The 576716-nt window shown below is 41.9% G+C and overlaps 4 protein-coding genes, 1 non-coding gene and 1 pseudogene across 16 annotated transcripts in view; 3 read left to right on the top strand and 3 right to left on the bottom strand.

The window, feature by feature from the left end:
- TTC39B (tetratricopeptide repeat domain 39B) overlaps nt 1–153033 on the bottom strand; it is a 156822-nt gene extending 3789 nt beyond the window's left edge. Inside the window, exons 1-19 of one of the 4 annotated variants that reach the window (XM_039544124.1) lie at nt 152886–153033; nt 143133–143221; nt 116207–116476; nt 72853–72887; nt 32961–33065; nt 29433–29564; nt 27611–27687; nt 25107–25174; nt 22945–23009; nt 22686–22791; nt 21009–21074; nt 19003–19111; nt 17807–17874; nt 17653–17712; nt 17077–17238; nt 16139–16230; nt 15337–15457; nt 14395–14506; nt 2043–2160 (exon numbers count right to left, since the gene is read on the bottom strand). In XM_039544124.1, the coding sequence (XP_039400058.1) occupies nt 2043–2160; nt 14395–14506; nt 15337–15457; nt 16139–16230; nt 17077–17238; nt 17653–17712; nt 17807–17874; nt 19003–19111; nt 21009–21074; nt 22686–22791; nt 22945–23009; nt 25107–25174; nt 27611–27687; nt 29433–29564; nt 32961–33055 (1451 nt within the window). In that variant the 5' untranslated portion in view covers nt 33056–33065; nt 72853–72887; nt 116207–116476; nt 143133–143221; nt 152886–153033. Of the gene's footprint in view, nt 1–2042; nt 2161–13485; nt 13671–14394; nt 14507–15336; nt 15458–16138; nt 16231–17076; nt 17239–17652; nt 17713–17806; nt 17875–19002; nt 19112–21008; nt 21075–22685; nt 22792–22944; nt 23010–25106; nt 25175–27610; nt 27688–29432; nt 29565–32960; nt 33066–72852; nt 72888–105466; nt 105728–116206; nt 116477–143132; nt 143222–152885 lie in introns of those variants that run through there. The other 3 variants (XM_039544126.1, XM_039544123.1, XM_039544127.1) reach the window with 3 other exon arrangements.
- LOC120408802 lies at nt 77253–77408 on the bottom strand. Its single transcript, XR_005600978.1, has one exon. It is a non-coding gene; the product is annotated as a U1 spliceosomal RNA (small nuclear RNA).
- A 44-nt stretch (nt 153034–153077) lies between the features above and the next one.
- On the top strand, nt 153078–192704 carry SNAPC3 (small nuclear RNA activating complex polypeptide 3). Its single transcript, XM_039544131.1, has 9 exons — nt 153078–153351; nt 170525–170602; nt 173633–173717; nt 180520–180624; nt 181706–181855; nt 184797–184879; nt 186449–186613; nt 187376–187483; nt 190043–192704. Exons 1-9 carry the CDS (start codon nt 153116–153118, stop codon nt 190188–190190), a joined length of 1158 nt encoding a protein of 385 aa, XP_039400065.1. The 5' UTR covers nt 153078–153115; the 3' UTR covers nt 190191–192704.
- A 20821-nt stretch (nt 192705–213525) lies between these two features.
- On the bottom strand, nt 213526–275319 carry PSIP1 (PC4 and SFRS1 interacting protein 1). Of its 3 annotated transcripts, none has more exons than XM_039544128.1 (17): nt 275153–275319; nt 274620–274765; nt 272051–272127; nt 268405–268543; nt 255302–255418; nt 253635–253739; nt 251316–251378; nt 242458–242575; nt 238938–239013; nt 237486–237714; nt 236621–236739; nt 233466–233521; nt 230891–230961; nt 223282–223383; nt 222762–222981; nt 220137–220248; nt 213526–213878 (listed from the first exon to the last, which is right to left on the bottom strand). In XM_039544128.1, the coding sequence occupies exons 2-17, from the start codon at nt 274689–274691 to the stop codon at nt 213815–213817; spliced, it is 1740 nt and encodes a 579-aa protein (XP_039400062.1). In that variant the 5' UTR covers nt 274692–274765; nt 275153–275319; the 3' UTR covers nt 213526–213814. The 3 variants fall into 3 exon arrangements, with proteins under 3 accessions (XP_039400062.1, XP_039400063.1, XP_039400064.1); XM_039544129.1 differs by lacking the exon at nt 275153–275319 and adding an exon at nt 275105–275122; XM_039544130.1 differs by lacking the exons at nt 213526–213878; nt 220137–220248; nt 222762–222981; ... (1 more) ...; nt 230891–230961; nt 233466–233521 and adding an exon at nt 235395–236079 and having other exon boundaries at nt 275153–275317.
- An 8986-nt stretch (nt 275320–284305) lies between these two features.
- On the top strand, nt 284306–487051 carry CCDC171 (coiled-coil domain containing 171). Of its 7 annotated transcripts, XM_039544116.1 has the most exons (28): nt 284306–284542; nt 285396–285439; nt 290455–290628; nt 298476–298614; nt 300612–300786; nt 307161–307351; nt 309004–309135; nt 318759–318905; nt 329048–329140; nt 330404–330564; nt 336370–336508; nt 345632–345734; nt 353141–353247; nt 355998–356087; nt 358747–358947; nt 366151–366318; nt 368384–368572; nt 373936–374440; nt 375265–375381; nt 384286–384512; nt 385174–385356; nt 387248–387433; nt 411080–411225; nt 412892–412946; nt 430933–431064; nt 459071–459223; nt 473886–473992; nt 486752–487051. In XM_039544116.1, exons 3-28 carry the CDS (start codon nt 290582–290584, stop codon nt 486972–486974), a joined length of 4116 nt encoding a protein of 1371 aa, XP_039400050.1. In that variant the 5' UTR covers nt 284306–284542; nt 285396–285439; nt 290455–290581; the 3' UTR covers nt 486975–487051. The 7 variants fall into 7 exon arrangements, with proteins under 7 accessions (XP_039400050.1, XP_039400051.1, XP_039400054.1 ...); XM_039544117.1 differs by lacking the exon at nt 285396–285439; XM_039544120.1 differs by lacking the exon at nt 366151–366318.
- Nucleotides 487052–506768: 19717 nt separating this feature from the next.
- On the top strand, nt 506769–509623 carry LOC120407298 (annotated as a pseudogene).
- The last annotated feature ends 67093 nt before the right edge of the window (nt 509624–576716 follow it).

Raw genomic sequence — 576716 nt, 5'->3', positions numbered from 1 at the left:
CCTATCCAACTTACCAGTTTCCTGGAACTGGCCTTCATTGTGTTATCAGTGGCTTAACTCAAAGCAAAAAATTTTGAGGGAGAACTGTATTTACAAACAGTTCAATATCACACTTTGTGCCTAGCTTTCTCTGAGACAACTGCTGTCACAGTATCAAGAGAAGTGCACTTAGAGTGGAACACAGAGAGGGACTACATAAGTGCCCAGTCAGGTATCCAGCCATCACCTGTCTCTGAGCATGTGGTATCTCCAACAAACCAGTTTGCCTGAAGTCCAGTGCCTGTGCTTTGATTTCTCTCCAAGGTGTACTGCCAGCAGTTACCAGTTACCACACTGCTCTTTCTAAGTTAACACATCCACCAGTCTTATAGGGCCCTATTAGGCCAAAAGTCTTTCCAACTCTTCTGCAAGAGTTGTGGGCCCCCTTTGAACAGAAGGCCCTGTTTGTTTGCTGGATTAGAAAGAAGGCCCAGAGTCAGTTCAAGATCACCTTTTTATACCAAAAGCCCTTTCTTTGTCTCCTAGACGTGAGAAAACCCAGCTTGAACCAGTATTTGCAAACCATTCTCCCAATATCGATCTTTTCCTGCAGAAAATTATTTTATTTCAATAAAATCTCATTTTCCAAAGGGAAACTGTTTTAAATTTTTCAACCAGTACTAGTCCTAAATCCTGACAGTGTGCCACAAACACTGTACCCAAGAGGGAATTTTAAAGACTACATTCCTTGAAATTGGTTACAGCCTAGAGACAATTACAGTATGCCTTACATAGTCTCTGTCTCTATTCTGAGATATGGTAGCAGAAGGTCAGATGTGACAGAGAAAGGTGGCAGAGATATTAGAAGCAAACTTACTCTTTCTTCTTTTCTTAAATGTGATTATTTTTCAATTATCATTTGATCTTTGGTCTTTATTAATTAGAACTGAACAACAAAGAAGTTTTCTATTTCTGCAAGTATATGTGGGTTTTCAAAACTACTCTTCTACAGCATGATAAAACTCTGAGTGAAATTTCTCCATCCCACACACCCTCCTTGAGGAATTCTATTTCATGCAGGAAATGACATGAGTTTTCTGAAGAGACAGAACTGACTCATTTCCACAAGTAGTAAGTAGGCCATGGAGTCACAAGTGTAGCCACTCCATAGCTTCAGCCAGTGCTCATCCATGCCCTTTGGGGGAGCATTTGGACACTAGGTCTGCATAAGAAGAACCTTTGTAGGCACTCACTGGCTTGTCTTCAACTGCCCTATCTATGCTGAATTTCATCCTGAGGCCTTTTAGATGAGGTAATAGAGTAATTAATGTAGTTTATAAGATGATCTGATATCCTGCTGGACTTCTCATTCTTCTGGTTATTATTTGCATTACAGTAGAGTCAATCTATAGGCACTTAAGAATTAGTGCCACATGTTCTGGGTACTGTACCAATATGTACCAAGGAGCGTGCAATCTAGCCCAATGATAACACACAAAAGGTGAAAGGAACAGACAAATGGCTAAGGGGTGTGAGGGAGCAGATGAGGTAACAGTACTATGAGCCTGTTTTACATAATCAGCACTAACAGTTCCCCACCTGCCTAGCCTTGTGGAAAAAGATAACACTGTTTTAAAAGCCTATTTCTATTCCACAAATTTATTTTTGAGTTTTATTGTTATTTGAAACTGAATTTGCAGTTAACACTTGTGTATTTGCATTCAGTGGGCTAAATTCAACTACTGGTATAAATGAGTGTAACTCCATTGGATTTGACTGGGGTTTTGTCTTTCTACACCAGGAATTAGAGATATTCTGTAGATTATGATTTCTTAAATTAAAGTTGCTACCACTTTCACCTGCAAAATTAAGAATCCAATGTTTTCTTCATTTTACTAGCTACTAAGAATGTCAGCTCAATGCTTATCCAGACAGATTTTCTTCATTTATAACATTAACAATCAACTGTTTATCATTTGTTACTACTAGTTCATCGGTATTTTTGTTAACGGCATATAAAGCTAAAATATAAGGTTACTATAGCTTTATTTTATTTTTTTTACCTTTGGATAACTTGATTAAAACACAGTTCAGCTTGCAAGAGTCTTCCTAGGTGTTTCAAACAAAGGCCTTTTAGTAACTGCAGCAAGCACAAGTCATCTATAAAATATTCAGTGCGACCTTTAAAACAAAAACACAGACAAATTTCAGAGATATACATGGAAATAGAAAGAAAAAGGCTAAAGGGATTAGTAGTAAGAGATAGGCAAAACTTTTGAAGTATGGCTATATCAAATTTTGCAGCCACACAAGAACATATATAATCCTCTACACAAATTTTGAATAGTGCCTAATAAGGATCTGAAGAGCAAATTCCAAGCATATCAATACACTGATTCTGGAAAATAAGAAATCAAAACAGTGGACCTGGTTCTCCACTGTCCTCCATGTTAGGAAGTCATTTAAACCCATGCAAAGTAAACACAAACTCTTATCTAATCAAAATGGAAGCACTTTACACACACTTTATACTAGGTACAAGAAACTGTAGAATCAGCCCCACTGTTAATAAGTCTGAAGCGCTGCACACACAGCAAGTTACTATGCAGCAATCCAAGGTATCAATCTATTGAACAGCAAGCTGGTGCACTGTAATGTGAACACTGCTACAGTGCAGTGAAAGTCCCTGGGTGTGGCCTAACATAGAATCATAGGACTGGAAGGGATCTCGAGAAGTCATCTAGTCTGGTCCCCTGCACTCATGGCAGGACTAAGTATTATCTAGACAATCTCTGACAGGTGTTCGTCCAATCTGCTCTTAAAAATCTTCAATGATGGAGATTCCACAACGCCCCTAGGCAATTTATTCCAGTGCTTAACCACCCTGACAGTTAGGAAGTTTTGTCTAATGTCTAATCTTAACTGCCCTTACTGCAATTTAAGCCCATTGCTTCTTGTCCTATCCTCAGAGGTTAAGGAGAATAATATTTCTCCTCCCTCCTTGTAACAACCTTTTATGTATTTGAAAACTGTTATCATGTCCCTCCTCGGTCTTCTCTTCTCCAGACTGAAAAAAACCAATTGTTTCCATCTTCTCTCATAGGTCATGTTTTCCTAGACCTTTAATCGTTTTGTTGCTCTTCTCTGGACTCTCTCCAATTTGTCCACATTTTTCCTAAATGTGGTGCCTAGAACTGGATACAATACTCAATTTGATGCCTAATCAGCACAGAGTAGAGAGGAAGAATTACTTTTCGTATCTTGCTTACAATACTCCTGCTAATACATCCCAGAATGTTTCAGGTTTTTTGCAACAGTGTTACACTGTTGACTCATATTTAGCTTGTGATCCACTATGACCCCGGATCCCTTTTTGCAGTACTCTTTCCTAGGCAGCCATATCCCATTTTGTATGTGTGCAATTGATTGTTCCTTCTTAAGTGGAGTACTTTGCATTTGTCCTTATTGAATTTCATCCTATTTACTTCAAACCATTTCTCCAGTTTGTCCAGATCATTTTAAATTTTAAATTTTATCCACCAAAGCTCCTGAAATTCCTCCCAGGTTGATATCGTCTGCTAACTTTATAAGTGTACTCTTTATGCCATTATTAAAATCATTAAGATATTGAACAGAACCAGACCCAGAACTGATCCCTGCAAGACCATATTAGATATACCCTTCCAGCTTGACTGTGAACCACTGATGACTACTCTGTGGGAATGGTTTTCTAACCAGTTATGCAGCCACCTTTTAGTAGTTCCATCTAGGTTGTATTTCCTTAGTTTGTTTATGAGAAGGTCATGTGAGACAGTATCAAAAGCCTTACTAAAGTCAAGATATACCACATCTACCACTTTCATCCTCTCCACAAAGCTAGTTTTCCTATCTAAGAAAGCTATTAAGTTGGTTTGTCATGATTTGTTCTTGACAAATCCATGTTGACTGTTACTTATCACCTTAGCTTCTTCCAGGTGTTTGCAAACTGATTGCTTAATTATTTGCTCCATTATCTTTCTGGGTGCTGAAGTTAAGATGATGGGTCTGTAATTCCCCAAGTTGTTCTCATTTCCTTTTTTTTATAGATTGGCACTATCTTTGCCCTTTTCTAGTCCTCTGGAATCTCTCCCATCTTCCATGAGTTTTCAAAGATAATCACTAATGGCTCAGATATCTTCTTGGTCAACATCTTGAGTATTCTAGGATGTATTTAATCAGGCCCTGGTGACTTGAAGACATCTAACTTGTCTAAGTAATTTTTAACTTGTTCTTTCCCTATTTTAGCCTCTGATCCTACCTCACTTTCACTGGCATTCAATATGTTAGACGACCAATTGCTATTAACCTTTTTGGTGAAAACTGAAACATGCTACTACTTCAAAGCACTGCATGCTATGCTAAGCCACACTCCAGGACATTCACTGTGCTACAGCTGTGTCCACATGAGATGGTACTGTGTGGCAAGCTGGTGTCCTGTAGATTCACACCTTGGCTTGCTGTGCAGTAATTCACCACGTGGATAAGTTTTTTCTTAAAAACTCCCACCATTCCAAACTATTGGTGCAACTCTACCAGAGCCAACAATAGGAGTGTTTGTGTATATTGGCTGCCATTGTTTTTACCACCCTCTTCTTTAGAGCTCTAAGCAGGGTGAAAAGGTATGGTAATTAAAACGCTGGAAGCCATTGTTAGTGCTCCCACCATTACCACCACTGGAGGAGCTGCATTAGCAGAGTTCCAACAACAAGTGAATTTAACAAAGAAGATTTATGCAAACACAGCGTCTGTGCAACAGGACCAAAGACATCACATGAAGGAGTTTTGTGAAGTGTTTCAGAAGTAAAGTAATAACAAGTGCAGTCCCCTTTCTTGTTGTGTTGGCTTATAATATTTGTTGGCTGCAGTGAAGAAAAGCAAAGAAAGCACACATATGGACAAACAGATGGCTGCACATACATTAATGATTCAGGAAGCAAAACACACTCCTTTCAGATCATCTTGTTTACAACTAATTACCAATTCTCTGAGGTTACATCAATTTTTTTTAAATGGTCTGCCAAATAAAACTATACAAACAGTTCTGAAAACATGGAACACAAAAGCAACTTGAAATATTTTTCACTGTTTAAGATTTTTTCTGTCTGCTTTTAAATATTAGTTTTGATCCCTTTATATAATGATGCAAAAGTCCATGATTTTCACTAGCAGGTACATGTAGGTAAGGTGGGGTGAAATGGCTATTTTGCATTTCTTTGTAAAACTGAGCAGTGATCAAATGTCAAAATCAGGTCAATGTCTCCTACAGGGACTGATTTCTTGCAGATATTTGGGGGCAGATATTGACCACTGTCAGTCTTCACTGTTTTCTATTTCAACTGCTGTGTTCCTGAGATTTCCTCCCAGAGATAAAAATTAGTAAGCCAAAAGTGCTACCATTATAATAGAACTTGAAGATTACATGAAGTTAATAGCGACAGTCTGGCAATAAATGGTAGACAGAACCTTCTTGCAGTCCGACTTTATCTACGTGAATTCTATTCTGAGTATATAATAAAGCTGCAAAACCATCACCCAAAATATTTCAGATTTTCTTTTAAATTATGAGTACATTATTTTCATTTGGGAAAGAATACACAGGAATGATGGTGAATTGGTAGAATGTCTCTGCAAGCCATTTCAGAACATCAGAAATTATATTTTCTTTTTCTCAGTCTGCTCCTTGCTATGAATTTTAGTAAAGTTTTGTTGTGCAAACAGAACTGCATACAAATGCCCAAATAAAACTTTTGTGTGTGTTCATGAAACAAAAGTACCATGACAGACTAATTATGCTTTTCTTTTCAAGAGACACATTCTCTAATTCAGTTGATTATGAGGGACCCATCTTGTCTTATAGCTTAGTGTCCAGGTCTGGATAGTGAACAAAAAGACTTTACAAAAGAACTTTTCATATTAACATCATTTTATCTGCAAATGTCTGTCTTAAATGTATTTGCATTTTGGTTGTAAAGTGGCATGCAACAGTAAATAAATCAATTAAGATCTGACTGGTGCAAGACTGATTTGGCAGAAGATGAACATTTTGACAATGGATGAAAGCGTAACACTGGGCCACATTCAGACTGGGTGTAAGCAAGTCAAAATGGCTGACTACATTTACTATTTTATTGTTAAAACTTACTAAGCATGTTTTTAATCTTTAAATTATATAAATTTAATAGTTATATTAATTTCCCAATTGTTACAAATTATGAACTTTAATGTCACACTAGCAGATTCATGGATACAATATGAATGATTCAGCTGACTGTTCAGACAAAACAATCCAGGCTACCTGTGTGATTTGCCTACTTGTCCTTCACCCCATCATTCACCCCATATTTGTCAGAGCACTGCTGAGAGCTGGATGCCAACCCTTGCCTTTCACCTACACAACTCTTACTTCATAGATAACATCCTAGGCTAAGCCAAGACAAGGGGTAAAGAGTGTCATGCTAAATACTCCCAGGAGAAAGAGAAGAGACTGAGGCATAATGTTATAAAGTAAACAATACAGGAGGCAGTTTACCTGGAGAGAAGGCTCACCTCAGCTCAGGGAGAGGAAGACATTTTAAAATAATAAGATGCAATTAAAAAACACAAAAATTGGCAGGAGGACTCAAGGGTGGGTGTAAGACTTGAAATTTCTTTTAAATCTTTGTTTAATTGTATATTTCTAGGTGACAAGGTCCCTTCATACACGAACATGCAATCTACATTTCAAATGTGGGCAAGTCATAACTAGAGATTTTGGAGTCACAACTCTAAAAGACTTCAGGGAAGCAAAAAATAAAATTATAGTTTCATATGTGCCGTGCTAAATCAGAAAGGTTTGTGGTATAATTCCAAATTTTAGGGTTTTATGTCAGTAAAAGAAAAAAAACCTCAGAGCACAGAATAATAGAAAAGTAGAGCTGAAAGGCACCTTGAGCAGCCATCCTGTCTAGCCCCTTGTGTTGAGGCAGGCATAGGCGCTGACTTATATGGGGCTCTGGGGCTTTAGCCCCATGAATAAATCCCAAGCAGGGGCTCTGCCCCACCAATGTTTTTTCTCCCCTGCTTGGAGCGCCCCCCCGCCGCTGCCGCCACCGCCGCCAGGGCTGCCCAGAGCCCTTTAAATCCCAGCCGCGGCCGGAAATCAGAGGGCTCTGGGCTGCCTGCTGCAGCGGGAAGCCCAGAGCCCTCTAAATCCCAGCAATCAGAGGGCTCTGGGCTGCCTGCTGCAGGAAGCCCAGAGCCCTCTGATTCCCGGCCGCGGCTGGGATTTAAAGGCTCTGGGCTCCCGCGTTGCAGGCAGCCCAGAGCCCTTTAAATCCCAGCCGCGCCGGAATCAGAGGGCTCTGGGCTGCCTGCTGCAGCGGGAGCCCAGAGCCCTCTGATTCCCGGCCGCGGCTGGGATTTAAAAGCTCTGTGCTCCCGCGGTTGCAGGCCGCCCAGCGCCCTGTAAAGCCCCGCCGCGGCCGGGAATCAGAGGGCTCTGGGCTGCCTGCGGCAGCGGGGAGCCCAGAGCCCTCTGATTCCCGGCCGCGGCTGGGATTTAAAGGCTCTGGGCTCCCGCGTTGCAGGCAGCCCAGAGCCCTTTAAATCCCAGCCGCCGGGAATCAGAGGGCTCTGGGCTGCCTGCGGCTGCTGGGAGCCCAGAGCCCTCTGATTCCCGGCCGCGGCTGGGATTTTAAAAGCTCTGTGCTCCCGCGTTTGCAGGCAGCCCAGAGCCCTTTAAATCCCAGCCGCGCCGGGAATCAGAGGGCTCTGGGCTGCCTGCTGCAGCGGAAGCCCAGAGCCCTCTGATTCCCGGCCGCGGCTGGGATTTAAAGGCTCTGGGCTCCCGTGGTTGCAGGCAGCCCAGAGCCCTTTAAATCCCAGCCGCGCCGGGAATCAGAGGGCTCTGGGCTGCCTGCTGCAGCGGAAGCCCAGAGCCCTCTGATTCCCGGCTGCGGCTGGGATTTAAAGGCTCTGGGCTCCGCGGTTGCAGGCAGCCCAGAGCCCTTTAAATCCCAGCCGCGGCCGGAATCAGAGGGCTCTGGGCTGCCTGCTGCGCGGGGAGCCCAGAGCCCTCTGATTCCCGCCGCGGCTGGGATTTTAAAGCTCTGTGCTCCCGCGGTTGCAGGCAGCCCAGAGCCCTTTAAATCCCAGCCGCAGCTGGGATTTAAAAGGCTCTGCGCTCCCGCAGTTGCAGGCAGCCCAGAGCCCTTTAAATTCCAGCCGCGGCCGGGAATCAGAGGGCTCTGGGCTGCCTGCTGCAGCAGGAAGACCAGAGCCCTCTGATTCCCGGCGGCTGGGATTTAAAAGGCTCTGGGCTGCCTGCCGCAGCAGACAGCCCAGAGCCCTCTGATTCCCCGCCGCGGCTGGGATTTAAAAGGCTCTGGGCTGCCCGCCGCAGCAGACAGCCCAGAGCCCTCTGATTCCCGGCTGCGGCTGGGATTTAAAAGGCTCTGGGCTGCCCGCCGCAGCAGACAGCCCAGAGCCTTTTAAATCCCAGCCTCGGCTGGGAATCAGAGGGCTCTGGGCTGCCTGCAACCGCGGGGAGCCCAGAGCCCTTTAAATCTCAGCCGCGGCTGGGAATCAGAGGGCTCTGGGCTGCCTGCAACCGCGGGGAGCCCAGAGCCCTTTAAATCCCAGCCGCAGCCGGGAATCAGAGGGCTCTGGGCTGCCGGCAGCAGCGGGGATCCCAGATCCCTTTAAATCTCAGCCTCAGCTGGGAATCAGAGGGCTCTGGGCTGCCCGCTGCGGTGGGGAGCCCAAAGCCTTTTAAATCCCAGACGCAGCTGGGAATCAGAGGGCTCTGGGCTGCCTGCAACCACGGGGAGACCAGAGCCCTTTAAATCCCAGCCGCGGCTGGGAATCAGAGGGCTCTGGGCTGCCTGCAACCGTGGGGAGCCCAGAGATCTTTAAATCCCAGCCGTGGCCGGGAATCAGAGGGCTCTGGGCTGCCCGCTGCTGCGGGGAGCCCAGAGCCTTTTAAATCCCAGCCGCAGCTGGGAATCGGAGGGCTCTGGGCTGCCTGCAGGGGCAGAGAGCCCAGAATCCTTTGAATCCCAGCCGCGGTGGCTGGGATTTAAAGGGCTCAGGGCTCCCGGCGGCTGCCAGCAGCTCAGAGCCCATTGAATCCCAGCCCCTGGCTGCTGATTGCCCCCTCCCCGGACCCCCACCCCCTATCTAAGCACCACTGGTCCTTGTCCCCCATTACCCACTCCCCAGACAACTGCCCCTAACTGTCCCTTGGGACCCCAGCCCCTATCTAAGCCTCCCTTCTCCTTGTCCCCAACTGCCCCCTCCTGAGACCCCACCCAACTTCCCGCCAGGACCCCACCCCCTACCTGTCCCCTGATAAACCCCCTGGACTCAAATGCCTATCCAATTGCTGCCTGTCCCCTGACTGCCCCTCCGAACCTCTGCCCCATCCAACCCCCCCTGCTCCTTGTCCCTTGACTGGCCCCTGGAACCCCCTACCCCTTCTCCAACCTTGTAATCTTGTGGCACTGATGCGTTGTAGCTTCATTTTATATCGGCTTACAGGGCGGGAGTGGGGGGGGGGCACCACCATTTTGGGCCCCACCAAAAATTATACAAACCTGCCGCCTATGGAGGCAGGACCAAGTAAACCTAGACCATTCCTTGCTGTATGCAGTGTTGTTGTAGCTGTGATAGTCCCAGGTATTACACCAACAAGGTGGGTAAGGTAATATATTTTATTGGACAAAGTGGTGAGAGAGAGAAGTGTTTGAGCTTACACAGAGCTCTTCTTCAGGCCTGGTAAATATACTCAGAGTGCCATACCAAAATACAAGGTGGAACAGATCGTTTAGTAGAAGAAGTTAACACATATTTCAAGGGACCATTCAAGGTGAAGTGGCCCGTTAAAACCCCTCTAGTCATAAGCTATAAATCCAAGGTCTCTGTTCAGTCCATGTTTTTTAATGTCTAGCAAAGTTATGAATTTAAGCTCCCAGATTCATCACCTATGGGTGAACACTTTTCACAAAAGTAATCATTTTATATCAGTCCTCATCCCCAAAGGAAACCTGCACAACACTTTCAAAAGACAAGCCTGTGAGCTTAAATTTCATAATTTTATTAGACACTAACAATCATGGACTACAGAAAGACACTGGATTTATTGGTTATTATAACAATCTATAACTCACTAACAACCACCCCAGCTGCCTTTCCCCTCTGACTGGAGGGGTGTTAACAGGCCACTTCAACTTGAATGGTCCCTTGGAATATATGCTACAATCTGGTCCACCTTTTATTTGCTGTGACTCTCTGAGTACTTTTCCCAGATCTGAAGAAGAGCTCTGTAAGCCTAAAAACTTGTCTCTCTCACCAACAGAAGTTGATCCAATAAAAGATATTTCGTCCCACACCTTGTCTCTCTATTGTAGACCATCCCTGACAGATGTTTGTCCAACCTGTTCTTAAAAACCTCCAATGACAGGGATTCCAGAACCTCCCTTGGAAGCCTATTTCAGTGCTTAACTATGCTTATCGTTAGAAAGATTTTCCTAATAAACAACCTAAATTTCCCTTGCTGCAGTTTAAGCCCATTACTTCTTGTCCTACTGTCAGTGGACATGGAAAACAATAGATCACAGTCCTCTTTAAAATCAGCCCCTAACTTATTTGAAGATTGTTATTAGGTCCCCCCTTAATCTTCTTTTCTCAAGACTAAACGTGCTCAGTTTTTTGATCCTTTCCCCACAGATCAGGTTTTCTAAACCTGCTATTTTTATTGCTCTCCTCTGGCCTCTTACCAGCTTAAAACACATCTTTCCTAAAGTATGTTGCCCAGAATAGGATACAGTACTCCAGCTGAGGCCTCACCAGTGCCAAGTAGAGCAGAACAAATACCTCCTGTGTCTTACATACTACACGCCAGTAAATGCACCCTAGAATGATATTAGCCTTTTTTTTTGCGATTGCATCACATTGTTGACTCATTCAGATTGTGATCCACTAAACTGCCACGATCCTTTTCAGCAGTACTACCACTTATCTAGTTATTCCACATTTTGTAGTTGTGCATTTCCTTTTTCCTTCCTAAGTGTAATACTTTGTATTTGTCTTTATTGACTTTCATCTTATTGATTTCAGACCAGCGCTCCAATTTGTCAAGGTCATTTTGAATTCTAATGCTGTCCTCCAAAGTGCTTGCAACCTCTCCCAGCTTGGTGTCATCTGCAAATTTTTAGAAGCATACTCTCCACTCCATTATCCAAGTCATTGATGAAAATATAGAATACAACTGTATACAGGACTGACCCTTGTGAGACCCCACTAGATACATCCTCCCAGTTTGAGAGCAAATCATTGATAACTATTCTTTCAGTATAGTCTTTCACCAAGTTTTGCACACACCTTACAGTAATTCCATCTAGACCACATTTTCCTAATTTGCTTATGAGACTGTCATGTGGGACTGCATGAAAAGGCCTACTATAATGAAGATATATCACGTCTACTGCTTCCCCCATATCTGTAACCCTATCAAAGAAGAAATTAGATTGGGTTGGGCATGATTTGTTCTTGAGACATGCATGCTAGCTATTCTTTATAACCCTATTATCCTCTAAATGTTTACACATTTAAAGTTTAATAATTTGTTCCAGTATCTTTCCAAGTATCAAAGTTAGGCTGACTGTTCTATAATTCTCCAGGTCCTCTTGTTCCCCTTTTTAAAGATAGGTACTAAGTTTGCCCTTTTCTCATCCTCTGAGACCTCACCTGTTCTCCATGAGTTCTCAAAAGATAATTGTTAACAGTGCTGGGATTACTTCAGCTAGTTCCTTAACTACCCTAAGATGAATTTCATCAGGCCCTACTTATTTGAATACATCTAACTTATCTAAATATTCTTTAACCTGTTCTTTACCTATTTTGGCTTCCATTACTTCCCCTTGCTGTTAATATTAATTGTGTTGAATATCTGTGTTAGAAAAGACTGAAGCAAAACAGGCATTAAGCACCTCAGCCTTATTGATCATCAGTTATCATCTCTCCTTCCCCACTAGATAACTTACATTTCCCCATGTCTCTCTCTTGCTCTTAATGTATTTAAAGAACTTCCTCTTATTGCATTTTATGTCCCTTGCTAGGTATAACTCATTCTGTGCCTTAGTCTTTCTGATTTTGTCCTTACATACTTGTGCTATTTATTTGTACTCTTGTTTAGCAATTTGTTCATGTTTCCACTTTTCATGGGATTCCTTTTTGATTTTCAGGTCATTAAAAAGTGCCTGATGGAGCCATATTCTTCCTATTTTTCTTTTGCATTGGGAGAGTCTGCACTTGTACATTTAATATCGTCTCCTCTAGAAACTGCCAGCTATCCTGAACTCCTTTATCCCTTAGATTTTCTTCCCATGGGACTTGTGTAACACTTCTCTGAGTTTGTTAAAGTCTGCTTTTTGAAATCTATTGTCCTTATTCTTTTGCTCTCACTTCTTTCTTTCCTTAGAATCATGAAATGAATAATTTCATGATCATTTTCCCCCAAATTGCCTTCCACCTTCAGATTTACAGCCATGGTGATGAGTACTTCCTCCACTCCATTAGAGTTATTTTGTTGAAAATAGAGTATGATATTTAGGGACGGAAACTAGAAAAAAAAATCAACTTTCAGGCAGAAAGTCAGTGCTTTACTTTGGTTAAACTCAGAGAGAGAGAGAGGCATGTTCGGGTTTGCTTTGTCTGAAAGAGAAGTATTTTAGAGATGGGATAGTGGACTTGCCTTTAATATAGGTTTCTGACCTGTTGTAGATTGATTTTTGTTTGGGTGTCTTTTCTCTATTCATTAGGGATTAAAATCTCATAGGAAGATGTGGTATAATTTCCATTATTATTGATACCATTATTTAGATTACAATTAGAATTAGAATTTGGGTTCACATGCTGTCTACTTACCTCTTTGTTTTTCTTTACTACCCAGGATATTCCATTCCTTCCATTTCCTGCTTTCAGACTGTTTTGCCATCTCTCCCTGGTTCTTACCTGTAGCCCAGAGTTCAAAGGACTGTTTATAGTTCTCCAGGTTAGGTTCTCCAGGTTGGGGCTTCAGTGCTTTTGGTGGCTTTACTGAAGCCTTGGCCTGGCTGGAATTTTATACCTTGAGGTGGAGATATTTTGGCATTATTTTTTTAAATGTAGGAGATTTTATTACTAGCAGCAATTAGAAATGGGCTTATACCATAACTGAGGATCCTGAACACCTCTGAATTCTGAGGGTTGTACGGTCCAGGTCCAAACTTTGTGACCTTATGTCTTTGTCTAATAATATTATTAGTTAGCACTTCTATAGTGTTTTATATTTTCAAAACACTGTGCACACATTAACTAATGATATATTACTTAATCACAGACATTTTTGCCAGGAGGTGGAGTGGGGGATTTCTATTCTAAATTTCCGGGGAAAGTGTGGTTAAAATCTTCGTATTAAACAAGAATTTTTTAAAATAGAACATTAATGACGAAATAAACTTTTTATTTGTTTGAGTAGCTAAGGTTCATGAGAAAACTGATGTGGCGTAATTATATTCTCCATACAATTCATTTTAATACTAGAACTCAGGAAAGAGCTGTACTGCTGAGGCAAAACAGCAACGAGTGAAGCTGTGTTGTTTGGCTGACAGGCAAAAGCATCCATCGGAGGAAACCTGGGTCAGGGAAAGTGAATACAGCCATTAACTTTTGAAGTGCATGTGTTATTTTTATATGCCTTTCTTTTCATCTTATATAAATTATTATTAATTTATGAACCAGCTGTTTGAGTCTGAAAGTATTTATTTTGAATATTCACACTTCCAAGAGCCACAAACTCTCTCTACAGTCAATAGTTAAATTTTATTGTCTTTTAGTACTCACTGCAATACTACTAATTTTATCTTTCTTGTGGGTGTGGTAGGTGAATCCATTGATATTGCTATGTCATTTACTATTAGTCAAGAAGTTCCACTCATCATCGGTCAGTGTCCTCCATAATGCAGTTACACTATGGAAGAATGTCTTGAATGAGAGTTAAATATTTTTAGATTTTTCAAGGAAGATCAATTTGGTTCCTTTCCTAGAGATCACTCCTCAGAAATAGAATTCTCTCTCTGAGACCCAACAATATCTTACCAAAATATAACCAAGTTCCTCAGTTTTCCATGCTCTCCTTTTGGAGCCAACCTGATTTTCAAAGACATTTTAGAAGTACCAGTAAGTAAAGATACTACTGCGAACCATAATTACAGCAAATATTACATTCCATGAGATCCGCCAGGGAGTTTATATCAAGCCAGTTCTTTCCTTGCAAGACACATTAACATGGTACAAAAAAACTTAACTGACAAGGTTTCTGAATAGCTTTTTACATTCTTACCCTAAATGACTACTTACTAGTTTGATTCTGTAAAGCAGTTTCTTCTTTCTCAATTGTTATCAGTAAACTTTCTGTGAGGTCAGCCCTTTTGCCTACGATTGCAAATCCATTCCAGACGTACATCATTTCCTGCCAAAAGAAACAAGAACAACCCCCTGGATCAATATCTACATTTAACCAACAGTATAATTTGGATGGCTGCTAATTATGTCTTTTCCAGCATACACTATATATGATTGTAAAGTTAATAAGTGCCAGAATTAGGGTTTCCTGGCCACCTTGTAAATATGGAAAAATAGTATGTGATCATGCACAAGAGAGGCGAATTAAGGTTGCACAGGCAACGTTAATTCTGGCATTACCGAAGTTATGAGTGCTTTACGTTGCAACCTTAACAATGTTATTTTAACATAGTTTGTGTGTGTAGTTCCCTAGATTTTTTTTAAAAGCAAACAAAAAACCCAGAAATGCCATCATTTGGGATCATTTGAACACCCACATGATTTATCAGCAGTGTCAGAATTCTTAGATTCACCATGCAGATTTCCCCTCAATCTGGCCCTTGTTCCCTCCTTATTTGAATCAGTCAGCTTCCTCCTCCACAGTGACTGGGTGCCAGCAAAGGGTCACTGAGAGCGAGTGTCTGTGCTCTCAGTTCCAGTGACTAATACTAAGTCGTCACTACTGAGCATATTGGAACTGAGATTTTCAAAGGTTTATAATTTGGCTAGTTTTTGCTGGATTTTCACATGGATGGCAATGGCCACCTCCACAGCCAAATTTGAAATCCTTGCGCCATATCATGATGGTGCTAAAGTTTCTCAAGAGAAAAGGTAACCAGAATTTTTTTTAACATTGCAAAACAACATATTTTCCCAGAAAGTTTGTTCTTTTTCCTATTTGATATAAGTACTTATTTTGTTATTTAATCCAAACTGAAAGAAGGCAGCTTTCAATACCAGGGCAGGTAGTATAAGCTTCACTGGCTGAGCACCATTATAACGTCGAGCTTTCCTCACTGCTAACTTTTCTGTTGGGATAGATTTTCCTGCAATTCTTTGTCTTAGACCATCCACTTGTCTGTATGGGGAAAAAATAGATAATAAACAAGGTAATAATTATAACATTTCTCTATTTATAAAATAGAAACACTCCAATTCAAGATATGAAGTAGTTTCTATTCCTAAGATCCCTTGTTTCCTGTGCCTTTTACAAGTGGTTCCCAGCCAATGATCAGGATTATTATGGTAAAAGCCTCTCACCTAGAAAGCAACATTAAAAAAAGTTATAAAACATAAATTAAACAAAATAAAATATATGTAAATGAAAATGCAAAAACAAGAGTGATAATCTCTTCATTTAATCTTTAGTTGACCTTTACTTCTTTTCACTAGATTTGCTAACTTTTGTGTTAAAAGTTATAAGCTTAAACCTTTACACCAAGTTTAACACCACTTAACCAACAGATGCTGGCTAAATGTTTGCTTATATCATCCCAATTATGCAGCTGTCACTGGTATATATTATGTTTGAGAAAAATCAGTTCCTCAGAAGGTGTTCCAGTTAAACTGATTTCCCAAATAAATGAATCCTGATTAAGCCCATAATAATATATTAGCCCAGAGCTTCAGCCTTGTCACTGGTTCTCTAGGTCTTCCACACCTTAACAATGAGAATCCATGTGGAACCGCAGTGTGGCACTCAGTGTTGCTATATATGCCCAGCTGCTCTACCCATTTTAGTAAGAATATAAAAGTTTACCTGAACAAAGACACAATATCTTCTCCAGTTGTTTTCACATCCTCATCTGGAAGCATACACAAAATTGCAGCTTTCTGGAATACATATATTGCCTACCCAAAACAAACAAATCCCACCACAACATTATATTAGTATATGATTTACAATATTAGATCAGAGCATTGGTTTATCGAGCATGGCATCCTTCCTTCAGCAGTGAGGCAGGTGAACAATTGTAAAACCGCCCCCCCAGGTTTCCTTTTTCTTGTGATTTATACCAAATTCCATTGTTATCAAATTAATCAACTATTAACACTGACAAATTAAAATAAAATATTTTGAGAGAGTTTATTCTTCCAAATATGTAGATTAATTTATTATGTATTAAGTTGAAGAGAAAAGACTCATGCCAGAGATGACAGACCAGCCTATTCCATGGTTTGGTGGTGTTTTGATTCAAGGTTTTTGTTAGGCCCATCTCTAAACATACCATCATGAACCCATATCCTAGCAGGTTGTCTGTCTAAGGAACTTCACTGGAAAGAGCTTCCTATTTTAAGCTCCTTGAAGCTGACTAGCTGTTCAGATGGTACTATTTGATTAACTTTTTAGTAACTTTTAAAATAGGAGTTTAATCAACTAACTTTTGTTCTTGTACATTAGATCTTGATTAAATTAATCCAGTGAACTTTGTTTTTCCCTCTCTCCTCCTTTCTTTTTTTTGGACTCTGGTGAACATCTCAATTTATATGGTGTTGAAATTCACGAACTCGTTGTTTACTAGTTTACTTCAAATTTGAGAGCAAAATTCTATTTCCACCACAGACTGAACCTACATTTTTAAGGCTAATATTCTTTTGTTTATGGATTTAAATTGGGCTCATTATGGAAACTGAAATGCACCCTTAACTATGGAGTGGCTACTGCCATATCATCATAATGTCCACCTGCCCATTTACCTTAGACCACCTGCTCTCTTTGCAGAGCAGGTCTGCATATCGATATGCTTGAAGCCAGTTCTGCTGGAATGAGTAGCACCACATCAATTCCCAATAACAGAGGTGATGAATCTGTTTCCACTCTTGCTGAGCAGCAATGCATTCTTGGAATGTTGACTGTGCCTACAGTTCATTTCAGTAAAATAGAATAATGACAGAGGGAAATGATAATTTTACTAAATTACAGTACAACATGAGAACTATGGCTACTTAGCTAACTAATGAGCTAAATCCTCTCCCCAGCACCTTGGGCAAATAATGGGCTAGGTACTGGAGAACTTCACAAAGGCAGAGCAAATTAATTCATCACCCAGACTGTGAAACTGTTCCACCTTAAGGGCTGGAGTAAACTCTATTATACCATCATTTCCCAAACCCAAATGGAGAGAAAACCAGAGAGATCTGTCCAATTAAAATCAATGGGACTACTAAATTGAGCAAGGCAAGCACTGAATTTATCCCGAAGTGTTTACACAGTACACAAATCTAGAACTATGATAATAAAAAATTAATAATAAATGAACAACAATTCATTACCTTTTCAAAATTTCCTTTCAGTATATCTATTCTGGCATCATAAAACAAAATGATGGAACCCTTGAGAGGAAAAGAAAAAGCAAATAAATAATCCCTACTTTAATCACGGGAGTATTTATTACTTGCTTTTGTAAAATTTATCACGAGTACATACATTTGGAAACTTCTGGAGGTAGGGTTCAAGAAGAGTCTCTGCTTCCTGAAGATTGGCTTCCCCTATACCTACAATCATCACAAAAGAACCTCAGTCTCACCAGAACAAAGCAGATTTTTACAGATTAATCTCCAAATTACATTACAGTTTGAGTAGAAGATTAGTGAACAGTCTTCAGCTATATAAAAGGGGAAACTTAATTATTTTATTATACTGAGTTTCATTAAAAAACTAAATCACATCCTGGAACCATTAATAGCCTTTAGGGTAATAAATGTCCCTAGTACAAAAACTTCCTCATTCCCCTCACTTCCTAATTTTCATCTCAATAATCAACAGCAGATGGCACTGGGGCGAAATGTCAAATTTCTAAATTTCCTGACACGTCTAGAAAAATGGGAGGAATATTCACAAATTAAAAAATGCAATTATACATCAGGAACACAGGTTAACCTAATCTTGCCTTTAAGCCTAAAGTGACCTGAGCAATTTTATAGGTGCCTGAACTTCCAAGAGCTTCATACGACAGACATTCTTGACCTTCTAACTAGAGTACCATCCCAAATTCTCTGTCTATGGCTTCATCAGGCTCTCCCTTTTGGTTCAGCATCTATCTGGCTTGTATGCCCCAGCAATCTTTGTGAAATGTGTGTGTTTGACAGGTATGAGCTTGAAGATATACTTCATGAGAGGGTGGGGGGAGCGAATAAAAATAAAAGGTGATCATCTTTGTGTTTCTTTCTCTCCATCCCTCCTGGTCTTCTCCCTTCAGATCTAGGGAGGCCTATAAACAGACAAAAGTGTGTGTGTGTGTGTGTGTATACACATGTATCTGTATACACAAACACACAGGTGTGTGTGTGTGTGTGTGTGTGTGTGTGTGTGTGTGTGTGTGTGTGTGTGTGTGTGTGTGTGTGTACACACACACACACACACACACACACGGGAAGAGGCAAGCAGATAAATAAATGTTTAATATAGTAGAACACATTTGTTCCCCTAGTTATTTTTCAATATTTTCAGCATTAAATTACATAATGTCCTAATATAAATTTAATAATCCCTATATTCCATTTTTTTTTCTGAACAGTGGGTCAATAGAAATTTACAAAAGAATAGGAAATATTTCACATTTCATATTTCACAATATGTTCACAATGTCACATTATCCAGGAATAATATATTCCAGTTCTTACCAAGGATTAAAGAGACGTAAGTATGATATACCAGCAGGGTAAAAGTACACAGTATGGCCCTCAAACTGCTACCAGAAGCACCTTCCCGCAGCTGATGAAGGCCCAATTTCTACAGGAATCACAAATATGTAGAGACTTAGATATCGAATAGATTAAGGTGGTAATTTAAGAAAAATGATATAATTTTAAGCAGTCAAATGTTAACAGAAATTTCAATCATTTCTTCATTTTTCCTTTCAGGTATACTGATCTCCTAATTTATTACCTGGCCCAAATCCTGAATGACCCACTCTTCCAGAATAGAACCTGGGAGGAGCAATGGGATTAATCAATGGGACTAGTCCCCTTCTTAAAGTTAAGAATGTACTTAAATCCACTAGTAGAATGGGAACAGAGCACTCAGCACCTTGAAGGATCAAGCCCCAGGTGTCCTTTTCCCTTCTCAGCCCCATCCACTGGCTGGGGACCTCCCCAACATTCCCCTTCACACCTGTACCCCATATGCACTCAGACAGGAATCCAACACACCAATGAAATACTCCTGCTTCTCACCTCTATCGCTAGACAGAAACCTTCCACTCGTGTTTCACTTTTCTCACTGACACACTCAGGCAGGGACCTTCCTCCTCTCCACCCTTTTGCAGCAACTCCTCCACAGACCCCTGAAATACTCAACCCTCTTCAATCATCAGCTAATATTTTGGGAGGCCCTCACTGAACTGCTACCCCGATAGATCCCATCCCCACTTCTATGCCCCATTTGCAGCAGCTCCCAGGGTCCTGTGAATGCTGAAGAGAAGTATTATAATCCATGGAGACCCTGTCAGGGAGGTAGGGAGCTCATTTATATAAAGTCTCTGCCCCACCCGCAGTTTCCACAGCTTCCGACTGTGAAGAGTCTGAGCAGCTGCTCCCTGCCCATGCCATGCCTGCTCGACTCTCTTTGGGAGCAGTCAGGCTAGCTCAGAGCTTCTCCGTACAATAAAGGCTCTTAGACTATAAAGTTCAGCATCCATGTGCACAAATTTGAGTTGAACAATTTTGCTTTTTGAACAGGTTTTTGTATAAAACAAGTTCCAATGTTTAGATGCTTAGTACAGAGCCTAAATTGGTTCTGTAGCTTAACAAATTGTGATGATAATCTCTCAAAAGGGTTCAGCTTTGATTCCTTCTGGATTATTAATTATTAATATTATTCTGATAGGACCCTAGGGTGTACTTTGTCTTGTTATCTGTTGTTGTAAAAAACAATTACCCGGTCATGAATAGCTTACAGTCTCATTTTACATATGACAAGCAATAGCTGTGGGAAAGGTAACAGTAATACGATCCTACAGTGACTCAGTTGTGTCTCATGCACATCTTGAAATTTAGCTACCTAACATTAATTTTTATATTGTTTATTTAACTCATTTATTGTAGGTAGCAAGGCAGAAGGGAGTTTTAAAAGGAATGTACATGAGGAGAAGATATGTACATAAAGAGCTAGATGAAGACTTGGAGTACTCTCCCACCTCGGGGGGAAAGAAGGAGTATGAACCTTCCTTATGCCTCTGAGTAGGCCCCATACTCTTGGGATTGGGCACACATGAGTAAGGTAGTGCCGTGCACTCACAAATCCTTCCTCCCAGAGCAGGAGGGGTGGGAAATAGATAGGGCCTGGGCTACACTTCTAATGGCTGGTGTGGAGAACGTAGGAATTTGCTGCTGGTTTAGGCCAGCAGAAAATTACTACCCTCTCCTTGAGGGCCATGGGGAAGTAGGAAGGAAACTGTCCCTCAAAGGTACTGTCTCCCAGGGCTAGTCCTGGAGTGGTGGATCTTATGCACCATCATTTGCTCGGGAACAATTTTTACCTATCATTAATATTTTTGATGGGCATTTAAAAGACCAAATGTAAAAAAGCTGACTTAAATGTACTGAACCTTTCACTTTACATATTTAAAATTAATCCCCTCCACGCTCCATCAGAGAAAGCACTGACATTCTAAAAACAAATTTAATACCCTATTGCCAGAAAAACCAATAAATTCTAGAAGTCGGAGAATCCTTCCTGGTAAAAGGGACAGCATCTGCAATATCAAACAAAGAGAAAAAAATGAGAGTTTAATCAGATATACAAAACCTTATGTGCAATATTCAAAAGAAAACAAATTCTAAAAACTGCTATAAATCTACAACCAACTTAAGTAGCACCAAATGCCATTTTAATTAGCATAAAAAAGTGAAAAATATCAAAATACAAATATAATTACACTTTTAAAAAAATCATGAAGTATATACATGCACGATCAGCTATTGTGCAACCACTTTACGTGTGTGACACCATTTCAGCTCCCACTTGGTCTTGCATCATGGAAGGCACAAGACTGCACCGCACCTCCGTGCTTTCTCAAGATGGTGACTTCTTATTTCAGGCTGATTAGCAGTGCCAATAAATTGTGTGTTATTTTGGGTGACGGGGAAATATTTTTATATGGACTATAGTGCCTATATTATTATTTCTATTGTGGTAGCACCAGCATCTAAATATTCCTTTTTTCATTCCTCCTTTAAAAAATATTCCCAATCACATGATTTAACACTGTCACCTTGGAAAGTTCTCTTTGTGCCTATTTTGTAAGGGTGGAACTAGTTGTACAAAAAGAACACTGCAGGTTAGTGTAACTTTTCATTATGTTCATAAATACACACACACACACACACACACACACACACTTCCTTTTTATCTATCTTTGCCCCATATGGAACACAATGGAAAACTTTTAAGGTTAGCAAACAACTTTTTAGTAAACATATCAAAGGAAGGTCTGGTTGAAGGCCAGTGCTGGAAAGGATCAGTTCAGTTTATAATTATTAGACTTTTTTTCCCTTCAAATTTCCTACTGGGGAACTTCCACTGATAGTAGCAACAAGGAATGCTAGTATAATCAGGCTGCCACCAGCTGCTGGTATTTTAGGATTATGTTGTATAGTACTGCTTTAAATAGTATTAAATGACACAGTAGTTAGCATGAGAGCAACTAGTCTACACTAGTTTTCTCACTGTTATTACCATGGGTGGTAATGCAATGATCAAAAATTTGAAATAAATTACTAGTGCAGACACATAGATTTATAGACTGTAAGGCCAGAAGGGACCATTGTGATCATTTAGTTTGACCTCCTGATTAACTCAGGCCATAGAAATTCCCTAATATGTCACTGCTGCAAAAGGAGGGCATGTAAGGACAGGCTACAACAATAAAAGTATTAAAATACAGATGTCCATACTAGCTTATCTAGTGATGGCTGCACTATATTGCTTTTATATATTGTTAGAAATAGTATTTTTTCTTTGACAGTAACTTCAGCACACAATGCAGACACAGGAGTTTCTATGTTCAATATGTTTTTAAAAAAATAGATTAGGAAATTGTAAAAAAAATAGCAGGCATGCAAGAAGTCACCACTTCTACTGCCACTCTAAATAAAGGTTCCACAAGATCACCACATGAGCCTGCAAAATCTACCCACTCTGCACTACAAGACTGTCTCATTTCTAAAGTGATGGCATTTTATAGACTAAACTTTCATTTCTGTAAAGTAAATAACCTAATATAGACCATTATGTCCATATAAACTCCAGTAAATTAGATTCTACCTAATGGTCTCTTTACAGGTTGAAAAACTAAAAACCATACCAAATTGAATGCTCCTATTCCAAGTTTTACTCCTCCTTCAAACTGATGGTAGGTTTCATTTTTATTTTTGTTGCCCTGAGTCATCTGTAGCACCTGATGGCATTCTCTTTTAATTCAGAGAGGAAAAAGAAAATACAAGTTAGAGGTGATGACAACAAAAATTAGAGCAATGTGATTATTTTTTCAGAATATGGCATTAATGAAATTGCACCTGCTTACCCCAGGGCTAAATGTGACCACACATACTGTAACAACTTACTTGTATATTTGGTAACTTGTCCTAATTTTGAGGCCACCTTTGATAAAGTTGATCATATTTTCATCCTGGAAAAAACAATTTTTGTGTGCAAAAATGTGCAATTTGTTTCCCTTTATGAAGTTGTGCATAACATATTTCTAAGAAATTATTTCCTTTCAACTAAATCTTTCTTTTGACAATGACTCTAATAAATACACCTCTACCCCGATATAAATTTGGATATTACGCGGTAAAGCAGCGCTCCGGGGGGGTGGGGGGGGCGGGACTGCACAGTCCGGTGGATCAAAGCAAGTTCGATATAACGCAGTTTCACCTATAACACAGGCTCCCTAGGACAGCGATATATCAGGGTAGAGGTGTATGTAAGATGTAACAAACAGAAAAATATTTTTACAGTAATTAACTTTAGTCTTATAAATTATTATATGGTATATGCTAAATTGTCCAGGAGGCATTCTTCTGTGTATTTTGAATGACATGCTTTAAATAAAAAACAAGTTAAAAAGTAGTGAAAAATATCAACAAAAAATAGGGCTAAAGAGAGAAGAAAGCACTTCAGCAACGTATTGACTGAAATAAGAAATTCTCCACCAGATGGTGCTATAGGAACTTTTTAGAAAGAGTTTCTGAAGTGTGCATTCTCAAATATGTATACATGAGTAGAGAACAGTACACATGACATCCCACAGTGTCCCCTAACCAGATGAATTCCACACACTGATCAGTAGCAACTCCAACTTGCCTTGGGTTGCTGTAGGACAGCAAACAACAGATATTTCCCAATACATTATATGTTACTTTATATAGAAATTTAACTATACCTGCTCTTTATTTTGAATTTTCCCACAGAAAAACTTCATTCTACAAAGGCTTAACATCCAAATTCATTTAGCTTTTTTAAGATTCTCTCTTCAGTTAAATCCACTGATGGGTTGCTGGGTGTTTTGTTTTAGTTTGATTTTTTTCTCCTTAATTAATATTTATTTTAAGACCTTGAGCCTGCAAACATTTAGGCACATGCTTAATTTTACACACATGAGTAATCACATTAAGTTGGGGGAAATGGAGAGAATAGGCTGAAGGAGAAAAAACGAGAGTTTTAAGTCGCTCCCTCTCCTTAAAGGGTGTGGCCCTTTCAGCCAACTTAACTCATTTTTCTAGTGCAAAAACTACAGTGGTACGAACTAATTTATATTAAACAACGCTAATTCATGTTGGCTTGTGCGTGAAAAAATTGCTTCTGAAATAGCTGCTGAGCTTTCGGAGAAGGGCAGGGATCCAAATAGACCAGATGATGTTAAAAAAAGAAAAAGCTCTGCACCTACCCACCCCCCAAATATTTTACAACCTCGCCCCTATTATTTTCTCTTCATTTTACTAGGAACTGCTTTTCATTATGGAAAAATAGATTAGGTTTTCACAAACTCACCTACAAGTGGTTTTTACAAAAGGTTTGTAAAATTTATGTGCCATTCTCTAACAGTAATAAACCACTTCAGGGTGGGCATTAGTAGGCTACTGATGCAAATCACAGTTGGTGAAGACACTTGGCTGCAGGCTATATGCCTCACAATAAACCCAACGTGAACACAAATAGCTTATGATTGCAATGCATTCCTGTAAGGTGGCTAACACTGTTTCAACTCTATGTGGACAGTGACTTGAACCAGAGAACAAAAAAGGAGATGCTGCTATGTGATCAGCATCAGCTGAAATAGTGCTAGTCAGAAAGGAAGTTCCCATCTGCTTCATCTATGTACAGCAATGGACTGTTGGATAGGTGAATCACGGGAATCTTCCACCCTCCTGATGCTCATGAAGTAGTGACTAGTGTCTGGTGTATACTTAACTACGGTGCATCAGTGTCATGAACTGGAATAACAACATGTCTTAGACCACAGGACAAAAGGATTAGGGTGAGCAGATACATTATTTAAAATACATCTATGTATCTAAATGGAAAACAAATTGTAGGGTAGGATCTCATATATTGCATTTTCAGTTATTTCCTATTAAATAAACATTTATTCATTGCATAGCCTTTTTTGTGTGCGCAAAACATTACATCTTTTGTGTGTGGAGTGCTCTTGTTGGATGATTACTAGCACTTTCTACTAACCTGCACATTCACAGAGAGATCTGAAGTGAAGAACAGACATTACCTGTACAAATGTGAGTGCTGCTTTCTGTAGCAAACATTCAGCATAACAGATTTCTGCATGCATTTCCTCTATTAAAAAAGAAAGAAAAAAGAAAAGGAACAAAGGAAGCCTTAAATTATTTATTGGAGACATAGTATTTTTGTTTACATTCAAATGCAGTATTTGTCAGTCAATGGAACTAAAACAATTTTGACAACAAAATAACTAGTTTTGTTGTTGTTAACTTTTAAACCACTCAAAAACCTGTCAAGAAAACTAGATGAAAAGCTAGCTAAAATTAGTCTTCTATGTCACCTCTCTTCAGCCAACAACCTAGACCCTTTCCAATTAGGCTTCAGTCCAGTGCACAGTATTCAGACATCACTCGTTGCTCTGGTATGGTATGATACCTCTGCAAGGTATGTATGTTCATTCTCATTCTATAGCATTCGATACTGTTCAGCAAACAGTTCTGTACCCCCCGCAAGAGACTGCAGGTTGGGGTGGGCTGATGGGGTGCTGAAGGAGAGGGAGGTTGAGGGGCCCCAAGGATGGACTGGGGGCAGGAGGTTGGAGGAGAGAGGAAGATTGAGCGACCCCTACGGGTGGAGGGATAGACTCTGGGGGGATGGGGCTAGCCCCACTATTTCAGCACTGACTTGCCCTGTGTGGCAACTGCCAACTTGTACTGCAGTAGTGAGCTGTAGAAAAATGGCATCCTTAAAAATTAGGAGACCATCGTGTTCATTTTCACATATAATGTCTGCCAGCAATCACCACTTGAGCCCACTTCTCCATTATCACTACATCAACTAGCTCACTAAATGGAAAACAAGTGGGCATGAATAAAGAAAGATTCAATAATTAGAAGTTCCTTATCTTACCTATAATCTGATTACAAGACAGACATTTCATAAAATTAAATTTTAAACAGTACAGAAGTATTGAAATTGAAAGAAGCAAATTTCTTACACATGCATTTAGATCCCATGGTAGTAGATTCCTTAGAAAGGTAACAAATAGAGATACTTCACTGCAGTATGTGTACTCCACTTATTATATAAATGAAAAAAAATAAATCCTTATTTGTCTCTGTTCCCAATATTTTAATTATACTGCTAGTTATACAGTCAAAAATTACAAAAACACTATAAGTGAAAGTGTCAGAAGTTCAGAATATTTCATAAATCAGAACTGTTCTTTAAAATACTATTCCTTGTAAATCCTGTACATTTATGATCAAATATAAATTTCTCCTTTTATGATACAATTTTTAATATGTTCAGGGAAATAAACAAGGCCGCCTGGATTTTAAATGAAGGTAACATCTATCAAATGGTGAGTGCTGTATTATATGCTGAATCTTTGGAACATATAACTCAAAACAGGCTCTACTTCAAGCAACTAGGTATTTATGAATAGAAACCAAAATTACAGTGAGGAAAATTAAATAATGTATTGAATCTACACACTGAGTCAACACACTATTATTTAGATTGAGTGACAATTTGGCTTTTGGTGATATTCAAACACATACACCAGGCATGAAAGGCAACATGGACTTTTGATTGGTTTATGGAGACTTAAGGCCATCTGTTTCCCTTAACAGTCAAAATTCATACTTCAGATGTAAATCTCAAACCTACTGAAAGTTCAGGGGTATTTGATTCAACAAAATTTCTATGATAACATGTATTTAAAAGGCTGAGATGTAAACCATCTACCAGAAAAATGAGCTGTACAAGTTGAGTTGCATGTCATTTATTTCTATGAAAAAAACTGTAGCAACCAGCAAAGGACAGGATACAAATATCCATAAAAAACAGCCAAAAAAACCTGACTCCTTTCTGTGTTGAGGATCACTATGCTATTTCATATATAGCTTTTGTAGCAGAGGGCCACAGCTTTTAGCCAAGGAGAATGCTTAAATTAAGTTTGTGCTGTGTGAGATAAAGCGATTAAGAGAGTTGTTACAGTGCATGCAGTTAAACATTTCCAGGGCCATCACATGATTTGCTGAAGTAACATCTTCCAAAGGCATTATTTCTGGAGATGATGAAAAGCAACAGGAACACAATATTACAATTGCTGGTAATACACACATATATTAAGAACTCAAACTCATAACCCTTGAAGATTATCAGATGTTATTCCAAAATTTTTGGAAACTGACCCCCACTCCAGGAAAATTAAACTCATCACTTCCCCTTCAACCCTACCATATATTGTCTAAGGCAGATCCATCTCAATGTATGCATCTCCAGGGCCTCTCCAGTATAATCATTAGCACCCGCCATTTTGTGAAATGCTGCATTAGAGGAACGTGTACATCAAAATATCCACCTTGAATGAGTAACTTTTTCTTATTAGAGGTGCCACCAGTATTTGGATACGAGGGGGGAAACTTCACCTATACCATTTTTTCTTTATTAAGAAGGTCACTTAAATCACAAAACTGCATCTATCTGTATGTTGTTTTTCCACAAAATGGCTATTCAGATATGTTTTCAGAAAAGGCCTCTTACCTTCACTCAGTTGATCCATTGACTGTTTAGAAACCAGACTAGACAAAGACTCTACCACTGTGCTTCTTTTCCTGAATCTGTGTCGGCCAGCCATGGGAGAGAAAAAAACAACATAGGACAAGTGAATTTCAACAGGCATTCACATTTATCTCAATACACTGTGATTATTAACACCCCCAAACTTTAGAGAGAGAGATTTATAGTCATTATTTAAAAAAAGGTATGTCCTTACTACAGGGACTACAGTTTTAGTATATATCCCTATTCTTGACATACACAGAAGCCTAGGAGCCCATGCTTAATTAATTCCCCACCCCCCTTGGTGTATATGCATTATGATACAGTCTTTAATTACATGATCATACACATTTTTTTCCACAGGACCGCCTCCTTCTTCAATGCACAGAATGGAAAACACTCTGGGGATGAATCAGGGTGTTGTAATAGAGAAGGGTGTAGTTAAGGTCTAGATTTTCAACAAATGGATTTTAATTTTGCATGCCTCAGTTTCTGAGTACCCAATCTGAGATACCAATAGGGACCTGATTTTCAGACATGCTGAGCACATGTAGCCCCCAATGAATTCAGCTGGAGGAGTGGACACTGAACACATTTGAAAAACAGGTATTAGCTATCTAAAGCTAGGAACCCCAAACTGAGAACCTTTGAAAATTAAGGCCTATTTGCACAATATAAAGCGCTGACATACACAACAGAAAGCAGACTCCTTCCTTGGTAATTCTTGATTCCTACTATTTTTCCCCAATGAAGACTGACTTCTTATGGGAACACGTTTCTCATCATGCCTTTCTGTGGGTTTGCCCTTTAAATTTGGCAAAGATGAGAAGCTGCCCTAGACTGGATGTTTTGCAAATAGCTGTTGTAAATGTAAACCTGATACGTTTCTCCCAGTTTTCTTTTTCCTATTGCTGAGAGGATTAAACACTGTCACACACCAAGTTGACAAATCAAGTCCATGGTAAAGGCAGAAATAGAGGCTACATTTCTTGGTTGTTAGTGCTATGCCCTAACTATAGGGCCACAATGTCTCAATAGGGTCAGCAAAGAACATAAATTCAGAAGATTTTAATCTGAAGCTGTATCAACCTCTTGTCTAGATATTTTGCAAGATCCACCTCTCTTGCAAAAATTCCAGTAGAGGACAGCTTTGCTCAGGTTATTTCAGTCCTCTCACCTCCAGTCAAAACCAGGAAGAAAAGAAAGGCACAAAATAGGTTAACTGGACAGGGAGTGTGTACATATGTTTACTGTAAAGCAAACAAAATGTTTGCAATTTCAGGACCAAAAAGGTTGGTTCATTTTTGGGTGAAGGTTGAAATATCCTGTCTTCTTGTATTGGTTCAAATATTTTGAAAAATTAAGGTCACCTCTTAATTTTTCAAAATATCTGAACACAATACAAGAGGACAGGATATCCACGACGCCAGGAAAAGCACTGAATACCGTATTTTCAAACAATCAGAAGACAAGGGCTGCCTGAAATCCTAAGCCCAAATTGCATACAGAATTACTGTAACTGCATGTAGAAGCTGCCTATTTGCTCATCTACATGGCTAGTTAGACACTTAATTAACATTTGAGTTTACAAATACCTCATCTCAATTGAGTCTTCAGGATCTACCACAATACCTAGTTCCATAATATGCTTTGTTCTGTCCTACCCAACTTAATTTCCCATCATGCTTGCTCCATTTTGGAACGATGGTCAAGTACTGATTTGGTGCTGACAAAGTAGAAACTTGACACATATGAATGTCTATTGTATTTAATATCTGTCAAAATGTAAATTACTCAGGCTTACCTTTGGCAGGTGTGTAAAGCTTCCTTCATTGTAGAAATCCCCATTTGGATATCCTGGTGCTCGAAGGTCATAGCAGCCTGCATAACTAAAATAGTGCTATAGCCAAGGGCATGGTACATGCTGTCTTTAGACCTGGGGCAAACATACAAATCTTATGCATTTTTAGCCAAACTAACAAATTTAAAAAAATACATCCATATTCTTCAGCACCAAAAAGCAGAGTTTTGTTTGCCCAATGGTGTTCTCTGCCCTTCCAGAACAGTGTAACCAGCAAAAACAACTTCTGAAAACCAGAAAATACACAGTAAACGCAACTTTAACTCTGGCCTATCTGGAGATGGCAAATGCCATCCACCTGCAGCAACTGGTGGGGGAACTTGATGGGGCAGTGAAAGAGGACAGTCCAGTAGCAAAGGAGGGAGACACTCGCAAGGGGATAATAGGTAGCTCCTTCCCTGCGAGTCTCTGGCACCCACCAGCTGGCTGGGGCAGAAGGGTATTGATTGGCCAGCATTCCCCAGCTCCCAAGATTTTGCTCAGTGTGGAGGCCATGTGGAGCCTCTTTTGGCTCTGTTCTAGCAGCCCACCCTACCCACCCAAACTAGTAGTGGGAACCCAGTCTGACAGATGCTGAGGATCTACAGATCACCTATTTAGGGCATCAGGAAGGAATTTTTTCTCCCATGAGCCAAATGGCAGAGGACCAGGGAATTATTTGCCTTCCTCGCAGCACCTTCAAGCCACAGCAAGTTAAGTAGGAATGCACATGGTACCTAACTAAGGTGCTGGGTGGTGTTTATTTGTCGCAACTGCAGCCAGTTTCCAGTGCAGTTAAGAAAATCAAATGAATGGTTCCCAGAGGTAAACGACCTGGGATGTTGATGATGGGCTTTAGGCTCATGTGATAGGGTGAGCCCTTGTGGCCTTTGTGGGCCAACGTCGGACCCCGTGGCCTTTGCAGTACAAGGTCCCCACCCAGATGCACCCTCTGATCCTCGTGGAGGAGGCGTATGTGCTAGGACTCAGAGAGAGCTGAGTCCTGGAGGAAGGCTAAGGAGAGCATACCCTGCATTATGGAATTATGGGTTATATGGTAAGTAGCCGTATAATTCCTGCACTGGAACCAATTAAATGCTTGGTATAGGAAAGTATGGGTGATGGACAGGTAGCATCCCTCTCCTGTGTTAAAATTTAATAAAAGTTGCAGCCTGTGCAGTCCATGCATGTGTCTGTCCTCATTTTGCTGCTGTATCCACATCAATAGCCACTAGGAACTATTAGCATACATTCTACCTGCAGTAATTGTGTTAAATATAGCTGTACTGAATAGAAGCATTAGTTTGGAGAAGCTTGGCAGAGCTGAGATTGTGATATCTGGGGGACCCTTCCTCTAAGAGTGGGGTCTGAGAGCCTCATTGATCACACACGGGAGGCAAAGGGAAGAGGTGTATGCATACCTGGAGAGATCCAGTACGCCTCAATTCAGCACTGAGTGCTGCTATATCAGTAGCATTGTACAGGAACCTCTTTGCCATGGAGATTATTAGCTGTGAGGTGGTATATGAGAGTACTCTCTGGGTTTAATGTTGGGTAAATTAAAGTATATTGTCACATGTAATTTTGTGGTAAGAATGAAGGGATGAAAAGGTTGTAATATATAGCAAGTTAGTTTCTGTGGGGCTGGCTCATTGTTTGAGAGTAGGACAGGTGTACGTAGCTCCTGTACAGAACAGCTCACCTAAACAAAAATTTTGCCTTAGCAAAGAGAGGACATTAAATTCTGTGCTATAGTGGTCATGTACCCTATTTCCTGAGTGATGTGTACTATCTGAAAGTGCGAGAATGTGTACTACGGGAGTATTAGGGCATTGCTCAAAGAGGGCTCAGTTAAGGCTGTTTTGGTATCTGTAGTGGGGCAGCTGCCCCACTCCAGGACAAAATGGGTTAAAGTAGGCCAGAAAGGCTGGGCAGGTGGGCAGCCAATCAGAAAGGGCCTGTGGGAAGCCAATCAAGGCCAGGCTGAGCCCTATATAAAGGCTGCAGCACAGAGAAGAGGGGAGTCTCCCCCTGACCAGCAAGGGAGGAGGACTGTCTCCTGGTAGAAGGAGCAGCACCCTGGACAGAGCAGTGCTTGGCAGGGTAGCTGGGCAGGGTAGCAAGGCAGTGGGAGCTCTGGCTGACCCTGCCAGACTGCAAGCCTTGAAACAAGGGCTGAGTGGGTGCTAGGGCTATGGGGTAGTGACCCAGGGAAGAGAAGCAGTGATGGAGAGTGAGGCACCACAAGAGTAGGGCACTCTGCTGATAAATAGAGCTAATTCCTGGTGCAACCAGCAGGAGGCGTCACGATGGAGAGCACAACCCATTACAGTATCTAAATTAACTCGGTATTTCCTGATTTTCAGACGTTTGAGTTTTGCTGAACATGAAGTTCTGGAAGGGCACAAGATAAACAGGCGAACTTACCTCTGCTTTAACAAAGGTTTTTTGCTAGTGAGTGAATCTCCTACTGTTTTGAACAGAAAAGGAATTTTTTGTGGGAGTTTTTGTTCATTTGGTGTTACTTTTGTAGGAGTTAGGCTATTGTAGTCTAAAGGTAAAGGATGATGTGTGATTCCTAGGCATTCCTCCCCACTCCTGTAAAATTTGCTATTGTGGAAGGGTGATGATCGTTATGCTTTGAAATGTTTGGAGTTGCCAACGGGACAGGGAGAGAAATCACAGACATGGACTATTACCCAAAATCTTGGCAGTTTTATTCCACATTGGTTACAGTAATGGCGCTCAACCTTTCCAGACTACTGTCTCCCTTTCAGGAATTCTGATTTGTCTTATCATCATTAAAGAAGGACCCATGTGGTAAAACATCATACTAAACCCAGTAATGTGAGTTGGGCCATTTAGGATAGGGCAAAAATCTTTCTGGGGATTGGTCCTGCTTTGAGCAGGGGTTGGACTAATTGTACTTGGTCCAATGCTGATTTTCTTGATGGGAGGAGGTGGCAGGGAGAACCAGAAGGAAAGTAACTTTTTCAAAAGTTAGAGTTAAAGCGAAATCCTGCACATTGCTGTGCTGTAAAGGGAGAAGAGCGGCTAATCTCCAACTGCCAGGTAGCACATATACCACCATCAGGGAAGTAAAGTGCACTCCACAGCATTCCTCTATCCTGGTCTATTTTTTGAAAAACAGCCATATTTTGCAACAAGCCTTTTGTAGCTGATACAAGATGAAAGAATTTCTGCTCCCCTCCCCACTTCCTCCACTGCACCCGCAGGGACTTGATTTATTTAATTACAACTAAAATAAAACAAAGTCCACGGGTTGACTGACAGGGTTTGTGACTTCAGTATGTTTAAACAGAAACAGTACATACTCTCTGGGCAGCAATGCAGAATTGCTTTGGTCAGGAGAGACAAAATGGAAGTAATGAAAGCTACTATATTCAGAGGTCTTAGATTAGTGCTCAGCAACCAGATGGCATGCCTTATAGAATCTGCCTGCATTAATTCCAACAAACAAAATGAACTCACCATGGCCGAAGTAATTCCAGGGCTTCAGAAAATTTATTATTTAGAAATAAATTCAGTGCCATTGAACATTCTTCCAGCGCACACTTGAGATCCATCTTGGATGCCCTAATGAAAACATAAAAATATAAAAAAGGGAAAGGGTAAGTATTCGAAACCATATTCAATAGTAATCTCAGCTTTTAGAGATGAACACAAACTGTATCACAGCTCAACTGTTCCCTAATCTTTTCTGCTTAGATTGTTACTTTACATCCTAAACAGCTGTTTAGGAATCTAAGATGCTGCAGAACTGTTTGCATTTCCAGACCCCTATAATCCTTTTTTTAAATGAGAAATAATTCAAAGGATAGAAATTAGTTAATTTCAGATACTAATGAATATCTTCTTTCCTTTAGATTTACAGTATATATTCCAAAAGTCGTGTAGGTAGGTATTTTATTGTGTGTTTTTTAAAAACTTATTTATAATAATTGACTCTTAGAAAACTGAAACAAAACAGATTTGTAACAGCCATTGCTTTTATTATGTGGGTTTGTTTTCTTACTGTAATTGTGCTGATGATTATCTTCTGTTTACCATGACACATTCCATACCTTCCTAGAATTAGCAGTCAATATGAAATGCAATCTTTTTATCAATTACTATTTATACAATACTGTAAGTACACAAAATACTTAACTAGTCTAAGCTCTGAAGAGTCTGCAGTCTAACTCAGAAGAAATACAATACACTCTATTGACTGCTATGTCCAGGGGCGGCTCTAGCCATTTCACTGCCAAAAGCACGGCGGCACGCCGCGGGGGGCGCTCTGCCAGTCGCTGGTCCCGCGGCTCCGGTGGACCTCCCGCAGACGTGCCTGCGGAGGGTCCGCTGGTTCCGTGGCTCCGGTGGACCCCCCACAGGCATGCCTGCGGGAGGTTCACCGGAGCCACCTGCCGCCCTCCCGGCGACCGGCAGAGCGCCCCCCACGGCTTGCCGCCCCAAGCATGCGCTTGGCTTGCTGGGGCCTGGAGCTGCCCCGGCTACGTCTATGAAGGGATGATATTTTTTGTGTTAGACAGACTGAAATCCCTATCAATTGACAAAGTCTAAAGGAGTTTGATCTGAGTAAGGACACCAGGTTTGGGCATTACAATGGGGGCTTCACCTGAGTAAAAGAGGTTAAACAAAAGAGAAGGCAACAATCATGTCAGCGAGATTAACATTCAAGCAATGAACAGAAAAAGAGGACCGTACAGAGGAGTTCAAAAGAGAGATTTCTTGATGCACATAATCTGTGCAGCTGTTATAAATATAGACATACAAATGTATGGATCAGGAGAGAGACACAGGGAACACAAAGTTGAAATGTTTGGGGTTTTTTTTTTTTTTTTTTTACATATCTCCCGGCCTGAAAATCCAGGTTTTTTAACTAACCATGAGTCTAACTGTGAAGGAAGGAAGCGTACTCACCTCTCATAATGGATGAAAGTAGTTGGTCTATAGATAAAAATCTAATGGTTTTTAATTGTCTTATCCCATACCCTTTTAGGGCTATAACCGAGTATTGGGTCCCATTGGGAAATTGCAAGTTTCCCCTTTCCGTTGATATAAATCTCCCATTTCTTTTACCGGAAGGTCACAAGACAGTTTAAAACGGTGACATTTTTATAAAAATAAAACCTGTATCTGCTTAAAGGCCAATTCCTATCTATTCTGGGACTTGGATCCAGTGCGATATCCAAGTGTTATAGTTTTTGAGCCCCAGCTATTGCAAAAATTTACAAGAACAGTGTGGCCAGTGTTATATTTTTCAGAGTGAAATTCTATGTTTATGAAGAAAAGAAGGAAATGTACAATTTTTTGACAGGTTTTTTAAAATATTTAAAATTTGAAGATGTTCAGATGTTTGGAATGTTAGAATAAATCATGGGGATATGGATTAATGGGCAAAGCACAGATCAAGTTGTTAAAAGGTACAAGATAAATTAATTTACTATACGGCTCTGAAATTTATTATATAAATATCCCTTTCATGTGTGTGCACTTACCTTATTCAATTCAAATTTAATAATTTGATAGAACATTTAATAATTCTCCAATACAATTAAGAGATCTATGAAAGAAACTAAAATACAGAGAACTGACAGGAGTGAATTAAGCTAACAAATAGATGAAAAATAGTATAAATAACTTATAAGTACTTTAGCATAAGTACTCCTCTGATTCGACTGTTTCAAGAATCAAAGCCTGCTGTAGTCCAAGGCGCTCATTGACTTCAATGAACTTTAAATCAGGCACTTTGACATTATGCTGTTGGGAATAACTTGTATTGCTACATAAGGTATCTCCTTGGCAACATGTTGTGTGATTTTACACATTGTATGGTGTTACCCTCACAGATTCAGAAATTCCCATTTCAAATAACTTGTGACATCTATTACATAGTTCACGAATTCTGAAATTATTATTATAAAGAAGACCTGTGATGTTAAACATTCTAACTTAACTGTACATTTGACTTTCAAGGAAAATTGATACAATTTTCTTCATGAATCATGCTTTCCTCTTTCAAAATACTGTCATTTCGAGCTTCTAGATACATACTACTCAGATGCATCCTATAACTACTGTTTCCCCCCCACTATCAGTTGACAAATATCATACAGATTATTTTAATATATTATGATCATTCTCCTAATCCTCACTGGAAGAAGAGAATGGGAGGGAGCTGAGACCAGAATGGTCCCTCCGCATGTCTCTTTCTCCTTCCTATGAAGAAAGAAAAGAGGAGGGAGACAGACTATCACATTTCAGCAGAGGGAGTAGATAGTCATGTTGATAGGTGCTGAGCTGCAGCACTGGGAGCACAGAAGCCGTTATGGTGCCGTGGACAGCATAGGAAGTTCATGCTGATGCTCAGCATGGAAGCATGTCCTCTGGAATGGTGGCCAAAGCATGAAGGGGCATACGAATGTTTAGCATATTTGGAATGTAAATACCTTGCGATGCCGGCTACAAAAGTCCCATGGGAATGCCTGTTCTCACTTTCTGGTGAGATTGTAAATAAGAAGTTGTCAGTATTATTATCCATAAATGTAAACAAACTTGTTGGTCTTAGCGAACTGAATAAGAAGTAGGATTGAGTGGTCTTGTTTACTGTAAAGTTTTGCATTATATTTTTGAGTGCAGTTATGTAACAAAAAAATTGACATTTGTAAGAGATTGTAATACGCTATTTATATGAAGTGAATTGAAAAATTGTTTCTTTTATCATTTTTACAGTGCAAATATTTGTAATAAAAAATAATATAAAGTGAGCAGTGTATTCTGTGTTGAAACTGAAATCAATATATTTGAAAATATAGAAAAAATCCAAAAATATTTAATACATTTCAATTGGTATTATACTGTTTAACAATGTGATTAAACTGTGATTAATCAACAGCCCTAATATTTTTCTTTCTACTTCTGCTCCTAATTTTTTCGTACTATTATAATATTTGAAGAATTTTGAAGGATTTTTGTATTTAAAATCATTACATTCTGTGACATAACAGGGTACAATCCAGATTAGTGGGAGGCTGTGTCACCCTTGCCCTCTGACCTGGGCTGCCTTGCAATGCCTTGCTGCTGTAGCCTCCAACCTGAACTGCTTACAACATTGTGTGTGGCAACACTGTGTGTGAAGTTATAAAATTTCCCTGTATGATGTTGTTAACAAATTTCAAACTCCACAGCCTCGTCCATGCAGAAGTCAGCAAACAGGTCTGTCCTAAACAAAGGAATGTGGGCTTGCCTTCATTTGCATTTAAGCAGTAAACAGAAGCATCAAGCAGGAAAAAAAAAACAAAGGAAGCTCAAACAGGTGAAGAAAAACCAGCAGGGAACATCCTTCCAGATAGACTATTTGTCTCCTTGTTCTCAGCTGGAAATGTTTTTCAAGAAGGGGACTGAAACTATAAAAAGGAGGGGCAACCATGCCAAGGGACTCCCCGTCTCTCTCTGCCCATCATATTCTCTACACCTACGACGACAAAGGGAATAGCCATTGGACTCGGGGGTAGAGGGAACCAAAGTCTTCAAATCAGTTAGTGTCACAGCTAAATTCAAGAAACAAAACAGGTAATTTAGCATAAGTAGTTATGACATATTCTAAGGGACCATTCAAGGTGAAATGATCCCCATGCAGAGTCCAAAATCATTGTCTTAATAAAGACACAGGATTTATGGTTTATTATGACTCTGTAATCCACTAACCTCCCTTTTTATCCTATGACAGGGTTGTGAATGGGCCACTTCACCTTGAATGGCCCCTTAGTTTAGTATAGGTAGTTAGCACATAGTCTATCTGTTTGATCTTGTATTTAGATGTGACAAAGTACCTTTCCCAGACCTGAGGAAGAGCTGTGTGTGGCTCAAAAGCTTCTCTCACCAACAGAAGTTGGCCAAATCAAAGATATGACCTCGTTTCCCTAACTGTTCACTCAGTTTACAACGTAGGTATTGTAACATGCCATCATGACAAATCCATAATCCATTAACTAAGGGGAGGAAAATAATTATACATACCCTGCAATTCTTACTTGGGTAACTTCTCATTTATGCATATATAAAAGAGACTCAGACCCTAAGAAAGGACTAGGCTCTAAAATGTAATTGTGAGTTCCATACAAAACTTGCTAATAATTTCAATACATATTAACTGACCTTTAGTTGACCATATTATTGGAAAATACTTACAACTACCTTTAAAGGGAAAAAAGACATTTAAAATGTATCTAGTTACTTAATTGCTTATACACCAAAACTGTGGATTTTTGAGAGAAGAAACCATTTTAGACAATAATGAAAATTGATATAAAATGATTTTGTTGATAGCTCATGTAATTAGTTTTTTCATCTACCCTTTTCCATACTTGTTAATAAGTCAGTTATTTTACCTAAATCCAGTTTAACATAGCAAACAGTATGTTTCCCTGCTAAAATACCTTTTTAAAAGTGTAAAAGCTTTCATGCTGTGAAGATTTTCTTTAGAAAAACCAATCCTGCTTTAGCGTCTAATGGAGTAGAGGTGCTGTCCAGTTTCCATCCAACTACCCTTTCTCTTAATCTCTGGCCTACAACACGTGATTATCATGTTCTCAGCATCAGATCATGTTCTTTCATTTCATTATCTACTTTCACTACTTTGGTGGAATGGACTTTTTTTAACCTGAAACTACCAAATCTTCTTTTCAGTTTCCTTAAAAATGTCTAGGGAGAGTTGTTTCATGACCACTTCACTTAAGCAGAAGTGGGCTCATTCCTTCATAATTCAAGACCATGAGTTTTGTCACTTGATTTAATCAGAGAAGAAATGGACTTTATGTTCTTAACATGAGTTTGTACTAGTTTTATAGCAGTTTTCCTGTAAAATGTGGTGTGTATGAGTGCATGTGAGCAACAAAACTGATAAATCTGTATCTATATAATAAGATTCCAGGATCATCATTCTGTGTGTCACTCTGAAGCCTAGAATGTCTGTTGAGTGAATGTGAAACAGTGGAAACAGCTACAAGCATGGATGATAGCTTTTTGTTTAGAATATCACCAAGTTCAATCATCACCGTGATTCACGGTTTCTCATTATTCAATTTTTAAGTTCTTAGCAATTTTGACTTTACAAATTATATTCATGCAATAGCATGGGCTTTCAACTGCTAGTATCCTCATAAGAATACGAATAAATAGTTTTAATGTGCTAAAGAATCATCTTAGAACTGTCTGCACTATTGCTTTGTAATAGAACTGAAACTTATCTTTGTGTGTGCATTTCACGGCAATAAAACTAGTACTACAGATAGAAAACTGATTCATAGGCAGAGCCCACTGAGGAAAGTTGCAGTAGAAGTGGTTAAACCTATATACTTCCTTCCCATATTTTACATGCTAACCAATATCCTTTCTATACATTATTTATCATTTTAATATATTTTAGTATTTAGAAAGACTTGCAGCTTCCTTTCTTTTTTTGGCCTGAAAGGCAGATATTGGGCCAAAAATGCTTTAAGACATCTGCCATTGTCAGATTATAAGGGTAAAGTTAAATATATTTATTCGCTATGGATTTTAGTGGTTTTGCATTGTGAGCTATTTTGTATTTTCTTACTGCCTTTTCTTACTGCCTGTGGTTTGTATTTACACAAAAGGTTACACTAAGGAGAAAACTTATGTACTGCCTTATCTCTGTGTTCATACATTCAATATAGAAGAATAGAGGGATTTTCAAAAATTCTCCTGTAGGACGTAAACCTCAATATTGATGCAAAAATAATAAAATTATCATAATATATGCTAGTGTTAGGTTAGTACATGCCTTCCTGCACTTTTGCTAAATTTTAGTAGATATTTACCTTTATTTTCATACACAGGAGCTTGGAGTAAAGTTGCTGACGTGTTTATTTTTGCTTAATTATATGAACTGTTCAATTATATGATCCTTAGGAATTCTGTCTTCTGTAAGCATGACAGACTTCCCAAGGGTCAAGGAAGATAACATGTTTATTATCCCCAAGAGTGTTTACATAAACTCTGCAGCTTTATAACTTTCATTTCACTTTAATATTCTATACTATTTTCTTTTATAATATATTTTGAACAATGTACATAAGTGTTATTCTGATTACTGCTTTGTATAAAATATGATAGGAGTCTAATTAAAAATCGTAAATGTACTGCAATTAGTGAAGAACTTTTGGTCAGCAAGGCAATCAAACAACAAAACTACTGTATCAAAGACCAAGGGCCCTCCCTCTAATATGAAATACCAGTTTGTTATAATAAAACTTTTTAGTGTACATGGCCTAAGTTATAAAAATGGACTTTTCCACCCTTTCTGCTCTTCATAGAGAAAAACCTCAGTTTCAAACTCCTCCCCGTGCCGTAAAGAATTATAGAAACATATTATAGGTACTCTAAAGTCTTCATATATTTAATGTTAAGTATAACATTTATAGCTGGGAAATGTTTTGATCACGTCTAACCCCATGTTTCCACTTGCAGGTGAAAATCTTTGTTTATTCCTTAAATATTTAAGATGGCACAAGTTTTTTTGAAATGTATGTTTGCAAATATTTTATATCTAAATACAAGCTTCTTCTAACTGTCTAGTATCAGATGGGTAGCCGTGTTAATCTGTATCCACAAACACAATTAGGAGACCGGTGGCACCTTAAAGACTAACAGATTTATTTGGGCATAAGCTTTTGTGGGTAAAAAACTCACTTCTTCAGATGCATGGAGTGAAAATTACAGATACAGGCATAAATATACAGGCACATAAAGAGAAGGGAGTTACCTTACAAGTGGAGAACCAGTGCTGACAAGGCCAATTCAATCAGGGTGGATATGGTCCACTTCCAATAATTGATGAGGAGGTGTCAATACCAAGAGAGGGAAAATTGCTTTTATAGTGAGCCAGCTCCTCCCAGTCCCTATTCAAGCCCAAATTAATGGTGTTAAGTTTGCAAATGAATTGTAGCTTTGCACTTTGTCTTTAAAGTCTGTTTTTGAAAAAAAAATTGTTGCAAGATGGCTACTTTTAAATCTGTTATTGAATGTCTAGGGAGACTGAAGTATTCTCATACTGGCTTTTGTATGTTACCATTCCTGATGTCTAATTTGTGTCCATTTATTCTTTTACTGTCTGATACCATTATTATGTGAATAGTAATACCTCTCCAAAAAAGGAGAAGACTGAGCCTTCTATAATGACCATTCAAGTTAAAGACTGTCTTTAAGAATCAGAGACACAAGGAGGTAATATCTTTTACTGGACCAACTTCTGTGGGTGAGAGAAGCTTTCAAGCCACACAGAGCTCTTCTTCAGGTCTGGGAATGGTACTCCCAGCATCACAGCTAAATGCAAGGTGGAATAGATTGTTTAGTATAAGTAATTAGCACATATTCTAAGGAACCATTCAAGGATTTTCCCAGACTGAAGAAGAGCTTGGTGTGGCTGGAAAAAACTGAAGTTGGTTCAATAAAAAAAAAAAAAAACCCTGAGCACAGGGAGCCACACTCCCAGCACTGGTAGCTACACCCCTCGCGGAGGTGGGTTTTTTAGAGCTCTGCCACAACTATGCAAGCCAGCACTTTAAACGTTGCCAGTGAAGATGTGCCCTAAGAATCATGTTGTGAGCAGTGTTGTTGTAGCCATGTTGGTCCCAGGACATAAAAGAGAAAAGATGGGTGAGGTAATATCTTTTATTGGACGAACTTCAGTTGTGAAAGTGATAAGTTTTTAAAGTTTCACAGAGCTCTTCTTCAGATCTGGGAAAGATATCCAGAATGTCTGAGCTAAATACAAGTTGGGACTGATTGTTAAGCATAAGCATATATGCTGTAGAAGACCATTTAAAATGAAGTGGACAATTAAGACAAAAACACCACTGATTGCACATCCCTACTTGTCACTCACCATCCGACACTGGAACTCAGGTGGGATATCATCAAAGAAACAATTACAACCCATGGGACCACATCCTGAAAGAAATCTCTCTCAAACTCCCTCTTGTGGCTTTCAAAAAACTCCCCAAACTTTGCCAAGCTCATCATCAGATGCAAGCTCCCTACAGACCAGGGCACACCAACTTAAAGCAGCACCAGAACCTGCCAGAACAACAGATGCAAAACATGCTGACATATCTCTGTTTTTATGATGATCAATACTCCCCACAAGACACCTTTTAAGATCCATGGGTTCTATGCGTGCCTATCACAACATGTGGAATACCTTATCCAGTGTCCCAAATGCCCCAACATCAACAATGTGGGTGAAACCAGATACCACTACACTCTTGAATGAACTCACAAAGAAAAATGAAAGAAGACATATGACTCATGGGCAAACACTTTTCTCAAAGTGATCACACTATATCTGACATCTCAGTCCTCGTCCTCAAAGGAAACCTGCACAATTATTTCAAAAGATGAGCTTGAGAACTTAAATTTCATAACTCTGCTAGATGCTAAAAATCATGGACTAAACAGACACTGGTTTTATGGCTTATAAAAATTTGTAACACACCCTATCGCTTGCAAAGCCTTAATTGCCCACTTCATTTTAAGTTTTCTCGTACAGCATGTGTGACCCCTTATGCTTAACTGTCTGTTCCTTCCACCAACAGAAATGGTCCAATGAAAGATATTACTTCACCTACTTTGTCCCTTTAAGAATAATTTAAGTTTTAAAATATTATTTTGAGAGCTGGAAGACCATTATTTGGAAATAAGCATGTTTAGGTTCATATAAAGCAGAATTTCAACTTCTATAAACTATTTTAGTTATCTAGGATACACCGAGGCAGGACTCTCTAGTAACTTGGAAGAATAATATACTTTGGTCTTAACTTATCTAGAGAAGAATGGTCCCACCAGAGGCAGGCCCATTCTAATGTGTAATCTTTGCTGAACAGTGTCCACAGAAGAGTGTGGCATACTGAAGTAACCCCTGTTCATTGCTTGCTTGTTTTCTGTTTCATTTTGTTTTGTTTTCCTTTCTTTAATAATAAAATAGTCAATAAATGTGATATTTTACTTGTCTTTAATTGTAGAGCCCCTAAGAAATGGCTAAAATAATGGGAGTCACATCCCTGAACTTCATTAGAAAAGACAATTAAGATTTAGCCTACCATTTATTGTTTCTCAAGCCTACAAAATTTTAGAAATGTGGAGTATAAAGTTCTTGAGACTCGACAACTTAAAGACATTTTCTACTACACGCGCCACTTATTTAAATCATGTGAGTCAACGTGTTAAAAATGAACACACTCATTTGGCTATACCTAGTAACAAAAGCACAACTTAATCATTAATGCTTTGTATTTAAGAGGTACAATTTTTGTGAAGTTAGCTCCTCAATAAGATCTAGAAGATTTCTTTTAAGAGTTTGGTCTAAAGTAACTGTTTTCACTCTGACTCAGACTCCCAGTTGACTGTAGCCCTTTATCCTCAATTTTCTGCAGATGACAAGAACAAAACTGATTTCTACAGAACACAACTGTCCCATTTTTTTTTAATTTTCAACACTACTATACACAAAAATGAAGGGCCCAATTCTTCTCCCATTGAAGTCAACTGCAAAGCTCCCATTGACTTCAATGGGAACACAATTTGGTCATATTTACAAACAAAATCCAAAGGCAAAGAAATTAACAGCGCAGGTAGAGTAAATTTTGAAAAAGCTAAATTTTCCAGAATTCTTTGATAAAACTTCCTGTCCAGATTCACATCTGCACCTTTGAACAAAAACACTTTTCCTTTGTAGATTTTAAATGAAGACTGGTACACCCATCAGTTCTTTGTCTACATCAACGAAGTTCCTTCTTTCCTACCCCCTGCAGTGCCCTCAGCTTCTGATGGTTCTGAATAAAAAGCAAGGAACTGGAAAAATAAGTAGAAATAGACTATAATGGAAGGCAGGTTTTCTTCCTTATATGAAAAACGTTCATTTTTCACAGTACCACACAACTGCAGATCAATACCAAATAAATATACCATATGTAGAACTAAACCAAATACTTTAAAACTTATGTCTTTGTGAGAAAGAGCATACCAAAACAATGAAGACTTACTCAGAATCTTAAAAGGAATCAATGTATGAGTTAGCACTTCAAAAGAAATCCAAGCAACTGTGCAATGACTACAGTCTCTACATATGAAGTGTCATTATCTCTATCTAGGCATTCTTGTTATGCACACACAAAGATTCCCAGAGTTGATTAACCCCCCACCTATTTTATCACCACTAGAGAGTTCCCAATCTTTTCTAATTTTTAGTGGTGTAAATATGAATTAACACTATTCATGTCAGTGGAATTAACCTGGATTTACACCAGTACAAATGAGAGCATAATTCAATCATGAATAGTAAAAGGAAAGAGAGAAAAAGAAAGATATACTATATTCAGATTTTCAGTACTTAGGTGGCATTTTTATTCCTTCTATAAAAAGCTACTATGCAAGTGTCTAGTTACTTTAAGGATGACACACACATTTCTAAAGTTAACGATAAAAATATAGCTTCCTCCTTCAACTATTTCAAAAACTTCTTAATATTGCTGAGAAAGAATAAACGTGTGTTTTGAATTATGCCAATTGACCATATGTTTTGGGCCTGATGCATGTAAATTTCCTTAGAAGTAAGTGATTTTTTTCATTAGTAAGGCACTGAGGTTCAGATCAGTTTAAGTAGCACTTTTAGTAAGATGCTATAGTCATGTACTTTTCAGTCTGTCTTTATATCACAAGTTAAGGTGAGTTTGGTCTGATGTTAATATCTTAACGTAGAAGAATATTCAATTATTGACTTACTGTAAAATGACAATCCTGATATAAAAAGCTTGAGAATTAACAGAGATAAATTAAAATACTTTGCAAGTTACCCCTTTCTACTTTGTACACAAGACTTAAAAGGAATTAAGCTTTACAATAATAACAGAGGACTGTCAGCAAAAGTTTAGCTTCAGAAATGCAATGAAAGAAAACCACTGCCTTGGAACACTGTTAGAATTTTTTTCAGGGGAAATGGTTACTCAAAGTCCTAGTACTTCACGCAAGACACAGTAACCTTTCATCAATGTAGTTCAGATATATGAGAGAACAGTTAAAAGGCAGGTTGTACTTCACTACTGTTAAATATAACCATAGGACACTAGGCCATACCAAAACTAAATGATGTTTGTGGAAAATTTAGGCAACATCTAGTGCAATTATCCTTCCCACAACCAACCAATTCTATTTGGAGAAGAGGGGAACTCAAGTAGGTAGATTTTGCTCAAATCTACTTTTATTTTAATTTCATTACTCAGCTAAAATGCTGAGTAAAGCTAAATCTGAAGTTTAAAGGCCAGATTCTTCAACCTTTATTCATTGAAGTTAATGAGACTCATAAGTACTAACTAATATGAGGACGACAGAATTTAGCCATTATACTTTTATTAGAACACAGACTTTCTAAGAAAGCAACTATCAGCTGCTTTACCTCATAACCATAATTACCACCTATGCTGATCAACTACATTTAGTTGCCTTGTGATGGGTGGTTGATAGTTTTACTTTTCTAGCTAGGAAAAGCCCTACCAGCCAGTCACTGGATGCACGATCAACCTAGGAATGGGAGCTTTACTACACTTGATCCCCGGCTCCCTGTACAAGGAACTCACAGCACATGCAACATAATAGAAATCTAAATAAAGTAAGAAGAACTGATGTAAAAATACACTCCTAAAATTAAAAAAAAGATGGAGAGGTGCTATTTAGAAGGCCATCTACCAAGAAGGCATGTTGTTTCTATGACATTGTGCTACTATCTAGATCCTTACCTATGACCTTATCACTAAGGCTACGAATGTGTCATGGAGGTCACAGAAGTCAGTAAGAAATCCATGACTTCCAGAAACCTCTGTGACATTTTCTGCTTCAGCCTCAGGGCCGCAGGGCTGGAGCTTTCAGCCAGCGGGGGCACCAGAGCTCTCAGCTGTGGGACCCCACAGCTCCCAGCTGCCGCCCCTGGAGATCCGAGCTGTGGAGGGGGCTTCTGCCACAGCTCCCAGTCCCTGCAGGTGGTGGGGGCCCTGCGGCTGCCAGGCACTTGCCCGGAGTTCCAAGCCGCCGGAGCTCTGAACCACAGCAGGGTCTCTGCCAGTCCGAGCTGCCATGGATGGCTCCTGGCATTCTGTTGCAGGTGGTAGGTGGCCCCAGAGCTCCCAGCTGCAGAGGCCCCCGAAGCTCCCAGCTGCCACAGGTGACAGACAGCCCCTGGAGCTCTGCCAGTGGCAGGTGGCCCCCCCAGCTCCCAGCTGCTGTGATGGGGGGGACCCCTGTGCTCCAGCAGGTGGCAGGGGCCCCCAGAGACACAGCAGCTGGGGGGCCCCAGAGCTCTGCTGGGCCACAGGTGGCAGGGGCCCCCTGAGTTCAACGAGCAGTGGGTGGCCCCCACAGCTCTGCACCGCAGTGGCAGTTTCTGGAGCTCCCAGCCTCACAGAAATTAATCACATAGTTTGGATGAACCAAGGTGATGAGGAGATAGTCTGCAGCATTCTCCCCCCTGTGGCAGTGAATATCTGCACCTAAGTTAACAACTGAAGAAGTGTTACATTTATTCTCCATAACTGCATCCTACTTAGAGAGAGAGGTGCTAAGATCTGACTAACAGCAGCACAGCTCTTGCTAGGATCTTAGAGGATTTTTGGGGCGGTAGGGGATGTCAGAAAAATGGAATGGAATGGCCATCCTCCAGAAGGCTGGGAATTCCCTTCTTCACAGATTCATGTGATCTACGGGTTTAGGTAGTCATCTAAATTCCTCCCTATGAAGGGGACAATTTGAAGAAAAGTCCAAAGAAGGCAAGTTCACTGCATTTTCCGGGCCACCTGCCAGACATATCTCCATATAACACAATTTAGCTATAAATTACTTGTTCAAGGTTACTCAACAAATCTACAGCAGAGCTGGAATACAATCCAGATCTGACTCGTAATTCTGTCCCTTACCTCCATGAGTACACTATTCCTTTACTCAGAATTCAAGGGAACAGCTCCGAGCAGCAAGATGCACTGTTCACAGATAATTAGCTTACTTAACTTTAGCGGTCAAGAGTGCATCTGTCATCAGCGAAAGGTTGTCACAGAATACACCTCTACCCCGATATAATGCAACCCGTTATAACACGAATTCGGATATAACGCAGTAAAGCAACACTCCGGCGGATCAAAGCAAGTTCGATATAACGCGGTTTCACTTATAATGCCGTAAGATTTTTTGGCTCCCGAGGACAGCGTTATATCAAGGTAGAGGTGTAAATGTGTAACCTGCACAAATAGTGTAATTGAAAATGTATTTTTCATTAAAAAGGTGGCCTAAACAATCTACCTCATCACAGAAGTATCTGACCACTCCCAAGTATTTTAAAATAAAAATAAAATATCAACACCTCTCTTTCTTTCTTTTTTTCTTCCTTCCTTCCCAGCTTATAGAAAGAGTCCGAATGGTTTTTAAGATTTTTTTTGTTTGTGTCTGTATGGAGAAATTTTTAAAGAATTGCTAGGTTAGAGAAATTAATTTTGATTTAGTTCTGTAAATGTTTAGATTTTGGGTCATTCTTATCCCTTATGGGAGCAGAGAAATCCCAGGAAATTAGAGCAAATACCAAGGAAGGCTTTAAATATTAGGACAGACTATGAACTGGACTCTGTTTTCAGTGGGAAGAGAGTGGAGAATGCAGAACACCAGTATGACGTACTCGGGGTAGCGTATTTTGGAACTTTTACAACGTCTTTGATTTAATTCTTAGATAAAATGAGTTGCAGTTGTCAAGCCTGGAGGTCACAAATGCATGGATCATCAGAGCTAGAGCTATGACTTTTAGGATAAGTGACCATGTTTTGCCACCATAGTTATTTGGATATCCAGCAGCATAGAGGAGCACAAAGAGCCTAAGACTGAGGACTGATTTAACACTCACTCAGACAGCAGATACCCTCATGAATGGACAATATTACAGAGGAGGCAGATTCTTAGAAACAGTGGCAGCTGGTGGGTACCACAAAAGAGATGTATTAAGATAACTTATTCATACAAAAGTAAAATTAAGAGGTTAAGCATTTAAATAGAGCCTCTGTATAAGCCATGATCTATAGCACAATAAATCTTATTTTTAAATACACATAGAAGGGAAAGGGATCAGTATCAAATTATTGTACCAATACTTTTTATAATATCTTATATTTTAAATTAATTAGTGAGACTTATCCCATTTTATCAATCATTATCGCCATTCAGTAAACACTGTTTCATTGATTTTATGCTCAAGTTCCATTGATTTTCTGCACCTTGCTAAAATCTTTGGCCAGACCAGGTATTCCAAACAAGCTGTGTATAAATGCCTAATACAAAAACTCAACTAGAACTAAACTTGAGGAAGACCCAGATGCACCAATTAACTAGCAAAACTATCCGAAATTTATTGGACTGAGAAGGTCAAATTTGGCCTTCACAATCAACTCAGAAATGTGAACCAGAAATAGGATAAAGAAAATCTCTCACAATATTTTTGTGGTTTCTTGCAGATAGATAGCATTATCTTGCACTGTCTGGAATAAAGAGAGATTTTAATGATTTACATTTATCTATATTTCTATATTGCTAGTCCTTGCAAACAAGCATCAAAACCCAACAACCAAAAAAAAAAACATTATAAGCAAAAATTCTTATGTGCTATGTTAAACAAGAAACTTTTGAAGAGATTCACAGGATTTCATCCAGCAAATCTGCAATGCTGCATCCCCGGTTATAGGGCAAAACACCAAGAGGCTGAATCCATAAGGATGGATTATTTTTATCCCATATATGCGCTTTCTACACCAATATTAAGGGGAAGGGAGAATATAACACGCAATTTAAGTACATATAATCTTAGCCCTACTGAAAATACAAATGTGTGTGTGACTGATAGTTTTTAGCTCTAACTAGGAAGCTCTGCTGAAACTTAGCTAAGGTGCTGCTCCATAACTGAGAGGTTATAGTACACTTAAGGGGGTTCTCAACATTTTTCTTTCTGAGGCCCCTAAAATGCTATAAAAATTCCAAGACTCAGCAGTGGGGGTGGAGCTCCAAGCTTCAACCACAGGGGGGCCTTGGGGCTCTAGGCTTCAGCTGCTGATGGGGGTGGGGACTCCAGGCTTCAGCGGCTATACAGGGTGGCTTGGGGCTTCAACCCTGCAGGGCTGGGGAGCTCAGGGCTTTAGCCCTGGAGCTTTGGGCTTTAGCCCCAGGGCACAAATGGGGCTGTGGAGTACTGGGGCTCAGGGCTCCAGGCTCCCAGCTTTAGCCCTGCAGGCAGCAGGCTTGGGGCTCGGGGCTCCTGCCCCACAAGGAGTTGAGGCTCCAGGCTTTAACCACGCAGAGCACTGAGGCTTGGGGCTCTGGGTTCCTGGCTTTAGCCCCGCAGGGCAGGTGGGCTCAGGGACCCCCTGAAATAGCTCGTGGCCCCCCCCTATGGGTCCACAGACCCTCAGCTGAGAACCGCTACACTATAAATTGTTTTTGGATACTTCATATCAATGACTAGTGTACAACAAAATTAAAAGATACCGGAATCTGCCCCGTAACTATATTTTGATTTGTGAATCATTACTATGAATCTTACAGATTTTGTCCACAGGAACAGGATGCTCATTGGATGCTCACCTGAAGACAATCAAGGGTTTCAGAAGTTCTATTCAGAACATGTTTTCCACAACATTTACAGATATTCCCCTATAAACCTCAAATTTTACTTAGTGCTCGCAAGCTAAGCAAGTATGGGCCTGGTTGTATACAGATGAAAGACCTCCACAGAAAATACAAGATACTACAAGAAGTGTATTTGTGATTTAGCAGAAGTTTTTCTTCTAGTCACTCCAGCTGGCATTGTGCTTCTGAAGTGCTGTCTTTAGAAGAACACATCAAATTTAAGCCCTAGCCATTGGACACTTTCCCTACAAATGCTCTATAAGAAAATTACCTCCTCTCTATAAAAATTCACTTCCTGTTCTCAACTGCAGTATTGGTCAGCACTTTTACACTGCTGCCACCGTCAACTCGGGTTATTGTATTCGGGGGGGATGGTAGTGTGAAATGATTGATACAGGAGTGTGTACATATCCTACCCACAGAATGCATCTCTTACATGCACATCTATTCTCCATTGCAAATTCTGTATTGAGTCAGCATATGTAAATTCCCTTTCACGTATATGGGGATTTCAGACACAAAATGAATGTAGAAAATATAAACAGAGGTCTGCAGTGCATATTCAAAAAGAGGAATTTTATCCATCATGTAAGTGCTTTGGTCCTAGAAGGTGCAATCACAATGTATGACCTTATTAACAAATCATAAACCAGATTTTGAAATGTAGTAATTTTTTCTCTTAAATATATGAAAAAGCAGGGCTTTGAGTGAGCCCACACTGTTTCAGCACTTCACTGGTAGCCTCAGCAGTTTTTCCCTATTTTAAGCTTTCACTTATTAAAAATGAGATTCCAGCTCTCATAGTTGTGAAGATAATATTCCAAATGTGAACCAACTCAGTGCTTTCTTTCCAAGTCTGCAGACAGGCAAACAATAGATCTGAAACAGTATAAAACTGAGCCCCATTCGACCCTTCGGGTGCAGTATTATCTACAAAGCCTAACGATGACAATTTAAGTCTCAACACTGTTCTCTATTTCAGTGGTTATTTTAGCAGAAATATCATGCTAATGTTTTCAGCCTCTGTAGTTAGATAACACAAAAGTTAAATCATACTATCCATCCTCTGGAGCTCTTGCAGGAGTTTTCCCATCGGTGTTTTGGCCAGTCCATTTTTTAAAATGTCCCATACAATAGGACTTTCAATGCTCCTCTGGTGAGAACATTTCACAATCTAATAGATCTAACCATTAGGATGTTTTTCCTAATTCTTTGGGACTAATTTTTTTTCTTTTAAAGTTGTGTCCCCTCCTCCTTTATCTTTACCTGTCTACCACTGCCGCAAGACAGACATCAGAGAAAAAGGAGAAAGAGGGTCAATAGCAACCAGAGGAGGGAAGGAGAGAGGAAGCATCCATCAAGGGGAAAAAAAAAAAGAGAGAATAGCAGAGAGGGATCCCTCAAAAGAAGATGGAAGCAGGAAAGGAACAGAAGCCATCAAGGGAAACAAGAAGGGAACAAAATTAGAGCAGGAAGAGGAAGGGCTAGCACCCGCCCAGGAACAGAGGAAGGGGAGACGGGGCAGCATGCTACAGCAATAAGGGAGGGAACCACCTAGAGAACAGGAAGACGAGAGAAGATTACCATTCTCTGTCCCCTGCAAACTTCAATCCTTACGATAAAGTATCAACAATATTAGGGAAGGTTCGGTTGTTACAATATGTAAGAAAGCAAAGGGACCAGTCTGTCTGCATCAGACAGTTCCTTGTGCTCCCTCTCCAACTTCATTTCCTTCACCCACAAATCCCACTGTGCTTTTTCCCACATTATCTCTTATGCTGAGAATACCCTTCCAAAATTCATCCACAGGGCAGTAGAGAATAGAGAATTTCTCTGAAATAATATATTCCATCCTCACATCCAAAAGTTTGACATCCCCTCTCCTTTATTTTTTTAAGATCCTAATTCTCTCTCTCCTGTATTTTAACCTAAAAGTGCCATGATTTTCATCCAGAAGGCCAAGGATGGTGTCTTCATTTCAGAAGTAAGTATTATAAATACCAATAGAAGAACTAATTGTTCTAATGTAAAATTATTATAAAATATATCTTTGCTGAAATGTAACTTTGGACATTTCTTTTGCATATGAAGACAATGCAGGGGAATCTACTTACTTCTATGGCCCTCTCATGACATTATGTGAACATCTCCATAATATTAATGAATTTATCAGCACAACCTCTCTTACTCTGGGGGCATTTTGTGCCCCCCAAAAAATTAAAATTCTGCGCACAATATTTTAAAATTCTGCAAATTTTATTTGTCAAAATAACACTATATAATCAAACCAGTTTCAATTATTTTGGTAATTTATTTCCAAATATCTGTCAACAAGTATGTCTGTACCAATACAGACACACAAAAAATTTGCCTATGAGTAAAGAATTAAAGAAACCCCTATGACAAACCAATTCCTGTTTTTCTATCTCCTTCCCCACAGACCCCAGCTGGGGGGCCAGATACTCATGCCCCCTCCCCCCAGAGGCCAACTGTGAAGCCTCCCGTGGCCTGGAAACACACACACACACACACACACACACAGCCCAGCAATGACCAGCCCAGACACTCCTCCTCCTCACCCCAGCCCACACACTTGCATCCCCTACCCCCCAGGCCAGCTGTGGGGCCTCCGCAGCCCAGACACTCACACACTCTACCCTCTCAGAGCCCACAGTTCCAGATGCTGGGTCCTGGGCTTGCATGGAGTTTCCTGTGTGCCACTGCTGCCTCCTTTTAGGGCATGCTGGAAACTGCAGCTGCTGGAACCCTCCAGTTCCCTTCCCTTCTCCCACCCTTGTCTTCTATTTGTGAGCTGGGCTCTGCTGGGTCCAGGAGCCCATAATGGTGGACAGCAGCATGACAGCCCATTTCTGTGGGGAAGAAAAGATATTCTGCGTGTACAACAGTAATTTCTGCAAAATTCTGCGTGGCTCAGAATCCCCCCAGGAGTAGGAATGTCTGCAAAGTAGGGGTGTATCAGTAGCCTCATTTTACAGATAGCAAACTGAGGCACAGAGAGACAAGTGATAAGGTAACACAGGAAGTTAGTGACAGAGGTGGGAATTAAACCCAGGTCTCCCAAGTACCTTAACAAAAATAACCTCCTTCAGGAGATAAACTAACGTCACAAGATAATCAGAATCTCCCAGCATTCTGGAAACTGGAAGACAGCTCTCTGAGCAAAATGGAAGTGCTGTAGCACTTTGGTTGTTGATTGGCTGGAGAGTTGCTCAGTGAGCCAACAATGAAGTCATTCCATGAGTCAGGAGTGCTAAAACAGTGTTAAGTGAGACTATCATCACTTTCTTCAGAAGTCAAGTGAAAAAAGTCTTATAGACACAATAGCACTAAACATGCACAGTAAGCAGGATCCAAAACTTTCCATTAATGAATCAGCCATATAGTGAGAAAAATCAAAACATGCCAAGTATATGGATAACTATTTACTTATGTAAAACACCACATGCATATTTCATCCCTGGTGTAAGTCAATGGAAGTTATGGAGTAATTTTATTGAAGTCAATTCACTTATACCAGGGATGAATTTGGCTCACAATCTTTAATTCAATGGTACAGCTAGAAGTTACATCAGGCATTTCAGGCTTCATATGTAGTAGCTAAATTCAGATCAGCAGTACTTTAAAATGACCCAATATTCAAGAGAAGAAAATAAAATAAAACCCATGACAGGTGTTTATCTGCAGGTGGGAGAAAATCTGTTTTACACTGCTGGAAACTAATGAAAATACTGGCATCAAAAAACCTGTCAGGATGCATGATATTCCAGTACAAAATAACAGAAGGCTAATGTGTTATCAGGTTTGTCTGGTAATCAGAAAGTTCAGTAATTTGATTTAACACTATTTTTAGACACAGATTTTAATAATCAGTCTTTACAGTTTAAAATAATAATTTCTGTAATCCTAGAGGCTGAGGTCCAGATTTTTATAGCCTTACTTACACAGAGAAATACCTTACTCCATGCGTAGTCAGACTGAAATCAATGTTAGGTGCTACTCAGTATAAGAAAGGGTATCAGAATCTGGCCAAGAGCAATAAGCAATCCCAAATTACTGCCTAATCTTTTCACATATATAAGACAAATTTGTTTATATGTACTTTGCAGAAAGAGTTTGCATAAATAAAAGATGGGTACTGAAAAGCAATAAAGTTGAAAACAGAAATCCTTCTAAAATAAAGTTAAACTACAGTTTAAACCGTACATAGTTAAAAATATGGTAGTTCACTGATAAAGTTCTAACAAAATAAAGCACAATTCATTTTAAAATGTCTCTAGGAAAAAAAAATCCAATCATCCAGCATGTAGGACAGCAAATAAGGCCAGATGTTTATGGTCCTATGACTGCGTCACACAGATGCTGGCTCTAATCCAAACACACAATTAGGACTGAGTGATCCTACTGCTAAAACCATTTTTCCTAACTTCACAACAATTTACTGGGATGTGTTATACTGAGATCTGATACTGTATATTTAATGTTGCAAATCTTAGATTACTGAGCAGCCTCTAAAATCTAACAATATTCTACATAAGGTTTGTTATACATTGTTATAGTTAAGCCAAACATATATTGTAGTATAAATGGTTAAATGATAACAGCTGCCAGGGCAGGGAAAAATATCGGCAAATGCAATAAGCCACCATAACACTGATGATGTTTTTATGTTGCCAATTTCAAAAAGAGCATCCCTAAATGCACACCTTGCAGTATTCTGCAACCTACAGTATACTAGCTGATTAATCATTGACATCAGCAGAGAAACTCATATTCACTAGAAGCATTGTTCACCACTGCTAAGTACGGAGAAAAAACAATTACTTCATAAATCATTCTGAATACATTTTCCCCCTTCGAATGTACTGTAAGCATGTAGAACAACTCCATCTAAGCTATAGATGTTTTCAATAGAGTACATTTCTACAAAGGCAGGTTTCCCCAGATAAACATCTACACATATGATTACTGCAATCATGATTTCAGGGACTACTATACAGAGTCAGGGTACTTACAGGATGAAATCAGCAGATAACTTCAGGTGAATAAATGGAGTCCTCCCAATGCAAGGATAAGTCTCTCTTACTCTCTTTTCTACCATATACAGAAAAGCTAGCACAGAGAATATTCAATTTTCTGTTTTATTTCTCGATACCCATGGGGTTCTCATTAATTAGTTATCAAGCAAAAGAAAAAAAAGACAAAGTTCACAAGACAGCAGCTGGCATCACAGGAGCTCTCCATATCAGAATTTAAAAGAAATGTCAATTAGAGTGGCAGCAGCTACAGTCAATGCTGGTTGCTGATGCCTCTGCAGGAAGAGGATGCTGGGAGATTTTCCCAATCTGTACTGCAGTCTAATTCTAATCTATCACTGCCTAACTGCAAGGAGAACATGGAAACAAGAGAAATACAAAAGGATTTACATTTAAAGGGACCAAAAAAAAGTTACCTCAGTGTTTCTCCCTTGAACAACTAGGTACCTTAAAAAGTGACCTTAAAAAACACATTAAAAGGGCTACCTTAAGAAAAGAACCAGACAAAAAGGAAGTACACCAATGAAAAAGCAGTCTGCATTTGCTTTTAGTAAAATGTACAACACAGCTTGTAACAATTTACAATTTGAGTAACAGTAACAGGAGTCATATTTTATTTTGCCCTATTCTACATGGCCCTAAAACGAACAAAATCACTTTGGTTATAAACTGTTAAATAAAATATATAGTATATATTTCCCTGTGAATATTTCTCAAAAATCTGATTTGATGCTAACAACTCCTCCTCACATGGCCAAAAACTAAAGACAAAAACAAAACAAAAAACCGATAGCACACACAGAGACGGGTAAAATATACTACATCAGACATCATTACTGATAACCTGACAAGGTCAATGAAAGGAAGTAGCAGTCAGCAGCAAGAAAGCTAGAAAAGAAGGGGGGGGGGGACAACCAACTGGAGCTCTTTGGGAGCTCATCTCAAGAGGCTGGTTCCCAGTAAGAGCAGACCAGTACCAGCTGGAAAAAAAAAAAACTCAATGGTCTGTCCATGTCCTCTGAAATCTCTCCAGTTGGGCTGAGTGTGGCCAACCCTGCACACACTGAAGACCACTACTCTTGTGACAGGTGAATAACTTTCAAACTTTCTTCAAAAGAATCATTCTTAGGGCATGGTGGAAGGCACAGGAGCCTCCTCCAATCAAATTCCTGCCAATAAGGGAGGAAAGACTGCTTCTCATGGAAAGGCTAAGTCCCAGAGACCAATCCACTTCTTAACTACTGCTCTTGCCAGACAGGGGCTTTGGTGCTCTCTCTCTTTCTTGCAAAGACTATTTCTTTGAAAAAGGAAAACATGCCACAGAGCTCTCCCTCACGCAGTAATACAATTCTAGCAGTGAAAGCAAAAACAAATCTAACAGATTAACATAATTCTCAGCAACTGTCTTCAAGGACAATGGCAGTAAAAAAAAAAGTGTGCTCCTGACTTTAGGCAATACACTATTGTGGAAGGGTTGGCCTCTGGGGTGTCCCCTTGCAGCCCAACATGGCACTATCCTGGGGTTTCTGATAGTCGACCACTACCTTCAGCTAAATCTGGTGCTGGAGAGCCTTAGCTCTCTGGCTAAGACACTCTACAGTTCATTCCTTCTAGGGTATCAAAGTCCCAGAACACAAGAAAAAAAAATAAGGATTGTCTGGCAAGCCTTCAGCAGGACCTTGCCCTTTCCTTCAGGGCCTCTCTTCAAACAAATGGTCAGCCAGTCAGTCTCCCTACGCCCAGTTTTTCCATCCACCTGGAGGCTCACCAAGCTAACAAGCTGTCTCAGGTTCCTGGCTACAACCACTTTTAGCTCTGTGAAAGAAACCTGGAGGTCGTCTCTCTTTCTGGATCAGCTACCAAGCAATCTAACTACTCTCTCCACTCTCAATTCGGCGCACTGCTTGGGGGCAAAACAACAGAGACTGACACCCCTTGCAGAATGCCGCCCCAAGCACCAGCTTGGAATGCTGGTGCCTGGAGCTGGCCCTACATGGAATCATGGTGGTGGGAAGCCAGAAATGCAAGATGGAATTGCTGGGTAAAACCAAGAGTGGAAGTCTGGCAAAAGCAGCTGGGGGAAACAAAAGACAAGAATGATTTGGGAAGGAGTGATCTAATGTTTTGGGTAAGGGAAGAAACTAAGGGCTTGTCTACACTTACAATGATGCAACTGCACCGCTGTAGTGCTCCAGTGAAGACAATATCTATGCTGATAGGAGGGCTTCTTCCGCGAGAGGCTGTAGCTATGTCAACAGGAGAAGCCCTCCCGTTGACATAGCACTGTCTACACCTGGAGTTAGACGGCTATAACTACATCGCTCAGGGATGTGGAGTGACATATTTATATGGACATAAATTCCTAGCACAGACCAAGCCTGAGTCTATTTTGGGAGATACAGGGGACAGAACTTGGTTCATAAAGATATTCCTGAAGAGCGTTTTATGAACCTTTAGATCCCTCCATATTGCAGCAATTGGCAGGTGTTTAAAAAATACTAGTAAGGGAGGTATGCCTCCAGAACCTTCTTACAAAGGCCATATTCATACACGCTGCAAACATATCTGGACCACCTACCCTTGACTCATTTCCCATCTCTTCCCCAGTTACTAAAAATTACTCCATTCTGAAACCACTCCCATGAAATGCTGAGGATTTCCTGCAAAATAATTAATTATCAGAACTTTGATTTTACTGGAAATTGTACTTTATTAACTATGAGGAAAAATGATTTCCCTCCGAAAAGAAAGGAATGTCATCAGGACAAGGAAGAATTAATCCTAATCTTCCTGTTCTGAGGAATCTTTAATGCTACACAAATAGATAGATTTTCCCCCCTAAGATCAACAGTGAAATAGTTGACAATTTAAATGTTAATACTGGCTATTTTTAGATTTTAGAGATAACACCATAATGAGATAAGGAAAATTCACTTTACTGAGGCGTGACATCCTCTTTCAGCATGTCTCCAGATTCTAGAAGTTTAACTCTGCATTGGCTTGCCCTTTTCATAATTAAAACTCCAGTCTCTGCCCAGGGAGAAGAGACAGGCCTAGCTAAAACATCCATCAGCTCTTTCTCCTCTGTGGTACTCCAGAGCAGAAGGGGAGGAATGAGTTCAAGAGGAGTAACTTAGGGGAAGTGAAAGGGAAGGGAAAGGAGAGCCTACCCCAACACCTTCTGCTTCCTATAGGTCTCCCAGTCTGCTGAATCCTTCCTGAAATAAAAAACCTTTTATAGCCTATTTCCCGTAGGTAAAATGATTGCTCCCCATTCACCACTCTGGACTACTTCTCACAAAATTCACAGGTTTGAAGTGGTAAGTTCCATAACAGACATGCTGGGCTGAACATATGCCCAAAGGATCCAGCACCCTCTTTCAGAGAAATTTAGATGGGAAAAAAAGGAAATAAAACAAGTTAATTAAAGGAAAAATTGAAACACCAATAAAAATGGAAAGGCAGATGGCAGGAGAAATGAAAACAGGGAAGCGAATTAAAGAATTAATAAGAAAACTCAGGATACATAGCAAGTAAATATATTTGTTTAGAAAGTTCATTGTCAAAATATTACAATGAAACACACAAACTAATGTTTGATTTAAAATTCAGAGGATAAAATAGTGAAAGGAGAAGCTAGAGACATCTATTTTTGGAAAGGAGATGAGCACAGGATCTCCATATTCTTAGGCACAAGGGAAGGGGAACCAGCTTTTAAAATGTAACCAGCTAGTAGTGTTATTTGGCATGTTTGATGTACATCTCTGATGGAAATTTACAAGTGTAGTTGGTGCTTTTTGTTTTTGTTGCCCCCCCTTTCTCTTAAAAAAAAATACAGAGCAATCTTGTTACTCTCAAGTAAAAGTTAAATGGCAGATAAGTTAATACTTGTGTGAGTGTCTAAACCTCTCTTTTCAAAGATCTTCATCTTCCAACATTCAGGAAATCGCATGGGGTATTTTGATATTTTCCAGGGAAGATCCCCCAGGCACACATAGTTTTTACTCCTATACAGATTCTTCATATTGATCAAGTTTAAATAAAACCTGTTATATAAATGGTGCTCGCCACTGCCAAGGATGAACAAAGCGCCTCACTTGCACTTGCACATGCACAAGTACTTTGTTATGTCTGATTGTGAGCCTGCCTCAGGGCATGCCATCCTTTCAGAGACATTTCTTCTCTTGAATTCGTTTCTTCTCCTTGTGGCAGTCTGACACCACAAAATGATACTATGCTGAATAAAAACATAGGTTTCATCAAAGTTTAGATTGTGAAGTCTGGGATTATAAAACTTTGCTCTTTGTGTTTCTGCACATTTCACCGTTATTTTTACACAAGACACACACACACACACACACACACACACTCTCTCTCTCTCTATTTTTAAATAGGTACCTATTTTAGGGGCAAGTTTATAGCCAAGATATAGGAAAATTTTAGGGCTGTCAAGCGATTAAAAATATTAAGCGCGATTAATCACACTGTTAATCAATAATAGAATACCATTTAAATATTTTTGAATGTTTTCTACATTTTCAAATCTATTGATTTCAATTACAACACAGAATACAACATGTACAGTGCTCACTTTATATTTATTTTTGATTATAAGTATTTGAATTGTAAAAAACAAAAGAAATAGTATTTTTCAATTCAGCTAATACAAGTACTCTAGTGCAATCTCTTCATCATGAAAGCTGAACTTACAAATGTAGAATTATGTAAAAAAAAACAAAAAAACCTGCATTCAAATATAAGAATGTAAAATTTTAGAGCCTGCAAGTCCATTCAGTCCTACTTCTTGTTCAGCCAATCGCTCAGACAAACAAGTTTGATTACATTTGCAGGAGATAATGCTGCCTGCTTCTTGTTTACAATTTCACCTGAAAGTGAGAACAGGCATTCTCATGGCACTGTTGTAGCTGACGTCGCAAGATATTTACATGCCAGATGCGCTAAAGATTCATACGTTCCTCCATTCTTCAACTACCATTCCAGGGGACAAACATCCATGCTGATGACAGATTCTGCTCAATAACAATCCAAAACAGCTTTCTTTTTTGGTGGTTTGGGTTCTGTAATTTTCGCATCAGAGTTTTGCTCTTTCAAGACTTCTGAGAATATGCTCCACACCTCATGACTCTCCAATCTTCACAATTTGATTCTGGCTAACTGAGCTTTTTCCAAAGACAAGCTAGATATAATATTCCATGGTGTGAATCACCACATTTTGAACTTTGGCTCACCTGGGTAAAACTAAGCAGACTTTCAAAAATAGCAATGTTATATAAATAGCCTAAAGTTTATATATTTATACTTAATGTCATCTACAGCTAGGCAAACCATTCAGACAGAAATCCAAAAGCCATCAAACAATCAGAGCAGCAGAGACCACTGAACTAAACCCTGACAGTTTTACTCAGCTGATCTTTGTGTTGCAATGTCACGAAGCAAACATGGCGGAGGTGGCCAGACAATGGCACTTCAGATTCTTAAACCTTGGGTCAAGTTCTTTAGAAATCTAACATCGGTACCTTCTTTGTGTTTTGTCAAATCTGCAGTGAAAGAGGGGAAGGATAGCTCAGTGGTTGAGGGGAAGGATAGCTCAGTGGTTGAGGGGAGGGATAGCTCAGTGGTTTGAGCATTGGCCTACTAAACCCAGGGTTGTGAGTTCAATCCTTGAGGAGGCCGCTTAGGGATCTGGGCTAAAAATTGGTCCTGCTAGTGAAGGCAGGGGGCTGGACTCGATGACCTTTCAAGGTCCCTTCCAGTTAGAGGAGATTGGTATATCTCCAATTAATAAATAAATTAAAATGAACATGTGCTGAGTCATCATCCAAGATTGCTATAACATGAAATATGGGAGAGAATGCAGGTAAAAACAGAGCAGGGGATATACAATTCTCCCCAAGGAGTTCAGTCACAAATATAATGAAGGCATTTTTTTTAAACAAGCATGAAAGTATGTCCTCTGGAATGATGGCCGAAGCATTAAAGGGCATGCGCATGTTTAGCGTATCTAGCATGTAAATACCTTGCAGTGCCAGCTACAAAAGTGCCATGCAAATGCCTGTTCTCGCTTTCTGGTGACATTGTAAATAAGAAGAGGGCAGCATTATCTCCTATAAACGTAAACAAACTTGTTTGTCTTAGCTATTGGCCGAACAAGAAGTAGGACTGAGTGGCCTTGTAGGCTCTGAAGTTTTACATTGTTTTGTTTTTGAGAGCAGTTATGTAACAACAACAAAAATTACATTTGTAAGTTGCACTTTCATGACAAAGAGATTGCACTACAGTACTGGTATAAGGTGAATTGAAAAATATTATTTCTTTTGCTTATTATTTTTACAGTGCAAATATTTAGAATAAAAAAATAGTATACACTTTGATTTCAATTACAACACAGAATACAATATATATGAAAATGTAGAAAAACATCCAAAATATTTAATACATTTCAATTGATATTCTATTGTTTAACAGTGCAATTAAAACTGCTATTGTCACCATTAATTTTTTTGAGTTAATTGTGTGCGTTAATTGCGATTAATCAACAGCCCCAAGAAAGTTTTCTTAGTAGATGAAGCAACAAGTATATATTTTGTGCAATTTTTCTTTCTCTTTTTTTTTTTAAATGCAGAAAGCTCAAATGGTATAACTTCAGACATAAATAAGGCCAGCTTACATTGCTTATTTTTTGAATTGTATTAACTTGGTTCCTCTTTTATGATTCATAAGCCAAATATGGTTTCTCTGAATTGGACAAAAGGCCAAGCCAGCTGTCATTTTCTAATGTGCCTATTTAGTTAGATATCACTTCCTGAAGTCATGAACTTGTCTTTCATGGACTTGAAATGTTTTAAAATGTCTTTTTAATGACTGATCTTCTACTTGACTCTGAACAGTCCAGGTACCAAACATAAGAAAAAGCTTAAACTGCTTACAGGTATGCTTGAATATCTACTTTTGCAGCACCGCCTGGGAAAGTTTGAGGATTCCTCCTCCCAGCAGGCATGGAATTTCCTAAGTGTCTTAGACAAAACCTGTATTTAGGGTCTTCCCCACCCTCACCCGCAGCTGCTTACCGGTGCTTTATCCACTGACAGATAAACACACGTGCAGGTATAACTGAAACATTAACCACACTTCTGAGATTACAAGGATAACCTTCTAACTTCTTTAAACACTTCTGGCCTTTAATCTATTACCCCAGTAATACCATGTAGAGCAGCTTTGGTAGGATCATGGATTAGTAATATCCAGCTTTGGGTGGGGAAAGGAGAGGCAAAATAGGGACAATAACTGATACCAGTAAATTATGTGCCTCCCTACTGGCACCTCTAAAATTAAGAGCCACTGACAAATTTAAGAATTCTTTTAAAAATCCTTTACTAAAATTCATATCAAGTTAAGTCCTCCTTTCCCACTTTTTCCTTTCTGATCATTGCTTCAGATAAATGTATTTAAGAACTAAACCACCCTACATTTTTGACATTCAACTATGCAACAATCCAGTGTTTCATATCACAAATTGCTGTAGAAAACTAATGAGTAGGGAACTTTCTCTATGGGCATGGTTTATTTCTAAGAGGTTGGATTCTACAGATGCATGCTACCGTACTTCCTTCCAAAGACAATCTAAAGGTAATCTACAGGGTATTTTTATGGCCACACATTTAGGTGAAAGTGAGGGAATGGTATATAGGATAAGAGACAGTTAATATTACTATAAATAAAGACAATTCTGTACAAGCTCTAAAGGCAAAGGACTCAGGGATGAGGTGGGGGGAGCAAGACCAGCTGTATGTACTAGTCTATATCCGGCTTTGGCATAAATTTTGGGTGGGATCATGAGATTTGACTTTTCCACAATTTTTAATTTTACCTAATTTTCATAATAATTAAAAAACAAGAGCTTCCAAGCTTCCAGAGAAAATTCATTTGAATCTGGGAGTAAAAGACATGGATCTCTAACTGCCCTAGAGACAGGGGGAAAAAAAAGTTTGTGAATGATTCAAGAATTGTTCTGCTCAAGGAAAAGCTAAGAAGATGACAAAGCATATGAATGAGGGTCAAAACTGCAGATGTTAAAGGTTAATTTTACTAGATAATTAAAACATAGAAGATAGACTAGGTTTTCATAAAGTTATAAGAAAAGTGAAGCTTTTGGTCAAGAATCAGTAATATAGACATAAGTTAAATGTGTTACATCCTTTTATTTCAGTCCTTTGTCTGAATTATGTCTATTTACACTGAAATTTCTTTGGGATAGAGGACAATATTATGTTTGTAAAGCACCTGTTATGTTTTTGGAATATAAGAAGTTAAGTGCAAAGATCTTAAATTGTCTATGACTAAACGTACTGTGGGAAAAAAAAGACATTTGAAAACTGCACCCTAAGGGGCAGAGACTCTTAACTGAATGGAGTCACAAGCAGGGAGTTGTCTTCTTCAGTGGGGAAAAGAGTTGGGAAGAAGTAGTCTGTAATGTCCTGAGCTCATGCTGAACTTAGTAATGGTCAGAGGCTTACATTTTCAAAGAAAAAGGAAGATTAAACTCCTGTCACAAGTGAGTAACTGGTAATCTTTGCCGTTACACTCTTGGAACATGCTGACTTTTGATAGTTGTGTTTACAACAAGTGAAGTTGTGATGGTTAGGACCACATACATGCCCCTTTTCCCCCTTTCAAATTTGAACATTTAGGTCCTCATGGCTATATAAGGAAATGTGTCAGTCTTTCCACTCAAAGTAACAAGAAATGAGCTTGATGCAGGAGTCACTTAGAGAAATTCTAAGACTTGAGTTACGCAGGAGGTCAGACTACAATTATCATAATGGTCCCTTCTGGTTTTAAAATATATCTAGAGAGTTCTATAATGACAGCCCTTTAAAATGCCTATGAAGGAGACGTTTCAGGCATGCCATAAACACAGCTTTATGTCTGACTGAATAAACCTTTCACCCCTGTGGTACTGAACATCTATAAAAGATCCTTATACAAGAATCTGGATACAGAATCTATCTAATCCATTTAGCCAATCTGAACAGAGATTGGCTTCCCCTTGGACTTGTCCTCAAACACCACAGCGAGCCCTGGAGATTTAGGGAAGGATTTTACCCTCTTAGATAACTCATCACCCATTTAGCATCTAACATATGCAACCTGGTTTCTCCTAGTAAGCTCTGACGTTTAGTGAATAATGCCAGATAAAGAGGAACTAGTTTTGTTGGAAAAAGACGGTTACTCACCGTAGTAACTGGTGTTCTTCGAGATGTGTTGCTCCTATCCATTCCATGTAGGTTTGCGCGCCGCGCGTGCACGGCTCTCCGGAACTTTTTTACCCCAGCAACTCCGGTGGGCCGGCTGGCGCCCCCTGGAGTGGCGCCGCTATGGCGTCTGTCATATACCCCAGCCGGCCCGTCTGCTCCTCAGTTCCTTCTTGCCGGCTACTCCGACAGTGGGGAAGGAGGGCGGGTCTGGAATGGATAGGAGCAACACATATCGAAGAACACCAGTTACTACGGTGAGTAACCGTCTTTTCTTCTTCGAGTGATTGCTCCTATGCATTCCATGTAGGTGATTCCCAAGCCTTACCTAGGCAGTGGGGTAGGAGTGAGACGTGGCAGAGTGTAAGACTGCGGAGCCGAAGGCTGCATCGTCTCTAGATTGCTGCACCAACGCGTAGTGGGAAGCGAAGGTGTGGACAGAGGACCAGGTGGCCACTCTACAGATGTCCTGGATGGGAACATGGGCCAGGAAGGCGGCAGACGAGGCTTGCGCTCTTGTAGAGTTGGCCGTCAGGCGACTAGGTGGTACACGAGCAAGCTCATAGCATGTTCGAATACATGCCGTCACCCAAGAGGAAACCCTTTGCGAGGAGACTGGCTCGCCCCTCATACGATCCGCAATCGCGACGAAGAGCTGGGTCGAACGCCGAAAGGGCTTCGTGCGCTCTATATAAAAGGCGAGGGCCCTGCGGACGTCCAGGGTGTGAAGCTGCTGCTCCCGAAGCGAGGCGTGCGGCCTTGGGTAGAAGACCGGGAGGAAGATGTCCTGGTTAATATGGAAGGCCGATACGACCTTAGGGAGGAAGGCCGGGTGCGGTCGAAGCTGTACCTTGTCTGCGTGGAAGACGGTATACGGGGGGCCAACGGTTAAGGCACTGAGTTCGGATACTCGTCTCGCAGATGTTATAGCGACGAGGAAGGCCGTCTTCCACGAGAGGTAGAGCAGGGAGCAAGTCGCCAGAGGCTCAAACGGTGGTCCCATAAGCCTGGCCAGAACCAGGTTCAAATCCCAGACCGGTGTAGGACGCCGTATTGGCGGGTACAACCGGTCCAGGCCCTTGAGGAAGCGAGAGACCATCTGGGCGGAGAAGATGGAGCGGCCTTCAACCGGTGGACGAAACACAGATACGGCTGCCAGGTGCACCCTCAAGGAGGAGACTGCGAGGCCTTGCTCCTTAAGGGACCAGAGGTAGTCCAGGATAATCGGAATAGGGACGAGAAAGGGATTAAGGCCTTTCTGGTCGCACCAGATAGCGAAACGCTTCCATTTCGCGAGGTAGGTGGAGCGCGTTGAAGGCTTCCTGCTTTCAGTTAGGACTCGCTGCACCGCCTGCGAACAGTCACGCTCCGCGTGGGTCAACCAGTCAGGTACCAGGCTGTAAGATGTAGGGAGCGGAGGTCCGGGTGGCAAAGCCAGCCGAAGTCCTGCGTGATAAGATCCGGCCACAACGGAAGAGGAATGGGTTCTCGGACGGAGAGCTCGAGCAGCAGGGTGTACCAGTGCTGTCTCGGCCAGGCCGGGGCGATCAGGATGAGGCGGGCCCTGTCCCTCCAAAGCTTGAGAAGCACCCGATGAACGAGCGGGAACGGAGGGAAGGCGTAGAGGAGGTGATCCATCCAGGAGCAGAGGAACGCGTCCGACAGGGAGCCGCGGGAGCGCCCCTGGTAGGAGCAGAACCGGTGGCACTTCCTGTTGTCCTCGGAGGCAAATAGGTCTAGTTGGGGAAATCCCCACCTCCGGAAGATCGTATGCACCACGTCTGGGTGAAGGGACCACTCGTGGGTAAGGAAGGACCTGCTGAGGCAGTCGGCTAGCGTGTTCTGTACGCCCGGAAGAAACGACGCTGCCAGGTGAATTGAGTGGGCTACACAAAAGTCCCACAGGCGTAGCGCTTCCGAGCAAAGCAGGGAGGAGCGAGCCCCACCCTGCTTGTTGATGTAGAACATCGCCGTCGTATTGTTCATTAGCACAGTGACACAGCGCCCGCGGAGGTGGGCCTGAAAAGCTTGGCACGCCAACCGTATCGCCCGGAGCTCCCAGACGTTGATGTGCAGGGAGAGCTCTGGAGGCGACCAGAGGCCTTGGGTGTGAAGGTCGCCAAGGTGTGCCCCCCATCCCATGTCCGAGGCATCCGTGGTCAAGGTGACGAAGGGGCACGGCGGGCGAAATGGAACTCCTGCACACACGACCTGAGGGGCTAGCCACCAACTGAGTGCATCGAGGGTAGGCCTCGGGACAGTGACGATCAAGTCCATGGGGTCGCGATGCGGGCGGTACACGGAGGCCAGCCAAGTCTGGAACGGGCGAAGGTGTAACCTGGCATAAGCGGTCACGAAAGTGCAAGACGCCATGTGGCCCAGGAGCCGAAGGCAGGACCGCGCCGTCGTCGTGGGAAAGGATTGGAGATCCCGGATACAGGCCACCAGCGCCTGGTGTCGAGTGTGTGGGAGGCAGGCCCTGGCCAATTGAGAATCCAGGACTGCTCCGATGAACTCCACCCTTTGAGCCGGAGTTAAAATGGACTTCTCGATGTTCACGAGAAGGCCCAGTTCTCGAAATAGGGCCAAGATATCGGTCACTTGGTCTGCTACCAGCTGACGTGATGGGCCGCGAATCAACCAGTCGTCGAGGTACGGATAAAACGTGCACACGACGACGACGGAGGGCTGCAGCAACTACTGCCATGCATTTGGTGAAGACCCTCAGGGCGGTGGAGAGGCCGAAGGGAAGCACCGCAAACTGGTAGTGCATGCTGTTGACCATGAAGCGGAGATACCGTCGATGGGGAGGATAGATCGCGACATGGAAATATGCGTCCTTCATGTCGAGGGCGGCAAACCAGTCTCCTGGATCCAAGGAGGGAATGATGGTCCCCAGGGTTACCATGCAGAACTTGAGTTTTAGCAGGTACCGGTTGAGCTCCCGGAGGTCTAGGATCGGACGAAGACCTCCCTTTGCCTTGGGGATGAAGAAATATCGGGAATAAAAACCCCTGCCCCGCCGGTCGGGCGGTACCTCCTCTATGGCACCCAAACTCAGAGTCTCGACCTCTTGTAGGAGGAATTGCTCGTGAGAGGGGTCCCTGAAGAGGGACAGGGAGGGTGGATGGGAGGGAGGGGGCGAAACAAACTGAAGGCAGTACCCGGATTGGACCGTACGCAGGACCCAGCTGTCCGACGTTATGCGGGACCATGCCGGGAGGAAATGGGAGAGGCGGTCGGAAAACAACGGGGAAGGATCCAGTGGAGAGACTGGAGAGCCGTCCTCGGGCGTCCCATAAAAAGGACTGCTTAGGCCCTTGAGGGGCCTTAGAAGGCGCCTGGGACTGGTTGCGCCTGCTGCCTGATGGTCGGCGGCGAGTCAGGTTGTTCTGGCGAGTATTATAGGGCCGAGACCTGGCCTGGGTAAATGGCCGGAACGGCTGCCTCCGGAACAACTGCCTCTGGGTCACTGGCGTGTGCATCCCAAGGGTGCAGATAGCAACACGACCATCCTTGAGGGTCTGTATCCGCGAGTCAGTCTTCTCAGAAAACAGACCAATCGTGTCGAATGGCAGATCTTGGAGGGTGTACTGCACCTCCGGGGACAAGGTGGACGACTGCAGCCATGAGATACGCCGCATGGTCACCCCGGAGGCCAGAGTCCGGGCTCCAGAGTCAGCCGAGTCCAAAGCGGCCTGGATGGAGGAGCGCGCGGACTTCTTACCATCCTCGAGGAGGGCGTTGAACTCCTGGAGGGAGGCTGATGGGACGAGTTCGGCAAATTTAGATAGAGAGAGCAGCATCTCATAAGTGTACCGGGCTAGCAGAGCCATTTGATTGGCAATGTGGAGTTGCAGGCCCCCCGCCGAATAGACCTTGCGGCCCAAGAGGTCCATGCGCCGTGCGTCCTTGGACTTGGGCGCCGCCGCAGGTTGGTCGTGCCGCTCCCGGTCGTTTACCGACTGCACGACTAGGGAGTCCGGAGCTGGATGAGTATACAAGTACTCGTATCCCGTGGGGGGAACCGAGTACTTGCGCTCTATGCCGCGGGCTGTGGGCGGGATGGACGCCGGCGTTTGCCAGATGGCAGTGGCGTTACGTTGGATCGTGCGTATAAACGGAAGGGCCACTCGCACGGGGGCCTCTGACCCGATCACATTGGTAACCGGGTCATCGTTTTCCACAACCTCCGCTACCGGGAGGTCTATCGCCTGCGCGATCCGACGGAGCAGGTCCTGATGAGCCCTCAAGTCGATCGGCGGGGGGTCTGCCGTAGACGACCCCGCCACAGCCTCGTCTGGTGACGACGACGAAGAGAGACCTGGGACCGCTGGCTCCGGTGGTGGCTCGTCCATCGGGTGAGCAGCCGCGTCAGTATCCGGTTGCTCCACAGGGACCAGTAGAGAGGCCTCAGCTGGTGGCGACGGGGGAGGCCTACTGATGGTTGCCTCCGGCACCCGACGTTCAGAACCCAGCGGCCGTAGGGGCAAGGGCAGGCCCTGACCCTCGTACTGTGCCCACGGAATCCAGAAACCCCACTGTTGTGGACCATAGTTTTGTCCCTGGGGTTCAGCCCTGAGATCCGTGCCGCTGCAGACTTGCGAAGCGACGGAGGGCTGGCACGACCACTGGGGGGCAGAGGCGCTGAATGAGTGCCCTGTGGAAGGCCTTTGCTTGTCCGCTGGTGGTGCCGTGGGACGGTGTCGGTCGTCGTGGTATCGGGAGCACGACCGGGACCATCGGTCGCATCGGTGCCGGGAAGGCGAGCGACTGTGGTTTCGGTGCCGGGAAGGGCTACGGTCACGGTGCCGAGAGGAGCTACGGTCGCCGCGGTGTCATGAACGGTCCCTAGAGGTGGACCTCCTTCGGTACCGCCGACTTGGGCTTCGGGATTGGTACCGCGATGGTGAGCGGTACCGTGAGGGAGACCGGCGCCGAGATGGTGAACGGTCCCGAGGTGTCGATCTACGTCGGTACCTGGCTTGGCGGGACGGTGACCGGCTGCGGGAATGGGAGCGAGACCTGAATTCCCTTTGACGCCGATCGTCGGCACTGGGGTGCCTCATCATGGCTGGCTTCCCCGCGGAGGGCACAGTCCGCACCGGCGGTGCCGGGGGCCGGAGGCTCGGCGCCTCTGTCATGGTGATGAGCTCCCTCGCCTGCGAGTATGTCTCGGGTGTAGTCGGGAGACCGAGCTCAACCTCGGACGGTGCCGGGGAGCAGGGGGGCGCCGGGCTCAACGGCTCTTCAGGTGCTGGAGCTGCCGGGCCCGTGCACTGCGCGTGCACATCCACAGCCGGTGCCGGAGGTGTTGGCAGAGGCTGGGTTACCAGTCCCAGGGTCGGAATCTTTGCAGCCGCCGGCGCAGCTTTCTTTCTTCGCGCTGGAGAAGTGGAGCGGTGCCGGGACGCTGGTGCCGGTTTTGGAGGACGGGACGCGTCCGTGCCGGGCCGACTCGGTGCCGCCGGTGCGCTGCGGACCGAGGACGGTTTCGGCGCCGCTGGGGTCGGTGCCGCTGGGCGAAGCGCCGACTCCATGAGGAGCTGCTTCAATCTGGAGTCCCGCTCCTTCCGAGTCCACGGCTTAAACGCTGCACAAATGGGTCACTTATCCGGGCGATGGGACTCACCGAGGCAGCGAAGGCAGGAGTCGTGAGCGTCCCCAACGGGCATCAGCCACTGACAAGCCGAGCACGGCTTGAATCCCGGTGTGTGGGGCATGAGCCCACACCGGGTGAGGAAAAAAGGAGGGCGAAACCCCCTTAATTCCTTAAACACTAACTAACTGTCTAAACTATGTACAAACTGACTTACTATATACAGAAATTTGGAGAAAACGCTAGGGGTGTGGAGGACTAAGGGAGCACTCCACAGTTCCAACTGGCCGTCACGGGCGGGAAGAAGGAACTGAGGAGCGGACGGGCCGGCTGGGGTATATGACAGATGCCATAGCGGCGCCACTCCAGGGGGCGCCAGCTGGCCCGCCGGAGTTACTGGGGTAAAAAAGTTCCGGAGAGCCGTGCACGCGCGGCACGCACACCTACATGGAATGCATAGGAGCAATCACTCGAAGAAGAACCCTCCTGATAGAAACTAGTGGTGTGGACACCAAGGCAGTTTACCCTAACAGAACACTGTATATGCAGGATAAACCACCAGATCTGGATCTCACTCACTCACTCTCTTGAGGCTTGTACACATGAGAAAGTTGCACCAGTATAACTTTAATCAGCTTTTAAACTGATCTAGTTAAACTGACTAAAACTGGGTGCAAAAGACTGTGTAGACACTTATTTTGGTATGAGTCTTATAGAAGTTTAGTTAAACCAGTTCCTTGTAACTTACTTAAACTAAACCAAAATAAGACATTCTTATTCTGAAATAAGAGTGTCCACACAGCTTTTTCCACCAGTTTAACTAGATCAGTTTACAAATTTATATTTTAAGTTATACCAGTGCAAATTCCTCATGTAGATAAGCCCTTTCTGCATGTTATGCCCACCAGTGACAGTTGAGGAACTAGAAGCCCAAGGATCTTGACCCTCTCTACCATGCCTTAGACATCTTCTTGCTGCATGGATCCAGGCTCACCTCCTCTCTCAAATTCTCCAGAAGATGGCTGAACAAATGAAAGAGACTGTCCCAGGCATATAACATATCTACCCACAATTGCCTTGTAGTTGTCTAAGCAGAGAGCAAGTTGCCAATGAGTATGCCTTCAGCTCAGATGATCCCCATTTATTTTTATTGCTCTATTGCACATAAACTGAACAAAATAGCTTCCATCTTTTAATCTTTATCAGCCATGGTCAATGCCGATAAAGGACCCAGAAAAGGGTAGCTATTCAAATACTCAGACCCCCGCCACAGCTCTCAATATAATCAATTGGCTCTAAATCCTAGCAGGAAAAGGACAGAGTACATCACTAATAATTTTTAGGGCCTAGCAGACACTCATCAATGGACCACATTCCCTTTCTGCCTCACCTCCAACACATTGTAGAGCTTATGGGCTCTCTCATGTATGGTTGACATGAAGATAATTAAGGCCTATACAAAATTCACCTACCAGTTGGAACTGTCTGAAATAGTATAGTGATGATAGCAAGATAACAGTAATGGTGTCACTGGTGAAAAACAGATAGCTTACACAGCCCTGTGATAATGAAACATCCCGATACTCATTTGTGCCAACAGCTGGTTCTGTAATACAGGCCTTCAAGATTAGCATGTTAGTCCCAGTGGTATTTAGGCAACTAACTCAAGTCAATGAGAGTTAGTTGCCTAAATACCTTTGAGGATCTGGACCTTAGTCCGTAATTCAATTAATGCTTAGGATGTGTCTGTGTCATATGCCATTCATCTGGCTGGTAAAATTAACCTGAAGGAAAAAAATCCAAGATTACATGCTATAAATCATGTGACCGGAGTGCCACCTGAAACTCCTACTTTTGCAGCATTCTCTTATGGGGTATCTAACTCTAGTTCCACATCTACACCAGCAGTTTTTAAACACTGTCTCCTGTGGGATCAGTAACTTCTCTGGTGTAGAAGTTCTCTAAACTGAAGAGCTGACATCTCACATATGAGGCCTGTCAATGGATTTATGAACTTGAATCATGAGCCTGGATCCTCTCACTGAGTCTTTGGTGTTGAGGAAGCTGCAGTCTGAGCATCCTTCAGTCCTGCTTGAATACCAGGAAACACAAGAGGCCCTGGATCTAGATGTGAACTGTAGTTAAATGGGAAACCAAGTCTGAGGAATGACAGCATAGATGATTGCTTAATTCTATGCATGTCTGTTCACATAGGCCTGGTCTACACTACAGGGGGGGGGGGGAAGGTGTCGAACTAAGGTACGCGACTTCAGCTACGCTAAATTTCCTACCTGTTCAGACGCCGCGGGATCGAACTCCGCAGCTCCCCCGTCGACTCTGCCACCGCCGTTTGCGGTGGTGGAGTTCCGGAGTCGACGGGAGCGCGTTCGGAGTTCGAACTATCGCGTCTAGATTAGACGCGATAGTTCGAACTCCGAGAAGTCGAACTCTCCACGTCGTCCCGGCGGGTAAGTATGGACCTACCCTTAGAAGACAATGCTGGGACCAGTCAGTGAGCTCAGTACAACAGTTACTCAAACTGCATTCTCCTAAGCTTAGTAATAGTAGCTCTTCCTCCTTGGTTCAGAGTAGTGCAGCCTTATCTATCACTCCTCCCCATCTTTTCCTTAGAAGGCAGTATGCTGTTCTTAGAGAGCTCAGACCCATGAAGGATGGGATCAGAGGCTCATCTGGTGAGCTCTCAGATTTGTGCATTGCCTAACAAAATTGGCTTTAGGATTAAGACACCTGCCCAGTTCAGGTCTGATCCTCCTGAGACCATGGATACAGACTTCCATGATTGGTATCAGAATGTAAGAGCTTTGCCCTCTTTAGCCTCTTCTCCAGTGTAAAGGTGGCCTCTGCACTGCCCCAGTCCTCATCCCTTTCTGTGATGGGCTGTTCTCCCAGTATAATACAGAGCAGCCTTAAGACTGGCCTAGGCCATGCTTCTTCCACCCTCCAGCTTCACCCTCTACACTACTAGCAGGTCTGGAGGATGGTATAGAAGCCATAACTCCAGCTCTTTACCACTGGAAGTTCCACCTATACTCCTCTCAGGAATGGCTATGCCAGATTCTGTTGAGAGTGCAGCTGCATAGTAACAGAGATTATCAAACATGTTATTGCAACACTATACAGCAAGAAGAAATATTAATTTTTATGTAGTTCTCATGCAGTTGGAGGGGAATTGATCACTTCTCTTTATGTGGAATCTTGTGCCACTATTGCATGTAACCCCACTTCCATCAATGCATGGGGAGGGAAAGTCTGCACACAGCCAGGCATGGGTGGAACAATCCCTGCTCAAGGTCTTTTGCTTGGCCAAATATGATAAAGAACGATAGGGCCTGAAGAAGGTAATTTCCATCAAAAGGCTATTTAATAGTAACTTTGCTACTGTTCATACTGCACCTCTTCATGAGATTCCCCAGAGCTGTCAGTATGGCACTGAACTACTTTGCCAACAAATATGAAACACCAAATGTTTTATATTCACACATAGGCAGCATCAGCCGTGGTGTTTCTCATCCTTTAAGAGCTTCATTGGTTTTGGAAATATAAATGATCACTGTGCATGTGTACAAGTGAAATAGCTGATTTTACCAACACACAGAAATGTGTGGTGCATATTAGGCAACAATAATTTAGCACTCTGTATGACTCTATATTTATTTTCCATTTTTAAATATAAATGGTAAAATTGTACTTACACTGGGATACTTTCAAAGGCATCTTCAAAGTTTTCCTGCAAAATAATAAGCCAAGAATGACTTTTCAATAAATACAAAGGGTGCGTGTGTGTTGTTTTTTTAACAAAGTGGTGACAAAAAGCCACACAGCTACAAAATCAGATTGATTTTATTCTACCACTATAGAAATAACCACCCTACCATGGTTTATTGCCATTAGAATATGGAGTTGAACTAGTGGACCTCCCATTTTTAATCACACCCCACAAGCAGAGCTGCCCTTTTAGCTGAAGTTTATGGTCCAGCGGTCACCTTAGGCTCACACTTCCTATTATAAAACCTATACTTGGGATAAATAATATATTTAAGATAAATATAAAAGCTTCACTGGAAATACTTAATAGAAAATTGGAGCTAAAACTGGCCTACACGGCAACTGGATTCGTTAACTAGTGAAGAGGCCATTTAAAACTTGTACTCTCCCCATCAATCTTTTCTCTGTTGTTTCCCACGGTTGCTTCCTCCTCCTCTCCCCCAGTCCTTTAAATAAAGCAATCATAGACATGTAGGACTGCAAAGGACCTCAGTAGGTCATCTAGTCTAGTTTCCTGCATTCAAGACAGGTGTTTGTCTAACCTGTTCTCCAGTTTGTCAACATTGTTTCTGAAGTGTAGCGCCCAGAACTGGACACAATGCTCCAGCAGGGGCCTTATCAACGCAGAGTAGAGCAGAAGAATTACTTCTTGTGTCTTGCTTACAACACTCCTAATATATCCCAGAATGATGTTTGCTTTTTTTGCAACAGTGTTACATTGTTGACTCATATTTTGCTTGTGATCCACTATAACTCCCAGATCCCTTTCCATAGTACTCCTTCCTAGCCAGTCATTTCCCATTTTGTACGTGTGCAACTGATTGTTCATTCCTAAATGGAGTATTTTATATTTGTTCTTATTGAATTTCATCCTATTTACTTCAGACCATTTGTCCAGTGTGTCCAGATCATTTTCAATTTTAATCCTATCCTCCAAAGCATTTACAACTCCTCCCAGCTTGGTATCATCCACAAACTTTATTAATGTATTCTCTATGTCATTATCTAAATCATTGATAAAGATATTGAACAGAACCGGACCCAGAACTGATCCCTACGGGACCCCACTTGATATGCCCTTCCAACTTGACTGTGAACCACTGATAACTACTCTCTGGGAATAGTTTTCCAATCAGTTATGCACCCACCTTATAGTAGCTCCATCTAGGCTGTATTTCCCTAACTTGTTTATGAGAAGGTCACATGAGACAATATCAAAAGCCTTACTAAAGTCAACATATACCACATCTACTTCCTTATTACCCACAATGTTTGTGATCCTGTCAAAGAAAACTATTAGGTTGGTTTTGTCAAGACCAAATCGTGTCAAACCATGTTGACTGTTACTTATCACTTTATTATCTTCCTGGTGCTTGCAAATTGATTCCTCAGTTATTTGCTCTATCATCATCTTTCCAGGTACTGAAGTTAAGCTGACTGGTCTATAATTCCCTGGGTTGTCCTTATTTCCCCTTTTTATAGATTGGCACTATATTTGCCCGTCTAGTCCTCCAGTTTTGGTTTTTTTCTGGCCAAATTTCTATTCTGTATAGGTATATTTGTATTAGTTCTTTGTTCCTTCTAGTGTTTGAAATTATTTAGTGAAACACTATCAAATGCTTTACAATCAACTGTTCCTTCATCCACTTATTTTGCAAATCTATCAAAAAATTGATATATGCAGAGAAAATCTACTCTTTATGGACTCTTTATTGTTCTTCTGCTGTTAGTGTTCAGTGACTACACTTGTAACATTTTACTGCAGAGTTTAGATTTACAGGTTAGTGAAGGGTAGGATAAGCCTTTATTTGTACTACAGAAAACATTAGAAAATTATGAGTTTCCATTGCACGGTGTGTGGGTGGGGAAGCACTACAAGCAATCAGTTGGATGTTACCTTTGAAGGAGAAAGCACTAACTGTACCCAGTTGCTGTGTTTGCTGCCTCCTTCCCACCTAATACTCCACTTTCAATATTGCTTTCCTAGCTAAGAAATACTTCATGCTTTCACATTTTTATCAACAGCTTTTGATTCTACCTTTTTTAGATCCTGACTGAAGAGGAAGGGAGAGAGTATACATGAGCCAAGAAAGCACTATTGCAGGGAAGGAATAAGTAGGTATGAGTACAGGTCTGTCGCATCTTATGCGCATTTAATATGCGCGATTTCAGCTTTACGCGGTCGACAAAAACCAAAAAAAAAAAAAAACCACAACAACAACAATTTAAATACTGTTTCTGTAGTGCGGGCGATTCCGCCCGCCATTCAACTCAATGTAATTTTGACTATACGCGGTTTTCATTTTACGCGCTAACCGCGGAACGGAACCCCCACATAAGATGAAACTTGCCTGTACACGGAAGAAAGTTGCCTTTAAATCCCTAATCTACAGGCTCTCTAGAAGTTGCTCACATGGACCAACAACAGAAATCCAAGGAGCCTGTAAAAAACTGCTGGACATGAGAGGGGACAAGAGTGAAGAAAAAGGAGGAAAAATAAAAGCAGGATAAGTAATAGCTTAAAAGACAGATCAAGTAGTTTCTTGTGACTTTTTAAACAGTTATCTATTGATTTTTAGTACTACTGTCTTCTCTCCTTCCATCACTACTGTATTTTCCACTATCAACATATATTTAAGAGAATCCTTTTTGATATTTTTAATATCTGATTTTCATAGAACTATATGAAGAAATGGCAGAACATGTTTCACTGGTCTATTACTACTAGTCTTTACTAGCTGGAGGCCTATGGCATAGAGCCTTATGCCTCATAAAACACCAGAGTTGCATGGTAATGGGCCAATAAGACATTCCCTTAGTGCTATAAGATTAACTGAATTTTAAATTTTGCTCTGGATGCATAAGATAACCACAGTTTTAACAGTAATAAAAATGGCTAACTAAAAAAATTATTAGCAGCACAAAAACAGGAATCATTTTTAAAGTCGCATTCAAGTGAATCTAAGTTTGTCTGATAGTCTGGTTTTGTGACTGGTGAGAAAGTATTTTTACAACAGTTCTGAAGAGTAAAGAAATAAAATAAGTAAGAGAAAATTCTTCTGACATACATTTTCACTACCATTTCTCCCACGTAAGAAAGTGGACACCAATGAGGGAATAAATGAATGCAACAATACGTTTCAGTAGAATACTGTTAGCCAATATTTGGGGTCTGGCACATTGTTTCAGTTACAGTGAGAAACTGATAATGGAATCAGATTTGTTTTTTTTTAATGCAATCCTGTTAATTTACAAAGAATGTACACCAAGTCTTGTATCCCTGATCACAGTAGAAATTAGACAACTAGAGACAGTTTTTCCTCGCAGTTCCAAGTCCCCTTCCAGCCAACACTGCCCAAAAGTGCTCTCTGAGTTTTTCACAGGGTCATGCTACAAGTGCTTTTCTGTCACTGCTGCCTTCTTGCTGCCTTCTCAGTCAGCTTCTCTGGGTTTTCTGCTGTTTCTCCCTCTCACACATGCACTTCTCCAACAAACAATACCCATCTGCCTACATTTGCATCCTGTGAAACCTCCTCCCACAAAGCTCAGATTCCTGAGCAGTGTACGTGGACCTGTGTTTTGCGTAGTGGCTCTTATTGTTTTAGCTATCTTATTCCAAGCGTCTTATATTTATTCTGAATGAAGCACAGCTGTTATGCCCACCAGCCTCAACAAGGTTTCACCCAAACCCCAAACACGACACATCATTTGAAGATAAGAATGTACACTAAGAATCAATATGTTAGACCACAAGAAAGCTTTAATGTAGACTGCAAACAGTCATATCTACTTTATAGTGTTTAAGGGCTGTCAATTAATCGCAGTTAACTCACACAATTAACTCAAGAAAATTGTGATTAATCACACTGTTAAACAATAGAATGCCAATTGAAATGTATTAAATATTTTTGGATGTTTTTCTACATTTTCAAATTTATTGATTTCTATTACAAACACAGAATACAAAGTGTTTATATTATTTTTATTATAAATATTTGCATTGTAAAAATGATAAATAAAAGAAATAGTATTTTTCAATTCACCTCATACAGGTACTGTAGTGCAATCTCTTTATCGTGAAAGTATAACTTACAAATGTAGATTTTTTTTTTGTTACATAACTGCACTCAAAACCAAAACAATGTAAAACTTTATTGCCTACAAATCCACTCAGTCCTACTTCTTGTTTAGCCAATCGCTAAGACAAACAAGTTTGTTTACATTTACAGGAGATATTGCTGCCTGCTTCTTATTTACAATGTGACCTGAAAGTGAGAACAGGTGTTCGCATGGCACTTTTGTAGTTGGTGTTGTTTCCCCCCCACCCCAGGGGAGAGCGCGAACGCAGTCCCCCACTACCACAAATTATGCAGTCGAGTTTCCCGCATTTGGGGAAATCACAGGGGTCAGCACACCCGCAGTGCAATGGATGAGCCTCACCCTGGGAAAACCACCGTCGGGTATTTACCTGCCAGATAAGCTAAACATTCGTATACCCCTTCATGCTTCAGCCACCATTCCAGAGGACATGCTCCCATGCTGATGATGCTCATTAAAAAAAAAAAAATCATGCATTAATTAAATTTGTGACTGAACTCCTTGAGGTAGAAGTGTATGTCACCTGTTCTGTATTACATTCTGCCATATATTTCATGTTATAGCAGTCTCAGATAATGAGTCAGCACATGTTCTTTTTAAGAACACTTTCACAGCAGATTTGACAAAACGCAAAGAAGGTACCAATGTGAGATTTCTAAAAATCACTTGACCCAAAGTTTAAGAATCTGAAGTGCCATCCAAAATCTGGGATGAGGTGTGGAGCATGATTTTGGAAGTCTTAAAAGAGAAACACTCCAATGCCAAAACTACAGAAGCCAAACCACCAAAAAAAGAAAATCAATCTTCTGCTGGTTGCATCTGACTCAGATGATGAAAATGAACATGCGTCAGTCCGTTCTGCTTTGGATCATTATCAAGCAGAACCCGTTATCAGCATGGACATGTGTCCTCTGGAATGGAGGCTGAAGCATTTAGGGACATATGAATCTTTAGCACACCTGGCACATAAATATCTTGCGACGCTGGCTACATCAGTGCTATGCGAATGCCTGTTTTCACTTTCAGATGATATTGTAAACAAGAAGTGGGCACCATTATCTCCTGCAAATTGTAACCAAACTTGTTTGTCTGAACAATTGACTGAACAAGAAGTAAGACTGAGTGGACTTGTAGGCTTTAAAGTTTTACATTGTTCTATTTTTTAAATGCAATTATTTTTTGTACATAATTCTACATTTGTAAATTTAACGTTCATGATAAAGAGATTGCACTACAGTACTTTTATTTCTTATTTTTTACAATGCAAATATCTTTAATCAAAAAATAAATATAAAATGAGCACTGTACACTTTGGATTCTGTGTTGTAATTGAAATCAATATATTTGAAAATGTAGAAAACATCCAAAAATATATAAATAAATGGTATTCTATTATTGTTTAGCAGCATGATTAATCACGATTAATTTTTTAATCGCTTGACAGCCCTAATTTAAAGTATTTATCCCAAGGAAGGTACTTCAAATAAGAGCCTAAGCAGGCTCTAAATCTGTCCTAGAAGCTTCAAGAGCTTGACTCTGTCTAGGGATGATGAAAAAAGTCATGGGTAATAGTAGTAAATTTTAGTAAACTGCAGATTAAACAACATTTACTGGGCAAATGCTTTCCATCTAAGCAGCAAATAAATCAGCTATAGAGGTCTGTTAGACATGTTACCCACAACACAAAGGGCAGGTTTGAAATCCAGCTTTCTTCCAGCCCCAGGGCTCTGCTAGCACAGTAGAAAACAAATCACTGTTACTGGGATGAGGAATGATTCCCTATAGAACCAATAAACATTTTATCTCTAAAATTTAATTTAGGGGAGAAGTTAAGTTTTAAATTACAATAAAAAGCCTCCTGACAAAGAAAGGAAAACAAACAAGAAAATGGCTGACAAGCAGGGAAGTCAAGAAAATGCATGGGGTTTTAACTTGCTGCACCAAACCACCCCAAAAGCCCAAAATCTTTCGAGAGGGCTCTGGGATGTGGTATCCTTTCATACATCATGAGAGTGGGAATCTGTACTGAAGTAAAAGTGTAAATTATATAAATTATGGAAGTACCGTACTAGTGACTTAAATTAGGGCTGAATTCTAAATATGAACTTAAAAGGGGGCATATAACCTTAGTTGTCTTTAAAAATACATTGCCTTTTGGTGTGATTTTTTACACATGGCCTTTTAGGCCCTTTAAATTTTCTATAGAGTTTCAGTTTCGTTTCTGTTCTTATATTTTTAATAGAAATATATTGAATTTTGGCTCTGAATGAACATTTTTCCTTTGGAGGCCATCCTTCTGTTGAATCATAGAAGATTAGTGTTGGAAGAGACCTCAGGAGGTCATCTAGTCCAACCCCCTGCTCAAAGCTGATTGTTTATCTAGAAAAAGTAGATTTGGTGCAAACAAGGAGTTTTTAATTTTTTTAAATTGGATTTCAGATCATTTTTGCCAGTTGTTTGAGATCTGTAGTTGCTGATGCATAAGGTTTTTTTATGTGCACCTGCTCTATATGAGAGAATGTTTTTATTACAGCTCCTGATGCTGACACATAAGTTGTGCAACAGCTGCTAGTACATAAAGTCATCTTCATCAGCAGTTGCACTTACATCCACCCTACAGGTCTACCCCTCCCCCCACCTTTGTGCAGTGTCAAACCCCAACTTAAGCGTTAAAAAACTAGGAAATTAATATATGATTATCTTAACTGTGAAGCACTTTTGGTTACTACACACCTAACATACCCAACACAAACCCACAAAAAACAAAACTCTATTGTGACTCAAACTGATAACCTTAACTGTGCCCTCCTAGGCATGCCAGTCTTCCATCAAACCCCTTTACCAAACTATCCCTTCACAGAACACTATCACATCCAAAGCAATAGGAAAGTGTAGTTTGGGAAATAAGTATACAGAGAAAGGTATGCTGAAAAGGAGGGAGTTATGGTTGTGGTGACTATGGTATACAGTAGTTAATGTTAAGGTGTGTGCCTGTGTTTGAAGATGTTATGTCCTGTCCTGTTAGATGACTTTCTTTTCATTCCCTTGCTTTTGTGGGTTTGGGTAAGGTGTTGTGCATATAGTTACCCTAACTGCTCCACACAGTTTTGTATATTATTTTATTAGCACCATATATTTCAGCATCAATTTTTATTGTTTAAGCCAAAACTGAAGATATTAGAGAAATCTATAAAATTAGTCATTTTTAAAACTAGCTTACTGTGATATTAAAAAAAGCAACAAGAGAGCCTTCAGGTAGTTTGTATCACAATTCCTTAACAGATAATGACTAAGTAGACAGCATATCTTTTGTATAAGGAGGATGAAAAATGTGAGGAAAAAGTCTGTATTACGTTCTACATAGTTATATTTTTATATATCTGATGCTTAAAGAAAGTGTCAAAGATGCTTTCATGTTGCACTAAAAGTGACTTCCTTTCTGTGAAAGGGAGGCATTGAAAATCTGTGGTCACGTATGGAAGGACAAATCTCGAGAAAGTCCAAGAGAATCATAAACGTCCATGGATAGCAAAAGGACACAAGTGGTCAAATTAACACCTTGCACTTACATACCACACCTTACTTCCAATTGCTATAGTAATATGAACCAATTATTCTTTACTTTTAGCCAATTCTTTAGGGAAATCAAAGGAAATGGTTTAGAAGAGATGTGCTTGTAGTTTATTGGATGTTTGAAGTTGGAGAAGGAAGGTTTAATACTGCTTGGCAAAGAAATACGAAGATAAGCACACAGGCCTAAACTGGGATGTGTTTTCAATTTTAATGAGAGAAATAGGATAATGTGTCTACAGATTACTGGGACTCTAATTTACTTCTTATGAGCATAGGATGGAAGCTGTTACCAACTAAAAAAAGAAAAGCAATTTTAAGAACTTGACCTATGAAACATAATCTGTTATAGACACCTTTCCTCTATGTGCTAACAATCCAATGATTGTGTCACACAAGGACAGAATTCAACTGTTACTTAAATGAGCAGTGACAGGAAAACACAGCTACCCTTGCTGGCTGGTTTTACTTGTTTACATATTAAAAACAAGTGTTAAGAAAGGGTGTGATTCATATGACCATGATTCTCAAATGTCCCATTTTACTCTGGAATGGAACAGTTTGCATCCTAATTTTCATTTGTTCCAAAAAAAAATAAAAAAAATAAAAAAAATAAAATGTTTTTGTGCTATGCCACTTTTCTGAATATCACTCAGAATATCAGGCTCCAATACTTCTATTGCAAAGTATCCAAGAAAAGAACTGAAATGTATTTTGAAGGGCTGTTTTACTTCATTTGGATGAATATATAGCCAGCAAAAGTTTATCAGGCAAAAGTGAGTAGGTTTATCTGGATGCTAAACAGGAAGGGAACTAGTCCCTCCTCCTAAAAATAGCAGCAGTCCTAAAGCTCTTAGGACTATTCTGAGCACTCTCTGCCCAAATACTGTTTCACCCAGTGCAATTATATCTAGATGCAATAGCTCAGCAAGAACACAGCTGCTCTACAGAGTTGGTCAGACACTTCACCACAGGGCCCATGAAATAGAAAATGCTTTAACTGAACAGCCCTAACAATATAACTGGTATGGGAAAACCAGCAGAGAGACATAAGCAGACTAGCACATTAGCACTACTCCAACTCACTGAGTTGTAACCAGGGCTGGCTCCAGCTTTTTTTGCCGAGAGGGACTGAGGGACCCGCTGCCAAATCGCCGCCGAAGACCCAAAAGTGCTGCCCCTTTCCATTGGCCACCTCAAGCACCTGCTTCCTGTGCTGGTGCCTGGAGCCGGCCCTGGTTTTAACTGAGAAATCTTACCATCTCCCATTCCCCAAAGCTACTTAACTAGTACATTTTGCATTCATTTTTTCAGGAGTTTAGAATTACCATTACCAGAGCAATGATATCTTTTAGAATTCAAGTTTCCCCCTGGAGCCTTTGCAAGATGCATCTGAGGCAGTGAAAGATAAATGATTAGGGGGCTGGAGCACATGACTTATGAGGAGAGGCTGAGGGAACTGGGATTGTTTAGCCTGCAGAAGAGAAGAATGAGGGGGGATTTGATAGCTGCTTTCAACTACCTGAAAGGGGGTTCCAAAGAGGATGGATCTAGACTGTTCTCAGTGGTAGAAGATGACAGAACAAGGAGTAATGGTCTCAAGTTGCAGAGGGGGAGGTTTAGGTTGGACATTAGGAAAAACTTTTTCACTAGTAGGGTGGTGAAGAACTAGAATGGGTTACCTAGGGAGGTGGTGGAATCTCCTTCCTTAGAGGTTTTTAAGGTCAGGCTTGACAAAGCCCTGGCTGGGATGATTTAGTTGGGTTTGGTCCTACTTTGAGCAGGGGGTTGGACTAGATGACCTCCTGAGGTCCCTTCCAACCCTGAGATTCTATGATATTCCAACAGTTCATGTGGAGAGCCAAAGATGGAGATGAGCAGCTCACAGAGTTGATCGTATAGCAGTCATACACAACCACTAAAGTTGACTTGTGCGTTGAACTGGGATCTTTAACAAGTGGAACACCACTTTTGAGTCTGGACTAACACAAGACTAGTAGGACCAAGCTGTACTAGAGATTTAGGATAGGTAATGGTAAAAAAAAATGTTACTTACCTTCTCATGCACCAGTGCTAGAAAGTTTTTTGTAGCAGTACCTGTTGGGGTAGCACTGCCCACCATCAAGAGCTCCTCAAGCTCTGAAGCAAGGGCATAAATGGCAGAGTCACCCTGCCCATCCTTTGTTTTCTTCGCACCAGAAACCATGATAGACTCCAATGAATCAGGGAAGGAGAGTGGATCATAAAATGGACACATGCAACACTTCTCAAATAGTTACAAGGCAGCAAGTAATCGTTTTTCCCTTTGAGAGGTTGCATATGTCCATTACACTGTAGGTGAGTACCAAGCTGTTATGTCTGGGGGCAAGGCTCAGAGTTTCATTGGAAGAGGGACTGGCTGTCCTACAGGAACCTTACCTACATATGCATCCTCCCTTGATTCCACAGATAGTGCATAATGTCTGGCAAAAGTATGATTCAAAGACCATGTTTCTGCTCTACAGATGTCCCTTATTGGGCCATGTCCCGCAAAAGCTGCCAAGGTCAAATGCGCTTTGGTCAAGTGCCCTACAACTCAGTCAGGAAGTGTTACTCCTTTCGTAGCAATGGCTTTTCTATCTGACAATTTTTAAAAGATATGCTGTAGGAATTATTTTTGGGAAGTTCTGTGTTATGCAGGAGGTCAAACTAGATGATCACAATGGTCCCTTCTGGCCTTGGAATCTATGAAATGTGACTCTGGGCATTTTTGCCCTGGGTGATAAAGCCTTTTCCTTACTACTCAAATCTTGAGATAAACAGATTGAGTAATATAATCCACAGGGGCAGGAGGTGGAATGACTATTTGGAGGACTGAAAGCAACATGAAGAGGTTAGTTGGACAGCAGCAACTCTTCAGTGAATAAAAATCGTATCTGCAGACAGCATTTTGAATATGTGAAACCAAAGGCAAAATTTTCAGTTAATAGTAGAGTGGCAAGGGAGTCAGATTGATATTAACCAAACATGCAGCAGAGCAAATATTTGTCCCTATGTTTGCTAACAAAGCTTGCAGTCAAAATTAGCAATGCTCTATGCAGACGTTTTCAAGCTGATTTTACTGGGATTTTAATTGTTGGGTCTTAAAGTGCCCTGGGTGTTCTGATAGTAGTCATGGCATAGTTGCAGGACTGCAAGTTTGGCAGGACCTGGGGGAACAGACGCAATCCCTTACATATATGATTCCTTCCCAGGAGTCATGTGGTTGTTTATTGACAATGGCTTGCTCGTCAGGCGGAATTGGTGAAGAGCTGTGCTGAGAAGGTTACAGGATTTGAGAATGAGGGTTGGTTCCTGGCTGAGGACTCATGAATTGGTACCATATCTTCAGGACAAGGCTTTGGCCTTGCTGTTTTTGGTTCCAAGGAGATATGCGATGATGAAATCAAATAATGAGAAAAACAGTACCCACCAGAATTGCCATTCATTTAAGGCTTTTGCCCTATACAGGTACTCCAGATTTTTACGATCAATGAATACGTGGACTAGATGGTGAGCTCCTTCCAGGTAGAGCCACCATTATGCAAAGGCAGTCTTTATTGCCAGAAGTTCCTTATTCAGTATTTCTTAGTTTAGTTCCGAGGGGGTAAGCTTCCTCAAATAATAAGCACACAAGTGTAATACTTGTTCAGGACCAAGTCGTTGGGAGAGGAGAGCCCTGATCTCCATAGTGGAGGCATCAGCTTCTATAATGAAGGCTTGCATGACATTTGGTGGGCCAATATGGGCGTGGTGGTAAAGGCACGTTTTAGCCAGTTGAATGCATGCTGGGCCTCAGGAGACTAGTGGAACTGGACATTTTCCCCAGAGGAAGGTGGTGAGGGGCTTGTTTGTTTAAAAATATTTGGGATGAATCGTTGACAAAAAATAGTGAACCTGAACAAGCATCACAAGTCATACACCAAGTGCAGATTCAACCACTCTTGGATGGCTTGGACTTTGCATGAGTCCATCTGGATCCTTTCCGGGGTAAGAATTCCACGGAGGCTTGATCAGAGGAACACTTCTTGAGCTTAACGGTCATGCTGCCACAATAATTCCAGGAGCTTCTGAACATGAACATGCTGTCCAGAGTAGTTGGAGAAGACTAATGTGCCATCCAGATAAATAACTACATACTGGTCTAAAGTGTCTTTGAACACATCATTTATAAAATGTTGGCAGGTGGCCAAGGCATTGGTCACCCTGAAGCACATTACCAGATATTCATAGTGACCATATCAGGTTTGGAAGGCAGTTTTCCACTCATCCCCAAACAAGGTTGTACACCCCCCAGAGGTCCAACTTAGTGAGTACACAGGCAGCCCCCAGGGGTAGTGGTTCCTGATAATTATCTGATTCAATCCATGAGAGTCAACGCAGAGCCAGAGACTACCATCTTTCTTCTTGATGCAAAGAACTGGTGCACTGGCCAGTGAGGTCGACTTGTGGATGAACCCTTGGATCAGGTTCTCCTGGAGGTATTCTCAGAGCACTTGTCAACTTGGGTTCTGACATAGCATAAATTCATCTAAAATGTATTTTTGCTCCTGGCTGCAGTTCCACTGGTCAGTCATAGACCTGGTGTGGAGACAGTTTCTGCCTTCCTTATCTCAAAAACATCAAAGTAGTCCTGGTATTTCAAGAAAAGTTCTGATGTAACTTCGATGGAAGGATCTGCCTGGATGGCTGCCCGCACCTGTGCCTCTTGGGATTTGGACATTCAGGCAGGATCTACCAGTCCCCAACAGTGCTGTTGACAAAACTCCGACGGAAAACAGACTTTCTGCACTTGCCATCAAATGAGTGTGTTGTGGAAGGTCAGCCAGGAAATACAAAGGATCAGGGGGAAAATGTGGGGAAATGAATCGGGGGAAATGTGAATCAAGCTGAATCAGTGAATCACACTGAATTGTAACGTTTCTCAATGTCCCTGAATCACAGCCTCCAGAAGAGTTGTTTCTTCTGTTACTGGAGCAGAGGAAAAAGGGGAGCCATCAATAGTCTCTATGAGGTTAGGAGTGGCCTTGTGTTGCAAGGGAACCTGAAGGATCCAGGCCACCACTGCGTTTATAAAGCAGTCAGCTGTGCCTGAGTCAATGAGGGCCAGTAGGACAGGAATTTGCAAGGTCATCCCAGGTATGTACAACTGGACTTGCACCCATAAGCAGGGAGCCCCAAGCAGAGCTCAGGGTGTGTTCCGGTCAAGACTAACGTGTGGGACAGCTCTCTTCTTCCAGAACCCAGATTGATCCCCGTTAATATAGCTTGGCCAGCTTGTTTCATACAGAGAAGCAGTGACCCAACTCACCACACTAAAAGCAGAGATGGTGCTGGCAATGTAATTCCTACTTTATGGAGGTGAGCCATCAACAGCCACCTGCATTGGCTCGGTGGAAGGTATTGGTGAACAGTAACAGTATGTGGATTGGAGAGTTGCAGGATCCCCCTCTTCTCCTCCCTTCATTCCTATAACCAATTGTCTATACAGATGGTGAGATCCAGAAGGGTATTCAGACTCACATGTGTTTCGATCCAGGCCAATTCATCTTCAATTTTTTCTCAAAGACCCCACTGGAACTGATACAGCTGTCCCACCCAGTTTCAATCTGTATCAATGGTGAGGCAGCAGAAACGAGCTGCATAGGCTGTGGTCAGAGCTTTCTTAAAGCAGCCTCCACTGTTCAAGTTTGGTTCAGATCAAACAGAACTGACATGGCTTGGAGGAAGGCCTCTCAGTTTGACAGCACCAGGCTCTTGCACTCCAGGAAGTGTGAGGGACATTCTAGTTCTTCTCCTGACAGAAGGATGATAACCAGGCTCACCTTTGCACAATCAGCAGTATAGGACTGAGGAGAGGAACAGAAGGCAACAATGGGTTAATAAAAGACCAGAATCACTGGCAATCATTGTAAACCATTTACGCAGATGTACTGGGGAACAGAGCTCCATGGGCAGTGAATGGAGTGCAGCATTTTCTGCACACAGCTGTCTTACTTGCTCCTGCAATAGTTGGATGACATGGGCCTGCAGGGTTGGTCGTCGACCTGAAAGCTGCAGTTGGGGAGCTGGATCCTTCTGCCACCGCTGGGACCACTCCTTTGGCCTATGTGGTCCATGCAAACTGTCCTGAATGGGACGTGAGTGGTCATGCAAACTGTCCTGAATGGGACGTGAGTGGTCATGCCCAGTGGTTAGAACAAGAGTTGGACGCCAGGATCCTGGTAGGGTCAGATTACTATGAGGTCAGAGTCAGGCAGCAGGAGCAGGTAGCGCAGGGGAAGTGGTCCTAAGCAGGGGAAACCCAGTTGCATGAATGACTCCCTGTTCCTCTGCTTGGTTTAAATAGACCCAGGGAACAAATCAAGACCCCTGGAATTCCACCAGTCAGATCCCAGGACTGCACTTCTCTGTCAGTGTTGTGCTTTCAGTTCTGGTGACTGTTAACAGGTCACTGGGCAGCAGTTTTGAACATACTGCATCCTTAGAGCCTGTGGACCAGGATTGGAGATCCATGACTCCTGACACAAAGTAAGAGTCAATCCACTTAACTATTTTCCTGATAGATACTATACAATGTAAGTGCAGTCAGTTCTTATTCTTTAAAATAAAAAAAAATAATAAACAGTTCCCACAGGAACAGTCTGTCCTTCCCATGCATATCACTTTCATTCCCTTATCCTTTTTCTATTTGCACATACTTCGCTTTACATTGCTTAGAGGGATTTCACAGAAACAGAATGGATCTGGTCAGGATATTTACATACATTAACCAAACAGACTGAAGTAGAATTATTACTTCGGTGCTGCAATCCAGTCAGCAGAGACAATATAACAAATACTTTGGTTAGAATCCTTTAAGTTTAAGTTATTTACATTGTGTTATGAAGTTTACCCTCTGCTCCGGCTTGTCCCTTATTTTGAGTTTGACTGGGGGGGAGGGATAGCTCAGTGGTGTGAGCATTGGCCTGCTAAACCCAGGGTTGTGAGTTCTATCCTTGAGGGTGCTATTTAGGGATCTGGGGATTGGTTCTGCTTTTAAGCAGGGGGTTGGACTAGATGACCTTCTGAGGTCCCTTCCAATCCTGATATTCTAGGATTCTATGATACGTAGCATGGATCAGAACAGCTACTCTGTCTGCCTAGTCAGGCACTTCCATCTGGATCAAGAACAGCAGCAAGCCAAAAGGCTCCTCCTACCTACCCAAAGGGAAATGCCATGACTTGAGAACAGCAAGAAAACCAAACCAAGAGTGACAGGAATGCACTCTTGCTGCAATGGTGGAAAGAGGAAGGAAAATGCCAGACACAGAAGGGACTGAGGGCAGACCAACGGGCAAGAGATGTATCTGCCTTTTAAAAATGCTAAGAACATAGAATTTATTCCCCAAGCCTTAACCCTACAGGGGTTAGCCCCTATCATTACACTTTACAATAAAAACCTGCTATTTCCTGAAAAAAGTGTCCCTCACCAGCAGATTCCTCCTCCTAAATCAGCTCAGCTGCTGACTGCACAGCAGTGTTGCAATACTGAATCAGTTCTCCCAGAGAGAACTTCCAATCCCAGCAATTTATTTCCTGGTGAAGCTCCTCACCCCCTGTTCTGCCCAGCTCACAGATGGAGTGATGATGATTAGGAAACCTCTAAGTTACACACCACAAGGCACTACCATGTTATCTAACAGCACATTAGAGTGCATGAAAGGGCAAGTCTTCAGGATTCAGCCCAGCTCCTCATAAAATTGGCATGTTTTACCAATCAGAACCAGGACTGATTGCCCTGTAGCTGCATACCCAAAACAGTCCAAATCAAAATATGTATGCTGATGAATGGACTAGACCAATACCAGAAGATATATAGGTCATAACTACTAAGCCAAGAGATTTCCTCTCTGCAGTCTTCCCCTAGAGACTTGCTAAGGAACTTCAAGACTGATATGCAGTACTCCTCTGTACAGCCTTGCTAGCAGAGGAACCACCAATTTTATTGTGGTAATAAACTGATTATTTGAAGACCAGACCAGTGTTTGATAAGAACTAGAGTGTCTTGTAACCTTAGTACAGTAGAACCTCAGAGTTACGAACTGACAAGTCAACCACACACCTCATTTGGAACCAGAAGCATGCAATCAGGAGGCAGCAGAGACAAAAATAAAAAAAGGAAATATAGTACAGTACTGGGTTAAACAAATACTAAAAAATAAAGGGAAAGCAGCATTTTTCTTCTGCATAGTAAAGTTTTAAAGCTGTATTAAGTCAATGTTCAATTGTAAACTTTTGATACAACAGCCATAATGTTTTGTTGAAAGTTATTATTTCTGAGTTATGAATCACCTCCATCCCCAAGGTGTTTGTAACAGAGGTTCTGCTGTACATGAATCCACTGTACCACCCTCTCCACACTACAGCCTTGATTCTGAGCTGTATCTAATCTGCAAGGAGGCAGAGGGCAAAGATGGCTATATACGGAATCACTTCATCCATCCCTAGTATAAAACCTGGCTGTTTAAATAGGCTACTTGTATTTGCATTTACTGGGGGAGAAAGTAGCTAATCAGGCACAAGAATTTTTCCAAATTACTGCCCCATTCAATTTCTATTAGGACAGGAGTTCTACCTAACAGTAGGTAATTGTGTAAAGGAGTTTCATGAGAGATCATTCATATGGCATGGATAGAGAATGAAACAATTGAAGAACCAGCTTATTAGAACTTGCTCTTCAGCCTTTAGTTTAATACGTAATAAGGCACCAGGTTCAACTAGTCTGACATAGTTACAGTTAGTAATCAGGGCAAGGTTTGTCACTTTCAATCCTCCCATCTGTGCCAAGGAAGCACTTGTTGGTAGAGTTTTTTTTTTTAAATATATCATATAGTACATTAAACATCTGATTTTTTTTAAGCATTGCTTGTTAATAACTGCTTCGTAGCCCACCAAAACACTGCTGTGCTTCTGTTACTAACTACTAATGTTAACTTGGTCACAGGTAAAATCACCAAGTACAAAAAAAGGAGTTTTAATATTTAATTGTTAATTCCTGGTGGTTGTATCAGGCGGTGCACTGTATCAATTAACATATACAGAAGCAAGTCACATATAAAAGAAAGCTACTACATCACATTATGTGAGAATGATTTCAAGAAACATGTCACCCAGACACACAAGGAGGGATAAGGAGATGGTAGTTTGAGTTATGTCTTTTGCAACTATGAATTGAAAACCTGATTTGTAGCATGACTACAAAAGAGGGAGTGGGTCAAGCTGACAGACTACTTCTTGGCAAAATTAAAGGAGGGTAGAATATAAATAGCTGAGGTGAGGAGCTCATTGCCTGTCCTGAACTTTATATCATTTAACCAATTACAAGTAAAAGATGCTCACAGTTTCTATAGATTTCTAAAGCTACCAAGAAAAACACTACAAAATACTTAACAGATGTACATGTGCATCTTGGTCTAAATCTATAGCAATACAAATAACAATCACCCACGATTTTAGTTCTCCTTCATGTGATGTGTTTGAACCCACAAATCTCCTACAGTGCAACCAGCTGGCATTAGAAAGTCAGGTTTCCTTTTTAAGTGAAAAGACATTTGAGTAAAAAATATCAGTTTATAATTTTTATTAATACTTTTCAGAGGAAACTGCCAGACAAGAGGATAAACTGACTTAATATGCTACAAGAGTGATTCAGAAAGGCTGCCTTTGCTCATGACTCGCAGAAACAAATTAAAAAATCAAGTATGAAAAGAACATTAATATTACCAGCTTAGGTATTGGCTGCCTTCTGTCAAACACGGGAGGCAGAAATAGAAAACTAAGCCTTTTTTTTTTTAATACATGTATCCACAAAAATGCACTAGTTATATTATTCACCACATATTTAGTACCACTTAGCAGTGGGAAATTCCAGTTCATGGTGGTCAATGGTTTAAATGTTTTTCATCCCCATAATTTTAATTTCCTTTAAAAGAAAGGCTTGTCATGATGTAATTCTTGCTGCAATCCTATTATGCGATAACGATGTCGCCATTATGGAGCTTTAAAGAGTCTCTGTAGACTACTTTTTTCTGACCAGTCAACAGTATTGCCTGCAATACTGAAACAGCAACATGCTTGGAAGCTAAAGTTATGTACAATTAGAGAAGCTCCTTCTGATAAGGGATTAATTAACATGACATTTGTCCTGAGCCAACCTGTTTACAACAAGATGAAGACAGAAAATAAAACCCTACAATAACTCTCCTAGGAATGCATAAGTAACTTCCACAATGCCACTGGACACTAGAGATTTTATTGGTGGGGTGCAAAACCCATTTAAAAATCAAATTGACACAGCCAATTTTCATAGCAGTAAAGAAAATAATGATTTTATAATCTATATGTACACTTTTTAGAGTGGTGTCTTTTCAATAAGCTATTAGAGAAGAATACCTAATATCAAAAGGTACTGGTACCCCATTTAGAATACGTAGTTGGTTAATGGAACTTAAGAGAAAAAACCAACCCTTGAGCAACAGAAGCAATCAGCCCAGGCAATAACTTTTGAGCAGAAGCACGGAGAGAATAAAAACCTTTGTAGGTCCTGCACGCATCCATCACAGAAGTGTTTTTCCATCAAGTGGCATGTAGTTTCAATCAGAACCATTCCAAAGGCATATGTAATCAGATATTGTGTTTAATAACTTATGTTATCAACCTATTTAATAGATGTTTGTAATGTAATTTTTATGAGTTCCTGATTTGTTATTCCTGTCCCCTTCACTTCAATTCTTCACCAACCGTGCCCCCCGAACAGCATAATACATGATGATGCCCCCACTCCCGGAAAAATACCTTTAATTAAACTGTCACTGATAGCAATTCCTACTATAGTAAAGATCAAAACATCAGAAATAAATTCTGTAGATGTTCAGATTATGTATCTGCTTTGATTTCATCAGCTCTGTGCATTTAGTTCTGGTAAAAGATAAGGGTCTGTGAAACAATCTGATGCATTTTCTTTTGGCAGGTTTTTAATGCATTTGCTCCCATGCCCTCTTGCTTCTCCATCCATGTAATGGGCAATTCATGTGAGCTTTAGAATCCTTGTTTGAAGTACAATGAACAAAATCAAAAGATATACAAAATTAGTTGCCATTAGATTCTTCATTATATCCTTGCCATACTCAAAACTAGTCTGGTGCTCTGATAACATGATTAGGGCTATGTGATTACTAAAATAGAAAATATAACTGTTTGGAAGATTGCTTTCTTTGTGCTTTTACTGCAACAATAGGTTAAGACTTCTGTGACTGCCATATTTTAAAGATGCCAGAATATCCTCACAGAACTGCTGCCTAAATCCTCTGTTTTTCTCTAGTTGAAGAAAGGAGTGGACAGAGTAGATTTGGCCCAGTGGAAGTAGGAAACAACCAGCAGACCTTCTAAAAAATAAAAGGGTTTTAAGTCTGAAGCTGAAATTTAGAGACTTCATGTCATTGGTAGCAACAGGAGATTCTAACCACCAATAGCCTGCATCATATCAATCCTTTTAGGAGTGCCATATCATCACTCCTATCTGGGTCATAATGATAGCCAATGCAAAACCTCATGAAGCCCCTGCACCTTTGGGCAAAAGGGAACTAGGCGGTTTAGGGGGAAGACTGATATGTCCATCAGACAAGCCAGCTGGGCCTCATGTTGACAATGGGAAAGGGAGGGAGCACTTTTGAAGTCATCTTTGGCTCTTCCTGAGTAACCAGGACCTGTTACAGACCAGAGAAACAATACAATGTAACACAGAAGAAATTGGTATATGCAAACAAGCACAGTCCTTAAAACAGGAAGGAGGAGAAGTAACCTTAAGTTTAAAGGTTGACTGGAGGTAAAAGGGAAACCAAGAGTCAGACACCACTTCTTAACGTCTATCACAAGCATTTCTAGTGTGCCTAACACTAGAATATTTAAGCACCAAATAGTTGAACAATTAAAGATTCAGTATTTGTGCAGTAATTTTTATTTCATCTGCAGCAATATGTCTACAAGAAGCAATATCATTGTCAAATTCCTGCCTGGCAAATATAAGTTTATTCCTTCCCCTCTCTCACCTTGATTAATTGTTTTCAGGTGTGATTATCATACAGACATTTAACTGTACTAATAATGTAACTGTAGCTTAGAAATGAACTGCTCAACATATTGGTAATGATGATCAAGTTTATTAGCCTTGAAGACTAGTTATTGAACTGTTTCCCAGCACACAACACTATGGTAAGCTGAGGCAGAGGTAGAAAATGGATTAGGCAGAAACGTCAAAGTGATTTTATAACAACTGGATTTATTTACCACTTTTGTCCTGCCCTTACACTCAAAGACAGTAAGGCAATTCAGAACTATAATAAAATTCTTAGGCTTAAAAGAACATTGTACAGAGCAAAAAAAGACTTACAAAAAGTATTTTACAGTGGAACAAAGATCCAACATAAGCTCTGGGGCAAGAGCTAACAGTCCTACTGTGGAGTTCAGTTAGAATTTTGAAAAGTTTTCTATATGAAATTTTTTAAATTAAATGAGTTCTGTAGATATGTCATGGTGTACAGTATCCATATATTCAGCATGTCTTTCATTCATTACAGCCTATTATTTTAGATTTGCCATCCTGCTGCTATTTCTGCCAGACTGTCAAATTAACAGCCCTATGGCTCTTCTAAAATAGACTGGCCAACAGCCATCCTGTATTTTCTACTGATAAAAGCAAGCTGTGGCCATAAATAGCTCTTTAATCCAAATTACATTTAAAAAAAAAACACAGACACTGAGCTGCTACTGAATCTCTCTCTTTCTCAAGGTTTTAAGACAGACTTTGGTTAAGCTCAGTAGAACACAGCTTAATAGTGCCAGCTACTTCAGTGTTAAGTGTCAATTAGCAGCACACAGGCAGATATGTTTAACTGGATTTTTCAGGGTTGCATGTGTTTTTCACGCTGGAGACCTTCCATCTGGACAATGGATATTTAAACATAGTATACAACAATTTGTTTTGACAGGTGTGTGTGTGGGGGGGTGTCTTTTATTAGTACTCAACGTAAGGTTTATGTTTTCTTAACAATAATTTTGTAGCTCATAACATTGAATTACTATAACACTGCAGTTATGTAAACTTCTGCTTGACTTCTCAAATGTGTGGTTTTTAAATGTAGTTTCTAAACGTCCCTGAAAAAACTGATGCAACCTTAAGGCAGAGCACGATTCTGAAGTTTAAAAGTGTGAACTTTACTAAAAACAACACAATTACTGTGAAGCCTTCAAATTCTCTTTTTTCTGGGGGGGAGCAGTGCTATTGGTCATATTCCTTAAGGTTTCTGCAGTGTGTTGTAATCCTCAGGCTGGGGCATGATACAAATGTTTATTTGTAACACTGTTACAATACAAAAAGGAATATCCATACTGTATGTGCCATCCCCCCGTCTAGTTTAAAAAAAAAAAAAAGAGGGAGGTGGGGAGCCTTGCTCAGACTATGCCGAGTCTCTCAGATGATTGTTTCTTTGGATAGCCTTATGCTGAGCTGAAAGAGCATGCACACTTGCAAATGTTACTCCTTTCAAATATTGAGGATACCTTGTGTCTGGTCATTTTTTGGTATAAAAATATATATATGTAGATAAAGTATCCTGCCTGCGGATGGCTAATCTTCTGTAATGTTCATTCATTAGAATTTATGGTTTGTCTTCTCAGCTTGGGTACTTGGCTGGAGTTAGGGAGGGAGTCAGACCTCAGAACAGCTCCACCTTCTGACCATATATTGTGAAGCTAAAGAGGTTTAAAAAAAAAGGGGGGGGGAGATAGAGGAGCCTCTGTACTTTGAAAATGAGGAGGAATAATCGAGCTATACTGTATCACGAAGCACCACATGCCCATTTCCAAGATGGAAAAGTTACATAGATGTAAGTAAATTTTACTTTTGTCACTCTGCTCCAACCCTACAGAATTTATCTTCTTCTCCATTCCTCCCCGACTTCCTCTCCATGGATAGCCGGAGATATAGGGCACACTCTCCTTATCTACTGTTCTCCACTTTAGTGCTGCAGTGAGACAGGGAGACTTGAGAAGGGGCCAAACAAAATAAGCAGCAGGATAGATAGGCTAAAGCAGTGGCTCTCAAATCTTTCCAGACTACTGTACCCCTTTCCAGAGTCTGATTTGCCTAGTGTACATAACCCCAAGTTTCTCCTCACTTAAAAACCTACTTGCTTACAAAATCAGACATAAAAATACAAAAGTGTGACAGCACACCATTACTGAAAAGTTGCTTACTTTCTCATTTTACCATATAATTATAAAATAAATCTATTGGAATATAAATATTGTACTTACTTACATTTCAATGTATAGTATATAGAGCAGTATAAACAAGTCATTGTCTCTATGAAATGTTAGTTTGTACTGACTTTGGTAATGCTTTTATGTAGCCTCTTATAAAACTAAGCAAGTCTCCAGATGATTTGATGTACCCTCTGGAAGACCTGCGTATCCGCAAAGATACACGTACCTGTGGTTAAGAACCACTGGGCTAAAAAAGCACAACCTTGATAGCAGCCTCGGCTGATATGAGTTCAGAACTACAAGTGAAAAAGTCCAAGTTTCTCCAGTTAAGCGGGGCCTGAAACTCAGTACAAAAATTCTGGACCAGTCCAAGCCAAGTCAGGAGCATTAGCAAGCATACTTCCCCTCATGGGAAAAAGCTCAAGTGGCACTTGTTTCTCTCTCAGCATCCAGGCTCTTTCCCTAGGTAAGGGAGATCCACAGTGGCTTGTTTCTCACTTCTCCAACCGACTGGGGAGGGAATCCCAGCAATGGTTAGTTTCCTTCCCATCACTTTTCTGGATTAGGGCTAAGCAAGCAAGTTCCTTGTGCCTGTCGTCCTATGAGTGTAAAGAAGAGAAAGCCTAGCAGGTAGGATTCCACCACTACACTTTAAATTATTACAGAGAATGACTGTAACCAGACCCTAAAGTATCTGTTACTCATCCAGCTAATGGATAAATTGGCAAGGTTTTTGCTGAATTGTTTAGCTAAATGCAATAGTTGTCCACATTTAAGTTATCATTGTGCTTTGGTGGTCACGTCAACACCACAAATGGAGCTGTTCACCCTTTAGCTATGTCTGCACTACGAGTTAGGGTTGCAGTTCCCTTGCTTGTGTACGCACATTCACACTAAGACCTAGCATAAGTGTAAGTAGCAGTGTAGCCATGGTAACACGGGTAGTGGCAGGATAGGCATGGGTGAGCCATGCCGAGTACATACCCACCTGATTCAGGAGCAAATAAGTGTACATGAGCAATGGAATCACACCGCTAGCTCACAGTGTAGATGTCACCTCTCAGAGCCAGTCCATATAGCATCTTTTATCACAAACCAACATGCTCTTACCCTCCTCCACTTGGACATGTTACACCAACATCCCCTGAAAAGGCAAAATTTGCTATGTAGATGAACTCTTAGAACTAGAGGCATAGATTCATTGAACAGGCTGTGTTTAGCACAAGTTGGGGCCTAAGAGACGTGTCCGTAAGCCACTTTTTACAGCTCACCACTCAGTCCTTAAAACGGAATGTCTATGGCCATAAAAGGTCATTATAGCAGCCAGACACTTCTTGACCACACTCTTTTTTGGATGGGCACATCTCCTACATAAAGGCCAGTGGGAAATGGCATAGGTGCCCACAGATCCCTCTATAGAAAGGGAATCCCCAAGTAACTAGTTAAGCTGGCTTTAAGTCTTCTTTGCAATGCCAGGGCAGCACAGAGTAAACTTAATGGTAGGCAAATCTGGCCCAATGTTCTAAGCTCTGCCCAGGCAATAGAAAATCACGTCAAAGTTTAAGTGCATCTTTCCAAGTGAGATAACTAGAGATTTTTTTTAAAATGAAAGTCTGTCTAATTTCTAAAGATTATCCAACTATTCTTCTCAGAGAAATGCTTAAAGTATCCCTTCAATATTACATTTTCCATTTTTCATATAGGAGTGTCCAATGTTAAGGTCCCTTGCAGTCCTATGATTCTATGTTTTAGTGGAAGACAGTATACAGTATGTTTACAAGTTCATATACAGTATATAGAGATGTCTTATAGAGATGTATACTTTCATCTACAGAGCTCTTTTCCAAGTTGTTGCACCGGTGAAATCACTACCTAAAAGAAGACCAAATCTCAAATGTTTGGACTTCCAAGCACCAGCTGCTGTGTCCAGAAGTCTTACACTTGAGTTTTGGAGTGCTAGCCATACTTTCCAATATTAATGTATCTACAAATTTTTAATCCAACCATCTAGCTTCTTGAAAGCCTCTAAATGACAGGCTTCAAAACCATAAACATCAGCTTCAAGAACATATAATTACTATGTTTTTGAGATAACTAAAATACTAAGCGTTTACTCACTATTTAGCAGCACCAGAAGCAGTAACACCATATATATATATATATATATATATATATATGCCTGCTTCTAAAGCTCTGCCCAGGCAATAGAAAATCACGTCAAAGTTTAAGTGCATCTTTCCAAGTGAGATAACTAGAGATTTTGACTAGAGATGTCAAGGAAGAGACTAGGGCAGGTAGGAGCCAGTTGTGATGAACTAGTGCCTGATATCTTCCTACATTCTGCTTATATGGCACTTGAAGAAACCCTTGAATTAGATTTACCCTGGACTAGAGTAGGCAGAAGACATCTGGTCCTAGTCCTTAGAGAAGTAGAACATTCTTTTGTCAAAGTCTATTTAAGTTAGAACCTGAGGATGCTTCCTGTTGGTTATAAAGACACCACATCCTGGGCTAATAATTTAGAGATACAACAGAGCATCCTCAAGTTACTAGGAAATTAAACGCAACAAGCTATGTTCACACAGTATTAATGATACACAGTTTATTATAAAACTTAACTTCTGATTCCTCTAGCAATACAACTCTGTCACATTCCACAAATAGTTATAGTTCACACCCCAAATACTTTCCAAAATACTTCTCTGGAAATTATCTACAGTCAAACCTCGCAATAACGCGCCCCGCCATAACGCGAAATCGCATACAATGCAATCACAGGTTGGCTCCCCTTTAAGGTTAATACAGTACGGTACTGTACCAATGGTCCCCAACACCATGGCAGGGGAGAGAAGCTGCAGCCCCGCACCTGCCGGAGACAGAGAATTCCAAGGCTGCTGGCGCCAGTGCTCTCTGTCCCCAGCAGGCGCGGGGCCGCGGCTTCTCTCCGGCTTCAAGAGGAGCCGCGGCTCCCCGCCTGCCAGGGACAGAGAACTCCGGGGCTGTGGGCACCTGCCGGGGACAGAGAATGCCGGCGCCCGCAGCCCTAGAGTTCTCTGTCCCGGGCAGGTGGGGAGCCGCGGCTCCTCTTGAAGCGGAAGAGAAGCCGCAGCCCTGCGCCTGCCGGGGACAGAGAGCACCAGCGCCTGCAGCCCCGGAGTTCTCTGTCCCGGGCAGGCGGGGGGCTGCAGCTCCTCTCCCCTGCTGGGCACTAGGCACCAGGGGCACACATCAATGCACCGCTTTGGGGATCATTGAAAAACTGACCGGTTTTAAACCCCGCTATACCGCAACCCCGCATTTAGCATGATGGAATTTTTTGGACCCCAAAGGTCACGTTATAGCAGGGTTTCACTGTATTTACATTTGGGAAATAGCTGCAAACATATCTAAGGTGGCCATAGTGTATTTAATTTAGGCAGGCTGCACTTCATTCTCTTCTAGCTGGCAAGTACTCAACTCCTGCATGTCTTTCTTCTTATTTCTGAGAAGGGGACATCTTCACCCACCCTGTTGAACAGAGAGGTAAAGCAGACTGGGCAGGAGAAAAATCCACAAACTTTTGCTGTCATTATCTATATGATAGACTTTCTTCAGTATTGGGTTTATAGGACAGCAACACAACTGTTTATGTTGCTATCAACCTATCTTGACAACTGTAAAATAAATTCCAGGTACTTATTTACAGAAAGCAGCAGAAGTTGTGGAGAGGGATTCAGAATAAAGAATATGCAAGTGGGGAAAGTAATTCTAATATCAACATAACTCCATTTTTAAAGTTTGCAGTTGATTCTCTGTAACCTTGAGTGAATTTTTGCAAGCTTTTTCTTCTTTTAGGTTTAAAGCCTCTCAGTGATTGATAGGTGCCTTTGCATCCTTTAAAAAAAAAAATATTTCACGACGTTTGTTGGCGTGTATACTTTAGATACTTTTCATATGCAAGGATGAGAAAATGTGACCCTGACCTGACTCTTGCACCGCCCCACATCCCCAGCCCCCCACACCCTATGCACCCCCCACATCTCCACCCCACCCTGAGCACCAAACGGGAGCTCCTGTGCACACACACACACATTCCCACCCACACCCCTCGCATCAAATGGGAACTGCCCAGGTAAGTGCCCCACACTCAAACCTCCTGCCCCAACCCTGAGCCCCCTCTCTCATTCTAGCTCCTGGCCAGACCCTTCACCCCCAGCCCTGTGCTCAGTGCACTCCCACCCACAGCTCAGCACAGAGAGAGGAAGAGAATGGGCCAGAACCAGGGAGAAGGTAGGTACCCACTGTTTGTGGGCAGGGCCGGGACCCCAGACCGGCAGTGGGCTGAGGAGGAGCCGGTGGATGGAACCCCTGAGCAGCAGTGGGCTGAACCGCTCAGCCCACTGCCGGTCTGGGGTCCTGGCCGCCAGCCCTGCACAGCCTGCTGCCAGTCTCGGGTTCTGGCTGCTGGACCCTTGCCAGCTGAGGTCCCGGCCGCAGGCCCTGCTCAGCCCGCTGCAGACCTAGGTGAACAGAACCCCAGACCAGCAGCGGGCTGGCAGCGTAAAATCGACATTTTAATTTAATTTTAAATGAAGCTTCTTAAACATTTTGAAGACCTTGTTTATTTTACAATACAACACTAGTTTAGTTATATAAATATATAGACTTATAGAGAGAGACCTTCTAAAAAACAGTAAAATGTATTCCCGCCACATGAAACCTTAAATTAGAGTGAATAAATGAAGACTCGGCACACCACTTCTGAAAGGTTGCCGACCCATAGGTTAGGTTGATGAAAACTGCAGAGCAAATGGGGAGGTATCCCAGCGTGCTGCGCAACCCCATCTGGCACAAAGTCTTATAGGATATTTTCACATTATTTTCTGGAAAGCCAGCAATTTGCCCATGGATTCCTGGAAACTAGGGGGCTAAGTTCCCACAACACTACTTTCAACATAGCATACTGTTTGTTGTATTCCATAATTTTTGCATCTTTTTTAAAAACTCCCACAGTACTGTATACTGCTTTTTGGTCTCTGCCATCTCTCTATCAGAAGAATGGACCTTGCAGAGCTCAGCACAATTCTAATAACCACTGGTAATACAGTATGTGTAATTCTATTGTACTTGCGTACCTTCAATGAGTACTACTACAACAGAGAACGCGAGGAAGATGAAGCGGTGATGTTCAATCACAATAACTGGATACTAATGGACATAGTTGCTGCCGGTTATTCATGTCACTTCTGAGCCCAAGATGCAAGCACCGATAGATGGGATTGTACCATAGGGATGATAGCAATAGTGAAGAACTTTCAGATGAGAAAGGCCACATTCCTGGATCTGTGTTCTGTGCCCACTTCAGCCATTCAGAGCAAGGAAACCAGACTGAAAACTGCCTTGACAGTGGAGAAGTAACTGGCAGTCATGCAATGCTGGATTGCCATTGGTCAGAGGCTACTCACTTTGAGCTCAAAAATCCACAGTCATCCAAGTGTGCATCGTCATTAAGCATATCCTACTGCCCATGACTGAGACTTTAGGCAATGTGCAGAAAAGAGTAGATGATTTGCTGCAATGGGGTGCCCAAACTGGGGCTAAACAGCACACACACAACCCTATTTTGGCACCATCTCACCTTGCTAGCAAGAACATAGACAGAAGGGGGTATTCTTCCATGGTTATGCAAGTCCTAGTGAATCAATGAGGGTACTTCAATGACAATGTGGGCTAGTCCGGGAAGGTACATGATGCTCACATCTTTAAGAATACAGAACTTTTCCAAAAGCTGCAAGCAGAGATACTATTCTTTTCCAACTGGTGCATTCCCATTGACAAAGTTGAAAGGCTGAAATAGTGATTCAGGGAACCCAGCCTACCCTTTGCTTTCCTGGCTCCTGAAGCTGTATGCTCCCCATCCTGACAGCACTAAAGAAAGATTCAACTAGCAGCTCAGCAGGTGCAGGATGACTGTTGAATGTGCTTTTGGTAGATTAAAGGGTCACTGGCAGTGGTAACAGACTAGATTGGATCTCAGTGAGGCAAACATCCTCATCATCATAGCTGCATGTTGTGTACTACACAATGTGTGTGAGACAAAAGACTACAGGAAGGCAGAGGGTGAGGCAGGTGGCTGCCTGCTAAATCTGAACAGCCAGACACAAGGGCTTTTAGAAGAGCCAACCATGGGACTATATGGCTGAGAGAGGTTGTGCTTTAAAAAAAAGCATTTCAATAGTCGGCAACAGTAGCATTATATGATGAAATAGTGTGCTTTTGTATGTGCAGAATTTAAATGTGGATGAGTTTATTGACTCCCATTATGAATTATGTAATGCAGCAATTATGCTTGGTGTAAACTAATAAATATACTCTGAATTTCCAAAAATAAAACTTTACGTGCTTTAGTGAGGTGGAGTGGCCTCCTCCAAGCCTGAGACAGAGGGACCATGACACTCTCCCTTGTGGGTGGAGCTAAGCCAGCCCCACCCCCTGTGCTGGAAGCAGAGGGGAGGGACAAGAAGTATAAGAGCCCTTCCGCTCAGTTGGCCTGGAGCCAATGAATGAGGCAGATGTCTTTAGCCTGCTGTAGGACTGTGGACTAGACCCTGAGCTGTGAGACACTCTGCCCTTGGAGGAGGTTGAGAGTGGAGACGAGCTTTTGGAACTGCTGTACTCCACTTACCCCGAGGAGACTGAGGACCTGCAAGCTACGGAGTCACCTGCCAATGGACTAGGGTAGGAAGTAGCCATGGGGAACCAGACCTTGGTCAGATTGTGCTGGTGCGGTATGAGACAGTGTGTTTTGGCAGGATCCTTGCTGACCCAATGGTGGAATCCCCTACCACTGATAGGGGCCCTGGGCTGGGACCTGGTGGAGTAGGGTGGGCTTGGATCCCCCTATTCCTCCTGCCAACCCCAATCCTTGGGTGGTGGTCTACTTACTCTAGGCCAGGAGGCTATGCCTTGTCTGTGGCTTGCCCTAGCCAGAAGGCTGCAAATCTTAGGGGGAGAGATAGCTCAGTGGTTTGCGCATTGGTCTGCTAAACCCAGGGTTGTGAGCTCAATCCTTGAGGGGGACACTTAAGGATCTAGGGCAAAAATCAGTACTTGGTCCTGCTAGTGAAGGCAGGGGGCTGGACTCAATGACCTTTCAGGGTCCCTTCCAGTTCTATGAGATAGGTATATCTCCATATTTAAAAAAAAAAAAAAAAGCCCTTAGACTATGTGCGCTGTCCACCTTAGCCAGAAAGCTGGGCTAAAGACAACCTGATTGTTATTGCTCTGGAGGGCCAGAGCCACTGACTGAGAGTACTGTCCACCCAAGCCTGGGCTAGAGTGCAAATTAAATGTTTATTGCCTGACTCAGCAGGTCAGAGTGGCCCCTACATATGCAAAGAAACAGACAAAAGCACAAGGTAAAAACATTTTAGCAGCACTTTAAATGGGTGACATACTTTAAAAACACCAAAACAAACAAACATTCACATTTACATATTCATGTAACATTTCATTCATGTTACAAAGTATGTTGTGCATTGTGGCTAATCCGCGGTGGGGATTTAAAAGGCTCTGGGATCCCCTTTAAATTCCACCGGCGGCTGGGCTGGGGATGGGATTTTAAGGGCTCAGAGCTCCCACGGCTGCGGGGAGCCCAGAGCCCTTTGAATACTGCCCGCAGCTCCGGTGGCCGGAGCCCTGGGCCCTTTAATTTGCCCCTGAGCCCCAGGGGCTCCCAGCCATCTCTGCAGCTGGGAGCCCCGGGTTGATTTAAAGGCCCTGGGGCTCCCAGCCACAGCCAGTGCCCCAGGGCCTTTAAATATTGAGAAGCACTGCCTCTTCCGGTTGAGGCCATGCCTCTTCCAGATGAGGCCACGCCCCCGCAGGACTCCAGCAGTACGGGTAAATCCTGTAAGTTACTTTCACCCCTGCTTACACACCTTTTGAAAGCTTGTCTCTCTCACCAACAGAAGTTGGTCCAATAAAAGATATTACCTCACCCACCTGGTCATACTGATTTTCTAATATTTTAGAACTTTAACTTCTTACTTTAACACCAATGTCTTTGTTTTCTAAACTTCAGATGGGACAGATGCCATTTTCAAATGGGGAAAAAGAGGGAGAGGAGATCTTGGGCAATGAAAAGTAAAAAATGCTTATAAGGAACAACATAGGTACACATTTACCCAAGCTCCCTTCCCCTTTATAAGAAGGCTCATCTGTGCTTCCCTGTCAGGAAGGCCTTAAAAATCCATGTGACTGTTGTGGTATGAGTAAGTATGCTGATAACAAGGCAGGCAAGGGGTTGGGGGAAGAGAGAGTATGGTTGAATGGCAAAAGTCAAGGGGTTACACTAGATAGGCATCCTTCAGAAAATGAAAGTGAAGCCAATAGAAAGGAACATGAAGTATGATCAAAGTTTAAGCTGGAAATCAGGAGGACTAAAAATAATTAATCACTCAGAAAGCTAAGTTGGGCACCCTTGTGGATAGTTCAGTTACAACAGTGGTTCTCAAACTTTTGTATTGGTGACCCCTTTCACACAGCAAGACTCTGAGAGTGTGACCCCTCAGATAAATATAAAAAATGTTTTAAATTTAACACTATTATAAATGCTGGAAGTGAAGCGGGGTTTGGGGAGGAGGCTGACAGCTTGCAACCCCCCCCCCCCAGTAATAACCTCACAACCCCATAAGGGGTCACAACCCCCAGTTTGAGAACCCCCGAGTTAAAGCTTTAGCTGAAAGTCGGTGAGAATTACAAAAAGCAGTTAATGTTGGAATGTTTAAAGACTGGAATAGAAAAACATTAGAAGAAAATGGCACATTCTCACCTGGAATAGTGTTCCATTATCTCAAAAGGAGATACAGCAGAAACAGAAGTCCAGAAACAGGAAATAAAGTAATCAGAAGAATGGAGAGGCTGTCTGAAGAGTGTGAAAAAAAATTAGGACGATTTAGTTCAGAGGGGATTAAGTGAGGTGGCTATCCAAAGAACAGTATAAACCATAGGAATAAAGTAGGGGATTCAATTAAATTGAAAGGCAATATGTTTAAACTAATGGAAGAATGTGCTTGTTTATAAATACAACTCATAATTGGCCTGCCATGAAATATCATTGGAGCAAAGAGCTTAGCAGAAATCAAAAAGTTAAACATTTATATAGATGAGAACACCTAGTGTCACACGAGATAAGATAACTCCTCCTTACTTCAGGGCATAAACTAACCACTGACTGACAGGGAGGAGAAAGGGAGCCCTAAGTAGTACTGCAAAAAGAAGGGAGAATAACAGAACCAAGGAGACAGGGTGCAAACCACATCAAGCCAGGAAATAATAAAAAATTAAAGCAAAGGCTAAAAGTAGAGAAGTCCAAGGCCAGAATTCAGTGTCCACCCCCCTACCTCACCAAATCCACCCCTGCTTACAGAACCGGGCTCCAGAACCTCAGTTTTGTGTTTGTTTTGAAGTGGTTTCTAGCCCTCAAAATGTGAGCCAAATGAAAACCAACGCAGCGCTGTCCTGAATCAGGAGACGCCAACAGCTCCACGATGCCTATTCTTATATTGTCATACTTCATGTTTTCCCAAAATTAGCATGAACATTTAATTAGCAAACACTCTCCGATGAAAGCCATAATATTCAGGATTAATGGGGAAGATCCCCGTTTCCCTTTTACTCTCCTTGTACCCACCTTTAAAGAGTAAACAGACGATAAAAGAGTTGAAAACTGGTACTACAGCTGTTACGGAATAGCCCTACCAATTGTTGCATTTATTTATTTCTTGGTTTTAAATGTTTCTCTCTGTTGTTGAGCAAAAGATGCTCCGAGAACAGGAAGGTCTATGCAAATTATCGTTACTCTGGATAGTTAGTTTCACTAGTCAACAGACCTAAAAAGATCGGAGGAGAAAAGTTACTGCTTATAACAAACCTAGGTGCGTGACTCAGAACGAAGTGGTAGCGTTTGCCCACGTCGCTCTAAGCCGCCTACAGAGAATGACAGGAGCAGTGAAATACAGGTAGTGTCAGTTTCAACATCAAGTTTCCTTTCCCCGACTCTCTCAGGTTTACGCTCCGGCTTGACAGCGATTCTATAGCGCCGACCAAGGCCACGGAGAGGCGCTGAGCCAGCCGCCTAGTTACCGGCAGCGCCCTACCGAGCGGCCGGGGGAAGTGCTACATCCCCGGGGGGAGACAGCAGACGAACGGGGGAGAGGGGAAGCGGCAGCAGGGATGGAAGGAGGCGGACGGTGGAGACCAAGCGTCTTAGCAGCCCCTCCGGTGCAGGGGCATGTCCCGGGGCAGCCCTGCGCTCCCCCTGGGGCTGCCGGCTGGGGGCTTTCCTGCCGAGGATACCCGGGGGAGAGGGGGCGGCTCTGCCCGCGGGCCTCCCCGCGTCCCCCCGCCGGCGGGCACCTCCTGCCCGCGCTCTCCCCGAGCTCCCTGCTCTCCCCACCTGTTGGCCGCGAGCCCGCCGCCGGCTCGGCCCGCGCCCCGCCGGTGAGCAGGACAGGGCAGCGGCTCGGGGTGCGCGGAGCCCCGGGGAGCCCGACTCGCCGCCCCCGTTACCTCCTCGCCAGCGCCCTCCTCCGCGGCGCTGCCCGCGCTCGCCATGTTCCCGCTGCCCGCGCACGGGGCCGCCGGCTTCTCCCAACGGCCGGCTGGCGGCGCCTCCCTCCGGCAGGGCCCCCCGCGACGGTTTCTCCCTCGCGCCAGGCGCTGCCAACCGGCCCCTCCCCTGTGGTCGCCGGCTCGGAGTCTGCGGCCACCCTTCGCCGGTCCAGAGGGGAAGAGGAGCCGCTCCTACGGCCCTGTCCCGCCCCCTCATTTGCATAGCCAACCCCCGGCAGCCTCCTGCGACTTGGCCCCTCTACTGCCTACCTTTGGGACACGCCCCCTCATTTGCATGCCAAGTCCCCCCCTCAGGCGGGCGCCGACATTCTGAGTTCTTTGCTCTGCGAAGGGAGCTCCCCGCTCAGGGCACAAGGGCGTCCCACAGCCCCGCGCCGGGCTTAGCCTCTAGCCCCGGTCCTGGGACAGCCACCCCTGTCCCCGCTCCAGCAGCCTGCCTCAAAATCACAGCTAGGCGAGCGCCTCGTCTCCCCGTGCTGCAGCTCTGTCCCGGGCTGCAACTATTGCTGCCAACTGGCATGATTTTATCACCACTGGACTGATAGTCGGGGCGCTTTTTTAAGCCTCAGTTTGCAAGACACTGGCTGCCCACCAAGTAGCTTTCGTTTTAAAATGAAAATGAAGTTGCTGGCTCTCATGGTTGTAGCAGGCATACCACCCCCTCCCCACTGCATCCTAAAGGGTCAGAAAGGTCAGGAGAAAAGAAAGATAAACCATATTGAACAAAATCTTATATTTTTAAGCCAATTTTAAAAAGCAGTCCCCGGTGAGGTAAAACAGCAGCAGTTCAAGAAGGGGATAACATGTTAACATATTGCAATTTACATACTGATAAAATTAATTTACATATTAGTATATGCAGTGTTGTAGCAGTGTCCCTCCCAGGATATTAGAAAGAAGAATTGGGTGAGGTAATATCTTTCACTGGACCAACTTCTGTTGGTGAGAGACAAGCTTTCCAGCTTACACAGAGCTCTTACAACTAAAAGAATTTCTAAAGTCTGCCTTGTTTATTGGTGGAACTTCCCTGTGCACCAGGCATCAGCAACCTTTGGCACTCGGCTCGACAGGGTAAGCCCCCTGGTGGGCCAGGCTGGTTTGTTTACCTGCCATGTCCACAGGTTCGGCCAATCGTGGCTCCCACTGGGCACGGTTTTCATCTCAAGCCAATGGGGGCTGTGGGAAGTGGCACAGGCCAAGGGATGTGCTGGCCTCCGCTTCCCACCACCCCATTGGCCTGGAGCAGCGAACCGCGGCCAGTGAGAGCCACGATCGGCTGAACCTGTGGACACGACAGGTAAACAAACCAGCCCAGCCCGCCAGGGGGCTTAACCTGGCATTCCTGCTGTGGACAATTAAAATAGACTAGTCAGTTTCACTCATGATCATTCACTTTCAGAGTTTCAGGCACTTATTCACTAGTCCAATGATAAAATGTTTGGGATGCTTGTTTAAAATAAATCAATGACTGCTGCTTCCATTAGAATATGAGGGGGGTGGAGGGAGATACAAACTTATGGAAGTGGTTTTTTTATTACTGGTTTGGAGGATTGAAAACTCCCTCTTTCCATGGTCCAAAATTCTAATGTCCTTATTCAGACCACAATCATGTAGTGAACTCTGTAGGGCTGTGCATATGTAAGTCTAGTATTGTCAACTCATGGCAATCATGAGTCTTGGAGTATTTGGTGATTTTCTTATAACCAGGTAATTTCATGAGAATGTGACTCTTTAAAAAAAAATCTAGCTCTCTTGATTGCAGAGAAAAGCTTGTAAAACTTACAGTTCAATAACCATAAGGCAAATAAGATTAAGTTGTTCTGAGTTTCATGTTGCTGCCTGTCTCATGACTGAATGCTTGCTGTTAACAAAACCACATCTAAGATGGTTCATTAGCAGGACTACTTGGGTAGACTCTTTCTCCCCCCCCACACACACACACACACCCCAGGGGCCAAATCTCAACATGTTCTGAGCATCTGCAACTCCCTGCAGAGCAGACTGCAAGAGCAGACCTCCCTCAACCCTCTTTCAATGGGAGCAGAGGATGTATGGAAAAGCCACTCACCACCCAGAAGGCTCAGGTCCTCAGCAGTCAAAAGTAGGCAGACAACATCCCAGAGAAAAGAGATCTGTCTGCTCCTTGCCCATCCCAAGCTACATAAAGCGGAGTTCACAAAAAGTGTTGGGGGAGAAGGGGTGGATAGAGAAGTATAGCCCTAAAACTAGCACTTCCCTGTTGCATGACCCCCTATCCCTGCCAGCTGGGCTCCAAAGAGTTCTGTTACCTTTTGTTTTCATAAGCAATGGAGAGCACGGCTGTCATCTTCTCCTTCTCCCTTCCCCATCCCCCAAGGCCTTTCGGATTTAACTAACCATGAAGGAAAAAATAATCTGATATCTTTTCTTAGATTCAGCTATAGACAGGTGTGAGAGTATGGATGAATAAGTAAACTGCCAGCTGCTCTTATATAGTCTTCCGCAAGAAAGCTTTTGCATCAAGTTGCCAGTGAAAACCCATCTTTAAACAATACCAGTATAGCAGTCTAGGACAGATCTGAAAAATACAGAGTGCTATTTTACTCTATAGATGCAGTTTGCAAACCTATACATGCCTTCCAGTTGAGTCAGTGCACACAAACTTTTCAGCACCATGTGCAAATTGGCAGGCCTTTCCCAGCTCCACCTAAACTTGTTACACTTCATATGCAGAGTAGTTTTTGGCTTTACATTAGTTACTTCTCATAACTAAACAATTTGTATCCCCTTTTTACAGATGGACAAGTAGAAGCCTTGTTTCATCCTTGGTGGGACTCCACTGAACTCTGTGCAGATGTTACTTCACCCCAGGAAGCATTAATGGAAACCCAAGTAACTCCCTTACTAAAATGAGAATAATGGTTACAATCTAAAGGGCCAACAAAACACAGACATAGAAGGCCCATAGTTCTGGGGTAAGAATACTATCGTGGAGTAAGAAAAAGAAGAAAACTGTAAGGAAGGACTGACTAAGTAATTAATACAAGGAGTATACCGGATCCCACAAGGTCACCTTCCCTCATTCCCCCACCCCAATGAATAAGTCTCTCTACAGAAGGGCCAACATAGTAGCTAGGATTACAGTACTTAATTATCCCATTTGGAAAAGAAGAGAGGGGTGCAGAAAACAAAAGCATAGAGATCCCTTCAAAACCATTGGGTTTCTGCACAAGGGAGGATTAAAAGTATACACATGAGGATGCCTCGACATTACCCAGATCACTCATTGTTTCTTTTCTTTTTAAGAACTTGTCTCCTGCTCTATCAAGGAGCATCTCTGGCCTAGAATTCTCTTCTTTTCTCCTGCCCCGCAAATGTTTCCAAGGCAGTATGCAGAGTCTTGGGTGCCTGGTATGAGCAGAATCTGTCATTTACTGAGGATAAGCTGAGAGCTCTGGCTGAGCCCTCCATTTCCCCCCATCTGAAGATGGGAAGAGTCAGCAACACTTTTCCCCTCAGTTTTTTACACCATCTCCCTTTGGGGAAAAGATCCTTGGCTTTTTATTGGTTCAGAAGCTCTGACTTTTCCCCATCTTCCATGGGCTGCTTTTTGGGGAGGTGGGCTTTCATTGCTCTGGTTAGCGTGGGTTATCCCTAAAGGACAAACAGAACTCGCTGATTATAAAAGCCTCCATTACCTTTTAAATCCTAAGACTAACTCATTCATGTGTCTACATTCACTTGCTTTAGCCTTGTAAAAATTCTGTAATTTTCACTTCCTATTTAATAAATCTTCATATAATTTATTATAGGATTGGTTACAAGCTTTGTTCATGGTGTGAGATCTAAGGCACAACCGACCTTTTAAGGCTTGGAGTAACCTGAATATTGCTGTGATTCTTTGTCTTAAGGGGCCATCTGTCACAGAGATACCCTCACATATCAAGATGGACTGGAGTATCCAAGAGGACTGTCTGTGACTCCATGTTAAGGCTGTTAAAATGCCTGAGGAGTTTGCACTTGCTGCAGCTAGTTGGTGAAATCTAAGTTCAGGGCACAAATCCCAAATTGGTTGTGAGTTCTGCTTTTTTAAACAGTCTGCCCTGAGGTTGGTACTCACACTTGTGCCACTGTTGGGAGTGTCACATCCTGTTATTAATGTGCTGACTAGCATGAGCCTCCTCAATGTTAGAGTATTATTGCAGCGTCTGAATACAGTATCTAGCATTTTTACCCATACAAACATGCATTCCCAGCTTGTGTGCATGCAAAGTTCTTGTGCAACCTACATTTTAAAAAGTAAATGATTTTGGGTAACCAACTTGAGTGCATTTGAAAGGGGGCTCCTTCAGAGTACCTCACGTTAGTCACCAAAAGACTGACATACTCCCAGTCCCTAATTGTATTTGAAAACTTAGGCCTACATGTATACAAGGCAGCATCTCCCTCATTCAGTGCAAATGGTGCATTAGAACTACCTTAAAGCAAGATCACCCATCTTCAGATTAAGACAATACCCAACGCTGAACAACAGATCAAATCCTTAATAGGATAGCCAAGTTTTGAAGACATTGCTATTATTAGAGCCAATAAATTGCAAGCTTGCCTTAGTCATCACACTGCCCACATGTGCAGGTACTTTATCAGGAAACAGCTAACAGGAACCACAGAAAAACTCAATTTAGAACAAGATAGGAAAAAACTCCTGTCAAAATAGAAGATCAGCACCTTAAGCTAGATACAGAGTAGGGCATCGGTTTCAAAGGGACAAAAATTCTTACATTCCTAGACTTGCCCAATTCCTCTGGGATGTCTTAACAGCCTCTCACATTTACTAGGCTTCTATACAGTTCCCTAGTGGGAGTGGGGGAGGGAGGAGGAGGGCATGAGGGAAATCAACTGATCTCTAGATTTTCCCTTGCCTTAGAGAGACTAGCCAGTCTTCCCCATTACCAAGTCCCTTTACCTCCTGGAAGCCCCACTGATTCTCTCTGTCCAGGAAAAAATTTATTTTCAAATACCTAATATATGTCCTCCCTGGCATAACAAGAAAATTATCCCACCACTTAGAAAGCCTGCTCCTTCCTTCTTATTTCTTATTCCCCCCTTGATCATTGATTCTAGTGGGCAGGCATTGATTTCTAGCAGATGTTAAAGGGAGGAGTCAACCACAGCTCCTCTCAGAGCATTAACCCCTTCTCTCCCTAACCCCATATAAAGTTTCTACATCCCAATACGCCATGTCACTTTACTCTTCAGTTTCCTCCACCCTTTCACATCAGCACAACTCTGAAGTCCTTTTTCCTCTGCTCTTTGTGCCTCATTACCTTTTTTGTAGCCTCTTCCTACTCTCATCTCTGTGACTTCTTCCATGCTCTCACCTCATGCCTAGACTTCACTTGTTTTCTAATACGGGAGATGTTTACAAACTCCTCTTTCAACTCTTGCCTCAAAACAGACTCTTTTCCCTGAAGCATTAGTAAGCCACACAAAGTACTAATATTTATTTAGAAGTTAAACAATTAAAAAAAAACTTACTGCACTAACGTGATAAACCCACCTCCTGATGAGGTGTACGTTGTGTCAGAGTTTTATATTCTCTACTTAGTGCTTCATTAATTTAATCACACAGATCATTCCAATGATTTCAGTGGGACTACTTCCATGAGTCAGTGCTCCTCAATGTGAGTACAAGTTGCAGAATCAGGCCCTTTGATTATAAGAATTTTGGGGAAGGGACAGCCTTCCTCTATATTCTGTAAAAGATTGAGCAGGCTGTTGCTGCTCAATAATTAATTTATGACCAGATATGGAAACCCTTTTTGAAACTGTATGGTGAAACAAGTATGATTTAGCATAGGAAAAAATGCTTATAAAACTCATTTCAGGACATTTCAGCTGCATTTTCTAATGGTTGCCTGCTGGATAACTTTTATTAGTGTCATGCTCCTTTGTCCGCTACCTTCCCTTTTCTATAGTCTTCCCAAACATTTCCCATACACTGGAAACATAAGTGATGTTTTGAAACATGGAAACATTTTGGAGATTGAACTAGATCAGTGGTTCCCAAACTGGGGTTCATGAACCCCTGGGGGTTCACAAAATGTTACAGGGGGTTCTCAGGGAAAAATTCCCTAATGGCGGACAGAGCTTCCCTAGGACCCCGGGCAGCAAGGGACAAGCAGCTAAGCAGATCAAAGCAAGCATCTCTATCACACTGAGGAGATTTCAACTTTAAGACTCCTTATAAGAAATGGAAAGGGAGGTGGATATTTTTTTGCTGTTTTTAAAATTAAATAGGCAGCTAGTATTGTTTTTAAAATTATTATGAAGAACAAGTTTAAGCTTTGTTGTAATGTGCGTTGTTTGCCTGGACTGCTCAAGCCCTGAATGCTTGTGTAGGAGGAACTCTTTGAGTTGCCTTCTTAAATATCTTCATGCTGTTTCACATCTGATACTCCTTGACGAAACATAGGAGCCTTGTCTTATAACAGGCTTATTCAAAGTGATACAAGCTACAAAAGTGAGAAGAATGTTGTCATTTTCATAATGTAATAAAAATACTGTAATGATAAATAATAATTAATAGTGTGTAATAAGCATGTCATAAAAACAAATTTTATATTTCCAAGATCACTGCTTTTATAATTTATACTCAGGTAAAGGAGAAAATACCTAGAAATATTCGTTTTTGGGAGGGGGTTCACGAGACTTGACATTTCATTGAAAGGGTTTTCACAGATTGTTAAAGTTTGGGAACCACTGGACTAGATGACCTCCTGAGATCTCTTCCAATCCTAATATTCTATGATTTGTAAACACCAATTAGGATTTACATAGTCAAAGACAATCTTCACCTGGGATTAACCACAACCAGCCAACACCATTGCCTTTGTCTACACTAAGTTTATAAACACCATTGCCTTTGTCTACACTATGTACTATGTGGTGTTTAAAATTGTGTCAAATAGAACATATTAGCTAACACATTTTAAAACGCTACCGCGGCATAGCTACAGTGCCATAGTATGCTGCTGTATCCCTGTAGTGTAGACACAGATTACAGCAATGGAAGGGGTTTTCCGTTACTGTAGGAATTCCACCTCTCAAGTGACTGTAAGTAGCTTGACAGAAGCATTCTTCCATCAACCTAGCTGCGTTACACTGGGGGTTAGGTAAGCATAGCTACAGCGTTCAGGGTGTGGATTTTTCATACTTCTGAGTACCGTAGCTATGTTAACCTAAGTCTGAGCATAGACAAAGCCTAATTTTCCCACTGTAAACAAACTCTTATACAAGGCTACCAAACTGGGAAGAATAAACTCTGAAATTGTACTTTCTCATTTATTTGCAAAGGGGAGTAATAGGCTGGGGCCAACATAAATTAAAAATTCTGTCAAAATTGGCTTCAAATAGAACAAACTTCTGTGAGTTTTTTTCACTGAGATTTCATTGTTGCTACAACGTAGAACTCAATTAAGATCTATTCCATCTGTTTGTAAATGATAATTTACCATACAAATCAGACTTCAGTCCTAATGGAATGCTATGGGACATTAGTGTCTGGGAAAGTGCAAGAACACTACACTCGAGCTGTTTTGTGGAGTAAATATTTTTTAAATAAATAAAAGTAAAATTACACTGCCCGTGCTGCCTTTTTAATTAATATTTGCAGCTAAGATACTGTCTCAAACACAATGATAAGGATAAGATTAGTACACCCCGCACACAATGCGAGGACATGGTTGAGACTCAAACACCTAGTAAGTGGCCAAGTTTAATTATTATTAATAATAATTATACTTACAAAGATAGTACCCAGAGACTAATCAATAATAGGGCCCCATTTCCCGAGCGCCGCAACTCCCCTTCTCCCCCCTCCCTCCCAGGCTCGCTGTGCAAAAGCGCTGGGAGGGAGGGAGAAGCGAGGAGCAGCGCGATCGGAGGAGGCGGAGCAAAGGTGAGCTGGGGCTGGCGGGCACAGGGAGTGACTCTTGGGAGGTGGCGGCAGGGAACTGCTCCCTGCCCCAGCTCATCTCCACTCCACCGCTGCCATCCCCCGAGTGCGGCACAACTCCCCTTCTCCCCCCTCCCTCCCAGGCCCACCGTGGGGGAGCAGAGGTGAGCTGGCGGGGGGTGGGGGCGGCGATTTTTTGAGGGCCTAGGGGCGCCAAATTTGTTAATCCGCCACTGGCGCAACACACAATAGCTGAAAATGACATTAATATAGATTCATAGAATTTAAGGCCAGAAAGGACCACTAGATCATCCAGTCTGACCTGTTGTAAAGTACAGGCCACCCAGCATTTGCACACTTATTCAACAACCAAGATGAAACCGAAATATTACAACCCCCAGGAGAATATATGTTCTGAGTGTTTGTTTCAACCAGTTATTGAAAAACTACAAATATAAAAAGTAAACGTGATTTTACAGTTCTTTTTAAAAGGACACAATTTATAAAAATCAGTTAACATGCCATTAGGGATGTGGAAGACAAACATTGCCTCACTGTGCTAGTGCATGAGAATGTGAAATCGAAAAGCTCTGAAAACAAATTATGAACAAATGTGAAGTGGACTACTGTAGTTACTCTTAACCTTTGTAAAATTCCCTCAGCTTGAAAAGCAGGTATATATTTACATTCTCACTTAATGACATAATATGTAATTAGTAACATGGTGGAACCATCCACTATTGCATACCTTATGTAGTCATTTACAGCTGCGCAAAGTGGGTGTAACACTAAGGGCACGTCTTCACTGGCAATGTTAAAGCGCTGCCGTGGCTGGGAAGAACACCTCTCGTGGAGGTGGTTTTTTAAGAGCTCTCCTAGCGCTGGTGTCTACACCGCAATGTTACAGCGCTGAAACTTGCAGTGATGAGTGGGGGGGTTTTCACACCCCTGAGAGAGAAAGTTGCAGTGTTGTAAAATGCCAGTGTAGACAAGCCCTAACACTTCAAAGTGTTTCATCACCATTCTGCACAGGAATGAAAGACTACATAAAGGGAAAGGCAGCAGAGAATGAGAATCCCTTTGATTCCCACTAGAAACTAATACTGGCCTTTCTCATGTGATGTTTTTATTAGCTTCATAAAAGGAAGAAGTTTATCTGCAAATTGTCTAGTGAGTAGAGTTGACAGGATCTTTAAAACAGCATATTTATTTCACTAAATCCTTTTCAGGTATGTTCGGTGCTTGTCTTGTTGTACTGTTTGTATCCAAAGAAAATGAAATAAAGAAGAGGAAAACTAGGCTGACATCACCTGATGGGAATTTTCTGTATAGCACTTCCAAAAAGTAAAAATAATAATAATAAAATGTTTGAGAGGAAATAGCTATTTCATCTCTGCCTCCTGGTTTGGTTTTGTCCTCTCTCATATAGTATGTTTTGAACAGAGCAATCTGGGCAGATGGTTGCGCAGTCTCCCACATCACCAAGGAATGAAAATGCCTGAATGGAAACAAGACAATAAACAGCCCCAAAATTTCACATAAATGAAAAAATGCTCTACTTTCCATAATGGAATTACCATTAATCTCTATGGATATAACTTCCATGTTGTCAGTCAGGTGGCAATAGTATACAAATGGAGAATTTGTTGCCATAGGTTCGTAATTCATATTTTAGGAAGCCTGTTCCTTTTCATAAGGCTATTATTAATTTTTTAAGTGTTCCAAAATTCTCTGTTCAAATCTTACATATATTGAACATAAGCTTCTTGTAAACAAAGAAAATCCTGCAGAATGGATGTATGGGAGCATCTCTTACCAGATCATTTTGTTACCATTTTCAGAAGAGGCGACAGGACTGATACCATCACATGCTCCTTGTGGGAGAGAGAGTGAAAACTCTGCCACTGGAGAAATATAGCAGTATCTGTGCTCTGAAGCCTCTGACAAGACCCATAAATACAAGACAGCATCAGGGGAACAGGATACAGCCCAGTGACTTAGATCCCGGGCTATGGAGCCAATCCAATGCATGTTCTCTATCTGTACAAATGATAACATCATCTACCAATGAAAACTCTTGGTGCATGTGTACATTTCCCCACACGCCAATCTTTCATCAGAATTAATGATTCTACTTAAGAATGGCTTGAGCTGTTGTACCAGCCCTGACTAATTCTAACAGCTATAAACAACAATAATTGATAACTTTGCTTAATTACAACCTATTTTAAAATCACCTATTCAAATAATTTTCCATGAGTTTTAAATATATAGAAACTTTGATGGGTTAATATCAAGCCCTTTATTAGCTAGAAAGGTCGAGGGGTGTGTGTGGAAGAGACTCAAATACTAATTTCTTTGAAAATACACAGTTCAGGGCAACTATACTTGTATTTCCCTTCTGTCGTTTAGCTAGGGTGCCTACTATCTGCTTCCATGTCCTCTAAGCTGTTGCCTTTCTGGACAGAGACATGCATTTCTCTCCCTTCTGACTGGGGTATTCCCAGGCTAAACAGTTCCGTGCCTTCACTGTGTATTGCTCAGCAAAGATACTCTGCCTAAACAGACCTGCTTGCTTTCTCTTCATTTTCAGAGTCTGATAACAGTGTGATTGTTACAGATTAAAGTTACCACACAGTTCTTTCTAAGCAAGCTGACTTTATTTGTAAGGTAAAAAGCACTAAACCTATTAAACATATTAAAAACAATAAAAGAACCTACATGCATTCTAATAAGCTTACCAGGCACCACTCCGCCCAAGTGGTTTCTTTTGCGGTTACAAGCTTCAACTCAGAACAAGCACACAATCTTATGAGGCCTCAGTAGCCCAAGCCCTTTCCCCATAAGAAGTGTGGTCCTCCCTGGACCAGGATTCCTGTCCATTTGCTGTATCAGGAAGAAGGCCGTGTGTCAGTTTAAAACATCCAAAATATTTTCTTTGCCTGTTGGTCTCTGGAGAATCCAGTTGGAACTAGTACATGCATATCTCCCCAAGCGGGTGGCTTCAAAGGCTGAAAACAGAGGAGGTTCATAAATGTTCCCCTTCCGTATGAGAGAAGGTACATGAAAATCCACAGCACATACATAGTTGCATTTTAATATACTTTACCACAAAGGCATTAACCCTAATTCAATAAGGTTTCACTTAATTCAATAAAGTTAAATGAGAACATAAGAATGACCATACTGGGTCAGACCAATGGTCCAGCTAGCCCAGCATTCTGTCTTCTGACAGTGGCTAGTGCCAGATACTTCAGAAGGAATGAACAGAACAGGGCAATTAACAAGTGATCCATCCCCTGCCATCCAAGCATCTGGCAGTCAGAGATTTAGGGACACCCAGAACATGGGATTGCATTCCTCACCATCTTGACTAATAGCCACTGATGGACCTATGCTCCTTTTTTGAACTAAGTTATACTTTTGGTCTTCACAACGTCCACTGGCAATTAGTTCCACAGATTGACTGTGTATTGTGTGAGAAAGTATTTCCTTATGTTTGTTTTAAACCTGCTGCGTAATAACTTCATTGAGTGACCTTGTTATGCTGTCTGGAGTAATTCACAACTATGAGTGCCAAATTCAGAGCAGACTGTCAAAAAGCAGGGCAGAAACCCCAAACTAGTTGCATGTTCTATAATTAGATTACAGTAATAAATGTGAACTCCTAAAGCACTAGAATAGACAATCCCTTTGGGCATTCCAGTCTATCTTTTCACCTAGGCAAGCTGGACTGTGATAGTCACTTTACACCAAAAATCACAACATTATTCAGTTTACTCCCAGCCCCAAAGGACCAGTCACTTCCCCAGGTCAATTGTTCTCAGATCTCAAACCAAAGACAACGCCTGTAGCCAATCCTGTAATAAACTAAGGCTATGTCTACACTCCAGACCTTACAGTGGCACAGCTGTACTGCTGCAGCTGCAACGCTGTAAGGTCTCCTGTGTAGCCGCTTTATGCCAGGAGAGCTCTCCTGTCTGCATAATTAAACCACCCCCAACAAGTGGCAGTAGCTATGTCGGTAGAAGAACATCTTCCGCTAACAGCACTGTCCACACCGGCATTTTTGTTGGTGAAACTTATGTCAGTCAGGGGGGTATCTTGAATACTGCGTGCAGATGTGGTCACCCCAGCCCAAAAAAGATATATTAGAATTGGAAAAGGTTCAGAAAAGAGCAATAAAAATTATTAGGGGTATGGAAGAGCTTCCACATGAGGAGAGATTAATAAGACTGGGACTTTTTAGCTTGGAAAAGAGATGACGAAGGGGAGATATGATAGAGGTCTATAAAATCATGACTGATGTGGAGAAAGTAAATAAGGAAGTGTTATTTACTTCTTCTCATAACACACGAACTACGTGTCACCAAATGAAATTAATAGGCAGCAGATTTAAAACAAACAAAAGGAAGTATTTTTTCACACAACGCACAATCAACCTGTGGAACTCCTTGCCAGAGGATGTTGTGAAGACCAAGACTATAACAGGGTTCAAAAAAGAACTAGATAAGTTCATGAAGGATAGATCTATCAATGGCTATTAGATGAGAAGGGATGGTGTTCCTACCCTGTTTGCCAGAAGCTGGAAATGGGTGACAGGGATCACTTGATGATTACCTGTTCTGTTCATTCCCTCTGGGCACCTGGCATTGGCCACTGTCAGAAGACAGAATACTGGGCTAGATCGACCTTTGGTCTGACCCAGTATGGCTGTTCTTATGTTCTTAAGTTCTTAATGGAGCACAGCAAACTTTGTAAGAGGATAGGGCACATAGTCTCTGCTGTGATGAGGCAAAGGGAGCCTGGAATGAATGTATATTTGCATGATATTGCCTATTAGTACCTTGCAAATCAATCAGTCAGGGATGCTCAGAAATGTTATCCAGCTGACAGACATGGAAAGCATTTTGGCATCTTATCACAGTTACTTCTATGTTAATTTTCTGCTCTATTTCAAAGTTTTCAAGAAAGTATTGTGATAGAAATAGTCCAGTAATTCCATATGCCAGAGAGCATTTCCATTCCAATTTATACTAAATAACTTCCGTTGTTAATTTTTAAATGGCATTAACTCTCAGGATGAACATCCACAAGACATTCAGCATCTTGTGATTATTTAGGACAAATTAGTAACAGGACACGATATTTCACACTCAGAAATATATTAGTTTAGTTACACTAACTGAAGTACCCCTAATATATAGCCTCCATAGAATTGCACTCTTGGGGAAAACCCTACTGCACCCCCTCCCATCTCTCACAAATTCATGGGTATTTTAAATACTGTTTATTTTATGTATATGGTTTCCTGTGGTCCTTGTGACCATAGTATCTGAACACTTTACATACTTTAATGCAGTGGTGGGCAACCTGCAGCCTGCGGGCCGCATGCGGCCCATCAGGGTAATCTGATTGTGGGCCGTGAGACATTTTGCTGATGTTGTCCGTCTACAGGCACTGCCCTCCACAGCTCCCAGTGGCCACAGTTCAAAACTTCTGAGAGCAGACTTATTATTACCCCCATTTTACAGACAGGGAAAGTGAAGCACAGGTTACCAGTAAGCGACTTTGAGCAAGCCGCACAAGAAGTCTGTGGCAGAGCAAGAAATAAAGACCCAATAATTCTGATGCCTAATCCAGTTTCTTGACCATGGATGTATGGAAGACCAGATAAGCAGGGCCGGTGCAACCATTTAGGCGACCTAGGGCACTAGGATTTGGGGGGCGCCATTTTCTTTGGCAGCGACCGCGGCAGCCGGATCTTTGGCGGCCCGGGCGCTGACGGCATTTAGGCGGAGGGAGCTGGGGCAGGGGAACGCGGGGAGGGCCGCCTGCAGCAAGTAAGGGGGGGCAGCACGCAGGGGAACTCCCTGCCCCAGCTCACCCCCGCCCCGCCTCCTCCCTGAGCACGCCATGGCTGCTTCACTTCTCCTGCCTCCCAGGCTTGCGGCGCCAATCAGCTTAGGCGCTGCAAGCCAGGAGGCGGGAGAAGTGAAGCAGTGATGGCGTGCTCGGGGTGCTCGTGCTCGGAGCAGGGGTGAGCTTGGGCAGGGGGGGGTGCCTCAGGGCGGAGGGTGAGGGTGGGGAGCTGCCGCAAGGGGGGCGCCTCAGGGCGGGGTGCAAGGTGGAAATTTTGCCTAGGGCACGAAACATCCTTGCACCGGCACTGCAGATAAGCAGGAGAACAAGTGCCATGAGAAGAAGCAGGCTGTGGGAAGCTAGTGCAGGGATCCTCCATGCTCCCTGATGCCTCCGCCACACACACACATCCCAGGGCTGGCCCCAGGGGTTTTGCTGCCCTAAGCAGCCAAAAAAAAAAAAAAAAAGCTGTGATCACGATCTGTGGGAGGTCCTTCGCTCCAAGGCTGCAGTAGAAGTTGCAAAGTCACTCTGCTTCTGTAGCCTGAGGAAATGCAGGGATTCCTTCATTCTTGCAACTATCATGGAACTCCCATCCGCTTGTGCCAAGTCTATTTTTCCTGGCTTGGTACAGGGACCTGGGTTTGGCCCTTACAGGCAGGGCCATCCCTAGCTATTCTGTGACCCCCCGTGTTGCATCGCAGGCGTATATGAACAAAGCTCTTCAGTCAGTTTGATTGGCAGCAAAGTCATTTATTTCTCTCCAGCATACATCTTTATACTCTTGAAGCAGGCAAGCAAGCAGTTGCTAATTGGTTAACAAAATTAACACACCCGCAGCTGTGACTTCATAGAACTAGCCAAGGCCAACTTCTCAAAACAAAGCTCAAAGCCTAATTAACCCATCCTAAAAACCTAAACATCTTAGCTTCCCACACTACCAGCTGCCAAGCTAGCAAAATATTCCCAACACCTCCCCCCTCTACCCAAAATCAAAAAGGAGGGAAAGAAAAAAGGAATAAAAACATAAGCAAAACATTTCCAACTTATTACAGCATAACACCACAATCTATCACAAACCAAAATTAAAACTTTATAAAGCCAACCTATATAACCATGCAATTCTTAACATAACCCCAACAACACCAAACAAAAACAAAGCACAACAAATAAATGGTGTAAATTCTACAGGATTCCCCCCTTCTCTATAGCACACCAACTTGTGGCAAACTTCTATTACCAAATCATCCCTCAGATGTCAGGTGATCAAACTGACACTGAGGGAGTGGGGGTCCTAGAAAAACACAACATAAACCACATAAAACGCAAAAGACAATTCTGGCCAGAAACAAACAAAGAAACAAACAAACAAACATAAAACACATAACATAAATTTAACTCTGTAAACAAATGCATGGTATATCAAGTACTAAGCAGCTAACATCCATATTCCTCAATTATCTAAAATACAAAAACAAATATACCCCTACTGGGCAATCAATCATTACTTAAAATACACAAATACCCTTATTAATTTCAGACAAAACAAGGGAATCACTTCATCAATTAAATCATTTACAGTAATACAATTGCATCTTGGCTTACTTCTAAATTCAAAGCTATTAACAGCTTAAAAATTTTTTACTTTTAACTTCTACTTTTAAACACAAACAAAAAACATCACCACTTATATGCCCTTAAGCCTAATACAATTTCAATTACATAGCACTATATACATTCTTCAGCTAATACAACAAAATTATTTATAACCAAACAATTACAAACTAATAACTTTACCTAAATTTATTTACAAACATTTCAAAAACACCAAAACTTTACTCTTTAGCAACTTTGCAAAATTCCACTGCTGTTCCCTCTAGCAATCACAGAGTTAACTTTTACTCTGCCTAACATTACTCGCTTGTAGTTAATTACCTTCTCTATCAACTACACCCTCAAGGTTATCAACCAGTTTTCCAAGCTTGTTGTCTGTTGCCTGCCCGCTTGGGCCCGATCCTTTTTTCCTTTCCAAGCCTCTGTCTATTGCCTACCTGCCTAGGCCCGATCCATATTTCCTCTTGCTAAACCGTTCCTTTTCATGGACACTAACTTATCCCACTATCAATTTAGCTAGAAGGGTGTACTTCTTAACTAGCCCCTACCCTTCTGGTATCTTCTGTGAACAACTATCTGTACTTTCCCACCGTGGGGGCTACATCAAATATCAAACAATCATACAACTACCAATAATCAGCACATAACACAAAATTTACAAAAGGTAATCCAATCAATACCACAGTTTTTAGCAGGAGTCCCAAATTTTTTCCTGCCAGTGTGCAATTCTTTGCTTCTTTACCAGGGTCAGTTCTCAATGCCCTTTTAGTCAGGAATTTCTAGACATTGGCAATATCAATGATGTGAGTGTTTTTTCTTCTGTTCCACCACCATCGTGGTTCAAGTTCTACGGGGGAAATTATCAGGACACCATCCTATACATTCAGGCAAAGCAAAAATTATCTCAATCAACTAAATCATTCAGGGAGGATCAAACAAACGGGATCCTGGCACAGCTAACAAGCAGTTGTCCTCCAGGGGCTCAGGGTGTGTACATCTTGTTGCTTTCTCAGTCATTCCATCCACCATTGCAGCAGTCATCTCTAATACTGACACTGTTGCAGTTTCTTCAGTCCTACTGTTTGCAGCCTCAAATCCCGAATGAGCAGTGGTAATATCTTGGACTAGTTCAGGAAATAGTTTTCCAGGCACTGCTTCTAAAGGCTTTAAAGTTTCAGCTGAGGTTTCCATAGATGTTACAGTTTCTGCAATGATTTGTTCTTCAATTGCTGCAGCTGTAACAGGCACAAATGTTTTTTGAGCCCCAGAGCTTTCAGTACTAAAAATGGGTGAGCCAGTATCTGCCAGCTGCACAGCTAAATTCTCTTGCTCCTCTTCGTCTCCCTTTCTACACACAGGCAGTTCTTGAGGACACATGTCGCTCTGTAGAGGGGCCCCATTTACAACTGCCCCTGGGCATTCTGATACTAGGTTAGATGGCGCATCTCCTACATCATTCTGCATGGGGGCCTCAGCTGCAACCGCTTCAGTGGGCTCTGATTCCAAGGTAAACACAGGATCTTCTACCTCTGTCGTCACAGGTGCCTCAGTTACCCCACTCTGCATTGCATCCCCAATAAAAGCTCCCTGAGTGATCTGCCGCCCATCGGATCCCTGAAGCCGAGCAGTTTGGGTGGGCTTGCGCAAAGTGATGTCCATAGCAAAGGCAGTTTGGGGAGGGCCAGTGGATCCAAACCCTCGAGACCCGCGGTCAATCGGGGTCGATCGGGGCACACATCCCTTGAAAGGTATTAATTGAGCAAGACGTGTACCAGCAGTTATAGTCACAGGGGGACAGAGGGCACGTACCATTATCCCAATATTCCCCGTATAGTCAGCATCAATAAGGCCAGGCAAAACAAAAATACCTTGTTTCGATGTTGACGAACGGCCAATCAAAAGGGCACTCAATCCAAATCCTAATGGGCCATCGGTGTTGGAAGGAAGAACTTGAACCTCATCAGTCTGTAAAACTACATCTGTCGCTGTGGCCAAATCCACTCCGGCACTGCCACGGGTTGCTCCGGTGAGGTGTTCCAGGCAGCCGGGTTGGCGGGTGGAGGCACTTGTGTCGTCGCGCTCCTCCGAGGGGCGCCCGTGATCCGCTTCCGGCAGCGGTGTTCCATCCTTCTTGTAACGCGCCCAACAGTCGGCGCGCGATGTCCAAACTTATCACATCGTGCAAGCGCCAGTTGCAGCTTCAGGTAACACATCAGAGGCCCGCTGCTCATTTTGCATAGGGCAGTCCCGCCGAAATGCCCGGATTTTCCACAACCAAAACAGGCCGCTGGCCGGGTCGGTCTTCTAGCCCCCGCTGTCGCCCGAGCAGGGGTTGTAACGCCACGGCCAGTGCAGAGGCCTGTGCCTTAGCATGAATTGCCGCCTTATCCGTCTCCTCAAGCATAGCGGCCCTACCACATGCCTCAATCATTTCCATCAGGGTCGCAGTCTTGGGCAAGGTGGCTAATATACGGCAAGTGGGATTTGCATTCTGGGTTGCAAGATCAAGTCCAACTGCAGTTCTGGCCTCTGGCGTCAGATTAGGAGATCTATCAATAGCCTCTCGGCGATCCAAAAAGGTGGAATACGGTTCTGATGGGCCTTGCATAATTTTAGCGTAGGAGGGCTCGGCTTTCCCATCTGGGGCACCGCTTTAAAGGCAGCCAAAGCCAGTTCCTGCGACTGCTGCAGGATCCGGGATCGAGGCGGGCTTGCAAATGCGGGTCAACAAAGCGACCGGCTCCCAAAACATATCAGCAGTGGCCACGCCGAGGATCACCATCCGGTAAATCCAAATTGCGGACAAGAGCCAAGTCAACTCTCTTAGCCCAATCATCTTTCCACAACAATTTCTGTGTAGGTGTAAGAAGCATGTCAGCTAGCTTAATCGCATCATACGGACACATTGCTTGGCCAGCAAATACCTGTTCAATGATAGACTGTACATACGGATTATCTAGTCCATAAGCCATGATCGATTTCTGTGCCTCACGGATCAACTTCCAGTCCAAAGGGGCCCACCGTCTATAATTAGGGTGTTGAGGGTCTGGCGTAATCACCGGAAAGGCCTCAGGTGTTAGACCTTCAAGGATGGCTTCTCTTAAAACCCCATGCCAGCGCTGTACCGGATCCGGAGGGTCCCCAGTTGGAGGGTCCCCGGGGCCAGGCGGGGCGGAAGGGCGAGTCGGATGAAAGCGCTCGTGAAGATGCGACCGCGATGATCCAGGTGGAGAACCGTGCAACTGGTCCAACTTGTCACACATATGCTGCAGCTGTCGACCCTGGCGCTCCATCTCCTTATAGAAGGCATCAGACTGAGTAAACTGAGTAAACGTAGTCAAATCGGGATATGGCTTTGATGGCACATGTTCCACCCGAGCCCCCTTCGTTCCCCCGCAATCGTGGCACCCCCAGGTCCCGTGGACACGGCATGGCTTTGGAGGGGGTGCATACGGCAAGGCTGTCTCCATAGGCTCGGGTGTATCGGGGGGTAACGAGACCGTAGCAGGATCAATCATGTCGGGGCCGATAGCCACATTGGAGGGTAGTGGGGCCGTAGCAGGGGCAACATCATCCATAGGGTAGGGGTTGGAAGCCAAAGGTATCACCGTGTCCTCACCACCGAAAAACTCTCTGGCTCCAACCGGCAACACAGAAGGCATTCCGGGCGTTGGGCGGCAGAGCTCAGAAAGGGCCACCTGCACTCCTGCCTCGGCCACGAGAGTTTCTACTATCTCCTTCGCCTTATTCCATACTGGACTCAGGGAGAAGGCCTCCTTATCGCCCTGAGCCACCGACTTCCAAAGCTCGGAGCCTAGCCGCTCCCAAACAGTTTTATCAAAAATTGTACTTGGTTGAACAGAAAGTCCCCTTCTCCGTCCCCACCGCAGCAGACGGGATAACGTATCAGAGGGGAGCTTCTCTCCCTGCCGCTCCGCGATGCGCATCAGATATTCATGCACCGTCCTTTCTTCCGCTGATGCAGCGGTTCCCATGTTGAATTGATGTTAGCTGCTCACCTCTGGGCTGGGGTGTGCCTCCCTTTTCAGACGCCCTGCGGCTTGCCGCTCGACACTGAGCTCAGGTGCGCCCCTCTTTTCGGACGCCCTGCGGCTCCTAGCCGCTCAACACTGAACTCAGGTGCGCCCCTTTTTCGGACGCCCTGCGGCTCCTAGCCGCTCGACACTGAGACTCAGGTGCGCCTCCTTTTTTTCTTTTCAGTTCAGGCCACCAACACTGTCCTCATTCAATCACGTCGGGGTCACCATTTGTTGCATCGCAGGCGTATATGAACAAAGCTCTTCAGTCAGTTTGATTGGCAGCAAAGTCATTTATTTCTCTCCAGCATACATCTTTATACTCTTGAAGCAGGCAAGCAAGCAGTTGCTAATTTTTTAACAAAATTAACACACCCGCAGCTGTGACTTCATAGAACTAGCCAAGGCCAACTTCTCAAAACAAAGCTCAAAGCCTAATTAACCCATCCTAAAAATCTAAACATCTTAGCTTCCCACACTACCAGCTGCCAAGCTAGCAAAATATTCCCAACACCCCCGCAGCTCCCCCACAAGGGGTGGAAGTGGGGCCCCAGACCTCTGCGAGGGAGAGCGGGGGGGGGCTGGCCTCAGGCCTCCGCGGGATGGGGAGTGGGTCCCAGGCCTCCACGGGGGTGACAGGGCTGACTTGCGGGGGGCAGGACAGGGCAGGGCTGCCGCTTAGTGCAGCGCTCCAGCCCTGCTGCAGAGCTCAGGGGAGTGGGGTTGGGGCTGGGCAGGGGCGGGAAGAAGTGGGGCAGGGGCAAGGGGCAGGGTGGGGGCGGAGCAGGGAAGGGGGCCCTGGGGAAGAGGTGGAGCAGGGGCGGGAGCAGCATGCAGCTGCACAGGGCACCAGGAAATGTGGTGCCACAAATTTCCTGGTGCCCTACGCAGCTGTGTACTTTGCATGTGGGTAAGGATGGCTCTGCTTACAGGCTATACACCAGTAAAAGTCTCACAGGAGGGTGGCTGAGAAGTAACATTACTGGGAAAGAATTTGTAGCGCCACTTTCCCAAAACAGGCACCCTCTCTCTACCCTCAGAATGTAAACAATAACACTAACTTTTACAGACTTATTGTGTTGCCTTACAAACAGCAAACGCTAGTACTATAACAGTGCCGGGGCACTAGGTTTGGTTTGCAGTTTCTATGAACACAGGCGCAGACTTTTCCTTGTCCCGGGGGGGGGTGCTTAACCCACATGTCAGCCAAGGCCCTGCCCGCACTTCGCCCTTTCCCTCAAGGCTCCACCTTCATGCTGCCTCTTCCAGCCCCTGCTCTGTTCCCTCTCCCAAGGCCCTGCCCTCACTCCACCCCTGCCCTTGCTCCTCCTCTTCCTGCCCCCACTCCACCCCTTCCCCAAGGCTCTCCCCCATCAGCTGAGCCCCGGAGTACCCATGGAGTCGACATCTATGTCTATGAATCAAAACCAGGGACTTCAACTGGCAAGAGTTCACAAATCACAAACTCTCCTGGTCTTTGAGTTCTAGTTGCAATTTCAGCTTCTTGTGAACAAAAATTCCAAATGAAACTGGTGCTAACATGTGAAACTTGTCTGTTTTGTATGGAAACTTTGGTGAACTTCGAACCCCCTTCCTATAGCAGTATCATTGTGCCCATGGGTCTTGTGAGACCCTTCCATTCCCTCTTAAACACAACCACTTTCCTCTTCAGACCTTCTAAGACCTTCCATGCTGCTTCTATCCCCACTTATCTTCCTGTCAGCTTCAACTGTTGTGGTGATGGTGAGACAGATTAGACCAAGGGCTTGTCTACACTACCACCTGGATCGGCGGGGTTGATTTATCGCATCTAGTATAGACGCAATAAATTGACTTCTGAGCGCCCTCCTGTCAACTCCAGTACTCCACCAGAATGAAGAGCACAAGCGGAGTCAACGTGAGAGCGTCAGCTGTCGACTTGATGATGATAGGTGATCACTCATTAGCAAGTATGATCATCTTCCATGGGAGTTATGGGTCCTCAGGTGGTTAATAAGGCCAATCCTTCAACCACAAGTTCTATTACAATAATTTCCATAATCTACTTTATCCCCTTTCTTGAAGAGGGTGACAATCAAGGCATCCCTCATTTCACTGGGTATCTCCTCCTTTATCCAGATTTTAAGGATAAGCAGGTAAAGCTGCCGAATTAGCTCTGGTCCACCGTTTTTGAAGATTTCAGCGGGGATCCCATTTAGACCTGCTGCCTTGTTGTTCATCTGCATGGTGGCATTGTGCACCTCATACAAATTGGGAGGGTCTCTGAGCTCGTCCCTAAATGGTCGTTGAGGGATTTACTCAAGGACTTCATCTACAACCATAGAATTACAGTAAAGGAGATCTTCAAAATGTTCTTTCCAGTGAGAATTGATGGCTTTGTTGTCCTTCAGAAGTGTGGTTCCGTCCTTAGAGCGAAGAGGATTCAGACCATGACAAACTGGCCCATAAACAGCCTTGATGGCACTAAAGATACCACATGTATTGTGGATGTCCGTGAGATGTTGGAGTTCCTGCACTTTCTCAGTCCACCATTTGTTCTTAAGTTCTCTGGTTGTACGTTGTACTTCCACCCTCACCTTGGCATGGGCTTCTCTCTTTATATTACAATTTATGTCATTCTGCCAAGCATGAAATGCCATTCTCTTCTCATTGATGAGTTACTCAATTTCAGCATCATTCTCATCAAACCAGTCCTGATGTTTTCTAGTGTGGTAGCCTATGGTTTCCTCACAGGCATTGATGATTACTGCTTTCAACTGGCTCCAATGTTCCTCAGTTTCTTCTGGAAACTCTGAAGGGAGCTTTTCTTCTAAGACTGCTTGGAAGTGGTCACACTTAATAGGGTCCCTCAAATCTTGAACCTTTAGTTTGAGTCTGATCTGCTTCTTTTGCAGCCTCCATTTGGGAGCGATCTTAATTTTTATTATGGATCGAATAAGGCGATGATCAGTCCAACAGTCATCAGCACTTGTCATTGCTCTTGTGAGAAGTACATCACTATGATCTCGGGTACGAACTATGATGTAAGTCAAGGAGATGCATTGACCATGGGTGTCTCCAAGATGTTTTGAACTTTTCCTTTTGTCGGAAAAGGGTGTTCGTAATAATAAGTTCAGGTTCAGCACACTTGGTCAGGAGCAGAATTCCATTTGAATTACTTTTACCAACTCCTTCTTTCCCAATTGTTCCTTTCCACAGGTCTGAGTCTCATCCAACACATGCATTGAAATCCCCCAGAAGGATGATCTTGTCTGCTGCAGAGGTCTCTGATAAAATGGTTTCCAACTGAGAATAAAAATCTTCCTTTACATTCTGATCGGCATCCAGTGTTGCTGCATAGGCACTCACAATAGTTGTCAGTTGATTTTTGGTGAGCCTCAGTCGGAGTGTCATAAACCGCTCATTGATGCCAACTGGTACCTCAGAGAGGCACCTTACAAGCTTGTTCTTAATAGCAAAGTCCACTCCATGCAATCAGGGTTCATCTATAGATTTTCCCTTCCAGAAGTAGGTGTATCTTCCTTTCTCCTCCCTCACCTGTCCTTCATAAGCTCTTCTAGTTTCGGACAAAACAGCAATATCGATGTTAAACCGACTCAATTCATGAGGAATAATGGTTGTACGCCACTCTAGTTGGTTGCTGTTTGAGTTGTCCATCAGGGTACGTACAATCCAAGTTCCAAAGTTGAAACGTTTCTTACATTTTCGACCGCTGAGATGGTGATCCCTCTGGATGCAGCTATCCAGCCAGGAGAAACAGAGGCAAGACTATTTTTAGAGTACCCATGTGAGGTGAGCAGAGTGGATCTTAAAAAGGACTGCTCGGTCGTGGGTGCAGCTGTCAAGATGCTCGACCCACCTCAATCCTCGAGCAAAACGATTGTATCACATACTCACTGCCTGTGTGTCAGTCTGTGACTAGGAACTTCTGGATTTCACTGTCCTGTTCCCGTTACCACTCGCCGATTGCCACCAGACTTTTGACTTGTGCAAATGTTATTGTCCCAAAAACTGGAAGATGCCTGTGCAGGACATCTTTTAAAGTGGGGAGACTGATGCACAACAGTCACCACATTACGCTTGACAGATAGAGGACTTGAACAATGGCATGGACACCATGATTGGGAATCCTCTATTTGCTGCAGCCTTCATCCACCTTCACAGCCGTTGTAACATTATGCAACAGTTTCACCTCCATTGTGCAGTTATCCTCTGTCTGCTCTGCTGTTAGGGACTTCTTGGATCACACTTTGTCTGGAACCTTGCCCTTGACCGTTCTGCCATGGGTGACCCTAAAGGAGTACATGACTCCAGGCAGCATCGCTCTCGGGGTCATTGAGACACGCAAGCCTCTCCACCATTACAAGGTGGTGATCCATGGAGAGGAGCTGTCGACTTACCGCAGTGAAGACACCGCAGTAAGTCGATCTAAGTACGTTGACTTCAGCTATGCTATTTACATAGTTGAAGTTGCGTATCTTAGATCGAACTAGGGTGACCAGATGTCCCGATTTTATAGGGACAGTCCTGATATTTGGGGCTTTTTCTTATATAGGTGCCTATTACCCTCCCACCCCATCCTGATTTTTTACACTTGCTATCTGGTCACCCTAGATCTACGCCACGCAGTAGTGTAGACAAGCCCCAAGTCTTGTCCCAGTTCACTGAATCTTGACAAGTTTGGGGAAGTTTTGCCGGCATCATGTTTCAAAATGGAAGTTTTCTCACATTCTTAATTGGAACTTAACCAGAAATGTGTTAGAAGCTGTCCTCGTCCTAGGTAAATAGAACTTTAAAGGTGATTTATTTGTTCTACGTATTAGCTAGAGCTAGTATCAATGCCCTAGTTTCTGTTGAGACACTTATAAAATTTTTCTGCTGGGTCTGTCTTTAATGTTTTTTTCTTGCACAGCCTCTATAATAGTTCTTCCCTATACATTTTCTACATACATGGATGCTCAACTGGGTCTTTAATTGTCATACAGACCTAGATCTTGGTATGAGTAGCTGTGTCAAATGTGTTTCGCTAATGTACTCCTGTTTTTCTTCCTTTTCATGTCCTCTTTTTTAAAAAGAATTCCAATTTCATATTATGCCAAAGAGAATGTCTTATCTTGTTTATTTTATATTAGCTATAAATTCATACAGATTTATGGTCCAGCAAAAATATTATTTATACTTGGAACAAGCTTGGAGGATTTATTTTCCACAGTCACAAAGGCTATCTTCTGATAACTTGGGAATCAGCTGAGAGAGAGAGAGAAATAGAGAGGCACTGGTCGCCAGTATAGGAACGTATCACTTTATACATCCAAGGAATTCATGATTTTGCTTGTTTTTACACTTGCTTTTTGCCTGGCTATTCATAGTCTGATTATGTAATCTTGCTGGTGCAACAAAAGGTGTTTGAGTCAGCTAATAAATACCCCCTTAGTAGCATATTTTCCACTACAAATAATGCAAAGAAGGGTTTGAAATGTTTGCTCAGAGGATACTGCCAAGTTCATTAGACCCAAAATGTGAGCCACATAGACATTTATACCTAGAGTGAGTTCCTTTAAGGATGCAACCAATCTCTGCTGCTGGAGTGGGAAACATAAAATGCTTTGATTTTCAGTACAGCTTACAGACTAACACAAGTGGGTGAGTTCTTACTGTAAACACAGATGGCTGTGAGACACAATAGGTCACAGTGAAAAGTCAAGCATTTATGTGCTGGTTTCTTATTTCCCACTGAAGCAAGGATTAGCAAGAGGAGAAATATATGCTTATATATATAAAATAAGACCTTTTGGACTGGACCATTTTAAAAAATAGATTGAATTTTAGACCCAGCAAGGCAAATCTTAAGAGTGAGACTATGTTTGATCCTGTATCCCTTACTCACACCAGTCGTAAGAGTTGCAGGATCTGCATCCTGTAAAGCTAGGGTGACCAGATGTCCTGATTTTAAGGGACAGTCCCAATATTCAGGGCTTTAATCTTATATTGGCACTTATTATGCGCCACCGCCTGTCCCAATTTTTCCATACTTGCTATCTGGTTACTCAATTTAAATCTTGTATTTAAATGAAGAACATTATGATAGAGACAAAAGGCCAGATTAGTGTATGTGCAAATTTTGGTGCAAGATTTTATGCCTTTGTGGGCCAGCATAAGATTGGTCACCTGTGGCAGAAAATAAAGCAGAGAACTACACTGCAGCAGCACAAATTGACTCCAGAGGGGAAGGATGGTTGGTGGTTAGGATGCTAGCTTGGGGCTTGAGAGATCTTGCTTTGATTCCCTGCTTAGCCTCTGTATCTCAATTCCTCATCTGTAAAATGAGGACAACAGAACTTCCCCACCTCACAGGAGTGAGGATAAATATATTAAAGGCTGTGATGTGCTCCATTAGTATGGTGACGGGGGGCTATGTAATACCTAAGGCCTGGTCTACACTAGGACTTTAATTCGAATTTATCAGCGTTAATTCGAACTAACCGCTCAACCGTCCACACCAGGAAGCCATTTAATTCGAACTAGAGGGCTCTTTAGTTCGAATTTGGTACTCCACCCCGGCAGGTGGAGTAACGCTTAATTCGCACTTGCTAGCTCGAATTAGGCTTGGTGTGGATGCTAATCGAACTTAGCAGCTCCGGGAGCTATCCCACAGTGCACCACTCTGTTGACGCTCTGGACAGCAGACCGAGCTTGGATTCTCTGGCCAGCAACACAGGAAAATAACAGCGAAAATTTGAATTCATATTCCTGTCTGGGCGGTTTGAATCTGACGTTCTGGTTGCACATCGGGCGAGCTCCGCAGCACCTGCAACGATGCAGAGCTCTCCAGCAGAGGAGTCCGGGCAATCCCAGAATAGAAAGAGGTCCCCAGCATGGAGTGACCGGGAAGTCCAGGATCTGATCGCTGTGTGGGGCGAGGAGTCTGTGCTCTCGGAGCTGCGCTCCAACAAGCGGAAGGTTTCTAAAGCCATGAAAGACAAAGGATACAGCCGGGATGCGATGCAGTGCGCGTGAAAGTGAAGGACCTAAGACAAGGGTATCAAAAAGTCAGAGCGGCAAACGGACGCCCGAGCCCAGCCCCAGACATGCCGCTTCTACGAGGCACTGCATGCCATTCTAGGTGGGTCTGTCACCAGTGCCCCACCAGTGACGGTGGACTCCGAGGACGGAATAGTGTACCGGGACAGTTCCCCCTCCCTGTTCGCCGATGGGGAAGATGAGGAAGGGTCTTTAGAGGACGGCGCAGGCGACATCGAACCCACTCCCGCTTTCCCTGACAGCCAGGATCTCTTCATCACCCTCACAGAGATCCCCTACCAACCAACCAGGACTCGGAATCAGGGAAGGATCAGGCGGTAAGTGCAACACACGTATAAACATTTATTTTTATAACATTGTTATAGAAAAATAGAAACAGTATTTACAAAATTCTAAATATTAAACTATAATATATATTAAATTATATGAAGAGAAGGTCCACACAAATGGACTTTAAAAATTCTAAATATTTACCATTTAAAACATTCTAAATATTAAACTATAATATATATTAAACTATATAAAGAGAAGGTCCACACAAATGGGGATAGAAAAATAGTCCTCTAGCGACATTTCTACGAAGGTGTCATTCAGTTCCTCGCAAAGCCTCCGCATGAGGTTCGTCGGAAGAGGTCGCTTGTTGGGCGCTCCGTGGAAGCAGACTCTTCCACGCCAGGACATCCGAATATAGAGTGGAACCATCGCCTCTACTAGCATTGCTGCATATGGTCCTGGTCTGTGCAGTGCGTCCCGTAACATGCGGTCTTTCTGGGCACGTGACCCGCCTCAGGGTGATCTCGTTCTGCAAATACTGCATCTAAGTAGGGCTATTAGTGTAGTGTTACTATTGTTAATGGTTTACATTTAGGTTGCATAACAATGACCTCGCCTAACAGCCACGTGCGAGAGGCCACAGAGAACAAGCATGCATTGATCGCTGCGCTGGCGGGAGGGCTGCAAAAGGCTTATCCTTTCTGCTTTGCACATTGCCTTTAGCAGGAGAGCACAGCTAACCAGTAACTGATAAGCAGTATGTACTGTAAGGCTTACCAGGACTTTGTGCAAGAGGGATGCAGCTATCTTTCGCGCTCTCCAGTGCAATGGCGCCGCCAATGAGAGCGTATTCCGAAATCTCGGACTAGTTCTGAGATCTCCTGAGACTTGGTTCCCTCTTTGGTCTTGTTAACTGAAACTGACTAGACTGTGTTTACTGTTGGCAAACATGTATGTGTTCAAGGAAATCACCTACTTTTTCACATCACACAGCTTCGGCTCCTTCCCGGACTGCCCGCCATCCGCAGAGGCTGGCTCGGATTAGACGCCGAAAGAAAAAGACAAGGGACGACATGTTCCAGGAACTGATGGCCAGCTCCAGAGCAGAGGCGGCAGAGCAGAGACAGTCGAGGGAGAGCCTGTGTCAGCAGCATCGCACACACCTGGAACGGGAGGATAGGTGGCGGCAGGAAGACCAGAAGGCGACTCAAACGCTGCTTGGTCTAATGAGGGAGCAAACGGAGACGCTCCGGTGCCTTGTAGATGTTCTGCAAGACCGCAGTCAGGAGGAGAGAGCCCCCCTGCAGTGCATCTGCAACCGCCTCCAACGCCAAGAAGTCCTGTCCCCTCACCCAAAGTGACAAGACGGAGGCGGTAGGGGCCGTGAGATCTGTCCCTGCACCGCAGCACACCGATAATGTTAGAGACAAATGTCGCGCTGTAAATTTGTACAAGCTCTTTCTTTACAGCATCAACCAGTCCCAACTCCAAGTTCAAACCCCCCACTGTGTATTACATTATTAAAAGCGGTTTGGTGTTACTGACTGTTTCCGTCACGTTTCTGGTGTCAGAAGACTTTCTGTTGTTCTGTGGGGGGGGGGGGGAATTGTAATGTCACTGCATAGCCCACAGTGCCATGCTACAGACTTGGCTGCAGGGTCAACTGCAGGGCACACACAGACTGCAGTCACTAGGCACCAGGGACAGTCTGTGTGGTGTATGCTGCCCCGGGTCTTTCCTTGATGTGTATGCTTGTGCAGGGTCCTGGTGCCTGACATCCCCGAATGTAAAGGCAGGCTTCCCTTCACATGCATTTGGACCGTAGTCACGATCCTCCCCGGTGCCCGAGCCCCAAAAAGAGACCTCATCCAGGGGCAGATACTCACCCTTCCCCCACACCCCTCACCCCTTCCAACGCCCAAACCCACAGCCATCATGTTAACCCCTATCCAAGGACGGCACCCCTCGCCCCTTCCTGCAAACCCACCCATCAGTGCACACCTTAACCAGCACAGAATGCTTCCATGTTTCAACGAATAAACAGAAATGCAAAGTCAACGAAAGATTTATTATTAATTACTAAAACATGTCCTTAGTTTTAAAACGTCCTTGGGAAGTGGGGAAAACTTGGTTTATGATCAGGCTCTCTTAAAATCAAGTGGACAGTCACAGGTTACCCTGCTCTGCGAGGAAACTCGCTTTCAAAGCCTCCCTGATGCATATCGCTTCCCGCTGGGATATTCTCTCAGCACGGGTGTCTGGCTGATCGTAAACAGCAGCCAGGCGATTTGCCTCAACCTCCCAAGCGGCCAAAAAGGTCTCGCCCTTGCTCTCACAGAGATTGTGGAGCACACAGCAAGCAGCAATAACTACGGGGATATTCTTTTCGCTGATGTCCGAGCGAGTCAGTAAGGTCCGCCATCTCCCTTGAGACGTCCGAAGCACACTCCACCACCATTCTGCACTTGCTCAGCCGGTAGTTGAAGAGTTCCTTTTCAGTGTCCAAGGCGCCTGTATAGGGCTTCATGAGCCAGGGCATTAGCGGGTAGGCCGGGTCCCCGAGGATCACTGTAGGCATCTGCACATCCCCAACCGTTATTTTGTGGTCCGGGAAGAAAGTGCCTGCCTGGAGGCGCCTAAACAGACCAGAGTTCCTGAACACACGCCATGAACCTTGCCCGCCCACCCGACGTTGATGTTGGTAAAACGTCCCCTATGGTCCACCACAGCTTGCAGCACCATTGAAAAGTAGCCCTTTCGGTTAATGTACTCGCTGGCCTGGTGGGCTGGTGCCAGGATAGGGATGTGAGTCCCATCTATAGCCCCACCGCAGTTTGGGAATCCCATCGCGCGAAGCCATCTATGATGGCCTGGACATTTCCGACAGTCACTACCTTTGAGAGCAGTTGCTCAACGATTGCGTGGGCTACTTGAATGACAGCCATCCCCACGGTAGATTTGCCCACGCCAAAGTGGTTCGCTACTGACCGGTAGCTGTCTGGCGTGGCAAGTTTCCAGAGGGCTATGGCCACTCGCTTCTGCACAGTCAGGGCTGCTCGCATCCTTGTGTCCTGGCGCTTCAGGGTAGGGGACAGCAAGTCACACAGTTCAAGGAAAGTGCCCCACGCATCCTGAAGTTTCGCAGCCACTCTGTGTCATCCCAGACCTGCAGCACTATGCGGTCCCACCAGTCTGTGCTTGTTTCCCGGCCCAGAATCGCTGCTCCACACCATGAACTTGAGCCATTGCCACCATGATCTCCACTGCCCGGCGTACCCTGCTTTCTGAGAGGTCTGCGCCACTCTCCTCACCGTGCTGCCGGAGCCTCCTCGCCCGGTTTCTCAGCATCTGACTGTGGAAGAGGTGGACGATAATGTGCGAGGAGTTGACAACGGCCATAAGTGCAGCGATGATCGCAGCGGGCTCCATGCTCGCAGTGCTGTGGCGTCGCGCTGTAACCGACCAGAGAAGGGCGCGAACAGATTTCCAAGGAAGACAGGGAGGGCGGGATTGACGGTTCAATGACGACATTTTTCCCCAGCATGCATTGGGGGGAAATCCCACAATTCAAATGGGCAGCGGGGAGTGCGGGAACTGTGGGATAGGTTCCCACAGTGCACCGCTTCCAAAGTCGAAGCTGGCCCCGTGAATGTGGACTAAGAAGTTCGAATTTGTGTATTTAGTATGGATACACAAATTCGACTTATTAAGGTCAAATCCACAAATTCGACTTAAGTAGATTCGAAATAGTCCTGTAGTGTAGACAAGCCCTAAGAGAGATAGAAACTACTTATATGGCATCTGTAAGGGGACAGCAGAGGCCGAAAAGTGGGAGGTCTTAGCAGCAGTGGGTTGCTGCCAGAGAGTAGATGTAGTTATTCTGTTCTGTGCTGTGGTTCCTGGAGCTAGAACTCCTACTGAGCCCTGGTCTATACCACAAACTTATGTCAGTATAACTACGTTGCTCAAAGGCATGGATTTTCCACACCCCTGAGTGACCAAACCCTTGGCTTAGACAGTGCTATATCGATGGGAGGGCTTCTCCTGGGAACATAGCTACCGCCTCTCGCGGAGGTGGAGTACCTATGCCAACGGACGCAGCTCTACACAGCTGTATCGTAGGTAGCGTCTTCACTAAGTGCTAGAGCGGTGCAGCAGCACCTCGGCAGTGCTGTACGTGTAGACAAGCCCTAAATCCCAGCAGAGATTAAAGCTGCCCCCACTACCACCCAGGAAAAAAATTGAAACACAGAGATGGAAATAACTGCTACTTTCCAAAGAGGTGACACATCTGTGGATAGCCCACCTAAAAGAGAGGCATTATTTCCCATACGCCAAAGCTGTGTTGTCAGATGATGGGAAGTTAAGGAAGCAGGGAGACAGCTCGCAATGCAGCAGCTGCTCAATTGTTTCCTCCCCTTCCCTTTCTGAATTTGGGCACTGACTCAGAGGAGGCATCGTTATATAAGGAGCCTTTGGTGACGCAGAACCAGTCAGGCAGCTAACTGCTGTACACAGGGCATGTTGCTATTGGGAACAGCAGGACAGATTCCAGAATGGAAGTAACTAGAGAGCTAGGAAGATCCAGACAGCCTGGGAGTTACAGACAACACTATAATGATTCAGCCAAGGAGTCCAGGATTCTGAGGGCACAGAGCAGTTCCCTGAGGACACAAACCCATCTACCATCAAGGGAACAAATCCATCTGCAGACCCCCAGAGCCTTACTCTAGCCCTCCAAGCACTAAGGATGTGTTTTTAGCAGAACAGACAGTGGCATGAAGACATCTTCTAGGAATTCAGCCCAGAAAAGAACTGACTTTTCTTCATCAGAATTGTATGATTCTACCATTGTTCCATTATTTTATTTATTGAGACACTTAGATTTAGCAGGCACATTAGTGAGGTGTGAAATCCTCTAAGGAAATATAATGACATTTAACACTGCTTAAGTGTAGGAATTTTTCTCAAGCTTATAAAAATTAGTAATATAGCCTATGAAAGTTAGGATACAAAGGACTCTGTCTACGTATGTGCATCATTTATAACATTACACAAAGTAAAACTATTTCCCCCATTCTAATTTTCCCCCTACTGTTACTCACACCTTCTTGTCAACTGGTGGAAATGGGCAATCCTGATTATCCCTACAAAAGTTTTTTTTCTCCTGCTGATAATAGCCCACCTTAATTGACTAGTCTTGTTATAGTTGGTATGGCTACACCCATTTTTTCATGTTCTCTGTGTATATATATATATCTTCCTACTGTATTTTCCACTGCATGCATCCGATGATCTTTTAGCCCATGAAAGCTGATGCCCAAATAAATTTGTTAGTCTGTAAGGTGCCACAAGGACTCCTCGTTCATTTGTAATTACTGTCTTAGCTAAGGACCTGATGAATTCTTAATTCTGTGTGTGTTTTTATGACTATGACCCTTTATTAATATTTAGTGTGAAATACTGTCCACAATAGAGTCCAGGGACTCTAACCTTTGCATTTTAAATAGGGGAAATGAGTAAACTGTGTCTGTTGTCCTGCCCACTACAGGTATTAGCAAAAAAAGGGTACATACACAATGGCTTGGCTAGTGCAAGGGCAACCCTGGGAGGTGCTTTGCACCCCTCTTCACTAGTTTTGATTAATTTGGCCCAAAGTTGGAATTTGTTTAAACACAAATTAAGAAAATGTTGAAAATCAACCAGCTGAGAAATTTAAAACAATAATTTAATTTAATATGTTAGTGATCAAAAGGGTACATGTAGTTGGGTTCAGGGGAGAAATTCTCTACTGACACGACCAGCATCAGAGTGACCACGCTATGCTTTTATTATTTACTACTACTCTGTTGAAAAGCAGTGTGTGACAGACCTGCACAAAAATCACAGGATCTACACCATGGTGGCTCATCTGTTCATGGGAGACAATCAGGGTCCAGACATCCCAGGGGCAGAACAGGGGTTCTGAACCCCAAGAATAAGTAACTGAATTAATTGATTGTATACACAATTATTATACCATACTACTCTCCTATGATGAGCTGTTTCTGTAACAACATCCTACCCTGTTGTCTGAAATGTTCCGCCTCCCACTTTTTTGTCCATTGTCTATGGGAACTGTGACATTACACCCCATATTCTTCATAGAAATATGGGTATGATATACATCTGGCATAACTAGGATATATTTTATGCAAAATGGCTCATGTAAGGTACCACTGGAAAGGTTATGATTTACTGAATGTGATTATCCAATTTGTATGCATGTCTCATTTCTGTATCTAAAGTTAGGAATATTGACTATGTGTGTGTATTTGCAAGACACCCGCCAGACAACCGGCCATCACAGCCTTGATGGGCCGTTAGGAAGAAACAATAAAACTGTGAAGATTACTGATCTCTCTTCTTCCTGAGAGGCTTCCTGGGACATAGCTGTGACACTACCAGGTCAGCTGATAAGATCACCTCATACAAAATACCACCTTGGACACTGCTGGTACTTTTCCTTTGTAGGGGATGGGGATCAAACAAAGGTTTCCTGCCTTAGGAAGATCCTTTTTAAGGCTGGAGAGGGTGTTAATCTGGACTCTCCTCCACTGCCTACCCAAGAAGAAAGACTGCTGAAAGTACCTGAAGGGACAAAGGAACCAACCTGAAGGGAACGCGGGGTGAGTCCAGACTGAGATGGGTTCCAGTCTGTAAGAAGAAATAACTGGAACTCTGAGCTACAGAAACTCTACATCCTGCCTAATTCAACATTTAGGATGAGAAATTACATTTTGCAACCGTTTCTTTAGTGAATCAAGCTTAGTTTGTGTGTTTTGTTTTATTTGCTCAGTAATTTGCTTTGTTCTGTTTGCTAGCTCTTATAATAACTTAATCATTTATAATTAATAAATTTATTATTAAACCCAGTTTGTGCAATTTCTAACGGGGTGGGGCAAGAAGTTGTGCATATCTCTCTTCACATTGAGGGAGGGGGGAATTTTTATGAGCTTGCGCTGTGCAGATCTTTCTAGATAGTGCAAGACAGTATTATTTTGGATTTATTCTCCAAAAGGGGAGTGCATATGAGTGCTGGGTGAATCCTCTCACACAGAGATGATGTCAGTCTGTGTCTGCAGCTGGGTGTGGCCCTACCTGTGTGTGTGTGTGTGCTGCATGAGGCTGGAGAACCTAATGCAGCCAAACAGGGAGAGGGAATCCAGACTGGTGGAGCAGGAGGGGCTTAGTGAAACCCTCATAAATCAGGTGGCATCCCAGAAGGGGGGTGTCATAAACAGATAGTTAAGGGTTATGGTCTCTTTTACCTGTAAAGGGTTAACAAACTCAGTAACCTGATGAACACCTGACCAGAGGACCAATCAAGGGACAGGATAATTTCAAATCTCTGTGGAGGGAAGTCTTTGTCTGTGTTCCTTGTTGGGTCTTTGTTCTCTTTTTTGGATCTGAGAGAGGCCAGACATATCTTCAAGCTCTTCCAGTTTTCCTGAAGTATTTTCTTCTATTCAGTATAGTGAGTATTAGAAAGGCGGTTTAGTCTTATAATTAATTTCTACATTTGCAAGTGTGTGTTTTCTGAAGAAATATCTTTATTTCTGTTTGCTGTTACTTTGATTATTCTGAGAAAGGAGCGGGGGGAAGCCTCTCCAGGTTTATAGCTAGACCCTGTATATTTTCCATCTTGGTGCTCTAGAGATAGTGTACTTTCTTTCTTTTAATAAAATCCTTTTCTTTTTAGAGCTTGATTGATTTCTTCCCTTGTTTGGATTTTCAGGGGAAGGGGAGGGGGGAAAGTGAATCCCTCTTTGTTTGATTCAAGGAGTTTGAATCAAGGTATTTCTCTCAAGGACTAGGGGAAGGGGGGAAGAAGGTGGGGGAAATTGGATTATTTCCCTTTGTGTTAAGATTCAAGGAGTTTGGATCTGGGTTCCCCAGGGAAAGTTTGGGGGAACAGGGAGTGTGCCAGACACTAACAAACTGGCTGGTGGCAGCGTACCAGATCTAAACTAGGATTTTAGTTTAGAGGAGTCCATGCAGGTCCCCATCTTGTGGACGCTAAAGTTCAAAGTGGGGAACAAACCTATGACAGGGGGAGTCCAACCTGTCACAGTAACATTCCCTCAAACTGAAGTTCTGGAAATCAAAAGGCAGTTTGGCAAAAAGAAAATGGATTAAACATTTGAGTAGGACCTGACTGAATACGTATTAGGAAATCAATACTGAAGGGTGCCTAACACCTGGAGAATGTAGTCTGACTAATCAGAGCACATCCTGAGTGAAAGGAAATCTTTAATCTATGAATCTCAGAAACAATTCATATGTCCTAATTGGGGGTTCTCACAATGGAACATTGAAGCCAAATGTGTCCTATGGCATCCAGCAGCTTCTTTCTACAGGTCACTGCAGAGTGAGGGTAAACATGATCAGCAGCACGGCGGAGCTCAAGTACAAACGATAATCATGGTTATTTTTTTTTGTTTTTCAATTTAAATATTCAAGTCTGCATAAATTAGGTGTTGCAATCAGGACTCTGGCAAGTTACCAGTGCAGGCCTTAGTAATGTAAGGTTTGCACACACCTACTTCAACATACTCTTCAGATTGACTAGGACTATCACACATCTGAAAGAACAAAACAGAAATAAATCAACAATTGGGGCCCTTGCTCTTGATCTGACGCTTGATTTGAAACTAGTGTGGATTATGCATATTCTCATCTTCTTATTTCCTTTACTTGCCTTTTTATGTTTTCCTGTTCTTGCTGAAGCTCTATCTACTGTTCCAATATCCAGGAGGAGCAAACATATCTGTGAGACAGAACCTAGAGAGAAAATTGAACCTCTATCTCACAAGTATTGTGATCTGAAACTATTTTCTGTACTTCAGGGGTATGGAGTCTCAATCTGTGTGTATGTGGGGCTCAGTACTGGAAAGACAAGGCCAGATCCTCAACTGGTGTAATCAATATAGCTGCTTTGAAGACTTACATCAACTGAGGGCCTGGCCATATGCCTGTATCAAGTTGTGTGTGCCCATCTCCATTTCATTTTTTTTCTGGTGTTTTTTTCTGGTGGAAGAGAAGAAGCTAATTTAAACACACAATTGCCTATTTTGCATGCCTATGTGACCATCTGTACATGCAAATATAGGATGTGCATGCATAATTTATGCAATCACTTTTGAAAATTGTTCCCATCCTGCTCAGATTTAAGACACTGAACATAATTAGGACCTATACATTAAGTTCCATGGATATCTTGTACTAGACCTATTCCCAATTCCGATATCTTTAGGGAAGGATGACATCTTCACAGGTTACCATTCCCTCTTCTAATCCTCAGGGAGATGCACAGGGCTTTTTTCTTGAGGTTCCTCCCCCCCGGCCTTCTCTGTCTCTTGCTTACCTTTGGTCTCCTATTACCTTTCTGAGTCTCTTACTATTGTTCTTCTCTTATGTTTCTTCTTTTAACAATCTGCACAATCATTTATACCTGCTCATTTTTAGCATTTTCTAAAAATGTTAAATCTGATAAAGGATTTTTGCAACCCAGTTGCCAAAACAGGCCTTTGGGACAGCTGGTCAGGAGATCAGCCCACTCAGAGTAGCCTCAAAATTGGGCAGCACGGACACTTTAGTGCCCCACACCCAGCTGCACAAAGTACTCATTAGCCACAGCTAAGGACATGGCCCTTAATGTTTTAAGCCACTTTTGCCACAGATTAGAGCCCTGCCTCTGTGACTGCTTGTTATTTATGTAACGGTCCAAAGGGACTTTGTAGTGTGCAATGAGTAGATATCCAGTTCTAAATTATGATACAGAAGATAAGGGGAAAGCAAGAACCTATAATTAAATTAAAATGTGCATGCATGTGTGAAAGCACCCACCCTTCCTAGGAGCCTTCTCCAACTCTCGCAGCCAGGAAGCCACTGCCAATCCTTCCCCAGACCTTGGTTCTGTGATGCTACCAGGGTGGATAAAAATCAATGATTAAAAAAAAAATCAGATTTTTTTAATTTAAATAGGTTTTTTCCTCAAAAATCATTTTGTCAAAAAATCCGATCTAAAGATAGTTTTAATTAATATATATTATAGCTCAAAGATATCTCATCATGGAATAGGGATTATAAATTCTAATTCTATAGTATGAGGCAATATATTCATGTCATGTTTAAGAAAAGTTTTGTAAATGAGTTCCAATAGTTCATGGATTAGGGACCCAATTTTATGGGGTTCCAGGGGCTTCTGTATAGATTATTTAGGTTAATCTTTCTATCTACCCAGTAGGACTCAGTGCTCAGTCTAGACGATACCATCAAAGATGCTTAGTTTTGCAGTTCTCAAACTGTGGATTTGTATCTCCAGAGATAACATGCTTGTTAGCAGCAAAAATGTTTTTAAACAAACAAATAAATAAATAATCGGTAAGAAATAAAAGACCTGAACCCTATTGTCCTTACCTTTCTCTCTAAGTTTCAAAAAGTTCAGTGAATAGAAGATTGTTGGGGGCGGAATAGATCTGGGCAAGGAGAAGAAGTCTGGAGATAAATGTGAGAAGGGAGGGACAGTAGAAACAAAAGTGCAACTGTTTGAGCAGCATATTCTAGAAGTCTTGAGGTCTTTCTGAGTGTGGCCTTCTTGTTTTGAGATCTACACCATTTTCTCACTAGAAGGGAAAACCTATAATGGCAACAGGCTGTAAGAGAGACCCAGTTTGGGAATAAGAACCATCCAAGAAATATAAGTTTGCTGATGATGCTTTAAAGAAAGTCACACCAGGGAATTGGTGGAAGTCACTTAAGCACTTGGATTCAGAGACTGTTGAAGTGATAAACTCACTTTTAACAGCAGTAGCTTCTTCTGCCAGTGGGAAAGGATATTTTCTTCCTTTGGACTAATTCATTCCAATTTGAGAAATTGTTTGGGACCTGAAAAAGCAGGAAAGCTTGTTTTTCATTTTCCAGATTATGAACAAACAGGAAAACAAAGGTGAAGACGACTGAGTTAGCTGCGGAAGCTAATATTTTAAACTTCTCATGTTGACATAGTCAGTTTAATTTTTTTTTAAATATTTAACTATTTTAGTTAAAACAATTTTTAAAAAACTGATTTTAGAAAATTTGAATGTTTAACTAAATTCAAAAATTCATATGCTTCTTTTGTTAAAATATTATATAAGAAAAAAATCCAGAATACATAACGTTGTTGGTTTAGTTAAATAAAACAATTTAAATGTCTGAGTGGTGATATTCTCCTCCTAATACAACATGGCAAGAAAATCCTCCAAATATTAATGATTGACCTTTTGAACTGGAGATAGTTCATCTCCCAATGGCTTAATAAATATCCGCTTCACTTACCTTTGGTAAATGAAATAACCAAACAATCATTCATTTTCTGATATAGCTGTAAAACTAATCTGAAAAGTTTTCAAAATAAAATACTTTAAAAATGTATAGTGTGTACCTTCTAAAAATGAAACCTACATCTATCTCTGAATTGTAAGAATATGTATTAAGGTTATAACAACCAACAAGAATGCACTTATATGTAGAAATCCATGATTAAATCGAGTCTTCCTGACTAGTCATCCATCCTGGATGCTACCCCATAAGAACAGCCATACTGGGTCAGACCAAAGGTCCATCTAGCTCAGTATCCGATCTTCCAACAGTGGCCAATGCCAGGTGCCCCAGAGGGAATGAACAGAACAAGCAATCATGAAGTGATCCATCCCCCAACACATTACTGTCATGATCTAGATAAATAACATACAGATGAGACCAAGTCCAACTCCCCTTACTGGGTCAGATCAATCTGTGACAGGATTCAAGTCAATCTCTAACTAATAGAAATTAGGAAAAGACTCCTGTGGGGGACTATCCCACATCTTTATACTCTAGGGTTTCTTGCTTCTCCCTCTGAAGTGGCTGATGCTGGCCATTGCTGGAGATAGGATACTAGACTGAATGGACAATGGGTCTGATCCAGTACGGCAATTCCTTTTATTCCCTCATTTTTACATATGAGACTCAAGGAGATAAAGGACCTGATTCGAAGCTCATTGAAGGTCATGGGAGTACTTCCGCTTACTCGAAGGGTTTTGGATCAGGTCTTACGTGACTTGCTCACAACAACATGGAAAGATGACAATGAACTGGTTCATTACCCTTACATCTCCAGTTCAAATAATCTCAATTCATTTCCTTGGCACTGTTAGTTTGTAATGGGTCTTGTGATTATATAAACAGAGCAATTAGTGTATCTAATAAGAAAAATGCAAATCAGAGACAGTAACAAGACACTCATGTGGCTTCCTGAGCTGTCGCCAACTGAGTCCTCACTTTAACTTTAGACTGAAAATGGTCTTATTCACAGTTCAAAGAAACTATATTAGTTACAACATAAATAAAAGTATTTTGGAAAATAATTAATTAAGCTTGTGATCATGTGGAATGTAGCCATGTCAGGATATGCTTTTAAATAACTTTTACACATTTGGTAAATATAAAATATCATGACACAAAAAGAAGAGATTAAACAAAAATATGGAAAACAGTTGAAGAAGACTGGTGAAATCATAACAAAAAAAATTGGGAAAGCTAAGGGACAAGTGAACAATGACAATTATTATACTAAAATTCTTGTACACTTAATTATTTGGACTTCTTCCACCTGAGAATCATGAAACAGATTACAATAATTAATTAAGCTTCAAAACACTACTCTAGAGTGGGAAAATATCATTATACATAATTTATGGATAAGTGACTTTTTCACAATCACAGAGTAACTAAGTCAGTGGTAGAGATGGGAATAAAACACATAGCTCCTGAGTAGCTAAGCTGCATATTTTAACCATAAAACTATTTCCTCCTGTTAAAAAATAATCTTGTACACTCTGAAATATTCCTACTTGCAAATCCCCTAGCCAACATATATTTTTTTAAACTGCTAGCAATATTGGAATGAACAATAAGACATATTTATCAAACCACTAAGGGAAATTGGATTGCACACATCTATATTCTCACCTGTGACAGATAATAGGTAATATTCTTCATCTATGCTATAATTCAAGATCAAAATACGTAATCGAATAAAGGACATTAAAAACTGTCTTCAGTTTATTTAACGGTTTCTGAATATGCTGTGTGAGAACAGAACAGAAAGTGCTATGTTTTGGAAGTGTTGTCTTTTCGGGAGATGTAAGATAAAGGTCCAGACCACTTGTGGCTATCAAAAATCATATACAACTTTTCACAAGGATCAGTGTTAACCCTGGTATCCTGCCTAAATTGGCATCAGCACTGCCTAGCCTGCTTGATGGCCCATTAAGGACCATCAGCTATACAGTTGACCCATTAAGAGAAGGCAGATACACCTTATGACTCAGCAAGGCATGCAGGGAAATGCCTATGGAGAGAACTCTAGGCTTCCAAGCCATGTGCTGGGCAGCTTGTGTTTGAAACAAAGGGAGCACAGGCCGCATGGCAAGACTATAAAAGGCAGCTGTATCTTCTCCATTTAGTCTTCAATCTTGCTTCTTACCTCTGGAGGAACCTTGCTACCAATTGAAGCTCTGAACAATGGACTGCATGACCCATCCAAGCTGTGGATGGACTCCAGAGACTTGACTTAAACCAGCAGTTTATTCCATCCCTGCTACAAGCCTGAGCCAAGAACTTTGCCATTACTGTATGTAACTGATTCCTTTAACCAGTTTTAACTCTCATCTTTCTTTCTTTTTATAAATAAACCTTTAGATTTTAGTTAATAAGAATTGGCTGTAGCGTGTATTTGGGTAAGATCGGAAACATTCGTTAACCTGGGAGGTAATGTGTCTGATTCTTTGGGATTGGTAGAACCTTTTCTTTTATATGATGAAATAAGATTTACAGAAATTTTCATCATATTTGAATGGATGAGGCTGGATCACTTAAAGGGAACTGTGTTGTTTGGATTTCTGAGTAACCAGTAAGATAATAAAGAAGATGTTTTATGCTGCATTGGTGAATCTAAGTATTGGAATATCCACCAGCTTTTGGGGGTTTGGCTGCCCCATTCTTTGCAGTTCACCCTAATTGAATGATCATAGCTGGCGCCCACTAGGTCACAGAAACTTATGAGAATATCAGAACAGACTGCAACAAAAGACACACTCAGGGTATATGACGGACTTTCCAGAGTGTTGGTAGAATAGGCTGGAGTGTTGCACATATGTGAAAACAGAGAAGGTGCAAACATTTGAGACAGGTGTTTGGGCTAATAAATCTGCTATAAATACCACCATTTGGGCTTTCAACAAAAAAAAGAACCAAGTGTGAGACCTGCTGCCATCAGCTTTCATGTACATTACTGTGTCGAGAGTCATCATTCATATCCCTGCCTTGACATGTAAAAGCCAAACAAAACAAAACAAGAAGTTGTTTACATTACAGGACTCAGGACTGAGCCAGTGATCAAAGATGGAGTTGGTTGTTAACTTGCATACGAATAACAATGCTTTGCATTCCTATAGTATTCCACCACAGAATCTTAACATGCTTTGTTAAAAACATTAATTAATATAGTTTTACAACACTCATGTGAACTATGTAAGTATTCTTAATCCAGTGTTACAGAGGAGGAAGTTGAGGTACTTAAAAATTTCCCAAGTTTAACAATGTGATTCAGAGATAGAAGTGGGAATATACTATAGGTTACATGATTTCCAGACTTATACCTTAACTACATTACCATCCCTTCACCAGCTGTAGCATGACAGTGTGTTGGGGCTCTGTGTCTAGGGGTCTATTGCAGGAGTGCTGGTTGAAGTTCTGTGGCCTGCAATGTGCAAGAGGCCAGACTAGATGATCATCATATTCCCTTCTGGCCTTAAAGTCTATAAGTCTATATTTTTAAGGACTTGTGCATCAACTGAGGAAGGATGGTCTTGTGGTTAAGGCACTAGCCTGGAACTGAGGAGTTCAATTCCTGTCTCTGCCATAAACATCCTGAGTGTTCTTGGGTCAGTTACTTGGGACCCGGCTTATCAGTGTCTGAGCACCCAGAGCCTTTCTTAACTGCAAGTGGAGCTGTGGATACTCAACAGCTCTGAAAATCAGATCCTTAATTTCTCCATGCCTCAGCTTCCCATCTGGAAAATGGGGATAATACCAATGGTGCCAAATCAAATATTTCTTTGGAAGGAGGAGAATTTCAGCCTCCTCCCCTGGCTGGGATTCCATTCTGGTACTTGGTCTGCCTCCAGGAACCCCAGGTCTCCTTCAGCTGGAAAGTATTCCCTCTTTCTTACTCACAAAGTGCACAAGCTAGTGCCACCAGGAGTAGAGTTCTCAGCTGACTCCCTTATACTCCACTGTACAGGAACAGAATCCCTGTGTGGCAGATCACAACACCACTTGGGCCAGCTGCCTTAGGTCAAATCTGGGTGGTGTTGCAACCCTGGATGAGCCAAGCTGCAATGCCACTCACTGAAATTTGGCCTGGTTACACCTCCATCTGTGCATTCCCACTGCCTCCCACTGCTCCTGGTTTTTATTTTTTGCTGTTGATACTGGTATTTTGCAACTCAGCTACTTCTTTGGCGGAGGCACAAAGAAACTCCACAATAAAAACAAGGTGTGGATGGAGACGGCTCCTAACATAGTGTGTGACCTCATGGTCTCTTTCTTGGTGGGTTAGCACAAAGCAGGCATGAGCCCAACAATGACAGAAGAGGGGACAGAGGCAGCTTCCCAACTGTTTCTGGGACTGTTGACTCCAGAACACTTTCATTCACTTTCCCTGAGCAGGAAGCACCCTCTCCCCTGACCTTCCTCCCAGTGTTACTTCCTGAGAACTTCCCATCTGGGAGGAGCAGTCTATTGATATGCCACGTGCACAGACCCAGTCAGCACAATAACTTGGTTACAGTTAGGGTTGCCAGCAGTCCTTTATTAGAAGAGATGTGCCATATTTTTTCATCTCTGTACAACAAGATGGAGAGTAGCTGAGTGCTACAAAAAGCAGCACGAAATACCCCTGGCGAATGTAGGTGAGTACTGCTTATTATTAACAACAACGATAATAAATAATTATAATAAAGACAAATAAGAATATCAGGAGGAGAGGTGGGGTGGGGTGGGGGTGCTAAAAAAACAGTCCCTTATTTTTTAAATACAATGTTGGCAACCCTAATTACAATACACTTGACTGAAACAACCCTCAAGGGAGCATTTCAACAGCAAGAATACTAGAGCACAGAAGGCTTCAGCCACAGATCTCATGTCTGGACAGCTCTGTCCCATCAGAGGAACCCTCATGGGCTGGCAAAGTCCTTGATGGCATTTCTCTTCACTTTAGGCTAGATTATACCCATTGAGTTCCATACCTCTTATTGTGTTGGGTCTTTCAGAGAACTTCAAAACCAATATCCTGTTTGCTCTGCATGGACTTTAAAGATCCAGGGAACCTTTTATAAGACATGGAGTTTATCCCAATTTCCTTGGCCAAAATTTCCCCTCTCTGCTCACCACAATATCATGCTATGTGTTGGTTTTATGCCAGGCCATCATCCTCAGTCCCAAAGGTGGCTAAGTCTCAATGGTGCTGTGTTTTCAGTATGTAGATTATATTATTATTCATGTAGTGCTGGTGATGCACAATGTGTAATGTGTGTCCAACAGAGATAAATGATAAATCAAAGAGAGGTTACTACACAATAAAGAACAAAGAGTGAGGTGTGTTTTTTGAAACTGGAATGAATGACTCATGAAACATCTATATTTTTTGGGGGGAAGGGGTGTTTTAAACAGGGGGAGAAAGAGGTAACCTTTAATCAAGAGGCTGTTGCAAACCTAAAGAGTGGCACAAATGCAAGAGCAGGGGGATGATGCAGAGGGAGCAGTCAAAAGGAAATGATGAGCTATGAACACAGCATATAGAAAGAGGATGCAAAAGATGTAGGTGGAAATAGAATTTTGCAAAGCCTCAACAGTGAAGATGAGAGGCTTTAATTTGAGGCAAGAGAAGAGTCTTCTTCATGTGGCTGATGTAAATGTAGTGCAACAACTATAACTTTACATTTAGATGGTTAACCCAGATAATTGCAATTGAAGTAGCAGAGTGTATTACTGTGATGCCTCCTTCCTATTTGTGAATTGGACATTGAGTTGTTATATGTTCCATAGTCTGTTCTGGGTGGCCACTATCACACATTGGAGAGTCTTTACATTTTTCATTTATGCAGCAAGTAACCACCTCTGCCATGGCTTGTGTGGATATGGTTTGGGGCTGCCCATGAGCTTTGTGGGAGATCAAAGCCAGAGATCTTCTGCTTTGGGTCTTTCACAAGGTGTTTATTTTGACTTATTGTGAACTCCATTTGGCTTTCCAAGCTTCATTGGGGTTGAAGTTGTATTGATGAAGGTTAAATATGTGGGTCCAAAAGGCCTTATGTGTCTTCAGGCAGTGGTAAGGGATGTTGTTAAGGTCCTGGTGGATGGGCAGCCGTTCATTTCCCACAATCCTATGGAATTCCCAAATGGTTGCAGCATCACAGCAAATGGTTGGGGGAGCACTGGCAGCCAAGGTGCTGGGGTCGACTTGAGGGCTCCAGTGATGCACTGCATTGCAGTGTTCAGTTGGACATCAACAAGTCGAGTATGGCTACTTCAGGTCCATAATGGTGCACAGTACTCAGCTACGGAGTATACAAAGGCCATTGCTGATGTCCATAACACTTATGCTCCCCAGCTTGTGCTTGCCAGTTTCTGGACCAGGTTGACCCTTGCCTTCGTCTTGGCAGCTACCTTCTTCAGGTGGTCGTGGAAGGTTAGCGTGGGATCCTGCTTCATTCTGAGCTAGGTTGGAATGGGGCCATGTCACACAGTGTTGCTGCAGAAGATCACTTTTAGGGTGCACTTAGTGTTTCTGTTATCAAGATGGAATGCAGTGATTTTTGTTTTGTGAGGATTTGGTTTGAGCCTCCATTTCTGGAAATATTCCTCCATGGTGGTCCCTATTCAAGGTGGACTTGATGTTGCTGAAGGTGCTACTTGTGCTTCCAGGGCAAGATCATCCGCATATGCAAATTTGTGTGACTTCATTGGAGGCTAAATGAATCCCACAGTGGAACTTGGCCAGAGTCGACTGGGATTGCTATAAGGAAGCCATAGAAAAAGTGGTGATTTGAATCCCCATGACACCAGAATGTTATCAGATACGCTGGATTCCTTACTGCTGCCGCCAAGAAGAGTATCCCCCGGGGCTTCCAGAAAGAATACACTCCCTGCTGGACAAAAGAGCACCAGCAGTACAACCAGTCAGGCAGCCGACAGGTTGCGAAGGCCCTGTTAAGAGTCTCAAGACTCAGCCAGATGCCAGAGGTGGATTGAATGTGTTGAAGGTTTGAACTTCACACACTCTAGTCACCATGCCTGAGCCTTACTACAACATCTTAGAGCTGCTAATCTGACAGAATACTGAACCTCAAAAGTTCAGCCCAATTTCATAGCCTCCAAATTAGGAAGAGCACAAAAGGACTACTCAACAAAAACACCAAGCGAGAGATCCATTGTCAACTACATTGGACAGTGACCTCAATCCTTCCACAAGACCCCATTGCGATCAGTACAGACAAAGTGAAAGACTGTTTAGCCACAATGAAGAAAGGAAAGATGACCAGTAGAAATGTATCCCCTTGGAATTTCTTCATCAACTAGGCCACAGGAGAGTCCAATAGCTGGCAAAACTATACACCAAAACCATGGAATCCGGATGCATCCCAAAAGCGTGGCTGGAGGCAGTAGTTATTGCCCTACTCAAACCAGGAAAACCAACCGATGACCCAGGAAGTTATAGGTCGATATCACTCCTGTGCACTACCTACAAATTCCTGGAATGTATAATTCTCTGGAGAGTCAGTCCTCTCGTCGAGTCAGTGATTCCCCGAAGAACAAGCAGGATTCCAGACTAAATGCAGTTGTTGCAACCAAGTTTTGGCCCTTTGTAACACGTGTTGAGGCCGGATTCTGGAAGAAATTTAAGACTGGCACAGCCTTTGTAGACCTGTCATCAGTCATCGATACAGTCTGGATTAAAGGCCTAATGCGGAAGCTTGCAAGACCCGGCTGCAAAATCTTCGCCTGCTATGAAGAGAAGAGTAGAAGCCAGTGAAGGAATTGAGCACTGCTTTATAGCTTATCAAGGTTGTTTTTTTCCTGTCTTTCCTCTTTAGCCTCTTCCCTTTGCCAAAGCTGCAGGACAAACCTCACTGTGTGTCTCCTACACTCCATTCCTTGCCCCTTTCACGTAGTAATCTCTGTATGGACCCACTTTCCTGACTCCTTTTGGTCATGTACTCTCCTCTTTCAAGCTGCACTCTAAAATATACTCTTTTCAAATGGCCTACAGTTCCTAGTTTTTTTCTCACGGAAATACTAAGGGTGGTTTGCTGAAGCATTCTGATGGAAGCTTGGGAGAAACTTCCCCTAGGTTATTCAATAATTGTCCACAATTGTCCACATCTTCCTCTGAAGCATCTGCTAGGAAACCACTCATCTCATATGGCAATGCCTAGGTTGTGAGGATGAGGGTGGAAGAGGTCAATAGAGAGAAATAGGCATTAGATTTTTTTTTTTTTAAAGTATGCTAGCTTAACTGCTCAGTCCTTAGCTATTGTATCTCATCATTTGTTTATTGTCTACTAGGGCACCAACCCTAACCAGTAGGGCTGGTCAAAAATGCCAAATATAACATTTTCATTTTGTTCAAAATTTTCATGTAATTTTTCAACAAGACAAAACAAAATTCTTCATTTTGCCAATAAATACAGAGAAATTTGAAAGGAAATGAGTGTATTGTGTGATATTAAATTCAAAACATTATTTTTGACACACTCTAGTAAACCCATGCAACTGGAAGTAAATTTACTACTGCGAGTGGTCCCATTTGTACAACCTGCTCTGTGGGCCGCAATCCTGCAATATGAGCCTCACAGCTGGGACGTCACACTTGTGTGGTGTCCCACTGAAGTCAGTGGGGCTCTAAATGGGCACAAGAGTCCACTCACACAGATCAGGTTGCAGTTTGAGGATTTTTTATTGTAACCTTTTCTAGGCAGGGGCCTTCTCTCTATAACTCTCTGAAAAGCACCTCGCTTACTTTAGAAGCTAGCAAAATACATAGACTAATAATAAGGGTTTGGGGATTAAAGGCGTTTTAATAGAGGGAAAATATTATTAAATCTACTCCTTCCAGTAGTAGTTTTCTTTAAAAATATTTACAAATGCAGCATTGTCTTGACATCCCACATCATTAAGGTGACCAGAGAGCAAGTGTGAAAAATTGGGGCAGGGATTGGGGGGTAATAGGAGCCTGTATAAGAAAAAGACCCCAAAATCGGGACTGTCCCTATAAAATCGGGACATCTGGTCACCCTACACATCATGGCACATGAGAGCCCCTTGCGATCATCATTTTGGTTCTATGGAGAGCCTGCAATTGGTGCTGTGCTCACTGCTAAGTGTTTTTTCTAGGCAAGCAAAGAACCTTTAAAAAAAAAAGAGAGACAAATATTAAGTAGTTAAAAAGAAGTGAGTTTCTTACCAGACTATTTAATAGTCACACGGGTTTTGGCCTGAGAACTGTGCTTAGCTGGCTGGTGCTGCTGTGTGCAGACTGTGCGGCCCAGTGCAAGGAAACCAGGGGGCTGGGTTTGTGGGAATGGAGCCTCTCAGTTGCTAAGAGACAGGAGAATGGGAAACTACAAATCCCAGAATGCAGCGGGCGCTCGCTTCCCGCCCCCCCCCCTCCCTCCCCCCCGGGGTGCTGTAAACATGGCTGGAAGCAGTGGCAGTGGCAGTGCCAGCGGCGGCGCGGTGCCGGAGTACGAGGTGCCCGAGTTGCACACGCGCGTGTTTCACGTGGGTTCCTTTGGCGCGCTCTGGAAGCAGAACCTGCACAGGGCAGACCTGGCTGTGCAGGAGGCGGTGGCCGAGGACGGGGCTGCCGCCGTGGCGGAGGAGTTGGGCTGCGGGCTGGAGACTGCAGCGGAGCTTAGGGCTGTGTGCAGGTAACTACAACTAGTGCACGGGGGGAAATCCTGATCCCCCTCCCCCCCGCCTCCGCAACACACTCCCTTATTGTGTGGGTCACTCAGGGGAAGCAAAAGCCTTTGTACTGCATGAAAAGCATGAGGCTCTGGGAGAGAGGAAGGCGGGATCGGCGTGCTGCTGGGTTGACCCAGAGCGGTGGGAGGTGTTTATTTAGCCTAAGCAGAAGCAGCTCATTTTCTTAGGCCTGGTCTATATTTAAAAGCTTTGTTGGCATAGCTGTGTCAGTCAGGGGGGTGCCTTTGTTTTTGTACACCCCCAACTCCTGTCTGACGGAGCTGTGCCCTCTGTGTAGATGCGGTTATATTGGCAAAAAAAAGTTGGCTTGTGGCTATAACTTAATCTGCTTGGGGAGCTGGTTTAAGCTATGCTTGGTGGTGCAAGTTGTGTATCGATTAGGGAGGGCTCCAGTAAACCCTTTAAAGTGTAGACATGGTCTTAAAGTGCTTTTGTCAGTATAGCTTATGCTAGTTCCCTGAACTAAATAAGTTGTACTGGCAAAACCTTGCTTGTTTTGTTTTTATAACAACTGTGCCTACACTAGGGCTCTATTTGGTCTGAAAATGTCATATTAAAAAAACCCACCTCTAACTGATAGAACAGTAGTGGCAAAAGTTTTAAGTGTAGATTTGGCCTTAGTCTGCCTTGCATCCAGGGCTGTCTTTAAGCACAAGCAACACAGCTGACTCTTTGGGGCATAGACTTGCAATGTGGGTGTGGGGGACAGTCTTACTTTCCCACCTCCATTGTTAAGACTGGTGAGGCTTCACTCCTTTGGGAGCCTCAGGCCTGCTTGCAGACCAGTAAATTGTAAGGCTGGGCCCTAGTATCAAGAGAGAAAGTTGTCTAATGGCTAAAGCAACAGATTTGGAGTGAAAAGTTAATAGATTTTTTGCCCAAAAAGGACCACTATTATGACTCTGTAATGTACCCTCCTTCATAAGAAAGGTCGCCAAATTTCATCCACTCACTGTTGCAGCAAAGCCCATCAACTTGTGGTGAGCTAGAGTATATTTTGTAGAAGTGTACCTGAATTATGTTACTGACCTGATGTGTGGCCTTGGGCAAATTTTGTGCCTCAGTTTCCCTATTTGTAAAATTAGGCTAATACGTATGGTGGGTGTTGCAAGGCTAAATGCATTTATATTTGCAAAGTGTTTTAACATCAGAGTGAAAGAAGTTGTAGTTCTCCAGAGTGTTTTTAATATGTACCGTGTAGAGAACTGGCAATAGTGGCTCAAGTTTATATGGTTCAATTTTAATTTTTTGGAGTTCTTTGTGAATGCTAGAAAGGAAACCATTCACTTTTTCAAGCTACACACATTGGGCTAAATTCAGATCTGGTGTAAGTAGGCATGACTCCATTGAAGTCAATAGAGTTGCACCACCTTACCCCAAGTATTGCATTTGGCTTGGTAAGCTTCCTTCAGCACCCAACTGCTCATGATAATTACAAGTAAAAAGAAAGCACACATACTCTGGACAGCATGCTGTAGTAATAAAGGCTAATAAAGCTGTAATACAAAATTACCCCTGTACTCACCGCCATGATAGTGAACACAGTGTTTAACATTATTCATCATTTAACCAGTGCTAACAAAACTGTCATGAAATGACAGAACTTATTTGTTAATTGCAATATTTATTTCAAAATGTGTGCCTGAGTGGAAAGCCAAAGCTGTTCTGGCAGAGGAAAAGCTGCTGGAATGGGGTGACAAGAACATCTCTTGTTGCAGTTTGAAGACAGGAAGTAGTAACCATGAATACAGGGGGGGGGAACTATGAAGTACTAATCTAAGTGTCAGATCCATGTGTCAGATATTAGAGCTTAGTAAGCTATTGAGGAAGGAAGGCCTGCAAGGATAATTCAGATGCTGCAGGAAGGAGTGTGTGTGATTCAGTAGGTGGTGCTCTTCAAACTTGTCTTCGCTGGAAAAATATACCAAAAATTACCACCATTCTCTCACCAGTTGAATTGAACCAGTGCTTGCGCTGCTAGATGCTTTAATGTAGATAGGGTTTCAGTGCTAAAATCATTTTTTGACTGTTTTGATTGGACTTTGCTTTCCACAGGTCTATTGAAAAAGAGAAAAGGAGCTCAGACCGCTGGAGCCTTGTCTACGTTAGGGCTCCTGTTTGTTTTAATACTGACTTAGCAGAACCAGAGGGAATTCTTTTGTAAGCCTTCCCAGTGTAGATACAGCCTCTGAGGTTATGTCTACACAGAAAAGAAACCCACGGCTGGCCTGTGCCAGTCAACTCAGGCTTGTGGGGATTGGGCTGATGGGGTATTTGATGGCTGTGTAGACTTCTGGGCTTGGGCTGGAGCCCAGGCTCTGGGACTCTCCCACGCCACAAGGTCTTAGGTCTTAGAGCCTGGGCTCCAGCCTGAGCCTGGAGGTTTTCACAGCTATGAAACAGCCCCATGAACCCGAGTTGGGTGGCACAGGCCAGCCATGGGTTTTTCTTTGCCGTATAGACATACCCTGTGTCACTGCATTGTGCTAGGTTGTACTGTGCTACTAGAATTGTAATCTGCTGGATAAGACATACAGTGTAAGTCTTGAGCACTTGCAGTTAACTTTAACAGAAGCAGAGTCTCCCTGGCCAAATTCCAGTTTGTCATATTCTGCCTACCTAACATATCCTCTGTAATTTCAACTGGACACAGAGGTCTTCACTTCCTGCCTTAACTAGATAGTGTGTCTTTGTGCTGTCAAATAGCTTCTGTTTTTCATCCCAGGAGTGGCTGTGCCCTGGTTGCTGCTGAAAATGGTTCCTGTTTATATTTTGTAATGTGTTTTGGGATCTGTCAAAATGAAAGGTGCTTGTGATGCAGGGCCTGCAGTCTGTCAGTATATATTTCATAGCAAGGGAAATTGATACATCCTTGCTACTTCTACGACCACTAAAAAAGAAACAGATCATGCCCTTACACTAGATTATCTTAACTCTGAAAGCCAAGAATGACAGACATGCAAATTTTGACCAGTAAGAAATATTTATGGAGGCTGAGATCACAATGGCCTGTGAATGGAGGAATTGCAGACAGGAATGCTGGGGCTAATGACAAGATGCTAATCCTTGTGTTGGTGACAAAGGCTACGTTATATGCTCCAGACCATGCTTCTTCATGCACTTCTATGTGAAGCTGTTCATGTAACCTCACCGTGATATGATAATGAACTCTAACAATTGGGACTTGACAAGCAGGTTAGGTGAGGGATAGAGGCATGTTCTCTGCAGGCTGGGGAGAGGCTGTCAGGTTGACCAGGAATGGTCAGTAAGGAGACTTGACATCCAGAGATAAGATTTTATTTTCTTTCTTTAAGTATCTCACTGGGCTTTGCAGAGTATTTATTTGAGGTATGTTATTCAAACACCTTTATTACCAACAAAGAGAAAACAGGAGTAAAACAAGTCTTCAATTTAACAAAAACATAGTTAAGACTACTGCTGTTGTACTGCGTAACTTCATGCAGAGTGCCCCAAGATAAGAATCTCCAACCTCTGTTTATCATTGTGGGCCACATCCAGTGCTACCTGCATGACCTTGAGGATGTCACATGGGCCACAGCTCTGTGATGATTGGGCCACAGGTTAAGAACCACTGCTCTAGAGAGAGGTGCTATTGGGTGGAGTTGTTGAGCCTGACCCTTTCTCCCTCCCTCCCAAGCTCATGGTCATATCCGGCATAGCCAGGTATCCTTCGCCATTAAAGTTTACCACAAACAGCTGCAGCCTGCGCCCACAGGGGAGAAGCCATATCCTTGGTAACAAGTTCCATGGGCTTTTTAATTTTTCAGCATCCTTCAGGTTCTACTTGTTTTTCTCTGTATCTTCTATGTGTTGAGTTTTCCTCCTGCAGATCTCTCCTCCTTTATTTTCTTTCCCCCCTGCAGTGTTGCCCCATGTGTTGTCCCCCCCCCAATGTTACAGAACAGCACTCCCTTCATGTTGTCTTGTGCACTGCAAAGAGCTGTGAACTGTAATGCCATCTAGGAGAAAGGAGTGGGAGAAAACATGGGGCAGGCAGCAGCTGTCAAGGGTAGAGAACAAGTCACCTGACAGCAGCCTATTGATTCCTGTGGCAGAAGGAAGGCAGGCGTGCATACCCAGGAATGGTCTGGCACTGCTGCAAATTGGCTCCCTAATATCTCATGTGGTTGTTCTCCTCTCAAACTAAATAGCCCTAGTTTTCTGAATCTCACGTGATCTAGGCCTTCCCAACCCATAAGACTGCCTCTGATTACTTTCAATTCCTTCCCTTGTATTTTTTCTGTCCTTCTTTCTTTGGGATGAGGTGACAACTTGAATGCATCCTTCAGTCTGTATTAGAAGCAACAGGCCACATTTCATCCCTGTTGTCACCCTGACTTCACAGGACTTCTGCTTGAAGCAGATGTAATCACTTTCAGTTTTATCTACAATTACTGTTCTCATAAATGAAACAGTGATTTCAATGAAAAGATGAATTTATGCCCCATTAGACTAGTGTGTGAGGGAAAGAGGGACAAAAACTCCTCCCACACCTCCTTTAAATAGCAACAAAAAAGATAATGAAAGAAGCCTGTTTATGATGGGCTGAAGGAACTTTATAAAAAAAAAATTCATAGGTACAACTTTATAATTTCCATAGTTAAATCCTGTTAAAATACATTACATGGTTAAATGTCTATTCTTGACAATCTACCTTATCAAATTATCTGACATTAAGAAACAATGGAATAATATTTAACTTGGTGCATGTTCTAGCATCTATGCCTATATTAAATCTCTTAAAAGACCTACCAAAGCAGACAAATTGGGGTATCCGGTTTCCATGCATGTATCTGGTTTTGATTTGTATATTAGTCAACTTTCACTTGCCTACCTACTAATCTTATCAGGTTGTATGTGGGACTGATTTTTATAGATCCTTCAGTTTTTCCTGGATTAGAAATTATATATATTGTATAAAAAGCTATACTTATCCTACAGATGTCATCGGCAATTATTGTTTGCTTAGATAACCATTGTTATCGTACTTAGGTGGCTAGGTTCAAATCTCTAAGTGTTAAGAGATCAATTCATTAATTTAGAGATTAAATAGTTAATGTTGGTCAAGTGCTTTGAAGATGGAAAGTACTAAGCTTCATTATTCTAGTTCACCTGCTGAATTATTCATTGTGTAAGTGTACAGCAGGCTTAGACTCAAAGATCAGTGTGGATTTTAGGTAGGTCAGGCGAGGTGCGGCTGCAGGTACCTTATTTCACTGCACCCCAATTAACCTTCTTGTTTTGTTAGGAGGTGTAGTTGTAAGTATCTCCAGGCATGTGTTATAAAGCTGTATTAAGCAAGTATTAGTGTCTTAAAGTGTTAGTACTTAGTGTCATTAGTATTAGTGTCTCAAAGGTGATAAAAGTACTGTCTTGAAGAAAAAAATATGTAATATAAAGGGTAATATATTTGTATCCAATTACAAGGAATAAATCTGCTAAAATATTAAAATGTTCTAAATAACTTAAAAATTTAACAAGCGGAGTTTGCCGCTGTGGTCATCCAATGTAAGTAAGGCCACAGTGAAGGGATAGCTTAGTGGTCTTCTATTTTCAGGGACCGCAAGTCCAACTTTGTGCAAGTTTGACTCAGCTCTTTATCCCTAATATTATTTATACAGCTCTAGAGTATCTTTCCAGAGGAGAGCAATTAAATTCCTGTCACAGACCTAGTCAAATGCCTCCTCTTGGGCACTTAGTGGCTAGATGCACTCACAGCAGTCTGAATCGCTGGGTGTTTTAAGACTCCAGCATCTGAACAGAGTCCAAGCACTACCCCGTCTTGGGGCACAGACCCTCTGTTTAGCACTCCCCTTTGAGAGCTGGATACCAAATCCCCAGACTCCGAACAAAGGTTAAATACGAGCTGTCCCAGAACTCCAGCTGTGTGGGTGTTCTGGGTCCACTCCACAGGTGACTCTTCAAGGGCATGTGTTAAGTGTAACACAAATCACAGACAGACTGCACAGGATTCTGAACCACCATTGCTCTGTGCTTACCATTGCACAAATACACAGATCTGTACAAAAATAATAAATCCTACATGCATTTCCCTGTCTCACCACTTCTGAGCATTCTTTGGACTGGGTCAGAGTCCTCTGGGGCTAGGGGGAGTCCTTTCTGCTGGAGTGCATGACTTGTCTTTCAGTTAGGGAACCTCTCTAGCCAGCTATTCTGACCATGGCTGGTCTGTGCCCTTTCTCTCTCCAGAATCCTATAGAGCTGCTTGTCCTGTCCCAACGGGATAATGCCTGTTCCTTTTTTTTTCCTTCAAGTGATTTTTTTCCCCACATTCTCCACTTCCCTTGCCCCCAGGGAAGTTGGAGAAACTAGTTTCAGCCAACCTCTTTAACATACTCATTGTTTGATCAAAGTACAGTCGTTAAGATTAATCTTTCTCCATTTTATCTAATCTGGGAGAGATCTATTTACAGTCTTGTCTGCAAAAGTGGCTATATGTAGACATAGAGGCATTCTGATACAACAGTTTTCATAACCACTTCACAAGATCAACTTATGAATTCTCATTGTGCAAACTGATTCCACAAATCACCACAATTCCATGTAGATCGCTGCATTGTCTTTCAGATGAGACTGTCAACTGTTTGTTTTGCACTGGTGTTGAAGAGCTCATGGCACTGTTTGTAAAACAGTTTGTCCTGTTTTCTTCCGCTAGAATATTTCTCTGCAAGGATCATTAGTGTGCTGTGAACCAGCTGGCTGTTGCACTCCCATGTGTGAGGTAGCTCTGCATGCACGTGTTTGTCCAGCATCAGTATAGGATGTCCATCTTTTTTGCAAATGGCAGAGTGAGTTACACCTCTGCATATGACACAAACTATACAGAAAAACTTGTTTTCAGAAATATTTCAAGGTTTTAAATGTTAGATACTACTTGATTATATACTCTACTCAAATAAATCCAGGCTCCCACGATATCATGGGCCTAATTATTCCTGTGTGACTCCACTGACTTTAATGAAGTTATATACGGACAAATTTGATCCCAACTGTATGGGCCCTTGCGGGAGAGGGAAATTGACTAAAGAAATCAAAAACATCTAAAAATGTGACTTCCATGGAAAGTGATGCAATTATAATATCTGATATGTCTCAGACTACTAGATCTAGAAACGAAAGCATCACCCCTTTAGAAAATTAGTGTTCCTGGCTTTCTTATGTTATGATGCTTCTGTGTCAGTATCCTTTGACACAGTTGGCCATGCTCTTCTTTAAATCTTATCCTACCTTGGCTTCTATAACTCTGTTCTCTTCTGGTTCTCCTCTGACCTCTCTAATTGCTTCTTCACAATGTCCTTCAGTGACTCTTCCTCATTCTGCCTCCCTTCCAGCTTTCTGTGGCGGGTTCCACAGCGTTCTGTCCTTAGTCCTTGTCTCTTTGCCCAGAGATAAGGTGTAGAGGGAGATCTCATCCATGAACACAAGTTCATCTCCAAGATGATAGTTTCCAGATCTACCTTTCTATTCCAGACTTGTCCTCTTCTGTCCAAATTAAAATCTCAGCCTTTTGTCTGACATCTCTTTGTGAGTGTCTAGCTGTCACTCAAGCTCACCATGGCTAAAGAAGCACTTCTAATCTTCCTTCCTAAACCCTCCCCGTTACCTCCTTTCTAAATTAGTGAGGATAATACCACCATTCTGCCTGTCACTCAGGTCCATAATTTGAGCATCATCTTTGACTTGGACCTCTCTCTGGGCCTTCCCATTCAGGCTAAGTCTACACTACAGTTTGTTGGCATAAATTATGCCACTCAGGGGTGTGAAAAAACCACCCCCCTGAGTGACATAAGCTACCCCGACATAAGCGTGTGTGTGCATAGCACTGTGTCAGCAGGAGAGCTTCTTCTGCTGACATAGCTTCTGCCATTTGTTGAGATGGTTTTGTTATGCCAACGGGAGATCTCTTCTTCATTTTCACCAGATGTGCTGCAGCGCTGTATAAGTAGACCTGTTCTAAATCTTGCCAATTCTTTCTGTATAATATTTCCAAGATATGGCCTTTCCTATCTATCCACACAGATAAAACTCTCATCTAGGCTCTCATTTTGATTTCTGCAATATTCCTCTATCTGGCCTTGACAAATGCCATCTTGTCCTTCTCATATCCATTCAGATTGTTTCTCCAAAGGTAATTTTCCTAGTCAGCTGCTCTGACTGTGTCACCTACCTCTCTTTGCATCCCTCCACTACCTGCATCCCTCCATTATCTCCCCCATCTCTGTTGTAAGCATAAGCTGCTTATATTCACTTTCGAGACCATTCATGGCTTATCCCCACCCCAGCTATCCTATCACGTTCACTATTGAGCTGTTGGTTCTGGCCTCCAATTGGCCTAGGGTGCCAGCCTCCATTGCTCTCTTGTTAATTTTTTTAAACAAGCACCTCATGTTTTTTCCCCATGCTGCCCCATATGTTTGGGAGGCATATCCTGTAAATATCTGAAGAGCTATCTCACTTCAAATCCCTCTTTAAGGCCATGTCTACACTACCAATTTGTGTCGAAATAAGTGATGTCGACACCCAAAAGTTGACATAATAGAAATAGGTTGTCCTGTTGCTAAGGGTTGTGGGAAGGTGTAGCAGATCGTGGTGCATTTTGGGACCGGGCTCTGTTCCGTGATGCATCGCTTTCTGTCCCAGCACTCCATGGGCTTCCGGCTTTCTTTTGTGGCATTTTTTTTCAATGGCTCTTCATTGTTGTACACCCTGGCATCTTTGTGAGAAGGGATGGATCCTGCACTGCTCTCCTATGCTCTGTTAACTGTCATGAAGACATCGCAGAGGGCAGTGCAGTTAATCGTGAAGTTCCTAACTGACAAAGACTTGCAGGCGCCCAACATTTTGCGCGATATGGATAGGAAAACTTATCTTTGCTGCAACACCTACTAAAACCTTGACACTTGTTAGGCTGCTGAGGTGCTGAGACTACTGCCTGTTATGCTGACCAATACTGTCTCATCGTTTACTTGTGCTCCCCCATCTGTCCGTATCCATCTGTTGTCTTTTGTCTTGCATTTAGATTGTAAGCTCCTTAGACATATCTTTTTGTTCTGCGTTTGTACAGTGCCTAGCACAATGGAGTCTTGGGCTGTGACTAGGGTTCCTAGATGCTACGGTAATACATATAATAAATAACCTGTCGCTGGTCTAGGACCGACTGTTGCTTCTCTTGGTCTGGTTCTGTGTTCATGGGGGAAAGAGAGAAGCAATTTACGTGGCAGGATATTTTAAATGGCATCTGTTTGAAGCTGCTCAGGGGTTTGGAATGTTAGACATCTCCACAGGGAAGTGGATTAGTGGGCAGTGTGCAGATGGAACAGTCAAAAGGGCCTGACGAATACATTTTCTCATGGCTCTGCAGTTTGGCATGTAGATATCTCCCATCTCTTATGTGGGGAGTGTGGGTGAATATCGCTTTATTTCTGGAGTAGAACTCTTGGATAGTCAGGATAAAAGATGTGATATACATGTTAGATGTATTCTCCTTATTGGAGTGAATGGGAAACTGGAGACTTTCAAAGTTGCAAGATAAACTCTTTGAAGGGAGGGGAGAGGATATTGGTTGTGGGAAGGGAAATTTAAAAAATCTTTTAGCTTTCAGCAATTGCAAACATTTATTTTTATTCAGATACTCTCCTGTAGCGCTAGCTATTCCCTCTAAAAAGTGCATTCTGAGGAAGAATTAGCAAAATGGCAGCTTTCAGAGAGATCCAGCTGCTATTCATTAAGTGGAAATACTGAGTACTGACCAGAAAACTGTCTTAAGTATTTTTAATATAGATTTACCAGCTACCTAAAGGCTTAATTGTGAGCAGCCTTACTCACCCATTCAAGTGTCCTTTGATCCATATCACCAGTCTGTGTAGAGGAGCTGGGGAGCCACTTCTGTGGGGCCACTTATTCCTCGCTCCTGTGCAAGTAGGTGAGGAGGGGATACAGTTATGACTCGGTCCCCTTTCCAACACGCTAGCTCAGGGGTTCTCAGACTTCATTACACCGCGCCCCCTTCTGACAACAAAAACTACGACATGACCCCAGGATGGGAGACTGAAACCTGAGCTGCGCCGCCCGAGAGAGCCGAAGCCCAGGCAAGGGGCCTATAACTGAAACCCTCTGCCCAGGGCTAAAGTCCTCAGGCTTCGGCTTGGGCCCTGGGCAGTGGAGCTTGGTCCCTGGGCGGTGGGGCTCCGGCTTCAGCCCTGAGCCCTAGCAAGTCTAAGCCAGCCCTGGCGACCCCATTAAAACAGGGTTGCAACCCACAGTTTGAGAACCACTGCGCTAGCTGATACAGGTGAGTTGGTGCTGAGGGGGAAGTAATCTGCATCAGGTATAGAGCCAATATAGCTGCAAGCAAGGTGGGAACCAGGGAACAGATTGAGAGACTGAATCCCAGTCTTATTCCAAGACATTATAACTAATCACTGAACTTTTCTTTTCAAAAGATGCTAGTAAATGAATCCCCCTGTCTTAAAGCTATTGCCATATTGATGGATTATAAGAACCTCACGAGAATTTGTTACCTATGGTGAAGTAAACCAAAATCATCTCAAATTAATATAAAACACCATGAACTGGGTTATTACAATTAAGGCATCTGACCAGAACCAAAGTTTACTTCTATGGAAAGATGTTTCTACACAAGAGTCTTCATGTTTGATAACAATTGGATTTCTTTGTTGTGTATCGTTAGTAGTTAATCTCTTCCTAACAGCTGGGTTTGTCAAAATGTATTGTAGCAGGAAGAAGCAAGTCTGATGTTGCAGCCAGCACTGACTAAAAGCTTACAGCCAGTGCTACTCCATTAAATAGAGGCTTTGCTAGCATAAATAACATGCACTCTGAAGTTTAAAGGGATACCATAAAGACTTTAATGTATGATTTTTCTCTGTGGTTAATAACTCAGTTCTTCATTTTTGTCAGTTTGTACAAAAAAACTAGACCAGTAAATTCCAATTTTTTATTTTATTTTATGTTACAATCCATTAACGGTCAGTTTCACTTTGAGTCTCATGCCTTAGCCCTTGAACAAACAAGGAGAGTGCTGTATTATATAACATCTCACAGATACTTTCTATAATTTTAGGATCATGCATGCTGAACTCAGCAGACTTCACACACAGCAAACAAAATAACAAATAACATCCTTAATCTAGCAGAGTCTCAGTCCTGGAGGACTGGATAGCATGGAGGTCAGTAAGTCAATATGGAGCCTTTCACTTCTAAGATACTGGATCAAATCTGATCAAATCTGATCCAGATTAGTAGTGACAGAGAGCCTTTGCTGTAAGACAGTTGTTCATTGGCCTATGTAAAACGTTGTGCCAATCAAAAGAAACCGCCCATAATAATTGTCCTCCTTTGCTGTGTCTACACTAGCCTTTTTTTTTTTAAATGTACTCCCTTTTCTACCACAGATGTAGTTCCATCACTGTAGCAAAGGTGGGAAAACTGTGGTCAAGTGGCTGTCGGTATTTTAACTACCATGTTGTGTCTCATGGTATGCATGGAGCAGATCAATGCACCTGGTGGTTGCATTTCCAATAGCCACTTGTGGCTAGCACCTGCGGTGAGTGGGAAATTTTTAGGACAAGGTGTATAGACTAGACCAATTATTGCCAGTTTTTGCAGAGGCACCAAAGATTGAATGGTATTGAGAACTGAATTACTTTTTCCCTCTTAGAGATGACCGCTCCTAGTCAAGTTTGAGGCATTCTAACAGTATAGGGAAACTTGCACGGTGACTACTGTACCTGTTGTTTGGCTAGAGAGCCACATGCTCCTCCATTTGTCAACCTGAGCAGGACAGGAATAGTTCCTGAGCATAAAAGACTCTTATTAACTAAGAGACTATAAAGTGTAATGCTTTTAACTAATAATAATGGCAATGGTGAAGCCACCAGACAATTCCTACAAGTATCTTACACCTGCAAGTGCTTGAGCACTTAAACATTTTGAAAGGCAAACTTTCAGAGCGATCTTTATTCAGAAGAGTGTGCAAAATCCTTATCTTCACTGCTTATTAGCCTTAGGGTATGTCTGCGCTGGCAGAGTTTCTTCGCCAGCAGTTACATTGCCACTCGGAGAGCGCTGAAGGGAAACCGCTGTTGTGTGTTCACGCTTTCAGCTGCCTGCACAATAGTGTGTTCGGCACTTGCATCTGTATTCGGAATGGTGTACTCTGGGCAGCTATCCCACAGAGCATCTCTTCCTCTTCTGCCACTAACTATTGGGAAGGCGGAGGGGGTTGCCAGGCATACTGGGTCCTGTCCCAAAGCCCCGTGATGCATTGCTTCCCATCCCAGCAATCCCTGTGCTTCCGTCTGCATTTGGCACCAACTCTCAACGGTTTGTGTATTGCACGCTCTGCCTCTTCTGTCTGCAAGAATGGATCCCGAACTGATGACCAATATGCTGCTCGCTCTCACTAACACGTGAGAGGTGGAGGAGTTATTCCTTAAACTGCAAAGGCAAGAGGTGTCTGACATTGATCTCGCCACATGTAGTAGCTACGACATGAGAGTGCTTGTAGCATTCACGGAGGTGCTGACAACAGTGGCACACTGCTTTTGGGCTCAGGAAACAAGCAGTGAGTGGTGGGATCACATCGTCATGCACATCTGGGATCACAAGCAGTGGTTGCAGAACTTTCAGATGAGGAAAGCCACTTTCATGGGCTTGTGTGATGAGCTCGCCCTAGCTATGCAGTGCAAGGACATGAGAATGAGAGCTGCCATGTCATTGGAGAAGCGCTTGGCGATTACACTGTGGAAAGTTGGTAGCAGTCTGCAGTAGCCAACAGTCGCTAACCAGCTCGGAGTGGGGAAAGTCTACCATTGGACTTGTGTTGACAGAAGTGTGCAGGGCCATTAATCGCATCCTGCTGCGAAAGACCGTGACTCTGGGCAACGTGCGTGACATGGATGGCTTTGCACAAATGGGCTTCCCTAATTGCGGAGGGGCGATAGATGGCGCACACATTCCAATTCTGGCACCAGACCACCTAGCCAATGAGTACATTAATCAGAAGGGGTATTTCTCAATGGTTTTCCAGGCGCCTGTGGATCACCGTGGACGTTTCACGGACATTAACACGGACTGGTCCGGAAAGGTGCATGACGCTTGCATCTTTTGGAACACTGGCCTGTTCAGAAAGATGCAAGCAGGAACTTTCTTCCCAGACCAGAAGATCACCGTAGGGGAAGTCGAAATGCCCATTGTGATCCTGGGAGACCCTGCCTACCCCTTAATGCCGTGGCTTATGAAGCCATACACGGGGAACCTTGACAGCAGCAAGGAACGGTTCAACAATAGGCTGAGCAAGTGCATAATGACTGTTGAGTGTGCTTTTGGCCGTTTAAAGGCTGGACCTTGCCAATTACTATATTCCTATGCTTATAGCTGCGTGCTGTACGCTCCATAATATTTGTGAAGGGAAGGGTGAAAGCTTCACTCAGGGCTCAGCCTGGACACTGAATTTGAACAGCTAGAGACCAGGGCTGTTAGAGCAGTGCAGGGTCATAAGGATCAGGGATGCCCTGAGGCAGCAATTTGAAGCTGAAAGACACTAGTATTTGTTGCTATGCTTGGGAGTGCAGTGCATGTAATGCTAGGTGATTGTGATTGGTGCAGATGATGCACTGTGAAGGTTTAAGAAAATTGTCTGTTGCTTTGCAGGGCTTTCTTTCCTTTCAGTTAATAGAATAAAGATTGCTTTCAAACCAAAACAGTTTTTATTAAAAAACAACAACCAGAGGGGAGAGACAAAAAATACAGCAGCACTGAGGGGGATGGGGGAAGGGAGGGTCCCAGGAGGCGGTGAGGTCCCAGGACGATTAAAGATTTGTGTATGTCCAGGTATCATATGCAACCTTCTCCTTTGGAGTACAGTGCAGTGGGTACTGTACTTCAGCAGGGCTAAACTGCAGAGGGATGGGTGTTGAGCAGGGGTCCCCAACCCCCGGGCCGCAGACCGGTACCGGTCCGCGGCCTGTTAGGAACCGGGCCGTGAACCGACCCCTAGCACATCAAGTGGCGCGTCTCTGGTGGGGCCCCTGAGCCCCGCCCCCTCAGAGCTGCGTGGTGAGGGGGCGGGGCTGTGAGCTCCGGGCTGAGCTCAGCTACCTCCGCTCGGCGTGGAGCTCCCAGCCCCGCCCCCTCCCCACGCGGCTCTGAGCGGGAGGGAGCTCAGGCCCCGCCGGGGACACGCTGCAGCTGTCGGGCGAGGCGCTGAGGCTCCGGGTGTTCTCCTTTGTTCTCCGTTCCATGCACCATGTTCTCCTTTCGTTCCCTCTGCTCGCTGTCCCACTTCTCATTCATTTCTTGTTTTTCTGCCACGGACTGCAGCATGACATGGAGAAGATCCTCTCTACTTTTTCGTGGCCGCTTTCTAATCCTGTGCAGCCGTTCAGCTGGCGATAACAGTGGGAGGCTGGGCTCCCAAAGCCATATCTGTGAAGCTAAATGCAACATTTTACAGAAGCAATATTGTTTGCAACACACAGACCACTGTATCAGTGTTTTAAAACACAACCACTATTCACATACCTATCACTAACTGGCTGACCCCAGGCAAGCACGCATGACCCACAAGTCCCCCAAAATGGTGAGTAGCTGCAGGTGCATGGGAATTCAGTGTTTCTGGACAATTCTGTGCACTGGGCATGTGGCTCTTGGGGAGAGCTAGCACTGTAGGGGGGGAATAAAAATCATTCCTGTTCCCACATTTTGCACAGGCTGTATTCATTATGGAAGATATCTCGCTGCTGAGGGTGAGCAGGGAATCAAGGAGATGGTCTTCTCCAAGGGTGTCACTTCCGTGGCTCGCCTGTGTGCAGCAATGGTCCGTCGCGCGTGTTCCCCCCCCCCCCCCCCCAAGTGACGGCAGAGCAGCATGAGAAAGTTACCCTTAATGGGGCAAGAAACAAAGCAGCTCTGCCAAAAAAAACTGCGGGATTGGATTGCCCAGTATCTCCATGAGAGTTTCGTGGAGATCTGAGGCAGATTCCCGTGAAGTGAGAGTGTCAATCAATACCCTGTTCCGCCACTCTAACTAGGCATGTGGTGGTACGTGCATCACACAGACACAAGCCTGCCTTCTGCAAATCCCTCCCCACAAGCTCAGCACATAGAAAACAAGTTGGCTTTCTGCAACCCTCCTTCCCCCAACAACTTGCTTCAGTGATTCCCAAAATCAGAGTCACTTACCAGGGGCCTCCTGTCCTGTTTGCGGTTCGCCAAGCTCCAACTGCTGTGACTGGCTAGCTGCTTCCAGGGTGGAGAAGAGCTCCTGGCTGCATGCATCTCTGACCTCCAAGTGGTCCTCTGCCTCTGGGTCCCCCTCCACATCCCGTCCAAGATTTCCTCCTCCTGGCTCGGTCCAATCTCAACTGGCACGCAAGCCCCCAAAGTATCCACGGGGCCCTTTGCAGTGGAGGTGAGGTTGCCACCAAGTATCGTGTCCAGCTCTTTGTAGAACCAGCAGCTCATGGGTGCGGCACTGGAGTGGCGGTTTGCCTCCCGCACCTTGTGGTGGGCATTCCACGGTTCCTTCACTTTGACCTTGCACTGCAGTGTCTCTGTCGTGCATTGTGAAATCTGTCCGTAGGTATCATAATTGCTACAGCTGGGACTGGACAGCCCTCTCTCCCTACATGCTGATGAGGTCCAGCAGCTCGGCATTGCTCTAAGCAGGGGATCACCTGGTGCGCGAAGCAGCCATGGTCACCTGGAAAAATGCGCTGAGACCACTGCACGCGTTGCTGAGCAAACAGGAAGAGGATTTCAAAATTCCCAAGGAATTTAAAGGTTGGTGCTGACAGTTGGTCACCTGAGAGCAGAGCAGTAGACTTCAAACCGATGACCAGAGAGGTGAAAACAGGCATTGTGGGATGTCTCCTGGAGGCCAATCGCAGCACTGTAATTGACCAGGGTGTCCATACTGGCACCACGGTGCTGTAGCCCCGGCGCAGAAAGCTGTACACCTCTTGTTGGGGTGTTTTTTTTTTTTAAATAGCATTGCAACTGCGCAGTTTCTGTGCACAAAGTGGTTTCGCAGTGTGTACACTTGGGGAGTTTCATTGCAGAAAGCGCCTTTACTGCACAGAAACTTGCCAGTGTAGACAAAGACTTAATCTTGTCCAAATTTTTGCACAGATTTCCTGTCTCAAAACAGGGAAGCTTTATCATTTGTACGCTGTTCATATTTTAGTAAACTTTTGGAAGACTAACCTGGGGTTCAGGAGAACTAGGGTCTTTCCAGTATTCTACAGCTGACTCTCACAGAGCGGCCTTGACTCAATCACCTGTGTAAAGCACTAAGAGTTCCTCTGATGAAAGGCACAAAACCAAAGGAATATTTATTTTCACTTCCAATTTCAACAAAACCTTAGAAGGAAAGCAGGAAACTGGTTGATTTGGCTAGGCATGACTCTAAACCAAATACTAAGGAACTACTATGAACTAATAAGCCTTTGCACTTCTGTAGCCTTTTTCCTCCCAGGAGCTCAAAACACTTCATAAGCAGTAACACATTTACCTTTGCAACACGCCTGTAAAATAGGTAAGTAGTACATCCCTTAGTTTACAGATTGGGAAACTGAGGCATAGATTAAACAACTTGCCCAGGTTTACATGCACAGTTTGTGGCAGAGCGAGGTGCAGATCCCAAATTTCTTGGCTTCCAGTCCTGTGTCTTGACCATAAACCATCCTTTTACTCTGTTTTAGCTGTTCATTTAGGTCTTTACAATATAAATATCTGTTTCCTGGTGTTTTGTCTATACAGGCAGTCCTCAGATTTACGACACGATTGGCTCCTTAAAATTGCTTTGTAAGTCGAAACGTCGTAACTCAGAACTGCAATTCACTCCATTGCGGGACCGAGCATCGTAAAGTCAAAACCAATTGTTGTAAGTTGAATCAGGGTGTCAATTCAGAAACACCGTTAGTGCCGTTTGTCGTAAGCTGAACGTCATAAAGTCGAGGACTGCCTGTATATATTTTGTTGAATAGCTTAATTGATTTTTAATTATGAAAGAAGAATGAAAAAATATATAACAGCTGTTCTTATTTTCAGTATTGACATGTTAAAGTCCCCTGATAAAGAAGAAGATCCAGAGATTATTTCTGAAGACAGCAGCCTAGTAACTCTTCGGTATGTTGGATTTTGATGCCATTATCAGAACCTGGATAAGATAAATTCTTTAACTGCTATAGTACCATCATGTGTGTGTCATTCAGGCAATGGTATATTTGCTGGGCAGTTTCTAGTAATACATTAAAGATCTGGAAACCATCTTTGGGGAGCGTAGGTTGCACCAACTCACTGCTTTATGTGCTTCAATAAATTCTGGAGCAAAAAAATAGAGATTTTTCATGCCATCTGCATTGAAGGATCTCATTTAATAAAGACTATCAGTTATAGTACACGAGATTCTGATATGGCTGCTGAGCTTTAACACCAGATGCTTTTGGACTTTGAGATGCTTAGAGTATGAGGCCAGAAAGGACCACCACAATATGTAGACTGACTTTCTGCAAATCACAGGCCATCAACACCACCCAGCAACCACATACTAAACTTAACCGCTAAAATTAGACCAAAATATTATAGGCCTCGGGAGGCTAAATTATTGTGTGCCTTAAACAGAACAGGGGGACTGAGGTCTGACATTGCCTGAGGGCCCTTCAATGACAGGGAATTAAATGAGCTATTCCCAGGTGAGCTTGTCAAGAGATATACACCCCACCCTGCAGAGGAAGGCAAAAAAAACCCCAAGGTCATTGCCAGTCTCACCAGTTAGAGCCTGAGTGTGTGAGCAAGAGCCAGCCAACCAAGCACCGAAGAGAAAATCCTCAATACCACCTCAGAGTACTGGCTTATTCCATCCAGGGTTCCATCGACAACTGTGGCCATCTCTAATTCTATAGAGACAAAAAAACAAACCAACCACACCTACTGTGGGGGTCGAGGGGTAATCAGTCCCTTTCTGACTCCCGCAGGTGACCAGCTGAAGCCCTGAAGCATGAGATTTTAGGAACATCAAATGCTCAGGAAACAAGAAGTTAAATATGAATAATGAAGTGGACCTGACACAAAGGTGGGAGAGAGATTTTCCCCAAAGTATGCGGTGGGTCTGAGGCATGCTGATCCCTGGTGATAGGATGGTTATGTTGCTATGTCCAAAGAAGCAGTTCCTAGGTTGTAACCAGATCACAACACTCTGAGCCCTAAATTGCTAAAATGCCATCATGTGGTAGTAACAAACCCAGCACTTCTGGTCCACTTTAAACCTTGATTAAATTATCCCACACTTGGCCAACACACGCCTTGATTCATTGATGGTACTTGACGTTCTTTTTTCCTGTCTAGAAAAAAGAAAATGCGATCTGTGGCTTAAAGTTAGAATTAGTGTTGGGGGGTCTTGCTACTGAAAATAACACATGTGGAAAAGCCTGCAGGTAAATAGACATGCACATATAATGAAAATTTAATGTGTGTTAATATTAACTATGTGAACACGTATATTTAATATTGTTATGAGCTGGGTGAAACCTTATGTGTTGTTAATACCTCTTTGAGATTGGATGTGAATGCATCCTTCAATTAACATAACAGAGAGACTGAGTTAATCAGAAATCCACCAAGTAAAACAAAAGGGGGTTGTGAACCCACCCAGAAGCTTTGGACTGAGTGGTTTTGCTGAGGGGTGCATGAGCGAAGGCAAAAGACACAGATCAGAGAGTGGGCCTGGTGGATGGAGGTTAAAAACAAGCCAACCAGCAGCCTATAAGCACAGTGTGACCTGGAAAAAGCTAGAGACAGCTTTTGGGTCTAGTGTTGAGGTTTGGGGCTGTACGCTAAGAGACTGCTTCATTTGTTCTTGGTTCCTCCTGATTTCAGACACGCAACTTTGTACATTCCTTGGAAATAAATAGGATTGCATCAAAGAAAATACCAGATTCCATCATTTTCTACTTCCAGCTGGAACATTGCAGGGCAACAGTATTATGCCGTACCTGAGATTTGTAGTTTCTTCTAGGAAGGGATTTACAGTATGCTTTGAAAGGAATTTGTTATACTTCTTTTTATTTTACACTTCCCTTTATATTCTTGTTTAAATGAGACTGAACAGAAGTAGTTTGGATTTCTATAACTGAGAGACAGAGTGACCCTGTAGCCCAATGGTTAGGGCACCCACCTGGGACGTGAGAGACCTGGCATCCAGTCCCCCTGCTCCAGTCATTCTTTCATTATTTATCCACAGTGGAACAGTTTCAACAGAGGAGACTAAGAGTGCCTCGACATCAGAATATTCTATAGCCCAGTGGTTAAAGCATCTTAAGAGATGTGAGACCTCTATTCAAATCCTTTCTCTCCCTATAGCAGAGGGGGGGAAATTGAATCTGGGTCTCTTGCATCCCAAGTGAATGCTCTAACCACTGGGCTAAAAGTTATAGGGTGGGCACGACCTCTTCTTCCTCCAGCTGTTTTGCGTGGAACGAGGCAGCTGCCTAACTAATTCACTGGTTCAGGAAATATGTTAGGCAGTTAGTATAGGGAGCCTAGGTACTTGGCCTTGTGGACTGCAGTGTTGGTCTTTTGATTTTCCAGGTGTTTGAAAGTTAGGTACTGTAATGCTCAGCATTGCAACGCGTAAGTCCCTTCCAGGCTTCCACCCTGGATCTTAACCTATTTAATGTTCTTTGTAAACTGCCAAATACGTTGATGGTTTGATATATAAAGATAAACATACATACATACAATATTTGTTCTAGAAGATTTCAGCCAATCTAGATGCTCAACTTTCAATTAGTTTTTCTGAACAGGTGGCATTAGCATAAAGCCAAGTGAGTAATCAAGACATTTATGTAGGCTTATGACAGCATGATGTAATAAAAAAGATAGGCTGCTGCCTACATCAGAACATTATTTCTGGAATATTTGACAATATTTGACCATGGTCAAATAACAGGTGGTCAACTGATTGGTCAGTTGATGTTATTCAACTGGTCAATTGACCAGTTGGCCAGCCTCATCTCTCTGGAAGTGTTTAGGCTGTTCCATTTTAAACCAGCATTGCAGTTCCCATGTCGATTTAAAATCTACCTAGTTACTCTAAACAGCAGGCTTTATAATGCCATTTTGCCTTGTCTCTCTCTTGTTGCCCTCTACCCTATCAAGAATTAGAAAGAAGGCCCTGGAGAGGCGTGAAGAAACCATAATTGTAGATCGCACTTGCAGACAAGAAACATTTACTTATGAGATGGTAAGATTTTCCCCTCTTTTCCTCCCAGACTCTCAAGACAATTGAACCCTGTCAGGAAAGCCGCTCTCAAGGACTTCCTTTTTTGATTTGCTGGTGAAGCCAACTATATCATTCACACTGTTGTACTATGAGTTTGCAAACAATGACTAAGATGACATATGCTCCTATAAGTGGATAGCCCACACTGCAACACTTTTGGGGCATGGATTCTCTCTCACTGTGTTTGTAGAGTCCCTAACACAATGGGATTCCAAACTTGGCTGAAGCTTCTAAGCATTATCACAGGGGTAGGCAACCTATGGCACGTGCGCCGAAGGCGGCATGCGAGCTGATTTTTAGTGGCACTCACACTGCCCGGGTCCTGGCCACTGGTCCAGGGGGCTCTGCATTTTAATTTAATTTTAAATTACGCTTCTTAACAATTTAAAAAACCTTATTTACTTTACACACAACAATAGTTTAGTTATATATTATAGATTTATAGAAAGAGCCCTTCTAAAAACATTAAAATGTATGACTGGCATGCAAAACCTTAAATCAAAGTGAATAAATGAAGACTCGGCACACCACTTCTGAAAGGTTGCTGACTCCTGCATTATCATAATATGATGATGATGATGATAACATGGTTACTGTTTTATATGGGAGCCCCAATGTGCTGGGTGCTGTACAGACATAATACGATTAAGGCATAGGCACTATAGCAGGGGTTCTCAAACTGGGGGTCGGGACCTCTCAGGGAGTCATGAGGTTATTACATGGGGGGGTTGCGAGCTGTCAGCCTCCACCCCAAACCCCACTTTGCCTCCAGCATTTATAATGGTGTTATAAATTAAAAACACTTTTTATATATTTAAAAGGGGGGGAGGGGGTAGCACTCAGAAGCTTGCTATGTGAAAGGAGTCACTAGTACAAAAGTTTGAGAACCACTGCACTATAGGCAATGCCTAGAGCTCAGGAGTCATGGGATGGTGTCGTGACCTCATCTTTAATTTAAAACAAAAATATCTACAACCATAATGGACAAACTTTTTAAAATGAAAGGTGAAATTATCCTAAATTTCCAGCTCCTGGAATCAATTGATTATACAAGGAAAAACACCAAACATTATGAGAGCTAGGAATTGCCCTGTGTGTCCCTCATGCACTTAACACTGCTGCATCCCCTTGCCTTGTCCTGTGTGTCTGTGTGTGTGCGCGCTAACATTGTGTAGTATACATAAGAAACAAATAAAAAACAAATTGGGGTGGCCTCTGCCTTCTTCAGCCAGGCTCTAGCTTAGTTGCCCCTCTCCAACCCTCAGTCAAGCTCCCCAAGGCCGGGCTGATTCAGCCCTCCAGCTCCCTCTCCTTCAGCCCTTCTTTTCCTCTTTCTCCTCCTTCCTCCCTCTTTCCCCTTGTCAGGAGCAGCTAAGGTCTCAGGCAGCTGGGGCCAGCTCAGCCTGATCCCTTTCTTTCCAACCTCCTCCCTGCTCAGGTGTTCCCTGCTTTTGGCTTCCCTGGCAGCTGGGTTTTACCCCTCCCTCTCCAGGTAGTTCCCCTGCTTTTTATTTGCCTCCTTTCCCCTGGCTAACACTTGCCCCTGCCCCTTTCCTATTGAAAACAATGTGCCCCTGCACCCGCTCTCCCACTTGCCATGCTTGCCAACACTAAGCGCCGCCATGACAGGCCTTGGCATGGGTTGTTGACCATCCATCGGCCACTCGCGCCCTTTCTTTGTCTGGTGGGTGTGCATCCATTGGCCGAGGCGAAGGTGTGAATCTCCATCAATCTCGTCACTCGCTCAGGCTCTGTCCTTTGACTTCTGCATCATTGATTCCAGCATGGTCCGTGACCTCCGGCGTACTGCCGTTCGGCTCTCTAACATTAGAGGCTGAGGGCGATACTTTCTTCCTTACTCATCTCCATTCCTTCCTACTGGCTGCCTCTAGGCAGGACAGGCGTACTCAGGTAGAGAGCCTCTGAGGTGGGCTCGGGGCGACCCGGCCAGGGCTGGCTTCGGGCAGCCCTGGCAGGCTACGCCCCGGCGTCCGCCTGTAGGATGGGGGCGCGTCAGTCCTGGGGCAGCCAGTGGTGCAGCAGCCGGCAGAGGGCTGGTGCCGTGCGGCCAGATCGCGCGGCCGCAGGCCCGAGCCTTCCCAGCTGGGGTCCGGGGGCTTCTGGTGGGGTATGCGTGGTAATGAAGTGGGGCCTGTAGACTTGAGAGCAGGGGCTGCTCCAGTCCCAGGAACGCCGGACCTGTGCTTCTTCCGGCTGGCCCGATCGAATATGGCACCTGGTCCGGTCACACTGCTCCCCAGCCAACCCCACAGCCTCTACCCTTCCCGTTCAGCTTCCAGAGAACCCTTCTCAGGGTGACATCATCTGCCTCGGCAGCAAGCCTCTCCCTATCCCTCGGTCTTCCCGTATCTCATTCAGCCATCGCTTGGGTCCGGGGATGAGATAATCAGCAAGGAACAGGCAGCAGCGACATAGTGGAATCCAGCGGCAAAATCCCATCATCGCTCCGTGAGAAGATTAAAAGAGATCTGCCAATAGCCCTTAGTCCTTTCTAGTTGCAAGAAGGGAACCGGGTCCTCGTCTGTCTTCTATTGGTAAGATAGCAGAGGATCAGCGGTGGGCCAGGGGAGGGATACCTCGTTCAGCTTGCGGTTCAGCTTGCGGAAGTCGCTGCAGAATGGTAACCTGCCGTCTCCCTTTGGCACCCAGACAGGATGCACTGAGTCTCATACTGTGATGCCTGCTCTTGGGCCCTCCCACTGAACGGGACCACGACCTCTTTCCGAATTTCCTCTCTTTTGGCCTCCGGGATCCGGTATGGCTCTCTTTGCTCCTCCTCCCGGTTCTTTTGATCTTCCGGATCTTCAGGGCGCACCTTCACTGGCTTCTGTGAAGATGTGATGGTGCCTGTGATGATGATCGACCGTTCTTCTCCGGAGGTTCGACCGGGCGTTCGTTCACCGCGCGCACCTGGCGTGGCTGACCTGGGTTGGGGGTCCTGGGGGTTACTTCTGGGTTGGGTTGGAGCATTTAGGTTGCGCGCCTCTGAGCCAGCTTTCCCGCTGGCCAGGGTTCAGGTTTCCCTATTCTCCAGCAGATTTATGTGATAGATCTGCTCCTTCCTCTCGGACCTTAACTTGGACCTCCCCATGCAACTCTTCCCTTCCGCTCACTGCCCTCATGGGGCTCCTCATCCGGCTGTAGCTTGCTGCTCTCTGCCGTGTGGGGTGGCACCATCACCCCCTCTGGCCTGGAACTTCTTCTGTTTTTGCAGGGTGGTTGTAGTAGGTCTGCTGTTGCTCCTTCTCTGTTCTCCATGTTCACATGCTAGTCTCCCGGGTTTTCATTCTCTTCTTTATGTTTCACATGCCAGGTCATGTTTCCCTGGGGTTTTAGCCAGGTCCAGTCTTTCTCCAGGGGCAGTATGCAGTGGGGGTGCCGACCATATAACAGCGCACTATGGACGAGTGGAGGGGTCTGAGGGCCAGTAGGTCACAACAGCTCGCAGTCTTATGCGTCCAGTTTTCGCAGTCACCTCTGTCAAGCGTTCCAACATAACATTGGGTTCATAACAAAGGGTCTCGTCTGGCGGGGTCGGAAGTCCTTCATGGGTCTGGAAACAAAGGGGTCGCTTGTGAGTCTTGGTCTGTCAGTCCTTCCCAGTCCTTCATCCTCTGGGTCCCAAATCTATCTGGACTCTTTCAGGGTCTCCTAACTTGGAGAATATCTGGATGAATTGGCTATGGATGGACTTGGTCGGGGTATTCATACGATGGGGCGGGCTGATGTCGGGTGGCATAATCCATCTACTGGATACTCACCCCATGCTGAGGATCTCAATGATTGGTAGAGGGACCAGGCCACTAGAGGACCAGGGGGGCAGGGCATGCATGGCTCAGGCCCCAGGGGGGCCTGGCGGCCGGGGGGCCCATGACAATGCACGGCCCCAGTGGCTGCATAAATGCCAGGCCAACCCAAAAAAGGCTGCGGAAAAAACTGTGCTGGGTCCCAGCCCCGAGGTATCCACCCCCAGCTGGGCCCGATGGCGGTGGCGATGACATTTGATGTGCTTCCGGCGGACCCGGACCCGGACTTTGATGTCGCTCTTGACCCGGACTACTCTACGGACTAAATCATTTCTCTTCCTCTAATCACCCCCCGTCTCCCTACTTCTCCTCTCTCTCCCACACGGGACCCGTCCTGGTAAAATACTCTTTTAAAAATGTTATGGTTGTTATGATCATGGGCCTGATCTGGTATGCCCCCCTGGGTCCCATTTGGGCCTCCTCCCCCTCCCCCCTCCCCTTCCCCGGAGGGGAACCCGGCCTGCCCGGTCAAATGGGGCCCGGCTGGCGGGCTGGCCAGGCTCCGGCCTGTCGCCCGCCCCACCAATTCCCCCGGGGTACCGGCGGTAGGTACCGGTCCCCTCCCTCGCCCCCCCTCCCCTCCATCCTCCCCCCTCCCTCCCTGGCTTCCCTGGGGAGAACACGTCCTGGCTGGGCCCCTGGAGCGGGGAGAGGGTCCCCATCTGCCTCCCCCCTGGGCCCCAGGTCTCCCCCCCCCCTCCTCTTTCCCCCCTCCTCCCCAGGGTTCCGGGAAGTCTTCCGATCCGGGGAGGAGGTAAGGAGTTAAGGACAGGACTCCCAGCGTCAAGGCGAGGGCCACCGCACCACGCTCCGGTACGGTCCGTAGTCCCCATGTACACGCCCTCACACAGGATATTTGGGTTGGGCCTGGGAGATCCCCCCCGGCCCGGCCAGCTCCCAGAGACCAGCGTAATTGCACTGCCTGGAGTCTGTGACCGCGTAATTGCATCCGGGCGAACGGTGATATCCGGTGATGATCGTATCGTGACCCCCGTCAGACTGATGAGGACCCCCGGCCCCCCCCGTGTCCCCCCACTTACGCCCTCCTCCCCCCTTAGGCTAGTTAGGCATAGCATGCCAAGTTCCCTACCAGTATAACATCGCATTGGGCAGGCCCCTTCCTCATTTTTTGGCTGCCGCCGCATTCCCCTTCCCCTTCTTCCCTTTCCCAGTCCTTCACCTTCCTCCTCCCTCCCGGCCTTTTTTCCGTCCTCTCCTCTCCTCTTCCGGCCCGCCAGGGCCCGGGCCTCAGAGGGGCCTTGGCCGGAGGGGATTGGCGCTGGCCTCCGGCTGAGAGGTCTGAGATAGTTCTTGATAGTCTCTTCTCTCCACGAGAGTCAGATCATCACAAGAGGAGGTGTCTAAGAGGAGCACCCACCCCCGCAGATCCACCCTCTATGTGTATCTGACCTACCTTGTGCAAGTAGTTGCTCCCTCTCATCTATTGCCCAATACCAGTAGTTGCCCTTCTGGTCCCAGTTGCCCCCTCGTCATCGTGGTCAGGGCCTTCCCTACCCCCTCGTGGTCGGGGGCTTGATCTTGGGCTGCCTGGCTCATGCTCGGCTGGTTGCTGGCTCTTTGGCTGCTGGGCGTGGTGCACACCTCCCCGTGCGCTGGCTGGGCTGGTGGCCTTGTTGGGGGCCAGTCAGCTGCACATCAGCCTCCTCCAGCACAGAAAAAAAAATTTTTTTTTTTTTTTTTATTTAAACGTTTTTTTTTTTTTTTCACGGTTCACGGTCTTCACCCCTTGCCATGGAGCCATTCACTCTCACTCAGGTCCCTCCTGACCTGACACCACACCAAAACAAATGCCCCTGCCCTGCCTGCTCCAGTCAGTCCAGTCCGTCCCCAGGCACAGGCAGGCTAGAGGCAAAAGGGAAAACCCTTCTCAATCAAGGCCGGGCTGATTCCTTCTCAGCCAGCCCTCTAGTTCTTAGTTCTTTTCCCTTCCTGGAGAGAATGGAGAATGCCCAGCAGCGAGCAGAGAGTTCAGCTGTCCTCCTGCTCCCTGGCAGCTGCCCTCTCTCCTCCTCCTCCTTCCCCCCCTCCCTTTTGTCAGAGGGTTTAAAGGTCTCTCTAGCCAGCAGCCTGCTGAACCACAGTTTTTTTTCTTTTCTTCCCCCCAGCTGAACCTTATTTTGCTGGCTAAGCCTTCCTGGCTAATTGTTACCCCTCTCCAGGTAGTTAATTGGCCTGAATTTGCCACAGGGTAATGAGTTGGCACAGATATTTTCTAGAAAACAATGGGAACTACTCAGCAGTCTTGCGAGCCAAGCTCTTTAAAAAGAAGGCATGTGTATGGCAATTGATGCTCTAATATGGCAATGTCAGTAGTTCCAATGGAATTTATTGTTGAAGGTAAAACATACTAGACAGTCTGAGTTTTGTTTACATTAGCAAAAGAGACTCCAGTGATAGAGTCCAATTAGCTTGTACTTCAAGGACTAGCACTTATCTCTGCACAGGGCTACAGCAGCAGAAGGCATCTCTGCTATTAAAGCTAAAGAACACTTTGTGGTGGCCGGATTGCAGTGAAATCCTTTTTCAGCCAGAAGTCTGTTTTCATTTGGGGCAACGCTCCCCAACTGTTTGGGGAGACTGGTTGTTAGAGAGAGGAGAAATTACCTCCCTTATTCTGTTTGACAGCTGGGGTTTCATCTTAAGGAAAGAGCTTAACAAAAATGCTTTCAGCTCATATCCAGAACATGCTAGTTTGTACTATAGGAGGTAGTGCCTGAGGATAAAGAGACATGGTGGGGCTGGATTTTTGGCTTGGATTTGCTTGACATTTGGATTAAGTAAAGAGGCCTCAAATCATGTACATCATTAGCAAGAGTCTTGTTTTCGGACACTTCTCCCATGTTTAGTTTCTGGACCATTGTACAATTTGCAGTAGAATGCACTCGGACATATGTATTAACATTTTATCTTCCTAGGAGTCTCATGCAACTGGAAAGAGGCCAAAAGATCCAGCAAATCTAATTGAGGAAGGAGAACTTTTCCTAACTCTGAACATCTTCTATCCTGTCATATTTCAGAAGGTTGGTATTAAAAATTCTCTGGGTCAGAGTCTGATACATTTTCCCACCTTGAATAGTGTCTCACTCCACAAGCACTCTCACTGAAATCAGTGGGATCATACACGGAGTAAGATGCTACACAAGACTGAGTGTTCTTATTTCTCAGTTAGCCTGTAGGTGGTACTACAATTTATCCAAATTGGTGGTCCTAGACCCGGTATAAGTATTCCATAAATCACACTCAAAGGCTGCCAGAGACTGGCTTTCTGTGGTTCAAGGTGGTAGTTGTAAAAGTTTGTCTTTTCTTAATGGTTCAGTAGTAACTTCGTAGTTTTACTGCAGATCAGAATGTGTAGCATTTAGAGCTAACATACTTTCTATGGGGCTGGCCAACAGTTGGACGAATTCCTGGAGATTTCATCACATGCCATAATCTTTAATTAAAGATTAATCTTTAATTCCTGGAGACTCCAGGACAATCCTGGAGGGTTGGCAGCTCTAGTTACTTGCAATCAGGGGCGGCTCTACAAAGTAGGCTGCCCCAAGCAGCGCGGAGCGCTGCGCCGCCCTTCCCCAGTCCCGCGGCGGGTCCCCTCTTCCCGCGGCTCCGGTTGAGCTCCCGCCGGCATGCCTGCGGCAGGTCCACCGGAGCCCGGGACAAGCGGACCTGCCGCAGTCATGCCTGCGGGAGCTCAACCGGAGCCGCGGGAAGACGGGACCCGCCGCAGGCATGACTGCGGCAGGTCCGCTCGTCCCGGGCTCCGGTGGACCTGCCGCAGGCATGCCGGCGGGAGCTCCACCGGAGCCAAATGACGCCCTCCCCAGGATGCCGCCCCAAGCGGGCGCTTGGCCCGCTGGTGCCTAGAGCCGCCCCTGCTTGCAATCATGAAAAGCTTAGGGTCTGTGCTTCAAATTAGTTCCTTTGCTCTAAAAAACGGAGGCAGCTTTACAGGGGCTGTGGAAAGCTGATGTCAGCTTTTTATGGGGAGGAGTTAGGCCTTGTGCTGCTAATGACCCCAGTTAGGCATTCTGTAGCGGTGCTGGTGGTAAAGACATTCTGGCCCTGTTATTAACTGAAGGCTGCTCACTGTTTCTTTTGTAGCATAAAGATCACAAACCTTATCAGACAGTGCTTGTGTTGGGCAGTCAAAAACTCACTGAGCTCAGAGACTCCATTTCCTGTGTCAGCGACCTTCAGATAGGTGGTGAGTTCAGCAGCCACCCTGACCAGGCACCAGAGCGCATTAGCAAGGTACAATCATCTAATGTAAAGGGGATGAGGGTGTATGTGTTTGTGCTTGGTTGGTTTTTTTCCCCCACCAACAGTGAAATGTAATGGTGCAGTTGGATTACATAATTCTGTGAGTATCCAGATATCATGGTGGGAGGCCATATTTCATACCAGGATACATCTGTAATCTGAGAGAGATTTACTGACCTTTGCAGAATACTTTTTGAGATGCATGGCTAGAAGATGCATTAGTATAAATTTCAGAATGCTCTGAAGATTAAAAAATGAGTGTTTAACTATTACTAGGGTCTATGAAATACCTCACATGTTTCTGAGCACTAGAATTTAACCATTACAGCTAAAATTATTTACCAGATGCTTGTCAGAGTGAGACATCAGCTCTTCTGTTTTACTTGGCAATTAAAATATGGAAAAACCACACACTCTGCACTTATTGTGACTTCTTAAAGTTACAGTTAACACATGCATATACACACAAAGTATGCATACATTATTGTATTTTTTATCTATGTATAATTACACATGTAACATATGTAAAACATTCCTGAACCACAACAAAATTATTTGAAGAGCTACATTCTTAAAATATGTTTCCATATAGAGTTCAGCTAACATCCCAAAGCAGCCTTCTGCTTTCTTTACAGAATTTTACCTTTGTAAATTAAAAACGTATTAGTCTGAGAATGAATTGATCAGTGCTTAAAGTTTTGAATGTAGATAAACTACCTTTCTCTGTCCCCATTTAAATGATTATTTAAAAAATAACTCCAGCTTCTCCAAAAAGTAATCTATAATTTACTGTGGGATGTTCCTAAGGGGAAAGTGGCATCTGCCTTATTTATGCAGTGGTTCCTGCTGTTCCTTAGTTATACACCTCTACCCCGATATAACGTGGTCCTCGGGAGACAAAAAATCTCACCATGTTACAGGTGAGACTGTTATATTGAACTTGCTTTGGCCCTCCCTGTTCCTTGTTCCCTGACCGCCCCCTCCAGAGACCCTCCCCGTCCCTAATCACCCCCAGGATCCAACCCCCCTTCTCCCTGTCCCCTGACTGCTCCAACCCCTATCCACACACACCCCCCCCAGACAGGCACTCACTGGCAGCGGCGGGAAGCAGAGCAGCCCGGCCCCAGCCCACTCCACTCCGCCACCTCCCAGCTGCGGCGCTCCGCTTCCCACTGTCGGTGAGCGTGGGGAGGTTGGGGAAAGGATGTCCTCCACACTCACCTGCGGCGGGAAGCAGAGCGACGAGGCCCCAGCCTGCTCCACTCTGCCACATCCCAGCCGTGGTGCTCTGCTTCCCGCCGCAGGTGAATGCGGGGAGGTTGGGGAAAGAACACCCCCCATACTCATCTGCGGTGGGAAGTGGAGCACCGCAGCTGGGAGCTGGTGGAGTGGAGCGGGCTGGGGCCGGGCTGCTCCGCTTCCGCCATTGCCGGTGAGTGCTGGGGGGGATCCCTTCCCCCAAGCGACACGGCTGGGGCCGGGGCAAGGGAAGCAGAGTAGGCTGCTCCTGGCCCCCCGCTAATCCCTAGGGCCACTCTTGGACTGCGGGGCCCCCAAAAGCGCACCCCCCACCCCACAGCTCCTGCCTCCCAGACGCTGGTGGGGTGGGGAGCCCATGACCACCCCTGAGACCCTCTGCCCCTTATCCAACCCCTCAGCCACGGCCTGGCCCAGCACCCTTAACACGCTGGTCAGAGCAGCATGTCAGAGCTTTACCGCATTGTATGCAAACCCGCGTTAATATCAGGGTAGAGGTGTATATATAAACATCTCTATAGAGAGAGACCCCTTGTGCAGGCTCTTCACTGACTTTAAGCTATATATTAGTGAGGTTAATCTATTTCCTTTTGTCTCCTTTCGTCTCCTTTCTATTGTTTTAAGTTCCCAAACCCATAATAAAAAAAATGCTTTATGATTTGACTGTATTTTCTATTCATATAAATACTACTCGCTGCTAATTTTAGCTTGTCCACATGTACAGCTCTCAGTGTATTGTAAAGCGCAGCTGATTAACAGAATAACCCATGGTTATTTTGCCAAATCGTTATTTCCTCTTTTTTTATTTGTTCCTTCCTAGTTGATATGAAAGAGCTTAGCAAAGAAGCTCACTCTTTTATATAAGAGTTAGTCTACACAGCCTTGTCACAGAACTTGTTGCATAAATAGTGGACACTCATTGGCTAGCCTCAGTAATTTCTGGTGATGCAGAATTCTGTGAGCCCCGTTAATGCTGATATGAATGGCATAAAACATTATCCTCTGAGAAAATGTGTGGTACAAATGGCCTGTCTGTGTGACAAATTGTGTAATTAAGAGAGCCTTTTGAGGGATGCTGGATCTCTTCAGAGCACCCAAAAGGGGATGATTTTACCTTCCAGAACAGCACGTCTGTCTTGTTTATGGAGGTATGAGTAGTAACTATTGCCACATGGCCACCTTTAATTTATGTTTTGGTGCAGGATTGCAATAGAGTTGATGACTTGTCTTGTGGCACAGCCTGCTCTGACCTGGCTAGTTTTTAGCACTTGAAGAGTTGTGCCTAAATTCTGTAAATGCTGCTCATGGGTTTTTAGAAATCTGTGAATAGCAGAATGGGGAGATAAGAAAAGAGATCATTCAGTAGATAATGTTTATCAGCGTGATCAGTTTGCCGTCAACAGAGTAACTCTCCCCTAATTTTTAGTTCTGTATTGTTTTAAAAAAATCACACACTGTAGCCAGTGACTATGCAACAACCCATATTGTGACGTCAATATTTAAGCCGAACTCCCCAGTGAGGAGCTCTGCTTAAAAACTGACAGAATGATACCACCAAATGTAATGTAAGTACATAAAGTGCACCACAAATAAGCTTCATTTTGCAAGGTTTCCGTTGTTTAATCTATTTTTTTGTAGTACTAATGTTGTCTTTCTCTCTTTCTCTCTGTCCAAGGATCTCTACAAATCTGCTTTCTTTTATTTTGAAGGCGTTTTTTACAATGATAAAAGGCACCCAGAGTGCAGAGATCTGAGCAGGTACAGTATATACAGTCCCTCAGTGGGAGGAGATCCTTAGGGAAGAGAAGAGAAACTTGACTGATTCTGCTGCTGCTGTGTGATGTTTCTAGGAACAGGAACATTTAATGCCTGTGTGGAGCTAAAATACTCCCCCTTTCCCCCCCACCGTTAATACATTTTAAAGCTTATCCTTCTTGCCTCCCTTATTCTTTACACTCACCTTTTCTCTCCATCTTAAAAAAAACCCTAATTTCTCTCCCCTTCCATAACCATCCCCAGCACTGAACTGATCTTCCTGAAGATCTAAAACTGCTTCCTCTGTGTGAGCTGGACCCACTTATTTCTTGGGAATGGGTTCTATGAAGGGAAAAGGATTGGCAGCTGCAGTTTTGCCTGGACTAGACTTTAAAATGCCCTGACTATTTACAAAGGGGTTGTCTACACAGTGCCATAGTGTGAATTGTAGAGTGCTCTGCCTGCCTCACGTAGACCCTGCCAGTGAAAACTCAAAGGTGGGCATTGATGTAATCCCATTTCAAACAGGACTACGTCAGCGTGCACTAGCTAACTTTCAGTTTATGCTAACACTGTCTATGTGGGGCAAGTTGGAGTGCTCTATATTTCATGCCCATGTAGAGCCTACCAGGGTGCCATGTAGACAAGCCCAAAGACTGTTAAAGGGCATCTTTAAAAAAAAAAAGGGGGGGGGGCAATGGTCAGCTAGACTACAAATTAAAAATGTGCTATTTTTGTGAAGCCAACAACCACTCATCTCTTCCTCCCATTACTGAGCATACATTGAATACTTTCTACACAAGTACTTCCCAGAGTTGGCAGAGAGGTGTTATGTAATCGTCCCTGAGAAAGAAGATGGGCCGAGCTGTGGTGGCTGGGATGGGAGGTGTCTTTGAGACCATTTCAAACTGTGGTTCAATTTTGAAAACTTACTGAATTAAACCATCAATACATATTTATATGAAGGATGTATGGCCTTTGTCAGGAGCTGAGCTATTATGGTGGGCAGTATAGAAATCCTCAGAGCTTGATGTGGTTCCTTACAGTGCCACAGCTTTACTGTGCAATGTTGGGCAAGACGCATAATCTCTTTGCCTCACTCTCTGCTCACAAAATGAGGATGATCATAGTTTCCTAGCTCAGAGAAGTGTGAATAAATGCTACTTGTGGTAGTGGAACACCTCATAGCGATGAGCATGTTCTAAAAAATCCAATACATAAATACATGTGAGCTGAGTTCATAAATTAATGCAAAAGGTGATTGAGGCTTGGCATGCCACAAAACACATGACTTCCATGCATATCCAGGAAAGTCCTCAACTTGGATTTCTTTAGAAAAATTATTGGCATTGGATTCCGGGCAGTCTCTAGGCACAGTGTATAACTCTGTGAAAATGTGTTAGTCAACAAATCCCTGCACACTAATATAAGAAATGTTGGTGACTTTTTTTGTAATCAGTGCCCTGATGAAGAGTTTCAGACACACCTAAAATACAAAGTGTATAGATAACTTTCATACATTTTCAGCTTCTAATATAGCAATCCTAATATCATCTGTCCATGAAATTTCAGAACAATTATTGAGTGGTCAGAATCTCATGATAGAGGCTATGGGAACCTTCAGACTACTAAAATGGAGGACTACACGTTTAATGACTTGTCCATCAAAATTGGTTTTCCATACCTCTTCTGTCATCAAGGAGATTGTGAGCATATCATTATCATCACAGACATAAGGTAAATTATTACTATTTGGGAGTGCTCATGCAGTTACTATAAGGTCTTTGCTTTCTCTCTTACAAAGCCTGATGTCAGAGGGTGCTTGATAAACACTAGTATCAACACTACTTCAGAAAGCTGAAGTAGAATAATTTCTAGAGTATAATAGTGTAATTTTTATGCAGAATTGGCTTAGTAAAAAGGTTTTATTCTGTATGCACCTAATCCTCTGCAGCAAGAAAGGAGATAGAAGGGAAGCGAGAGAACATCGTGTAGTAAAACAGCCATAAAACTAATATGGGATTGGCCCATGTCCTGCACTCCTTTGCTTTTTGTTAACAACCTGCTCCTGCAAGATGCTCAGTGTCTCCCATGAGTTGGTGAGCATTCCTGTTGTCCTCAGTAGGAACGCTCAACGTATGGCAGCTAGGAATACTCCTTCAGTTCTCTCACTTATAGAGGAAGCCAAAAAGCTTTTGTTCCCTTAAGCCTGCTATACCTCGGGTTTGCACTGAGTATCTCTTAGGTGGCACTTGACATCTCCCAGGATAGGGCTGTACATGTCTAATGGAGATTGGCTCTACCACTGACCATACTAGTGAGTCTGTGATATGATGCGACTAGTATTCATGTCTTAAGATTTGTGTCAGTGTTCCACAATTCTGAATGTGACTTTTCCTGGTCAGCATTGTCCTCTAACCTGATTGTCCGTGATGGTATTCAGATACAATAAAATGATGAAATATAGCCAAGCCCTTATTCTGTTCCTCTCTGTGCCAGGCTTGTTCATCAGGATGACTGCCTGGACAGAACCCTGTATCCTTTGCTAATCAAGAAGCATTGGTTATGGACTAGAAAATGCTTTGTATGCAAAATGTATACAGCCAGGTAAGTGACCAGTGCTATTTGGTTAGCTTGGTTTTTCATGCATCTAAGACTTGTGTTAACAGAAATCTTTCTAGGTGTCTTTCTTTAATATAGTATTTTTTTTTTAAAATCAACATCCTCTGTCCTTGTACTCCAGGTGTTTATATCCTTATAGAACTAATTCAAATTATTAGCCAGGCACAACACACTTTTTTGTTATACGCAAATCCTTGATTATTAAGTCCCATTTTCTGAAGAATGTCACTGTTGTGCCCATACTACAGACTGTTGAATGATACGGGAATCTCTTGTAGGACAACCAAAAGAGTGGAAATCTTCAGGGTGGCAAACTTCTCGATAGCTCTTATGTTTTGACACTTAGACTATGAGCACAGAAGCCAGATCTATTTATTTTAGGGTTTTTATAGCATTTATTGTCTCAGTAAATTTTACTGATAGAGCAAAATGCTAGATTAAAACAATGATTATAACAAGACAAAATCAGTGTCTCTTTTTCAGGAGTCCATGTGCTGTATCTGTTTAAAAAAAACAGTGTCTTCCTTAAAGTATAGATAGCTTCACTCCTATTCCTCTACTAAGACCCTGATTTTACTATGCTGCTTTAAGTATCTCAGTGCAATCATTTTAAAGGTTAAAGACAAAAAATATAGCTTCTCTTCCTCAACAGTTTAATGGGTTGTCTCTCCTCCTCCTCCCCTCCCCCCCGCATTGTCTCTTTAGGCTCTGTGTGCAGAAAAATACATCTGTGGCCATTTGTGCTAATCCACACCCAGGCTTTGCTAGCTGTTTATTCTAGTTAGAATAAACTCTCTGTCCCCTGCAGTACTTTACATCCTATTCATCTGGTCCTAGGAAAAGCCCATCTGCAGACATGGTAGAAATCTCTGTATTGGGAAAGTAAACCGATCCCAAAGGCTAGATATGACATCTCAGTGTTTCATGGAGTTTTGGCTAGGTCACTTCAAAACCAAGTTTTGGCCGCTTGCTCTAAGTGGTAGTTCATGCCCCTTATCCCAGTCTGATACATGGACTGTGCTCCTTTATCTTCAGTAGTTTGTCATAGAATCACTAAAGATAATCAGGCAGAATGTTTTTGGGACAGCTTATCTTGGCATTCTTAGCCAGTCCCCTGGGTGCCATCAGAAGTGGCCATAATCCATCTGAGTCGTGGGACCATAAGGGGAGGTGGAGCCAAAGGTTCAATGTCAGGGAAAGACAGGGTGGGGAATGCATTACCAGAGGTGATGGTCTCTAACTGCATTAAATTTAAAACCAGGATTAAGCACTAAGATTAAGTGGGGAGATTCTGAGCCATGGCTGACCAGAGCAGCTTTGGCTGGACATCTCTGCACATTCTAATCTGTGTTGGATAGCATCTTCAGTCACTGGTTTTTTAATGAGTAGCAAAGGCCTTGTCTACAATGCAAGTATTTGCACCAGTGTATCTATGCAGCTGTAGTTCACTAGTGCAACACCCCTAGTGTAGATGTGCTGCACTGGTGCAAATAGTGACTGGTAACAGTACAGATTACCTTTCTCTTTTGCAAGTCATTTCTTGCATTAGTGCAGTCCATCTACATTCAGGGTTTATACTATGTTCATATAATACTTCAGGGCACTGGGTGTGGGTGTCTTGATGTTTAAGTTCTCTAAGTGCTACTATATAATTATTTCACTGCACATCCACCATTCCTCATCTTGACAGCTGTATTGATGCTCTATACTTCTCAACAGGGGTGAAGTTATCAGCATCCTCTCTATTTAACCCAGTCTCCCCTGCCTCATTCAAGACTGATTGAAAGGAAAATATTGTGTCCCTGTATGTGTAGATGCACACGTGGAAGCAAAATGTCATAAGTAACCAAACTGCATCAAAAACAATGCAAGATCTTAAATTAACATGTATTTAAAACTGCCACTCGTCTGCTAAGAGACGACAGTAAGTAAGAGAACTTAGAACAGATTAAAAAATCAATTCTAATGACCGTGAGGAGAAGCACTAGACTTTGGATGGCAGTGTTCAGTGTCAATCCCAATGATCTCAACCTCTGTTTCTAACAAAGTGTGTCTCCCCACTCAGTTGATTCCCAATTCTCTGAACAGATCTGGTTGTTGCTCAAGCAGTTTGCATAATCGGGCATGCTGTTATATATCTACATTCCTCGCCCTCCCCAGGCAGTTTGAATTTGTTACTTAAGTTGCCAGGCAATGAACAGGAGCTTCCAATTATAATTTGAGTACTCAAAAGTTTGCTAAGAGCTTCACAGAACAAGTAAGGACACAGCCCCTGCTAGATGTTGCTGCAGCAGCAAGTTTGTGGATGTGATTAAGGGAATGTGGTTCTTGGCAAACAGGTTTGGGAAGTAGCTGCCTCTGTAGGGAAATGGAGTAAGATGGCAAGGATAAGACTCACCCCATTGGGTTATTGTATCTTTCATATTTCACTGCATGTACAGGTGTTGAATGTAATGAATTTAAGAATAAGATTTTGATGGGGGTGTATCCTATACACATCAAATGTGTCAGTTTAAAGTGAAACACGTGTTTTAAAACCTGCAGGTGGGTGACTAATGAGGACAGTCTCGCTCCAGAGGACCCCTGTTTCTTCTGTGATGTTTGTTTTCGAATGCTCCATTATGATGCAGAAGGCAATAAACTGGGAGAGTTCCTTGCTTACCCTTACGTTGACCCAGGGACTTTCAACTAAGGCTTCAACAAGAATGAATTCAGTGAACTGGAACTATGAATCTGCTGCAGTGGCGGTTGGGTGGTTCTGAACAGATGTAGTCTGAAATACTGCTTAGGCCATCGTTCCTTTGTTCAGTAGCGGGGGTTCCTGTGCACATCAAGTTTTTTAATCTTGTTGGTAATCTAGAAAGGGAGCATTTACTTTTACACAATGGATTAGTGTGGAGGAAACAGCCTCAGCCATGCTTCATTTTAACTATGAAAATGTAAAAGTACTGTTTACTTTAAAAAAAAAAAAAAGTGCCTACAGTACATTAAATGTGGAACTATAGACTTCTAGGCAGAGAGACTAACACTTACAAATCTGGGTGTCCAAAGCTAGGGTCCTGAATAAAAGAAATCTGATCTTTAAAAGCTGTGCTCCTTTGGCTTCCATTAACTTCATAGTATACTCCATTGAAGGCACCCTGGTTTGAAAATTCTGGCCACAGTTGCCTCTGAACAAGGGCAGATGACTTTCATTAACTCTGATGGCAGTAATCCAAACCAATCAAGAGGAGAGAATACATCCTAAGAAACCAGTCACAGAATGCTAGTTTATTTCCAGGTCTTGCTTCAAGCAATGGCTGCTTGTTGTTAATCAACACATTTTCCTTTCTCCCCACCCCCGAAGGAACAGGCATTTGTGAAGAGTAAAATATGTTGATTTAGCAATGCACAGTGGCCTACATTTCAAATTAATTTCCTTTTTATTTCAATTCCTATGCTCCTGAGTTTATCAACTCAGTTAAAGTTCATAATGGGCATTATTGCAAGTGCATCTTTGCTATTTTAATATTACTTGACTTCTCTTTACTGAAACTTAATAAAGTCCTATAGTCTAATTAAAATGTGACCTGTCAGCCAAGTTTATTCTGCTCATGGAGTATTACATAAGTAAGAGTACCTCTGCTTGCTGAGATATATTTCAATCTTCCAGGGAGCCTAGATGTAGAGGGTTTTTTTTTTGTTTTTTAGTAGTCTGAAATTCTGGGAAGTTGAACAGAACAGACCTCTGCTGTTTAGTAAGAGTAACAGCATGAATTGCTCTTCTCTCATACATTTAAAAAAGTCCATCAGTTTAAAAAAAAAAAAATCAGCTTTGCTGGGCATGGAAGTGCCTTCACCCTGTGTGTATATATGAAAAGAGTTTGTCAGAACTGATTCTGTATTATTCAGGTTTTTATCCTGCCTCAATCCTGCCAACACTTACTCACAATAGTGAGGTTAAGCATCTGTGTAATCCCACTGACTTAAAAAATTAAGTATCAGCAGGGGATCGGGGTCACACTGTGCCCATCACTATTGTATCTGAATGCCTTCTTGTGGCACATTAAGCATTGTGACTAGTATCAGTCAGTGGTCCTTTCTCCTTTCCTCTACTGCGGGAAGAATTATTTGAAGTTTATTTTTATTTTACTCCTACATTTGCTGTGCTATATGTCCTTTGAAAATAAGGTCAAAGAAATGCACCTTCCACTTGGGATAGAAGGTGGGGAGATTTGTGGTAGTTCTTAGTGTCTGCTAAGTGCGAGTTGTGGTACATTCAGTGATGATTGATCCACCAAACTCAAACAGTTATTATCTTAGACGGGGTAGTAGTGGGGGAGAAACCAGTCAGGTGAAAGCAAGACTATAGGAAACATTTCACCAATATTCCAGCTTTGCAATTCATCTAATTTTTTTTCTTAAAAGGTCTTAATAGAGGCAGAGAGATGTCATGGCTGGAATCTAGAATATGGATGGGTGTGAGCAGAAAACACATTTGAAATATGCATGCTCTTGAGCCCTACCTAGTGTTCTCTTTTCACAGTAGGCTGGTTTGTGCTGCTATAACGGCTTTTCAAAAAATACCCTTTAGAATGCAACTTTCATGTTTCCTTCAAAGAGGAGCATTACAGTGATGCTTACCTTCCCCAAACCCCTCTTCTTTGGCTGCCTTCTATTAACATATGGGCTTTCCAATCCTCTTTAGCACTGCAACTGTGATTAGATAGACAGCTGGTGTAATTTCTAAAGCTACTGTTTTGTTGTGTGATAGCTTATCCATCTGAATTCTAAGAGGCCAATCAGTACAGGTTTTCTTACTAGAAAGAATAGAGAAATTCTGAGATAAGGAAACCAAAAATTTAAGTTTGGTCTGTAGTTTTAATAATAAAACTCTTTCCTATCCTGTTAGCTCTAAATAACCTGACTAATTAACCACTTCACCCTCTCACCTCTGCAAGGCAAAGTCTCAGACAAACTTACCTTAAAATGACTGGTTTATATAGGTTTAAAAAAAAAAAACCCAACTTACTAGAGCCAGTCCTCCATTTATCTGATAACATGCAGAGATACAAGTTACAGCTCTGGTTGTGAGAATTTGCTATATTTATGTATTTTGAAGGGGAGATAGGCATGCTACTTACCTTGTATGTGTTGTGTTCTGGCCCTATCACATGCCAACTGAAGTGACTTGAATGCTATATTGAGTAAAAATCACAATAAATTATATTTTGAAAAATCCTTTAATTCCTTGAGTCCCAGGAGCCGTCACAGGACAGCTGGGTCTGGTTTTGGTTTAGTGTTTTCCTCTGAATGAGCCCTCTGAGTCAAAACCAGTAACTGCCCCAGCTGTCCATTTACAATTACATTTCTAAGATACCAGCTGGGTATTTGTATTTTGGCTACTTGTTTAATGATGTTAGCATTTAAATGGTCACAACTTCAACATCTCTAACACCCCGTGAAGATCATACCTGTTTATAGTCTCTGGCTTAGCCCCTCATCAAGAAGAGCAGAGTAACATTCTGAGATGGAATGAAGCTGACTTGTGGCTGTAGTGTAGACACAGCCTTACAGCAGCACAGCTGTAGCTCGGTAGTGTAGACACTTGCTACAGTGATGAAGGGGTTTTTCCATTGCTGTGGTGAATCCACCCCCTTAAGAGGCAGTAGCTAGGTTGACAGAAGAATTCTTTCTTCGACCTAGCTGCACCTGCAGTGGGGGTTCCTGTAGATGTACAAGTTGTGAAATTTTCATAGTCCTGAGTGAAGTAGCTAGGTCAACTTAAGTTTTACATGTAGACCAGGCCTTAGTACCTAGTGTTTTTAACTAGTAATACTTTGTTTCTTATGAATACCTATTATATGAAAAAATGTTACACAGTTGGCACTAATTGCACTAGGGGCGGGAAATGCAGAATTAACCTTAATTGTGTCCTCTTGGCATCTAAACATTACAATAGGGCTTTTATTACTTGATCACACAACATACAGCCAGTGATACATATGAGCATCCAAAGCTTCCCATCAAACTACTGACAAGTTCTTAGAGCCTATATTATTATAAGTGCAGGCTTGTGACTTTTTTGGATGGTTGTATTAACTGAAGCCCTCAGAAAAATAGAAGCAAGAATTGAAAGCAGGGCTCTTGCACAGCATTGAAAAGCACTAGAACCATGTAAGCATGCAAGAAATGCACAGGTCTCTCATCCAAAAGGCTTACGGACTAAATAGAGTAGGTGAGCAAAGCCTGGAACTGGAAAAGGAGGCAGAGACTTGCTCAAGGTCACACAGCAAGTCACCTAAATAGCTGTATAGAGAATTCAGCTCTCTTAAGTCCCCCTTCAATGCCCAACCCACTGGACTGGAGTGTTAATTTTTATTATTTATATATTTAAAAAAATCTCCACCTGATACCAGTAGCTGTTGCCATGACACAGATGTAAAAACTAGGCATTGTCAAGGTGGCATGTATCCAGACACACAGCCTCACTCCTACTCAATATCTAAAATTAGACCAGATTGGGCCTCTTCAAAACAATAGTCATCTGCTTTCAAGCATCAGTCACTGCCCCTGATATGACATGTGACTGTGACTCCTGCATGGAGTGCATCTTAAACCACCTTCCACAGGGCTGTGCCTCAGTTTAGGTTTGTTAGAGTTTTAGAACATAAGCTATGAGCAGATGTGAGCTCTGCATGTAGGTGACAAAGGGCAACATTAGGGCTTGTAGCTGAGCAATGGCTGTCATGCCTAAAGCATTCAGAGTCTGGAGACCCCACTTAGTCTAGGAGATCTCCTTGCCTCCTCTCAGGAATAGAGTACATGCACAAGAGAGCTCTTGCAACTAGTTCTGCCTGGGATCAATCAGAGCAGTGGCTCTGAACCTTTCCAGAGTACTGTACCCCTTTCAGGAGTCTGATTTGTCATGTGTACCCCCAAGTTCTTCGAGTGATTGCTCCTATGCATTCCAGTTAGGTGTGCGCGCCGTGCGTGCATGGCATCTCGGAACTTTTTTACCCTAGCAACTCCGGCGGGCCGGCTGGCGCCCCCTGGAGTGGCGCCGCTATGGCGCCTGTTATATACCCCAGCCGGCCCGTCCGCTCCTCAGTTCCTTCTTACCGCCTGTGACGGCCAGTTGGAACTGTGGAGTGCTCTCTGTCCTCCACTACCCTAGCTCTCGCTAAAGGTTTTTTGTATATAGTTAGTTTATAGTACGTGTAGTTAGTTGTTATAGTTAGTTAGTTAGGTTTTAGTGATAAGGTTAGGGGGGTTTCCCCTCCCTTTCCTTCCCCGGTGCGGGCTCATGCCCAAGGCACCAGGCTTTGCGCAGGGCTTAATCTGCCAGAGGCCTATGCCGATCGGGGACCCACACGACGCCTGTCTTCGTAGCCTTGGCGAAGGTCATCGCACAGACAAGTGCCCAATCGGTTCCGCCTTCAAGCTGAGAACGCGTAAGGAGCGGGACAATAGACTTAAGCAGCTCCTCATGGAGGCGTCGCTACAGCCCCCGGCACCGGCCGCGCCGGCACCGAGAGCCTCATCGGTGCAGAGTGCACCGGCTGCTCCGAGCCGCTCCGGCGCCGCAGCCTCAGTCAGGAACTGAGAAGACCCGGCACCGCTCCCTTTCGCCTGCTAGGAAGTGCAGGCTGGCAAAGGCGATCGCTAAGTCCCGCGCGGAGGACTCAGCCATGACTATTGCGCCACCTGCGACTCCCGCGGTGGCCGTGCGCCAGGCAGGCACCGGGCCGTTGACTCCGGCGCCGCAAGGGCCGTCGAGTCCGGCACCGCCACGCTCCCCGGCACCGTCCGTGGTTGAGCCATGACTGCCGTCGACGCCGGAGACATTCTCCGCGGCGCGTGAGCTGATACAGCTCGTAGAGGCACCGAGCCTCCGGCCCCCAGCACGGGCTGTCGCGTCCGTAGGAAAACCGGCGATGATGATCCGGCCGCCCTCCGCGGAACGCCGGCACAAGCGACACTCCCGGTCCCGACGAAGGTCGCCTTCTCGCCATTCCCGATCTCGGCACCGCTCGCCGTCCCGGTACCGGTCGCCATCCCAACGCCGGTCGGAGTCCCGGTACCGTTCGTCATCTCGGTACCGGTCGCACTCCCGGCACCGATCTAGGTCCCGGTCGCCGTCGCGTCGGCACCGCCGGAGGTCTCAGTCCCGGCGCCGATCCCGACACCGCAACTCCCGCAGCCACTCCCGGCACCGCAGATCCTGCTCCCAGTTGAGCTCCCGGCACCGCAGTGGCCGGCGGTCTCGGTCACCGTCCCGTTACCGGAGGTACACACACCATCCCTCGGCACCGTCGGCGGAGAGACTGCCGCCTTCGGCTGTACAATCCGTCAGCGCCTCAGCACCTCCTTGGCCATCCCACCCAGCATCAGTGGCCTCCGGCGTGGACAGCACCGCGCACCTGCAACCGACCCCACATGGCGATCCTCAGGGGTCTCAACGGTGGGGCTTCTGGGTTCCCTGGGCCCAGCATGAAGCGCAGGGCGTACCGTTTCCCCTGAGAGACTTGGCCTCTGAGCGCAGGGTTCCCGAGGCGATGGTTAGCCGGCCGGCTCCTTCTCCTCGACACGAGCCCTCCGTTCCACCGGACCACCAGTCCTCCATGCAGCACGACCCAGCCGAGGCGCAGTCAACAGCCCCTGCGGCGGAGGCCGTCGTGCAGGGCTTGTCCTCATCGTCCTCCCCGGACGAGGCAGTGGCCGGTGCTTCAGCCAAGGAACCGCCGCCCATTGACCTGAAGGCCCATCAGGATCTGCTTCGCTGGGTGGCGACGGCCATGGATCTCCCAGTAGCGGAGGTCCAGGAGGACGAGGACCCCATTACCAATGTGGTGGGCGCGGACGCTCCCGTGCGCGTGGCGTTGCCCTTTGTGGACAATACAGAAAAACGCCACCACGCTCTGGCAAACACCCGCATCCATTCCTCCCACGGCCCGCGGGGTTGAGCGTAAATACTCAGTTCCCCCTACGGGCTATGAGTACTTTATACCCACCCGACCCCGGACTCGCTGGTCGTGCAATCGGTTAACGACCGCGAGAGGCACGGTCAACCTGCCCCTGCGCCTAAGTCCAAAGACGCCCGGCGCATGGACCTGCTAGGCCGCAAGGTCTACTCGGCAGGCGGCTTACAGATGCGCATTGCTAACCAGATGGTCCTCCTCGCCAGGTACGTCTATGACATCTTGACGTCCCTGGCGAAGTTCACAGAGCTCCTGCCATCAGCCTCCCGCCAGGAGTTCGCGGCGCTGTTGGAGGAGGGAAGGAGATCATCTAGGTCCTCCATCACGGCCGCCCTCGACGCTGTGGACTCCGGAGCTCGGACCTTAGCCTCCGGCGTGTCGATGCGGCGCATCGCCTGGCTGCAGTCCTCCACCCTGCCGCCAGAGGTGCAATATACTCTCCAGGACCTGCCCTTTGACACGCAGGGTCTCTTCTCCGAGAAGACGGATTCTCGGATCCAGACCCTGAAGGACGGCCACATTGCCATCCGCACCCTCGGGATGCACACGCCGACAACACAGCGCAGGTCCTTCCGGCAGCAACCCTCTCGGCCCTTCTACCAGCAACGCTATCGGCCGTACAATAGCCGGCGACCGGCTCAAAATCGCCGTCATCCTTCAGGCAACCGGCGTAGCCAGGGCCAGGCCTCTTCCAAGGCCCCTCAGGGGGCCAAGCAGGCCTTTTGATGGGATGCTCGAGGATGGCCCATCACTCTCCCTACCGGATCCTACACTTTTGTTTTACAACCGCCTTTCCCATTTCTTTTCGGCGTGGTCCCAATTAACAACAGACAACTGGGTGCTTCAAACAGTCCAGTCGGGATACCGCCTTCAATTTGTTTCACCCCCACCTTCCCACCCACCCTCCCTGTCCCTCTTCAGGGACCCCTCTCACGAGCAAGTCCTCTTACAAGAGGTTCAGACTCTGTTGAGCGTGGGTGCCATAGAAGCAGTGCCTCAAGACAGGCGGGGCAGGGGATTCTACTCTCGTTATTTTCTCATCCCCAAAGCGAAAGGGGGGCTACGTCCTATCCTGGACCTTTGCGAGCTGAACAAGTACCTGCTCAAGCCCAAGTTTCGCATGGTCACCTTGGGGACCATCATTCCCTCTCTGGATCCGGGAGATTGGTTTGCCGCCCTCGACATGAAGGACGCCTACTTCCATGTCGCGATCTATCCTCCCCATCGTCGTTATCTCCGGTTTGTGGTCAACAACGCCCACTACCAGTTCGCTGTGTTGCCGTTCGGGCTCTCCACCGCACCGAGGGTATTTACCAAATGCATGGCGGTGGTGGCCGCAGCCCTCCGCCGTCGTCAGATACACGTCTACCCGTATCTCGACGACTGGCTGGTTCGCGGACAGTCTCGACAGCTCGTAATGGGCCAGATGACAGAAATCCTGTCCCTCTTTCAGCGGCTCGGTCTTCTCATCAACGCCGAGAAGTCCACTTTGATTCCGTCACAGCGGGTGGAGTTCATCAGAGCGGTCCTCGACTCCACGGTGGCCAGGGCCTGTCTCCCTCGCGCTCGACACCAGACGATGGTCTCCATCATCCGGGATCTCGTCACCTTCCCGACCACGATGGTGCGCTCCTGCCTCCGCCTCCTGGGCCACATGGCTTCATGCACGTATGTCACCGCGTACGTGCGGCTCCACCTCCGCCCGTTCCAGTCTTGGCTTGCGTCGGTGTACCGGCCGCATCGAGACCCCATCGACATGGTGGGTCATGGTCACCAGGACGACCCTCGAGTCCCTCAGCTGGTGGCTCGACCCGGAGGTCGTGTGTGCCGGAGTCCTGTTCCACCCTCCTTGCCCATCTGCCACTCTGACCACAGATGCCTCAGCGCTCGGTTGGGGAGCTCACCTGGGCGATCTTCACACCCAAGGCCTGTGGTCGCCCCAGGAGCTCGCCCTGCACATCAATGTCCGCGAGCTGCGAGCGATCCGTCTGGCCTGTCGCACCTTCTGCACCCACCAGCAAGGCCGCTGTGTGACAGTGTTCACGGACAATACAACAGTAATGTTCTACGTGAACAAGCAGGGTGGAGCCCGCTCCTCCCCCCTCTGCAAGGAGGCGATGCTCCTGTGGGACTTCTGCGTGACCCACTCCATTCACCTGGAAGCGTCCTTTCTTCCGGGAGTGCAGAACACGCTGGCCGACCATCTCAGCTGGTCCCTCCGTCCCGATGTCGTGCACTCAGTCTTCCAGAGGTGGGGGTTTCCCCGAGTAGACCTATTCGCCTCCAGGGAGAACAGGAAGTGCCACCTGTTTTGCTCATACCAGGGTCGCTCGCCAGGCTCCCTGTCGGACGCCTTCCTTTACCCCTGGACGGATCGCCTCCTCTACGCCTTCCCTCCGTTCCCGCTCGTGCACCGAGTGCTCCTGAAGCTTCGGAGGGACAGAGCCCATGTCATACTCATAGCGCCGGCCTGGCCGAGGCAGCACTGGTACACCCTGCTGCTCCAACTCTCCGTTCGGGATCCCATCCCCCTTCCGTTGTGGCCGGACCTCATCACCCAGGACTTCAGCAGACTCCGCCATCCGAGCCTGCAGTCCCTCCATCTTACAGCTTGGTACCTGAGTGGTTGACCAACGCGGAGAGGGACTGTTCCGCAGCAGTTCAGCAAGTCCTGCTTGAGAGCAGAAAGCCTTCCACTCGCTCCACTTACCTTGCGAAATGGAAGAGATTCGCACTCTGGTGTGATCAACGAGGACTCAATCCATTCGTAGTCCCGGTCCCTACCATCCTCGACTACCTTTGGGACCTTAAGAAGCAAGGTCTTGCGGTCTCCTCCTTGAGAGTTCACCTGGCAGCAGTGTCCGCCTTTCGTCCATCCGTGGAAGGTCGGTCCATCTTCTCTAACCAGATGGTTTCCCGCTTCCTCAAAGGCCTGGACCGCTTGTACCCGCCGGTGCGGCGTCTCGCCCCGACCTGGGATTTGAACCTCGTGCTGGCCAAGCTGATGGGCCCTCCTTTCGAGCCCTTAGCTACGTGCCCCCTGCTCTACCTCTCCTGGAAGACGGCCTTCCTCGTCGCCATTACATCAGCGAGGCGAGTTTCTGAGCTCCGCACTCTGACGGTTAGTCCGCCATACACCATCTTCCACGGGGACAAGGTGCAGCTTCGACCACATCCGGCCTTCCTCCCGAAGGTAGTGTCAGCCTTCCACCTCAACCAGGAGATCTTCCTCCTGGTGTTCTTCCCGAAGCCGCATGCCTCGCCTCTGGAGCAACAGCTGCATACCCTCGACGTCCGCAGGGCGCTCGCTTTCTACATCGAGCGGACTAAGCCCTTCCGGCGTTCACCCCAGCTGTTCGTCGCGGTTGCTGACCGCATGAAAGGCGAGCCGATATCCTCCCAGCGGATTTCCTCCTGGGTCACTGCGTGTATCCGGACCTGCTACGAGCTTGCTCGCGTGCCGCCATGCCGCCTCACTGCACACTCGACGAGGGCGCATGCCTCGTCGGCCGCCTTCCTGGCCCACGTTCCAATCCAGGACATCTGTCAAGCGGCCACCTGGTCTTCGGTCCACACCTTCGCCTCCCACTACGCGTTGGTGCAACAGTCTCGAGACGACGCAGCCTTCGGCTCCGCGGTATTACACTCCGCCACGTCTCACTCCGACCCCACCGCCTAGGTAAGGCTTGGGATTCACCTAACTGGAATGCATAGGAGCAATCACTCGAAGAAGAAAAGACGGTTACTCACCATAGTAACTGTTGTTCTTCGAGATGTGTTGCTCCTATCCATTCCAGACCCGCCCTCCTTCCCCACTGTCGGAGTAGCTGACAAGAAGGAACCGAGGAGCGGACGGGCCGGCTGGGGTATATAACAGGCGCCATAGCGGCGCCACTCCAGGGGGCGCCAGCCGGCCCGCCGGAGTTGCTAGGGTAAAAAAGTTCCGAGATGCCGTGCACGCGCGGCGCGCACACCTAACTGGAATGGATAGGAGCAACACATCTCGAAGAACAACAGTTACTACAGTGAGTAACCGTCTTTTTCACCTCACTTAAGTTACCTGCTTACAAAATGAGACATAAAAATAGTGTCACAGCCACACTATTACCCAAAAACTGCTTACTGTCTCATTTTTACCATATAATTATAGAATCAATTGGAATACAAATATTGTACTTACATTTCAGTGGACCTGGACACATTTGGGGGAAGAGACCCCCTCATGGTGATCTGCCAGAGTATTTTGAACTCCCAGAAGGAGTTACATTTCAGTGTATAATATATAGAGCAGTATACACAAGTCATTGTCTGGATGAAATTTTAGTTTGTACTGACTTCGCTAGTGCTTTTTATGTAGCCTGTTGTAAAACTAGGTAAACATCTAGATGAGTTGATGAACCTCCTCAAAGATCTCTGGGTACATATACCCCTGGTTGAGAACCACTCAACTAGAAATTCATCAGGATGCTTTTTTAGCCTCTGAAGTTTAAAAAAACTAAAAGAGGAAAATCCACTAACATTATTCTTGTTGCTAGATCTCATGAATAAATCTCTAAATAGGTAAAATTTGTCTTACCTATAACAAAGCAGTCAAACACAGTCTTGACTGTCTGCTGCCAAGCAGAACCCATTTGTATAATGGAAATCACAGACCAGAGATTGAGATACTGGCTAATTGTGATGTTCTCAAGTGGGCTTAGCAGCCACTAGAATGCCTTGGAGCAGGATCAGAGAGGGTTTCTTGTCCTGGGAGACATGACCCCTGCTCATATTTCTACTATAGACTAGCTATGACCATCTCGCATTGGCCTGTCCAACTGCTGACCCCTATGTCCCCTGCTGCTGGTTGTTGAGGGAGGAGGTGGTGCACACTAAAAGAGCAGAAAGAATAAGACAAGAGCTGGGAGTCCTTGCCGAGATGCCAGCTGCTATGTTGGCGGAAGCCTGTGAAAAGCATGAGGCTTTTCACGTATTAGAGGGATGAAGCCCTCTGCTTCTCAGTGGCCCAGGGAAGGGCAAATGGGTCTGGTGAAAAAATTGATTTAAGGCACTCACTTCTTGGCACATACAAACTTGCCCCGTTTCAGTCCTACTGTCTTCAGTTCCTGCAGGGAAATGCATGTACTATGAAAATGGCAACTGAGCCCAGGCATGGTACTGATACAGTGAGAGAGATTGCTAAAAAGTATTTAGAATGATCTTTTATCCATGTACTACAGTTTTCCTTTAAGGAAAAGAATATTTTGTGCTGATACAACATGTTTCACCCTGAGCTTCTCAAGAACTTCACAAGCTAGCAAAACCTAGCTACGCAATCCAGTTATCTTAAATCTCAGTTCCTAGCTTGAGTGTTGTGAGGAAGAGGTAGAGGTTAGTCTATTAAACACCAACAACGCTTGTTTCTAAACCAAGTATTTTCAACCTTGCCAAATCTTTTGGCATTTCCCACCCCATAACATTTAGCACTTTGCCAGCACAATGGTGAGGTAGACCTTTGCTTCTCACATTGAGGGAAAGCAGGAAACCTAGAATACCTTAGTTCCTCCTTGATTTTACTACTGCTGTACAATCTCACAGTAAAAAGTGACTTGAACAGATCAATGTTGCTTTCTAATCCTGCTCACGCACTTGAGTTTACATCACAAAAGCACCATTTTGCTTTACAAAACACGTAGTTACATGGCCCAATTGCATGAACCCTAGTAAACTTGTGGTTTGAAAAGTATGGCTGTAACTAAACTTATTCTGTATTCAATTGCACAAGTATAATTTGTGAGAAACCAAGAGCTATTGTTGCCTCTTGGTTATCTCACCTCCATTTCATGAAAAGGATTTGGAAATAATTTGTTCCTGGGAGAATAATAGAAGTTTAATGTCTTTCCCCCAATTCCCGGAATGCATTTTCAAATCTCCCACAAGACACTTAGGAGGGAGTTGTTCTTGGGGAAAAGATGGTTACCTATCTTTCCATAACTGTTGTTGTTCAAGATGTGCTGCAAATGTCCATTCCATTGTAGGTGTGTGCGCAGTTGGAGATTTCCCCCTCAGCAGCACCTGTCAGAGTAGTGTGATTGGCCTCAATAGAGGACCATACTGCCTCTGACCCTTGTCTGTTCCTTTCTAAGAGACTCAGAGGGGAAGGAGGGTAGGTTGTGGAATGGGAATGTGCACTACCTCTCACAGAATGACAGTTACGGAAAGGTCGGTAACTGTTTTTCTTCTTCGAATGATTGCACATGTCCATTCCTCTGAAGGTGACTCACAAACACTTTGAACTGGAGGTGGGTTCGGTGTCTACTTAAACAGGGATTGTCCAAATCTGGCATCATCTCTGGATTGATGAGAGATGGCTTAGTGGGAGGCAAAGGTATGGAGTGATGATCACATTGCCATCTTACAAATGTCCAGGATGGACACATGAGCCGGAAAAGCTGCAAAAGCTGCCTGTGACCTAGCTGAGTGAGCTACAACTTTACTTGAAGGAGCAATATCAGCCAATCAGTAGCATAAATGAATATAGCTGGAAATCCAAGCAGAGATCCTCTGAGTGGCTACTGAGTGGCTCTTTACTCTGTCTGAAACTGCAATGAAGAGCTGAAACATAAACCTGAATGGCCTAGTCTGATCCAGGTAAAAAGGCAAAGCTCTTCTGACATTTAGAGTATGGAGTTTTTCCTCCCATTTACTCAAATGAGGCTTTGGAAAGAAAGTTGGTAAGTAAATTGCTCAATTAATATGAAAATCAGAAACCACTTTAGTCAAGAATTTTGGGTGAGGCCTAAGGAAAACCTTATCCCTAAATAAAATTGTATAGGGAGGCTGTGATACTAAAGCTCATATCTCCCTTACTGTCCTGACCGAGGTTTTAACAACTAAGAGAGCCACCCTCATAGACAGGTTTAATAGAACAAGTTGCTAGCAGCTCACAGGAAGAACCCATTAACTTTGCTAGAACTAAATTTAAATTCCACTGTGGAACTGGGCTGTGAACCTGTGAGTATAATCTGTGCAAACCCTTTAAAAATCTGATAGACATAGGATTTGAAAAAATAGATTGGTTATTCATGGGAGGGTGGAATAGTTGTCTGGTGGAGTCAGATGGAACTAAGAGCTAACTCGTTTCAGAAACAAGTTAGTCCAAGGTATGGTAAACTGGAGTTTGAACTAGGGCGACACCTCATTTTGTGTAGACCCAACAGAGAATCTATTCCATTTTCAAGGTAAATAGACCTAGTGAAAGGCTTCCTGTTACTCAGCAGAACTTTCTGCACTCCCTTAGAGCAATCTCATTCTGAGTTTGTCAGCCATGGAGCATCGATGATGTCAAGTGCAGGGGCTGAAGGCTGGGATGAAGAAGGTGGCGTACTCCTGGGAGGTCACATTTCTCAGGAACAACAGTGGAGGTCTGACTGACAGGTCTAGTAGAGTTGAAAACCAATATTGACTGGGCCATCCTGGGGGTACTAGAATAAGGTGAGGAATCTTGCTTGACTTTGGCCAAGACTTGGGGCAGGAGCAGAACTGGAGGGAAGGCATACAACAGGCCTTTTGATCAAGGTAGGAGGAAAGCATCTGTCAGTGAACCCAGGCTGTGACTTGCTCAAGAACAAAACATGACATTTTGTTTGCTCTTACTGCAAAGAGGTCAACTCAGGAAGTTCCCCACTGCTGGGAAATGAACCTGGACACATTTAGGGGAAGAGATGATGTGTGGTGACCTGCAAAAGACCTGCTCAGGTAGTCTGCTAGAGTGTTTTGAACTCCCAGAAGGTAAGCAGCTTTCAGGACGGAACTGGCAATGCAAAATTTCCAAAGGATTGCCTCCTGGCATAACTTCATCGATCGAGCCCTCCTTGTTTGTCTACAGAGAACATGGCTGCTGTGTTGTCTGAACATCAATAAATTCCACTCCAATATGTTGAAAGAACATCAGGCAGGCAAACAGATGGCCTGAAGCTCCTGATATTCATATAGAGGCTTAGACCTGTGGAGACCAAAGCCCCTGAGTCTGAAGGGGACCTAAGTAGCTCCCCAATCTAGATTTGATGCATCTGTGACTGCAGTGTGTCTCTGCTGTGGAGGGTCAAAGGGAACTCCCATGCAAACATTCAAGGGTTTTATCCACTAGTCCAGGGAGGACAAGACCTGAGCAGGTTTTTGAACCACCACGTCCATATGGTGATGGGTCAGTGAACAAACCAACCAACCAACCAACCCTACAGTTCTGAGGTGCAGTCTGGCATGATGCACCATGTAAGTGCATGCCTCATGTGAACCTAGACGTCTGTGGCAGAATCATAGTGCCAGGGTGCACTATTAGGTCTAGAGCAGTGACCTGCCTTATTTGTAATCTCTGCTCCAGTAGGAAAGCCCTGACCTTTGTAGAGTCCAGGACAGCCCAATTAATTCTGTTCTTTGAACCGGAGTCAGGATAGATTTCTTTGTTAGGAGACCCAGTGCATCGAAAGTGGACTGATTAGTCTATGCTGGAGAATACCTGAGACCTGGACTGGCCTCTTACTAGCCAGCTGTCTAGGTAATGGAATACGTAGACTCCCAACCTTCGCAAGAATGCTGCAACTACTGTGATGCATTTTGTAAATACACAAGGGGCTGCTGGCAGTCTGAAAGGCTGTACTGCAAATTGGCAGTAGGATCCATTGACCATGAAATTTTCTGATGAATCGCTACATGAAAATAAGCATCCTTTAAGTCAAGAGCCAATACCAGTCCCCAGTAGCTAAGGAAGGGATAATAGATGCTAGAATAATCATCCAGAATTTTGTTTTCTTTACAAAGAAATGGGAGTAAAATCTCTTTGGTCTGAATGACATGGGAACTTCCTGTATGGCCCCCACGAGAAGGAGAGACAACATCTCATGAAAAGGCACACTCGTGAAAGTGGCCTGTGAAGAGGGACTGGAAAGGCAGATGGAAAGGGGGAACAGAAATAAACTGAAGGGTGTATCCCAGTTCCACCATGATTAACACCCACTGATCCATAGTGGTGTAGGGTCCAAGCACTTAGGAAGCAGGATAGATGGTTGACTAAAATGGTATTCTGGGAAGTGGTAGACTGCTCTCAACCAACAGGTCGAAATGTTTGTTTAGAAGACCCGGTTTGCCTATAAGAACTGGCAGGTGCAGAAGAGGGGGAGAAATGGATGGTGCTTCTTGTAACTTCTGCCTCTTTTTGGACAGGTCCTGGGTATGTGTCAAGAAGGGATGAAACCGCTGGGACTGCTGTGGGTGAAACAGTTTTTTTGTTTGTTTGTTTGTTTTTTAAGGTTAAGCAACTCTGTGGCTGCCTCAACAGCCTTGGGTGTAGAGAGCACCAGAAAGGGCTCTTGAGTCTGCAGTACCAAAAGGTGCACTGGGCCTTCAAGAACTGGTCTGAACAGCTCCATTCTGGGCTCCAGAGTCAGCAATCCCTCCTGATTTACGGACTGCCTCTAGGGTTGTCTCTTCTTTGACCACACTTTCTGAGTCCTTACCTCCACTCAGTGCCTTCACCATAGATTTCAAAGGCACCTTTAGCCAATCTTTGGAAGACTTATGTAGCCTCTCCTTAGGTACTACCGAGAATCTGCCTCTTGCCTCAGTCGGATCAGGGAAGCACTCCTAACAGATGTGGACATACAGACTCCATAAGCAGGTACTTAAGTGTGGCAGCCCCCCCCCCCTTTTTTTTTATTGGGGTTTGAACCATGTACAGATGTGACACTTGTCACTCACACGCACCTCTCCCAGACACTTAAGGCAGCTGAGATGTGAGCTGCTCAATGGTATAGATTTGTTACATGAGCAACAGGCCTTGAAGCCTGGAGGAGAAGGCATTAGTCTGGTACTGAGCCTGGTACCCAAACAGGAACTGGTAACACCACTCTAGAAAAATACTACTCTAAATTATTGTATCTAACTGTGTATGAACACAATACAATAGACTGAAAACCAATACTATAGGTACTATGTACACTAAAAGAGGGAAGACTTGCAAATGCAAGGATCACAGTCACTGGCAGTAGGAAGGGACAGTGTGGCCCTTTATACCTGTGTGCAGTGGCACGAGGTACCAGAGGGCATTCATGCTACACCCATGGGTACCACAGAGGGGAAAATCTGACAACTGCATCAGATGCGCACACACACTTACAGTGGAAGGGATATATGCAGTCACTTGAAGCTGAACTGTGGGATCAATACCCAGAACACAGTGCAATACTGCACAGGTATAGGGACACATTGCAAAATTGCATGGGTAGACAGTGCAAAAATGTTTTCTTCAAAAATTTCCTGAGCAATAAAATACACTTCCTGACCAGCTCTAAGCATATGGATGGTGTACTCATCTCAGTGTAAAGCCACCATCTGCATGTATAAAGTGAGTGAGTTTTTTTGTTTGCAGATTTAGCTGCACAGCCATGCCTCTGTCCCATCAACATTTGACTGCTTTAATGCACTCTACATAAGAGTGCATTTTGAGATCACATAGAAGCTGAATGTGGTGACAGTTCGCTAATGGCACATCTGCATAGGGAATGATTCCAGAATAGCTGCTCCTGAGGAACTCTATGTGTTGATGCTCTTACTCCAGAGTAAGAGTGCCTTATTCTGAATTAGTTTAATCCACTTTGGAAAGAAACAAGTGGAAATAATAGTTTAGGGGAACCATGACTGTCTTTCATGGATTTGAAAGACAGAGATTAGAATGCAGTACAAGATGACTGACGAGGGAAGGATTTATACCTTCCGAGACTCTACCCCTGTTATTCAAGCAAAAGAAAATGATGTGAGAATTGTAGGACTGGAAGGGACCTCAAGAGATTATCTAGTCAGGGCAGGACTAAGTATTATCTAGCCCATCCTGGACAGGTGTTTGTCTAACCTGTTCTTAAAAATCTCCAATGATGGAGATTCCACAACCTCCATAGGCAGTTTATTCCAGTGCTTAACTGCCCTGACAGGAAGTTTTTCCTAATGTCCAACCTAAACTGTCCTTGCTGCAATTTAAGTCCATTGCTTGTCCTATCCTCAGAGGAGAACAGTTTTTCTCCATCCTCCTTGCAACAACCTTTTATGTACTTGAACTTAAACAACTTTTATAGCCAAACTCTTACAGCTCTCTAATAAAGTACGGAGGCCAAAATGTTCATCTGTTCACAATATAAAATGTTAGGCTGCAAAGAAGCCATTTGCAGCTCCCATGTTGGGGTTGATTGCAAGCCTGTTGCATGCAGTAGTTTAGTGTTACTCTACCCAGCTGCCTGTGATCACAAAGAACCAGCATGTAAACCAGGGATTGCTGGAGCAAAGTGATGGTCCAGATACTCCCTTTCACCTCACTAAGGCCACTATGTTCTCTATTTTGAGGGCCAGGTGGACAACAGCACAGGAGCTGAACCAACAGTTTATATTGGTATCTGCGTGGAGTACCTGTCTATTGCTTTAGAAACAAGTGAACTCCTAACCATCTCCCTTAATGCATTTGGCCAGCTGTACAGTGTATACATTTCATATGAGGAAAATCTGTTTTAAATTCACACCTTACCTTATTCTGAATTAATTTTGATGTGTAGACAGTTGAGGGTTATACTGGGAGCAGCAGTGGCTACTGTTGAATTTGGTGGTGGAACTCAAGGTGGTGTTTTTAATATCCTGTAAGGAAGACATTTTTATTTTACTACACCTAGTACATAATTTAATATTTTAATTCTATTAAAAATTCAGTATACAAAGATCAATGTTCAGTTCTGCAAATTGATGCATTGTTTAGTTCCTTAATCACTCATTCAGTGTCAACACTATGGATGCAAATTGTTTTCTCTATATATTTCTCGTTAAGGGACAAAAACTGCTCCTGTATAGGAGCTATATATATGGATGTACTAAAATTTAGTACCTTAATAGGTTTCATATCTTCTAGTGATTATTTAAGTGGATTCTGGTATATGTAAATATACAGATCTTAGCGTTTATGTGATCAAACTTTTTAAAGCTCTATGTGGCTTGTGGACCTAGTACAACAACAACTTAATGGTTTTCATCACAACTTGGCCCCTGATCCTGCAAGTTACACTGAGTGGGTCCATGGTCCAATTATGCATCTTAATCTGCAGGACTGGGGCCTTTGATTGTAGGCTTCTCAAGGCAAGGATGCTATAATCTCTATTGTAAAGGGTCATGCACAGCTATGACACTATATAATTAATAAAAATGTGAAGCATAATAGACATGGTGTTATGCACCTTGACAACAGAAATGCTAAATTTAAACTCTAATACTTAAGGCTAAATATTAGTTTACTGAATATATACTACCTGTCTCCAGGTTTAAATGGAAAGACCCATCTACACTATGAAAACAATATAGTCTAGGAACGCACTTACAACACAATTAAGTTGTGCCTCACAATAAATGCAACAGGGTCAGATAACTGGACTAAATATTTAAGTGAGATTTAGCCCACTTTTGTGACCTAGTTACAACACTGCCTGTCCCCACTGCAAACTTTAACAATGTCTCCTGACTTGATGGCTTGTCCTTTTAAGTTACTAAGTATTTTCTAAAAGTTGAGATGGGGCATTCAGGAGCCCTCTCTACTTCACTTGTTCTAAACTCCTGATCAGGAAAAGAGTGGAGACCTTCCCTACATATTACATATAGCTATCCCTGTTTTGGTTGAAGGGGGTTGGGGGACCTAGGGAGAGACACTGCATCTGTATTATTTTTGATGCTAGGTTGTTTTATTACTTAGTCTTCATGAATATTGTTAGAGCATAAATATGATAGGGAAAACTACTAATGCAAAAGTTATTTTTTTCTGTGTAATAGATATGAGACAATACAGACATATCTCCATCTATACACATAGGTATCCACTTAAAATAAACATTGAGCTATCCAGGGACTCAATTTTAGTGCACATTAATTCAGATTATATACAAGGAGTTTTTTCCTTAAACATGTAGGAAAATAAACAAATTGCTTGCATCTATAGTTTAGACACTGTGTAATTAAGATAAATTTAAAAAATGGAGCATAAGTTTATAGAATTGTATGTTAACTAATTTGTAATAGAATATACTTGAGTGCTAGTGTAGATAAGTCTTGCTTACAAGACACAATAAAACTGAGTGATTCTGAAACTTTCTATCTACACCCTACAGCTAGGAAAAACACATCAGTGCTCTTGCTCTTCACATTAATACACCCTACACTGCTACTGTTATGAAGAATGACAAGAAGTTTGCTCCAAAAAGCTAAGTTTAGTGTAAGCATTGAAAAAATGTTAATTTCCATTTGACTCTCCACACTACATCACTCATTCTGTTAGTTAAGCTGTTTCACAGGCACATGATACTTTACATATTTTGTTAGGTGAGCAAGCAGCTGGCCACAAGGATTTATTTTTCATAAGTGTAACTCAAGTTTTTTGCCAGACCAATGTGAGAGTTCAGCTGGACATTGTTATTGACCTGCACTAAACAAAATGCCCTACTACAGATGCGCCCAACTAGAACGTACATTAAATTATCTTAAACTTTTTCTTAATGGCAGTGTGTTAGTATCATTTCTACAGTGTTGCATTTAAAGCCTGGCTGAAGGATCATGTTTAGGTTGTGGAAGGGACACATGAGGTTATAGCAATGCACAATGCACACAAGACAAGAAAAATAAACCATGCCCCAATAGGTTTAACTACTAGTTTTGCCCAAAGCCAACAAGAATATAAGTTTACATAAAGACTCCCAATCCAATGAACCTCAGGGAATTGAGGCTCAACTACTTAAGGCATTCTCCCCTCCCCTTTCCCCCCATTTCTCCCAGTCACTCTTTTAGCCCTTCTCCTGAGCACCTGTGCAAGTAGAGGCAGAGACTGAGCAAGAGTTATAACCTTACAACCAGGCAGATCTACCACTTTCATTTCACGATTTGATCAGCAGCTGATCTTTAGTTCTTTGCAGAATGCAAGAAAATAGTGCCTACGGGGCCAACACCTTATAAGAACCTTTTACCTGAGGGTACATCTACATCCGAGCTGGAAGGTATAAATTCCATCTCAAGGAGACATACCCACGCTAGCACTGATCAAGGTAGCACACTAAAAAAGGATAGTGTGGCCACGGTGGCATGACTGGGGAGGGACTAGCCACCCTCAAGTACAATCCAGTCCAAGACCGTAAGTACATACCTAGGGAGGGGAGGAGGGATAGCTGCTCCCTACCATCATGGTTACATTTCTACTTTTAGCATGCTAGCTTGATTAGAATTAGCATAGCTGTCTCTCCTCAAGCTTGAATTTATACATTCTTGCTTCAATGTAGACATACCTTAAGTTATTCAGGCCCTGCTCCTTGCTTGGGGGGCCGGGGGAGGGGGAGGAGAAAGAGGAGTTAGTTTGAAGTTAGATCATTTGGGTGCTTGATTTCTGCATAGAAATGCTCTAACTGCAGAGCAGATCTGCCCTTTCTGGAAAACCTCCCTATTTTAAATAATTCTGAAGATGGGCTGTGCTATTTTAGATCAATATGACTACTAAAACTCTTACCTAAGACACTTTCCTATTGCTCCTGTATTGATATGGTAAATAAAGTGGTGTGTAGTATTTAAATTGTACCTTTTCCTTCTAACAATGGATGCATATGTAGTAGCTTTTTCTTAGAGTCGAAGGTTTTGTGATTATGTAATGAAAGATGCTGTTGTAATGCATACAGATAATGGGTAAGAGGGGTAAAGCTGCTGTCTTAAATCTCAAATATGATTTTACATTAGTGATTTCTTTTCCCTACATACAATACAGACTAAGCTGTACTGAGACTAACAGTGTAGTATATCAATTCAAACAATATTTCATATTGCACTGCTCCTACAATTGTTAGAAAACATTTTTATACAATATCCAGAACAGTCAAATTAATTTGAGGGGTTGGTAACAGACTCATGACAAGTCAGGTAACATGGAATTAATCTCATCAGATTCAGTGATGAGACCAGTGCTTCTGGATACAGAAACTCAAAACTTCAATGACACAGCTATAGCATCTGCCTAACTGGATCAGTAGGTATATGTACCTAGTTATACAAATACCTTTGATTAGATTCACTCAAGTTTGGAAAGTTAGTGTCAATAATGCAATTACTATGCTATTAAAAATGTATACTATAAAAAAAAACAATTCTGTACAACAAACTTCCTAAATGTTATCGGCCGAGCATCTGTAATTTTTTTCTTTTGGGGCTGGCCAAATAAAAATTCCCTTCACCTGAACACCATAGTAGGCGGAAGGAAGGTTCTGCCCCGCTGGTAAACTTTCACAGTTTTGCAAGACTGTTGCACAACAGCGAACAACTTTAACTTTCCAGTACTAGAAACAACCTTCTGATAAAGTACTAATGGAACAGAATAGCCACACTTCTCTTAGTGATTTTGATGAAAGGATAACCTACTGCTTTCACACCACATTTGTCTATCTAGCAGCTTTTGATATGGAAAAATATGACTGAATATTGGGTAAAAACACTGCAATCTATGAAGTAACTGGACACTATATACAGAACAAATCCCTGACACCTAAACATTTTCAGCCTCCCACAGATTATATATAATTATCAATTTGATGGGACACTGGCAGGCGCAATGCTGAGCTTGGATTTCTAAATTCACCAGTCTCCTCTCTCTGTCAAAGGAATACTACATTCATTTTCTTAAATTCAGTCTGACAAAGCTACATCCAAGTTCTGCAGTTCTGAAAATCTCAACTGTCTAGGTCTACTTCCCAAAATAAGTTTTAAAATAAGACAAAGGTGTCATTATAAGGTATGTTAATCTTTGTATTTCATGAAAAAAGGAGAGAAAAGGGGATATTTTCAAGGACACAAAGGAGAGTTCAGTAGGAGTTGGCTGCTTTGTCCCCTCTGTGACTTTGAAAGTCTTCCTGATAGTGTTTCCTTGATGTATTTCAGGAAACTTAGGTCTTGCCTAAACTAATTCCAAGACAAACTCTTGGATCAATCTTCTTTCTTTTTCCTTTAGGTGTTCAAAATTAGACCTGGGGTTGGCAATGATACTTATGAACCATACGAACACCTGTTAATTTAAGCAACTCTCAACACAAAAAAATATGCACAATCACTTGCTTCTGTGTCCATTTAAATTCTTTACTTTTTAGAAATTGTTCAAGACAATCTTTTCTGATCTATGTGCATCAATAGGTACAATAGAAATATCAGGTCAGTTTTTTCCTAGTATGACATCTATAATACCAAAAGCATACCACGGAAGGTCACCTAGCATTATATATTGGCACAATGAGGTTGCAAGAACAAAACTAAACTTTTGTTTAAAAAATGAGTGATTAAGTATACTTATACATTAACATTTTAATTGCTATAAAAATGCTTTCAACTCCTACAAAACACAGTGAAAAGACAAATCTGACAAACATCAGAGTTTTGAAAACTATGCACAAACGGGTCAGTATTTTAGGAAGAGGATAGGTTTATACAAATGAAGCAGACTGGCAGTTTAACAAGGTTATTTATACTTTTTCCTGCCATTAACTAGACATTAACATACAGCAGTCAGGTAAAAATACAGTTCCAACTCCTGTGACATACAAGCATTTTTTCAGTTTCCTAAATGGACATTCTTTTCACATTTGAACTGTGTATAGCCTGTATAATACTGGACACAACTATCAGCAAGAATGTTTAAATACTGTATATACTCATTCATTAGCCTGTTAATTTATAATTTGACCCCTCAAGATGGTTAGGTAAAAATAGCAAAAAGCCGACCCTAATATTTCAGGGGTTGGCAAACTTTGGCTCCTGGCCAGTCAGGGTGAACTGCTGGCGGGTCGGGACGTTTGTTTACTTGGAGCATCTGCAGGCATGGAGCCCCTCAGCTCCCTGTGGCCCCGGTTTGCCGTTCCCAGCCACTTCCCACAGCTCCCATTGGCTGGGAACAGCAAACCGCAGCCACAGGGAGCTGAGGGGCTCCATGCCTGCAGATGCTTTAAGTAAACAAAATGACAATGTATTAGATATTCAATTCAATGATTTCATAGAGGTTAAAATCATCAAATTTTGGTGTAGACCTGTTTATAAACCAATCCCCGCTCTTTGATGCGTCACTTTTTTTTTTTTACCAAAAATATTCGGCTTATGAATGAGTATAACAAAAATTAAAGGGGACTTTTATTCCACAAAAATTAAAGGGGACTTTTATTCCACAAAATTTTCAACATTAAAATACTATGCTTATAAAATTATTTAAAACTTTCAGCAGTCTACATTTGAAATCCAAAACTTAAACAATCCTCTTATTTATACTTCTAAAAAAATTCCAGTGGCATCATTTATTTTCAGAGGAAGAGTCCTTTGATGTTTTTTCAAGCTCTCTTTCTTCACCAGATGTTCTAGAGAAATAATAAAGTAGAAAGAGGTTAATACTCCCCTTACACCAAACGTGAAGTTACCCATGCAATAACAATAAGTAAAGATTATTAGATCCCGAGTAGTTTTATAGACTAAAAGCCTCAAAGTTATTCCCTCTTCCCAGCTAGTCATGCTCATTTAGTAACTAATCCTCTTTGAACAATTTGCTAAAGACCTTGAGACTTCTCTCATGTGAATATGATGCATCACATTGCTTTAACGTAAGTTACTAGTTGTAACTTAATATTGTCCCAGTGCACTAATTGTTCAATGTGACCAGATTTTTTCCAAGATATTTTAGTTAAATGGTAAGTATGTCTATTAAACCAAACAGACCCCCCCCCCCCCAAAAAAAAAGTCCTCCTTAATCTGTCCCTATTGAACATATTTGGGAAAGATGCAACTTTCCACTGTTTTCTCAAATTCTTATAATACATCTTCAAAAGGTATGAAAACACAGATGTCACAGATTTTTCTAGCTAGCAGATGGGTTAAAGATGCATCTGTGATTACTTTGTATAGTAGTACAGAACTGTTTACACGAGCACTATTGTCCATTAGACTGCAGTGTAAATTTAGAAAAAAGTTTATGGACTGTTTGCTCAGATACATAACCTTGGGTGTTTTGTATAAAATAATGAGGAAATAAACATGTGAATATAGTAAACCAGGTGAATAGAAACAGATTAGTAAAGGTGATTAATACAAAGATTAAGTCATATGGTGCATAACACAATTCTTTCAGTTGTATTATTGTGAAAAACAACTGACAGTAAGAAAATTTCACTTCCCAGCTGGAGAGACAGCCTATTTGGTTGCCAAGACTGTATTGCATAAGTTTAAGGCTGGTTTTAGGACATCTAACCTGAGAATGTCATAGTTTTATCATGGAAAAGAATCAAGTTTGTAGTCTTAAGGGCTTCTCTACATGAGAAAGTTGTGCCAATTTAACAAAAGTTCTGAATTTAAAAACCGATTTAGTCTAATTCTAATCCTAAACTGATGCAAATGGATGTGTAGACTCTTATTTTGGTTTAAACCAGGTTTATTTCAGTTTAGCATAAATTGTTTGGGAACAGATTTAAGCTAAATCAAAATAAGTTTTTCCAGTTGCTCTTATTTCTTAAGAGTGTCCACACAAGGGTTTGCGTTGGTTTAACTAAATCTGCTAAAAATTACAAATTGTATATTCTTAACTTGAACGTGTGTATACAAGGCAAAGAGCACCCTCTGCTAACCACAATTTACAAAGTTTCAGCCAATGCTCCCGGGATAACCAGTTTCATTCCTCTTCTCTACTCAAAAGAAATAAAAGTATCAGTGGGAATGCAGGTGTGTGCTGAAATAGTCATTCCACTCTTAAGGGAATCTTCCCATGTATTACAGAGCGATACAGAAAGCATGAAAGCCCTGTGAAACTCAAATGCCAAGAGCTAAGAATCTACATTTGAGAAAGTTAGCTTATTTTTATAAGCAGATACTTGCTTTCTCTCGTTTGAGTTTTAAAAGAGGAATTAGTGAAATATTAAAACAGTGCATCAACAAGTTTAAGTGCAAATGCCAAATAGCAGGTAACTGTGCTTCTTCCGCATGTGTCGTACATATATATTATATATTTTCCACTGTTGGTACACAGGTGCCCAATGAACTCAAGTTCATTCTGGCCAGCAGTATCCATTGGAAGGTGGGGCCTCCAAAGTATCCTTGTATCTTCAAAGGCATAAAGGGCAGGGCCAATCACCTGTTAGTTCCTTCACAGTACCAAAGCCAGGTGATAGACTTCGTAGTAGCACGGAAGGGAGGCCAGTCATGGAATATATATGGAAAATACATCTCAAAGAACCACAGTTACTGCAAGGTTAGTAACAGTTTCTTCGAGTGTTTGTGCATACATATTCCACTGTTGGGGGCTCTCGACCAGTGACCTAGTTTACAAGAGGTGGGTGCTAGGAGTCTACCTTAATAGTTGTAGGACAGACCTATTAAAATTAGCTTCAGATATTGATGCTTCCACTATGGCGTAACGCTGGGACAAACATGTCCACTCAACCCCAAGGAGGTGCCCTACATATTTCCAGTGTGGGAACGTTTCTCAAAAAAATGAAATAGAATGGGCTGTCCCTCTCAATGATGGGTCTACACTGGTCAATTCATAGCATAGCTGAAGAAAAGCAGAAACTCCGTCTCTGTTGAAATTGCCTGGTCTCTATAGGCTCTGAACAGTCTCAGTATATTCTAACTGACTTGGTTCTATCTACGAAGAAAGAGCACCCTTAGAACATTTAGGGTGTGAAGCTTAGCCTTGCCTTTGTCTGAAAGTAGTTTTAGGAAAAAGTACATATAGGTATATAAGCTGATTAAAAAGAAACAAAGATTACTTTCAGTAAAATCTTAAGACACCCTGTCTTAATGAGAAGACCTACATGGAGGCCCTGACACTAGCACTTGCATTTCTCCTATCTTTCTGGTCGATGTCATTACTACTAGCAAAGCTGTTCTGATGGAATGATGAAATAGGAACATTCAGTTAAATGGCTAGAAATATGGACTATTAACCCTGTCAATACAAATATTTAGATCCCAAGAAGATGGAGGTTCTTTAAGTGGGAGATATACTCTCATAAGGCCTTTTAGGAATCTGGCCACCATAAGTGTGAAGGTGTGGAGTACCCCTAAATTTGAGGTAGTGGGAATTGTCTGATACTGGTAGTGGGAATTGCCCACTTGATGTCTCAGATACCTTCTATGGCAAAGGTGAATTGCTATATGGAAAAGATGGTCTTGGAAATAGAGATCTGTCTATTAGTCATGTGGATCTAAGGTTGGGACTAACGATGCTGGAGTCACCCTCTGAACTTCAGCTTGCAAATGAAAGTGTTCAGCTGTCTCAAGTCCAGAACAGGATTACGGCACTCCCCTTCTTTTTGAGAATCAGAAAATAAGTAAAACCCTTTTCCCCTATGATCTTGAGGCACTAACTCTACTGCTCTGAGATTAAAAAGTGATTGCATCTCCTGATGTAACATACTTTCAGGAGAGGGGATGGAGAAGATCTGGAACTGGATGCATTAGACCATCTCCACAATTTCCAACACGTCGTGGTCCGTAATGGTGGTGCTCCAGATTCCCCCAAAAATTAAAAACTGATTCCCAAATGAAGAGGATACAATAGGAGGATTCTATAGAATTTGTACATTGCGCCCATTAAGAAATCGTATCTGCTATCTTGAGGACAATGAAGGCTGATGATAACAGGGTGGTGGATAAAGTTGACTTCCTTCTGGGGAATTTTTGGCACGTCTTAAGTAGATCAGGTTGCCTGTATTGAGAGTGTAAAAATATTGACTTTGCTGTGCTTGAGGTGCTTACACTTGGAGGTCTACGTTCCTGCATCAAAGGATCTCAACATAGCATGGGAGTTCTTCAAAGAGTGTAAGGCCTCAGCTGTTTTAGCACGGAAAAGCTCACATCTCTCAAGGAAGAGTCTCAGTTATAATTTATTCTTCTTTAGAAATCCCTGGTGATTGGAGCCATGACGACTTCCTCATATCAACTGAGATAATTTCCAGATCTATGGCTGTATCTGCAGCATCAAGCACTGCTTGGAAGAATGTATGCACCTTTGCCAATCAGCAACAAACTCCTTCACGTTGTGTTAAGGAAGTTTGTCTGCAAAGGTAGATATGCAGTCTCAATTAAAATAATCATATTTCACCAACAGAACCTGGTAATTGGCAATTCTAATTTAGAGATGATGTAGAATAGTTTTACATCCAAGTAAATCTTTTTTTTTTTTTTGGTCTTTTGATTGGCTCTGTCCTGATCTCTCATACACCACAGTAAATCACATAAGACCTGGGTGTGGGACAAATATAAAAAAAAGTCTCAAACCCTGTGAAGGCACTTGGTAGTGATGTTCTGCTCTCTTTGATGTTGCAGGCATCTGCAAGAGCAACTTTGCCAGCTCTAAAACACTTTCACTAATGAGCATTGCAAGCAGTACTAGTACCAAGGGTCATAGGATGTCCAGGAACTTGTGTGTGTGTTATGGGTTTATTTTTTTTACTGGACCACCTCAGCTGGAATTGTCAGTGTGTCAGCCATTCTGTGTAACAAGTTGTGGAATATGTTGTAACCATCTGGGGTTGAGGTAAATGACACAAGAACCACCTCATCCAGGGATGACTAATGAGCTGGAACAGGGTGGTTCTCTGCTTATGACTACTAATCAGAGCTATATCCAGTCTGTTTAGCAGGCTGTAAGGCTCTCAAGTGAGGCGAAGAGGGATCTAGCCCTAGATTGAGAGGCAGACACTGGCCTTCCAGCATGATGCATTCCCCACAGAGTCCAATAAGGCCAAGGGGGAGGATTCTAGGTCTATGGTAATAAGACAGCTCTTGATCCTCTCTCTCTCTCTCTTGTGTATACTGGCCTGAATACTTAGACCCCATGGAATTAGCCAATGAAACTTCCCTTAGAGCCTGAAGAGAAGAATGAATAGTCCTCCTAAGGAGAAGCAACTGTACCAGCTAGTGTATAGGCAGCACCCTCAGACTGTGCTCTGGCCAGCACTGCTGATGCGCTCAATAGTGGTGTAGGAGCAGCAGTCAGAACCAGAGAGACACCTTCACTACTGCTAATAATGGGAAACCCAGTACTGAAGAAACCAGTAAGGATCTTCAAATAATGTATAGGCCTTTGGTACCAAATACACTGGTACAAGGCAGACAAGTAGATGTCAGTACCAAGGTAGACAGTACTGTAGACATCAGTACCAGAGGCTTCATGCTAAGAGGTCAGTACTAGGCATTTTATGCAGTACTGAGGAAACTGGTCAAAGGTACAGTGACCAGTGCCTGACTGGGTGCCAGAGACACCGTTTTTTAGGCCTCATGCTACCCCTTTTTGTCTGAGGCTTGAGAGGGGGATCTGGTAAAGGATACCTAAATCTCCTCTTTCTGTGGAGTTGGTGCTCTTTCTTCCTCTGGCCTTGGAGATTTTACCAAGCATCTTTAGGAGCAGGAACTTCAGCTCCAAGCATAGAGGAGCCATCAGGAGAACTTTTAGATGACAAGTGCTCAAAAGTTTAGACTCTGATGAGGGATGCCTTAACTTCACTCAAAGGAGCTATTTTAAACAAGACTACCTCCCCAGCTCTCTGGGTTCTTTTAGAAAAACATTTACAGATTATATTGTTCTGTAAAGTGCCCCTTATCCAAACTCAATAAGCATCAACAAACTCAACAAGCATTACAACCCCACACAAAGGGCAATTTTTAAAGCCTGGAGATTCACATTCAATCATAGTGACCAATCCCAGTATTAGTGCTAATTCTTAGGCAAAAAACAAACAAGTGAGTCTTCTTCTGAAGGAAGAAAAACAAATCAAACAAAACCTCTAGAACTAATCCTAAAGCCAAACTAATTACCAGGCACCTTACTCTCTATAACTATTTACATAAGAAGAAGCTGCATAGTAAGCAAAGGTCTCCCGCTTCTACAAATTTAAACTTGAAAGTGATGAAATGGAAGAGAGAGGCAATTGAGGTTGCCCTGCCCTTTATGCCCTCTATTGGAGGCACAAGACACTCAGGTCACAGGCATGGCCCCCAACATGGGTCACCAAAAGAGTATGAACTCAAGTGCACTGGGCACATTCACCACTAGTAGAATATAGTATATGGACAAGCACCTGAAGGAGGCGGTGTCAGCAAATAACTGATTTAAAGTTTCTTTCATCTTTTAAAACCCCATAATATAGCCAGTCTACTCCCCACACACCAGGTACTGCTGTCCCAGCACACAACATACTGCTGCCATCCTTGTCTATACGGCACCATATTGACGGACAATGTTGTGGAGGAGGTTTGGGGTGATAAGTAAGTATTAATTATTTTCCACCTATGTCATTTTACAAAGCTTTCTTTTTAAATATTTAGAGCATTAAGGAACACAAACAAGCAGAAAACAGCTTGATCATAACACAACACCTGAACCTCTCAAAACTTTTAATAAATCTGCTCCCCTTCACCACAGTACTTTGAGATTTCATAGTAAAACAGTTTGAATAAACTGATTGTATTTTGAAAATTTTATAATTAATTAGCAATTTAACAGGTTTATTAACAGGTTTATTAAATTAATTAATTTAACAGGTTTTTTATTACTCATTTTTTAAAAAAAAGCCTTCTAAAACAGAAGAACTGTTCATTGTTACAAAGATTAAAACTACCCTCACTTTTTCTTAGTGCCGACTTCATGCTTGTCTCTTTTTTCTTCAGTGCTGTCTCCATTGTGCTGTGACTGGTTACTGTCTTGAGCATCAGGCCCTCCGTTCAGTATCTTTGAACCTTTGAAATTACAAAATTGTAAGTTATCACAGAATCCTTTTGTGGCTAGCATCAACTTCTGTGTTGTGGGAGTTTGTCCTGAAACTTTAAACTGAAATAGTATTTAAAAAGAAAAAGCTAGTATTATGACATGTTTCATTAGGTTTTGGCCTATTTTATATACCCAATTCAGCCTCATAACTTCCTTGAATATTTAAATAAAAACCGCAAGCATTCCCCATTTTATAAAGAATACCTAAAATATCATAAACATTAGGTATATAAATTATTGCTGAAAACTACTTTCAGTAATCTTTGTTCTAGTACTTCACCACACACACAAATAAAAACTCAAGGAGGTTTGGAAAAGTCTCTAAGTTCAGAAGTAATAGATTTACAAAAGTTACATTGGAAATATCAAGAGAACAAATTTGAAGATTTCCAGTTCTTATTGGGTTTGGCCAGATTGGAGATACCAAGGACAACTATTTTTACTATGGAATTGCAGTAGGCTCCCCCTCCACTTGAAATGGAGGACAGTTTCTACAGGAGGGACAGGTATGTGGAGAGACTGCAGTGAGGAAGAAGAGTATGAAGCTGATTTACTGATGAAATTTTAAATATTAAAAAATTGTTATACCCTGAGAACCCTGTCATCCATGTCGGGGGGAGGGATAGCTGAGTGGTTTGAGCAGGCCTGCTAAACCCAGAGTTGTGAGTTCAATCCTTGAGGGGACCACTTAGGGATCTGGAGCAAAAATTGGTCCTGCTAGTGAAGGCAGGAGGCTGCATTCAATGTCCTTTCCAGTTCTAGGAGATTAGTATATCTCCTATTATTATTATTTTTTATTATTTTTATCCTCTAAATAGTCTGTTGCTCCAGTATTTTGCTGGAAATTATGAGAAAGCAGAAATAAAAAGGTAAGCATGATAAAGAAACAAAGTACTTCTTTTGTGTTCTTTATTAGGATTGGTGGCCTAAACAGTAAGAATGTTAAGTACCTCCTCTGACTGGGTCAAGCCGTATTGAAAGTAGCTACTAATGAGGAAGATGGACATCTGTACCAAAAGTTTTGCCACAATTTGACTAAGGGGACAATATCAACCTAGTTGGTATTATTGAACCGGGCATTGGGGGCGGGGGGGGAGGAGGAGGAGATGACCGTAATGACCCTATGATACATCCTGGAAGCTGCTTTTTTGAATGAATTCCTGATATCAGCTTGCTTACTTGTCTTCTTCCTCTTTTGCATAAAAGTAGAGTGCAGAATATGCAATCCTCCTGGGCAGTATGCTAGTCCCGGTTACTATATGGTAGATTTGTATTGGAAGATATCAGAAATGATGGTTAATAGAGCTTTCTGGTTGATAAAGTACCGGATATCACAGCTTTTACTGTATTGTACACAATAGTTTCCTAATAAAAAAGTGTTGAATCCAACATGGGGGAATTCTGTATTAGATCTTATTTTGAGGGATAAAAAAGAATTGATATCACAACTAAAAATTAGTGGTGGCTTAGGTTCAAGTGATCATGATTTGAGCGTATATTTTTATGTGAGCCCAGAATAAAGTCCAAACCAGTAATAAACACAATTGGTGCTTTAAAATGGCCAATGTCTCAAAGCTGAAAACAATTATGAGCCAAATCAGTTGCGAGAGAGAATTTAAATGGTAAAACTTGAATAATAACTGGGAACTGCTGAAAAATTTACACTACATGCTCAAAAAGCAACAATCCCAATAGCAAGAAGGAAGTTTCTAAGACAGGTTGTTTTTAGAGAACATGAAAGCAAATTTTCACATGCCGACTCCCTATGGAAGAAAAGGGAAGTTAATAGTATGGAATATAAATCAGAAGTTAGGAATTGTAGAAAATAAATAATATCTATCTGTGGCCAGCAGAGTTAAAGAAAATAAGGAATATTTCAAATATATTAGGAACAAAATGAATTCTAACAATAAGATTGGCCCATTACTAGATGGAAATGGCAGAATTGTCCATAATAATGCAGAAAAAGTAAAAGTGTGCAATAAATATTACTGTTCTGTATTTGGGAAAGAGCCAGATGATGTAATCGTATATCATCATGATGATGAAAAATTTTCCATTTCACTAGTAACTCTGGAGAACATTAAACAGAAGCTATTAAAGCTAGACATTTTTAATTCAGTAGGTCCAGATACCTGCATTCAAGAGCTGTGGAAGTGCTGGCTGAGGAGCTAATGTAGATTTTCAGTAAGTCTGGAACTCTCCTAGTATTCAAAGAGGACTGGAAAAAATCTACTGTGCTAAAATTTAAAAAGGGTAAATGGGATGACCTGGCTAATTATAGATCTGTCAGCAATCCTGGGCTAATGGAACAATTAATATGGGACTTGATTAATAAAAAAGAGTTAAAGAAGGGAAATATTTATTAATGCCAATCAACATGGGTTTACGGAAAATAGAAACTATTTCCATATAACAGTTGACTGTCTGGGGTAATATTGTTAAGCTGTCCAGAGGGAAGTTTGAGGACATCACCACATACCTGTTTGCTCTTTTTCTTTTTCCATTTTCTTGTTTTGTCCTTTCTTCCACTGTTCTTTGGTTTTATTTGCTTCCTCATGCTGTTTTTGCTCAGCAAGTGATTTATTCAGCACTTGTGAGAGGACAGAATCTCCTTCCCCAACCAGAAACATGGTCTTGAACTTGTTGTACAGCATAGTGGATTTCTCCATGATAACCTGGCTAACTTTGAACTTCCGTATCTGAAGATACATGTGTGAGATGTAACAAAATAAATATAGGATGTGCACAAGGTTGGTTTTTGTTTTATTTATTTATTTATTTTTTACTCACAAATATTTGCTCATCCTTCATTAAACTAAGTGCAATTAAAATGCTTAACCCACTAACTATAATCAGACTTCTAAAGAAACAAAACAGGAACTTTCACAAGGTCCAATGAACTGAATCAGTTTAAATGATAACTCAAGAGAATAGACAATACATTATACTTTTAGGATAAAGATGCATTATGCTGTTTAGAATGAAGTTGCAAACCTTACTTTCTTTAGTGTCAGGATCATCTCTGTGTGCTTCTGAGCTTGTTGCATTGTGACCTGAAGTGAAGATAGTTCATCTAGGGCCTCAATACATCTATTCACATCCTGTTAAACAAGAAGCCAATTTCAAGTGTTAACCTGAACTTAACTTTAGCTTTTTATATTTTTGTTTAAAATTTATAAGCCTTGGTTTCTGATATTACTTATCAGCAGTACTAGAATATATATACACAGAATATTAGTTTAAAAGTCTTATCAGTAGTTTGGAATGTATAACAATGTACATAAACACAAACCCCTTAAATTTGTATACTCAAAAAAAAAAATTCTACAAATGAGAAAATTAATGTTTGACACAAACTGAATTCCAAACTTTTCCCAAAGAGAGTACTTCATACGTTCATAGTACAAGAACATTCAGTAAAGTCTAACTCAAACTTAACCACTTGTTTCAACACAAAGCAGTTTGTGTCTCAAATCCTAACTTTTCCCTAAAAAGTTCCCTGTATCTTGGTACTACGAAAGTACTAAAAACAAAACTTCACTCTGCTTTCTGTTGCTTCCATGAATTCAATACTTCAATACCTAAGTATGAAAATTTTGAGCTAAAGTTTCTCCCCAAGTTCAGCTTGTACTAAAGCTTCCCTGCAGGATCCCTGTGTCAGCCCTTTGTTTCCTTTTCCTCAGAGAGATACTCCAACTTTTTATATCTGGGTTGGAGCTAAGAAGATCCATCTGCCAGCATAAGTCATTGATAATATTCTGCATCTTAATTCAGACTTTTAGCACCTGTGCTGAGGGTGAAGAGTTTATTACGGGCTACTCCCTGATACGGAGAAGGGATTCACCTCCCAGGTGAGAGTCCAAACCTATTAGGGCTATAGGATAGTCTTGGGTGGGTCCTTCTCAATCTCTCTCTGTTGAAGTCACTCCACTTTCTATCGATTACTTGAATAGTCAATGGAGCAAGAGAGGGAGGAAGGGAAAGAAAAAAAGAAAAGAATGAATGTATAGCCTGTTGGTTAGGGCACTCACACAGGAGGGAGGAACACCCAAGTTCATGTCCCTGCTCCAATAAATTATACTATCAAACAGGTTCAACGGGACAGACTGAGAAAGTGTCACACCAGAATAGCCCACGGGCTAGGGCACTCTCCTGCAATGTAGGTGACAGTTGCATTCTCTAGCCATTTTGTGACTATCACCTAAGTTCCCCCAAAAAAACATTGTGTGCCAAAAGTATTCAGCAAATTCATGTCAAATCTGCAAATAGTTTTGGGTCAGTCGAACCTGCTTTTTTGGCAAATAAGCTATTTATCAAAAACTTCTGTCCAGCTCTAGCTGGGAGGGAAAAAGTCAGGACTATTGTCTCTGCACAGTATACTATATTTCCCCATGCTTGCTTAATGATAAACATGATCAGTTAGATTATTATTATTATTCTGCAACCAACTTTCCTTGTCTTGATAAGAACATTGCCACAAAAAAAGGGTAAGAAAAAAGCCAGTTCAAGTTTATAACTCAATAATAAAAAGCCTCTGAAAATGTCTGTTTTTTATTGATTTGGAGTCAAACCAATGGTCTGCAGAATAAACCAAAGATTTAGATTTTGTACAACTGGACATATTTTTTATAAACCTAATATCAGTGGAAGTATTTTAATTATTTTTACGTCAATTTCAATTAAAAATAGTCACTTCCCTTCTTGTAACTGTTATTCTTCGAGATGTGTTGCATATGTCCATTACAACTGAAGATGGGTGCAGCTTGACCCACCTCCTGGCTCCTCTTGCATAGAATGAGCGTGCAGCTGCCCTGCCCTTCCTTCAGTTCCTCTGCAGGGAAGCCAGTGATAGACTTCATCAGGGAAGAAGGGCAGATCACGTAATGGACATATGCAATGTATCTTGAACAACCGTTACAAGAAGGGGAGTAACCATTTTTCTTCAAGTGCTTGCATATGTCCATTACACTGTAGGTGACTCCCAAGCTGCTAACCCCAGGTTATGGGATTTGAAGTCTCATCAGAAGAGGGACCACAGAACCGTTTTTCCTACATTTGCATCCTCCCTTGATGCAGTGGGCAAGTGTATCTCTCAATGGAAGACCACATCATATGTCCATAATAGAGACATGCACCACAAATGTTGCTGAGACTGAAAGCACTCTGGTTGAGCATGTTATCAGCTTATCTGGAGGTGCTACACCTTTGGCAGTATAATACATAGCAATGAAGCTGCTAATCCATTTTGAGAGTCTCTGTGTTGTAACTGATTATCCTCTCATATGCTCTGCAAATGAAACAAAAAGCTGTGAAGAAACCTGAGAGGCTCTGTCCATTTCAGGTAAAAATCTGAAGCTCAAACATCTAAGGTGCGGAGCGCCTTCACTTGTCCTTGTCAGCATGCGGTTTGGCTTAAGCGGAACCTTTTTTGGTAAAAAAACTGTGTAATATAGATCATTCAGCTCTCTCGCTTGCCTAGTAGGGGTGAGGGCCAATAAGAAAGCCACTTTCACTGGAACACATATAAATGAGCACGACACTAAAGGCTTGAAAGGAGGATCCATTAGAGCCAACACCACTAAATTCAAATCTCAAGTTGGTACAGATCCCTGACAAGCTGAAAATCTAGTTAGGCCTTTCAGGAACTTGGTCATGACAGACTGAATGAAAACTGTCTTACCGCTGATCTGAAGGTAACATGTTGAGATGATGGCCAGATGCACTCTAATGGAGCTGGGCAACAGATGTTATACCTTAAAATACAAGAGGTAGTCTAGGATTGAGTGTGTCTTTGCCTAAATAGGCGGCACGTTACCTGAGGCCACCCAGCTGAAGAACATTTCCACTTATTCAGGTGAGCAACTCTTGTAGAAGGTTTCCTATGATTAAGGAGGACATTCTGAACTGCTGCTGAGAGAGACCCTCCTGGGCACTTAACCACTGATGTACCATGCTGTGAGGTACAGCATCTGAGGATTTGGGTAAAATACCTGGCCATGGTTCTGTGCAATGAGGTCTCCGATTAATGGCAACACCCAGGGCTCTCGAGTGGAAACCCTGTGAAGGCTAGAATACAATGGTTGCCCCAGGCTTGGCCAGGCTGGAACTTTAAGTATTACTCTGTCTTGATCTTGCTTTAGCTTGAGAATGAACCTGGGAATCGGGGGGAACTGGTAGATATACATATAACAAGTCCTTCTCCCATGGGAATAGAAATGTGTCTGAAGTTGACCTGGAGCTATGGCCCACACTGTAACAGAATTGGGGAAAGAGACTGACTGATGAAAGACCTCCTGTGTGGAATACTGAAGCTAGATTGGTTGTGTTGAGAGACCATTCATGGTCTAAACTGAAGGATTGGCGTAGGCATTCTGCCAAGCTGTTCTGAACCCCTGCAAGTAAGATGCTTCAGAATGATCGAGCTCCGAATGCAGATATTCCACAACTTGACAGCTTCCTGACAGGCTGTCTGACCTGGCATCTCCTCGTTTACATAAAACACTGCTGTGGTGCTGTCGGTTAGCACTTGGAGAGTTTTCTCCTGAATATGAGGCAGGAACCACTGACATGCACAAAAAAAAAAAGTTTGCAATTCAAGAATGTTTATATGTAACCTTAGCCTTGTGGGCAGCCCACAACCTTTGGGCCTGAAGATTGCCCAGAAGTGCTCCCTAGACCATGGTTGAAGCATCCATTACCAGAGTCACAGAAGGGAGAGGTGGAGCAAAGGAAACTCCCATACAGATTTTGTCTTGACTCACCCACCAGCTCAGAGGTGACAAAACTCCATCCAGGATACACATACGATTGTCCAAGTTGTGAATGTGAGGGAAACATACTGATCTGCGTCATGCATGTAGCACTCTGAGGTGCAGCCTGATGTGAAGGATCATACTGGGTATGTCTATACTGCAATTAAAAACCTGCAGCTGGCCCATGCCAGCTGACTCAGGCTCAGACTAAAGGGCAGTTAAATTGAAGTGTACATGTTTGGGCTCAGAGAGAAAGGTTCCCTAGGACCTTCCGGCAGGTGGGTCGCAAATAGAAAGTCTCCCATTTGGAATACTTGTACCTTGACAACAATGCCTGAAGACTGGCAACGTGGAGCTGTAAATTCACCATAGAATAAATCTTTCTACCAAAAAGATCAAGATTATTGGCATCACTTTCTTTTGGGGAAGCTTTAGCCCAGCCTTAATGACCCCTTTCATTCACGACGGCCACTACTAGTGAGTTTGACATACGGCAAGGATCGGCAACCTTTGGCATGCAGCCCACCAGGGTAAGCACCCTGGCAGGCCGGACCGGTTTGTTTACCTGCTGCATCCACAGGTTCAGCTGATTGCGGCTCCCACTGGCCGAGGTTCGCCGTGCCAGGCCAATGGGAGCTGCAGGAAGTGGCTTAGGATGAGGGATGTGCTGGCTGCGGCTTCTCGCAGTCCCCATTGGCCTAGAGCAGTGAACCGTGGCCAGTGGGAGCCATGATCGGCTGAACCTGCATACCCTGGCGGACTGTGTGCCAAAGGTTGCCAATCCCTGCCATAAGGTGTAAATAAAACTGCTCAACTCCTTGGGACAGAACCTGATATTTATTTCCATTCATTTGGCCACAGGTGGGATAGAAGAAAGGATTTGCCACCATGTTTTACAGAGCAGTGTAACGGCATCATTTATAGGCAGGGGTACCTTTTGCACAAGGGTGCGATGTACAATGTCAACCAGCTTGTGGATGTTCTCCACTAATTCCACCTGAATGCCAAGAGAAACTGCCATTCTCCTAAGTGATCTAGACCTACATCATGAATGCAGTGCCAGAGGCAGCATGAACGTCTTCCTAGATGTAGAGGAGCTGGTGAGGTTGAAGAGGGTTGCACCTGGCTTGTAGCCAATGGGTCCAAAATAGAGTCCTGATGCAGACATCAGCACCTGCACGGACATTGGCCGACAGTCCTCACCCTAATGTAATGGCAACAGTGGTAATGACAAACATAAGTCCCTTGCTTTGCCACAAACTTCAGACACTGTTGGCACCGACATGGGTGGTTGTCCTGCTGTGATCAGAGAAGTCTGATCTGTCCCAGCCAAAGAAATAGCCCATTTCAATGGCCCAGAGAGGGCACCAGAGTCAATGGCTCAGGTCCCGCTGTATGAGCTGGTACCAGGAAGCAGAGAGTCCGAGGGTGCACTCTACCACCAGTACTGGACTAGCCCTCTCTGAAGGAATTCCAATTCCTGATCTTTGAGGAAACTGATGCCAACTTATTTTTGTTTCTGAGGCAAGAAACACTCTGAAGCCCTCGACCTAGAGAAGACAAGTCCCGGTTGTGGGGACCTCATGTGGGCCCTATGTATAGAAACAGCTGGGGGAATGCTCTGGGAAGGAGTCATGAAACAGCTTCCCTTGGGCAATCTAGGAGGTTTGGATGCCAATCTAAGTGCCACCTCCATTAAGATGTAATGAAAGCACTCTTTCCTCAGAGTTTTCATCCTGGTCTTGAAACTGCAACAAATGGTGCACCTGTCTCTCAAGAGACTTTGCTTAAGCACTTGATATAGTGTTAACGAGGGTATCTGTCAGACATGGGCTTCTGACAACCTGAGTAAAGTGCCAAGATATGGGGGATCTTGGCATAGACTTACCCAGCACTGGGTGAGGCCTGAAGACGGTGAACTGAAAAAAATTCAAACTAAAACAAAATTAGAATAAAGAAAAATCAAATGATGGGAAAAAAACAAAAGGAGTAACATTAGATAAGTGACCAAAAAGCAATAAGTTTGTTCACTGGGAACAAGATGGTCCAACCACTGTCCATGGATGGTAAGAATGAACTGAAGGAGGGGCAGGGCAGCTATGCCTTTTCTGCCCTTGTATGGAGCACAAGGATCTAAGAAGTGGGTGGGGCCACCCCTACATGTACTACTAAGGAAAACTCTCCAGCACCAGAGTGTGGGACATGCACACACCTACAGTGTAGTGGACATATGCAAGCCCTTGAAGAAGCACCATTTATTTGGATTTCATGGTTGCCAATTCTTGAGATATTTTAACAAGTCCTGTGATTTTTGACTATTTTTACTTCTCTCTTGCAAAAACTTTCTGGCAGCCCAGGATTTCTGATTGATCTGAAATTCATGCTACATTTGGTGCTTCGAGCATGAGATACCAGTGTTGGCAGACTGAGCTTCAAATGCTGTAATGCAGCTCAGACTGCCACTAGCAAAGACCACTGAAGTGCTCGCTGCAGAGTCAGCTTCTCCAGACAGCAGATCAGTGCTGGGCAACCTGTGGCCTGTCAGAGTAATCCACTGGTGGCCCGCCAGTTTGTTTACATTTGCACGGCCACTCGCAGCTCCCATTGCCCGCTGTTCCCGGCCAATGGGAGCTGCGGGAAGTGGCAGACAGCACGTCCCTGCAGGCTGAGCCGCTTTCCGCAGCTCCCATTGGCCAGGAACGACGAACAGCGGGCAATGGGAGCTGCGGGTGGCCGTGCAAATGTAAACCAACTGTCTGGTGGCCCACCAGTGGATTACCCACAGGTTGCCCACCACTGCTGCAGACTGTTCACGTGGGGCAAACTGAGCAATGAGGAGCAGGCACTGGGCTGGAGGCAACACCAGCTCTCCTACCCTTTCCCTTAATTCCCCAGATAGTGCTATGATGAGCAATGAGGAAAGGGCAGAGAAGGACCTCAAACCAACATGTCCACTCTCTAGCCCAACTGCACTCTTCCCCCACAACTGCTGCTGGAATATATAGTGACAACAGAAGGAGCATAGCATCTAGTGAGAAGGCAGCAGGGAAGCAACCTTCCCCATCAGTCACAAGAAGTGTAAGGAAGTTACACAAAGGGCCAGATTCTGGAAGGAAAGAAATAGGACAGAAGAAGTCAAAGTACTGTGGCTGACAAAAGTCACTGGTTCAAATACATATAGAGGATGAATGAAGAGCACCTGCACCTGTGAAGACAGCATGGCAGGAGGAGGAGGTAGGCGAGAGGCCAGGAGGAAAGCTGAGAATGCAGTGGATGGATTGCTTCAAAGAAGAGAGTAAGCAGTGAACCTTAGTGCCACTTTGGACAGATGAAGATGGATTGTCATGCAAGAATCTAACTCCAGTTGATGGGATAAGGAGATGTAGTAGTAATACTAGTTTAAATTAATTTTTTTTAATGGTTTTCACCCACCTCCCCCAGTGTTTCATGATTTTTGACCTTGCAAGTTGGTGACAGTAGGATTTAAACATCCCCTTGCATTCTGTGCAACCCAAATTTCACAGCATTATCCTGTACAAAGTTCACAGTGCACCAGTTCTAAAAAGTGGACAGATAATAGAAAAATGTGAAAACAGGTTAGGTTTCTTTGTACAAGGTAAGTGAAGTGCATATTTTAAGAATTTAGATAAAATAATGAAAAGTAAGTTAGAATTTTAGAATTCAGTTTTAAAAATCTATTAGTATTAATCTTAAAGTCAAGGTTTATTTTTTTAAGATGCAAGTTTATCTGATGGCATACCTTTAAGTGCAACAATCTATAATATTTCAGAGGATTCCAAAACATTTTAGCTGACTGCATTGTAAATATACACGTGTTATTAAACAACATACTTACGAGATTGTCAATTTTGAGGGAATTTTTAATTTCTGCATGTATCCTTTGAAGCCGAGAATCCATTGATGTTTCTAAAGATTAAAAATAATTTTATTTGAATGATGTAGTGACTATCAAATCTATTAATGCAGGATATCTTTCAGAATAAGATTTCTACAAACATGAAATTGCTGATTGAATGAAGAAAAAAATGTATGTATGGATAAACAGCCATATCAGTTAACCATAAAGTACTCTATTTTGATCAAAACCATTAGTGTATCGGGTGCTGCAACACAATTATTTTAAAAAATTGGACAATATTTGGCAATCTATGCAATGTTCTCCGCAGCAACATATGCTACACATTACAACAATTTTCCACACCTATGTCTAATTGTCAAAATACAATTGGAAATACAATATAATTGTTCACCCAGGCAAAAGAAGTCTGGATAATAAGATATAAGTATTTGAACAGCCTTTAGATAAGGTGCCTGGCACCCTACAAAGTGGAGGAAAAGAGGTGGCCAGACCCTCCTCCTACAAGAGTCACCCTGCCACAGGTGGTGCTTCTAGGCACTTGGGAGTAACCGGTCACTTAAAGTAGTTCAAATTTATCAAATAAGATGGCTGGCAAGCAGGCAATGCATGTGCTTTGCCATGACAAGTTTATTAGTGATAAAATTAAATGGAGGGGTTGGTTCTTTGACTAATCCATATGTGCTGAACTATCTTCTGTACTTTCCTCAGTTAGTATATGGTGCGTGTTTTGGATATACTACAGAAAAATGGAAAATTTGTTCTCTCTCACTTTTCTAGGACTCCCATCTCCCCTAATTCATAGATTCCCAGGCCAGAAGGAGCCATTGTGATCATCTGATCTTCTATAACAGGTCACAGAGCTGCCAAAAAATAATTTCTAGAGCACAGATTTTAGAAGAACAACTAATTATTTTAAAAATTTCTAGTGATGGAGAATCCAATACTACCCTTGGTGAGTTGTTACAATAGTTCATTACTCTTACCATTAAAAATGTACACCTTATTTCCAGTCTGAATTGTCTAGCTTCAACTTCCAGACATTGGATCATGTTATACCTTTCTCTGCTAGACTGGAGAGCCCATTATTAAGTATATGTTCCCCATGTAGGTACTTAGAGACTAATCAAGGTACCCCTTAACCTCCTCTTTGTTAAGCTAAATAGATTGAGCTCCTTGAGTCTATCACTAAAAGGCATGTTTTCTAATCCTTTAATCATTCTTGCGGCTCTTCTCCAAACCCTCTTCAATTTATCAACATCCTTCTTAAATTGTGGACACCAGAACTTGACCTACTATTCCAACAGTAGTCACACCAGTGCCAAACACAAAAGTAAAATAACCTCTCTACTCTTACCCGAGATTCACGTTTATTCATCCAAGAGAGTCACATTAGCCCTTTTGGCCATAGCACTGCGTTTTGAGCTCCGTTAAGCTGATTATCGACCCCCAAATCTTTTTCAAAGTCACTGCTTCCCAGGAGAGTCCCCCTTCCTGTAAGTATGTTCTATATTATTTGTTCTTACATGTATACGTTTATATTCAGAGACATTTGGACAAAACAGCTTCCTATAAAATACTGGAGGAATCTCAGATTTGTCTTAGTCTCTGCAATATCACCACGCTCAAATCAGTACACCTATATTATTTTTGTTAAAAGCAGATCTTTAAACTGTAAAGCCTCACTCATCTGTATTAAGGGATCCTGAAGGGGCTACTGTAGAAGCATTGAAAGGCTTCTCATGGGGGTGTAGAAGAGTACAAGTGTAGGGGACCAATTCCAGAAAGGAAATAAAGCAACCAGTTTTCCATTATGGATTCTGAGCCCGCCTCAAATCATAGACAAATCAGGATGTAGCAAATATTAAAGAATTTTACTAAGGTGGGAGGGGAGATATTTGGACAGGCCCCCAAGAATTCCTTTTTTGTGAGGACAGTCAACTTTGCTGAGCCCCAAAGAATGAAAAGGAATGACCTTCCCTTGCAAAGGTGTCTGGGTTAGCGTGCAAGGATGTGGAGGCCCCAGTAAGCTGTCCAGAGCCTAAGCCCCTTCCCTTGGCAGAACAAGTATCTGTGAGTAGTTGTGATAGGGCTCCTGAGTGCGTCGTCTTAAAGATTGAAACGCCTTGTCAACTGCTCTGCTATGATGGGGCAGAAGAGAAAAAACAAATGGAGCACAGGAACTTCCTGAGTAGTCCAGTTCAGGGTACAGAGAATCAGACATTTCTCCTAAGAGATGGAGAAAGATGCTGCTCCCTGCTACCCACATAAACAGCTTTAAAAATGGAATGACAATGGATAAAGCGGGAGTACTGGAGAGTGGCTTTGTTTGCACTGCTGAAGGCAGAGAAGCACATGGGAGGTAGGGATGTAGCAAAAGACTTGGAACAAAATGCACTGCCTAAAGTACTTGCAAGAAGCAGAGTCACAGCCCAAATATCTTGGATTGTTTTAATCCAGAAACCCCTCACTAATGAAGTTTCAGTTTATAGATATATGTTTCATTTAAAATTAAAGAGGCTAAAAATATTCTGTATAGCTTCATTAAACTAACCTCGCTTCTTCTCCATCTTCTTTACTTCTGGTTTCTTGGTTTCCTCTTTACTCTGCCTATTAAAAATGTTAAACATTTTACAACATGTTTGTCTTCTTTTAAAGTCTGTAATTTCAACTTTTTAAAATGAGATATGCTGTTTCATGACTAAGGCAGTAACTCAAAACATTAGCACAAGAAAAGGACAAACACTGATCTTTCATAATGAAGTAGATGATTAATTTAATAACGACAGCATGGATAGCAGATTCTTCCAGATTAACAAATTGCTTTCAATAGCAATCGGCGTTTATACACAGCAAACCATTAAAGGAAGGATAAACAAATTAATCAAGTCACAAGGAATCGTACAGATTTATAAATTTTATTCTCTGTGCTTTTGTTGCACGTGAAAGTTAAAAAGAAAAAATGCACTGTATGAAAGATTCACACAACAGAAAATTTTATGACTTCAAGAACACTTTAATGGCTCACATCAGACTTTAAAAGTGGCACTTGATTCTACACCAGCTACACATAGTAATGGGGGGTGCAGGATTCTAACAGTCCCTATCATATGGCAACTTCCCCCACCCCAAAAACCACACAAACATTGCCCCCATCCCCAACAGTCAGCAGTGGAGGAGAGAAATCTACAGAAACACTGTAAGTGCCCTAATACAAATGGCCATATTATGTATTAATCACATTGAAACACCTTAATAAGCAGTGTAAATAATTTAATTCCTCCCCCCCGTATTTTTACAAATCTCATGGCTCTTTCCCTTAGGATGAGTGAAAATACTAATACAATACAATAAAATGAAAATAAGGACTTAAAGGAAAAAACTTCAGGATAATGGCATGGCCACCCTTCAGTCACAGAAGGAGGAGAGAAAACATTACAAAGTTGCAGTGTCTTATTTTGGAACAAAATAGAAGTATTAAACTCTCAACCACAAGGTTCAGGAACCACTATAAATCCTTGTTTATCTAGTCTTTAGACCAGTGGTGGGCAGCCTGCGGCCCGTCAGGGTAATCCACTGGCAGGCCATAAGACAATCTGTTTACACTGACTATCTGCAGGCACGGCCACCTACAGCTCTGAGTGGCTGCGTTTCCCTGCTCCCAGAACAAATGGGAGCTGCGGGAAGCAGCAGCCAGCACGACCCTGTGCCGCTTCCCGCAGCTCCCATTGGCCAGGAACAGCGAACTGTGGCTACTGGGAGCTGCGGATGGACAATGTAAACAAACGGCTTCACAGCCCGCCAGTGAATTACCCTGACGGGCCCGCCGCAGGTTGCCCACCACTGCTTTAGACTGTATTATAGTTGGTACTACTTCTACATATATACAAAGTCTTACTTTATGTTTGGAAATCCTAACATGCAGAGGAACCACATTTTCTGCAATGCATATTCAGTATATTTTTGATGCAGTTGACACAACAGATATCAAAATCTGTCCAAAAAAATCCATTAAAAAAATAAGTCCTTAAGCATATCCTGGATGTTCCTCTCATTCTAACCAATTACAGGTTCACAGATTTACAGGAACACAAAACAAATTTCATAGAGCATCTTTCATGACACCAGCAGCCCAGAACAAAATACAGTTTTAAATATAAAGGAATAATACAGAGGCACAGTAGAACAAATTTAAGAAGCATAAGCAAGATTGTTCCGTCTGTTTAGACTATTAGTTCTGTGAGGAACAACAGACTTCCTTCTTATCAACGTGCAGGCAGAGAGTACTACAGAAGTAAAGAGCACATTTAAAATTTTTTTTTTTGGTTCTAGGTTTATTGTTAACATTAGTCACTAGTTATAATAAAGGCCTGCATATTCCACGAAACGCTGAATTCCAAGGCTGAAGCAAATGCTCTCCTACCTATTATAATTTAAATGCAACTATTTCTAGCTCTCCAGAAGCATAAAAGTAAACTTGAAAGATATTTAAAATGAGTTTATTTCATTAGTATTAAAATGAATAACCAAATCAATACATTACAATTTGTTGCAGAATTAGAAGTGTAGCACAGAATTAAACATTAACAATACATTAAAACCAGCTGTTGAGGAATGGTAGGGACAGAGTCTAGTATCTTTGGGAGCTGGAGATGCTTGCAATTTGGCAGCTAGCAAAAAGGAATAAGTTTAGGCTGCCAGGAAAAGGGTGGTTGAGGAGGACAGAAAGATAGAGTTTGCGTTCTTGCTACTAGGCATGGAAAGGTTAGAGGGGAACCAGTATATGTTAGACGTTGTCATTATGTGGAGAGGGAGGGACTGTTTTCTCATCTCCTTTTCTCCCAGAGTTTTGTTACCTTGTTCTCCCTTTCTTCCTCCCTCCCACCAACTGTGGGGATGGGGACATCATGATCTCTTGGTGGTTCCTTCTTCACCCATTCCTGGAATTGCTCTCCAGAACAGGACAGAGATGTCTTCCTAGTGTCCTTCCCCCCACCCCCCCAACAAGTTTCTGGCAGCATCTTCTCTCCATGCTGATGCTTGGTTCTTTTGTGATAGTTTCTCTTCTGAGTGCAGACTGCTCTTGAAATCACTCAACTGGCTTTGCAGAGCCCGAGTAGCATAAGCCAGAACCTTTTCCTTGTTCTGTCTGACGGTGTGGGCTCCAGCTGCCAGACAGAGAAGGAAATGTTTTCCAAGGAACCCTATGCATTCTATAACCTGATCAGAATTCCACAGCCATGGAATTAATGAGCCCTAGCACTCTCTCAACCTCATATATTCAAGATTTAAGACACGGTACATGGATCAGAGTTAAGTTCTCTTTCTTCATAAAGGTAAGCTTGAATATAGGAAGCATTAATAGTCACAATAATTCTAGACAGAACCTGTCAACTCTGCCCTGATATTGCGAAGCCTAAAATATTGCAAGATTGACAATACTTTTTATATTCTCTGGAGTCCAATTTTCTCCCACTGTCCCCCAAATTATATGCATCCCTTATATTAATCTATGTAAATTGAGGATATGTTACTAGGAAAGTTAGAAAAAAATATCACTAGAAAAGGGGAAACCACCACCAGATATTTCACACACTGAAAGGATTTTTCTTCGCTAAAGGAATTTTTCTTCAGATTTTGTCTCTCCATGTTATTCTCAGCCACTGCTATCAGCTTGCACAACCACTACATATTAAAGAATATACTCACGGCTCTGATTCCATCAGTTCTTCTTGCTTGCGTTTTCTTTCTCCTACATCTCGCTCATGTTGGCCTTTTAGTATATTCCTCCTATGAGCACCCTGAAAGTTTCTTCCTCCTTTTCTCTTCTGTTTCGTTTAACAGAGTTTAAAGATTGGGTGGGAAGAGAGGAATACTTAGGTTACTACAAATCAAAAAAATGTCAGCAGTTAAAATTTCAGAACTAAATCACTACATTTGTTTGATAAGGGCACGTGGACAAGGTCTAGAATTCCCCACAACTACCTTTAATAAGTGAGTGGTAAGAGATTCTTGTGTATGTGATGGTAATAAATTTAAGTTTGCTGGCACTCATTTCTGGCAAGTCATCTGTTATCGCACATATAGGTGGTAGGTGGGTGGGGCACAAAATCCATAAAAGGAATCAACTTTGAAATGATCAGAGCATTGTAGTTTTTTCTTTCAAAATAAATCTCACAAAACCCTTACTATGCTCTACAAAAGCAATTCTAGAAAAAGCCCTATGCAGTCAAGGTTCTATTATACTTGCCTAAATGGCATTTTTTCGTATTAAAAGATGCTACTTGCCTAAGGGTGGATTTAAATTAAAGCCACTTAAAAAAATTACTCTTAGTTAATTCCAAGGATTGCCTTTTGGAAGAGAGAGTTCTGCAACTTCTCATTCCATAGCATGCCTCTGTATGGGAGTCTGAACACTAGACTGCAACTGTTAATGCCCAGGATTAAAGACCTGGAATTAGCTTCAGGGCATATCTTCACTAAACCATTGTTTTTAGTGGATGTTTTCCCCCATTTTAAAAGAATAAATAAATCAACAGCCAAGATATAAACTAATCAAAGAAACATATCTTACCTTATCACCTTCCTGCTCTTCTCCATCCTCTTCAGAATCAGAGGCTGATGTAGAACCCACTTTAGTGGCACTTTTCCTTTTTGGTTCAGTCTCTTTTTTTCCTTCCTTTTTGTCAATATCTTTCCTTGGTTTGTCTTCTTCCTTCTGACCCTCCTCATCTTTTTTCAGCTGTTTTTTGGGTTGTTTTTCTTCTGGTACTTTTTTCTTGGTCTTATCCTCCTCATGAACACTAAAATATAATAAAAATTAGTTATCTTTCAGTCAGTGTCCATGCTTAGGCTTCATAATCCTTGTCTATACTGAGTGTACAATGGAGCCAAGTACTCTCAATAGCCAAAGGAGAAATGAATGTTTACATAAATGGCTTTATTAAAAAGCGTGCTTCCTCACTTCATCTTTACAAAAAATAGGTCAATTCCCAAACCCTTTTGATTATGAAGATATCCTTTAGAAAGTGGGTTTATCCCCTGTTGTTTCTGAATTCACAGAGACAAATAACAGTAATGTTTAATACTTGGGCCCAGCAAACACTTATGCATGTGCTTAATTGTATGCATATATGTAGACCTACTGAAGTTAGTGCAAGGAGTCAGTGAGACTATTCACGTGCATAAAGTTAAACACGTGCTTAAGTATTTGTAAATTTAGGGCTCATGAGATGCAAACTCCATCTTCTCATTTTAACTGACTTAAACCCCAATCCTGAAAACCCTTGCTCACATGATTAACTTTAAGCATGCGAGCAGTATCAATTACTTCAGTGGCCTGGCTTACACACTTAATACTAAGCACATGTATGTTTGCAGTAAATACTAACTTTTTAAACCAATTATACCAAGACATTTATTTAAGGCACATATCTAATGTAGATGCACATATGTCCTATAAACCTTCTAAAGAGAACTATGTAAGTTTAGAATATACAAATAGTTGACTATTCTTTCAATTTTTAGGATGGTTAAGAGCTAGTATGACCCTAATATAGGGCAAAAGGGATGTGTACATAGCACTATCCCATTTCAAACAGCACTTGGATTCCATGGTGTTCACTTGTGGGATTCTGGGATACAAACCTTAATAAAGCATCTGTAAAAGGCTAGTACAGGTTTTTTGCATGATCCTCCCTGTTTCTTCATCACAAAAATGAATATCTGGTATTAAGATATAAATGTACAGACAAACTTAACAGAAAATAAGGCTCTTTGAAGAAATTTTTCAAATTAGGGAGAAAAAGAGCTTTCAATCATGCCTGAGTTTGAGCTACCTTGGCATACTTACAGCTGATTTAAGTCTTTAGTAACTGCTTCATCTACCAAAGCAAGCAACCACCTATATCAAGTATCCCAGGAAAAACAGTGCTCAGGCACTCAGTGACACAGTTATGCTAGCTTCTTGAAAACAGCCATTTGATTTACAATATATAAAGAGATTATATATTAAAATCCAACTCACATGTCACTTTCTGAAGGACAAGGTGGTTTCACCAATTTGGGTCTTCCTCTTGGTTTTGGAACCTTTACTTCTGTAGCTAATGTTCAAATAGAAAGATCAGGTTAGTCTACAGCCTCTACCTGTTTCTTATTTAAAATCGACTATTCTCATAGCAACATCAACTGATAAAACAACATCAGAGAGATAATACTGAATGGGATTGATATGCTGACTATCACCTTTTCAGAGATTAGGTTAATAAATGAAATGAGTTTGGTGGTCTCATCCTACAGTATAGAAGATGATTTTCCTCATTATAGGCTATCAACAGGGCTAACTGCTATAGAACCATCAGGATGTTGTAAACAACAGATAAGGTGGGTTGGTAAAGCAATACGAGAGGCTTACATAACATGTACTTGTTATGTATGGCTATTGCCAGAGCCGTCAGTCATACATTTAATGGGAATATCAGTTCACAGTGTGTGACACTATAATGATACAGATATAGATGTATCTTGTTCAATTTTGGAGACTCTGGCACTCTCACATGTTTAAGTTACAGAGTATGAATTTTGATAATAGCAAAGTAGTGCAAAATGTCTGTTATGGAACTTTCAAAACTTCACTTGGGAGACTATTTCATACTGTACAGATCACTGTCAGGAAACTCCATTAGGCACCCAGAGATACACAGCACAAAGTTTTCTTAATTTCACCATATATTTACAATATGCTAAATAATTTCTCTACCTCCTTGGCACTTCTATCCTAAGTACCGCAAGATGAAAATATTGTGCACAGTACCACTTTAGATTAAAATCTGCAGGAGATGCTATCCTGCTGCCTCCACTGAACATGTTGCTAGGAAATGTACTTCCCAATATCTGAGATGCCACTGGAGTTAGTGTGCAGCATTGCTAAGCAATACATGCACATGACACACTAATGCCAGGGGATGGTGTGTTGCACATTGCCTAGCGATATGTTCCCCAGAGAAGGCCAGAAGGGTTTATTTAATTCCATCTGGCTTTTATATTGACTCCTTTTATTGCTTACATTCTATGTATAAGCATAACAGATAATATCTCTTATGTTCTAAACATTTTACAATTCATTTTAAGTTGCTAAAATTGTATGTTTTGCTAGGAGAGATTGAATTAATTTCTTAAGTCATCCGCACAAAGTCAAATATAACTTCCTAGCTTCCATACCAAAAAAACCCCTAAAATCAGTTAAACTATGGCTGCATTTAAAAAACCCCTTAAAACTTATGTTTTCATAATGCCAGAAAATATAAATGAGTATCAGAAGCAACTTATCTGTTGTCCACACTACAAGCTAATATGATGTATATAATTGCTCAAAGAACTATTTTCTCATGTAGTATTAAATTGTGAATTTTAAAAAGCTTTTACTTACAAGTATATTTACACAGTAAATATGACTTTTCACAAATTAAAAACTGCAGTACATTAAATCTGGTTATTTTCAAAAATAGAGCAGAAGTGTTAGCAATATTTTCATATTATACAGATTTCATAGACAATTCTGTTCTCTCTTTCACTTGTTTACCAAACTTTTCACAATATTCACTGCTTTTAATCTTCCTAAAAAAAAATCCCTTCAGTCCCTCAATTGTTTTTCTTACTCTTTTCTGAGCTCCCTACAGGTTTTCTTGTGTTCAGGTATCCAGAAATGAATGCTTTATTCCAGGAACACTCTTATCTAAGCTGCACAAAGAAATTACCACCTACATAATGAAAAGATAAAGCTTGTCTGTGAAGGCGACAGAGCTTTCTCAAGGGCTTGCCCAACACCGCAGAATGAACTCCCGAAGGAACAAAGGACCATCACAAATTTCAACAACTTCTGATCTTAGTACAAGGCACATTTCCTTGACTTTGCTTTCCCTAACATAAAGCAATGTGTGTGCGCACATTATATATATCCAAAATAAAAACCAAACACTTCATTGCACCTACTTCTCCTTTGGGAAAGAAAATGAGAGACCAAACTCATGGCAGATATTAGTTACGCTGCTTAATTCACTACTCAAAGATGCTCAGACACTATGGTTATGAGTGTGGAATATACAGAACAGAATTACACATGCAGCCCCCTACTAGGTCTGAGATGCTTTTGCACATCACTCTTCCTTATTTCCTAACCTTTATATTTGATTCCCCATCTTTGGGATATTTCAGTTTTGTCTCTGAAAACCTTTTATAAATATAGGTGCATCTTTACTGATGGTAACTGACAAGTCCTAAGTATTCATTCATACTGTTTTTTGTATCTTTTTTTCAGTTTGGTAATTTATAACATTTAAGATACAACACAAGTGTTCCTTTTTTCCCAGCATAATAAAGCCTGGTGAACTTTAATGAAAGGTGAAATACATCTAGCAGCCATAAGTATACATGCTTTTATTAATAGTCAGATTAAAGAATCTACAGTAATAATATTAGGTATTATTATATAGGACAGCAATCAAATGTTTCTATCTCTTATGTAGCATTTTTCATCAGTAGCTGTCAAAGCACTTCACAATCTTTAGTGTATTTATTCTCACAGTGGCGCATGATATGAAACAATTGTACTATTCCACTGATGGCAAATCATTCCAGGTAGATATTTAGTTTGTTACATGTCTTTTTCTGGAATTACACAGACACACTGGGTCCTGCTGCAAGTAGCACCTCAGTATACCTTATGCTAGTACTCTCACAACTAAACACAGATCCCCAGTAACTGATAGTGCTCTCCTCACCGCCCCCACAATCTTTTATTTTTTTAATTGTAGCCCACAGGTATGCGTTTGCAACCTGTTTTTTAAAAGTATCAGTTTTATAATCTTTGTGATAAAATATAAATCTTTGTAGCTATGCCACACGGCAATAACTAGTTCTTACCAGATACTCTATAGACAAGCAGGGTTCTGCAACAGTTGTGACATCAACAGCATGGGTGAGGGTGATATTTGTATCACAATGTAATAAATATATTAACTCAGAGGACATCACGAAGTCTAAGAGTTTCAACTATTATGTGCTGAACACTTCACTGTCTGATATTTGGGACATTCAGCACACAACCCGACAACTAAGCTGTTTTATACTTTGAGGTCACCTTTAGCATTAGGCTATGTCTACACTATCACTTATGTCACTCGGGGTGGGGTGGAATATTCACACCACTGAGCGACGTAAGTTACGCTGACATAAGCGGTAGCGTGCACAGTGCTATGTTGACGGGAGAGCTTCCCCTGCCAATACAGCTCATCACTCTGCTTGTAGGGGGTGGATTACTTACGTCAATGGGAGAGCTCTCTCTTTTCAGCATAGGGCGGATACATGAGACATCTTACAGCAGCGCAGCTGCATTGGTACAGCTGTAACACTGTAAGCTCTCTAGTGTAGACATTGCCTTAGAGAGCAAATGTGTTGTAATACTTCTTGTCTACAGAAATAAATTCTTTCATTCTCCATTAAAAAAATTAAATGAAAAAAAAATTAAGTCAGACTTATGGTGAGGTTACCTGCTGGTCTTCCTCTTTTAGGGCTCACTTTAGGAGCCGCAACTACTGCAGTTGTTGCTGCTGCCACTGTTGTAGCTGTTGCCACTGCTGCCTCCTCAGCTTCTGCTTGTTTTTCAGACTGTTTTAAAGGATACAATTCATATAATTAAAAATGATAATCTCCCTTCACCCCTGTTCTTCCAACTACTTCTCAGGGCTTGATTATACTTACGGCTAAATTGGCACTGCTGCAATCAATGCAGCGGTGTCCATTTAGTGGGTCTGGTGAAAACAAGCTAAGTCAATAGCACAATGCTCTCCTGTCGAGGTCTCTATTCCCCCTCCCTCAGAGGCAGAAGACAAGTTGACACAGCGCGGTGTAAACACCACTGTAAGTTATGTCAACTTCAATTATGTAACTTACAGCTTCAGTGTAGACCAGCCGTCATTTTTGCTCAGACGTAATATACACACCACTCAAAGAAGCTATAAATGCAGTAACTGTTAATGTTATTTCAACCATGACACACATGCACAAGCTGGGTATCATCTGAAAACACTTGTAATAAGTTTTAACAATTGAGGCTACACTTAAAATATAGTTGGTTTATCCATACTGCGATTACCAGACCATACAACCACCATTTTCAGATTTAAACAAAAACTACATATACATGAACACACACAGAACATTAGCCACTATATCGCACATACTCAGATAATTTCAGAGCAATAAGAAAAAGAAACGAGACTCATTCTGTAAAAATTAAGTCTTTGAAAGATTACTTACAATATACATTCTTTTACCGTTAAAGACTGCTTTTGGCACTCAGAAGAAAAAATTATGGGTAGGTAACTGAACTTTACCTCTTATTCTTCTCTGAAGTGGGTACCCAATGCTCGGTGATCCATTACAACTCTGTAATTAATTCTCCCTTATCTTCCCTACAGACACTTCCTTTTAAAAAAATAACCCTCTCGCTAGTTTCACAATATAGTAACAATGGGTGGAGCTATTCAGAGAACTAAATGCATCCCTAGTTCCCCAACTAACAGCCCAAACTGAGAAGATATCTATACATTCAGATTAATAAACATCAACGTATCGTGCCTGGAGATAGTGAATCTATCTGCTTATTAATTATATAAAACAAATGAAAATAAAGATTTATGGCAAAGGAAGATCCTAATGTAAGGGAAACCCAGGATTTCTCCATCTCTCTCTGCACAAATACCCCATAAAGGTGAAAAAGAAAGACTGAGAGAATATCCCCTCCAGCTGGAACTTAATGCAAGTTAGGATGCCCTGAATGGAGTTTCAGGGAGCACGAGGAGTCCATTTCAGAGAAAGTAAGTTATAGAAAGGTAGGTAGATTTTACTTTTCTCTTTTGTGGGCACCTGGTGCTTTATAATCCACGTACAGCTCGGATGTAATCATCTGTAAAACAAATCTCCACAAACAGGAGGGAAACTTAAAATAGCAAGAAAACAGAACCCAAAGGAAGAACAACCTACACAACTGAACCCTCAAATAAGAGTTGCTTGTTCATTCTGAAGGCCACATGCCTGACTGAGTGAGCCCTCACAGAAGGAAGGAAATCTCTGATGAACAATTTATAGACCTGACAAATTCCTGAATGTATCCATCTGGAAATAGTGGATATGGACACACTGTATCCCTTCTTAGGTCAACCACCTAATCTTAAAACATGCCTGATTTTCTCCAAAGGTTAGTTTTGTGTAAAAAGACTGTCAGTCATGACTACATCTACGTTTGCAATCTATATCCTTGTGTGGAAGGGCTTAGAACACGAGAAAGACAAATAACAAAACGCAACATCAGAACAGCAGGTCACCTAATGAAATTAATAAGCAGCAGGTTTGAACAAACATAAGGAAGTACTTCTTCACACAATGCACAACCTGTGGAACTTGTTGCCAGGGGATGTTGTGAAAGCCAGAGGTATAACTGGGTTTAAAAAAGAATTTGATACGTTCTTGGAGGATAGGTCCATTAATGGCTATTAGCCAAGATGGTCAGGGATGCAACGTCATGCTCTGGGTGTCCACAAACCTCCGACCTCCAGAAGCTAGCACTGGATGACAGGGGATGGGTAACTCAACAATTGCCCTGTTCTGTTCACTCCTCACTATCAGAAGACATTGGGCTGGATGGACTATTGGTCTGACCCAGTTTAGCCATTCTTATGTTTAAATACATTGGTTCAAATTAACATCATAATTTTTGGAGACAGAAAATTTTGGTGAAGGTCTAAGAATCACATCTGGAAAAAGTTGCATGTAAGGATTCCAGATGAATAAGGCCTTCAAACTTATTATTAACACTCCTCACTGATGTAACTATTAATAGAAAAACATTCTAATAGGAAATATGGGGAAGACTCCACCATATATTAAAAAAAAAACCAACAACAAAAAAAAACCAGGTTCAGCGATGCACATAATACACATAGACTCCAGATGTTGTCTCTGAAGAGATGTAGGTTTAAAGGATTAGGAAGTGTGAGGATAAAGGTGGAAGGAAAATACCGCAAAGCTCCTAAACAGTGAGACTTGGACTTTCAGGAAGGTAGGACTCATGTCCAGTCAAGAGCCATGTCTAGAAGAAACTCCATGTTATATAGCTCTGGTTGTCAGAAACAATGGGATTTTTGTTCTTTCAAACGCATCATGAGTACCAAGTTCTCAGAATGGATTTATGAACAGTTTCAAATTGTGAGCAACAAGTCTACATGCTCTACCAAGTATTCATGCTCTAGAAAGCAAAATATCTCAGGTTTCAGGCCAACTGCCTCCAGTGCTGATGGTCTGGGAATTTGAGGGGGTCCTGGACTAGAAGTTCCCCCCAGACCAAGAGGTTCAAAATGCTGGATAGCTATAGGAATCAGTGTCTAAACCACTACATTTCTGTTAACTACTTTAGGACTCAATTATTTAGTTTTTATTTTATGGGTCCAATCACCATGTGTTTAATCATTGGATACAAAGGCTAATTTTTTGCTTAAACATAAGTGGTTTTAATCATTAGATGCTTTATATTGCAGGCTCCTCACATAAGGGACTGCACTTAATGAGGGCTTGGAAAGCACCCAGTAGACACTACTGAACACAAAAAATAAATCTACAAAACTTCCTGCTGTAGTAGCAGAGAGCTTCCCTTGCTTTATTCAGGATTTTTTAACTTTACTTTCTTGTTCCAACCTGAAGTGTCAGTATGCCACGGAGGTCCAATTGTTGCTTTTCAAGTAAACAGCAGTAAACCCAGAGGGAGTCTTAAGAAGAGAAAGTCAGAACCACCTTCTTAAGGGTTTGCAAATCTAGGAAGTTGTGATTAACTTCATAGGACAACCATTTGCCTGAACTAAATGGGGCCTATCTGAGTTTCCTCAGGTGATGCAGAAGATAATCTGCTTCCTGATTCTGGAAAGTCCATTACTAAAAAGGAAAATTTGTAGAGAAGTGCATCCCCACCATAGAAAAGTTTCCACTTCTGGTAACTGTCGTTCAAAATGAATGGAATCATCAGAGAAAGAAATTGTGAAATCTCTCCCTGGGCAACTAGAACCATAAATGTCTAATAGAATACCCAGAGGTAGACCAGATCTTGAGGGGGTACTAAGGGGCAACTCTGAAAATAGATGAGGCGGCTGCGGAACTCAAGCAATGGGAAGAATCTTTATTTATTGACCGGTTACATCTCAGATGGGTATCAACAAGTCACCTGTTGTAGGTGGGGCTTCAGAGTTAACATCAGAGTTGTGAGAAAAACAAGGATCATGAGAGAAGCAAACAGTACTGCCAGGAACTGGTAATGCAATGTTGCAAAATGTATGTAGCATTGGTGGTCCAGGCAAACTGGTGCATGGAGATGGGATTCCTGGTAGGCCAATGAAAATTATGAGGAAATTTTTTTGAGACATCTCTGTATCAGAAAGGCCTGGACTCCATAAAGAAATGAGCCTTGCACACTGTTAATCAGCCTGGACAGAACCAGCAGTGGCACAAACTAGTCTGTTCTCTTTCGTACCAAGACGACTCTTGAATGAAGACCTACAAAATAAATTCTCCAGAAAACATAGCTCCTTTTTCCCCTCGAGAAATTAGAATGGCAACGCTATCCTTCAGTGTTTTTTTTTTTGTTTTGTTTTTTAACTGGCTCAGAGGAAGCATGGGTAACAGGATGGAAGATGATGGGGAACCTGAAAAACTTATTAAAAGACCCTGTGAGGTTTTTTTAAGCTTGATTTGGAAGGCTTAAACTTTGAAGAAAGCTCTGTTCTCAGTCCTTTTTTCTCTCTTCCTCTTTTGGAGGGCTTCTCTGGTCACAATACACAAAGGCATATTACTGAAAACTTCAACTAACGACCTCAGAAATGACAGAACAACCCTCAATCTACTAGGCTACATAGTCTCACAGATGTAAATACAGCTTTTTGCTGATGTCAGTCTGTGATCTGCCCCTTTGAAGAGATGGGGAGTGCCTTTTAAAAACACTGGTAGAGACTAGGAATGATGAGGAGCAGAGGAAAGTAGAGCTGGTCATAAGCACTCATGACTGAAGCTCCCTGCTTGTGCAGTAATACTCTTTCAGGTTTAAGTCCTTATTTAAGTAGTTCTACAGCTGTACCACAAAATCGCACACTCAAAGACTACATCTATATTGCAAATAAAACGTGTTCTCAACTTGGATTAGCTAACCTGAGTTAGCTAACTTGGGTTAAAATAGCAAAGACGACACAAACTAAGTTAAAAGCCAAGTTGTTAACAGCTCAAGTTAAAGCCGGAGTTCAAAGTAGAGTTGCCATGTCTTCACTGCTATTATAACCTGAGTTAAGAATATACTTTTTTTTTTGGCAGTGTAGAAATACCCTAAGAAGAGAGACTTGCACAGAAAACCTTAATTATGCGATTTAACTTTTGAGGGCTTGACTTAATACAACCTTAAATACACTTTTAAAGAGTTGGGAATGTAATTTCCTAGGTTTTTTTTTTTTTCCTTCAGAAAAAAAATAAATTACATTTTGTGCAACAGCAACAGAAGTTTTATAATAGAAAGAATTACACAACTAGTGTTATACTCTACCCGTACAGAGAATAAAAAAATAGAGCATTTGCAGAATTGAGTGAAAATATTATTTTCATTACTATAACCTTTCACTGTCTAAAGTTAGATGGTAAGAAAATTGACTGTGTTGTGTGAAGTGCCTACCACATTTTTGGCACTGTAAACATTTTTACCTTCTTGTTCTTGGTTACTCCACCCATGGAGTAGAGCTGAATTTCTAAAAATAAAACTGGACACAGCTTATACTATGCAGAATTAAAGCACATAACTGCTCAACAACCTGTTTTGAACAGCGAAGATCAAAATCCTCAATTTACACTGACTATAAACATGTCAACAAGCACCTAGCGCAAAGAACAGGCACTCTCTTTTATGGAATAACTAAACAAATCTTTAAAAACATGATGAGATCAGTTGATTTGGGAAAGGGAGTAGAGAAATGGCACCTACTTACATGCAGCTATTAAGTATTAGCATCAGAACAATCTTTAATGAAACAGAGATGAAGAAAAAACCAAAACAGGGGAGGAGTTATCAGAGGAAATCAGTGGCATTCCATCACGTAAGAACAAATTGTGAGGCTCAAATTTTCGACTAGATTGTGAAACCCTTACTTTTATTGGTGACTGCTCACAAATAGTTTCATTGACTTTATCTGGTCTACTTGTACAAATAAGTGCTTACCAATATGAATTCAAATGACAAAAAACCTACATTAATGCATTAACACAGTTAAAGTTGCTTCATAGTATGTTGTCCCCTTGTACAACATTGAGTTGAGTAAAACTCAAACCTCTGAAAACCAGGAAATACAGTTAAGGTTGCCCATGCAAACTAAATTGTTCCCTTTCAGTAATGCCCAATTAACACACATACTGATATTCTGCCAGCAGTTGCTGAAATGTACACGCTCTTCTCCACCTTTTACAGTCCATTCACTCTCACTCATAGGATTCCATCTTTCCACCTCACATTACTAAAGGACCACCAAAAAAAAAAAAAAAAGGAAGAGCTGGCCCATGCCCTCTTTGAGAAATGCCTCAATATGCACAAACTCATGTAAGATTCAAGAGGTTCCAGATCCTAGCATACACACACCCATACTTAGCCAACTACCCAGAAAGAATACCATGTGAACAATTTAAGAACTAATTCACAGACTTTTACAACCCCCTTAACACTTATAGGATACCATCTCAACCTACACTTTCACTTCACCATCATTAAAACATTTGAATTCTTCCATATTCCACCTCATTGCTGACAATACCCTTTGTAATAAAAGCCTTATGTCCTGCTACTGACATAACCTACACAATTCTGCATAGAAATAATGCCTAATGCAGCTTGAAGGTACACATGCAACTCTTCCTTTTCCTCCCACAAGACGAAAAACATCAGTGTCAGTGTAGAATCCTGTGACTAACTTAGTCTATAAGGTGCCACAGGATTCTTTGCTGCTTCTACAGAACCAGACTAACACGGCTACCTCTCTGATACAGTGTCAGTGTGTTCATCAATAAAAACAGCATCAACACGATCCCTCCAACTACCCAGGCAAGCATAAAGTGGTTGCACAGAAACCCTCTCATTTATTTTTTCTTTACTGGAGAGAGTGCACTGTAATCCTTCCAGGCTGCATATTTACGCAAGCAAATAAGTGAACATGTTCTTAAATACTGTTCACAATTTGGGGTCCCCAAAGACTTAGTTGATCAGTTTTTACCCAAGGTAGTGCATGGCACCCAATGAGAGCATTTAGACATTTTGAGCATTAGCTTTGTGCAAAAAAAGGCCCACTAGAAACTTTTTGAAAAATAGCTAGTACTTCAGGACTTGTATCTCCACAATTCCTGGCTCAAATGACCCCAAATTTGGGTTGCTCACCCTAACCCAGAAGTCATGACACACCCTTAACTACAGTAGCACTGCCATGCCACTATAATAAAGGAGCCACAATGTAAAAAAAGATTAGTCAGTCTCATCTCTCTTGCTTTCTCTGATCTATATCAGTGCCAAGGAGATAGATACATATTGAAGACATTCCTTAGATCTAAAAAACTTAAATTTGGTACACTGTTTTTGTGTAAGCTTCCAATGAAAGGGGACTTTTATGGACTATGGGATTTACTCAGTGATGAGCTGCCAAAATCATAACAACCGGTTCCCTCCTCACCCCAGGAGGAATCATGCCCCGCCCCCGCCGACTCCTGCCCCAACCAACCCCCCGTGTTCCTTGATGCCCCCCCCCCAGGGACCCCGCCCCATCCACCCCCCTTCCCTGTACCCTGAGTACCCTCCGCCGCCCCATCCAACCCCTCCTCTCATTCCTGATGGACCCCCAGGACCCCTGCCCCATCCAACCCCCCCTTCTCTCTGTCCCCTGGCTGCCCCTGGAACCCTTGCCCCTGACTGCCTCCCACCGCCCCATCCAACCCCTGTTCCTTTCTGGCTGCCCCCAGGACCCTGGCCCCCGTTCAATCCCCCGTTCCCTGCCCTCTGACCCCCCACCCCCAAACTCCCCTACCCTCTCTCCAACACCCCCTCCCTGCCCCCTTACCACGCTGCCTGGACGTGGCTGGGCCGGGACAGGAGTCGCGCGGCCGGAGCCGGAGGATGCGGCGGGAGCCCAGCGGCTGGAGCCAGGTGGCTGGCCGGGTGAAGCCAGGGAGGGCTGCTGCCAGAGCTGGAGCCGGGCAGCCGGGGCCGCCGCCACGCCCAGACCCGCGCTGCCGGAGCCCGGCGCCCTAGCAAAGCACCAGGGGCGGTCGGGGACGTGGGGCCGGGGAGGATCGCGGCCAGGGATGGGGCGGGGACGCGGGCCGTGCGCGGCCGGTGAGGGTCGGGCAGGGACCCGGGCCGGGGGAACGGGTGGCCAGGCAGGGTCGCGGCCGGGAACGCGGGGGACGACGGGGAGACGCGGCCGGGAGGGTCGGGCGGGGACCCGGGACTGGGGTGGGGGCCGTGGCCGGGAGGGTCGGGCGGGACCCGGGATGGGGGACGGGGACGGGCAGGGTCGTGGCTGGGAACGCGGGGACAGGCGGGAGGGTCGTTGCGGGGCCGGGAGGCTCAGGGCCGGGTGGGGACCCGGGACGAGGTGGGGCGGGGCCGGGCGGCCGGGCAGGGTCGCGGCCGGGAGCGTGGGAGAGACGTGGCGTGGCCGTGGCCGTGGAGGGTCAGGCGGGACGGGGGACGCGGAGCCGGGTGGGTGGGGGGGGCGCGGCCGGGGAGGCGGGGACGGGCCGCGGCCAGGGCACACGGCCCCCCCTAGTTTCCTACCTCAGCGTCGTCTTCCTGGGCCGGGGAAGCCTGCTTGCTTCTCAGCCCTCCCAGGCTTCCCGCGCGAACAGCTGATTTGCGGGAAGCCGTTGCGGAGGAGAAGCAAGGAGGAGTTTATGGCAGGAGGTGGAGGCAGAGCTGAGGTGAGCTGAGGACGGGCAGCAGGGAGGGAGCGCTTGTTAAATTTAAATGCCCTTTTAGAACCAGTTTGTCCCACGGGGAACAACCGGTTCTAAAGGGGGCTTCTAAATTTAACAACCGGTTCGTGCGATCCGGTGCGAACCGGCTGCAGCTCACCACTGGATTTACTGGCATTTTCATTGTATTCTAAAGGGATTTATTAAGTGAATGAATTGCTGACATACTGCTGTACAGTTTTGAATTTATTCAAAAAATCAAATGAAGATTAATTTTGATTGGAATATAATTTGTTATTGAAAAAATGTGAGAATCCAATAGGAAAGCCACCATCACAAAATGATTGATAGGTAGAGAAATTAAGTATATTGTTACCTTTCTTTTTCTCCCTCTTCTAGCAACTTTAGGAACAGGTACATCATTAGCTTTCACCACACCCTGAAAAAGTAACACTTAGAATGTTAACAAAACATAAAAGAGTTAGTTTAAGTTATTATGATGCTTGAAGGATCATTTTACCATAGCCTTTAGTATATACAATATTTTAGTAAAAGACTATGCACACATGAAGGTATCTGTTATCAAGTATCAATATTAGGCAATTTAAGTTTCTTTCTGAAACTGTAGTAGAGGATTAAGAATCAGTGACACACCTCTTCAAAGAGACAGATAAAGGTATAATGGCTTGTTCCGAACGTTAGTAAATTGCAAATTTAACACTAATTAGGATTTTGTTTAATATGTATGGCCATATTTTATTGAACTCACCAAGTTACATCTAGTACATTCAATTTCTAATGTGTTTGTTTCCCAGTGTGTATTAAGTGAGATACATACATTAGCTTAATTAACTTTACCCAACTTGTATAGGTGGCTTGATATTTACTCTAATAATTAAGGGCCAAAGTCCACGATCAGATACACGTTCTTAACTCCCACTGACTTCAGTTATATAAACATTTAAGCAGAAATTGACCTTACATTTTAATCCACTCCCCAGACATGGTCAGATGATTATTCTGTTAGTGACTGCAACAAATTTAGAATATTTGTACTTCGACTTAACAATGCATCTTTGTAGTACAGAATTAAATTGCTGAGTTTCTTCAGAATTTAATATTCTCCAACTGTGGCACACATACTACTCCACTTGTTGTCAGTGGTATGCCAAAAACTTTTAAAACTGAGACTTTTTTTTTTTTTAAAACACAGTCATCACATTATTTGCGGGGAGTCAGAAAATGACCAAGCAACAAAATGCAGTCTCCTGGCCACTTCCAGCCATAATGGTGAATAACACTTGGCTGACCATGCCAGCACTGCAGTTTTATTTAGCAGTGTGTTGTGTCATGCAGCTGGTCGCTGTACTCATTTGGTATACAGCTGGCTGGCTTTCTGATACACCTAGCTTTCAGCTTCTGCTGTGCTGCACAACTCAGGTGAATTTGCAAGGTTTTATACCGCACCACCAAAGCTCATTTCATCTGAAAAGACACACACAATTCACACTAGCTGCAAAACCTGCAGACGCAAGGAGCCCAGTAGGGGGATCCACTGTGTAGTTTGCCCACAACTGCAGGCATCCATGGGCCAAAGCTGTCAAGTAACAAAAAGCCTCCTGGGGCCAAAGCTGCCTGATGCTCAGGTAAAGCCCCCCACTTCCAGTCAAGACTCCCCCCACCTCTGCCACTTCCCTCTGAACCCCCTCGGGCCCTTTGACACACATGCACCTTTCTCATTAATGCCACTTTTTTTTCATTTTCTCCAAGAGCTACTCAAAATGTTTTGTATTTTTCTTGATTTACATTTTGTAAAAAAAATTGTAAAAATTAAAAATCAAAGTGAACTTCAGCTTGTGTTCAATAATAATCCAGATAAAAATTAGTGGGAACTCTAAATTTAAATTAAACAGGTTAAAGAAAATATATCAAGTCACTGAATATATTTCAGCAGTACATCAAAATATATCAAGACCTCATTTATGACGTTTGTTCTTGTAATTTGAGTATCATAAAAGACAAATAATAATGGCTGCTTCATTGTGTTTCTTTTTGATATATTTGCTAAAAACCTGAGATGTTTAAAAGGATGCCATAATTAGAGCTGGCCAGAAACTTTTCAATTAAGTGTTTTTTGTTGGAAAATATAGATTTGTCCAAACAGAAATTTTGAAAGCATCTTATGTTTTGATTAAACTTTTGTCAGGAAGATTTCTCAGACCCAGCATGAAATTTCTGGTCAAATCAAGGGAGAGAAAGACCTCAAAACAGCCCACGGCCCAGTGGAATGCAGAAGAACCAGGTTCAAATCCCAAATCAGATGGAGCAGGAACCTGAATGTGGGTGTACCACATCCCAGGTGAGCACCCTAACCATCCGACTGCTGGCTATTCTGGGATGATATGTGTGAGTTTCTCTCTCGGTTTTCAACAGGTCTTGGTTTCCTTCTGTACTGAAACAAAACTTTTTTTTATATAAAACATTTTTTATAAAAATTTTTTATAAAATGGAATTCCTGTTTTCAAACCAGCCCTAGTTACAAATTAACATTTTAGGTTTCCTTATTAATTTATTTTACTATAGTCTGGAAATACTTACGCCTGTATTAGGGCCTAAAGCGTGTATAAAGAAGGAAAAATTTGCATGTAGTATTTCAAACATCTGCTTTAGGCAGAAAGAAAAACATCCCACATACTTCACTACTGGGTTTTTCTGAAGGGATATCTTCTTCCTTTGCAGCATCCATCTCTTTTTCTTCTGTTTCAACTTCAGTGGGTAAATTATCCTGTTTTGGAGATAACTGTAAATAGAAAAACCAAAGTCGCTAAATTTCACAATTTATATTAATCGAAATCTAAAAGAACCCAAAAGGACAGCAGCTGCAACAGACTCATTGCTATCAAGTTGCTTTCTACCTTTAGTTGAAATAATTTAATAAACAAGTTTCAGAGTGGTAGCCGTGTTGTTGTTTTTGCTGATACAGACTAAGGAGTCCTTGTAGCACTTTAGAGACCAACATATTTATTTGGGCATGAGCTTTCATGGGATAAAACCCACTTCATCAGATGCATGGAGTGAAAAATACAGTAAGCAGAATATATATTATAGCACATGAAAAAAGGGGAGTTGCCTTACCAAGTTGGGGGGTCACTGCTAATGAGCCAATTCAATTGTAACAAAAAGTTATTGAATTGGCTTGTTAGCATTGCCCTCCCAACTTGGTAAGGCAACTCCCCTTTTTTTGTGGGCTATAATATATATTCTGCTTACTGTATTTTTCACTCCATGCATCTGATGAAGTGGGTTTTTAGCCCCCAAAGCTTATGCCCAAATAAACATGTTAATCTCTAAGGTGCCACAAGGAGTCCTAGTTGTTTTAATAAACAAGGTCAGTTTAATCTACATATAAACTTCCTCCATTTTTGAGGCATACCCTAAAACTGTTTGTTAAGATAGCTCTCCATCATTCCCTACAGTTTTCCAAGCCTAATTTTGTGGTTTTACACTCACCCCCCACCCCCATTTTTTTTTTTTAAAAGCAACCTCTCCCTTTCTTCCATACAAGCCATTCACGGAAACAAAGGAGACCAAACTTGACTATACAGGGGTGTGATGGGGTGCCTACTCCACAAGGCCTGGAGGGGTTAAAGTGGCTAGGCAGGCCAATTAACTGACTACACAAGTGATGTCAAATCCACAAACTAAATGAACTAGAAAACACTAATACTTTTCCTCCCCAGTATTAGACTGTATTTATAGCAGCAATTAAAGTAGAAATTTCAGAAAGGAATGTTTTCAAAAGTGAAGTGTATCCCTCTAAAAATCTAGTCAGTTTACTTAAAAGTCATTTATACTCTTATCCTTACATGTCAAAAATGAAGCCTCATCTATACTAGAAACTATACTATATTACTGATAGTAACACATTGATACAAAGTAAATTAATAGAAGTAAGGATTAAGTCAGTTTATAGGCATCCACATTAGAGGTTTGCACTGGTTTAACTAGACAGACTTTTTAAAGAAACAGACATAGGTCTTGACAATCATTTCTCCTTCCACTTATCTGAAATGTATCTTGAATCTCTGACTTGTTTAATATCTGACTTGTTTATTATTATTTTAAAAAAATTAAGTCTTTGTAGTTGTAAGAAATTGTTTCAAAATTATATACAACGGCTTAATACATAACAGTAATTACATAAGGACAAATGTCAGTGTTCATGCCTGAAAAAAGAAGACTTAGTCACAACACCAATGCACTGTTCATTTAAACTAAATATGTAGAATTGTGTTGTTAAAATTTGTAACTGAAAAGATTTCCAAGCAGATACTAAAACAGTTAATTTATATAGTCACTTACTTTGGGAACTGTAGACTTTCTCCTTTTGGTTCCTACTTTTTCTTCACTTCCCTCAGTAGGCTCTTGACAGCTTTCTTCAACAGTCTCTTTAACAGTGTTGTTAACAGTTGGATGAGACTTTAAGACAAAAATATTACCACATTTATGAAGTCAAATAATTTACTGAAGTAATGAATAATAAGGACATTAAAGTTGGATGGTTGGGTTTAAAATTAAAAATTTTCTTTACCTGTGTTTTAAGTCATCCCATAGCTTATTAGAACTGATTTTTTTAAAAATCTAGTTTTTTCCACTATAACTGATTTTAAAATTTCTCTCAGCTGAGACAATGAAAAAAACCCTTTCAAATATAACTTTCACGGTTCCCATGCACTAGCAGTAAGTTGTATTTAGACAACAAACATTGCAAGGGAAGATTTTAAAAAGTTTCCACTGAAATTTAATTAAAGACTGGAAAAGTTCTGAGCCACATATAACTGAGTAATATCCTTAGCACACCAGAACTCAATTCCACCATAGGATGACATTTCCTAGGCCCTGCTGAACATAAGGCATACTCTGCAAGCATTTTCTTGCACATCCTTATGCATGCAATTGTGCCATTTAGTAATTCCTCAACAGATGCAAGAAACTGACAACCATTATTTAAAACTTTTTTGGCTACAACCTGATCCACTTCCAAGATTGGCTATCAACAGTAGGTGAATTATAAGCAAATGGTTATTTTTCAGGAAAGGCATATGAATCAAAAATATTCTTTGATGCAATGAAGGTTGAAAGGACAGCACTAGAACCATGAAAATATATAGGAGAAAAGGGAAAATCACTTACCTTTAATTTTGCTTCTCTGTAGAGAATATTGTGCATGAGTCTCACTTCTAGGACTCACACCCTCTGTATGAGAGTAGAATGCCCCTCTTAATTCCCCCCCCCCCCCCCAATGAGGGCAGTGGTTTTGGATTAGAGCCCAGAGCTGCCATACTAGCGGCTGAAAGCTATCCCCAACTAAGGGTATGTCTACATTACGGGATTATTCCAATTTTACAGAAACCGGTTTTTTAAAACAGATTGTATAAAGTTGAGTGCACGTGGCCACACTAAGCACATTAAGTCGGCGGTGTGCATCCATGTACCGAGGCTAGCGTCGATTTCCGGAGCATTGCACTGTGGATAGTTATCCTGTAGCTATCCCATAGTTCCCGCAGTCTCCCCTGCCCATTGGAATTCTGGGTTGAGATCCCAATGCATGATGGTGCAAAAACAGTGTCGCGGGTGATACTGGGTAAATGTCGTCACTCAATCCTTCCTCCGTGAAAGCAACGGCAGACAATCATTTTGCGCCCTTTTTCCCCTGGATTGCCCTGGCAGATGCCATAGCATGGCAACCATGGAGCCTGTTTTGCCTTTTGTCACTGTCACCGTATGTGTACTGGATGCTGCTGACAGAGGCGGTACTGCAGTGCTACACAGCAGCATTCATTTGCCTTTGCAAGGTAGCAGAGACGGTTACCCTCCCTATTGCACAGTCTGCCATTGTAAATTGGCAATGAGATGATGGCTATCAGTCATTTTGCACCGTTTGCATTTGGAAATTGGCGATGACGGTTATCAATCCTTTTGTACCGTCTGCTGCTGTCATGGGTGCTCCTGGCTGGCCTCGCTGAGGTCGGCCAGGGGCGCATGGACAAAAATGGGAATGACTCCCTGGGTCATTCCCTTCTTTATGTCTTGTCTAAAAATAGAGTCAGTCCTGCCTAGAAGATGGGGCAAGTGTACTAGAGAACCAGAGAGCACAGCCGCTCCATGTCAGAGCCCCAAAGATCCCGCAGAAATGATGAGCTGCATGCCATTTTAAAGGGTGCCCCTGCAACAACCCCACCCGTTGCTTCCCTCCTCCCCCGACCCTCCTGGGCTACCGTGGCAGTGTCCCCCCATTTGTGTGATGAAGTAATAAAGAACGCAGGAATAAGAAACACTGACTTTTTAGCGAGATAAAATGAAGGAGAGGCAGCCTCCAGCTGCTATGATAGTCCAGGCAGGACATTAAAGGGTGGGGGGGAGAGGAGCGCAGCCTCTCGCTGCTATGATAGTCCAGGGAGTACAGAATCTTTTCTTTAGACATGAAGGGGGGGGGGGGGGCGCTGATGGAGCTCAGCCTCCAGCTGCTATGATGAGGACAGTTACCAAGCCTTTTGTACCATCTGCCGGGAATGACCAGGAGTCATTCCCATTTTTACCCAGGCGCCCCCGGCCGACCTCACCGAGGCCAGCCAGGAGCACTCACGGGATGATGAGGACCGTTTTCCACCATTTTGTACCGTCTGCCATCAGGAAAGGAAGGGGAAGGGATGCTGCTGTTCAGCGCCGCGTCTACCAGCAGCATGCAGTAGACATACAGTGACACTGAAAAAAGGCGAGAAACGATTTTTTCCCCCCTTTTCTTTTCGGAGACTGCGGGGACTGTGGGATAGCTGGAGTCCTCAGTCCCGCCTCCCTCCCTCCATGAGCGTCCATTTGACCTGCTGTGGCCTCTGTCTATCCTAGCCTGGAGATTTTTTCAAATGCTTTGTCATTTCGTCTTCTGTAACGGAGCTCCCGTACGGTCCATGCTGGAGCTCTTTTTGGATTTGGGACTGCATCGCCACCCGTGCTGATCAGAGCTTCACACTGGGCAAACAGGAAATGAAATTCAAAAGTTCGTGGAGCTTTTCCTGTCAACCTGGCCAGTGCATCTGAGTTCAGATTGCTTTCCAGAGTGGTCACAATGGTGCACTGTGGGATGCCACCCGGAGGCCAATACCGTCGAATTGCGGCCACACTAACCCTAATCCGACATGGCAATACCGATTTCAGCGCTACTCCCCTCGTCGGGGAGGAGTACAGAAATCGGTTTAAAGAGCCCTTTATATCGATATAAAAGGCTTCGTTGTGTGGACGGGTGCAGGGTTAATTCGGTTTAACGCTACTAAATTCGGTTTAAACGCGTAGTGTAGACCAGGCCTAAGTATAAATGCTGCCCTCTGAACATCCAAGCCAGTTTCTTCAATTGTAGCAGAGCGGCTGCTCTGCTGTAGTAAGGTTAAGACTGGCTTTCTGCTTAAAACTCAACTCTGTGCTCTAAAATCCTACGGTTGCTTGGATTGCCTTGAGATTTTCATGGCCGAGAGGGGTGAAAACATTATCTAAGTTGTCTCAAAGGAGGAGTGGAATTGGTAGTTATCCAAATTTGGGGCCATTTGACCAAGGGGATCCTGAGATACAGCACTCTCAAAAAAGAAACCAGCTTTCCTTAAAGTTGACAAATTCTGCCAACCTATTTGTGCTCAAAGATATAGATCAAACGAGGGCTCAGACCATTGTCCTATGGTCTCAAATGCTCGAGGTTACCCCCAACAGAATTTATGGTCCTTTGAGGGAAACCAAGTTAAAATGTTATTTCAAAAAGAGTTTCCTTCTCCAGTTAGGTGCTTGCAAAGACGTTCAGGCCTGTTTGCATGATTAGTAGATTAATCTGAGCATATTCAGACAAAGGCTAACTATCTGGAAGACTACCCTTTTAATCACAGGACCTGGAAGGCTCTGAGGGAATATCACAATCCTTGAATCCAAACAGCACCCCGCACACACAGCTCAAATCCAACCTAGTGCAGAAATCTGAAGTAAAAAGTATAGTGCTCCAATCTACCTCTAGAAAAGGGGATTTTAAAGAGGGGGAGCAGATGTGATTTGAGTACAGCAGAATATTCAGAATACCTTGAACCTATTGTGAGAAAATATACCACACAAGAAAATTCTCACTGGGAAAAGTGATTAGTAGTGAAGAGTAGGTGTGAATAGGAGGAAAGGGTTTGGGGGAGGTCATGGTGATTAGAGGGAGGGTGTGACACAACTGGGAAGAGGGATATGGCAGTGAATGACAGGAGGACTGGGCTGAAGAATAGAGGTAGGGGAGCCTGCCAGCCCCACATTCCCCTTCTGTGTGTGCACCACAACCTGAAGCCCCCACCCATCTATGGTGGTCTGTCCCCTGCTCACGTGAGCCAGGTTCTGGGGGTAGCTTTTCTGTGGGTATCTGAGCCATGCTCCCTACTCACTTCCTGTGATCCAGGGGTAACTGCCCACCTAGGGGTGTTTGAGCCCTGCTCCATGCCTCTACTGTGTGCCTGCCAGGATCTGGGGGTCCGTGCCCATCTATGGGAGTCTGACACTCACATCCCTGTCCTCCCCTCATGTCAGCCAGATTCGGGGTGGCAAAGCTTGCTTTTGATGGTGTCTGAGCTCCTCTCCCTACATGCATGTGAGCTGGGATCTGTAGAAGCCCTACTCTGTCCCTCTGGGTGGGGAACTTAGACCAGATATGCTCAGAGCAGGCATCAACAACACTGCTGAAACTAAGATGAAGAGCTGAGAATGGGTGTTTGACACACATCAGAAACTTTCCAGCACTGGGGAGAGGGGAAGGGAACATTCACTGACTCTTGATGCCGTTCACACATCTCAGAGCTATTATTTCAGGCTGTATTCATCTCCAGTGGGTATTCTCTTTCATCTGAGAACATATCATTGAGATTAATGATAGACTCTTAGACTTGGGGCTTGGCTACACTTACAAATTTGCAGCGCTGCAGCAGGGTGTGAAAACACACCCTCTCCAGCGCTGCAAATTGCGGCGCTGCAAAGCGCCAGTGTGGTCAAAGCCCCAGCGCTGGGAGCTGGGCTCCCAGCGCTGTACGTTATTCCCCACACGGAGGTGGAGTACGGACAGCGCTGGGAGAGCTTTCTCCCAGCGCTGGCGCTTTGACTACACTTAGCGCTTCAAAGCGCTGCCGCGGCAGCGCTTTGAAGTGTAAGTGTAGCCAAAGCCTTCAACTTTTAAAGTTTGAAACCTACTCTGGTCAGAAATCTGAGAATGAACTGTAAATTATAGGAAAAATCTACTTCCTCTCAGTTGTTCGTTTATGGGTTGTTTTTTTGTTTTGTTTTTTAAATGAGTACAGCAAAATATTCTGAAAGTGCTAAACTTTCTGAAAAGAAAATAAATTACATGAGTGCTCAATGGGAGGCAAGGAGTTATTGGAGTGCAGTAATGGGTGGTAATAAGGGGGAAAGGATTTGGGTCTGCAGCAAGGGTTGGGGGATAAATGGGAATAGGTGTAGGGGAGGAAGGGATTGGGATATAAGGGCTAGTAGGGGAAGTTGGGAGTTTATGAATGGAGAGGCCTGTCAGCCCTGAATTCTCCCCTTCTATGTGTGTGCTAAGAACTAGGGGAGCCCTATCCTCTGCAGGGGTCTGATCCCTCTCCCCTCTTGGGCAGCAGTTCTCAGGGGTTTGTGGCCCATTAGGGATCCATGAGATGTTTCAGGGGCTCGGCCAGCCAAGGCCGCTCAGAGCCCCCAGGAGAAGCTTCCCCGTTGGGCTGAAGCCCAGCACCCCCCAGCCCTGTGAGACTAAAGCCCTGAGCCACCTCACCCTCCACAGGGGCAGAAGCCTTGAGCCTCCTATCCCATGGGGTTCCCAAGGCTCTTTCCCAGACCTGCAGGACAGAAGCTCCCCATCCCCCACACAGCTGAAGCCTAGAATACTCTCCCTCCCCCACTGGGCCATGGAGTTTTTATAGCATGTTGGGGGTGGGAGGGGGCTCTGAAAGAAAAAGGTTGAGAACCCCTGTCTTGGTGTGTTTGAGCTCTTCTCTGCCTTTCCATGTGAGCCTGAATGGGGGGCTGGAGGTGGGGAGAAGGACATACAAAAATTTAAACATCTAAAAATCCAGAAAATAAAGAAAGATACACATCACCCCAGTGTGGGGAAGCAGTTTGGAGGAGGAGTGGACCCAGTGGACTTGGGGCATGGCTGGGAAAACCTGGCTGAAGCTATCTAAATGTGCAGGTTGGACTACACAACCAAGGTAGCATGCAGCCCTCCAGTAAGCTGTGGCCTGTGATGTGTATGCAGAAGCATAAGGCAGACAGCAGGGAGCAAAGTCTTACACGTAAGCAGTTTCTATAGTGCCAATTAATGGCTCAATGTAGGGGTTCTCAAAGCGGGCATCGTGAGGTTTTTATGTGGGAGTGGCGAGCTGACAGCCTCCACCCCAAACCCCGCTTCACTTCCAGAATTTACAGTAGTGTTAAATATTAAAAAAAAAAATAGTAAAGTGTTTTTCATTTATAAAGAGGGGGTGCATTCAGAAGGTTGCGGTGTGAAACGGGTCACCAATACAAAAGTTTGAGAACCACTGGCTTACTGGGATAGGAAGGGGAGTGAGGAGCTGGAAAAGGGCAAATATACTGCCCATCTATAAAAAGGGAAATAAGGACAACCCAGGGAATTACAAACCAGTCAGCTTAACTTCTGTTAATGGAGCAAATAATTAAGCAGTCAATTTGCAAACATCTAGAAGATAATAAGGTGATAAGTAACAGCCAACATGGATTTGTCAAGAACAAATCATGTCAAACCAACCGGATAGCTTTCTTTGACAGGGTAACAAGCCTTGTGGATGGGGAGAAAAGCAGTAGACGTGGTATATCTTGACGTCTCATATGATCTTCTCATAAACAAACTAGGGAAATGCAACCTAGGCTAGATGGAGCTACTATAAGATGGGTGCATAACTGGTTGGAAAACCATTCCCAGAGAGTAGTTCTCAATGGTTCCTAGTCATGCTGGAAGGACATAATGAGTGGGGTCCCACAGGGATCAGTTCTGGGTCCAGTTCTGTTCAATATCTTCATCAGCGATTTAGATAATGGCATAGAGAGTACACTTATAAAGTTTGCGGACGATACCAAGCTGGGAGGGGTTGCAAGTACTTTGAAGGATAGGATTAAAATTCAAAATTATCTGGACAAAGTAGAGAAATGGTCTGAAGTAAATAGGATGAAATTCAATAAGGACAAATGCAAAGTACTCCATTTAGGAAGGAAAAATCAGTTGCACACATACAAAATGAGAAATGATTGCCTTGGAAGGAATACTGTGGAAAAGTATTGGAGGTCATAGGGGACTACAAGTAATGCTGTTGCAAAAAAACACCCACGAACATCATTCTGGGATGTATTAGCAGGAGTGTTGTCAGCATGACACGAGAAGTAGTTCTTCCGCTCTACTCCATGCTGATTAGGCCTCAACTGGAGTATTGTGTCCAGTTCTGGGCGCCGCATTTCAGGAAAGAAGTGGACAAATTGGAGAGCGTCCAGAGAAGTGCAACAAAAATGATTAAAGGTCTAGAAAACATGACCTATGAGGGAAGTTTGAAAAAATTGGGTTTGTTTAGTCTGGAAAAGAGAAGACTGAAAGGGGACATGATAACAGTTTTCAAGTACATAAAAGGTTGTTACAAGGAAGAGGGAGTAAATTTGTTTTTCTTAACCTGAGGACAGAACAAGAAGCAATGAGCTTAAATTGCAGCAATGAAGGTTTAGGATGGACATTAGGAAAAACTTCCTAACTGTCAGGGTGGTTAAGCACTTGAATAAATTGTTTAAGGAGGTGGCATCTCCATCATTGAAGATTTTTAAGAGCAGGTTAGACAAACACATCAGGAATAGTCAAGATAATACTTAGTCCTGCCATGAGTGCAGGGGACTGGACTAGATGACCTCTCAAGGTCCCTTCCAGTCCTATCACTCACTCACTCATGCCCGTCACCCCAATCGGGGTATGGGTCGCCAACCACAGATCTCCAGAGTCCTCTATCCTGGGCCATTCGCTCTAGCTGGTTCCAGGTATAGCCCATTTTTTTGCTATCAGCCTGAAGGTCGCGTCGCCAGGTATTTCTTGGACGGCCTCTTTTCCGCTTGCCTTGGGGGTTCCACCGCAGTGCCTGTCTGGTGATGTTGGTTGGCTGCTTGCGTAGTGTATGTCCTATCCAGCCCCACCTTCTCTTTCTAATTTCTTCCTCTGCTGGGAGTTGACGGGTCCTCTCCAAGAGGTGGATGTTACTGATGGTGTCTGGCCAGCGGATTTGGAGAATCCTTCTGAGGCAGCTATTAATGAAGGTCTGGATCTTCCTGGTGGTTGTTTTGGTTGTCCTCCAGGTTTCAGCTCCATACAGTAGGACTGATTTCACATTGGAGTTGAACAGTCGAATCTTTATTGCCAAAGACAGCTCTCTGGAGCTCCAGATGTTCTTGAGCTGTAAGAAGGCTGCTCTTGCCTTACCAATCCTTACTTTGATGGATCTACTAATGAAAAGCACTATATAAAAGCTAGCTCTTTTGATCACTACCTAGCCATGGGAGCACATCAGTTGCAAACTTAGCTGAGAACTACAACTGCCTTAATGACCATTAAACTTCCACCAACAAATATTTATTTAAAAAAAAAAAACCCTAGGAAATTATGAGGCAAAAAACTTGATTAATGCAGAGTTAAGGTTGCCTGGTGATAGTTTGTGCCTTTCCAGAGCATCAAGTACAGCAAAATTCAAACTTCTGAAAACCAGGTAATATAGAGAGCAAATAAAGATCTATACAACATACTTTCTTGCACTCCGCCTTTTCACTATAATGGACAGGAATTACTTCATTTGCCGTACACTCAAATACTGAGTCCACTCCCCTGACAGAATAACAAATTTGTAAAATTTAATGATTTCATTTTTTTTTTTAAGGCCCCTTCACACTTGCACACCGGATAGTACCTAACCCTGTACTTTTTCCTATTCATCATTAAATCTAGAGACTGCTTTCATGCCATGGGTATTGTCAATAGTGGTAAGAGGATCCCAGTGCCCTGCTACTGACACAATCCTGTGTTGAAATAATGGAGACTGGAATCTCAAGGTGTATACATCTCTTTCCTTTGATAAACACATGGGGAGAATCCAATGCAGATCTCCTCCTACCACAATCACAGCTCTTTCAACCTATTCCAACTTATTCCACCACCATTCAGCAGTTATACTTAACAGTGAAAACAGCTGGAATACATGCCATTCCAATGGCTACTGACAGTTCCAGGGGGACAGAGTTAAGGTTCCAGAGGTGTTTACCTTAACTCTATTTCCTTGTTTTAAGAAGTCTGAGTTTTGCTGAACTTGATGTTCTGGAAGGGTAAGAGCTATCACCTGGCAACCTGAACTCTGCATTAAGTTTTCTGCCATTTAGCATAGCACAAAGTAAAGCTTCCAGGAAAAAAAAAAAAGTGCTTCAGGGAAAAGTACAATAGAGACATCTCTGAACATCAAACAAATTCAATTATCATCTCTATGCTGACAACTCACAGATCTGCCTCAATACTCTGTACTCATCTCCTCTGCAAACTAAAATCTCAGTCTTTCGGACATCTCTTTTTGGATGTCTGTCATCTTAAGCTCACAATGACCAAAGCAGAATGCATAATCCTCCCACCCCTTCCCAGTAAGAGTGCACACCACCACAACCAACAACCTCCCTGTCATCGATCTGTAACCTGGTGTTATTTTTTACTTGGCCCTCTAGATCCTCATATCTAAATCTTGCTGGTTTTTCCTGCTTAACATCTTTTAAGATGCTTCTTCTCCATCCACACAGCTAAAACTTCATTCACTCCCTCATCTCCTCACATCTTGACTACTGCAATATCATCTCTGGCCTTGACAAATGCAGTCTTACCCCACTTCAGCACATTGCTACAAAATCACTCTCTTGGCTGGTCACTTTGACCATATCACCTCTCTTTGCATCTCTCCCCTGGCTCCCCACTATCTCAAATACCTCAAATACAAACTACTTGTGTCTTTATTTCAAGGCCCTTCACTGCCTATCCCCACCCTCAGTATCATCGCTCATAAGCTATCAAGAGCTCCCACCTCTGTTCTGCCAATGTTTACAGCCTTCAACACCCACTTGTAACATTTTCAAACAAGTACTTTCATGCTTTCTCCTAAAGCATGGGAAGAGTGCTCCATAAACATCAAGAAAGCCACCTGATAGCCCCCTTCAACTCCCTCCCTGAGATTCTCTTCTGCCAAGATGCCTACAAAAAAACCCTTAACGTTAGGCAGTTGGTGTGCTGAAACCACTGACTTCCAGCTTTGTGCCCCCTCATGAGTCTGTACCCATCTATTGTCGCTTATCTCAGATTGTCAGCTCTTTGGGGACAAAGATGTTTGTATTACAGTGTGTGCTTGTAGCAGAACGGGACCCTAGTCCTTAACTGCTTTTGGAGGTGCTACTGCAATACAAATAAATGAAAATAAAAAATTAACTCTGCGTGGTAAGTGGCTAAGTGAATATCCAATAAGATGATCTCGTCAGAGAATCAGGATCAGAAGGTAACAGCTTTTTCTTTACTAAAGATACCATCTGCCCTGGATTCTCACTCTTGTAGAGTAAGCTAGAGCAGTGATTCTCAAACTGCGGATTGTGACCCCAAAGTGGGGCATGACCCATTTGAATGGGGTCACCAGGGCAGGCTTTAGACTTGCGGGGGCCCAAGTCCAGAGCTGAAGCCAAAGCCTGAGGGCTTCAGCCCTGAGCAACTGGGCTCAGGCTTTGGCTTCAGGCCCGGGGTGGTGGGGCTTGGGCTTTGGCTTCAGCCCTGCATGGGGTCCTGTAGTAATTTTTGTTGTCAAAAAGGGGTCGCAGTGTAATGAATTTTAAGAACCGCTGAGCTAGAGGAACATCCTCAAAAGGGAGAACTGCTGCAGTGCGATGCAGAGAAGCATATATAGATCAACAGCTATAAGGTACCTCTGTAAGCTCATAATGCACAGCATGCCATCCAGCTGAATAAGCCCAGAACCAGAGAAACAATAATACGCAGAAATTGATCAATAAACAATGAGCACATCCTGAAGTAAAAAACCTCTCTTTTTGTAGAGAGGAAGAATCCGACCGCCTCCATCTTGCAAATGAGTTCTGGAGTATGGAGAGATCAACACAGAATTCCCCCCTGGAGGCTGAATCCAAGCAAGAGTGCTTTGTGAAAATGTGAAGGACAACATGGCAGCTTTATAAATGTCTACAATGGAAATGTGAAATCTACAAGAGACTGCAAAATCTACAGGGAGGAATACACTGCAGGAGGCTGTCCAGTTTATGAAGGTTGATCAAAGGACTATTTTGATATATCAGAGGTTGCAAAGAGAGACAGTATTCTTTATCTAAAGGACAAGGTGGCAATGTGTTTCGTTTAAGGAAAAAAGGATCACAGCCAGGCCTGGCTGAAAGATCTGTGGGATGAACTTTGCTTTATAAGACATGAAATTATTGAAGTCTAAGTACTAGAAAGCATATTATAATTTTATTGTATATGTAACCATTTGTTCCCTATATTTCTATTTACTATCATTTGAATCTCCCCTCTTTTTTAAAATCAACTTTTGTTTTTACTATATCAAACACATCTAAGTTCTGTGTATTAAATGGAGCAGTGATCATAGGCTAATCTAGTAAATTGGAGTGTATAACTTCTTTGAGAACAGTGTATCTGTGAATATTGGGAGCGTACAATGGAACAGGGGCTGGACGCTCAAGGAGATGCTCAGAGGTTAGAGTTTGACTATTGCTAGCCTGCAGAACGACAGAGGAGCCTGCGCAGACTGAGTTGTGTTGCCCATTAATAGTGGAGTCAGGGACTGACCCATGTCAGGCACAGACAAGGCTACCTCACATTAAGGGGAGGTGGTAGTGAGGTGCCTCACAACCTGGGTACCTCCAGGAAGCATCACAATATCCCATAATAAAAAGGGTTTTTTAATTAACTAATGGGGGAGGAGAGGAAGGAGTGACTAAGGGCATCTAGCCCCATGTAATCCAGATGGCAAAGGTCTACAAAGACAGTAGCTGTCCAGTTCATTAAAGGCTAAAACAGCTATTAAAATGTACCCTGATGCACTCAGTCTTTAACACATACTCAGGAAGATGCATACAGCAGCTTTCGTACAGGGCAAGTAACGGAGTCCATACGTCCCGACTGCATCAAACTTCAGGTCTTTCCATTTGGAATTGTAGGCCTCTCAGGAAGGTTTTTTGAGATGCTAGGAAAATGTTCCACCTGCTCAAAGTGACCATACCTCTGGTCAGGAGACAATGTCAGGGAGAGTTCCTGGTTTGGCATTATCAAAGGCCAGACTCCCAGCCCATCTGCAATCATGTTCTTCTTCCTTGCTAGACATATAGAATCAAGAGATGTCTTATGGGGCAGAGCCCACTCCCACACATGCAGGGCTTCCTGATGTAGGAAGTGGCAAGCTGGTGCTTCCCTGCTTGCTTGTTTGAAAATTGATTCACAATAGTACCTAGGGGTTCCAATTATGGCTCAGGCTTCACTGTCCTAGCCACTGTCTACACAAACAGAAGATGGTGCCTGCTCCTCACAGCTTACAAGTGATATATCTGGATATAAAGTAACCCTGCGTGGGCTTCCAATCCCAGCCTAGTCACAATTTGGACAGCAGAAATTTGTACAGAAATCAAGAGAAGAGGAATCTCTGACACATACAAGGGACTGTATCAATAGGCTTATGTGATGGCTTTTGGAAGAGAGGCAGGGATAAAAGAGAGATACCACATTGCTCCCAGCCCCTGGAGCAGGACAGCACAAGATAATAAGGTAAAGGAAAACATGTGCCAAGAGATCACTTGTTGAAATGTTAAGATAATATCTGTAGAGCAAAAGTGCTTGGGCATAAAAATTGAATTATGTAAATGGAAAGAAGGCCAGTAAGCTAAGGTTCCATCAGATCACTGACGATACCATGAAGCTTAATTCTTAAAAATTAAAATAAATTTAGAAGCTGAGACCTGCAACGTTAACCTGAAAACAATCACAAGAAAACTTGTTCAACATAATGATTTCTGCGATACCCATGAAACCATTACCAGGACTACTTCTAAAATTCGCCACAGTAAACTGACATCACTGATCATACCAAAATATTTCCTCACTCCTACTTATTACTGAAAGCCTTAAAGACCAATTCTAAACTACAACATTACTGTCAGTCTGATCTGCCATTGAATGAAATTGAGCCATGATTTATCCCACCTATGTCATCTGAGCTATCACTCTACTTTTTCACAACAGCAGGACAATGCAAGGTATTTGACCAGATTAGATTAGAACACCAATAATGCTTACAAGTTTGTTAGCAATGCATACAAAGATCATTTACCTGTTGATGAGAGAATTTTACTTTGGGGTTGTTGTCAATTTCCCATAATCCTTCATTAAAGCCTTTTCTTTTATTTGGTTTACCGTATTTATCTTTATTTTCAGAATATGGGAATATGTCCTTTGGTCCCAAAAATGCCCTGTAAGAAGTGAAAAAGAAAAAATTAACAGGTAATTTTTTCTACTCCAACAATTTGTTTAAACCAAACTCAGTACTTAAGTATCTGAAGTGATGGAAGCAGTAAGGAAGTAAAGAAAAAGAAAAGAAAGAAAATAGAGGGAACAGTCCTTAAATCTTGAAAATGTCTTCAGATAGTTTCCTTAGCCTGAAGCCATAATCTCCTATACTATCTTGCAGCAATAAGACGTTTCTGCTCTAAGAAAATGTAATTAAAGACTCATGATATTTAAGATGCATATACTGCTTTCAGTGTATTCTTTGTAGTTGCCTTAATTATATTACACAGACAGTCCATATGCAGTTTCCACTGTCTGTATACATTTTGCACTAGTACAACCCTCTTTCAGTACAAAGAGGCACAGAAAGATTTTAATTTGTGCTAACTTAAAATAAAAAAAAAATGTTCTCAACACCTGTGCCTTTAGTGCATAATACATAATACATAAGAATAGGAATCTTATCTAGGAAAATCAAAATGAAAAAAACAGGTTGCAAGATCATTATACTTTTAAAAAATGTGAAAAGCATTTTTTACTTTTAAATGATAGTAGCTAAGAAAAGTCAGAGTATGGGGCTATAAAAAGATACACGTTATCTGATGTACTCATATCCTGGCCAGATAGTAAACTTTTCTACTTTAGATATCCAGAAATACTTACTCATAGATTTTACCCAAACCAATAGTGATTTCCTTAATTAGCAGCTGAATGTTAAAAAAAAAAAAAAAAAAGAGTAAGAAGCAGTTTTTTGGTTGTTTTTTGTTTGTTTTTTGCTGGAGAGACCAAAAAGAATCAGTATTTCCTCACTATCTACCTCCCAATATTTGTTGTTTTAAAATAATTTTTTTCAGTCATGTAGCTTTTTGTTATCTCTAAGAACTGGTCTCCCCAGAGTTAACCAGCAAATACAAAGGGCATTAGAAGTAGCCTCTTCAGAGGTAGACATCAAATATAAAGGGCATTATTAGTGCTTCAGATGCACAACTACATCTCCTTTTCCTTTTAGTATATTTCCTGTTACATCAAAATCAGAGTATCTACAGTGTTCCTTTTTCCAAAGGGGACCTGGGAGAATAAGATTTAAAAATAAGTACTCAATACTAGTATTTCACTTGACCCTGAAGAACACCAAGACACAGTAAACTTCTCTTTGTATTCCTAGGTTTCCATGTTAGAATTTCATAATGCCAATGAATGTGTTGATAATAGCACAATTTAAGAACTCAGTGGTATTTTCTCATGTTCAAACCTGTGCCTACAACCCGCTCAGTTCAAAGTATAAACCCAAGACTCAATCACTTAAAACAAGGCGATTTCTTTTTTTTTTTAAATGAAGCAGTGGTTCATACCAAGGTTCAATACATAAATTCCAATAAGCTCCACTTTCTCTCTTTTCCACCATCTACGGGCAAGTCTCATCTTACGCGGGGGTTCCGTTCCACGGTTAGCGTGTAAAGCGAAAACCGCATATAGTCAAAATTACATTGAGTTGAATGGCAGGCAGAATCACCTGCACTACAGGTACAGTATTAAAATTGTTATTTTTCTCTTTTTTTTTTTTGTGCCAACCGCGTAAAGCTGAAATCGAGCATGTTAAATGTGCGTAAGATGCGACAGACCTGTATAACAAGATCTCTTTGACATGGATGTCCTACTCATCTAGGTCAGTGGTTCTCAAAGCTGGTCCGCCGCTTGTACAGGGAAAGCCCCTGGTGGGCTGGGCCGGTTTGTTTACCTGCCATGTCTGCAGATTCGGCCAATCGCAGTTCCCACTGGCCGCGGTTCGCCACTCCAGGCGAATGGAGGCTGTGGGAAGGACCGCCAGCACATCCCTCGGCCTGCGCCGCTTCCCGCAGCTCCCATTGGCCTGGAGCCATACTGGTGGGTCTACTCTTTCTTATGTTTATTCGACGCCCTCTGCCTATAATATAGGCAGAGATGCAATAAGAAGGAAGAAAACAGACCAAGCAGTATCAGAGTTGCACTTGCCACTAATTAAATGTTCAGGAGTAGGAATGAAGAACTCTGGGTTAGGAATAAAGGTTAGAAGGAGAGAAATGGTGGGGAGAGGGGAAACATATTGCACACTGCAACATTGTAAGGTATGAGAGCATATGAGAAATTTGTAATAACGTAACAGTGAATTTACCATACTACCAAACATAGCGTTGACCATATTTTAATTTTGTAACAGAATTTTTTTTAAAAGGCGCCTAAATTAGGAGCCTAAATCACATTTAAAAATGGAACTTTTGCTTTTGAAAATTTTGCCCAAGATCTTTGAATGTTATTTATGTAGGCTCATGTAAATTTCTTACTGCTCTACACGTGATCTGTGTCCCTAGAATCAGTATGCAGGTGCATTCTGGAATACTAATGAAAAGCAGCAAGTGGTGGAATCAAGAACAGCATTTCATCAGTGCGGGAAGGAACAGATGGGTGGTATTCTTATTCATATTGCTGTAGTGCCAAAACAAACCAAAAAGGGTTGGGCTCCATTGTATAGAACTTAGCTCACACAGATAGGAAGACATGGTCCCTGCCCTGAAGAGCTTTCAATCAAATTTAAGGCAAGATACAATAAGCGTAAACAAACCTGATCCTGCAGAGAGCTGTGAGGGAGGATAGGATAGTGATAGGAATTGGATAAAATGAACCAAATATACACGCAACATATCAGTTCTAACATTTTTTTTAAAAAGAGTATAAAGTGGAAACCAAGTGGGGATTGCTGCCATTTTTGTTTATTTAGATCCTATAATTTAAGCATTACAATTTTCTTTTCTTCCCTAACAAAATAAAGGACAAGGATGGCCAAGGCCAAAATTAATACTATAGTTCAGCAATTCTCAAACTGTGGGTTGGGATCCCAAAGTGGGTCATGACCCTATTTTAATGGGGATGCCGGGGCTGGCCTGGCTAAGACTTGCTGGGGCCCGGGGCCAAACCCCAAGGGCTTCAGCCCTGGGTGACAGGTCTCAGGTTACAGGCCCCCTGCCTGGGACTGAAGCCCTTGGGCTTTGGCCCTCCTGCCTGGGGAGGCGGGCCTTGGGCAGGCTCAGGCTTCAGTTACCCCTCTGGTGATCCTGTAGTAATTTTTGTTGTCAGAAGGGGGTCATATTGCAATGAAGTTTGAGAACCCCCGCTATAGTTTAAAAAAAAAAAGGGCGGGGGGGGGAAGCAGTCACTCAAGTCATAATAACTCTGTTTTTATTGACTAGGAAAAGCGCTCCCTGACATCTTATGGAATGGTTACAGTCGACAGCTCCCCTCAGTATTTCATGGTAGATGTGAAAACCAAGCAGACTTATTTTAAGCTGCCTATCTTTTTGATAAAGTTTAGGTGAGGAAAAGTTTGCCTATCTCTGAATATCATTTGTGAATGCCTCACATACAGGTAGGCTGTGAAATTACTGTTAAGAAATTCTGCAATGAAAGTGATGTGCTCTTTAGTCTAAATAACTTACGTCTCATGTGTTCCAAAAAAGAAAATAGGCATTTTATTTGTAGGAGGTTTCACTGCTCCATCAGGAACTTCATCCACCTAAGGGAAAAAAATTACATTATGATAAAATATTTAGTAACAACCAAAAACAGTGTGGGGGGGACATTTAAAAATGTCATTAAATCTGAAAAAACACAAATGCTGTAGAATTTTTTTTTTACCATACAGAAATCTCAAAGATATGTTTCTTACAATGTAACAGAATGCAGATATCAAGTATGACTTTCAGATTGATGTTAGCAATCCTTGTATCAGAGGTTCTCAAACTGTGGTCCGCAGACTGAGCTCCCTTCAGGTGGTCCACGGATAGTTCCCTCTAAGGTGCGCGCCTGGGCGGCCGCACACAAGAGAATGAAGAGCCACCCACCTAATTAGTGGAACCGTGCAGGCGTGGATCCACTAATTAGGTGCCTGGACCCTGGAGAAGACGCATGTAAGGTGAGATGGTGGCCTTGGGGGCAATAGGGGGCTAGGTGGGAGGGGCCAGTAGGGTGAGAAGAGGGGGTAGGGGGGAATTTGGGACATGCAGGGCTGTGGCAGCCAGAGAAAGAGGTGACTTTCCCCAGCTCCAGGGCTGCGGCTGCTGGGGAGAGACGGCCCTCCTTCCCAGCCCAGCTCTGTGGCTGCTGTGGTAGGGGAGAGACCCCCCCCCACTTCCCAGCCCGAGCTCGGGGGCTGCTGCAGCTGCGGAAGAGACCCCCCTCCTTCCTAGTCCCAGCTCTGGGCAGGGGCGGCTCCAGGCCCCAGCATGCCAAGCGCGTGCTTGGGGCGGCAAGCCACTGGGGGCACTCTGCCGGTCGCCACGAGGGCGGCAGGCAGTTGCTCTGGCATGGCGGAGGTCCGCTGGTCTCCCGCCTCGCGCCGCGGACCAGCGCCTCCGCAGGCAAGCTGCCGAAGGCAGCCTGCCTGCCGTGCTTGGGGCAGCAAAATGCCTAAAGCCACCCCTGGCTCTGGGGCTGCCACGGCAGGGGAGAGAGGGCACATCCAACGCATTAGAAAGGTAAGACTACTAATATTATGAGTTGTGTACTTTTATTTGTAGAACAAAAAAATATATATATTAAGGTTTTTTTCATATAGCACTTTTATCCGAAGCACTTTATAATAGTTAGCTAACAGTACAAACGACTTTTGGAAAGATCATTAAATGGTCCATCGAGACCCTCAGCAATTTTCAAGTGGTCCATGGAAAAAAAAGTTTCAGAACCACTGCCTTATATATCAAAAAGTCCAATAAATGTCAATATACTTCAAAATTAACGTGTGCTTAAAAAAAGTACACACTATGGTTAGTAGTAGTATTGGCTCCCTCAGACACAGTATCTGCTCTTCCAACTGCCAACTCTTCCACAACCATAGCAATGCTTCTCACCCCATTGAACTGATGACTTGCACTAGCACAATGCATTACATTTAAGAATGAGATAGGACACTAAAAAAAATCTTTTACAGTTCTTAATCCAGCACTACATAAATTTAAATTGTACACTAATCTTTCATCTGTAATCTCAAAACCACCAACTGAAGTATGGCAGTCTCAAAAACTTCCATCGTTTTAAAGGCTCCTATTAAGGCTGGTGGAGAAAGCAGACTGGCTTACTGTTCAACAGTGAACAGAATACTTAGTGGTAATGTTGCTCCTGCAGGTTTCAGAGCATAACGCATACCTTCACAGCAGTATTTTTTGTCAAATAAGGCCCCAGCTATTTGGGAGGAGTACTTGGTGTCATCCAGGCCCTTGAATACTCCCACAACTTGTTACACTACCATACTGTAAAAGCAGCAAAGAGTTCTGTGGCACCTTATAAACTAACAGACGTACTGGAGCATGAGCTTTCGTGGGTGAATACCCACTTAGTCGGATGCATGTACCATACTATAGTCTTCATTACTAATGTCTAACTTGAGGGTCACCTACTTAATACAACAATGCAGTGCCACTTGATCACAATAAAATGGTAAAAAATTTAATACTTTGTTTTGTCTGTAAATATCTGCACTCTTTCCACCCCCAAAAAATGCTATGTAGAAAAAGTTTTAGATGATTGAATGTAACACTGAAGGAAGTTCACTAAGATGTTTGCTGCTTCAACATCCTCTCTCTGTAAACTGAATTTAAAAAATTGGTGTATCATAGAAAATCTCCCATTGGACTTTGGCAAAAAGTCACAGAAAGCTAGAGAAACTAATGAGAGCTGATGAAAATACTGCCATGTATGTTACAAGTAGAGAAGCTTAAACCCCGGGGGGAGAGCCGGGAACAGAGTGAAAACACAAGAGTGCCAGTTACTTCCAGCAGCACCACCAGGCCGGCCCCTCCACATGAGGGAAACCTGCTCATGTGCTATATACATCTACAGATACACACCCCTTAATATGGGAAACAAAAACTGCACCACACAATCCCCCACCCCACCCCCAGACTAACGTTTATCTGCCCTGGAGCGATGGACTGAAATGAGGATGGAGGGACACGTAGGGAAATGGAGAGGAGAACGCGCAGGTGAGAGGCGGCGGCGGGGGGGCCTTACCCTGGCTGGCCAATGGGGATAACCTTTCATCTTGGCAAAGATCAAGTCTCCGGGTTTGAAATCTCGGCTCATGTTTTCCGACCGATGTGGCGGCGGCTGCTGCTGAGGCGAATGGCAGACGCGCTCCCAGCCGCGCTGAGATCCCGCTGCAGAGGTGGACAAGGCGAGTCAAGGGAGCTGGGTCTCCCCTCAGGGCAGCTCCGCACCCCCGCTGGGGGCGGGGTGCTCCTAGGAAAACAAACCCTCTCCCCACCGCATCCCGCCTGCCCCCTCCCCTGTGCACGCAGCCCCCCTCCCTTCCAGGGCGCGCGCCCACCTCCCCATGCGCGCAGGCTCCTTCCCGTGCGCATCGCCCCCTCCCCTCACCGACTTCGCCTCCGCGCAGCCCTCCCCTAGTTACCCCGCCACCCGCCTCTCCGGCTGCCCCAGGCCAGCGCTGCTCCCGTCCCCGCGCGCGCGCACAGGAAAATCCGCCTCCATCTCACCCGCCGAGCTGGGGAGCCGCCGCGAAACGGCCGCCCGCGCCCTCTTACCTGGCGCGGCCCCGCAGCCCGCTTCCTCCAGCCCACAGCGGCCGCCGCGCTGCCTCCCGCCAGCCCGGCCCGCACCACTTAACACGGGCAGGAGGGGGCGCGGAGCCCTCAGATCTCTTGGGCGGGGAGGGGAAAACGACAGAATTGGTTCAACCCTACCCGTGCGAGAGAGCCGGAAGAAGCACGAGCCCAACCACCTCCCTCGGGAACGGGCCCCGACAAGCGAGGCGGCGGGGATTGGGAGACGCTCACGCACCTACCGCCCCCTCCCCACGGACGTGGAATGGTGCGCTCCTCCCGCCGCGGCGGCGGCTGCTGCTGCTAGGTAGGGAGGCGGGGCTTGGGTGCCTGGTGCTGCTGCAGCTCGCACACTGACTGGAGGAACGGGGCGGGGGAAGCGGGGTGTCTGCTGCTGCTGCTCAATGGGGAGGGTGGTCTGGTCCCTGAGGTACAGGGAGCTGCTGGCACAGGTAGGCAGCAGGCCCCAGGCTCTGCAAGGCTAGCCCTGAAAACTGCCCTCGTGCAGATCCTGTACCGTGCCTGAGCACCTCTTATGTAAGAAGGCAGCCTTGGCACACGAAGTGAATGACAAAACTACATGACCAAGGGCTGGTGGTAGGAGCTAGGGCCCTCTCTTGGGCTATCTCATAGCAGAGCCCCTCTTTCCCAATCAAGTCATTTATGCTATTTAAATCATAAACTATTAAAAGCAGCTCGGGTACTAAGCAATTCATTTGCACACACAGCGGATTTTATTTTAGGAATGGCTCGCAGTATGAGACATAAAGATACCACATGCTGCAGATAAACCCAAAGTCATCTGCAAATATAACAGCCTGTCGATTAATCGGAGTTCACTCCTGCAATGAACTCAACATTAATCGTGATTTTAAAAATCACAATTAATCACAGTTTTAATCATACTGTTAACCAATAGACTACTAATTGAAATTTCTTAAATATTTTTGGATGATTTTCAAATATATGGATTTCAATTACAACACAATACAAAGTGTACACTGATCACTTTATATTATTTTTATGACAAATATTTGCACTGTAAAAATGATAAAAGAAATAATAATTTTCAGTTCACCTCATACAAGTACTTTACCACAATCTCTTTATTGTTAAAGTGTAACTTACCAATGTCGGATTTTTTTTCTTACATAACTGCACTCAAAAACAAAACAATGTAAAACTTTAGAACCTACAAGTCCACTCAGTCCTACTTCTTGTTCAGCCAATCGCTAAGACAAACAAGTTTATCTACATTTATGGGAGATGATGCTGCCCACTTCTTATTTACATCACCAGACACTGAGAACACGTGTTTGCATGGGACTTTTGTAGCTGGCATTACAAGGTATTTATATGCAAGATATGCTACACATTTGTACGCCCCTTCATGCTTTGGCCACCATTCCATAGGACATGCTTTCATGCTGATGACACTTGTTAAAAAAAGTAATGCCTTAATTAAATTTGTGACAACTCCTTGGGGGAGAATTGTGTGTCTCTGGCCCTGTTTTACTCATATTCTGCCATATATTTCATGTTATAGTAGTCTCAGATCATGACTCAGCAGGTGTTGTTCATTTTAAGAACACTTTCACTGCAGATTTGACAATATGCAAAGGTTTTGACCCAAGGTTTAAGAATCTGAAGTGTCTTCCAAAATTTGAGAGAGATGAGGTGCGGAGCATGCTTTCAGAAGTCTTAAAAGAGCAACACTCCAATGCAGAAACTACAGAACGTGAACCACCAAAAAGGAAAATGAACCTTCTGCTGGTGGCATCTGACTCAGAGGATGAAAATGAACATACATTGGTCCACACTGCTTTGGATTGTTATCGAGCAGAACCTGTCATCAGCATGGACACATGTCTTCTGGAATGCTGGTTGAAGCATGAAGGCACATATGAATATGTAGTGCATCTGGCATGTAAATATCTTGCAACGTCAGCTACGACAGTGCCAAGTGAATGCCTGTTCTCACTTTCAGGTAACAATGTGAACAAGAAGTGGACAGCATTATCTCCTGCAAATGTAAACAAACTTGTTTTTCTGAGCAATTTGGCTGAACAAAAAATAAGACTGAGTAGACTTGTAGGATCTAGTTTTACATTGTTTTATTTTTAAATGCAGTTTTTTTTGGTACATAATTCTACATTTGTAAGTTCAACTTTCATGATAAAGAGATTGCAGTACAGTACTAGTATTAGGTGAATTGAAAAATAATATATTTTTTTACAGTACAAATATTTGTAATAAAAATAAACTGAGCACTGTACATTTTGTATTTTGTGTTGTAATTGAAATCAATATATTTGAAAATGTAGAAAACATCCAAAAATATTTAAATAAATGGCATTATTGTTTAACAGTGCAATTAATTGCATGATTAATCACAATTTTTTTAATTGCATGATTAATTGCAATTGATTTTTTAAATCACTTAGCCCTAAATATAACATTTAGGAGACAGGCGTGAGGGCATTCCATTATGCTTGGATGTTTGGCACTCTGCACTCAGTTACAATTCTGGGCCTGATTTTCAATAGGTCCTTAAGTGAGCAAGTATGTAGACTTATAGATGTGCTTGCTAACACTTTAGAGTCTCATGCATATAGCTAGGAAGATAATGTGGAAGTTACATCCATTAGGTCCACACCTTTGAATGCTTCCTACTTTTTTTACAGCATGTCTCTATACTCCATTATCTAACAATCAAGATCAGTTGGTTCAGGAGCCACATTATATGCATTGTCTGGTAGGAGCCATGTGAAATGCTATACCAGAACAAAGTAATGTTCTTCCAGTCCAGTGTTGTGTCTGATCGTGACTGATACCAGGTGCTCCAGAAAAAAGTGCAAAATCTACATAGTTTAAACAAACAAAGGTGGAAGAATTAAGGTGTCATATTCAATCTTGACTTTGGAATCATCTGATACTTGAACGTTTAACTCTTCAGCTTTAACATTCACATAATAAGACGTTGCACTTTTCATAGCACTCAAAGTGCTACTCCTGGGGGAATTCTGCACCACTGCATGTGCACAGAATTCATGTCCCCTGCAGATTTCTTTGCTTCCCTGCAGAAAAAGGACTTTCTGACAGGGAAGCAAAGAGAAGCTGCAAGAGGAGTCACACACCACTCCCTAGCTCTGCAGGTACATCATTTCAAGCAGCCAGTTGAGAGGTAAACCACTGCAGTGCTTGCAACACCCCAGCCAGTGGCTCCTACCCTGAGCCGGGATCAGCTGCTAGTCCTGGCTGGGCTGGAGGAAGGAGAGGACGGAACTGCCTCTTCCCCAACAAGGAGTGGATGGGGCTGTGTCAGACCCACTCCCAGAAACCTCCCTCAGCTGCAGGAAGCTCAGCATCCTCCCCTGCTTCCTGCCTCCATTGCTCCTCAGCTGCAGAGGGAGGGGTCACTGTACAGGGAGCTGTCCCCACATCCACCCAACCCCTGTGCATCTGGAGCTCCCAAACCCAGACAACCAGGCCAAGCCTCAGCCCGTACACCCAGAACCCACCCAGCCTTTCATACACGAACCCCTGCATCTGGAGCCCCCCTGCACCCAGAGCCCCTGCTTCTGGACTCCCACCCCTGCACCCAGACCACCCCCCACTGAGCTCCCTGCACTCAAACCTCCACCCTGATGAGCCCCACTCCCGTGCACCACAATGAGCCCCCACATCCAGATCCACATGCCACTGATCCCAAACTAGCTTCACCTAGACCCCAACCCCAGCACGCCCCCAGCACCCAGATCCCCCTGCTGAGCACCAACCATGCAGAGTCCCATTGCCCCTGCACCTGGAACCCCTGCAACAAGCCTCTGTGCATCCAGATCTCCCCACACCTATACCCACCACTGAGCTGCCTGCAGCCAGATTATCCCACACAGAATCCTCTCACCCCACACCTGGATCCCCCCATACTGAACCCCTCCACACTTGGATCCTGCCTGCCCGAGCCTGCCTGCCCGCCCCATACCTGGTGCGTCTGGAGCAGAGGGGCAGGGACCCAGGGTGCTTCTAGGGCAGGCCCAAGCCTTGTGCTGTGTCAGGGTCAGGTGCAGCCTCACCACTGAGTCCATGTCTTGTGGGTGGGGAGGCTGCAGGATGATCTCCCATCTTCGTACAGCCAGTGGCCTGTGTTCCCCACTGCCATGGTGGAGCCTCTGCATTTATTTATTGACAAATAAAACTGGCAGAATTATGCAGAATTTTAAAATATTGTGTGCCAAATTTTTAATTTTTTGGTGCAGAATGCCCTCAGGAGTAACTAAGTGCATTACAATTCAGGTGAAATGGCTAGCAAAGGCTATGCACCACTTAACTCATTTAATCACTGAAAACATGTCTTAAGCAGTCTATAGGCTTTATAGTGGCACTCTACACAGAGGTGAATATCACTCATTCATGAAAGAAAAGTAGATAATTATCGATATCCCTGTTTTACAGATGGGAAAACTGGAGCAGAGGGATTAAGTGTCTAGCCTAAAGTCACAAAGTAAGTGTGGGACAGAGCTAGGAAAGGAACTCAGATCTCATACATTCAGAAGTAGATATAGAACAATGAGTCAAGTGTCCTCCTCTTCACATCTGAAGACACCCTCGACAGTCATACACACAAAAGAACATTAAGGTTGCAAAATCAAGCATTGAAAAGCTAGGAAATGTCAGAATTTAAGGTTGCCGGTGAAACCTTCATTTGGCCTTTCTGAACATATAACTTAATATAGTCTCCTTGCTGGGCCAGCCAGTCCAATTCCTGCCCCTCCCTGTCCCAGCTTTCTTCTCCCCACTACAAGCCTCACAATTCCAATCCCCCATGTCCCAGATTCCTTATCCCAATCAAATTCCCCAGCTCCATCTTTCATCTCCTCTGGAATTTTGAACAAGGCAGTTTGCTCCTCCATGCTGCCTAGGCCCGGCTGTGGAGGCATTGACAGCACAGGAGAGAAAGGATCCCTGTTCTCAGTTCTGGTGCCCATATCCAGCCGGGTCCACAGCAGCCCAGAACTACAAGTGCAGGAAAGTCCTTCTCTAATGCAACAGCAATTTCAGGGATTTTTAGCTCTTAGGCTCTAGAAAGTCTTTACTGAGCATGTGCAAAAATCTGGATGGATTTTCACAGAGACAGCAAAAGTCATATCCCTGATGCAAAGGCTACCTCTCTGCCAAATTTCAAGTTCCTTCTCCAAACATGGGAGTAGTAGTGGCCCCTAAACAACAAAGGTCACCAGAGTTTTTTAACTTGGACAAAACAGTATATTTTTCATAGCCCATTTGTTCAAAATGGCTGACCTGTTTGGCTGAAATTAAAATAATAATAAAATAATAATAATAATAATAGTTAATAATAAATAATAATTCAGCCAGAAGCAAACACCCTGGAAGATTTCTGTCCAAATTGTTAAAATGTGACAAACCTATAAGCAATTGAAAAAAAAAAGTCTTATAATTGGAAGTGTCAGGCCATCATAATTGGTGGAGTTACTAGCCCTGCCTATAATATTCAGTTCTGTTATATCCATTCTTCGGTTTTATTCCTGTGCTTTGGGTCATTCCCACCAAACATGGATAAAGATACTTTTTATTCCTCTCTCCCCAACACTAATTCAAGCTATCTTTATAGATTTTCTTTAAAGGAAGGGGTGTTAGGTAACAAAATCATTCATTTAAAAATTTCTTTTACATATGAAAGATTATGCTGTCCTACACTATATAAGGGATCAATATTCATGGGGAATTTCCTTGGCTAAATCTTTTTTCTATTTAATCATATAACTACATTTGTCGTCCATATCTGATTTAATAAGTTCACTTTTTAGTTTTGATATCATGCTTTTGGGGTCTTTAGAACAGTGGTTCTCAACTTGCGGCCCGCATGCAGCCCAATTAGCACACAGTGGGGGTCCAGCTCAGCAATGTGCTAAAGGTTCCAGGCTCCCAGTTGCCCTGATGTTGCAGTGGGCTCCAGACTGCCGGCCTCTCTGCACTGCGGGGTCTGGGTTGCTGCCCGGCCCCACACAACAGGCTCAAGATCCAGGCTGCCGTCCAGCCTCACACAACAGGCTCAGGGTTCGGGCTGCTGGCTGGCCCCCGCACGGTGGGGTCCAGAGTTGCGGCGGAGATTGGGGGCGGGGTCCTGGCTGCCCCACAGCCCTGCACAATGAGGTCCAGGGTCGGGGTCCCTTCCCCCCACCCGGCTTTCTGCTCCTGGCCCTGCTCTGTGGAGAGGTCTCTGGGTAGAGGGCACTGGGCATAGGCGTTTGTAGGGGGCACTGTGGTTCTCAACCTGCAGCCCAGATAACACTTTGTGAGCTGCATATGCGGTCCACAATGATAAATAGGTTGAGAATCACTGCTGTAGAGAACATTACCGCTTTCTCAGTCTTTGGAAGTAGTCTTTTGAAATCTGTCATCTCTTAGAAATTTGAATTGTAGGACTTTTTCTCTACAACCTTGCATCTTGTGTAGTTGTTCATAGCTGTGCAAATTTAGCACAGAGTGGGTATAAATTTTTTCTTTTATTTCTGACTAAAAAACTGACTAGACATATTCCAGCTGCAGGCAAAGTGTCTTCAAAAGAGGTCAAAAACCGAGTTACTTTAAATGTGAAAACATCAAATATTTCTTGGCATCTGAAAGGATTAAAGAATTTGGTTTTGTTTGTGAACAGGCTCACAATTTTGTTGTGAATTAAAACTGGTAAGCCATTCAAAATGTGTCCAACTATTATGCCTAGAGTATGATATTTATGCATTCTTAGGTAAATAAAATAAAAAGACAAATAAACCAAACACATTACAACATTATTCTAATATAGCCAGAGTTAACAGTTCCATATACTATATTAAGACAGATAGATGATATATCCCACAAGGCAATTATCATATTTTAAACTTCTATGTGCACTATAAAAAACTCTGTAAAGAGCACATGCTCCAAAAGAAAATTAATATTGCAATTCAGCATTCATTATAAACTTATTTTCATTTGATTTCATCTTTCTCAAGGAAATCTCTGGGCTGAAGGCTGAAGCATTCCTTGAACCAGCACAGCAAGCTCCTGCAAAGGGCTTTTCTACAGGGAAATGCCCCTCCCCCCCCACCCCCATTATACAGTTATACTAAATTGAAAGACATTGGGATTGTAGCTATTCTCCATATCTTGAGGGGTGGAATGGTATGGGAATTGTCTATCCTTTGAAGTCAGGAGAGCATAACGTGTCTCCCAGTATCCTGTGTTCACAACAGGCTACTTGCATGGGGTTAAGCTGGTGTGTTATATGTAAGGCTAAGATTTTGTCATGGATATTTTTAGTAAAGGTCACGGACAGGTCATGGGCAAAAAAGAAAATTTAACGGGAAGCCGTGATCTGTCCCTGACTTTTGCTAAACATATGCTTGGCAAAACGGGGATGTGCAGATCCCCACAACACCCGAAGCAGCTTGGAGCCCTTAGGAGCTGCCTGCAGCAGCTGTCCTGCCACCTGCAGCTCTGAGGGTCCCTCGCTGTCCATGGGGGCTGAGACCTGTGGGGTGCCCCCGCCGCCCATGTTGCCTGGGAGCTGCAGGGTACCCCCATAGGCAGTGGCTGGGAGCTGTGGGGTTCCCCCACCAGAACCAGGGACTCGGGGATTCCCCTGCTGCCGCCAGCAGCCGGGGGCTCAGAAGTTTCCCCGCTCAGGGCTCCGGTGTCCTTTGCCGGGCAGGGGCTCAGGTATTCCCCTGTTGCCGCTAGTCAGAGGCTCGGGGATTCCCCTGCCACTGGCGGCTGGGGGCTCGGAGGTTCGGGAGCTCAGGAGTCCTCTGCTGGTGGGGGCTCAGGGATTCCCCTGTCCATGGCTGGGGCTTGGGGGTCCTCTACCGGCAGGGGCTCGGGGATTCCCCCATTGCCCGCCAGCATCCAGAGGCTCCCCCGCCAGTGGCTTGAAGTCCTCCGCCGGCAGGGGCTCGAGGATTCCCACACAGCGGCTGGGGTCTTGGGGATTCCACTGCAGCTGCTGGGGACTCGGGGATTCTGCCACCAGCATCTGGGGGCTGAGGTTCTCCCATTGGTGGCCGGGACTTGGGGGTCCTCTGCCAGCACTGGTTTCCCCTGCTGCCACTGGTAGCCAGGGGTCTCAGGGATTCCCCTGCTACCACCAGTAGCTAGGAGGCAGGGGCGGGGCTCAGGGATTCCCCTGCTGACCACAGCAGCCTGGAGCTGCAGGGTACATTGCCCTCAAAGCAGCTTGGAGCTCCGGGGCCACCAGAGGCAATGGGGGAACCCCGCCACTTCCTGCCCTCGCTGATGGAGCGGGACCTGAAGCTCCGGACCACCACAGAGGGTGACCAGATGTCCCGATTTTATAGGGACAGTCCTGATTTTTGGGTCTTTTTCTTATATAGGTTCCTATACCCCCCCCCCACACACACACTCCGGTACCCAATTTTTCACACTTGCTCTCTGGTCACCCTACCACAAATTGAAGTCATGGATTCCATGACTTCTGTGACATTTGTGACTAAACTGTAGCCTACGTGAGCACATTACAACAGTGTTCTCCAGAAATCTTATCCAGCAGTACTGGAAAATTTCTTATAATGGCCATGCTGATGATGGAAACTATGTATTTGGTGTTTGCTATTACTACTTCAGTGGGGGCAAGGTGGGGCAGGGCATCAACACCCCTAGTTCCTGCACCACTGGACTTGTCTGCTTCTGCATCATGTCAACATCCTTTTCTGTATTTCTTTATCCAATGGCTTCAGTCTTTCCCTTGACAATAACTCAGCATTTTCCCTCCCCCGCCCCATTCTTCTCCTACAACAGGACCCCCTTCCTCCTTTCCTGAGACTAACGCATGAGGCCGGCAAACATCTTCTCCTTGTCCTCTTCTTGCCCTTCCGCGCAAGGCGAGCGGGAGTTACAGAGCTCAGCGCGGGAGGAGAACTCGGGCCCCCCTCCCTTATAGTCTCTCCAACAGCACCCAATGCGCAAGCCGCCTTTCCCCAGGACCTCAAGCGGTACCTTACTGCGCATGCGTACCTCTCTCCTGTCGGGCCGAGACCGAGGCCGTTCGTTCTGTCTCCAGCCATTGGGAGCGTGATGCGTCACAATGCTCTGTCCTTCCAATCGGAAGCGCCGCTCTGGGGCAGAGGGGTGGGACAAGGCCGCCTTGGTGTTGTTACCGGAAGTGGCCGTTGTAAATTTCTCCTCGAGCTGAGGGCGGGGCGGCGTGGGTTTTTGGTCATCTCTGGGTCCTAACGCCGAGCCTGTCCCATCGTCCATTCCCACCTAGCCCGGACTCTGCTATTCCTGCCTCCCTGCCTGCCGGCCGGCCCGGTGCTGCCAGTCACTGCTCCCCGGCAGGGCTGCCCCGCAGAGGTGGGAGGCAGCGGGGAGACAGGGGAGGGCTGATGGCTTTGGGGGTGGGGCTGATGGAGGTGGGTCGGGAGGCAGATGGGGCAGGAAGAGAAGGGGGCTGATGGGAGAGGTGGGGCTGAGGGGCCGGCAGCTTATGGGGGATAGGGGGGTGCAGGGGACTAATGGGGCCAGATGGAGCAGGGGGCGAGGACATATGTGGGAGCAGGGGAGGAGCAGAGGGTGAGAGGGGAGCATCATTATTATCTATGAACATGCAGTTTCTTTTTAATGTCCTTGTGGCTGAGAATCCTGCTCCCCAGAGCCTCTTTTTCTTGTCACAAATATTTAGGATTTGGTAACATTTTAGACGTAGACACCTCTCATCCTGAGTAATTCCAAAGTGCTTTACTAGTTGTAAACATATTGCCCTGTTCAAATGTAGCCATTTCTGGGGTGTAAGGCAACAAGTTGGTGCATAGTGCAGTGAAGGAAGCAGAAAATAGGAGTGGGTGAACTTATGTTTTCAGGGAGTTGTGGTTTGGGATTCTAATGCTTAGACTACTGAGCACTAAGGTGGAGATTTCTCTGGAGGGAGGGTAGTTTGTAATTGGATTATAAACAAAATCAGTAAAATGCTGGGTGTATATTAGTTCAGAACTTGTTTTCTTAAAATGTTACTGTACAGAATAGAAAACAAAATAGCTAGTTCTAATCAGTGTAGATCCAGGGGCTGCTTCTTGTGGTGGGTTTTGTATACACAACAAATGTTCCTAAAAAATAAAATCATGGTAATTCTTAGAATGTTCACTGCATATTTGCAGAGCACTGATGTTCTCATTTTGTATGGTTTTGTATCCTAATGCTTGCTGATCAGGCTATCTGAGGGTCAGAAAATGACAAGGCAGAGCTGACTTACAGGTGTGACATTGATATGCTCTTGCTCAAGTATACACAGAAGTAGCAAAAGAGTTTTATTCATTTATATGTATGTTTGGTTAAAAAAATGTGTAGATCTTATTTTTATCACGTTGTATCTAGATATTGATGATGTGGCATTTTGAACAATTTCTAAAATCCAGAAGATCTTTAGTCATTTTCCTTTATTTAAAGGGATTCTGTTATTAACATTGTAACAAAAAATTCCTTACCTTTGTAAATTACCTTTGGATTATTAACAGATTCATTTAAATAATATTTCAGTAAGATATATAACTTCAGTGGCCTCCTTTATAGATTTCAAAGCAAAATATGATTCGCAATAATAAAAGTCTATAGATAGTTTTGGCAGAATCTGCTGATTGGATGTTCAAGTTTGTAATTTAAATATACTAATAACACCTATTCCAATATTATAAGGCCGCAATCCTGCAAAGACTTATGCATATACTTAACTTTACTGAAATCAGTGAGACTATATGCAGTGCATAAAGTTAAGCATGTGCTCAAGTCTTTGCAGGATCGGGACCTAGTACTGTATACAGATGTAAATCACAAGAAAAAATAATCATAGATATATATTAACTTACTAAATTGAACTTTTTTGTTGCTACTTGAACAAGTATTTTACTGGAATCTCAAGAGATTCCAACAGTTCATGCTGCCATGAATTAAATACCATATTTGTTTGTTTGTTTATTTACAGCAGTGTAGTAGTAAATCAGGCAGTCATTTAAATAAACTAAAGAATACTGCATATTCAAAACTAGTAGCTTTCTACTGAAACATACTTCATGCTTCCTCTTAACTTTTTTTCAAACTAAATTCAGGAACATTTTCACACTGCCTCAACTTTAGTATGATTCCAATTACTAAAGCGATTTCTAAAAATTACTAGTTATCTAGACAATGTGATTGGGACAAAATGCGTTAGAACCAAACTTAAGCCTGCCTGAGGTTCTGGCTTAAGCTACGACGTTGCCTAAGCCCTAGTTCAACAGTTGTTTGGTGGTGGTATGTGACTCCATGCTTGAGAAAAAGCAGTTCAGGTTGGGAGCCATTTAGTACTATTATTATTTATTATGTGTATTACTGTAGTGCCTAGGACCAGTGTTCCCTCTATTTTTTTATGTCCATGTGCAGATTGAATTTTGTTATGTGCACCAATATGGAGGTGATGTGGGGCTGAGGAGTTTGGAGTGTGTGTGCTGGGGCAGAGGGTTGAAGTGCGGGGCATGAGGGCTCTGGGATGGGGCCAGGGATGCGGGGTTTGGGGTGCAGGCTGCCCTGGGGCTGCAGCTGGGAGAGAGGACACCCCCCAGACTTCTCTTGACGCAGCAGTTCGGGGTCAGGGGGGCAGGGTGGGGCTGGGGGAGGAGGCTGAGGCGCCTCTCCCCTGCTGCAGCAACTCTGGCTTGGCTGGCTTGGGCTGGGGGAGGGGTGCCTCTGCCTAGCTGTGGCTGCTCTGGCAGGACCAGGTAGGGGGAGGGTCACCTCTCCCCACCTGCACAACCCTTGATAGCCTACTGCGTGGCTGTGTAGCTTAGAGGGAACTTAGCCTAGGACCCTGTAGTGCTAGGTGCTGTACAAACCCAGAACAAAAAGATAGTTCCTGTCTCCAAAGGGCACACAAACTAATTATAAGACAAAAGACAGATGAATTTAGACAGATGGGGGAGTACAAGTAAACAATGAGACAATATTGATCAGCATCATATGCAGTCATCTCAGGACACCAACAGTCTAACTGTTGTCAAATTTTGTGTAGCATCCTTGCCAAGGAAAGTTTTGAGGAGGAATTTGAAAGTGGATAATGAGGTTGATATATGGACATCTATGGGGAACATATTTATGGGCAGTATCGGACAATGCACAAAGGTCTTTGAAAATGTAATAAGTGAGCGATGGAGGATAACCTCATTGGCTAATCAGAGGCAGGAGTTGACAGCTTGATAGCAAATGAGAGAGGATAAGTAGGATGAGAATTGATAATGAACAGTCTTGAAAGTGAACACAAGCATCTTATGTTTGATTCGATAAAGATGTGGGAGCTAGTGGAGGGAGTGAAAGAGAAGGGTGACATGGTCAAAGTGATGGGCTAGGAAAATGATCTTAGCAGTAGTAGAATGGATATGAGTGGAGCAAGATTGTATTTGACAAAGCCAAAGAGAAGGATGTTGCAGTAATTGAGATGCGAGATGATGAGAGCTTGGATGAGAGTTTGAGCTGTGGAGTCTGTATCTTGCTGGAGCAGAAATAATTTGCAAGATTTAGACACAGCCTGGATATGAGGACCTAGAGAAAGGTCCAAACCAAAGATGATGCCCAGGTTGCAGGCCTGAATGACAGGCAGGATGGTGGCACACAGTGTTAGATAAAAGATGCAGTGGAAGGTATTGGAGAGGGAGAGGGGAGGATTAGGAGCCATGTTTAGTACTACCATTTCTGAGTTCCCTAAGTTCAGGATGGTAGCTTTGACCTCAGAGTTGGTTGAACATCCTGATTCAGGGCCCAAGAAGCAGTTTCTGCCTCTGATGTTGCAAAAGATGCTAACCAGGCAATTTAAGAGGACTTCTTCCATTGAGCAGTCATACCCACTCACTCGAAGGTGACCAGATGATTACCCTGATGTCTATCTTGGAGAAGAGACTGTACTTGATAGCAACCTGGGCAATGTTCCTGGGTCGACAAACTCCTGAACTGTGTTTGCAAGGAGCAGATGGAGGCAGGAAACCCATCCTCCATGCGCTGGCCAGTATTGTTGGCTGGATGTGGGGTGTCATCTAAAAAGGTGATTTAGTATATGCCCTTTTCCTCCCTGAAGCAACACAAAGGGCATGCTGCAGGGAATGTGCCTCTCTGTATCAGGGCTGTGTCTTAAGGGCTAGTTTGCACTTTAATAAGAGCCTAGTTTCTCAAACACGTACTACTGTTTACTATGAGAAGCAATCCTATTGACTTCACTGGGACTGCTTCTGTTATTTAGCATTTTTGAAGGATTGAATAGTAACACAACTTTACAAGGTTTAGAGAAAAGTGACTCAATGACCTTGTCTATCATAGAATGTGAGGGTTGGAAGAGACCTCAGGAGGGTTGGAAGAGACCTCATCCAGTCCAACCTCCTGCTTATAGCAGGACCAATCCCCGGACAGATTTTTTTGCCCCAGATCCCTAAATGCCCCCCTCAAGGATTGAATTTACAACCCTAGGTTTAGCAGGCCAGTGCTCAAACCACTGAGCTATCCCTCCCCTATACTGCAGTTGCTGATGTAACAACTGTCTAGCAACTGTATCAGAGTGTGTTATGTTTTTAAAAATATTTATTACATATTTAGCTATTTTTTCAGGTGGGATGGAAGGACGGCTTTAATCTGTAGAGGGAGCCTTCTTGTCAGTGACAGTTGTACATCAGTTACGTATTTGAGTTTTAAATGCATGTACTTGCTTAGAAATAATTTTTGTGGGCACAACTTATAAATCAGAAATAAATAAACTAGCATAGCTTGAAATGTTTGATTAAAGCAACTGGAGCCAAATTAATAAATTAAAAGTCAATTTCTGTTCTCATTTGCTTTAGATTTACACCCAAGTAATTCCAATGTATTTAACTTAGTTACTTTAGATTGGCCTTTATTATACTGATTAATAATAATTTAAGAATGAATAAATAAAGGTAATAGGATTTTTTTTGTGGGGGCAGGGAGGAGTAGATTCTGTCTTCTGGAGACAAACTGCAGAATGTGGTTGAATTAAAAATAAAGACAAGAAAACACATACAGTTTTTTAAAACCTTCAGAAATAGTATAATATAAAGTGATTAAATAGTCCAATTTTGTTAATGCTGAAGACTGCTACGTTAGGTCAGATGGAAATAGATTATGGCAAACACGTGGCTGCAACATTTAGATGGTAAAGATGGCCTGCAGGCTAGGTCCTAGGCATGGGAGTCCATCTAACATGGCATGTAGAAATCTTCATGGTTAATTAATCGTTTTGCTGAATCTAGCCTGTGCTGACCGTTTTCTCTCAGGCTGTCTTGTAACAATTTGCCAACAGAACTGTAAATGAATTTATTCTTCAAGCTGAAATAAATGTTGGCTTTTTCAGATTGAGTGGTGATATTTTAATACTTGTTTTGTAAATATGCTTGATGTATTAAGTGTATTAAGAGAATAAACCTGGATTTCTTCTATGCAGAATTTTTGCTAAAGGAGGCTTCATGTTAATCAAATTTATGTTTGATGCTATAATCCATGATACTTTATAGTGATTAATTACCTCAGCGCAATAATTGGTAGAAAATGTCAGGTTTCTATGTTATCTAATGGCAGGAGGACTTGCTAAGTTAAGGGCCACTATCACACAGTGAAGGCCCAAATATTGACCTACCTTAAAATTGTTCTACCATGGGGCCTATTATCTGTATTGTGACTTTAAAACCAAAACACCCCAAACCCACAGATGAATGAGTCATCAGGGAAATGGAGGGATACAACCTACAAAGAGACAATTTTATGTTTCACTCTCCTTCTATTATCAGAGGGGTAGCCGTGTTAGTCTGGATCGGTAAAAGCAGCAAAGAGTCCGGTGGTACCTTATAGACTAATAGACATATTGGAGCATGAGCTTTCGTGGGTGAATACCCACTTCGTCGTCGTTGACATGCATCCAATGAAGTGGGTATTCACCCACAAAAGCTCATGCTCCAATACGTCTGTTAGTCTATAAGGTGCCACAGAACTCTTTGCTGCTTCTCCTTCTATTGTAAATTTAGAATCAAATATTTTCCTCAAAAACATGCATTTTCAGCTCCAGGGTTCAGGTTCAGTGCCTGATCTTGCAAATGCTTACTAGGGGGTATAGTTCTTTTTGCTGTCTCCGATTGGCTTCAGTGGAGCTATATCTGGTAGTAAGTGTTAACGTGACTGAGCCTAAAGTAAATACAATTGATTCCTTTTGTTATAATGAGAAATAAACTGCCCTTTTTATGTTATAGGTTTTAATAGATCCATATGATGCAAAGAGAAGTTCTCTGAAGTGTCTCAGTTTCTGTAAAAGAATATAATTGAAGATTATGTTCGTTATCCAGACACTATAAATTAAAAAGTTGGAGATTCATCATCATGAATTCTACCCCTCCAATCAGTTACACTATTCCTGAAATCAAACGGTGAGCTTCAGTTCCTTATTTTAAAATCCGGTAATTTTATATTGTCTTTCTGTGAGAATTTACACATCTTTTGTGCTAATCTGATACAACTTGTTTGACAACAGCTAGGCCTGAGGGCATAAACGATATCTCCAATTAAGTGTAAGAAATGCTAGGAAAGCACAGAAGGTATTTAAAAGGAAAAAAGGCAGTGAGGCAGAAGGGGTCATCAAATACAGTTAGGCACATTTGCACTGAGTTACAGAAGTCTTTCCTTTGCCAGACAAGATGGCATTTGGTTACACTTTCTATAAAGTTCAGTTATAGTATTAGTCCTAGATACTTGGGGACTGGGAAAAATCTGTTCAGGAAGATTGTGTATTGAAATGAAACTTTGACTATCTTTCTGAAAACCTTGAGGCATGTCCCATGGGACTGAGGGTCCTCAAATTCAGACAAGCAATTCTCTGTCAGCATCCTTGCAGTGGACTGTCATGCAGGGGAGAGAATCAAACAGTTGGCATAAAAGCTCTAAAAAACAGTTGAAAAATTAGACTATGGTATATCTGTCATTCGTCACAGTTCTGTACCTAGACAAATTTTGGACCTAATTTTCAGAAGTAATGAGCACCACCTCCTAAAAATTTCTGCCTTTAGTTTATAGTTAAGTAAATGATGTGGATTGCCCTCTGGAAAACCAAATAGTTTATTGGTTTCTCAAGTACTTTCATTTGGTTTATTAGAACGAGTGGGATGCACAATCACTTTTTTTTTTAATGCACACCATGGAAGGGAGAGAGGAAGGATGCATTTGCAGATTTATGGTCATGGATATGGCCCTTATCATTCACATCAATATTTTTGTTTTGTTGAGTATACATTGTCTTGAAACAATAGCACCATTAGCGAGAACCTTGGTTCATAATAATAATATTGATCCTAAGTACTAGCTGTTGTCATTTAAATCATGATGGTACAGGACTCCCAACTGCTTTGGCAGTGGTAGCAGAATTCTGTGGTAGATCCTTTTTCCTAGAAACATGATCTTTGGCCTGGTCTACACTACACGTTTAAACTGGTTTTAGGAGCATTAAACCGATTTAACGCCACACTAAGAGGCCCTTTATATCGGTATAAAGGGCTCTTTAAACTGGTTTCTGTACTCCTCCCCAACGAGAGGAGTATCGCTAATATCGGTATTGCCATATTGGATTAGGGTTAGTGTGGCCGCAAATCGACGGTATTGGCCTCCGGGCGGTATCCCACAGTGCACCACTGACCGCTCTGGACAGCAATCAGATCAGAACTCGGATGCAGTGGCCAGGTAGACAGGAAAAGTCCCGCAAACTTTTGAATCTCATTTCCTGTTTGCCCAGCGTGGCGCTCCGATCAGCACGGGTGGCGATGCAGTCCGAAATCCAAATCCAAAAAGAGCTCCAGCATGGACTGTACGGATGTGATCGCTGTATGGGCAGGCAAATCTGTTCTATCAGAAGACGAAATTCCAAAGCATTTTTAAAAAATCTCCAGACAGAGGGCACAGCAGGGACTCAGCACGCTGCTGCGTGACAAACGTAACGGAAAGCCAAAGAATCAAATGGACGCTCATGGAGGGAGGGAGGGGGGACTGAGGACTCAAGCTATCCCACAGTTCCTGCAGTCTCTGAAAAGCATTTGCATTCTTGGCTGAGCTCCCAATGGCTGTAGTGTCAAACACATTGTCCGCGGTGGTTCAGGGCATAGCTCGTCAATTTACCCCCCTCACCCACCCACAGAAGTAAAAGGGAAAAAATCCTCTCTTGACTCTTTTAAATGTCACCCTATGTTTACTGAATGCTGCTGATAGACACGATGCCGCAGCCGTCAACAGCAGCATCCTCGCCCCCGCCCCCATGGGTGGCTGATGGTACAATATGGCTGATATCCATTGTCATCATCAGCCTTGTGGCCAATGGTGCAGTGCAAAATGACTGGTATCTGTCATCATCAGCCCGTGAGTGCTCCTGGCTGGCCTCCGGTGAGGTTGGCCGGGGGCGCCTGGGTAAAAAACTCCTGATTATTCCTGGTAGATGGTGCAGTATGACTGGTAACCGTCTTCATCATAGCAACAGAGGGCTGAGCTCCATCAGCCCCCGCCCTTCATGTGTAAAGAAAAGATTCTGTTCTGCCTGGACTATCATAGCAGCGGGATTCTGGGCTCCTCTCCCCCACACTGCTTAATGTCTTGTCTGGACTATCATAGCAGCTGGAGGCTGCCTTCCCCTCATATCTTACTAACAAGTCACTGTTTCTTATTCCTGCATTCTTTATTACTTCATCACACAAATGGGGGACACTGCAACGGTAGCCCGGGAAGGCTGGGGGAGGAGGGAATCAACAGGTGGGGTTGTTGCAGGGGCACCCCCTGTGAATGGCATGCAGCTCATCATTCCTGCATGATCTGACACGGAGCGGTTGTGCTCTCTGGTTCTCTGATACACTGGTTCTCTAGTACACTTTCCCCATATTCTAGGCAGAACTGATTCTATTTTTAGATACCATAAAGGAGGGATTGGGATTGACTCGGGGAGTCATTCCCATTTTTGTCTTTTGCGCCCCCGGCCGAGCTCAGCCAGGGGCACCTATGACAGTAGCAGATGGTGTAGTGCAAAAGGACTGGTAACCATCATCTCATTGCCAATTTACAATGGCATGGTAGATGGTACAGTACGGCTGATAACCATCTCTGCTATCATGCAAAAGCAAATGAATGCTGCTGTGTAGCGCTGCTGAATCACCTCTGTCAGCGGCATCTAGTACACATACAGTGACAAAAGGCAAAACAGGCTCCATGGTTGCCATGATATGGTGTCTGCCAGGGCAATCCAGGGAAAAAGGGCGCGAAATGATTGTCTGCCGTTGCTTTCCCAGAGGAAGGAGTGACTGCCGACATTTACCCAGAACCACCCGCGACAATGATTTTTGCCCCATCAGGCACTGGGATCTCAACCCAGAATTCCAAGGGGCGTGGGAGACTGCGGGAACTATGGGATAGCTACGGAATAGCTACCCACAGTGCAACGCTCCAGAAATCGACGCTAGCCTCGGACCGTGGCCGCGTGCACTTGATTTTATACAATCTGTTGTACTAAACCGGTTTATGTAAATTCGGAATAATCCCGTAGTGTAGACGTACCCTTTGGTTAGGATAGATATGCAGAATCCCCTTTTGGCTATATGAGTTTTTAGAAAAATCCCATAGCTAATTAACAAGTGGAAGAAAAATCAATCTCTTAGTTGTGACAGATATAATTACACTACTTTTTGTCAGGTGTGAAGAAACACCCCTAAGACAACTTTTACAATTTTGTAACCAATATGATAACAGTACACAACTGAACTTTCAAGTCAACTTATTGATTTGCTGAGTTGCCTATGTTAAATTCTCATTACCCTGCAATGTAGTATTCAATAGCTATTTCATTTGCTCTTGTTTTTCTTAAAGAATTTTAGAGTGTGTGTGAAGGATGGCATTTTGTATATGATTTTGGTAAAAGCATATTTTCTAAATATGATTATCAGGAATATTAAATAATGCAAGAACACTTTGAACAAGGCTATACAGTCATCTCACAGTTACTTTTATAATAGAAACAAACAGCTTCTGTTTGTTCTTATAAAAATCCATTTGTATGTATGTTTGTTCAGCCTTACCACTTTCATTCTCTTTAGTTATCTCATCTAGTTATCATTGTCATTGCTTTAGTTGGAATCCTCTGTTCATCATTATATATAATGTATGTGCAAGGAATAGCTCCCACACAGGGTGCATGGAAGGTGTAAAATATTAGCAAGTCTTGTGTGTTGGACACTCTGCCATTGTTGTTGTGATTTATTGCATAGCTGAGGCATATGCTCTTCTGTATCTGCACAACTTCTCCTGTTACTCTATTAAAATCCATTTCAGTGTTAATAGGTTGTTTGACTTCATTACACTTTGGCTTCCGCCGCTCTTCTGTGGTCAGCGGCCACCCCCTCCACCTCCCAGGCGGAGCCGGTAGTGTGGCCCTGCCCCGACTGCAGAGGACGGGCCGTTTCTCCTCGGCTTGCAGTGGCGGGGACACGCCGAGGAGGAGTGGCCCGTCCTCTGCAGCTGGGGCAGGGCTGCGCTACCGGCTCCTGCCTTAGGGGTGGAGGGTGGCTGCTGACCATGGGAGAGCGGTGGGGCCACGCTCCCCACTTAGCTGGCTCCGTGCCCCGCCGCACTCGGCGGCAGAACAACAGGATCCAGCCCAGGATGCTGCTTGAGGTATGAACTGGGGCCCCAGCATTATGCCGCCCCATATATTTTGCCGCCCTAGGCACCTGCTTGTTTAGCTGGTGCCTGCTTGTTTAGCTGGTGCCTAGAGCCGCCCCTGAGGGGAATAGCTCTGCTATTTCTCTTCTTCGCCTTACAAATCTCTTGGCTACTTATTCATCTCCGCTCTTCACCATCTCAGGGCACTTTACACTCCTCACACCAGTACATAGAGTACATACACTGCATGGCCCCTAGCATGGGTATAAGCAGCAGTATAGACAGCAAATCACTGCTTAGGTGAGTAAAGACACAGCAGAACTTACGCTATGTACCCTACACAGCTCTCTACGCACCCAAGCAGAGCCTCCCACTACGTTTAGCAGTGTAGTGTCATGCTATCTTAGCCTTTTCCCTGCAGCACAAGGGAAAGTCTGCGAGACACATACCCTACATGCTGCTGCTGCCATGAGAGAGCTTCAGAAGTGCAGGGTGCTTCACGTGCTGTTCTTCATAACTCCTCTGTATGTGCAATGGTTACTTCACTTTGAAACAGTATACATGCGTAATAATGCAGCCTGATGTTCCTGCTACTGACAGCCTTGTCTTAATGCTTCATTTGGGTTCTATACCCACCTGTGGCATCTTGCCACTGGATTATAGTCTTTGGGGGCAGGAATGAATGATTCCCTGATACAGACTGGGGCCTCTATCACTGTTGTAATACAATTAATGACTCTTTGTACACACACCGATGATTCCACTGACCCCTTGTGGTAGAGTGAGCCTCTACAGCACCCCCTTGTGGCAGTATTGAGTCTGCCTCACATTCCCCTTTCCCAGGGAAACTCTCCTAACAGTTTTCTCTCTCTCTCGGCACCCCCCAGCAAGGTGCTAGTTACAGACTTAGAGAACAGTCTCAAATGCAACATAAAAAGGGCCTCCTGGTTCAGCTCTCATTTATTTCCTGCTCTCCTACAGAGGTCAAACTCATAAGGCTTTTTCCATCAGGAGGTGTCTCCCTTCTTCCGGGACCTGTCACAGGAGCCAGCATTTCTCCTCCAAGTGCTCTATCTGAGAGTTATCCTTCTCTAGGGCCTACCGTCTCCCACCAGAGGTCTTGCAGCCTTTGTAGAAATCCCATGACCCAAACCCAGCTGGGCCTAATAATTAAACAAGGCCATCTGATCTGCTTCACATCAGGATGAGCTGGGGAGGGGATTTGTGAGGGGGGAGGTGATCCATCACGGGTGAGCCTGAGCCTGACTTGCCTTAAAGGCCTTTGACACCCCTTTTGTAAGATTTCTGCTGGATTCACATCTGTCAGTATTTGCTATAAAATCATTCTCCTCATCTTCAAAGCTCTTAGAGCCATGCTGTTATCTAACTTGTTCCCTTCTTTCCCTTTATGACATACTTTTTTAGCTTCCTATATTTTTTGGTCTCCTCTCAGTCCCACACTCCCTCTTTCTCTTAGTTGGAGGCTGATCCCTTGTGCTGCTGCCCCAGAGATGGTCTGCCTCCCTACCATCTCTGATTTCCCCCCCCCCCCCCATCCATTTTAGAAACATCAAAAGCCCAATTGTTCTATGCTGCCTACAGCCATCGAGGTTTTGCAGTGTTCCTCCCAGTAGCTCTCACTAATTCTAGCCCTCCATACCGCTATCTGATTTTCCTCCACGCTCCTAGCTTATTGTAATGGCTGTGAAATGTGAGATATTTGTGTATAATACATTATATTTTAAGTTATTTCATTTTTAGCTACATTATGAATTTCTGGTCACTGTGCTTTTGCCTCAACTATTTTTTACCTCCTCCTCTCTGTTGATTCCTTTGGGTATAGCTCCCATAGTAACACTATATAGCTGTTGTGGTTCTGTTGCACTGAATCCAGGTGCAGTTTTGCAAATGTTCATTATCTCCCATATTTATTAAGTACATTTCACCCAGAGGAATAATTATCTGTGACACAAGCAATTGGCCTGATTTCTTATAAAAACAATGGACACTGTGATATGAAAGTAGCCACAGTATAAATATTGGATCTTAAAATATATATGGGACACTGTCAAGACAATTAGATGCTTAAAATAATAGATTTTTGCCTAAATTACTAGTAACACCTGGAAACAATTAAAGTTGACAACATTTTAAAAAACAAATGTAGTGTTTAGCTATTATGCTGGGGTTTTTTTTCTTCATGTTATCAGATTGGACAGCAACATTAGACCAGTAAATCTCTCTCTTGTTCTCATTCACTGGAAACTGTAGTAGTGTTTGGTAAATAGGATAATGTTTATTTTTATATTTAAAATTACAGCAGTTTTTGGTAATATTTTTAATACTTTGTTTAGGCCAAAATACACAAAACATCAGTGTTGATAATTGTATGGAAAATCATGCAAACTTTTGTAGGTCACTTAGGGTTGCCAACTTCCTAATCGTACAAACCCCAACACCCTTTCCCTGCAGCCCCGCCCTTGCCCTGCTCCTTCTCCAAGGCCCCGCCCCTGCTTGCTCCAACCCCCTTCCTCTGTCGCTCACTCTCCCCTACCCTCACTCACTTTCACTGGGCTGAGGTTGGGGTACAGGAGGGGGGTGAGGGCTCCAGTTGGGGGTGCAGGATCTGGGGTGGGCCTGGGGATGAGAGGTTACGGGTGCGGGAGAGGGAGAGGGCTCCAGACTGGGGCAGGTGGTTGGAGTGCGGGGGTGGGAGGGTATGGGCTCCTGCTGGGGGTGTGTGGTCAGGCTGAGGGGTTTGGGGTGCAGGAGGTGGTTCAGGGTTGGGGTGTTGGGGGGGTGTGTGTGTGTGGGGGGGCTCCGGGAGGGAGTTTGGGTGTGGGAGGAGACTCTGGGCAGGGTTGTGGGTGCGGGGTCTTAGCGGCGCTTATCACGTTTCCTGGAAGCAGCTGCCAGGTCCTTGCAGCTCCTAGACACATGGGCAGCCAGGGAAGCGCCGCTTGCTTCCCTCGCGCCTGCAGGCGCCACCCCCCACAGCTCCCATTGGTTGCAGTACGCGGCCAATGGGAGCTGTGGAGCCGGCATTCAGGGCAGGGGCAGTGCACAGAGCCTCCCTGGCCACCTATGCATGTAGGAGCTGCAAGGACCTGGTGGCCACTTCCAGGAGCTGCACGGAACTAGGGAAGACAGGGAGGCTGCCTTAGCCCCAGGCCACTGTTGTGCTGCAGACCAGACTTTTAACAGTCTGATCGGCTGTGGCAACCAGAGCTGCCAGGGTCCCTTTTTGACTGGGTGTTTTTGTGGGAATGCAAGTATGCAAAATATTCCCTCCCCCCACTTTAAAAGGAAGAGTCACAGAAAGGAATGATGGTTGCAAATGTGTGGTGTAGTATGATAGAGGAAGGTGCATGATGTAACGAACATTTTATAGTTGGTGATATAGTATTGTATGGTAAACAGAAAAATAAGTTTGAATCTCAGTGAAACAAAATAACGGAGATCTGCTGGACATCTTTTTAAAATGGTAGGGTTTATGCCTTTGCAGTGTCCTAAGATTTAATCGAATGAGTAACAACGAAAGTTGATATAATCAGGGAAGCAATGATAGTTAAAATATACTTCTGTTTTGCAGCCTACACTGTATCCAGAGTGAGTTGAGGCTACTGCAAAATAGTAGTCAGTCAGAGCTGGATGTTACTGAAGATCTGAGAAGGAAACTTCATCAAGCCAAAAAAGAAAAACTGGACATAACCACTAAACATAACCAAGATGTAAGTTTTTATTCCTAGAAAAAAAAAGTCAATGCTTTTAATTAAAATACTCTTAGCACTACTGCCTGCACTTTAGAGACTTCACTGACTTGTTCAAAAAAAAAGTCAAAGGAAATTGCATAGTGGTGCCCACTTCATGTCTCTTGAACATTTGACCCTGATTCTGCATGTGCTGACAGAGCCTCACTGATTTCAGAGGACTTGTGTGTGTGTGTGTGTGTGTGTGTGTGTGTGTGTGCGCGCGCGCGCGCAGGGGCTTACATGTCAGTCTTGCAATGAACTCCATGTGAGTAAGTGAGGAAATCTTATTTAACCAGTAAGGGATCACTCCTTTCTCTCCTCCTCAAACCCCCTTGCTGTGTGGTAGTGCTGGTCTGCTCTGTTTTGTGCTTTGCTAGTAGTGCAAGCAAAGCGAATTGTGGAGACCTGATGGCACGAGATCCTGAAACATGAGGTTTGAGCCATGCACCCAGAAAACATGTACACTTGAAGCAGGGTCATGCTGATTGGTGTGGATAGTCTGAAACCTTTCAGCTTGCTCCCAGTACCATCCCTCTCTTTCAAGTTTAAATGGTACGATTATCTACTGTAGATAAGGCTTTGGCCAGATCAGTGCAACCTGGTGAAATTAGAAGCACCTGTGCAACAAAATTACCACAATAGAATGAAATGCTGACTACATGAATTGTTGTTTTGTATGAAAATGCATCCTGAAGAAAATCCTTACTGGGATCAGAGGAAATTGTTATTTACCTATATCAACAAACCCTGTATGGAATGTCTCACTTTATTTAATAACGGCTCTGACAACAGCTGTAATGGGTAGTAATAAGTGTCATCAAATGAAGTGTCACTTTCCAGGTGGATGAGGGTAGAGGATTGCTGCTTCCAATAATTCACTGACTGGGATTGCCTGATAGTATACATGATTACAAGATACAACTCAAGTCAGTCTTCTTAATAAGCTATTTTTTATTTTGCAGGCTATTAGAATTTGAATGCAGGTTATGTTTTTAATCCAGCTGGAAGTCAATTGTAACTTAATTTACAAAAATCTCCAAATTGCTTGCAACTGTTCAGCTTGCGTAGTTTTGCAATTCCACATAACTAATATTTTAATAATAAAATGTATAGAAGAATATTATGATGTTTGTCAACTTACTTGCATGTGCTATTTAATGAATATTTCCTTTTAGAGTGATTTCACTTTTATCGTATCTTAAAATCTTATGCTTGAAAAATGTTTTACAATCTAAGTATTGAAATAAAGGAACAGTAGAGAAATTGAGAAGATTTAAAAAAAAATCTATTAAAATGAACTTGAACATCAAGCTTAGCAGTATAAAGCATGTATATTAAAAAGTAAACTTGACAGTGAGTATAGAAACAATGGTAATCAACTTTGGACCCGTCTACACTAAAAAAGTTTTCTAAAAGTGTCCCACTATTGCTATCACTTAGTTCAGCCCCACATATGGTCAAAATGTAGGGAATCCTAATAAACATGTTAGCAGCTGCCACAGGTCTGTTGGTTGATTAGCCTGAGAAGTTTGTGCTACTTTTTTGAAAACCTTGGTGATGGCTAGCAACCCATCTATTTTGGGGCTCCCAATGTTGCTAATGCTAGTATAGGTGAAGTGGTGTCAGGGATGGTGGGAACTGTTTGCAAAATTTCCCCAGTGTTCATGAGTATATCCCCTGCCTCCCAAACTGTTTTTGCAAAATATCTCAGTATGAAAGGAATTCCAAGGTCCTGGGTGCACTAGGTGGTGAACCATATTTCAAAACTGAGCTTGAATTTGGATCTGTTCCAGCTAAAATATATTTCAAGTACGGCTTGGCTGAACATTTTACGCCTCCTCCCCATGGTCACTACCAATCTGACCTGGGGAAAAAAAATCCCTCTCTTTATTAGTGTTTCTTTGAAAAGTTAATACACAAGTTTTATAATTAATGATAGATACATTAATAGTTTCTAAAACTGATTCCTCTTCTAGCTGTCCAACTATGAAAGCCAGATTGCCAGGTTGCGATCTGAAGTTGAGAAAGGAGAGGCCATTCGACAAAGTCTGGAGTATGAACTTGTCATTGCCAGAAAAGATGCTGGTCTTGAAAGATACTCCGCAGAGGAAAAATTATGTGAAGCTAGCAATCGATTTCAGCAGCTGCAAGGTATGTTTCAAAAACTTTAAACACCCAACAGTGACTAAGTTGGTTAGTCCAGAGCCTCTGTATTATGAGTCAAGCAGACAACTGGGATGCAGTGACTTAATTTGGTTCTTTAGTCGTCACTGGTTTGGGTTGGTTTGGTTTTAGCTCTATCTTATATTTCCAGCCTCCTCTCCAACTCCCTTTGTGAAACTATCCTGGATATCCCATTGCCAAATTAAAATAAACATACTAAAACTCCCATCTCCTCTTCTTCAGCTCTCCATTCCCCACTCACGACCAACTCTTCTCTTGATCTATCCTTTATATCACAATCAAATTCCACTATCATCCTTGTTGTCCAGGTACATAACCTTGCTGGTATTTGACTCCTTTGTCCTTCTCTCCCCACATCTAGGTGGTTACTATATTTTGTAGTTCTTCCTTTCGTCTCCATTTCTATTGTAGAAACCTTTGCCCATGCCTGGTCACTTCTCATCTGGTCATTTCTCCGGTCTACATGTATCTCATTTTTAACTCTTATAAAACTGCTTCTCTTTCTTCCCTGCAACTCTAATAATGAGTTACAGTTCTGGTAAAGCTCCTCCAAGTAAATACAACAACTTGATGAGTTCTCTAAGTTCCAGCATGCTAGGCCTGTGTGCTGTAAGCTGCCTGAACCTGAATAGGCTACAGAGTGGCCTAGAGCATACTTCCTAAGCACAGGCTGTCATCCCTTCATGGAAGTGGGACCTCACAGTGCTCCTGCCCTAATCTCCCAGAACTAGTGCTGACCCCTCCATGGGCCATCCAGTACCTTAAGCAATCCCAGAGCTCCAAGTTTGTGGGCACCATAGGTTACAGTTTACTTGTCCAGTGACACCTAATAGTCGAAGTATACAACACACAGACATTGTAAGAGGTTCTAAAACCAATCACTCTTTACTTTAGATAGCACAAGATATATACATATTTAGACAAAACAATGAAGTGCCTTTTTATATTTCCCTTTCTCAGTTTCCTCACCACTTTTGAGATGTTCTTTGGGATTAGGTCAGAGTCTTTTAAGGAGTCTAGGGTTCTTTCTCTCCCCTTCCCACCTGCACATGGCTTCACTTCTGGAATATGGAGTCTAGACTAGCCATCGTTAGCATCCTCATCATCTTCTCCCACCCCCCCCTTTTAAATGGCTGATGGGAGATTTTTTTTATTACCTCCTGTCCCCTTTGCCAAATGACCCATTGATCAGCTTCATCCGATGACCATAGTCTCCCAGCAATTGATCCATTCCTTAGTTACCAGCCCACCTGGAGTTCAGACTTGAAAAACTGGTTTGCTCTGGGCGATAGCCATTGTAACAGGGTGCACTCTCCTCCTGCTGGCTATCTTGGGAATTAGCTCTGCATGTTAGTGCACCCTCTTCAGGTAGTGCTTCACTACTGTCACTCCTGCTCTAGGACCCATATATCTCCAAGGGCTGCAGCATCCTCTTCAGCAACACATCCCTCTGGCCATGCCACTCACTGTCCTCCCCCACCCCCCTTCCGGGGGACCTGCAGTCCGCTGTTCAGCCACTTTCCTTAGTGGCTACTGCAGCTAATAATTCCTTGTGGCCCCAGCATCCTCTTTGCCCTTACCTCAGGCCTCCACCTGCAAACCTCTCTCTCGCTTCCCCAGTCCCTGCTCTGTCCAGGGGGCTGGCAGGTCTCTCAGCCCTCCAGAGACACAGTCTTTCCTTCTTGGGCTTCCAGCAGAGAACTGCCTTCCTCTGTCCTGCAGCTCCCTTTTTACATGTGCCTGCTTGGCCCTGATTGGGTTCTCCCTTCAGCCCTTCTCTGATTGGCTGCCTCCTGCACAGCCTCCCTAGGGCTCTGTTAACCCCTTAGAGCCCAGTGTGGGACAGATGCCCCATCACAGCCATCTTTTTGTCTGAGTTCTCTATATCAGGGGTTCTCAACCTTTTGCTTTCTGAGGCTCCCTCATCATGCTATAAAAACTCCATGTTCCACCTGCCACGACAACTGTTTTTCTGCATATAAAAGCCAGGGCCAGTGTTAGGGGGGTAGCAAACAGGGAAGTTGCCCAGGGCCCCGCACCACAGGGGGCTCCCACGAAGTTACATTGCTCAGGCTTCAGCTTCAGCCCCGAGTGATGGGGTTCAGGGCCCTGGGCTTCAAACCCATGCAGTGGGGCTTCCGCTTTCCATCCTGAGCCTCAGTGAGTCTAATGCTGGCCCTGCTTGGCAGACCCCCTGAAGCCCACTCACGGGCCTGCACAGCGCCCCGGACCCCTGGTTGAGAACCACTGCTCTATTTGAATGGCTCATCATCAAGATTTAGCTCCATTTTTAGCCTGGTGTAACCACCACTTGAAATTTCATCCAGAAATGGAGGTAAAAAACAGCAGAGAAAGCAGAGACTAGCTGTACCATCAAAATGGAGTTTGTAATTTGATATAGATACACACAGAGTTCATAATATCAAACATCCTCTGTATATACATTTCCCAAAGCAGCACATAACACCGCTCTCTTTGAATCTTTCTTCTGACTTCTGCAAGAAGTTTAAGCTACTTCTGCTCATCTGTCTACTTCTCAGCTGTCATTTTCAACTTCTTTTTCTCCCATTCTTTATTCTCCTTCCATGCAACATTCCTTACATTACAAGTAACCTGCAAAGTTTTTTTTTTAAAAAATGAGGTTTGTGCTCTTTTTCTGTACTTGTAACGTGTGAAGGAGGATTGTTTTTAATGAAGCTTTTTTCTACTTGTCTTTTATGTGGTCTAATATACTTTGAAAGACTGAGTGGATGAGTGGAGAACTGGTAGGTTTATGACTGAAAAGAGAAGTGATTTGTTTTTGTTAAAAAACGCCACCTTTTTAGTTTAAAAAGTTAGGATAAAATATATCTATGTTAAGGATTCAACAACCCCACTCATTCAATTAATGGTCTAGAATGCTCTTAATACATATTTTTGAGTTTTCCAAGAAAGAGCACTGGATTTGACATGGCAATTACCTTAGAAATACCAGCCAAGTTGATCTTTCTACTTCCTTGAAATAATTAAAAATCCTTTGGCTTTCAGGGATGCCGTATACATTGTAAGGAGAAGGGGTGGGAGGGCACAAATTCAATATGGTTTCTTTTGCAAGCTATCATTAAACACTGCAAGCTAAAGACTTAGTTGTTAGTTTCCTATTTATAGAAAAGTTCTCTATGTTCCTTCCTATACCTACTAATCATAGCATTCTTTTAAATATCAGCTTTTCAGCATCTCCTATTTAATCATTGAACATTGTAAGACACAGTCTACCCAAAGTGCCAGCTGTCAAAATCTTGTTTTGTGACTTATTTCTAGGTTTAAGGAACTAATTAGCTGATGAAAAGAGTCAAATCAGGATTATGTTGCTTCTCTGTTCTCTATCAGTTTATGACTTAACATTCATTCTCCCCAGGGATTTGGAACCTTCTCTAGTCTTGTCTTGGTTGCTTTCTGCTTTAATGGCCAACGTCTCAGTGGTTTGCTGCTTTATTAGATGGGCCCCTCTGTGAGCTTGCAGTCTTCTTAAGATTGCCAAGTGTCTGGTTTTTGACAGGAACACCCAGTCGACAAGGGACCGTGGCAGCTCCGGCCAACACCGCTAACCGAGCCATTAAAAATCTGGTTGCACACCCCAAAAATGATGACATGTCCCTTTGCTCCTAGGTGGAGGCTCAGCCGGGGGGGCTCCATGCGCTACCCCTTTGCCCTGAGTGCCGGCTCTTCAGCTCCCATTGGCTGGGAATCGTGGCCAATGGGAGCTGCAGGGGCGGCACTTGTGGGCAGAGGCAGCACATAGAGCCACCTGGCCGCGCCTCCACCTAGGAGCCGAGAGACATGTCACCATCTCCAGGAGCTGCCTGAAGTAAGTGCCCCCCGCACCCTACACCACCTCCCTTACCTCAATCTCTTGCCCCAGCCCTGAGCCCCTTCCCACACCTAAATTCCCTCCCGGAGCCTACACCCCAAACACCCTCCTGCACCCCAACACACTACCCCAATTCTGAACCCTCTCCTTCATTCCAAAGCCATTGGCCCCAGCCCAGAGTCTCCCCTCCTGTACTCCAAACGCCTCATCCCCAGTCCTACCCCAGAGTCCACCCCCTGTCTCAGCGTGGAGCCCCCTCCCACACTCTGAACTCCTTGGCCCTAGTCTGGAGCCTCATCCTGCACCTCAAACCCCTCATCCCTGGCCCCACCCAGAGCCCTCATCCCCCGCCCGCGCCCCAAACCCTTGCCTGAGTCCCCTCCCACACCCTGAACTCCTCATTTCTGGCCCCTCCCCGGAGCCCACATCCTCAGCCAGAGCCCTCACAGCCCCCCGCCATCTCAACCACCAGCCCCAGCCCAGTGAAAATGAGCCAGTGAGCGAGGGTGGTGGGGAGTGAGCAACAGAGGGAGGCGGGATGGAGTGAGCAGGGGGAGGGGCCTCAGAGAAGGGAAGACACCCCAGGGAAGGGGCGGGAAGGGGGTGGGGCAAGGGTATTTGGTTTTGGGCGATTAGAAAGTTGGCAACCCTAAGTCTTCTCCAGTCTTTCCTATGGATTCTCCTTTCTCCTCTGGCAACCTTTGGTTTGTGCCATTCATGATCTTTTCACCTTAGTTTATCCTGTCTGTAACCTTTTTTAGAAAATCTTTTCTTTTGCACTTTTAAAATTTAGAAGAAAGCAGAAAATGATAGTGGAAGGGAGGAACTTGTGAAGATCTCTGTATCTGAACGTTGTGCTCACCTCTCAGTACCACAGTGTGCATTAAGTAAAATGAGAAACTGAAATAATGTAAAGTTTGCTTACTATGAAATCCACATCTGAAAAATGAACCAATACTTCGTAGCTGATCAGCCATATACGTAAAATAGTAATAGTAACATGGGTTTCAACAAACCATACTGACAGCGTCTTTAGTTTAGTTTAGGGCAGGAGTACAAACACAGATACATACAATCTTGACTCTTAGGAAATCCCATGCAGGATAGGATGGTATATTATATCATGTAGGTTGAGCTTCCTTTAACAACAGAGAGTTTCTTTAGAAAATGTATTCCTTTTCCGTCCAGTCTAACTTATATTTCAGGATCTTCGATAGCTCCTGCACATGCATACCCCAGTGCGAATCTTCACTGAAGTCACTGAGGCTCTGGGTCAGTGTAAAGGGGCCCAATCACTTGCATGCAGTTGTAGTGTAGGGGTCAAAATGTTTCCTGCAGAATAAGAAGATTTTTAAAGAGGCTAAATTAGGACAGGGAAGACTGCATACGGGGCAACAAAGAAGCTCAGAATAATTTAGGATTTTTTTTTGTAAGTGGGTTAAAATTTAGTCAGGTAGAAGAGTTGGGTCCTGTGATGGGATTTTAAGAAAATCAAGTGAAATATAGAGAGTCTATTCACAGTTATGGGAAGGGAGAGAGATCTATTATACCCAATGTGAAGGGGTTGGAGAAAGAGACAGAAGAAAGTCTGGTATTCGGAGAGTATATAAAATTGTTAGAAAAGGGTGTTGAGATTAGGTAAGGGAATTGATCCTTCGATTAATTTTATACTGGATTTTGAACTAAATGAGAAACTAATTAAGATTTGGGGATACAGAGACTATGTGTTCTCTCTATTGGACATAGTGATCTTTAGAGAGCTGGGAATTACAGTAGTTGGAGACAGGAGAAGGCAGTATGAATCATGGTTGAAAGGAAGAGTGCTAGAGTATTGGGCGGGGCAGTGTTACAGTTATACATGTGACAGAAGGCAGATGTGGTGAATTCCTAGCTTTTAGATGGTATGTAATGGATACCGGGATGCCCAATTTAGAAGGGAGATACAGTTGGTAGAGCTTTTGTCGAAGGATACTCTTATATGTTAGCAGACTATCAATATTGAACTGGGTTGAAGGAAGTTAAGGTGAAGACAGGAGTTGAAGCTGAAGAAAGAAAGCCAAGTAAAAAGACATAGTGAAGGAGATACAAAAAGTGATATCTGTCTACAAGCGATACCCAGAACAAAACATAGAACTCACTTGGGCAAGGGGAATGAACTATATGGAAATTTGAAGTTAACTACTCCATGTTTCAGTCTCTTTTTACAAATGGAGGTAATTCTTAACTATTCCTAGAGGTGTTGTGAGGTTCAATTTATTAAAGTCTGTAAAGCATTTTGAGATCTCTGTATGAAAGATGCTACAGAACTTCAAAATATTGATATTATTGCTACAGTATAGATCAAAAGTAATTTACAGGTCCAGAATCATTACTATTCTGACCCTTTTTCTGTTATATGCTTAAAGGATCAGAATATATAGGCGAGCTAACTCTGGTTTTACCTTCTTTAAAAAAATAACTTAACAGATGATGTTTCTCTTTTAAATAATAGCCATGAATGCAGAGCTTCAGCAGAAATTGGCTGAGACGGAAAAAGTGTTTCATATTTCTCAGCAGAATTGGAAGGAACAGCAGCAAAGACTTACAAATGACTTAGAGGAGAAAGATAACATCCTCAAGACCTGCAATAGTGAATATGAGTTACTTCTGAAGGAGAGGACTAAACTGGAAAACGTTATACAGGTATAATGTTTAAATACAAGTAATGAACGGGGTGACGTAATAATGTCTGGACTTTTATCTGTGCCTGAATAATTTCTTTCTGAACAAAAGAAACAATTCAGACAACGTTCCATAGAATGTGAAATATTTCAGCATAGGCTTACAAAAGTACAATCTTTCTTCCTTTTGAGGGTTATACTGTAGCAATATACAACTCCTGAGTCACTGATTCTTATATAAAAAAGTCTCCAAAGTTACTTACTTTTAAAAAAAATGAATTGTGTATCTGGCCTGTATGAAATGGTGAGAAGCTCCACTGGTGGTTACAGTGGAAACACTAATGTAGAGAGGGCTCGAGTTAGTTGCTGGTGATCTAAACACTCAGAGCAGGATGACACAGTGGTTAAGACACTGATGCCTTTCAGTGCCTTGTCTGTGTTGGCATTTCTGCAGGTGGTGGTTAACTGCTGGTGTCAAAATGTCCTGCCATTTGGCAAAAACGCCTAGTACATCAAGACATTTGTCAGGATTCTTCTTATATTGCAGTTGCATGCTGCTCTTCAAATAAGTCTTTGCATTAATTTGTATTCCAAAACAACAACAAAATATGTTAAAATGGAGTTAAGATTGAGAGTATGTATAAGCGATGTAAGGGTAAAAAAAAAAATAACAAGGACGTAATTATTCCATACCCAGTCAGCTCCTGCACATGTATACCCCAGTGCGAATATGGGGAAATGAAACCCTGGAAATGAAAATTTAAGGTTATGCTTAACAGATATCCAAACACAAATGAAAATACACAATTAAGGCACCCAAACAACTTTATTGTGCCCTGTGGTGACATCTTGCAACTGTGCAACAGGGTACATCTACATTTGAACTGGAGCTGTGAGTCCCAGCTTGTGTGGATATACCAGCATTAGGTCTTCTCAAGCTAATGCACTAAAAATAGCAGTGTAGCTGGGGTAACAGGGGTGGCAGCTCAGCTAAATCATATCTCCCAGTTCAAATGTAGACATGCCTGATAATTAAGGCATTTTAGTGTTTGTGGTCCCAAATTACATAAAACTGACGTATCGACATATTAGATCCTTTCCCCTCAAATGTTATTTATATTTGAATACATAAATGTTCTTTATGCTTTTAAGGAATGGAGCCACAGGGGGTCTTGTGAAGTGAAGAAGTGACTGTCAACAAACATGACATAGCCAGAGAGAAAAAGAGCAGATCACTCCTTTAAAGCCCATCTTTGTGTGTTTAGACAAGAGGGGAGAATGTTGGATATTCCCATTTTCCTCTTTTATTTCTCCCTTTTAGACTTCACATTTAACAGAGAACAGGTGCGCATGGTTTCTTCCAATCCAATCAGCTCCATTCCTGAGCTAGCAGTAGGGGGCTCTGAGAAGTAACATGAAGCATTCTTGGTCTTGAGTAGCATGGATGCTAAATTCCAATCCTTGCAAGCCTACTAGTAAGACACTAGTCATGGAAGTGAATTTTTAAATATACTTTCAGCCAAGGTCTATATGTCTGTAAGGCTAGACAGCAAGGATTAAATGGTTCTTTGAGGCACAGTAGATTTGATATTATTATATGTAACACTTTTTTTTAAATAGGATTTTTTAACTTTTTATGAGTTTTAATAATAAAACAAGACTATCTATATCAAGGAGACTCTGGAGCATCACAAGGAGCAGAGGGATATGATGGAATTGCAAATCAGAGAGACAGCAGTAAAGGAGTTCAGGTTTCAGTTAGAGCAGTGTGAAGCAGGAAGAAGAGAGTTCCAGTTTATGTTGCAGGTATTTTAGTTATAGTAAAGCACTAACTAAAAAAATCAGAGGGGTAGCCGTGTTAGTCTGGATCTGTAAAAGCAACAAAGAATCCTGTGGCACCTAATAGACTAACAGACGTTCTGCAGCATGAGCTTTCGTGGGTGAATACCCACTTCTTCAGATGCAAGTGAAGAACAGATGCAAGTGAAGAACTTCTTCTTGCATCTGAAGAAGTGGGTATTCACCCACGAAAGCTCATGCTGCAGAACGTCTGTTAGTCTATAAGGTGCCACAGGATTCTTTGTTGCTTTAACTAAAAAAAATGCCTATTATGTACATAGTATAAGCCAAGCTTAATACCATCACTTAATTTATTTTATTAATAAGGAGATCATTTAATAGCTGTCAAGGCTTTAGTTAATTTTAAAAATCTTGTGAATATAGTAATTTTGAAAGGTGGTGGCCTGTTTGATCCCTGGAGATTGAAGTCCACGATTTGTCCACAGAGCAGGTAAGAATGGGCAGCAGTACCTTTCTTCTGTGCAGGAGAAAGTCCACAGATCCAGTACAGTGGGTCTTCCCCTTTAAAGGAAGACGATTAATTTTTCATCTCCATTTGAACCCAGGCCATTCTTCTGAGACTGTCAACAAGCATGCTGGTTGTGTAATTGACTTTGAAGTGGACGTTGTCTCTGACCACTACAATTAGTTTTGCATAGGTCACTGAAGAGCCATCAGATAAATCTTGGTCACTACTCACCTGAGCTGAATACAGATCGGTTAAGCTAGTGGTGAAAAGTTCAGTCATATCACTAAATCACTGGTCCCCCAAACATTCAGACCCCTATTTTTGAGGCTTTAGTTATGATAACAGTGATATTTAGTTACACATTATATTATGCATTTAACAAATGTCTGCAGTGTCCCGATGGAACAGTTACTATGTCCCTATTTGTATCAGAAGATGTATTAAGAAGTGTTCTGATTCAACAAGTAGGAGGACTACAAAGCCAGTCTGAGTAGTTACATTAGACAAATGCTGGATGAAATGCCCCATAATGACACTTTATTTACTCTACCTCTCTAACTTTATTAAAAATGCTGAATCTGCTTCTGTGTAACTTTAGAACATGGTTATTGACCCATACCACTCTTTGTAAATAAGTCCAGAAGTATTTGAGGAGTGGGTTTTTTTTTTGTTTTTTTGTTTTAATTTACCTACCCCCCCCAAACTTTTAACTAAATGGTTTAAATTTAGATCCTGGGTCAGATTTTTGCTGTGACTTCAGGAGCAATGTACAGGGGATGGAACAGGGAGAATCACTACCCATATTTTGATTCCCAGAACTACCTTTACTTTCTGTTTGAAGGAAGGACCTAGAAATGATGCTGTGCTACTAAAATGATGATGAGCAGAAATCAAGTAGTATGCTGGTGCTGTGTGCAGTGTATGTGTGTCTTTCCTGGGTAGCATTCATTTCTTTTTTCTACCTCTGAAGGTCCTGTATAGAGGTTATCCATAAGTTACATAAAACTTTTTTGGGGATTTTCAGGACCCACCCAGCTGTCCCTTGTAAAACTGTCTAATACTGAACACACACAATTAAGGACCCACCTACCCCTTAATGTGTTATGTAATTTATGGATAGCCCCTTAGTCGTAGTAGTAGTAGCAGTAATAATAGCAGTAGGAGCATGGACACTAGTCATCCTGTTGGTATCCAGGAAGTGGGCGGGCTTTGCCACTGCGAAAGGACCTCCCCCCAGCCTAAGGGGAGGATCCACACACTAGTCATGGATCAGGGCCTGTGATGGGGTGTTCGTTTACCCCATACAAGAGTAGAAGGGGTTAATAGAGGCCTCATGAGCCTTCCACACTCTGTCCCATAAGAGAGCAGTGGAAGTGAGTCCTCCAAGCAGCCTAGAGAGGCCAATAGGAAAGAGGCTGTACAGAGCAGCCAATCAGGGCCCAGTGGGCTAGTACAAAAGGAGCTGCAGGGTAGAGCAAGGGTCTGTTGCAGCTGGGAGCCCAAGGAGTGAGGATTGTGTTCTTGGTAAGCTGCAGCAAGGATAGCACCTTGGACAGAGCAGTTGCTGGCAGGGACCTGGGGACCTGGCCGGCTGCTGGGACTTGCTAGTTTGAAAGTCCTGAGAAAAGGGTGAAGGAGGTGCTGCTGCTGTGGGAAGGTGGCCTAGGGAATTGAAGCAGCACTGAAGGAAGTTAAGGAGACTCAGCAGGAGGCTGCTATCTACAGGCTCCCGGTATTGGGACCTGGAGAAGTGGGTGGGCCTGGCTCCCCTCCATTAGCCATGGGGGAAGTCTCTAGAATAATTGACTGAAACCTGGAAGGGAAAATATAGATGATGATTTGCCTGAGGGCTGAGTCATGAAGAGGATGCTGCAGTACTTGAATTGAGGCAGGTCTGCAGGTGTAGATGATGATGGGAGAGGCACTACCAGGAGAGGGCACACTGGCTGGCAGAGCTAATCCCTGTGACAGCCACCAGGAAGTGCCGCCATGGTGAGTGGACCCTGTGATAAGACCCTGTTAGGCTAGATGCTGTACAAACACAGAACAAAATGGTCCATGCCCCAAAGAGCTTACAAGTTCAATATGAGACAAGAGACAACATTTGAAGACAGACAGATTGGTGAGTACAAGAAGACGATGAAATTATATTTGTCAGCATAGAGGCAGTGGTATTGGTGCACCAGTGGCCCAACTGTTATGATTTTTGTAGGCATCATGGCAAAGGAGAGTTTTAAGGAGGAGTTTTAAAAAAGATGATGCCCGGGTTATGGACCTGAATGGCTGGCAGGATTGCGGTGTTGTCCACAGTGATTGAGAAAGGAAGATCGAGGCAGATGGGGAGGAACCTCCACAGGATATGCAGAAGGAATAATTAGAGAGGTGAAAGAGAACCAGGACAGGTCAGAGTTATGGAAGCGAAGACAGGACAAGATTTCAAGAGGAGCATGGTTGACTATGCCAAAGGGGTTGACAGGTCAAGAAGGATGAGGATGGAGTACTGGTTCTGAGCTTTGTGTAGGAAAAAAGGTCATCAGAGACTATGGTAAGAGCAGTTACAGTCAAGTGCAAGGAGTAGAAATCTGATTGGAGAAGGTCTAAGATGGAATTGGAGGAGAAGAACTCTGAACATGCCATCTATAATCCAATTATAGGGATATGGTGGAATAAAGATATGGGGCTGGTTGGGAAGGGTCCCCCATATTAAATGTACAGAGGTCAAGGAGGTAGGGTTGTTAATCAGCTGGAGTAAAGATGATAGCTCCGCATTCCTAGAATAGCCCTGAGCTTCAGTGTCTTTACCCAGTAGCACCAGCAGGCTCCTTTCCTCACAGGGTGGCTGTATTCTCTCCATATTACTCCACTACTTTGATTTGAATCTGCATTTTCCCTCATGGGCTTTCTATTCTTCCTAAGATACCATGTAAATATGGATTTTATTAAATATATTCTGTCTCTGTTACTAGTTGATAGTAATTATCTGTGGTTTAGTTTTAAATTCTGTTTTGTTTCATAGCCAGATTTGACAAGGAGTAAAAAAATCAGCAAGCAGCCACAATCATGGAAGTTGACCTCAGAAGTGTGCCAGTCTCTCTGACACTGAGCACTTGCAGCTACATTTAAAATACTGATCTCTAGTTGTGTTCACAGTTATATTTGGGTGTGAATTGTTGAGTTTGAGGTTGAAGTTCCTTTTAAAAATGTGGGCCTTAATCTGTATATTGAAAGCTAGAGGCACAATGTACTGCATAAGCTCTTGAAGACAGGCTTGGAGTTAATGTCCATAACAGGATACAGAAATGAATCCCGCTTAAACTATTGAAGTGTGTCTCTAGGAGACAGAGGGAGAATAATCTGCTTTCTAACATACTGCAGTGTGGCTCTCCCTAGTGTACTTGGAATGCTGGCTGGTTTACAACTAAGCATAAATTCAGTAATAAGTGCAATAGCATCACCTTGTGGTTAACCTAGAAAATACTTTCCCAGTGAGTACTATAGGGTTTTTTGTGTAAGCATGCCTGCACCTTCTACATAGTTAAATTATTGTTGTACCTTTTGAGTATACATGCTACTGTTACTCATTTAAGAGTTGATTCTGCAAGGTGTGGAGCCCTCCTGTGAGCTACTGAGAGCCCTGAACTCCCACTAACTTCAATGGGAACTTGCAGGATAGCTCAGTAACCTTCAGGATCAAGTCCATAATGTGTGAATAAAAAAGTCAACTGTATTTATGGCTCTTGCACTATAGAATATTCTTAAAATAACATTGTAATTGAACTTTTCATCAAACTTCCCTCCTCCTTAGTGTTCTCTGTACTATATTGTGAATATAAGGGATGTTTGTTCAAAGGGAGCAATATCACTATATATCTTCCCCACAGTGGAGATAATACTATATCTATTAGTTTATGCACAGCTAATATAGACCCAGCACAAGTTGAGAGATCAGTTTTCCTCCATTTCTCATAATTATCACCTGCTCCAAAAAACATCTCCCAACATACTGATAAACATGCAGTTGCTAACTTCAGTGTCACAAGAGTAGAAAATAGGATTTTAACTCAAACTTTCTCTAGTGTAGTGTTTTGGATTATTTTTAGCAGTGCCATAATGCCTTGTCCCAATTGCTCATATTTTTGCACATGCATTTTACACTAATGGTCATCTTTCCAGGGGACACTAATGAAACCATGGCATGCTGTCTATGAATAACCTAACTGAAAGAGAGACTAAACTAATTTTTGATTGTTAGTAGCTCACTACATTTGGTGGGTCTCAATCTTTTAGGTCATGATAAAATTTTTGTAGTTTTGTTACATTCTTGTGGCTCAATTTTTTGACTGAGGTTTCTAAAACACTCAGTTGGAACTGGTTTCAGGAAATCCATTTTAAGCTTTAACAAAGGGCTTGTGTTTCCTCAACCATTGCACGTGGGTAAGGTCTTGTCAGTTTCAGTTTCTGCTAAAGGCTTGTGTAAATAGTTCTCTCTCTCTCCCACTCCCCACTTTGGAGATGCTCTATAATTAGTCATTTCTAGCTATAAGTGTACATGACACAGCAGTAGTAGCAGAATTTGAACACCAAGTGCATATCTCTCTGCTAATTTTTTTTGTTTTTACTAAGTGTCTCTTCTGTTGGTGTTGAATCGGAGTAAATGGACAGGAGGGTTTATTGCATCGGTGCTGTTTTCTGCACAGAAAACCATTTTGACAAATTGTGTCTCCAAAGATCCTCTATCTAAATCACTGGATTTATGTCTTGCTTCTGATACTAGTTATGGAAAAGCTTAGAGCTGCCCTCCAAACCACAGCTATTCTTTCTGGCACTTTTGGGAGCTCCTGCTTAGCTATGTGCAAGGGATATTGGGGGCTCATTACTTGGATGGTCTTTTTTTTTTTTTTTATCATTAGTGGGTTCTATAGATGTAACTCCACAGAACTGCTGAGTGTCTGCAGCTAGATTAATAATAATCCCAGTGGTAGTTTAGTGTGGTAGTGCATTCACCATACATGGAAATTTAAACAATGGCAGCTTGGTTAATTTATAGTACTATAAACTTTAATTATTTATAGTTCACCTAGACTGTTTTGTAAAATAGTTCAATCAGTTTCTAAACAGAAAACTATTCTGACTCAGAATCTCCATAAACCTGAATTATTTACAACCTGTGGAGACAATATTTATAAACAGTTGAATCAGTTTCCAGTAGAAATATATATATTTTTTTCCTTTCCAATCTCACCAGCTGGGATTTGGAAACACACTACATACAGTTCACTTAGGAAATGATTTCAAATTTCAGATAAACTCTTATCTTGTTCTTTATTAAATATATAAATGAATATCCCAGAGTAGACAGATATTTTACAATTTTTCTAGCTGTACCTAGGCAGTATATTTGCTCAATATGATCCACTTGTTGCTGCCTTAAAATGCCATTTAAAAAAAGTCTGCCTCTAGACTATGGGTGAAATTCTGTCTCTTGCTCCAAGTTTATCTTGGCATAGGAGGAAAGGAGATTAAAAGGTACCATCAGGAAGCTGGTTACAGCTCCCTGAGTCTCAGGTTGCCTCAACTCAGATGTACAATAGCATAGAGCAGCTAGCTAGGGGCCCTAAAGAGGGAAGAGCCCCTTCACCTGTGTCATTACCCCCTGCTCACTTCCCCTAACCATACCCGGCTAAGCTGGAGGGGAGAGGAGACTGGCTTAGGAGCGACTCTGCAAGCTTTACACATTTTGAGAATTCCCCTCTACCTGGGAGATTGGATTTGGCTTAGAATGTGCGTAAAAGATGTGTGCATGATACAGTGTTAGAAATGTGTGTATGTTTTCATTTGATTTAAACTTACTCCCTAATCTTACACAGTTTGGTATAACCTTTGTTCAATCTCTGTAATGATAATAAAGTGGTTATCAGAAGAACAAATATACAGCAGATTTTGGGGACACTGAAGCAATATTTAGGAAGAATCATCTTGTTTCTTGACCAATTTGGAAACAGTTGGAAATAAAGAAATTGAGCAAGAGAATAAATTCTTCAATTTAGCCTCTTTTGTAAAAGGACAAACTGTTTGTTAAACCTTGATGAAGTTAACTTGATTGCACATTTGCTGCTTGAAATAGTTGAAGTCTGTTTTGAGACAGAAGGATAGATATACAGAACGAATACGGCAAATTATGCAGCTATTTTAGTACAGTTATTCTCACCTTTTGCTAGCTCATGACCCCATATCCACAGTATCCATCTTAAATTTTGCTTTTTTTCTGGGAGAGTGAGGGGAGCAGAAAAGACCCAAAATACTACTTCCCTATTCTTATTGGTTTGTCTTGGTTTTGTAAAAAGAACAGGAATACTTGTGGCACCTTAGAGACTAACAAATTTATTTGAGCATAAGCTTTCGTGGGCTACAGCCCACTTCATTGGTTTTTGTGTTACAGTATCACAAGTATTCAACATATTTGTACATTTGTCTCATGCTGTATTGTGATACATATTTTGTGATTTTTTTTTCCATAAAACATGCTCACTTCAACTTTTCTGGCTCCCTTTTATCCCCACTCCGACTTTGCAGCATCTCTTTCCACCCACCCAGACAGCCAAGTTTCTCACACTCCTATCTAGGGTGATACTTGAGCGTAAGGAAAAGGTGGTCCTGAGGCCTAAAAAGGAGCCGCAACTCTGGATACTGGGCGGAGAGAGGAGCCGAAAGGAGGCAACTCTCTAGGTGTTGAGTGAGCCCTGTTGGCTGAAGAGAAGTTCTGTGTGCTGAAGTGGAGGTCAAACTCCCTGTATCAGTGGAGAAGCTGATGGCAGGGGTGGGAGAGTAAAGGCTTGGGGAGTTAGTGCAGCAGCTCAGCACTAACAGGCAGAAAGCCAATTTTATCTTCTTTCTAAAGATTGATTCTGACCCTGACCCCTTCTTGACCCATCTTGAGCTTATGACATATCCGTTGAGAAACAGGGATGTAGCGAAAACAACACCAATTAACAGCTACTAAGCACAGTTTTAAATATCCTGAACTTGCAGCTGAATTGTTGTCAAGCAAACTAGCTAATCAGTCCTTCTCACAGAGGAGCTATATGTGTTTGTTACAAAATGCCTTTAGAAATTAATGAAGGAAAAAGCTTTATATAGGACAGTTGAATTACAGCAATAATCACACACAGAGGTTACTTTAGCTGAAGTAACAAAGCAGCGTGCTGTGCACACTTTCAAATCTAATGTGCAATAATCAGTTTTCTAAATTGATTGTAATATGCAATAGTCATTTACCTTTATAATAACTCGCAGATCTGAAACTGTTCTCCAGACAATCTAAAATCGCACAACAGTTTTGGTTTTAGGTTTTTTAGTACAAACTTGGGTCTTGAATTGTGCTCCGCACCCATGTTGTGGGGCAGGAGAAAATGGTAGAAGGCAAAGTAGTATTTACACTGCACGCTCCCCGACATTCTGCAGAAAAAGGGTTTAAAGTGTGAGTCTACTTTGAAGAGTCACTTTGTTTAAAAAAAAAAAAGGGGGGAGGGGTGAGGTGTACCTTCTTACCCCATACATCTGCACTGCTTGACTTTAGTGACAAAATAAACTTTTGCTGCTCTTCACTCTGTTAGCTCGACAGAAGCAAGACAACTACAGGAGACTAAGCTGGAGTCTGTGCCTTTTTATTTATCATAAACCAAATTATTTATTAGATTTCAATCAGTTTTACTTGTACTAACCTGTGAAGAGGTGCACAGGAATAAATGAGGAAATAATTTTGCCCTCAGAACCTTTTGTCATTGGTGGTATGTGAGAAGGGAAGAGCCCAGTCTGACTTTCAGATCTCAGAGTCAGTTTTCAGGGCCTGAAGTTAGGGAAAAAAACAAAACAAAAACCTTTTTGTCACAGTTCAGGGCAACTGCATTTATATTCCCCCTCTATGATCCAGCAAGGGCACCCACACCAGGCTTCTGGTTCTTCTGGCCATCATCCCCAACCCCCTTGAGTGGAGATGTCTCATTCCATTTAGACCAGGATACTTCCAGGCTGCACAGGCTCCTGACTATACTGTAATATCTCATCAAGAGACTCTGCCTAAGCAGGCCTGCTTACTTTCTCTTTAGAGACTAATAACTAAGTAAGGTACCAGACAGCACCTCCTGTGCAAGCCTTTTTTCTTCAGAAGGTAAAAAGCACTACAGAGAAAACGTATTAAAAACTGTAAGAGAATCTATGTGCATGCTAATAAGCATACCAGAGATCACCTCAACCCTAACATGGGCTCTGGCCGGAGCAATCCTTCAGAACCCCCACCCAAAGGGTTTTCTTGTGGTTCCAAATTCATCAGAGCTTCAGCTCAGAACAAGCACAAAATTTAATCCATCATTTATATAGTCCAGGGGTCTTTGATCTGGAATTTCCAGTAGTAGGTAATAGTAGACAATGGGTCTCTTCCCCAGGGGTTAGCTTCTCCCAACTACCTCCTAGGAAACCCACTTCACATATATTGTGAAATAGTTATTTGAAATTCCTAACATTTACATTAGTCACATCCCTAGAAAAGTTACAAACAATCTACAATAATACATTGCTTTTTTTAATGCAATGAGACCAAAGGTATTCAACCTAATTCAGTAAAGTTTATCTTCCATAAGGTTTGTCCAGGATATTGTCAGTCTGTCCCGCCCTTTTTACTTGTAAACTGAGCAAATTTGAGCTTCAGCCAGTGAAAGATAAACATGGAACCTTTTACAGTAATTTTTCGGAATCGAACCACACTTTAACTTATAGCTGGTATTCTATAGGAGCCCCTCCACTGGAGTCTACCTTGGTGACGTGCTGAATTAGCCCATATTTCAGGTGCCCTGTCCATGCCTTTCTCTAACTAGCACCACTTTTTGGACAGTGGTGACCATTTCCAGATCCCCAGGTTGATTGGGGTGTTGTGGCAGCTTGCATCACTGGTATCTTTATCCTCTGCTTCAGGTGGACTTCTTGCCATTGGGGGCCTATACAGAGACTCCCGCTGGCAGAACCTGGAAACAAATGTATCCATCAGTCTTTACCTCCTATGGTACTTCTCTTTGTTGACTATGCTTACTGAAATAAAGTATTGTAGTAAAATGCACATTGTTTTCAGGAACGGAACAATGCACTGCAGAATATGCATAAGAAAATACAAGATCTGGAATTGGAACATAATGACTGCACTGACATTCTCCGGCGACAGGCCAGTGAACTTGAATACAGTACTGAACGAGAGGAGAGACTTAAAAAAGATCTTGAGGTAAATACTTTTCATCTGTTCAGATTCAGTGGTTTTGTGTGTGTGTTTTCTCCATTTAATGAGATAACATTAATCCTGGAATTCTATACAGGGGCAATTTCTCAAGTTAATGTTATATCTTTTTGAATAACTTGTGAATTGTTCATGCTTGACTTTTATTTAAGATGGAACATGACCTGTCTGTTTTGTAACTTACTGAAAAGCCCAGTAAACCAACACAACTAACTTGTTGTTTAGTCAGAGTCTAGTCTGCTGTGGGACTGGAACACTGGATGGAAAAGGGCTCGAAGGGGTAGTGTAAGGAATGAGCTCAGTGCACTGAATAATAAATAATCATCTATTTTGGTATTATTTTAAGAAAAGCATGCAAATGTTATTCACCCACTGATGGCTCTAACTCACACAGTATCTTGCTGAACCTTATCATCATTATATTCGCAGAAATCATGGGCTGTTGAACAATATCTATAACGTGTTGAATGGGAGGGGCAGTAAGAGTTTCCAGGGGATATGACAGACTGCTTCCTCTTACAGAGTTCCCTAACCAGTGAAGTGCCAACTGTGCCAGATGGCTCCATGGAGGTGAAGGCCTCAGGGCTTTTGCTGGCTTGGATGGTAGAGGAGCAGCATCAGTGGTTCTGTACAGGGCTGGCTCCAGGGTTTTTGCAGCCCCAAGCGATTGGGGGGGCGGGAGAGGGGGAGAAGCTGTGATCGCAATCGGCGGCAGCTCCACCGTGCAGTTTTCTTATTCGGCGGCAATTCAGCGGTCGGTCCTTCCCTCCGAGAGGGACCGAGGGACCCACCACCAAAGAGCCTGACGTGCCGCCCCTTCCCCTTGGCTGCCCCAAGCACCTGCTTGCTGGGCTGGTGCCTGGAGCCGGCCCTGGTTCTGTAGGACTCTGACTTGGACAAAGGCAGCAGTGTTTCTCTTCCTCTTCCCCCTCCCCCCCCTTCAAGCCAGCAAGTGCCCCAATCCTGTATCTCCTTCACCAAGCAATTAACTAAAAGGTCTACAAGCCCATCAGTCTCTTCCTATGTACAAACTAACAAAAATAGCACCCTACTCCTGCCTGATCAGATATCAGTGTTCCAGCATTCAGGATAGAATACTTGCTTTATTATGCCTGCCGGACGTCCTGCCTTCTTATATGGAGTGGCGTTGTCTTATCCATCATTAGCAAAATGAAAGGGATCCTGCTATGTAGCCAGAAGTGAAGCGGAGACCTCTGAAGAAAGAAATCAGAGGTAAATTTACATTACAGCTTAGAAGATCAACATAGGCTATTATATGTATTATAATAAAAGTATAGCAGGAGCTGGGTAGTGATACTGATATTTTGGTTGTTTCTATTATAAAAGTTTCTTGTGACCTCTTCTAGAGACACTGTAACACCATCATTGTTTGCAGCAAGTATTTGAAATTCATAAAGGAGAAGTGCCTTTTCTTTGTCCCATGAAATTCCATTCCAGTTTGGCTGTGATAAAAGCTTTTGAAAATTGCTACCTCCCTTCTGTCATCAGTGTTGTCAGCAAAATTTTGGCAGCATACAGCATGCACGTATTAAGTTGTTCTAATTAGGGCTATCAAACAATTAAAAAAATTAATAGCAATTAATCATGAGATTAAAACAGGTTATTAATTGCACTGTTAAACAATAATAGAATACCATTTATTTAAATATATTTGGATGTTTTCTACATTTTCAGTTATATTGATTTCAATTATAACACAGAATACAAAGTGTACAATGCTCCTTTATATTATTTTCTATTACAAATGTTTGCACTGTAAAAAGGAAATAGTATTTTTCAGTTCACCTCATACAAGTACTGCAGTGCAATCTCTTTATCGTGAAAGTGCAACTTACAAATGTAGATTTTTTTATTACATAATTGCACTCAAAAATCAAACAATGTAAAACTTTAGAGCCTACAAGTCCACTCAATCCTATTTCTTGTTCAGCCAATCGCTAAGATAAACAAATTTGTTAAAATTTACGGGAGATAATGCTGCCCGCTTCTTATTTACAGTGTCACTGGAAAGTGAGAACAGCTTCCATGCTGAGGACGTGTTCTGCTCAATAACAGTCCAAAGCAGTGCGGATTCACGCATGTTTATTTTCATTGTATCAGTCAGATGCCACCATCAGAAGACTGATTTTTCTGATTTTGGGGGGGGGGGGGTGGAGGGGTTCAGGTTCTGTAGTTTCCGAATTGGAATGTTGGTCTTTTAAGACTTCTGACAGAATGTTCCACGCCACATGCATCTCAGATTTTGGAAGGCACTTCAGATTCTTTAACCTTGGGTCAAGTGCTGAAGCTATCTTTAGAAATCTCATACTCGTACTTTCTTTGCATTTTGTCAGATCTGCAATGAAAGTGTTCTTAAATCGAACAACATATGTTGGGTCATCATCCAAGAATGCCGTAACATAATATATATGGCAGAATGCAGATAAAACCACGGAGCAGGAGATATACAATTCTCCTTCAGGGAGTTCAGTTACAAATTTAATTAATGCGTTATTTATTTAACAAGCATCATCAGCATGGAACCATATCCTCTGGAATAGTGGCTGAAGCATGAAAGGATATATGAATGTTTAGCATATCTGGCAAGTAAATACCTTGCAACACCGACTACAAAAGTGCCATGTGAATGCCTGATTTCACTTTCAGGTGACATTGTAAATAAGAAGCAAGCAGCAGTATCTCCCATAAAAGTAAATCTTGTTAGTCTTAGCAACTGGTTGAACAAGAAGTAGGACTGAATGGACTTGTAGGTGCTAAAGTTTTACATTGTTTTGGTTTTGAGTGCAGTTATGTAATAAAAAAAATCTACATTTGTAAATTGCACTTTCATGATAGAGATTGCACTATAGTACTTGTATGAGGTGAATTGAAAAATACTATTAGAAAATAATGGCGCACTGTATACTTTGTATTCTGTGTTATAATTGAAATTAATATAATTGAAATGTAAAAAAAATCCACAAATATTTTATAATAAATTTAAATTAGTATTTTATTATTGTTTAACAGTGTGATTAAAATTGCGATTAATTTTTTTAATTGAGTTAATTTGTTTTGAATTAATCGCTTGAGCTAACTGCAATTAATTGACAGCTCTAACTCTAATCTAAGGCTGGACCAAGGCCACTATCAAAGCAGCATCAGCATCCCTCGCTGCACTAGAAATGCCCTCCCACTTTTTACTGGCCATAAGGGTGAACAAGGGGTTGGGGGAGAGTGGGTGGAGAAGAGCAAGTGGGGGATCAGATGTTCAGAGGAGGGGATGGTGCGAGGGTGGGGCCTCAGGAAAGGGGCGGTGCAGGTGGATGGGACCTCAGTTCGGGCACCAGTGGCCCCCCACACACACTTGGAGGAAGCTTCCGCCGCTCCTGCCTCAAAACCCCCAACTAACCCTGTAGGCACCTAAATTCCCACCTCTTGGCTTGTACACTTCCATCTAAGTTCTGATGCCTAGATGCCCTGCTCTCGCCTAAGCCCTAGAAGGATCCTCAAACTAGGTGTTAGTCTGTCTATCTCGCCTGTTAACTTGGGCATCTCCTCCGCTTAGCTTGCTGGCTTCTGTGAATCCCATTCTTAGGATCCTAACTTTCCCCATGCATTGTATAGAGAGCCTGGGTGCCTAACGCAGGGCTGTGGATACCACTAGGCAACAGGGTGCCTGGATGTTAGGTGTCGGAATGCTGAGTCGAAGTTCCTATTTTGGATCTAGCCCTAAGAGCTTGTCTACACACAGTTTCTGTATTGCTTTAACTATGTTAGTTTGAAAACCCTAAATGTATGGGAATAAGCTATACCAGTATAGGCACCTTTATACTGGTAAACTGCATCCACACTGGGAGCTGTACTAGTTAATGTATTTTGGTTTAAAAAAAAATCACTCATCTAACCAAAATAGTTACATTGGTACATAAACTGTGGATCTTAGGGTCTGCTCTATCCACATGAACATATCCCTGTACCCTTGTGGAGCCCCCATTGACTTCAGTGCTGCAAGCAGAGATCTGCTGGTGCATAGCTCATAGCTGGATTAAAACCTAAGTGGAAGCAATAGAGCCAGAAAAGGGGGAAATCATTCTTGGTTTCTACATATTACTTTAACTAATCTGTTGCTTCTCCATCTGTATTCAGTGATTCTACATTCCATAGAAGTTACTGTGATTTTTTTCCCAGTAAGTGAATTATGGTATCTCTGAATGAATTAAACAAGTGGGAATAGGTTGTTCATAAAAGCGAGAGCAATTATTTACTTATAGCTCTCTTTGTAATTTGCAGTGTTGTTGAAGGAAATGATAGAAATAAAGAAAAGTATCTCACTTTAATGAGCATTTGGCAAATTGTATATTTGAGGGAAAAGGGCCTGATTATGGCAGTAGCTTTTAAAACTGCTTTTATATAGTGGGTTAAAATGTAAATAAGAGAGACTTTCAACCTATTTCTATTTTATTTTTTTTTTGGAATGCAGTGAGGACTTTTTTTTTTTTTTTTTGGATTGCATATGAGTGTTCCTTTAGTGCCCTCTGCTGGATATGTGGCAGACAGTCATTAGTTAGAAAATAGCAAGCATAATCTAACAGACAGCTTTGCAATTATTTTTGTAGTTTGTTTGAAAAACTTTTTTTTTTCCTGTTTGTGGTATACATTTGTGCTTTAATGATTCATTTTTCATTGAAAATGATTGATAGATTACATTGAGTTTACTGTGTTTTATCAATTTGTTATATTCTCATAGACTTTAAGGTCAGAAGGGGCCATCGTAATCATCTAGTCTGACTTCCTGCACATTGCAGACCAGAGAATCTCACCCACCCACTCCTGTAATAGACCCCTAACCTCTGGCTGAGTTACGGAAGTCCTCAAATCATGATTTAAAGACTTTTTAAGTTACAGAGAATTCACAATTTACATTAGTTTAAACCTGCAAGTGACCCATGCCCCATGCTGCAGAGGAAGGTGAACCTCTCCTCCCCACAGGGTCTCTGCCAATCTGACCAGAGGAAAATTCCTTCCTGACCCCAGATATGGCGATCAGTTAGACCCTAAGCACATGGGCAAGACCCACCAGGCAGATACGTAGGAAAATTCTCTGTAGTAACTCAGAGCCCTCCCCATCTAGTGTCCCGTCTCTGTCCGTTGGGGATTTTTGCTACTGGTAGTCGCCGACGGGCCACATGCCATTATAGGCAGTCCCATTACACCATCCCCTCCATAAACTTATCAGGTTCAGTCTTGAAATCAGTTAGGTATTTTGTCCCCACTGTTCCAGAACTTCACTCCTCTGATGGTTAGAAACCTTTGCCTAATTTCGAGCCTAAACTTATTGATGGCCAGTTTATATCCGTTTGTTCTTGTGTTCACATTGTCACAACTTAAATAACTCCTCTCCCTCTTTGGTATTTGTCCCTCTGATGAATTTATAGAGAGTAATTGTATCTCTCCTCAGTCTTCTTTTGGTTGGGCTAAAAAACCCAAGCTCTTTCAGTCTCCTGTCATAAGGTAGGTTTTCCATTCCTTGGATCACCCTAGTAGCCCTTCTCCGCACTGATTCCAGTTTAAATCCATCTTGCTAAAACATGGGACACCAGAACTGCACACAGTATTCAGAGGTCTCACCAGTGCCTTGTATAATGGTACTAACACTTTCCTTTTTCTACTGGAAATACCCCTTCTGATGCATTAGCCTTTTTCACAGCCGTATCACATTGACAGCTCATAGTCATCCTGTGATCAACCAATACGCCCAGGTCTTTCTCCTCCTCTATCGCTTCCCACTGATAAATCCCCAGCTTACAGCAAAATTCTTGTTGGTGGTCCCTAAATATATGACTTTGCGCTATTAAATTTCATCCCTTTTCTATTACTCCAGTTTACAAGGTCATCCAGATCTTCTTGTATGATATTCCAGTCCTCCTCTGTATTAACAATACCTCCCAACTTTGTGTCATCTGCAAATGTTATTAGTGGACTATCATTTTGTGTGTCAAGTTCAGTAATAAAAACGTTAAATAAGATTGGTCCCAGGACCGATGCCTGAAGAACTGCACTAGTAACCTGCCTGTCAATTCACCTTTCAGTATGACCTGTGGTAGTTGTCACTTTAACCAGTTCGTCCTCCACCTTTCAATTTTCATATTTATCCCCATCTTCTCCAATTTAATTAATTTCCCATGTGGAATTGTATCAAATGCCTTACTGAAATCGAAGTTGATTAGATCTGCTGCATGTCCTTTGTCTAAATAATCAGTTATCTTCTCAAAAGAAATCAGGTTGGTCTGGCACAATCTACCTTTTAAAACCATGTTGTATTTTATCCCAGTTACTATTCATCTCTATGTCCTTAACTACTTTCTCTTTCAAAATTTGTTCCAAGACCTTGCATGCAATTGAAGTCAAACTAATAGGCCTGTAGTTTCCTGGATCCTTTTTTCCCCTCTTTCTTAAGAATAGGAAGTATATTAGCAATTCTCCAGTCATAGGATATGACCACTGAATTTACAGATTCATTAAAAATCCTTGCTATTGGTCTTGCAATTTCATGTGCCACTTCTTTTAATATTCTCAGATGGAGATTATCTGGGGCCCCTGATTTAGTCTCATTAAGCTGTTTGAGTTTGACTTCCACTTCAGATGTGGTAATTTCTAAATGGGATTTCAACTAATAGCCATATTTTAAACATGATTCTAAAACAGAGGTGCATCATTCTGTGGAGATGGCCTAATTATGTATTTTTTAATTGTAGTTCATGGGTAGGGACAACAAAATGAGATCTCCTACTAAAAACAAAGGAAAGATTGTAGAAGATCAATGATAAAAAATAGCCTTTTATACAGAACTATATTTTTAGGCCCCTATCCTGAAATGAGTTCTGTGTGGTGGATCTTTGCACCTACCTGGAGTCCTACTGAAGTCAAGTGCATGAAGTGGCCACCAAAAATTTAAATAGAAAACTTGGCTGATCCTCATTTCTGTTCTAAAATTTGTGTGTATCTTGAGACACACTGTGATTGCATGCCTGGGATAGGCCACACTGAAAATGCCACACTCAGGGAAGACTGCAAGAAATAGGGAAGATAGTCCCCCAAACTGGTGATTTATTGTATAATTAGATTCACCAATCCAGTAACAATCTAGCTTCTGCAGTACCACACTGAACCAGAAGCCAAAAACAGTCCCCCTTAGGCTTTCCAGCCCTTGGTTCTCATCCAGGAAACCCAATCTGATACAGTGATAGGTTATTAACAATCTATTTCACCATATGTGAGGTTCTTTCTAACCCCAAGGGATCAGACACATTTACCCAGATTAATATATATTTCAGATCTTACCCAAATATATCATTGTTAGCCAATCCTCCATCAGCTAACTAAAGACTTATTAATAGAAGAAAAGAGTTATAAATGGTTAAGGAATCATATACATAAAAGTGATTTGCAAAGTCCTTATATCAGGTTTGTAGGAGTGATGGAATAAACTGCTGGTTTGGAAAAGTCTCTGTGGAATCACCCAAACAGATTGGGGGTCATCACTCCTTGTTTAAAGCTTCCTTGTTAGAAATCCAGTCCAGAGCAATGAAGCAGAAAATGAAGACAAAATGGAGATGTTTCAGGTGCCTTTTTATATCCTCTGCCATGTGCATGGAAATTTACTGTCCCAAACAAAGCCCACAGCTCATGTGCATTGACAGATACTGTCCCAAGAGGGAGTCCAGAGTCACGTGAGTATGGAGAATTACTGGGAGAAGGTGGAGTCTCAGGTCACATGTCCTTACGTGCTTTGCTGACTCATAGAGGCGGCCACTGGTCTCTGGGTGTCTGAGGCATCCTCAGGAAGGGCTGTCTGGACGGGATGAGTTTCTTCAATGGACCTTTATGCAAGCTGAGTGTCTTTGATGGGCCATCAACACATAGCAGTCTAGCCTTGATGTAAATCCTGTCTCGGGGGTGTCACCTAGGAATACATCATATGCATAAGGTACAAGTACATAGCCAATATTCATAACTTCAGTACAAAGATGATACATACATATAAACCAGATAAACATACTTAGCAAATCATAACTTTTCCATTGACACCCTACATGACATACGGTACTTTGTACAAGATTTGTTGTAATTGTGGCAGCAATAATAATACCAAATGGTCATTCTTATACATATATTAAGCAAATTAATTACACCAGGGATCTGTTTGGCCCAGAAAGTTTTTCTGGAATTGTGCCTTTTATTTCCGTTTCGACTTAGCAGTGTTTGGTCTGGAAAGGAGATTTCTTGGGAAATAAACAGCAGTCTGTGAATAAAGTCTTATGATGTGTACAGGTGCTAAAAAACTGGGTGGGAATGCTGTTTGACAAACAGTCATGGTGGGAAATGTGTATTTACTCTTCTTGTATGAGAAACAGAATTGTCAGTTCATAAATTTCAGGATATTTGGTTTTTACACAAAAGTATGGTGAATCCCCAATATTTTATGTGTTGGAGGCTGCCAAATCATAGTTAGCTGAACTATGGGGGTCTCTTATAAGGTTAAAAAAATATCCCATGATATGGCCATTAGATGCTGAGACTCCTCCAGGAGTATGGGCTGTAAATGGAAATATCCCTCCAGCTTTCATGATTTTTTTTTTTAATCTGACCTAATTACATTGACTTTTACATATCCTATCAAATAGATTATCATGCATTGGCTTGGCAGGCTTGATACCCTGTGGGTGGTGATGATTTGTGAGAGAATTCTTCAGGTTTTTTTTTTTGTTTTTGTTTTTTGCATCACACAAGGGCTAAAAATATACATAAAATTCACCTCCCTCTTCCTCCCTGCTATATATCTATGTTCCTTTTAAAGGTCAATTTCCCTACCCCCCCCACCCCCCGTCTCCCAGGAAGCTACATAAATTTGAAAGTAGAAATTTGGTATGGACATAGTTAATAATGAGTTGTATATGCCTTGCTAAATATTGGGAGGAAATTTATTAGAAATAAAGTCGTGAACATTTGAAATTGTACTCAGGCACTAGTGCAATAGAAAATCACATTAACACTTGAACTATAACATTCAGCATAGATGTGCTGCACATTTGTGCACAGGTTCAATTGCAAAGTGAGATAGTTAATCAAAATGGCTTTAAACCAGCCAGGATATTTGCTAAACAAGTTATCCACTTCCTCTTCTCCCCACTAAAGCCTAGGAGAATGATCATAGGACAAGGACCCAAGCCCTAATACCGGTAATACTTTACAGTTAGATAGCACTTTAGAAATATTATATAGGCTTCATAACATCCCAAGGCAAAGAAGTTATGTGATTTGTCGGTAATCACATAGCAGTTTATTTATAGCATCTTGATCAGCACCAAAGTCTCTTTTCTGTCGACCCAGACATTAACCATAGTCCCTCCCAAACAAATCATAGTCTCATAACGATCTCATCACTGAAATGAAGACTGTACATTCTATGCTGCAATTCTCTGTCTGGACTGTATTATATTGTGTTCAATTGGCAATTTCTTAGTACACCTTTACCTCGATATAACGTGACCTGATATAACACGAATTGCTCCGGGGGAGGTGGGGTTGTGCATTCCAGTGGATCAAAGCGTGTTCAATATAACGCAGTTTCACCTATAGTGCAGTAAGATTTTTTTGGTTCCCGAGGACAGTGTTATATCGAGGTAGAAGTGTAATACAGAATGTTGAGCTTTCAGTCTTATCTGCTCAATATTTGACTTCTGAGTGCCTCATTTCTCAATATTAATATTGCATTAATAATAGGCTTTTTTTTGTATGGAACACAGTAATTAAATAGAAAAATAATAATTTATCATTACTGGGTGTGGGTTTTTTTAGTTGTTTTTGGTGAATTTGGCTAAATTCCATTCTTTTGATATCTGTGTGTGTGTATATAATATATATATTTTTAAATAAACATGTAGCAGGGATAAAAACCAAAATAGCCTAGCAACAGCAGGGAGTGTGGATTCCTAGTCATCTGAACTAGTATGATAAAATAGTGTTTACCTAAATAGGACTATGATTTTAAAAAGGCTTTTCAAGGTGTAGGATTCTTTAAGTTAATATCTGTCTTCTGGGAATATAAATATTTTTCATATTTTTAGGCAGCTACTGTGAGAGTGAAGAAATTGGAAGAAAATATTGAGGCAGAGAGAGCAGCACATCTGGAATCCAAATTTAATTCTGAAATTATCCAGGTAAACCAGTGTCAAATATTTGTGGAATTTCCACAGTTTATGATGGAGCAGCTAGTATATCTGTAAGGCCCCAATCCTGAAAAGATTTATGCCTGTGTTTACATTTATATATGTGAGTAGTCCCAATTCAGTAGGACTATGTATACTGGCAGCTTATGGAGAGGTTTTTGCAGAAACAGGGCCTAAATGCATACTAGTTATTGTATGACTGTAGGGGAAATTTTAAAAAAATTGTGGCAAAACTGTCAAAAGGAAATGTCCTATTAAAACATTCCTTTACTGTCAAAATACCCAATAATTATATTTTTGCCAGGATTGCTGATGGAACTGAATGAAGATGTAAAGCACATATGCAACTGTTTTATGGGAGCAACAAACTTTGTAACTCAGTCGGTAGTTCTCTCTAAAACTAATGTTTAAATATAATTTTCAATGAGCAGATTTGTATTTCAAAGAAAATGGTAGTACAGTATTGGCAGGTAATAAACGTGAGCAAGCTTACTACATATTCATCAAAATTCAAATGTTCTATTATTGTCAGCTTACTCTAGATGGTCTTTCAAATAAATAGTTAATCACAGTTTACTTTAAAGAACAAACAAGGAAAAAGATGCTGAACTCATTTTCAAAATTTATGCTTTTCATTATTTGTGCTCTTTTTGCATTCAGACTAACTAGTGTCATTTTGTAGCCCATTTTATTTTCTTGTTCTTGTACCCTCTAGTTCTCACTGGAAACACTTTTTTAAATGACAATTACACTAATATAAAAAATAATAAAGAAAAAATATATTAGATTTTCCTCCTTTACAAAATATAACTGACTTGGGAGGGCAAATTTATTTGGTGTTAGAGGATCTGTTTTACAAACAGAAGACTGGTAAGATTTTCTGTTAGTAGTTGATGCACATGGAGTTGTCACATTTCTGCTCTCCATTGTATGGAACTCTAATCTTCACTATCAGTCCTGTGCTTTAAGTTTTAATGGAACTGGATTCATGTACAAAAAATAGAAAACCTCTGACAAACCTTACCAGTGTAATTAAATTAATTAATAAAATCTAAATTCCACCGAAGTATAGTAGTCTGAGCAAAAGCACCTTATATCTTTTTATTTTTCTCTGCTCTTTATAGTATGTATTCATATCCCTTCATGTGCTCAGCGCTCCCTCACTCACACACAGACACAGCAAAAGAGAACACTGCTGAAGATTAATGATAGCTTTCCCTAACTTGCTTTAATTGCTTTCTTATCATTTGGTAGTTAAGGATTCGAGACCTTGAAGGAGCTTTGCAGGTAGAAAAAGCCAGCCAAGCAGAAGCTCTTTCTGATTTGGAAATGATCAAGAAAGAGTTCAAAGAGGTGGAAAACGCATATGAGAGAGAGAAACGTAATGCCCAAGAGAGCTTGGAAAAACTCAATATGTAAGTTTATTTATCTACTAAATGTATTGTAAGCCAGCGGTAACAGTGTGTGCAGTATTATTTACATCCTTCTTAGGTAGCAGTCACTAGAAGATGACATGATCACACACACTTGAACAGGCCTGACATTCTATCAGTGCTGGTACATATACACACTCTCGGAAGATAGAGAAATGTAACCTATTGTTATAGGGATAATTTGCAAAACATTCATATTGGGACGTTTGCTAGCAGTGTTGCATGTGACAACATTTTTTTTCATCTTAGCAAGTTAATATGGATTTATTTTTGTTAGGAAAACTCTAATTTACAGACTTTCATAGAGAAGCTGCAGATTATTCATGGCGAGGAATGCCTTTTAGCTTTTTGTATGCAGTGTTGTTGTAGCCATGTTGGTTCCAGGATGTTAGAGAGACTAGGTGGGTGAACTAATATTTTTTTATTGGACCAACTTCTGTTGGTGAGAGAGAGAAGCTTTTGAGCTTACACGGAGCTCTTCAGGTCTGGGAAACTTGAAGCAGGTTTTCTCGGGGTATTTGGATTTCTCATTCCATGATGCAAGAACTCTTTCCCCTTTCAGCCTATAATTTTGTTAGAGCTTCTCTAATGGTCCATTATGGTTCTGTGTGGCTCAGAATCTCAAAATTAGTAAAATCTCAACTTGTGAGTGGTTAGAAAACTTTGATCCCAAGGTATGATTTCTTTCCTTTTTGGAAAAAGAGTGAGTGTGTACAGACATGAGGTTGGGATTAGTAAAGTATCTTTTATTTACAGTCTGTACAGTTACTACAGAAAATAGCTTTGAACAGTTGCTAAAAGAAACATATTCGGTGTTTATAATCAGCACAAACAGACTGTCAGTGCTTATACACTTATTTTGATTGCATCCTGTGCTTAGTTTCTAATTAGTGTATGTTTGAATTCCTCTTCACAATACACCTTTTGTTTTGATATGATTGCATGCTCCAGGTGTCACTTAAAATGAGGAATGAGCCTCCCTGTTTGGTGCTTGCCCACTTTAGAATATCTTGGGGGGGGGGTGTCAGTACAAAAGGGGCTCCCTTTCTTAAACACAAATGACCACATTTATCCCTGGTGTATCTTTGGTGGAGTTAACCAAGGAACTCAACTATCCCAAGAATCTGCTCTCTGCTGTTAACTTCCATGCAAGCATGAAGATTTTGCAAAAAATTCATTGTTCTGCAAATGGTGACCCCTCCTAGATACACTGTAGTATTGATTTGTCTCCATGACTTCCTTCATGAGCTAATTTGTTTTTATTTGGGAGATTTCTGCAATATTTTAACTTGTTTTGATTTCTTTTTCACCTTGTGTAAAACTTCATTAAATGTATGAATTTGATAGTTTTACAATTTATGGCATAATAAATTTGGGATGAGAAGTAGAATGCATACTCTTGACCTTACAGTCTTTGGTCTAAATATTGATTAACTTTGTGCTGTGCATTAACCTTCCTTTATGAGAACCCATTTATAAACATATGTGACTGCTTTAGTCAAAGGTTATGTTAATTAGTTTATCTTTCAATGCTACTTTGCTCTTATTCTCCCCGTTAACTTATCCTTGTATGTGGTATCAAGTCTGTGAATCCAACTCCTGGATTATTTCAGTCAAGATCTTGGAATCAACCAAGAAAGTGATTTTTAAGGCTGGAGATTGGTAAAGCTACATGGCAGAGACTTTAGGCTCCTAATGTTTTAACTTGAGTAATTCATCTTCCAGTCCCTAGTCGTCCTCCCTCTTGGTAGCTAGAACACTGTAGAATCCACTGAAGTCCACTAAACTTAGTAAACCAATTATCTCTTATTGTTTTACCTGTCCTAATATGACTGTTAAAGGGAAATATTTTACTGCTTTAGTAAAAATTTCCAGAGGCTTTCTCTTTCCACTATCCTTTCCTTAAGTATTTTTTTATTTCTCCCAGGAAATATTTACTCTTTCAATACAATTTTCCTACCAGCTTTGTACTGTTCTGTTTTCTTAAAAATGTCATACTCTTCTAGTATGCACTTTTCCCCCCCCAGCTGTTTTCAAATTGCACAAATATTGTGTTTGATCAGAGGTTCCTAAGCTGTGATCTGTGGAACGCTTACAGGTGGTCACATGTTGCCTGTTCCGTTTCCATGCTTTCATCTGTTAAATCTTACGAAAAGATATCTAAAAATACATAAATATTTTTTCATTTAAGAAACTCCTGTAATTGCCACAGCGAACTTATATAATTACAGATGTGCAGGGGTGGTGGTTCATGCAACTGTCTCATGAACCTCCTTTCTCCCACTCACAGCCTTTTTATATAAACATGGTTCCCACCATGAAAGTATGTGATTTTTTTTTTTGGTAATCAGTAGGTCTGGAGTTATCAAAAGGGAGTATTTAGAAAATGAAGACAGGAGGCAAGCAAAGTAGTACCCTTGCATTAGAATGCTCTTTAATTATCCATAACACCCTAATTTGTTGCCATCAGGTTTGCCCACTGACTATGGTCATCTGTTTTCTCTCCCCCCCCCCCATGCTACAATTCTTCTGTTTCTTTGGTTTGTCCTCTTCACCACCATTTTACATCAGAAGTCTATTGAGACCAAGCAAACATCCAAAAGTAAAATGAAATGCTTACCTCTGGAATTTTTCCTAATCTTGGACTCTGGCATGACTTCAGAAGGGTATGGGGTGGTGTAGAGAAAGGACTCTGTATCCCTGGCTTCCTCAGCATGCTTCACTGCAAAGAGGAACAAAAAGGGAAGGCCAGTATTGGATCTAGGTCATTTGAAAGAGGTCCCATCTGCTATTTGCTATACCTCTGTTTTTTCTCTTCACCTTTAGTGTTCCAAACTATCAGATCTCTTGCGTTAAAACAGGATGCAAAAAAATAGTTATGGACCTTGCTTTACCAATCTAGAAGCAAAAGTTGGTTGATGGGAAAAATTCACAGGCGCTTTTATTTTTTTTAAACGAAAAAGGGGTTAAGATCACTAAATTGTTCCACGCATAAAACTGGGTGCTGAGAATAAAACAAAAAGTGGTTTGGATACAGTACTGTTTAACTTTCCATGACTTTTGTTTTATTAAAGTAACTCGGTGGTTTCTGCCTTGGTAGTTATTGTTAGTAGGGACATGCACCTGCAAGTGCTGTGCACACTCAGCTCCTGTTGTCTTTACTGGGACCCAAGGCATCTCAGAGCCTTGCAAGATCAGACCATATAAATATGTTTATTCACAGATTTTTGTAGACATAGTACGATAGCATTATTTGATCAGATGTGAATATGGAATGTCTAGTGATTACAGCATAGGGCTTGACATTCAAAATCTGGGTTTTATTGACTTCCTTAGTGGCCTTGAGCAGTCACTTAACTTGTCTGTGCCTCTATTTATACCTTTGTGAAATGGGAATAATACATACCAATGTAACAGTGATGTTAAGTCTTAATATTTTAATTGCTTTGATATTTGAATGTGCTCTGGAAACACAAATTATAATAATGATTTAAGAATAAAAATTAAACTTTATAGAATTAGACCACATCTTCATGATTGTTTGAACATCTGTTTGAAATTTTGCAAATAGTTCAAACTACAACACACAACTTAGAATAGCATACAACCGTATTTAATATACAGTATATGGATAATTTGGGTGCTACTGTTGCACATTAATTTAATAATGGTTAAAACCGGCAACTTCGGAGCTAATGGAAGTGGTGAATTTTTTGTTTATCAAATGTAATCTACTCCATAACAAGGCCTAACTTATTTTTAAATTTATAATTTACACTAAATCATAATATAAAATATTTACAAATTTAAAAAAAAATTCATAACCATGTTTTTAGCTGTCTTTCACAGTATCTTTAGCAAAAACAGATTTACACAAATCTTAGTGTTCTGTTATATTGTAATTGTTCATAAGAATAATTAAATATTAAATTGCATTCAACTGTCTCGGATCTAATAATCTGTTGGATCAATATCAGAATCAGTATCTAGGTTAAGAGACCTGCTTTTCTTTAAATTGAAAAACAAAGGTTTTTGCATAACCATAATAAAAGTATAATTTTTTTGGCCTTAAACCTAAGCTTGGAAAGAAATTAGAAAAACAGGAAAAAATGAATAGCCAGTTTTTCTTTAGGGAGCAGCAATTTTTTATGTCTAGAATTACTTTTAGAAATATATTTTGACTATGGCTAATAATCAGCTTATTTTGATAAACTAACACTGGATTGTGAGAGGACATAACTGTTACAGTTATGATACCACTAGAATTAGATATATTGATCTATAGATTTAGGACTAAACTGTTAATAATTATATATTTATATTGTAAAAAAAAATACCTACTGGGAGGATTGAAATATTAGAAAACCAAAATAAAATAGCCAGACATAAATGGCATAACCATTTTAGAGCTTAATTAACATACTTGGTTAGTACGTTAGACATAGAGAAAGGATTATCGACTCTAGCATCAGAACTAAACAATGGTATTCTACTATTTCACCTCTATTGCTGATCTGGGCAATTTTATTAGCTGCTTGAGTATCAGCATGACTTTGCCAATTGAGTATTTTACAAACACAAACAGCCCTCCCTAGGGTTGGGAAGGTGAGTTCTTCCTCCAGAGAACCCCAACTGACTCCAGAGAAGTGCCAGTTTGAAGTCAAACAGACAAACAGCAAGTCTTGTAATAAAGTTTAAAAGAAACAGACCCTCACCAGAGTTCTTTCCTCCCAACTATTCCTGAGTTTCCAGACTCTCCCCAAAGATCTGGTGATTAAAGTCAAAAGCAAACAAGTAGTTCTCCCTCACTCAGAGGGGCTGTTGGCATCTTCAACCTCCCTTTTATAAGGGAGCAGATGAGTGCTACTATCTTGCCACCCCCTTTCCCATTATGCTTTGCTGTGGAGGCCTACCAATCTCGTCATCCTCTGGGACTTGGGACTGCATTTCCCAGGATTCCCTCTGACCAAAAGTGCAGAGAGCCCTGACTCTCTCACACTTCAAGGCTGTGGTCCTCTGCCCTAGACAGTCTGGGTTCTCTCCCAAGCCACAAACTGCCACCACGGAACAACTTCCCTTTTCTCAGTGATGATTTCCCTTGTCTCACAAGTCTGTCTTGGATGGCTCAAAAAGCATAAACCTTCTTTACAGCAAATAGACAAACAAATAAATTCAGGGGAAGATCCCACTGTTAAAATTCTAAAAACAAGGAATACGATGGGATTTTTCACTCCGAGCTCCTGGACATCACCTCCGGTGACAGTGAGTAATGAGGGTAATAATTTCCCTAGGATTTAGAATTCAGCCATTGTTAGATGATTGTTTGAACATCTGTTTGACATTAAAATCCTATGCCACACAATTTAGAATAGAACATAACCAGATTTCATATAGACACTGTGGGTGCTACTGTTACGTTTTAATTCAAAGCTGGTTAGGCAAGACTTGCCTGGAGACTGAATAAGAGTCAATTTCTGAGGTAATTGAACTGTGGTGAATTTTGTTCATTAAATGTAATCTAGAGGCCACATCAAGACCACTAAACCTATTTTGCTTATGACTGCAGGCATAGTAGACACACTTGGTTATCTTAAGGGGAGGTACTATTTCTTTATAGCCTTTCATTTAAGGAGTGGATTTTTTATGAAAAAAAGTAAAAGCAAGTTTTAAAGCCTTATGGCATGAAAACACGATATATAGTACAGCTGTCAGTTGTGTTTAAAAGTATATAATGTTGGTTGACAAAAATATATTTGAAAAACCTGTTCTAACACTGAAACTTTTCAGATTCGAAAAAGAGTATTTTTCTACAAACAAGCAACTAAATGAAGAGATTGAGGAAAAGAAGAAAGTAATTACAGACCTCTCTGAGAGACTCCAGGATAATGAAAAAAGTTGCAAAGAATTACAGGAGGAACTTGCAAAGGTAAGAGAGAAACCCTGTGGCACTTGCTTTATTGGGCCAGCAGATGACATTGTATATTTTACTATATAAAAAGCTGAAGAATGTTATGAAAATGATTTGATTGCACTGTAGGTCTAATCTAAGGGTATGTCTACATTTAAACTGCTAGAGAGGCACAGCTGCAATGGTGCAGCTGCATGGCTATAGCACTTCAGCCTGGATGCTATCTACACCTACCCCCATTAGCATAGTTAATCCACCTTCCTCAGAGGTACATCAATGGAAAAACTCTTCCATCATCCAAGTGCTGTCAACAGCGGAGGTTAGGTTGACATAGCTATATGTCTTAGGAGAGTGGGTTTTTCACACCCTAAGAGATGTAGGTGTGCCGATTGTAAGTTCCCCGGTATAGACCAGCCCATAAGCTCTGCCACTCTCTTGCTAGTATGGCTTTGGGCAAGTTACTTCACCTCTGTGTCTTAAGCTATGTTTACACTATACATAGCAGGGAGGGTGCCATCTGCTTCTTGCTGCTGAGAGGAATCATGCTAGTCAGTGAGCTACAGCAAGCGTCTGCATCAGAAGGATCAGCAGGCTTGTTGCAGTCAATTAAAGAAAAGGGAAACTTGGTAGGAGGAACATTATATACATCCAGCCATGAGGAACATGGTCCCAATTTGATTACTTTCCCCACCCCAGCTTTTATCTCAGACCTTTTCAAACATAAAGTCATAGAACAGGACTTTACTATAACAGGGTTTAAAAGAGAACTAGATAAATTCATGGAGGTTGAGTCCATTAATGGCTATTAGCCAGGATAGGAAAGGAATGGTGTCCCTAGCCTCTGTTTGTCAGAGGGTAGAGATGGATGGCAGGAGAGAGATCACTTGATCATTACCTGTTAGGTTCACTCCCTCTGGGGCACTTGGCATTGGGCACTGTCGGTAGACAGGCTACTGGGCGGGATGGACCTTTGGTCTGACCTAGTATGGCAGTTCTTATGACTTCCACCACTCATTCAAATCTTTGGATTTCTTGCATTGCTCTCTTGGCTGCTCATTCCAATGCTTAATACTTTACTTCTGTCGTGACTTCTCCCTTGTCTTTCTCCCACTTGTGTCAAAATTGTATTAGTAGGCCCCTGCAGGTACAACTGCAAGAGCTCATAAGGGGACGGGAATGGCAAATTACTCATCATTTCACTTTTGCCTAACCCCAGCAAACAAACTGGTCAGAAGTATCTTTGTTTTTTTTTTAATAAACCAAGTGGTTGATGATCCCTGGGTTTGTATTTATTTAGATTATTTAATGACTCAAATAAAACATAGTATTGCTGAGTCACATTTCTTATTCAGACTGCTAACAATGCCCCTTCAAAAACTGGTAAGCTAATAAACCTGTTTCAGCAAAAACTTGACTCTGTACCCTCCTGGACTGGCTGTTTCAATGGAGTGTTTCCTCCCAGCTCCTCTCTTTCCGGAGAAGAGACCAACTTCTTCCATCTAAGGTCAAGGTACTAAGGGACACTTGCTCTAAATTAAGCCATCCTCTCTAAATCCCACAGAACCCGTAAGACAGGAATGCAACGGTGCCTCCTTGACCACTGCCAATAGCTGGATGATGTTTATTAGTGTAAAATTAGAGTGAGCTGCTGGCTGTGACGATTCTCAGTGGAACCTGGATGAGTACATACGCTCGCCATGTCATATCTCTTGCTCTTTTTTCCTCCTGTCTCTCTTTTTTTTACTTTGCTTAGGAGGGTGTAAATTACACGTATATGCTTTTTGCCACTTGAGAGGTTAAGGCTTCGGAAGAAAATCCTATATAGTTTATGGTAAAGCAGAAAGGAGCCCTCAAAACTAGCATTGCAGTATGACTGAAAGGGACATATTGGGTAGGTGGAAAAAGCTGCTGAGTGACTTAAAACCTCAAGACTGCCTTGAAGAGGCAAAAATATGCAAGGTTTTAAAAACCTTTTAAAAGGCTTGTTCAGGAGAGGTATTCAAAGCCCCTTTCTGGATTAGATTTTTTTTTTTTAAACTCATCTTAGTATTTTTCTCTGAAGACTTTTTTTTGTTTTTTATTGGACAAGCTGGAATAGGTAGTGTGTGGTTTTGTTTTTTCACGCTGAAGAGTTATCATCATTTTTATTGTTAAAGCAGAAAGCTCTGGCTAAAAACTGAAATATCTATGATATATTTTATTACCAAGCTGCCCTTTTTCTGAACTGAAATTGTCCGTGGGAGAAATGTTAATACTTTTATTCTCTTGTATAATAATTACCGGTACTTTCATTCTTTTGTTTTAAAGTTAGACCTTCTCAATGTCTATTTTTTTCAGACTCAGATAATCTCATTCTATGGTTTCCCACTGATCTGCTCTAATACAATGATTTTGTTTTAAAACATTTAAGGAAATATTACCAAACATTTAAAATATTTTAAGGACAAACTCTTGTTTTTTTTAAATAACTTGTGTTGGGACCAAGCTCATTCTTTGGAAACTTGTTATATTAAAAAGAACATTTGTCTTTGTGGCTCCACTGCATATAAAGTAAAGCATTTATGCTGCTTTTAATTTAAAAGTTCAGCATGTTGAAAAAGTCTGCCACAAATCTGCATGGATCAAGTGTGATAGAATCTGTTAGTACCAGACAGGATTGCCTGGGCAATATTCAGTATGGGCAAGATCTCAAGATTTCCTTTTGTTATTGTTAAGGAAACTGTTTTCAGACTTGTTGTTCTTTCCAACTAGTTAAGAATTTAGAGTTTGAAGAATAAGAATTTGGAAGAATGGGTATATACATTGTGGTTCAGAACTGGCTTTAAATCGAAATGGCTCCATCTCTACACTTGGCCTCTAAAAAAATAAGTTGTGGCTAGAATTGTTTTTTTTAAAGATGCTTTTGGATTTCGATTCCTGCCGTCTAGCACCAGATAAACCGTAACTTTTAGTTGTTGAAGAGAAGGAGAAGTTGAAGCTTTTTATTTTGTGTGGACGGAGTTATGAAAGTATATAGTGAAGGTTCTGGGAATTTATCATTTTATTAATAAAGTATATTAGGAAACAGAATGAACTTTATTTTCTAGTGCAAACTTACTTTAATGAGAATATTTAAACATATATGTTCCTAGATTTTTCAAATTCCTCACTAAAATGTTGATATTATTTCAATAAACATTTTTTCCCGTGTTGGTATGTCAGCCATATATAATATTTGGAGATGCTGAAAGAATGCTTAGCTGCTTCTAGACTATTAAGAATTGAAGGTCATAGCGTAAGTCACTGCAAAGGTACTTCCTGTAGATTGGCAATATCTCAGATTCTGTAACAATTAAGTCAGATATGTTGATACGCAGAGTATAAAACATGATTAGTTAGTGTTTGTACTGTGTTTTGAAGATGTGAAGTGCTATATAAATGCAAAGGAACAGTAATGCTGATGTTAATCCAGAAAAAAAAATACTTAATCTATGTTTGTTTGTTTGTCCCATTGAGGTTAAGTACATGCCTAAGTGCTGTCCTGCATAGGACAGACTTCAATGCTTGCTTAAGTGCTTTTCTGAATTGAAGCCTTAGTGAAAAACAGAGGTCTCTCAAACAGAGGTTGTCAAATTTTCGAAGTTGTGCATCTAAATTGCACCTGAAAAAATATAGGTAATTGCATGTACAAATGGTTATTTATTCAGGTAAAAAATTGCATGTGCAGATGTGGGACTTGTACCTGTAATTTGTACACATGAAATGTTAAGCGGTAAAACGTAAGGAGCCACTTTTGGAAAATGTTGCTATATAAAACCAATTTTAATGTAGTGATTTCTTCTATCATACTGTTCTTCCCCACAGGTGTATCTTGGGTTTCCCTGAGACCCCTGCTCACTCTAGCCCCACTCCCTCCATCTCTTGCTCTTCCTCATTCTCACTCACTTTCACTGGACTGGGGCAGGGGTTTGGGGTGTGGGAAGGGATTGTGGGCTCCGGGTGCAGATTCTGGGGTGGGGCTGGGCATGACAGGTTTGGGGTGAGGAGAGGGCTCTGTGCTGGGATAGGGTGTGTAGGGGAATGAGGGCTCCAGCTGGGGTTGTGGGCTCTGGGGTGGGGCCAGGGATGAGGAGTTTGGGGAGCAGGAGGGAGCCCAGGGCAAGGGCAGGGGGTTGGGATGTGTGTGGGGAGGAGCAGGGTGCAGACTCCCGGAGGGGGTTTGCAGGGTGTTTGAGGAGACTCTGGGCTGGAGTAGGTGGTTGGGGTGTGGGAGCGGTTCTGGGACGTGGGGTCCCGGCAGCACTTACTGCAGCTCCCAGGGAGCAGCCACCAGGTCCCTGCATCCCCTAAGCTCGTGGGCAGCCAGGGAGGCTCCACACGCTATCTTCATGCTGCAGACACAGCTCCCATTGGTTACAGTTCCTGACAAATGAGAGCTTCAGAGCCGACACTGGGGGTGGGAGCATTGTGCAGAGCCTCCTTGGCCACTCATGCGCCTACGGGCCACAGAGGGACCCACACGGAACCAAGGCAGGTAGGGAGCCTGTCTTAGTCCCGGGTCCCCAATACACCACCGACCAGAGTTTTGACGGCCCAGTCAGCGGTGCCAACCAGAGCCGCAACCGTGCCTTTTTGACCAGGCATTCCAGTCGAAAACTGGACACCTGGCAACCCTACTTTCAGACTCAGTACTCAGAAAAATATCTTTACAAGCATAAGGACTAGAAACATTCTAAAGAATGTAAATGAAAGCTTAGATCTTGCAAAAACTGGTGGCGGCACCATGAATACACCCGGCCTGTCCTCTAGTGTAGAAACTTACTCATTCTCATTAAGTACATGCATTAGGAAACTGAGAAACCCTTTGGTATATTCTCTGCAGTGCACATTCACATCTATGCTTAGGTTTTCCACTTTGCAAATTTAAGGAAAAAATCATAGGCTGCAATGATGGGGGAGAGGGAACTGTAACAGGAGTTAGAAAGGAAGGAAACTAAATTGTTTGTGGGTAAAATATAGAAGATCTGGCTAGTTTAAGGAATTTCCTTTTGATCTTTACTGCAATTGAAAAATAGATACTGAAATTGGCCTGGAGACTTATGGACACAGTTAGCAAATGTGAGTACAGAGAAACGAAGGCCAAATAAACTAGAATGTACTGACTAAAATGTGGTGAATTAAAAAAAATGGAAGGCTGAGGGGGGAAAAAAGTACATTTGTTTAGGCGTGCTTATAAAAAGACTTTTCTGTGGGATATATTCGGTATGACCTTGTCTGTACTAGAGTGGCTTACATTAAAAAGAAAGCCTTTCTCTTACTGTGATATTGACCATACTGTTATATTTTCCGATTGATAGTATGCACTGTAAGGTAAATCCTTCTAATGTATTTGCATCCTGTGGAAAAAATAATCCTTTACAATATATTTGTATTGGTGTTCTGCAAATACAAGCACTTGTGTGTATATATGGATTTCAGTTGTGTTGGAAATTCCTTGTGAAGTGTAGTACAAACTATCACATAGGGAAACCCATGTAAATGCTACAGGGGACCTAACACTGAAACACACATGAATTATATATTAGTAGATATACAGCACATATAATTAAAATTGAAACAGTAAAACACATTTTATAAAATAATTAAACTGAATAGCGGAGAACACAGCAGAAAATCGCATATATTTGTCCTTGTTTGCCAATGATATGCTATCAGCTCATAAGAGAGTTTTTGGGGGATGACATTTCCCACTTTGGAAAAACTGATTGGATCCTTGGATAAGTAGTGGTGTATTGGTCTGTATGTAATAGACAATATAGTAGAATTTTCTTGGGGCTATGGAGAGTAAATTTCCTGTGCTATGATCAAATAGGAAGGAAAATGTATTCAAATAGCGAATTATAATTTTAGATCAGAAGATAAATAATGAGCAACAAGTCAGGATCAGAAATAGGAGATATGGACCTTCTTTCTTCACCACCCCTCCATTACATTGATGTTACGAAAAGGGTACTTTTAATTATTGCTTACTTCTGACCTAATCCTTTCCCACTTGTTGTCTAGACAGATGTCATTTTTTGACTATGGACTTCTTTAATTGTAAACTCTTTGGCAGAGACCATGTCTACCAGCAGCCAGCGCCCGCGCCCGGGGCTCCTGGGGAGGGGGGCGTCATTTGTTTTGAGCTCGCTCCGCGCCCCCTGCGGCAGGTCCTCGGCCGGAGCCCGGGGACCTGCCGCCTGCCCTGCCTGCCCTCGCGGGGTCCCCGCTCTTCAGCTCCCGGTTGAGCTCCCCGCAGCGCAGGCACTGGCGCTCGTCCGCGCCGTCCGGGCTGGTGCGGACCGCCGCGGCATGCCCGCGGGAGCTCTCCAAAAAGCCCCGCTCCCCCCAGGATGCCAGGAGGAGGGGACCCGACCGCGGGGGAAGGGGGGGGGGCGGCGCAGCGCTCCGCGCTGCTTGGGGCAGCCTACTTTGTAGAGCCGCCCCTGATGTCTACATATTCATTTGGACAGGGACTAGCACAATGGTCCCACCCCTGATGAGGTCTCTGGGTGCTACCATAATATAAATATTTGATTATAGTAATCTGGAAGCTTCAGTAGCTTTCAGAACTATTCCTGGGCACCTGAAACTCCCATTGGATACAGCTACACTGCAGTAAAAGACCCGCAGCATAGCCACAGCTCTGAGACCCTCCTCCCTTGTGAAGTCTCAGAGCCTGGGCTTGGGCTGAAGTCCAGATGCTGACCCAGCACCTGTGTCAGCTGACCCAGGCTCTGAGACTTGGTGGCCCAGGTTTTTTAATCGCAGTGTAGAAATACCCATTGTTTCTCATGTCAGACTGAGCTCTTAAATGCTACTATATGCATATGTAGCATATGTTTTAAAAATTAAGTAACTAAAGCTAGAGGGTTCCTTTGGCAGATTAATATTTAACAGAATACTAATATAATATACTCAGGGAATGTCTACATTACAGAGCCTTGACTGGTATAGTTATGCTGATATAGCAGTGCTGACAAGAGCCCCCTAATGTGGAAAACAGGCGTTCTTCTGCCAGCAAAGCTAAACCACCTCTCCAAATGACACTAGCTACGTCAACAGAAGCACTTTTATGTTGTCATAGTTGCATCTATGGGGTTTTTGTCAGCATAGCTGTGTCAGGTAGCAGTGTGATTTTTTCCCCTCCACCCCACCCCCTCAGCTCTCCTAGCTTACATAGCTGGGCCAGCAAAACTTTGTAGTATAAGCCAGGCCTTATATTCTACTCAATCTGGATGTACCAGAGTGAAGTACGTGAGATGTGCTTAAAGTTAAGTGCATCCTCAAATGCTTTGCTGGATTGAGGCCTTAGTATTCCTGTGAATATCCCAATATAGCCTAATGACAGTGAGTGGCCATGGCTCTTGCTTAACTTGTACAGTATTAACAAATTTAAGCTTAATTGTCAGAGATCGGGACATGGGTGGTCATGCCTAGTGGTTGGAGCAGGAGTCGATAGCCAGTAATGGGTATCCAGGATCAGAGCCGGAGTCAGAGTCCAAATACCAGAGCCGAGGGTCAGAGCCAAAGTCAGAATTCAGAAATTGGAGTTGAGAATCAGACCTGGGTTACCTTGAGTGAGACAAAGCAGGGGTAGGATAAGGTCCGAGGCAAGGGCAGGGCTGGGTCAGAATTAAAAGTAGGATTGGAGCAGGACTGGAACAAGGTCAGAGCAAGGCTGGGGCAATCAGGCTCAGGAGCTATCACAGCCATATGCAAATGCTTTGAGCAGCTGCAGAACTGCTGCTGCTGGGCTTAAGAGCTAGTCAGCTGACTCTTCCCGCCAATGAGGTGGTGCAGCCAAGCAAGCAGCCTAGGACAGGCCAGCTACACTTGTTAAGCTGCCCAGAGACTTGCTGTGCTGCGGGCTCTGAATCATTCCTGACATTACTGAGTGCATATTTGGCCAGTGTCAAGTGCTTAATGTGCTCCTGAACTAAGAGTGAAATATTAAGCTCACATTTTATTAATATTCTTTAAAATATTTTTCATATGAAAAGAAAACATGTCATATGCTACCTCAATATTTGTAACTACATACTAAGTTTACTTATCTACACTCTTGCAATTACAAATTTAGCCCCTCCTTCATGACTGCAGGGTCTGCTGCACAGAGGAGGGAGAAGTGTGATGTGAGGTGTGGATGGAGTGTGTGGCCACAGGACCTACTGCTGTGCTGATCCTCCTACTCTACCCCAATGATAGTGGAGAATGGAGCTAAATCAGCTGATGGGCTGAAGCAGCCTTTGTGGATTGTCTGTGCAACTATTAGACTGTCTTGTGGGAAGGGTGCCTCTCCCATTGATCTGCCCACTGCCCAGCCTGTCTACTCAAGTTGGATGCAGGGCTGCCCTTTGAAGAAGAAACAATAATCGATGTGACATAACTATTATTTGAAATTTTATTTCATTCCAAATCTTTTCAGACACTTTAATATTAAGCTGTCCCTCGAAATAGGACCAGCCCTGTAGTTTGAACAACAGCCTACACACAAGGTCCCCTAGTGAAAAGCTTATTGAAAGAAAATCCAGTGCTGGGAGTTGAAGTGTTCTCCATTATTCTGTTGCTTCTGGGACATTAACTAGAAAGCAGAGTTTTTGAGATTGAAGAAACCACTATCTAGCATGGAAAATATAGCTACCAATTGCACTTGGCAGGTTGCAACTACAGTAGGTATGGGCTTTTCCAGAGCAGCAGATCCTTGATTTCCATCCCATCTTGTCAGAAGCATTGTGCCTTTCCAGATGTCCTTGCAGGGTGCAACAATTAACTTTGTTGTTTGTATACATAGGCAGCAGATGACTATTTTTATGGCAAGAAGAGAAAATTACAATACTCTTAGAACATTTACTAATTCTGACTGCTTGAAGGGCCCCCACACACTCTCCCCCGTTTTTTTATCCCAAATGACTGTTAAGTCCACACTGAAACACTGTTTTAGCTGTTTGTACTGTCATGTTGTACCCGCTTGGTTTCAGGAAAATGTAATGATGTGCAATGTGTCTTTTTTTATATAATTTGTCCTACAGTAAAAATGTTAATTGTAACACAAGTCTTTTTTTTGTTTTGTTTACCACTTTAATATTTTTTTTCCTTCACCCATCCCCCTGTCAAATAAAGGCCAAGAAACGCCAGGCCTTCCTAACAGAGATGTGTGAAAACAACGTGAGAGAACTGGAGTTACTCTTGGACAGCTTTACTATGTCAAGCCAGCGGACAGCAGGTTAGTTGAAGGTATAAAATGACAGATGCATCTGTCAATGTTCCAAAGTCACTACATTGTGGGAATTCTGCAGATGCCTCTCGCATTCCCTCTTCTCAACATGTTTTGATTTGATGACATGATAAGAGCAGTTCTCACAGCAGTCAAGTGGCCTCGCTAGCTGAGAAAGGGTGACGGAATGTGGACCTACTGTTGTCAGCCCAGAACTTGATTTACAAGTGCTGGGATCTATCTGGTCGGTCAGAAAAGGGCTCACTTGCTGTGCTCTAAATCCAACTGAGAAAAAAGTCCTTACAGCCTACCTGCAAAGGGAACAGATGTTTTGACTGAACTGAGCCAAATTCTGAGGCAACCTTCAGCAACTTAAAGGTCACATATTCACAAAGGTTATGTAGGACACAGGATGTTACACAGTTCTCTTTATAGCAGTACTTTGTACTCTAACTCAGTTGCATTTATTTAATTTCAAACAGCATACTGGTAAATATTTTTCCGATTAGTATATAAATCTGAAATTGAAGATTTAGTGTCACTCTACCATATACATTATATGGTATTATCTGTAACATACTGCTCTACAATTGAGATGGGGACTGAGATAAACAGTAATTATCAAGACACCATTAATCTGAAATCTAGTAAATTTATTTTAAAAAAGGGAGTAAAAGTAGTTTTAGGTACTACAGCTGACCGTTAATTTCCCTGGTCAGTTTTTGTGATTTTTACAATCTTATGTTCTTAGAAAAACTCTTTTTTTTTTTTTTTAAATTTCTCTTTGGTGCATGGAACATGCACATACCTATACAAGAGAACCAATCAAACAAAGTATTCACAAAGTGCTGTCAACACACACAGGAAATGAACTGAATACATAAAGAATATTTTTCTCTAATCTTTGTTATAATAAATTTAGGAATTACTTTTTATAAAAATAGGTAAAACATGTTCAGAAAAGGGGTTTATTTGTTTTTAAGTTCATGTTAAACCTAATGTGCTATGTGGTGCTATATAAATTATATCTGCATTTCTGCAATATCTAGCAACAAGATACATTGAGGGATGATGTGGCAGCCTTTCATTGATTCCCCCCCCCTTTTTACTTTCTCTGCATTTTTGGCCAAATAATGTTGTGACAGACTGATAATTTCCTGAAATATCCTGAATGAACTTTACTGAATTAACTTAAACCTTAATGAATTAGTTTTAACATCTTTGGAGTTCATTATATTAAAAATGCAATTGTGTATTGTATTGTGGAATTGTATGTATTTCCATCTGAAGGACAATAGGGGGTGATTAGGCAAATTGACTCAGGCTGTAACATCTTCAAAGAAGCCACCTCCCATGGAAAGGTGTGCATATACTATTTCAAAGTGGATTCTCCAGGAACCACCGATTTAAGAAAGGGGTTTTAGATAAATAGCCTGGCTCCAAACTAGCGTATGGCCTTCTTCCTGATCCGCAAATCCCTGGTCCACAGAGGGCCCCAATCCTTAGGGTAAGGCCGGAAGGACCGGGCCAGCCAGAATCCATGTTATGGTTGTGATTAATTCTAGTAATCTTATTAGCATGAGTGTAGGTTCTTTTATTGTTTTTAGTGCTTTCTCTGTAGTGCTTTTTACCTGAAGAATTAAGTAGGATTGCATAGAAATCTGTAAAGTAGTTTATATCTGTAATAGTTACACTTGTATCCCTCTCTAAAGAGAAAGCAAGCAGGTATCCTTGGGCAACCTGTCTGTGCTGGGAAATACACAGTGAAGACAGGGAACTGTGCAGCCTAGAAATACACGAGTCAGAAAGGAGAGAAACATGTATTTCTACCCAGAAAGGCAATGGCTGGGGAGCTGGAATCCCTGAGAGTGAGCACCCTTGCTGAACCACTATGGGGAAATACAAGTGCAGTTGCCCTGAACTGTGACAAATGTCATTCCAGATAAAAAGCTTTGGACAGGTAAAGTTGAGTGGAAGAGCACTAGACCCCTTTCTGATATTTCTGGGGATTCCCCTGTTTCCGATGAAAGCATGGCTTCATCTGAAACTGTGATACTATGACCTCCTCACCTGCACTTGGGCCAGATAAATCCTCACAGTCAGTTTCCAGGTGCATAGTGGGAACCGTGAGAACTAATGCCGAAAGCGTCAACATTAACTCCTATGGGTATTTCCCCATAGGTTCACTGGGATTTTGTGCCATTTAGAGCAGCCTTTCCCAGTCTCCTCTCAAGCCTATGGCGCCTCTCTTGCACAAAGGAGCTTTTGCAGGGTTAAAGAGAGGGGGCGGTCTGCTGCTGCTACTAAGGGGCAATTCCTAAGTAATTTATAGTACTTTGAACAGGTTTTCCATTCTTCTCATCCCCTTGATGGTAAGTATCACAAGGAGTGATCTGATCCCATGTTTCCCTCTTAGTAGGAATTCAGTAGTTTATGTTTTTAATGCACTTTATTTACTACCACCTTTTAAAAATAAGACATCTAAAAATAAAAATATTTAAAGCTTCAAAAGCAGATGTAGAGAGTTGCTCCTCTGCAGAATGTCTGATTTGCTGCTGCAAGTGGGTCCTCATAGCAAACACTGAAACCTCAAAAGCGCTGCTCCAGTTTGAGGGGAGACAAACAGTAAAATTCTACAGTTTGTCTTCCAGGTTCGCTGCACTTTTCAATTGATCGTGTTGTAGTATTTTCAAAGATGGTTTGTTTTCTTCTTATGTGCTTCTTCTTGTATATGTTTGTCTAATATTGCTGCTTCTATTATTTCTTTCATGCCCACAAAGAGAGACTATTGCTCTGTGAAGTGGACTTGCAGAAAATCTAGGACCAATAAAAATAAAAAGTTGGAGCTTTTAATACTTCCTTATGGTCTAACGTAGAAACCAACTGGAAATTAGGAGAGCTAGCATGATGTTATCTGACTACTCTGCACAAATCAACAGCAAGGGCTTCATGGGCCACCAGTGATCCATGGATCATATTTTGGGAACTGCAGCATAACATCAACAAGTATGGAAGAACAAAGTCCTCAGGGACATAGGTGCTGGAACTAAGGGTGTTCGGGGTCTATCACACCCCCTGCTTGAAGTGGTTCCCATTATATACAGGGCTTACAGTTTGGTTCAAGGCTCCCAGCATCCCCACTGTAAAAATTGTTTCAGCACCCCTGCTCAAGGATTGAGAGTTGGCATAGTCCTACTAGATGTTCCTAGTGGCCAGTTACATAGCAGGGAAGGAGAATCAGCTGCAGACCTACTCAGTTGATGATAAACTCCCAATGGTTGACTCCTGGAAGTGGTGCATCAGAACTTCCTCACGTGGACCATACCCGAGAGAGACTGATTTATCACATTTCTGCACCAGCTATGACTGTTCTGTGTCAGAACATGAGAGAAAAATGTTGCTGGAATGGGTGCTTGCTCTTTTAAAGATGACCTGTGAAGGGGAAAAGAATGTGTTGTTTCTGTTTCTTTATGATGTAAAAAGAAAGGCCTCAAGGAATTTTGGTTTCTAAAGGGTATTTTAAAGACCACTTTTTAACAATATAAAAGTGTCAAACATTGAGTTCTCTCTTTGTGTTGGAGAACTTGAGAAGCAGTGGGGTTCTGACATATTGAAACCTGAACAGAAGAGAAGAGAGTCTAAGGGTATGGCTACACTTGCGAGTTGCAGCGCTGGTGGAGGCTTTCCAGCGCTGCAATTAGTAAGTGGCCACACCTGCAGAGCACATCCAGCGCTGCAACTCCCTGGCTGCAGCGCTGGCCGTACACCTGGGTCTGCTTGGGGTGTAAGGATTGCAGCGCTGGTGATGCAGCGCTGGTCATCCAGTGTGGCCACACACCAGCGCTGTTATTGGCCTCCAGGGTATAAGGGTGTATCCCAGAATGCTTTTAACTAAATTACTCCCTTTGTTTTGTTATGCAGCCTCTCTTTGTTTTGTTGTGAACCTCCGGAGCTCCGTTGCTACCGGAGCTGCTCTACCGGAGCTGCTTATCAGCTCCTGTTTGCTGTGATCAATCTGTGAACAATCAAATGAGATCCTCCTCCCTGAGTGATTCACAGGGGTTGAGTGTTTGCATTTTGCTTGACCAGCAGCAAGAAAAGGAGTCATTCACAGGGGTTGAGTGTTTGCTTTGCTTGAGAGAAACGGGGGGGAGGGTGCAGAGGGGGGAAAGAGAGTATGTTGGATGCAGGCTGTTTGCAGTTAACAGTAAGGGGGTGGGAAAATTTTCTGATTTTGCACAGTGTCAGTTCCAAAAATCCACTCTCTCTTTCCCCCCGCCCCCCGGTCCCTGTCACACTGCCCCACACCCCCCTCTTTTGAAAAGCACGTTGCTGCCACTTGAATTATGGGCAGCTATCCCAGCATTCATCACTCCAAACAGCGCTGCAAATGCTGCAAATGTGGCCACACTGCAGCGCTGGTAGCTGTGAGTGTGGCCACACACCAGCGCTGGCCCTGCACAGCTGGACGACCAGCGCTGCAACTACCAGTGCTGCAGATTTGTAAGTGTAGCCATACCCTTAGGCTTTGTCTACCTGGCAAAGTTTTACCAGTTATACAGGTATCGTTATCCCAGTATAACCACCCAGGTGGACACTTACTCCACTATAAGAGTAATTTTTTTTTGTTTAACTTAACCCCCTTCCCAAGCAACATAACTGTAATATTATTAATAATAACAATAATATAATATCAATTTAAATTAAGACCTTACCTTATACTAGTATAACTTTCCTGTGATGACAAACTGTTTTAAAATGTCTTTTCTGTTTTGCTTTTAAACATCTGTTTAATTCAAACATCTGTCAACTAGTTGAAAGAAATGCTGTTTTGTTAAAGGTTCATCAGTCCTGTCCTTTCACTTAAGGGCTGAGAGGAGAGATCTTCCAGTCTCTTTGGGTTCTTCATGTGACTTCTCTAGCAAAACAAGAGAAGATTTGACACTCCTGATATTTCTAAAGTAAAAACAAGCAGGGAAACGTAAACAATTTTTCATAAAGCAAAAAAAGTCAGTCTCACACACATACGCGCGCAGTCACTTTTAAAGCCATGAAATTTAGCTGATAATTTTTCATCAGTTCATCTTGTTATAGTTCTTGTACCATCTGTGGGATACTTTGGAGGGGATATAGTCTGTGATTTCAGTCACAGAATTGTACTCCAGAATATTAGCTTTCATTTAAAAGATAATTTCTAGCCCATAAGGTTTTAGAGATGAACCTGTGTAGACTGATCTATAGATTATGTATTAATTATATTGATTGATTAAAAATTCCCAGTTATCATTTTGAGGGTTGGCATGAACAAGTGTAAACTCATGGAGTATTGCCCACCTGAGTCAGCAGAGAGCCTGAAACAATAGCTTTACACAGTGTGAACTGACCCATTCATCTCAATAAGAGCACTGTAGAATTTGGCATTTTTCTAAGATGTCATAGTATTCCGCACATTGCTACAGTCAAGCACCTGATTTTGTTTTCTGTCTCATGGCCCAACTGGGACCTGCCTGCAGCTTTCCCCACAAAGGGGTGATAATTGGTTTATGTTGTGTGCTCCCTGCACTGTTCCATGGAACCAGACAGCAGGGAATCAGAGTTAGGTCTTATTTAAGTTGAGGTGGCCTCTAGGTGTTACAGTAATACAAATAATGGAGCAAGGATGGCATATCTAGTCCATAATTTATTTTTAGTGTATTTTTTTCTTAATGTTGAAAGTGACCAAAATAGACTGTGATAACAATAACCTTAGAACAGAATTATGCCCTGGGATATGCATGAACAGTTCCCATCCCATTGAATTAACTGGAAAATTTTGTGTTGATCATAGTGCAGAATTTGGCCCTAGAATAGCATTCTCACCAACTTCCGGAAACAGAGGATAAAGCAATTTGCACTCTAAGCCCTAACGCAAATCAGCATGTGTTTTAACACAAAGTGTGACTATGGTAATAAAGATGGACTAAGAAATAAAAGTGAAAAGTTAGTGTGTCCAACAGTGAAATACCTCTTAAGCCCTATTCTGTACTTCCTGAAGTGATTAAAAGAGGGAAATTACTCTTCAAATTTCAATTTTAAAATGGTTGTCGGCAATATTCTGATTTTGCATGCATGTGTGATGTTTCCATTGACTGCAATTGGTGCTCCATGTGAGTATCCAAAGCCAGGCTTTGTTTAATGCTTCACAGTTGGTTAGGTGATACTTACCTTTCCATTTTTTATTAGAAAAAAATAAACTAAGATTTTAAAATAGTCAAAAGATAGATAGGGTGCTCCTGCAACTATAGTTTTATAGAAAGTTGTGCCTGGTCTGATGGATAGCTTTAGAATACAAGATACAGTCTGTGTCCTGACTTGCTGTGTTATGCTGGCAAAGTTGCTCAGGGTCTGATTTTTTTTCAGACATGCTGAGCAACTGTAGCTTCTATTGACTGCAGTGGGTGTTGGTGCTTAGCATCTCTGAAAATCATGTTCTTTAACCTCTTTGTTTCTCAGTGTCTCCTGTAAAATAAGGGCAATACTAGGGATTGAGGGCTTTTTCATGTTTATAAAGGGAGTTTAGATCTCTGGAAAGAGGTGATATGCAAATGATATAATTATTGTTATTGTTGCTGTTATTCAGTTGGCAACTTATGAATACGTGATCAATATAAAATTGTTCTTTGTTTTCAGAAATCATTTTGAAGGCAACAGTGTAATCTACTCTTGTGCATATGACCCCAGTTAAGTCAACTAGAGCAGAAGTTGTAGCTTAAGGGTTTAATAAATACATATGATGTACATATAATGGATATATCAGCTTTAAGATTTGTAATTGAAACATTATGTAGGAATGCATAGACAGATAATAAAAAATCTGTGTTTCCTTTTGGACTGGAATTCAAGAACATTTAAAGAGTTTTAAGACCTTTCCAAGCATAACAACGTCATGTGATCTTTGGCTCAGCAAAGGTTTGTTGAGTAAGTGATGTATTACTACATTACAAAATGCACGCTTGGTCAGAAGATACCAAAATAATGCAGGAAAAGTGCAATCTGCTTAACTTAATACAAGATGTTTTTGCAAAGTGTGTCCCTGTGCAGTGTAAATGGTTGGTGATCTGACTGAATGACATATAGACCTAATAATCGCTAAGCAACATACCTCAAACTGGATATAGAGTTCATTAGTTGGATGATAACTGCAAGTATTAACTGGAGATTGCAACTTTGTTGTACAACAGCTCTCATACAAGCAGTTATTTAGCTATATTTGACATGAAACTGTATGCCGTAGGGAGAACAAGGCTGCTGTTCAGTGTTCTGTATTGTCACTGTAGCAGCCTTAACTAATTTTAATATCTCTGTTCCAGTTTGAGCAGTTCTCTGTCTCTCTGTGACTTTAAGGGCTTTATTTTCATTCTGTAATTTTTCTTCAGGCAGTCACAAGGACAAAGTTAAACCTCCAAGCCTCTCTGTTGTCCTTGAGACTTTGAGGAATACCTTGACAGATTACCAGAACAAGCTGGAAGATACATCTAATGAGGTAACATTTGCACTGTTTGGCTCCATAAATATAGCCTTCGGCCTGCAACAGTACGTATTCCTCACTTGTTACAAAGGTCAAAAGATTGGGAATGTTGAGTTGACAGCTACAGGGATACTAAAAAGAAATAATCTCTGTCACTACTCTTCCTAAGTTTGCCCTACAGTAATGTTCCACTTAAAAATATATAAACTATTTTTTATATTTATTTTGAACTGTTTTCAGTAAACTTACACAGAAATATGACACTTTCCATCCTCCATCCAGGGCTTTAGGTAAAAGATGACGTAAGTATTTAAAAAATGCAATGTAGTACTTGAATTTTAACATGCATTGGTATCAGTTGTGTAAATGTGAGTACCCCCACAAGAAAAGTGACATTATTTTTAGAGATCAGTTGTGTTATTGATGAAGATTTGTTAAATTTCATGGTTTGGGTTTTTTTTAATGTCATACAGAGGAAGAGATATCTGCATTATACTTTTCTGAAGGTAAAAAAGAACAGTAACAAATATTTCTATTTTTAAAAAAAATATATTTTTCATGCAGTCCTAGAGGCTTTTAGCCACTGGTTGCAAAGTCTGTCTTGTATTTGTTTTTCTTATTTATATTGCTAATGTGATTTGGTTAATCCTCTTGGGTTTAAAATGTTTTATGAATTTGTAGGTTTAAACCCAGAAGAGAGCAGTTAACTAGATCTTCTCAAAGTCCTTTAATTGTACATAAAATTGGCAAAGCACTGAAATGTGTCAGTATTTTATTTTTTTTTCTATTCCTAAGCTTTCTTTTGTTTGATAAACATATTGTTTATCCAGTCACTCATTACATTTGAAATAAATCGTATTCACTCTACTGTTTTTATGGGGAAAAATAATCTCCTTCAAGTCCTCTGAGATTTGTTCAAGGGGCACAAGAATAAGTGACCACAGAAACAATTATACTTCTGTAAACAGCAAGCACTGTTAAGTCTCTGCAGTGAGATAAGATAACCAGTGTGTTTAGTAGTTTATGAATCTCTTATGAGGCCCAGGTCTGGAAGCTGAAGAATAACTAGGAGCACATTACCCGCAGTGAATTGTTACTTGGGAGGATGAATGTCACATGATTCTCAGCACAGTTGAAAAGTCTACTCAGCAGGCTTTGGCTTAGTAATGTGCTTTGTTGTGAAACAGTGCCAGAGACAGCAGTGGGGAGGCCAACGGGGTGGCTGCTAAGAAAGCAAAGAGAGTACTCTGACAGAAAGAAGAATGAACTGTCAAGGAAAATAAATCGCAAGCTGATGACCTGCCACAAGACTTCCCAGTAGGACTGCATGTGACAGACCCTGAAGTTGTCATGCGGAGCCAGAGACCACGGAATGCCCTCGTGGTACACAGAAAGGGCAGTGTTCTCTCCTTCTTGATTTTCCCCATAGATGCCGCTGCTTCTGGCTTTTTGTGCATTTTGTCCTTAGACGTGTTTTGTAATAAAACTCTTTTAATATTAGAATAAAACTCTCAGGGATTATCAAGAACACCATCCAATAAAAATAACTTGTTCTTGTATGCAGCGCTATGGTTTTAGGCTTGTTTAATTCTGTTAAGTTTTGTAGGATATAGACTTATGACAGGACCCCACACACAGATGGATGTAACTAATTATTTGGCTTTACATATATGTCTGGACCTGTTTGAACTTGTGACATTATATTAGCTCTAATTTACTAAATAAACATAAGAGCTAATAACTCAATTTCTGTAGAGCTAGTAAATATTAAAATTAGAGCATTCACTTTCACGTGTCTATATGAGTTCGGGGGATGAGTAGATGAGGTCTGGCTGGCTGAAACACAATATGGAAAAGATAGAAATAATTCTGATAAATTGGGGAAAGCAACTAATAGAGTAGGCAAGGATTATATTAGCACCCCTGATTGAGGGAGACATGCAGTGGCCTTTTGTGAAGTGTTTACAATTTAGATGTACTATAGAGTTCTGAGCAACTCCTGGCTGGTTAGGTAGCAGCAATGACCAAGATTGTTGTTTTCTGCCTATCTCTTTGTATCTTTCGCATACAAACGTGGCTACTACTATTTGTGCCTTTTGACACTCAGGATTAGATTACCGTTAAACTGCTATGTTGGTCTCTACAGTGACACTGGAAAATGAAGCTAGCGCATATTGTGGCCACCAGTTTATCAGAAAAGTGCATCTGGAAGAGGGCACATAACTCCAGTGCTCCAAGATCATCTGTAGTTGCTTGTAATACCCTGAATAGTTTGGGATTAGGTGACTTGAGAGACTATGCCTCTCCTTGAGTTATGCTCCTGTTGTTGCAATCAGCAAAAATTCATGAGCTGGAGTCCCCTCAGTTTAAGAGGGAGGATGCTGCATTTAGGGCATTTTCTGGGAGGGGCCATTGACTTCGAAACTTGCTTCCTGAAAGTCATTAGGAGCTGGATTTCTTAAATTTTCTGGCACACTTCAAAGACTTCCCCCCCCCCCCCCCCAGATATTTGCGAGTTCATGGACAAAAGCAATAGTGAATTTGGTTTGGCGTTATTGCTTCTATTATTTATTTGTAATATCATTATTAATATTTAATATATCAAACTTGTTTAGTGGTAATCTGTTACATTGTTTACAATTGATGTCTGAGGAGTTTTCTAATACATTCTGGTTTTACATTTGTATAGGCAATATTATTTTATGTTTAAGTACCTACATAGCCTCTGCAACTCCCAACTGTTTTTCTTTTTTCTTTTTTCTCAGCTAAAGAAAATGAAAGCTTCACGTGAGAAGATGACAAAAGAGGTTGATTCATCCAAACAAAAAATATGGTCTCAAAGTCAAGACCTTAAGGTATATTTTTATGAACTGTAACTTCTTAACATACTACATATATTTCTGGTATGTCTCACTTAGATTGTATCTGCATGATAATATGTTATCTCAAAATAAGTGTTTGTATCACTTCTCTTTACTGAGTAGAATGTCAAACCTCAAGTTTGTGCAAGGTCATATTTCCTTATAGTGGTTGTAGCCTACAGATGTTATAAGCCTACCTATGTGAACATTTCAAAGGTTGCATTAGTGAAGTAATATCTGTTTAAACAGATGATCTGATCCTTGAGTAGTCCTCTTACTTCATCATTTCGTGCTTGCTTGTTTGGCAAGGGTAGCTCTTCTGTGTTGAAGTCATCCTCAACATTTTTTTCTGCTAGCTTTTAGTTTTTCATATTTTGTTCTATATGCATAAAATGTGCATATGAAATTTATCCTCAAATATTTTTTGGTTCAACTGTCAATTTTTCACATTTGTCACTTAATTACTCATTCACTTATTTATGAAAATACAATTCTGTTTTAAAATATTCACTTTTCTTTTTCTTGTAATGGTCAGATTTGTTTCAGAATAAAGTTTTCTAGTATTACTAGGGAAAATACAGTGTTTCAGCCACATGTTCGTTTTTTAACAGACAAACAGGAATGAGAATATATTAATTCCACAACCTTACTGAGGGGGATATAAACAGATCAATAGAAAGCTGAGGCTGGACCTCTGTTCATCTCAGTGGCTGCATCTGTGGGAAATTTGATCACATACATTTAGATTATGTATATGGATCTCATCTGAAAGCATTTGGAAGGTTTCAGTTACAGAACTGTAAAGTTTAAAGTCATGGTATGAAATGTGCAAAACTTACAGTAAAGACAGATATCAGTGAAATTATTATGGATATTATGGCCAAATTTTGTGTATAATCCTGCCAAATATTAGGTAGTCCTGACATTTGGAGAAATCTATAGGCCTAAATTACTGCTAGTAAGAAATTGCTGATCTCTAAGCCAAGCACTTCTCATGGATAGCTGGAGTTCTGATTTTATAGCATTTTTCAAATTAGAGTTTGTTTTTGTCTCTCTTTTGTAATGTGTCATGTCTGGGTACATCAGGGACCGAGAGAAGTCCCAAGGTCACTGTTAAACTCTGTCTTCCAACTGGCAGCATTTTGTATTACTGACAAATTTGAGTGTGGCCACTCCCAAGGTTTCTCAAATTCTTTTACTGGAGATACACTGTGTTTCATTGTTTCAATTTATTATTGAGAGACTGTTAGCATTCATTGGTACTAACACAGTGGCCTTCCACTGAACTTGTCTAACGTTAATTAATTTTGATTCAGAACATCCCTGTGAAGTAAAGTACTACTTTCCTGATTTGAGTAGAGGAGGATACTAATGAACAATAAGATTCTGTGAGGTGTTGAGTACCAACTTCTCCCCTTGAAGTCATTAGAAGTTGAGACTGCTCAGTACCCTAGAGGATTAGGGCCCAAATGACTTGCCCTGGAATATACAGGAAATTGGTGGCAGACCTGACAATAGAGCCCTGATTTCTGCCTCCTAGACTCTTGCTTCAGCCCCAATGCTTTTTTTTTTTAAAGCATCCTAAAGGATTTTGCAGTTTTTTTTATAATGCAAATGTCTACTCTATATGAGACCTATTCTACCAACTATATATATATATATATATATATTTAAATAGGCACTCTTTTGAGATAGTGAACCAGTTTCTGATCAGAGTTACACTGGTGTAAATCTGTAGAAACTCAATTTAATGTGTAACTCAGCACAGAACCTGGCCCAGTATTTCTTCATGGTAGAGCTTGCTTAAAGAAAGTTGCCCTAATCTTGGATTTGAATATTTTTATTAAGAAATTATATGAAAATACAATTGTGATGAGTACCTTTAGTAAACAACTGATACTACACTTCACAATTAGACAAACGTGATTTTATGATCTAAAAATCTATAGGCAAACATTTCAACTAAATGCTTTCAATATTCAGTATTAAGTTGATTTGGGCGTATGAACTTGGTGGTCATGAAAGGTGTCAGATTACCAGCCCTGGAAGTAGAAGTTCTCTGCTCGCAGAAGAGGTAGAGCATATGTGTCTTTTCTTGCCTAGCAGGCAACCTCTTGCTGTAAAAGTCTTCTGAGTTTTAGTGCTGGTTGGTACATTTGTACCATTTGTACCATTTCTGATTTCACGTTGACCACTAAATATGAAACAAGATGATAACAGTCTTTGGTTGCTACCAGTCAAGGCTGCATTGGAACCAGTGATCTACAGAAGAAAAGTACTGTATCCTTTTACCAGAGCCACCCAGTTCCTTATATCTATAGGAGGCTGTATCTTTATATTGTCAGATTTTTCAACTGAAGTAACACTGTATACTCTCTCTGTAAGGAGACAAACCCAGCCCTAAAAGGAAGGCAGTTGTATTATGGAGACTTTGACCTTGGAGATGGATTAAAAAGGGAGAAAACAGAGGAAAACAGTGTCAAGTTTTAATTTCAGTCTATCATTAGAAGTAAGCAGATAGATTCTTTTAGGTTGTTTTGAAAATATCTCTCTATATAGCTCTTTGCTTCCAAGGATACCGAACATTGGCTGAGGTAATGCTGTATGGTGTAAAACTATTGCTAACCTTTCAGTTTGTGTGTCTGTTCTGTAGGAAGCTCAGGATAACCTGGCTGATGCCAATGAAGAGTTAAATCATCTACGCACTAAGTGTGCAGACAGAGAGGCTTTAATAGGCACTTTAAAAATGGAACTGCAGAATGTACTTCACTGCTGGGAGAAAGAGAAAGTCCGTGCCACAGAATCAGAAAATGAAATCCAGAAGCTTACCAGGGCTTACCAGAAGGATACTGAGGTATTACCAGAGACCAGATGACTGTCAAAAAGAGCCTTTATTTAATCTTAGCTTTGTACATTTACATACATCAGATGGTTGCTTTATGTTTTAACAGATTTATCTGCAAAATATGATTTTAAGATACGTATTTTGAAATGTGTATTTAGTATCTACAAAATTTTCAAGTGTCTTAATTCTCTTTCATTCCATTTTATAAAATGAGTTAGCAGTTTAACCTTTCTGGGCATTTCCATTTTAAAATATCTGTCTCTTAGCAAGTATTGTTTAGGGCAAATGCATTTATTTAAAGAATTATGCCTGGAGTACTGGGTTTTTTTTTTGTTTGGTTGGGTTTTTTTTGTTACTTAGTTGAAAGTAAATATGTACATTTTGTATTTAGAATCTCTTGGTGTTAATTACTGATTCAAATAGCAACTCCTCCCCCCTCCAAAAATAGCAAACATGGAATTGATGTCATTTTGCTCACCCACTACCGAACTAGTGTTTCCTGTGCTTCTTTGGAGTGATTGCATCTGTCCATTCCATTTCAGGTATGTGTGTGCCCAGTGCAGCAGGGCTGGAGACTCTCTCTTAGCAGTACCCATTAGGGAGGCACATACATCCTTAGCACTCTTGCACCACTGCACAAGGGTATAAAGGGAAGCTGCTTAGTCCCTCCCTTAATTCCTTCTTATCACCCATGATCTGTAGTTGGAGTGTGTCAGGTTGCAGTCCGAGGTTTCTCCTACTTCATGGATTTTTATCTTCCTCCTGCAAATAGTAGTACTTGTTAGTGTACGTTTTCTTTATTTTCTGTTACAGCTTTGAGCATCTGATTCCTAGTATACAAAGGGAATTGGTACCGGGATATTTTTTGGTCTCTGGGCTATAAGTCTTGTGCAGCTTCAAAAAATCTGTGCTGGTGAGTGACTCTCATTCCAGGTACCTAAGGTGCCTCAGAGACGGTCACATTTGAGATCATTGCAAGATCTGCAGGGACTTCAGATCCCAGACAAAAAAGGACAGAGATGAGACTGCATTACCTCCTTATGGAGGCCACCTGCATCCACCTGCTGAACCTTCCCTCTTGGGGCAGGCCCTGAGTATTTCTACCTCAGTTAGGAGTGTTCCTCTGGACATTGCATCTTATAGTAGGCACCATTCCCTTTCTCTGGTCCAGAAGAAGACGCACAGAACATCAGAATAGCATTCCCCAAAGAAACCAAGTTCCTCTAGAAGTTTGAGGTTCCCTGTACTGTCCACTAATAAGCCACTGGGAGATAGAGTATTATCTGGAAAGAGGTACTCCCTGATATTGATTTCTTCTCATCAAGAATTGTCAACTCCAGCTCATTGAGGATTGTCAACCCCCACTGCAGTTCTGACCCCTTTGATGCAATAACAGCAGCATCATGGAAATATCTTGATATGGAAGGCACTGGAATTATATATAGCACCATGGGACCTGTTCTTCCTCTTGATGCTGGATTCTCTAGAAGTGTCTGAGGTTTCTTCACCTGTTCAGGATCACTACCAGGGGTTACTAACGAGAGTAGCAGCTTCGATACTCAGGAAAGTTCCCATAGGCTGGTGGACATACAGGGTTGGCTCTACCTATAAACAGAGCCATTCTAGAAGCTACAAAATATTTGTAGCAAATGCAATCCTTTCTTCCTCAGACAGCTAAGAGGACAGAGAGAAAGTACTATATCCCTTCTCAGGCTATGAACATTTTTACACCCAACCTTCTCCAGGCTCCTTAGTTGTCTTGGCAGTGAATGAAAGTGTGTGTCAGTAATGACCTTCTATCCCAAAGGACAAAGTTGCAAAGAGACTAGACCTTTTCAGTAGAAAGATTTATTCCACAGCTGGCCTACAGTTTTTTAATGCTAACTAGCAAGCCTTACTGGCCAGATACAACTTCTCCTTCTGAGACAATGTAATGAAGTTCTGAGACAAATTGCCAGATTATGTCAGGCAGGAATTCTAGGTTATTTTAGAAGAGGGCAAACTGGTGGCTAGGACCTCCCTGCAAGCTGCCTTTGATGGGGGCAGATTCAGCAGCCAGAGCATGGCATCTATAGTAACCATGTACAAATGTTTCAATTGTCTGTGCTCCCGCAGGAGGTCCAGCAGACTATCCAGCATCTCCCTTTTGAAGGTCCTACCCTGTTCTCATAGAAGACAGATGATAAGCCCCACAGTCTCTAGGATTTGAGGGCCATGCTGAAATCATTGGGAATTTACATTCCTTTCCTTAAAAGAAAGCAAATTCTATAGTCTATGGAAAAGATTCCCCCTTTCCATGGAGGGAAAGGTTTCTGTTCACTAGGAGGTCTCAGAACTATCCTAGACTTGCAAATTTTAAACAAATATATACAGAAAATAATTTTTACATGGTCAACCTAACCTAACCTCCATCCACCCTGGATCCTGACAACTGGTACACTGCTCTCAGTTTGAAGGATGCATTTCCATGTGGCTATCCATTAAAGCCACAGGAGACTCCTAAGACTTCTGATCAACAACACCCATTACCAGTTTATGGTCCTGCCCTTTGGCCTGGCTGCTGCCTCACGAGTATTTACAAAATGCATGGTAGTGGTGGCTTCATTCTTAAGGAAAGCAGGGATGCAAATATTTCCTTACTTGGACAACTTGCTGGCAAGAGGTTGAGCCAAGCTCCAGTCTATACAGGATCCAATCCCGTTTCAGTATTCTGAGTCTGTTGATCAATGAGGACAAGTCCGTCTACTTCCCAGTTCAGAGCAATCCTGGATTCTACAGTAGCCTGGATGTTCCTACCTCAAGACATTTCCACACAATATTAAACTTTTCCTCAGATCTCAAAGTCCATACAGTCACAACAGTAAGAAACTGCCTCAGACTACTGGGACACATGGCCACCTGCATGTATGTGTTTCAGCATGCCAGACATTATCTCAGAAAGATGCAGAACTGATTAAAGTCAGTGTACTCTCTGGCTCGTCACCTGTTGGACATGCTGATTTGAGTACCTGCAGGAGTACAAGCCTCATTGGTCTGGTAGATAGGCCCCTCCCTTACCCACATTGACTTTGGTTACAGATGCTTCTTCTGTAAGCTGGGGAGCTCACTTAGGAAACTTACAAACTCAACGTCTGTGGTCTCATCAAGATTTGGCTGACCACATAAACATGTGGGAATTGTGGGCTATTCATCTGGTCTGTTGAGCTTTTCCTCCCTAATGTCAAGGGAGAGACCCAAGACCTCCTGGACAATATTGGCGATGTACTGTGCAACAGGGAGGGGCCAGATCAGACCGTCTCTGTCAAGAGGTGATGTATCTGGGGGAGTTTGTGGCACCAGTGCAATACATCTCTATGCTTCCCATCTTCCTGGTGTTCAGAACAGTCTGGCAGATCACCTGAGCAGTTCATTCATCAGAGATCACAAGTTATCTCTCAGGTTGGATATTGTCAGATTCGTTTTTCAAATGCGTGTGGAGGGGTCCCTCACAGAGACCTGTTTGCTGCTTGTCTCAACAGAAAGTGCTAATTCTTTTTGTTCAAGGGCAGGTCACGGGCAGGGCTCTCTGATTGATAAACTGCTGTATGTGCCTACCCTTCTATTCCACCCCACAATCCATGTGTGGGCAGTCCCCCTTCTTGTGTCCCTGTCATCCACACCGCCAGCAGATAACTGGTCTGGACCCTGTGGGAGCCCCTTGGGTGTCCTCCCGTTTGTTCTCCTGGCCCTTCCCTGGGCCTTCTCCATGTCCCTGCTCAGCCATTCCTGCTTCCTGGGGAAGTCCGCCTCTGTGTACCCGTAAGCTTTATAGCTGACTCGACCGTAATCTCTTGGTGCCTCCTCACCCACACCTTTATGTTCTCAGGGAGACTGTTAAAACTGCTTTAGGACAAGCATGTCCATAATCTCCCCCGCTGTCTGGGCATCCGGCCTCAGCCAGTGGGTGGCCCAGTCCATTAACTTTTGGGCAAATGCCTGAAGCCGCAACTCCTCCCCCACCTCCCCATCCACCTCACTGACTGGAACTTTTGGTGGTACTTCTCTGCAGACGGCCCCACCCAATACAGGACAGCTGCCTTTACTGCCTTATAACTCCTGGCTTGCTTTTAACTTAGGGCCATGTAGGCTGCCTAGGCTTTGCTGGCTAGGTAGGGAGCTAGTCGCAGAGCCAAGGTTACCTTGTCCCATCCAGCCCCAGAGGCTACCCTCTCAAATGTGCTTAGGAAGGCGTCGGGGTCATCTGTCGGGCCCATTTTACACAGTCCTAAGCCCGGCGCCCAAACGCCATCCCCTCCCGCGGCACTCACCATTTTCTGCAAGAGCTGTTGTTGGGTGCCGTCCTGCTCCCGAATGAAGTCTTGCAGGCTCTTCTGCTGTTTTGCCTGCCAGGTGAGCGAGGCCTCTCTCTCCAGCTGGTGGGCTTGCTGAAAACTCTGCATTGCCTTCTGCACCTCCTCCTGCTGCTTGACCAGCCATTGCAGGGTCTCCTCCGTCTCCAGGCTGCCAAACACTTGCTCTGGCACAGGATCCCGGACAAGCCCCCACATGTAGCAGAGTGTGGCAAGTCCCTACTGCCACAAAGTCACTCTGAGACCTTGGGGTTAGCAACAACTGGTGCAGGTTATTCACAGACTTGTTCCCACCACTGTTTCACCATGTACAATTGTCCCTTCACTGTCTGCAGGCAGCAGGGAGAGAGGGAGGGAAGAGCTACCTCCCTGCTTCCACTCCCTGCCTTTTCACTTTCTTTCTACTCTCCACTCTCCTGGTTTCCTTTCTCTGAGGCTTTTATACAGCCTCAGGCTAATTAGGCGGCAGCTGTTTCTGCTTCCCAATTAGGGCCAGGTTACATCTAGCCAGCTCTAATTTATTGCCCTAAATTGGAGCTGGGTGACGGGGCTGAATCAGCAAGCCTTTGCCCAGCATCCTGTCACACTGAACTAGTAGTTCTTCAGTCCTTGTTCTGAAACTCACCTCCAGTTTGAACTGCTTGTGAGTCACATGGCATGGAATGGCCACGTGCAATCAGGGCCGGCTCCAGGGTTTTTGCTGGGGAATTGGCAGCAGCTCCACCGCGCCGCTTTCTTCTTCAGGGGCAATTCGGCGGCAGGTCCTTCCCTCTGAGAGGGACTGAGGGACCTGCCGCCGAAGAGTCCGATGTGCCGCCCCTTCCCCTTGGCCGCCCTAAGCACCTGCTTGCTGGGCTGGTGCCTGGAGCCGACCCTGTGTGCAATCAGTTGAAGAAAAAGAGTTATTAATCTCTCCTGTAACGGTTGTTCTTTGAGATGTGTTGCACGCATCCATTCTGCGACTCACCCTCCTTTCCCTCTATATTGGAGTTTCTATGTGGGCAGATGGAATTAAGGAGGGTTGGGGGTGGCCTTGTCCCTTTTTTACCATCATGCAGCAGCGTGAAAGCCCTAAGGGCTCATGTGCTGCCCCAATAGGTATCACTAAGGGGAAAATCTCTGATTCTGGTTCACTGGGCACGCAAGCATCTGAAGTAGAATGGACATGTGCAACGTATCTCAAAGAACAACAGTTACAGAACAGGTTAGTACCTTGTGTATTAGCTGATTGTGGTATGCTATATGTGGTAATTGCTTCATGAAGCTTTACTTCAAAACTAGATTTCCTCTTTTGGTGGTTTACTGATCTTAATAATTGCTTCCTTTTAATTTCCTCCACATAAAATAGTTCTGCATTAGCTATATCAATCATATTCTTTATCTCAATTGTTCTACATATTGAGCTCATTACTCCAGCAACTATGGTCACAAATGCCAAACTGAGTAAAAAGGAAACATTCTTTCCACTCTTCTTACAGTCTGGGATTTAAATTGTGTCCACATGAAGCAGTTGGAATTGTTCTACACATCAGATAGTGATTAAAGGAAAGGAAACTAGAAGCCTGACTGTATTGTAAAGTCAGCATGTCTACTTGTGGTTGAGATCAACATGTGTGAGTTGATTCTGGGACTTGGGATTTCTTTTTCTCACCAAAGGGCTGATTATCATGCTTGGTTTATCACAGCCGAAGCAAAAAGGAAACAATGGTGACATGGTTAAACTGTTCCCAGGGCAGTAGAAGATTAGGTTGTAACAGTTTATAAAATGTTTTATTGCTTAAAATATTATGAATTAGAAACAACAAAATGTACCCAAATGTAGTTGGAGAAGACACAGTATTAATTGCAGTTGCACTGGAAGTGGGGTTGGGGGGATATGGGGAGAGTCTTTAATACCTTCATGAAGTCTCATGATTTCTTGACTTAGTACCTGATCCAATACCCATTGCTTTCAGTGGGCATTGTTCCATTGATTAAATGGGCTTTGGATCAGAGCCCTAGTTGTGGTGTTGGAATCATCTTTGATTTGTCTTAATTTTAAGTTGCTAGACTTCACAGATGGACTAAATAGATGCATAAACAGATTCTGATCTCACTCTGGAGTGAATAAGTACTAACACTACTGAAGTCCATTCAGTATGCTGTAGTGTAAAATCCAATGTAAATGAGATCAGGATCAGGCTTGTAGAGTTTAACTGATGCTCATAAAAACCTGTTTTGTACAGTTAGGTGTTCACATATAATCCATGAAAAGAACAAACATCAAATCAAATTATTTAAAAAATGTGCTTCTGTTTTAAAAATAATCTAATTTGGTGTTTGTATAGTCAAATTTTGTGCTGCCATGCTAATTAACTTTTTTTGTTAATATATACTGTACATGTTATGTTATGCTATATACTGGAAGCAGGTATAATTTGTATAGAACTTCAGTCCAGTGGAATAAGTGTGTGTGGTGGTGGGGAGAGATTTTAAACATTAGTTACCTCTAAAATGACACAATAATTTCATATACTTAGTTAAAGAAATGAAGGAATCAATTCTGTAAATATTTATTACAGGCATGGTATTTAATATCATGAGGATTGTAGGGAAATACGTATTTATACATTATATCTATTTAAACTCAGTTTACAAAATCTTTTTCTCTTCTGTTTTTGTTAATGAATTTGGACACACATTAAGAATGGTTCTCTTGAAATTGAAATAGAATTTCAGAATATGAGTAATTCTGTCTTTTCAGATGTGTACAGAACACACAAGACTTGTGTGCATGGTGTATCTCTGTAGAGTCTAATATTAGAGTCAAAAGCTAGTCTAATATTTATATACAACAGTTATTTTTTCTTTTTGTGTCTCACAGGAGAAGCTAACTTTCCTCCATACTTTATATCAGCATTTGGTAGCAGGCTGTGTGCTTATAAAACAACCAGAAGGCATCCTGGATAAATTCTCCTGGCCTGAGCTTTGTGCAATCTTGCAGGAGAATGTTGATGCCCTGATCTTAGACCTCAGCAGGGCTAATGAGAAGGTAACTGTCCTCAGGCGCCAGATACCTCTATTAAATTCAGTGACATTTGTCCATATCACAGTATCATTAAAAGGGACTGACATTCATCTTATTTCAAAAAGAATTTGGATGTTAATAATTCAATACCAGTAATTATGGCTTGTCTACAACTCAGTTTGATGCCATTGCTGTGGGCATGTAAATGTGACTGAAGTCTGTATGAAGTCTCTAAGCTCCACTTTCTGTGCAGGACATGCTAATACTACTAGCCAGTATTAGCCACAGGGACCTAATTAAAAGAAAATAAATTAATCTTACTGATGAAGCAATTCAAAGAACTTAGTCATTTATACTAATAAACCAACTCTTTATCTTAGCATAAAAGAGAAACAAAATACAGGAGCATCTTAAAACCATTTGCTTCTGAATCAAAATCCTGTTTTTAAAAAATATAATTATTTGGTTATGGCATTTATAGTCTGAAATATAATCCATTTAGAACCAGCATTATGAATTTAAAAACTATAAAAAATTGTTTTGGGGGGGACACAATACTTTTATGGGTGATTTCATATTTCATAAGGCTGTCTGTTCAAAAGAAACATATTTTTCAGAAATCTGTTTTGTTACAATAAATTAAACTGGCTCAGCAGACTAACATATGCTGCTCCTAAGGATTTCCATTCATGTTCTGGCTCCATTAATCGGGTCAGCACTATGTTTCTGTGGTCTAGAAGAAAGATTCCAGATCTTGGCTATGCTGACATTTGCTCTTGAGGGACAAGGAGGGAAAAACTTTCATGAGTTTTTCATCTGTTGGACTTATGAACACTCTCTCTTGGCTCAAGTTCAAGAACAGGGTTGCTTACAGTTAATCATTTTGACTCCACCACTATTAGTAAATATCCCAGCAGTCAATGGAAAACATAAACAGGGTTTGGTTAGACAAAGATGTGGATCATGCAGATTAGATGTGGAGGAAACACCTCCTTTGTCCTTTTAGAGAAAACAGAACAACAACAAAATTACTGGTAGTTTTTAAGTACAGATGCCCCCCGGGTTACGCAAACCCGTCTTACGCAAATCCGCACTTATGGAAAAAGTTTCATAAGCTAGAAATAGGAGGGTTTTTTATTTGTTTGCATAATTCTTAGGTATACGTTTCTGACTTACGCAAAATTCAAGTTACGCAAGGCGTTCCACAACGGAATGCTTGCATAAATCGGGGAGTGTCTGTACAGTAGCTGAGATGGGCCAGCAAGTGTTTTCAGTGATATTTCAGGCACATCAGCTTCTTAGAATTTAACAGGCAGTGTTGTCTGCTGCATCTCTTAGCAGAGATTTTTCACCTGCAATTCTGTACAATGTATAGAAAAGAATATTGACCATACGTTTAGATTCAGTATTGAAAAATGCAGGCATGCCTATTTGAGATACATTCTTGAATGAAAACACAGTTCCATTTAGCTTTAATAGAAGTTGCACAGCTAAAGCATCGATCGCTAAGTTATACCCCATAATCTGCTCATGGAAATGCATCATAAAATTAACAAGCTTGCCTGTGAAAAGAGGCATCATGTGTACAGTAAAGCTCTCTTACATTGTTTTAATACTCAGAAAATACAAGTAATGCTTTGGTTTTCAAATAAAACATTACATAAAAATGCAACCTCTGATTTTTCATTATCACTTAACTTGCTGTATGATTATTGTGCTAAGATTATTAATTATATAGCACCGTAAATGTTCTCTGCACATTTCAAAACAAATAAGATAAGGTTCCTGTCCAGAAGAATTCTGACACAGACCCAAATGAAACCTGGGCATCTGTTCAGCTACAGGAGTGTATAGAGATGACAACGTTGATGAGATCACCGTAGGTTGGATTTTTTTGGAAGAAGTGGGTTTTAAAGACAGATATGAAGCAGGAGATCTATGACATGCTTAGCTTTTTACTTCTGTGCTGTCTGAAGAAAATGCAATCAAGGTCTTCTGCCAAAAGAATCTTTCATTAAAGTAGGATTTAAATCAAACACAAAGGGGCATTTTTGTTTAATAAATCTTTTTTAAAATTCCTATGATGCAGATATCTCATCTAGAATATATTTGCAAGAACAAGTCTGATACCATGAGGGAACTTCAACAGACCCAGGAAGACACTTTTAACAAAGTGGCTGAGCAGATGAAAGCACAGGAAAGCTGTTGGCAGAAACAGAAAAAGGAGTTGGAGCAGCAGTACTCAGGAATCCTTGGGGAAGTTCATGCAAGGGCACAGGTACTGTACTTGTTCCAGAAAGCTCTAAACGTCTACATTTTTTCTTTAAACTGGTTTGGAACTCTAAATACAGAAATATTGTACTAAATATTTAAAGTTGCTTAGGAATTTGGTATATATATTTTTTATTTTAAGTATTCTTTTACTATTAACTTTTACTTACTTTAGGAAATGAATGACTTTCTGTTAAAACATTCCTGAAATGCATTGCTTAATTAGATCCTGCAGTTGGATTTCCTTTTTTTTTTTTTTTGGAAGAGATTAAAGCTATACCGTGAAAAGATAGATTTCTTTGTAGAATTACATAGAGCCCCAGTTGCTTTTTCCAATATGACCCCCCCCTTCTGAGAGTTTGTAGAATAATAGTGATTTGAATTCACTGTGGAATGAAATTAAGTATATAAATTCTGAACCCAGGAGCAAATTAGTAGTAGCAGTTACAATGTTAAACAGTGAAATAGTCCCCTTTGTTTCAGGCACTACAGTGAAACAAATAACTGTGACTTTAGTTATGTTCACTGAGCTTGAAGTTTAGTGTTTTTATGAAAGGTTGAAGATGGTCAGCTCTGGAAACTCAAGTTCTCTCTGGGCAGATGAAAGCTACACACGCTGACCTGCCAGTGTGCCTCAACCCTCACCAGGATGGTCCACTTTGTGTTGAGAAGATGGTTCTTTGCTCTTTTAGCTTTTTACTTGTCTATTGAGACTGAAGTGTTAGGGTTTTTTTCCTCTTTTCTTTACCAACTTGGATGGGACTCAAGTCAATTACTTATAGGTTAGAGGTTCCTATATCTCAGTGCCAATGCAGTCCCTGACTCCCACTCTCAACTGTCCTGCTGATGTGGTATGATTGAAAGGGGACCTGATTAATTGAACTTTCCTGAGAGGGAGTTCAGCTTTCAAAAGTTTGGGAAATGCTGTGTTATGCCAAATTCAGGATGACGTCTTCAATTTATGAATAGGACCCTACCAAATTCATAGCAATGAAAAACGCATCATGGACCATAAAATCTGGTCTCCCCTATGAAATCTGGTCTTTTATGTGCTTTTACCCTGCACTACACAGATTTCATGGGGGAGCCCAGGGTTTCTCAAATTGGGAGTCCTGACCCAAAGGGAGTTGCAGGAGGGTTGCAAGGTTATTTTAGGGGGATCGGGATATTGCCACCCTTACTTCTACACTGCCTTTAGAGCTGGGTGGCTGGAGAGCAGCAGCTGTTGGCCAGGTGCCCAGCTCTAAAGGCAATGCCCCACCAGCAGAAGCGCAGAAGTAAGGGTGGCAATACCATACCATGTCGCCATTACTTCAACACTGCTGCCTTCAGAGCTGGGTGGCCAGAGAATGGTGGCTGCTGACTGACGGCCCAGCTCTGCAGGCAGCAGCACAGAAATAAGGGTGACAATACCATACTTGCCATCCTTAATTCTGCGTTGCTGCTGGTGGTGGCTCTGCCTTCAGAGCTAGTCTCCTGGCCAGCAGCCGCCACTCTCCAGCTGCCCAGCTCTGAAGGCAGCGCCACCACCAGCAGCGCAGAAGTAAGGGTAGCAGTACCACAAGCCCTTCCACAATAACCTTGTCCCCCCCCCAACTCCTCTTTGGGTCAGGACCCCTACAATTACAACACTGTGAAATTTCAGGTTTAAATAGCTGAAATAATGAAATTTACTATTTTAAAACTCCTATGACCATGAAATTGACCAAAATGGATTGTGAATTTGGTAAGGCCCTGTTTGTGAATGAGCAGGACAAGAGGTAAATGCAGCGTGTGAATTCTTGTTCCTGAGCCCTGTTTTTCCTTCTTCTCCATCCTGTGTAGTCACACCTGTCTGGAGTGGGTTTAAACCTCTATCATAGCAGAATGGTTGCTTATTTTACACACACTTTGTGCAGATATAAATGACTACAAGGTGCAAGGCAGCAGAGAACCAGACCATGGTCTACAGTTCTCAGGGTTCTCCATGACTGTATCCTTGGACATTGACAATGCAGGGTTGCTCTTAGCCCTGTTTTTGCACCATTGCTTTTGCATTTTTAGGGAAATTGGTGCTGGACCTGAATTTGACCCAACATGTTTGGGAATCAGGCCTTTTTAAAATATGATTTTTGTATATATTCTCCTGTGTATCTCAGTGATGAATGCTAGACTCTTAACATTTTCTTTTGCATGGAGAAAAATGACTGTTTTTTATTTATTTTTTTCAAGTAAAGAAATAAACACTGTTAAGTGTAGTAATGGCACAAAATGAGAATACTGCTGACACCAGCAGAAAAATATTATAATATTTTGCTCTTGTATAGTGTCTTCCACCCCAGGATCTTAAAGTGCCTTACAAACATTAATGAATTAAGCCTTGCAAGACCGCTTTGAGATAGGAAATTATCATTAAGCTCATTTGATATTCACCCTGCTTCCTTCCAGACATTCACTGCTGAAGATTATTTAAAAGTTTAAATAAGGGACTTACAAGCTGTGTTTAATTTTGCAGGCAGTATCAGTATTAGTATATAACATTGTGAACTGTCTCTGCACAGAGGTACACCTTGGAAATCTTTTGATGAGGTCATCAGATTAATTGACAGCTGTGGCTGTATAGCAACATGAGTAATGCTACTTTGAGACTTTTGGATGGTTAGTATTGCATTGGTGCAGGAAGCCTTTCAAAGTGCAATGTAAGATTTCAAGAACTGGCTTTTTAAAATACAACAGTGCAATTTGGAAGCTTTGTGCCAGTATTGTAATAACACCTGGCAGTGCTGCTGTCCTCATCCTGTAGCATTCAGGGCCCCTGATCCCAACTGGGGTCTTTGGATGCTGCTAGATAATACTCTACAACTGTTGCTCTCAGTTAATTAGATGATGTAATTAGAAAGCAGGTTAGGGTTGCCAACTTTCTACTCACACAAAACTGAACACCCTTGCCTTGCCCCCTGGCCTGCCCCACTCCTCCTCCAAAGCCCCGCTCCTGCCCCGCCCCTTTTCTGAGGCCCCACCCCCACTCCATCACCCCTCCCTCCGTTGCTCACTCTCCCCACCCTCACTTACTTGCTCATTTTCACTGGGCTGGGGCAGGGGGTTGGTGTGTGGGAGGGGGTGAGGGCTCTGGGGTGGGGCCAGGGATGAGGGCTTTGGGGTGCAGGAGGGGTGCTCCGGGCTGGGGCCCCCTGGCTGCCACAAGGTGTAGGAGCTGGAGCAGGGACATGCCACTGCTTCCGGGAGCCGCACGGAGCCACGACAGGCAGCCTTAGCCCCACTGTACCATGGACCGGACTTTTAATGGCCCGGTGAGTGGTTCTGACTGGACCCACCAGGGTCCCTTTTCAACCAAGCGTTCCGATAAAAAACGGACACCTGGCAACCCTAAAGAAGGGTCAGTGTTCTTCTGCGGAGCAGAACCTCTCGAAGTGGCCTTGTCACAGAGTACTAGCAAACAGGGATGGCTGTAGATGTGTTAGAGGATGCCTTGGGCTCCTCATTGGCAGCTGGACTTAAAATGAATGTAACTTCCAGTGCTTTTGTGGGAAGAGTAAGGTCCTCCATTTTGATGTTCATAGGGTCACCTCTGACCTTGAGCAGGGTCTGCCAATAAATTCCTTCAATCTGAAATTAAAATATACATTTGGAAATGTCTGTTTTGAGAAACCTAATGAATATGTGGAATGTACTCCCTTGTCTCAGACATGTCATTTCTTCAGAATGTGTGCAGACTTGTAAGAAATATCCTGTGATTTCCTAATATCCATTACTGTGAGTAATTAACTGTTTGCTTTTGTTTTCCCCCCACCATTTTAGTGGGCTCCACTACAACTAATATATGTTATGGCTTTAGATGCATTGATATCTGCGAAGATATTGGGATAGAAACAAAAACCTAAAGCTATTAACAAAAAGAGGAATCTTAATTTCAGCTCTATTAGAAATATAACAAGGTTTGCAAAATAAGAAAGGAAAAAAATCCTCTAGGGAGAGAAAATATTTCCTTGTTGGTTTGGCATGTTTTATTAAGAAGCGTGATTTTTACAGAAGTAGCAGGTGAACTAGCTGAGGACTTTGCTATATTGCAATTGTATCAAAAGTCACTTCTGTAAGATATAAAAATAAAATAGTTGAAATACAATGAAACCTTTTGAAGTCCAAGTGTCATTAAGTCTCTAGTTTGCAATCTGTCTTCTTGCCAACATAAAGGATAAGGACCCAGCAAGAAATAGGATAAAATAGAGTTCTACTCTCCGGGGGAGTGTCTAATTTTTGTTAATGAATTTGAAGTTCACAGAGTTCTTTAACCCAGTAAGGCATCCCTCAAAGCTCATACGCTCCAGGAAGTCAGCCCGCTGCTCTTAAAGGAGCTAACCCTGCTATTTCTCTCAAAAAAATGTACTTTTAAGTTTCTAAGAAGATATTAGAAACAATGTAGAGTAAGAGAGAAACAATTAAAAATCATTGTAAAAGTGAAAACAGACGTAGCTTCATTTTTTAAACCAGTGTTTATGGTTAAAGAATATTTTCTATACTTCTACAATATATTTGAAAGATTTTAGGTTTTGTTCATTTTCTCATCTTGAAAATTTTTAAAAATAAGCATTAAACAGAGTACACGATGCCAGTGCTGGTATTTCATAGACCTATAGGGATTGCACTTTAAATGTGCTTACTTAAAGGCTGGCCTGTCAGCTCTGAGGGTTAGGAACCATACATTGATTTCCAAATCCAAATTACCTTTTTAGTGCCTTCCTGACACACTATCAGCTAGTATTTGGTTCTTGCAGAATAAGCCCTGTAAATAAGGCAGTAGTCCCAAAAGACTTTGTAGATGAACAAACTTCCTTTTAAAGTAGAATACTGATGCAATAAATCCTGTAAATTAAATTATAAAATTAATCCAGTTAATGCATTTCTACAGAGTAGAAATACTAAAATAAGTGTTTCTTCTCATTTAACTTGTCTTTTACTTTGAAGAGCAACATAGTTGTTCTTTCTAAAAATTGGACCTAGTGTTGCTCGCAGATAAGCTGATTGAGGATACTATGCTATCTTCTATCACAATAATGAGAATTAAAAATTGGAGTCCATATTCTTGTTGGAAAAGCATGGTAAATCATGGCTATAACACTGTTGTGCTTCCATAGTTACTGAATGATTGTCCTCCAAAGATAGAGAAAAGTTAAACTAATTCTGTTGACATACCTGAATATGATCATTTCTGTTGTGATTCTTTTATTTAAATCACTGCCATATTCAATCTGAACAGAAGAGGAAAAAAATGGAATAAGCCTTTTCTTTCACCTTTAGTTAGTGCAGAGTTCAGTAGATATTTCTCTATTTTAAAAATTATGCTCTAGTTTAAATCCACTTTTATCTTTACAGAAATATCAAGAAACTGCAGAAAAAGCCAAGGAAAGATGTTCTGTCATTGAAAAAGCACGAGAGCAGTTGGTCCATGAAAATTCACAGTTGAAAAGTATATTAATACAGACACAAAAGGAACATACGTCTCTGCTGGCTGCCTGTGCACTCATGAGTGGTGCCTTATATCCTCTGTACAGCCGATTATGTGCCTTGTCTACACAAAGAGACTTTCTCCAGGATCAGGTCCACACCTATGAAGTACTCAAACAGGAAATTAGGACTCTGGTCTATGCTTTGTCTGATGCAGAGGAAAAGAGGCAGGATGAAGCGAAGATAAAGAAAAAGCATTTCAAAGGCATGATACATGTATTCCGGAAAGGTGTTATTGCAGTTCTGGCAGCACACAGACTTCAAATTTTGGGACAGTCAAGTAGCTCTCTTTTCTCCTGGGTAGATGGTTTCAAAGAAGGCATAGGAATCCTAGTTTGCATAGGAGAGGCCAAGAGGAAACATAATCTATCAAGTAAGATAATTGATTTGTTCTTTTATAATGTTATATCAGATTGCACTGTTGGTGCTTAACTTATTATGTATTATTTGTTTATCTGTTTAATAATAACGTGTAAAGACAAATATAATGCTGACTTGACTTGAAAAAATATTTGTATGCACATATTGAATGTGAGGCTCCCCCAAATACAAATATTTTCTGTTTATTGAATAGCTGAAAAAGAAGGTGGTGCTGCGTGTGTGTGTGTGTGTGTGTGTGTATATATATATATATATATATATGTGTGTGTGTGTATATATATATAATATCAGAGATCTGTGATAGATTTATATTCCCTTTCCAGAAAAAGAAGTTGCAAACATTTCAGTATTATGCTACCTGGTTCACTGCCCTGTGAAGTCTCCAAACAAATAGAGATCCAGAGAAAAGGTCCTGATTAAAAAGCCAAAGTGCTAATCTACGTTATGTGTATTTCATATTAAAAATAAAATAGTATTAGTATGGGATTATTAAATCTTCATTTGCAGAGTACAGTAACTGTAAAGACATTGTACATTTACTGTAGTATGAAGGTAAACAAAAACATATTTACTCATTTTATGGTTTCTCCGAGTAAGAGGGAGTGATAAACAAAAGAACAAATAATTATTTTCCTATTTAACAGCTGAAGGTGGCATAGTGCATGTGAACACCATCTAAAATTTCTTGAAAGAAAAGTGGAATCCTGGCATGAATTTTGTGTAAACTTTATTTTGATCCATTTCTTAAACAACTGAAGATTGTAGTGTACCATCTAACTCATCCAATGTTACTTTTTATTACATTTTGTTTCACAGAACACCAAAAGGAACAAATCCACTGTCTTCAAGCACTCAACTGGTTTACTAGTTCTGACCTTCTTGCTGCAATAATCAGTTCGGTGGCTGAATTACAGGAAGTTGTTAGCAAAACAGGTAATTGTTAAATATATTGTTGTAGTAGAGAATATAAAAAGTGGTATGTTATGTGATTTCCTATTGATGATTTTATATCTTCAGATGTCTTCTCTTCTGGCTCAAATTTCTAGAGGTAGAAAGTTGTTTGGGGAGTCAAATTTTCTTCATCTTTATTGGTAGTTGTGCTTGTGTTTTTCCTTTTGGATGCTTTTGCATCTACATATCCACACCACATATACATGCTCACAGGGCCGGTTCCAGGCACCAGCTTAGCAAGCAGGAGCTTGGGGCGGCCACTCCTGAGCGGGGCGGCACGTTCAGGTATTCGGCGGCAATTTGGCAGAGGGTCCCGACCTCCCGCTGAATTGCCGCAGATCGCGATAGTGGCTTTTTTTTTTTTTTGGCCGCTTGGGGCGGCCAAACCCCTGGAGCTGGCCCTGCATGCTCACATGTGGTAGTATGTAAATAATAACCCTATGTCACATGTGGTCAGTACTTCTGAATACTTAATGGCAAAAGCAGTAGTTTATTTAAGATTGTATCACAAAATGAAGCTGTGAATATGATAGGGTTAACTTTAATATATAACGCATATTTAATGTTTCCTGTCATTTTAGCATTAGTTTAAATCTGGCTTCTATATGTTTTGTTTGTTTGCCTAACAATGCAGTAATTGCTTACTTAGGCCTGGTCTACCCTGGGGGGGGGGATCGATCTAAGTTATGCAGTTTCAGATTAGGGAGTAGTTCTGAAATTCTTTCTGTAATATTAAAGAGATAAAGTGACCACTTTCCCTAATATTAGTGAGGTACAAGTGCATGAGACTCTCAGATAGTAGCTTGCTACTTTAGTAGATGCTCTCAACTGCACTAAACATTTGTTAATTAAAAATGATCGTAAGACAACTCCTTAAATCTCATTAATTGTAGAATGGTCAAAAGCAGCCAACGTTTTCTACTGGCCTATTCAGAGAAACTAATCTTGTGTATAGAAAGCCAGTAATTCCTGAGTTCAATCCCACCTCTCCTACTGACTCAGAGTGTGGTTTTGGGCAAGTTACTTCACCTTCCTTCCTGTGCCTCATCTATTTTCAATGGCTCAGACACAGGTTTGATACAGGAGTGGGTGGGTGAGATTCTGTGGCCTGCATTGTGCAGGAGGTCAGACTAGATGATTATAATGGTCCCTTCTGACCTTAAAGTCTATGATTCTATCTGTGTATATGGGAATAACAACATTTCACAGCCTCATAAGAAGGTTCTGAAAATTAATTTGATTGTATGTAAACTACTTTTAAAAAGTTGTAGATCTAGCCTGATAGTCTGGGAGCAAATCTCATTCCGTGAACAGCTAGCTATAGAAAGGTCATTTGTGTTGTAAAAATCTACAGAATCATAATTCCAATGGTGTTCACCCTCTGTGGTGTGGTAATAGGGGACTTGCTGCCTACCCAGCCCTGGGTCTTCTGGTTGGTGGACATTTTGATGATACATCATTGGAAATGGGTCAAGTTAGGTATTATCCAAAAGCCCCATCTCCCATGACCACAATGGTACCAAACATGACAAACCTGAAACAATTATGAAGATATGTGTTTGAGAAAATGTTTAAAAATCAAAGTTTTTTTTTAAATTATACTTGAACCCAGAGATGCATTGCTTACAATAAAAAAAGACATTGATCTTTGGTAATCCTGGGTAAGTTACTGTTGACATATAAGACTGAAAACATTTATTCATCAAAGTCATCATAACTGTTGTCTCTATTTAGGGCATCAAACCACTGCTAGACATACTGTCACACTGATCCTCATCAGTGCTCCAATAGCACATCTTCGTACAAGGCAGGTTGCTAGCCAAATATTTTCAGGGTGATGAGCTTCTGGTCTTTGCACAGAAACATTTGATTGGCTAAAGGATTAATCTCTCATGGCATGGTCACACACACACATAACTGGTCCTTCCTCCTCCCCCTCCCCATCCATGCTCAACAGGGGAAGGTAGCTTGCTCAAAATCATTCCATTCCATTCCATTCCATTTTTTTTTTTTTTCTCTCTTGATAGCAGGTATAAATGCTGCCCTCGTTGGTGGTAATTTTTTCTGTCTGCTTCTTGGAAAATATCCACCAGCATAGCTCTGCAAGTATCTTAATGTTGTCTTCTAATGATGAACTCTCCATATGAATGTCTCCAGTGCATTTGTGACCTCATCAGTGACTATCTCTGCCATTCCAAGCAGCTTCAGAGTGAGGAAATAGTCTTTAGAGGCTGAATCAAATGCCTTCCAGTAAGGTAATTTGGCCTTTTCAGCCAACATTCGAGCAGTGCAGTCACATGAACAACAGGGGTGCTGGAGTTGTTTGTATAGTAGTGAGTGCTGCCATTGATTGAAAAAAAAAAAACCCTGTGTATAATGGAAACCACCTCAAGCCAGGAGGTGCTCCTGTACCCCCAGCATCTCTAGTTCCAGCACCTATGATCCTGAAAGGGCATGGATTCCTAATAGCTTTTCATGGTCCGAGTCACAGGAATACATCTCTGAAGGATATACAAGTCATTCTGTTCCCCAGCAGCAGGCACAAAAACAGAATCTTGCAGAAGTCTTGGGCAGCATCACACAGAGAACACTAGAACCTGTGTTTTGTGCAAAAATCTGGAGTTTAATAGACCCTCTCTCTCTGTAGCATTGATAGCATGCAAAATAATTTTAGTGTCAGTCTCCTCATGGAAATGACTAAGAAACTCCACTGAACAGTGTGAGGCAGCAGCTTTATTAAGCTGTGCGACAATGAAATTCTTTAGAGTTGTTCATATGCTGGAGCATTTTTCCTGCAAAGTATGTGGTTAACTCATCCTTCATGTGAGTATGAGACATTGTGACATTGAGGATGTTTGTGGAATCGGTGATTTTGTATTGGACAGGTGCAATACCATAGAGTCTTTTCTTCTGGTAATATTTTAATTGATTTCTGTGCATACATGTCAAACACAAGGTGGACTTCATCATAGGTCCAGTATTTATTTTCTCTGTAGCCTCATAATGAAGCGTACAGCCAAGTGATAGTTTTTGGTTTGTTGAAAGCTTGTACCTCAGACATACAATCTGTGATTGCTATGTTGAAAGGCCTCTGCTGGTATAAAAACCAGTCACATTGTCAGTCAGCGCTGGCTTAGAAGACCACACAAGATGTGCATAAATTAGCTTTTCACGTGGCACATAATTGTTCCGTCGCATTTGATCATCGGTCATGGTACTACGGAGCAGGTGTACTTATTCAAAGTCTCACTTAGATTAATATCACGCTGAGAGCTGGACACAACTAAGAGACATGCAAACAATGACCTGTTTGTTCAGAGCACACCCTGAATGAACACCTAATTCTTCCTGAATGCTCTAACCAATGCTGATTGAAAGGCTACATTTCCAAATGAGCTATGTGCCTAAGCCATTCTCTGGCCACTACACTGTTTCACCAGTGCAAAGTAGTCCTAAACCAGTCACGTCCAACCTTGGAGGGTCTCTCTTGAATGGTGGAATCTCAAGAAGAATAGAGATACCGTGGTGGCTGCTACCTACCTCCCTGCCATCAGAGGAAAAGAGGTCATGGTCAGAGTGTCCGTACATCCTGTAGAGCACTGACTGTTATAATAGCAGCCTTCAGGCTGCTTAAAATTTGTCAGGCACTGGACTGCTGCAGAACACAGCCAAGATTAGAGGAATACAAAGGCCACTTCCACTTCTGAGTTGTGCCTAGTACCTTCCAACCACAGCTGAGGACCTTGGGTCCCATGGCGCTGTGCCCAGCTGTGCTTTGCAAACAATGAGCTGAAAGTTCTTAATCACCAGAGGCTTTAATATTTGATGTGTTCGGCATGGGAACGTAGAAATTGCCATAGCATGTCTGGCCCAGGGTTTGTGTAATCCCGTGCCATGTCTTTGACAGTGGACAGCACCAGTTGCTTCTAGAGGAAGGTACAGAAATCCCTGTAATTGAACAATTTTGGAATAACCTGTCATCAAGGGAAGTTTCTTACTTACCCTGGAAAGTTAGTATTTTGCTAATGACCTAAAGCATGATGGTTTCTGTATCCCTTATATTTTAACATTTTTAGTGTACTCTGTATGTTCTCATTAATCAGATAAATGTTTAATTTTTTTTTTAATCCTGGGGAACTCTTGGCTTCACTGATATTTTGTGGCATGGAGTTACACAAATTAATTGTTTTGCATATGCTATGCAAGGAAACATTAGACTCTTTGCAATGTTCTTATGCTCCTTCATTGCTCTTTGCTCCCTGGTAGTCCTATAGTCATAAATGTTTTCTGACAGAAATTAAATATATCAGAAGTGAGGAAGCAGGACTGCAAGAAAGTAAAGAAAATTGAGGAGTAGAGGCATGATATGCCCAAGATCAAACAGCAAATGGGCTCCAGAGAGCCAGGAACAGAACCATGTCTCCTCACTTCCAGTTCTATGCCCTGTCCTGATCATCCTGATATCCAGTAATTCAAATTCACATCCCAACACTGCCAGTTCAAGCCTTTTGGATTGCACTGTATGTCAAAATGCATAGGAGCCGTTTACACAGGAGTGCATGCATTCCTGTATCTGGACAATTGGCTGATCAATGACTGCACTTTAAAAAGGATTTCAAAGATAAATCGTATCAGCATTGAGGTGCTCAAATCACTAACTTTCTTATACTACTCAAATCCCTGGAATATATAGGAGTCCTGCTAGCAATTGTTTAGATAAAATCCTTTTTGTTTAAGAGTCAGACACTGTAGAATTCATGGGCAGAATAAAAGAGGCACGAGAAGACCTCAGCAAAGAACCATGTGGAAATATTTGATCTCATGGTCACAACAGCTTTTCTGATTCCCATCACATGTGTCTACTTAATTTGCCCTCAGAGTATCCTGACATCTAGCTGCTCATGTGTGACTCAGACTTTTGATCTTATCTAAGTGAAAGAAACCTTTCAAGAAACTTTGGCATGGTAAAAAAAAAAAAAAAAAAGTAAATAAATTAAAATCAGAGGTAACATTTCAAAAGCACCTAAATGATGCAGCTTAAGAGCCTATCTCTCATTTTGAAAAGAGAGCATAGGCATCTATGAGCCTAATTCTCATTAACAGTCAAAGGGATTTATGCTCCTAATTGCTTAAGACTCTTAAGTCACTTAGGAACTTTTGAAACTTTGAATCTAGTTGGTCAACCTATTTATATTTATAGCAGCGGCTCATTTGATATCTTTATGCACTTCTGGGTTTCCTCTTCCAAATATACTTCAGGGTACACTGCAAAGGGGAAAGTCACAGAAGTATTCAAAACTTCATTGAAGCAGCCAGACATACACAGGAGACAGGAGAAATGTGCAGGGTCTCTTTAGGAAACTTGTAAGTATGGACAAGTCAAAAAGACGGCAACATTGGGAATTGCAGTCATTTGGGACGGGTTGAGGTAAAGGAAATGGACTGAATCCAAAGCTTTCAGGCAACACTGAGATTTTTTTGGAGGTGTGCTTTTTAGTTTGTTTTTGGTTTTGTTTTGTTTTTGTGTGTGTGGGAAAGGAAGGCAAACTAAGTGCTTTTGTTTTATTTTTAAATTTGAATTTCGGAGTTTTTCTCCTTTATAAACATTTCCCTATAAAACCTGTTTTCCTAATAGATTTGTCCTTATTTAGTCATGTAGTCTTAACAGTATAGGGTTGGAATGGTTTATCTTTAGATTTACTTAAAAAGGCCGGTAAAGTGCATTTTCTCTTTTTTGTTTTTTTAATACAAATTGTACTTCATTAGCACTCAGAGGAACCAAGCAACAAATACAGATATTGTCTGCTGTAACATAAACTGAATTTCTGAAGCTTAATATGAATATTTCAGTTCCTCTATAGTATTAATCAGTTTATTCTTTCTCTTTATTCTATTTCACTCAAAACAAAACAGAATTCTCCCTCCACCTGTCACGAGAGGAAGGTTTGTCACTTTTCATTGCCTTTTGCTTCATTTGTTTAATAAAGAATTGATTGCTCTTTGTACTGTAACTTTATTTGTGGAAGCCATTTCTTACATGCTCATCACAACATAAATTATTTATTGCTTTTACTGTAATTCCCTGATAGTCTGTGGCCAGGTACTTAAAGTGTGTATGTTCTTTTTCCACTTGTTATAGACATAGAAGAATACAATACCTTATGGAATTACACTGTATTCTCTTTTCGCCTTGCAAAACAGTCAGTAAATCACGCCAAATTTCTGTGTTTTAGTCAAAACCATTATTCATTAAAAATTAACTAGAGGTGATTGTGATGGGTTGGACTCCTTGGGAAGTCACCTGATGTGCTGAGGTACCACTGAGTCTACCTGATCTGCTAACATAGGCCCTCTTTAACTTGTCTTGCTGAGCCAGGCTCTTAAAACCTCCTCTAACATACACACAGGCAGGGCCACACCCAGCTGCGGATCAGCTCTGGGAAGACTCAGCTTCAGGGATTTGCTCCAGCACTCAGATGTCCACCTCCCTTGGAGTGCAGACCCAAAGATATATTATGAAATTTGCCCCCTCCCTCAATGTGGAGAGAGGTGTGCACACTTCTTACCTCCCGCCCCCCCCCCCAGTTAGAAATTACAGAAACTGGTTTTAATAATAAACAAAACAATGTTTTTAACTATAAAAGGCAGATTTTAAGTGGGGAAAAAGGGGTAACAAACAGAACAAAGCAGATTACTAAGCAAATGAAATCAAACACACAAACTAAGCTAGTTTCACTAAAGAAATTGGTTACAAATAGTATTTCTCACCCTAGATATTGTTGCAGGCAGTTTGCAAAGTTTCTGTGATTCAGAGTTCCGGTTATATTCCTTTTCAGACTAGACCCCTGTTTCAGTCTGGACTCCCCCCTTGCCTTCCTTTTTGCAGTCTTTCTTCTTGGGCAGACAGGCCATGGACAGGAGTAGTCCTGTTTACCTTCCTGCCCACCCTTAAATAGGATTTACATAAGGCGGGAATCCTTTGTTTCCCAAACTTGCCCCCCCTTCCCTTACATTGGACAGTTACAGGAAGTCCTAGGTAATGTTTTAGTATCAGGTGACAAAACCACCCGACTCTGTAGGATCACAGTGTCCATGAGTCAGTGGCAGTATGGAGCGACCACAGGAAAGCCAAGCTTTTCCCAGTCTATTGTCCTCGCTGATGGGCCGTCCGCCCTGTCTGGCTTTTCCATTGTTGTTAGCAGCGGGTGTCACCCAAAGTAGCATAATTGAAATACAGATACATAGTCAATATTCCTAACTTCAGATACAGAAATGATACTGGCATACAAATTGGATAATCACATTCAGTAAATCATAACCTTTCCAATGATATATCACATAGCGATCTTGCATAAAATATATTTCAGGTATGTCATATTCATATCATAAGCCTAAAGAATATGGAATGACATGTCACAGTGATGCTTTGATAGTTTGGGGAGCATAAAAGCAAAGTTTATCTCTGTGCTAATCTTCAAAATCAAGTGTCTACATATTCAGTCTGGTGGCATACAAAATCTTCTTTTTTTTTTTTTTTAAGTGGAACCATCATTTCAAATTGCTACAATACATATGACAGAATATGGTGCAATGTAGATGCATTATCATGCAAAGAGTGTTTTGATTTGATCACATGCTATAATATTCTTTGTTCACTTATGGTTGATTCTACCTGTATAATTTCGATAATGCTCTGGTACCCATTGTAAAGAATGCTCTATAAGTCTTCATGTTCTATTTGTTTGAACCTTTTGATTTGATCCTTATAGTGTAAAGAAGAATTCTTTGTTTTAAAGAAGCTGTCTTGTTTTTTCTGCTTGTGCTTTAAAGAAAATATTTTAATTTACTACAGCAACAGGAGATCTGGTGTACTACTGAATGTAAATAAGTTCCTCCATGCTTGTCATCTTACACTGATAGTATCATAAGACAAGTAATGACAGATTAAGACCTGCCTAGCAGAGGGAAAACTAAATTACAAGACTTTTATTAAGGCATAAATAAACCTATTAACCGTTATCTGGAATACCAATTAGTAGAAGGAGCACTGACAATTTTATTTATCAACATTAAACACAATTATTAATTACAGACCTGACGAATCTAGCAGTAAGCAGGACATGTTGGGTGTGCTGGGGCCTTAAGTCCATTATATGAGAAGGATGATTACCAAAATCCTGTGGGAAAATAAGTAATTGTAGCTGTAAAATTTTAATTGCCTTGGAATAAGGTAAATTATATTCTCTTGTCTCAGAATATAAATAGTATGGCATTAAGGTACTAAGCCTCACTAGTTTTAAACAGCAAATTATTTAGACAACTCTGCTGGAAAAAAAAGAAGAAAATCAGTTATACATTTGCATTTTAAATATTGCAATAAAGTTATTTACCTTCTGCTGTCAAATGTGTGAACACATGCAAAGATATTTGTCATACAGTATGTAATTTGTGTGCATCAGAAACGTTTGCATTTTATTATTCCAAAGGTTGGACTATACAAGAAAAAGGACATAAAATACAGTATTGGAGGAGAACATAGAATTATTTGAAAAGTTATATATTGACAAAACAGTTATTTTTGTTGGGCCAAGTTCTGCCCTCATGTTTGTATATATAACTCCAGTGGTAGTCAGTAGAAGCAGCACTTCCTATCTGAAGGTAGAATTTGGCCCAAATTCTCTACTTGGGGAAGACTCCTTTTGATTGGAATAAGAGCATTGTCAGAATAAAGATTTAAGGCTCAAGCCCAGTGAGTTGAGTCTTCCTCCCTTAGTTCAATGGCAACATTCCCAACAATCTTATTCAGACATGTATGTTTTTATAAAATGAGAATAAGAAAGAACTTACTTTTTAAATATGTATTTCTCTTTTTTTTTTTCCTTAAAGATCCAAATTCCTGGCTTTGCGGACACTTACTCATAAGTGCAGCCAGGAATTCTTTTTCTAAACTCATGGACAAACTGAATGTACTAATGGAGACTATAGCAGTGGATAGCAGCAGGACCATCACATATGTAGAGAAGGACTCCTTGGTTCAAAGACTGGCTCGTGGACTTCATAAAATAAATGCACAGGCACTAAAAGCTGGACTAGGTGATAGAACACCCATTACAGTATGTGTATTTCTTGCTGATTTATATATATATAAAATTTCACAGAATAATTATAGTAGAGCTTTCAAAATAGTTATGATGCTAATTTCATTTTCAGGTTGTGCTTCACAGCTGACTTTAATTTAACTAACTTATATACAAAAGTAAATGGCGATTTACACCTGAAAAGATTTGGCCCTGAATCGGTTACATCTTTCAATATAAAATTAAAGAATTATAAGGCATGAGATTTGGTTGTATTAAGCTTGAAATAATTTTTCTTTTCTAAATTCTGTCAAAATTGAATTTTCTTTGTAAGAACATCTTGTAACCCCTTTTGAAGTTAAGATTAATGATTTTGTTAAAAAAAAATTTCGCCTTGTCTTCTTCCAGTGTACTTTGGTAATGCAAAATACATGTTATGCTTTTGCAGAAACTCAGTTAAACTTCTTCTCCCCAAATATCTACTCTATGTATGTATGTATGTATGTATGTATGTATTTAGGAATTTTTCAATGACCTACAACAGCAGGTGAAATAGTGCTCTTTGTGTGTTAGTATGTGTTGGTGGATGCGTGCAGAATGAAAGCTTCATTTAATTTGCTTGGATATTAAATACTATTGATTTATTGCTAAAATAGCACATTTTATAGCACATAAAATTATTTCCGTTTACTAACAGAAAAGCATAGCGTCCTTGCAGAAGCAAATATTTGAATTTACACAAAGGCTGCATACAGCAGAAGTGGAACGCCGTTCACTACGCTTAGAACTCACAGAATTCAAACGGAATTTGAATGAGATGAAAAAAGAGGCTGACAAAGCCCAGAGCCTGCAAGAGCAATTAAATGCATTTAAGCAATCTGTAAGTATATTTAATTTAGAAAAGACTGGCTTAAAGGAAAGCCTCCTTTTACATATTTTTGATTTGTATTCTTTAGAAAAATAAGTATAAATCCAATTATTAACAGAATTTTCCAGAAAACTTGTTCCGTGAATGTCACCAAGCTGCAAGCCAGATGTATTAAAAAGTGACTCTTTTCCATAGGAGTTTTTTTATTTTGCAGAATGAGATATTTTGGGTGAATTACACAATTTGCTCTTTGACAGACCCAATTTTTCTTTCACATGCTGAAAATGTTCATTTCTGATTTACACACCATACAGAACATATATAGTCCCTCAAATAGGGCAGTCATGAATTTTTAATAAGTACGGTACATTCATGACAACATTGTACAGTATAAACACAATATTTTAAGCTCTGTTTTACTCTTGCTCCATATTCTGACACACCTCTTTACTGTATCTTTTTTTATGGGTCAAGTCCTGAAGCTAGTTTGTGTCAATAAGTGCAATCTTGAGAATAGTTTGTCTCTTGTGGGAGAGAATTTATGCAGATGATTTTACCACATCCCCAGCAGCCTGTATTTGCCAAACCCTCTCTCTGTGCCTCTTCCTGGAGCCACTGGATTTACTACAGCCATAAGGCTGTGTTGATCACTGCGGAGCTACAGCTGGTAGGGATGAAAGGGAGGGACTAAAAACAGGTCCCTTTATCTTTTAAAAAAATCCAAACTGTTTAGCACAGGATCAGTGGAATTACTTCAAGGGCTGTATCCTCCATCGTCTCTTGACTGTGCAGGGAGTGGAGGTTTTTTCAGACTGATGCGTCCTCATTGCAGATCAGAGACTGTTCTCCATTGTAACCACGTGACAGACTCTCCACAGCTGTCAGGGGGTAATTCATTCTCCTCTAGGAGGTTGGAGATGTACTGGGCATCTTCACCACCTCCCCTAACAAAACTCTGAGCTCGTTTCTATAGAGGGCGTTCAGATCAAGTCAATCTTCCTCCAGGAAAAGGGAATGAACAGTTATGAGTGCTCTGTAGCTTCCCTGGTGTGTTTAGAAACATCCTGTTTTTGGGATGTGTAGTAGTTTCAACAAATTGTGATGGATTTATTTTCTGAGGACTCGTCGACACCTAACAATCATGTGCACTAGAGGGGTATGATTTCTTAAGCACACCAATGTGTTGTGCACTAAGTGGGCTGTGTGGACCAGGCTGTCATGAACTAAAAGTTCCCTATTGTGTATTAATGTTGTGCTGCATCAAACAGTGGAGATAGGAGATCAAAGTGTTCTGTAACCTAATTTTCCCGCATCAAGGGTCTGTCCATTGTGCTTATTGTCTCCAGCAGGTAGAACAGCTGAACAAGTGTATCTCATGTCTTCAGTTTTGTTTTTAACAGGCTTTTTTCCATTACACTTCTTAAAATTGTTAGATTAAATTGTCACTTTTTAGATTGTCAGTTAAGTGCTATCCCTCAGGAGACATTTCCTTTCTTTGTCTTCAGGAGCGCTCTGTGAGAATCAGGTCCACACAGGAATTTATAAGGGTTTAACAAGGTGTGTACTGAAATGCAGAAATAGTTATCTGCATTTAGTAAACACTTTTTTTTTTAACAATTGATATATGTCCTCTTTGATCTGTTTTGGAATCACACAAAAAAAATTTCAGTATACTTTGTAAATACACTACAGATTTGCTTGAGAAAATACAACAAATAAAGTAATTTAACAATGTTTTGCAATGAGCTTCACTTTAGGGAAAAAAGGTCTCTTGGGCAGATATTGAGCATTTTAAAAACTTTTTGCATTAGAATGTTGTGTATTAGTAAGTGGAATTCTAAAAGTGAAGTGTATAAACAATGGAGTTATTCCATGATAGAACACAATTTATTTCCTTTATCAGAAATTGATCACCCATGAGAGGTTTGAAAGTGCATGCGAAGAACTGAATAATGCATTACATCGAGAGCAGCAGGCACAAATGCTTTTGAATGAGCAGGCACAACAGCTACAGGAGTTAAATTATAAACTGGAATTGCACTCAAGTGAAGAAGCGGACAAAAACCAAACCCTAAGTGAAGCTGTAAAGGTAGGACAATATTGCTTCTAAATAGAGAACAGAAGTTGTGTTTGCCTCTCAAGTGCATGGGCCAATACTGGCAGCCCTCACAAGTACTCACTTTCATGGGATTATTCATGAAAATGGGACTGTTTGCAGGAATAAGGATTACTCAATCCAATGAGAGTTGAGGGTGATCAGGAGATACTTATTTCCTTTTATGATGAGGTCTTGTGGGTGTAGCATCCATTTTTAATATTGGGAGTGGCATATGTGCGCTGGAAAATATGATCACTATTTATTTGTTAAGCACTGACAATTAATTTGTTCCTGTACAAGATACAAATCAAGACAGTCCCTGTCTTGAATTTATAATCTAAAAGATAGAGAGGATGACACTGAGGGCTTGGCTACACTTGCAAGTTAGAGCGCATTAAAGCAGCCCCAGGCGCCCTAACTCACGACCCATCCACACTGGACTCTGCAGCACTAGCACTCCTGGTAATCCACCTCCACGAGAAGCATAACGCTTGCTGCGCCTTGGCTGAAACGCCCCGGTGTCAGTATGAACGGGGTATTGCATTACTGCGCTTTACTCTGCCTCTGGAAACGTCCCATAATCCCCTTAATTCAAGTGGCCACTCTTGTTTTTGTTTTTGTTTTTTTAACTTATCTGTAGGAATGCGGCTATGCCCTTTCGAAGCTTCATTTCTGACAGCCGGCATGCTTATTTGTCATTAGTGTGGAATGTTGCTTGCTGTGAGTGTGTGTGAGAGAGAGAGAGAGAGCTGTCTGAACTTACAAGACAGCATGCTGACATGCTTTCATCCCCCCCCCAAAACCCACTCGCTCTCTCCGCACATACACACAACACACTCTCTGTCACACTCCACCCCATCCCCCCCCATTTGAAAAGCACGTTGCAGCCACTTGCATGCTGGGATAGCTACCACAATGTTCTGCTCTCTGTGGCATTGCAAGAGCTGTTAATGTGACCATGCAAGTGTGCTTGAATCTGACAGTGTGAACACACGGCAGCGCTTTCCCTACTGCACTCTCTGAGGGCTGGTTTAACTTACAGCACTCTTCATCTGCAAGTGTAGCCATGCCCCCAGACAGGTAGTCAGTATAGACTTTTAAAAAGTAGTTATTCTGATCTCACTCTCTCCTCAAATGTAACTTTGGGCAGAGAAAGCATTTGACTCAGTTTAGCATACGCTGGAGTGAGTAAAAGGAGTAGGGGGCCCTGTCTCATTAGGATTTAGAAGCTGTCCCTTGCATAAGGAATAACAAGGGGGAAAGGAAATGAAGTGAACGTCAAGACTACAATTTTGCCAAAATGAAGGAGTGGAGAACGAATATGATCAGAAATCAGAATAATAGATTAAAGCCAGAAGAGACCATTGTGGTGATCTAGTCTGACCTCCTGCATATCACAAAACATAACCTTTCTCCAAATAATTCCTACATCAAGCCAAATAGCTTGTGGTCAAACTAGAGCATATTTTTTAGAAAGGGATCCAATCTTGATTTAAATGTGATGGAGAATTTACCACTACCATATATTGTATATAGGCTAGAATGGAGCTGAACAGGTATTTTAAGATAAGGGGATGAAGTTTAAACTTGATGTGAACTAGTAAAAGCTAGTAGAGGTATTCAGAGAAGTGTCATAATCTAATTTTTGCCATTACATTTTGGACAAGCCAAAAGGTAGCAGAGCATGGACAACTATTATACCTTCAGATCAGAAAGAAAAGGTTGGTTCCTCAATACGTTGTGGAGAAAGACGTAATACAATGTTGCAAATGTGAGTGATAGGGAAAATAGGGGTGTCACATGTGACAGAGTGATGAAGTGGGAGAGGTTTAGGAAGAAAAATAGAGCTCAGTGTTGGATGTGTTAATCTTCAGCTGACAGCAAACAAGCCAGGATATTTTGAAGAGATGGTTATGTATTTGGAACTGGACAAAAAAAGAGTTGAGGTATGCAGATATAGATTTGAGAGTCATTGGCATAATGCATATGTGATTAACCATGAGATTGCTCAGTGATGGGGTGAAAAGGAGGGGGCCAACAACAGAGTATTGTGAGAATCCAACAAAGAGGGGAGGAAGATGAACTGTGAAAGAAGAGAAGTCAAGAGGTTGGAAGAAAACCAATAATATAGGCTACAAAAACCAATAGAATACAGGGTGCTGATGAGAGAGAAATCAACAATATCAGCGGTAGTAAGGGGGTCAAAGAGGATGAAGATGGAACAGAAGGCATTGGATTTTTTTATATATTTATATACACTATGAAAACCGTTCTATTACTCTTGGGGTTTATAAAGGCTTTTTTAAAAAAATGGACCAAATATAAATAGATAATGTCATTTAAAGCAGCAGTTATAAATGGCCTAGTCAAGAGTTTAGAGGTGAAAGGGGGGAATGGAGATGGTAGTTAGGGAGAGGTGTCAGGTCAAGAATGTCGGGTTTTCTTTAGAGTAGTGGATGCTACGGAAGTGGCCAGAAGAGAAGTAGTAGTTCACAGCAGGAGATAGTTGTTGTTGTTGTTATAATTTGAAGTCTTCATTGGAATTAGTTGCAATTTGCCTTATATACTCCTACATGGTATGTAACCAAACGTAATAGATTACTTCCTAGCTTTTTATAGTAAGGAAGCAATTAAAATGTCCTCTTTCTAAGATCTGTTCACTACAATGGAGGATTTTGTTTTCTAGTCTTCAGAAATGAAGATGGCCCTTTCCTTTAGAATAATGTCTTATATTAGTTGGAGGATACCACTTCCTATTTCTAAGCTTGTTTTTTTTTTATTGAGAAAAAATTCAGATAACCCTTTCCACTGTAGTATACCTTATTGTCATATTTTTGCTGTTTACACCTCCAACAGTTGTTGGCTATTGGGAGATTATGGTTTATTCTGGCTAGATTGCATAAATATAATCCACTGGAACAGGCTGAGATTTTACCCTCTCATGATAGGGTGAAATCCAAGAATGTGGAGGAAATGGATCTTTGAAAGATTGCATGCCACATTTCACATTTGTATTAATAGTCACTTTTGAGAAACTATGCAGAAAATAGAATGGACAACATCCTCAGTTCTGACAATGTTGATATTTTCTTTGGCTTGTTTGGCCCAAGGACAACTACTGCGCTCAAAACTCCTCCACTGATAACTTTTTTGAAGGGAATATGGCCAACTAGGTGTCCAGCCTTAACTATTTAGTCCTTTTTAGTATTGGCTACTGAGATTATTTTAGAACCACTGAGGGAAGATAATATTTAAAAAATCAACGAAGTGGTGGGTTAGCATAGATATTAATGTTCACCAGTTTTTTCTTAACCTCTGGCTTTGTTTGAATCTATAAAATATTATATTCTATTTACAAATCATCCTCTACTCTACACCTTGCTCTTTTCTTTCCAATAGTGTTCACTCCTCTTCAGATTATTGTTGTTCTGAAAGTCAATAAAACAATCCAAAGAATAGTTGCATATTTAAATATTTCTTGGATTTGGGGAGTAAGAATTTTCATGCAGGATGATACAGAACTATTGCAGTAAAAAGTGATAGAAATATTTTGTATTAAGAACTCGTTACTTTTCAAATTTTTAAAAATTAAATATCTATTTTGTTTATCAAAAGCTTTTGTTGCTAGTTGCCTGAATCTTACATCTATTCAGGATTAACGTCACAGGCAAAAGAATAATTTGTACTTGTGTCCCACATATTTTAACTGGCAGGTAGTCTCTCTTCAGCTGCTTAGATTCAGACAATCCCTTTTTTGTGACCTGCAAGATCATTCTTTTCATTAAAGATATATAACTGAAAAATCATGTCCTGTCACACTCTCTAAATACATATAATTTATAAATGAACGCAACACAAAAGCATGTATAAAATGAGAGAGTAGTACATTGTATAAAAAGTGACACATTTTAAAATAAACTTTTAACTGAATTTGACAAAGGAATAATCTTGATGAAATTTTAACAGCTGACGCTAAAATAGTATACATTGAAATCTTTTTAAAAAACGTGATTACCTTAAAATATCAATTTGTCATAATTTTCTAACAAAGAATAAAATGAAGAAATTGTTCAGCATTTTGAAATTTGATTCCCTGCTTTGAAATTTATACACACTTCAGTAGTAATCAGTAAGAAGATATCTCAGCTTTCACTTACTTTCATAAAGTAGGTTTATTAAAGCAGTGTTGCTTAATTTCTTAGCCTTATCAGTTTAGATTTTAATCCCATATATTTTTATCTTCCTAAAGGCATTTACCACTGAGACACATATGGTAGCCAATTACATTTCAAGGTCACATGGAACTAAGCAACAATTTTAATAAAACAAGTCGTGTAAGATTAGGTAAATTACTAGCTCTGATCCCAACTGTCTGTGTAGAAAAAGAAAGACTTTTTATGCTTGCTTACCAGGTATCCAAAGCACAAAGTATAGAATTTTACTTCTGCTGAAAGCATGTGTTAATTCCAAACAGTAAAATCCTCATTTTACCTACTTACAGGCACTATATATATATATAAAATGAATTGGAGATATTATATATATAATATCTCCAATTCATTTTAGAGATGGATGTTAGTACTATAAAATATAATTAAAAGAATAAAGAACTTTATTTCACAGTAATTTATGAAAGGATTCCTTGTAAATTGATAATGAACAGGGCAATATCTTGCATACATCTTTGGTTCTGAGTTCTCAGTGCCATGTTGCGTCCTGTAACTTATTACTGATCTAGTCCAAAAGAATTAAACATTATTTAAAGGGGAATAACATCCGGGGCTAGACTCTGATCTCATTTATGCTGTCATTAACCCTGAGTGGCTCTGTTGATTTCAGTGACGTTACTCTTGATTTATAGCTGTGCAAGAGCAGAGTTCAATCCTGGAGTTTTGAAAACGTATTTACTGTAGCAGTCCCATCTAGACTGGAGTTGAGATGAGCCATTTGGGTTTTTTAGATATTTCTAAATCATTATATATAGATAGCCATAACTATACCCTCCTTTTAAAAAGCATAATGTTCTTTAACTAAATTGGATCATAGAGAGCCAAATTTACATCTGCTGGAGGGGACGTTGCAGGTACCTTGCGCCATTGCAATTGTACCTGTACTCTAAAATAGTACCTGCTGCTGGAGCCCTTTAGTGGTGCACACCTTAGGGAGAATATGGTCCAGAATTTGTTGCTTAGATTGGGTGGCTTTGTTGTTTTTGTACTAATAGTGTAAATGTTTTCATTAGAGAAATATTTTAATTATTTGTTTTCTTTTATTTGCATCGTTGCACAGACTTAGAGAATGCCACCAAGTCGTTTTGATACATGGCAAAGGCAGTCTCTGTAGATGATACAGTGTTTTAACTTTTATAGAAAAAAAAGTCACCCATCATACTCAATAGGAGACTTTGTAGATGACATCCTCCTCAAAGAGAATCACTAAGGATACACTCTCACTATAAAAACAGAAAATTAATTTTTTGAGTTTTTGTTTTTAATCACTTCCCATGAGCTTTGTTACTAGAGTGACAGTCGAGCTTTAGGATGTTCTCTGGGATGCAGTTGATTCCCAGTAACTTGTATGTCACATTGGCAAGAAGGGGCAGTTCTACACATTGTCTCTATTAAATTAAAAGCTGTTCATTAAAGAATGTAATGTAGCTGATTATTCATTAGTGTACAACTTAATAGGAAACTATATTAATCAAATTTAGCATGTTAAAGAGAGCGTGTTCCCTTCTGAATTGGTTGGAGACTAAAATTCATAATTCATTAATTAGTTAAATGTTTTAGTTGTTTAAAAGTTTCTATATATTGTATGTTCTCAGCACCTAAATAATTTATAAAGTAGCTAAGAATAGATTTTAAATTAGGATTTCCACCTGCCGTATTCTCAGTAGGGAAAGTCGTGGTTCTCCCCCCCCCCATGCCATAATGAGCCACAGGTTAGACACTCTGTCCTGTATTTAAATTCTTGATTATTATCACTACCTTTGTTCACCTGTAAAATAAAGGAGGTAAATTATAGAAAAAGCACATGGTATCTCCACTGATCCTCCACCTTCCCCCTCATCCAGTCTCCACAACTGACTGTTTTCTAGCTGGTCTTCCTTCAAAAGCTTTTGTGAGCCAATGACCCACCCCCTAGTCTGGCCCTTCTGTCCTCAGCCCATCCACGTCTCTGCACCATAGAACACCCTCCGTGGGATCCACAGGAAGAGAGGGATGCTGCCACAGAGGCAGATGACCTCCCTTCCATGTGGCAGGGGAGATCCATGCATTTTACGTGGTTCTGTGGGGCTGCACACCTTCCTCCTTGAATATTTGTGATAGGAAGTGGATTGCACTCCATCTCCATCTCTGTTTGCCATTGTAGCGGTATCAACACAGTGTCTCTCAAAACATGAATGTGAATCAATTAAAAAAGTAATTTAAATGTAAGTTTCAGCTTTCATCTTTGGACTGTTGTAGGCTGTCCATAAAATATGCATTGTTACTAATGTTTTAGAAAATTACAAACACATGCAAACAATAAAGTTTCTCTTTTCAAGAATTGTAGTTTTATATATAACTCTATTCAGCATTTGTAAAAACAACTGTTAATTATATTATACTGTTCTGTAATTATTGCAGTAGTTCACTGGTTATTGAGGATCTAAGAATGATTTTCTCCATTCTAGTGATCCCATCATTTGAAAAAGAAAACTAGTGCTTTTACCTCCCTCACTTGAATTACTTTATAGTCAAATTTTTGTGGCCATATATTTCCTTCACTCTGTGCATGGAATTCTTATTGATATCAATGGGAGTTGGTTGCTGGGATAGAGGGAAGCACATGACCTTCAGAAAATAATGGAGTCACACCATAGTTATTGACAAAAAGGGTGTCTCCTAGTAGCAAATAAGTTGCTAAAGGTCTTTCTAGATACTCTTTCATATGAGCCCTTCTGGACATATATTAGCAATGAGCAGAATAAAAGAGAAAAGGCAGAAAAATTATATTCCTGGGCTATGGAATACAGTATTTCTTACTCTTTGTTTTAAATGACAGACTATATTTACATTCAGTAGTTTTTGATTCCCAGATTTTGTTCTAAACCTACAAAAAGTAAAATCATAACAATTTGCATTGCAGAATTGAGTTTGATATTATCTGAAGAGTTGTAGCATCACTTGCAATTTTAGTGGTTTTTTCATTCTTCTGGGGTTTTATTCATGCACAGTGTGGTCACAGTTTCACAAATTGCCTTAAAAACGTTTAAATTTACTGGAAGAACTATCCACGTACCAGCTTCAGATACCCCACATGTCTTTCAGTATGTTTGCATAAAATTAGTTCCCCTTAATTGCTAGTCCTTATGTATCTTCAAGAATTGGTCTTTTTAATTATTGTGTAGGGTAAGTTAATGAGGTACTGTGTACTTAAAAGGCCACCCATCTGCATCAATGTGCAGGTGAAACAGGAACAGTCCCAGTGGCAAGGGAGGGAGATGCTCCTTCCCGGGAGTCTCTGGCGCCCATTGGCCAGCTGCAGTGTTCATTGGCCAGCATTCCGCAGCTCCAAGGATGTAGCTCAGCGCAGATGCCATTTGAAGTGTCTTTCAGCTCCTTTCCAGCAACTCACCCTATCCACTCTAACTAGGAATGGGAACCCAACCTGACAGATGCTGTGGGTCTAGCGAACTGCCTGTTTAGGGGCTCAGGAAATATTTTTTTCTCCCATGTACCAAATTGGCAGACGACCAGAGTGTTTTTTGCCTTCCTTGCAGCACCTGCAAGTCACATCGGGTTAAGTAGGAATGTGCTTAGTGCCTAACTGGGGTGGAGTTGTTTATTTGTCACAACTTGGGGCCAGTTTCCAGTGTGGTTAAGAGAATAAAATGAACTGTTCCTAGAGGTAAAATAACTGGGGTATTTGTGGTGGGCCTTGGTTTCAGTTTTGTAAATTAATCCCATAGTAGTAATTTGCTAAAAGTGCAATGTGAAGTGCTAGTAAAGTTCAAAGCATTGTTAAAGTTTTTACTTTTTTCACATTAAGTAAAATACTACCCAAATTCCAAGGTAAATGTCCTATTTGTATTTTTTTCTTCTGCGTGCTACAAGTAATTGTTTTATTGGCCAAGAGTAGGAATGTTACTCAAGCCCTTTTTAGACAAGTTAATACCATGTTCATTTCTTAAAAAAAAAAAATTTGATAAAAGGGAAACAGTTTAACTGAAATTACATCCAACTTTATAAAAAAAGAAAAAGAATGGTCAGGGTACCACTTCATTATCTTGGGTAGCTGAGGTTTCCATTTGATCAACTGTCCTTTAAATGTAATAAAAATGGCATATGTTAATAATTTTTTAAAAATAGAGAAGTCAAGTTCTGCTTGTCAAAGGATTTAAGGCAAGTGAAACAAATTCTGCTTTTATTTACACCAGTGCAAATCTGGAGTAACTACATTGAACTCATAGCTCATGATTACCCCAGAGTAATTGAGAGTAAACATGGTCTAATGTCTTTGAATAGCTGCCGTTAATGGGATAAGATCCTGATGCCCCAACTAAGAATAGGGGTTTCTGTCAAAGAAAAGCAGAGGTAATGGATTAAGAGCTTGATCGTGCAAAGTGCTGAGCATTCTGGCCCTATCCAGCAAAGTACTTTAAGTACACACTTAACTTTAAGCATATGCGTAATCTTACTACTCACATCTATAAATGTGCTTAAATCCTTTGGTGGATTGGGGTTGAACTTTCAGCACTTTGAAGGATTGAACCCTAAAGAAGATTGGCTACTAAGAGAAGTATAGCATGAGAGTGCCTAGGAAGTCTGGGACATGTTTGCAAAGAACAGCTGCATGAGAGTCAATAGTTTAGGCTGCAATTTTATCTCTCAGTAGCTGATTAAAAGGTCAGAACTCTATGGCACTTCTTATTACATCAGTTAATGATTGGCACATGCATATAAAGCATTCTGATTTTACTGTCTTTAAAATAGGGTGATATTACTTACCTTCTTCACAAAATGCTTGGACGTTTTTGTTCACTGCACTCTACTGTTAAATAAATACATTGACTTTATATTCAAAGATTAAATAAAAACAAAATTAAAAAGAACAACACTTTAACAAATAGATGACATGAAAACAGGGAGAGTTTTATGGTCTCTTGTATTAAAAAAAAAAAAGTACAAAAATCACATTGGATGCTTGCTTAATTTTCTGCTTCTAGGATCTTAAAAAAATAAAAATCTGGAACCGAAGGCTTAATGGTATTATTGGTACATTGTAATTATACTAATAAACACCTCTATCCATGACCTTGGAATTTATAGTGCAGTGGGAAAGATTTATTGACATGTACTTTGGAAGAAAAATGGGATTATTGCATAAGTGTAATGCCTAGTTGTTGAGCACATATACTTGCATACCATTTATCCCAGTTAGTTTAAAGCTTTAGACTATCTTTAAGTTTTCATTCAACAAATACAGGAAGGCTTTTTGTTAAATCCAAAGTCCTGAGAGATCTTTGTTATATTATTGAATCAACTACAAAGTAACCATGTTACCTTGAGATGTGCAGAGGGAATCAATAGACCTATAAAACTGCATGTGATTTTTTTTTTAATGTTCTAAACCCCATTTTTTCTAGTAGCTTGAATATCAATGCATAGGACTTTTCTGGTGCTCCTGATATACAAGCCTCTTATACTTAGTAGGTTCTTTTTAAAACTAAGGAATGCTGCTTATAGGACATATCCTGAGGGTGTCTTTATTTTTCACCTTAATCAACTTTTCCCATGATCTCCCCTTTCCTTTTGTGTGAAGTTTAAGGATATAAAGATTTTTTTTATCTTATGGTTGTGAAACCCATAGATAAACCAACACTAAAATGTCTGTTCCAATGGAATTCGTAATTCATATCTCATTGGCATGAAGTAAGAGAGAAATTCTATCCTACCTTCGTTTGACCTTGCTCAACTAAGCAAACGTTTGCATCTGTGACCAGCTTTGTTTGTGGTTTTCCAATAACTTTTCTTACTTGCAGATAAGTTCTTGGCTGTTTTTTCTACTTGATGTTAGTTGTTTTCAAGCGTATTGTATTTCAAACTTGTACCATTCCCAGCCTACAGAAACTATGTCAGGATTTTCACCTTTTTACCATTAAATAATAATATGGTCATATGCAGGATAACCACTGAAAAGAGAAATTTCAATTTCCCAAGGACAGGTTGTATGAGGAACACTTCCTGATAAGTCTTATGATAAAATGGCTCAAGTCTGTCTGTCTAATTTTGACAGCAAGATTGCCCTGTGTTTTGGGGAAATAGAGGTACACAGACAAGAAATCGTTTTAAAAAAATTGCCTACCAAAACATATCAGTTTTAACTTGCATTCATACATAAAGTAGTACCTATAATCTGTATAGCAGAAGAATGTTATATTTGGGATTCTGAAGCTCTACGATCTCTAAAGGTTTTACATTTGTAAATAATATATTTTCACTGAGACTCTTGAGCACTCATGCACTTGCCAAAATAAATTACACAACTATGTAGCTTCCTTTGCTGGAAGTTTTTAATTAATGTTGGCTCATTGGAGGAATCATTGGTTTTATGGCCTCACCAAAGTCTGTTGAATGTAGTAGATCACTTATTGTTGCTATAGTTGAGTTAGCATCATTGGGGTAAAAAAGCCAAATAAAACCCCAATGTACTTAATGCCAATTTATCTTGCAGTACTAGGAGAAACCTATTTAATCACTAATCTCATTTTACACTTTAGGTATAACAGTTGCAGTGATTCATTGCTTTCAGTGATTTTGACATGTCTGCTTCAGGTCCAAGTAGTGCCGTGCTCAGAACATGTGCTTGCCTCTACGAATTGTACTGTGTTGGCATTTGGTATGCCACAAAGCACATCCAGAGGGAAGGGAGATGCTCAGTCAATATGCCTTTATAGCCTTTTGATCTCCTTGTAGAATGCTGGTATGTAATGTATCTCTGAAAATTCTTCTGCAGAATGAGTTAGACATTGCTTCTTAGACTAGTTAAATTTTGTTTTACTGTGTTTGCACCTTGTGCTAAAAAGATTACACTGTCTAGTCTTAATTTAATATGAGGAATAGTATTAACCTGCATAGAAGCAGAGTGGCTGAAACTTTACAGTACAAAACATTTATCAAATAATTCTTTTATTTGGTTTAAAGAGAGTAAAAGAGGGAATAAAAATATGTATGAATATTTCACCCCCTGCAGATATTTAATGCGGCAAGATGTGGTTGGCATAGTATTTAGTGTATGCATATTTTAGTTTAACAGAATTTTGGGCAGACTTTGGAAGCACATGCACCTGAATACAAATTTCAGATTTGGTCAGCACTATTCCTTGTAAGTAGGAGAACTCAGTGTTAGAATGTAGAGTGTAAACCGGTAAAACAACCTAAGCTTGCTTTAAAACAGAGTAATATTCAGAAGATTTCTCATGTTCTGTATTCAATAAAATTGATAAACTGATAACGCTAATATTGAAGCAGGGTGGAAACTCTGGGCCAGATCCTCTACTCATGTGAACTGACGTAGCTGGATCTGTCCTTGACTTCAACCGGCTTCTCATATTACAGTGTGTCACTGTTCAGCAAGATGGCTGCCAGGAATAGGCTCAGAAATGGCAACACAAATATCACAGCTGTATATTTTTACACTAAAGATCAATGGAATTCAATAGTAGCATTATTCAAAGTTCCATTTTAAACATACTGTTCAATAGTAAATTGATGTACAGTAAAAGCTTTGTTATCTGGCATGTTGGGGGAAATGGTTGTGCTGATTAATCAAATATTCTGGTTAATTAAGAGTTATACTTTCCAATGGCATACCAATTTTCAAAGAATTAGACTACGATAAAATGAATAAAGTATAAAGTAGTATACAGGTACTCACCAATCCAGTATTAGTACTGCACTTCAGAATGGTTGGTTTCTTGAAGCACTTAGGTGTATACAGGTAAAGTTCTATACAGTAAGTTATCTTATGACACTACATATCACTATGGGCAGCACATGGTGTACACCCAGATAACTAAAATACACTTAACGCTAAAACTATACTGAACATAATTTAATCTTTGATTCAGAAGGCACTTCAGGATCTTGCAGTGCCTCAGGATCATCATTATCAACATCAATTATCATTGAAGGTATAGGAGATTGGGCTGAATCTGTAATGACCCTATGACACACCCTGGAAGTTGCTTTTTTTGAATAAATACCTGATATCAGTTTGCTTACTTGTCTTCTGCCTCTTTTGCATAGAAGTGACATGCAGAATGTGCAATTGCATAACCTCTTGGGCAGTATACTGTACTAGGCCTGGTTACTAGATTGAAGATTTGTATTGGGAGATATCAGAAATGCCAGTTAATAGAGCCTTCCAGTTGATAAAGTGCTGGATAACACCGCTTTTACTGTATTATTTGAGACAGACTCAATCTATTTAACACAAGAATGCTAACACGCATACAAAGTTGGAATTGGATCTTCATTATTTCTATTGAGACAACTCCTTAAAAACTTTGTAAGGATTTAAGTGAGGACTTTATCAACCTTGACAGATTTGAACCAATGACTTAAAGGTGAAAATACTCTATGCAATAGCCTGCTTATTCTAATACTGATTCCCTAAGCACCCAGTATTCTATTTTAGGACCTGCTCCTCTTTCCATTGAAATATATGGCAAACTCTCACTAACTTCAAATGAGACAGATCAGGCCCTTATTTAGTATTCCTTTTAAAGAAGTAGTGATAGGACTAAAATTGTTACTTTTTCCGCTTCATGTTTCAAAGTAATAGGTAGAATTTATTTGGTATTTTTCTTTCATGCTGGATTATCACCATTCCCTTGCCCTTAACTCAGAATTACTGGAATGAGCCCTCATATCTCAGAAGTAACCCAACCAAATCAACAAGTGACTCAGAAGAACATCTGTGAAGAGTCACAATTGGTCTGTCCTATGACTTGGAGATGTCACTGAGAATGCTAGACCAGTCCAATGAAATCCTTTTGATTAATATATCTTCCAGGAAAGGAGAACATCATCAACCAGTTTGCATTCCACATAAATCAAATGTTAGAATAAACCATGAAAAATGGATTAGTGGGAAGAAGTCAAAGGTGAATGAGAACTAAACCGATAATATAGCTATGACATTTATCATATTATTCCAGTAGTTTGTGTATGTATTTACACACCGTGATTGCTCCTAAAAACTTCCTAAGTTTGCCTTTGACTAGTTTATATTACTGTGATATTATCTCTAGTATTTAATATTCCTCAAGTTTTCCCTATGTTATGAATACTAATGTTATCTACTTACCAAAGACAAATAGCTTTTAGGGTACTGTGAATGTGTGTATTTTACACATTATGTATATAATAGCAAAATGATTTTTCAGAACAATTTCAAGACATACTGCCACTCATTTATAACTGGAATCTCACTCAATAAGGCTGTTCTTGACAGTCAAAAATTGAGTTGGCTCAACATTATTGAAAAATCCATTTCAGTGCTACAATACTGCCAGCTAACTTGCCCTTAAACATGTCTGTGTTTTAAGGAACATTTAGAATGTTTTTCAATCATGTAAAGCTAACTCATTTGAGCTTAACCCAATTTTTGCTCATTAAAAGATGGCCATAATGCAGACATTTTGCTTCTGTTTTAATCAGACTAGATTTTCTGCTGGGAAGTAGGTTAAGACATGGGAAATTAAGATCACTTTTGAAATGTAGAAGAGGTAGGACCAAGTAGACTAGACCATTCCTGACATGTGTTTGTCTAATCTAGTCATAAAAACCTCCAATGATGGGGATTTCACAACCTCTTTTGGTAACCTATTCCAGTCCTTACCTATCCTTATAGTTAGTGTTTTCTCATATCTAACATAAATCTCCCTGGCTTCAGATTAAGCTGGTTACTACTTATACTTGGCCTGACATGGAGAACAAACTGATCACTGTCCTCTTTTTATAAAAGCCCTTAACATATTTAAAGATTACCAGGTCTTCTCTGAGTATTCTTTTCTCAAAACTATACATGCCCAGTTTTTTTAACCTTTCATCATAGGTTACATTTGCTAAACCTTTTATTATTTTTGTTGCTCTCTTTGGGACTATCCAATTTGTCAACATCTTTTTTTAAAGTGTGGCACCCAAAACTGGACATAATACTCTAGCTGAGACCTCACCAGTACTGAATAGTGTAGAACAACTACCTCCTGTGTCTTACATATGACACAGTGACTAATACACCCTCTTTTCGTTTTGAAGTGCTTGCTCATGTCCATTCCATGCTAGGTGTGTGCACACTATGTGCATCCCCTCAGTGATATCTGTAGGACTGGTTCTAGTGCCCTCTGGAGCCGCATGTATATGCACTGGTATAAGGGGTGCTGCCAGCCCCGCTCCCTCTTAGTTCCTTCTGACCGCCCATGATGGTTGCCTGGAACAATCCTTCTTGCTCTTGCAAGGCTTCTTTCCCATTTTGGACTTTTCTGTCATATATTGTATAGTCATTGTAGTTCTCAATGTAAGTGTATATAGTAGTGTAAATAGGTGTCCCTGTCATCAAGGGACTTTCACCCCAGGGGCTGGGCATGCCCCAGTCCGTGGGCTTCAAGCCGTGTACCTCCTGCAGAAAGCCAGTGCCAGTGAGTGACCTGCACGCTAGCTGTATAACTGCCTCAGGGAAACTCATGTTAAAGAGACATGCCAGATCCGCAGCGCTTCAGACCGCGCACTCAAAAGGAGAGAGACATTCGTCTGGAGGCCTTACTCATGGAGGCAGCCCTCAGACCAGTCTCAGTGCCAAGTGCTTTGTCTTCCATGCGAAGTGTTCCACTGGTACCATGCTCTGCTCAACACCGTTCTCCATCCCTAGTGCTAAGGAAGAAGTATATGGCAGACTCCTCCTTCTCTGCCCGCCACCTCAAGAGGGCAGAGAAGTACTATGTCCCAGCCAGGGGGTTTGAGTACCTTTACTCATACCCTCCCACCGGGGGTCCCTGATAGTGTTGACACCGAATGAACAGGACAGATGGGGGCAGTCGAGTGCTACCCCCAAAAATAAAGAGTCCAAGAGACTGGACTTACTCAGACACAAGTTTTATTCGACTGGCAGCCTCCAGTTGTGTATCTCCAACCAGCATGCTCTGCTGGGAAGGTATGATTTTAATCTGTGGGACTCATTGCCTAAATTTAAGGATTCCCTGCTGCAGGAGTCAAGGCAGGAATTCACAGCCATCCTAGAGGAGGGCAAGGCAGTGGCCATGACCTCCCTCCAGGCAGCCCTGGATACAGCTGATTCGGCAGTCAGGACTATGGCACCAGCAGTCACTGTGAGGCGCTGTGCGTGGCTCCACTTATCAGGTCTCCCTCACAAAGTGCAGCAGTCCGTCCAGGACCTCTTCTTCGAGGGTACCTTGCTGTTCTCCAAGCTTCATGGCCTCAAGGACTCGAGGGCCACCCTTCACTCCTCAGACTTTTTACACCTCCTGCCTCAAGGAATCATTTTAGGCCCCAGCAGCCTCCCAGGTTCACTGCACCTCCCAGGCAGGAGCCCTACAAGAGAAAGGGAAAGGCTTATAAGTGTTGCCAACCCCTACCTCGGGTCGGCAACTTTTCAGAAGTGGTGTGCTGAGTCTTCGTTTATTCACTCTAATTTAAGGTTTCGCGTGCCAGTAATACATTTTAACGTTTTTAGAAGGTCTGTTTCTATGTCTATAATATATAACTAAACTATTATATGTAAAGTAAATAAGGTTTTTTAAATGTTTAAGAAGCTTCATTTAAAATTAAATTAAAATGCAGAGCCCCCAGGACCAGTGGCCAGGACCCAGGCAGTGTGAGTGCCACTGAAAATCAGCTCACATGCCGCCTTTGGCACGTGTGCCATAGGTTGCCTACCCCTTCCCTACTTTCTACCTCATCCTCCCAGTTGGGCTCACATAGATATCCCAGCAGGGCCAGGCAGGCTTTTTGAGGGTATGCCTAAGGACAGAATATCAGTCTTGATGCCAGATCCACCCCCCGCCTTTTGTTTTGGACCTCCTGTTGCCCTTCAGCTCAGCATGGCCATATGTAGCATTGGACTGGTGGGTACTCAGCACTGTAACAGTCAGTTACACCCTCCAATTTTCATCGATCCTTTACTCTCATCTCCATTCCCCATTCATCTTCAGGGACTCTTCTCACAAGCAGCTTCTCATCCAGGAGGTACAAACCTTCCTCTGGGTGGGAGCCATAGAGGAGGTTCCTCAAGAGGGAATGGGTTTTACTCTTAATATTTCCTAATCTCGAAGGCCAAAGGGGGGGGTCTACGGCCCATCCAGGACCTGCATAACCTAAACAAATATCTATAGAAACTTGAGGTTCTGCGTGGTCTCCCTGGCCTTCATTATTCCCTTCCCAGATCCAGGAGACTGATATGCTGCCCTCAATTTAAAGGACACTTATTTCCACATCTCCATCTTCCACAATCACAGGAGATTTCTCATGTTTGCGGTGTCTCACTGCCACTTCCAATTCACTGCACTTCCCTTTGGTCTGTCGGCAGCCCCATGAGCTGATCAAAGGTTGCTTGCAGGCTCAGGTCCAGCACAGCATTGGTACAGTAAGGGCCACCTTTCAGGCACTTGGTCTGTTGATAAATGTGAAGAAGTCAACTCTGGTCCAGGTTCAGAGGATAGAATTCACTGGGGCAGTGCTCGACTCAACTCAGGCCAAGGCCTACCTACTGGAGACCAGATTCTGAGGATCACGATTCTCCAGGATCACGACCCATCCACTAACAACTGCTTGGGTCTGCCTCAAAATGTTGGGTCATATGGCACATGTACATAGGGCTGTATGCAAGGCTATGTCTCAGACCCCTAGAGGCGTGGCTGGCGTCAGTCTACTCCCCAAGCAGACGCCGTTTGAGCTCAACACTCACGATTCCACCTCGGGTCCTCGCTTTGCTGACCTGGTGGAGAGACCCAGGATCCGTAATGAAAGGGGTGCCCTTTGCTGCCCCTCACCCATTGGTAATCATAGTCTTGGATGCGTCAGATCTGGGGAGCCACCTTCAACAGACTCAGGGCCTTTGGTCCCAGGAAGAACTCTCCCTGCATATAAACATCAGGGAACTCAGTACGGTACAGTTGGCTTGCCAGGTGTTCCTTCCCCAGATCTCAGGCAAGGTGACAGCATTGCATCAATGTTTCAGCCCCTCCCTGCTTGTTGATGTAAATCTTCAGTCCTGTGCCAGGAGGCTCTGGCTATTCTGGGCCTCTCTCACACTCTCTTGTTGGAGCTCCTGTTGTTTGTATGAATAATTAAATATTGATTGGGCCAGAGAGCAAAAGAGAGAGTGACTCTATAGCCTAGTGGTTAAGGTGCTTGCTTTGAGGATGAATAAAGTGCTTTCCCACATGTAGGATAGCAGAGTTAAACTTTGATTTCTGTTAACAACTTCTTATAAAAAAGTTTCCTAACTACAAAGAACCTAAGCTGTGTAGGAACAAAATTATGCACAGATCTTCTAACTCAACCTACGTGCTGCCCGAGAGATTTTTCTCCTATGCTATTAGTTACTTTGCTGTTTCCACCAGCAAATTACTGTTCATGCTCAGCTTAGGGGAAAAAACAGCTAGATTCAAGTACCTTCCTCTGAGGAATCTGATGGAAACTCAGCTTATGTATGAGATTTTTGGTGGGCTACAGATGAATGAACATGATTGTCTGGTGAATGAGCATAAGAATACCTAAACATCTAAACTAATTAGATCAAATGACTGCTTATTAAATGTAAACAAAATGGAGTTCAGTTTTTAAAAGTTGGTGTGTTCCTTTGTTCTTGAAACTGAAAACTCAGCATCTTTGTAAAACTACATGCAGGCATAATAGTGTGTTTTTGGTTTTTTTTATCTTACTTTCTTTTTATCATATTTAGCCTTAACTTTCTAAAAATTGAAATTGTCCACAGCAACATTTCAAGATAAATGCAGTATCAGGCTTGGAAATTTTCTTATTTTTGTAAACATTAAGACCCAGGGAACAAAATAAGGGCTATAGTGTGGATTAAGTGAAATATCTCAAGGCTGTGCTTTTCTGATAACTGAACCTGAAGTGACCTTTCTCAGACACAATTACAGAGCTGTATGTTTTTCCTTTAATTTCATCAGGGGTTTAATTAGTATACAAATAAAACTTCCCTTATCTTCCTTTCTACCTAATTGGCTTGTCTTAGCTTATATATGAAATATGTGAAAGTGGGCTGTAATTAGGGTGACCGTGTTAACCTTTTTTTCTCAAATGTACTGTTGCCTAAAGGCCTCCAGGCCTAGAAACAGCGCTTGGATTATTGCTTTGCAATCACTATGGCTGTCCCATAGGTTTTCTCATGAGCAGAAGGGCTTTGGGTGCTGCAGGTTCCCACTGCTTAACGGGATCTTCATTCTTCTCCCCACTAAATGTTTATTGATTATCTCACTGTTCCACACTCAGCCTCCAACAACTTAATATCAGGTGACAGTCAGGAGAGTTCTCCAAGTAATTAGAGTTGAGCATTGGGGGAACAATTAGGAGCAGAGTTATTAAACTTGATTTATCCTATTCTCTCCTGAACAGTTTCTTGGCTATCTGAACATCACACTTTCACAATCTACCCTGGTTGAGAAATTACTGGCTAACCTGCTGCTTATCATTGTTGCCTTGCTGCCTTGAGGCACACCCTCTTGGTTTCAGTCACTCAGCTGGAAATATTAGAGTCCATAAAGTTTATCAAGGGTTTTAATTAGATCAATCTGAGGAAAGGGGGGAAAAAAGGCTTAGCAGCCCTTCCTTTAAAGCAGTATAAATGGTGTTCAAACAGTTTAAAAGGTTTGACTTTAAGCCACAGTGGCAAGGAATTTCAAACATAAGGCTGAAACTTTTGTCTTTAAATCACTCATTGTGCCTAAGCGTGGGAGCTTTTGTGGCAAATACAATTGGTGAATGTTTGAAGACCTCTGAAAATTGTTCCCCAACTGTTTAAAATAATATAGCATCAGTGCATTAAGAGCTTTCATTTTGCCATGTTCAATTTTCACATTGTCACCAGCTAGCAAAGATTGTACATGATTGTAACACCTGTCGCAGGTCAGGACTAGCTCCACCTTTGTCCCTCTTATGGTCTCTTCTGAGTGCACCCCTTGAGCCTTCACCTCTCCCAGTAAGAATCCTGCCACTCTCCACTAAGGCCTGGTCTAAACTATGGGGTTAGGTCTAATTTAGCCACATTAGGTCGATTAAAAAGAAATGTGTCCACACAACTAACCCCGTTCCGTTGACCTAAAGGGCTCTTAAAATCGACTTCTGTACTCCTCCCTGGCGAGGGAAGTAGTGCTAAAATCAACTTTGCTGGGTCGAGTTTGGGGTAGTGAGGATGCAAATCGACAGTATTGGCCTTCAGGAGCTATCCTAGAGTGTGCCATTGTGACTGCTCTGGACAGCACTTTGAATTCCGATGAACTAGCCAGGTACACAGGAAAAGCTCCGGGAACTTTTGAATTTAATTTCCTGTTTGGTCAGCGTGGCAAACTCAGCAGCACAGGTGATCATGCAGTCCCCCCAGAATCGTTGAGCGTAGAATGTTTCTACGCTCCCCCTATCATCTCTGTCCCAGATTAGAAGGCAAAAAAACCCCGCACTTGTGATGACATGTTTTCCAAGCTCATGCAGTCCTCCCGCATTGATAGGGCACAGCTTAATGCATGGAGGCATTCAGTGGCAGAGGCCAGGAAAGGACATGATGAAGCATCTGTTCGGGGAGCAAACGGACATGATGATGAAGCATCTGTTGGAGCTGCAGGAAAGCCAGCCAGACCACAGACCCCCGCTGCATCTACTGTATAACCGCCTACCTGCATCCCCATGTCCCATAGCCTCCTCACCCAGATGCCTAAGAACACCGGTGGGGGGAGGGAGATGCTCCAGGCACCCAGCCACTCCACTGCAGAGGATGGCCAAAGCAAAAGAAGGCTGTTATTCAAACAATTTGATTGTGGCTACAATAAGCAATGTGGCCTTGTCCTTCCCTTCTCCCTCACCCCACCCGGGCTACCTTGTCCGTTATCTCATTTTTTAAAACTAATAAAGAAAGAATGCATGGTTTCCAAATAATAGTTACTTTATTTCGAAGGGGGGAGTGTGATTGGCTTGCAGGGAATTAAAATAAAGGGGGTGAGTTTGCATCAAGGAGAAACGCACACAATTGTCACACCGAAGCCTGGCCAGTCATGAAACTGGTTTTCAAAGCCTCTCTGATGTGAGCACGCCTTGCTGTGCTCTTCTAATCGCCCTCGTGTCTGGCGCAAAACGATTGTCTGCCGTTGCTTTCACGGAAGGAGAGGCCACTGACGAAATGTACCCCAACTACCCGCCACAATGTTTTTTGTCCTATCAGGCATTGGGAGCTTAACCCATAATTCCAATGGGCGGCGGAGACTGCGGAAACTGTGGGATAGCTACCCACAGTGCACCACTCCGTAAGTCGATGGTAGGCATGGTAGTGAGGACGCACTCCTCCGACTTAATGCACTTAGTGTGGACATACGCAATTGACTGTATAAAATCGATCTTTAAAAATTGACTTCTATAAAATCGACCTAATTTCATAGTGTAGACATACCCTTAGACTGGACCCAAGGCTACGGTACCCTGTGTATCAGCTGTGATTACTCAGCAGGTTTAACTGGGTTTGGCTACTTGCAGTTCTTCCCTTTGGGAGCTGTGACCAGCAGTGAATACATTTACCCAAAACAGCCTTTTTAAAACAAAATCTTGTTTAATCTTAACAGTAGGAGCCCAGCATAACAAGACAGAAGGATTTTTAAAACAATAAAACAGTCTATGTGCATATATCTTATCTAAAGACTGAAGCCTATCTTACCTAAAACACCCTAACCTCTGAACTCTGGGGGGTCAGACTGCTCCCCAACAGTGTCGTTCTCTGCTTCGCCTTTAACTATCTAACATTGTCACAAGAGAGTCAGTGTCGTTAAACACCTCTGAGGCTTTTCAACCTTCTCCACCCCCTCACAAAGGCTGAGCCCTCCTGTGGAAAACATGCCTAACAAGCCCTGTAGGGGGCTGAGGGTATGACATCACTGGAAAGAAAAACCTGCAGCACCAAGGTCACTTAACTCAAACTCAAATTACTGAGCTAAAAATAGCAGTGTAGACATTCCCACTTAGGTTGGAGTACTCCCTACTCTTATAAAGAATTCCCTGGGATTTTTAATAACCACATGTGATCTGAGCTTGGAATCTAGATCTTATGAAAAAGAGGGCTTCTCTGGCAATGCAATACATTTTGGCTCAATACTGAAACATTGGCTTGGTAGTACTGACTTTGAGAGAAGGTTTCATAAAACAGTGTAGCGGGATTCTACAGTACCTAGGCATTGACAAAATTAAATGGATTTGGTGTGACATTTTAGTTTTAAATGCTGAATTTTATTTCTTTTGCAGATGGACATTATTTCAATATAGTTTTATATTCTTTAATTTCCTTTTTCTGGGACAATTGTGTCTGGCTGTATTTAGAAAGATATAAGTGCTATTGACTTTTAGCAAGCCTGAGATATCTTCAGATTAGTTATATTCTCAGTGCCCTGTAAATGTTTACCAGACTTTTGTGTATACTTAACACACAGTCATAGTATGTTTATGAATGCATGTTCGTGGCACTCCACATTCAATATTATGGGTACAGAATATAAACTACACAGAACATTCTTAATACGAAGTTACAAAATACACTTAGAAGCCCTTTTGAAAAGTTTGCAAGGTATGGATCATTATTATCAAATGTTTAGTTAAAATTATATTTGAAAGATAAATATTATACATCTGTAGTAGCAATTTTTAAAACCTCTTTATCTCGGCCAATATACATGATTCCTTTTTTTAATTTCAAAAGGGATTAGTCCATAATGGAGGCAAAAGTTATAAAACATTTCTTTTTCAAATGTCTGATTACCTTCCAGAAATTCAAAAATAGAACTCTAGAGCAATACATTTGTCTGTCTATTTATTTATTTATTGATTGATTGCTCAGGAAGATATTCTTCTAACTTGAAGATCAAACAATTTGACGAAGCGGATTTTCTTTTTTAGGAGAAGCAGAATCTTACTATTTACAGGCATCAGAAGATCTAGGTTCTGCTCCCAGCTCTGCTACAGATTTGCTATGTCACCTTTGGCAAAAACCTTAACCTCTCTGATCATCAGCTTCCCATCTGTAAGATGGAAGTTGCCTACTTTCCAACATGTCTGGGGCCTGATTTGTCAGAGGTGCTGAGTGTCCCCAGTTCCCACTAACTTGAGCTGGAATTGTGGGTTCTCAGTGACTCTGAAAAGCAGACCCTTAACTCATTAAAGTTTCTAGAACATTGAAATCCTCAGACAGAAGTAACTATAGAAATGTAATTTACTATACAAATATAAAAACTCCTGGCTCCAGATGTGAGAATATATCCCCTAAATTTGCAAAGCCCGCATGCAAGGACTTAGCCCTGCAACTGCACAGCTAAATCCCACTACATTGTTTTGAAAATTTTATGGTAAATTTTCTATTTAACATAAAAGTAAACTTATAGCCAACTCCTTTTTAAATTATATTTTACATACTGAAGAGACAAAATAGATGGTCATAAGCAAAAATACAGAAAAAATATATTGCCAGATTATGAACATGTTACTAACACTCCTGTTTGTAACATTAAAGATCCCTCCAAACAAAAGGGAGAAGGAGAATTGGAGCAATGAATTGAAAGATGTTATGATCATTATATTACATTATAGCAGAAACAGTGAAAAAACCTTGACTGAAGTTTTGCTAGTCAGGTTTCTTATTGTTCAGCTTACAGTGTTATTTGACATTTATTGAATTAATCTGAATTAATTTTAAACACTAAGCTTTAATGCTAAGTATGAGATTGTTGGGTATACATTAGGGAACAGAAACATGCAAAATATATTGGAGATCAGAAAAGTCATAAAATAGTTGATGTACTATAATGTGATGTGTTAGACATAACTTGCTGTGTAGTTAACACTGATTTTGCCCATAAGAAAAACTGTTGGTTGGTTCTTTATTTTTATATTGGACTCTCTCCTTTCTGTTGATATCTGTAAGGTGGGTAGTATTGCTCAGTATTTAAATGAACAATACCTTGCATTTTTCTTTTTCTTTTATCTGTAAGTTGCTTTATTGTGAAGTATTTTTACTTAATATTTATTTGGGGTATTTAAAAATATATGATATTCCTAATATTTTCATGTGCCCAGAATATGGTTTTTAAGTATTGTACCTGTAGCATCAGTCTTCCATTCAGCAGATCATTTTGACTGTTTATAAAACATTTATAAATGTATGATGCACTAAAAAAATTAGATTTCTGTAGTGTTAGTAAATAAATAATACTTTTGGTAGAAAAATAGTAAAACCTTGGTTTGTAATGGCCCAAATCTACTTCACAGTCAGTCTGTATTTCTCTTTGTTTAATAGCCTATGGCATAAATTGAAGTTAATTATCAGGGCTGACAAGTAACTCTGCTTTCTGTCTGCTGGCAGAGTCTCTCCGAGGCAAAGATGGAGCTGAGAAGAAAAGATCAATCTCTGCGTCAGCTCAATAGACATCTTACCCAGCTGGAGCAGGACAAGCGTCGACTGGAAGAGAGCATCCACGATGCAGAGAGTGCCCTCCGCATGGCAGCAAAGTGAGCACTGGGACCTTAGGGAGATCACTTAAAACAGACAAAAGATCAATTCTTACTTTCATGCACAGGGTTTTAGCCCTAGATAAAGCAGTGGTAGAAAACAAAAGTACAGTGCTCTCGCTCTTTGAAATTCAGTGATATATCCTCTAAAAAGAAAACTTAGTTCAGTCTACTAAGTGTATATTTTATATAATAATCCCAGACAAGTGCTCCACTATCTGTGTCCTGTAATAGTGTGAGCATTTTTGTTTGCCTGTTACAAGTTGGAGAATGTATCTTCTTCTTCAAGTAGTGTCCCTATGGGTGCTCCACTTCAGTGCATGTGCACCCCTGCACCGTTGATTGGAGATTTTCAGTAGGAGTGCCCATTTGGCCTGTGAATGTGCCCTATACATCCTCATGCCCCGTACTGAGGATATACAGAACTGCTTGGGCGACCTACCCTCAGTTCCTTCTCTACTGCGTTTGGCCTGAGGTAAAATGTTGAGCATGCTCCCTTACTCAAGCCTAGCTCCTAGTGTAGTTAGTGTTAGTTTAGCTTATTAGTAGTTTGTTAGGGTCATTATTTTCCCTTCTTGTTCATTTTTCCCTGATTGAGGGGTTATTCTAGACTTCTGTTCTGGAGTATGCCATGATCCTGAGGCTTTAAAAGGTGTCTTTCCTGTTGGGAAGCTACGCCCATCAATGGTGGACGTTCTCAGTATCGCCACTGTTTAGGAGACACTCATGTCCCCATATGTGTAAGAGCTGCCCTTCCTTTAAAAGCAGATCTCGAAAAAACAGGAGATCAAATTTGCATTACTGATGATGGAGAAAGCCCTAAGACTGGCTTCCGACCCAGGCTCTGAGAACCCCTCTGTAAACAAGCTGTCGAGTTCTGCTAATGCCCTGTCCACTTCAAGATCCCGGTCATCAAGAGTCTTGAGAGATACAAGTGCTGCTTCCCCATCCACCTCCAGGTCTTGGTCATTGAAGGCCTCAGGAGAGGCAGCTTCTGTATCAGTGCCTGTGGTAAAGAGATAATCACACTCTGAGTCTTGGGGTACTGACAAGAAAAGTAGGTGTACTAGATCTAAGAAATCCCAGTCACTGTGTCAGAAGAAGGCTCTGGAGACCTCAGGTCCAAGAGAGAGTTCCACTGAGGCTCTGAGTGGCTCCAGCACTGTCAGAGTATCTAAAATGTCCTCTACAACCCATACTTTGAAAAAAGATTTGGTACTTTGGTCGTAAAGGTTCTGCCTCAAACCGGTCTGTGACATTGGACCCTGCTGTATCCCTGGTACCTACCTATACTATCATCTCTTATCTCTGCATTGATACCAACAGAGTCAGACCTTGGACATTCTCATATTGAGCGGTCAGTATCTGTGGCACCAGTGCTGAATCTGGCCTTCACAGGATCTCATCTAACTCCAGTCTATGTACTTCCAGTACTGCATGAGTTTAGACACTCAAAAGACCACCTTGTCTCCAATGAGCCAGAATCCCCGTTACTTTATTTTGGGGGTTAAAAGGTCGGGAGGAATCTAAGAATAATACTTTCTGGATTGTTTAAAAACATTTATAATATGAAATTGTTGATAAGATATTTGGATTGGCAGAAAATTAACCTGTCTTTACTAAAACCTCTGTTTTACTAAGGCTTAATTTTTCCTTCTTTTAATAGAGATAAAGAATTAATTGCCAGTCATATGAAATCTGTGGAAGCCACCCTACAGAAGGTGATGTATTTAGCACTTTCATCTCAGTTGCATTTGTATTTCAAGTCATACCAATTGTATCCAATTGGAATTATTTATTTTCAAGAAGGCTGATGGTGGGAGTGGTTATTCATAATTTTAATTAAAGTATCAAAAGATCTCCCCCTTCAACTTCTTTCACCTCCAGAAAGCATTCAGATCAGCAAGCCAAACGTTGTAATATTGTAGTCGACTGGTATGTTCCTTTTATTTTTTTTTAATATGAAAGTTGTTACAAACCCTTCCCCCTGAGTACTCTTTAGGCTTGCTAAAGTAAATTAGGATGCTACTGATCATCCCAAAGTATGTGTAATTGCTCTTGAATGATCAGTGTATTCACTGAGTGAGGCAGAGGTCATTCAACAGGGGCCCATATCAAGTGGTCATAAAGCGTTTGACTTCTCATGCTCTACTTTAATCCTTGGTAATAATTAAATAGAATTAGAAAAATGGGTAAACTCTGATGCACACTCTAAAACATCATAGTGATTTTAAACCATTTTTTAAACTGAATAGCAATCTAAAATTGACCCTTTGGCTTGTATTATTTTGCTGCATTGCAGTGTCATCTTGAATACCAGCAAGACTGAATATATGAAGTGTATCTCATTTTTTAAAATTACAAATGCCATTGACATTTTCTAGGTGTTTTTCCTTACGACCCAGTGAAAATCAGATATATTTCTACTATCTTATGATGTTAGTTTTCCACGTCACAAATTGTAAATCCCAAGCAGCAATGTACACACATTTTTTAAATTTTTATTTTTTGTAACAACATTCAAAAGCTGCTGTTTACTTATTTTTCACTTAAAATAAATTACTCTCTCCATAGAGAATTGCCTCTGAATATCTCCAGTGTTGGGAGTTTGTTTCTGCACCACAAGTCCCAAAATCTAGGAAGCGTGCAATGTTCCCATTCTTTCACTGTTCCAAATGTTTAGTGCAGGGTGACATAAGTGATCGCATATGCCTTCAGTACTTTTCCTGATGCTATAGAAAACAGGTCTTGGAAACATGGCTTCCCATTCAGGAGAGAAGTAGCAGTAGGTAGCAGTACCTTTTCTTATTTCTTTCCTGTTAAGTTAGTTATAGTTGTATACAACTTAGCGGGCAGGACACTGTGCTTTGCACCACAGGAGAACAAGAAGTCAAACTTCTGCTGCTGCTTGACCTCCTAAATTCCTAATTATCAAGTAGTAATAGGTTTCTTCCCCTTCTGGGCCACCTGCCTGATAGAGTAGAAAGAAATCATGTGTGTCCTAATGAAGATTGAGAATGAGTGAGAACATTACCAGTTTACGATGTAGCGGTCACAGCAGCAAATCATAGTAATGGCTGTAAATAATTCATAATTTAAGTCCTTTGGCCTGTTCCAGAAAACCCAAGCCAAAGTATTGGACCTATCTCTGGAAATCTGTGAAATGTAGTAGCCCTCATCACTTGTGGTGTCTGAACACCTCACAAACATTAATAAATCTATCTGTACAGCATACCCATGAGGTGTATAAATGTTTATCCCCATTTTGCAGATGAAGAAATGAGGAAGACAGAATACAAATCGAGCTACAGAAGCAAGCAGTCCTTTTATTCCTACTATTATCAGGGCACTCAAAAGGGCGTTCTTCTACAAGTAGAGGAAGAATGTGGAATAGCACTAGGGAGAGGTGGTCTCTCTTCTCTACACATTTCCATCCATCTTTCCTACAGGGAATGATCTGGGTTTTCAGACCTGGTTTCTCTGTTCAGTACACCAGTACGCCATTATCTTACCTCTTGATCAAGCAGGACCTTCTGAGCCAGGGAGATACTAATTGTTTCCAGACACCCACCTATGCAACAGCTGCAGATCCATGCATCAAAAAAATTTTTTTTTTGAACATGTAGAACGCCATATCTGTAGAAAACCATGTATCTATGGGCTTGTTTACACTTCACTAGCAGCATCGATCCTCTGATAAGAACCGCTAAATCAACCGCCAATCACTCTCCCGTTGACCCTGTACTCACCTGATCGAGAAGAGTAAGGGGAGTCGATGGGAGAGTGTCTCCCAGATACGTTGCGTAGCATGGATCCTGTGGTAAGTAAATCTAAGCTATGTCGATTTGAGTTACGCTATTCACGTAACTCAAATTGCATAGCTTAGATTGACTTTTCTCTTTAATGTAGACAAGGCTTCAGACACCAAGCTTTTCTGCAAGGTGGAGTAGGTGTGGACTTGAGGCCAGTAATGTTGATTTAAGCATGCATGGTTCAGCCATCAAGTGTTCAGTATTCAGGCTCCAAATTGTCACTAATTGATCACTCACAAAAGTCGAACTCATAGGTCTAATTTCTGGATGAGCGAGCTTATTTTTCTCAAATGGGAACTCTTAATAGTTCTGTAGGCACTAATTGAACTTATATCTAATTATTAGGGTTGCCAGGTGCCGGTTTTCAACCGGAATACCCAGTCGAAAAGGGACCCTGGTGGCTCTGGTCAGCATTGCTGACTGGGTTGTTAAAAGTTCGGTCGGTGGTGCAGCGGGGAAAAGGCAGGCTCCCTACCTGACTCCACGTGGCTCCCCAGAAGTAGCAACATGTCTCTCTCGGCTCCTAGGTGGAGGCATGGCATGGGGGGTTCCATGTGCTGCCCCCACCCCAAGTGCTGGCTCCGCAGCTCCTATTGGCCGGGAACCATAGCCAATGGGAGCTGCGGGGGCGGTACCTGCGAGCAGAGGCATCATGCACCGCACAGAGCCTCCTTGCTGTGCCTCTGCCTCTGTGCCGAGGGACATAGTACCTCTTCTGGGGAGCTGCCTGAGGTGAGCGCTGCCCAGAGTCCGAACTCCAAACCTCCTCCTGCATCCCAAACCCCCTGCCCCAGTCCTGAGCTCCCTTCCACACTCAAACTCCCTCCAGGAGCCTGCACCCCGCACCCTCTCCCACACTCTGAACCATTCGTCCCCAGCCTGGAACCCACACTCCCATCCAGAGCCATCACCCCCACCACACCCCTGCCCCAGCCCAGACCCCCCTCCCGCAACCTGAACCCTTGGAGCCTGCACCCCCTGCCGGAGCCCTCAGCTCCTCCCTCGCCCTAACCCCCTGCCCCAGCCCAGTGAAAATGATCATGCAAGTGAGGGTGGAACAGAGGAGGGGGAATGGCGTGAGCAGGGGATGGGGCAGGGGTGGAGCCTTGGGGAAGCGTGTGGGGTAAGGGTGTTCGGTTTTGTGTACTTAGAAAGTTGGCAACCCTACTAATTATACGCACAGATCCCTATGTTAAGAGAAGATTATTATGATTGGAAAGTCAAGCACTCAAAAGTTAGAAAACAACAGAATTAAGGTTACATTTTGGCCCCCCTGTGTATAAGCATTATGACAGTCTTTGTTTACATTGTCACACATTATTTTTCACAGGATTTCTGCCTCTATCAGTATGCAGTTTTGCATTACCCTCATTGTTCACTGTGTGGCCCCATATCTTATTTTCTGCACAGTATTCAATCCCTGCTCTGAAGATAGAATTATAAATTTCCTTATGGGCTTTTCTGTGGCACTCACCAAAATAGTTTATAAAAAAAACATTAATTCATTATTACAATGCTCCCCTAAGGTGAGGGGGCAGTAGTAGTATCCCCATTTTACAGATGAGGAGCTGAGGCACAGAAAGTAAAGTTAAAAGTTTCCACTAATTTTGGATGCCCAATCTGAGACACCTAGGACCTGATTTTTTCAGGGCTTAGCATTATACAGCACTTCATATGTTCAAAGCGTAGCTCCTATATGACTCCATTTACAGCTGTGAATACTCAGCAAATCAGACCCAAATGTATCAAGTTGGTTGCAGAACTCATGGTATCATAGTCCATATAACAGTGAGGAGGGGGCTCTGTTGAAGTGATATACTCTGAATGATTACTTAGGTTTTAGATGTTAAGAACCTTTGTCATTTTTGCTGTCAACACATTTGAAAATTCTGCTTACAGATTTTTTTGGTTCCTTCTGAACTATTAACTAGATAAATCTACCTTTTAAAAAAAATCTAAAATTGTATAATCAGGCCCCCTGGCCGCCTCCTTCAGGTTAGAAGGTATCTTTGGAGGCTCTGGATAAGGCTGCTTTTATTAGGTTAGTGTTTGGTCTGAGTGCAGTTGTCTGTTCATCCTCCCAGTGGAAGGTAAATTATTTGGAGGGTAGAGAAATGGGTTAGAGTTTTATGAGCTCTGAGGTGAGCAAATTTCAGTTTTGTGGACTGGTTTCTTTGTGTGGATTATGGTTGGTTGGCTACTGTTTGTGTTTGTGTTGGTTTGCATTTTTAATTATTTGTCAAGGGCACCGTGAGCCTGAGGTAGCTGTTCTTTTATGTTTCATATGTTGAAATGATTATTTTTATTTATACTGGATAGCAGCTATCTTGCACAGTCAATTGGAAAATTAGAGCAGAACCATCATTGTTTAATGTAAAATATTCATGACATATTATACTGTTTACCTTTTTAATTACATAAAAAAGCTTTCAGTCCAAAATGAGGACTGATTCTTTTTGACTGGAGTGTCACAACAAAGTGGAAGATCCAGAGAATTTACACTAAAGTCAATGTTACCATCTCTCATAAGTTTACCATGCGACTCCTGATATTTGCTGTTTTTCTTTAAACTCCCACTTGTGGACTGGAAATAAGTGAGTTACATGATAATCTTGGGTTTCGTTTAATAAAAAAAGGCAATATTTTTAGCCCTCATGGATGTGGAAAAAAGTTTGAAAACATGGTCTGAGTGTACCCCAAACATATGAAAAGCAGAAAGCAAATAAAAGGAAGCTATTTTTTAAAATCTCGTGATTTTAAGCCAATCACATGACTTTGAGACCTTACTCATAATTTTTGAATGCTTGGGATTGGAAATACTGTAAGCCATTCCATACTGGGAACAAAATAGCATTAACCACAACTGTATTTACAGTGGTCATCTATACCAGGGCTCAATTAACCCATTTTTCATTTAAATACATAAACTATAGAAAAAAAGGGACTAGCACAGTTTTTAAAGAAAAATCTTTAACTGCACTGATCAGCAAAATTCTCCTAGAACTCTAATTTCAACTTCAATTCTTTGTTGTAAATATTAAAATACCAGAGTGAAGTGTACGCTACAATAATCAAGTTTTTCATAGGTTATACTTAGGACTAGCTCTTCTCTTCAAATGTAATTGTTCATACTTTTCTTGACAAAAACTTTTTTAAGAAGTTTGTTTAAAAATCTAACAGTATATTAAAAATTGTATTATAAAAAACTTGAAAAATTCTCAAACATCATAAATATGTGAACATAATTATGCATGCTGTATTTATGTTGACAAACCATATTTCATTAATACTTTATATATTTCCTAGTAATAGTAATATATTTGTTTATCACATTACCGCACATGCTAAATCTGTTCTTTTTTCTGACTAGCTTTATAAACACAGTTACTTGTGAATTACCAGTTATAATCATATAGCCAGCCAAAGCCATAGCTGAGCTTCAACTCTTCTGAAATCCTCAGCCTTGATTTCACATTTCCTCTCAACATGACTGTTGTAGCTCCCTTGTCTGAGGCTTCCGTAAATCCCAGCTCTCCACACTTCTTCATATGCGCAATCCTGCCATGGCAAATCATCCCAATGAGTCCATTCATGGCCATAAAATTGTTTACACTCCCTTTATACTCTTAACTGTTTTAACCCAGATGCATCTTGTAAGTTGGTGGTGTTCTGACCCTCATCCAACACCACTCGCTATTGGCAGCGTAGGCTCAAAAACTTGCCCTCTTCCTGATGTTTATCTTTGTTAATGAATTAACACAAAATAAACAACTCATGCTCAAGCCCAGACCCTACGTTTCTCTGCCTAGAGAAGCCACTCCTTTAGTCCTGATGGGTTAATGAGCTGCACCTGTCACAGTGAGTTAGCAGAAATCATTTAGCATCTCCCAGCAAGGTTCCAACACCTGTGAACCGAGTAACCCAGCTGCCCTTCCTAAAGTGTCATGTTGAGAACAGTTCAGAGATCAAACACGGGTCACCAGTGCGAACAAGGGAACACAGGGAGTTAGTTGTAAGCAACTCATTCATATATACAGAGCAGTTCACAGGTTTAATAAAGTTCTGCTTGTTCAACTTAACCTGCATTCAGCTTCACCCTGTGCTAATGAAACTCTCAGGAACAATTCTCCTCCCACCCCAAAATCCCTTTCTGCGTTACATTTTCAGTTCATAATCACATTCATACAAATTTCTTCTTAACACAGTCACGCTCAAGTGCCATGTGTAAGAACCAAAGGCAGAGCTGTCTCCAGGATTTTTGCTGCCCCAAGTGTGTGTGGGGGGGGAGGCGTGATTGGTGGCAGCTCCACTATGCCACTTTCTTCTTTGACAGCAATTCAGCTGCAGGTCCTTCCCTCTGAGAGGGACCGAGGGAGCTGCCACCGAATTGCCGCTGAAGAGCCCGACGTGCCGCTCCTTCCCCTGGGCCGCTCCAGGCACCTGCTTGCTGAGCTGGTGCCTGGAGCCGGCCCTGACCAAAGGACCAGTGTTGGAATCCCCTGCTCTATACCCATCAACTATCTTTTTTCAAATCTCTCTTGAAAACATCTCTCCTCACCTGGTCCTTTACTCCTAATTTCAATTTCTCTTTGCTGGTTTTTAATTTTAACTTTAACTGTATTATTTATTTTTATAATGCATTTGGGGGTTACAATTTGTCTGAAAGAATGGTAAAAAAAATAAAAATATAGCAGCTATTCTGTACAACTGGTCTGCATCTTTGTGTATATGGAAAGTAGATTATTTTAGATTATTAACAGGATATTTTTTCTTCTCATTCCTTACATTTGTGGTTTAGTGTGTAAAAGTGTACTGTTGTCTAAAGATTAAAGGTCTATAGATGAGAACTTACAGAGAAGACTAAATGACAAATTTATTGGCTTACTGGGCTGTTTCACATGAGCGTAACTGAGAACAAGATTTGATCCTTTGGTTGTAATAATTAAAAAAAAAAAAAAAAGAGTCACTGTGAAAGTTGGGAGGCTTGAATTAACCCTTTTTTGTTTTTCTCCTCAGAAAATCAATGTAACTATGTGTGTGTAGGGGTGAGATTTTACTATATGTTTTAATGCTAAATTATTTTTTTGAATATAGAACAGTGGTTCCCAAACTTGTTCCGCTGCTTGTGCAGGGAAAGCCCCTGGCGGGCTGGGCCAGTCTGTTTACCTGCCGTGTCTGCAGGTTCGGCCAATCGCGGCTCCCAGTGGCTGTGGTTCGCTGCTCCAGGCCAATGAGAGCTGCTGGAAGTGGCACGGGCCTTGGGACGTACTGGCTGCCGCTTCCAGCAGCTCTCATTGGCCTGGAGCAGCGAACTGCGGCCACTGGGAGCCGTGATTGGCCGAACCTGTGGACGGGGCAGGTAAACAGACTGGCCCGGCCCGCCAGGGGCTTTCCCTGCACAAGCGGTGGAACAAGTTGGGGAACCACTGATAGAGAAAACCGGGATAGAAGGAGTTGAGGTGGGACTGTGGATAGCTTTAAGAATTACTAATGTGATAGCAAGTCTTGCACCCTCAATGCTAGGCTGCTACCTCAAGTGTAGTCTATAGTGAAAAATTCATTTACTTTATGGCGGTTGTTTTATGGCCTGTAAGAAATCAGTTTACAGCAAGGTTTCAATCCAGCTTCCAGTGTCCATTTCTCTAACACCCATTGCAAGTGACAGTCACTGGTATTGTCTGGGTATACCAAAAGAAGGACAGGAGACACTTGATATGGATTTTAATCAGGCCACAACTTTATTATATAGATACCTGAGACTACCTGGCAGATAAAGTGTACAGTGCAGGCAGAATCCACGTTTATTCAAATCATTACCTGGGGCTTTCACCATCCCCCCTTCATTTTCCATCCAGATCCCCCCAGCCAACCCATGGCTTGGACCTTATTATCCACCCCCCTCATAGGAGAGTTAAGGTGGGCTGTGAGAATGGGGGGTGGGGTTGGCTCCCTGCTGTACCAATCATAGGAGTCCTCAACCCCCTCCCTCATTCTGTTCCTTTATCCAGCACCTTCTTTTAAGTCCTTTACCAGGCCATTTACCTGGTCATTGGATGCCTTCCGTATGGAGTACCTGCACTGGACATCAGCCACAAGGAGGTGCCAGCAATTTGCTTGGCTGCCTCCTCACCCACCCAGTTGGGTTCCCAAACATCTCCCAATGGCCTCTTGTATAGCAGCCCCAATAGGTGAAGCCCCATTCTCCAGAAAGATCCCATTGTCCCTTGTGCCATGCCAGGATCGTCAAGGGGCACCAGCAGCTGGGTTGTCATGGACCAGGTACCGCAACAACTGCCTTCTGCAATGGGAAGTATAGGTGACCAGCTCTCTGGATCCTTAAATTGAAAGAACTCATTAAAAAACAACTTCTTGCATAGCTCAGCTGTGTGCCTGAAGCCAAGAATCTCCATGCCACCGACTACATCATATGCCGAGGTTCCATAGAGCCAGCGGTATCTGCTCGGGTTCGTTGTTAGCTCCTGGTGCAAGCTCATGAAATCTGGCAAACTGGAAATGAGACAAGGCGTCTGCTGTGCGTGGAACAAAGGGGCTTCCCATGCCCAGGGCTTGCACCTTTATATAGCCCTCAGACCTCACATTACTGGGGGGCGAGTCAGCGCTGCAAAGCTGACCACTGTTCACCTTTTGCAGCAGTCTCTGACCTTATTCCCCCAGCCATAAAGCACAGCTGCCCTCCTTTGGCAAGCCCAGACAACGTTTGCCCCGCTTCAGATGCGGTGCAGTCAGTCTCAACAGTTAGACCAAAGATTGACTGGGCCAGAAAGCAAAGGCCAAAATTTCCAAACTTGAGTGCCTACAGCTAGGGTCCCTAATCTATATTTGGCCTCTAAATAAAAGTGGCCTGATGTTCAGAAGAGCTTGAGCACACCATCTTCCTCTGACTTAAATGAAATCCATGGTGCTTAGCACATTTGGAAATCAGCCACATTATTTAGAAGTCTAAGTATTGATTTTAGGTGTCTAATTTTAGGAATTCAAGTTTCAAAATTTTTGCCTTAACTAACTTCACCCCCCGGAAGGTAGTTATTTCTGGACAGGGTTGAGAGACACTGGCAGGAAAATGTGGGGAAATAGGAACTGTGGGTGCAGTGTCTGTTCTTTACTTCAGTCTCCAGTAATGTTAATCTGACACCTATTGCAAAGAAGTGTGCATGTGCATGTGAAACAAACAAATTACAAAGGAATTGATTAAATTTTAAAGCTTCCAAATGGCTTTTGAAAGGAATTATAGTAAGAAACAACCTATCATATTTTGTATCTGATCATATTAAATACAAAATATTTTCTTCTCTTTCCCCTTCCTTCAAATTAACACCTCTCCCCCTTAATTTTAACATTTTGTAAATAGCTTTTGTTTCTCCTCCACACACTAATCTGTCTTTCTTGATCCTTGTTCCTAAAGATCAGTTGTGCAGGACATACAGGTGTTAGCACAGCTGGTTTGCTGATGACAACTCTGTCCATATAGCTGTCTAGTGTGTCATCATTCATATTGTTCAGTGTCATTCTGACCTAGCCAAGCTAAAAATGGTACTCCAGCTCAAGAGGGATTTAAAAACCTTGACAAACTAAAGATAAGACATTGCAGAATGTCATATCCATGTGCTTAAGTGTTTTCAGTTTAGACTTATCTAAATAACCAATTCCAGAGCTCGACTATCTTCATTCTTTTGGAAGTCTGAAGATTTTTGTGTAGTTTGCCTTAAGTAAGGAAATATCCTTGTGTGGAGGACTGTGAAATTAGTTAATGCGTTAGCCATTATTTTCTCCAGACATGGGTTCATTTCAAGCCCAAGGTCATTGAAATCTGTTCATAGGGGACATATTATAGTACACAGCCCACAACGACAGCATAGCTTTGGCACAATGGTTAGTGTTTGCTAAAGAGGGTCTGGATCAAATTAACATCTTATCCAACAGAGCATGGATTTTTTTGTGGGGTAGTGTGCACTGTAATTCTAGTTAAGCACAGGATTGTACTCTTTCACTCTGACAATTAATCCTATGACTTTGCCTAGCTTTTAAAAAAGTTCATCAGTTTTATATGAGCCATGTCTCATCACATAACTACTGTTTATCCAGCAGTTCATGTTGTTTAACAACTTGTAAGATTTGCTTTAATATTGTATTGTGACTATATATGTGTTTGCCATGCAAAAACTACTGTTCCAATAACATGAAAAAGAGCCTCTTAATCGGCATAATATACAGCAATTTTTAACAAGTTTTCAGTTAAGAAGTTAGTTATTTGTTTCAGATGTTAATTTTGAAATTATGTTGTTATTTTAACACATCTTTCCTCTGAGTATTGTCAATGTGGCCCCTACTTCAGGGGATGTGCATGCACCCTCTATGCCAAGTAAAAAATCTCCAGAAACCAGCCCCTCTTGGAGTTGTGTGCATACTCCTTGGTTTGATGAGTGGTTATGTAAGGAGTTGTGCACTCAGATACCATTGTGATAATAAATACCCAAATAACTGTAGCGGTGAGATCAGAAACATCTTCTCTTTCTCCCTATTGCATGGCACCATTTTGTCAAGTTAGGATTTCTTGCATTTTAGTGTAGTTTGTTTGTTTGTTTATTTTATTAGGCTCAGTTCCACTGTGTAGCTTGGCTGGCTCCATTCCCAACACCGGTTCCAATCTGATTAGCTCCCTTTACCTGTTGTTTATCTTGTAGTTTTGGTGGACTTAAATTGCTCAAAATTTAAGAAGTGCAGGCCTGTTCTAGACAGTCCCAGCTGATTGCCTCAGCACCAGCGGCGACCTTATCAGCCTCTGCACGCAGCGGCGTTGAGGGAAGTTGCTCAGATTTGTCATAAGGTCTGGTCTGAAATCTGCATTGAAGAAGCAAATGGAAAAGGGTGTTGCTGACTGTCTGGGCTTGGAAGATCTGAAGGCTGTATGGCATCAAGGGAAGAAAGAGAGCACAGCTGATGCAAATAATCCTTCTATTCTCATTCAAATGTGAAGACTCACAGTAGGCATGAATTCAGGGAGGAGTTTGCACCAAGATGAGTCTGGAAGTCTGTCTGTGCAGCAGCACTAAGGAGACTTAGAGCTGCTGAGGATTCGCGTTGTAGACAGTTCTATGTTCCCCACCCCAGTGGGGGGCTGGGGCATGGAAGGGACAGTGCTTGCCTAGCCGGTGAGCTTGCCCAGCACAACAGCTCCTTGGAATTGTCTAACCACTGGCTCAAGTTAGAGCAGATCTGGAGCTGGTTTGGTCCCCAGCAGCAGTCCGAATTGGAGATGTCATAAAGCACATTTGGAACCTGTATGGATTCAAACAGAGGATTTTGTACAACCCTAATTAATTGCGTGTCTATGGGTGTTGTTTTTTCTCTATCTTCTGTGCAGCTTCCTCATCCCTTGCAGCTTTGGCATCTTCAAGCCGCAGATCATCCTTGAATGTGAGATTAATTTCTCAAAGTCAATCTCGCTGTTATCAGGGTTGAAGTGCAAAATTCATTCTGAGGGCTCTGCCTGTCGTTATGTATAGACTATATTAGGGCATCATAGATATCTCTTATGCCATTGGGCTCAGCCTGCTGTGCTGCCAGATTTTACTTGTGTTCTTTGCCTGAACCTGATGGGGGTGAAAGGGGTAATTTTAAGTTGTTGGATGCCAAGTAATTTTGTTGTAAAAGTTACTTAAAATATTTAGTTTGGAGAAACAAGAAATGGTAGGCCAGCTCTTACCAACAGTGTCTCTTACTGCCAACTTGGAAATGTGGCTCCCACTGTTTAGTCACTGTTTAGGGTATTTTTACATGCCTTAGGGGACATCGTCATCAAGACCAAGCAAAAATAAACACAATTATTAAGCCTGGCTATTTTATTATTAAAGAAAGAAAAAGAAAACATGAAACAACACAAATGATAAACTGATAACTTCGGTTACAATCCTCTGTATGTCTCTCTGCCTTTAACAGGGTTTATACTCCTAAATGGGAACACCTTGACGTGTGCTTTCCTCTTGGTAAATTGAGACCTAAGTACAGTAACTTCTCATGTAAAGTCGTCCCAGTTAACATTGGTTCGTTGTTACGGTGCTTATCAGTTAGAGAACATGCTCGTTTAAAGTTGTACAATGCTCCCTTATAATGTCATTTGGCAGCCGCCTGCTTTGTCCACTGCTTGCAGAAAGAGCAGCCATTGGAGCTAGCTGGTGGGGGCTTGGAACCAGGGTGGACCAGCAGCCCCGCCATCAGCTCCCCACTCCCCTAAGTTCCCTGTGTGGCAACTGCCCAGCAGGCTAACAATTGCTGGTAGTTCACTGTCCCTCCCATCACTGCCATGTGTCTGCTCCTACCCTCTGCCTTGGAACTGCTCCTGGGAGCCTCCTGCTTGCTGTGCGGGAGTGGGAGAGGGAAGCTAATGTCAGGATGTGTGTGTCCCCTCCCCTGCTTACCCCATCTCTGTAGAGCGGTGGTGGGGGGGATATGACAGGGCTGAGGATGGAGGGAGCTTGCTGGTAGCAGCTGCTGTCTCCACTTGCTGATCTACTTAAAAAGGCAATGTACTTAGAGTGGAGTCGATGTACTTAAAGGGGCAATGCACATCTTTTTCTCTCTCTCTCTCTCTCTCTCTCTCTCTCTCACACATACACTGTATGTCTCTCTCTCTCTCTGCCATGCTGTCTCGCCGCCCTCCATTTGTGCTGCCTTGTAGAGTGTGAGGCTACATTAACAACAGTGTGTTAACCCTTGAGGGCTCAGCCGAGTACTAGTTCATCATTTAGCAGTAAGGCATTCCCTGGGACATATCCCTCCCTCTGACTCCACCACCTCAACCAAGCTTTACAATCATCATTGCGGTGTATAGTATTAAACTGTTTGTTTAAAACTTAGTGTGTGTGTGTGTGTGTGTGTGTGTGTGTGTGTGTGTGTGTAAATATACACAGTGTTTTGTCTGGTGAAAAAGATTTCCCTGGAACCTAATCCCCCCTATTTACATTAATTCTTACGGGGATATTGGATTCGCTTAACATTGTTTCGCTTAAAGTCACATTTTTCAGGATCATAACTACAATGTTAAGCGAGGAGTTACTGTATATTGTTTCCCCAAATTATTGTGAATGCCAAAGATAATGTTCATATAATCTTAACTCTGTTCACCAATCCATGTACATTACAATATCCTCTTTAATTGCATGATCACTTGCTATTCCTCAAATAATATATATGTATATTTTAGAACCTTAAGTGCATGCATAGAATCTTCTAGTACAGTGTGTATGCTAAATACACATTCCAGTCATTTATAAGCAAGACATGCAATTAGTAAGGCAATGGTTCCACACACAATACAGTATCCACAGTAAATGAAGTGGGCTTGTCCCACACAATGTGCACCTCATTCAGTGTGGACTTTGGGAGATATGGACATTCTCCCATGCAGCTAAATTGATTGCATGGTTGTGAATGCTGTGGTTAAGGTTGAGATTTTTTTTTTTAATTTTAACTGCCACTTGCTATTTTAAAAAGTGTCAAGAAATGTTTGTTAATTATATGTCATGTACAGAAGACATGATGTTGTGGTATAACTTCTTTCTTGGCACTCATTTGGAATGACCTGCACAAGTCTCTCATTGCTTCCAAACTACTGAGTAACATGAGCATCTCACAGTTGCACAGACCATATTATGATCTATACAATTAATTGAAAACAAAACAGAGAACAAAAAGTTTTACAGCACACTGGCATTACTTTTAAACATTGAAGGTGAATTTAGTACTTATAAAAGGACCAGTTCTGCAGGCCTTCTGCAGAGTAGCACTTACTCCTGCAAGACAGTGTTGACGATCAGGCCAAAAGTAAGGGACTAAAATCTCTAACTTACCATATTTACTGAGTGGCACTAAAGCCCACAGATAGACAAGTGCACCTTAACCTTGACTTTAAACACCCTTGATCATAGTCTTGTGTCTGTCTTAAGCAGATATTGCTAGTTATATCAGATTGTGTGGTGGGGAGACAAATGTGTGATGTAGATAAATGGGAACTAGGATGCAGCCAAAACTATTTCCACTTGTAACCAGCACAATATTTTAACCTCTAGACATGAAAGATTAGTGCATTGAACTCTGTGTTTCATCTACGCATCTAACCTACCTTTTAATGTCAAGTTATATTCTTGGTATTATCTTTTGATCTTAATTCATCAGTGCTTTATTGATTTAAAATTGAGTGGGTATAGTATCCAATTCGTTAAAAAGTTAATCAGACTGACATAAATCCTTATGTTCCACGGTTTCAAAATGTCTGTTGTTTTCATGGAGCTTTACGGATCCATTAAGTTTTAGCCCATTTTCTGGCACCATTTAAAAAAAAAATCCCAGATCATGCAAAACTACACATGTACTTAACTTATCCACTCTACCAATGGGAATCTTCACAGTACGTAAAGTTAAGCGTGCCTATAAGTCTTTGCAGGATCCACATTTATGACACTGTTTTTTCGGAACCGGAAACCTATCCAAAGTTCCTGAAGCAATCTAGCATAAATGCATATGAGTATTTTTGCTTTTGGGGTCTTCCCTTCTAAATCCCTTTCCTCGTATAGGATGGTGAAAGCAGTTTTGCACATTGTTAGTCATTGTAATAAATCTATTGGTGTGGACTTTTTTGGGTTTTTTTTTTTTTTTAAGGACTCAGTCCTACAGTTCTTTCCCAGGCAAAACCTCTGTACTTGTGTTTTTACTTACAGATCCAAGTCAGCTGTGATATGTGTTGTGATACTTTTGCTATGAAAGAGTGTATACAAAAATAAATTGTATACTATTTGCTTTTTCTCTGCTGCACTCTGTGAGTAAAAATATCTTTATTGTTTTGTACAATTTTGTATCAGCACAACACTTTATTCCACAACTTTAGTTTTTCTTAAAGTTTCACTTTGCAAACATTCTACTAACTTCCTCATGGCAATAAAAAACACCACCTCCTCCTGAGTACAGATCCATCATTCTAGCACTCAAAAAGTCTTCAAGGTTTAGAAAACAGTTTTTACTTTCAACTTAAAATCTTGAAAGGGAAGTCAGTGGGATTCGACATAAATGCATAAAATTTTAGCTGTGTGGATGCTTCTACAGAATTGGGGCCATAATGACTTGTCACACCTTGACTGGGTGGTCAATTGAAAGACTGTGCTGACTTTATGGTGAAGCAGCATAAGGATGTTTGCACAGTATGTGGCCTGTAAATAAATAAGACTTCAGTTTTCTGCATTTCAATTAAATCTTGACAAATACAATATATACGACTCTTGACTTCTCAAAAGGAAAGCTCTAAATATCTTATCTAAGCAAAGTGTCCAAGTGGTTTGAAAATAAGATACATCCTTTTATATCTAAAAGATTAAAAAAATTATGAAATATTTTAATTGGGAATCTTGGTATCAGGAGTCATACATTTAAGGAACTAATACGTTCCTTTCTGATGTGGTGGTGGTGGTAATGATTTACATTTACTACATTTTGAAAAAATGACTTATTGTCCAGTGAGTGTCAGACTGCAGTAGTGAAACATAGTGCCTGACACTAATAGGGTTAAAAGGATCTCCGTTATGTGTACTATGCTGTGCATTATACCTACATTGCTTATACATTGTTTCCCCCCGCCCTCTTCCCCCAGTATTAGCAATCTGCTTTTGTACTTTGACATCAGGGATTTCCCTAGTGAATTTTGTCACAGAAAAAAGAGAATCATCAATATCGCAGTTAAACTTGACTTTCAAAGCTAATAGTATCTCATTTGGGGGCTCAAATTTAATAAATTTTCTTTGATTCTGGGTGAGTTTTTAAACATCAAACAATGAATTGGCCAGGGTGCAGTAAAATATTTAGATCTATTGACTATGGTTCAGAAGGGTAGAAGGCAAAACACTGGTGGTTTGATGTTGATAAATTCTTAGTACCTTAATCCACATTAATGTTTTCTTTTATCTGTGTGCATATTGGCAACTAAAAGAGCCTGAAAAGTTGATTATATATAAACTATAAAAATTTAAGTCAAATATATGTTTAAAATAAGGTGTTTGTGTTATATTAAGCACGGTTAATATCTGAACAGCATTACGCATTCTGACAGAAGACCCAGGAGAATATATTTGTTCCACAGGACTGTATATCCTGAACCTAGTACACTATGTGTGAAAAAAATGTGTGGCCTATACTGTTATTAAAATTGCATTATAGTGCATATGTTTGGCAGCCACAGGTATTGACAGGAATTCTTTAGGTCAGCCTGGGAAATGTAGAGCTCCCTATTCCTGTAGATGATAGCAGAGAATGAAAAAATAATGTATTTGTAGTCCTGTATATCTATAAAATTACACAAACACACTTGTTTAATCACAGTAGATTTCAATTGTTGTGACGCTACATGGAGTACGTTCTGAAGTATAATCAATAGCATTTCAAAAAGTAGAAGCCATTAAAAGGAGACAAATGCCATCTAGAATCTTAAATCAGTTGGAATATAGTTTAATTTAGGATTGATTGGATATTTTAGAAGCAGCCCAAATATATATTTGTAAATAATGTTGGTAAATTGTATGTTCAGTCATTTTATTATTCCCTTCTAAAACTATGCATTAACAATAAAAGTCAATAATGATCTTTGCCGTGGTAGATAATCTTATGTAACAGATATTATGTATATCATATTAGTATATAATATAATTCAATTCAGTTTAACTACTGGAATTTTATTTTGCAAGATCCAAAAATTGTGCAAGATTAGGAAAAGGGCAAATTGATAATTACCTTTTGTATCAAATAAAAATGGAAAAATTGGGTGTGTACAGTTTTTACATGTGTTCTATGTGTAATATACACTTACAAAATATAATTATACTTTTAGTATGTGGGGAAAATCTTTTTTTAGTTAATGAAAGTATTTCATATTAATGTGACACAGTAACATGTTTGGATATTTAAAGGGGAAAATATTCATCGTATTTATATAGCTGAGAGTTCTACTTATGTATTTTTGTCATTTTCATGGCATATGTTTGTATAATATATTAAAAGCAGTTTTTTGCTTAGCCAGCAGATGGCAGTGTGATACCAACTGCATATGGGTACATTTGTCAACATAAGTAAGACTCTTTCACATGTATATTTTGGGGGGGGGGAAGGTTGGTTATTTTGTTTAATTTTTACCTTTCACAATCCTTAAAAAACTATTTAGGCTTTGTACAAATGCTACTGGTTTCCTTTTGCTTGTTTAGAAGGTGTACAGCTAAGTTAGCTAATACTAATATGTATTAGTTCCTTTATGTGAATCTGCTGTAAGAAATCTAACAGGCTGTGCAATTAACAGAAGAAAAAAATCCTGCTACAGGTAGATTTTTATTTTTGTTTTAGGAAGGATTTTAAATATTATTCTGGGGCTTAATTAAATTTGTACTATTGAACCCCTCTACGATGTGAATATGATCTCTACACAGCAGTCAAAACTCATTTATCATCTCTTTCTTGTGTTGTTGCACAGTACTTTATTAATAGTTGATGATTGTTGGATGGAAAGTGTAATTACTGCCTACAATTTGTTTTCTTTTGTGTTAGGTGTTTTAGGAGGGATGGATCTGTAAAATTTGTCCACCAGTTGGAGTGAAGCCCTCAGTGACTCTTCTTCCCTTCTCATTTCAGTCCAGAGGAGGATGCTTTTTCTTCTTAGCATTCTCTCCCAGCACTCTGAATTAGAGATTTATTTGCAACGAAAAATCAATTAGTCCTAAATTTATTCATGGATTTCAGGTCCAGCGATCAATGCAAGTCCACTCAGTGGGCTCAAGGGGACCCAGTTCATCCCAGTTAATGTGTCTGAAGGGGAATTACCATTGATGCTGGGTTTTTTTCCCTTTAGGTCAGAGATCAGATCTCGCTGTCACGGACTGCGGCAACCAGGAATGACTTCACCCTGCAGCTACCCAAACTGCACCTGGAGACCTTTGCAATGGAAGGGCTGAAGGGCGGGCCAGAGGTTGTAGCATTTCAGGTTAGAGTCTAAATAACCTTTTTTTTTTTTTTTTTTTTTTTTTTGCAACTGAGACGTAGAGAGAAACAAAACTGCTTTAAGTGGAGAGAATAAAAGCTTCAAAAATGTTGTAGTCAACAGCTAAAAAGAAAAACAAACTAATCTCCTTACATATCTTTGAATGATATAATTCAGAGACTGTTAGGATCTTTTAATTTTGGAGATGAAATATTAAATAATTGGGGAAAAACAATTACCACAGAAAAAGATGTAAAATGTTATATTTGATTGAAAAGTAATGTTGGGAAAAGCTGCTTTCCTATTTAATTTAACTGGAACATGACAGAAGAATAAAGAAAAGAAACAATATTTCCCTGCTTCTTATAACCTGTTTAAGATTTTTTTTCTCTAAAAATTAACAGAGATTACTGGAGGTTTAAACTGTCAAAGAATCAACATTTTTAGAGCAATACTAATTTAAGTAGAATTGCAGTTTAGAATAATCAGGCACAGAAAATATTTTGTTCTTGTAATCCCTGGTTTTAAAGACTGGCATGTTTCCATGTCTACAGAGTATTCATTCATTGGAGGGGAACAGTGGGGGAAAAATTGGTTTGAACTAAAGAAGGATTCCACATTCAACTCAAAAAAATAGACTCTGTGTGTGTGTTAGCTTACGTCTATTTATGCGCACATTATCCCTTGCTCTTTTTATAGCCATTCAAAATGACTTCATTCTTGTGCCACAGTATTGCTAAGGGCAGAACATTTTTTGGTTTTGATTCAGAGGATGGAGAAGACAGTGAATAAATATTTCTTTCACCGTGCTCTTGCTATGTACTGAAAACTGAAGTGTGTTAACTTGTGTGCAAATCGTAGGAATTTTCACTTCATATGTCACACAGTGGATGTACGCTTCCATTTTATTCATTTTTAAAACAAAATGAACTGTGTATTCCGTAAAAGGTATGCCTCTGAAGTGTGAGGGTTGCACACCTAATCACATACATTCAGGAACCACAGAATTAAAGTTGAACACTCATTCTAATATCTGTCCTCTTGCACACACATTATTATGATATGATGCAGATTTTAATCATGCAAAATATATATTTTTTGAATAATACAGTGCAAAGTTAAATTCAAATTGATATGTATTTACTCATTAAAAGGAAGTGGGGAGAGGATAGAGCTGTAGAATAACCTCTCCCTAACTCAGTGGTGGTCATTCTTGTTCACTCCTGTGGCTAAGAGTGAGATTCCAGAGGTAATGTGTCCTAGAAGAGAGAGCCACGTAAAAACAAAACGGCAAGGCTGCTGCCTTTCTAAAGCTGCTTCCTCATGGCTCTCTAATCTGGTAGCCTGGTGTGAGGCCACCTGTCTTTTCCTTTTCCCTCCCGTGGCCCAGAAGCTCTTGCAAGACAGCCTGTCCCTTCGTCCTCTTTAGGGGATGAGGATGAATAGGAATGTAAGAAACTGTATTTCAGGACTTCACTGAGTGCCAGGGAACTGGACTAGAGCACAACATGGCTGAGTTCCCTGAGTGGCTGAATAGTGGTGTGATTTCACACATGTACATTGCTTCTGCCCTTGACAGCAGCAGTAGCATCTGGTTACTTTGCATATAGGTAAACAGCAGACATGGTCTACGGTTTATCTTGAATGAATTTCCGAGGATTTTCTTTGTTGTGTTTATTCTGAAACAACTACTTATAGCAGTACTTGAATAGAGCATATTATCAATTATATTTTCCAGATATTTACTTTATTTAAGCATTTCCTTTTTATGTTGGGTGCCTGTTTAGCTTAGTTTTAATTTCATCATATGGAGTAAAAAGTATGCAAAATGTGCATCTAAGGACCCCGTCCTATGGTCTTGAATTATGAAGTAGCTTTACTCATGCAAGTAGTCCTATATGGTATTCAAATCAATGGGCTTATTTGCATGAGTTAAAATTCCATGATTGGTCCCTATCACTATTCTAAATATATTTTACAGTGTATTATTAGGTAAATATGCAATCGTGTAACTAAAGAGTGCATTATATGCAAATGTTAAAAATGAGCATTCAGCCTCAACTCTAAATGCATTGGGTTTTGTGCGTTTAATTTCTTGCACAGAATTTTCATTTTGTTTTAAATTCAAAACAGGAAAAAAACAAATGGGTGACAGGTATAGCTGTAGCCATTGGAATCAGTGAATACTGATCCCTGATATGTGATGGGGAACTAAAATTTTTTAAATCTGATCTATATCAAGTGACTGGGATCCACAAATAAAGTTTAGTCTCTAGCCTGCACTCCAGTGTGTTTCCCCTGTATTACATGTTGTGAGAAGAAAACAAAATCTTTGCAATAAAGTAGCAAATGCATCGACCTGAATCCCTCACTCTGTAAGGGAACCTAACAGAGAGCTAGGGGAGTTGGTCATAGTTCTTCCAAATTTCCCTGAAAGCAAGTGGTACTGCAGAGGAATCGGAGAGGATGAAATCCTCCATGCTTGATATATGTGGTGGGCCCAGAGGCATTAGAGATCTATAATGCATTCCAGCGGGAGTATGAAAGAACTGCAAATGCTAGACAAAGTCATTCAGAAATTTCAAGAATACTGTGCACATATGAACATCACTTGGAAAAGGTACATTTTCTTTACAAGAAATCAACTGCCAGGTAAGATGCTCAAGCATTATGTTACATGCCTACATAGTAAAGCTAAGTTGCTTGAATTTGAACAGTTAACTGATGAACTAATTAGAAACCTAGTTATTTCTGGCATAACTGATAACCAAGTCAAAACCAGAAGAAATTTCTTGAAAGAAAATGGACTGAGCTTGCAAAGAACAGTGGATATTTACAGGGCTAATGAAAATCTGTGTTTCCCAACGGAAAGTATTGTTAAAGTGTGTGAGAACTGAAGCGCATCTAATAAAAAATGCATACCATGGCGTAAAGACAAAATCCATGGGTAAACAAACAGCAGCGACCAAAGGACCTGTGTTCCTCAACCTGAGAATACATTAAATGATGAATGAATTGCAAAAATACATATTAAATGTGCAAGCTTAACAAGTTGCTTCTTGCACTTGACGAGCTTTCTAAAATACCCAAAACAAGGGAAAGTAAGGTGATACGTTAAGAGGAGTCTGCAGTAATTATGGCTACCCATTTCTTGAACAAAACTTGGCAAGCTGAAACAAGAATTACAATATGAACCCATCATTACAACAGCTTGAGAGAGGTATTCAAGATGGGTGGTCAGTGGAAAAAGCACAGTTACTTCAGCAGCCATGGAAGATAAGAAGAGATCCAAATGTGAAACTTGCAATGAATACAGGAAACAAGATGCAAAAGGCCCATTGAAACAACGTAATAGCCCTAGCCAAGACTTTACCAAGGTCTATTTGAATTAAACTGGAAATATAATCTTTTGCTAGGGGTTACTACTCACTTTTTTTTTTAATTGAGTTGTTGCACTACACATCAAGTAGCAATGTAATAACCTATCATAAATCACAGTTTTCTGAGTTAATAACACACATTGGCCCACAATGAAAAGTGACTCGTTTCACCAGTTCTTTATGGTGTATCAGATCAAGCATACCATGTGCAGGTGTTAATATGCAGAGTCAGTACTAAGAGCACGGCCTTGACTTTAGAAAATCGAAACCATCCTTGTCACATCAAAAGTATACATTTATAGCATTGTCTCAGCACATCTCACAATACTTCATTATGATCATGAGTTCAGAAACTCACATGCAGAAGGACAAAGCCAATATCAAACAAACCAAAGTCAGTTGAACCAAAGTTATTCCAGACATAGTTAGAAAAGAGCTGTATGCCAAAAAGGTAGAACAGGAGAAATACAACAAGAAGTCAAACATTTCCTCCCACTCACAATTGGGATAAATATTAGATCCCAAATAGAAAGTGCCTGACAACTTGCCACATTAATAGCTTTGCCACATTGAGGTTATATGTCCTAGCCACCCTGAGAGATTGGCCCTACCAGAGGAATACAATAGAGGAACTCCTCACTTAACATTGTAGTTATGTTCCTGAAAAATGCAACTTTAAGCAAAATGATGTTAAGTGAATCCAATTTCCCCATAAGAATTAATGTAAATGAAGGGGTTAGATTCCAGAGAATTTTTTTTTCATCAGACAAAAGACACACAAACACACACATTCTCTCTCTCTCTCTGTGTATATATATATGTGTATATATACACATACATACACACACACACACTCGCAGTATAAGTTTTAAACAATTTAATACTGGTACACAGTGATGATGATTGTGAAGCTTGGTTGAGGTGGAGGAGTCAAAGGGTGGGATATTTCCCAGGGAATGCCTTACTGCTAAATGAACTAGCAATAGACTGAGCCCTCAAGGGTTAACTCTTTCTACACTCTACAAGGCAGCAGGAAAGGAGGGAGGGCAGACAGAGATGCACACTGTGTGTGAGAAAGAAAAAATGCGCATTTCCCCTTTAAGTAGCTGACCCCAGGCTTAAGTACACTGCCTTGTTAATTAAATCAGCTTGCTGAGACCTGAGATGGCAGCTGCTGCCTAGAAGCTCCCTCCCTCTGTCGTGTGTCTCCCCGCTCTATGGAAGATGGGGTAAGCGGGATACAGGAGCAGGAGCGAGGGGGAGACACCCTGAAATTAGCCCCCTGCTTCCTCCCTCCCCCCGTACAGCAAGCAGGAGTCTCTGAGAGCAGCTCCAAGGCAGAGGGCAGGAGCAGCACGTGGCAGTGGGGGGAGGGACAGCTGCTGCACAGGGAATTTAGGGGAGTTGGCGGGCTGCTGGTCCACTCTGGTTCCAACCACCCACCAGCTAGCTGCAATGGGCTGTGCTTCCTGCAAGCAGTGGACAAAACAGGCGGCTGCCAAACAACATTAGAAGGGAGCATTTCACAACTTTAAACAAGCATGTTTCCTAATTGATCAGCAACTTAACATCAAAACAACATTAACCGGGACAACTTTAAGTGAGGAGTTCCTGTACATTTAAACAAAACCAAGGACGATTGTGGCTTTGTTTATTGAGAACATCCTGAGTGCTAATGACACTGTTCCTCTGCAGACTAAGGTAAAACATGTTCACCCAGTCACCGACAACAAACATGGACTGCAGTTGTCAGATCCACATTAACTGCCGAAAACTTCACTGCAGAAGAAACTAGTGGTGTATGGCCATGGGGTTAGACTGCCATTGAGGTTCAGAGAATGGTAGTTGCTGACAGATGTGCAATTAGAGACAGACTAATCCTCTCATCTGTCAGGGGATCTATGTTGACCTCCATCTTAGAAGTCAGCATGTGCATGTTTTTGTAATTAGTTCTATTAATTTGTGGCTGTTGTTTTTATTTGGTATTCTATTTTATTTGCATTTTGATTTTTTTAAAAGAGAAGTGTCATTGGCCACTGAAGTCAGATACTGCTGTCTGTCATGTCATAGTGGCAGGAGTTTTTTGTAACCCTACCTCATGCTAAGTGTTTAGATCTAGGAAAAGCCATTCAATCTCTTATTGTGACTCCTATGTATAACCCTTTTATTACAAGGAGAGTAAAAATATTAGACAGAAAGAGAAATGGAGAAAATGTGGCGAATGCATGAATGTTTCCATATAGATTTGGATATTTAGATATGCTATATATAATGTATATACATTTTATAAGCAGCAAAGAGTCCTGTGGCACCTTTATAGACTAACAGACGTATTGGAGCATGAGCTTTCGTGGGTGTATACCCACTTCGTCGGATGCATGACATTCACCCACGGAAGCTCATGTTCCAATATGTCTGTTAGTCTATAAGGTGCCACGGGACTCTTTGCTGCTTTTACAGCTCCAGACTAACACGGCTACCCCTCTGATACTTGATACATTTTATAGTTTCCAAAGTACTATGAAGTTCTTTGGAATGAAAAGTGCTGTATAAACACAATGTGGTATTATAGTTATTAGTATTATTAGTAGTAATGTCAGTACTCAACTATATCTATTCTCAGTGAGAGTATAGTCATTATAAATTTATAAGGAAATTATGTCCTTCCATTTATTTTATGTAAATTATGCATCCATGTATGATGTAGTCATGGCTTATCATACTGTACTGTAGGCAGAAGTAAAACCCATTTTTCTAATCAATTGGACAAACACAAATGTAGTTTAAATGTTGAAATGTTGCCTTTATTTTCACTTTCCTGTTTTCCTCAATAGATTTAGATTCATTTCTGAATAAATTAGAAGCTAAGAGATTTTACATAAAAATTAGGTTTATTGTATTTATCAAACAATAAAAAAAATGTTTTCATTCACACATTTATGTTTAGTTGCTGACCATGTTGTGGTCAAACATTTAGTTGCTGATGAAGTTGTGGTCAAACTGAAACAAGCAAATGATTTCGAAGTAAACACTGAGTCTTCATTCCTCCAACCATCCTGCTGTGCCAAGTCATTGTAGTGTATATAGTACTAGAAATCACACCCTGGATGAGCTAAGGGTACAGTAGTAGTTTGAGCTCTGAATCTCTTGGCCTTGTAAATTTATGTTTTTAAGTAATTTTTTGTTTGTTTTGTTCTTAGTAACATTTGAAGCACAGAGAATGCTGTTTTAGGTGATTTCTTGTACACGTATGCTCTCTTTATTTTACTTGCTCCACCCTCAGTAACCTAGCATTGCAGTGACCACCCATTTGTCAAGAATGCCTGAGTGCAGCTCCCTTGAGAACCTGTGACTGGATTGAACTACTCCACTGGGGGCATCATGATCCTTCAAACAACAGGAAGCATTCCCTTCTGGAATTCTGCATGTTGTCTCAACAGCATTCCTGCCCCGAAAATGTAGGATGAGCTCAAAACCTGAACTCTCATCACCTATTTAGCAGCATATAGTGCTGCTGCTGGACTGAGTGCTTTTTAATATATCTTTTGAAGAGAAAAACAATTCTTTATAATAATACTTTGCTCTTCCACCTTGAACTAAATTTGTTCATAACTAAGTAAATATGTTAATCTTCATTAAACTGGAAGAACACTTCCTCAGGATGCTGAATTCCCCATGTGAACCTGACCTGTTGCAAACTTAAATTTACCAAAAATACACTAAAATACACATTGGTTCAGAGCTACAGAAACAATATTGACCAGTTATATAAAAATCTGGATGAGCAACAAGAAGACCTTTACTGGATTTTATCAGAATTACTTGCCTCATTCTAGTCCAAGCATCCTTGGATCTAACCTCCCATATTACTTACCTTTTCCGGTTTGCTCCCACAGACTGCCATGAGTTTGAAAATGTTGGCTTACATATCTTGTCCAAGGTTATATGGCAAGTCTATAGCAGTTCTGGAAATAGAACCTGTGATAGAATGCAAATGTGTTTTGCACTGTCCAACCCTCTCCTGGTCAGTCCTGATATATTGTGTCTGTTGCCCCTCTAAGGCAAGGGCATCAACATACAACAGTCTGCTACCTTAAGTGAAGTTACCCAAACAATTCAGAACACTGAAATAGTTTTAATTAAAGAATAAAACATGCTTACTTAACTATAAAGAGAGATTTTAAGCAAGTACATTGAAGACACTGAAGTCATAAATTGTTACAAGAGAAATAAAGATAAAAAGCTTTCTAAACTTAACAACCTAGATTTAGTTCAAGGTGAAATTCTTACCACCTGCTTCCAGCAACAGGGCTTACCAAATTTCAGGTTAGGATCTGATCCCAAAGTCCCCAGGCTGTTTCTTTTGTCATCTTAGGTGGAAAAGAGAGATGGATAAGGAGAGATAACTGGGGGGTGTTTGCCCCTCACTTTTATATAGTTCAGTTACCCTTTGAAATGCATTTTCCTGAGGGTTACCCATAGTTAAAATTCATTCACAGTAAAAAAGGCTGGTGGTGAAAAAAGGTCCGTGCTATTTCTTCTCACTTCTGTTTGCTGAAAGGCAGATTTTCCTTGTCTCCTGTCTTCCCCTTCTTGCTGCCTGAGGATCCTGTTATAATTTACATGTAAACTGAGGTAAACACACATTCCTTTGTTTGAGACCTCCTTGACTAGTTCTGCCCAATTGGGGCTACTTGGGTTTGAACATGTGCCACCAACATCATTCGAGAGGGAAGTCATAATTTTACATATAATGTTGCTACATACATTCAACCATGGTAGTATTGACCAGCATGGTATTCATTTTAAAATGATACCTTACAAGGCATATTTTGTACAAAGATTATTACAATAATGTGTAGGGTATGAATACTCTTTAAATATAGTAATCCCTGCAAGTCCAGTTTTCAGAATGGAGAGAGGTAAACAGTGGTGTCCCCTAGGAGTCTGTACTGGGACCAGTCCTATTCAACATATTCATAAATGATCTGGAAACAGTGAGGTGGCAAAATTTACAGATGATACAAAACTACTCAAGATAGTTAAATCCCAAGCAGACTGCGAAGAGCTACAAAAGGATCTCACAAAACTGGGTGACTGGGCAACAAAATGGCAGATGAAATTCAGTGTTGATAAATGCAAAGTAATGCACTTTGGAAAACATAATCACAACTACCTACAAAATGATGGGGTCTAAATTAGCTTTTACCACTCAAGAAAGAGATCTTGGAGTCATTGTGGATAGATTTCTGAAAACATCCACTCAATGTGCAGCTGCAGTCAAAAAAGCAAACAGAATGTTGGGCATCATTAAGAAAGGGATATATCATATTGCCTCTGTATAAATCCTTGGTACGCCCACATCTTGAATACTGCATGCAGATGTGGTTGCCCCTTCTCTAAAAAGATCTATTGGAATTGGAAAAAGTTCAGAAAAGGGGAACAAAATTGATTAGGGGTATGGAACAGCTTCCATATGAGGAGAGATTAATAGGACTGGGACTTTTCAGCTTGGAAAAGAGATGATTAAGGTGGGATATGATAGAGGTCTATAAAATTATGACTGGTGTGAAGAAAGTAAATAAAGAAGTGTTATTTACTCCTCATAACACACAAACTGGGGTCACCAAATGAAATTAATAGGCAGCGGGTTTAAAACAAAAGGAAGTATTTTTTTTCACACAATGCATAGTCAACCTCTGGAACTCCTTGTGAGAGGATGTTGTGAAGGCCAAGACTATAACAGGACTCAAAAAGGAAATAGATACGTTCATGGAGGATAGGTCCATCAGTGGATATTAGCCAGGATGGGCAGGGATGGTGTACCTAGCCTCTGTTTGCCAGAAGCTGGGTGACAGGGGATGGATCACTTGATGATTACCTGTTCTGTTCATTCCTTCTGGGGCACCTGGCATTGGCCACTTTCAGAAGATTGGATATTGGGCTAGATGGACCTTTATTCTGACCCAGTATGCCTGTTCTTAAGTTGTTATAGCTGGTTGTGTAGTTACATACTTCTGAAATGTTCTGACCTGAGTAGAAAGTAAAGGTTCTTCTTTGAGTGTTGGTTTCTGTGTGTTTTTCACACATAGGTACGCATGTGCTCCATGCACCTGAGACTGGAGATTTCTAGCAAATAGTGTCCATTGGTCTGTAGCTGCACATTTGCCCTCCTTGTGCTCTGAATGGAGGATGCAGACGGTGTCACAGACCAATGTCTCTCCAATTCCTTCATATTGATGTATGGCCTGAGTCAGAATCTTCTCTGTCCATAGCTACCTCCATGTTTCTTCTTCTTCAGAACCTAGAAATATAATTGTTCATAGTTTTTAGTGTAGTTAATTAAAATTTTAGTGTCATAATATAATAAGTATAGCTTAATTTCTCTCCATCTTGAGGAGCGTCTCCCCAAAGTTTATACCCAGATTCCCAGGGTTTAAGAACTCTATCTCCTGCCTCTGCTTTTTATTCATGAGTGAAGAAAATCAGTGCTACTTTGATTGCCTTGGAGAGGCTCACATATCTGCTAAGTACAGCATCTGCCCTTCCTTCCCTCCTTGAACCCATGAGGGACAAGAGCTCCCATTGAGGAAATGTCTCTTAGCCTTCTCAGATCTAGGCCAGGGAGACCCCCTGTACATCAGCCTGAGGCAATGAGCAGCACTCCTCCAAGAATGAGCTCAGGAGCTGAGGCCAGAGCTTCTAAGGCCAAGGAATCATTAACTAAGGCTTTTCATGAGAATAAGCGGCACTCTCACAAATGCAAGGACAGATCTCTCCTTCCACATCTGCCTTTAAAAAAGGGATCCCTCCCTGATTCCATCCAAGTCAGGTGAGTCCTCATGCATGGATCCTAAGTATTTAGGTCTGCTACCTGAACATGAGAGTAAGGCACAAAGGAGAAAGAATCCACCAGTACCTACTAAGGCTCTGGATCACAAGCCAAAGGATCAGCACCCACTGATGCCACGTAAGAACTGCAGGTTAGTCTCTTCTACGGTATGGAACCACCCCCAGAAGGATCCACCATAATCACGGATGTGCCGGATCCATGGGTCCAGACCACTGGAACACCTCACACTCTGGGATGAACTAAAACCTATACCACCTCCCTAGAGGATATCATCAGCCATCCCTACCCTCAATGTCCTCTCCTTTCACGACCAGCCCTCCTGAGGGACATAGAATAGGGTTGGAAGAGACCTCAGGAGGCATCTGGTCCAATCCCCTGCTCAAAGCAGGACCAACACCAACTAAATCATCCCAGCCAGGGCGTTGTCAAGCCGGGCCTTAAAAACCCCTAAGGATGGAGATTCCACCACCTCCCTAGGTAACCCATTCCAGTGCTTCATCAACCTCCTAGTGAAATAGTGTTTTCTAATATCCAACCTAGACCTCCCCAACTGCAACTTGAGACCACTGCTGCTGCTTCTGTCATCTGCCATCACTGAGAACAGCCTAGTTCCATCCTCTTTGGAACCCCCCCCTTTCAGGTAGTTGAAGGCTGCTATCAAATTCCCCCTCACTCTTTTCTTCTGCAGACTCCAGTTCCCTCAGCCGCTCCTCGTAAGTCATGTGCCCCAGCCCCCTAATCATTTTCATTGCCCTCCGCTGGACTCTCTCCAATTTGTCCGCATACCTTCTGTAGTGGGGGGACCCAAACTGGACACAATATTCCAGGTGTGGCCTCACCAGTGCTGAATAGAGGGGAATAATCACTTCCTTCAATCCCTGGCAATGCTCTTACTAATACAGCCCGAAATGCCATTGGCCTTGGCAACAAGGGCACACTGCTGACTCAGATCCAGCTTCTCGTCCACTGTAATCCCCAGGTCCTTTTCTGCAGAACTGCTGCTTAGCCAGTCGGTCCCCAGCCTGTAGCGGTGCATGGGATTCTTCCTTCCTAAGTGCAGGACTCTGCACTTGTCCTTGTTGAACCTCATCTGATTTTTTTTGGCCCAAACCTCCAATTTTTCTAGGTCACTCTGGACCCTATCCCTACCCTCCAGCGTATCTGCCTCTTTGCCCCAGCTTAGTGTCATCTGCTAACTTGCTGAAGGTGCAATTCATCCAGATCATTAATAAAGATGTTGAACAAAACCGACGTCTGGGGCACTCCGCTTGATACCGGCTGCCAACTAGACATTGAGCCGTTGATCACTACCTGTTGAGCCTGACAATCTATCAGCTTTCTATCCACCTTATAGTTCATTTATCCAATCCATACTTCTTTCACTTGCTGACAAGAATACTGCGGGAAACCGTATCAAAAGCTTTGCTAAAGTCAAGATATATCACATCCACCACTTTCCCCATATTCACAAAGCCAGTTATCTCATCATAGAAGGCCATCAGGTTGGCCAGGCATGACTTGCCCTTGGTGAATCCATGTTGACTGTTCCTGATCACCTTCCTCCGAGTGCTTCAAAATGGATTCCTTGAGGACCTGCTCCATGATTTTCCTGGGGACTAAAGTGAGGCTGACAGGTCTGTAGTTCCCCGGGTTCTCTTTCTTCCCTTTTTAAAATATGGGCACTATATTTGCCTTTTTCCAATTGTCTGGGACCTCCCCTGATCGCCACAAATTTTCAAAGATAATGGCCAATGGCTCTACAATCACATCAGCCAACTTCCTCAGCACCCTTGGATGCATTAGATCTGGACCCATGGACTTGTGTATGTCCAGCTTGTCTAAATAGTCCTTAACCTGTTCTTTCACTACTGAGGGCTGCTCATTTCCCCCTCATACTGTGTTACCCAGTGCAGCAGTCTGGGAGCTGACCTTGTCTGTGAAAACCGAGGCAAAAAAAGCATTGTGTACATTAGCTTTTTCCACATCATCTGTCACTATGTTGCCTCCCGCATTCAGTAAGGGTCCCACACTTTCCCTGACCACCTTCCTGTTGCTAACATACCTGTAGAAACCCTTCTTGTTACCCTTCACATCCCTTGATAGCTGCAACTCCAATTGGCACTGGAGGAAGAAACATCTTGGCACTGGAGAAAGAAACCACCTTAAGGAGATAGGGATGTCCTCTCCTGTTCATAATCCAGAGCACGTGTGGTCCCTATCTGTATTCCACTACCTGCCCTCCTCCATCTCTGCTTCAGCTCTTTCTGATTCACAGTAAGATGAGGAAGTGGAGAGCATTGGTCTGCACTTCCCCTTATGCCCTTGTTTTGGAGCACAAGGATGGCAGTTGTGGAGGTGAGGACCAATTGGTACTACTTGCTAGAAATCTCCGGTCTCAGGTGCCTGGAGCACGTGTACTCACATGTGGAATACAGAGAGGGGCCATGAATCTTAAAGAACCTCCAGTTACAGATGTTCATACTTATTTCAGGGATGTATTAAAATGGTAATAAGTAATCCTTTTTGGTTTATGATTTATTTTATAAACTGGTAATATGAGATTCTTGCATATGGCATATGCTGAACTACCTTCCAACCTCTTGACTGGCACATCATTGGCAATAGATCTGAATGTTCTTTTAATTTTTAAGTGGTATTTTTGTGAGGATAGCTGTAGAAGCTGTTTGATAGATATCTTCCTTTCTTTGTCTTCCTGACTCTTTCACCTGTTTGCTCACCCTTCCTGCCATTTTACCTCCACTCCCCACACACCAAATAAACAAGTATTGGAATACAGTTAAGAAAAGAAGAACTGGCACTTGCAAGCTGTATGTCCGTCATCCTGCCGATCACTCTGCTTGTACAGCATACTCCCCTGCCCTTACCCCCGCCCCTTTTTTTTGTCAGTTTAGCTTGTAAGCCCTTTGGGGACAACACTGTGGCACCAATCCTGTTTAGGGTAGTCATAGTCCATAAAACACCAAAGAAAAAAAATCCACAATTTTCCAGCCATATATTTTTGGAGGATCAAGGAGATCAAAGTGAGCATGGAAGGGGTTGCTGCCTCTTTGGCTCATCAAGTCATCAGTTTCTGGAAAGATAATATCAATCACAATGGGGAATTATGTTCTGTCCTTGTATTGTGGAAACAAAGGAGAGGGGAGTGGACCCTGCCCTCGTGTTTTTTGTTTTTGTTTTTTAGTTTTTGATTTCTTGTGATGACTTTCAGATTTAATTAGTTTGGCTCCTGCTTTCAGTTCTGCTTTCTTCTTGTAGTTTTCAGCTTGTCGCCAACCAGGATATATGCTCAGGAGACAGCAGGAAGTATCAGTATTATTTCATAGTAATTATTCCTTTGGTAAGATGAGACGTGCAGTGTTAGATCAAGCTTTTCATATATGCCATTGATACAAGAGGAAAACGTCTGATGGTAGGAAACAGTGTAAGAGGGTTTCTTGGTACTACCTGTGTTAGTAGTCTCCTTTTTCAGTTGGAGAAATCCTCTCCCTCTAAGGGCTGGTCTACATTACTGCTTAAGTCGATGTAACTTACGTCGCTCAATGATGTGAAAAAGACACACAGCTCCGAGCAAAGTAAGGTACGTTGACCTAAGTGCTGTCCACACTGATGCTATGTCAGCGGGAGATGCTTTCCTGCCGACATAGCTTCTGCCTCTTGCAGATGTGAAGTAATTACACCGACGGGAAAGCGCTCTTCCGTCGGCATAGCTTGTCTTTTCCAGAAGTGCTACAGTGGCACAGCTGTGCCACGGTAGCCCTTGAGTGTAGACTTGCCATAACTGGTCAGGGAATATGTGTAGTATCTTTTGGAAGGAACTCGTTTTATCAATTCTTTCCCCTGCCCTAGCTTGAGTGTACTGTAATCTTTTTCCTATTGTTTGATATTGCTGTATGCAGCATATAATAACATTTTGTGGATGAGTCCATTCAGGAGATTAGATATTATGCTACTGAGGGCCATATGAGTACCTAAATAAATGGATAGACTCATGAATAACACAGTATAAAGTGAAAGGTCAGAGAAGTTGAAGCTCTGGTGTCTGTTTTGTGGTGCTGGTTCTTTTAATTTCAAAACAAAGCAAAAAAAGTAGAAGAATGTTGAGAAAGTGAATCTGTTGAAGAGCAGAGAAAAAATGTACTGGGCTTTTATCATACTGTGATTGAAGTCTGAGGGTATGTCTACACTACCAGAGAAGTTCGATTCTACTTAAATCGAATTTGTGGAACCGATATTACAAAGTCGAACGTGTGTATCCACACTAAGGACAGTAATTCGACTTTGTGAGTCCACACTAATGGGGCAAGCGTCGACATTGGAAGCGGTGCACTATGGGCAGCTATCCCACAGTTCCCGCAGTCCCCGCTGCCCATTGGAATTCTGGGTCGAGCCCCCAATGCCTGCTAGGGGAAAAAATGTGTCGAGGGTGGTTTGGGGTAACTGTCGTCATTCAACCGTCACTCCCGCCCTCCCTCCCTGAAAGTGCCGGTGGGCAATCAGTTCGCGCACTTTTCTGGTGAGTAACAGCGTGGATGCCACAGCACTGCGAGCATGGAGCCTGCTGCGATCATCGCTGCACTTATGGCCGTTGTCAACTCCTCGCATCTTATCGTCCACCTTTTTCACAGGCAGATGCTGAGAAATCGGGCGAGGAGGCTCCGGCAGCGCGGTGAGGACATGAAGTGTGAGAGTGGCACAGACCTCTCACAGAGCACGGGACCCCGTGCCGTGGACATCATGGTGGCAATGGGTCATGTTCATGCTGTGGAACGGCGATTCTGGGCCCGGGAAACAAGCACGGACTGGTGGGACCGCATAGTGCTGCAGGTCTGGGATGAATCACAGTGGCTGCGAAACTTCAGGATGCGTAAGGGAACTTTCCTTGAACTGTGTGAGTTGCTGTCCCCTGCCCTGAAGCGCAAGGACACCCGGATGCGAGCAGCCCTGACTGTGCAGAAGCGAGTGGCCATAGCCCTCTGGAAACTTGCAACGCCAGACAGCTACCGGTCAGTAGCAAATCTACCATGGGGGTTGCTGTGATGCAAGTAGCCAACGCAATCGTCGAGCTACTGCTCTCAAAGGTAGTGACCCTGGGAAAATGCAGTGGGGCTCTGTCCTCCTGCCTCTGGTCCTGCAGAACATCCACAAGGCGCCGGAGCGTGTCCGTTTGCTCCCTCAGTAGTCCAATCGTTTGAGTCGCCTGCTGGTCTTCCTGCCGCCACCTGTCCTCCTGTTCGCTGTGTGAGCACTGGTACTGCGACATGTTCTCCCTCCACTGGGTCTGCTGGGCCGCCTCGGCTCGGGAGCAGCCCATAAGTTCTGAGAACATCTCGTCCCGTGTCCTTTTCTTTCGCCGCCTAATCTGCGCCAGCCTCCGTGAGGGGGATGCCGGGGTAGGTTGGGAGACAGTCGCAGCTGTGTGATGGGAAAAAGGGAGTGAATTCCTAACAAAGATACATTTTTGCGAACAATGAACATAGTCTAGTCTGTCTCTGTGAACAAGACCATGCACAGCACCTCTCTCATGCGCACTCAGGACAAGTTCGAATTTTCGGCCTTCGCATTCAGTGCCTGGGGTCTTGCAGTGGAGATCAGACAAGCGGGGCAGGACAGCAGAATTCGTGTAGCAGGCAGACATGGTAAGCCGTAGACTTTTGGCTGCTTAAAACTTAATTTATAGCAGTGCCCTCCTTTCGCGGTCAAAGCAGTGCTCCTAGCGTTGGCCAGTTCCTGCTGCCGGCAATCAGGAAAGCATGAACTCTGCCCCTGTCCCGCCTCCACCGCGTGGCTGTAAACCGCAGGTTACAGTTATGTAAAGGAACAGGCAAGCAGTCCCAATACTAACATTCCCCTAATTCAAAGCAGGCCACCATGAGCGAAATCACCCTGATGAGGATCAGTGACACAGATAAAGACCGCATGCTGCGTGAAAGCCAGCAAAAACCATTGCTCTGCGAGGCAATGATATCAGAGTACCTGAGGATAGCCTGGCACGGAAAAGTGTGCTACCACGGAGGACGCAATAAGGCCGCTCTCCCCAGGAACCTCGTGCGGAGGCTTTTCGATTACCTCCAGGAGAGCTTCGTGGAGATCTCCCAAGAGAATTTCTGTTCTATCCTCGTTCATATTGACCTTCTTTTCAGATAGTTAATATTCCTGTTCAGTTAAAAATAAATGTTTACATGTTTAACGCACTTACCGACTGATCCTTCCCCTGATTCAGGGTCCGGGTTAACGGCTGGGGAGGGTTGGTAGGGGATCTCCGTGAGGGTGATGAAGAGATCCTGGCTGTCAGGGAAATCAGCGTTGTAAGCGCTGTCGATTGCCTCGTCCTCCTCATCTCCTTCCTCATCTTCCCCTCCACGAACCTCTCCGAGGAACCATCCGTCAACACTATCCCATCCTCAGAGTCCACGGTCAGTGGTGGGGTAGTGGTGGCGGCCACACCTAAAATGGAATGTAGTGCCTCGTAGAAGCGGCATGTCTGGGGCTGGGATCTGGAGCGTCCGTTTGCCGCTTTGGTCTTCTGGTAGCCTTGTCTCAGCTCCTTGATTTTCACGCGGCACTGCGTTGCATCCCGGCTGTATCCTCTCTCTGTCATGGCTTTGGAGATCTTCTCGTAGATCTTCGCATTCCGTTTTTTGGACCGCAGCTCCGAAAGCACAGACTCATCGCCCCACACAGCGATCAGATCCAAGACTTCCCAATCAGTCCATGCTGGGGTCCTCTTTCTGTTCTGAGATTGCATGGACACCTCTGCTGGAGAGCTCTGCATCGTTGCCAGTGCTGCTGAGCTCGCCACGATGTCCAAACAGGAAATGAGATTCAAACTGGCCAGACAGGAAAAGGAATTCAAATTTTCCCGGGGCTTTTCCTGTGTGGCTGGTCAGAGCATCCGAGCTCGGACTGCTGTCCAGAGCGTCAACAGGGTGGTGCACTGTGGGATAGCTCCCGGAGCTATTAGCGTCAAATTCCATCCACACCTACCCTAATTCGACATGGCCATATCGAATTTAGCGCTACTCCCCTCGTTGGGGAGGAGTACAGAAATCGAACTAAAGAGACCTGTATGTCGAACTAAATAGCTTAGTTGTGTGGACGGGTGCATGGTTAATTTGATTTAACGCTGCTAAATTCGACATAACCTCCTAGTGTAGACCAGGCCTGAGAGTGCTCCCAGTGACTTCATTGGGAGCAGAAGCAAGTCCTATTCAATTTTTAGCTACATGATTAGTAGTCAACTTAAAAAGTCTATCCAAATCTTGACTCTTTTTTTGTTTTTCATTTAACAGCCTACTATTTCATCATTATAAACCAACCTCATTTATCTTTGCTTATCCTTATTGATAATTTGAAAGTAATGAGCATGTAAGCAGTTTTACACTATATTACTGCTAAGATTTTGTAACAGAATTGATGGGATTTTTGGTCAAAGGCAGCATTTGATGGGCTGTTTAGGTAAAGGCCTGGAAAAGGAAGGGTTATCTACAACTTGAGCGAGTTTATTATGGCTTAGTGATTTGCTGATTGATTTAGTTTGCTGTCAGTTAAGGCTCTCTTAATGTCAGTTTTCTTTGCATAATGCCTTGAAATAAAGACTGATGAAGTTTCTCAGATTGATGCCGCTTACATAAACTGACCCCGATTTGCCCTGTTCTGCATGACAATTTAAGTGACAGCAGTTAGAGGAAATATAGCAATGAATATGCAACTTAAGGATTAAGGAAAACTCAAGTAAACCTTTCAGAATGTAAAACTAGGCATAAAAGCTAGAAGCTGTTCTGTTAATTCCACAGTTGTCTTGTGTTTAAGAAATAGGCTGATGTTGTGTCCCAAGTGGCGTACTGATGAAGTGAAATTGAAAGAGAAAAGTTTAGGAAGGATTAAAAATTAAATGATATATTTTTGAGTTATACTAAATTTTCTCTTATCTTTATCCTATTTGAAAGTGCAGCTCTAGAGTGTGTGTTTTGTAAATATGTGAATTTCAGATGCATGAAGTCTTACAATTTGAAATGCATCTGTTCTCTTTTTGTACTCCCGTATTGCATGTGTAACTTAAACTGTTGTCTTGGTTATTGAGTGTGACATACAGTCCACACCAGTGGGGAGCTGTCACCTCTGCCCTGTAACCTGGGATGCTCTGTAATACCTTGCTGTTGTAGCCTCCAACCTGGACCGCTCACAACCAGCCACCAGCATTCAGGTCTCTTCCAGATGTGTTTTGTGTGTAACTGCAGCCTGCCATTTACACCCTGGCTCTCACTAGCCTTGCTTATACTGCAGGGTGATCCCAACACACTCCAGATTTCCCCCCAGAAATGTTTCCTGTATTGCACAGCCATTTCCTGGACTGTCCAAATATATTAAGACCATTATTCCTTTAAGTGAATAATATACTAGTTTGTTATCCTAAGTAGTGTTGCCCAGATACCTTAACTTAAACACACTGGATTAGATAAAACAAGTTTATTAACTACAGAGAGATTCTGAACGAGTACAAATAAGGCATAAAAGTTAGAGGTGGTTACAAGAAAAATAAATATAAAATTATTTCTGGTACCTAACTTAACAAACTATATTAGAATCCAGCAAAGCTTCTCACCACATGCTTCTAACATCATTATTGATCAAACTCTTCAGGTCAGGACCTTCTCTGGCCCAGCAGAGTCCCACAGCTGTTTCCTTTGTCTTCTCAAGTGCAGCAAATGAGGTCAGCGAGGGGACAGAAAGCGGTGTTTGGGGGTGTTTGCCCCTCCTTTTTATAGTTTCAGTTCCTCACTGAAAATCATTTCCAGCTAAGAACCAAGAGACATGGGGTGTGGTGCAGGAAGGAGACCTTATGTTGTTTCTTTGCTAAGATGCTGATCTCTTTGTCCCTGCCTCCCATTCTTGCCAAAGAATGGCCACTTGATATGACTGTTTACTGCTTAAATGTAAATCAAGGCACCAGGACTGGTGCCAGGCACCAGCGCAGGAAGCAGGTGCTTGGGGCGGCTATTGGAGAGGGGCGTCACGTACGGCTCTTTGGTGGCAATTCAGTGGCAGGTCCCTCAGTCTGTCTTGGAGGGAACAACCTGCTGCCGAAGTGCTGCTGATCACGGCTTTTTTATGGCGGCAAAAACTCTGGAGCCAGCCTTGCAAGGCACACAGATTACTTTGTTTAGGACAGACCTGCTGATTTCTGCCTGAGCAGGGGTGTGGGTTTGGAACACGTGTTGTTAACATCATACAGGGGAATCTTATAACTTCACATATAATGTTGCTACCTATATTTCACCATAACAATACTGACCTGCAAGTTATGAGTTTTTAAATGATACCTCGCAAGGCATACCTTGTACAAAGATTATTACAGTAGTGTATAGGGTGTAAACACAGGATTGCATGCGTATGTTTAACCTTGCTTATTGGGTTACCAAATTGATTAATGGATAGTGGAACATGCTGCTAAAGAGTTACAATAGTCAAGTCCAAACACTGTTTACTGGACTGAAAACAGCATCCGTTTTTAGGGTTCAAAATTTCCATTGCTTTTCAGGGCAAGTATATTTTGAGTGGGGCAGGGGCACTTACTTTTGAAAAGTATGGATGTGGTACCTGAGTTTGTGATATTAACAGAGAAAGGCTAGGGTGAAAGTCAAAGGAGAAACCACCAAGATTGGAAAGGAGGTGGGAAGGGGGAGAGAAGAAGCATCTAATAGATGGGTGGATGAATTGAATAATTTTGTGAGTCTGAATGATTAGGGATGCATATCAAATATCAAGTTGGCCTGTGGATGGGTGCAACTTTCATAGGTTCAGATAAACATTCAATCCAAACCTCCCTCCTTTTTTTGCCCTGGGTAACTGACAAACCCCTTCTCAAAGTAGAAAAATGTTTAAGAACGTTTTTCAAAAACTCTCTCAAGACATAGGTGACCTGTCCACACTAGGTAGATGCTGCCAGAACAAAAACATTGACTAGAACCCTTTTTAAAACTGGTTGTCTAAAACAATTTCAGAGTAGTGTCAGTTTCCCAGTGAGAAATTTTTCTGCTTGAGACATATAATGTATGTTAGACAGTGCAACAGAATGAAAACTGTTCATACAATTCCATTAAAAATATATTGAATATATTCAGGTTGCATGATTAAGCATTCAAAGCACTTAATTCTGGCCCATTCATTGTATGCCTATGCTTTATGGTAGGCTCTTTACCTATGAGGTCACATTCTGTAATCTCTAGTAAATACAATATCATCTTTTTTTCCTACATTAGATACACATGTAACACCTTGTACCTTTTTTCTTATCTGTTTACACAAACTGCTTTGTCAAAATAATCCTGATTAAACTTGAATTAGAGTTTTATACAAGCTCTCTGTGGTATTTATGTAAATAATTTTGTCAGCCCCTTATTCTTGTAATTTTTTTCAGCCATCAGCACAGTTTTTCTTTGGCACTGCAGTCGGAGTTGGATCAGGCTCTAAACTACTAAGCTAATGTACCTGTGCGCACATACATTTTGCTGTATTTCTTAGGTGTACGTCACTTAACCATGAAGCTGACTTAACAGCAAAGTAACATACTCCCAGTACCTTTAGGCTCTTACGGAGTCTTGCTGTACCTTCCCCCACAATATCTTGGAAATCTAATATTAATTTCCCCATTTTGCTCCCTTCTGATCATTCCAAAATGTAGTCTCTAAAATTGTCTTCCTTGGCAGTTCATCAGGCAATATCATTCCCTTTTCAAGTCACTTCATTAGCTTTCCCTTCCCCACCATATCAAGTTTAATCAGCTCATCTGCCCCTTAAAAGCCCAGCCTAAAAATCTAAATCTCTGTAGTTTCTTGTTGTGTTCCCTCAGTGGTGTTAGTCTTGGTGTCTCTTGTCATTTTCTCCTCCCACTCCATCTTCATGCCCTCTTCATGATGCTCTCCGATTCATGGAATGACTTTCCAATACTGTGCCCTTCTTTTGCTGACACACAAGCCTTCCAAAGACTCCCTTTCTCCATGAGACCCACAAATACTAACCCACAGTAAAATGACCAATATTGCTTAAGAGGAAAAGAGAAAGAAAATGGGAGAGAGGAGGAAGGGAATAGTTTTAACATCTTCCTCTGTGTCTGTTGCTTAAACTGTAAGCTGTCTGGGGCAATGACTGCCTTTATTTTTCATCTTGTACACTACCACGCATAAATAATGAAAATAATATTCCAAGCATCAGCAAGATCCTCCTCCTTAAATGGTAGCTTGCTTCAATAATTAGAAGAAAGTTTGGAGTCCCCAGAGCCTGAACTTATCAACAAACTCCCCTCTAATGCTCTTAATTTATAAATTATTTTCTATAGGATCAATAATCATTCTTTATAATAATTTCCATGACTATTGTTTTATGCCCATTTGCTGTGGTTTCCAGAAGAAGCACTTTCCCTTCCGTCTCTGTCAATTTCAATGCTCTCTTTTCAGTTTTCTTGTAGGAAGTCATGTCATTACCTCTGACAGAGAATATAGCCTTTTATTTCAAGCGTCCTTCCCTTGGGCTATCCTCCGAGACCTTTGGGGGAACATAATTATTATCGGAACAAAGGGGATAGAGTTAGGCCCCAAGTGTGGCCCTGAGTCAGCTTTGGTTGAAAAAAGTTGTAACAGGACTGGTTTGATTTTTGGCACGTTTAAATTGTACGTGCCACGGTTGAATGGAGCCCAACAAAAAGTTTACTGTTGAAACAAGATACCAGGAGAACAGATCATTAAAAAAGTGCCAAACAGCTGCAAAAGTGCAATTTTGCTGAATGTTGTCTCCCATGAGGCCTTTTCTGATGCCTGAGAAGCTGCTATGTTTACATCCTCTACTGATGTTGCCACTAGACATTTTGGGCGATGGGACAAGGCAGCCAGAGTGAATTTTCAAATGCTAAAATGAGGGGGGAAATTAATCCCTCTACCCACAAAAACAGCCTCCACAGGCTTCTAATAAATATCATAAAATCACTCGGGGTTGGCCTTCTCAAAGCCAAAATTAATTGGTATATGTTTGTTTTTGTGAACCTGTTAAACTAATCTTATTTATGTAATATTAGGGCCAGACATAAACTAGGGTTGCAGAAATAAAAGGCATACTGTATGTTATCCATTAAACACACAGAACTCCAATCTTTTGAGTTTTATTTCCACACATCAGCCCAACTTCACACTATACATAAAATTTGTAGTCTCTTCAGATTTTTATCTAAGTGCTTTGTTATACTAAAGTTAGGCTCTCATTCTTCTGCAGTCCATTTATTATTCTTTCTTTTGTTCTTTTTATCTCTTTCTATATATTGCCCCTAGGTACATTTTACTACCTACTAATATTCTTTCTAGTTCAGGATTTTCTGAAGGGGGAAAACCTAACAGGGGAATGTTAATTTTGATTTTCCTTTTTTTCATACTTTAAAAATAAAAAGGTGCAATATGTGAAGTACTTGGTTCTTGATTTTTTTGACTGCTGTATTATACGGTACATATTTGAGGCTTATGCTGCCTGTCTGGTCTGTTTATGACACATTCTTTGATTTGCATTAGCTCATAATAGGTTGCCTGTGGTTATTTATTTCCTTTCTTTTCCTTTCTTCTAAATAGGAGATAAAATCATCTCTAGGTATGTAATTGCTGTACACTCAGCTGGTGTAAATGAAATGGAAGTCAGTAGCACTACATTGATTTACAGGCTGAGGATCTGGTCCTTAATGCAATTTGTTTTACATTTGGTATTTATTGGCAGCTATGAAGGCATTAGATAATATTTTAATCTTTTGTTATCTGCAAATCAAAACACAGAAAGTACAATTGCAGAAAAAAATAAAGTTCTTATTGGATTGTATTTACTCTCACTAGGTTACATTAACCTAATAATCGGGAAAGGGGTATCTCACTGACAGAGTATTTCCACATGGAATAAATAACTGATTTTCCTTTCCTCATGAAGTATAATAAATACATTACTACTTTGACAAGAAATCATTTAATAATTTGTGCACTCTGATCTATGTGTTTCCTAAAATATTTTTCCACCAAAGTTTTCAACTTGGTAATACTTTGAGTGACCTTTTGATCTAGTTAATTAAATTTAAAGGATATGCATTAGCCCTCATTTTGTACTTTAATCTTCATGTCTCTTGACCATTGCTGCATAATTTATCAGTGCCAGCTAACAGAATGCCACATTTTACTATACTTTATAAAAAAAAATCCCCAAAGTTTAGTCTTCTAGCTGACAAATTTCTAGCCAATATAATGAAAAAGATATTTACAAGCATAATGTTGCACTGTACATCTTAGAATTCTGAATAACAGTGAGCACATAGAGATGATCAGTCAGTCATATCACTGAAGGGAGGGAATATATCTATAATTTCTGCATGTGCTGTAGAAAGGGGCCTCCTGTGAAAACTCTTGTTCTATTCTAAGGTTGATTGGAGGGGGACAATATGATGATTTTAAAATTGCACTTTTGCTCCATAGTTCATTGTGGTGTTTTAAAAAAAAATCATATAAGGCTTGAAGTAGTTTGCCTCACTGGCAATTTGTCAGAGTAAGATGCTCAACTTCATAGATCTGTAGCCCAAACCATAACTATTTGTGAGAAACTCTGTAGTACAAATAGGCCATCCTCAGACTTAGTAGTGTTTGAGCAGGGTTCAGCTTACCTGTTAGGTTAAATAGATTTTTCTTGTTCTTGTTTTTCCAGTGTTTTGTTCTGTTTTTGACTAATCCTTACCTTTATCTGTTTTAATTTAAAACAGATAGTGTCACCTTTCAATGTCCATTTTAACCAAAATTAGGAAAGTGGAAGGATAAGTACTATCTTATCTATCTCCCCACTCACATTGCCTCCATTGTTATAGTAACTGAGTGCATCACAGACATTAACACATTTATTCTCACAATGCCCCCTTTTACTGATTGGGAATAGACGCAAAAAGAAATTAAGAATAACATATTCAAAGGTACCTAAGTCCCATTTTCAAAAGTAATTTAGGGCCAGGTGTTTAAAAGTATTTAGGCATCTAAAGATGCAGATAGGCACCTTGTGGACTTTTCAAAATACCTAACTCCCTTTGCAATCAATGGGAGTTAGGCACCTAGACACTTTGGAAAATCCCACTAGCCATACACCTGCATCTTTAAGCATCTAAAGATATTTAAAAATCTGGCCTTTAGGCTCTTAAATTTCATTGAACATCACATTTTAAAATGGGATTTAAGTTCTTCTTAACATTTACCCCAGTCCATCACCTTAACTGCAAGACCTTTCTCCATGCTACTCTCTTCAGTACCCTTTTTGTGTCATTAGTTGCAGCCAGTTTAGCATGTTGCTTTTCCATTTTCATGAAGCTGACAGGTCTTGAGCAGTAGTGTTGGAACATGGGTATGTTCTCACGGTGATAACTCCTTTTGGCATTATAATATGCTTCTGCCATGTCAATAGCACTATAAGAGATATGATTTTTAAAAAATAACTACATCTCCTATGAAATGGAAGGGGACTCTGACTACTTACTCTGACTACTTACTCTGAACTAACCAAAAAAAGGAATTCATTACCATTTGTGCTCTAAAACTGGCAGTATTATGCAAGTTTCAGCCTTTATTCCAGCTGGCTTTTTTAATGTTTAAAATTAATATTCTTCAGCCCTCAGAATTGCTGTGGCCTCTTTAGTTAAGTCTGCTGACCCCACTGACATTCCTACAATACTCGTCAGTCTGAAAGGGGTTTTAGCTTTTAAAGTGAATGTGTGAAAATATATGTGTGAGTTGCAAAAATCGCTTCCTATAATATTCAGGGATCACTATGACTGGCTTTTCTGAATGAAAATCAATGTCTAATATGTATTTTAAAAATCATTCTTACTTGTAATGAAAGATGATTTGTTACTTGTTTCAGATGTTCTATTCCCAGTTTGCATGTCACGCTATTACCAGTGTATTCAAAAAACAGAAGGGCTCACTAAAATGTGGTTCCCACAGACATGTCTGAATGTCAAATTTAGTGCTATAAAAATATATCCGGAAGGCTACAAAAGTATCTGTACTTGTCATTGTTGTATCTGTTTTTTAAAATCTGGCATGCTGGTGGAAGCGGGGGGCTGTGAAGCTCTGTTTCTGGAAGATACCTGATCTCCAATTCTGTTGTTAACACTGTTGATCAGTGAATAAACCTTATTTCTAGAGTGATTGCAGATGTTATATCTGTAGTATACAAATAAGGATAAAAACAAAAAATGTTAAATTCCAATAGAAACGAGTGAAATCACTGTTTGACCAACTTTAAAATGAGCAAATAGGAAAGATTTCTCCCTCCCCCACCAATGATTCAAATAAGGGACGCTTAGGTACTGTAGGAAGCAATGTTAGTGACTCTCCATGTGATTTTCTTTGTGTTGACTCAACAATAAATCAGTGTCTTGATTGATGCTAAGCACATTTTACTGCTGGGGGTGCTGTCTTCCAGATTAGATTTACAACTGAAGTTCTGGATATTTGTTGTTGAAGATCTCCTGGTACCTTTTGGAGGCGTAGAGTGTGTTGACCTCCATGTCCTGTCTGATTTCAAATCTAGGTTGCCCTGTCAAAATTCCTCTGGGAGTTTAAACCTTCTTAAGGTTGCATAAATGCTTCCATTCCAACTGCTTGTTTTGTTAATAACTTTGTGAAATTTCTGCCTTTCAATCGGGATGTTGTTTTTTTCCCCTGAAAGTTTGAGCATAAGAAGAGTTGAGAGGAAAATACACTATCCCTGTGATTTAAAAAATAAGTAAGTCTTTCCAACCTTTTAAAACTGAAACAACTGGGGTTAGAAAGTTCATGTTTGATAGGGAAATGGTGAAATGGGACGCACAGCACCTCTTCAGTAGGTGCTTCAATAACACCTTGATTCTACAACGTCCTATACATGGGCAGAGCCCTGTTTTCACTAATGGGACTGCATTGGCACAAAGGTGCACCTGCACATGCGAGCTAGCAGGATCAGGTCCTCAGCTCAAAGGGTGGGCAGCTAAGAAAAGTCAGGCTCCACATTTTAATTTTAGCTGTGACCTTAAATATGTACTTTAGGTATACATGCTTGCAAGTCACATATTGGTGACTAAATAGTTACAGAAATGGAGTTTTATTTCGAAGAAAAGTCAGCAAATGCCAGAGTCCAAATTGCACCTGCAGCATAAACCCTGTTCCCTTCTGTGTATTCATCTGTAAGTTACACAACAGCATACAATTTCTCAAATAATAGAATGGGGCAAGATTGTTTTCTCTACATCTTGAGATACACGTTTAGCATCTTGAAATACATTTTCAATTTGATATACTTAACCTTATTGTCATTATCGTAAAAGTTGAGAGTATAATATATTGAAGGACTCTATCTTAATACTTATATAGAAGGGGTCAGAGGTAAGATGAGCATGTAACCTCCGCTTTGATATTTCCTGATTTATGAGTGCTCAGTCACAGGCCCTGTTGCATCAAGGTACTTCAGCACATGCCTAACATTAAGCCCATGAGCAATCTCATTGAGGTGAAGCATCATAGTGTTTTGTATGGAACATGCTATTCTTTGTTTTGTTCTAAACCATTGTGTAATATTTTTTGTAAATGGCTGCCACATTCTACTCAAGACCAGATGCATTTGGTAGGTATCAACATAGGCAAGCCCTTACGCTGGCTTGGATATCTTTCCTGGAGTGGGGCCATAATGTGTAAAGCACTTTGGGATTCTTCTTACTGAGAAAAGCTGCCATATATGTGATGTAAGTAATTTATTAGTAATATTTGGCCGTATTCACCCCTGGTGTAATACATTTGACTTCAGCCCTGTTCCTTTAATTTTATTTTTACAAACAGTAGAAAATGTATAAAACAAAAACTTGAAAAGATCTTGGGAGTTTCCTTTAGTGCTAGTGAATTTATTTTAGCCTACAGATTTCATATTAACCTTAAAGCTGTTCTTACATTAGAAAACTCACTACAGGTCACTTCAGAAGAGAAAACTGTAACCTATAAAATGTGATTAACCTGTTGTAAAGAAGAGCAATAATCCCAACAGTGTTATACTATTTAGGGTAGATTTAAAGTTACTAGGACTGCCAAATCATTTTTATTCTATTTTGCTGTTAACTTTATCATCAGTCTGATCAATATTACACAGCTGGAACATTCTTCCATATACACAAAGCACAATTATATTTTCCCAGCTATATTGTAAACAGGTTACTTACTTTAAGAGGGCTGGAAGTTTACTTGATTTCTTTTGTTGCATGCCAAATTAAATCTGTGGGGGTTTTTTTAATGTGAGTTGAGAGAGTGAGTGTCTCAGTTCAATTTGAAAATGTGCATTTTTACCTCAAACTGTGTTTGAGGTAAACTTCCCTGCAGATAGAAATTGACCTTACACTGAAACTTGTATTTAAGTACAGTGAAAAATAGTGTCAGCTGTTGAATGCAGTAATCCATATTTGAAAGTATCTCCTAATTTAAGTGCAGGGTTGTGTGCTTTCTGTAATGCTATCAGCCATTTACAATATTGGTAGGGTTACATAAACCTTTGCTATGTCTTTTCATTGTTAATTACTGCTGCTGAACTTTATTTTGTTTTCTTTATTAATTCCAATCTTTGTTTTCTTTATTAATAAAAGTTAGCTAGTGTGATTCTATTAATGAATTTGGCTGTATGCAAGCTGGCATTTATGTAAGGTCCACACGGTATTGATTATTTATTTTACTTTTTAAAGGCTCTGATTATAAGTTTTATGGATGTCTACCAACTCGCAAGCTCCAGAGTTGCTACACTAGAGAGAGAAATAGCATCTCATCGACATCACATTGCAGCCCTGAAATCAGAACTCCAAACAGCTTGTCTTCGTGAAAATGAAAGCTTACAATCAGTAAGTCTGCTTTCCATACTTTAATTTGATTTTATAATTTGGATATTAAGATTACTAGGCTGTATCTACTCTCACATTGTGTAGTTCTGATAGGAATGTGTGATCATATTTCTTCAATATAGCTAATTTCATATCACAGTTTAGCACAGTAATACAATATTACCAGTATAAAAATGCTATTGTGATGCTTGATACGTGGCTAAGGGGAGGGTGGTGGATGGAGAGCAATGAGAGGATTAATTTTACTACAATGTCTTGTATAAAGATTTGTTCATTGTTGCCAAAGCTAAAAACACAGCATCATGGCTTCTTTGTCTTTGGCAATGCAGCTGACAGTTGGATTTTGGACCTGAAGCATGCGACTGTCTATAGATGCAGCATGTCCTATTAAGCCAGAATGTTATTAATTATGCGTATAACCAAAATGGTAATTAGAACATGTGATTATTCTCCATAGGCAACTATACTTATTCATAATACATGTCTAGTGAAAGAGAAATATTATGATTAATCGTCTATAAAGTTAAAATCCTATTTCAAGAATCATTTGATGTCACAAATATTGTTGTCCACGACAAAATTTGGGTTAATTTAAGGCTAATAAGGTGATTCTCCAGATCTGAGAACGGTCTTTAGGGGGATTATTGACTGCAGATATATTTGTGTCACACAGGCATCAGGCAGACATATAAACTGTCACAAATATGTAGCTAAATATGTCTTTAGTGAGATTGTGTAGGTAAGTTGCATATAATTAATACATTTTTCCAATTCTTTCTTTCTTTTTCCTTATTGTATAAAGGGATGAGTGTTTTTTTGTCTTGGGTTTTTTCTTTCTCCCTTTTCACTCTGGATACAGCAAAGGATAGTAAGGAAAACCGAGGTAATATTTTATACTGAGTGTCAAGTAGGAAGAGGGGAGTCATTAAAACAAACCAAGTAAACATATCAGCAAAGCATTATTCAGGGACTGTGCTTGTGACTTTAGCTCCATAAGAGCTTGCATTAATTTCTCATGGACTCATTTCTACATTGGATCAGCACAGAGGGAGATATTTCCCTCGGTGCTGAACTTAAACTTTAAGATCTTTGGAGGAAAGGTTGAATGTGTGATCTGATATCATCACATAAGTGCAAAGCTGTGTTGATACATTTGTGACTCTAGACAACCTAAGAGGCCTATTGAAATTGTTTCTTTTCTTTTCTAACCAATGTTCCTTTATCTTTTGGGTACTACTAGGTTTACATGTGTACTGCTGAGCTGCTTCAGTCTTACTAGGTTGCTCCTTTGTCTTTTTATTGTTGAGGGTTTCAATCAAGATGACCACTTGTGTAGCTAAGAGTGGGAAGCCTGCCAAGATTACTGCAGTGAGGTTTGCTTGCCTTTGGATATAGAGAGTTTTGAGTTAAGATTATGCTATTACAGTTTTTGAAGCGCTATTCTATGGTTTGAAATGGCACTATAAAAAGCTATGATGCCTGTGATTAAACTTAACACTTATTGTAAATTATATAATTCTATATACATCATCAGTGCAAAAACTATGTTGTTGTTGTTTGTTATTTGTACGGCAGTGGCATCTGTAGGCTCCAATCACAGATCAGTACCTTATTATGCTAGGTGCTACACGAACAAAAAAGACAACCCCTCTCCTTGGGAGTTTTCAGTCTACTGACAGCCTAAGTATAAGTATTCATGCAAAATTATGGTTTAGAATTTAAACATAACAAAGACAGGAGATTCAAAGTTATTTTTCCTAAAACACCTTAACTCAACTCACTTGTATGTATGTAGTATTTTGTAATATTTGTATATTTTGTAAGCTCTGCCCATTAATATTTGCAGTGATTTCAGAAAGCCTGAATTTTAACAAATGTAGCAGTCATAAATTTGAACTTTCAGACTGTTCTGTGTTTTAAATTCTCAACCTTAACACTCCAATAATCTAAATTGTTTGGGATGTTTTTGCATTGAATTTCCTTTCTTAGATTTTAATAAAAAGGCAGTGTGATTGCTTGCTGAAATAGATATATGAATAGATAGTACATGGGAGCTATCCCCTGACATCCCAAAGGTAAGGAGGGATAGGTCCAGTGGCCTATTCTTAGGCTAGCTGCTTTGGCCCGGTATTTCAGATTTCATGCATACTATATAGCACAAAACCACTCTATTCACGAAGCCTTGGAGCACACAATAGTGGAACTGAATGTATGATCTAATGATATCACATTTAGCCCCCACCCCATCCCCTTACCAAAACCGTAAGATAGGAGGGCTTTATCCAGAGAGATTATCCAGTGTATTTATCCAGACTAACTGGTCAAGCTCAATTAGTTTACACAGTTTTTCAGGGTGCAGAGCTTTCGTATGTGCTCGTCATGTACATGTCAATCTGGAACACCAAATCATAGTTTATTGCTAAAATTAATTGTCTGGGAAGTACACTTTCTGTGTGTGTCTAGTATTTACTTAAAACGGTAATTACTAAATCAGATTTCAGTTCTCCATTCTACTCTTCCTACCATCCTGTGAGTAGTTCCAAACTGATGTTGGTTTCTTCTTTTGCTTACCACCCTCTGGCTGTCTCTTTCACCTGTTGGTGTACCTCTGTTCTCACCTCCAGTTCCATTCTCTCACAGACATTTTCCATTGTAACTTAGTTTGATCCTCTTTCTTCCACACTATTTTCTCACATGCTTAAGCAATGTTACTTCTCTGATAGACTTCTTCTAAAACCTGCTACCTAGGCCCCTTCTTCCCCCCTCTCTCTGCCCAAGATTTTGCTGATTACTGCCAGAACGGGCGCAAGGATGTTTTGTGCCCTAGGCAAAACTTCCACCTTGTGCCCCCCTCAGCCCTGTGGCAACTCTCCGCCCCCCCCGCCCTAAGGTGCCCCCCCTGCCCTGAGATGCCCCTCCCCCCCACGGCAGCTCCCCCTGGCCCGGGGAGCCATGCAGCAGCTCCCCACCCCAGCTCACCTCTGCTCCGCCTCCTCCCCGAGCACACGGTCGCTGCACCACTTCTCCCGCCTCCCAGGCTTGCAGCGCCAAACAGCTGATTGGCGCCGCAAGCCTGGGAGGGAGAGAAGCAGAGCGGGGCAGCGTGCTCAGGGGAGGAGGTGGAACAGAGGTGAGCTGGGGCGGGGAGCGGTTCCCCTGAGTGCCACAACCCCCTTTACTTGCTACAGGCGGCCCTCCCCACGCCACCCTGACCCAGGTCCCTCCACCTAAATGCTGATGACAGCCGGGGCAGCTGAAGATCCAGCTGCCGCAGTCGCCACCGAAGGACCCGAAATGCCGCCCCCCCCAAATGCTAGTGCCCTAGGCGACTGCCTATGTTGCCTAAGGGGTGGCATCGGCCCTGATTACTGCAAAAACAAAACTGACATCTTATAGCAAGATGCGTTTATTCTCACTTTTTCCTTTCCATCTTCTCATTTTTCAACTTAGTCTCTGAATCAACATCTCCATTCTCCACTCCACTTCCAGCCCAACTACTTTTCCTCTTGGCAATGAGACACATGGTTATCCTACTTATTTAGTTATATCCAGAGATTGTGGTGTTCATTCACATTCATGCAGAGTGGAATGTGATCAAGGTAGATAAGAGTCAGCTATCAATATTTGTTTTGTGGGGGATAATGAGAGAGGAGTCAATTATTTGGCAAGGGGTGGGAGCAGGGAACATAAGTGGCAGAATGGTTCACAGACCTAACAAAAAATACAAAGTCTGGCCCTGTCTACTAGTCCCCAAAGTATCTTAATCCTTTTTTCCCCTTTCTTTCTCCCTCTGTACTGTCTCCCAGGGTGATCTCATTTCCTCCCATGTTTTTTATCTCTCACGTCTATGTTGATGATTCACAAATATATTTCTGAGTCCCTGGCCATTCTCCCTTTGTGCAGGCCTGCATCTCTGCCTTTCTCTAATGTATTTTTCATTCTTGCAACCACCTAAGACTCAGTATGGCTAAAACAGTGCTTATTATTTTTCCATCTAGAGTCTCTTTTTATACCTTTTTCTGGCATCCTTACTTCCACTGTTCTCTTGGTCTCCTGTGCTTGCAAGCTGGATTTAATTTTTGAGTCCTCTCTGTCCATCTCCCATCTTATCTATGCTCTCTCCAAATTCTGCTGCACCTTACTTTATCAACTTTTTTTCTTGCCCTCCATCTCTGGTACCAAAACATTACGAAATAGTATCGTAATAGTAGAGTAACTATTGTCATTTCCAAGATGTAGGCCTCCCCTTCTGTTTCCCCCACCCAAAATGTATCTGTCAAGACCCTATTCCTTTTTTCAGCACTCTAACCAGGTTGTCCACCTGCTGGAATCACTTAGCTGTTGTAAATGGTTGTAGCTCCATTTAAGTCAGCAAAGCTACATTGACTTAGCCATCTTTGGATGTGGCCATCAGGTTTTAATAGATCCATTGACTTTTAAGAACAGAAGAGACCAGTATGCTAGTCCATCCTTCTGCATAATACAGGTGAGAAAATTTCACCCAGTTATTTCTGCTATGAACATCTTCCAAGGCCTGCATGCCACATTCCTGCCACAGTCTCCTCCATGAAGTTCAAAGTTCAATATCTCCCTATACAAAGTTCTCCATAATTCCTCCCTGTCTTCTGCCCTTATCTCTTCTTATACCTCACCCACTCCCTTTAAGAAAGTTTAGTGCCTCTGAAAATATGTGCTTTATAATGAAAGTATCCTGATCAATGATAACTAGTTTAATGCACATTGGAAAACATAATCCTAACAGATGATACAAAACTACTCAAGATAGTTAAATCACAGGCAGACTGCGAAGAGCTACAAAAGGATCTCACAAAACTGGTGACTGGGCAACAAAATGGCAGATGAAATTCAGTGTTGATAAATGTAAAGTAATGCACTTTGGAAAACATAATCACAACTACACCTATAAAATGATGGGGTCTAAATTAGCTTTTACCACTCAAGAAAGAGATCTTGGAGTAATTGTGGATAGATTTCTGAAAACATCCACTCAATGTGCAGCTGCAGTCAAAAAAGCAAACAGAATGTTGGGCATCATTAAGAAAGGGATAGATAATAAGACAGAAAATATCATATTGCTGCTATATAAATCCACGGGTACACCCACATCTTGAATACTGCATGCAAATGTGGTCCAAAATCCAAAAAAATATATTGGAATTGGAAAAGGTTCAGAATCGGGCAACAAAACCAATTAGGGGTATGGAATGGCTTCCGTATGATGAGCGATTAATAAGACTGGGACTTTTCAGCTTGGAAAAGAGATGACTAAGGGGGGATATGATTGAGGTCTAAAAAACCATGACTGGTGTGGAGATAGTAAATAAAGGTTATTTACTCCTTCTCATAACACAAGAACTAGGGGCCACCAAATGAAATTAATAGGCAGCAGGTTTAAAACAAACAGAAGGAAGTATTTCTTCACACAACGCACAGTCAACCTGTGGAACTCTGCCCGAGGATGTTGTGAAGGCCAAGACTATAACAGGGTTCAAAAAAGAAATAGATAAATTCATGGAGGATAGGTCCATCAATGGCTGTTAGCCAGGGTGGACAGGGATGGTGTCTTTAGCCTCAGTTTGCCAGAAGCTGGGAATGAGTGACAGGGAATGGATCACTTGATGATTACCTGTTCTGTTCATTCCCTTTGGGGCACCTGGCATTGGCCGCTATCGGAAGACAGGATACCGGGCTAGATGGACCTTTGGTCTGACCCAGCATGGCCGTTTTTATGTTCTTATAACTGTATAACATAATTTGTGACTCTGTAATGGTTTATATATTAAGACCCTTACTGAGGCATACAACTGGAAAAGGTATAATTTAAAATGTATTTATACAGAGTCTCATTACTTGCTTATTTCTTGTTCAGCAGTATCTAGCTGTAATACCAGAGTTTGGACTTTGCTTCCAGGTTTCCCATTAAATGAACTCTTTTTTGTTACTTTACAGTTACTTTAACAGTAGAGGGTTATGCTTCTTTGATCCATTTTACTCCTCCTTCAAACACATTAGCCTACTACAGTACTTGCCCTTTCATTCTGAGTTAGAGTTAACAGTAAGCTTTAAATGGAGAGCTTTGAGTGCTGTACAGTACAGTAGTGGCAAGTCCTAAGCAAGTACTTTTTGGGTGCTTTGGGGCAGGAGCAACTATAGCTTTGGGCAATACATGGCACCACAGATGTCCATGGCAAGCATGTGAGTCCATGGTACATATACTGCCAAATGAAAGTCTCTTGTGAGTCCAGTACTGCAGTGAGCTGTTTTAGCGACATGGCATTTTCCACTGTGCTTTCAAACATATTCTAGTGATTAAAAAAAACAATTTAGAGCAAAGTTTGCGTTACCTGTAAAGGATGGTATATTTATTCATATGATGTCACTTCTCCAGAGCCTCTGACCTTCATAACTTCCAGCCTTGTGCTTTTTGCACGGATGTCAGCATGCCATGTTTTGTACAAGTGTTGAATATTTGAAAAATGTTAATAGTGATGACAGAAATTTGGAGCCACAGTTGTGGTGGGCCAGGTGATTGAGTGTTTATCTGAACCTGAATGTGCTCACAGCACTCTGTAGCTTGCTCTGTTCTGCTGCATGGTTCAGGGCAGATCAGTATACGGGATGAGATGGGCACCTAGTACAGCACCACAGTGCATCTACCTGGCTGAGGGCAGAAGCATTGAGTAGGTGGCAGTGGTTATCCCTACTCCTCCTCCATCCCGTTGGACCCCAAATTATAGGGGGAAGGGAAGGAGACAGAAAGGGTAGAGACAGAGAATAATGGACAGAGAAGAAGGAGAAATGGGTGCAAAGGAAATGGAAATTTGGTAGGGATAAAGGTGAGGCGTAAGGAGCTCAACATATTCAGTTTATAGAGAGAAGGTTGAGAGATGACTTGACACATAGAGAAGACACCCGATAGTGTAGAAAATGTTCAGCTTTGCTGACAAAGGTTTAACAACATCCAGTGGCTGGAATATGAAATTAGACAAATTTAGCCTTGAAATAAAATACAATTTTCTTGCTGTGAGGGTAATTAAACATTAGAACAGCTTGCCAAGGGGAGGAGGTGGACTCACCATCACTTGAAGTCTTTAAGACAAGATTAGATATTAGACCGCAGCCACCTGGCTTTTCACTGTTATTCTGGTCCTGCCTGTTTTTCCTCACTCAATACCAAGCTTAACGGACCGCAATCTATTTCGGACATCTCTAAGGAAAAGGATAAATGGACACAAATCAGACATTAGGAATGGCAATATACAAAAGCCTGTAGGAGAACACTTCAACCTCCCTGGCCACACAATAGCAGATCTTAAGGTGGCCATCCTGCAGCAAAAAAACTTTAGGACCAGACTTCAAAGAGAAACTGCTGAGCTCCAGTTCATCTGCAAATTTGACACCATCAGTTCAGGATTAAACAAAGACTGTGAATGGCTTGCCAATTACAGAACCAGTTTCTCCTCCCTTGGTTTTCACACCTCAACTGCTAGAACAGGGCCTCATCCTCCCTGATTGATCTAACCTCGTTATCTCTAGCTTGCTTCTTGCTTGCTTATATATACCTGCCCCTGGAAATTTCCACTACTTGCATCCGAAGAAGTGGGTATTCACCCACGAAAGCGCATGCTGCAAAACGTCTGTTAGTCTATAAGGTGCCACAGGATTCTTTGCTGCTTCCACATTATTCAGGTATGCTGTATGCATGCAGGACTAAATATCAGTATGGGCAGGACTAAATAATACTTTGAAAATAAATTATATCTAAAAAGCAATAGCTCCATTCAAAAAGTGAAGTTTTACTGAAATACTTGCATTTTGTAGGTAATTATAGGGAATCGGCCATCAGCTAAGTGCCTTACAACACACACCTGAGGCATGCAGGCATCCTAATCTAAACACACATCTTGTCATGTAGTGTTGCTTATATAAGTAATAGTCATAACCAAACAGTATAAATCATGTCATTTAAACTGTTTGGTTATTATATAGCACTAATAAGAAGTATAATAATATGAAACCAGTATTATAAATCACATAACATGACTTGGGGCAAGGTGTTCAAAAAAGTTTGAGTAATCCAACCACATATATTTGCCTTTTTGTAAAGAACACTTCCTTTTCTATGGAAAGCTTTTTTGATATTCAATATGCTAGGTATGTGAACTTTTAACTTGTCAAACTATTTTAACATATTTGAAAATTATAGTAATTTGATTATAATGTTGCCTATAGGCAAAATATTCAGTTAATAGAATCCATATGTAATTAAAATGCAGAACTAAATATAATCAGACCCGAGTGACTATTGCCTTCATATTGATAGTTTTACAATGGCCTCTGGGGTTGAAAGTTTGTTAAAGTTACCAAATGCAGCAGAGCTACAGAAAGTGAACAAGACGACAGTTTATCCATTTGAAATTCAACAACATAGTTAAGTGAGAGGCATACAATAACAAGTCTCTGGATCCTCAGAGTTTTAGGAATAGCTCCCATTGGCAGGTGGTAGACACAGGAGACGTGTGTGCTAGTTGAAGATCTGCACTCAGCAGCAGCACTGTTATATAAACACCCTGAGATGAAGGGTCCTGCTGTGAGCTAGTGATGGCTTTTAAAAAAAAAAAAAAAAGATAATACGGTAACTTAATTTGTCTGAATTCATGTTTGAATCATCTGAAAGTTATAGACATAACACTATGTACCAAGCCACAAAAAAAGTTTAAAAAAATTTCCTGAACTTAATTTTTTTTTTTTTTATTTTCTCTGGACAGTTTTAAGAGTTGACATCCTGTGTTAGAGTTCTCTAATCATCACCAGCACAATTTACAATCAGAACACACAGAGAGCCAGTTCAGACCAGCTCATCTGTTGACTTTGGCAGAGGCCCTTAATCTCACTGTGTGCAGCTGCCACTGGAGAGATGGGGACTCGGCAGAGAGCCGAAGGAGGGTGGGATACGAGGTTGGTCAAGGCATGAACACATAGGCCTGCTTCATTTCAACAGTCATACACTGCCTTTTTTATAGTCTTTTCATTTTACTGCTTTTTTTTTTAACCTGAAATTAAATGAGGACCTCTCATGAGCCACTGCGCTCCAGGCATAAGAAATTGTAATGTCTGGCTTCCAGAAACTGTCCCGTCAAAATGTGCTTCTGATTAGGTGGCTTAATTACAGCTGTGAAAACAATGTTGATTTAGGCCTCAAGATTCCAGTGCATGTCACCCGTTATTAGCTAGCCTTGGACTGAAGCCACCATTTTAAAACTCTGAACCACTAAAGTCACACACTGCCTGACAACTTTTTAGTTAGGCAGAAAGGTTGCCAGAAGCAACACATTTTATGCAAAATATTTTTCATTGTGCAAATTTCCAATGTGACACTCTTGATAGACACAAAGTGGATAGTTACGATTGAGCTTCACCAAGTCCAAAGCCCAAACTTTTGCAGGAAAACTGTTTAAAATAGTTTTTATAAAGTTTGACTGACATAATGCTTAATTTTAATTCCTTTAATTCAGTTTTATTCCAAATCCAGCATGTTGGTTTAACCACCCAATTTTATTGCATCTAAATTTTCCTGACAGTTTCATTTGCTGTCGGGAAATAAAATTGCCATTTTTGCAACATGGGAAATAATGGCTAGCTTCAAAACCAATATGTTTGAAACTTCCTTTGCCTGAAGCAGGTTAAGGCACACACTCAATTTACTTTAGGGGGAAAAAGCTCATTAAATAGTTTTTAATATTTTAATATAATTTAAGTAACCACTTTCACAGTGGGAAAGCTTATTAGGCCCAATGTATTTACATCTGTAGAGAAGTAAATGTTTGGATAATTAGATGGTTTGCAATACTTCAATTTTTCAATACAGTTAATGTTATGAAGATTGTAAATGAACATGATGCATTCATTGCATTTAAATGTTGCATTTCCAATGGCAATAGTTTGTTTTGAATCACTTCCACTTTTTTCCTTAAGTAATTAAAATGTTCCTTGTTTTGTCTGAGTTTAAAAATCTCCTTATTGAAATGAACTGGCTGGTATGTGTGTATGTTCGCTCAAGGTAGACCTGTGCTTTTGGAACAGTAGGATCTAAATTCTAATCCCACTGTTGTCATGAAATTCAAAACTTGCATGCTGTGCTGCTTAATGGAAACCATGACTTTCCTCAATGGCCACAGGTTTCTTCCAATATTAAACACAAAACAAATCTTTCAAGCTATTGGCTGAGCTGCAAAAAGGGAGGATTATGTTTTCAGGAAGCTAATCTGTCTCGTCCCTTTTGTGTTAATATTTTGCATTTCTCTGGCAGTAATTATTAGAGGGAAGTTTTTCTATGGAAGTATATGAATGGAGAGCTCAAAAACAAAGGTACTCAACTTTCCTTTAAATTGAGAAATCTGATTCCAAGATCAGAGATCAGATAGGCATTGAGTCCTCAAAATGTCTCTCTTCCTTCTGTCTTAAATGCTCAGGACAGTACAACAGTGGTATATCCAAGATTAATTAATGGGAAACTACAGTTTGGAGAGAGAACTGATTTGGATGAGGGGACATGTCCAAAATGTAGATTCAGTTTTGCCCCTTTGGGGAAAAACTTATCCACACTGTACAGTGCATTAATAGAGGAAATGCAAGTAAATACATACATTACATGTTGTCCATCTACCAAAGGAGAATATAATCTAACCCTTTTCTGTGAAAAATGGCACTTGGCATGACTGAAGTTTAATGTTAAGGAAGGGCTCACTTTATGCTGAGAGCACCTTCACATTATAAGGAAGTGGTTTTATGTTCCTGAATAATGTACGCTTAGTTTTATTCACCAACCACAGTACAGCAGCATGCATTTGCTTTCTGCCCCCAATATTCTTTGCTTCCTCTTTGCCCCTCATCCCATTCCTCTTAAAGCTACAGTGTCCATCACATCCGAATAGAAAGAATTTTTTTATATAACTAACAATACTGCCAACACTGTGGTAGGAATAAAAGCACTGTGAGTGCTTAACAGGCTGTTTTTTTGAGAACTGGATATTATAGACCAGGACACTTAACCCCCAAATAAAAAAAAAATTTTACAAAAGAACTGAGCCAAGGACATAATTTTACAGAAGAAAAGGAATATTCTATACAAAGGAAGCCAAATTCACTTCTTTCCAGACTTAGGGACTTTTATTCAGGCCAGGAGGTGCTTCCTCCTTCCTTTTGAAGAAGTTGTTTCAAGATAGAGGGCTAGAAGCATCTATTATTCCCTGCTAAACTGTGGGTTAAACATAAAGGGAAAGTATGTTTGTTCTGGGGCTATGAATCAGCCAAGACATTTTTGGAGGGGATTAAAGAATAGCTGAGCCTGAATTACTCTGGCTCAGAGACTTAGATGGGACCTGGATTGAGGGACTCCAAACTGTCATTCTTACTGTTGTTCATTTGACATATTTAAGTAACATCATGTACAATATACTGTTGTGAATCATGATTTTCTTGTTCCTGCATTTGTTTTGTTTTCTGTTTCTGGGTATTTCTGGTTACGAATAAAAATATGGTAGCATTTATAATGATAAAATTCAGTAGTGATCATCCTTCATTAGTATATACAGTAAGATGTTTTGCATGTGGTTAAAGCAGATCAAAATAAAAGTGGTTTTGGTGGCTTTCATCATGTTTCTCAGTATTGCTTTGTGATGCCACTTTACGTCTTTCTGAGGTGATAGGATACAGGAAGCACAAGGGAATGGGAGCTACAGAAGAAAAGAAGAAATCCAAAATGTGTTCATGTCTCTAATCATTCCTTAGACTAGGGGTTCTTAGGACAAATTATTTGGTGGCCTCAGAGTGTGGCCACCAACTCTTGCTGGTGGCCACTCTTACACTTTTTCCTAAAATAGTTGGCTAGCTTTAGAAAAACCGAATAAATATGCACATATACACATCCAAATGATTGTAATTTATTTATTGCTAACTAATAAGTCTGTTGTGAAAAGTGATATTAATAAACATACAGGTATCACTTTTCACAGCAGATTTACTTGGTCCTGGCAAGCCTGGGGACAAATTAAGCCCTGGATGGAGGTTGGGGGAGACAGTAGGAGCCAGAGGAGATGGGGTGGGGGCCTGGAGCCTGAACCCCTGCGGCCAGAGCCCGAAGCCCCGTGGCCGGAGGACAGGGTCCAGGGATGGAGCCTGAAGCCATGTGGCCAGCCCCTGGGGGTCTGCCACTGCACAGCCAGAGCCCAGGGCTGGAGCCCGAAGCCCCACAACAAGAGCCTGCTGCCCCGCCACCCCAGGGCTGAAGCCCAAAGCCTGAGCTCCACCATCCCTCGGAAAGTGGGGAACTCACTGGCTGCCTGCTCCTCCAGCATTATGCCCCAGGTGTCTCCAGAGTGGGGCAGGGCCCGACCCCTGCTGCTGGCCCCACCATTCAGGAGCAACAAAGATGGGGAGGGGGCTCTACTTTGCCCCTCCCCTCTCCCCCCATCACAGCCCAGGAGGCTGTAGCCACAAGAAAAGCCCCTGGTGGTCGCTTGTGGCCACGGTGGCCGCATTTGAGAAATGCTACCTTACTTAGACAGCCAGTCAAAGTGTGGAGTTGGTGCTTCTCACCCCAATTTTTTATAAATGCTGCTGTTTAGATTTGCCCAGGATTGAGAATCTATATTGATTAGAAACAGATAAAAAAGGAGGATCCATGTTTTCTCATCAGGGCATTTGAAACGCTTGATGCTATTTCCTGTACATTTGAAGATTTTAAGTCCTTTCAAAAGAATTTTTTATGCAGAATCTCATGTATTATGATTGATTATCTGTACTTCCCTCTGGATTGGAGCGGGAGCTGGGTGATCTAATTACTTGCTTTCTCCCCTTAGAGGACAGTGAGGTTAGTAGGGTGGCAGATCTTCCTATAGAGGGAGTTAGCTGGGGTACTTCTGCTTCTCCTGTCAGGTACTGCTGCTGCTCCACCTGCTGTTGGGAAAAGCCTGGGAACCACAGAAACTCCCCAGCTAGATATCAGTGGCTAAGGTTGCTCCCACTTCAGATTCCCCTGTACTACCTACCGAGTCCTCACCTCACTAGTAAAGGAGCAGCGATTTGGCATAGCAGGACTTCCCTGAGCCCAGGAGAGGAGATGAGTGGGAGCAAAAGAGAGGGAGAGCTGCACTTCCTAGCTGTTCCTCTTACTTTAGCTACAGGTGGAACCAGTAATGCTTTTTTGGATAGGGGTATATCCCCACAGTTTGACGAGAAATAGCAGCTTTGCTTTTTCTGTTGCACCCTTGTAAAATGCATGCCTTTACTTTGATATTTTTACTAGGGAGAAATATATTTATGCAGAAAGACCTTTGTTAATATGCTTCAACTGCTTGATTGTTTGCATTTTATACTTTAAAATTTCTTATGTATATCTTTTTACTTAGTTTTACATTTTAAAGTATGTTAAAAGGTCTGACATACACAGATAAAAGATAGGAAGTTCAAAGTTAGGGCATAAAAAATTAACACTGTTCTTAACTCATAATTGTGTTCCTTTTAACATTGACATGACTTAAGGGCATACTGTCAGCAAATAACATCTTAACATTTATTTTTATTTGGTGGTATACATTTAAGTCACACCTCTTTATATTAACTAAACATATGTTTATTTGCTTTTGGGGTATTTTAATTAAATATATAACTCTTTCATAGCAGGCTGTGAAATCCACATCACTTAGTGATGGTACAGCTGTTCCAGTTGATCTGGTAAAGACTTATTTACTCTATAGATCAGGAGGGTTCCTTGGAGCAATTCAGATCTGTTGAGTAAGTGGATATTTAAACAAGTTTTAAAATATGGACTTTGTACCCAATAGACTAGATAGCTTCATTCTGTCAGAGGAAAAGATGTTGTCATGGTAATTTTCTTAATTTAAAAAAAATATTTACTACAGTGTACTGTCCCTTAAAAGTAAAATCTGTTTCCTTGCTAGTGTTTTTCTTTCCTTCATTGCGCAGGCATTAGTTTGTTGTTACTGTTATTGGGTTGTTCAGGAGTGCTGGATTGCTGACATCAGTTTTTTTTTTGTTTTAAAAAAAGCCAAAGCATTTTTTTAGGAGGAAAAGTGGTTACCTTTTAGTGTGCAATAAGTCTGTATACACAATTTTTAAATAATGAAGTTTAGTATTGATAGCAGCTAGAGAACTGTTCTGCTCTGCTTAATACTGCTACGACTTTGAGTATATACAAAGTGACACTAACATAGTTGCAGTGATTTCCAAGATCCCATTTCATCCTCTTCAAATGGCGCAATTGATCCAATTGGTATACTCTGTTAGATAGGGTCACTTGGAACCTTCAATGCCATGTATTGCTTTGGGGATCCAACACTTTTGAGTCTGAGAGCCAATATAGAACTGTGAAGGTAGGGTTCATAATAAGAACACTCGAACATACAGGTAATATCACAAAATGTCCTAGTGCTAAAACTAACATGCTCACTCATCCATGCCATACATGGGTGTGGTTATTATAAATACAGTCAGATTGGTTAAGGAAGCAAGCCCTTAGTGGCCAGAGGCAACACAATGGAAAAGTTTTGGAATGCTCACTGATTCTCCAACCTTTGAAACAGTGGTTTCTAGGACCTTGTTTGTCTTCCCAATTGCATAGCTGTCCGGGCAGATGTACACCATTGGACAGGGTCACCATCAGGCTTTCAAACTATGTCTGGCTTCCAGGCTTCTTCACTTGGGATTTTGGAAACAAAGCACTCAAAAGTAAGTGAAATTGAGCATATATTGTCATTTAACCAAGACTTTGCCAAGCTTCCTGGTGCCAAATACCTATCAATGCCATATTTATTGGAACAATTGAAAAATCTATCACTAACTATTACTAGCAGAAGTGGTTTATATTTAATTACTGATCCCTGTGAGCCAGAGGGATATGAACTTCAGATATAAAGTTTACTATCTTCTGTATGCAAAATGTGACAATCAGAGTTCAAGTATATTGGCTGGGAGGAGTGCAGAAGCCTCAAGTGTTGTACTTGTTCATTTTCCAGTGCTGCCAATTCAGGACTTTGAAAAACCCTAAATTCACTCATTAAATAATGTTTAAAAATCAGACTGCAAGATTATGTTTGTTAAAGTAGAGGATCTAATGTGAAGTCCTGATTAATAACATGAGATTGAAATTATGCCATTTTGGAACAAAAAACACCAAATTACAGAATTATCTCTTTGTAAAGAGCTAACAAAATATATCAAATATTCCACAACTTGTATGGTAAACAAAATAAAAAGAATATATAGGAATGTAGGAGAGCATATAGGAAAAATATATAGGAATTGCATTTATAATCCTGAGATAACTGCATTTATTTATTATATCAAAGTTTTCAGGGCTTTTAAAAATATTTTCAAAATCTCCTTACATGTTCCTTATGAACATTTCTTCTGATTAAAATTTTACATGCCTGACTTCAGTCTGTAATGTTATATGGTTTTTAAAAGCTCCACTGAGCTTTCAGAACACACATTTGGCTTATATACTAAAGGATGAAATTCCATTAACAATTTGTTTAAAATGTTGATTCTCATACGATGTGATCGGTATGCAAAAAAATATTAGTTCCATTTGCTTACGGCATTGAAACTGAATGTTTAGCCTCATATAAAGTGATATTCCAGTACCTGAACTAGCAGCTGAACTTAGAAATTGATTGTGCTCTTGAATCAAATACGTATACAAGGTTCTGTTGAACTAATTATTAGGCTTTTATTTAATCACAGTCTGAAGTATAACTGTATATATGAACAGGGCCAAAAACAATAGAGACAGTAACCCTAGTTCACCCACACTCAAATTGTTTATAACTGATAAGCTTGATTCCTTGCCCAGTTAGTATAATTTGGGTCTTGCATTTACAAAAGACCTACATGTTAGACATTAAATGAAACTGAGCCTAAAACATATGACTATTTATTTTAAACTATTCAGATTTTAACTGGTATTTTCTGAGCAATGTCTCAGAAAGGCCAGTTCTTTTCTTAGGCTAGTTTCTGATTTAAACAACCCACAAGTGGCTGATTCTACTCTCAGGGTACATCAGCAGGGTACATCAGGAATAACTGCATTAAAATCTGTGCCATTACATTGGTATAGAACCAGTGCAAATGAGACCAGGATCAAGCCTGGCTGTTTAATGCAACACACTTTTATGTTTGACAGCATTCTCAAGTGTACCATAGTCTGCTAATAATGCAGTTTTCTTTTTTACTCTAAATCATCTCCTCAGTCCTGAATTAAATCTTTTTACTGTTAGGCTTGTTCCACAGTCATCCTTCAGGTTATTTCATTTAGGTGATTTCTTTCTTAAAAAATACTTGTTTTCTAAGTTACCTGAACTTTATAAGAGCAAAGCTCCCCTCCCAGCTATTCACTGGATATAACCTATTTCAGATACAATAAATAAGACGGTGCTTAAGTTAGCTAGATAAAGCATTACAGGAGGTGGGTGAAACTCAATGTTTAGCTTGGAGAAGCATGAAAAGTTTGCATGGCTATATGAAGAATATCCTGAACCTTTTGGGATCCCACAAGGTACAGCTTCTTCTCTGATCCAACATGATCAATGCAATGCAACAACAAACAGTTCTCTCTCTGTCATGATGATATGCTGCTTACAACAATAGTTAACTTGGAGAACTACAGTATAATGTTTTTGTTCCTTCCTGTCTTCAAAAGGGTCTTTAGCAAAACAGTGTGGTTCTAAACTAAAAATCATAGCTAAAATTAGCTCAAATGAGCTGAGTTACAGAGCTGTAACTTAAAGCTAATGAAGTTGTCCTTCCTGTACTTGCATGCACGTGTGTGCACTCTGTACAGTGGGCTAGAATTGGTCTATTCTTTAAGCATGTGGAGATAGATTCATTGCCCAAGACTATAAAAGCTCTGTGGCCCAGATTCTCTTGGTTTCTCACAGCCCAACCCCCACCAGCAGTCTGTCATTGGATCCTAAAGAGAATGGGATCTATCAATTTAGTATTTACCTTCCTTATTCAGGGTTTAGGAGAACACTGTTATGGGGTTCCTGGGATGCAACCTGGATTATGGGACCACTGAGCCCTCTAAACCCACCCACCTGGGTAGTCCCTCACACTGTAATGCTAATGTCAAGCTACAAGCCTCTGACAGGCACTGCGCTTACACAGGTATCCACAGGCAGGGACACACCCAACTGATCTCCCAGCCACTCATGAACCATCATCATCAGAGATGTGCCAGCCAGTTTCCCACAACTCCTAGCCTTGCACCCCAGAACTTTCCTATCTTGCACTGCTCAAGGCTCCCTTGGGCAGTGAAAGTTCATGAATTAGTTCGCCACTCCCTCAGTGTGGAATGGACAAGCACCTGCCTTTGTAATCTGAGCTGAGATTTCCCAAGCACTTCAACCAAAACACACTGTTTTAGGTAAAATATAAAACAGGTTTATTAACTACAGAAAGATAGATTTTAAGTGATTGTAAATAGCAGGCTTGGAGATCAGAGTTAGTTACTTAAGAAACAAAAATAAATCTGCAGTCTTAATCCTAACTTAAACAGACTAAGCAAGATTTGAATCAAGCAGTGTCTCCCCTAGCATATGGTACAAGCAGTTTACAGTTCCTCAGTACAAGACTGGACCTCCTTCCAGCCTGGGACCAAACTCCCAAGTCCAAAGTCTCTGTCTTTCAGTTGGTCTTCCAGGTGTTGAAATGGGAGGCAGGGGAGAGGTCAAATGATGATGTCACTGTATCTCTTTTTATACCTTCTTCCATCTTCTAGAAGGACCCTTGCTGTGACATGGGTTGATTTCCTCCATGGTGTAGGTGCCTTCTCTGAGATCCCTCTGAGATAGTGGATTCTTTTTTTCATGGGTCGTCAATGCCCGTCTGGCCAGTGGGCATTTCCCAGCCTCACAACATATTTCAATAGCACATATAGCAATACTTCATAACTTCACATACAATAATAGTACATACAATCCAACAGGATATTAATGTTCAACAGATAAAGACTTTTAAAATGATACCTCACAAGGTATACTTTGTACAAAACATATAATGATATGACAGTGGTGAATATGGGAGTACCAGGGTGTTCCTTTGAACACTAATGTGTATTTTCACAACCAAGTAGAGGGAAAAGCCCTCTTTGCTCATCCAAAGAAAAAGAGTTTTTAGAAAGGCTCTATCTATATCTTGCATTGAAGGCTCCCAGGACCCCCTAGAATCTCACTGTAACTCTGAGTAATATTATTTCATTACCTGAAACTTTTAGGGAAATGCTTGTTACATTTTATTTCTTGAAAAGTAGCCATATTAGCAGCAAATAGCTCTGGCAGAATTATGCAAGTACAGAGCTATTACAGCTTACTCTTACCTTTGCCATCTTTCATAAAGATGAGTTGGTTCTGTGTCCTTGCCGTAAATTTCAATTGAAAGTGGTGTCCAGTTTCCACCTCAATCAGTACATTTCCCTTTTGGTTTTCTTCCCTCATCCTCATGACTCCCCTAGAAGCTGCAGCACTGCACAAGAGGGATGTCTAGTGCTCACTGCTTCCATCAGTAAAGAACAAAGAAAAATCTCTTGTCTTTTCATTGCTTATAGAGGGAAAAAATCAAACGGAGGAGTCCATTTCCATTCAGCACCTGTCCAAATGGACTGTGGAATGTATCCAAACTTGCTATAGTGAGGCATATGCTCAGGTGTTGGAGGGGCTCTTACCTTTCCCGAGTTGCTATAACCCATAGGGCAGCTACACAGAAATAACTGCAGACATTCTCTTAGCTCTGTTGTCCAGATTCCCAGGCTAGTGTTCAGATGGTCTCTCTGGGAGGCTGTTCCACAGTCCTGTTTAAACTTACTGCTCCCCCATCCCTCCTGGAAAGTGTGTTTATAATTAGAGAATCTTCAGAAACGAAGGGTTGGTAGAGATAATTTAACAAAAGGCAGCTTAGTTTTCTCTATCAGTAGCTGGAATTTACAGAACAAATTGCCTACACAGAGCCATACTCCCTTTCCCCGTCTTCCCTAATGTTTGGAATCACTAAAATATGATTAGATAGACAGGAACTGAGAGAATTAGTTTCATAGATTCCAAGGACAGAAGGGACCGTAATGATTATCTAGTCTGACATGCTGTATAACACAGGCCATAGAACTTCCCTAAAATAAATTCCTAGAGCAGATCTTTTAGAAAAACATCCACTCCTGATTTAAAAATTGCCAGTGATGGGAAAATCTACCACGACCCTTGGTAAATTGTTCCAATGAATTACCTTCACTGTTATTTCCTATCTAAATTTGATTAGCTTCAACATTCAGACACTGGGTTGTGTTATGCCCTTCTCTGCTAAATTGAAGAGTCCATTATCAAATTGTTTGCTATGTGTGTACTGTGATAAGTCACCCTTAACCATCTCTTTGTTAAGCTAATTAGATTGAGCTCCTTGAGTCTATCATTATAAAACATGTTTTCTAATCCTTTAATCATTCATATGACTCTTCTCTGAACCCTTTCTATTTTATCAGTGTCCTTCTTGAATTGTGGACACCAGAACTAGACGCAGTATTCCAACAGTGGTCACTCCAATGCAAAATATAGAGGTAAAACAGCCTCCTGGATTCATGAGGCCCTTCATATCCTCAGTCTCAACACCTATCAGCATACTTAATGCCCCATCCTATCAAACTGCTTTCAACAGATGTAGGGTCTGCATTGTATGGCTCATGATTTGAAAAGTATGTATCTATAGAGGCAATCAAAGGTGCTGAGCACCCACATGTACTGATTGCAAATAGGAGTTGAAAGGGCTCAGGACATTGCCAGGTTAACCCAGACATTTAGTGAAAACCACTAGTGAGAAGTGTTAAGTAACCTGGATTTTTCTGAATTCATCCACTTGCAAAAGAATAAGTGAGTCCCAGATATATTTTCAGATTCCATTGTCCAGAAAACACATGGAGAGTGGACACTTAAAATCTTTTTAAGAAAAAGATTTACAATTCATTTGTTTTCTTGGATATATAGATTTATGGATACTAAATATTTTTACTTATAAGTACTACATACTTAACCAAAATATATAGAAATGTTGATTTTTCTAAATGTCTAAAGATTTTTATAATGCAAGAAAACTGAATCATAGGACTAGGAACAAACTGAAGTGTCTTTTTCTCCTCTACATCATAAAATCTTAGTTAGAAATAATGTCTTTTACCTAATTTTTCATCCTGTATCCATCTTGCTAATACACTATATATATCTTTATTAATTAGAAAGTGATCAAAACATTTTACTGAACTTCTGTAATTTTTTAACTAAAAGGCTTCTGGTAACTGAGTCCAAGGATCTGCTTTAAAATTAAACTTTTGTAAAAGATAGCTTAATGCACCACTGCCATATCTCAGCTTCTCCTGTCCAGTTTAGTAAATAGGATGACTAAATCGTAGTCGCACCAGTTCTGAGCAAAGAGGCAAGAAGGAGGATAGTTAAACATCTTGCTGTGCATGAGCAGTTAGAGGGCAGGCAGACACCATGCACCTTGACCACCTATTATGAAGCTTTTTGCTGCAATGTCAAGTGAAAGCGAGTTAATTGGGTGAAGCTGTAGAGCATGTTAGGGGCATGGTAAAGGGTTGCTGTCTGACAGTTGAATGTCAGCAAAAGCTAGTCAAGTGTGGCTGCGAGACAGAGACCTGTCGCAAAGTTCATATGGACTGTAGCTGAGCTGAAATATGGTTCAGTCTCACTTTCTCCCTCATTGCATTCAAGCACCTTAAGATTTCACACTGTATGTGTCAACCCTTGTTCTCTAAGCTGTTTTCTCCTAACCCTTCTGCATTCAAATGATTGAACAAAAGATGCTAATGTTTGGCAAAGTGAATGTAAATATACCTTTTTCCTCCTTTTCCGCTGGAGCGACAATGTACATCCATCTCAAAAAGAAACTGTGGAGGGTTACAGCAAACAATTAGACTGCTTGGTAGTTCAGCTGATAGCTGAATACATTTCTCAAGAAAAGTACGAGACTTGACAATTAAAACTGTTGAATAGGCAATGCTTTCTCGCCAGCACAGGGGAAAAAAGGTTCAGTGGCAAGGACTTCTATACTATGGGCTCCCTGAGACTGCGTGTATTTCTGAGGTCACACACATTCAGTCTCCTCTCACATGCCCACTGACTTGAGGTAAAGTGCTGTGGAGGCAGCTATTAGAAGTACAGATACAAGGAAGATAAACAGTGAAAAGTTGTAGGGAAAACTCACCTATTGGGGAGGCTTGCCTGGAACTAAGGGAAGCAATCAATTACACATAGTAACAATATTATATACCGAAAAAATGTTCAGAGAAACAGCAAAACAGTTTAATAAGAGTACCAGGTGCCCCTAAGATTGTAAGTTTCAATACAGAACACAAAATAAATCAATAACAATTCAGGTTTGCTAGTCAGATAAAAAATAAAAAGTGTATTTACTCTTGAGAAGGTACAGGGACACTGATAAATAAATAGCGTAAATGAAAAGTTTCTTTCTATGATGAGAACGTATTCCGTTAGTAAAGAATTAGAAATTTGGGGTTAAATCAATGCATGCTGAGTATTACACTGTGAAAATAGCACCTTATGCGATTAGCCTGAGGTTTCAATATCATTATAGAGTGGTGTAAAACAATGCAGTTTGAAAACTGGGATCTACTAGGACAACATTTAAAGTGCTATGGCTTAGAAAGAATCTTGAAAGACAGTATAGATTGTGGATTTTAGCTAAGCTATTTAGAAATTATTGAAATTAACAATGCAAAAGACCTAGACCGTCTCCCTGCCTACAAGATACAGTTTACACATTGTGCTTATTAGATATTAAACTGATAATCATGGTTCTAGTCCTACAGGTTCTTCACAGGTACGAAAGTCTTGTAGATTGGCATAGGTATGCCTTAGGCTGTGAATATAGTTCAGAAAAAAATTCTATTCAAGAGCTTTATAGGAAAATGTATGAAATATATATTATAATATTAAATCTTATTTTTTATATATATATTTTTAAGCAGAGTCTATAGTTGGTGATTCCACTCAGCATATAAAATGCTAGAGCATGCTGGGGGTAGGATAAGAATTATTGTTTCCAGATAATTACCTAATCATTTGGTTACATTCAAACTTTTCCAGTAATGGAAAAGCTATTTAGAAACTATTGGCTAGCAGTTCCGAAAGAAGAAAGTGTGATGTGTACCTTTCTAATATGTAGTGAGTTGGCAGTCTACTGAATTGTTGTCTCTGACAACAACTTGTTTGTTGGATCCAGGAAGAAATGCTGACAAATAAAGATTTATACTGCATGTTACTATGTTACTACTTTGTTTGTTACAGAACACCAATTTGAGTCCTACTGCATCAGCACATAGAGTTGTGAAACCATTGAGATGGGAAAGAAACAGTTATTCTTGGCTGCTGTACTTTCTTGCTCTGGAAAAGTTTGCTAACGCTCATTATGGTACAGTGGCACCCAGTAGCAGCGCTTTCCCATTTTAAGCACCAGATTTTAGACTTTTCATCATTCTTATGTTTTATGTATTTCATCCAGAGTGAAAATGGCTCCTTCAAGCTACTTCTAACAGCAAAGAGACTCATAGCAGCATCCTGGAAGCGTAGAATGACTTCCAACATGTAGCAAATAGGCAACTCCGTGCTGGAAACAGCTGTGTTTGAAAGTAGTTTTGCATGATCTAAAACCTTGGAACCCTTTAGCGGGGCCAAATTCTGCCTCGCAACAGAAATGCTCCCAAAAGGATTCACAAATAGGGACTGTCCACATTAGACTTTTTGTTTTTCCTTCTCTCTTCCTATAAAATTTCCCATTGTTGGTAGGAGCAATGGCATAAATGCCAGTGAGACCCGCCTCTCCAGTATTTTAATCACCATGTCATCTTTCTCAGAGATTTTATTAACAACATTGTAGTTAAAATGCCAGTGAAAGCCACTACACTACCATAGAACTCCTGCTGTTTTTACCACTGGTTGAGCTGTCCATGATGGTAGCAAAAATGGGAAATCTTGAAGAGAAAATGTCCAGTGTAGATAAAGCCAGACTGTGTGCTGCTAAAGTAGTGCTGTTGCGTGTCATCCCCCCCACCATAGTCTATCCAGTAATGGCCTGTCCCCCACTCTAGATTATGTCTCTGCATGGGGGTGGAATAAATCTAGTTACCATTGCCAAGTCAGGCATAAACTGTGCACAAATATGTAGACTACATCCTATGACTCCTAGACCCTGCCCTGTAACACCCTGCTTTTCTTCCTGGTGGTTGCAGCCTCTCCACAGATATTTGGAGAATCTGGAATCAGCGCAAGAAGTTTCTGCCCTGTGCTACCCCACTACCTTTGACTGTTCCTGGCAGACACCTTTGTATACCAGGCATCCCATAATTTGCACCTTAATCTCTTTTTCCAGGCAGATGTGACTCTATGACTGAGCAAGTTCCATAAAATCTACCTTGTGATTTAATGTTGGGCATATCAGTTACATCTCCATCACTCACCTAGCACAGACAGGACACCAGACCTTAACTAATTCTTATATTGTTTTATGTACTTATAACTTTGGTATCAGTCTTCCTCCCCGCCCCCCACCCATCTCACCCCTAACTCTAACTCTAATCTTCTTTCTTTCTGCATGCCTTGGTGTCATTTGCTGTTATTCCAGTGTTAAAGATAAATATTTTGAGGACTTATCTTCTGAGTGGTCGATGATATAATGATGTATTATGCACTTGCCTCGGACTTTATAATTACTTGCGCTGGTGGTTGTGCATGCTGAGCTGTTGAAAATTTATTAACATGAAATAAAAACGTGCCTTATTTTCAGAGGTGCTGGGTAGTCACATCTCCCATCAAACTCAGTCACAGCTGTGGGTGCTCAGGACCTTTGAAAATCAGGCCTGTTACTTATGATTCAACAGTCCTAAATCATGGAGAATCGGGCAAATGGGATTTTTAATGGTGTTTTAGTGTTCCTATTTTTATTTCATCTCATTACTGGATTGTAATTATTGCCTTTTCAAAGAGGAAATTTCTACAGCAGTTTTGGACACTGAAAATTAATGATACAAAATCAAATATTAGAAGGAAGTATTGGTGTAACACATTGCGGAAGAATGGAAAGAAATGAAAAAGTACAGGGTGGTATAAAAGCAATGTGTAAGGATGGGGATTGTGGTACAGTAAAATTATCCTTGCATAGACTTCAAAGGTTGAAACCATCCTGACTGATTTGTGAGCTCACTGTAGTTATAGATTTTACTGTTACAATTGAAGATAAACAATATACTGTACAACATGCTTCACTATAATAGTAGGTATTCGTTAGTTATCCATCTGTACAACCAACACATACACATACTCCACCAATCCCAACTATGTGTGTATTATTCCACAAATATTTAAGTATTAAAACCTGATCTCAGTGTGATGCCATTGCATATGCTGACATTACTAAATCATTTCATACATAAGAATGTCACACATGACAGTATTATCATGTTCCCACACAATGTCATATGTAGTAATATCAATTTTGTAAAAAAAATATTTTAAACATTGGGAAAATAAACTAATTTTTCATGGGGCAATCTCTAAAATAGGATCAAAGCCTAATCACAGAGGAGTTATGAAAGATAATCAATTTAATGTCATTGTTTTAGAAGCCTTTTTCCTTGTGTATGACTAAAATATGGCTTTGATTTAAGTATAGTTTACAATGCAGTTATTTTATAATATGGACTAATTTAATATTTTCTTGTTTAGAAGAACATATTTTAAAAAGTTGGGCTTTCAAACTTTGAAAAATGGCCCAGGGACGTTCCTAATTACTATGTTTCAAAAGCATTTTGAATTAATATTTTTCTTAGGCACATTGTGTCCTAAATATATATTTACCTGATCGTGTCTGACATTTTACATGGAATCATTTACAATTGATTGAGTAAATAAAAGTGCTATGCTAAAGATTTACCTGAACAGACCCCTGATTTCAGGTAAGTAATTCCCTTTCTAAAAATTACCTACACATATATTTACATGATAGATTATCATCATAGCTCCTGCCCAGCCATTTCAGTTTGTCATCTTAATAACACACAATTTTAAAAAGTGCCTAAATACATATAGACTGCAATGGTTTCAAAAGAGGTTTATTGGGGAAATAACTAGCTTTAAATTTCGTGCATTTGTACACAGTGGTATTTCATAATGGTTTTAATTTATGTCAGTTTAATTTTTTTACAGTTCTGTGAAATACTAGTTTCTTATTTGTTGTAAATTTATATAATAATATAGATCCAAACCAGTTCAATAGTAGTGAAGATTTTTTTACATCAGTCAAGCTACTATACAATTTTATTTCCACCCCATTCTGTGAATATAATTCTGCACTAGCTTTATATGAAGTGTAGCATAGGAACTGGATAACTAAAACAGATCTTCCTCCCACAACGTTGAAGCTTTTACTGTAACATAGTCTATTGACTTGCTGCCAATCATTAAGTTTCATACATTTTTTGTGCATCTCTCAAAGGAAACCTGATTTCCCAACTCCTTACTTGGGATTTAGATCTTAAATAAATAAATAAATAAATAAAAAGTCGGGGGGCGGGGAAACAACGGTGAGACTGTGACTGTAGCACGTGATTTTTAATCAATATGATAGTTCCATTAATTGAGACATGGAAAACAGTGCAAACTGATATGTTAAACAGGCCCTTCTTCAATATTTGTCACCCATTGGGCAACTTGATTACAGTTTATTTTTTAGTGATTTCATTTATTTAAACACAGAAAACAGTCTTTTCAGAATTACACAGTTTATTCTTATTCTTTGTACTGGCAAAAGCTCTGTATCAAAACAAATAACAGAATCTCTACAAAGAGCATGAAGAATTCTGCTTTTGGATTTCATATAAATTTTATTTTCTATTTTGATTTGTGTGTTAAGCTAATTAAAAAAACTTAAAATGTAAAACTGCTAATTGGTACAATAGATTGAAATTATACCTCCATAAAGGCATCAGATTGTTAGTTACAAATACAATAAAGTCTTATTATGGCCTCAGTCCTACAAAACCTGGAATTAAATATCTTGCATTGGAAGGAGATTTTGCATTGGAAGGAGATTTGAATCTCCTGCCATGTTGGTTCTCCTTGAAGGTCCAGCATAAACCTTGCTGATTTCAGTCAGCCATAAGATAGCTTGTAGAGTATCTGGAAATCAAAAGAATCAACATCAAAGAAAATTGCTGAACTAGGTGTTAGATGCAACCATTGATTTTTCTTCAACAGTAGTAACGGGGGAGTAGGAGGGGGGAAGGGATCTCTCTCTCTCTCTCTCTCACTCTTGTATATATAAATATATATAAAAATAAATCTCAGGACCAAAAAACTTTGTGCATCAGATTTTGAAAGCTTATGGATCATGGAAGTATAGTAACAGTAACCATTAGAACTCTGGCATTTTTTCAAAATGCTAATCATGGATATTTAGGAGAACACAAACACCTTTTTCTAAAAGAAAAAAGTTAAGAAAACTCAGTAGCATATTGCACTTTTGTCCTTTAATGGGCTATTTTAACCACTGTCTATAATGCTGTGGACCATGCAATGGCTAATTTCAGCATGCTTTAAGCATACCATACATGGAATCTTTGATGTGCAGAAATGGGAAGAGGGAAAACAACGAAAATTGCTTTAAGGGAATATTTGGAATTCTACTGTTGTACACTACAGTTTATATAGATATGAATGAGCTCTAATGGTAAAGTTACCTTTTATCCATATTCCATAAACTGTCAAGATATGATGCACAATTATGTGACCCTGGGATTTTCTCAAGGCTAAATATTAACTGGTACTTACAATTGTAACTAATTGACTAAATGCCTAGATTTGTTCAAACATGGATCACATTTCCAAGTATGGCACTTTGAGAGTGTGTTTTATGATGATTCTATGATCCAACAAATGTTAAAAGAATAATAAGAAAAGTTTGATTAAGTTACAATAAAACAGTTAAAAATGAAAAAGCACAAATGGACAAAAATGAGGATTCTTCCCAATACAGTGACAGGGAGAGAGTAAGTTAAGCTATTTATCAAGAAAAAAATACCTCTTAATGTCATTTCTAATGTAAGATTTCCAGCATTACAAATGGTAAATATGTATTGTACACATGCAAAATTCTTTAGACTGTGGAAGCTGATGTTTCCTAACGATCAGTACTAGTGCAAAGTGCTTCATATGAAGCTCTTTGCTGCTGATTACCTAGGGTTGAAGTGCCTGGCAAACTAATATGCATTTTTAATAAATTAATAAAACAAAAAAGAACTTGAACATAAATGCGTGAAGGACAAATTGAAATTATTTCTACTGTATTTATTGATTTTATTGATTGATCCACAATAAGTGTGTGTGGTTTTTGTTTTTTTAAACTTTATTCCAGGAATCACAAGACAGTTCAAACGTCCCCGTGGCTTCAAGATCAGCACTTCAGCCCGACCAGAGCTGTATCCCAGATTTTTTGCCATTGCAAGCTGAGGCAGATACATCTTACAGTTTTATACACAATAGACCCCATTCTCAGTCTTCATCCTATTCCTCTGCCCTCAACATCTCAGCCAGCACCAAAAGAACAATACAAAACGGCTTTTAAGACTTTGTATTAATTTTATGAGGAAAAAACTGTATACATTTTAAATGATGCAATTAAAATGATATTTTATTGGGCTATCTTACCTTTGAATTGTGCTCTAACGTGTATTTTTTGGCACTAATTTTTACATTTGTTTGAAAACGGTGAGTGTCTGTTCATACGTCCATGTTTCTATACTTCTCACTCCCAGTGTAGTGAAACAGTCCAGTTTTTAGTTTTATTTATCACAGTTGCTCATTTTTATGTAATATATTTTTAAATGTTAAAGAGTGACACATTTTGGGTAATTTTCTTCAGACTTAAAAAAAATCAATAAGCCATTTTAGTCTCTATCTATCAAAGTTGTTTCATACTTGTCTATTTTAAATCAGGACTGCAATACTTTAATAGGATTGAGAGAGCTATTTGAAATGTATGCCAATGATTCCTGTCATTTCATGGCAGCCCTGCCATGGTTCACTGAGCCCCCTCTTCTCTCTTGTCAGCTCAACTGAAGACAAGCATTTAGTTGCAAACTTTAAGCAGGTTGTGCAAAACAGAAATGATGTGACTGCTTCTCCTCCTGCACAATAATGTCACTCCTGGTCAATGTGAGAAGGTCAGGTTGCTCCTACATGATACCACTTGCCCATTTGAACAAGTTAAGTTAACTGCTGAATCTGGTCCCTGCAGGCGTTGAAAACTCATCCTTTTATCAAGTCTGCATTTGATGAGAAAGTAGAACAATTGTGCAGGGAGGATTTCTGATGACATGTTTATGTACTTTATAAGGACACTTCCCATACCAGTGTTACAGGAAATATATTTAGTTTAAGCTGAAATACTTTAAAGTAATGGCAGTTTTGACCTTCAAAATAGACTCCTTTTTTGTTGTTGTTGGTAGGACCCAAGAGTGACGCCCATCTTTGATGCTGACAGAATTTAAAGCAAAGCCATTGCCCTGCATTTTCTGCCTTGTAGCACACAAAAGTAAAATTGTATGTCAGGCCGAGATGTCGGGGAGCTGACAAGATGCCCCAGTGACATTTCAGCTGGAAAGAGCAAGTGTCTTGCAACCAAGTGGTCAAATATCAAATAATAGGTCAAGCAGGAAGGAGCTGAGTTCTAACCACAAAGAGGTTTCTGGTAACTTACTTGACAAGCTTTTGGGTGCTTTGTGGCTTGACAAAGTGATGTTCTGTTGGGTATCGCTAGACAGACTGTTCTTTATCGCCTTCAGAAGATCAGACATTGACATTGATTAAACTCTTTAACCCTTAAAGGTTACATCCTAGCATCTTGCATCATTGTGAGTGAAGAACAAAAGAAAATTTATAATATACCATTTGTTTTTGTATTAATCACTGAACTCCCTAGTGCTATTAACGTTTGATGTGCTATGTAGTTTTTGACAAAGATTGAATGCAAAATCTATATATTAGATTGTTTCTTATTGTGGACCAGTGATACATTATAAAAATAACATTATGGAATTTGTCTTTCTTGTACTATGTTAAAAGTAACATTTGATTCTAAGAATTCTGTCTACTGAAATGTTGTTTATTTTGCCTGGAAGATATTTGCATACATAATACATACATTATAAGAAAAATCATGCAAATTCCCATTTTCCCTTCTACCAAGGACTCTACTATCAATATTAGGTTATAGAACCTTGAAACCTACTAGCAAGTTTTCAAGTATTTTTGATTTTCAGGTCCCTTATTTATACGTGCATCTGCAGGCATTTTGGTGTAGATCCACACAAACATAATATTTGAGCTATTTTTATTTTCAAAAGTACTGATACAAAAAGTAAAAATACTCTTTTCTTTATGATGTGTTTGGTTTAGATCGCTTAAGACAGACTTTTCTATTTACATCCTAAGACAGCTTCCCTCCTTCCTAACAATGACTATTCCTAGTAAAAGTATTGAAAATGCCATACATTTTTCTCACATATGTAATGTCAAAGGTCTTTTATACTTGCATGTAGAGTGACATAATACATTTCACTGAGCATTTGTTATATCTATTGTGTACGTGGTTTATATGTGTATGCTTACTTTCAAAAATAGTACCATTTGAGAGGTGTCAGTCTGAGATATACTGTGCATACTCTTTGGTACACGAACTCATTAATGGCTCAATAATCAATAATCTGGATCATCAACAGGAAAATGCTGCTGCATTGCTCTTCAGGTTTATAAAAAAACTTTCATGGCCAAGTGAAAAATTATAAAGGAGCTGAGAAGATCCTGCTTGGGCAGATCTCACCTAAGAGGGTTTCAAAAAGAGAAGGTGCCTCCATGGCATTCCCTTCTTCCCCTCTTTGGGAACACTTTGGAGCCCATTGTATTGGGACTCCATGCATTTAGAGTCGGGGGGAGGGGGGAATTGCTCAAGCACGTCCGTCCATAGCCAATATCCTAGGTCTATCTCAAGCTGATTGTAGGCCGAATATAGGTCAGAAATGGCCCAGGATAGTGGTGGATAAATGCTTGTTTGCCACCACAACTTTCCTCTAAAAGCTTCATTCCTACTATTTGATTCACTATTTACATGAGACTGCCAGGAGAGATTATGAGCCTGTGTGGTCTCAAATGCTAGCAATATGTAGATGTCACCCCTCCCTTGTTTATTGTTCGCATCATATGCAAACACCAACACCGCCCATTTATCCTGACATCTGGGTGAGGAGGAGCCGGCTGAAGCAAGAATGAGGTTATGCTGGTAGGCACAGGGAAACATTTTAAAGTGCTTCTCATCACTGTTCATATTTCTTCCAGTTGAGGATGCTTGTTCCCAAATCATTGAAGTAGGATGTAGCATAGGAGTCTTTCTGTTTTCTCGCTGATGCTAGACTTCACATAACACTGGCTGGAAAAAAACAACCCAGAGATTAAATAATTAAAACTCCATAAACCTTGGCTTAAAAGCAGGAGCCTTGGAAAAGGCTACTTGTGCTACTGGTAGTCCATGTTGCTCTGGAGGCGTGCTGCCACATTTTGTATGTCACCTTTGTAATATGCCACTTAACCTAGTTTTCTAAAGGGAGCCAGAGAAGTAAGTATGAGATCTTGATTCTTACTTACAAAGCCCTCTGAGGTCTGGGCCCAAGATGTTCAAAAGGACTGCTTCATTCTTGGGACCTTAACTGCCCTCAATAGCTCTGCTCCATGAGAACACTGGAACCTGTCTACCTGGAGCTGGCTCTTTCTCAGCAGCTGTTCTGGAACTTTGGAACTTACGTCCACAGGAACAAAGAATGACCCCAGACCTCCCCAGTTGCAGGTCTCAAATGCTAAGCTTGCTTCTTTGAACTTATTTTCACACAAAGCAACTGGACTCTGATTACAATTTACATAAGGATAATTTATTATTGTCCTTATGGAAATTGTAATCATTTACACCCTCACAATGGAAAGGAACATTTTAAATTGTTAATGTACATTATGTATGTGTATTCTCTGGCAATGTGCTCAGGTAGCATGATGATGGGTATGGTATAAGAAACTGATCAGAAATATTGCTAATGGCAGCATAGTTTCTGCAGCAGCCATGTGCCTATCGGGAGGAGCAGCACAGATGGGTTGACATTTTCCTACCCAGGATAGCCCCAGGATCCATTTGCTCCCAGACCATAAAGAAGCAATCTGTGAGATGAGCCTTGCTGAGTGTCTTTCAGAATTTCACAGTCCATGCAATTGTATGCAGGTATTGCCCTAGAAAGATGCAATTTACCCCCAAGTGCTTCTATGCCATCTTTTTTTTCTGGGTTTTTACAACCCCCCCTTTATTTATTTATAAATTTACACTTGCCAGTTCAGCACAGGCTTTACTATAAGTCAAGATGATATATACTAATAATGGGAGTTCTCTCCAATGCTGGAAAGGACCTTGGAGCTCCTCACCAAGTCAGATCCTTAAATAGTGAACTTGAGGTCACTCTCTTGTCTCAAGGGCTCTCAACTCTAAACTTTGTGAAAGTAAATTGAGTAAATTGAAATACGTTGTCATATGCAACGTCTTCATGAATTAGGTCAGTTTGTGCAGTTGATCACTTATCAGCAGTTGATCATGTTGCTATCCTATAGTTTACATTCTGTCAGTGTTTTCCATATGAACCTTTATGTTTAGTGGTATAACTTAGTACACAGAAAATTATTTTATCTGACTTTTAAAGTATGAAATCGCTTCATAGTTGTCAGTTATTTAGCTGTAAACAAGCCAGGTGTACTAGATTTTTTGCACTTTATGAACTTCTGAATGTTGAAGCCTTTGTGTGATATTTCCATATAAAACTGAAGTTTTATTTACAAGAATCTGTCTGATACCCTTTTAATACCCCAACCCTGCAACAGGATCTGCACAAGTGAATCTTTGTAACTGAATGGAGTTCTGTTGAACTCAGTGCACTTTGCCATGGATTCCAGGGTCCTACATGGATCTGCTTGCAATATCCAGAACCATGGGGAAAATGGTTCAAGGAATATTCTGTTTTATACAGTGTTATCTACTGTAGTCAAAGATCCCAATTTAAAAAAAAAAAGTTTTATTACTTTAGTCTTTAAACCAGTTCTTTATTGGTAGCTCACTGTGACGTTTCTGAAGTTCATTAGGCTACCATTTTTTATTTCAAGTGCTGTATTACATAAAATGGCACAAGAAAATAAAAAGCTGTGTAGAAATTACTTTAGAATTAGGCATCTCTCAAGAAGATGATTCTAAGAGAGATGAGTCTGGATACAGGAGACAATTTTCATGTTCCCACTGTTTATTCACTGCTTGTATGTTTCCCCCTTCCCCTTGCTTTTCTATAATTCCGTGGAATAGGTGTTAAATTGGCATTTTCTGTATTACATCATCAGCATTTGTGTAGCTCTGTTATGTCTGTGATCCAGGGGTGGTTTGTTTGAAGTCCAATAAAAATCATAAATCATGAAATAACATACTTCAGATGTAGTGTTTTTATATCATTTTTTAAACAATATTCAGCCATTTCAATTTTTTTTTTACCATTACATGGTAAAACCATGGTGATACCATGATTATTACAGCAGTACCAGAGGAAGCCTGATCCTGCAAACCCTTATGTAATGGGGTCAGCACCCACCTCTCATGGGCACCCCCTTTTCTCTGGCTGACATACCTGCAATCAGTCTTTTCACGGTGTGACACCCACCACTCATGGGCAGCCCCCAGTGGTTGGTTGGTTGTAAGCCTGCTTTTGCTTTTAGTTCTTATACTGGGGGTGGCACCCACCTCTCGCAAGCACTCCCGCCCTCCACCCCCAGCTGATAGTTCTCTTGGTGAATCTTCAGCGTCTCAGCCTTCCGGCCAAGCCGCGTACTCTGTCCCCCCTTCCAGGGTATACAGTCTTGAGTTTTTTATCACGGCCTTGGTATGGGGCCATAGTTCTTAGGCTTCTTCCAGAGGCACTGCCTTCTTCAACCACCCAGCCAGGGCCTATCTCTGTACCCACAACTAGTGGTGTTTCAGCAGGCCTCCCTGGGCTCAGTCTTCAACCAGACCAACAGGGCCCATCTCGGTACCCTCACTGGCCTGCACAGGTTCAGTGCTAAGTCCCCTGGGCTTAACCTTCCCCCTCTCTGACCTTCCGCTGGTCCTGCTGTCCTTCCCACCCACCAGGCACCCAGTCTTCAGCAGCCTTCCCTGGGCTTCAGTCCTGTCCACAATGAGCTGCCTACAGTATTGCTGCTCCATCAGTCCATCCTCAATCTCCACACTGCCACTGAACTCCCCTCCTCTGCAGTCATGCTAGGCTGCCTGGAGGACTTCTCGCTGCTCTTTTCTGGGACAGGGTGATGAAGGGCCACGGGACAGGGTGATGAAGGGGCCCTCTGGACCTAGTCCACCCTGCCACACCTTACCCACATGAGTAGTGTATGTTGATGCAAATGAAGACTTGCAGGAAAAGGCACATGGATTGCATACTTTTAAAAAACCATGCCTTTGGATCAAAGAAACAATTGTGGGGATGCATATTCATCTGAATCCCGCCAAGTGCTCATGCTGGCTAGTCACATGCTTAAAGTTAAGCAAATGCTTTCCTGGATTGAAGGTGCAGTGCTCAGCACTTGGCAGGACTCAGCCCATTATGATTAATGCACAAAGTTCTATAACATTGTAGGATTCTGTTGGCACAAATTGAGGGCCAATGCACTACCTGATTTCATAATATGCCAATGGCACATTTTTTTTTAACAAAGATCCAGCTATAATCACCAATCTTACATTCTTGTAATAGTTACAAATCCGAAAACTCCAAAGCAAAGAAATTCAGAGTTAAGTTTGAAACTCTGTTCTTCTTACCTCTTACTGGCATGTGGAGGTCCATAATGGTAGATTGACCTCATAAACATTATTATATTTGTATGTGTTGCAACATGTGAGCAACACTAAGTGAATCTTGCTTTTAGTCTTCACTCTGAACTGATGTGCTGATGTGGGCTTAAGTCAAATGCTTAGAGGTATACATTTTTAAAACTGACTTCAATGAGTGTCATGCAGCTAAAATCCTGTAGTTGTTTTAAAATGTCAGGGGTTAATGTTATTTGAATGCAGTATTTGGTGATTTAATTGAGTCATGCTTCATTGTCTTTTACTGCACATTAATGCCAATGAAACAATGATTGTTGACAGAGAGTCCTCTTCGGTGAAGCATCCACTGACACATTGTGCTTCTATAGAACAATACTGCAGGAAAGCAAATGGTCTTACGCTGCTTGAAGAAGAATCTGATACAGTCTAAGTGATAACTAGTTTCACTATATTTTGTGAGAAGCTATAGAGTAGGCTGTGCTTTCTACATAGCTCTTGACTCTGTGTTTTCAGTCTGCCTTTTGAGCTGGTGATGGAGTTCACAGGATAATATCGGTGGTTTTTTATATATGTACATTAACCCAGAGACTTAGTGAGGAGTGTGGTTGATACATTAATAAATAAACTTTGAAAAGTGAAAAGCAAACTTGGAATTCAGGCTGGATATAGGAGCGCCTTCTTGTAGCTTTTGTAAATTTGCCTTAGGTCATGCCTGTGGTCTTTCATCTTGCTTTTTTAATGGAGACACAGAATAATTTGTCTTCTTTTTGCTGTCATCTTCCAATGCATAACTTATTTTCATCTACCATAACACCCTCACATGGCATGGCAATGGAAGCTGCTATGGCTACGAAAGGTACTGAGAACTCCACAATTTGGACACTTACTGAAAAATCATTAGGAATTTTGTGTATAATTTTCAAAACCTTAGGAGCCTGAGTCTCATTTTTTAAATGATTTAGGCACTTGCAGGCCTAAGTCACCTTGACTTTCAATGTGAGAGGTTCCTTAGTGCCTAGGTCACTTTTTAAAAATGGGACAGGCTCCTAAGTCACTTTGGTGCTTTTGAAAATGTTATACTGGATTGGCAGAGGCTTCGCAATCACCTGACGCGTGTTGACTGGTTGCTCAGTTGTGGCTTTGCCACAAATCCTGACCAAGAGTAAGTGCATAGTTGTGTTGCCCTGAGGAGCACAGGGTCAGATCAGGGACAAGATCTCTGATCTGGTCTCTTGGCCCACGTTTGCTCCAGGGTGGATGTAATCTATGCCAGCTCTGTACTTGGCACAGCATGCTTCCCCTCCATGCCACCTCAGCTTTGCTGGTCGGCATATTGGGTGTGTATGTGATGGGGGAAACAAGGCTCCATCCACTTCCTGCCCACCTGAACAGGAGGGAATGAGTGACCTCATTGAGGCTGCTCACCGCATTAAATATAGACTGGTGATGCAAGCAGGCCTATGCAGGGGGCTGACTGCACATAAAGTGTCTCACAGATGAGCTCTCTGTGAACATCCAGAGCTAATGAGGGAGTCCAAGAATGGTCTAGCAATTAGAACTGGGGAAACTTGGGGTCTTTTCCTGGTTCAGTTACTATTGCACCGGGAGACCTCAGGCAAGTCCCTTAGGCTGAAATTTTCAAATGTGGGTGTCTTAAGTTAGTTAACTAATAAGTGGCCTGATTTTTCAGAAATGTTGGCCTCCCAGAACTTCCACTGGAGCAATGGGAGTTGAAGGTGCTCAGCAGCTCTGAAAATCCATCTGCCTGTGGATTTAGGTAGCAAAGTTTGAAACTTTGGTCTTAACCTCTCTGCCTCAGTAAACGGAGGATAAATAATCCTCACTCTTCTAAAGGCCATTGAGATGCTTCAATTAAAGTTATTGTAAAAGTGCAAAGTGCTGTCATTTCACATACCAATGTGACCGTGTGGAATGACATGTTATGATACTTATATGTAAATTCTATGACTGTATGGAAGTCTTTCTACAAGGCACATACAAGCTATTCTAAATGTTTGCTCTGGATGGCTGAGGTACTGTGAATATGTTTTAAATTGGGTTAGCTCCTTTTAAACTGTAGATATGAAATGAGTTCTGCAGACTAATGCCTTTCTTTTGGAGAAGAAAAGACATCATTGCTGCTGAGATTTGGGCCAACTGAGAATAGTGTTGTCCAGTAGATAAGGTGCTGAATTCTGAGCTGAGAGAACTGGGTTCCACTCCCATTTCTACCACTGGCAGAATACCTTGCAAGGCTGGCTGCAAACCCTCGTTCTCACTTTCTGGTGACATTGTAAATAAGAAATGGGCAGCATGATCTCCTGTAAATGTAAACAAACTTGTTTGTCTTAGCAATTGGCTGAACAAGAAGTAGGACTGAGTGGACTTGTAGGCTCTAAGTTTTACATGTTTTTGTTTTTTAATGCAGTTATGTAACGAAAAAATCTACATTTGTAAGTTGCACTGTCACAAAAAAAGATTGCACTACAGTACCTGTATGAGGTGAACTGAAAAATACTATTTATTTTATCATTTTTACAGTGCAAATATTTGTAACAAAAAATAATAGACACTGATTTCAATTACAAGACAGAATACAATATATATGAAAATGCAGAAAAACATCCAAAATGTTTAATACATTTCAATTGGTATTCTATTGTTTAATAGTGCGATTGAAATAGGATTAAAATTAAAATAGGATTAATCATGATTAATTTTTGAGTTAATCATGTGAGTTAACTGTGATTAATCGACAGCCCTATAAATAATGTATTCCTACCGAAAAAAAAACCCCAAGAATGATATTCTCTAGTCCGTTCTCCTGCAAACTACTAAATGCAAAAAACCTAATCAAATGGGAATAATTTATCCAGTTTTCCAAAGCACTTTTTGAGATCATCAGATGAAAAGTGGTATATGTCTGCAAAGATTAATATCATCGTTGTTGTTGTTATTATTCTTGAATGCTCTGCAGTCAGTGAATGCATTCTGGTTTCGTTGAAAATGCAAATTGTCTCTAGTGTGAAACATTCCTGTGCACAATGGTGACTACATCAAATGTCTTCATCAAGTATTTCTGGAGTATTTATGTCATTTGGGCTTGCACTTCTGCATCTTAATGATTGGCTGATCAGAGCACTGGAAAAGGTAGGGAAATTGATAAACATTATTACTAGTAATGGGATGTTAGATCTGCTAGGATTCTAAACAAATTTCTTAAAACCTAAGGGAGAATGCCCTGACTGATCTGATTTTAGATCTGTTTGCTATCAATTAAGTAGAAAACTGGAAGCTTTTGATCTTAAGTAAAAATTCATTACCAAGTGTGATGCTTGGAGATCACCCAGACCAGTAAAGGGTTTTGTCACCACCAGCCCTGTAACGTTGTGCAGTTTTGGTTCAGATCCCAGACCCCAGTAGCCTGTCCACAAGATTATCACCCTGGCTTCCCCCGGACTAGTTACTCCTTGCAGGATGACATCAGCAGCCCTTCCAGTCCAGAGTATTCCCAAATCCATCCTTCTGAGTTCTTAACTATCAGACACCCAGCCATTGTCCCTCTGGTTCGGCACCCCAAAGGCAGGAAACCATCAGCTCCCTTTGGTTCCTACACGCCACGTAGTTTGCACAACAGAGACCTGCTTGGGTTTAAAATAAACCAAAGGCTTAGTAAATAGAAAAACCACAGATTCCAAGATGAGGTTGTCAGGGAAAGCAAACAGATACAAGTTACGCAAAAAATAAACATAAAGACGCAACCTCAGGCATTACACTTCTATATTGGATAAAATCCGTTATCTAATACAAGTCACCTATTGCCTTTGATCGGTTTCCCAACTTACCCCTAGCCATAGGAGGGACCCAGCGTTTCACAGACAGCCACCACCAATAGCTGTCCCTCAGTTTCTGGATGCAAAACTTCAGACACAAGCCTGCTTTTAAAAGGCTTTTTCTCTTCCCCTGCCCCTGCCTTAGTCCATATTGACTCATGTTTATACAAAGTGTGGAAACCTTTTGATTGGAGAGCTGGGATGTCACAATATCTTTCCATTAACTTTAATGGTCCACCATTATCTCTTCCTGCTGGACAGTGGCGTGTTACTTGGAGCTAGTTTCGTGTAGCTATCTGGGGATGTGTCCCCCCCCTGCTGTGAGGTATACAGGTTATGGGCCCAGTTTTCCATATACATAAATACATAGATTCACAACCACAATCTGTATGCACAGTTCCAAATGACCATCCAGTTCAGAACATTACAATATTTCATAAAAGACCTTGTCAGTTTCATTTTTTATAGTACCATAATACAGTGTGCAAACAATTGGTCCAACTATTCATATTTGAGGTTTAAACCTTTTGTTCTCCCTTTGGGCGTGTGGACCGTGATATGTTAACTGATGCACTCTCCATTTATTTTGCAGTAGGAATTTGTGTGCATCTTTCTCCAACAGTTCCCTGTGGATGAAAGGTCCTGACCAGGCTGTGAAAGGATAAAGCTTCATGAGCCATGTAATGCCATTCTCTTCAAAAGGAAAATTAGGTCCCTTCCACTCGCAGAGACAGCTAGTTTTACAGTGGGCCGAGCAGAACCAGAAGATTCTTCCTATTTCAAAAAAGCTGTTTCTCTCTCACGTACACACACAGCATGACTTCCCAAAGGGTACGGATTAAACAGTTGGGGTTATTTGAAAAAGTGTCTGAAGTCTTCCTCCTAGCCAGAAAGAATTGCACTACAAAGATTTATAATTTGAAAGGGAGGAGTTTCTCCTTTTGGCGCTGAACAAAAAGACTTAGATTCTTTTAATAACTGAAATGGCTCCTACCTATGTCTGAGTCTGTGAGAACCTCTCAAAAAGTTCACAGTAGTTAGTTCACCACATGAACTAGTAGAATACAAACTTATTTCTTTGAGCAGCTGCTACTTATCTTTCATGTTCATTAAAACATTTGGGCACTTGAAATCCAATTTAGAGGTAGTGAATGTTATAGACATATCCTGGGCCTCTCTTTAGATCAACTCAGGAAGGCTAGTTGTAAATCTTGGTGCCACCAAGCTGAGATGAATGGAGTAACTCTGGTTCGACTGTGGTGTAACTGACACTAGAATTTGGGCCATTCTCCTCAAGAAAGTGTTCACAGAAATGTCTGCCAAATTTTCATGCTGCTTTCCTTATTCTCTGTTATCTGTTTAGTTTCCCACTTCTCCTTTTCTTCCTATCTGCTCCATTCCTTTCTCTCCCTCTCCACATTTCTCTTCTTTTCACTCTCAGGCCTTTGCCTCTGCTTCCTCTTCCTTTCCCCTCACTCTTCATTTTTTCTCCTCCCTCTATTCCAAAATGAACACTACTTTAGTGAGAAGAGAGAAAGAGAGAAAATAGTTCCAATGTGTGAATCCTTCCACATTCTCCAAACCGATCCTATCCCAGAGCAGAGGTTGAACTATCCTGTGAGGAGTGTGATCTTGCCAAAACATATCATAGACCTTATTCCCTAAGGGTTCACGTTCTCACTGGCATATAATAAATCAAATCTAAGTAATCTTTTAATATATTTTTCCACCTGAGCTGCCTCATTTGAAATTTAAACTCTTAGCTGGGTTTCAGCTACAAGATCCAAGTTGCATTTGTTTGGCCAAATTTTGCTCTTAGTTACCTCACTGTAAACCCATTACTTCAAATAGCTGTCTGATAATGTTGTAATAGAATTTCAGATTGGATGAACTTTTGGTAACTTGTCTAAACTCACTACTAGGCAAGTGGTCTATTTGTTGATATTGTGAAGTACCTAGCTGAAAAGATTTATGTTCTTCCTCAGAAGATACCATTACTCCTCCATCATTACACGTTAATATATATATAATATACCATTTGTATATGAACCAGAAATTGAAAAAATAGGTGTCTAGATTTAAGTGAAAGTGTTAGAAAAATGGAAATAATAAATTCAGTTCATGGAGTTGACAGAGTATTGTATACAGCAGAGGTTCTCAGACTTTTTTTTTTACGGACCACTTGAAAATTGCTGAGGGTCTCAGTGGACCACTTAATGATCTTTCCAAATGTTGTTTGTTCTGTTAGCTAACTATTGTAAAGCACTTTGGATAAAAGTGTTATATAAAAAAACTTTATAATTAAACTTTTTTGTTCTACAAATAAAAGCACAGAGCTCATATTTGAATAGCAGTAGTCTTACCTTTATAATGCGATGGATGTGCTCTCTCTCCCCTGCCATGGCAGCCCCCGAACTAGAGCTGAGAAGGAGGGGGCGGGGTCTCTCCCCGGCAGCTGCAGCCCTGGAACTGGGGAAAGTCACCTCTCTCTGGCTGCTGCAGCCCTGCACATCCCAAATTCCCCCCACCCCCTATTTTCACCCCACTGCCCCTCCCATCCACCCTCTATTCCCCCCAAGACCATGACCTTGCCTTACAAGTGCATCTTCTCCAGGGTCCAGGCACCCAATTAGTGGAGCCACGCCTGCGCAGCTCCACTAATTAGGTGGGTGGCCCTTCATTCTGTCATGTGCGGCCACCCAGGCGCGCACCTTAGAGGGAACTATCCACAGACCACCTGAATGGAGCTCGGTCCACGGACCACAGTTTGAGAGCCTCTGGTATTCAGTATGTGATGCTAGAGGTATGACAATCAGTCAAATAAGAAATGTATAAAGGGAACCAAGAGATTTTAAAATATGAGGTCTACATGCATAGCCAAATATAATGTTCTTTCTTTTGGAAAAGTGGACATGGAAAGGATTGAAATGTCCTGAAATTCCATCAGTCTCTCCCTAGAGTGCTTATTCTCCCTGAGGGAATCAAAGACTTTAAAGGATTTTAGGCACTGCTCCTGATTTATAAAGATTAGCTCGTCCATTTGGGGAACTGTAACAATACCATGGGACTGTCAGCAGTCCTGTGGCTCAAGTGCCAAATCACTGGCATCAAGTAATAAAATTAATAGTTGCAGCAAACAGTTTGCAAAGAAGCCGGGAGCTAAAATTTTAACAAATGATTCATCAAACAATTATGAACAGCAAACAAATCTGCAGCATCTTTAACCTGTTTATAGATAATTTGTGAATATAAAGAGGCACTAAATTAGCCAAATAAATGATTCACCAGGAATCATTTTCTTAGCTGTACCTATGACCTTGCATATTTAATTTAATACAAAGGACGAAGTGGAAATATTTAGCTAAAGTACATGAGCAACAACCTATGCCACATATGTAGGAATAGGAGCTAGGGCTATTTGTGGACTATTAACTCTGAGTTTCAGACTTTCAAACATATGTTTTTTGTTGATTTCTATCATTTAGAATTTCCTGGCTTTTAAACATTTTTGCTAATAAGGTTGATAGCAGAGACATTTGATACATCTTCACAAGCTTAAAGACATATTAAATAAGATTTTTTTTTCTGGGAATAGAATCCTTTGGGTAGTTAAGAATTAGTATTGTATTCATCTCCTTTCCTTTTCAAAGTCAAAGAAGTAAAAGAACAACAGGGACAATTTAAAAAAAAATTATCTTCACATTATTGGCTAAATGGGACGTCTCTACACTTGTTAGAAAGACACTCTAGAAGTAAGTGGTGAACAAGAATGGATAATTTAACACATGGATAAAAGTGGAATTTATAGATACTGCTGATGTTCAGAAAATGAAAGGGCTGATAATAGCAATTAATGATCGTGAAGTCTGCTACTTGGTTCTGTGAGACTTTAAAACCATTTCTAAAAAGGGGAGAAGATTAAAATACGTATTGATTGGCTGATGGGCAAAAGGTAAGGTTTAAAAGCAAAGAATTGACCAATATGTATTATATTAATTAAGTTCTTCTCATCATTGTGAATAAACAAGAGCTGATAACCTGTATCTGTAAATTCCTGAATTGATTCCAGATTGAGTGTACTTCAAAGATCTAATGCCATGTAAGCTGGAAATCTCCTTCAGAAGGAGATTTTCTGCTGCACACTTTACTTCCTAATTTTGCTTTGTTTTGTTTTACTTAGTTAGCACGTATGTGGTGCATTGTGGCAGAACTGATGTGATATAATAGCAGGTTTACAAATGTGAAAGTTTGCCCGAAAAATTCGCTTGCTAACCAACTTCACTCCCATGAACACGTATGAAGAGGAAAAGCCACAGCTGCTGGAAGTCAGATATGAAAAGGTGAAGATGGGTGAGGGATAAGCCTGCAATTGTGGAGTCAGCAAGGAATTTCTGAGATTGGGGGGTAGGGTAGGGCTCCAGAGTCAGGACTCATAAAATATCTTAGATAGGAAAGAGAGAGTCACTTCATGGGTGAAAACCTGGCCCCATTGAAGTGAATGGGAGTTTTGCCTTTGACTTCATTGGGGCCAGTATTAAAACCTATGACTGTTAGGAGACTGAACTGATGACCTGTCTGGTAGAATGCTCAGTGCTTTAAGGTACATTACTGAGTCAACAGTTGCTTCTCAACATTTCTCCTCTTCTGGGAGTGAGTAGTACTCATGATTTTATTATTAGCCAGAGCCCAATTATAAGAATGAGGGAACCATGGCATGAAAAAGTTTTAAATCACAGATCACACATTATTAGGGTTGGAAGGGACCTCAGGAGATCATCTAGTCCAACCCCCTGCTCAAAGCAGGACCAACCCCCAATTCCCTAAATGGCCCTCTCAAGGATTGAGCTCACAACCCTGGGTTTAGCAGGCCAATGCTCAAACCACTGAGCCATCCCTCCCTCCAATGACTTGTGTGAGATCAAATACCTGTGACAATGTGATGAAAAGAAAACAGGTCTCCTGCCTTTCAGCCTCCTGCTTCTAATCACTGGTCCCCAACTGCTCCTATTCAGAACGATCTATCTTTAGATGTAAAAACAGCACCAGGAAAATACGATGGGGAGTGGCATATTGGCTGCCTCATGTGAGGTCACTGCTCCAGGGCTATTTGGAGCCCGCTGCTTATAAAACTCGCTGGGGGTCAGGTAACATTGTAATTCTTTCCCCCCTTCCTTCTTTCCTTCCGCCCTCTCTCTTTGCTGCTGTTGTTCCTGGGGGGCTGATGTTTGAGTCTTTCCTGTTGTGTGGCAATGTGCCAGCAGAAAAGATGCTGCTGAAGAAGTGGCAAAGCCAGCAGGAGGGAATGGATTTCTTCTTGTAGCCAGACGAAGGCACCAAAAGAGGATGCCTGGACTCTGAAAACTCAGGCTATGGCCCAAGCAGCTGGACGCCTTTAAATTCAGCCCATGTCTAAGATTTAGTCCATTCAAAACTGCATAGGTGAGTCATTAGTAATGCACACCCCTTATCTACACCAGGGAAAATTTTTCCCACTTTTGCTATCACCAGTTCAGCTCTTCAGTTACCAACACAGGGAGATCTAGTGTAGATGGCCCGTTGGCTGCCACCAGCATTAAAAGCACTGTGAGACTTAAGCCTATTCAGTGCAGAGGTAATAGGAATGTAGATTATAATGCTGATAATGGTAAAGACAAGGCTACAAATGCTCCTTTCAACATATTTTCTCTCTGCCTCCCATGGTGGAATGGGTTGCAGGTGTACTGAACTCTAAGCTTGAACTTTCTGTGGTAACTGGTGCATGGGATAGATATGATATAGCAGATACTTTACCTTGGAGCACTGGCCTCTTTACCCTCTACTTCTGGGTGAGGTACTGATCTGTTCATCCCTTCTGCCTCACCCAGAAACTTTTCTGGTTAGGCCTTGGCCAGTTTTGCCATCTTCAGTGCATTGAGACAGCTTCCCACTTAGGTAAAACCATCCGTCCCATTCAGCTAGAGTCTTGCACATCTCCTCTCTACTCTCTGAAATGCTGTCTCTGATTACCCCGGCTCTTATTGCTGTGGTAATGGTGAGGCCAAAATGAACAGACGCCCTAGCTAACTGGCTAGTCATTTCTTGCATTCCTATCACATTTTCAGACAGCAGTGCTATATCAGCTACGTAGTCTCTCACTTGTTTCCCTTTGTTCCCATCTGAAGCCCTCATTAGAGTGTTCAATTGATTTCTGCTGCTGCATCACCCAGTCAATTGCAACATTGCACAGTGCGAGGTAAAAAGATGCTGTCCTGGTTGTACTCTAGCTTCTCTGTAAACCATTCAGGATTCCCTGCTGTTTGTTTTCACACAACATTCAACTCTGTTTTGCAGGCTCCTGGTGAAGCTGATACTCTCCATAGCAAAGTTGCACCGGTAGAGAAATCTCCACAGTGATGCTTTGTGCATCCTGTCCAAGCTCTATGGAAAATTGATGAAGTTGATTTTCATGCTATTTTCGCTACTTAGCACTGCTCAGTAATACGTCAGAATATATCCAGGAAGAGAGACTCATATAGCATGTGCTCAGAACTGTATTCTCAAATGCCTCACTTCACAAATTAGCATTCCTACTTCCAGGTGCGGCTCTATGTATGTTGCAGCCCCAAGCACGCCAGTCAGGCAGCCTTCGGCGGCTTGCCTGCGGGCGGTCCACTGCTAACGCAGATTCGGCGGTGTTTCTGCAGGAGGTCTGAATTGCTGCTGAAGCTGTGGGACTGGCGGACCTCCTGCAGGCATGCCGCCCTCTCAGCGACCGGCAGGCCGCCCCCCTGTGGCTTGCCACCCCAGGCATGTGCTTGCTGCGCTGGTGCCTGGAGCCACCCCTGCCTACTTCATAAGAAAAGGCAGATTGTATTATTGATAAAATAACCTGCGTTAAACAGTGCCTTTCACCAATAGAGCCAAATATCAGTATTCACTGAGCCTTACAACCCCAATGTGAGATAGAGAAGTACTAATATCCCCATTATACAGACAGGGAAACTGAGGTGCAGAGAGGGTAAGTGACTTGCCCAAGAAGTTAGTCAGTGGCAGAGTTGATAATAGAACCTAGGGGTCCTGACTTGCAGTTCCTTTTTCAAGGCACTCATCCAAATTTTTCTTCTCTATTATTATATAATATGTTGTGTGCTTACTAGTATAATTTATCTGTCTCTGGAGTTCACCATCTCTGGCTGGGGTTTTCAAAGCAGTCTAAGGAAGTTAAATTTCCAAAATCCATTTAATTTCAATGGGAACTGAGTGTGTAACTCTATTACACTCTTTTGAAAATCCCAGCTTAGGTGCCAAATAAAACTTAGGACCCTGTCCTGGTAACCTTTGTAAATTCATATAGTTTCCCTTACTTCAGTGGTACCAGCTATGTGATAAGAGTTATAGGGTCAGGTTCTTAAACTTGTGTTATGTCTGAAAATGGACCAGATTCTCTACTACTGCTTCCTTCTAAGCTACTTTTTAAGTGGGGTCATTCTTGATGTGTCCTTTCCACTGCTGCAGTACAGGGGATTTCCTGTCAAGCTCATCAGCAGGCATTGGTGGAAAACCCATACATAATTTAACTTGTATGATAAACTGCCTGAAAATGATGACTGGATAAATATTTTTGCTTGTGAGCAAAATGCATATACTTGCCCTTTAAATCCACTTATAAAATTGGCACCATTTCTCCTTTTTGTTTTGTTTTTTTCCTTTCTGTCACATTAAGAAGTGTCCTGTGCTGGGAGTGTCTGTCATGTTTCCCCTCGTAGTAAAAACATGCTGCAGCTTGTGCCACTGGAGACATTTAGGCGTATTGTATCCAAATCTCACTTTCACTGAAGATGTATAACTGCAGCGCTTCAGCCTAATGCAATGAATAATTAGGAGCAATTACAAGGAAATCTAGCAAATTACTAAAACCAACCAGGAGTAGAAATCAGTGCTCATGATTTATTTATTTATTTGGTACCTTGCCATTTGAAGGACATGATACCCGGGGCTAAATCCTCTTGGTGGCTAGGTAGGTGCATAAATCAGGGAAATTAAACAGAGTGCAAAATGCAGGGATCAGTCATGACAGTTACAGGCTGCTCTGCTTTGGAACAGGTCGGGGCATGCGCTGAATCAAGGGGACTTCTGAGAGAGATTGTGCTTCAGGGAAACTACAGCCACTCATCATCATGTTTGCTTTCTGCTGCCTGGCTAACTCCCATGGTCTTATCTCCCCCATCCTCTAGGGTGCTTTGCTCTAGGACAGAGAATATCCATGCAGCAGCCAGACACAAACTGATCCTTAGTGTGTATGCAGAGTGCATGCCTTGAGTGCATGCAGTAGTGTGCTTGCGACGGTGCACCAAGAGTGTATTAGCCCATGCAGATTGAGCACAAGGAGTGTGGTTTGAACAGAAAGAGGGGCACTGATCCAGAATCCAGTGAGCACACACATTGTCATCCATTACAAAAGCAAGATGGCACCAAAAGCAGCAAGCACTTTGCTCCAAAAGAAAACAACATTAACAAGTTTTTGGCAGTAAAGTGCAGTGGCTTCCCAGACGACTGTACCGCTTTCAGGAGTCTGATTCATCTTGTGTACCCTCCCAAGTTTCACCTCACATTAAAACTGCTTGCTTACAAAATCAGACATAAAAAACCAAAAGTTTCACAGCCGCACTATTGCTGAAAAATTGTTGACTTTCTCATTTTTATCATATAATTATAAAATAAAATCCATTGGAATATAAATATTGTACCTACATTTCAGTGTATAGTATATAGAGCAGTTGACCAGGGCGTCTTTCGCGTCTTGCTGTGCTCCTAGCGTACCATGTCGCTTGCAGAAACTGCCTTCATGACCGTTGGTCCTATTCGCATGCTTGGGATAGACAAGGCCCTATCTCACCGAAGGTCTATGCCCGACGGCTACCCTCAACCTGGTTTGGCCAGCTTGTCGAAGCTGTTGCCCGGGTTGTGGCCGCTGCGCATGCTACAGCTACTAGGAGCCACAGGTGAGAGCTGAGTGACAGGTGGGGACCAAAGCTGGACGAGCTGCCCTGGAAGGACACGACATGCCCCTACACCAGAGGTGCTACTCCTCCCTGAACACCCCATACACCCTGGTCAACCACTGCGCCCAGCCCATCTCCAACCGTCTCGACTTTTGTCCTGCCATTGGAGCAAGATGGAATCTGGGAAGAGAGAGTGAGGCTGACTATGCACACCTCTCCCTCACTTTAATCCAATTTATGCGCCAGTCTTGACATCCCTTCAATTCCCGTAAACTTTAAAGTCCTGTGGCGATGGGCGAGCGACGAAGCAGCAGGTGTGGATACACTGGGAGCTGTAGCCGCGGACCTGCACACAGGCGGCTCAGGTCTAATGGTCGTCTTCTTGCTGACCGAAGCAACAGCTGGATTCAGCGTCTACCTGAGTGACTGAGCAGCCCTCTTTAGGACCGCACTGCTCACCTCTGTAGTAAGAGGAAGGGGCTAGAAAAGGTGCCCTAAACATTGTTTGCTTCATAGAACCCTGGCCAGCTTACCGCGGCTGGAGGGGATCCCATCTTATGAGGTCGAATAACAAAATTTCAAACAACAACATGCAAGGTGACACCACTCATTATTGGTACATGGAATGTACGCACGCTTCAAGACAACCCCTCAGCAGATCGACCAGAAAGAAGAACAGCCCTGGTCGCCAGAGAGCTCGCAAGATTTAACATCGATATTGCGGCCCTGTGTGAAACTCGTCTAGCCAACGAAGGTCAGCTCACAGAAATAGGAGGTGGTTACACATTCTTCTGGTGTGGACGCAGCAGTGACGAACGTCGTGAATCTGGAGTTGGCTTCGCGGTTAAGAATTATTTTGTCCGCAAACTTGCCAGTCTTCCCAAGGGCGTGAACGATCGACTCATGACACTGCATCTTCCACTACCGAGAGGAAAGCGAGTTATACTAATCAGCGCTTACGCACCCACAATGACGAATTCGGATGAAGTAAAGGACAAGTTTTATGAAGATCTTGATGCCCTACTTTCATCCGTGAAGCGCACTGACAGGCTGATTCTACTTGGCGATTTTAACGCGAGAGTAGGATCCGATCACTCTGCCTGGGATGGCGTCATTGGAAAAAATGGAATCGGCAAATGCAACAGCAATGGCCTACTACTATTGAAGACATGCGCGGCTCATGATCTGATCATCACTAATACCATCTTCCACCTGCCCACTCGCAAAAAGACGTCCTGGATGCACCCACGCTCCAAGCACTGGCATCTCATTGATTATGTCATCGTGCGGAGGAAATACAGACAGGATGTAAGGGTGACCAAGGCCATGCCGAGTGCTGACTGTTGGACTGATCATAGACTTATCATCTCTAAATTAAGCCTTCACATCAAGCCAAAGAGACGTCTGCAGGGAAACAAAGCTGTGATGAAAAAGATCAACGTCAGTAAACTGAGGAACCCCAACACAGCAGCTTCACTAGTAGAAGATCTCGACAACCAACTCTCAGAGCTGCAATTAGAGGAAAATGTTGAGAGGAACTGGGAACGCTTCCGAAATATTGTGCACTTTTCTGCACTAAAGGTTCTTGGACCCTCACACAGGAAACAGCAGGACTGGTTTGATGAAAATGACGAAGAGATCAAGGCTTTACTTGCTGAAAAGCACCACCTTCACCATGCTCATCAGAACGATCCGTCGTCAACAGCTAAGAAAAATGCCTTCAACAACATTCGCAGGACCGTACAGAGCAAGCTTTGCAAGATGCAGGACTCCTGGTTGAGTGCCAAAGCAGATGAAATCCAGAAGTTTGCTGATAGAAACGATGCTAAACGGTTCTACGAAGCCCTTAGATCCTTGTAAGGACCTCGGCCTTCAGGGAGTTCCCCTCTACTGGACTTAGATGGTGTAACTCTCATTACTGAGAAGACTCTGATTCTACAGCGCTGGGCTGAGCATTTCCAATCCGTACTGAACCGCCCATCTTCCATCAATAATGAGGCGATTGACAGAATGCCCCAGGCAGATATTAAGTACAGCCTGGACGTTCCACCATCAGAGACTGAAACCCTACAGGCCATCAGTCAGCTGTCCAGTGGCAAGGCCTCAGGATCTGATGCGATTCCAGTGGAAATCTATAAGGATGGTGGTGCAATGCTTGTTGACAAACTCACTCAGCTGTTCCAGTCCTTCTGGAATCAAGGGTCCATTCCTCAGGAATTGAAAGACACGTCCATCGTACACCTCTACAAGAGGAAAGAAATCAAAAAGTCTGCGATAATCATAGAGGAATCTCACTGCTTTCTAGCACAGGTAAGATCCTTGCACGAGTGTTGCTGAATCGCCTGATTGACCACCTGGAACAGGGTTTACTACCCGAGACACAGTGCGGCTTCCGCAAAGAGCGTGGCACTGTGGACATGATCTTCGCAGTCCGACAGCTCCAAGAGAAGTGTCAAGAGCAGAATTGTGAACTGTAAACCATCTTCGTGGATCTTACCAAGGCTTTTAACACTGTCAGTCGTGAAGGTCTGTGGCGCATCATGCTGAAGTTTGGGTGCCCTGACAGATTCATCCTGATGGTACGTCAGTTCCACGACGGCATGACGGCTTGTGTTCTGGACAATGGAGAAGCTTCAGAGGCCTTTCCCATCACAAACGGTGTCAAGCAAGGGTGTGTGTTGGCACCGACCCTGTTCAGCATAATGTTCTCAGCCATGCTGTCAGATGCCTTTCAGAACAGTTCCTTGGGAATCAGCCTGAGATACAGGACTGATGGGAAACTGTTCAACCTGCAAAGACTCCAGGCTGTCACCAAAATAAAGGAGACTGTGTTACGAGACCTCCTTTTTGCTGACGACTGTGCCCTGAATGCTGGATCAGAGCAGGAAATGCAAGCTAGCATGGATAAATTCACAGCAGCATGCGATAACTTCGGCCTCCTTATCAACATAAAGAAAACCGAAGTGATGCACCAGCCAGCTCCGAAAGCCCAACACCAAGAGCCCACCATCACAGTGAAGGGACAAAAGCGGCAAGCAGTGGACCAATTTACATACCTTGGCAGCACCCTTTCTCGCGCAGTGACAATTGACATCGAGGTCAACTGCAGAATCGCCAAGGCAAGTTCTGCATTTGGCGGACTGCTGACCAACGTGTGGGACCGCCGTGGAATAAGCCTTGCTACAAAGCTTAAAGTCTACCGAGCAGTAGTGCTAACTACCCTGATGTATGCCAGTGAGACTTGGACTGTATACAGCAGGCACGCTAGGCAACTGAACCATTTCCACGTGACTTGCCTCCGCAGACTTCTGAGGATCCGGTGGCAGGATAAGGTGCCAGATACAGAAGTCCTCTCTAGAGCAGGCCTACCGTCAGTTTACACTCTGCTTATGAAAGCCCAGACACGCTGGGCAGGCCATGTTGTAAGGATGCCAGACCACCGCATCCCCAAACAGCTCTTCTATGGTGAGCTGTCTCAAGGAAAGCGATCGCACGGGGGACAAAAGAAGCGATACAAAGACACGCTGAAAGCCTCTCTTAAGTCCCCTGGATATTGACATCACCTCCTGGGAAACCCTGGCACAAAACCGATCGACATGGCATACGCTGATCCACCAAGGCTGCCAGACATCTGAAGCCAGAAGGATAACCATAGCACAAGAGAAGCGAGCACTCCGTAAAGCCAGAGCTGTAAATGCTGTAACAGTGGTGCCCACACATGTCTGCCCGACATGTGGCAGAACATTCCGTGCCTGTATTGGCCTTACCAGCCACCTGCGGATGCACTGTGGACAGCTCACAACCTGCTAGATGTCAAGGTCTTCTTCGAATACGATGGACGAACATCATCATCATATAGAGCAGTATAAACAAGTCATGGTCTGTATGAAATTTTAGTTTGTACTGAATTTGCTAGTGCTTTTTATGTAGCCTGTTGTAAAACTGGGCAAATATCTAGATGAGTTGATGTACCCCCGGGGATACCTTTGCAAACCCCCAGGGGTACAGGTACTGGGGTAGTGAACCAGCTCAACGTGTGTCATTTCAGCCTCCGATGGCAGGATTTCCATGGCACTGGATGCATCTGACAACATATTTGGGCACATACTATACTGCTGGCCTCATTGCACAGCGGGATTTGGCTCACAGTGTGTTTATAGCCACACTTATACAGAAGAACTGAGCAGAAATTTTCAATTCTAGGGCCCTAATTCCTACGTATCTTTATAGAGGTACCTCTACGGCCCTTATCACCATAATATCTGTGTGCCTTTGAGTCTTTTCACATTTACAGTGGGTTTACACTGCTGTAGGTCCGTTGACTTGAATTGAGCTACTTCTTGGTTTACATTGATATAAGAGCAAAGAGAATTGGATCCTCAGTACTTTGAGTGGGATTTTCAAAAGTGCTCAAGGTTGGAACAACTGTGCTCCTGTTGGAGTCAAGGGAAGAAGAAAACTGAGTACTTCTGAGTTTATTCAAAGATGAGAATCTACAGACAGAGATACGGGTAATGCACCCTACTCCTGAAAATGTACTCATGAAGGTGGATTTTCTTCATCTGCATTAGATTCTCCATTTCTCCTGTAGGTGAATTATGGATGCTCTTGGAGGGGCCTGCTACAGCCAGTACCATCCAGGTAATCAGTATTTTCAGAATAAGACAGAGAATATATTATTGCCCTTATATAAATCGATGGTACGCCCACATCTTGAATATGGTGTTCAGATGTGGTCGCCTCTTCTCAAAAAAGATGTACTGGCACTAGAAAAGATGCAGAGAAGGGCAACTAAAATTATTAGAGATTTGGAGAGGGTCCCATATGAGGAGAGATGAAAGAGGCTAGGACTTTTCAGCTTGGAAAAGAGGTAATGATAGAGGTATATAAAATTATGAGTGATGTGAAGAAAGTAGATAAGGAAAAGTTATTTACTTATTCCCATACTACAAGAACTAGGGGTCACCAAATGAAATTAATAGGGCAGCAGGTTTAAACAAATAAAAGGAAGTTCTTCTTCACACAGCACACAGTCAACTTGTGGAACTCCTTACCTGAGGAGGTTGTTAAGGCCAGGACTATAACAGCATTTAAAAAAGAACTGGATAAATTCATGGAGATTGAGTCCATTAATGGCTATTAGCCAGGATGGGTAAGGAATGGTGTCCCTAGATTCTGTTTGTCAGAGGGTGGAGATGGATGGCAGGAGAGAGATCACTTGATCATTACCTGTTAGGTTCACTCCCTCTGGGGCACCTAGCATTGGCCACTGTCAGTAGACAGGATACTGGGCTAGATGGACCTTTAGTCTGACCCAGTACGGCCGTTCTTATGTAATATCAGGGCTATATATAATTCTCTCAGTTCCAGCCAGCCTTGCTCACCCTTCTCAGGAAGCCACTGAGAGAAAAACAAGGAGCTCCACAATGTCATTTTTACAACAGCTTTTCAGAGCAGAACCACACTCTGACTACTGGGCATTATACAGTGGCCATTATTTTCAGATAATTTGACAGAATTCAACATTTATATTATAGTAGCACTTAAGACACCTTAGCCAGGTTGGGGTCCCCTCATGTTAGTCACTGTACAAACAAGGCAAAAGACTGTCCCTGCCCCAAAGAACTTACCATGCTTAAAAAGTTTCCCGTTTTCCTTTAGATAAAGAGTCCTAGGGAGGATTGCAAATACTGAGGTAATGTTAATGAGTTATCTAAAGCAACTGAAAAGTTTTGAAGTGTAACCACTGTATCATAGAGCTCTCCCCGCAAAACATTTCAGATAAAAAAACTCTATTTGTATGAAATCATCTGGGCTGTGTATTGCTTGGATAGATTTGGGAGATAAGATAATATTAAATTCAACTTGCAAACAGAATTCCATAAGTATGCTACATAATCATCCAAAACACTAAAACTTGAAACAGTAGATACCTACCAATTAGGATTATCTGGAGCATTAGACTGATTCAGTGTGTCAGTGTCTGAGACTGCCTCTGGGAGAGAAGTGGCCAGGAACATATGACCAGAATTTCAGACTGAAATCCAAACTCAGGCGCAGGAGGGCAGGGCTGGCTCCAGGCACCAGTGAAGGAAGCAGGTGCCTGGGGCGGCCAATAGAAAGGGGCGGCATGTCCATCCATTGTTGAGATGGCACATCCAGGTCTGCAGCGGCAATTCGGCAATGGATCCCTCAGTCCTTCACTTCCTCTTTGGTGGCCGCTCAATCGTTTTTGCTTGTTTGTTTGTTTTTTCTTCGCCGCCATTTGGGGCAGCAAAAAAGCTGGAGCCGGCCCTGCAGGAGGGAGAGTTCTTTGAGCTCGTGAAGAAAACACTGAGGTGTCTCAGTTCTCAGGCTGCTGTCCATTGTTCTGCCTGAGAGCCGAAGTAGGTTTCATTTGGGGGAGGGGTGGGGTTGTGGCCCAGTGTGGAGTAAACAGGTGTCTGCAAGATGATTCACCCAACTGTAGCTACGCACAGCGCATATGTTTAATTAATCAAGCCTCTTGTCCTTATTATCCCTACACTGGGTTTCACTGATAATGACCCAAAGGAACATTCTGCTTCTGTGTGTGAATTATATTTTATTTACAAGGTTGTCACTTGTTCATCTGATTTTCCTTTCCTAGCCGGGAGAAAAATATTCCTGGTGTCCTTTTATAATAAAAAAATGCCCAAAACTCTAAATCAGAGATGGTTAAAAAGGTTTCCTTGTGCAAATAATTCCTTTAATCTCTTAAATTAGAATAACTTAAAACCCAGTGCCTCCCTAGCCTTGCATTATACATGGTACACAAATATTTATCTAGACTCTTATCATTAAAACTAATGAGCTTTATGGATCAGAAAAAAGAACAAAGGCAGGCCCAGCCAGTTATAAAGGGTTAAATTTTGGAACAATGCCTAGAGTACAACAGTGGCATTCAGGCCTAATTCATTGACAATGATACAGCTACCCCCAAAGCCAATCTATGAAAAGAGAGTGTTAAGTAGGATATTGTTTGCATTAAGGGGCTGAATTTTCCACTGGGTAATCATCAGTGAAACCCAGCGAAGGGCAAATGAGGATGGCAGGCCTGATTAATTAAACATGTGCTCCAGTGCTAAAAGCAAGACTTGTGCTATTGGTTTTACAAGAGTCATTGATATTAATACCGCTGGCAGAAATTGTGAACTGCTGTTTACTGAATCCATTTTTCACAGCAAAACTGGTGTTAAATGTACCAGTCAGGGGTTGCAGAAATACTACTGTATCTCTCCAAATGTTACCCATTTTATACGGTAGTGTGCTGCTATTACATGTTCAACTGTCATAATTTCCATTATAAGCTCCAATTTCTAAGGCTTTTTAATTTGGCTATAAATTCAATTTGGACGGAAACTTGGCATATACAGATCTCAATTCAAGATGTTTGTTATTTGTGTGTGTGTAGTCTTTTTAAATAAGTCAAAAGAAATATAAAACAGTTCAGGAGCTTGCAAGTTACTACAAAATGTAAACATAGGTCATAGTAGTTTGTGAGGCTTTATGCCCATCTATATGTTATGTTTTGCTAAATTGAAATGCTGCAGAAAAGTGCCTATGAGCATGAGGACTGGGACAAGCTGAAATTGGGGGAAAATGGCTACTGCACCTGGAAACTTCCTTTTATAAGCAACAAGTGTTATTTGAGAAATATAAGCAAGTTTTCCAAATCATTACCACACAGGTGTCAAAAATGCAATATTAACAATTACAAAAATGAACATATTACTTTTGGTTTGAGATAAACTTAATGCAAAGATGTAGACGAGTGGTTATCTATTGGCAGTGGTATACTCATGGTGGAGAATGAAAATCATTGCATCAACCAGACCTAGTTGTTTCTGGGCTTTATCTAAAATCAATTCTGTCTTTGCTCGTTAACAAATCACAGGAGAGCAATTTAACCACTAAGAAACAGATTTTTTGTTGTTTTTTGTGGGCCAGTGCATGAGGTGTGAGTACTGTATGAATGGTAACCAAATATCTAAGTATCGGTTGGTCTTCTGTCAATTTTGAAATGTACTTGGTGTGTTAATTTTTCCATAGCTATGACCTTCTACATTTTTTGACCCATTCCTCCAACTTTGGGAGGGGGTTGTTCCAATGAAAAGCTCCTAATACTCTAGCGACCACTAGTAAATGAAAATTACTTAATTCTTCTTTCTTCGAGTGTTATTGTTTCTGCTAGGAAGATCTAGGAGAATGTAGTAAATTTTCCAACGTTGGTAGCACCTGCACTGAAATGATAATCCAGCTAGGGTTTTCTGGAGCAGCAATTTCCCAGATCCATCTTGACATGACAGATAGTAAGTTACCATGCTGAAGGAAAACACATAATAAGACATGTATTTAAATACAGAACAAGCTGAGCCACTAACCTCAGAGAGGCATGTCTCTTATTTTACTCCCAGGAAGTCCTGAGATGTTCAGTCAGAGACCTCTCAGAAATCTGGCCAAGCTAAAAGTGCTGAGCTAATTTTCAACAGGCTCAGCAGCTCTAGTGTGCTTTTATGAAGTTTTTGAAGCACTTTTGAAGCAAAAGCGTTTATGAAGTTACTGACTCAGCACCTTTATCTTGCTGGCTTCTATGCACAGGCCTCCATGAGCTCTCTTGCTCAGCTCCACTAGTTTTCTGCAAAGTGGAAGCCTCTGTGAGGTTACTGGCCCACCACCTCTGGTTTACTTTGAGGTCAAGGCACAGGCCTCGGTAACATCCCCACACCACTAGCGTGCTGAGTTGCGGCCAAGCCAGAGGACTCTGAAGTCACTAGCTCAATAATTTTTTAAGACCTCTTACCATAGACTGGGACGTTGCATCCTTTTATTGCTTGTGTCACATTTGATTTATTGAAATGACTTTAACAGGGGACTTTAAATCATGTGGCAATGATTTGCATTTTTTCATGGGAATAACATGAAGCCAATCTGGCAACAAGACATAAATAAACATTCAAAACACAGGGCTTCCTTTACATACTCGCTTTTCACTTTTAGCAGTGGCGTGGTAATAAGTCAAAAAATCTGGTGGACAGATGCTACTTTGAGTTATAGAACAGAGTTCAGCATTTAGAGCTGACAGACCAGGGATTTAATCTTATTGAATTTGTAGTATCAGGCCAGGACCATTAACAAGCTGCATCCTTCCCTTCCTCACAGTCACTTTTATTTGTAAAATGTAAAAGGAGTTTTGGAGCACTGTGCCCTTGTCTACATTTGGGTTCTAGATGCTGGATTAACTGCACCAAGTGCAGTATAAAGCCCTGCTGCAAGTCACTGTTTGACTCAATGTGGTAGGTCTACACTAGGATTTGCATCACTAAATTATATCAATGGCTAAACCCCCCTACTGTACACAAGTCCTGAGTTTAAAAAGAAACAGTAATGGTATGGCGTGGGTGAATTAGCATTACTTATAGTGACGTGCTAAATTACCTGAAACGGGTGTTCCCAAATTGTCTATTTTAGAAATCAAGCTATTCACAGCTACATAGCTGCTCTTTCAGCTGTATCTGTATGGGACACTGGGGAAATCCAGCATCTCGTTAGATTAGTCACAGGTGTGAATTTCTTACGGGTACCCTGAGGATATACTTCTCTCCAAGTTTCATACGTAAAAGCAGTCGTCTGGATCCAAATACGTTACCAGCACCCAGCTAAGAGACAACTTGGATTGCTTTTCAGGTACTGTCAAATTAGGTGAGACTTCTTTATGTAGAAGAGTAATATTACCATAATATGTCCCTGATGTATGTGCTAAGGAGTTTACCACACTCTGCATCCTGTACAGTTAAATGCAGTGTGAATTTGCTATCCATCCACTGAGGAAAGCAGGACTCTGGGCTCTACTTTTGGCTTTGTCACTTGTTGTGTGACTTTGAATGGGTCAGTTAACCTCTTTTCCCCAGTTTACTTGTGAAACAAATACTTGCTTGATTCACAGGAGTATGATGATGCTTAATTAATGCTTGCAAAGCACGTTTAGGTTCTTGACTGAAACTTGCTATATATTGCTACATTTATCTATATATAGATATAGATACAAAGTAAAGTTGCATAGGTGGTGTCGATTCTTTAGGACAACTCTGCACCATGCATATAGATGTGGTAGCTAATGACAGCAGTTACGCCTGACGAATCTGTACTTAATTATTACTAATGACGATAAAGCCAACTTCAAGAAAACAAAAACCAGCCTGATCCTTGGCCCTAATGTGCACCACACTGTGCTCAAGCTATTATTATTTATTTCTATGCTTTGTTTCTTTAAAAAAATGTTTGTGCAGTCACATATCCTGGCTTCAGCCAGAGTCAGAACTGGAAACCCCCAAGAGACCACAAGGGAGGAAGATCTTCTAGCCCAAACAAGGGCCTATCCCACAATGCTTGGCATGGGTCCCTAGTGCTGGTGCACATTTGCAAAACTAGTTGCCTAAAATTAGGTTCCTAAGTCCCAATTTTGGCACCTTAAATAAAAGGATCCTAGTTTTCAGAGTTGCTGGCAACTCCTATTGACTTCGCTGAAAGTTGTGAGTGTGCAGGATGTCTGAAAATCAGCTTAACTATAGGTACCCAGGTTTGAAAGTTTTGTCCATAATGCCTGTGGTGTATATATTTGTACCCATCTACAGTTTTGGTTTGTTCATATTAATGCTGTGAAGGGTTCTGTCATGCATAGGAATTTATGTGTGCATTGTGAGGATGAGCGGTAGATACTGCTATGTAGAACTCTTTGAAATTTTTTGATGAAAAGTTTTTTTCAGAGGAAAAATTGTCCTGTTTTTGAAATCAGAAATTTTCAGTAAAACTGTTTTAAGGCAAAAAATGTTGCTTTTTTTCAGTTTCTGGCTTATTGATTTTCCTTTTTTAACACTCTCTTTTTTCTCCTTTTCCTTCCTCTTCTTCTCCTTTAAGTGGCAAATGAGGGGAAAAAGAAAGAGGAAAAGGGGGGAATCAAAACCCCAACTAATTAACCAACCAAAAGCTTTCTATAAACCTTTTCATGAACATTTTTGAATAAATGTTCCTTTTTCAAACCCATCAAACAAAAATATTTTCAGTATTTTGAAAATATTTTGCAATTTTCCCCTCACCATTTTTCTCCTACGTTCTAACTCCGTGCCTTGTGTGTGCTATGCTGGGCTTCAGGTTGTGCCTTGCAGTGCTGACATCGCCTTGGCGCTTCTCATGGTCGCCAGCCTGGTGTTCTCGCCGCTGGTGCCAGAGGCTCGGGTGTTTTAGGGAGCCAGCACTGAGTATCATTTGCAGCGATCTCTGCTGAAGGTGAACAAAGTCCCTACTGTAACCTAAAAGCTTCTCCAGTAAACTCAAGGTATGTGACTGTACTGTGTATCTATACTTAAACTCAAAGAAAAGGCGCCAAAATACAAGTTCACCCAAGGGCCGTCCCTGTCAGGAAAGCGTGGCTATTCAGGAAAGGGGCTTAAGCACTTGCTTAAATCCTATTGAAGTCAATACGGCTTACGCTTGTGATTAAATTTAGGTATGTTCTTAAGCGCTTACTTGAATAGGGATAGGCTTAAACAATCGCTTAAATTATTTCCAGAAATGAGGCCTCAGTTTGTATTCCCTTTCCCTCTGTGGGTAGCACATATAGTGCTCAAATTGTGCATTGATTTCTTTTATAACAGTATCCTTGCTTAGCTGAATTTCACGATGAGGTTTTAATGGATGCATTCCTTAGGGCTGTGTATCACATTCCGGGGTGCACTCCATACCAGTGCGGGTTTATGTCACCACCTGCCCTGCAACCTTGGGTGCCTCAGTGCTTTGCTGTTGAAGCTCTCAACCTGGGTCATGCACAAACAGCCAAATGGCAGGCAGCTCACATCCTGAGTGTCTGGGTATAGCTGCAGCCCTGATCCAGCACTTCTGACCCCAGCAGCCTGTCAGCAACACACAAGCCACACGCTGGTTCCCAGCAGCTGTGGTTACTACTGCAGGGTGACCCCCACACTCCAAATCCCAAATTTCCTCCCAAAACATGTGTTCTGCACAGTCCAGACCTTTCTTGGACAGTCCAGATATTAGAGGGCCCCTACCCCTGTCAGGGGTCAATACACAACAGTTTGCTACTTTACCAAACAGTTCAGTTTAAACATAACACTGGATTAGTTTTGATTAAAAAAATAAAATAAAACAAGCTTATTTGACAATAAAGAGATTTTAAATGAGCACAAGTAGAATGTATTAAAGTCAGAAGTAGTTACAAGGCAAATAAACATAAAATGCTGTCTTGTAGCTAAAACGTAACAAACTAGACTTGATTCAAGGTCAAATCCTTACCACATGTTCCCAGCAACATTGCTGACCAAATTCTCAGGTCTGGATGCCCTCCCTCCCACCACAAAAAAAATAAAAATAAAAAATCAAAGGCTGGTTCCTTTGTCTTTTTAGGTGAAAGAGAGAGTGAGAGAGAGAGAGAGAGAGAGAATCTCTGGGGTGTTTTTGCACCTCACTTTTATAGTCCAGTCACCCTTCAAAATGCATTTTCCTGAGGGTTACCCCTAGATAAAGTTCCTTTCCACTGTGAGGATGGAGACATGGAGTCTCATGGTGACAGAGGTTCCATATTGTCATGTGTTAAAATGCCGCCCGTTTCTGCCCTTCTCGTTGCCAAAAAATGGCCACTTAACTGGTGATTGCCAATCAGCTTTGATAACACCTGGCTAGCATGTCCTTTGTCTTTGAGAAACAGGTTTACCCCCCTCTCCAGACTTGTCTGGTAAACACATTTCAGTCATAATTTCAGTTTATGTTCATAACTTTACATATAATGTTCCTACAAACATTTTACCATGATATTATTGACCAGCAAGTTATTAGTTGACACATTTTGTACAAAGATTATTACAATGGTGTGTTGGGTGTGAATAAGGGGAGCCTAAGAATGCCTATGCTTCTTAAGCAAAGCAGAGAGAAGTGACTTAACCAACTACCATTCAAGGGTTCATTTTTTATTTAAATATTTTGTTCTAATCACACACTTCCTCTTTAACTTGGCAAAATGACCGAAGGAAAAACAATGGCCTTCCATTCCCCAGTTTACAACCTGTCAGAGTGAGGGATTTGGTTACCTTTTCCAAACGGTGGGTGCTGGGTTGTTGTTTTTTAATCTGAGGTCATATACTTAGGGGTTCTTTTTAATGACATGACAAAACTGACTATGGTGAAAAACCACAGAAGACTAAAAACCAGAATGAAATATGGAGATCGAATTTGTGCAGATAATTAATACTACTTTTTTGGCATTCTGAGCATGCTATGGAAGAAATTCTCTGCAAGTGATATTTCCTGTAGCATTAGGTACATACAATCCCCTGACTAGGAGCCTCGTGACTCTCCGAATTACAGTGTCAGTGATATTTTGTCAAAGCAGCACCCGTCTTGTTCATCACGGCATTCTGCAAGTCTGCTTGGAGAGCAGCATTCATCATGTTGGTATGAAGTGTATCCATGGTGCTACTTGCCTGGTGGTAATTGACTTCCTGACAGGTGACATTTGGGGAGCCAGTCCTGGAGACAGTGCACCAGTGTGCATCCAGCACCAGCAGCTCTGCTTTAACAATTAGAAGAACTTTATCTTCGAACAACTGGTTGGATTCAGGCCTGGTGAAATGCCACGATTCAGGAGAACATCTCTATGCAGAACAGCACTTAAGCACATGCTTTTCTTTCAGCATATGTTTAAAACTAAGCGTGAGCTTAAGTTCTGTCTTGACTAGGCGTGGACAATATACTTCAATACTTTCCTAATTAGGGCCTGGATAGGTACAACTCAGCTGAAGTCACCCATTTACACTAGGCCTGAATGTGATCTATATTGAATTAAGTTTGAACAGTAATGTTCCTGCAAGGTTAAACTGAGAATGAAGCAGGATGAGAAATGTTATATATTCTCCGGCGCTGAGGTCCCATATCACAATTGTCACCCATCTCAAATTAAATGGTAGTGCAATCACCTTGAATTTGTTGGGGATATTGCATAGTTTTCCCTTCTATAGGCTTATCTGACAGGACAAACTCTTCAGTTGTCCCATTGTGGTGATAGTTGCACTGTCATTAATGGGCAGCAGGTTTAAAACAAATAAAAGGAAGTTCTTCTTCACACAGCGCACAGTCAGCTTGTGAAACTCCTTGCCTGAAGAGGTTGTGAAGGCTAGGACTATAACAGGGTTTAAAAGAGAACCGGATACATTCATGGAGGTTAAGTCAATTAATGGCTATTAGCCAGGATGGAATGGTGTCCCTAGCCTCTGTTTGTCAGAGGGTGGTGATGGATGGCAGGAGAGAGATCAGTTTATCATTACCTGTTAGGTTCACTCCCTCTGGGGCACCTGGCATTGGCCACTGTTGGTAGACAGGATACTGGGCTGGATGGACCTTTGGTCTGACCCAGTACGGCCATTCTTATGTTCTTATGTTTTTGTGTATTGTAGATGTGACCACTCCGTCGTACAATATCATGGGAATGTAAATCTGGAAGGAATCTCTGCACAGAGGCAGGATTAAGTATACCTAGACCATCCCTAACAGATGTTTGTCGAACCTGTTTTTAAAACTCCCAATGGGTGTTCCAGTGCTTCATTTCAACCTCTGCATATTGTAATGCTGTTTTGGAATGTGGTGATATTTTGTGGGCTTGAACGGGGTTTCACAACATGCCAAAGTCTCACAAATAATGACTGCAATGAAGGAATGAGAAATTGCCTTAGCGATTGGGGATATCTCAGAAAAATTTGTTGGACTTGAAGTCTAGCATCACAATGATCTGTTTAATTTGTTTTACAAGGCACATACAAAATAGATGGGATCCCTCCTATCCCATTTAGGTGATCAGCCACAAAGTTCATTTTCTGTACTAGAAAACAGAGCTGATAGTTGCAGCAGTTTTTTTCTGAGAGAGAAATGGTAGTAAATGGTAGAGCCATCAGGGTTTTCATTACCCCTGGTTTCTGTGAACAGTAAAGGATCTGCTGAGAAGAATCTGCCACACTTTTATGCAAAGACCTCCCATTCAACCGCAGAATATTTACATTCATGAGGCTAAGGGCAAGAAACCCATATGCTCCTGGGGTCTCAGTTCCAGGGTGTGATGGCAGGATCATTGCTTTAGGGCTACCATAGATGCATTACAGTTGATCAAGGTGGGGTGTCCGTAACAAAGTGAGAATAGGGGCTGATATTTTCTTGCGCTGAAGGGCTTGGACAACCTGTGTGCAAGTAGGGTTCCAGAAGCAAGGGGAGTCCTTTACCAATCCTTGCAAAGCAGCAGAGACGCCATATTGGGAAGGAATAAACCTAAGATAATGTGATGTAATAAGGAGAGTTGTGGGCGGGTTCTCTGAGGTGGGAAGGTCAGAACAGCTTGGACTTGGAAAGCTGGGCTTTTGGTTCAGTAACCAAACCACGTACACCAACAAAATCAGTTCTGAGTGTTCCAAAACACTGCTTGGAGTTAAGGGTAGTGTGATGATATCACAGCTGTTGAAATGCTCGCTGTTAGTCATGAGCAGCTATAGAGGGGCCATATCTGGCAATGTCATGAAGATATGCATGCACTTCATATTGTCATCTGGAATACATGTAGTGATTTTCTTAAAGGGAAAAACTCAATTTAAAAGGGCATTTATTTGTAACAAAAGACCTTCATAAGACTGTTCTTAGCAAGAGGGATCTGTAGGTATCGCTGTGACTCATACAAATTAGAAAAGCAGACAATCAATCAAATTAGAAGTCAATGCTACTGCTATTCACTGGAGCTATTTTTTTCTGGGATTATGGATGTATTAACTGTTCAGAGATCAGTGCAAATCTGAATTCCTGATTGGGTCACACCAGATTCAAATCCTGAATTGGTTCCTTGTTGTTGACTACCTGAAGACATTGACTCCTTGGATATTGGGGTAAATTCCCTTGCACCTTTCATAAAGAGCTGAGCCAGAATACAGCTAATTTTTCAGAGAAGTTAGGGTGAAGAAATTTAGGCCTTGTCCACACGACAGGGATAAGTCGACCTAAGTTACACAATAAGCCTTACACTTATCGTTCCGTTGGAGTACTGGAGTCAACGGGAGAACGATCTGCGGTCGATTTAGTGGTCCTTCACTAGACCCACTAAACCGACCCCCAGTAGATTGATCGCCGCAGCATCGATCCCCAGTAAGAGTAGACATGACCTTATAGTGAGGTGGTAATAACCATTAGTTCCCAGTAATGTACATTGTAGAAACATTTACATCCCTTTTCACTAATTATAAGGCTTCCTACACATTTTTGTAAATGAACTCATGCATGGCCATGTTAAAAATGGAAAAAATCCTGGAAATAAGCTGATATCTAGAGACTAAAACAATGAGGTACAGCAGAAACATCTGAGAGAGAGAGAGAGAGAGATCCAATTAAATAATATCAAATTAGGCTGAGTTCTTTGTTTTGTTGTTTTTAAACTGCTAGTAACTAACTTGGTGCAAACAACTAGAATTAGACTCACACTAGAAATTTTTGTTCTCAGTGCTACATAGGGACAATGAATAAATAAAATAACAACACGGGCAGAGTTGATCATTATGGTTGCCATGCCATAGGTAACCTTTGAACCCAATCTAATGCTCCCCCCCTCAAAAAATATTTTTCTTGGGAATGGGAGTAATCTCATTACTCCTGGAGGTCTCACTGAGAGGTCACTATATGGGGACTTGGTGTCACTGTAGTGTTATTACTGAGCTCCTGCTCTTTGTCATATTCCATTGCAGACCTGGATTTAACTTGACAGCACTAAATGTTTTCTCTGAAACTGATTCAGCTGTTTAGTATCACATCCACCCACCCACATGCAAAAAGTCCCCAAGTGTCAGCAGTCATGGATAGTTTTCTGAAAAACATAGATTCCATGACTCCTGTCACAGCTGTGACAAAAATGCAGCTTTAGCTATGACTCACCCACTGAAATTCTGTTTTGTATAGTGGTTATTTTATTTGTTCCCTCCTTTTTGGTACTTCCTTTTTCTTTTTAGTGGACAAAACGCCAAGCCTTTCCACAGCATGGCATGCTCAAGTCCATACATCATAGCTAAGCAATTGCCTCCTTCTAATAAGCCATCACCTTTTTGGTAAAAAAAAAAAAATTACAAGCTTCCAAAATCAAAAGGCTTCCCACTATCCTTTACTGATGTGCCCTCTGAAACGTCATCTAACTGGAAGAGAGAGGAGGGACATTTCTTTTCTTCTGGAATGGTGGGAACCTGGGTGATGTGAACACATGTAGGTCATATGTGTTGCAGTTAGATTGACTTATGTACATCACTGCTCCCTTACGAAACCCCAGTGGACTCAATATCTGTACCTTAAGGTCAATGGAGCTTCACATGGGCACTGGGCTTGACCTGATTGCTGGCCACCATATAGATATAATGTGAAGAAAGTCAATCCCTCACCCACCCTAACCATGTCCTGCAAAAAGGAGATATCAATTCTTCTCTCCTGGCCAATCTACACATTGGTGGGGAGCAAAGACTAAATTTATTACTTGATGAAAGGAAAGTTCTAGGTAAAATTATAGTACTGACCAAAGGAAACTTGCCAGTCAAATGAATACTAACGAGAGAGAGAGAGAGATGCCATATTCATCTGCCCTGTATATATGAGAGCCAGAGAGTGTGAGAGAGAAGACTACCAAGTGTATCTTGGGATCAATAGGTTATGTGTGTGACAGAATGTGTGGGTATAAGGAAATGAGAATACGTTTAGCAGAGAATGAGTGAGAATATGTGAGTGAGTTAACATATGGTGGAACAACTGACGAGCTGCAAGGACATACAGGTCCAGGCCAGTGACGGCAGGGAATAGAACTTTACATCATCCTACTGAAGTGAGACCAGAAGGCAGGGCTGACTGTGGAGGGAATCCTTACTGTCTATCATGTGGCAATGTAAATTCATTTTAAGAGTCCTGGGAAGGGAAATGACACCTAATAACTGAAGTTTCTGTCCACTTGGTTAAGCACACTAATCAAAATTTCCAAGTTTTAGGGAAAATAAAATAAAACAGAATAAAAGAAAAGAAAAAAAAATCACAGACTACATCCTCCTTCTTTGTTGTGTGTTTTAAAGTAGATCCTGGGTGATGAATTTGCTGGAATCTGACTACATACATGGCCTAATGGCCCAGTGCTGACTTAAAAAACAATTGTTTAGACACAAAGTCAATGACCGGTAGTAGCAACATTAATTTAAGAGAACCAACCCAAGCTTTGGGCAGAATTCTTCACTTAGTTTTTACTCAGGCAACCTCTGATTTAAGTCAATAGGTGCTTGCCTGAGTAAGATCTGAGTAAATAATACAAGTTAGCCGCAAACTGCATTAAAGATGCATCGGGGTGCTGAGTGGTGTCAGGTGCTTGGTCAAACTGGGTATTATGAGCTTCCTTTACAGGACTCCTGAACCACTATTTAATACTTCCATAAGCAGAGGATCCAGATCAACAGCCTCCAGCCCCTTTGCAATTTCCATAAGTAGGACAAACTAGACCGGTTGGTTGCTCCCTGAAGATGTATGAATACTAGGGATGAGGAGCACTATACCCAGAGTGGAAGAGGAGCTGGCTGCTTGTCTGTCTCCTCTCCTTCCTACAAGACTTTGCAGGGTGGGTATGACATACTGATTGGGAGCTGTGGTTCACTAAACTTTTTCAAACCTTAGATTCTTTTCCATTGAGTACTGGGAGGTGATGGTTCAGTGTGATTCTTATTTTATCTGAACTAATTTGCTTTTCTCTTGATGCCACTCAGATGGAGAGAGATCCCCTCTCTGCAACAGGATTGTATGTTCCCCTCCTACAGGAAGAAGACCAGAATCCATGGAAAATCCTGTGTTAGCTTTGTTGATCCCTGGCCAGATGCACAAATGGACCACCCCCGCCCCTCCCCTGCTGCAACAGCAGGGTAATGCCTGAGAGAAGTAGTTATGCTTCCTTTGCCACTCAGCCCTTTAATGGGTCTCAGACAGTGAGGGAAAGTTAATTCTGTTCTGATCATTATTCATGAGTCTCTTTAGTACATGTTTTTTTGGGCCACATAAGAGGGAGAATATTGTTTGGAAGATGCCTCTGCTCTGACCAGGGGCGCGCGGCAAGCAGGCGCGGCAGGCGCGGGCGGGGCGCGGCGGGGTGGGCGGCATGTGGCTCGGCCGCCGCCGCCCGGCGGCCGACGCCGGGAGCCCGGGAGCGCCGCTGCCTGCGGCATGACGCGCGCGGCCGGCGGCCTTCAGCGGCTCGGTTGAGCTCCGGGCGGGCAGGCGGCCTCGCGGCTCCGGCTCCCCCCTGCTGGACCTGCCCAGGCATGGCGCGGCGGAGCGGGGGCGGGGGGCGGGAGATGAAGAGGAGGGGACCGAGAGGGCGCGCAGCGCTCCGCGCTGCTTGGGGCAGCCTACTTTGTAGAGCCGCCCCTGGCTCTGACTCCTTCCCCATCATCCTCGCCATGCCCCCTTTGCCCACATCACAAGTGGATTGTGTATAGATTATGCAGACAAGCTGGTGGTGGTGAGTGTCTGTCTGGTCTGGCTGCCATTCGCCTTCATGCCGCTGCTTGCTCCTTTTCCCCTGGATTGCTGTGGTTTGGTTCTCTCCTGCCCGCTATTGCAGAGATGAAGATAAGAACCTAGCCTATGTTTCTAATTTAAACTCTGCCAGTTGTAGGTATTTGGGATTTCAGAACCGTGCTGTGGAAGTGGGTGCATGCTCTGCAGTCTGTGAGCTTATTTCTAAACATTCAGCCACAGTCTCACACTGCTAGTTCTTCACAAAGGTTTTGTTTTGTTTTGTTTTTAACAGTGAATTCTGCCATGTGTGTTGCTCAACAGACTCACAACACAGCCCATAATGGTCCCCCATTGTTTCAGAACATCCTGTCATGTTCTTTTTAAAATACAAAACAAAACCTGGTCCCAGTTTTCCACAGAAACCCTGTGAATTTACACATGATTCCTTTAACTCTGTTAATGTTGGGCCATCTCCCAGTTGAAGGAAGTTCCCATATTCTAAATGAGAAGATCCTGCTGAGTCAGCTACTTCCTGAACAAACAACAGAAGCAGACGTGTTAGGTATTGTCTCACAGACAGGCAAATCTTCCAATGATTTTAATTTTTATCCAGAGTTTTTCACATTAGGTTTGTCACATTTTCTGTTAGTTCCAGTCTTCTTAGGTGACTGAAATCCTTTCCTTCAATGAAGACAACCAAATTCTGTTAGAAGTGAATTGGTGCAATGCTATACTTCAGAAAAGGCCTATACATATTATAGAGAACAAGAACCTCCCTGTAGTGTTTTAAACCAACCTAGAGAATTCCAGAGCTTGGATGAAATTATTCCAGTCTATGTAGGGTGACCAGATGTCCTGATTTTATAGGGTCAGTCCAAATATTTGGGCCTTTGTCTTATATAGGCACCTATTACCCCCCACCCCCGTCCCGATTTTTCACACTTGCTATCTGGTCACCCTAAGTCTACGGGACTTCACCAGATGGATATTGACCAAAAGGGAGTTATACCAGCAATAAGGCTTGGTCCACCGCGTGACACTAAGTGGTTCCTATGAGGTGCAGAATATTATGAACTCCCATTGACCATAGTAGAAATTGAGAGAACTCTGAACTTTGCAGGATTGGACCCTAACTCAGAATCGAATATGGTCCAGAGAGTCTGAGAGTGAGGGAGAACTTGATGAAATGTAGTGTGACCAAAAGACAGATTGTAAAAAAGAAGTTTGGCATTTTGTTGTGTTTGTGTGTGTGTGTGAGTGAGAGTGAGAGGAAAAAAAAGAGAGAAGGGCAAACTAAGCAATACAACCCCATGATTACTAGGATTATAATTTCGCTGCTGTAGCAGCAGCCTGCGTGGCATTCTTCATCAACTGTCACATCTCATCTCATTCACTTTTGCAAAAGATCTTTGTGTCACTGCTTTTGTGAAGAGATTAGGCAACTCTCAAAGAATTTCCTTGGCTGCTACCTGATATGCCATTATTCGCCTCTTATCATTTTAGCAAAGCAGTTACGCTGCTGTCAGAGGTAATGGAGACTGTGCCACTAAGAAAATTGGCTGTAATTTATTTATCAATTGTTTCTACATACCACAAAAGAGACCATCTACTTTACGGCTGGGTCTAAGGTATTTGAGAGCCCCTGAAGTTCATGGTTTTCCGGTATTCTAAGTTCTACTTATGGCTTTTCCTGTATATGACACACAACACCACCCCTGTGGTCTTGAAGGCCGATTTCTTCTTTACTTTCTTTAGTCACAAATCATTCTGAGGCATCCCTTAAGTGCATTTGTATTGTTAAGTGCACCGGCCTGATTTGGTGTTAATTCAATTTGAGTGCCCTTAATATCTTGTGGGGGTGATGCAATGCATGCAAGCTGTACCTTGTAAAAACAGGTTCCAGGTCTGCCTGAGAGCAAAGCACCTTTCCCATAGCAATTTACCAAAGTTGCTGATAAAATTTTCATAAGGAAACCTTTTTAGTCTGACCCTATTGTGTTATTCTACCATTAAGACTCGGGGAATTGAGACTGTCTTCTGGTGACAGTTTATCGCATTCTCCATTATTGCTGCATGCACACAACCTACTGATGGGTCACAGCTTAAACCCCCTCTCCTTAAACCACGGAAACAACTTGCAGGGCCAGAACCTAGGAGCTGTCTGCTGCCAGTTTCTCTGTATGTGTGTCAATCTAAATGAACTGCACTCTTGGTAAACCAGTCCCCTCTAACCTTTGAATGATGGGAGATTGTGGGACATTTTAGTGCATTTGGGGCCAAGGGGAATGGATAGAAAGAGAGAGGAAAGGGAAGAGAAACCAACGGAAAGAAAGCGACAGCTGTAGAAAATGTAGAAAGAAGCCAGGGCAGCATTTTGATTAAAAGAAAAACTATTTAACCAAAATTGAAGATGAAAAGAAAACAATCAATCACTTTTATCCCCAGCGCCTTTATTTGGAATAAGCAAATACTAACTTCCTACTTGTTATATGCGGGGGGCCAAATTCTGCTCTGAATTAGGCCACTGTAATCCTGAACAATTCCAATCCTTTAGGTGCAATTCCTTCAGATTTTAACTGAGAGCAGAACTTAGACCTACATAGCTGAGCTCACTCTGACCAGAGAACAAGACCAAGGAGAACAAGGGCCTACACAGATGTTAGACTCTGGTAGATTGTCTTCTCCTTCCTTCCCCTCCCGACCCAATGCCCACTGACCTAGAGTTTCTAGTAATGCTGTAGTATTTGCCAAAGAAGTTGGATTTAAATACACAGATATCACTCAAGTGTGGTCTGTATGTCTGACACTGCGTACTGTGACGTCTATATCTGTCAGTTCCTTATTTAAAACCTGGTATTGAATGTTCTGGGCACATGCCCTCCAGATTTCAGGCCATAATTTTGGAACAACTGAAGAGATGACCACTACCTCCAAAAATAATCCCAAGTTTTACATTGAGTCCAGTGCAGGCTGCAACATGACTTTAACAACTGCTATATGACTATTCTTACAATACAGGCCCAGTGTATGCATGTGGCGGGGTGACGACTCACCGGCGCGGTGCTTCCCTTTGGTTGTCCAGGGAATTAGCTCTTTTCCAGCTCTGGAGCACCCTCTGCCGGCTGATGTCTCGCCTGCCACTGGCCCCCGTGTCCCTCCTGGATCCCGGTGCCCTTTGCCCAGGGGTTCTGCTCACTGCAGCAACCCACAATCTGGGTTTCCCCACCCAGGGGAACCCCCAACCCTCTATCCCCAGCCTTGCCTCAGTGGCTACTGCCAGTCACCATTTAGCCCCTGCTCACTGGGGCTGACGACAGCCTGTAACCACTCATCATCGGCAAGGGGGGGTTGGACCAGCTGCCTCTGCCTATATCTGGGCTGCCCCTCTGCAGCCCTAGTACCCTTTTGTGGGCCCTTAGGTTGGCCTGCAGCGTGGGGCTTTGTTAGGCTGGAGCTCCCCAGCTCCCTCTGCCCTTCCCCAGTACTGCTCTACACTAGGTACCCTCCTCAGCGTCCCAGGCAGCCAGGCCCTACTCTCTCTCGCTCCCTAGAGAGAGGGTCTGTCCTTCCTTCTGGTCCACCGCCCTCTTATAAGGGCCAGCTGGGCCCTGATTGCCTTGGCTGCAGCTGTGGCTGCTTTCCCCATCAGCCCAGCTTTTCCTGGGCCACAGCCCTCTCCCAGGGCTGTTTTAAGCCCTTCAAGGCATGGCGGGGTGACCACCCCACCAGAATGCACCTCAATGTTGAGTCCCTGTGGGTTGATGATAAGGCAGTTCTTATGTCTCATCGCCCACCCCGGAAAATTTGCTGCACTCCAGATTGTCGGGCGGGACTCTCCTCACCCACATGACTCATCTTGCAAGTGTCTAGTGAGCATCCAAGGTTTGACTCTTCACCCACTGAAGTCTGTTGGAGTGTCGCCATTGACACCAGTGAGTGCAGGATCAGACTCCAGATGAAAAATGATCAGTTCAAGTCCAGCTGGGCCAGACAAATAAATAAATCAGAGCCTCATGTGTGGAGTTAGTGTTTGTTGGTAGGGAGTGTGTGTGTTCTGGGGGCGATGTGCAATGCGAGTGTGTGTGACCAAGGCAACTGATTAATTATTGGATAAAGCTGGAGGCAAACCAGGGCAGATTCACGGGTCAAAGAATGGTGCTACAGTGGAATATATAATATGTTAGTCTATCAGCCTCTTGATCTTTGAGAGTATTCAAGGAAGATGGAGATGAGGCAATTCTTTCTTCATGGTTTCAATAGGGAAAAGAAACAGCAAGCATTTACAGCCTTTTCCTCTCTGGTGCCCAGGGCAGTGTACATTGGAAATATACACCAGTGTCAGTCATTGTAGAAGAATGAAAGCTGATTTTAAAATAATCAAACAAACAAAACCTCTTCAAATTACCAACTCACAAAGGGATGCCATTCGAGCTCTGGCACTGTCCAGCCTGCATCGAGGGGCTGAGAACAGCCTGCACAGGGCTGGGGGAGAATTTCTCTAGGGCAGGCATTGCACTGAGCCCCCGTGGACAGCTCTCTACTGGCTTCCTGCAACCCCTAGCCTGGGGAGTGTGTGTGTACTGGAGGTAGGAGGGCCCTGAGTGTTTGGAAATATGGAGATTCTGGGCTGCTCCGGACTGAGGGAGGCTGTGATAAAAGAGAATAGCCCCTGGCTATTTTGTTTTATTTGAGGTCTGTTTTGGTCCTTGGAGCCATCCAAAATCCCATGGGTAAAAGCCACCTTTGCGCTCCCTCTTTGGGGACTCTGGCTGCTGTGCTGCTCCTTCCAACTCAGATTTTGGAGGGGAAGATGTCTGACCGGCTTATAATATCTTAAATTCTGGAAGCCTTCCCTTCCCTTCCTCCCCAACCCACCTATACTTTTTAGAAAAAGGGAAAGGTACTAGAGGGAGCTCATCAGGATGTTACAGATGAGCGGCTGCCCACTATGTTGCTTCAAACTCCAATGAGCTGAAGCGACTTGAAAGAAGGGCCGTGAAGGTAAAGCAGCTGGTGTGATGTCCCATTGCACTGACACATACAGCAGGTGACCCTTGGAAGTGCATAGATAAATCCCACCACAGCACCACCAGCTGCATTCGGTGCTGTGAACGAGTGAATTATGGGGCCCTTCTTGACAGGCAGTTGGTGGAAAGGCATGGAGGAAGGAGTATTCTTGTTACCTCCTGGGAAAGAAGAAACTGTACAGTATGTGTAATGGAGAAATCCTGGCAGGATGGACATGGCTCTTGCACTCCTAGGCTGTGGTGGGGAAGCAGAAGATTATAATTATTGCAACATATTTTGTATTCAGAAGGGTGAACCGGTGAGGGAGGTTACTTACAATGCATTTCAGAGGAGTATAAGTTGCACTGGTCATATAGAAATGCATTATATGCTATTCTTCAAGCAATAAATAGAGTAATTATGTGAGAGCTAGGATATCAAGTAGTAGACTATGCTCCAGAGTCTTCGGTCTTTGTATTCTCTCCCCCAAGAGCTAGCAAATGCTTAAGTCTATGATGCGAGACAGAAAAATTAAGCACAACCAGGGGGAGGGGAGCTGTCTAAAGGTCTTTGGTACCTGAATCTAGGGAGAAATGAATAGAAACTCTCTCCTCCTGCTCCATGACCGGCTAGATTATGTATATCAGCATCAGATCTCAAGTGTTTCAGTGTGAGTGTTGTCTGGGCAGCATTTTCTATAAACACTTTGAGACCCATCACATATCTTACACACCCAGCTCTATAAACATCCACATGAAAAAAAGTCACTACAGCTTGCTCTCTGGCCATGAGCTGTGTGTGGTCAAAAGAAGTTTAGCCCCAGTAGGGGCTAGGGCAGTGTTTCTCAAACTTGGGACACCGCTTGTGCAGGGAAAGCCCCTGGCGGGCCGGGCCGGTTTATTTACCTGCCCCGTCTGCAGGTCCGGCCGATCGCGGCTCCCACTGGCCGTGGTTCACTGCTGCAGGCCAATGGGAACTGCTGGAAGCGGTGGCCAGTATGTCTCTTGGCCCATGCCACTTCCAGCAGCTCCCATTGGCCCAGAGCAGTGAACCACAGCCAGTGGCCTGCCAGGGGCTTTCCCTACACAAGCGGCAACCCCAGTTTGAGAAACACTGGGCTAGAGCCCATATTAACAGAAATATTGGTGATTCCCTTGACTGTACTTGGGTTCTGCTGTAAAATGAACCCTGAGCCAAGCCTCTTCCCCAAGAATTTAAGTGGACATACATCTGATTGCTCAAAATGCTAGAATATCTGGGTGGTTTATGGACCTTAAACATGCAGTACTTCCTCATGGAATCACACACAACCACAAAGGATAGTGTGTCACCTTCTGCGTGCAACATAATTAAAGTGTTTATGTATCATACATTTTAAACTATATATGGTGCTGCGTGGAGCTCCTGATCACTTCCAAACTTTTGTGGCAGCACAGTTTGTGGGCATCATAGGCTTCCTCCTAAATCTCCACACATCCCCTAAGAACCATCCATTGTGTGTGAGTTCTACCTTGAATCCCTGCCTGTGATTATTGGAAAGCTCAGGACCTTGCCAGCAGGAAAATTTACAGCTCAACAATTACATTGTTGAAACTCTGACAAATCCCCCCCAGTTTATGGCTTTGAAAATAAGGGATAAGTGTGAGCAACTGAATATATTACACACCGTACTGAGGCCTCGTGGGGGTTATATTATGGAATCTGTTTACTTTGACTGACATTTTTCATTTTTCTTTTCTTCCAGACATTATTACTGTGATATCTGTGCTCGATATGGATTTGCTACTCAAAGAACAGCCCGGATATTTGGATAATCATTTTCTAAACAGGCTTTTTTTATTATGATTTTTGGAAGCATTCCAGTAATAATGCAACAGGCAGGCAATGGATTGAGAAAAAGCAAACAGAACTTGTATTACATTAGTACATCACATTACAGCACATTAGATGCAGGTGGGCTTTCCAAAACTTCTCTGCAATGCAAAACAGTGCTAAAAACTCCATACTCAGACACAAAAGAGAGTTGACTTTTCCATCATTTTTCTGCAAACAAAAGCTGAAAGCCCCAGTGACGAAGATGGGACTGTCTGCGGAAGGTGGAATAAATTCCACTCAGAGGCTGAGTAACATTGGCTTTGCTGTGCTCACACTTGTGACCTGAACAAATCTGTGCGTACAGTATTACAAAATACAGCTATGGAGAGCAAAACAAGACCCAAAGACAGCCAATCAAAGAAGAACTCCCAATCAAAGAAAGACTCAAACTGAGCAATGGAAATGGCAGAATCTTTCTCTGTTATGTTTGAACAAGACACTGGAAATGTCAGTGAGAATTCTCCAGATACTTCCGAAGTTCCCTTTTGAAAGCTCACTGTGCAGATTGGTGTAAATGAGTAAGCATCTATCAAGTACAGGAGAATTAATTAGAATCGAGGTATATTTCTGCTGTTTCTTTGTAGGGGAGAAAGAGGACGACCAGGGTTACTCTACCATAGCATTAAATGCATGGCAAAAATTACATTATGTGTGTGTGTGAATTTGTACATTGTTACTACTAATTATTTGTATTATGATAGCTCCTAGGAGACATAGTCATGGACCAGGATTCTGCCCTCCAAACTTTGTATTTATTAATGTTCTGGAATATCCCAAATACTCTCTTTCTCAGTGTACCCCTTTGCAGTTCTTTTTCTTCAGCACCTGGTGATAATACCTCCTCTGGAGAAAAATGGTGCTTATGATGTTGACATGTCTTGCTTTGTGCTTGAAGATATGGGTTTCAGTGCTTTGTAACAACATATAAAGGAGAGAGATAATTCCACCAGCTCCTAACTGAGCTGATTCAAGGAAGGCTGATTTGTTAGTTCCTGAAAGGTGTGAGGAACTATGAAGCAACAGCTCAAGTGACTGCAGAGCTTACGTTTGAATGGGTAGACTGTTTGCTATGCTAAGGCCAAATTTTCCTGGTTCTTTTGTGACAGCAGAAGGCCTAAAATACAGTGGAATGGCAACAATTTTGCTGTGCAGGCAGGTCAGAAAGTGGAAACACAGTGCAGGGAGACTCACTGACCCTTTGTGCACTGTAGGGCTGAGCTCTGTGATGACTTTGTCTGAGGGAACACACAAGGGAGTTTAGGTTAGACTAGAGGTGGTAACAGTGCAGTCAGTGGGTCTATGATATAAGAGGATTCACTGGTCACACACTCCATGGGGCTGGGGACAGGAGGCTATGTAGTACTACAGCAATCCACAGCATGTCTGTTCAAGTCCCCAGTGTCCTGCCTCCAGAATGAGGGAGGATTCCATACCCAGGGTATCCTGGCTTTGTGTGGATACCAGTGCTTCCCCTTTGCATGGAAATCTACAGAAACCAAAACAGGGCAGTGTCATTGCAAATATGATACATGGGAAAATTGCACATTTTAAATCATATGGTTCATTCCTCAGCGTCTCCCTTCACTTACATTTTAGTGATGTAAAGGGTAACCAGCAACTTAGGCAATGGGTTGCATGTTACAAATAAAAATAAGTAATCATGAGAGACAAGGTGGGCGAGGTCGTATCTTTTGAATCAGACTGAGCTCTTCTTCAGGTCTGGGAAAGGTATTCCCAGCAAAAAAAAAAGGTATCCCCGTCACAGCAAAACGCAGGGTGGAACAGATTGTTTAACATAAGTAGTTAGCACATATTGTAAGGGACCATGCAAGGTAGAGTTGCCTATTAACATCTCTACAGTCATAGGACAAAATGAGGGGGATAGTGGTTTACAGCCATAAATCCAGTGTTTTTGTTCAGCCCATGATTTTTAGTGTCTAGCAGAGTAATGAATTTAAGCTCCCAGGCTCATCTTTGGAAAGTATTGTGCAGATTTCCTTTGAGCATGAGGACTGATAGGCTAGATATAGAATGATCACTTTGTAAATAATACATGATCAGTCATGTGAATAATACTCATGTAAATAAATACACAGGTAAATAATCATGTCACGCACACAACCACATTTTCCCCTTTATTAGAGACCATAAACTTTGGGAAGACAGAACAAGGGGTAAGTCACTCAGTGATCTTTTCATGCAGCTTCTTCAACATATTTTCAGCCGCATGAGAATTTCCAAGGCTGGTCATGCATTCAGAGCTGTCCCTACTGGTGATCAGTGCATGAGAAGTCTAACTGACTCTTTGCTGAAGAATGAAAAGAAAAAGGCACTGAGTGGCTTCCTAGATATGGTTTAAAGCCGGATCAAATTAAAACAAAGAATTTCTAGTAATTATCTATTTCACCTAAAAGTGTCCCAGGAAGGTCATTGGCTCAGCAGGGTCACCACACTCCCAGCACCAGTGTAAGCGCTGCTTGTGGTTGATTTTGCACTGGGAAGCAACGCAAAGCTGACGGGGCACAGAAAATTTGCCAGATATGAGAGAGAGAGACAGCTGATTTTGTGGCCAGCCCAATGTTTCTTTCTGAAAGATGAAGACTTGTACTGGAAAAATAGTAAATGTACTCTGTAATGTTTTCACTTGCCACTTCCCCATAGTTCTTACCATGTTTTTTCCACCTGGGAGCAGTGGGGAAAAAAGAAGTAAGAACATGTCAAAATTGTGTGTCACCCCCAACGTCCATAGTATACAATGGCCTGGGAATGATTAGTGAATGGATTGGAGAAGGGGCGTCTAATCTAGAGCTGTGTGAATAACTGATGTCTGGACAGAACCCAAAACAAACATTTTACAGTAAAACAAAAAAGAAAAAAAATAGTTTGGGGTCAAACACAACAGTGTGTTAAACCCAAAACTAAATGTTTTGTTACCTTTTTGGTTTTTTAACCCCCCCTTTAAAAAGTAAGATTGAAATGAAAAGACATTTCAGATTGAAACATTCCATCTATAAATGTTGAAACTAAACAGTTTTGATTTCTTTTTGAGGTGGTGTTTTTTTGACTGAAACAAATAGATGAATTTCCAAAATATTTCAGTTGACCTGAATCTGCATTTTTCAGCTGAAAATTTTTGCCCAACTCTAGGCTGATCACTGAGCAACAATTTTGCATTCTGCATATGTAACTAAAGGTCACGCTTAAGAGATGGCTCTTTAAGATGATATAATGAGTAGACTTATGAAGGTTGCCTTGTTCTGAGTATGAGTCAGAGCAAGGGGATTAGGAGAAGTGAAGTGAGAGCTTAGACAACACTTAAACCTGGTCATTGATCCATGAATACCTCCTTGGCTTTGACATCTGTTGTCAACTCCTTAAATCAAGCCCCTAAAAGTGAACTAAATAAATTATAAGTTTTATTGACCATATCTGTGCTGCACGAGTATCTCATAGAACTAATTAAGACTTCCAAAGTGCTGTCCCAAGATGCACTGGGCTCAGTTTAAAATCCAAAATGGCTTCTCAAGTAGGACGAAATGGTCTCTTCTTTGGTTGTTCCATTGTTTTGGGCAGCTCTGGTAAGGATTATGTCCCTAAGACATTACAACATCCGCATTGTCAGGAAAGAATAAGCTGGAGTGTTTTGCTGGAGGACAGCTTTGGTTTTCACATTGGACTTAGGCCCAAAGTGAATTATTCTTTTTGGCCAGCTAACTAAATCAGTGATTTCTCTTAGTGCCCCTTCAGGTCTAAAATGTTGGGCACCTTTATTGATTTCAAAAATCAAGACTCTGATTCTCTTCTCACTTAAACTACTCTTACACAGGTGTAACTCCACTGCTGTCAGAGGAATTACTTCTGATTTGACCTGGGGTAAGTGGGGGTAAATCAGGCCTCAAGCCTTTTGCTCCACTCAGTTTTGCATTATTTTGGGGGGAATGCAGGTGGGGGTGGGGGAAGGTTGTTGCTGATGCTGTTTCCCCCCCCCCCAAAACAAAGAGATGTGGTCATCAGGGGGTAAATCACATACATCTTTCCCATGAGTGGGAGATAATAAATCATTCTTCACAGGTGAAATATTTTATTTATGCTGTGGGATTCCATTTTATTGAAGAAAGGTGTGTTCTTTTGGCTTCAGCTACTCTGCACTTTAGCAAGTGATTCAAATCAAGCTGACATTTATTAGCAAGGATGTTGAACACTCTGCCCTTATGCACATGACTCTGCTGCTGCTTTAGCTATAAGTGTTTGCTCTCTTTTGGTTTTGTTGTGGAGCAAAATCGTGGCCTGCTCCTGATATCAATGGAAAGTGAACTGTGATGGCTATTGCTTAAAAAAATAATGGTGGTAGTGGGGTAATAACTGTCTCCCATGTTATGCATTGAATACACCTAATTACTGCAACTGTTTATATTCAGAAGCTTATCTCTGCAAGCAAAAGGGCTGGAAGTGTAATTTTAAAAAAAAGAACTGTATCCTCTGTTCAAAATGTAATGATCCTCAGAACTATTGGACTAAATTGAAGTCCAGTTGCAAAGCTTTGAAGATATTTCAGAATGACACACATTGCTGCAATATGAAAACCAAAGCTGTCTTCCAGAAAAACATCCCAGCTTATTCTTTCCTGACAATGCGGATGTTGTAATGTCCTAGGGAAATAACCCTTACCAGAGCTGTCCAAAAGAATGGATCAACCAAAGAAGAGACCGTCTCTTCCTACTTGAGAAGCCATTTTGGATTTTAAACTGAGCCCAGTGCATCTTGGGACAGCACTTTGGAAGTCTTAATAAGTTCTATGAGATACTCGTGCAGCACAGATATGGTCAATAAAACGTATAATTTATTTAGTTCACTTTTAATTTGTAAAAATTACTACAGGATTCCACAGTAATGGCCACAAGCACTGCCCAGTGGCCATGTTATTTTAAGTGCTGCTAATGTTCTTGGCAATCACTAGAAAGTTTATAATTTTTATAAGGGTGTATAACAGGGCTGGGCTACTCTTCTATTGTTAAGGCTTCAGCTGGAGTTAAAGTGTTTCCAGAAATGAGCAGAGGTTATATAAGAGAGAATATGGTGGCGTGCAGCTAAAATCCTCCCCCCCATTCCAAGGCTTGAGGTAGGTCAGTTCTGCCAGAGTGTCCCCTTCTCCTCCTGCCTCTTCACTGGTGGGTGAAATGAGGATTCATCAGGTAGGAGAGTCTGAAGTCAGAGCAGCAGCAGGAGATGATGCGTCATTCAGGAGTATATGGAGCTCCAAGTCTTCCTTCCATCAGATAGAGCTCCACCAGTACCTAATGGGAGAATTGACCAAACTGGGAGTCCCCTATCTGCCACTTTTGTCCTCCAGAAAGATCAGTTCCCTGGCTGGATCCCTTTCTGCTCAGGGAAGCAAAGAGGGAAAGAAAACCTTGCTTCCTCCAGCTCTCCTCCTCCTCCAGGAGAAAAGCAAGACCCTGCCCCCAGCTGAAATCCCTGAGAAACAGAATGACCCTGTTGATAGCCTATCCTCTCCTGACACTCCATAGTGTAGCTAAGGCAAAGGTGTTTGCAAGCATATGGGAAATTCCATTACACAGCTCCATGCCTGAATATGTACACAAAACTTTTGTTTGGCTGGCTATGGTCCTGCATGGGGAACTTAGACTCCTTTCATATACATTTATTCCACTTATCCCTATGTTCTTCCCTGTGCCATGTCCTATTGCACAAGATTTTGCAATGACATTAACACCCATGATGACGTACAACCACCCAAAATGGGCTGCTCCTCCTCCTATCCTGAGCTAGCACAATCGCTGGAAATGAGTGGTAGATAACTAGTATTGGGCATTGCAATGTCATGATGATGCTTTGCTACATGGAGAGGGGTTTCTCTGTATTTGTTTTGTTGCACGTATACCGTAGGCACCTTCCCTCACTAAAGGAGGGTGGGGACTAAAATCTCCAAAAGGAAAACTTTGGCATCATAGACAAAATGGAATGTCTAATGAATGGAAACAAGCTCTAGCTTTAACATGAGTTACATCAGCATACTGGAGGCTGAACACACACGTCATATTTATACACAAAGAGGAATTATACAAAGTTAATGACATGGAAAGGTGACTCTGCCATTTAAGCAGTTACACATGGCTAATAAATGATGAAGGTAAAAATCTCCCCCTAAAAAGCCAGTTTCTGTTCATTTAACATTATAATAATCATAAAAATGAAACCACTTCAAAGTCAAGGATTATGTCCTGGTCCCCCATTTCTTTCTTGGTAAAAATATTACTTTGTTTCTATTTCAATTTATCGAGTGTCTGCCTAATATTCCAAGTGCTTTAAGATGTTAATGTACATACAAAATTCATACAGACCAATATAACTAAAACCCCAAATAAACTCCTTCTAAATAACCCCAAATAAACTCCTCTCCCTTTTAGCCACGTACGTCATTCAACTCCCTCAGGAAACGTCAAGGAAGTAGATAAGCCTTAGCACGAGAGTCAGCAAATCTAGGCACTGTCGGAACCAAGGATGAAGTAGTTCCAGAATCAAGGAATCCTTCAGAAGAACGCCCTACCAACAAGTTCTCTCCCATTTAAACCCTGGGGCTTTTTGCCCAAGCACCCCAGCGGATTGCAGCTGCCATGGTACTACACTGGAAAATATATCATGTTTTAACAAACTAGATAACAAGATGTTAAACGTGACTTAGTGTTCTGTGTAGATAGTGTTCCGTGCAAACCGATCTGGGATCCTCCCAAAAAGTGAAGGCCCTGCCTGCATTCCAGTGGTCTGCCCTGGCTAGCTTTAGGGGGGATGGAATAATCCATGATCTTTAGAAAAAATCAGTGACAATCTTCCAACCCTCCCAATCAGTTTTCATGGGTTTACATTTCCACGGATCTCTTTGTAAGGCAAAGAGCTAGGAAGTTCTTTCCTAAAAAAATGAGAGCTGACATTTCTAGGTGCATCAGGAAGGGGCAGTTTCAGGCTTGTTGGCTGGCTTTAGAAAAAAGTCCTGATAGTTATGGGAGCACGAGAGACCGCTTTTTACTGTTGTGAGATGTCTTCCTTCAATAGCCCTATATCACAACATCCTGTTAACTTGCTTGCTGCTTGGCTTCTCCTCCCATTGTCTGCACTGCCATCATTTTGACAGCATCCCTTTGGAGTCAGTGGATGGTAAGGATGTACCGTGTCCTGACAGATTCAGCAGCAAAGAAGGCACATCCCACTGGGACAGGTATAGCAAACCACTGGAGTTTAAAAAATCAGAATAGAAAATGGATGCCTGGCTGACTACTTCATTGCGAGGCCACTCCCTACCCCACCCACCAGCCGTTTCTCTTTTAGTTTCTACGTCTCAATATGCAACATTTTGTTCATACTTTAGCATTAGTAGCAAGTGCTGCATATATGACTGTGATCATAGTAAAACTATTTGATAAGGGATTTTTATTACCCAGTATCAATATAGTATTTGTTTTATTTAATTACATGGGGCATTTAATGAAGTGATACATTATTAAATGAGGGCATTGATTGTTCCCATGATGCCACAGTAAAATAATCTAATATGCATTAAAAATAACTAGTTAAATAGCAGAAGCTGTCTAAAATAATAAAGTGAAATAAAGACTGAAAAGTGGGAAAAAGTAAATTGTTTTTATGCTGATAGTACAATTATATTCAGAGTTTGAGATTCAAATTTAAAAAAAAAAACTAGTTAGCAGTTGCTGATAATACTATCAGGACTCACCAGTGAATAAGAGTGGGCTTTTCAAGCATCCAAGTGACTTAGGGACACAAATCCAATTGGATTTAGGCACTTTTGAAAATCACATCATCTCTCTCTATACTCCCATACCCCTCTACAAAAACAGAAATTAGAATTTTTCACATTCTAATTCTTCTATTTCTGGGTGTCAACTTCCCACAGCTCCCAGTCCATGTGACACTAAAGGCTTGTCTGCATTGAGGGTTTACTGTGTACAAGCTTTGGTTTGTGCGCATTAAAATGATCTGTGTGCATGACACAATTCTTAAAGCATACTAGCCTTCCAGTTAATAAATATTGTATAATCCACTTTGAAAGTGGATTAAGTTCACTGCATAGTGAGTTAGTGCAGTGTGTGTGGACCCATGGGCTTGATCCTGCAATCAATCTTCACAAGCAAGCCTCCACTAAATGTTGTTCCATCTGGCTACAAGTGTTCACCCACGTGGATCTGATTGCAGGGCTGGGTCTGAAGAAGTTTGTGGTGAGTGGACAATCAGGTGTTCATAAAGCCCTAATGTCTAATACCGGTCTATGGTTTCTAAGTAAACACAGTGCCTCTAAAATACCCTACCACAAAACATTTTTAGTAGATAAATGCTAAAACCCAAATGCCTCAAAGAGACACAGGTAAATAATCATATATATTTAAAACCAAAATAACGAAGACCATCAACAATGATTTCTTTACCTGTGCTTTTATCTTATATCGGTGGGCTTCAACAGTGCTTCTATCATAGACCATGATTTAAGACTCTTTCTCACAGGCCAGCTTTTTTTCTGTTCATGATCAGATAACATCCCTGTGGTAACTACAGCCATTTCTTACATGGAAAATGAATATTAGGAAATGTATTTTTTGCTGTCTTAACACATCTGAGCTGCTGGAGACAAGGAGAAAAAACAGCTCCATGTGACCAGCCAGCTATCTGCAGACCATGTGGATAACACCTGACAGCTCATTGAAAACAGCTCTGCTTGGTGCAGAGCAGCAAAGGAGCTCAAACAGGGGCCAGAATCCAGCCCAAGATGAATAAGAAAGGACACGAAAGAGGACTGCACAGTCAGGATTGGCAAAGAGAAGGTAAATTGGGTGCTCCCATTTACCTTTTGTCATAAACCAATGACAAATGGTTCAATGGTTCAAGTCAGTCCCAATGTTGCCTGGGAGAGGGCTCCTGAAACCTGTTATTAAATTTTGCCACCAAACCTAAGGGAAAGATGGAGCATTTTCCCTTCCCTTGATGCTGTTCCTTGCATACTGTTACATCATCTCTGACAGAGATGTCTTATCCCTGACACTTATACAAGTATTTTGCCTTAGAAATGGCCACATTGCATCAAATGGCAAAGAATGTCAAAAAATGTCCTGTGGGACAATATCTCTGTATAGTGAGGCAGAGTAGCCTTCCTTTAAGCCAGAGGGGGAGGAACCAGGCTGGGCCCGCCCCTTACACTGGAAGTTGAGAGGCGGGACAGGAAGTATAAAAGGTGGGGCCTCCAGCTCGGTTAGGCACTTCCCACCTGCTGCTGGAGTGGAAGCCCGGAGAAGACCTCTGCAGCACTGAGGGCTCACCAGACCTGCCAGAGCTACCAGCTGACCAGGATGCCGAGAAGCTACCAGGACTGCCACTAGCAGTGTATCCCAGGGAGATGGAGGACAACCCCAAGACACAGGTACATCACGAGGGGAGTGTAGGAAGTAGCTCATGGACACCAGATAGTAGTTTGGTTGTGTTGTGGCCTGAACCCCGGTCAGTGTGTTTCTGTTGGATCCCTGCTGACCCAGTGGTTAAGGTCCTGGGCTGGCACCTGGTGGAGTAGGTTGGGCCCGGGGCCCCCTACCCCTTGCTGCCAAACCTGTTACTGGGGTGGCAGCTTACCGACATTAGGCCAAGAGGCCTATGTTTGTTTGCTGTCTGCCTGAGCTAAGATTACAGGTGATACTGTTGGTTAGCTCTGCCCTGCCTAAGGGTCTGAGCCTTAAGACTGTTTGTTTGCCCCCACCCCCGCCTGAGGGCCTGGGCTCCTAGATTGATTGGTGCTCGGCTGTTCCTGAAGGCCCCAGCCCCTAGACTGTTTGGTGCTCTGCCCCAACCTGCTTGAGGACTGGGCCTCCTAGATCTTGATTCACTAACTTCCCCTGTGCAATGGCGCTGCCCTCACAGTGGCACAGCAAGGTGGAGTAGTCTCCCTTGGAGCCAGAGGGAGAGGGATGACCAATACCACACTACACTCTGTAATTTCACAAGATCTCCATGTCCACCTGCACTTCAAATTATCTGTGCTGAACAAAGTGCCATGCTCTCAGTACACTCAATGTAGTTTTCAGGAAAATGTATAAGCATTCGTAGCAATGTGTAGCTTCATAAAAAAGGTGTTGCCTCCTTCCTTGGTTATAGTTATGAGCAAATTTTTTCCTTGAATGTAGAAACAAAGAAATATATTCCATAATTCCTCATCCTTCCTCAATGTGGGCACATGCACAGTTTAGATAAGGGGATTCACTACAGACTAAGGGGATTTTTTTTGTGGAATTTATTTGTTAAAATGTTGTGAGATCATGGCTCAGTTCAACAATTCTGAGTGGACATCCCTGCAGTCCTGAAGTAGCTGAGAACAGTGATCCGGTCTCAGGAGTAAACAGGGACTACTCTGTCTTGAAGGATTCTTTGCAGATCACATGTCTGTTGTCAGGGAATCACTGCAGATTGCAGGAGCAGAATGTCAAACTTCTCTTTTCAGGCTGTAAAAATGGAACACATAGATACCAGATCTATAGTATAGTAGGGACTTTGTTTTGTACATACATCAAAGCTGGGAAATGAAAATTACTTTTCAAAAAAGTTCCCTTTTAGAACTAGAGTGTTTATAGCTCTCTTGAAAGATGGTTGAGGGGAGGATAGTCTTGTGGTTAAGGCACAGGGTTGGGAGTTGGAGGACCTGGCTTTCATTTTTGGATCTGCCTCAGGTGTCCTATGGGATCCTGAGTACCACTGAGAGAGCTGCTTTTTGTTAGGGGGAGAAAGACTGCCTATGTCCTTGAGCATCTTCAGTGCACAGGGTAGAATTTAGCCCTACATTTCCAGTACAGTTGGATAATCTGGGTAACAGAATTTTAAGTATAACTTTTTTTAAAAAAATTCTTTTGTTTTTGTACAGGGGAAAAAAAGCTATCCTATCATATTTTTGCAGACAAGACCCTAGGATCTTGTAACGCCACATATATTTAAACTATTTACATACACTGAGCTGAGAACAGGCTCCAGCTCTCAAGAGAATTTTACTGCTTGATGACATCTTCATTGTTATTATTACTCATTACAAACAGATTTCTGGGAATGAGGTCATTCAATGGCAAGCCCATCACAAGCATTTCCCATTTCCTGGAGTAATCTTGCGGACATATTTTTCTTGGGGGTTACGTTTGGAATCTACTTTTCTTATGTGAGAAAGGGAGAACTCATCATGTTACAGTTAGAACCTTCTCAGGAACCCTGGGTTCTAGATTGAGAACAGAATTTAGGACCTTTGTGGATCATGTTCAAGTGGGACTAATTCTTGGCTGCTGCATGTTTTATTTAATTTTATTTCCCTGGTATTAGTAAAAGCAGAACAAGAATTACTTTCAAGCAAAAATCTCCATTGTTTGTCTAGCACAAGGTTCGCTTCCAGTAGAAATAAATGTCTGATTTTAAATTAAACTCACAAGAGTCTCAGTAAACCCAAAAGGGTTCTTGTTTTGATGGTTTTCTTTTTGTTTATTTGTTTGTTTTGTAAATTCATGGGTTTTGCAAAACCTGAAGCAGAACCCATGCTTCTACCTCTAGTGTCTTCCCATTCCATTCTTCCCAGAAACTGAATACATTGTCTCAATAATGCTTCATGAAAAACACCAAGTATCATGAGACTCATACACAATTAAGAAAGTTGGTCACTCAGTTATCCACCCCACTCTCTTCCCCTCCACCCCCTAGCATGCAAGTCAGTGGCTCTTCACTATTGGAGTCTGGCCATTCATTTCACATTTCATTCTTTAAACAAAAACATTTCAGTTTTGTGGGGCTTATCGGAATAGGGTGACCAGATGTCCTGATTTTATAGGGACAGTCCTGATTTTGGGGTCTTTTTCTTATATAGGCTCCTATTACCCCCTATCCCCTGTCCCAATTTTTCACATTTGCTGTCTGGTCACCCTATATCAGAAGTAGCCTCTCCACTCTGAAAGTTGCTCCCAAAGAAAGCCAGCCCATTACAACTCCTGCATGGGTTAAGAGACTTCTGCATTTAGCCACTTTTTGAACACTTGCTGCCTAGGAGTTTCAACCATCTGATCTGGAGAACAGAAGAGACAGTCTAGGCTGAGACAAGGGCCACTCTAGGCTGGATCTCTATGGGTAAGGCTAACCATAGAGGCTTAGCTTAGGGCAAACAACTCATCCATGGGAGAGACATTGGACAGTGCTCTAGTATGGAGCAGTGATCACTGAGCAGCAGTCAGAGCCAGAGTCCACCCAACCAGGGAGCAAGAGACAAGGAGCAGTGAAAGCCAGGCACCCAGCTAGGGACCAGCAGCCCAGTCACAACGTCCCTCAGCTGATGGCAGGAAGCAGCCAGTTCCTCCTCACAGCTCAGGACAAGCAGCAGCCAACAACAGTACTAAGAGTATTGCCACCTCCAAGCATTCACAACTCCTGAGTTAAGTCCCCCCCAGAACTGAGATTGGTTTACAAATTAATAATCATTAATAATAATTAATACTTTTGGGTAGTTTTGTTTGTTTTCTGTTTTTTCAATCCTGAAAGGCTCACGTTTCAAGCTTTTTTTCTGCCATCACAAGGTTTTTTTTTATTTTTTTAAATGAGGTTCTCACATAAAAACTTGAGTCCAGGAGTCTGGAGCTTTAAAAACCATAAAATATTGCAAGAGTCATGCAAGATCATTGCAAGAAAGTGAGAGCTGGCAACATTGCATTTGTAATCAAACCACAGCCCTTTTCCTGGTTCCAGGACACTCAGCAGCCAGAGGCAGGGCGTCAAAGAGCTGCCGGAGTTACCTGGACACCAGTCCAGGGAGATGCCAGAGCCAGCTGAGAGCACAGTGATTCCTATGTTCCTAAAGCTCGTTCTATGCTAAAGCCTTGCCCAGGCTTAAGTTCCAGTAATCAAGATATATGCAGTTGTTCATATAAACAAGGTAATGTATATTCATCAAATATGCAAATTATGCCTTTACGTTATTAGTGTTAAATTTACAGACTACAGAACCTTCAGAACATAAAAGGATAAGGATACGGAAAATGTTTTACAAGGCTTTTTTCTGCTATTTTAAATTTATTATATTTATTTACTTAATATTTCCCAATGTAGTTTTTATACTAGAAAGTGAGTCAGAGGCAGGAGCGCCTCCAGCTGTTTTGCCGCCCTAGGCGGCTGAAGGTCCCGCCCCGAAATCCCGCCCTTGACAGAGGCGGCGGAAGGTCTGGCCACCGTGGTCGCTGCCCCCCAAATGTTAGCTCCCTAGGCAACCACCTAGGTCGCCTAATGGGTTGCATCGGCCCTGGTTAGAGGTACCCATTCTCTAACCCACAAGATCCTCACTACACCCCAACCCCACCATGGGTATCATCTATGTTCTTCCCCATCTATATTACTCAGCACCGCCACCCCATTTACTGTAATGCCACGTGCAGGTAGTATTGTATGTTTCAGTCATGAAGTTTCAGTTGTGTAGTGTCAAGAGTTTCTGCAGAACTCTAACATCAGCCAAAAGGCCTAACCCTATAATCAGAATATGGCTTTGGGATATCAGTGTCCCCTGTCAGACTCTAAATAATAACTATACATAGCATTCCAAAGATCTCAAGAAGTACTCTACAATAGCTACCTCTACACTTAGAACTGGGGGAATGATTCCCAGCTCACGTGGCTATACTTGTGGCACTCTTATCAAGCTAACACACTAAATATAGTAGCATAGCTGTGGTAGCATGAAGAGCAGAGGCACGGGCTAGCTGCTCTAAGTATGTACTCCTGGGGTCCAGGTGGGTTTGTACTTGGGGTGGCTAGCCCTTGCCACTACTTGCCTCTTCCCACGCTACCGTGGTTACATGACAATTTTTAGCACGCTTACTTGATGAGAGGTAGTACAAGTCCGTCTATGTGAGCGGGAAACCACATCCCCAGCTCCAGATGTAGACATATTAATTGTGGGTATAATTACCCCGATGTTACACATGAAGATCAAAGAGACTAACCCATGACTTGCCCAAAGTCAGAAAGCAATCCAAGGAGCTAACCCACATCGTCTGTCTCTAAATCCCACACTCTAACCACTATCCCTATTTGACATCTAATATGTGTGAGAAGGCTAGACCATCAAAAGGAGCCGGGGAAAGGAGGCAAGTGGTATGAGTGACCTGACTTCAAACTCCCTGCTCAGCCAGACTACCTTAAATGGAGAGCACTGAATGAATGCTGAACCTGGCATGAGACCTAAAATAGAGAGAACCACTGTGACTTTAAAAAAAAAAAGTGACAGTTGTGACATTAGAATGGGTTTGTAATTCCACAGGACTTGTACTTACTACCATTCCTTGTATCAATGGAGTAAAACTCATAAGACTTGCACTGCTTTATGTCATCATAATTGTTGTTGGAACTGGCATTGAACGAACACATCCAATGGCAAACCTGTTAAGCATTTTTGCTGACAGGCTTTTTCCTAAGTGAAGGTATTAGAAAATCAAGACTGTGATTGAAAAAAAAATATGGATATACTACTTTTAGTTTTGAAAAATAAATGCTCAGTCTATTCATTGGAATTCTGCTCAAAATTAATCACTAGCTGGTTGTTAAATAACACAATTTTCATCCAGAACCATGTTGACATTGGCGTCTAGTGTGATACAAGCTGTTTGTGTGATGTTGAGGATTCTGTGTATGTTATAAGCTCCAAAATTTTTGGACTTGATGTTTCATGCTTATTTTAAATATATTTTATGCCAAGATAATGGGCAACTTGCATGCTGAAAACTAAACATGTGCATGGAAACCTCGGACATTCCCTATCTTTTAATATTAATTAAACCAGCGACATCAGTTTGCCTGACGCACCCTGATGTTATGTTATACTCCATTAGAAATGAGTGCATTCTAGGACAAGCATTCTAGACAGTTTGCTGTTGGGGGTGGGAAGTTGTTTTCTTATGTTCTTCACTTTCCATTTAAACCTCTTATGAAGTATTACTATGTGCCATTAAACAGTTGCCTTGTTTTACCAAAGGGGAGGTTGCTTTTCAGTGGTGACCCTTTTACAAACATGTCTTAAGCAACTTGCTGGTCAAGGGACCAGCAAGTTGCCTGCATGAGGTAGTCTTCAATAAAGATTGAACCAGATTGTACTTGGAAACCTTGGGGATGCTGTAAAGTGGTCACTGGAAGTGGTTCCTGGGGCTTAATCTTGCAGGATGGTGCTGAATGCCCTCAACTCCCATTGACATCGGGGTGCTGGAACAAGGGTGGCCAGGGGGGCCATGGCCCATCACTTTTAAAAGTGGGAGGCTATGACCTCCTACTTTTTACTGGGTGTAAGGGCCAGTGATGGGGTGGTGGTGGAGAGGAGTGAGCTGCGGGTGGGACGGGACCTCAGGGAGAAGAGGCAGCATGGGGCTGGGACCTCAGGGGGAAAGGGCCACAATTCGGGCCCCAGTGGCCCTGCTCCCACTTTCAGGGAGCTTCCACCTCTCCTGATTGACATCAGTAAGGAATGAAGGTGCGCAGCATGTCTCAGGGTACTCAGCACATTGCAGGACTGAGCCATTCATGAAAGTTTCACTGTAGAGTTTGTTAGTCCTTTGTTAACGTTTGTAAGGCATTTCCAGATCTCTATAAATATAAGAGGTCACATTTTTTACCTGAATTTATCCTGCACAGAGCCCCAGCAGTGGAAAGTCTGCCAGAAAGAGAGATTGATGCAACAAAAAATGGTTCCAACCCCTGCTCTGCCGGGATTCCTACAGGGGTTCAGTGTAACCCCCAAAGTAGGCAATGCTGACTCAGGAGGGAGGGTGGCTACCTCAGCCAGAGATGTGCTGATTCAGCATATTCCTGTGGAAACCTCCACTGACAAGGTTCTCTGGAGACCTTGGTAGAACTTAAATCTTCTAGGCCTCCCTTAAGACTAGTCTCTCTAGGATGTGGTAGCTCTTGCTGCCAGGGTTGTGGAAATTAAACTACTCTGTATCAGCAGGGATGAATAAATATGGCCCAAGATGATTATCTTGTAGCAAACAAAGAAATTATCACAGGTTAGGCTGTAAATAGGGCTGTGTGACAACACTGGTGAGAAAGGAAATTGTTCATTCTTGTTTCAGATTACTTTGCAAAAATGTGGGGAAATGTCAATTATGGCAAAGAAAATTATGTTTTTACTGTGAAATTGCTGGTTTTATTTCTGTGGACATGAATGGCTTAGTTCTCAACTGCACTGAGGAGAGGAAAAGGTGACGCCAAGTCCTGAGAAGGACCCTGCTCTAACTCAGTGGTTTTCAAACAGCGGGTCGCGATCCAGTACTGGGTTGCGGAGTGGAAAGCACTGCGTCGCAGCGGCTCTGGTCAGTACCGCTGACCGGGCTGTTAAAAGTTCCATTGGCAGTGCTGCCCGGCTAAGGCAAGCTAGTCCCTACCTGTTCTGACACCGTGCTGCGCCCCGGACATGTCCAGCAGCAGGTCCGGCTTCTAGGCAGGGGGGCCACGGGGCTCCGCACACTGCCCCCACCCTGAGCACATTTCCAGCCAATGGGAGCTGGGTGGGATGGTGGTGCCTGCGGGCGAGAACCACACAAAGCTGCTTGCGCACCTCCACCTAGGAGCTGGACCTGCTGCTGGCCACTTCCGGGGCACAGCACGGTCCACGGTGCCGGAACAGGCAGGAAGCCTGCCTTAGCATTCCTGCTGCGCCGCTGACCAGGAACTGCCTGAGGTAAGCCTGCACCCCAACCCCATCCCCCAATCCCTGCCCCAGCCGAAAGCCCTCTCCCACATCCTGAATCCCTTATTCCCAGCCCTACCCCGCAGCCCTCACCCCTGCACCCCAACCCTCTGCCCCAGAGCTGAGCCCCTCCCACACCCTGTACCCCCAGCTCTGTTGGGTCATGGGCATCAACAATTTTCTTTAACTGGGTTGCCAGAAAGAAAGTTTGAAAACTACGTCTCTAACTTATAGTAGGTGAAACAGACCCTTTAAGGGACTGTTTTGCTGGTAACATGTTCTGGCTACTGCTGGTTTTCAAATGAGCCCTAAGTCTCATATTAAAACCTATTTTAAACAGCGGAACTTCTCCTGGTTTAATGTCCTCAATCATAAATTCACTTGAAAATGGACCTAGGTTAACAAAACTTTTGATGAACCTAAGCTAACCATTGAGATTCAAAAGGAACCAGACCATTTCCAAATCTCGTTGTTTTGAGTCTTTTGCACAGCTTCTTAACTACCTTGACATTATTCCTTTATATCGGACACAAGGCCCTTCAGGTATGCTAGGAGACTCACACCTGTGGCTACCGCAAGTTAGCATCATTCAGCTGAAATGGCAGTTTGTACACAGAGTAAGACGTAAAGAAGCCCTTTGTATAATGATGCTGTAGTTTCAACTATTTCACACATTTTCATATGATCGAGTTCCTGGAATAAAATTCAGTGGTTTAAATTATTTACTAGACTTCCCACTAAAGAGCCAGCCAGGGAGAAATAAATGCAAGAACTTGTGTATTCCCATTTCTTTCCTGTCACCTTTAAGCAGTTTCACTGCTGCCTCTATGATGAATTTTGACCCTGGTTATTACACAGTACCTCCTAGAGACACAATTTTAAAGCTTTAAGACCAGTATTGAGCAAGAGTTAACAAGAGTCAAGGGTTCTTCGCTAACACATTTCTTTAACCCCCCCCCCCTTTTTTTTTTTTTGGTTTACAAAGTCTAGATTCAGAATTAAAGGCTCTCGCTCCCAAAGTAGATAAGCTTTTTTCCTCCTGAGTAATTGTTAGGTACACACTTCTTAGTTAAACTCCACCTCTGACCATGGTGCTCACTCACAACTAAATGTTGTGCCTTATGCGAAGGGAGAAGGCAAGCTTTTTAGGAAAAAGGTGTGGCTTCATTTACATGGATCATATACTGGATTTTCCAAGAGCACATTTGGCTTAAAGTGTTTACACTTCCCTGAGGTGGGAAATTTGATGCCTGTGTCAGCAAATAGGTTCATGGACTATCAGCGCCTCTCCCCTCCCCCCTTTTTTTTTCAGTTTAATTTCATTTTAATGGAAAGGGGAACAACTTCAAGCGCTTCATATTGAAAGGTTGTCCAATTTCACTGTCACTTCTGTACCTCTGAATCCCTTGCTGTATTGTTACATTAAAACTTACTGTAGCAGTGCTCAGTAAATCATAACAGATGTTCCTGCCATATCCCTACAGCATCAGTACTAGACAGGGACTATTTTTTTTCCCTTCTAGCAGTGGAAGGACACCATTGTACAAAGCTATGTTAAATTAGGACAGTGGCATATGGGAACGCCAGTCTACTGTGTAACTTATTTCACAGAAAAATTATTTCAGAAATGTTTAGAAGTTGAGAGAGAAAAATTCTAAATAATAAATTTTAGAAACCTCAAAAAATTACCTATCACTTTTCTATGCATATTAATTTCATGCAAGAAGGACATTATTATTTGTATTTCAATAGTGTTTAGAGGCCTCATCTGAGATTGGAGCTCCCAGGGTACGAGGTGCTGTGCAAACAGATAGCAAGAGGCAGTCTTTCCCCTAATGAGTTTGCAGTCTGAATGATGAGACAGACAAAGGGAGTATTACTATCTTCATTTTAGAGAGGGGAAATTGAGGCATGGAGTGATTACATGACTTGCCCAAGCTTCACATGGGAAGTCTGTAGCTGAGGTTGGAATTGAACCCATATCTCTTGAGACCCAGTCAAATACACTAGTCAGAAGCCCATTCTTGTTCTCTGTAGCACTGGAAACAGTATTATTGTTTTATTTCTCATTCTTAGAGACTATATGTATTGCAGGAGTGCCTAGGAGCCATACCCATGGAGCAGGACCCCATTGTGCTAGGTGCTGTACAAACACAGAACAAAAAGATGGCCCTTGCTCCAGAGAGTTTACTGTCACTACTTTTTCCAAGAATGGGCAATAATAACACAGTTTCCAGCATTATCTAGAGTTCATTCTTTTGATTCCAGTCAAAAATCCCTGGAAAGACAACTTTATTCACTAAATTCACAGATCAATACAGCCAGAAGGTTTACATACAGACGAGTATATAAATTCTGCTTTGCGGTGTATTTCCCCTCTCTTGCCTTGTGAATTTTTAAAGTGATTTTCATGTTTGTGAAAGTCAGTACCTGACAGCATGACAGAATAAAGCCTTCAGTTTATCCACAGGACAAGTACAGCACATGCAGGAGCAGTGCAAACTTCCTCAAGCTCCTCCCATCTGTCAGGACAACTTTTTGGAATAAGTCCTTACATTTATTCAGTTCTTGGTCTTTTTTTCCAGCAAAGGTGCAGTATTTTTAACACCAAGAGCTCAAAAATCATGAGTCAGCCCCCCCCAAAATCATGGGATTAAAACACAACAAAAATTACATAGTTTGAGTCTCTTTCTGTGTCTTCCGGTTTCTGAGCCTTTAGGGTGCACGTGAGTCACATTTTCAAGCTTTTCTCTGCAAGCATGAAAGGTTCAAAACTTATTTTATTGTTAAGATGAAAGCTGAGAGTCTCACCTACTCACACCCAGCCAAGAGGCAGGACTTTATGAAAAATGTCAAATATTGCAAGAAAATTCTGAGAGTTGGAGATACTGATTTGTAGTCTGGAACTTTTCCTTGAGGAGCTGGACTGAGACCAGCAGATATTTTACACTTAGGTCAGAAGGACAATAGAAACAACTCTTGATCACAGCAAGTTGAACTGAATTAGAACAAGGCCTACCAAGTGAGCTGTTGTTCTGTCGCATTCATTGCTAGTCCCCTGAATGATGCAGTCATTCCATTTCCCCATCTCCAGACACTTGCATTCTAAAGGGACATAAAAATACTCCATTTTCTCTCTCCTAATCTTGTATTCTGTTGGTGCTTACGGAGTCATCACTCTCTCCCTTCCTGAGGACCTGCAAAATCAGTTGTCTTAGTCAAAAATATATGCAGGTTACTCTCCTGATCTATCCTATTCCGAAAAGGAGTCTGGTTAATTAACATTGATTACAATCCACCAGCTGCAAGTAAAAATTGATCACCAAGGTTCCTAATTTGAATGCCTCAGCCTCTCTGTCCTGATTTCACTGTTTCTCTGCCTGCGCAGAGAAAAAGAAAGAGAGGCTGAACCCACTCTTTTTAAGTACCAGTTATTTCCAGGTTCCCCAGTGTATGACACCAGTGATCCTTCGGTCCTGTTTTATCACCCTCGGGATGGCCATTTGTTAGCACTGCATCTAATTGCTGCAAATTGTCAGTGTGCACATTTGGACCCTATTCAACACTCCATTTTTTATGGAGAGAGGAGCAATGATATTGATTTTGGATAGCCAGAGAGAATGCCAGGGATATTAGCAAGGAGCTGAAAGAATACAGCACATAAACTTTTATGACATGATGTCAAACTGGATTGTGCAGACATAAATGAAAAGGACAACATGTTCTGTAATTACTGCAAACACACACCGTTCATCTATTAGCAAAAGGGTGCGTTTGAATGAAGTAGAGCGTACACAAATAGAAACACCCTGATGGAGCAATGCAGTATGATGTAGACAATAGAAGGAGGCAGTACTTCCCAGTGGTTAGAGCAGGGAACTAGGCATAAGGAAACATGAGTTCTATTGCTGCTGCTGCTGGTGGTTCACTGTGAGGGAAAGTCTTCCTTGTATAGAGATGTATCGCAAGGCCTGTGTCCAGCTTGTGTCCTACTTTGAATTTCACTCTGTGTAACCATGGGCAAGTCACTTGATCTCTCCAGGTGAAAATCACTCTAGTGTAGAGGGCCAGCACAAAGTCTGTGCATCACTTAAACCTAGGGAGACCAGATGTCACAATTTTATAGGGATATTCCCAAGATTTGGGTTTTTTTCTTATATAGGCACCTATTACCCCTCACCCCCTGTCCCAATTTTTTACATTTGGTATCTGGGCACACTACTTAAACCCTCAAAATAAGCCCCATCCTGTTTCCATCTGTGCCTAAGCTTCCTCATCTGTAAAATGGATATTGCACTTACTGACCTTCTAAAGCACTCTGAGATCCTTGGATGAAAGCGCAAAGTATTATTATTTAGTGATGGGAATGATTTTGATACCTCCCACAAAACAAAATAAACTGACAAAATATCACAAGTGGAACAGTTTAATTTTGGTTTCAAAGCTCCAGACAGGAATTAATGAATCTGCACTTAGGAGATCTTTCTCTTCTACCTCTTCCAAATCCTCCTCTGTCATCCTGGGTGATTTACATGGGCAATGGGGATTGGTAGGGAGAACAGAACTGAGGTTAAGACAATATTTCTTTAAAAAAAACCAACAAGCTGATGCACAAAAAGGAACAATACGCAGGTGTCATTCTGAATGCATTGTAAATAATAATACGTTGCATGTCTTCACGTGCTTGAAAGTTCACCGATCATTGTGGCATCTGGGCACATTTCACATAAAAATTACCATCAATTAATAAACAATGACAGTAGGAAAAGAAATGGCTTAGATTAAATAGAAGATTGACTGTAAAAATGAGCATTGCATCAGTCTCAGAAAGAAAACAAAATTGAGAGACCACAGATCAGCAGAAACAGCTACACACTCAGGCACCCTCTACTGAAACCACTTTTCTTCCAATCCCCGAAGTCCACATCGAGGGACTGTCAACAGAAGCAGCTCAGCTGATGTCAGCAGTCCCAGTGGGACTGAGCTAAAAAGGCTGCCTCAAAAGTATGCACATTCCAATTTATATATAGCTTTACAGATTCTCAGCTGACCTAATTTGCCATAACTCTGTTGTCTTTCATGACAATTTTCACCTACTGGAGATCTATCCCTTAATTCTTGACTTGTATCTGCTCTACACAAAGCAGAAGTATAATGTGCTTTTTTTTAAGCAGATACACCACAACATTCTGTTCTGGTGGACTCTATGATTGGAAAAAATACTCTTCTAGTCTCTACCACAGCCATGACACAGAAATGTAAAAATGCCACAAACCACAATCGGGTAGCATTGGAATGAGTTTTCTGCCACCAATACATTAGTCTCCTCCCTTGCCCATTCATTTGTCTCCAGTTGTCTGTATATTCTCAGAGAAAATTAATCTGAAACCCTAATGACCTGGTCAGTGTCTAAGAGTGGACCAATGAAATCAGTTCTCTGTCCATATGCCCATCTAAAAGTGATGGGAGGATCATGCCCCTGCTGGTGAGGGGGGGCCAGGGGAAAGCAGCTAGTGGCATTCTCCGCCATTAGAGGAGGTCAGCAGTTACTGCTGGTGTATTTGGCTGCCTCCCACTATTCAGAGAGAAGGACGAGTTCCTTGTGGTGATGGATTCTTTCCAACATCTTTCAGTTACGTCTTCATCATGGCAGCCAGTCAGTAGCAGCTGCACTGTGCCAGCAGCTGGGCATCTGTGCTTCCCCGCTCCTGGGAACATTGGTGTACAGCTGGCCAGACAGAGGAGTGAACATGGCTTTGACAGGGCTGAGAGGCTGCCAGAGGCTCAGGCCTGTTATGGCTCTCCTTCCACCCTGAAGGTGATGGGGCTGGCAGCAATGAAAGCAGCCAACTGAAATGGCTATGGTAGTTACAGACAGTCTTACTGTTTCTGCCTGGCTGCCTCTGGGACATAGAGAGGAAGAGCACAGGGAAGAGAGGATGGTGGATCCCACTGACTAAAAGAAAGAGCTGGTGGTTAGATCTGCTCCAGGTTCCTACTGCTACCTTCTGCTGCTGGCTGCCCTGGCCCAAAACTAGAGGTAGATCCCCTGGAAGAGGTAATGGCATTACCCATTGGCCACACTAGCCACTTCTATTCTGCTTTACATCCAAGGATCTGATGGTGTCTTACATCCATTAATGAATTAAGCCTCACCATCTAGATATTATCCCCATTGTAGAGATGTGGAAAGTGAGGCACTGAAGGATAACTGACTTGCCTTAGGTAACTTACTTGTGCAAATCAATGGCAAAGCCATGAAGAGGACTCAGGAGTCCTGACTCCCAGTGTCTAGCACTAGCCACTGGACAGTTGAGTTTAATGTTATCTTGGGCTTCACCACATTTTGTATTTGTAAATGAACTTTACAGGTTATTGGACTTTTCAGTACACTGCAGTTTCTCCTCTCTTGGTTTTCACTCAACTGCTAGAACAGGGCCTCATCCTCCCTGATTGAACTAACCTCGTTATCTCTAGCTTGCTTCTTGCTTGCATATATAAACCTGCCCCTGGAAATTTCCACCACTTGCATCCGAAGAAGTGGGTATTCACCCACGAAAGCTCATGCTGCAAAACGTCTGTTAGTCTATAAGGTGCCACAGGATTCTTTGTTGCTTTTGCAGTACGCTGTTAACATATTTTGTATTATGACTAGTGGGACGTGTTCTCGGTCTACTAGAAAATGAAATCTTCACCAGATGAGGCTGAACAAGATCAGAATGTGTTGTGTATTTTACTACCAGAACCATCCCTTATTTTATCTAGGTGCTAAAATACTTTGTAGCCCATTGGGTGCCTATCTTTTGTGGTGTCAGGAGTTTGCACATGCTGTGTTAGTCAGTCTGGAAGGTAGAATGCTAGTTATAAGGACCCAGCTGTTACTATCAGCTTGTTACGACAAGCTAAACAAAAATTACTTTTAGATACACTGCAACTGAGGCATGTGTCTATAATACTTTATGAGAGTGCTAGAGGTGCTGCAGTGTTCTCCTTATCAATGAACGTTACAATTCTCAGAAGTTTTGCCACAAAAATGAGAACTATATGTAGTAGGGATGACCCTGCAGAATCTGAAATGCTGATTGGCAGCAAGGAGCCAGCCTGTTAGAAGTAATCTTTTTGGGGAGCCAGTACTCCATCAATGAGATCACTATGGTTGAGATTCCTGAATTGTGACTACATGTGGCTAGTGTGTTCTGAAGATAAATGTGGATAGTGAATACTTGGATCCTAGCCCAACTACAGCCATCATGTCTAGCAGGATATTGGTGGTTCTCTACATTTTGGAAAACAAGCAATTCTATATCTCGTTCCGCAGGTACTTTGAGGGTACCCAGTAGCCCTGCAGGTATTGTCTGGTTCTGTTGCTATTTAAGAGTACATGCATTCAGATTTTATTTGGATTCTGAGCAGCATGACTCTTTTGAGTGAGAAGTTTGATGTTGAATATACATATGGCTACTGAGTGGCATTCTTAGCAGGGAATCAGTCATCTGCTGAAATAGGGAAAGAGTACAGGCATTTCCAGAGAAATCCCCCAAGCAATTGACCAAACCTTCCCCAGACTTGAAATGCAGCTTATGCACAGCCTAAAGCTCTAAACAGCAGTAGATGAATGGTGAAGGCTGAAATGATGTCAACTACTTGCACAGAGGCCAAAGAAAATACTAAGGGGCCCTCAATGGCTTTATCCCTGAATTTGCTGCAATACAGCTGTAAGTAATAAGTTTTCTTTCTTTTTACAACCACAGTACAGTACAGTACATCTGAAATAGGTTCTGAACTTAGCACACAGTTTCCTGATCGTCTATTTGTTTCCTTTGGGATCAGGAGTCTTTCAAGCATTACGCCGAAGAGCATGGGCTGAACACACAGTACAGTAAGGGTGATGGGTGGTGGTCTGGTGTTGTGACTTCTGAGGCTGCATGTCCAGGCACTTTATAGTCGATTCTATCATTTATTTTGAATCATATGAGCAGTAGCCATGCTGTAGTATTTTGAGCACGTGTGCAATGCATTTATGAAACACATGATGAAACTATATGATTTTTCTGGATGGGTGGGTTCAGAATCAAACCCCCCAGTGGATTACAGGGTTACGTGAAATCTCTCTTCCATCCACAAAGGCTGTGAAGATTTTAAGTTTGTAGCGAGTGTACCATTTCATAAGGCAGTGAATATGATCACCAGAAAAGTTTCCTCTAGTCCCCATTCCTCACCTGCACCAAATACTGTGCTTGCTCTTCAGTAGGATGTGCGTGGAGTGTAGTACAGGATTTGTATTTCAAATCATTGTATTTATTTGTGTTTGTATTTACATTCTTCACTGTTTTTACTGTCTCCTGGAGACATGTAAGGAGCTAAAATAATACCCCTTTGATGTAGTTTACATGAAATGAGTCCACAGTACGATATTAAAATTAAACCTAATTGGACCTAAGAAGAAACAAACTGAACAACAATGTGATCTTAAAACTGTAACCCTTGTCTTTCCTTACCCAGTCCTTCCCTATGTTTGTTACTCTGTCCCATTCGTCCAAATTTTAGGGCCCAATCCTGCCAACCCTTACTGCAGAACATAGCACTTACTACCCTTAATGTCAAAGGGAACAAGACAGTTATTGGACTACTCACAGTAGCTAGTATTGTGTTCAGTAGTAAGTGTTGGCAGGATTGGGACCTTGGATTGCAAGATATTCATGATAGGGGCATATGTTTAAACTTGTGCTGTAATGTGCCTAGCATACTGTAGGGTGCTACATAAATAATACTGATACAAAATTATACAAGTGGACTGACTGATTTCATTAAACAGAATCAGTCAGGAGGAACTTTATTGAATGCAGTGGCATTTAAGTGTGAGATCAAAATCAGGCCCAGGATCTGCGCCTCTCTCCCAAGGTTCTCCTATTCGTGTCCATGACCGTGAGTGCCTCCCAGGGATCTCTTTGAGGTGCACATACCCTGAGAATACTAAGTTTAGATTATTTTGGCTCCATAAATGACTTTCCAAGGCATATAAAAGCCTGTTTAAAACATTAATATTAATACCAGTGTGTTTAGCTTTAGTTCGGCTTTTGTGGAACTGGAGTTCAAAGCCCCATTGTACAGCTTTCTATGCAATCCTGTTGCTATGTTTGAAATAATAGTAATTAGGAGTCTGCAGGTGAATTAGAAAAGTAACTTTATTAAGAAGCTTAATTTCTCTGCATTTGGGGGGCTAGAGAGAAGGGCTATTCTCTTTCATTCCCGAAGTCCATCTGCACAGCTCCCCTGCAGGATACAGAGTGACAGCATACTCAGCTGATGACACACATTGCATCATTACAATAAACCCCACTGCTTAATCAATGATCCTCAGGGCAGGATTCTGTTACCTAGCAACTTCTGAGAACTATTTAACCCTTTCATGGAAGTCACATAGAGCAAACCCATGAGCTCAGTGTCACAGGAGAAGCAGCATGGTCCAATGGACAGGGCACTGGACTGGGAGCTCTGCCCTGATCTGCCCTGTGACCTTTGACAAGTCATTCCACCACTCCATGCCTCTCACTCTTTGCTGATCTTGTCTATTCAGATTGTAAGCTCTTCAGGACAACGGGTGTGTCTTATTGTGTGTATGTACCGCACCCAACACAATGGGACCCTAGTATCAGTAACTTAAAAATACTGATTAAAAAAAAAAAGGACTCTTACCTGAATTGTCACTTGACAACAGCAAGAGCCACTCTAAATAGTTCCATCGACACAAGTAAAGCAGGAAGAGGAACAGCAGCAGTAGTAATGTTTGCGTTGAATTGACAGCAGTGGCAATAGCGCTAGAAAAACAGCAGCAAGCTGCTTGGGGAGTGACTGAGAAAGTGAAACCAATTGTAAGCAATGCCTCCACTCTAGGGAACACAGAGGGAGGCCATTGCTGCTAACATTTTAATGCATAAAGATCTCCCTCCTCCTCCTTCTTCCCCTCTGGGTATTGCAACAGCAGTCAGAAGAATGAAATCCTCTGTCCTATGTCAGCTGCTAGTACAACTGTCATATTAATCCAATGGTTTCAATGATCTAGTAATGGTAAGGGATTAAGAGACTCTGAAGAAAAACAAAGTTTTTTGAGGGGGTGGGGGAATGGCTTGCTGGGAACCTGGGTGATAGAGGGAAATAAGGACTACAACCAGAGGTCAGAGAAAACATCTGGAGGAGTGGGAGAAGACAACAGGAACTATCCCCTTCTTGCATTACCAAGGAGCCTGGAAGGAAAAGCATCACCTTGGGTGTGGGGCAAAGGGACAGCAGTGATGCAGATGTGCCGTTGGTTGTAGAAAAGGCTTAGAGAGGACAGTACGTATGTGGGATGTGGAAAATAATTGTGCGACATCTGAGCTGAGAGAAAGACCTACTCATTGCCATGCAGTAAGTGTGTGTGTGTGGGTTGCGGGGGCGTGGAACCAGCAGCAGGGAACATGAAGATTCAGAATCAAAGGCAGGTGAAAATCAAGGCTAGGCACTAAGGCTGTATGAAATCCTTCAGGAGTTGGTTTGCATGAGTTTGGTGAACCTTACCTCTGGGTTTGTTGGGCTGTGAACTTCAGGGCACTTGAACCTGAAACTCAAAGCCAAACTGCACAAACCTAACTGATTTTTATTAGAACTGATAAAACCCACTGAGGTCCTGATAGCCCCCAACCCCTGAACAGGCTCCCGGAACCTTATCTCCTGATCTCAACTCAGTGGCCTGATATTCTTACTTCCAGGCACCTTTGAGGAGGACAACTGGTACTCAACTCCTCTAGGATTTTCTGAGAACAGCCAGCTAGCCTGTTCTTCCCAAGTGCATATACTTCTCTACTGTTCTTTAAACTCGTGCACATGAAAGAGTTGAAGGTAATTTACTTATACAGTAGTGGAGGTTCCTTTCACAAAGTTATTATTTCAGGCATCCAAATTTGAGCATTTTGGCCGTGTATGCTTTGACATAATGTTAATGAACAAACATAGTTGTGTTGTGATGGGGACACAAATAAGTAGATAGATGACTCTGTCTTCAAAAAAAGTGGCTAACTTAAACAAAACTGAAAGTGTATTTTGATATACTTTAAATCAGCTACCGTGTATTGTGATTTGTGACACCTTCACATCAAAGAGAAGGTAGAAATAAGCTGGTTGCTAAACACACCAAACATTTTCCTCTGGAGACACGGCACTAGGAAATCACTTCAACAGGTAGATCAAAAAAAGGGCAAACTGATATGACACTGAGCTAACTCTCCTCATAAGAATTTAAGAATTCCCATAGCAGATCAGACCAATAGTCCACTTGACTCCAGGAGTGGCCACTATTGGATGCTTCTAATGAAAGTGTAATCTCCCTCCCAGTCCCACGCCTCCATTTGCAGTTATACAATGACATGTCTGGCAGTATTTGCCTGAAACAGCAGATGTTGATACTCCTGGGAAATGTTAAGGGGGTGAGGGATTGCTGACTTACTGAGGCAGGTGACTCATTACTCCCACCTATATAAAATGGAGTAGGTAGTGGCTGTCTTGAGAATGAGAGGATCTCGAGTGTGGGCTGAGCAGTCTGGAGAGGAAAGCCCTAGGTTCTGCCAAGTCTGAGGAGAAGTTTTGAGACGACCTTTTTGCTGCATTATTGTTAATTTCTGTGTTAAGAAAGCCAAACTCTATGAGGGGGTGAGTTAGGACTCTACATAATATATTAATGGTTTCTGAGAGCAGATTGGGAATGCAACCCAAAATGGAATTTTCTGCCTAATCGCAAGCAGTTAATGGCTTGTTTATATGTTAAAGCATGAGAGTTGATATTCCTTATAATTTTATCCTAGCTGCTTCAACTGCAAATATTCTCATTTTTCATATAAATGTTCCTTTTTATTAGTCTCCTTTCTAAACAAAATATTATTTTTTCAGTCTCTCCTCAAATTAAATGTTGATTGTCTTTCTCTAGGCCTCTTCTATTTTTGCTAGATCCTCTTTATATCAGCCTTAAGTTCTTTCCTTTGGAGTGGGCCTGAGTCCACAGGATCCTGTATGCTGTTCAAACACAACTCTTATAGCCATCTCAAAACCCCTTGTGCACTATAAAGCTGTGTTTCATGTTGCTTCTTGCAGTGGGTAATTTTGGAGGAGCAGGAACCCAGGCAAGACTCCATAACTAAACAGATCCAGTAAATGGAGCTGAAGTAAGAATGAAGTACTGGAGCTTCCATCAAGACCTAAAAATCTTCTGCAGCACACACCTCATGGACTCCCCATGAGAATGAGTTTCCTAAGGGTCTAAGTACTTTTTGAAAATAGGACTCAGGCTCCTAAATCACTTAGATGTTTTTGAAAAGATTACCCACATTCTGTAACTAGACCATCCATCTTTGCACTGAATGAGACAGGGATCCTGTGGAAAAATTGTATGTGATTATATCTATGATAATAGACAACCTTAATTCTGGCATTTGTAAATTCTGAGTGGTTGACTTTACAACCTTAATGTTTCTTTAATGTAACCTTTTGTGTATAATATTGTTTCTACAGCTTCAGAAAATGAAAGGGTGTGAAGCCTCCAAATTGAAAATTGTACATTTGTTGGCTGATCTGTTTCTCCCACTGTCCTGCCAAGATGGTTCTGTAATCAGTCAGGATGGGGACAGCATTTTAAATACAACATAATCACTATCAGATCAATATCTAGGGGCCTGTCTACACTATAAAATTAAGCCAACCTAACTTATGTGGGCATGCGGCTGCTGCAGTAATTACATTGTTTGTGCATGTCTACACTTTGCTCCTTGTGTCAGCACTGTGCATTCTCACTAGGAGTAGTTGCACTGGTTGAACCATCAGTGGGGGGCATTGTGGGACAGCTTCTGAAAGCCAGCAACAGTCGATGTAAGCAACTCAGTGTCTACACTCACACTGCGTCAACCTAATTGCATTGATATTGACTCTGCCTCCCATGGTAGTGGAGTTATTAAGTCGATGTAGTGGGCAAGTTACATGGGAGTGAAATTTTAGTGTACACACTTACAGAGGTAGGTTGATGTAAGCTGCCTTGTGTCAACCTAACTTTGTAGTGTAGACCAGGGCTGAGTGTGTGTTAGCACAATGTCTGGTATCATTCCACAATATGCATGTGTGTCACTGACCTACAGCAGATAATTGACTTCAGTGACACAACCAGGTGAAAACTCCAGACCTCCCTAGGGTGTTTCCACCATGGGAGGATGACTCCTGGACCAAAAAATTGCTTACTGACTTTTCACTAACTTCAAGTCAGTTTTCTTTGACTTCAGCTGCTCTTTTCTTCTGCAGGGATTGAATAAAAGCTGGGATTTGTCCATGTATGTGATGATATGAATGGTGTTTAGTTATGCGTATGAGCATGGACACCATAGTGATGAGTTGGCTATAAGTACCTAAATAGAATCGAATAGACAAGATTGTAATGAATAAATCTTAATGAAAACAATTTAGTTTAAACAAACAAGCAAACTAATTCACCACTCTGGGACTGGCTCACAGACTTCAGGCTGATGAAGGTGACAGAGCAGGGTGTTATATCTACATCTGACTTTCTTTCTACACAGTTTCTGCTTTGATCTCTGTCTCTCTGAACATAATTATGAAGTCTGAATCAGATCCATGCCCTTATTTCTGCTGTCCCAACTTGCCCTTCTCCCCAATGCCTAAGGAAGAGAGTGATTTTCAAACACTTGGCTTTTATTTTTAGTCCAATAAAAGGGACCACCTGCAACTTCAGGTTGCTTTTTTCTTTTTATTACTTACTTTTTATTATGTATCCAACATCCCCCAAGAGTATCCAATAAGTGAGTATAAAATATAATTAAGCTACTGAAATGTTCTTATCTACTGTACCTAAAATCAGTATGCCAGCTCCTCAGATGATGTACATTGGCATAGCTCCATTTACAGCAACTAAGAGTCTGGCCCACCGAGTTTCCTTAAAAGGACAACAGCACATTGAACCAGATCTTCAGCTGATGTAATTTACTGTAGCTCCATTGACCTCAGTAGAACTATGTTGATTTCCATCAGTTGAGGATCTGGCCCATTGTATGTATTATTTATTTATTTCAAATTTTAAAACATAACTACTGTGGAGCAAATCAAAGCCTATCAGATCAGTAGGACGCTTTGCGTTGGACTTCAGTGCGCATTGGATCAGGCCCTCTGAGCCCCACCCCCAGCTCTGGATGGCCCTTCCCAAATTTTAAAATAGTGCAATAATTGCTATAATCACTGTATCAAAGTATAATCACTATTTTCCAACTGCCTGGAAAATAACAAAACCAAATCATCACCAATCACACAGAAAACTGTCCTGAGATGCACTGGCTGGCAAAGATTTGACTTGCTTTCTTTGTTTAGATTTTTCAGTTTTAGAAGGATTAAGATTAATTCATGAGAAATGGTTCGTTTGCTATTCATGCTGATACCTGTCTGTAATTATGGCACCTATACCTACAGTTCTCAGGCAGTAGGTCTGATCCTTCTCTCACTTACCCTAGTGTAATCAGGACTCACTCCATTGTAGCAAGTGGAGCATAAAACCAGTGAAATGACAGCAGAATCAGGCCTAGTACCTCTGACTTCATAGCTTTGGTTTCGTTAAAAGAATTGTCAAGTTCGCCCCAGACACATCTGTTGACAAAGAGCTTAGTATTTCATCCTTTTATTAGCCAGAACATTTCACTCAAGTCGATTTCATGTTACCATCCCAAACAGTACACATGTCAACTGCTTGTGCCTAGCGAATGTTGTAAATTCTTCTGGGAGAGTTAAGGTTGTAAAACAAGAACATTAAGTGCATGCTTAAAAAGCACAAAGGCTACTGTTTACAGTTATGTTTCCTTTATTTCTTAATAGGAAGTTACAAGGCAAAGGTCAAGTACCCACCAATTGCTAGCCATTCTGACTATTGAACCACAACAAACAAAATTTACTTAATCCCCATTCCTATTTATTAGAGGGGAGAAAATAGGCGAATCAACCAGCTACTTGTTACACAATATTAGAACGGGTCAGATGCTGGAAGCCTGGGGCCTAATTCTGATCTCAATCACACTACTACTCTGGTGTAGACTTCTGTGGTATTACTGCTGATTTACACTGGTATGAATCAGAGGAAAATCAGGCCTGTGATATTTATGCCTGGATTGGTTTGTGTTGCCTAAAGTATGTTTACACAGCAAAAAAAAATCCTGTGGCAGTGAGTCTTAAACCCCCCCCGGTCAGCTGGTTTGGGTTTGCAGGGCTCGCACTGCCGGGCTAAACATAGGAGTGTGGACGTTCAGGCTTGGGCTGGAGCCTGGGCTCTGAAAGCTAATGAGGAGGATGGGGTCTTGGAGTCTGGGCTCCAGTTGGAGCCCAAACGTCTACGCTGCTCTTTTAGCCCCACAGCATGAGCTGTGCACCCAAGTCAGTTGACCTGGACTCTGAGACTTGAAGCTGCATTTTTTTTTCTTTGCTCTGTAAATACACCCTAAATCACCAGCAACAGTTGCATTGACTAATATATGGCATTCTTAAATATATAAGGCTTGATTCTCCACTCCTTTGGCCTCTTTAACCCACACACAGCTCCATTAAATAGTTAAGCACAGAGTAAAAGGCAAAACATGTCAATTATTTTTTTTTTCCTGGAGTGGAGAACTTTGAAGTTTTGTAGTGTAAAAGATACAGTCTATAGCAGAATCAAATACTCACCACAGGAACTGCTGCCCCTTCAAAAGAAGAGAGTGTGTTACAACGAAGATTTCTTGAATACACAGCCTTGGTGGACACGGTCAATACACGGTATTCAAGTAACAAGTTGAGCTCTTTCCTGCTGGAGCCATCCTTTAGAACCTTTATTACAGGAACTAGTACAGAAGAGTTTCAGTGAAACAAGGTAATTCCGTCAACAGATGTGGTAACAATAATTATATTTTCCTTTTCACTACGTAGCATTTGCTTTTAGTTCACATTTTTGTATCAAGGCGTTTTTGATCCTTCTACTAGAATTTTCTTGTAAGTTGGGACCACTTCTGACAGAAATACCAGAAAGCATGTGAGATATAATACATTGTGCTTCTGGAATGCATTTCACCCAAGGATCTCAAAGCATTTTAGCAACCTTAGAGGTGGTAGGCACACCTGTTCAATATTTCAATTTGACTGGGAGATTCCCAGTTTTGAGCACCTTGAGCTGTGCTCCTGAGCAGCTGTTGAATCTCCTCAACTGGGAGCGCTAAGAAGCTGAGAGAGAAGTGCTCAAGCAGTGTCTTTCTAGCTGTGGCTCTATGGCTCGGGGCATGTTGGGTCTATGCTTTAGATGGAGGGCAGAAAGTGGGAATGGGGGGAACTCAAAGGGGAACTTGGAGAGATAGAGACTGTGATGAGGGAAGGAGGATGTAGGGGAAATCAGAACTGGGGACAAGGGAAATTCATAGGAGGAAATGTGAGAGAATGAGATGAGACAGGGTGGGAGTAAGGGGTAAATATAAAGGGGAACCAGAGATAGAAAGAGGGAATGGGAAGACACTTGGAGGAGTTCAAGGAGCTGGAAGGATGGGGAAGAAATGTGAGTAAGGAAATTACAGGCTTGACAGGGAGAATGTATTAATTTTACAGGTTGGAGGAACGAAGAATCTCTGAATTGAAGGGTTTGATAGTGGAGGGAATTGATTTAAATATAAATTTATATAATACATATAAATTGAATATGCAAAGTGTGGTATTGCAGCATTTTCCTACAATCTGCAGCTTTTGGAACTGCTTGAAAAATTTCAAATGTTGAAACTACTGGATGAAAAACAGTGATACATTTTTTTGCAAAAATATTTGCAAAAAATCAATCCCATTTTGTGACCAGCTCTATTCAGAACTCACAGCCTTACCAAAGGTGACAAAGCAGCAACTGCAGAGACTGCCTTCAAACATATGTGTGTGTCATCACCTATGGGTATGGATAAGATTTTGTTATGGTAAAATTAAGCAAAATTCACAGAAGAGTCCTGGTAACAATTTACAAAATCAAAGTGTGGTGGTGGGTGGGTGGGTGGGAGGTTGAAGCTGAAGTCCAAGGGAAGCGGGCTGACAGCCCGAGCTTTGCCGGCCGCCCCACCATGGTGAAGGATTGACAGCGTGAGCCCCACCACCTTGGGCTGGAGTTGACAGCCAGTGCCCCACCTCCCAGCAGGGCTGACAGTGTGAGCCCGGCCTCCCCAGGGCACTGACAGCCTGAGCCGAAGAAATCAGAGGTCTGTTAAAGTCATGGAACCTGTGACCTCCGTGACCAAATCATATCCTCACATATGGGTGACTATTATTTATGTAATTTCATTAGCCAGAGTTTGCTCTTTCCCTTGGTGGAGAGATTAGGTAGGTAGATAGATAGATAGATAGATAGTACAGACTTGATATCCTTGCCCTTCTCCACGGTGTTCAGGGATAATTAAGTTCAGCCCCATCAGTGTCCAAGTCTTCCAACGTTTTTGCCCAAGCCCTCTAACAAATGGAGAGAGGTACATACTAGATATCCTTGATGCTTTTAGTGTAAGAACATGCAATTATCCTTTGAAACCATCATTATAGATCATTCATTTAATTAGGATCTGCAAAGGGCAAAAACAATTTAATTTTAATTTTATTCTGCTTTCCAGTATCTCACTGAGCCTCACAACATCCTAGAGAGTCAGGTAAGTACAGTCATATTATCCACATTTTACAGATGGATAAACTGAGATTCTGAGAGGTGAAGTGAGTTGCCCAAGATCATCCAGGGAATCCGCAAGAGAGTCCTGATTTACAGGCCCCTACTCTAACCACTTGGTCACATTCCATTCCTAATTCTGGAGAAGTAGAACCAACAGCACCACGGGAAAACACACGCAATGGCTAATGAAGAGAAATTACATCAATAATAGCCACCTATAGAAGAAACTATACAGTTGCTACCCATTATTTTAATGGAGACAAATTAGGTATAATAATGTAACGTTACTTAGTATCAGCTGCAAAAACAAAACAAAACAAAAGAAAAAAAAGAGAGAGAGAAATAACATGCAATTGCTATCCATTACTCTAATAGCATGAAGACTAAAGGTGAGAGAAAAGCATGACTAAGAGCTAATGCTCTCCAGCAGAGAAGTGTTTTGGCCAGGAAGGTTGACTTACACTATCTCTTGCTTTGTTCCACCAGTTGTGATAACTACTTACAGTCAACAGAAGGAATACGGACAAATGGTAAACCATGAAATAGCATTTCCAATAGCTTTTTGTTTGTTTGGCTTGGTTTGGTTGTTTATTTAAGCCTCTCTCATTCCTCTCTTTCATACATCACAAGCTCTAGTTTCTATTGGGTATGTAACACTTCTGCTTCATCCTATTAAATGCCCTCGTAAAGAGAGAGAGGACCCAGTTAAAAAAAAAAAAGACTATCATTCCCCTCTGTGCAGTGAGTAACCATATCACTGCTCTGGAAATTTAAATGATGGTTCAAACAACCTATACAAAGTTTAATATTGTCAATTACATTTGAATCTATAGCATGTTAGCGCAATATCTATTGAACTCTATTTAAATGTCTATAGAACCCTATTGGTTTAATCCCTATGGTCTTTTCTATAAAGGGAGGCAAGTAGACTTCTTAGTAATGACTGTACAAAGTGAGGGCCCAATCCATGCATTCCTTGTGTACCCCAAACTACCACAGGGAAAAGAATGGGTCCATAGACTCTGTTTCCAAATGTGAGAGTGCAGTGTTTAGTGGCGCTTTTTGGTAACACTGAAGAAACTAACACAAATCCGTACACAATTATCTAGACTTCAGAGTTGCTTATACAGAATGAATTAGTGGGATTATTTTTTTTTCTGTGAAACATGCATTCTTAGGACACAGATCTCTTTGCAAAATTCATGGTGGAATTTGACTACATATTTTCCCATCTCCCTAATGGGGATCCAGGCAAGAAAGCAGAGCCAAATATAAGAGTCAAATTCCATCAGGCAGTTCTGATGATATACTGCTATGAAATCAGTTTAACTTTATATTTGTTTTCCAGTTAAAATATATTTTATATTATATATATTAGATCCACACGCGCACTCTCTGTCTCTCTCTCTCTCTCTCTCTCTCTCTCTCTCTCTCTCAAGGAAAGTTGCCAGTTATCAAAGCATAACATTAGAACCAAGAGCAGTACCTAAATTCCAGATCTTCTTGCCCTAATTTACCAAACAAACATAGCTAATTAATATCTAGACACAGAATGATATATACAACCAAATTATCAATTTATTTAGGTAATTAGAAAATAATACCCATTAGAGATTATTTTCAATTCACACTGATTGCCAAGAAATACTATTGTTATCATTTCATAGTTTTTTGAAATGGTTCAAAATTAGATAATTTTGAAAATGCTAGATTAGAAAACTCACAGGATACGATTAGTCTAAATACTGATGCCCTGATGTAAAATTATTTCTGCAAAATGAGATTAAGAGACCTTGCATTCTGGTTGGAAGACACTTAATTTCTGATTAGATGACTGGAAGAAACTGTTAGGTTCTGAATGGTTATCTGGAAGAAACTGTCAGACCGTTGATATTTTCCAGTGGTTATGGCTCCTGTACACACAGTAATTCTATTTGGTTCTGTGATAAAACAGGTGGGTCCTGTGTTCTCCTTCAGGAATACAGGAGGTTTACTTGTGATTTTATAGCTGGCTTTAAAAATAAGTAAGTAAAAAGTAAATCTGCCATTAGACTACATAGGGTCTGATTTCAGTCAAGGGTGCACAGTACCTCTGAAAATCAGGCTCCCTGACTTCATTTCTCCTGAAGGAAAAATTAGAATACAGAGGCATAAAGCAACAGCTCTCAACATCTGAGTCATGACCTTGAGAAGAAGTTACCAGTTTCTGTTCTACCACCCTGTCTCTGGTCTTCCACTAGTGTGATTTGTTCAGTCCCTTCCAAATGGCCCACAAGTGTCAGCACTGTTCCATAAACCATGGCACCAGTTCCTGGGGGGACTCCTTTGAAGTTCCTTTGGACCTCTCCATCCCCTTTGAAAGAATATGAAAACTGGCATGAAGCGTTCCAAGGTGCATCTGAGTGGCTGAATGTAAATTTGTAGTATGAAAAAGGACAGAAACGACTGAGATAAAGGTGCCCAGGCTATATAGGATGCCAGCTGCTGAATAGAGAAGCAATTAGAAATGTACCCAAACCAAAACCACGCCAGGTCCCCCAAATGCCCAAACTCTGAAATGTTTGTAATCCAGATACTAATGATGCAGCTCAGGTAGAATCTATTCTAGGAGATGAGAAGAGGAAACAGTCAAGGATCAATGTGAGATACCAAACCATTTCTGCTTGGGGTCAGGGGCTTGGCTATTCAGTACAAATCAGCAACTCATGCATTGACTGCATCTAGTTTATACAGCATCTGAGAGAAAGGGAGAGGGAGATTGGTGTGTTATATGTAGATGTGTTTCTACTAAGAAAACACCAAGTGAACTGCAGTATTAGAGTCTTATAGCTCAAAGGATTGGTGTTACGTTAAGGTCCAGATTGTACCTGCCTTTGTATGAGTGCACAGGATGGGGGAGGATGGTCCAGAGAGTGTCCTGTGGCAGAAAGCGAACTCAAAGGGAGTCAAGAGGGGTTGGGAAGGAAGGGTCATGCCCTCAGCCCCCCTCCACAGTAGACAGCTTAGCTAGCCAGTCACAGACCAGGGAGTGCACCACAGGGCCGCCCAAAGGGTGGGGGGGGGGCAATTTGCCGCAGGCCCTGGGCCCCACAGGGGCCCCCACGAGACTTTTTTTGGGTCCTGGAGTGGGGTCCTTCACTCACTCCGGGGGCCCCGGAAAACTCTCGCAGGTCCCGGGTCCCCAGGGCTTCTTCCACTCCAGGTCTTCGGCGGCAATTCGGCGGCTTGTGGTCCTTCCACCCCAGGACCCACCGCCCCTGCCGCTGAAGACCCCAGACCCCTTGAATCCTCTGGGTGGCTCTGGTGCACCAATCCAGGAGATGGAGCAGCATTGCTGCAGAGCTCCAAGAGGGTTTACAACCCAAAGACCCAGTCCCTCCTGGAACTCTCATTGGAGTGATGCTAAATTCCTTACTGTGATCATTATGGGTCAGTGTGTACAATTTAGCCCTTGATGCACTATAAGTATTGGACAGTATCAGAACTGGCTAGACCCTGCCATAATGTCCTGTTACTTTGAAACATTTTTTAAAAACCTCATTCATAATTGTTTGCTTCCTTCCGTGCTTCCAATAATCAGAGCTGCTGCAAAGTATGTGTTCTTTCCATAATTACCTTGACAGCAAGAGCATTCAGAAAAGAGCAGGGTCTGTTGGAGAGTTTTGCTCTCCACGGCTGGTACTTACGTGCACAAATTGAGTGAGTGGTTTGGGTACTCCTCGGACAAGAGGTACATGCTAAAAAATGTGTTCACAGCTGGAAAGATCTGCACCATGAAAAAGCTGGTTTCAGAGAGCGATGAATTCGGTTCTAAAGGAATCACTTATGAAGGAGTTCACTGTAGCTTTGAGCTAGACCACAGGATGTTAACCTTATAATAGGTCTTATGAGAGGGTTTAGTACTAATATTTGACATAAAAACCCCTTTCCATTCTAAGTAAGGATTTGAGTTTCAGCCTGTACAATCAAATTCTTTGCTGGTGTAAGCCCTTTGAAATCAATGGATTTATATCGAGCATGGAGATGGCCCTCATTCCCTGGGCTGGTGTGATGGGGTCTATCAGGCCTTCTCTGCTCCCTGCTGGAGGTATTAATGCCCTGATATTCCCTGCCCAAGAAAAATCCACTCAGATCAGGCAACCACAAGACAGTCCTCCTGAGACCTAGAAGGGCCTTAAGGAAATACTGACCAATCAAGAACCAGTAGGCCAGTTAAAAAGGCTCCATGCTTTTGCTTAGAGCTGGAGTTGGGTGAGACTGGGACAGAGAGCTGGAGCTCCTCAAGGCTAACCCAGAACCATGTCAGGCCCCTGTCCTTAGTGCTTTCATTTGAAGATATGCAGTACTGTTGTAGCCATGATGGTCCCAGTATATGAGAGAGACAAGGTGGGTGAGGTAATATTTGTTATTGGACCAACTTCTCTTGGTGAGAAAGACAAGCTTTTGAGCTACATAGAGCTATTCTGTAGGCCTTGAAGAAGAGCTGACCTGAAAAAGAGCTCTGTGTAGCTTGAGAGCTTGCCTCTCTCACCAACAGAAGTTGGTCCCATGGAAGATATCACTTCATTTGAAGGGTCTCCCCCTCTTTGTTTAAAAGTATAGACAGTCAAATCATGAGTTGCTATTTTGCTACATGATGGTTTAGAGCAGGGATCGGCAACCTTTGGCACGCGGCACACCAGGGTAAGCACCCTGGCAGGCTGGGCCGGTTTGTTTACCTGCCGTGTCCGCAGGTTCGGCCGATCACGGCTCCCACTGGCAGCAGTTCGCCGCTCCAGGCCACTGTGGGTGTCGGGAAGTGGTGTCCAGCACATCCCTCAGCCTGCGCCACTTCCCGCAGCCCCCATTGGCCTGGGACAGCGAACCTCGGCCAGTGGGAGCCACGATCAGCCAATCTTTCGGACATGGCAGGTAAACAAACTGGCCCAACATGTGCCAAAGGTTGCCAATCCCTGGTTTAGAGATTGATGCCAAACTTACAACATAGACTACCCTGCCTCAAGCAGGTGACCAAACCTTGCAGACTAAGGTGGGCAGTGCCTACCATACCATGTGTGGCCCTGACAGAGGCACTGTGGAGCAGTCCTGCCTCCCACAGCTGGAAGCAGCTTGCTTGGTGTTTTCAGGAAGGCCCTCTGTTGTTCTTGAGTGTGCCTTTGTGGCAGATGCTTGGAACACCACAGAGGAAGGGAAGCAAAGAGGAGGAAATAATGATAGGTAAGAGCAACTGCACTGCTGACCTCCCAAAGCACACCATATAACCATTTCTGGTACAAAGTTTTCAGTGTTAAAACCTTTAGATCTAAAGTGAGGCTAACCCCATAAGGAAATCCTGCAGCAGTCTAAAAACAATCCTTCAAACTCTGAAAAAACTCCCAAGTGACCAACAAATACGTGCAAAAAAAAGCAAGCAAGCAAGCTAGGAGTAGCTTTTTAAAGAAACTTAAGGCAGCTGGGGGCCATATTTTCAAAAACACCCACCAGCTCCAATAGAGAACAATGGCGGATCCCTTCCACTTCCATTATTGAGAACTAGGTGCTGAGTGCTTTTGAAAATCAGTGCTAGCTGCTCAAATATCGCTGAAATTTAATGGAATTTGGGTGCCTTTATGCTCCTTTGAAAATACCAGCCCTTGCTTAGACTCTTGCAAACACCTTGTTGCATCCCTTCCTCCTAAATCCTATGAACTCCTCAGTTCCCCAGAACCTCTCCACATAAACCAGGTTAGAGCTGATCAACATTTCGTGGTTAATGTTCCATCTTGTCCAGGTCCCAGCTGGTATGCATGTAAAGTAAGATTACTAGAGCCTGGAAATTCAGAGTGAATTCACAGACTAGTGAGGGACATGAAACTAGCACAATGACTGGTCTGAAGAATGGAGGGGTAGAGGTGCTAGTCTCACTACTAAAATACTTGGATTTTGATGGTTATTCTACAAACTCTTGTTTTTTTTAAACTATTTACAGACATATCTTCTGGGCCAGATACTCAGCTGATATAAACTTGGATAGTTCCATTGAATTAAATGGAGCTATGCTGATTTATACCAGCTAAGGAGCTGGTCTTCTTTGCTTTATTTGTTTTAAATGGTGGAAGTGTCTGATTCTTCACTCATTTGTATCATGTTTTATTCTGGTGAAACTCATTGACTTCAGTAGAGTTACTTTCTGGTTTATACTGACGTGAGAACAAAATCAAATACTAAATCTTTTCTGGTAGGTTATGCATTGCGCGTCACAGACTCTCCCACTCTCTCTTTTGTTTACCTAGTGGAAGCCTTACCTGAGGACTATGGGGGATCTGGTTAAGTCTCAGCTGTGGTGGTGAGCATAGAGAAGCAAGTACTATGAACACAGCTACTGTATGGGAGCGTCTACTAACAGGCTATGGTCACTTTGACTGTGTCACTTGGCCTCTGTTTGACAGACGCCATAGTCTCTTGGGTAAGTGTTTCAGAGAATCATAGAAGATTAGGGTTGGAAGAGACCACAGGAGGTCATCTTGTCCAACCTCCTGCTCACAGCAGGACCAACCCCAATGAATCATTTCAGCCAGGGCTTTGTCAAGCAGAGCCTTAAAAACCTCTAAGGATGGATATTTGGCTCATTTACATATAGTATATGTTTATTTGGCTCATTTACATATATTCTTTCAAAAGATCTATTTGTATATTCTTATTGATATCCAGACTATTGGTGAGGAAATCCTCAGAGATCCTGCTATTTCCCCACCTCCTTCCTCGCACCTTCAGGTTTGCATGCCATTAATCATCCATCTGGCTAGGAGAACAGGAGTCTGTCAACATTGCCCCTGAGTAAAGCAGCTTAGAGGGGTCTCCTCAAGCTAAGCCAAGGGGGTGTTAGAAGGTAACTTAATGCCAGGCAGATTATGAAGCCTGAATTCTTTGCCATAATTGCCTACGGGGAGTTAATGTGGATGGGAAGCCCTGTGGAGCTAGAATTTCTCTCCCCCTGCTAGGTGGAACTTAGTACTGGAACGTCTTCTGAGAAAGCTTGTCATGGGAATAAAATTCTCAAGGCATCCCACCCCTCGCAATCTCAGGACTCACCGAGCTGTTTCTTATTGTTACCGTTATTTTATGTGCGCTGGTCACAGGCCCCCATTGGTTGTCTCCTTGAAATCACAGGCTTGCCAGCTGCCTCAGCTTCCCTCAGTTGGGCCCTTGATGCTGCTCCTGGGGATGGAGATGTGTGTGCAGAGGCTGCTCAGATTCTTTGGCACTTGCCGAATAGAGCACTGAGAAGGCAGCCTGAGAGCATCATGCTTTGATCTTGGCTCTATTCTGTACTGTCATTGGAAGGAGGATGGAGGCATGGAGAATCAACAACCCTGAATGCCCCTCCATCCCAGTCTGCACTCTATGGTGCTTCTGTATTGAGATTCCAGCCCCTCTCCCTGTAATGCCACCTACCCCCTGCTGCTCTCTCCTTTATGCTGTGGGACAGAAGGAAATAAAAAAGGCATCTATTATAAAGGGGATTTGTTTGCTGACAGAAAGGAAAGGAGATTTAACAAATGGGGCATAGCCCCATGAATCCTTCATTGCCGGTCTTTGGCTAGGTACATCTCAGGTACCAGGTGCATCTCAGGTACATAACTTAAAATCACCTACACTCATCTTTTGGCAAAGAAAAAGAAATGGCTCCTGGATGGAGACTCTTTGATCTAAATTTTCAAACATAGATGATCAAACTGAACCTGCAAAATTACATGCTAATATGTGCGAACTGTTAAATGAGCATGCAAATACATATTTTCATACATAATTAGATGTTTGTACATGTCTTTTTGTATTTTGCCGGCACAATTTAGGATTTTTTTTTAATTTGGCCCTCTGTTTCTATGTGGACTAATATTGTACAGGTGAGTCAGAAGCCTCTGAAAAATGGGGTTAGTTACAGTGGAAATATTGATGCAACATTAGCTAACATGGCAAGGTCTATGTTATGATAATAACACTGGGAGGAATGAGATTTCAATAACCAGAGTCTTTCTAAGCTGGGATGTTGGTGAAATCTTTCTGAAGTGTAATTAATTTGTAAATGCCTGATTTGTGCAAGTTAGATCTGTCCAATTATCAGACGCAGACCGACTCATGCATGCTTTGCTTTCATGACAATATTTATACAGAAAACTATTATATGATCAACCTACACCTCTATCTTCCAATCAGATTGCTACTGCTGTGCCAAACAAAGACAAATGGAAACCCACATTCCTAGCAGAGGGAAGGGGTTTAAGTGAATTATTCTTTGACATTAATAGAACACGTCCGCCTTGTAACAACCAGCAAGTTTGGGAGGAATTCTGTCTCTGTTAGTGTGGTGTAGACTGGTTGCTAATATCATCAGCATTCAGTCTGAGATCCCAACTTGCAGATAAATATTCTTGAAGTGGACCGCTAGAGTTTGACTGGGAGAGATCTGGGCTTTATCTAGCACTTTTAATAAAAAGTAATAACACGAAAAACCAAAACAAACAAAACCACAGATTTTTGTGAGCGTGGTTGACAGTCATAAGGCCTGATGTTGCTCCCATTGAAGTTCACGGCAAAATTCCCATTCACTTCAACTGAGCAAAAGTGAACTCATAAAAAGCCCTTTACTTATTTACTATTCTAGTTCCCTCTCCCCCGTTCTCTCCAACTTACTTCCTCCCCTTCTCTCCAGGTATAGGACTGCAGAGGACTATTCCATTATACCAGGGAGATCAGGTTTCTCTATCTGGGCGGATCCGAAGGAAAAAAACTGTTCTTCTGAAGATAAGAAAAACCTTCAATAAGAACTGTGGACATGTCTATACTGGGAAAATAGGTCATGTTTAAAAATGTGTTAGCAAACACATTTTAACTCACCTGTTTTGAAACTTTTGTAGATAGGATTTAACACTGTTCTTCAGCATTTGTTCAGGCAAAATTCCCAGACTAGTCAAAGAGAGAAAATAACTTCAAATGTGAAGTCACCGGCCTTATCATGACTAGGATTTAAGGCACCATGATGTTAGATCATGTTGATCTGACTACATCTTCTAAAATTCTGTGGAAGACAACTTCCACAAGGGTACTATCTACACTAGTGTTTAAAAACATGTTTAGTTAAAGAGCATTAGTTAACACATTTTAAAATGTGACCTATTTTCCTAGCCTAGACAGGGTTTAGGTGTGAATGTGTAGGCTCCCCTAGCTTTAACTTCAACCAACCAAAGAACAACTTGCCTGGTCTTCAATGGAGTTTTAGAAGATGTAGTCAGATCAAGCTAGCTGATATGTTCTAACATCATCATGTCGTCTTAACTTCCTATTTGAAGTTATTTTCTCCCTTTAATTAGTCTTGGAGTTTTGCTTGAACAAATACTGAAGAACTTATGTGCACGGATAGGGCTCTATGAATTTTTACAATGCTACAGCCATGTTATTTGTTTCAAAATGAACTTTTTCTGCAGAATTTTACTACCCATATAAGATTTAATTTAAAAATAATTATATTTCTAGATCTTACTGTTGCTAAGAAAACTTTGCCTAACATGAATTGAATGTAAATTAAACAAATTGAGTGTTGCCTTCTTGAATTTGCAGACAGCCTGAAACAATAGCTCTGGGATACATGAAAGGCTCCATTCGGCTAAATAGATTGTTCACTCTGAAACCTAATGAT

The sequence above is a fragment of the Mauremys reevesii genome, linkage group 6, assembly GCF_016161935.1.
Source record: "Mauremys reevesii isolate NIE-2019 linkage group 6, ASM1616193v1, whole genome shotgun sequence".
In the NCBI taxonomy this organism is placed as follows: domain Eukaryota; kingdom Metazoa; phylum Chordata; order Testudines; family Geoemydidae; genus Mauremys; species Mauremys reevesii.
Note: the sequence above shows the minus strand (reverse complement) of the source record. Positions and strands in the feature narration are given on the sequence as shown.

Coding starts and splice junctions, on each gene's coding strand:
- PSIP1 (XM_039544128.1), bottom strand. CDS start 274,691: ATGAGCCGAGATTTCAAACCCGGAGACTTGATCTTTGCCAAGATGAAA. Junction 242,576..251,315: donor GAAGAGGGAGAAAAAGAAAG/GTAACAATATAC, acceptor CCTTTAAAACAG/TCTGAAAAACAAGCAGAAGC. Junction 222,982..223,281: donor TGATCCTGACACTAAAGAAA/GTAAGGTTTGCA, acceptor ATGTATCTTCAG/ATACGGAAGTTCAAAGTTAG.
- SNAPC3 (XM_039544131.1), top strand. CDS start 153,116: ATGGCTGGAAGCAGTGGCAGTGGCAGTGCCAGCGGCGGCGCGGTGCCG. Junction 153,352..170,524: donor GAGCTTAGGGCTGTGTGCAG/GTAACTACAACT, acceptor TCTTATTTTCAG/TATTGACATGTTAAAGTCCC. Junction 187,484..190,042: donor TGCAAAATGTATACAGCCAG/GTAAGTGACCAG, acceptor TAAAACCTGCAG/GTGGGTGACTAATGAGGACA.
- CCDC171 (XM_039544117.1), top strand. CDS start 290,582: ATGAATTCTACCCCTCCAATCAGTTACACTATTCCTGAAATCAAACG. Junction 411,226..412,891: donor GCCCTCCGCATGGCAGCAAA/GTGAGCACTGGG, acceptor TTCTTTTAATAG/AGATAAAGAATTAATTGCCA. Junction 431,065..459,070: donor CAGAGGTTGTAGCATTTCAG/GTTAGAGTCTAA, acceptor TACTTTTTAAAG/GCTCTGATTATAAGTTTTAT.